The sequence below is a fragment of the Sphaeramia orbicularis genome, chromosome 7 (genome assembly GCF_902148855.1).
Source record: "Sphaeramia orbicularis chromosome 7, fSphaOr1.1, whole genome shotgun sequence".
Lineage (NCBI taxonomy): Eukaryota > Metazoa > Chordata > Actinopteri > Kurtiformes > Apogonidae > Sphaeramia > Sphaeramia orbicularis.
The window spans coordinates 2,122,623-2,565,122 of record NC_043963.1 but is presented as its reverse complement, the minus strand read 5'-3'; the positions used below and the strand labels follow the sequence as shown (position 1 = coordinate 2,565,122).

General features: G+C 39.6%; 6 protein-coding genes, 3 long non-coding RNA genes and 19 other non-coding genes across 30 annotated transcripts in view; 19 read left to right on the top strand and 9 right to left on the bottom strand.

Annotated features, from left to right (window-relative positions):
- Positions 1-25,798: 25,798 nt before the first annotated feature.
- slc26a6.2 (solute carrier family 26 member 6, tandem duplicate 2) lies at positions 25,799-75,814 on the bottom strand. 2 transcript variants are annotated; one of them, XM_030138000.1, is made up of 19 exons: positions 75,685-75,814; positions 72,022-72,161; positions 70,080-70,190; positions 69,809-69,984; positions 64,141-64,305; positions 63,616-63,768; positions 52,125-52,207; positions 51,430-51,577; positions 48,675-48,788; positions 46,808-46,885; positions 45,099-45,194; positions 42,010-42,116; positions 41,771-41,840; positions 40,707-40,799; positions 35,135-35,257; positions 33,891-34,037; positions 32,346-32,400; positions 27,201-27,322; positions 25,799-25,998 (listed from the first exon to the last, which is right to left on the bottom strand). In XM_030138000.1, the coding sequence occupies exons 1-19, from the start codon at positions 75,810-75,812 to the stop codon at positions 25,975-25,977; spliced, it is 2,133 nt and encodes a 710-aa protein (XP_029993860.1). In that variant the 5' UTR covers positions 75,813-75,814; the 3' UTR covers positions 25,799-25,974. The 2 variants fall into 2 exon arrangements, with proteins under 2 accessions (XP_029993860.1, XP_029993861.1); XM_030138001.1 differs by having other exon boundaries at positions 33,891-34,034.
- Positions 73,714-73,786, top strand: trnar-ccu (transfer RNA arginine (anticodon CCU)). The gene has a single exon. It is a non-coding gene; the product is annotated as a tRNA-Arg (tRNA).
- trnam-cau (transfer RNA methionine (anticodon CAU)) lies at positions 73,793-73,864 on the top strand. The gene has a single exon. It is a non-coding gene; the product is annotated as a tRNA-Met (tRNA).
- trnar-ccu (transfer RNA arginine (anticodon CCU)) lies at positions 74,317-74,389 on the top strand. Its single transcript has one exon. It is a non-coding gene; the product is annotated as a tRNA-Arg (tRNA).
- Positions 74,396-74,467, top strand: trnam-cau (transfer RNA methionine (anticodon CAU)). The gene has a single exon. It is a non-coding gene; the product is annotated as a tRNA-Met (tRNA).
- trnar-ccu (transfer RNA arginine (anticodon CCU)) lies at positions 75,206-75,278 on the top strand. Its single transcript has one exon. It is a non-coding gene; the product is annotated as a tRNA-Arg (tRNA).
- trnam-cau (transfer RNA methionine (anticodon CAU)) lies at positions 75,285-75,356 on the top strand. Its single transcript has one exon. It is a non-coding gene; the product is annotated as a tRNA-Met (tRNA).
- Positions 75,815-80,689: 4,875 nt separating the features above from the next.
- Positions 80,690-80,762, top strand: trnar-ccu (transfer RNA arginine (anticodon CCU)). The gene has a single exon. It is a non-coding gene; the product is annotated as a tRNA-Arg (tRNA).
- Positions 80,763-80,768: 6 nt separating this feature from the next.
- On the top strand, positions 80,769-80,840 carry trnam-cau (transfer RNA methionine (anticodon CAU)). Its single transcript has one exon. It is a non-coding gene; the product is annotated as a tRNA-Met (tRNA).
- A 2,306-nt stretch (positions 80,841-83,146) lies between these two features.
- trnam-cau (transfer RNA methionine (anticodon CAU)) lies at positions 83,147-83,218 on the bottom strand. The gene has a single exon. It is a non-coding gene; the product is annotated as a tRNA-Met (tRNA).
- Positions 83,219-83,224: 6 nt separating this feature from the next.
- trnar-ccu (transfer RNA arginine (anticodon CCU)) lies at positions 83,225-83,297 on the bottom strand. The gene has a single exon. It is a non-coding gene; the product is annotated as a tRNA-Arg (tRNA).
- Positions 83,298-84,081: 784 nt separating this feature from the next.
- trnam-cau (transfer RNA methionine (anticodon CAU)) lies at positions 84,082-84,153 on the bottom strand. The gene has a single exon. It is a non-coding gene; the product is annotated as a tRNA-Met (tRNA).
- A 6-nt stretch (positions 84,154-84,159) lies between these two features.
- Positions 84,160-84,232, bottom strand: trnar-ccu (transfer RNA arginine (anticodon CCU)). Its single transcript has one exon. It is a non-coding gene; the product is annotated as a tRNA-Arg (tRNA).
- Positions 84,233-88,765: 4,533 nt separating this feature from the next.
- Positions 88,766-135,385, bottom strand: slc26a6.1 (solute carrier family 26 member 6, tandem duplicate 1). Its single transcript, XM_030138002.1, has 18 exons — positions 135,080-135,385; positions 132,983-133,122; positions 132,025-132,135; positions 130,378-130,526; positions 128,840-129,004; positions 125,325-125,477; positions 124,009-124,091; positions 121,811-121,958; positions 118,820-118,933; positions 114,780-114,857; positions 114,420-114,515; positions 112,584-112,690; positions 110,105-110,174; positions 103,269-103,358; positions 99,398-99,553; positions 94,448-94,502; positions 90,785-90,897; positions 88,766-89,867 (listed from the first exon to the last, which is right to left on the bottom strand). The coding sequence occupies exons 1-18, from the start codon at positions 135,232-135,234 to the stop codon at positions 89,838-89,840; spliced, it is 2,013 nt and encodes a 670-aa protein (XP_029993862.1). The 5' UTR covers positions 135,235-135,385; the 3' UTR covers positions 88,766-89,837.
- Positions 88,996-89,067, top strand: trnam-cau (transfer RNA methionine (anticodon CAU)). Its single transcript has one exon. It is a non-coding gene; the product is annotated as a tRNA-Met (tRNA).
- On the top strand, positions 91,764-102,718 carry LOC115421983 (uncharacterized). The gene is made up of 3 exons (XR_003935774.1): positions 91,764-91,776; positions 99,276-99,277; positions 102,425-102,718. It is a non-coding gene; the product is annotated as an uncharacterized LOC115421983 (long non-coding RNA).
- Positions 93,128-93,200, top strand: trnar-ccu (transfer RNA arginine (anticodon CCU)). Its single transcript has one exon. It is a non-coding gene; the product is annotated as a tRNA-Arg (tRNA).
- On the top strand, positions 93,207-93,278 carry trnam-cau (transfer RNA methionine (anticodon CAU)). The gene has a single exon. It is a non-coding gene; the product is annotated as a tRNA-Met (tRNA).
- trnar-ccu (transfer RNA arginine (anticodon CCU)) lies at positions 100,661-100,733 on the top strand. The gene has a single exon. It is a non-coding gene; the product is annotated as a tRNA-Arg (tRNA).
- trnam-cau (transfer RNA methionine (anticodon CAU)) lies at positions 100,740-100,811 on the top strand. The gene has a single exon. It is a non-coding gene; the product is annotated as a tRNA-Met (tRNA).
- Positions 101,166-101,238, top strand: trnar-ccu (transfer RNA arginine (anticodon CCU)). The gene has a single exon. It is a non-coding gene; the product is annotated as a tRNA-Arg (tRNA).
- trnam-cau (transfer RNA methionine (anticodon CAU)) lies at positions 101,245-101,316 on the top strand. The gene has a single exon. It is a non-coding gene; the product is annotated as a tRNA-Met (tRNA).
- Positions 135,386-149,198: 13,813 nt separating the features above from the next.
- wdr6 (WD repeat domain 6) lies at positions 149,199-160,265 on the bottom strand. Its single transcript, XM_030137999.1, is given in 7 exon segments — positions 149,199-150,229; positions 152,155-152,271; positions 153,785-153,862; positions 155,321-157,080; positions 157,082-157,848; positions 159,002-159,148; positions 159,858-160,265. Coding segments are annotated over 7 exon segments (3,759 nt in total). The 5' UTR covers positions 159,937-160,265; the 3' UTR covers positions 149,199-149,418.
- A 296-nt stretch (positions 160,266-160,561) lies between these two features.
- fsbp (fibrinogen silencer binding protein) lies at positions 160,562-167,472 on the top strand. Of its 2 annotated transcripts, none has more exons than XM_030138004.1 (4): positions 160,562-160,852; positions 164,233-164,284; positions 164,394-164,563; positions 166,309-167,472. In XM_030138004.1, the coding sequence occupies exons 1-4, from the start codon at positions 160,648-160,650 to the stop codon at positions 166,692-166,694; spliced, it is 813 nt and encodes a 270-aa protein (XP_029993864.1). In that variant the 5' UTR covers positions 160,562-160,647; the 3' UTR covers positions 166,695-167,472. The 2 variants fall into 2 exon arrangements, with proteins under 2 accessions (XP_029993864.1, XP_029993863.1); XM_030138003.1 differs by having other exon boundaries at positions 164,233-164,312; positions 164,395-164,563.
- Positions 167,473-178,463: 10,991 nt separating this feature from the next.
- celsr3 (cadherin, EGF LAG seven-pass G-type receptor 3) lies at positions 178,464-386,431 on the bottom strand. Its single transcript, XM_030137998.1, is given in 40 exon segments — positions 178,464-179,286; positions 182,289-183,303; positions 186,243-186,437; positions 191,620-191,793; positions 194,988-195,079; positions 196,058-196,155; positions 201,287-201,406; positions 201,695-201,821; positions 203,642-203,721; positions 205,823-205,935; positions 212,061-212,235; positions 215,619-215,825; positions 217,790-217,916; positions 219,266-219,433; positions 219,915-220,101; positions 220,347-220,526; positions 226,437-226,635; positions 236,801-237,010; positions 238,292-238,386; positions 238,475-238,576; positions 242,185-242,368; positions 243,128-243,248; positions 243,911-244,052; positions 259,226-259,394; positions 262,524-262,634; positions 269,550-269,732; positions 270,541-270,710; positions 272,142-272,267; positions 273,808-273,971; positions 277,935-278,092; positions 279,678-279,692; positions 279,973-280,061; positions 280,415-280,530; positions 287,912-288,134; positions 329,469-329,757; positions 336,452-336,801; positions 378,569-378,619; positions 378,622-380,776; positions 385,758-385,960; positions 385,963-386,431. Coding segments are annotated over 40 exon segments (9,108 nt in total). The 5' UTR covers positions 386,360-386,431; the 3' UTR covers positions 178,464-179,258.
- LOC115421984 (uncharacterized) lies at positions 225,883-247,169 on the top strand. Its single transcript, XR_003935775.1, has 3 exons — positions 225,883-225,893; positions 229,435-229,437; positions 247,108-247,169. It is a non-coding gene; the product is annotated as an uncharacterized LOC115421984 (long non-coding RNA).
- A 9,572-nt stretch (positions 386,432-396,003) lies between the features above and the next one.
- On the top strand, positions 396,004-409,379 carry LOC115421982 (uncharacterized). Its single transcript, XR_003935773.1, has 3 exons — positions 396,004-396,119; positions 396,349-396,433; positions 409,280-409,379. It is a non-coding gene; the product is annotated as an uncharacterized LOC115421982 (long non-coding RNA).
- A 23,325-nt stretch (positions 409,380-432,704) lies between these two features.
- Positions 432,705-442,500, bottom strand: part of LOC115422009 (cadherin EGF LAG seven-pass G-type receptor 3-like) — a 28,805-nt gene continuing 19,009 nt past the window's right edge. The window contains 1 exon segment of the mRNA XM_030138040.1: positions 432,705-432,754. Coding sequence (XP_029993900.1) covers positions 432,705-432,754 — 50 coding nt within the window.

Genomic DNA, 442,500 nt, shown 5'->3' with positions numbered 1-442,500 from the left:
TAAACTAATAATTAATATATTCACCGTTTAGAAACATGCGTCTGTTTGGTTCCATTTGTGCAGAAACGATCAAAGTCAATGTTTTTCTTTCTTTTTTCTGGGAGTTTTTTTTGCGAGTCGTCCTTTTTTTCCCCCTGAACTCCTCAGACTCTCAGTCCAAATGATCGGCCTCATTTCCTGCTTGTTGTTGAACAAACGCTGTGCGCCGTCGGTGCAGAGTCGACCGTGTGCAGGCCTGCTGCCGGTCGCCATGGTTACAGCAGCACATCATATCTGGGCGCTGATGCCGGTGACAGAAGTTGTTGTTGGTGAAATAAAAGAAGACAAAGAAAACAGTCACGGCCGAGCGTCAGCGTCAGGACCGGAGGATTCCAACACGTTCAGCGCTGGAGTCGGACGCAGCGTTTCAGAACACGTACCTGATGTGGACGGTGTTAGAACACGTCACACACGGACATGACGCCCTCATCATCTGTAATTATATTTTTTTTATACTGTTTTTACATCTGACTGGTACGATCATACATTTATTTCACTGGTAAAGTCAGATCTTCCTTCTGTAATGTGTGTTTTTTGTGTGTGTTTTTGTCTTTTTCCTGCAGCTGTTTGAAAGATGTGAAAATACTCTAAACAACATCTGAACTGAACAGCCCCCTCTGGGTTTTAAAGACAAAAACAGCTCATTGAGAGGAAATAAGCCCCAAAAAAATACATTCAAATGAAAGCTACGATACAATAAAATACAGGAACTAACGCTGTCAGAAATCAACTAAATTGCACAATTTTCTGATTAACTGCAATAAACAGTAGTTTTTTGTAAAAGTCAAAGCTTATGATAATATTGTATTATTATAAAATAAAAATCACAGAATTAATGGAGAATAAAAGCATGTTTTTTTTGCTTAACATCTTTTCACCTTAAATGATATAATCAGAGAGTGTCTGTAGGTTTAATGAAGCTACATTTCTGACTTTTTCAGGCATTTTTCTCTTAAACTTTGGTCAAATTTCAGATCTTTCATTCAGATGAATAACGGTCCAACAGGCCTCATAGTTATTATACAGCAAATGCAGCAGAAATACACAAAAAATAGACTAAAAGACACTAAAATACACAAAAACCTGCTAAAATACACTAAACATACACATTAAATCCATAACCAGTGTATCTGCAGGTTTGCTGAAGCACAAACCCGTGTGTGTCGTTGTTCTACTGTTCCTGGTTCCACTGACATTAACATGAGTCCAACAGACCCCAGAGTTCATATGAGGAACCATGTTTACATGTTTACAGGTTTACATGCACTGACCTCATATTTGTACATGAAAAGGTTTGTGACACTGACGTTCACACTGCTGAAGCTCATACCTGAACCCCCCCACCCGTTAAACGTGGGATGAAGCTGCTGTTTGTTCAGTTTCTCAGTTTGCGTCATGTTTTTTCTGCAACGACCACAGGAAGTTGTGTCATCGCGCTGGTTTCAAAGACATGTGATGAATGTACAGACCACAGGAGGCACCGAAACCTTCACAACTACACAACTACACACCAAAACAGCACAACGGCACACACATACCATAAACACTTAGTACTAGAAAAGCCCCCCCCCATCACCACCAAAATGTAATGACTTGTTCCTTGTGCCAGTATCAACATTTCCTGAAAATTTCATCAAAATCCTTCCATAACTTTTAAGAGTTATCTTGCTAACAGACAAACAAACAAACAAACAAACAAACAAACAAACAAACAAACAAACAAACCCCAATAAAAACACAAGAAAAGCACTCGGAGAGCGCAGACCTGCGCCAAGACAGATCTGTGCCATCAGTTTGTTCATTTTATTCACATTATTTAAAGGATCATTTGTAGATGTAATTACATTTTCATAATATAATTATTACCTCCACCAGGAGGTACTGTGATCAGTTTACTTTGTGTGCGTGCATGTTTGTTTGTCTGTTTATTTGTTAGTTAGCAGGATAACTCAAAAAGTTATGGACGGGGGGGGGGGGGGGGGGGGGCAGATCTGCCTTGGCAGAGGTCTGCGCTCTCCAAGTGCTTTTCTTGTTGCACTTGTTTTCGCTCTAAAACATTTGGTAAAGTTTGGAGTTGACTTTACTCACAGGTTCTTATTCTCCTGGTTCTGACCCAGTTCAGCTCAGACTGGGCTGAATGTGGAACACTGAACTAAAATGAGTTTGGAGCTTTCACAACATTCTGCACATGGCCTCCTCCATACACAGCACCTCCTCCTTCCTTCTCCATGCAGTTCCTCCTTCATACACACTGCCTCCTTCCTCCTCTGTGCACAGTGCCTCCTCCTTCCTCATCTGTGCACAGTGCCTGCTCCTTCCTCCTCCTTCCTCCTCCATGCACAGTGCCTCCTCCTTCCTTCTCCATGCAGTTCCTCCTTCCTCCTTCATACACACTGCCTCCTTCCTCCTCTGTGCACAGCGCCTCCTCCTTCCTCCTCCTGCCTCCTCCGTGCACAGTGCCTCCTCCTTCCTCCTCCATGCACAGCGCCTCCTCCTTCCTCCTCCTTCCTCCTCCGTGCACAGCGCCTCCTCCTTCCTCCTCTGTGCACAGCGCCTCCTCCTTCCTCCTCCTTCCTCCTCCGTGCACAGCGCCTCCTCCTTCCTCCTCTGTGCACAGCGCCTCCTCCTTCCTCATCTGTGCACAGTGCCTCCTCCTTCCTCCTCCTTCCTCCTCCATGCACAGTGCCTCCTCCTTCCTTCTCCATGCAGTTCCTCCTTCCTCCTTCATACACACTGCCTCCTTCCTCCTCTGTGCACAGCGCCTCCTCCTTCCTCCTCCTGCCTCCTCCGTGCACAGTGCCTCCTCCTTCCTCCTCCATGCACAGCGCCTCCTCCTTCCTCCTCCTTCCTCCTCCTGCCTCCTCTGTGCACAGCGCCTCCTCCTTCCTCCTCCTTCCTCATCTGTGCACAGCGCCTCCTCCTTCCTCCTCCTGCCTCCTCCGTGCACAGTGCCTCCTCCTTCCTCCTCCTTCCTCCTCCTGCCTCCTCCGTGCACAGTGCCTCCTCCTTCCTCCTCCTTCCTCATCTGTGCACAGCGCCTCCTCCTTCCTCCTCCGTGCACAGCGCCTCCTCCTTCCTCCTCCTTCCTCATCTGTGCACAGCGCCTCCTCCTTCCTCCTCTGTGCACAGCGCCTCCTCCTTCCTCCTCCTTCCTCATCTGTGCACAGCGCCTCCTCCTTCCTCCTCTGTGCACAGCGCCTCCTCCTTCCTCCTCCGTGCACAGCGCCTCCTCCTTCCTCCATGCATGCATGCATTTTTAGCATGGCCACTGGCTGGACTCCAGTCTTAGACTTCTTACATAAGCCTTCCAAAACCTCGGCTCAGAATTGGTTCCAACAGAGGAATCTGACACTATTTTAGGCCTGCAGTGATTCAGCGTTTCACTTCCAAAAAACCCAGTTTTTCCAGGAAAAACCAGGAGTGCCTGTAAATATATCTGTAATCTGTCATCCACCTGTGTCATATGTGGGTCAGACGGACGGGCTGAGTTTAATGTGTGCAGGTTTGTTTAGCAGGACTGGTGAAACGTACGAGGGGCAGCGGCAGGTTGTTCTCATCTGGAAAAACGTATCTGTGTGAAAGGTCACTGTCCGCTGTGGCATTGTGGGAAATGACAACACAAAGGCTGGAGGTTTGAGCTGCAGGGAGGGAACCAGGTGGACGGTGGGACTGCTGCAGGTTTACAGACAAACACCGACAGCTGATGACAACACACTTAACCCTTTACACTCATGGAAATACTCTGGAATTCCACTGGGGTCACTTATTGGACGTCGTCATCTACCTCCTCATCGGTTGCCATGACAACAGTCTCCCTCCTCTTGCCATAAACATCCAAACAGACACTTGGTAAAAACTAAACCCATGCTCTAAAACTGTTCTAAGTTCATAAACGGACTTTAAATCACTCATATTCACTCGTTACATCTTCAACATGTTGATCCAATCTGTCTGAATCACTGGAGACTTTTATAAAAACCAACATGAGGAACAGGATTGGACCCATGTTTAACGTTTGTGGAAATGACCAAAAACAGTCACTTGCCTGACAAAGGGTTAAATCAGTCCAGGGGTGATGTTCCATGCAGACGTTTTGTTTTCATCACATTTTTCTAGTCGTGTGTTTCTACGCTGCTTCACAAATATGTGGTTATTTATTGCGACATCTGTGTTTGATTTGACGCCACATGTGAACAGAGAAGAAGCAAACGCCTCCGACCAACACACGATTCTGAAACCAAACCAAGGACCAGCAACAAGTCCCACAATATCAGGAGCACTTGAATGCAACATACGAGTGATTTAGGGACCTGCCACATTCAGCTGTTTTTCTTACTTTGAGTTGTATTTCTGGTACAAACACATTTTATGAGTCGTGATCTGCTGTTGGTGTTGTCTGCTGCTATTCTCACCTGGTTTTAGACTACATGACTGAACAGTTCAAAGAACTGCACTTGTTAATCAGGACCTATTTAGACATCTTCAACTGAGGGAAAATTACAATAAAGAGGTAACGAGGGTGACACCAGAGGAAAGAACCCAGTAATGGATGTCATGGTTAAAACAAATAATAAAAAATGATCAAAGGTCATATGAAGACTTTACCACAGTTTAATGGAACGTCAGAATAAAACTACACTACATATAAAATGGAAGTGGGAAAAAGAGTTGAATGCTATGATTTCTGCAGAGGAATGGAACCACACGTATGAAAACCTGCAGACTGGGGATGTCATGAGAACTGATACTTACAATACCATTCCATACTATGATGAGAAAGAATCGTCAATACTCATTTTTTTAATAAACAGAAAAACTGATGCTTGCATTAGAATCGGTACCGTCAGTCTGGTACTACTGTTCTGGAACTGATGTGGTCAGTCCGCTCCGACAGGTCCGCGGTCACAGCCCTGTGACTGAATCACATGACATATTCAACATGTCGTAGCATTAGAAGTCGGTCACGTAGACGACTGGAGACAACTGCGTTTGAAAGTGTGGACTTGAAACACTCTCCCACTTTTTATTTGATGTTGATAGAGCAAATACAACCGGAGATATGACGGTTTGAAACCAGAGCAAACAAACGATCTGGTGTTATTACAGTGATATAAAGCAAGTTTTAATTTATTACAATTTTCATTTTCTATACCTAATATTTGGAACCAATATTCACTTTTAAAGTCTTTGAAAAGGTTCGTTAAGCATCTGTGTGTTATTTATGCAATAAATTATATACATTTTTTAAATTGAATTTTAGATATTTTGTGTGTTTTTGTCCTTTTGTGTTGATATAGTAGGTTAAAGTGAAAAAATAATAGACAGATGAGATAGATGAAGCTGTGCTGAAAAAAAAGACACCAAACATGGGTATAATAAACATTTCTGTATATAGTAGATAAAGGCAAAATCGAAAGGACTGAAAAACAGCAAAAATAGGCTCAGACCCCTAAGGGTTAAGATTAAAAAAAGATGAGTTTGACAGAAAATGGGACAAATGTATTGGATTTAAATGTGATGCCCTTATTTTCCTTTTATTGTATTATTTATGGGTATCTTTTGTTGAACACTGTAACCCTGAACTGGCCTTACTGTTACTGTTTGTTGTATTTTATGTCCATGAACACATGAAAAAGAAAAATAAATAAATAAATAAATTATAAAAAAAGATTGTAAGTTTCATTTCTTCTCAGTATTATGGGTCGTTAAACCCTCCATACAAACGGTAAACCTGTGTCTAAAAAGCACCTGTCAATCTTATAAATCGAGCTCAGATGTTCTGTTTACACTCTGCATCATCGTAGCTGCTTAAATTATTCTCCTTTTACTTTTCGGCCACATCATATCATGCCGTCTACTCTTTTTCACACACCAGAATGTCCGATGAGTCACAATCTCCGGCTTTTCACTAATTAACTATGCAGTTCATTAAAAGCTGAGAAAATAATCCCAATCATCTGCAGGACTCATCTGTCTGGGCCTGAGGAGGAAGGATCCATGGTGTTCAGAGGCACTCTGAGCCCACAAACAACAAATAATCAGAGTTTGGAGGCAGATTTATGTACGACAAAGAGCTAAACCCTGCAGTTCCTCTGACGTCCACTGGAGGCGCCAACACACAAACACACCTCATGATAAAAACATCCGACTTTACAGCAGAAATAAACATGTTTACAGCCTGGAGCAGAAATACTTTGGGTCTCTGGAGATAATTTTCTAATTCTTTGCAAATGTACAAAGTGATTTTTTTAAAAATAAAACTTCCATGTTGACATTAAATCAGACATGACTGCGTTAAAGTTGCACCAACGTCACAGTCAGCAGTCACTTTCTAAGCGTTCAGTTACTTGGACGTGTTTTTCAGTTGAATATTGTTAGTGTATCAGTGTTTAAGGGAAGTTAGCATTAGCATGATGAGCTTCACTCTACTCCTGCTCCAGTGTTTTGCTCAAATACAGTCAATTCTGTTTCCAAAAAAAAAAAAAAAAAATGCAACTCAAAGATTCAAAAAGACCGTCCACAAGTTCCGTTTTCACAGAAGCTGTCGTTGCATTCAACAGGAACACTAATATATATTTACAGCCCAGTCTACAGGAGTCACCAGCCAGTGCATGCATGGTTTAAGCTAACAGAGCAGAACACCCAGGTGTTCTGGGTTCATGGTTCATGTGAACTTTCCAATGGAACAGAACATTGTTATTTTTTATTTTTCACTCTTTGTGGTTTTTCTACTCGTCTGTTTTTCTGCACTTGCTTGTTGTTTGTTGTTGTTGTTAACTGTGAAATTCCCCCAGAGTGGAATAAATAAAATCATCTTATCGTATTCTATTCTATTCTATTCTATTTTATTCTATTCTATTATGTTTTGTTCTATTCTATTCTATTCTATTCTATTTTATTGTATTCCGTTTTGTTCTATTCTATTCTGTTTTGTTCTCTTCTCGTCTCTTCAGTCTCTTTCTTTAAACTCTAATTCCAACCAAACAGATCCGTGGATGTGACACAGACCATGTGTTCTGTCTGGTTTGAGTCAGGGGGTGTGGTCACAGGGGGTGTGGTCACATGTTTGCATCTTTGTACCAACCATGACGAAGCCGAATCCATCAGCTCCTGGTTTGTTATTCTTATTTCAGAATCCAAACCCAAACCTGACACCTGCACATGCTCCACGACAGTAACGGCTAAAATTACAGACCATCAGTGTGTCCTTGAACGCCTCGTCCCAGTTAATCTGAGTGTTTTTATCCGTACACGGTTCGTTTGTTTACGTCGTTAACTGGGCCGACGCTGGAGGGTCTGGTTCTTCTAACGGGGTCGTGACCCAGTATGAGTCGCCTCACTGAGGAGATTAACATAATGAGAAAGTGTTTTAACGAGCGTCGGTGTCAGGACACTGAGCTGCGTCCATCCACTGACCTGATGACCATTGTCTGAGTTTAACCCTTAAACACCCACTGACGCTTTATGTCAGTTCACAGATGGAGGTTTTTCTATACTTAACCTTTCTTAAGTGATTTATCACAACTTATTACAATATTACCCTCTGTTTATTTTCCTTTTTTTCAGTGTAAATCATGTGTTTTCTATATTTCATTCACTGATCATGTAGATGTTCAATAAAGCTCAGATTAAAGTTGTGTTTTATTTTATCAAACCTGAATAAACAGTGTCTTTTTCAGTCCAGTCTGTCTTTAACTGAACATAAACCCAGTGTGTCCATCCACTGTCATTGATCCAACTCCATGGGTTTTACTGGGGAATCAATGTTGGAGAAGATGATGGTGTTTCCACGGTAACTACGGAGCCTCTGAGCGTCCAAATATGGTCATATCTGATGACCATGAAGAGATGAAGAACTGTATTTTACACCAATTATTGACATGGATTGATACGATTAATGAATCAACAGGAATGAAACCGTTTAGATCAGTAGATGGTTTAGGTTAAAGGTGGAGGTTTGGGTCTGTAAGGGTTAAAGGTGGAGGTTTGGGTCTGTAAGGGTTAAAGGTGGAGGTTTGGGTGTTTAAGGGTTAAAGGTGGACGTTTGGGTCTGTAAGGGTTAAAGGTGGAGGTTTGGGTGTTTAAGGGTTAAAGGTGGGCGTTTGGGTGTTTAAGGGTTAAAGGTGGAGGTTTGGGTCTGTAAGGGTTAAAGGTGGAGGTTTGGGTCTGTAAGGGTTAAAGGTGGAGGTTTGGGTGTTTAAGGGTTAAAGGTGGAGGTTTGGGTGTTTAAGGGTTTAAAGGTGGAGGTTTGGGTGTTTAAGGGTTAAAGGTGGAGGTTTGGGTGTTTAAGGGTTAAAGGTGGAGGTTTGGGTGTTTAAGGGTTAAAGGTGGAGGTTTGGGTGTTTAAGGGTTAAAGGTGGAGGTTTGGGTGTTTAAGGGTTAAAGGTGGACGTTTGGGTGTTTAAGGGTTAAAGGTGGAGGTTTGGGTCTGTAAGGGTTAAAGGTGGAGGTTTGGGTCTGTAAGGGTTAAAGGTGGGCGTTTGGGTGTTTAAGGGTTAAAGGTGGAGGTTTGGGTCTGTAAGGGTTAAAGGTGGAGGTTTGGGTCTGTAAGGGTTAAAGGTGGACGTTTGGGTGTTTAAGGGTTAAAGGTGGAGGTTTGGGTGTTTAAGGGTTAAAGGTGGACGTTTGGGTGTTTAAGGGTTAAAGGTGGAGGTTTGGGTGTTTAAGGGTTAAAGGTGGAGGTTTGGGTGTTTAAGGGTTAAAGGTGGAGGTTTGGGTGTTTAAGGGTTAAAGGTGGACGTTTGGGTGTTTAAGGGTTAAAGGTGGAGGTTTGGGTGTTTAAGGGTTAAAGGTGGAGGTTTGGGTGTTTAAGGGTTAAAGGTGGAGGTTTGGGTGTTTAAGGGTTAAAGGTGGACGTTTGGGTGTTTAAGGGTTAAAGGTGGAGGTTTGGGTGTTTAAGGGTTAAAGGTGGAGGTTTGGGTGTTAAGGGTTAAAGGTGGAGGTTTGGGTGTTTAAGGGTTAAAGGTGGAGGTTTGGGTGTTTAAGGGTTAAAGGTGGAGGTTTGGGTGTTTAAGGGTTAAAGGTGGAGGTTTGGGTGTTTAAGGGTTAAAGGTGGAGGTTTGGGTGTTTAAGGGTTAAAGGTGGAGGTTTGGGTGTTTAAGGGTTTAAAGGTGGAGGTTTGGGTGTTTAAGGGTTAAAGGTGGAGGTTTGGGTGTTTAAGGGTTAAAGGTGGAGGTTTGGGTGTTTAAGGGTTAAAGGTGTGCCCTCAGCTCCTCTCTGGCTGAACATCTGAAGTCCTGGCTGTAATGAGGCCCACGGCGGCAGTAGCTGTGTTTCTGTTCATTTCCAGAAGCAGACGGGCTGAACTCCTTCTTATCTCAGTAATCTCCTGTCATTTAGCAGCAGCTGGAAGGATTTTCACTGGATGAGCCACACCTGAAAACTGGGTCGTGGCCACAGGTGGGAGGTTTAATTTAAGGCGACAAGCGTTCAGCTTCAACTGTTAACGAGAGGTTTTCAGTAAGACGGAAAAGTCGACTGTTTTGCTAAAAATTCATATTTATGTGGTATTTAATATGTATAATGTGCATAAAATGGAGCAGATAATAAAATAAACTGATGCAGGGACAATTATTTATGCACTAATTTGGTTTTTGTATCATTTAAAGGTAAAAACCTGCAGTGAATTTGGTTTATTGTGGTTTAAAAGTTGATCCAAAGGCCAAAAAACTCCAAAAATGTGAAAACACTAGTGTATAATTCTGCTGAGTTCAGTAGATTCTCCTTTTCTGAAACAGTTAAATGATCCTGAAGGAGAATTCAACCTAGATTTGACGTTGCTTATTAACTGTTTCAACTGTTATTGGTAAAAATCCACTTTCATGTTGTATTTAATGTGTACAATGTGTATAAAATGGAACAGATTTACAAAAAAGATAATAAAATAAACTGACAGAGGAACAATAATTTATGCACTAATTTGCACTTTGCATCAGTTAAAGGTAAAAACCTGCAGTGAATTTGGTTTATTGTGATTTAAAAGTGGATCCACATTCCAAAAAAATCCAAAAAAGTCAAAACTCCAGTCTACAACTTTGCTTATTTCAGTAGATTCTCCTTTTCTGAAACAGTCACATGATCCTGAAGGAGTTCAGCCTAGATTTGATGTTGCTCATTAACTGTTTCAACCGTTTTTAGTTTTTAAAAAATTTCATATTTATGTTGTATTTAATATGTATATTGTGCATAAAATGGAGCAGATTTACAAACAAGATGGTAAAATAAACTGATGCAGGAACAATTATTTATGCACTAATTTGCTTTTTGCATCAGTTAAAGGTAAAAACCTGCAGTGAATTTGGTTTATTGTGATTAAAAAGTGGATCCACATTCCAAAAAACTCCCAAAACGTGAAAACACTAGCCTATAACTCTGCTTATTTCAGTAGATTCTCCTTTTCTGAAACAGTTAAATGATCCTGAAGGAGTTCAACCTAGATTCCGTTGCTCATTAACCGTTTCAGCAGGTTCGACTCTTTTATTTGGTCATTCATTTGCTTAGAGCTGGTTATTGTTTGACGAAGGTCACGCCCACAAACGCAGTAAAGGAAATATCTGGACTAAAACATGCCCTTTAGTTTCAACTCTCATACACTTAACATTCAAAAGTACAACATACAGAACTTCATTGACTACTTTTGGACCAATCACTTACTCTTGTACTTCTGTTTTCTCCATTTGTGCCTCTAATCTGTGTCTGTTCCACTCATTCTATAATTTTATATAAAATAAACCTGTTGGTTCAACTGATCTTGTCTCTAATCGCAGCTGAAAACTAATACTTCTGTTCTCCACTGGTAATAACTGACACTGAAGTTAAAAAAGAATAAACTAATACTGATATACAGCTCAATATGATCCTGTTTTGAACCCTTAAAGACCCAAACATCCACCAGCATCTACTGATGGAAACTGTTTAATACTGTTCGATCCACTAATCCTGTCAAAAGAAATTACAAAATAAGAAATAACACAAAAAAACAAGCAAAAAATTAACTAAAACATAGTAAAGAAGAATAAAATAAGCAAAAAAAGACAGCCGGAGTAATCAATAAAATGAACAAAAATGAATAATAAATGAAAAATATAAGAAGCAAAAAGAACAAAATAAACCACAAACTGGACAAAATTGAAGAAAACAATAAAATACGCCACAAAAAAGGGAAAAAGAAATAGTTAAAATAAATAAAATGAATAAAAATGAACAAAATAAGGTTGTAGACGCTTGTTTTATGTTTAGTTAATAATAAATTTAGCTGAAAAAGTCATTTTTTTCTCTGTTTCTGATAAAATAAGCTCTGAATTTACTCTGAGCCTTTATGAACACCGACAGGATCAGAAAATAAATACAGAAAACACAGGATTTACACTGAAAGTATACAGAGGAGGAGGAGGAGGAGGAGGAGGAGGAGGAAGACGAGGAGGAGGAAGAGGAGGAAGACGAGGAGGAGGAGGAGGAGGAGGAGGAGGAGGAGGAGGAAGAGGAGGAGGAGGAGGAGGAGGAAGAGGAGGAGGAGGAGGAAGACGAGGAGGAGGAGGAGGAGGAGGAAAGAGGAGGAGGAGGAGGAGGAGGAAGAGGAGGAGGAGGAAGAGGAGGAGGAGGAGGAGGAGGAAGACGAGGAGGAGGAAGAGGAGGAAGACGAGGAGGAGGAGGAGGAGGAGGAGGAGGAAGAGGAGGAGGAGGAGGAAGACGAGGAGGAGGAGGAGGAGGAGGAGGAGGAAGAGGAGGAGGAGGAGGAGGAGGAAGAGGAGGAGGAGGAAGAGGAGGAGGAGGAGGAGGAGGAAGACGAGGAGGAGGAAGACGAGGAGGAGGAGGAGGAAGAGGAGGAGGAGGAAGAGGAGGAGGAGGAGGAGGAGGAAGACGAGGAGGAGGAGGAGGAGGAGGAAGAGGAGGAGGAGGAGGAGGAAGATGAAGAGAAAGAGGAGGAGGAGGAGCTGATTGGTTGATAGTTTGCTGATGTAAAAACTCGGCAGCTTTTTTAAAACCAAACCTCAATGACAGGAAATAAACTCAGACTAACTTTAACCATAAACTATAAGAACTACTGACACTAACTATCAACACTAACACTGACACTAACCTGAACTACTGACACTACCCTGAACTACTGACACTACCCTGAACTACTGACACTAACCTGAACTACTGACACTACCCTGAACTACTGACACTAACCTGAACTACTGACACTGACACTACCCTGAACTACTGACACTACCCTGAACCACTGACACTAACCTGAACTACTGACACTAACCTGAACCACTGACACTACCCTGAACTACTGACACTACCCTGAACTACTGACAATAACCTGAACTACTGACACTACCCTGAACTACTGACACTACTCTGAACTACTGACACTAACCTGAACCACTGACACTAACCTGAACTACTGACACTACCCTGAACTACTGACACTAACCTGAACCACTGACACTAACCTGAACTACTGGCACTAACCTGAACCACTGACACTAACCTGAACTACTGACACTAACCTGAACCACTGACACTAACCTGAACCACTGACACTACCCTGAACCACTGACACTACCCTGAACTACTGACACTAACCTGAACCACTGACACTACCCTGAACCACTGACACTACCCTGAACTACTGACACTAACCTGAACCACTGACACTACCCTGAACTACTGACACTACCCTGAACTACTGACACTAACCTGAACCACTGACACTACCCTGAACCACTGACACTAACCTGAACTACTGACACTAACCTGAACCACTGACACTAACCTGAACTACTGACACTAACCTGAACCACTGACACTAACCTGAACCACTGACACGACCCTGAACTACTGACACTAACCTGAACCACTGACACTACCCTGAACTACTGACACTAACCTGAACCACTGACACTAACCTGAACTACTGACACTACCCTGAACCACTGACACTACCCTGAACTACTGACACTAACTATAAACACTGACACTACCCTGAACCACTGACACTAACCTGAACTACTGACACTAACCTGAACCACTGACACTACCCTGAACTACTGACACTAACTATAAACACTGACACTACCCTGAACCACTGACACTAACCTGAACTACTGACACTAACCTGAACTACTGACACTACCCTGAACCACTGACACTAACCTGAACTACTGACACTAACCTGAACTACTGACACTACCCTGAACCACTGACACTACCCTGAACTACTGACACTAACTATAACACTGACACTACCCTGAACCACTGACACTACCCTGAACTACTGACACTAACCTGAACCACTGACACTAACCTGAACTACTGACACTACCCTGAACTACTGACACTAACTATAAACACTGACACTACCCTGAACCACTGACACTACCCTGAACTACTGACACTAACTATAAACACTGACACTACCCTGAACTACTGACACTACCCTGAACCACTGACACTACCCTGAACTACTGACACTAACCTGAACCACTGACACTACCCTGAACCACTGACACTAACCTGAACTACTGACACTAACCTGAACTACTGACACTACCCTGAACCACTGACACTACCCTGAACTACTGACACTAACTATAAACACTGACACTACCCTGAACCACTGACACTACCCTGAACTACTGACACTAACCTGAACCACTGACACTAACCTGAACTACTGACACTACCCTGAACTACTGACACTAACTATAAACACTGACACTACCCTGAACCACTGACACTACCCTGAACTACTGACACTAACTATAAACACTGACACTACCCTGAACCACTGACACTAACCTGAACTACTGACACTAACCTGAACTACTGACACTACCCTGAACCACTGACACTAACCTGAACCACTGACACTACCCTGAACCACTGACACTAACCTGAACCACTGACACTAACCTGAACTACTGACACTAACCTGAACCACTGACACTAACCTGAACTACTGACACTAACTATAAACACTGACACTACCCTGAACCACTGACACTAACCTGAACCACTGACACTAACCTGAACTACTGACACTAACCTGAACCACTGACACTAACCTGAACTACTGACACTACCCTGAACTACTGACACTAACTATAAACACTGACACTACCCTGAACCACTGACACTACCCTGAACTACTGACACTAACTATAAACACTGACACTACCCTGAACCACTGACACTAACCTGAACTACTGACACTAACCTGAACTACTGACACTACCCTGAACCACTGACACTACCCTGAACCACTGACACTACCCTGAACCACTGACACTACCCTGAACCACTGACACTAACCTGAACTACTGACACTAACCTGAACTACTGACACTACCCTGAACCACTGACACTAACCTGAACCACTGACACTACCCTGAACCACTGACACTAACCTGAACCACTGACACTAACCTGAACTACTGACACTAACCTGAACCACTGACACTAACCTGAACTACTGACACTAACTATAAACACTGACACTACCCTGAACCACTGACACTAACCTGAACCACTGACACTAACCTGAACTACTGACACTAACCTGAACCACTGACACTAACCTGAACTACTGACACTACCCTGAACTACTGACACTAACTATAAACACTGACACTACCCTGAACCACTGACACTACCCTGAACTACTGACACTAACTATAAACACTGACACTACCCTGAACCACTGACACTAACCTGAACTACTGACACTAACCTGAACTACTGACACTACCCTGAACCACTGACACTAACCTGAACCACTGACACTAACCTGAACCACTGACACTACCCTGAACTACTGACACTACCCTGAACCACTGACACTACCCTGAACTACTGACACTAACTATAAACACTGACACTAACCTGAACCACTGACACTACCCTGAACCACTGACACTAACCTGAACTACTGACACTAACCTGAACTACTGACACTACCCTGAACCACTGACACTAACCTGAACCACTGACACTAACCTGAACCACTGACACTACCCTGAACCCTAACCCTGCCCCTGCCTCCACTGGGATCACACGTCCATCTTTCAGGTGAATATCAGAACTGGTTAAACTGGTGAGCTTCAGAACTCGACTGTGTTTTCATTATGGATTAGAAACTGCACGCGCGCACACGCACGCACATGCGCACACGCACCAACCCCCACAGTGCAGATTAACGGACATGAAGAACCTGAACGCCTCATGTGACTTCACTGAACATGTGAACAGGATTATTCCCCGGAAACACCGAACACGCTATTTTTACCCGAAACCCCCTGGACGGAGACCGCGGCCACCCCCCACCCCTCTGACTCCCACCCCCCCGTGACCCGCGCCGTGCACCGGCTCCGGTGCTCCACTCACCTCGGCGGCCCTTCGGGCTCCCAGTAGCGGCAGAACAGGTGCAGTCCGTCGGCGTTGACGATGTGCCGCAGGTCGGTGTACGGGACTCCCTGCGGGCTCCGGCGCGGAGCGGCTCCGGCCCCCGGCCCCGGCTCCGGCTCCGGCATGGACGGGTCTGCAACACACACACCGAGCAGCGGTGAGAGCCGGTCCCGGTGTCCGTACAGGAGGACACCCAAGCCGGCGACAAGCAGGCAGCAGGCGGCGGCGACGGCGTGCATGGTGTCCCCGGTCCGTGTGTCCGAGTGTCGGTCTGTCCGTGTCCGAGTGTCCGAGTGTCCGTCTGCTCTAATGATGCATCCGGTGATGGAGGAGTTTGTTTAATGGACGTTTGTTCAGTGTGTCGAACCGGATCCGGAGCTCAACAACAACAACAACACACACACACACCGGGGGGGCGTGACGTCACCGACCATATGCTCCGTTTTCCCTGAGGACTCTCTCTCTCTCTCTCTCTCTCTCTCTCTCTCTCTGATCAGTTCTATTGATTATGACCGTGATCGATAAGTTATGGCTGAAAAAAGCTCCCCAAGGTTAAAGGATGGTCATGTATAAACTACAGCATATAGAACCTATGGAGGGTCAGTTAGGACAAAATTCAAAAATCAAACACATGCATGAAATAAATTAATATGGTTTTGACTTAAATCCTGAAACAAATAAAATACAGACATTAAATGAACTCTGACACATTTCAGCAGATATATTTAAAGAATAAAAATTTTAAAAAGTTTTAAAATCAAATAAATGAATAAATAAATGTTGTTATGAAAAAGAAAATAAATTATTTAAAAGTAAATATGAGTACGGAAAAGCAATTCTGAACAGATAATAAAAAATCTGAATTAAAGATGATGAATCAATTTAAAAAAAGCTAAATAATACCATTAATTAAATAAATAAATTATTCTGTATATTAAAATAGTCTGAATTAATTTAATCCTGATCATAGATGATGAATAATCAATTTGGAAAAGAACACAAAATAAGTCTGAAATAAACCTAACTGTAAAATACACAAACACTGCAGTGGAAGAATCAGATTATTTTACTCATCATTTTCTGTTTTCTTTTGTCGATTGTCAGCGGCTTCATATCTTCTTCACTAATGTTGCATTTAATGTCATTTTAAGTGTCATTTTGTCTGTAAAAATGACTACTCAGCACTAGTGGTGGTTAAACTAACTCCCATGATTCCTTTCTCCCTCCAGCATCATTTCCATCTATATCCTTTTCCTCTTTTCCAGTGCACAGACCCCTAGTGGCAGAAGTGTGTACTGCAGGTTTACGTGCTTCTAATCCTTCTGTGTTCAGTTTGATTTCCTTTTGGTCGTGTCTGTAACTGCTCTACCTCCTCACACAGCCTGATGCTTTTCTTCACTGTATTTGTATTCACACTAGTTTCGTTTCTCTCCCTCAGTGATGTCATCAGAACCAGAACCAGAACCTCTGCCAAAGCAAACGCAAAACAGCTGAACAGACACAGAACCAACAGGTTTTTGTGTTTTTCTGCCAAATCTGTAAAGAAAACATAATGAAGGCATCATATGGAGGAAAGAGGTGTCAAAATACTCAGACATATGAGTGTAAATTAGGACAGAATTGTACAACAGATAAATATTTGTGTGTTTCTGTGAAACTGGTTCTAAAACAGGACAGAGGATTAAACACTCAAACCAGATGGAGACGAATGTTCTGAAGCAGGTTTGGAAGAACCCTGGGTCTGTTTAAAAATAAATGTTTACTGAGATAAAAGAGAAACTATTTTTCAGATAAAACACATTTTTATAAGATTTTTATACAAGAATCCGCATGTAACATGGTCAAAAGGACACGAAAATTACACACTACTATATTTTTAATATCTCTTTATTCTCTCACAGGTGCATTTTGGGAATTGTAGTAAATATTCAAGGCAGAGTGTTTGACAAAAATGACTGCTGTTGGAAGATCACTGGTGATTTATATGCGTTTAAATGTTCAGGTTCTGTATGTAACACTAGTGGACACAATGGGTTCCACACCAACCTGGAATGAGACTGAGACTGATGCCAAACCCACGTGTGTGGATTAGAAAACCCACTGGGATCCACACACTGAACACAGTGTCTGTATTTAGAGTCTATAGAAGAGCATTTACACACGTTTACACGTCTAATGCACTGACACCTAGGGAGATTTAATGTCCATATTTGGGTCCTATTTTTGGACCCAATAATTGATTATAAATTCATTAATTATGGGATGGATCAGAGCAGGAGGATAATTTTTTGTGCATGTATCTGAGGTCATCATTAGGTCCATCCTGGGGTAAATCTGTCTACATTTACCTTTGATTATTGGGTCTAAACAGATGGAACAGTGACAGAAACTAAAATAAACCCAGTTTGATGGACAGACTCAGATGGAAACTGTTGAATGAGTTCAGTCGTACATTAAATGTACTGTGTGTATTTGATCAGAATATGAGTGAATAAGTTTAGACAGAATTCCAAACAGGAAATCCAACTGGACCATTGTTCTTTCTCCACAAATAGGAATTCACCACCATGACTCTGCTGTGGTAAATCTGTCTCCGCTTCACAGACATTATTTCTGGAGCAGAGGATCCATGGATTCACAGACTGAACATGGGTTCTGGTCCAGATCTGGTCCAGATCAGACAGGATCACTGTCCAAGATGGACGACCAAGTCAGAGAACAGAACCGGGTCCAATCCAACCATTAGTCCAATGTTCTGTTCAACTGTAGAAGGAACCTGAACTCATGTTCAGTCTGTGGATCCTCTGCTCCAGAAATAACGTCTGTGAAGTGGAGACAGATCTACCACAGCAGAGACATGGTGGTGAGTTCAGACTCATGATGGAGAAAAAACCATCGTACAGTTGGATTTCCTCTTTCAGGACACTGTACAAGATAAAACAGACAATACACAAAATATACAGAAGTAAACAAATGGATAAAAGAATAATTATGACGTATTCTGATCAAACACACACAGACATTTAATGTACGACTGAACTCATTCAACAGTTTACAGTTATTAGTATTTCTGCACAAATAAACTCAAACACACAGATCTGATGGATGTGAATATTTTGACACCAACCTAACCCCACAGTTCATGTATGACTGCCCCCCCCAGCTGACACTCTCCGGCCTCAGACCCCCCGGACCCCCCTGTCCATAGTGTCAGTGGTCTGTGTCTGTACAATGGAGGCACCAGTGTGTGAACACAGAGGCACGCGTACGCACTAAAAATAGCATCTGCGTGGAGTTATTTCCACCAGTGTCCTGTTTCCTGAGGTGACCTGGTCCGGTGACATGTGATCAGTAAAGGTGAGGAGACCCGGAGACCCGGAGACCAGGAGACCCGGAGACCAGGAGACCCGGAGACCCGGAGACCAGGAGACCCGGAGACCCGGAGACCAGGAGACCCGGAGACCCGGAGACCAGGAGACCCGGAGACCAGGAGACCCGGGTCCCGGTGCGGAGGACCCTCACCCACTGGTGACATGAGTGCGTCTGTCACTGTTTGGAACCTTCAGACGCACCGAGTGGGTTCGGAGGAAACACGGTCCACAGAACCCCGCAGAACCCCGCAGAACCCAGGAGGAGCTGAAGGAAGACACTGAACCATGTGCGCCACACATGTGCGCATGTGTGCGTGCGTAAAGACACAAAACGGCGCTTTTGTTTTCATCCGCGCGGCAGCAGAACACTGACACTGATGAAAACAACTTCAATCCGCTCCGAACGACAGGAGGAGCGGCTCCTGGGTCCGCTCCTGGGTCCGCTCTGCCGCACATTCTGCCGTTCGGATGGAAAATGCGCATCCGGGGGAGAGATGTGCGCGTTTGACGGACGCGCGGAGGGAAAACCAGGTGGTTGGCGCAAAGTTAAAGCCGCTGCCGGAGGTGAAAAAGCGGATGAAATGAGACCAACCTGCGCAGGAGGAGCGTGTGCGGAGGAGCTGCGGCTGGCCGGACTCCGTATGCCGGTGCGGAGGTGCTGTCGGTGGAGGCTCCGTGGATGCTCCGCTCTGTGCACCCGCAGACGGAAGAATGCACCGCGCGCCGTTGGAGGAGAAACTAAAGAAGTGTTCACACACACACACACACACACACACACACACACACACACACACACACACACACACTCTCTCTCTCTCTTTTCCCCAGAGCCGCAGATCCTCCTCCCTCCAGCCCCTTCTGCGGAGCCTCTTCTCGGTATGAAGTGGCGCACAGTTTGCGCAGTTACAGGAATGCACGCATCAGCATTTCCCCCAGAGCCTCTGCTGTTGTGCACCTCATACACCTGGAAACATGACATGTACTGTGGACACACAGTTAAAGGCAGATCACAGGAAAAGACTGTTTTCTACTCAACTGCATTTGTCTCAGATTTGAGTTTAAAATAAAAATAATAATAATGAAAATAATAATAATAACCACGTGTCCAACCTGCAGAGCAATAAAAGACAACAGTTGTGGATGAAAACTGTTCATAAAACTGTTACTAAAATGTGAATTAAAGCAGAACAGCAAGAATTAAAGGTTCAATGTGTGATAATTAGTGACATCTAGTGGTGAAGCAGCAGATTACACCCAGTGAGGTACCTTCGATTTGAATTAATTTTGCATTTTTCAGTGAAAATTATGTATTTTTTCTATATTTAATTCACTGATCATGTAGGTGTTTGAGTAAATTCAAATGTTATTATATCAAAATAGGAAAAAACTGAATAAACAGTGTCAGTCCAATATATAATTAACACATTCATAAACCCAGTGTGTCCATCCAACTCCATGGGTTTGTTTATTTCCTCCACCATGGAGGTTCTGTTTTTGCCGGTGTTGGTTCGTCTGTCTGTCCGTGTGCAAGATAACTCAAAAAGTTATGGATGGATTTGATGATGAAAATTTCAGGAAATGTTGATACTGGCACAAGGAACAAATGAGTGCTTTTCTAGTTAGTTTTTTATTCAACTTTCTTCAGTTTGGGGTGTATTTATTTATTTATTTTGCTTGTTTTTGTAAAAAATTTTTTTGTTCATTTTCTTTCTTATTTTCTCTGTTATTGTTTTGTTAATTTTCCTATTTGTTTTTATGTATTTTACTTATTATATTTTTGTCCATGTTTGTTTCCCCTTTTTTCCAATTTTGCTCAGTTCGTGGCATGTTTTGTTCATGTTACTTATTATTTTGTTAATTTATTATAAATTTTTGTTCATTTTGTTGATCACTTTGACTGTTTTTGTTTGTTTGTTTGGTTGCTTATTTTCTTCTTTTTTTAAACTTCATTTTTTCCTCCACATTATTTTTTTTGTAAACTAGTTTGTTTTTTTTTTTTAACTTGTTTTTGTTCATTTTACTTATTATTTAATCTATATAACCCCAGTGTGTCCATCCACTGTCACTGATCCAACTCCATGGGTTTTACTGGTGAATCAATGTTGGAGAAGATGACGGTGTTTCCATGGTAACTATGGAGCCTCTGAACATCCAAATGGGTCATATCTGATGACCATGAAAAGATGAAGAACTGTATTTTACACCAATTATTGACATGGATTGACAGGATTAATGGATCAACAGGAATTAAACAGTTTAGATCAGTAAATGGCTTAGGTTAAAGGGTCTTTAAGGGTTAAAGGTGGACGTTTGGGTGTTTAAGGGTTAAATTAAGTGTTGCTGGTGTTCACAGTAGATGATGTTCTTGTTCGTTGTCACCTGATTTCAAAGCAGAGGAAGTTGGGTGGTTTTGCAGAGTCACGGTGCATCGTTGAAGAGGCGACCCACTTCCTCTGCAGATAAAACAGAACTCATAATATTAATCATGAATATTCCATGTTACTTCTGCTGTAAAATCCCCTTAAATCTTTTATATCAGACCTTAAACTTGAAGATCAAGGCGTCTTCTGTAAAAATGCTAAATGTTTTCCAGGTATTTAATTAAAACACAGTCTAAAGCAGATGTTCCTGTAGTTTTAGTCCAGTGTTTCACAGCTGAAGGTCCTTTTACAGCAGAGGGGTTTTATTTATTCTATTTATTATATTCACATACAGAGAACAAGAGCAGAACCCAAATAATGTCAACTCCAAACATTTCTGTGAGTTTTATAGTGAAAAAAATACAATTACATTATGAAAATGTTTACGTCTACAAATTATCCTTTAACAAACTGTGAAAAACATGAAATTTATTATGAAAACTAAGTGTAATTTTATCAATATTCAGCCTCAGTTTATCAAACTCACTTCAGTTCAGGTTCCACATTCAGACCAATATGATCTGAAGTCAAATAAGAACAGAAAAAACTAGAAATAAAGACAAATACAAACTTTTCTCTCTCTAAATTAAAAGCTACAAAAAATCCATTATAAATGTGTTTCCATCTACGAACCCTTTAAAAACTGTGAATGACGTGAACCTGAAATGTCTTAAATTCTGTCAGTTTATCTTTTACATGTTTATTAGAACAGACGACAGTGGATCTGCAGCATTTAAGAAGGTTAAAAACACTTAGATTAAAATAGTCAAACAACTCATGGAACCAGAACAGACAGAGGTGAAGACAAACACCAAGAGCACAGAAAAAAATACAATAAAAAGAAGAAGAAGAACAAACACAGAAAGAACAGAAGGAAAACTGTAAAGGCAGGAAGCAGACGACAGGAACCAGTGACGAGAACATGAACCAAAGGAGGAACGTCTGCTCTGAAACATGACGGAGCATCAGTGTGAGAACAGGTTCAAGCAGGAGGTCAGCCTCGTCTGTCCTCCATACACCGAATTTTCAGAGTGACCACATTTAGTTCCTCCTGTTCACTGATTCAGCAGCAGATCTGACTTCATGTGGAATCTGAAACGAACACCTTCAACATAAACTGAACCTGGTTTAATAAACACACACTGAACCTGCTTCAACCCTTTCATGCATGAATTATGAGAACCTTAGTCAATATTTTTTTCTTGAGTGTTTTTATTCCTCTTTAGGCATGAAAAAAAAGACAATGCAAATGAATTTTTTTTTTTACGAACCTATTTTTCATGGAGTTACAAAAATGTCCACTCAGCTGGACACCATGCATTTAGTTTTTGAAGCAAAGAAACATGAATTTAAACCTCATCCTCAGAAAGTGAGAAACTGTGTGAAAACTATGAAATAAAAACGTTTTTAATGCTGCTAATTGCTAAATCGCTAATGTTTTCTCACATTTGATCACACTCTAATATTAGTTATTACTCATTTCATTGAGATAAAATCCTTCTGAGACCCAGGAATTTGACAGTTTTAGCTTTTTTACGTTAAAAAATTGTCTTGATTGGAAACTGCATAATGCAACAGTTTCTTCAGATACATTTTTAAAATAATTTTTATTTATTGGTTTTTTTTAATGGAATGTCCTTTGTAATGCACAGTATTTTTTTAGTGAAACTGTCAAACTTTTGTCCCCTACAGAGGACAAATGCTTTACTGGGTCTCTGGAGGATATGCAAAAAAAAAACAAAACAAAAATAAAACAAAAACTTTTTGTTTCAGAAAACTGTTAATTACAGTCGAATAACAACTAGCAACTGATTTACACTACAACATGTCACTGCAGATCAGGTTTAGCATGAGCAGCAAAGTTACAATAATTGTATGAACTGCAGTTTATGGGATGGTGCATGAGCGTCCACTGTGTCGGCTGATATGCAAATAAAACTAAACCCATGAATATATAAGAGAACAGCTGGAGAAGAACTGTCCACTGGAGTGACCACTGGAGTGACCACTGGAGTGACCACTATGCATGAAAGGGTTAATAAACACACACTGTCTCCTTTATGTGACAGATGTCAACAGGCTACAGCAGATTATATTCATGTTTTGGGGTCGCCCATCTTTAAATAAATTCTAGTCGGAAATCTTTGATGTTTTATCAACGGTAACAGGAAAGAAAATTGTTCCAAATGTTTTTACTGTTTTGTTCGGTGTTGGACCTGCTCCATTTAAATTGACCTCTGCTATCAAAGACATGATTGCATTTACTTCTTCATCGGCCAGGAGGCTTATATAATTAAAGTGGAAATCCTCATCTCCACCAACCTTCTCAAAATGGATGAAGGAAGTACTTTATTTTCTCAAACTGGAAAAAATTCATTTGACATCAGCTGGAGCCTCCAACACTTTTGAAAAGACACGGACTCCTTTTCTGATCCACGTTAATAGTGCAATCTGTCATGTTTCTCCTGACTGAGTATTTTGATATAGTTTTTATTTATTTATTTTCTTTCCGTAACATTTAAAGTGGAAATTTTGTACTTCTATTTTGTATTTTATTTACTGTTTATTTATTTTTATCTTTCCTGTGATTTGGAGGAGATGTGTGCCAGGGGAGGGGGGATTTGTTCCGCTTGTTGTTTGTGTGTGTGATGGACTTTTGAATCATACGTCGGAACTATGTTCTTTTTTTTATATATGTTAAAAAACAACAAAAACCAATAAACAGAAGGTTAAAAAAATAAAATAAACACACACTGAACCTGGTTGAACCCTTTCATACATAATGGTCACTCCAGTGGTCACTCCAGTGGTCAGTTCTTCTCCAGCTGTTCTCTTGTATATTCATGGGTTTTGTTGTTTTAGTTCCATATCAGCCAAACACAGTGGACACTTATGCACCATCCCATAAACTGACATTCAGACCATTACTGTAACTGCGCTGTTCTTGATAAACCTGATCTGCAGTGACATGTTTCAGTGTAAATCAATTATTTGTTAGAAAAAAAAGTGGGTTTTTTTTTGTTTTTTTTGCATATTATCTTCATGAAAAGAGTAATAATTAGCATTAGAATATGTTAAAATGTGAGAAAACGTCAGATTTTACATCATTGCTTTAATATCAGTTTCTGATATTGGGTTTTAAACACATTTCTTTACTTCAAAAATTGGACATTTTGTAACTCCATAAAAAAAAAAACAACTTGATCACATTGTTTTTTTTTTCATGCCGATGGAGGAATAAAACACTCAAGAAAAAAATCTTTACTACAGTTTTCATAATTAATGCACGAAAGGTTTAATAAACAGATCTGTGAAGTTCAGCATGTTCCAGGACTGAGCTCGTGTTTTAGATCCTCTTGGTCTGAATGTGGACCCTGAACGTCCCTGTAGTAAATAAAGGCTGAGGTAAATGAGGCGGTCCTGGTCCTGGTCCTGGAGGCCCTGGTCTCAGTGGACCCGTTAAACCCACACATCCACCCTAACGTCCTGTCAGACACCTTCAGTTTCTCCTCCGGCTCCGTGCGTTGTGTTCGGTAAAAACAGGATTTGTTTAGTGTTTTTTGGTGAATATGCTGGTGTTGACAGAGGCAGGCCCGTTGCCACGGCAACCGACATCAAACACACCAAAGTCAAAGCCTGTTCCGGAAAATGTGTGTTTAGTTCAGATTAAATATGATCCAGTGAAGGTGGTCCAATAAACCCAGACCAGTTAGACCTGGTCTGACTGGACAGAGGACAGACATGGACCTGCAGACATGGACCTGGTCCTACAGACATGGACCTGCAGACATGAACATGGACCTACAGACATGGACCTGCAGACATGAACATGGACCTACAGACATGAAGTTCTTATTAGTGTTGGACCTGTGGATCTGTATCCTCCTTCGTCTTCCACTTAGAATCCATTTGAAACAGACACTAATTCCAGGTTTCCTCTTCACCTCCTCATTCAACTACAGCCCAAAACTGCAAAATCAAACTTTATTCTTAAATTTACTGCCGTTACCGTCACAAACAAACACCTGGAACAGAATCAGACTAAGTTTATTGCTGATGCCTGTTTTGTTTGTATTGACTTTTTAGTTTTTTTCTATTCGTTCTGTTTGTTTATCATGTCTGGTGTCAGTCTTTTTATTATGAACACATGAAATTATAAGTGTTATATTTGCTCAATGTTGAAAAGTTCTATAAATAAAGTAAAAAAAACAAACAAAACAGAACTAAAACCACACCTTCTAATTGTACTTCTCTCACATTTCGTCAGGTCGTTTATGTTGACGTTTAGTTTTATCGTTTCTTTTGTGTCATTTATTGATCTCGTGTTCATTTCATTTTTATTATTTTGTATTTTTCTCGTGCTTTCGTTCTCTCCTTCAGTTCCAAACACATCGTCCACACTCGTCTGTAATTCTAGAACCTTTTTACAGTCACAGAGGAAGGAAGCCCCGCCCACATTGATCAGATTGCGGTGGAATTTGGACGTTTCCTGTTATTTTATCACTAAATCAAAACTTCCTTTTTAGAAAATGCTTCAAATCCACATAAAATAAACGTGTAAAATACGGTTTATTCAACATGAAATGCCATAAATATGTTTTTTTCAGATGAACTCGTTGCTTTTGGTGTTTGATGACGTTCAGTGCATGTTCTGGATCCGTCACGTTGACCATGTGACCCCACGTGTCGTCTGTTCAGTGTTTGTGTTTACGTGTTTGAGTTCCAGTTCCTTCCACCGAGAAGAATCACAAATATGTGGCTTTGGACACCTGTGGACGACAGACACAGTGGACGTCAGAACAGGACAAAAGCAGACCCATCAGATTAAAGGAAAATAAAAACACTGGATAATAGATGAAATAGTTTAAAGTCACTGTTACGTCCGTAGAATTGAACATTTAACCCTTATTCTGTTATTTTGATATATTTAAACATATCAAATATTTATATTATAAAATATATTTATTTATTTTTTTGGTAATTATTTTATTTTTTTCCAGTTGGCATTATCTCAGCATTTTACATCGTTTACATGACTTCTATGTATGTAAAGAAAAAACAAAAAAACAAAAACAGACTCAAACAGGGGAGCATTGACAGAAATAATAAAAATATACAAAGCAACCCAAAACATAGTTAAAGGGAAATAACAAGTATATTTCACATGCCATTCTTTTCCCCTGTATAAGATGAACATTGAACATTTAAAGTGTAGCACAAACCAAGGGTTTACATGGATCTATATGCACATTCCTCTGATCAAGTAAAATCAGCTCTTAATAGTGTTATAAAATCAACCCAGTTTTAACAATAATTGGTGAATTTGTCTGAATCCAGTCTGACAGACAAAGTCACCCTCTCCATCCTATAAACGTCATCTATAACCTCTATCCAGTCCTCCATTTTTGGTGCATCCTTTTTTAGTCACTTCCTAGTGACGGCTTCTTTACCTGCCACGACAATATTCTGAATAGATATTTATCCTGTGAATGTGTTCTCCCCTGGTTCTAAAATACATTTATTTTATTGACACAATGTTGATTTTGACCGATTATTCAACAACATGTAGAACTGTTTCCCATCAGAGACAATAAAGTTTATTCTGTTCTATCATTTAAGGTCATTTTTTTAGTATGTGAAAGCAGAAATACTGCATACAGATCCATGGGGTTCTCCTCTGTTGTTTTTGTTAAACTTATAGAATTCTATATATTTATGACCTTATAGTTGAAGTCCAGACGGCCCTTAAAGGCATTAAATGCATGTGATCATAAACAGTCCCACTAATGTTTCTGTTCGTCAGTAGAAACAGTTCCTGTTTTTTTTTTATGTCTGAACTCATTCACTGACCCTGAAGGACTGAGTTTAAACAGAAACTGAATAAAAGACATGAAAAGCAGAGGCTCCGCCCCCTCAGGACCCTCTGCTTTTCTACTTTTACTGCTCATGTACTCCAGTACTCATCCATCACCTTCATTTGTGCAGATTCTGGTCGACAGTAAAGAACGGCGTCATGGATCGAAGTAAACAGGCAGGATTTGGTCAGTTTGTCCCCGAAGAACCCACCGGTCTGAAGGTTCTGCACCACAGAGGCTGAAAAAACAGAAAAAAAGACCAAAAAACTTTATAAAAAAGAAACATAAAGGGAGGAAGGAATACTGCAATAAAAGAGTATAAATTCTGCAATAAAAGACTTCAAATACTGCAAATAAAAGAGGAGAAATAGTGCAATAAGAGTATAAATACTGCAATTAAAAGAGTATAAATACTGCAATAAAAGAGTACAAATACTGGAATAAGAAGAGTATAAATACTGCAATAAAAAGAGTATAAATACTGCAATAAAAGAGTACAAATACTGCAAATAAAAGAGCATAAATACTACAATAAAAGAGGACAAATACTACAACAAGAATATAAATACTGTAACAAAAGATGACAAATACTACAACAACAGAACAGAAATACTGCAATAAAAGAGGACAAATACTGCAATTACATAGTAAAAATACTGCAATAAAAGAGTATAAATACTGCAATAAAAGACGAAAAATACTGCAATAAAAGAGGCTAAATACTGAAAATAACAGTGTAAAGACTGCAAAAAAGAGTAGAAATGCAGTAATAAAAATAGTATAAATACTGCACTGTTAAGTACAAATACTATGCTATTTCTATATTGTCTTACACTAAAATTCAAACTACTACATCTGTTATTATTTCCATAAAAAACAACATTGTGTTTTTCTATAAATTCAAACTATGCTAAAATATCTTGGACACTTTTGTCCAAAAACCCAAAATGTTCATTTTGTCATCAGTAACAGTTTATTTTATATTATGTGAGTGAAATAAAACCATTTAAATAAAACTAATAAACCCACACTGTCCTGTGTTTGAGTGTATTTCCTCTGCGCTGTACTGCAGTAGGAGTAGAACCGCAGTAGAAAACAGGTTTATTCCCTTCGTTGTGTTTCCTGACGCTGTGGAAAGTGAAGACCCCCCCCCCCCAAACTCCTGCAGGGGTCTGAGGACCATTAGGAGGACACGTTTACATCTGGATCAGCTGTTCACACACCAGAATGAGCTCATACTAAAGCTGAACCGACCGGCCTGTGTGTTCTGTCTGAACATGGTTTATTCCACTGAAAACACAGTCAGTCACGTCAGCGTCGACTGTTCCCATGACCCAGTTTGGATCCAGACCTTGAACGCATCAATCTGCAGCTGAGCCAAGGTTTTAGAAAGTGGAGCAGCTTCCTCCACACCAACGTTAAAATAACAGCAGAAAACAGCTCAAATAACAGTTTGACCCAGGGTTGGAACAGGAAAGTACTAAGACTGCAGATTCAGACGGGACCCGAACGCATCACAAACACGCTCATTTCCATTCAGACGTTCAACTGTACATTTAAATGAAAGTTTACGACGGTTTCACATTCACATTAATTATTGGTTTCATCTTTAAATAACAGTTCCAGTTCCTGTCCGTCAGCGTCTGTTCTATGTTCCAGTCCTGTGGTTCTGGATGCACATCAATCTAACTATAGAAGTGGGCGGGGCTTCCACTGGAGCAGAACTGTACTAAAGCTACGTTCAGACTGAAGGTAAATGGGTCCATATGTGACCTGGATCTGATCTGATACAGACAGTCTGAACAGCACCAACCTGACCCGGACCGCTTTCATATGTGGTCCTAAATGTGTTCCAGATCTGATATTTTCCAATGTGACTTCAGTCTGAATGTCCAGGTCGCATTTATCCGACCTTTACGTCATTGAAATGCGACAAACGTCACAGTTCAATTACAGTCCATATCTGACTTCTATCAGTGATCAATTGGAACTAGACTGATATCTGGACCCATTTACATGTTCTAAACCAACAGAATATGGACCAGTAGAAGGAAAGCAACATTTTTAATATTTCAAAAGTTCATCCATAATTCCAGTCTGGTGTGTTAATAACAGAGGGGGCGTGGTCAGAGTTCATCTAAACTCCTTCAGTCGTCCATGTGACCCTGTTCTGCTCGGACACATCTCACATTCCTCATGTGGTTGCAGTTCTTCAAACGTTCGGAGGCTGATGTGGGTGTGGACTATTTCCTCTGTTCCCTCCCGTTCCCACGGCGAAGGGAAAATAAAGCTCCGCCCCCTCCCAGTCCCAGACAGAACAATGGCTCCGACCCCGTCCCGTTCCTGTGTTGGTGTTTTTCTAAGAGGCGCGGCAGCTCCATGTTCCTTACATCTGACAGAACTAGGCTGTCTTTAACACAGCGTTTACTGGTCATGTCAGAGTTCTGTCTTTATGAAGTCAAACTGGACCAAACTGGTAGAAACCCCTTTAACTGGAACAGCCATCCACCAGTTAAAACACCCTCAACACATGTTTCTGTTTGGTGGATTTACTTTAATGTAAATACAGTTTTTACAGTTTGTTTTTGGTCTAAATTCAACAGTTGCTCATTTTTGTCTGATTTTTAAAAATTCTGATCCATCCACTAAATCCATCCCATAATAAACAGTGTTAAATTCCTACACTAACATCCTTCTACCAAGTGAGTACAACATACACACTGACACATTTAACATTTGACCTCGAACCAAAAATAATAATAATACGAACCAATGTTGGTGTAAATCACTGAAAGATGACAGAAGGAACTAAAAAAAAAATCTCTCTCTCTATCTACACACACAGACACACACACTTTTTATGTAGTATGTTTGAAAAAGCAAAAAAAACCATACCATTTTTCCTCATATTTTTCATTACTGTATTCATTTTTATTAATTTTGTTAAATTTGTTTTGTTTATTCTCCTCATACTTTTTTTATTTTATTTTTGCTCATTTTGATGATTATTTCCCCCAAGTTTTTCATTATTTTATCCATTTCCATGATGATTCTCCTCATTTTGTTCATTATTTTATTCACTTTTATTTATTCTGTTCATTATTTTCTTCAGATTGTCAATTTTCTGCAGTTTTCCTAATTTTTGCTCATTTTAATGTTTTCAGTTTTATTTATTTGAACTAAAATATTTAATTTTCTTGATTGTTCTCTTCATTTTAGATCTTTTGACCTAGCACAAAAAAATAATTATGTATATTAACCAATGTTGGTATTAATCATTGACATATGACAGGAGGAAAAAATACAAAAAATAACTACAACAATTTTTATGTAGGATATTGGGAAAAAAAATCCAATTTCTTTTTTGGTGTTTTTTGCATTAAAACTATGGTTTGTTTCTATTACAAACATGTCATTTAAAGGGTTAAAAATATGACAATTATTGAGAATTTGGTATTTTTGTTTATGGCTCAAGTTGATGAATTATAAAAAAAAGTAAAAATGTTAAAAATAAACTGTAATAAATCTGTTCTGACATTATTATTATATTTTTATTACAGGTATTTTCTGAAGGACCTCTGAGGGCGGATAATAGACGTATAAACGGTCCAATCCAAACCTTCGGTCTGCTTCATCTGATCTCTGATGGTTCAGCAGATCACAGATCTAATATAAGAACATGAACATGTCGGATTCTACATCATCAAATGCCTGGAGGAGATTTTATTGGAGTTTCTAAAGTTCTAATTTGCATTTAAATTGGTTTTAAAAATAACTTGGACTGAATGTTTGTGTCGTTCAGATAATGAGTTTTTTCTGCATGTGTTTAAGGAGAAACTTTAGTTCCATCAGATACATTAAATCTATTTAAAATGAGGTTTTCCGCTTCCAGATAACGTTCTAACATGATGTGGAAATGGAAGACAAGTGCACGCATTGGACAGATTAGACCTCCAGTCTGCACATTTGGTCTTTTCAGGTGTTTTCAGGAGTTTACAAACTGATTTCTCTGTGTCTGTGGAGGAAACGTGAACAGTATTAAAACCCATAAAACCATTCAGACGTAAACGTCTTCTTGTCAGGATTTACTGGGAGCTCTGGAGGAGGTGGATTTAGATTTAGATGAGCTTCAACTGTCTCAGATCAACTCTGTGGACGTTTCCTGTCATTATCTTGTTGTATATTAGGGGTGGGCGATATGGCAAAAATATATTATATCGATTTTATCACAATTGTGATTTTAAAATTTATTTAGTGTGAGACAAATATTGTGACAGGGTTAACAAAAACAAACAGACCAAAAAAAAAGTTCATAAGACATTAAGCAAAACAAAGACGGGTGCAAACAGAGGGTTATTTACAGGTGTGTGTGTGTGTGTGTGTGTGTGTGTATGTGTATGTGTATGTGTGTATGTGTGATTATTTATGGTTATTTTGTGTGGGTTGGGCAAATTCAGGTGGAGACAGAACAGGGAATGAAAATTAAATTGACAATCTAATAAGAAAAAGGGTCAAAGGATGTGAGTATACAAAAATGAGAAATCAGTAAAGGGTTTTAAATAACAGTACAGAAAGAAGACTGAGGGAAAAAAGAAGGAAAGGAAAAGGGAAAAAAAAAAAACAACAACCCAGAAAACAGCTAAATCAATAATCCCAAATACAATAGTGACAGCCTTTTCTGTCTTTTTCTCCCTCTCTACCCCCCTCCCCTCCCCCCTCCCTCCTCTCTTTCTCCTCTGTTTTCTTATTACCATTACCATTATCATCTTGACATTGATCTTTGTCACTAATTTTAAAGTTTCTGAAACAGTACAACCAAACTATTTCCCTGTTTAAAACACAACCCTAAAAAGGAAGAAAAATAAAAGGGACAATTTAGCCTAAAGAACCTTCCAGAGCATTTTTAATTTAAATAGTTAGTGCAATTTTGCAACATGTGCCAAAAACACAAACATACTAAACTGGAAACAACAACACTGATTAAATGGGGGGGGCATTATTCATCTGTATTAATATAAATACATCCCCCTCCACAATAATGTGTGTCGCAGCGCTTATTGTGCAACCCCCACCATCTTCACACCCCCCCACCCCCAAGTTGCAACTTCCTCTATGTCTATAAGCTCCATCAGAGCCACTTCTGCTGTTTTTAATCTAAGCCGGTCATGTTTCCTGGTTAAATTAAAGTAAATAAATAAATAAATACGTTCTAGTGCTTCTGCTACTCGTATAAATTCTTCTGGTGATGAAACAGAACTTACTTTGGCAGCCGCAGAGGATGACCTCGATTCCAATTTCTCCGTAGTCTCTCCGGATCTAAAACAGACGTAGAGCAAAGGTCAGAGGAGGCATCACTTTATTAGTGAGACAAATCAATTTACAGTAATTGAAAGCCTGAGGTGGGTAATGGAATGACAGAGGAGACAAACCACACACAGGTCACAAACGGTCATCAAACAGAAACGCTGACAGATGTGAATCCACTTCCACAGTTACATCAGTGGTCTTTGGATTCTTATTCAGTCAAACTAAGTGAAAAACACGACAGCCTGTTCAGGTGTACGAGTAAAACACAGACATTAAAACGTCAGTGTGTGTGTGTGTGTCTGCTGGGGTTATCAGTCAGTGAACAGACACAGGAGCTGCACAAAACAGAACTTTAGTGTTTTTAAAAACTGGTTCAAGTTTTTATGTTGGAGGTAGAAAAAAAAAACATGTCAATATGATAAGAAACCAGTACAAAATTGAAATAATCAAATACGACTTTTTCACCAAATGTGAAGTTCACATACACATTTCAAAGCATTTGGGTCCATTCATGAACTAAAATATGAAAATTCAACACAAGAGCTGGATGAGTCTGGGTCAGACGGTTTTTTTTCTGTTTTGTTTTTTTAATAATACCAGGTTTATGTCTGAATAACTGTGTACACAGTTTTACCCTATAAGGACTACCACTACAACAAGCCTAGAGTTATTTATATTTTTGTTTTTGTAATAAAACTGTCAGAAAATGTCTTTTTTTAAAATTCTTTTGCACCTTTTTTCAGGAGAGCTTAACTTTCAATATCTGTCCATTAATGATCATTATTATATGTATGTAATAAATACTTAAAACTGTGCATTATAGCAAAAAACTGATATGAATTTTTATCATATTAATTATAAAAAAACGTAAATGTTCATAATGAAACTTTAAGAGACTATAGAAATAAACTTTCAATTATACAGCTAAAATACAATGAACTATACAAACTGCAAAAATACAGATAAAAACAGGGAAAAAAAACAGCAAAATTCAACAAAAACGCAGTAAAACCCAGTAGTAGAACACTCCAAAACAGTACTATCACTATTATATTCAATTATTTACTAGAATTCACCACTAAAACACTGATGAAAGTAATAAAACTCTTCCATGTCTCTCTCACTGACTACACTCTGCTGCTCTATGCTCCGCCCACTCCCACCCCTCCCCCTCTACTCTAATGTGCACAAACAGTTCAGGAGTGACAGTAATGATGATGGTGAATGCAGAGATGTGGCGCCGGAAACACAACGGTCTTAAAAGGGTTAAAGTTTGTCCTAAAAGGATCAACCTTTTATTCTTTCCTGTAGAACAGTTTTTATTTTGTAATTATTAACTATATGTTAAATCTATGGGGCCTGTAAATGTATTTGTCTATTACAATATTTCTGTTGATAAAAACAATATTGTAAAAACAAATTGTGCAGCTCGATTTTAAACTCCATGGATAAAATTCATGTGGCTAAAAACATGCCCCCCCCCATGTGTATATTCATACGTTACGCAGCGTCTTGACCCCCACAGTGTCCAGGAAGTTGACAGGGCTGAGGTCCAGGATGATGGTTCTGGGCAGTGACGGGTCACGTTCCAGCTCCACATCGATGACGGTCACATTATTCTGCAGGTCGCTCTGTGGCGCCTCCTGCTGGACAACACACAGAACATTTATAAACTGACAGTGGTCCACCATGTTTACGATGAACATCTACAAGAGGATGATGACGGAATCCACAACTCACAGGATTTAACATCAGCTTTAACCCATAAACACCCACAGCTACTTCTGTGTCAGCTCCCAAATGGATTTTTCTCCATATGTAGCTTTTCTTAAGTGATTTATCACCATTTATTGTCATAGTATCTTCTTTATTTGCCGTTTTTTTCAACAAAAAAACTGGTATTTTCCTATATTTCACTCACTGATCATGTAGATGTTCATTAAAACTCAGATTAAAGTTGATTATTACATCAAAACAGAGAAAACTGAATAAACAGTGTCTTTTTCAGTCCAATCTGTCATTAACTGAACATAAACCCAGTGTGTCCATCCACTGGCACTGATCCAACTCCCTGGGTTTTACTGGTGAATCAATGTTGTAGAAGATGACGGTGTTTCCACGGTAACTACAGAGCCTCTGAACGTCCAAATATGGTCATATCTGATGACCATAAAAAGATGAAGAACTGTATTTGACACCAATTATTGACATGGATTGATAGGATTAGTGGATCAGCAGGAATTAAACAGTTTAGATCAGTAGATGGTTTTGGTTAAAAGTGGACATTTGGGTCTGTAAAGGTCAAAGGTGGACGTTTGGGTCTGTAAGGGTCAAAGGTGGACGTTTGGGTCTGTAAGGGTCAAAGGTGGACGTTTGGGTCTGTAAGGGTTAAAGGTGGACGTTTGGGTCTTTATTACAGTTTTGTGTCATATACCAGTTTAACTACGAAAAACCACGTCTTACAAGAACAAAAACTTCATCGAAAAACAAGAGTTTTGGCGAAATTGTCGTTTTTCCATTAGACAAATTTTTATGCACAAGTTCTATTCACACAGTTTGAGGGTCAATGGAAAAAAGACTCTAGTTATTCCCATAAATTCTGTTTGTCTGTGGTTTATGGAAGCTGTGATGTCATTACTATCATACATTTACTCGTATTCTCCTGTCCTTTACTCTCAGTCTCCTGTTTCCTGTGTTTCCATCCTTTTACTCCATCTAATCCAACCCCTCTGGCCTTCCTCACCGTGTTCACTGGGTTTTTCTTGGCGTCCTTCTTGGCTTTCTTGGCCATTTTCTTCTCATGTCGCTTTCTTTTTGCCTCCAGTTTCTTCTTGGCTGCCAGGGTCTTAGTGATGTCAATGCCAGACTGAAAGGAAACACAAAGGTTTGTACAGTAAATGTAGGGGGATTCAACCCAACTTTATTCATAAAGCACTTGGAAAACAACAAATGGCCCAAGGGAAGTGAAGTGAGTAAAAACTAATAAAAAACATAAAAGTATGAATAAAAACATTAAAATTATACATTAAAACAATGAAAGCCAATCTCTCACAATGAGTTAAGGGAAATTATGCAAGATCTGTACCTTAATGAAACAGCTTATTAGAAACAGTGATAGTTAAATGTCTTGTTTGGGGTTGAACGGAGGCTCTCCTCCTTCCCACTAGGGCAGGGGTGTCAAACATGTGGCCCGTGGGCCAAATCCGGCCCACCAAAGAGTCCAATCTGGCCCATGAGATGAATTAGTGAAATGCAAAATTTACACTGAAGATATCAACAATCAGTGATGTCAAACCATTTCAGTTCAGGTTCCACTTTCAGACCAATGTGATCTCAGGTGGACCAGAACCAGTAAAAGAAGAGTATAATAACTTTCTTTTTTTTCTTTTTTAGTGTGAAAAAAGTAAAACTGCATGATCAAAATGTTTACATTTAAAGACTATATTTTCACTCAAAAAATGAGAATAACATGAACATCCAAATTTAAGAAAAACAAGTGGAATTTTACCAATATTCTGCCTCAGTTTATCATTTCTACATGTTCATTATCATGTGCAGGTCACAGTGGATCTACAAATACACATTAAAATTACACTTCTATTAATACATTTCAGATTATTCCCTTTTTTTTTTTTTTATAAAAAGACAGTTTGTAAATGTAAACATTTTCATATAATTTGGCTTTTTTTTTTACACTAAAACCAAGAGAAGCACAATGAGATGTGGTTATTTATAGGTTATTGTGATGGTGTTTGACTGGTCCGACCCACTTCAGATGGATTTGGACTGAATGTGGAACCTGAACTAACCTGTCTTCAGTGTAATTTTAGTATTTCACAGATTCATCCCACAGGCCGTATTGGACCCCTTGGTGGACTGGGGCCGTATGTTTGACACCCCTGATCTAAACAGATGCAGACTTGGCGTTGCTCTTGTCCGTTTGGCTCAGATAACGTCTGCACTCTACATGTGTTTCAGTGGATTCATGCTCTCAATGGTATTGGTCCTAACAGTGTTTACTGGTTTATGAACCTCAGTAAACGGCGCTCCAAGGATTCATTGAAAACAAATGCACACGGTTGGAGGGGGCGGGATCAGTGGTGGGTTTGACCGCAGTGAATATGTACGTCCAAACTGTAGGGGGCGCTCCATAGAGAAAAATGATACAAAAACAACAAAGAAGAACCAAAACAGTCCAATCTTACCAAGTTCCAAAGAGAAAAAAGATGTTTTAAGAGAGGATTTAAAAACAGATGGAGTCAAAGGTGCAAAGGTCGTTGATTCCACAGTTTGGAATCAGTGACTGAAACAGGCCCGGCACCTTCAGCATCTCCTCTGTGTCTGAGGGATTAATAACACTGACTGATCTGTACGACTGGAGCAGGTCCTACTGATACCACTGCTGCATTTAAAAGCAAATAAAAGAATTTTAAAATCAATTCAGAACCAGAGCGGGAGCCAGTGAAGTGCTGCTGAAGTCGGGCTGATATGGTCTAATACTAATACAACTGCTACAACTGTGACTAAAGTTTGTGGCAAAGTCTCATATGAATGACTCAGATGATGGTCCTCAGACACTGATGTGGTTTTATGAAGATCACGTGCGTCTGCTTTCTGCAGAGTGGATCAGAATATGATTACAGCCTTTTAAGCCACAGTGAAAATGATGCTAATGAGCGTTTCACAAAAGCACACGGCAGTTCGCTTGACATTTTAACTCATCAAGGCAGAGTAAGAGTGGAGCATTAATACAAAAAAATGAATCTGCTGTATGAGATCTACTTACAAAGTCCAAACCACAGTGACAGGACAAGTAATAAATGTGGTCCTTTTGGCTCAAACTGTGGACACTTTTACACAGATCCAGGTCAAAGGACAGATGGCGATCCCACCTTTTTAACTTCATTGCCTGATTTCCACAGAAAAGACGAGGGAGGAACAGAGGTGAGACAGGTGGACCTCTACACAGACATGGACCTGCGTTCACCAATCAAAGGGGCGGGGACACAGCGGATAGTGGGACGTAAAACTTGTACGTTGAAAATGCACCTATCATAGTGGTGTTGCTAACCTCTGCAGAGTCTTTCACCGTTCCACAAATGTTAGCATGGAGAGAGTCCGATTCCGATTCAGACTACTTTATTAATCCCCAAAGGACAGTTCAGTTCACAGTTCCCCTGCCTCATCGAACATTCAAACAATTAGGGACAAACAAATGCAAACATTCCTAGCAGCAAATGGCAGACACACACATTCACCTGTCAGTACTCAGAGAACCGCAACCAGGCAATAAATTCAACAGGGAAATGACTAAGATGATAAAAAAGAATAAAAACACAATAAATAATAAATCCACATCTGTCTGGTGGAAGTGGGCGTGTCCCCACTTCCACATCTGTCCGGTGGCGTTGATATGTTTTTTTTTTTACTGTACACGGACCACACTCATTTTTAAGTCCCCCCACCGCGGGGGTCCCACATGCAACACGTCATCCAAACGTCCCACCTTAGTTGGAACCAGAGGTGTTCCTTTTCTATAGTGTTCCTGAATCCTGGTTCCACCTTTATCAGGGCTCTGTTCCTACCTCCAGAGGTGGAACCAAATCATCCACCATTTCATTTACACAGATGATGGAAAAGAAGAAAGGAGGAATATTCCAGAGCAGAAGTAGAAAAGGGGCTGATGACTGATGGAGCATTAAAAACCATCCAGAACTGACACCGTACTCCGTCTGGGGGCAGTTTCTCACCTCATAAAGTCAACCTGCATCCTCCATCGTTCAAAACCCCATTTATAAAAGCTTTATTTGTGTTAAAAGATCTGAAAGAAAAGAGAATTTAAGGCTGTGACATGTGGATAAATGAGCCGTCCCATTATCTGCCTCCCCTCTGCACTTCCATCCTTTTGTCATCGTCTTTCACCTTCCTTTAATTTGTCTTCCGTTTACCCCAAAGAGATGCCACAAAGGAGGAGGAGGAGGAGCAGGAGCAGGAGGGGGGGTGGGGGGTGGGGGGTGGGGTGGGTGCCAACAAAAGTTGGACAGAAGGAGGGAGGCTGGGGTGACATTTGGAACAATGTGTGTCACAGCAGTGATGTGTGGACCGGTGGAACGTGGGCTCAGTTATTAGAGTGTCAGAACTGGGGATTGTAAGAGAGCAGTTAATTGCACAGAAACTGTGACAACACTGATTGTTGGAGTGTGTGCATGAGTGTGTGAACCGCAGGCATTTATGAATGTAATTATGGATCAGCCGTGGGTCTTACAGGGGCTTCGCTCTTTACCCAAATACAAACTCCAGACTTTTTCAAAAATGCTATTTTTTCCCCACATGACACTGACCTTTTGTACTTTTATATTTGTGTTCCTACTTTTTTGGTTGAGATTGTACCTGTTGTGTGTAGAAGAAATTTCATTTTAACCCATAAAGACTCAGTGTTACTTTTGTGGTCGTTCCCAAATAAATTTTTCTGTACATTTCACCTTTCTTAAATGATTTATCCCCATTTATTTAATATTATAATAAATGGTGATAAATCATTTAAGAAAGATTCTGTCCCCTGTATTTTGTTTTTTCAATAAAATCATGTATTTTCCTGTATTTAATTCACTGATCATGTAGACGTTCACTAAAACTCAGATTAAAATTACGGGATATTATATCAGAAACAGAAAACTGAATAAACAGTGTCTTTTTCAGTCCAATCTGTCATTAACTGAACATAACCCCAGTGTGTCCATCCACTGGCACTGATCCAACTCCATGGGTTTTACTGGTGAATCAGTGTTGTAGAAGATGACGGTGTTTCCACGGTAACTACGGAGCCTCTGAACGTCCAAATGGGTCATATCTGATGACCATGAAAAGATGAAGAACTGTATTTGACACCAATTATTGACATGGATTGATAGGATTAATGGATCAGCAGGTAAATCAATAAATTAAATATAGGAAAATACATGATTTATACTGATAAATGCAAAATACAGAAGATAATATCATAATAAAACGTGTTAAATCACTTACAAAAAGTTAAATATAGAGAAAATGTCATCTGTGCACTGACAGAAGTGGCTCTGGGTGTTTATGGGTTAATATCAGATGATCCACTGTAGATGTGTGTGTTTGTCCCAGTATGTGTTACATAATGTGCAGTAGCAGCTGTGTACAGAAGTACAGAAGGTGGTCCACAGCTGGGACAGGAGTGGGTCCACCCCAGTGTTCTGTCCATATGTGTTCTGAGCCCTATTGGGACTGGATCAGTTGTACAGGGGTATGTGGGCTAATGCCACTTTACCACAGGACGTCGGAAATATTAAATGGACAATTCGCACGGGATGAGAAGCATTAGTAAAACTAACACAAGTGGGAGGGGCATTCACCACCACCGTCCCCTCCTGTCGTCATGTGCGTATGACGTTGCTTCCTTAATATTAGTATTATCCATCAACTGGATGATTAAAGGTGGGGTAGGAGATCTTAGAAAAACGGTTCGAGCAAGGTACATTTTGAAAGTACACAATTCAACAGTCCAAACCCCTTTCTTCAGACATCCCCCCTTAAGCCCCGCCTCCACGGTACTGGCACGTGCAATGCTTGTTCCCACCCAAACCAGATTGTGATATCCACTGAGTGCACCTGCTGTTAAATTTAAGATATTAAAGGAGAATGGACACCACAAGGACAAATGAACTTTGTTCCACGATTCGAGGCTTTTTATTTTTGGGACTTGTTTGTTTTATGGGATGGTGAAGTGCATCTCCTAGACTCAACAACAACTGGAATGACATTTGTCTCTTTTTCACCAATGTTGGTATCCTGGTGAATTTACCTGTTCATTCCAAATAAAGATACAATTTTTAAAAAATCTATATACTGTACTTTCTGGTCTGTAAGCTGCTACTTTTTTCCACACACTGTGAACCCGCGGCTCTAAAATGATGCGGCTAATTTATGTTTTCTGGGCTAACGATCAATCCGGCTGACGAAGAAGGAACTAGATCTGCTGCACGTAAGCTTGGCATCAATGAACTGATGGTGAGACGCTGGAGATGGAGTGGGTGTGGCTTATAGTCCGGAAAGTACGGAATACAGATATATATATATATAAAAGATAGATAAGATATAACAAAATAGATTAAACAGATACACAATAATAGAATAAATAGAATCTACAAACACAACCAGGAGATAAAACTAATAAAAGTCACACCCTTGTATTCAACTCCAGTGTAAACAGGTGCATCCCTTCGCTGTGGAGCCTTTTAATGGATGGTTTGTTTGTTGTTTTGTTTGTTGTGTTTTTGTGTCCTCACCTTCCGGGCCAGAGCCTCCTGGTACATCTCAGCGTTAGCGAAGTACAGCGTGGCCGAAGAACGGAAGATCACCACCCCTGGAACCTGTTGGACCTAAAAACAAAGCGTCACCCAGGTGGTTCAGGACAAGGTTTGAGTGATTGAACATTCCTTTAGATTAAATATGTGAGTGGACAGATTCACTCATGTATGTGGAAGTTTATTTAACAGGTTCAAAGCACATGAATGAACATTATTACTCAAAGATCTTAAGTTCTTAGATTTTACAGACACTTTAAAAACAGAAGATGTCGCTGTGTATGACTGATGATGATGATAATGATGATGCACAGACTTTTAAGAAAAACACTGATGATGTGAAGTCATCTGTTTACTTTGACAAACGCATCGTTTTCCTTTGGTGACTCCAGAATTTAATTAACTATTAAACTACATTTTCCATCAATAAAATGCATTGGTTTTGTTGTTTACATGACACTTGTATAATGTAACTTTCATACTTGTATTAAACTCAGTTAAGTTAAGATACGGTAAGATAAGATAAGAACTGTGTCTGTTGTCAAATGTTGTGTGTATTTGTAGATCCACTGTAATCTGTACATCATAATGAGCATTTATAAATGATAAACTGAGACAGAATATTATTGCTTGTTCATGTTACTCACATTTTTTAAAGGATAGTTTGTACATTTTTATAATGTGGTGTTCAGTGAGTTCAGGTTCTATATATTATCCTCATTTACTTCTTTTCCTTCGTACACAGCATTTTTACACATTATTGGGCTTTTCACAGCAGACATTTTGGCTCGTCTCAACAGCAAAAACACAGGAAATCTGAGTACATGTAATAATGGGTCTGCTCTGTTTAAATGTCTGAGGATCCATGATGCACCCACTGCACATAGACGTAATTTCACTTGTTCGTTTCTGCCAAACTGAGAAAAAATCTCTGCTGTGACAAATGAAAATACATTCAACATCACAGACATAAAGCTTTATCGCATCAGTGGTTGCATTTGTCCCCTGAATGACTAATCTGTGCTCTTCTTTACGTGGCGTTGTACCTGATTATAGTCCTCCAGAGGCCTGTAAACGTCTGTGTTGGGAACCTGCCCCAACAGGGAGTACGTGGGTCTGGAATAAACACAAACAGCAGTAAACCATGTGGTTAGAGCTGTTTTCTATTAGAGTTAATGACTGAGGAGTTCACAGCTTCACACACTTTCACAGTGGCTGTAAAAGTGTGTGTGGGTGGCCCTGTGTGTGTGTGTGTGTGTGTGTGTGTGTGTGTTGGGTAAATTACAGTTGTGTCCTGAAGATGACAGTGAGAAGGGAGAATGCGATGGAGGCGGCCAGACCCAGGTCAGGGTTCAGGACGATGGTGAGGATGAAGGTGGCCAACCAGACCACCTGAACAAGGACAAACACACACACAGAGGAGCAGGTAAAAAGACTGGAGAGGAAACACCGTCACCTTCTACAACACTGGTTCACCAGTCAAACCCATGGAGTTGGATCAATGACAATGGATGGGCACGCTGGGTTTATGTTCAGGTAATGAGAGATTTTGTGGAAAAAGTTAATTTTCCTCATTTTTTTTCTTTTTTCCCCTCATTTTGATATAATAACCTTTGAATTTACTCTGAGTTTAACAAATATTTACATGATCGGTGAATTAAATATAGGAAAATACCTGATTTTACTAAAAAAAAGCAAAAAACAGAGGATAATATCATAATGAATGGTGATAAATCATTTAAAGCAGTGATATTAGTCTTTTTTCAATGTTATTCTTCCTTTTTCCACATTTCCCTGTGGTCTCCATAAACTGTAAATGCTCTGCTTGGCTCTGAATTCTTCATTCATTCAACTCCACAGGTCCATCTTCAACCCTATTTCTGAGGAATGACACCAGAAAGGTGGTTTGGAGCGCTGGCCCTTTAAATGCACATGAGCCACTTCAGGCTCCACCCCCTCCAGGTTGTCAGCTGTGCTGCTCTGTCCTGTTCAACCGACAGCTGAACATTTGAGGTAATGTGCTCCAAGTTTGGACATATTTTCAGTCTGGACTACAACTGCTGATGACGACAAACAGTTATGGAGAAATACTGGAGAAATGTTGGTCTGAAGTCTGGACCTGATATGAGCAAATGTGGAGACGGAACGAGTTAGAGACGCAACTAATTATAAGAAGGAATTCAAACAGGTTGGAGAAATCCACTGGATTTTTGTCCAAATGAATATAGAGATAGTTTAGCAGCAGCTGGAGGGTTCAAATTCAAACTGTCTGAACTATTGGGGTCCAAATACACAAAGAAATGAAGCACAGACTAAGAACAGTGGGTTTGGACAAATATGAACCATTTAAGAAGAGTTAAATATAGAGAAATTCCTTTGGGAACTACCACAGAAGTAGCTCTGGGTCTTTAAGGGTTAAACCAGTGTTTTTTCAACCTTGGGGTCGGGACCCAACGTGGGGTCACCTGGAATTCAAATGGGGTCGCCTGAAATTTCTAGTAATTGATTAAAAAAAAAAAAAATTACTAATAAAAAAGATATGTTGAGTTGTGAGAGACAGTCACAATACATAAAAGACATGACAAACTGGTTGTGAAACTGCAGCACTGTGGTTCTGTTTCTGTGTCAAATGTTCATTGTGGTCAGTTTCAGATGCTGCAGCTCTTTCATAATTCATAGTTTGAGTTCTTGTTTGTTCAGTATTAATTGTCAGTCTTGTAAATCCAAGCTGGACTGACTGGACAGATCCTGACCAAGGAAAATCCAATTCTCCCTTTGTGCAGTAATCTACACCTGGATTTACTGCCTCTGTCCACAATAATAGACATTATATAGACTAAATGTCCTCTAACATTAACCTGGATTTGAAACATAGGAGAGCAAACTACTACATGATCAAAAAGAAATTAATTTCAGCCAAAAAAAAACAAAGGCTCTGTTTTGAATGTCTGGGGGTCGCCAGAAATTTGTGATGTTAAAATGGGGTCAGGAGTAAAAAATTGTTGGAACCACTGGGTTAAACCGACTGTGTTTTGCTGCTGCTGTCGTCCATCTTCACTGGACGTGGTTCCAGCTGCACAGGTAAACTGAACGTATGTCCTCCCTGCTCTGTCGTCCTGTCTGCGATGTTAACCCCTTCCTCTCTGGTGAATACTAGGGACGTCCCGGTCCGATCTACACATCAGTATCGGCTGCCGATCTGGCATTTTTTAGAAGATCGGATCGGATTTAGTCACAAGATCAGGCTGATCCTGACCTGGTTCCGCGGCGGGGGGGTAAACAAACATCCTGCCCCCTCAAATTAAAGTTTCCAAAGGTAGGGGAAAGGACAACAGCAGGAGGCTTAGAATGAATTAGTAAAGCGTCTATTAGTTTCACTTCAACGTGATGCGCTAGTCGGGTTGTTTTCAACCCACCCACGGGGCTTTTGTGGAATTATCTGACCCAACCCAACCCGCACTGCAAATAAACTGACATTCTTTGGACCCGCCCCAACCCAACCCACAGTAACCCACTGATCCACTGATCACTAACGTATACAGAACACACCCCCATTTAATCCCTGGACGGACCTGTCCATTGAGCGGCTACAGTAGTGGTAAACATAGGCCCAATTAGCTCTTTATTTGTCTACATCCACTTAGCAAAAAGATCAACAACCTCCAACATTTAAATCTTGGTTTCTGGATCTTTTGCATCATTTAACATTGGAAGAAATCCGATATTCTATAAGAGGATGTGCCAATTAGTTTTTCAGTACCTGGTAACCTGTTCTGAATCCCATAAAAGAGGTCGATCCCTCACATATTCCAGAGTGGTCTTATTAATACGAGTCTGCGACTAATATCTGTCCCTTATTTATTTATTTATTATTATTATTATTATTGTCAATTATCTTTTCTTTTTTTTTTTTTTTTAATGGTGCAACAATGTGGGAATGTTCACGGGTTTGGGGATAAAAAACAAAAAAACAATGACAGTATTATGCTTTTCTGTGACTCGATATGTAATAAAAACACTTTGAACAAAAAAAAAAAAAAAAAAAAAAAACAACATACGGCCCACAGTCCAAAACCGACCCACCAAAGGTTCTAATTTGTCCCACAGTCTGAATTTGAAAAGTGCAAAAATGATCCTAAAGTTATTAAGAGTCAAAGTTGTCACAGTTGTTTTAGTTCAGGTTCCATATCCAGACCAACTGGGATCTACAGTAAAATAATAGAATAACCACCTAGAAATATTGACTCCAAATTTAAATCTAAATTTTATTGTAAAGTTGATATCGGATCGGCATCGGCAAAACTAGCCCTAAAAAAAAATCGGATCGGAAGCAAAAAAAATCCAGATCGGGACATGACTAGTGAGTGCACTCACCATGTCTATAGTGTTGGTCCTCCACAGAGCTGGGATGTCCATGAACTGCTTTATCATACCGTGGAGGTTGACGTAGATGATGGCGGCCAGCACTGCCTGAAACAGATGCAGCAGTTTTACTTCTGAAACGCACTGGAAATGAATACAGACGATTACATTCACTTCAGAGAACAGTCTTTGTCTTTGAAAGATAGATCGGATTTAAATGAGCTCATTGTTGTAAGATTAAATTGAACAAAAACAATGTGTGTTTCTGGGAGATTATTGGAACAAAAGGAAGTGTGTGTGTTTTCTTTGTGTTCTTCCTTATTGTAGCCTTTCCCCTGAACATTTGGTTCAGAGCCGAACCACATTGTCTTCGTGCCTACACCTAACCAAACGGTAACCATGGCATTGTCTCACCATCTGTCGGACTACCGCCAACGCACACTGTATCTTGACAGCGTTAGTTTACAATGAGCATCAAAACGTGCCAGGACATGAGTGCTGTAAGGGTAGTGGTCGCATTTGACTCAATAGAACCATATAAGGACTTATAACAGGTTAATTTATGTTGTTTTTGCAATAAAATTCATTTGCACCTTTTTTTCAGGAAGAGTTTAACTTTCAATATCTGTCCATTAATTATCATTATTATATGTAATACATATTTGAAACAGTGTGTTATAGCAAAAAAAAAAAAAAAAAAAATGTGGAAAGCGCAGCAGCAGCGCAACCATATGATACCATATGGATGAAACAAACACAAGGCGGAAACGGCTGAAACGCGGAAATGGCTGGAGGGAAGCAAAGCTCCAGCCGTTTCCACATTGTGTTTGTTACAGCTGCTGCTGCCAGGTGGAGCTCTGCTTCCGTTCAGCTGTTTCAGCATTGTGTTTGTTGCAACCATATATCATATGGTTGCGCTGCCACTGCCAGGCGAGGGCGTGAACCTCCGCTTCCCACAATGCACGTCGCGACAAAATTCTGAAGATGCCCAAATTACCTACCAGCTCTGTTTGTAAACAGATGATTTGTTTATGGTGGATGGCACAAAGTAACTGTTCACCATGAGGGAAGAGATTCAGGTGAGTAATCACAGAAAGACTTACAGATTCATAATACTGAGGATATGACTGAGGTTTGACATATTGGATGAAAAATTGGTGACAAAAGTCTCCAGCAGCTTTAAGTTCTCTTGTTCATTCAGAGTGGACGGAAAAGTAAAACTGTCATTTAACAGATAACCCTGTTTCTTTACTGAACACATGACAATAAAACACTGAGTATTTGAATCTTATTACTGTCAGACTTCTCTAAAGTCCATGCACATCTTCTCAGACACATCCCAAAACACAAACACCACAGCAACACCCAAACCCAAACCCAAACCCAAGGACAGCTCCTGATTTATGATTGGACAAACCCGCCCAAAGGGAAACATGAGCGTCAGAGTATCGACTCAAACACACCCGACTGAAAAATGCAGTCTGAGCCAGCAGCCAGCTTTACCAGTCTGAGGAATGTCTGTGATACTTGGCAGATCAGATACCAGCTCAGACGTAGAGAAAGGAGGAGGAGCCAACCAGTTTACGGACCAGATCTACTTCCTGAACCACAGCCGTACCAATGAAACTGAGCACCAGGAAGGAAGAGCGGTATGTAAACCTCTGCTCACAGTAAAATCAGAAACAGTGACAGAGCAGTGTCTCCGTCCTTCCAGTCCTCACCTTGGGCAGGTCTTCAAACAGAGTTCCAATCCACAGCGTGATGAACAGGATGACGACGGCCGATAAGGCCCCAGCGACCTGCAGAACGACAGGGGTGAGAGGAAAGACTGTGAAGGGACCAGCGGAGGATAAAACCAACCCATAATGATTATCAGAGGAGTCACACATCAGCGGGCCTCAGCTGATTCATGCTCATGTCAAACACAATCCATTTAACTTTCAGGGAATCGACGTTAGCGTGGGCGCAGTTGAACGATGGGAGCGAAAATTGATTAAGTGTTTTTAATGATCCCACTTATCAAAGCAACATTCATTATAAGGAGACTTTTACTCTGTTTAACCTTTCAGCCAGAACACATTCATTTCATCACCACAGACACAGAACCAGTGAATGAAAGGACGGCTAAACTGACCGGTGTAGTTCTACATGCCATTATTCAAATAACACAATGATCTAACAGGGCAAAAGTCTGTGGACACGTTGAAATTCTACTCTCGTTGATCTACTCTCTGTCCATCAGTCTGTGGACCCATTGAATCCAGGTGTTTCTTTTCTAACAGGGGTCTGGGATCCAAAACAATAATGACTAATGTTGGAATATAGTTTTATATTATGGGATAAATATCATAAATGTTGATGTTTCTATGTCCGATCCTCATGAACAGGACATCTGACAGCTGGAGACATGATGTGTCCACATATTTATGTCCATATAGTTTAGAAACATCAATATTTCACTATAGTTTAATGGTAGATTTTTCTTCCTCAGTGAGATGTGATGAAAGTAGATGGAAATTGTTATTTACAGTCAGAGCAGGAAAAATATTAGACACATTTAGAGAAAGAACATTGAAAATCAGAGTCATGGATTAAAAAAACCCCAACTAAATCCATATATAGATTCAGTCCAAACCATCTGTGAGTTACTTTACAAACAGAGATAATAATTTAACCCAAACTAACAATTGCACTGATATCTATCCCATAATATAAAACTCTATTCTGACATTAGTCCTTATTGTTTTGGAGCCCAGGCCCCTGTTAGAAAAGAAACACCTGGATTCAACGGGTCCACAGACTGATGGACAGAGAGTAGATCAACAACTATATTTTTATTGATTTGTTAATTTTTGTTGATTATTTTGTTCATATTGTTGATTATCATGTTCATTTTGTTGATCATTTTATCCATTTTTTTTTTTTTTTTTTAATTTTGTTGATTATTGTGTTCCTTTTGTGATTATTTTGTTAATTTTGTGGATTATTTTGTCCATTTTTGTTCAATTTGTTGAATATTTTATTCATTTTGTTGATTATTTTAGTCATTTTTTACTCATTTACTCATTTACTCTCAACACCCAGGACACCAGACTTAGGCTCCGTTCAGACTGTAGCCAAATGTGTCCCATCTGTGACCTGTATCTGATCTGTTACAGTTTGAACAGTATTAATCTGACCCAGACCACTTTCATATGTGGTCCTAAATCTGACCCAGACCACTTTCATATGTGGTCCTAAATCCGATATGTATCTGATATTTTCCGATGTGACTTCAGTCTGAAAGGCCAGGTCGCATTTATCTGACCATTATCATTGAAATGCAACAAATGTCACAATTCAAACCATCTCTGAGTCATTTTGGAAACAAAGATAACAATTTAACCCAAACGAACCAACGCAATGATATTTATCCCATAATATAAAACTATATTCTGACATTAGTCCTTATTGTTTTGGATCCCAGACCCCTGTTAGAAAAGAAACACCTGGACTCAACGGGTCCACAGACTTTGGTCCATGTGTGTCTGATGGTATGAGGCTAGCGGTTCTGATATCTACCCCTACTGGAGGATCATGGGTACTGACCTGAGTCCTCCCCCCTGTACTCTCCTGAACCATAGAGCGAGACATGGAGCAGCTGATGGCGAAACACTGGAAAATCCCCCCGATGCTGTTACTCAGACCGAGGGCGATCAGCTCCTGAAACAGGAAAACCACAACAGTCAGCGGCACCACAACAACACGACAACAACATGAGCCCCACTGCGAGGGTTTGGGTTTGAGTGAGTGAGCGTTGGTTCATTTACACCATGTTCTGTGGTCAACAAGATCAGAACAACGTGGTTTAATATAGGAATAATCTGACCGGTGTTCTATAGTTTGGATTTGGTCTGAAAGTAAAGGTGGGAAAAGGCGCCTCCTGACACAGACCTCGAACTAAACTGATGGAGGTGCTCAACTCCATCAAAAAAACAATGGGGGCAATGCATTACATTTACAACACATTTAAAACATTTACAACGGGGGCAATACATTTAAAAACACCTTTAGAACACTTACATATTAAAAAGTACATTACTTCCAGTGTCCAACACTAGAAAAAAGTTTTCAAATCTTTAGATGTCATTATATTCAGTGTAAATGTGTGTTTTCATTCTTTGTCCGTCAGTTGAATTCAAAGCCTGTGATCCTCTTCTATTGGACCTGTATTATACTGAGGATACAGTGGAAGGTCCACTTAAAACCTTTGGCTCCTCTTTTTACAGTGGTTACATTTATCTCATAAACTGAAATAAATGTATGTTAAAATGTATTGAGTTAGTTTATTAATGTATCTGACTTTGTAAATATTATATATGTAATGTATATACTAATAAATATGAAGAATAAACCATTGGAACTTGTAAATAATGTCCCATGTCCATCTGTTACCCAAACTCTTGCCCTCTTATACCTTTAAATATTGACAAAAAGCAAATGTTTTGTAAAATAGACACTAGAGCAGTGGTCCTCAACCGCAGACACTCTCCTGGGGGTGTGTGAGCATACTGGGGGGGGGGGGGGTGACATCGCCAAACAACTGCTGTTGTACCTCACAACTGTACAAATCACTCTGCACATACTCCCCCCGCTCAAGTTTCGGATTGAGGTCCGTGAGCGGTGGGGCCATATTGTCCCCCCTCTCCCCCTGGTTGCAATTTGGTTTTCGGGGGTCCCACAGATAGTCAATGATTAGCTGAGGGGAGCTCACTTTCACTTTTTCACAGCTTTATCTACAGAGCTAAATAATGCCCCGTTTTTTTGGGTATGGGGGGGGCAACACTAGACTCATGATAGTGTTAGTGGGGCCCTAGAGGATCAACAGTAAAGATTTGATAGTTTTATGGAATTTGGAGCCGTATTTAAAGGCAGCTTTGACGCAGTGGTCCCAAACAGATGTTCATGTTCTGTCCTCCATTTCTGCTGCTCCAACAGAAGTCTGGAACATTCAAACCCTTTAAAACTCATCTTCACCATCTTCAACACAAACGGACTCTGACTGTCTCGGTACCCGGTGACGGTATCGGTACCCGGTGACCGTCTGGGTACCTGATTACTGTCTCGGTACCTGGTTACCATCTTGGTACCTTGTGACCGTCTCAGTAGCTGGTTACTGTCGGTACCTGGTGACCGTCTTGGTACCCGGTGACCCTCGGTACCCGGTGACCGTGTCGGTACCCGGTTGCTGTCTGGGTACCCGGTGACCATCTAGGTACCCGGTGATTGTCTCGGTACCTGGTTACTGTCTCGGTACCTGGTTACCATCTCGGTACCTTGTGACTGTCTCGGTACCTGGTTACTGTCGGTACCTTGTGACCGTCTCGGTACCTGGTTACTGTCGGTACCTTGTGACTGTCTCGGTACCTGGTTACTGTCTCGGTACCTGGTTACCATCTCGGTACCTTGTGACTGTCTCGGTACCTGGTTACTGTCGGTACCTTGTGACTGTCTCGGTACCTGGTTACTGTCGGTACCTTGTGACTGTCTCGGTACCTGGTTACTGTCTCGGTACCTGGTTACCATCTCGGTACCTTGTGACTGTCTCGGTACCTGGTTACTGTCGGTACCTTGTGACCGTCTTGGTACCTGGTTACTGTCGGTACCTTGTGACTGTCTCGGTACCTGGTTACTGTCGGTACCTTGTGACCGTCTCGGTACCTGGTTACTGTCGGTACCTTGTGACTGTCTCGGTACCTGGTTACTGTCTCGGTACCTGGTTACCATCTCGGTACCTTGTGACTGTCTCGGTACCTGGTTACTGTCGGTACCTTGTGACCGTCTCGGTACCTGGTTACTGTCGGTACCTTGTGACTGTCTCGGTACCTGGTTACTGTCTCGGTACCTGGTTACCATCTCGGTACCTTGTGACTGTCTCGGTACCTGGTTACTGTCGGTACCTTGTGACTGTCTCGGTACCTGGTTACTGTCGGTACCTTGTGACCGTCTCGGTACCTGGTTACTGTCGGTACCTTGTGACTGTCTCGGTACCTGGTTACTGTCTCGGTACCTGGTTACCATCTCGGTACCTTGTGACTGTCTCGGTACCTGGTTACTGTCGGTACCTTGTGACTGTCTCGGTACCTGGTTACTGTCGGTACCTTGTGACCGTCTCGGTACCTGGTTACTGTCGGTACCTTGTGACTGTCTCGGTACCTGGTTACTGTCTCGGTACCTGGTTACCATCTCGGTACCTTGTGACTGTCTCGGTACCTGGTTACTGTCGGTACCTTGTGACCGTCTTGGTACCTGGTTACTGTCGGTACCTTGTGACCGTCTCGGTACCTGGTTACTGTCTCGGTACCTGGTTACTGTCCACTTTGTAGCCATATTTCAGAGCGAAGATTCGTCCCAGTGAGATGGCGATGCCGTAGCCGACCACAGCCAGAGCGAAGGCGTCTCCGATCACCTGACCAAACAGCGAGGTAGCTGGGAAAACAGGTGGCTGGAGACTGGAGGACAGAGGGGGGACAACAGAGGACAGAGAACACATTATACACTCCCAGACATATATAGGACAACAGGGGACAGAGACCACTGCTCATTATGAACCCCTGTGTTTATATGTGACAGCTCTAGGGCGTCCACGGTCCAACAGACACACATGTAGGACAAAGATAAAGTGGGTGGGACAAATGGGGACAACAGGTCCAAAATTCAGAATTAACAAGATCATCAATAAAATAAACAAAATAATGAACAAGACAAACAAAATAAACAGAGATGAACCAAAAAAATCTATAAATGATAAAAAAGAACAAATAAAAAAAAAGAAAAGAGAATAATAAAATAATGTGATTCAAATCTTTGGTTCAGAGCTGTTATATTTTACTCTGTCATCATTTCCTTTCTTTGTCCCTTTGATGTTCTGTCTCATGTGGACGTAAACCTGACTGGACATGAGGACCACAGTGGGTTAAAAGACGGGAATGTCCTCATGTGTCCGTCTGATAAACCTGGTCACCGCGGTAACCACCTCCTTCAGTCATTATTTCTCACCCTGATGGAATGTCTCCGACCACGTCCACTCCGTATTTGTCCTTTAAGTTGACCTGCCAGGACACGACTGTAGCGATGATGATCTGGACAGAGACATGGACGAGTCTGTCAGAATGGGACTGTCCAAGAAATTATCCTCAAACTGTCAGTAAAGCGTCCTAAACTGTCCATAAAGTGTCCTAAACTGTCCATAAAGTGTCCTAAACTGTCCATAAAGCGTCCTAAAACTGTCCATAAAGTGTCCTAAAACTGTCCATAAAGCGTCCTAAAACTGTCCATAAAGCGTCCTAAAACTGTCCATAAAGTGTCCTAAACTGTCCATAAAGCATCCTAAAACTGTCCATAAAGCGTCCTAAAACTGTCCATAAAGTGTCCTAAAACTGTCCATAAAGCGTCCTAAAACTGTCCATAAAGTGTCCTAAAACTGTCCATAAAGCGTCCTAAAACTGTCCATAAAGCATCCTAAAACTGTCCATAGTGTCCTAAAACTGTCCATAAAGCGTCCTAAAACTGTCCATAAAGCGTCCTAAAACTGTCCATAAAGCATCCTAAAACTGTCCATAAAGCATCCTAAAACCGTCCATAAAGTGTCCTAAAACTGTCCATAAAGCGTCCTAAAACTGTCCATAAAGCGTCCTAAAACTGTCCATAAAGCATCCTAAAACCGTCCATAAAGTGTCCTAAACTGTCCATAAAGTGTCCTAAAACTGTCCATAAAGCGTCCTAAAACTGTCCATAAAGCGTCCTAAAACTGTCCATAAAGTGTCCTAAAACTGTCCATAAAGCGTCCTAAACTGTCCATAAAGTGTCCTAAACTGTCCATAAAGCATCCTAAAACTGTCCATAAAGTGTCCTAAAACTGTCCATAAAGCATCCTAAAACTGTCCATAAAGCGTCCTAAAACTGTCCATAAAGCGTCCTAAAACTGTCCATAAAACATCCTAAAACTGTCCATAAAGCATCCTAAAACTGTCCATAAAGCATCCTAAAACTGTCCATAAAGCGTCCTAAAACTGTCCATAAAGCGTCCTAAAACTGTCCATAAAGCGTCCTAAAACTGTCCATAAAGCATCCTAAAACTGTCCATAGTGTCCTAAAACTGTCCATAAAACATCCTAAAACTGTCCATAAAGCGTCCTAAAACTGTCCATAAAGCGTCCTAAAACTGTCCATAAAGTGTCCTAAACTGTCCATAAAGCATCCTAAAACTGTCCATAAAGCATCCTAAAACTGTCCATAAAACATCCTAAAACTGTCCATAAAGCATCCTAAAACTGTCCATAAAGCATCCTAAAACTGTCCATAAAACATCCTAAAACTGTCCATAAAGCGTCCTAAAACTGTCCATAAAGCATCCTAAAACTGTCCATAAAGCATCCTAAAACTGTCCATAAAGCGTCCTAAAACTGTCCATAAAGCGTCCTAAAACTGTCCATAAAGCGTCCTAAACTGTCCATAAAGTGTCCTAAAACTGTCCATAAAGCGTCCTAAAACTGTCCATAAAGCGTCCTAAAACTGTCCATAAAGCGTCCTAAACTGTCCATAAAGTGTCCTAAACTGTCCATAAAGCATCCTAAAACTGTCCATAAAGTGTCCTAAACTGTCCATAAAGTGTCCTAAAACTGTCCATAAAGCGTCCTAAAACTGTCCATAAAGCGTCCTAAAACTGTCCATAAAGTGTCCTAAACTGTCCATAAAGTGTCCTAAAACTGTCCATAAAGCGTCCTAAAACTGTCCATAAAGTGTCCTAAAACTGTCCATAAAGCGTCCTAAAACTGTCCATAAAGCATCCTAAAACTGTCCATAGTGTCCTAAAACTGTCCATAAAACATCCTAAAACTGTCCATAAAGCGTCCTAAAACTGTCCATAAAGCGTCCTAAAACTGTCCATAAAGCGTCCTAAAACTGTCCATAAAGCATCCTAAAACTGTCCATAAAGTGTCCTAAACTGTCCATAAAGTGTCCTAAAACTGTCCATAAAGCGTCCTAAAACTGTCCATAAAGCGTCCTAAAACTGTCCATAAAGTGTCCTAAAACTGTCCATAAAGCGTCCTAAACTGTCCATAAAGTGTCCTAAACTGTCCATAAAGTGTCCTAAAACTGTCCATAAAGTGTCCTAAAACTGTCCATAAAGCGTCCTAAAACTGTCCATAAAGTGTCCTAAAACTGTCCATAAAGCGTCCTAAACTGTCCATAAAGCATCCTAAAACTGTCCATAAAACATCCTAAAACTGTCCATAAAGCATCCTAAAACTGTCCATAAAGCATCCTAAAACTGTCCATAAAGCGTCCTAAAACTGTCCATAAAGCGTCCTAAAACTGTCCATAAAGCGTCCTAAACTGTCCATAAAGTGTCCTAAAACTGTCCATAAAGCGTCCTAAAACTGTCCATAAAGCGTCCTAAAACTGTCCATAAAGTGTCCTAAAACTGTCCATAAAGCGTCCTAAACTGTCCATAAAGTGTCCTAAACTGTCCATAAAGCATCCTAAAACTGTCCATAAAGTGTCCTAAACTGTCCATAAAGCGTCCTAAAACTGTCCATAAAGCGTCCTAAAACTGTCCATAAAGCGTCCTAAAACTGTCCATAAAGCGTCCTAAACTGTCCATAAAGTGTCCTAAACTGTCCATAAAGCATCCTAAAACTGTCCATAAAGTGTCCTAAAACTGTCCATAAAGCATCCTAAAACTGTCCATAAAGTGTCCTAAAACTGTCCATAAAGCGTCCTAAAACTGTCCATAAAGTGTCCTAAAACTGTCCATAAAGCGTCCTAAACTGTCCATAAAGTGTCCTAAACTGTCCATAAAGTGTCCTAAACTGTCCATAAAGCATCCTAAAACTGTCCATAAAGCGTCCTAAAACTGTCCATAAAGTGTCCTAAACTGTCCATAAAGCATCCTAAAACTGTCCATAAAGCATCCTAAAACTGTCCATAAAGTGTCCTAAACTGTCCATAAAGTGTCCTAAACTGTCCATAAAGCGTCCTAAAACTGTCCATAAAGCGTCCTAAAACTGTCCATAAAGCGTCCTAAAACTGTCCATAAAACATCCTAAAACTGTCCATAAAGTGTCCTAAACTGTCCACAAAGCATCCTAAAACTGTCCATAAAGTGTCCTAAACTGTCCATAAAGTGTCCTAAACTGTCCATAAAGTGTCCTAAACTGTCCACAAAGCGTCCTAAAACTGTCCATAAAGTGTCCTAAACTGTCCATAAAGTGTCCTAAAACTGTCTATAAAGCGTCCTAAAACTGTCCATAAAGAATCTTAAAACTGTCCATAAAGCGTCCTAAAACTGTCTATAAAGCGTCCTAAACTGTCCATAAAGTGTCCTAAAACTGTCCACAAAGCGTCCTAAAACTGTCCATAAAGTGTCCTAAACTGTCCATAAAGTGTCCTAAACTGTCCACAAAGCGTCCTAAAACTGTCCATAAAGCGTCCTAAAACTGTCCATAAAGTGTCCTAAACTGTCCACAAAGGGTCCTAAAACTGTCCATAAAGTGTCCTAAACTGTCCATAAAGTGTCCTAAACTGTCCACAAAGCGTCCTAAAACTGTCCATAAAGTGTCCTAAACTGTCCATAAAGTGTCCTAAAACTGTCTATAAAGAGTCCTAAAACTGTCCATAAAGAATCTTAAAACTGTCCATAAAGCGTCCTAACACTGTCCATAAAGTGTCCTAAACTGTCCACAGAGCGTCCTAAAACTGTCCATAAAGTGTCCTAAACTGTCCATAAAGTGTCCTAAACTGTCCACAAAGCGTCCTAAAACTGTCCATAAAGTGTCCTAAACTGTCCATAAAGTGTCCTAAAACTGTTTATAAAGCGTCCTAAAACTGTCCATAAAGAATCTTAAAACTGTCCATAAAGCGTCCTAAAACTGTCTATAAAGCGTCCTAAACTGTCCATAAAGTGTCCTAAAACTGTCCATAAAGCGTCCTAAAACTGTCTATAAAGCGTCCTAACACTGTCCATAAAGTGTCCTAAAACTGTCCATAAAGCATCCTAAACTGTCCATAAAGTGTCCTAAACTGTCCATAAAGCGTCCTAAACTGTCCTTAAAGCATCCTAAAACTGTCCATAAAGCATCCTAAAACTGTCCATAAAGCATCCTAAAACTGTCCATAAAACATCCTAAAACTGTCCATAAAGCGTCCTAAAACTGTCCATAAAGAATCTTAAAACTGTCCACAAAGCGTCCAAAAACTGTCCATAAAGTGTCCTAAACTGTCCATAACGTGTCCTAAAACTGTCCATAAAGCGTCCTAAAACTGTCCATAAAGCGTCCTAAAACTGTCCATAAAGCGTCCTAAAACTGTCCATAAAACATCCTAAAACTGTTCATAAAGCGTCCTAAAACTGTCCATAAAACATCCTAAAACTGTCCTTAAAGCGTCGTAACACTGTCCATAAAGTGTCCTAAAACTGTCCATAAAGCATCCTAAAACTGTCCATAAAACATCCTAAAACTGTCCATAAAGCGTCCTAAAACTGTCCATAAAGAATCTTAAAACTGTCCACAAAGCGTCAAAAAACTGTCCATAAAGTGTCCTAAACTGTCCATAAAGTGTCCTAAAACTGTCCATAAAGCGTCCTAAAACTGTCCATAAAGCGTCCTAAAACTGTCCATAAAGAATCCTAAAACTGTCCATAAAGTGTCCTAAAACTGTCCATAAAGCGTCCTAAAACTGTCCATAAAGCATCCTAAAACTGTCCTTAAAGCGTCCTAAAACTGTCCATAAAGCGTCCTAAAACTGTCCATAAAGCGTCCTAAACTGTCCATAAAGTGTCCTAAAACTGTCCATAAAGCGTCCTAAAACTGTCCATAAAGCGTCCTAAAACTGTCCATAAAGCGTCCTAAACTGTCCATAAAGCGTCCTAAAACTGTCCTTAAAGCGTCCTAAAACTGTCAATAAAGCGTCCTAAACTGTCCATAAAGCGTCCTAAAACTGTCCATGAAGTGTCCTAAAACTGTCCATAAAGTGTCCTAAAACTGTCCACAAAGTGTCCTAAAACTGTCCACAAAGCGTCCTAAAACTGTCCATAAAGCGTCCTAACACTGTCCATAAAGCGTCCTAACACTGTCCATAAAGTGTCCTAAAACTGTCCATAAAGAATCTTAAAACTGTCCATAAAGCGTCCTAAAACTGCCCATAAAGTGTCCTAAACTGTCCACAAAGCGTCCTAAACTGTCCATAAAGTGTCCTAAACTGTCCACAAAGCGTCCTAAAACTGTCCATAAAGCGTCCTAACACTGTCCATAAAGTGTCCTAAAACTGTCCATAAAGCATCCTAAAACTGTCCATAAAGCGTCCTAAACTGTCCATAAAGTGTCCTAAAACTGTCCATAAAGCGTCCTAAACTGTCCATAAAGCGTCCTAAAACTGTCCATAAAGCGTCCGAAAACTGTCCTTAAAGCATCCTAAAACTGTCCATAAAGCGTCCTAAAACTGTCCATAAAGCGTCCTAACACTGTCCATAAAGTGTCCTAAAACTGTCCATAAAGCGTCCTAAAACTGTCCATAAAGTGTCCTAAACTGTCCACAAAGCGTCCTAAAACTGTCCATAAAGTGTCCTAAACTGTCCATAAAGTGTCCTAAACTGTCCACAAAGCGTCCTAAAACTGTCCATAAAGCGTCCTAAAACTGTCCATAAAGTGTCCTAAACTGTCCACAAAGCATCCTAAAACTGTCCATAAAGTGTCCTAAACTGTCCATAAAGTGTCCTAAACTGTCCACAAAGCGTCCTAAAACTGTCCATAAAGTGTCCTAAACTGTCCACAAAGCGTCCTAAAACTGTCCATAAAGTGTCCTAAACTGTCCATAAAGTGTCCTAAAACTGTCTATAAAGCGTCCTAAAACTGTCCATAAAGAATCTTAAAACTGTCCATAAAGCGTCCTAAAACTGTCTATAAAGCGTCCTAAACTGTCCATAAAGTGTCCTAAAACTGTCCATAAAGCGTCCTAAACTGTCCATAAAGTGTCCTAAAACTGTCCATAAAGCATCCTAAAACTGTCCATAAAGTGTCCTAAACTGTCCACAAAGCGTCCTAAAACTGTCCATAAAGTGTCCTAAAACTGTCCATAAAGTGTCCTAAAACTGTCCATAAAGTGTCCTAAAACTGTCCATAAAGCGTCCGAAAACTGTCAACAAAGTGTCCTAAAACTGTCCATAAAGTGTCCTAAAACTGTTTATAAAGCGTCCTAAAACTGTCCATAAAGAATCTTAAAACTGTCCATAAAGCGTCCTAAAACTGTCTATAAAGCGTCCTAAACTGTCCATAAAGTGTCCTAAAACTGTCCATAAAGCGTCCTAAAACTGTCTATAAAGCGTCCTAACACTGTCCATAAAGTGTCCTAAAACTGTCCATAAAGCATCCTAAACTGTCCATAAAGTGTCCTAAACTGTCCATAAAGCGTCCTAAACTGTCCTTAAAGCATCCTAAAACTGTCCATAAAGCATCCTAAAACTGTCCATAAAGCATCCTAAAACTGTCCATAAAACATCCTAAAACTGTCCATAAAGCGTCCTAAAACTGTCCATAAAGAATCTTAAAACTGTCCACAAAGCGTCCAAAAACTGTCCATAAAGTGTCCTAAACTGTCCATAACGTGTCCTAAAACTGTCCATAAAGCGTCCTAAAACTGTCCATAAAGCGTCCTAAAACTGTCCATAAAACATCCTAAAACTGTTCATAAAGCGTCCTAAAACTGTCCATAAAACATCCTAAAACTGTCCTTAAAGCGTCGTAACACTGTCCATAAAGTGTCCTAAAACTGTCCATAAAGCATCCTAAAACTGTCCATAAAACATCCTAAAACTGTCCATAAAGCGTCCTAAAACTGTCCATAAAGAATCTTAAAACTGTCCACAAAGCGTCAAAAAACTGTCCATAAAGTGTCCTAAAACTGTCCATAAAGCGTCCTAAAACTGTCCATAAAGCGTCCTAAAACTGTCCATAAAGAATCCTAAAACTGTCCATAAAGTGTCCTAAAACTGTCCATAAAGCGTCCTAAAACTGTCCATAAAGCGTCCTAAAACTGTCCATAAAGCGTCCTAAAACTGTCCATAAAGCGTCCTAAACTGTCCATAAAGTGTCCTAAAACTGTCCATAAAGCGTCCTAAAACTGTCCATAAAGCGTCCTAAAACTGTCCATAAAGCGTCCTAAACTGTCCATAAAGCGTCCTAAAACTGTCCTTAAAGCGTCCTAAAACTGTCAATAAAGCGTCCTAAACTGTCCATAAAGCGTCCTAAAACTGTCCATGAAGTGTCCTAAAACTGTCCATAAAGTGTCCTAAAACTGTCCACAAAGTGTCCTAAAACTGTCCACAAAGCGTCCTAAAACTGTCCATAAAGCGTCCTAACACTGTCCATAAAGCGTCCTAACACTGTCCATAAAGTGTCCTAAAACTGTCCATAAAGAATCTTAAAACTGTCCATAAAGCGTCCTAAAACTGCCCATAAAGTGTCCTAAACTGTCCACAAAGCGTCCTAAACTGTCCATAAAGTGTCCTAAACTGTCCACAAAGCGTCCTAAAACTGTCCATAAAGCGTCCTAACACTGTCCATAAAGTGTCCTAAAACTGTCCATAAAGCATCCTAAAACTGTCCATAAAGCGTCCTAAACTGTCCATAAAGTGTCCTAAAACTGTCCATAAAGCGTCCTAAACTGTCCATAAAGCGTCCTAAAACTGTCCATAAAGTGTCCGAAAACTGTCCTTAAAGCATCCTAAAACTGTCCATAAAGCGTCCTAAAACTGTCCATAAAGCATCCTAAAACTGTCCATAAAGCGTCCTAACACTGTCCATAAAGTGTCCTAAAACTGTCCATAAAGCGTCCTAAAACTGTCCATAAAGTGTCCTAAACTGTCCACAAAGCGTCCTAAAACTGTCCATAAAGTGTCCTAAACTGTCCATAAAGTGTCCTAAACTGTCCACAAAGCGTCCTAAAACTGTCCATAAAGCGTCCTAAAACTGTCCATAAAGTGTCCTAAACTGTCCACAAAGCATCCTAAAACTGTCCATAAAGTGTCCTAAACTGTCCATAAAGTGTCCTAAACTGTCCACAAAGCGTCCTAAAACTGTCCATAAAGTGTCCTAAACTGTCCACAAAGCGTCCTAAAACTGTCCATAAAGTGTCCTAAACTGTCCATAAAGTGTCCTAAAACTGTCTATAAAGCGTCCTAAAACTGTCCATAAAGAATCTTAAAACTGTCCATAAAGCGTCCTAAAACTGTCTATAAAGCGTCCTAAACTGTCCATAAAGTGTCCTAAAACTGTCCATAAAGCGTCCTAAACTGTCCATAAAGTGTCCTAAAACTGTCCATAAAGCATCCTAAAACTGTCCATAAAGTGTCCTAAACTGTCCACAAAGCGTCCTAAAACTGTCCATAAAGTGTCCTAAAACTGTCCATAAAGTGTCCTAAAACTGTCCATAAAGTGTCCTAAAACTGTCCATAAAGCGTCCGAAAACTGTCAACAAAGTGTCCTAAAACTGTCAACAAAGTGTCCTAAACTGTCCATAAAGTGTCCTAAAACTGTCCATAAAGCGTCCTAAAACTGTCCATAAAGCGTCCTAAAACTGTCAACAAAGCGTCCTAAACTGTCCATAAAGTGTCCTAAAACTGTCCATAAAGCATCCTAAAACTGTCCATAAAGCATCCTAAACTGTCCATAAAGTGTCCTAAACTGTCCATAAAGCGTCCTAAACTGTCCATAAAGCATCCTAAACTGTCCATAAAGCATCCTAAAACTGTCCATAAAGCGTCCTAAAACTGTCCATAAAGCATCCTAAAACTGTCCATAAAGCATCCTAAAACTGTCCATAAAGCGTCCTAAAACTGTCCATAAAGCGTCCTAAACTGTCCATAAAGTGTCCTAAACTGTCCATAAAGCGTCCTAAAACTGTCCATAAAGCGTCCTAAAACTGTCCATAAAGAATCTTAAAACTGTCCACAAAGCGTCCAAAAACTGTCCATAAAGTGTCCTAAACTGTCCATAAAGTGTCCTAAAACTGTCCATAAAGCGTCCTAAAACTGTCCATAAAGCGTCCTAAAACTGTCCATAAAGCATCCTAAAACTGTCCATAAAGCGTCCTAAACTGTCCATAAAGTGTCCTAAAACTGTCCATAAAGTGTCCTAAAACTGTCCATAAAGTGTCCTAAAACTGTCCATAAAGAATCCTAAAACTGTCCATAAAGCGTCCTAAAACTGTCCATAAAACATCCTAAAACTGTCCATAAAGCGTCCTAAAACTGTCCATAAAGCGTCCTAAAACTGTCCATAAAACATCCTAAAACTGTCCTTAAAGCGTCCTAAAACTGTCCATAAAGCGTCCTAAAACTGTCCATAAAGCGTCCTAAAACTGTCCATAAAGCGTCCTAAAACTGTCCATAAAGCGTCCTAAACTGTCCATAAAGTGTCCTAAAACTGTCCTTAAAGCGTTCTAAACTGTCCATAAAGCGTCCTAAAACTGTCCATAAAGTGTCCTAAAACTGTCCATAAAGTGTCCTAAACTGTCCATAAAGTGTCCTAAAACTGTCCATAAAGCGTCCTAAACTGTCCATAAAGTGTCCTAAACTGTCCATAAAGTGTCCTAAAACTGTCCATAAAGTGTCCTAAACTGTCCATAAAGTGTCCTAAAACTGTCCATAAAGCGTCCTAAACTGTCCATAAAGTGTCCTAAAACTGTCCATAAAGCGTCCTAAAACTGTCCATAAAGCGTCCTAAAACTGTCCATAAAGCGTCCTAAACTGTCCATAAAGTGTCCTAAAACTGTCCTTAAAGCGTCCTAAAACTGTCAATAAAGCGTCCTAAACTGTCCATAAAGCGTCCTAAAACTGTCCATAAAGTGTCCTAAAACTGTCCATAAAGTGTCCTAAACTGTCCATAAAGCGTCCTAAAACTGTCCATAAAGCGTCCTAAAACTGTCCATAAAGTGTCCTAAAACTGTCCATAAAGCATCCTAAAACTGTCCATAAAGTGTCCTAAACTGTCCACAAAGCGTCCTAAAACTGTCCATAAAGCGTCCTAAAACTGTCCACAAAGCGTCCTAAAACTGTCTATAAAGCGTCCTAACACTGTCCATAAAGTGTCCTAAACTGTCCACAAAGCGTCCTAAAACTGTCCATAAAGCGTCCTAAAACTGTCCATAAAGCGTCCTAACACTGTCCATAAAGTGTCCTAAAACTGTCCATAAAGCATCCTAAAACTGTCCATAAAGCGTCCTAAACTGTCCATAAAGTGTCCTAAAACTGTCCATAAAGCGTCCTAAAACTGTCCATAAAGCGTCCTAAAATGTCCATAAAGCGTCCTAAAACTGTCCATAAAGAATCTTAAAACTGTCCATAAAGCGTCCTAAAACTGCCCATAAAGTGTCCTAAACTGTCCACAAAGCGTCCTAAACTGTCCATAAAGTGTCCTAAACTGTCCACAAAGCATCCTAAAACTGTCTATAAAGCGTCCTAAAACTGTCCATAAAGAATCTTAAAACTGTCCATAAAGCGTCCTAAAACTGTCTATAAAGCGTCCTAAACTGTCCATAAAGTGTCCTAAAACTGTCCATAAAGTGTCCTAAAACTGTCCATAAAGCATCCTAAAACTGTCCATAAAGTGTCCTAAACTGTCCACAAAGCGTCCTAAAACTGTCCATAAAGCGTCCTAAAACTGTCCACAAAGCGTCCTAAAACTGTCTATAAAGCGTCCTAAACTGTCCATAAAGCGTCCTAAAACTGTCCATAAAGCGTCCTAAAACTGTCCATAAAGTGTCCTAAAACTGTCCATAAAGCATCCTAAAACTGTCCATAAAGTGTCCTAAACTGTCCACAAAGCGTCCTAAAACTGTCCATAAAGCGTCCTAAAACTGTCCACAAAGCGTCCTAAAACTGTCTATAAAGCGTCCTAACACTGTCCATAAAGTGTCCTAAACTGTCCACAAAGCGTCCTAAAACTGTCCATAAAGCGTCCTAAAACTGTCCATAAAGCGTCCTAACACTGTCCATAAAGTGTCCTAAAACTGTCCATAAAGCATCCTAAAACTGTCCATAAAGCGTCCTAAACTGTCCATAAAGTGTCCTAAAACTGTCCATAAAGCGTCCTAAACTGTCCATAAAGTGTCCTAAAATGTCCATAAAGCGTCCTAAAACTGTCCATAAAGAATCTTAAAACTGTCCATAAAGCGTCCTAAAACTGCCCATAAAGTGTCCTAAACTGTCCACAAAGCGTCCTAAACTGTCCATAAAGTGTCCTAAACTGTCCACAAAGCATCCTAAAACTGTCTATAAAGCGTCCTAAAACTGTCCATAAAGTGTCCTAAAACTGTCCATAAAGTGTCCTAAAACTGTCCATAAAGCGTCCGAAAACTGTCAACAAAGTGTCCTAAACTGTCAACAAAGTGTCCTAAACTGTCCATAAAGTGTCCTAAAACTGTCCATAAAGCGTCCTAAAACTGTCCATAAAGTGTCCTAAACTCTGTGGACGTGTGTTGGTGGACTCACGCCGAGCAGCTCCACGGGGATGGGAACTGGAAGTCTTTTGCTCAGGTACGTGTTGAGCTCCTTTGCAGCGATGAGTCCGACGATGGAGACGATGCTGACCACCAGAGAACCCACGTTCGTCTGAGGGACCAGGTAACACATCTCCAACACTGTCTGCAAAACACACAGTCACATTAATGTAGGGGTGTCAAACATACGGCCCGCGGACCAAAACCGTCCGCCAAAGGGTCCAAACGGGCCCATTTGAAGATATGAACAGGTAAGGATGTTGAACTGGTTTTAGTTCAGGTCACACATTCAGACCAGTGTGATCTAAGGTACAATAAGAACTGGATAAACTAGAAATAATGACTATTTATTCACATGTTCTTCTTGGTATAATGTGAAAAAATAATATTACAATATGCCTCTAAATAATGACAACTCCACATTTTCCTCTTTTCGTGCAAAAAAATAACATTAAATTAAATGATATATAAACTATTGTAAACAGTACATCTGTATACTGTGTGTGTGTGTTCTCACATATATGACCGACATGGGTCCGCTGTATCTCTTGGGGCTGACGCCAAACGTGTACTTCAACTGGGACACGATGACGTGGATGGCGGCACCGGTGGTGTAACCCCGGACCAGGGGCTCGGACAGGTAGGTCACCACGAACCCGAACTGGACCAGACCGAGCAGCAACTGGAGACCCGGAAGAACCAGAACCAGGACAGAAGACAGAACTACAGGTTAGAGGACAGGAAGAACCAGAGCCAGAACCAGAACCAGGATAGAAGACAGAACTACAGGTTAGAGGACAGGAAGAACCAGAGCCAGAACCAGAACCAGGACAGAAGACAGAACTACAGGTTAGAGGACAGGAAGAACCAGAGCCAGAACCAGAACCAGGATAGAAGACAGAACTACAGGTTAGAGGACAGGAAGAACCAGAGCCAGAACCAGAACCAGGACAGAAGACAGAACTACAGGTTAGAGGACAGGAAGAACCAGAGCCAGAACCAGAACCAGGACAGAAGACAGAACTACAGGTTAGAGGACAGGAAGAACCAGAGCCAGAACCAGAACCAGGATAGAAGACAGAACTACAGGTTAGAGGACAGGAAGAACCAGAGCCAGAGCCAGAACCAGGACAGAAGACAGAACTACAGGTTAGAGGACAGGAAGAACCAGAGCCAGAGCCAGAACCAGGATAGAAGACAGAACTACAGGTTAGAGGACAGGAAGAACCAGAGCCAGAACCAGAACCAGGACAGAAGACAGAACTACAGGTTAGAGGACAGGAAGAACCAGAGCCAGAACCAGGATAGAAGACAGAACTACAGGTTAGAGGACAGGAAGAACCAGAGCCAGAGCCAGAGCCAGAACCAGGACAGAAGACAGAACTACAGGTTAGAGGACAGGAAGAACCAGAGCCAGAACCAGAACCAGGATAGAAGACAGAACTACAGGTTAGAGGACAGGAAGAACCAGAGCCAGAGCCAGAACCAGGATAGAAGACAGAACTACAGGTTAGAGGACAGGAAGAACCAGAGCCAGAACCAGAACCAGGACAGAAGACAGAACTACAGGTTAGAGGACAGGAAGAAGCAGAGCCAGAGCCAGAACCAGGACAGAAGACAGAACTACAGGTTAGAGGACAGGAAGAACCAGAGCCAGAGCCAGAACCAGGACAGAAGACAGAACTACAGGTTAGAGGACAGGAAGAACCAGAGCCAGAGCCAGAACCAGGATAGAAGACAGAACTACAGGTTAGAGGACAGGAAGAACCAGAGCCAGAGCCAGAACCAGGACAGAAGACAGAACTACAGGTTAGAGGACAGGAAGAACCAGAGCCAGAGCCAGAACCAGGACAGAAGACAGAACTACAGGTTAGAGGACAGGAAGAACCAGAGCCAGAGCCAGAACCAGGACAGAAGACAGAACTACAGGTTAGAGGACAGGAAGAACCAGAGCCAGAACCAGGATAGAAGACAGAACTACAGGTTAGAGGACAGGAAGAACCAGAGCCAGAGCCAGAACCAGGATAGAAGACAGAACTACAGGTTAGAGGACAGGAAGAACCAGAGCCAGAACCAGAACCAGGATAGAAGACAGAACTACAGGTTAGAGGACAGGAAGAACCAGAGCCAGAACCAGAACCAGGACAGAAGACAGAACTACAGGTTAGAGGACAGGAAGAACCAGAGCCAGAACCAGAACCAGGACAGAAGACAGAACTACAGGTTAGAGGACAGGAAGAACCAGAGCCAGAACCAGAACCAGGATAGAAGACAGAACTACAGGTTAGAGGACAGGAAGAACCAGAGCCAGAGCCAGAACCAGGACAGAAGACAGAACTACAGGTTAGAGGACAGGAAGAACCAGAGCCAGAGCCAGAACCAGGATAGAAGACAGAACTACAGGTTAGAGGACAGGAAGAACCAGAGCCAGAACCAGAACCAGGACAGAAGACAGAACTACAGGTTAGAGGACAGGAAGAACCAGAGCCAGAACCAGGATAGAAGACAGAACTACAGGTTAGAGGACAGGAAGAACCAGAGCCAGAGCCAGAGCCAGAACCAGGACAGAAGACAGAACTACAGGTTAGAGGACAGGAAGAACCAGAGCCAGAACCAGAACCAGGATAGAAGACAGAACTACAGGTTAGAGGACAGGAAGAACCAGAGCCAGAGCCAGAACCAGGATAGAAGACAGAACTACAGGTTAGAGGACAGGAAGAACCAGAGCCAGAACCAGAACCAGGACAGAAGACAGAACTACAGGTTAGAGGACAGGAAGAAGCAGAGCCAGAGCCAGAACCAGGACAGAAGACAGAACTACAGGTTAGAGGACAGGAAGAACCAGAGCCAGAGCCAGAACCAGGACAGAAGACAGAACTACAGGTTAGAGGACAGGAAGAACCAGAGCCAGAGCCAGAACCAGGATAGAAGACAGAACTACAGGTTAGAGGACAGGAAGAACCAGAGCCAGAGCCAGAACCAGGACAGAAGACAGAACTACAGGTTAGAGGACAGGAAGAACCAGAGCCAGAGCCAGAACCAGGACAGAAGACAGAACTACAGGTTAGAGGACAGGAAGAACCAGAGCCAGAGCCAGAACCAGGACAGAAGACAGAACTACAGGTTAGAGGACAGGAAGAACCAGAGCCAGAACCAGGATAGAAGACAGAACTACAGGTTAGAGGACAGGAAGAACCAGAGCCAGAGCCAGAACCAGGATAGAAGACAGAACTACAGGTTAGAGGACAGGAAGAACCAGAGCCAGAGCCAGAACCAGGATAGAAGACAGAACTACAGGTTAGAGGACAGGAAGAACCAGAGCCAGAACCAGAACCAGGATAGAAGACAGAACTACAGGTTAGAGGACAGGAAGAACCAGAGCCAGAGCCAGAACCAGGATAGAAGACAGAACTACAGGTTAGAGGACAGGAAGAACCAGAGCCAGAGCCAGAACCAGAACCAGGACAGAAGACAGAACTACAGGTTAGAGGACAGGAAGAACCAGAGCCAGAGCCAGAACCAGAACCAGGACAGAAGACAGAACTACAGGTTAGAGGACAGGAAGAAGCAGAGCCAGAGCCAGAACCAGAACCAGGACAGAAGACAGGACTACAGGTTAGAGGACAGGAAGAACCAGAGCCAGAACCAGAACCGGGACAGAAGACAGAACTACAGGTTAAAGGAGGACAGGAAGAACCAGAGCCAGAACCAGGACATAAGGAACTGCCTACAGTTTGAAGGAACACTCAGATCTCATATCGTTTTAATGTCTACAGTCAAACCTTTGGACTAAAAACATTCAAGTTTATCCAAAAAAACTTTTAGCGATATATTCATGTTACACCTTGTTCTAAAGCTTAGATCCTCCTCAACTCTATCATTAAGTTTATTTTACAGTTTTTGAAACATTATTAGTGAAAGTATCTCCTGGACAGTGATCAAAGTTAATGGGACTTCTACCTGTTTGGTCACATAACTGGTCCATGCCATCATTAATTATATTCCTGCTCAAATATATGTAAAAAAAAACAAAACAAAAGGAAAAACACTTTTTTCTGCTAAATGTACCCAGTTCAGGTTGTATTTTGGCCACATTCTAAAACAGGACATTTTCTGACACTAGAGGTTATAACCTTTATAAATCAAATGAAACTGCATTTATTTAAATGACATTTTAACAGCTGTCTTTTCTTCAGTTTTAATGGTTTCACTTGAATCTGTCATTATTGTTAAATTTGACCGTAAACATCCATATTGCCCAAACATAAACACACAGATATCTCTTAGAAATGAGGTCTTGATCCCAATAAAATAAGCTGATGAAATAAAGATCAAATCCTAACACCATAAACAGCCTCAGTAAAACAACAGTAACCCTATTAGTTGGACGTTTAGGCTGATGACAGATTAAAAACACAGAATAACAGCAGGATTCCAGTAAATGCTTTTAAAGTGATCAATAAACCCTTCAAATGGATCCTGTGTTTGTCATCCATCAAACCAAGCAGCAGCTTTTCAGTATTTCTGCTTTTTGTGTTGTTTCCTGCTGCTTCGTCCGTTCAGACACAGATCTAATATATTTATTTTCCATTTTTATTATTAAATTTACAAAAAAACTAAACAGACGATGAGCATCAAATGACACGATTTCAGCAGGTGCGAAAAAAAAAACAAAACACGAGATTTAGCCATAATAAGACAAAACGTCCGCCCTTAACCCATAAACACCCAAATGTCCACCTTAAACCCATAAAGACCCAAACGTCCACCTTTAGCCCATAAAGACCCAAACGTCCACCTTAAACCCATAAAGACCCAAATGTCCACCTTTAACCCATAAAGACCCAAACGTCCACCTTAAACCCATAAAGACCCAAATGTCCACCTTTAACCCATAAAGACCCAAACGTCCACCTTAAACCCATAAAGACCCAAATGTCCACCTTTAACCCATAAAGACCCAAACGTCCACCTTAAACCCATAAAGACCCAAATGTCCACCTTTAACCCATAAAGACCCAAACGTCCACCTTTAACCCTTAAAGACCCAAATGTCCACCTTTAACCCATAAAGACCCAAACGTCCACCTTTAACCCTTAAAGACCCAAACGTCCACCTTTAACCCTTAAAGACCCAAACGTCCACCTTTAACCCTTAAAGACTCAAATGTCCACCTTTAACCCATAAAGACCCAAACGTCCACCTTTAACCCTTAAAGACCCAAACGTCCACCTTTAACCCTTAAAGACTCAAATGTCCACCTTTAACCCTTAAAGACCCAAACGTCCACCTTTAACCCTTAAAGACCCAAACGTCCACCTTAAACCCATAAAGACCCAAACGTCCACCTTTAACCCATAAAGACCCAAACATCCACCTTTAACCAAAACCTTCTACTGATCTAAACTGTTTAATATCTGTTGATCCACTAATCTTATCAATCCACATCAATAACTGGTGTCAAATACAGTTCTTCATCTTTTCATGGTCATCAGACCCATTTGGACATTCAGAGGCTCTGTAGTTACCATGGAAACACCGTCATCTTCTACAACATTGATTCACCAGTAAAACCCATGGAGTTGGATCAATGACAGTGGATGGACACACTGGGTTTATGTTGATTAAAAATAAATAAAAGGAACAAAAATGAGTAAAAACTTCACAAAATCCTGAAGAAAATGAAAAAATAAGCAACAAGATGAACAAAAACAGCCAAAGCGATCAATAAAATGAACAAAAATGAAAAATAAAGTAACATGAACAAATTAAGCCACAAACTGAACAAAATTGAAGAAAAAATAATAAAATAGGCAACAAAATGAACAAAAACAAATAAAATAACAAGTGAAATGAATAAAAATGAACAAAATAAGGTTGTATCTGCTTGCTTTTATGCTCAGTTAATGATAGATTTGACAAAAAAGACACGTTTTTCTGTTTTTGATATAATAACCTTTGAATTTACTTTGAGCTTTAATGATCATCTACATGATCAGTGAATTAAATATAAAAAAATATAGGATTAACACTGAAAAATGTGAAATGCAGAGGAAAATATGATGATAAATGTTGATAAATCACATGGGACAGACAGAATAATCCTTTGTGTGTTTAAGGGTTAAAAGATGATCTAACTTTATCTGACCATTGGTTGTATTTCAGACGTTCTTCTCATATTTACCTGGAATATTCCGGACATGAAGGTGACGGCTGCTGCCACTTTGACCCTCTCTGCGTCTCTGGACACGATGTCGACTACTTCAGTGTTGGTGACGTTGTCCCATATGGTGAAGGCCGAGTCGGGGGCTAATCGCTCCGTCACGCCGCCGATCATCACGCTCAACACAGCGTAGGTTCCTGTTGAAAAGACTCCAGATGTGAGCGCCGGTTCTACCGACCAGAACCAGAACCAGAACCACCTGAGTATGAGCTGTAGGAGCTGAAGGACAAACCGAGTGAAATGTGCCTGGACGTCCCAAAGATGAAATAGACGAGGACGGGGTAGAAGGACGAGTAGAGGCCGAAGACGGCGGGAACGGACGCAAGCAACGCGTACGCCATCCCTGAAGAAAACAAAACAGGACCAGCACAGAATGGTATGAATGAGCCCAGAACGGAGTCAGACAAGAAACAGAACTTTAACCTATAAGGACCAACAACACGACAAGATGAATGAAACGAAACAGAACAACCATGACAATAATCGAGATGCAATGGAAAGATGTTTTCGTTACAGAGACGGCTGTTGTCTGTCTAAAAACAGAGCGAAGCTAACAGAGCTAAGCTAACAGAGCTATAACAGAGGTAAGCTAATAGAGGTAAGCTGACAGAGCTATACCAGAGCTAAGCTAACACAGCTATAACAGAGCTAAGCTAACAGAGCTATAACAGAGCTAAACTAACAGGCCTATAACAGAGCTAAGCTAACAGAGTTAAACTAACAGAGCAATAACAGAGCTAAGCTAACAGAGCTATAACAGAGGTAAGCTAATAGAGGTCAGCTGACAGAGCTATACCAGAGCTAAGCTAACAGAGCTATAACAAAGCTAAGTGAACAGAGTTAAACTAACAGAGCTATAACAGAGCTAAGCTAACAAAGTCAAACTAACAGAGCTATAACAGACCTAAGCTAACAGAGTTAAACTAACAGTGCTATAACAGAGCTAAGCTAACAGAGTTAAACTAACAGACCTGTAACAGAGCTAAGCTAACAGAGCTATAACAAAGCTAAGTGAACAGAGTTAAACTAATAGAGCTATAACAGAGCTAAGGTAACAAAGTTCAACTAACAGTGCTATAACAGAGCTAAGCTAACAGAGTTAAACTAACAGACCTCTAACAGAGCTAAGCTAACAGAGCTATAACAAAGCTAAGTGAACAGAGTTAAACTAACAGAGCTATAACAGAGCTAAGCCAACAAAGTTCAACTGACAGAGCTATAACAGAGCTAAGCTAACAGAGCAAAGCTGACAGAGCTAAACTAACAGAGCTATAACAGAGCTAAACTAACAGAGCTAAGCTAACAGGCCTATAACAGAGCTAAGCTAACAGAGTTAAACTAACAGAGCTATAACAAAGCTCAGCTAACAGAGCTAAGCTAACAGAGCTATAACAGAGCTAAGCGAACAGAGCTCTAACAGGGTTCCTACAGGTTTCTATAAGTTAAATATAAGAGTTTTTAAGACCTTTTCAGGGTTCATATATATTTTACAAGGTCAAATTCAAACACTTTTAAGGGTCTTTTTCACGTTATCTCTGGGGTCAAATTTATTTATTTTTTTTTCACTTTTTATCACAATTATGTACATTGTATTATGAATAAACAGCTAAAATGACCCCCATTCATTTACAATAGAATTCCATCTGAACCTTTGATTCATTTACAGTAAAACCAAAGGACTCACTCACTAAATGGATGATATTGTTCTATTGCTGTTATATAATAATTATATACTATACTGTATATACTTTGCTTTTCAAAATATAAAAAAAAACATTGAAAAGTTGTTAAAAAAGTTAAAAAAAAAAATAAAAAAATTCAAACATGAAATCATTCTTTTGTGGACCAAAATATAATACAAATGACTATATTTAACATGAAAAACTGATAAAAGTGTCATAAAAACACAGGTCATTTTGACTCATTTATGGAAGAGTAGGGGGTCCGGGATCTAAGGGTTAAACTATCACCAAATCAGGTTTATATGGGACAAGAAAAAGCTCCACAGCAACAAGTAATTTAAGTAGAATGAATTAAGAAAAACTGTAAAAGTCAAGTTGACCCCAGTAACGTTAAAAACATTCACTTTTACTAAAATAACTCCTGTCATGTGGTGTTTTGGATGTTCTTCTGACCTCCAGACCATGTGACCACGTAAATGTGTGACGTCTCACCCTGCGGCAGCTGCATGATCCCTACGCTGATGCCGGAGATCAGGTCACCCAGAGCGTCCTCTCTGATGGAGTACCGAGGCAGCCACGAAACAACGGGGACGCTACCCAGAAGGCACCTCTTCAGTCTGGGTCCTGAACACCTGAAGGACAGAGAACGGAGACAGGAGAGCAGACCCCCATCAGAGAACCAACAGAAAGACAGACACATGCAAAGAGGAAAGGGTCAAGGTTCACATATTAACCCTTTAAGCCCTGATTAAAGGTAAAGGTTCACATATTAACCCTTTAAGCCCTGATTCTAGGTAAAGGTGCACATATTAACCCTTTAACCCCTGGTTCTAGGTAAAGGTGCACATATTAACCCTTTAACCCCTGAGCCCTGATTAAAGGTAAAGGTTGGAAATTGGAGATTGGAAAATGTGAATTACTATTACGTCACTAATTTGAACAAATGAACAATCTCCACTTAATTTAGCGTCTGCTAAACAGCAACTACACAAATAATTTTATTTATAATTGTAAACAGATGTCTCCTTTTTTAGCTGCAGCTGAAGGTCCTTCTGTCCTATGATCCTTTATCTGAACTTCCTACACCATTAATTTTATGGTTTTGCATTTATTCTTTTCTTTTTTTTTTTTTACTGTGTTTTATGGTTATTGCTTATCTTATCTGTTGTACTATAGATGTTATTGCTCATGTTGTTGTTTGTTTTTTACCTTGTAAATCAGTTTGTAAACCCTTTTTTACTACGACTGCATATCAAAAAAATATACTATTCTTCATGGAACTGACAAATAGATGTCAGTGTATGCACTGATTTTATAGGTTTTAATCTGTTATCTAGAGTCTTAGAGTTAATCTAAAGGTTTCTGGGTTTTCTTTCTTTCTTTCTTTCTCTTTGTTTCTTAATGTTCTGAATTTAAAAATTAACACAGATATCAGGGAAAAAAAGGAATGTACTTCCCTTTGCACTAACACTCAGTTTATTTAAATCTGGGTTAAAGACCCACCTGTTCTCAGCTGCATTTGAAGAGAGTTTTTATTCTTTTAAGCTTAAAGTTTTTATCTGTTTTATCTGTTTATCTGATTTTTGTTTGTTTGTTTTTCTCATGCCTATACTTGTTATTGCTTCTGCTGTAATGGTTTTAATGTTTTATGTAAAGCATTTTGAATTGTCCTGTACATGAAATGTGCTACAGAAATAAACCTGCCTTGCCTTGCCCGCCTTTGTGTAAACATGAATAAGACTCTAGCTCACAGCCCTTGTTCTTTATCCACTGGGACCTGACGATAACAGTATCAGATCCAATCACCTACTGGTGGAACAAAAGTAGGATGAAACTGAAGGATGCTGCAAATGTTCTTCAATGGGCTCTATGCACGGCCCCACTACTTCCTGAACTTAAGGCAGCTCCTTCATTTCCTGTCTTTCATTACTGGACACACTGATTAATCCAGGTGTGTCTGACCACAGTAGTCACAAGAAGAAGTAGCAGACACACCTGGATTAATCAGTGTGTCCGGTAATGAAAGACAGGAAATGAAGGAGCTGCCTTAAGTTCAGGAAGTAATACGGCTGTGCATAGAGCCCACTATAAAGTCTGAATGTGTGAAGATGTGGACCATTGTCTCATCGGTCACAGTAGTTCAGCTCATTGTCCATAAATGGAACTGATGAAGGACAGACCCAAGCCTCAGTGGCCTAATGGATAAGGCACTGGCCTCCTAAGCCAGGGATTGTGGGTTCAAGTCCCATCTGGGGTGATTGACAGCAGAGTGGCGCAGCGGAAGCGTGCTGGGCCCATAACCCAGAGGTCGATGGATCGAAACCATCCTCTGCTACTTTGGTTCTTGTCTAAACATGAACCGTTTACAGAAGGATAGAAACTGGACTGTTGTAGCAGACTGAATAAACTGTAGAACTGGACCAAACACTTCAATAATAATCTTCTAATATTTCACACCAGAAGCCATAAAACTTTGGACATGTCCAGAAAAGGTGCATAAGAGAGCAGACTTGCAATGATCACTTAAAGTAACCCTCTGGGTTTTTAATAGTTCTCTTTCACTACTCACCAACAAGTGAGTAGTGAAGGAGTGAAATTTCATTATATTCCATCCTTGATGTATTAGTTTACTTGTGATTGTGAAACAGTTAGAGCTGTGGATGAAGGCTGCAGATGAACAGCCTTTCTGCCTCATTTTGTCACTGCTTTTGTCCTCAGGCATGTCCTTTCATTTCTGTTTACGTCTGCTTTGCGCTGCTTAGAATGTCTCCCCACCCCTGGACCCAGGCCCCAGTGGCCTAATGGATAAGGCACTGGCCTCCTAAGCCAGGGATTGTGGGTTCAAGTCCCATCTGGGGTGACTGACAGCAGAGTGGCGCAGCGGAAGCGTGCTGGGCCCATAACCCAGAGGTCGATGGATCGAAACCATCCTCTGCTACTTTGGTTCTTGTCCAAACATGAACCGTTTACAGAAGGATAGAAACTGGACTGTTGTAGCAGACTGAATAAACTGTAGAACTGGACCAAACACTTCTATCCACAGACTGACAGCAAGACAGAGGAACAGACTAGAAAACACAACATCCATTTTTATGAGCACAATGAAGGAACCATCTTGGTCTTGAATGGACATCATGTGACTCCTAGTAGAAGTAAGGATGAAGGATGAATTCTGAAGTCTACAGGTCTGTCCTCTGCTCAGATTCACACAAAGGATACAAGACTGATATGACAGCGCTTCACATTACAGATGGATAATGACCCAAAACAAACTGAAAACACAACCTGAGAGCATTAGAAGAAGAAGAAATGGAGTGATCAGCAGTGGCCAAGTCAGTCACCTGATCTGAACCCAATAGAGAAGCTTTTCAGGTACAGAAGACTAAACTGTGGCAAAAACACCAGTTAACAAGCAGCAACTGAAGGAAACTGTAGTCAAGGCCTGGAAAAGCAACTCCAGGAGGAAACTGGTGATGTCCACAGGTTCAAAACTTCAGACAGTTATTGACTGATTTACATTCAAGGATTAAAAACAATAACTGTAGCTGCACAGTCAGTACATTTTTTCCTTTGTGTTTCACTTTGTTGTGCTCGTAAACACCAGCGCAACGATATTGTCTGGACACAATAGAGGAGTTCATTGTCCATAAATGGAACTGATGAAGGACAGACCCAAGCCCCAGTGGCCTAATGGATAAGGCACTGGCCTCCTAAGCCAGGGATTGTGGGTTCGAGTCCCATCTGGGGTGATTGACAGCAGAGTGGCGCAGCGGAAGCGTGCTGGGCCCATAACCCAGAGGTCGATGGATCGAAACCATCCTCTGCTAACATTTTGTTTTAACTGTTTCTGTTTTAGTTCATGTCTTTGTTTTATGCTGTGACTCAGGGAAACGCACAAGAATTCCAATGTACCTATACTACGATGTATCTGTGCAAATGACAAATAAAGTCTATTCTATTCTGTTCTGTTCTATTCTATTCTATTCTATTCTATTCTATTCTATTCTATTCTATTCTATTCTATTCTATTCTATTCTATTCTAATTATTCCTCTTTCTTATGTAACTTTGAGCTGACTGCTGCCGTTCCATGTATGACTGAGCTGTATCAGTGACACTTGGGAACACCACACACATGAGTGCTACAGGACTCTACCTCAGGGACTTCTTCATCTTGTCACACACAGATGTTTTTCTGTTAGATTTTTCTGCCATCTCATCCACAGCTCCTTCGTCCAGGACGTCTCTGTGGATGCTGTATTCCATTGGCCAATCCTCCGCCATGGCTCCAACAGCTGAAATATTAGGAAAATATTAGTCCTTTTCCTCTGATGTACTAACAAGTACAACCTGATGTTTGTTGAGCTAAAAAAACAGTTTTAATTTAGATGTGTAAGGTGATTTTTTAGGATACACATGCTCAGAAATATGTGCTTAAAATACTTATTTATCAGATTTTCAGCTTAAAAATATAATTATTAGTGTTTCATTCATTGTAATCCTGATCTGGACGCTGCTGAAACTGATTTGTTGATTTCACCACATCAGACACAGTATCCTCTACTTGTAATATTAACCTTCAGGTGTCCAGGTGAACATATTAAACACACTTTACACTTCAGGTTATTAAAGGTCACATTATTTTTCAGTTTGTTTTTAGGTCAGAATTCAGCAGTTGTTCATTTTTGCCTGATTTATTTTAAAATTCTGATCCATCCACTAAAACCATCCCATAATAAACAGTGCTAAATTCCTATATAACACCTGTCTACCATTTGAGTACAAAATACACACTGACACATTTAACATTTGACCTAGAACCAAAAATAATAACATGAACCAATTTTGGTGTTAATCCCTGTCAGATGACAGGAGGAACAAATAAATACATATATACAATTTTTATGCAAGTATGTTGAAAAAAAAAACATGCCAGGATTTCCTCATATTTTTCATTAATATATTCATTTTTGTTAATTTTGTTCCATTTTTTTGTTTATTATCCTCGTAATAATTTTTTTTTGCTCATTTTGATGATTATTTCCCCCAAGTTTTTCCATTATTTGATCCATTTCCTTGATGATTCTCCTCCATTTGTTCGTTATTTTATTCATTTTTGTTTATTTTGTTTATCATTCTCTTCATTTTGTCAATTTTCTGCAGTTTTCTTAATTTTTGCTCATTCTAATATTTATTGTTTCATTTATTTATTTTTTTTTTAAGTATTAAATTTTCTTGATTCTTCTCTTCATTTTAGATCTTTTGACCTAGCACAAAAATAATTATGTATATTAACCAATGTTGGTGTTAATCACTGACATATGACAGAAGGAAAAAACAAACAAACAAATAATATGAAGTATACTGAAAAAAACCCCCAAACAAAAACAACCCAAATACACCACGTTTTCCTCATATTTTTCATTATTTATTTTGTTTATTCTCTTCATTATTTTATTCATTTTTGTTTATTTTGATCATTATCAGTTTTTCACTATTTTACTCATTTTCTTGATGGTTCGCCTCATTTTGTTCATTTTTCATTTATTTTTGTTTATTATTCTCTTCATTTTGTTCATTTCTGCAGTTTTCTTATTTTTTCCTCATTTTAATATTTTGTTTTATTTATTTTTTATCATATTATTTATTAATTTTCTTGATCTCTTCATTTTTGATCATTTGACTTAGCACAAAAAATAATAATGCATATTAACCAGAGTTGCTGTCAATCACTGACATATGCCAGGATGAAAAAATAAAAACAACTAATCCAAATTTTATGTGGTTTTATTAGAGCATTGTGTTTTTACATTACAAACACAGCATTTAAAGGGTTAGAAATATTGAGTATTTGGTATTGCTGTTCATATTTAAAGCCGATGAAATACAAAAGAGTTTGGTTTAAATGTCTGTGGCAGATTATACACTTTCTGTGATTAAAAGAGTTTCTCTGTGTGTTATACCAGAGGGTTCATTACCTTGTGGGTTGTAGTTGTATCCAAAACTTTTTCAATAAAATGAATCCAAACTCAAAGTCCTCAGATGAATCACATGTGTCTGTCACAGGTTTTCAGCTTCATAAATCTGCCCTTCAGGCCTTGTGTTTTGCATCTGTTTTTTTCCACTTTAAAAGTAAAAAAAAATCCCACTTTCCACCTTTAGTGACAGTAGAATGAATCCTGTCTTGGGGCAGAATTCATCCCTGGACATCAGACTTGAACTGTCGCAGTCTTTTCCATTGGTTCCAAGTGTCACATCCAGGTGTTTTTTTCACAGATTGAAGTTGTCTAAACCTGAGTCTTGGGTCAGATCTTCCCCACTGGTCTTTGCCGACTGTTCTGTCAGAGGGTTAAGACGATCCGAGTCTCTGTTGCGACTTCCTGTCTGCGCTCTGAGACCTTGAAGTCCATCTAGATATGAATGTGGACATTGGTTTGAAGGAAAGGGGGCAAAGTTCTAAAGCTGACAGGGAACAACACAGAGGCATTAGAACCAGGAAAAAAAAAAGCAGCATTACTTTGTTCTATCGCTGCTAGACTTTGATTTGTGTCTCTCAAAGTGAATCTAATCTGTTCTAGTCTAATGTGAATTAGGATATCTATCAACCAACTATTGTGGGGGGGTTTCCACTTAAATAGAATGAGACGTCTGACCAGTAGTGATGTAAAAGCCAGTACGTGGAACTGAGCAGCATAGCCTTGATGTTAGAGACAGTGGGACTCCAAACAGAAGCAGGAGGGGTTCAGGGTTGAGGGTCGGACCAAAAACTATAGAAAGACGGTTAAGAATTTGACACCAAAACATTATTAGTTTGAGCCATGGTCGGCCGGAGACTGATGACATCTATTGCACTTATCGCTAAATCCAGGGTAGATTTTGGCCAGTCTAGTGTTTGTATAGTGCAGGGGAGTCCAATCCTGGTCCTGGAGGGCCGGTATCCTGCATGTGTTAGATGTATCCCTCTTCCAACACACCTGATTCAAATGATAAGCCTATCATCAAGCTCTGCAGAAGCCTGATAACGACCGTCAGGTGGACTGGAAGAGGAAAACATCCAAAGGCAAAGACACACCGACCCGACTGCCGACCGTTGCCAGAGAAGGTAGCACCACTGATCGGTCGGCTCTCGTTTCCCCAACGCAGTCAAGAAAGTGTGAAGAATGCACCAAATCGACTACCGACTTAAACGTACGTTCTGCACTTGCACGAGACGTAAACCCAGAAATGACGGAACATCTCTGTAAACAAAAGAGCTCGCTGTCGTCAGTCATTGTTGTCAGTGTTCAGTAATCCAGAAGGGTTGGCGTTGTACTCGTTGAACGGATGGTTAGCAATAAGAAGAGCCTGGTGTTGTCAGCTCTAGGGCTTCTACTGGTGGAAGAAGAAAGATGTCGCAGGTGAAAACTGAGGAGAAATGGCACTATGCTAACAACGCTAACAGTGTTGACTTGATGGAATGAATGAAGTCCATAGTCAACACTGACTGTCACTCATTCAGATCTGATCTCAGCAGAGAATGGACTATTATAGAAGACAGTAATAGTGCGCAGTACCTTGGCAGAGCTGGATTCACATGGAAACTTCTCCTTCATTGGTTCACTAGTCCAGGGCTATCCCTCCACCAATCAGATTGGTCCGACTGAACGACAGGTAGTGGACGATTACACATGTTGAATCGACCGAAAAGACTGGAGAGGGCATTAACGACGGTCAATCGCAGAGAACACACCAGACAGACTCATGTCACCAACCTCACCAGACTGACTGACGACGTCCGACCGATGAAAATCGGGTTGGTGTGTTTTCGCCTTAAACCATGCAGGATACCGGCCCTTGAGGACCAGGACTGGTGACCCCCTGGTAAAGTGTATTGAGACTGATCTCATGAAATTGCGTTGTGTCGCCAGCTCTTATGAAATTTGGCATGCTATACGTATGCATTTTCGTCCTTACACATGTTATTCAGCACCATTTGATCGTGAGTCGATTTATGCCAAGATCTCCAGTTCACATAACCCTAACCCTAATCCTCAGTGCGTGGTACATGTTGTCGAGTTGGAGTCGAAGGAGCCAATGGAGCCATAAAAGAGTTTGATTTTTAACTAAACGTATGCTTTGTTTTGCCTTTTTAATGTAGGGTCAGTCACCTTTTACCTCCCAAACTTAAACTGATTTATACACAGTAAGTCACATAAACAAAGGAAAAGAAATGTGAAGTGAAGACAACTGCACGTCTTATCAGTGTGTTTGATGTCTTATCTCATTTGTTTGAGCCCAGACGCATGGAAATAACAGTGATTTCAAACACACCGCTTGTTTTGGCAGAAAACTTTACTGCCTTTCATTCACTGTTGACACTGTCGCCTCAAAAACACCTGAAATGACAACTCAAAGCATTCCATCGCTGTCGGGCGGAAACCTCTTATGTCTAAAACGGTTATTTTTCAGGGAAATGGAAAAATGCTGTATATTCTAAATAAATGAATGGAGTTCAGAGATGTAGTCACAAGCTGTTTTCAACACTTTCCATTGGTTAAATATTTCGAAAACCATCAGGCCAGTGTGAAAACTGACCAATAGAATTGTTTTATGATGAGAAAAAAAAAAGACACCAAAAACGGACTTAGGAGGTTTCTGCCTGACAGCGATGATTTGTAACTGAAATATTAAACAATACTGTGTCAACAAGTAAAGAAACAAAATCAAGTTCATGGTCATTTAATCAAAATAATGTAAAATAATTGGCTTCACTCAAAAGATATTCAACTAAAGAAGAAATAAAACAAAGGAAAATAAATGTGTTTCATTTAAAAGCCCAGGATAAAGCAATAGTCAGTCAATCAGTATTTAAAGTGTTTTTATCCTGATGAAAAATCTATTCTTAGATTGTTTTCGACAGACTACAGAGTTATAGATTTACCTCATGTTTTTTTAGTCTTTTGTTGTGTCCTAGTGAATGTCAGCAGTACCTCAGCACACTGTAGCTGCACAGTCAGTACATTTTTCCTTTTCTTCTCCTTGGTCTTTGTGTTTCACTTTGTTGTGCTCGTGAACACCAGTGTGATGGCCTGCTGCTATGAACCAATGAACAGATATTGTCTGTTTGGACACAATAGAGGGGTTCACTGTCCATAAATGGAACTGATGAAGGCCAGACCCAAGCCTCAGTGGCCTAATGGATAAGGCACTGGCCTCCTAAGCCAGGGATTGTGGGTTCAAGTCCCATCTGGGGTGATTAATAGCAGAGTGGCGCAGCGGAAGCGTGCTGGGCCCATAACCCAGAGGTCGATGGATCGAAACCATCCTCTGCTATTTTGGTTCTTGTCCAAACATGAACTGTTTACAGAAGGATAGAAACTGGACTGTTTTAACAGATTGAATAAACTGTAGAACTGGACCAAACACTTCTGTCCACAGACTGACAGGAAGACAGAGGAACAGACTAGAAAACACAACATCCATTTTTCTGAACACAATGAAGGAACCATCTTGGTCTTGAATGGACATCATGTTCGAGGTCCAGCATCACGTACGACTGATAAATGGATAAAGCACTGTCCTGTTAAAGCAGGAACAGTGGGGGGTGATTCCAGTCTGAGGCGACTGCCACAAGTAGACTCAAGCCTGACAGATAAAACACTGGCCTCCTAAGACAGGGGTTGTGGGTTCAAGTCCCATCTGGGGTGATTAACAGCAGAGTGGTGCAGCGGAAGCGTGCTGGGCCCATAACCCAGAGGTCGATGGATCGAAACCATCCTCTGCTAATAACTTTGTTTTAGGATTAGGGTACATAAACAGCTGAAGAACTGTTAAACGTATTCATGTTGGATAAAATAGAAAAGCAAATGATTCTGGAGCGAAACAGGTTTCCTTTTAGAGACATTACAGCAGACTCTTGATTTATTGTTCATTCATTTAAATACAAAGGCCCAATCCCAATTCACTCTTTAGCCCCTCCCCCTTTAACCCCAGTTCTAAGGGGTAGTGGTGTAAGCATTCCTCTGTGAAATGGTCCAACCCTTCCAGACCTGTTCCGTCACCATCAGTCATCGATGTCACTATAAACAGATATTATCACTTTGTTTGGAACAGAATTCTCCATGTCGTCAGCAGCTGGAACCGTCTCTGATCAACCATAAACAACAGAAATGTGATCTATAACACACTGAAGCGACACTAAACGGATCATCAACCTACATCCATCTGACCTCCATCTTGTCAATGATTCAAACAGAATTATGGGAGATTTCTCCCACTCCTCCTTTTATAGTGCAGTCCTGAAAAATCTTCGTTTGGAGGGTCAAACAGCCCTACCCTTCACACGAACCTGCAAAATGGAGGGGTAGGGGTAAAGGGGAGGGGCCAAAGGGGAAATTGGGGTTGGGCTGAACTGTCTATAGAGAATGGAAACAATGAAACTGAGTGTTCATTTTAATCTGAATACCACACACACACCTATAGTATACAACCGACCATAGTGTTATTTATGAGAACATTAGGAGGGAGGGACGGATTAGAACCAGGTGATATCAGCTTAATTAGTCCGGAAATAACTCTTATCATTAATGACTTCAGATGTAATGTTCAAATCCAGGAGTTCAAATACACTTGTCAGTACATTTTGCAGATGATGCATTTTGTATTTAACTGTAACAAGGGCTGTCTCTTGAAATGTAAGATTTTTAAGGAACATAGACACTAAAGAACTGGGAACATGAAGACAAGTTTGTCCCATCTGAGACTAGGGGTGTAAGAAAACATCAGTTCTGCAATATATCATATTTCATTTCACAATACTGTATTGATATAAAAAAATACTGTAACGATATTTTTAGGTATTTATTCAAATGCAGATATTGTGGAAGTTCAGTTTTGTTTTTTGTTTATATTTTATTTATTATCATTTAACACTGTTTTATTAAATAATGTTAGTTCCTTTGTTGGGATTTCACAAAGATAATATTCTGATGTTAGTTCTGAACTAACAGAACATGAACATTTGAACAGGATCTGAAACTGTAATGTCTGTAAAACAGAATTTCAGTTTGAACACAGGAACATTTTGTGATATAGCATTAGATCCTGTTGTGATCAAATAAAAATGTGTTTAGTATTTGAGCATATTTCTGGTGTAATTCAATTCTTCGAGGAAATAATCATTTAAAAAAAAGAAACAAAAAAAATTGCCTTTTTAACAGTATCATGATATATCATATCGTGATCCTAGTATTGGGATTTGTATCATTTTGCCAGATTCTTGCTGATACACAGCCCTGTCTAAGACATTTCATAAGAGTGGAATAAGCTCTTACTAAATCTTGGTTGTCAGTGAACATTTGGGTCTTTAAGGGTTAAACTTGTGACGTCCTGTGACCTCCGTGTCAAGTCAGTGTACATCTAGATTAGAAACTACGCATGGTACTGGAGCATGGAATGGCTGCATTCACATGGATAAAATTAAGCGGACTTTGGGGTTCAGCATAATCAGATACGGACTCGAGTACGCTCTGTAAAAATGCCCTTAGTCTTCAGTAACTGAAAAGCGAATCTGTTGGGTTGGGATCAGGTGACTGATTCTGCCACTGCAGATCAATCCATTTCCTCACCAAGAACCAAAATAGCAGAGGATGGTTTCGATCCATCGACCTCTGGGTTATGGGCCCAGCACGCTTCCGCTGCGCCACTCTGCTGTCAGTCACCCCAGATGGGACTTGAACCCACAATCCCTGGCTTAGGAGGCCAGTGCCTTATCCATTAGGCCACTGGGGCTTGGGTCTGTCCTTCATCAGTTCCATTTATGGACAGTGAACCCTTCTATTGTGTCCAAACAGACAGTATCTGTTCATTGGTTCAAAGCATCAGACCATCGCGGTGGTGTTTATGAGCACAACAAAGTGAAACACAAAGACCAAGGAGAAGAAAAGGAAAAATGTACTGACTGTGCAGCTACAGTTATTGTTTTTAATCCTTGAATGTAAATCAGTCAATAACTGTCTGAAGTTTTGAACCTGTGGACATCACCAGTTTCCTCCTGGAGTTGCTTTTCCAGGCCTTGACTACAGTTTCCTTCAGTTGCTGCTTGTTAACTGGTGTTTTTGCCACAGTTTAGTCTTCTGTACCTGAAAAGCTTCTCTATTGGGTTCAGATCAGGTGACTGACTTGGCCACTGCTGATCACTCCATTTCTTCTTCTTCTAATGCTCTCAGGTTGTGTTTTCAGTTTGTTTTGGGTCATTATCCATCTGTAATGTGAAGCGCTGTCATATCAGTCTTGTATCCTTTGTGTGAATCTGAGCAGAGGACAGACCTGTAGACTTCAGAATTCATCCTTCATCCTTACTTCTACTAGGAGTCACATGATGTCCATTCAAGACCAAGATGGTTCCTTCATTGTGCTCATAAAAATGGATGTTGTGTTTTCTAGTCTGTTCCTCTGTCTTGCTGTCAGTCTGTGGATAGAAGTGTTTGGTCCAGTTCTACAGTTTATTCAGTCTGCTACAACAGTCCAGTTTCTATCCTTCTGTAAACGGTTCATGTTTGGACAAGAACCAAAATAGCAGAGGATGGTTTCGATCCATCGACCTCTGGGTTATGGGCCCAGCACGCTTCCGCTGCGCCACTCTGCTGTCAATCACCCCAGATGGGACTTGAACCCACAATCCCTGGCTTAGGAGGCCAGTGCCTTATCCATTAGGCCACTGGGGCCTGGGTCCAGGGGTGGGGAGACATTCTAAGCAGCGCAAAGCAGACGTAAACAGAAGTGAAAGGACATGCCTGAGGACAAAAGCAGTGACAAAATGAGGCAGAAAGGCTGTTCATCTGCAGCCTTCATCCACAGCTCTAACTGTTTCACAATCACAAGTAAACTAATACATCAAGGATGGAATATAATGAAATTTCACTCCTTCACTACTCACTTGTTGGTGAGTAGTGAAAGAGAACTATTAAAAACCCAGAGGGTTACTTTAAGTGATCATTGCAAGTCTGCTCTCTTATGCACCTTTTCTGGACATGTCCAAAGTTTTATGGCTTCTGGTGTGAAATATTCAAATGGTTCTCTGACATATATGACTGTGTGTTCTGGCCTGAGCCTGAGGTTGTATTGTTTGGTTCCTCTCTGTCATTAAGGTAGTGTTTTTCAACCTTGGGGTCAGGACCCCACGTGGGGTTGCCTGGAATTCAAATGGGGTTGCCTGAAATTTCTAGTAATTGATAAAAAAACAAAACAAAACAAAAAAACCTTACCAATAAAAAATATATGGTGAGTTGACGGAGACAATCCCATACATAAAAGACATGACAAACTGTGGTTGTGAAACTGCAGCACTGTGGTTCTGTTTGTCTGTCAAATGTTCATTGTGGTCAGTTTCAGATGCTGCAGCTCTTTCATAATTCATAATTTGAGTTCTTGTTTGTTCAGTATTAATTGTCATCCTTGTAAATCCAAGCTGAACTGACTGTACAGATCCTGACCAAGGAAAATCCAATTCTCCCTTTGTGCAGTAATCTACACCTGGATTTACTGCCTCCGTCCAGAATAATATACATTATATAGACTAAACGTCCTCTAAAATTAACCTGGATTTGAAACATAGCAAAGAAAACTAATACAGGATTAAAAACACATTAATTTTACCAAAAAAAAAAAAAAAAAGTCATCTCAGTTTTGAATGTCTGGGGTTGCCAGAAATTTGTGATGTTAAAATGGGGTCACAAGCCAAAAAAGGCTGGAAACCACTGCATTAAGGACTCATGATCTGTCCGCCCAGTGCACTATCACGTATGGGATGATGATCGCAAAAAGGCTCATTTGAAGCCTTTGGAAATCTGAGACTGTGCCTCTTTTCAAAACATGGTTGACAGATCTGACCTCTGTGCTTCACATGGAGAAGATCAGATACAACATGAGTTATGATCTAAAGACATTCTATCAGATTTGACAGCCTTTTTTAGACCGTATGGCTCAAACCAATGAAGACCTTGGCCAGGGAAGTGGTCCATAACATGCCACCCATCTCTTTGTTTTTTAGAAGGAATCCATGTGGAATCCAGCCAGTTTAGTAGTGATGCAACATCATGTACCTTATCATCTTGAACTGTATGCCTTATTTTACTTTACTTGAATTATTTTTCCTGTTTTTTCTTTCTTTCTTTCTTTTGTATTTATATATCTTTGTCTCCTTTGTATTTCTGTAAGCCACTTGGCTATTTTGAAAAACAGTAAAAAATATTGAACACAAAACCCAGAAGGTGTCATGTTGACGTTGAAGGCGTACTCTCTGCTTCAGTGTCACAGTGAAGACTATATTCAACCATAAAAGCTTCTGGTGGTGAATTCAATTTACAAACATTATGAAGCCAGTCTGTTCATCTAATCATGCCTCTACAGCGCCTGCAGGACATAACAGCCTCCTTCTGAGACCATTAGAGGAGCTTGTTCATTTCAGTATGGAGCTAAACTCTGAGGCGCTTCAGTAGAATGGACTTGTTTTCTACTCACAGAAACGGAAGCGGGAGACAGTCAACTCCAGCCTGATGGATAAGGCACTGGTGTCTTAACCCAGGGGTTGTGGGTTTGAATCCCATCTGTGGTAGGGAACTACAGATCCAATATTTTGAGCTCCAATACCAGGACTGCCAAGCCGATACCACTGTTAAATTCACCTTCATTACAAAGTGAGAAAGAATCTGTGAATGAATGAAGGTAAAATCAGTCACTTTTCACTCTTAAAACCTCAAGTACAAACACCTGTAAACGGTCTAATGTGTCAGTCATTGATTTCAAAAACATGTACCAGTCAAGACAAAAAGAAATGACAATGAAAATGTGTCTTTTAATTGAGGTGGCCAACTGGTCAGGAAATAGAACGCCTGTACTTAAGAACGTCAAATGAGAACATGTAAACATACTGGGGTGTGTGTGTGTGTGTGTGTGTGTAGAGTCACTCAGAAAACATACTTACCGTACTAATAGTTCGTCCAGGTATCTAAGTCCATCGTTTTCTTCAATCTGTCCAGGTCGACCATCCAGAACATTACACTGGAGGATCTTCTTCTTCTTCTCTGTTATTTGTGTTGCTTTCTTTCGGCCACTGGGGAGTTTTTGGCTGCTCATTAGAACACTCGTTAACGTTAACTCCTTGGACTCCTTAGCCTTAGTTCTTCTATCCTCGTTGTACTCTTTGACCTGATGCTTCGGTAAATGCTTCATAAGGTTCGTTGTGTTGTACTTTGTGATGCTGCCTCTCCAAACACACGCTCTACAGATACTGCAGTAGCAGTGGAAGCTGTTGGTCTGACCAGCGTCAAATATTACCATAGCGCCGACTACGGCTGCACAATATTGGAAAAAACTGACATTGCGATTTTTTTTAATCCTGCGATATATATTGCAATATGAAAAACTACTCAGGAGGATATAACAGCTGCGTGGCACTGACATAAATGGTAAAAAAAATTAGCTGTGTTAAATAAGTAAGTAAAGTTTGCTTATAAAGTGTTTTCACAGATAAAAATCACAAAGTGCTGTCCATAAAATGGATGCAATAAAACATAAGAATAATTTCATAAAATAAATAAAAAGGATAAATCCATCAACCAAAAGCTTTCCTAAATAACAACGTCTTGAGTTGCTTTTTAAAACAGTCCATGCAGTCAACCAGGTGTTCCCTCTGGTGTCGACAGGTGGAAGACACTGTCAACACAGAACAGGTGTTTCAGTTTCATCCTTCTGAAGCTGAAATAATTCCAGATAATTGATGTTGCTTTTCTTTTTGGCACCAAGTCTTCGTTTTCGGTGATTTTCTTTTGTCCGTTGCTCATTTTTCAATGTTGTTACCAGCGACTCACTCCATGTGCAGGGGGCGTGGTCTGCTTTGGCAAACTGATTAAGAATGATTGTGATTGGTGGATGGCTGTGTGTAGTGTGTCAGGTACCCGGGTTGAACTTTGATAAAACACGGTGAGTTCATTTACCTCCTACACTGCAGAATCTGCGATGTGACCACTGCACACACATACATTACGATGACGATGCTCAAACAGTATTTTTTGCAGCTCTAGCGCCGACCCTTTGCAGTTAGCTGCCTCCACGCTAAACTGCTGTTACCGTATTTTCCGGACTATAGAGCGCACCTGAATATAAGCCGCACCTGAATATAAGCCGCAGGTGTCCATGCTGTAAATAGAGGTGTTAGAAAATATTGGTTTTGCAATATATCAGGATATTTCATTTCACAATACTGTATCAATATTAAAAAGTACTGTATCGATATTTTTAGGTATTTATTCAAATGCAGATATGGCGGAGGTTCATTTTTGGGTTTTTTTTGGTTTTCTTTATTGTTTATATCTTACTTATTATTATTTAACACCGTTTTATTAAATAATTGTTGTTTGACGCATCCTAAAAGCGCTTTTTACTATGTGAGAGGCAGATGTTTAGGAGAATTAGAAAAATTTTGTGATATAGCATTATATCCTGTTGTGATCAAATAAAAATGTGTTTAGTATTTGTACATATTTCTGGTGTAATTCAATTGTTCCAGGAAATAATAATAATAATAATAACAATAATAAAAGTCTTTTTAACAGTATCATGATATATCATGATATGTCGTATTGTGATCCTAGTGTTGTGATTTGTATCATATCGCCAGATTCTTGCCAATACACACTCTTTGTTGTAACATGAGATATTTACACAGACAGACGATAAACAGAAAGATTATTTAAATATTTATTTCCACACCTTAACTGCTTTTTTCCAAACAGTGCCTGTAACACGGAAGTAAAACAGCAGTAACACAGCTGGTTCAAAAACCCAGAAAAGTCATTGATCTGTATCTTCATCTTCCTTCTGCTCATAGAAACCACTGCAGTCGTCTTCTGCAGTGTCAGAGTTGAACATCCTCAGAAAGAGTCCGTCACACACCTTCTCAGTCTCTCTTCTGTGCTGCAGCTCTATTTCCTTCTTGGACAGATACATCGATTGGTTTGAACTTAAAAGCTGTGTCATATGCATTTCTTTGCATGTTTTCCATGATGAGGGTTTGTTCAAAATGACTGTTCAAAGTTCAGCTTCAAACTCCTCCTCTTCATCACCTCTTCCACCTGTCTGTCTGCCTTTTGTGCTTCCTGCTAGAGCGCCCCCTGGAGGCCGTTAGCCCGTAAAAATCTATACTTGAGCCGCATCGTTGTATAAGCCGCAGGGTTCAAAGCGTGAGAAAAAAGTAGCGGCTTATGGTCCGGAAAACACGGTAATTTCGTTTCCCACAATCACTGATCTCTGCCACAGTGAATAACAACACAGATCAGCAAAGTAATGCAATGACTGAAATAAGCACTTTGGAGCGGTCGTATGGATCAGCACTTTTTTATCGATATCTGATCCAGTGTTTTACATCTGGAGCAGGCTGATATCTGACACCAATATCGGATCGGTACATCCCTAATGAGGGGTGACTGACAGCAGAGTGGCGCAGCGGAAGCGTGCTGGGCCCATAACCCAGAGGTCGATGGATCGAAACCATCCTCTGCTAAATAGTACTGTTGTCACTATATCCTGTACTTTTCTCACAGAAGTCTGCTGCAGACACTGACAATCTTTACAAAACATTCAGACTGTTTTTACACAACATTCTACCAGTGTGTGACTTCACACAGGTAGTTTGTGTTGTACTGTGAACTAACTGCTGCTTCCAGAGGCTTGTATACTCACCAGGAATGAACTCTGCTTTGTTTAATCACAGGTGAAACTCAAACTCACACACCTTTTCAACCACTGGGACATGATGATGCTACTATTGTCACCTGTAATAACGCCCTGGAGAGCATAATAACATACAGAATTATTATGACAAAACACAAAGAATGATTTCAATCCAACTCATTAAGTATATATACGGGAGCAAGAGAATCAGTCAATAATTTTATATTCAGCTTGATAAAATCTAATATATAAAAACCCCTTTGTTAATAAAGCCATGAATTTAAGTTAACAATAAATAAGTACCTTTAAAATCTTTACAATTTGTTTACCTATCTGTTATATGTACATTCACATCACTGGATTGTCAATAAACCAGTCGGCCTCCAATCATCTCCAAATTATGTACAGCAATACAAGTGAGCAAGTGCAGATATAAAAGTGTGAAAGGTGTCGAAGAGTTTGCATCAGAATAAAGTGTTTGTGCTCCAGTAAAGCCTGAACAGTCACCTCAGGGTTTTATTCTCTGTGGTCTTGTTGATGAGTGAAGCTGACTTTACTGTCCTTAAATGTACATGGAAGAACAGCAGGTGATTAGTGGCTTCAACATTCAGATGCATCTGAGTTGAGCTCCTGAAAAGAAACAAGCAGGTATAAAAGTCAAAGGTGAAATAATGATGAAAACTGTCACTGCATCCATATACAGCCTGGAAATAATGATTAGACCAACTCTGATTTTGTTTCCAATTCATCAAAGCTATTAAGTAATTAAATCAATTTATAATAAACATATTCAAAGCTGATAACAACAAAATCATTAAATCTTCTATTATTACGGTAAAATTTCCACATCTTTCACTCAAGTAAAAGATGAAGACTGAGCAATGAAAAGATGCTTCATCCAATTTTCCATGAAGACAAAGACAATGAGCTGTTTTTAAAGGATAATATATTCTAAAACCACAAAAGAAAACATCTATCAACATCATGTCACAGTGGGACAATAATAATTTCCAAATCTGGATCTAAGGTACAAACATGTCTAAACCTAATAATAATAATATGTGGACATCATGGTGCATGGGCTGCAAGCTATAAGGGCGAAGACACTCCAACCTGCCAAAAATCAGGTTGGTGTATCTTTGCCTTAAAGTGAAGCAAGCGTTAAGTGTCTTAAGGTGTAATACCACTGACAGCCACTAGATGCAGCTACAAAAAGTGTGGCTCCCATTGACTTACACTGATTTCTCTACAATACTCATCAGTCATTCTGCTCTCATTTATTTTATTTGGAGCATTTAACAAGACTCTGCATGGCTCATCTGTAAATTATTCCTGTTACAGATGTTTTGCGTTTGTCACATTAATATGTACCATGACAGTAAACGAGCGATTAGCATTTGCCCGGTCAACAGCTCTAATTTTGTTCTGCACTGGGTCACTTCTGGTTGGAAAATGCTTGAATGTAAACTTGACGCTCCAAAAACAATGGGTCCCATAATAGGGGCTCAGTCTACTTCTTCTGCACAGTCTGTGGTGGACAGTCATACCTCCAGAGGTCTTGGGAGTATGTGGACGCAGTGCTGGACGGCATGATGGACTGAAGGGAAAGGACAGGAGCTGGTCAGACCACCGGAAGTCCGGAGCTGGAATAAAAGTCTCTCTGGTGGAAAAACAACAACGAAACAAACTTTAAACTATAACTATTTTAGATACTGGATCCAAGAGGACTATACAAACACACAAGCCCTTCATTCATAGTCTCAAAAGTCTACATTAAGGCCCTGGTGAACCAAATACGAGAGCAAAATAGGGTCAATGAATAAAGTATATTTGTAATAAATGTGAAACTTCAGCTGTCACTCGTTTCATTAAACTTGACAGAGGTAGTCATTTGACAATTATCATTTAATGCTTCATTATTTTCCAGCAGAGTGGTGCACAGGAAGTGTGCTGGGTCTATAACCCAGAGGTCAATGGATCAAAACCATCCTGTGGTTTACCTTTATTCAGCAACCCTGAGTAAAGGAAATGGTTGTTCAGTTCAAATGTATATAAATTAGCATTATTTGTTTGCAAAGCCTAGAAAAAGCAGCAGATGTGTTTGTTTGAACAGGTCAGCACATTGTTTTGTTAATATCTATTGTGCCTATTGTTTGGTATCTGGCCTTTGGTTTGTATTTTTGGTGTCTTATAGGCCCATGTAAGGGCTGGGCATATTCTTATATAGGACACAGTGATAAAAATTCATTCATTCATTCAACCCTCCCTTTTTCCATACAGTGACATTAAGAAAGACACAATAACCCAGAAATTAATGGATCTAAACCATTTCCTTTCAACTCCATTGTGCCATTGTTTGATAACTCTGCCTTATTGCCACAGACTTGCATTGTGAAAGAAATGGAAAAACACGAAGACATCTGGACTACTTTTGGTTCTGGTTGATGCCTCTCATGGAAATGGGTCGTTTCCCACCCAAAAATCACCTGAATCAAGGTGTGAAATCATTTACACCTTAAACATCTTTAACAAGTAAAGAGTGGAGCTGCTTTTAATATAAATATTACTAAAACCTGAATAACTGAGGCCCCGTACAGATCCACCATGAGCAGCTGATCTGATCCCATATGGACAGCTATGAGTCACACCTGCCAAAGCCAACGACTCATGATCACATTCCACTCCTAACAAGAATAATAAAAGAAAAAAAGTGCATCTAAGTCTAAATCATGGCTAATCACACCTTCATGTCCTGTAGGTACTTTGAATACAGCACAAACTGTCACATTTACCAGCTGGCTTTGGAATAATTTTCTTTGTAAATCACAAAGAAACTGTCAAAAGCGGTAGACTGTGGAGAGAAACTGTTTTACTCCCTTTTCTTGTTTAAAAGGGCATCTGTTAATAGTTAATATTAGTAAGTTTAGAAAAAAAACATCTACTTCATGGTCTACGGTAGTCGGTGCATGAGTCCATGTTGGGAATCTGTCAGTTTACCTTAAATGTCAATGAATCTGTTCTAATTAGTTCACTTGTGTAACATGTACAGACAATTTGACCTTCAAACACCTAAAATGTGAATGAATTTTAACAAAATTTTGCAGATATTCTTTTTCCTAACTTGGAGAAAAAATAATAATTTTCAATGCACTCTGACTCCAAGTCATGAGGACTATGGAATCATTGGTCACAGTAGTTCAGTTCACTGCCCACCAATGGAACCAGTGAAAAACAGACCAAATCCCCAGTGGCCTAATGGATAAGGCACTGGCCTCTTAAGCCAGGGACTGTGAGTTTGAGTCCCATCTGGGGTGACTGACAGCAGAATGGTGCAGCGGAAGTGTGCTGGGCCCATAACCCAGAGGTCGATGGATCGAAACCATCCTCTGCTAATGATATTTTGGTATCATTTAAAGAATAAAACCAAATTAGTTGAACAACTGTCAGATCTGACCGCCAGTGAAGTGATAATAAATACTCCAAGTACTGCATTATCTCACCACTGAAATCCTGTACGTATATTTACCACATAGAACCATTAAAAACACTGTTAACCTTCACACATGTTCTGTAACAGAATGATACAACACATTTCTGCCTTTTATCACCAACTCACTTTCTTTGACTCGAAAAAATGTTTTTCTTACCATCAACAAATGAAAATGTGAATAGATCTGATGGATGCCACAACCATCCTTAAACTGTAAATTGACAAACTGGTCTCAGAGTAGTTTATCCATCAGCAAATGGGAAGAAGGGCGATATTGAAGGATGCTGCAAATGTTCTTCAATTATAAAGTCTGAATGTGTGAAGATGTGGACCATTGTCTCATTGGTCGCAGTAGTTCAGCTCACTGTCCATAAATGGAACTGATGAAGCACAAACCCAAGCCTCAGTGGCCTAATGGATAAGGCACTGGCCTCCTAAGCCAGGGATTGTGGGTTCGAGTCCCATCTGAGGTGACTGACAGCAGAGTGGCGCAGCGGAAGCGTGCTGGGCCCATAACCCAGAGGTCGATGGATCGAAACCATCCTCTGCTATTTTGGTTCTTGGTGAGGAAATGGACTGATCTGCAGTGGCAGAATCAGTCACCTGATCCCAACCCAACAGATTCGCTTTTCAGTTGCCGAAGACTAAGGGCATTTTTACAGAGCGTACTCAAGTTCGTCTCCAAGTACACTGAACCCCAAAGTCTGCTTAATTGTATCCATGTGAATGCAACTGTTCTGTGCTCCAGAACCATACCCGAGTCCAGTTGAGAAGGTAGTCCTGAGTCCGGACTGCTCGTAATCCAGCATGGTACGTTGCCGTGTAAATGTGATCCGTGCCCGAGTCCGGAAGTGACCTATCACCACTCCGACAACGGAAGTGGGTTAATCACCACGAGAGCATTGACGGTGCTCCTGTTGTCTCCTGAAAAAGCCTCAGATCCGCACAGAATGGGCTCACCTTATCGACCGAACCACTGGGTGATATATTAGGAACAACGAAGGTCACTCTGCTTCTCTTTGCCTCCAACAGGATAACAGATAGGTAAGGCTTTGTCTTCTTCTGACTTCTGTGTTTGTCGGATAGCGACAGAATTCCTCCCACAGCGCCACCAACTGTTTCTGCCCCTTAATGCCCATTCGTACTCGGGCATGGGCTGCGGTACACACGTGTGAACGCAACATCTGTGGGAAAGGTGCAAACGCATCCAAGTACAGTACGGACTTGAGTATGCTGCGTGAAAGAGCCCTAAACTGTGGCAACAACACCCATTAACAAGCAGCAACTGAAGGAAACCGTAGTCAAGGCCTGGAAAAGCAACTCCAGGAGGAAACTGGGGATGTCCACGGGTTCAAAACTACAGGTAGTTACGGACCGATTTACATTAAAGTATTAAAACTAATCCTCATATTTATAGTGATCTTGGTTTTGAGCCTCTGAAAATGGAGAGACTATGGTCAACACGGTTGTAATTCCTTAATAGTTAATACAGTTCAACCCCTTCAATTAATGAAAGTCCACACTTCGATCAAACCTTGATTCTTTCATTTCAGACCAACTGTGGTAGTGTAGAGAGGAAAAAAATATAAAATATCTGTCACTGTCCAAATAAATTTAAATACCTAACTGTACGTGCATGAAAACCAAATAAAATACTAATGGAGTGTGTGTGTGTGTGAATGACAGAAACAGACATGTGATTAATGAACATGGAACTGACCTGAACACGCTGCCATCAAGACACGGACGCCCTGGGCTTCCAAGTCTTTCACAACCTGATGAAAAACACAAACACAGACCAACCTTTCACAAACTGTGATATGTGGGCACATGGTGAGTGAATGAACAGTCCGCCGCTCTTATCAGGTCAAAGAGGAGGGGGAGATAAGGACGCTCTATCAGTACATGTGCGAACTCATCTGTTAATCACAGGCTCAGTGAAGGGTGTGTGTCATATTTTCATTATCTAACACATGGTTCCTGAACATCTTGTCTCATACGTAACAGCTTGCTCTGGTCAGCAGAAATGTGTGGCTATGAAGGTAACCAATCACCACAGCAGATTTAATGAGCAGAAAATCCACTCAAACGGCCCACGCTGCCGTTCACATCTTCACAGATCAAACCGAAACACAAAATTACTTTAGAGCGCACTAAAAATAGCTGCAGTGATGGCACAACCCACTGTGCCTTCATATCTGTCATCTGGAGTTGTGTGTTTAGTGACACTGCTGACTTTCACACACTGGGTTCATCAGATACAGTAGGTTTGAAAAAAACAGATTCCTGACATTGCATTTTATCGGGCAGATTGGAATGTTTGACGTCCTGTTTAAGGAAACATTGTAAATATTTTGCTCGTGTATTTTCTATGGTGTAAAATGTTTCAGCATTGTATGTCAAATGTGAACAATGGACGTCATCAATGCGATTATTAACCCTTTAGGGGTCCATGGTCACGGCCCCGTGACTCAATCACATGACATATTCAACACGCAGCGTCGGAAGTCGGTAACGTAGACCACTGGGGACAATTGCATTCGAAAGTGAGGACTTGAAACACTCTCCCATTTTTTATTTGATGTTGATAGAGCGAATACAACCGGAGATATGACAGTTTGAAACCAGAGCAAACAAACATGAGTAAAAGTATCAAAATGAGGAGGGGGAGGCTTATATTTCTGATCATAACTACGTAATTTTTTGTCATTTTTCAAAATGGAAAAAACTGGCTGAATCTGCAGATTCTAATCCACAGACTGCATTAGCATTACAGGTAAGGGTGAAAATGACCCCCACCTGAACCAGTTGAGGAAACCAGGAGGATGGGGGGGGGGGGACCAGAGAAAATGCCAATGTAAAGATCTGCTTTTATGTCAAATATCTGAGTATAGTTTGACTGTAGAAAAATTTTAATTTTCTATACCTAATATTTGGAACCAATATTCACTTTTAAAGTCTTTGAAAAGGTTTGTTAAGCATTTTTGTGTTATTTATGCAATAAATTATATACATTTATCAAATCGATTTTATATTTTTTGTGTTTTTTATCCTTTTGTGTTGATATAGTAGGTTAAAGTGAAAAAATAATAGACAGATGAGATAGATGAAGTTGTGCTGAAAAAAAGATACCAAACATGGGTATAGTAAACATTTCTGTATATAGTACATAAAGGCAAAATCAAAAGTACTCAAAAATGGACATAATAGGCTCAGACCACTAAGGATTAAGTATTTCTTTGGTTTCTCTATGCAGTATTGAGATCGCAAACTCAACATGACCCCGGACCTCCTCCCTTACCCTCATCTGTCTGGATGGACCCCCTCAGCTGTTTGTATGTGCCCCACCACCACCACCCCACCCTATTGCATCCTTCCAGACTGGACCTACATCATCAAATGGACGTCTGTCAGTCCTAGTTCATCTATAGTCTGTCCATCCATGGGCGTGGATGTGCTCTTCACTGTGGTTCTCCCTGAGGTTTCTCTTTTTCCCACTGGGGTTTTTGGACTTTTTCTTGGGGGATGCCAGGACATTAATCCATTTGTTTCACTGACTGCTTAACTAATTATGAGACTGTTGGCTTATTTTCATTGTGTTTTTTAATCAATTCAACTAATTCTGTAAAGCCCTGTGAGGCGAACCTGTGTGATATAGGGCTCTATAAATAAAACTGAATTGAATTGAACATCAGAGGTCAGTCTGGTACCAGAACTCAGAATTTTAAACTACAAAAACCACAAATGAACCTACCCTATGTAGCAGACAGACTGTGTCAGTCACTGAATAAAGTATAAAGGTCATTTACACACATCTGTTTTATGGAATCATGTTTTCTTTTTCAAACTAAAACTCATAGATGCTTATTTTAACTGTGGCTAAAATAACGCTGTGTCTTATAATGTTGACACTGCATCAGGTGACAGTTGACATTATAGCTCTGTTAGCTTAGCTCTGTTTTTAGATTGAAAACAGCCCCAGTAAAACCACTAATCCCCTCTGTGCTCTGTTGGGTTTGTGTCATCGATAACTGAACTAAAGACCTGACTGAATCCAACAAACAAAGTCAGAACCTTCACAGTTTAGTCTGAACCACAGATCAACAAACAGCAACTTGGCAAAGATAATAACATCCCATAATAACTTCATAAGACTCAGAATCAAACTCACCCGTGCAGAAGAAACACTTACATTTACCATCAAACTCCATTCTTTACATTTACAGCTGAGTCCAGTGGAGAAAACAACCTCAGTACTTCTACCTTTTATCACCAACTCACTTTCTTTGACTCTAAAAGTTGTTTTTCTTACCATCAACAAATGAAAAGGATAGATTTGATGGATGCCACAACCATCCTTAAACTGTGAAGTCTGTGAGCATAATTGATAGATGTGGCCTATTGTCATTAGTTACAGTAGTGGAGCTCACAGTGTATAAATGGAACTGATGAACAGCAAAACCAAACCCCAGTGGTAGTCTGAACGCTGAACATCCACAAGTCGAACATGAACCTGGTCGTGATGCCTCCACCATCTACGGTAAACAGAACTCTTGCTCTTTTACTGAAGTGTTTCCATTTTGTGCTTCTTTATAATTCTACTGTACATACTGAACTGCATTTATCTGACAGCTGCACGTACTTGAAAGAAGAACTTCAACATTAACAGATCAAGAAGAGGCTGTTTTCAGTCCCACATCATCACATTTTGCTGCTCGGTCATGACCCTTTTACATGTGTTTTCAATGGCCCGGGTACCCCGAGAACTGCCTTTCCCAAATGTAAGGAGCCACAATGAGTCGCACAGCTGCTTTTACTGAGTGAAATATACAACAGTAATATGATAAGTGCATTTATTTTAGTAGTGAAAATAAAGTTAGAATGATCTACGGGAAATATGGGTGATGGAAAAAATGACTTATACCTTAAGATTAAAAAAAGATGAGTTTGATAGAAAATGGGAGAAATGCATTGGATTTAAAAACAAAGAAATCAGCGCTGAAATGGTCATGTGATGCCCTTATTTTCCTTTCATTGTATTATTTATGGATATCTTTTGTTGAATACTTTAACCTTCAACTGGCCTTACTGTACTGTTTGTTGTATTTTATGTTCATGAACATGTGAAAAAGAAATAAAAAAAAAAGACAGAATGATCTCTTGAGAACATGATAAAGAAAGAGATGGAAAAAAATGAACAAGACAACAAGAAGTAAAAGACTCAACAAGACAAAGATTAAATAAAAGATGTAAGATGAAGAAAGTTCTGACGATATGCAAAACGTGAAGGATATGGGGAAAAAGGAGGGAAAGGAAAGAAAATACCATCCTTTCTGACAGTGTTCGACAGTGTTAGTTCGCTTTATGTGTCTGTTGGGTTTAACTGGTGTGGTTGTTGTGGACTTAAACTCAAAGACCAGGATTTGGTCGTTTCACGCTGTTAATTTGTGCATTTTCTTACCGTCTGCGTTTACTTTTTTTCTGCCTAAATTAAACCATGACATTGCATTGTTTGTAAAGAGTGTTGTCTTCCACACAACAGAAAATGACCCTGTGTGTAATGAAATCTGATGCCATGAAGTATCATTATATGACACGTTAGAAATGACAACGTGTTATTACACAATATGCAGCAACTCTTTTGATGAATGATTCAGATAAATATAATTTTTAAGTAAAAACACTCAAACTTCCTGACACCTAGCTGCACATTTGTGATGATATTCGGTTATTTATTCAGTCATGTGAAAGTCAACTCAATATCTTTGGATTATGGACCGAAAAACTGAAAATATAATCTTTTGTTTGAGGACATTACATCTTCTACTTATCACTAAGGCATATAACTTGTTTGACAGATTTAACAGATAAAGAAATGATTTGTAAGATATTTTTGGAAAATTAAGTACCTTATAAAATAATTAAGTAGCTTATAAAATATTTTTTCTTAGAGATTATGAAATATAACAATATATATCTTCAGCCAATTATGCTATGAGGCTAACAATAGGTAGTTGTAATAAGCTAAATTCAACAACACATAAATAGTATAATTAAGTGGTGTTCATGTACGGTGCATTCATTCATTCTTTTTTTTTTTAAATTTATTTTATTGTTTGAATTCTGTACAAAACAAACATAAGGGACATTTGGGATACACTGACCATAAAAAAATCTTGTGACTAAAAGTTGGTTTTACTAATGTGACGTTGAAATGAAAATTGTCCATTTCTTCCATTTATCAGGACTCTGCTCCTCTTCAGTTTCAGTCTATGGGTCAGAATCTCCATTTCAAATATTCCATTCGCAATTTGAATCCAGTTGTTAGTTGTAGGTGGTTCTAATCTGCACCATTTTTGGGTAATAGTCTTTTTACAGGCTGCTAATAGTATTTTAAACAAATATCTACCATTTTTCTTACATTATTACCAATAATACATCCGAAATAGATCACCGTACATATTTTAGGGATTTCATAACCCAGTATCTTAACAATTGTTGAATATACATGATCCCAAAATGATGCAAGTTTAGGACAAAACCAAAAGACGTGTATGATTTACACCAACGTCTCCACATTCTCTCCAACAAGGTTGAACTCTGGGCACATATTATCTGTAATTTTAGGTGTTACGAAAAATCGACATTCATTCATTCTGTTCTGTCTCACCTGACAAAGCCCTGTCATGGCCACAGAGTCCAGGAAAAGAACCGAGCTGAAGTCCAGAACCAAACAGTGCATATGAGTCTGGACCGGAGTGGAGCACAGAGGAGAGGATGAGGTGAGGAGCTCAGCTGGACTCTGCGCCCGACCACGACTCACCGTCTGGAAGGAAAACACACAGAAACTATTAAATACAACTAGTGCGTTGACCCGTGGGGATCCATGGGTTCTAGATGTGGTCGTTTTTATGCTGTTGTGTATTCGTACATGCTGTACCGCATTTGTCCAGCAGTCACCGCCAAAGCATTCTGGCCATAGCAATGTGATTGGAAGGATACTGCAATCAAAATTACTAATATTTCCCAAAATACTGGTTTGATTAACTTGCTGTTTTCACTAGTCTGTTCATTGAACCAAAAATACATAAGTCTGACAAACTGCAGCAGTCACCTCTGTACAGATTTAGTGTGAATCCCCAGACACACACACACACACACAGAGGCCACTTGGCTTTTATAATGCAGATGTGATGAGATCGGAGGGGTCAGACGTGGCAGTTCCAAACCTGGATCAGAGGTTTTACATGATACCTGTAAAGGATTTCATATAGCTGAAGGGATCAGTTAGAGTTAATAATCTGTTTAATGTTGATCTGGATTCCTTTACAATTAGGATCCCACTGTATGTGAGCACTAGGTCAATGGTTTGGATAAAGCACTGGCCTCCTAAGCCAGGGGTTGTTGGTTCGACTCCCATCTGGGGTGATTGACAGCAGAGTGGTGCAGCGGAAGCGGGCTGGGCCCATAATTCAGAGGTCGATAAATCAAAACCATCCTCTGCTAATACACTGGATTTTTAATGTTAAAGTGGTGTGAAATAACAGCCTTATCCACACGGCAGCTTCAAAGAAGAACAGGTAATGGCTGTGATAGTTACTGATATGAACTGACAGGAAACTCCTTATTTTATGAACTCGTGACAGTCACAGATGAATGTTGCCTTTGACAGGATTACACTCCTGTGTCACTGCAACTGTCAAGAGGATTCAGCCGTTGAAAAAAAAGAATGTAAACAGACATACTGGTTTCAGAGCTGTCTAGAGAACACTTACATGGACAAATAGAAAGTACGAGAGTATTGACTGACACTGCAAATGTTCTTCACCTGCCTAGTCTGAATGTAACAAGTCATAGATGGGGCCTATTGTCTCATTGGTCAGTGCAGTTCAGTTTATTGTCCATAAATGGAACTGATGAAGGCCAGACCCAAGCCCCAGTGGCCTAATGGATAAGGCACTGGCCTCCTAAGCCAGGGATTGTGGGTTCAAGTCCCATCTGGGGTGATTGACAGCAGGGTGGCGCAGCGGAAGCGTGCTGGGCCCATAACCCAGAGGTCGATGGATCGAAACCATCCTCTGCTAATGACATTTTGGTATCAATTCCGTCATACCTTCATAGGCCTTAGAATCAAACTCACACATGTAGCAGAAACACTGACATTTACCATCAAACTCCATTCTTTACATTTACAGCTGAGTCCAGTGGAGAAAACAACCTCAGTGCTTCTACCTTTTATCACTAACTCACCTTCTTTGACTCTAAAAGTTGTTTTTCTTACCATCAACAAACAAACAGAGGAGAGATTTGATGGATGCCACAATAGTTTTTAAACTGCAAAGTCTGGGAGAATAATTCATGGATGGGGCCTATTGTCTCATTGGTCACAGCAGTGGAGATCATTGTCCATACATGGAACTGATGTAGGCCAGACCCAAGCCCCAGTGGCTGAATGGATAAGGCACTGGCCTCCTAATCCAGGGATTGTGGGTTCGAGTCCCGTCTGGGGTGACTGACAGCAGAGTGGCGCAGCGGAAGCGTGCTGGGCCCATAACCCAGAGGTCGATGGATCAAAACCATCCTCTGCTAACAGGATTTTTGTTCAGCCACTGATTTGGAAACTGACTTTATGACATTTAAAGGCTACACAGTTTATTCACTATCGGCTTCAGCAGAAGTAGGAGGAGGTGAAGGCTTCTGTTATCCATAGTTTTCCTCATTCTGTTGTGTTTCCAGGTGCTGGGTTTGGGTTCAGACTTTTCTCTCTTTTCTCCTGTGTTATTTTCAGTGTGCTGAATTCTCTGTGTCTCCTGTCCTTTTAGTCCAGGTCCTCATGATGGTCCTGTTCATAACCAACTCCTCTGGAAGCTGCCACCACCTCTCAGTCACATTTAGCAAATTCATTCACGCAGTGTTGCATAAAGAATGAATGAAAAGAATCTGCTCCAAATTTCAGTAAAATCACAAAATCCTTTCATTCCAGTCGCATGAACAGTCAACAACCAAGAGAAATGTTATAAATAAAATACCTGAAGTACATGATGAAGCTGAGTTAGTGCAGCAGATAATGATGATGAACAAACAGTACTTATAACCCTGTTCTGTTCTGTTCTGTTCTACCAGTGGTTCAATCATTCTAGTAGTTGTAGCACCTCCTACAGGCAGGACTGTTTTTCACTTAAATACCTCAAAAGGGTTAATTTCTTCTAATGAAGCTTCAACCTACACATTTTCAGTGTAAGCTGATATATCTATTTCCCTTTATTTTAATAATAATAACTCTGGTGTTTTCTTCCCTCATTGTCTCCTCAAATCACTTCCTATATGTGCAATAATCCAACAAATGTGAATTATGTGCAATAATCTTCTGTTCTGCCATAAGAATGCAATAATTATTCAAATATTTATCAAAATATAATTGCACTATTTTTATATAGACTTGGTTTACATAGATATACAGACTGTTATTCATGGGTAATACATACTGTTAATATTATTCATAGATATATACAGTACACATACTGTTAATACTATAAATTTGCATTTATTCATATTTTGTCCAGTTTTATTTTTTAATTCTACTTAGCCTTATTTGAATGGACATTTTTTAAAATTTCGGTTATGTACAAAATACATACATCTAAGGAAGATACAATTTACACAATTAGTAACCAAAAAATTAAGAAGCTGAAGCCAGAGGCTTAATTCTGCTTCTCCTACTCCCATCTTTTGAATTACCTGAAGATGCACCAAATAAAACATTAACAAATTAATCTACATTCAGTTTCTTAAGTCACTTAGAGATTATTTTACCTTTATAGCCCTTGAGAATTTGACAAATTAAAGCTTTTTTAAAACTCAACAAGCTTCAAAATTTCAATTCATCATTCAATTGATTCCATAATTTGACACCAATAACAGAAACACAGCGATATTTAACATTTGTTCTTACTGTACATGTTTCAAACACAAACCACCCTCTCAGATTATAATTCCCTTCTCTTAACTTTAAAATTATGAATACAAACAGAAAGACTTTTGTTCTTAGCATGAAAAAAAATTTTCATTGTTTTTAAATACACAATATCAGAAAAGGTTAATATACCAGATCCTACAAAAATGGATTACTTATTTTATGCTACTTTGTAAAATTTATAGTCAATTTTATTATCTTATTTTGAGTTTTTGTAATTTTATATTCACTCTATTCTTATTTCTGTAGTACAGGTGTTCTGTTCGTATTGTTGCACTGACTGGAGTAGCACAATGACGAGAGGCTATTCTATTCTATTCTATTCTATTCTATTCTATTCTATTCTATTCTATTCTATTCTATTCTATTCTATTATGCCTTACAGTTATTTATTTATTCAATTCAGTTTGGAAAATTGTAAGTAAGTTAAGACTGGGATGAATTATTACTGTGTCTCCGACCTAATCCATCCAACGTTCAGTCAGACTGGAGATGATCCGGTCACACATGTGATTCACAATCTGTCTCCTCAGTCGTATTCATTACACTCTGCTCAGTGTGTTCTCACCTCTCTGATCTCCGTGAAGACCAGATCAGAGTTGGCAAAGTAAAGCGGACTGGAACATGAGAGAACAGTCACCCCAGGAACCTGCCTCGCCTGTAAAAAAAAACAAAAAACACAAACATACAGAAACACCTTTAATCCAACAGCCGTTAGAATGGTGGGGAGTATATTTAAAAACATCTCATTTATTGGACTTCTAAACTGAGAACACTGACAGGACAGTGACCTAAAACCTTGATATTTCCATGAATTTATTTATTCTTATACTTTACAGATTAGCTTCATAACTTTTATTTCCAAGGGGGTAGAATAAGGAAGGATTGTTCAAGAATTTTCAATGTGAGTAACGATACCGACACCTTGTTGTTAATCCTGGTTCCTCAACAACTGAACATATTTATAGAAATCTTTAACCCCTGACATGTCTGCAGTGACACGTTCTGAATGTATGATTTATTTCAAATATTCATAAAATTCAACTGTTTGCTCAATAGTTAAATTTCCAATCGTGCTGATAGAATAGACCTTGTTCTGCCCATAGACATCTGAGCATGCTCAGTTCACTGCCCACCGACTGTGGAATGGGGGTTTTATTGAAAATTAAAGAAATGATATTTTGCTGTTTTTTTAAATGTAATTCTTCATTTTCCCACATTTCCCTGTGGTCTTCATAAACTGTAAATGCTCTGCTTGGGTCTGAATTCTTTGTTCATTCAACTCCACAGGTCCATCTTCAACCCTATTTCTGAGGAATGACACCAGAAAGGTGGTCTGAGCCTTTTTTGGCTGGTGTTCAGTACTTTTGTTTTTGCCTTTACATACGATATAAACAAATGTTTACTATACCCATGTGTGGTATCTTTTTTTCCAGCACAACTTCATCTGTCTTATTTTTTCACTTTAACCTACTATATCAACACAAAAGGACAAAAAACACACAAAAATATAAAATCCGATTTGATAAATGTATATAATTCATTGCATAAATAACACACAGATGCTTAACGAACCTTTTTAAAGACTTTAAAAGTGAATATTGGTTCCAAATATTAGGTATAGAAAATTAAAATTGTAATAAATTAAAACTATACTCAAATATTTGACATAAAGGCAGATCTTTATTTGTTTTCTCACCCCCCCACCCCCTGGTCCTCCCAGTTCCCTCATCCGGTTCAGGTGGGGTTTATTCTCCCCCTTACCTGTAATGCTAATGCAGTCTGTGGATTAGAATCCACAGATTTGGCCAGTTTTTTCTGTTTTGAAAAAGGATAAAAAAATGACGAACATATGGTCAGAAATATAACACCCCCCCACCTTATTTTCATACTTTTATTCACGTGCATTTAGTCCAGTTTCAAATTGTCATATCTCCGGCTGCATTTGATGTTGATAGAGCAAATACAAAATGGAAGAGTATTTCAAGTCCTCACTTTCGAATGCAATTGTCTCCATTGGTCTAAGTGATCGACTTCTGACGCTGTGACGTGTTGAAAATGTCATGTGATTGAGTCACGGGGCCATGACCATGGACCCCTAAGGGTTAAATGCACATGACCCCGCCCCCTTCCAGGTTGTTGACTGAGCTTTCTGTCCCGTTCAGCCACATTTGAGTTCGTTAATACAACGCTGGCCCTTTAAATGCACATGAGCCACTTCAGGCCCCGCCCCCTCCAGGCTGTCGGCTGTGCTGCTCTGTCCCATTCAACGGTCAGCTGAACATTTTAGGCAACGGGCTCCAAGTTTGGACATGTTTTCAGTCTGGACTACAACCGCTGCTTTATGAACTATTAGGGTCCAAATACACAAATAAATGAACCACAGACTAATAAAAGTGGGTTTAGACCAGTAGTTCCCAGCCTTTTTCGGCTCGTGACCCCATTTTAACATCACAAATTTCTGGCGACACCAAACACTGTAAACAGAGACATTTCCTACATTTTAAGACATTTTTGCTAAAATTAATTTGTTTTTGATCATGTAATAGTTTGCTATAATATGTTGCAAATCCAGGTTAATTTTATTTGACATTTAGTCTATATAATGTATATTATTGTGGACGGAGGCAGTAAATCCAGGTGTAGATTACTGCACAAAGGGAGAATTGGATTTTCCTTGGTCAGGATCTGTCCAGTCAGTCCAACTGTGATTTACAAGGAGGACAATTAATACTGAACAAACAAGAACTGAAACTATGAATTATGAAAGAGCTGCAGCATCTGAAACTGACCACAGTGAACATTTGACACAGAAACAGAACCACAGTGCTGCAGTTTCAGCTTCACAGTTTGTCATGTCTTTTATGGATTGAGAATGTCTCTGTCAACACAACATATATTTTTTATTAGTGAATTTTTATTTTTATTTTCATCAATTACTAGAAATTTCAGGTGACCCCATTTCAAATCCAGGTGACCCCACGTGGGGTCCCGACCCCACGGCTGAAAAACACTGGTTTAGACAAATATGAGCCCTTTAAACCATAAAGGAAAAACCTTAAGTGCCTGGGACTGAATTCCGTTTTCTCCCACTTTTGATGCCTCGACTGCTCGGCCATCTTGACAGCCCACATTAACTAATTGCTGGATCACAGATAAACACAGAACTGAGAACTTGTGCGTGCGGCATCTCCAACACATCACTGGTGAAAAGGGGGGAGTGTGGCAGCCGCCGCCAGTGAAACAGATTGAGGAAAGAATCAAGTGGAGAGAACAGAGGGCTGGAAGTTGACAGGAATCCACGGATGTAGATTCCAACCAGACCGCCTTTGGAGACAGTTTGGTGTTTTGATGTGCCACAGATGGACGGTTATTTTTAGGCAGGTTTGGCTGTTTGACAGTCGTACAGTTAAGAGCAGCTCGTTTACAATAAAAGACTGGCCTTAACTGGAGAAAGTGGTGGTGTTTGTTGTAGGATGTTAAGGTTTTGTGTTGGTTTAACTGCCTGTTGTTAGTATTTCATGTGTTTCTGACTGATGGTTCATGATGCGTCACTACTGCAGGTTCATAAACAGGTAATGTTTGTTGTGTTCACCATCTACACTCAGTTTTAGGCTTCAGGGTAAATACACAGCCTGGCCAAAAAGTAAGACAATAGGAAAGACTGGATTATTACTGCAGTGATTAATACTAATATTATTAATACAAATAATACTGAACCCTAACTTACTACTGTTATTATTATTACTTCTGTGACACCGTTTGCCTTGACCAGCGAATTTCCTATTATGGGATCAATTAATTCTCATCTAATCTACTCTAATATAATCTACTCTTATCTAATATAATAAAATTTACTCTAATCTACTACAAAAAAATCTACTGTTATCTAATGTAATCTTATCTACTCTAATGTAATCTACATGAATATGATATAATCTACTCTAATTTAATCTGCTCTCCTCTCCTCTACTGAAATCGACACTAATCCATTCTAATCCACTCCAATATAATATAATATAATCTACTCTAACGTAATCTACACTAATATAATATAACCTACTCTAATCTAATCTACTGTAATGTAATCTACACTAATACAATATAATATAATCTACTCTAATCTACTGTGATGTAATCTACACTAATATAACCTACTCTAATCTACTGTAATGTAATCTACACTAATACAATATAATATAATCTATTCTAATCTACTGTGATGTAATCTACACTAATATAATATAGTCTAATCTAATCTAATCTACACTAGTATAATATAATATAATCTACTCTAATCTACTGTAATGTAATCTACACTAATATAATATAGTCTAATCTAATCTAATCTACACTAGTATAATATAATATAATCTACTCTAATCTACTGTAATGTAATCTACACTAATATAATATAGTCTAATCTAATCTACTCTAATGCAATCTACACTAATATAATAGTCTACTCTAATCTAATCTACTCTAATGTAATCTACACTAATATAATATAATCTACTCTAATCTAATCTACTCTAATCTAATCCACACTAATATACTATAATCTACTCTAATGTAATCTACACTAGTATAATATAATATAATCTACTGTAATCTAATATAATCTAGTCTAATGTAATCTACACTAATATAATCTACTGTAATCTAATATTATCTACTCTAATGTAATCTACACTAATATAATATAATCTACTGTAATCTAATATAATCTACTCTAATCTAATCTACTCTAATGTAATCTACACTAATCTAATCACCACAGTGAGTATCTTTTTTATTTCTTCAAAGATCATCAGTTGGGCAGAAACACTGGCCAACAGCAGAAATCACTGGGTCGATCCACTTTGGGACAGAGTGGTTCAGGACTATGAGACATCATTTAACACATGGACTGGACGTAGACATTGGCATAACTATGCAAAAACTGCTGTAGTGTTTAACGCGATGTTGTATGAGCACTGCAAGACATAAAATGTGCCCTGTAATTAAAGCTAAAAGTGTTCCCATGAAATACTGCACATGTTTTTTTTTAACCAGCCTGTGTATAATGACATGACTCTAAACTGTACAGTATGTAAACATGAGGGCTACAGTGTCAACAGAGATGCCACATAAATACTGTTGGATATGGGATCGGTGAGAAAAAACTCTAATAAAGGAGGAGGCCATGAGTAAAGAAAATTATGTCATTTTCCAAAATATAACACTAGCTTTTAAAACTTTTATGAAGACTATCCTTGTACCAGCGTTAAGAAAACCAATTTACAAAGTTCCTTGACAGATGAAGCTGAACTGGGACACTCAGAAGGCAAGACAAAAGCAAGACAGAGATTAAATAATTAAAAATAAGGGGATAGAAGACAGAATAGTGTCAACATAGTAAACCATCAAATATGAAAATAAGAGAATGAAGACAATAAAAGATCACAGCAGAAAATAAAAAAGAAAACCAAAGGAGTAAAAAACAGACACAATTAAATAGAATATCTGGTGATATTTCTTGTAGGATACTGACGATGTATTAGAGCCCAACCCATGTGGGATTTTTGGGGCCGATACCGGGGGCTAAAAAACACAGATAGCTGATATATTGGCCAATACCCGATATATCGGCCGATATATGAACTAAGAACAGTGATTTACACAGGATATAATAGTCTTATATTAGATAATGGTGGACATGTAAATTAACAGTAGCATCTTTGTTTATCTCACAAAGATAATTAACACAACTTTAAAACGCTGTATAATAGTCTGATATTAGACTAGTATGTAAAGGGGGGGTAGTGGTCCATCTGTGTAGGAGCGGGGAGATAGAGATCCTTGATTTTCAGAGCGGGGGGATAGCGGTCCGTGATTGGGGGGTGTATTGGCAAGAATCTGGTGATGCGATACAAATCACAATACTAGGATCACAATACGATATATCATGGTACTGTTAAAAATGGCAATTTTTTTTTTAATGATTATTTCCTTGAAGAATTGAATTACACCAGAAATATGCACAAATACTAAACACATTTTTATTTGATCACAACAGGATCTAATGCTATATCACAAAATTCTGCTATACAGACATTACTGTTTAAGATCCTGTTCAAATGTTCATATTTTATTAGTTCATAAATAACATCATAACATTATTTTTGTGAAATCCCTACAAAAGAACTAACATTATTTAATAAAAGTGTTAAATAATAATAAATAAAAAATAAACAAAAAAGAAAATAAAAAAATAAAAAAAGAACCTCTACAATATCTGCATTTGAATAACTACCTAAAAATATCAATACAGTACTTTTTAATATCAAAACAGTGTTGTGAAATGAAATATCGCAATATATTGCAGAACCGATATTTTCTTACAGCCCTAATTTGAGGGGGGGGGGGGTGTACAGGGATATATGGAGCGGAAGTGAAAGTGAAACTGACACACTTTACTGTCTGTAACTCTCTGGGCAGCACACACACACACACACACACACACAGGAGCAGAGCGACAGAATCTCCGCACAGCAAAAAAGTTAATACATCAGTTACATATTGGTCGATGTTGATTAATTGGCGATACGCTATAATCAGCCCGATTAATCAGTCAGGCTCTAGAATATGTAGTAAAGGAATAGTAAATATTGCTTGACATAACTAATACAAAATATTCTACTAACGGTCTCATTTAGTTGCAGCTGTTCAAACTCTGACCAACACAAAAACCCAGTTGGAATCATGAGGTTGTTCTGTCTCTGAGTCTTACACTTTTCTGGGACTGCTACTCATTTGCACATCTGCTATTTATTTGCACATAATTCTGCACATACCGCTTCACTGTACTGTACATACTGTGTGTTTACACTTCTTTCTGATATATGATGTACATATTCTTTAGTGTGTTTTATAGATGAACATATTCTTTAATATTTTTTTCCATATTTTTATCTAGCTGAGAACTAACTGTAAGCTAAATTTCATTATGTGCACATGATGATAATAAATATTCTTGAATGTTCTTTTAATCAAAAGACTTCAGGACACTTTACAAACTATCTGATGTAGTTCATATGATGCTTCAACACTGAGAATATGGGGAAAATGTAGGTCATTTATATTATTATCAGTCAGTTAAACTTTCATTTCCATTTTTATTGATTCAATACTTTTTTGGAGGCAAACTAATGTGGAATCTGCTTTTTCAGCTTTAAACTATAGTTCTTATATCAGCCTTTAAAACTCCATAATTGGTCGACCTGTAGTTTACAGCTTTCTACACCATTTGTTCAGAATAATATGAGTATAGTAATCACTTTAGAAGTTACCTGAACTGGGCTCAGTTTACCTGAAATGACGCCCAACTTTAATCAAACAGTTTGTGAGACAGATTGGGTTTACCTCTGAGTAGAGTCGCACGTCTCTGTAACAGTCTGTAACGGAAATACGACCCAAAACAGCAGTGGAGGAGCTGCGAGATGAGGACAAGATAAAAGATAAAGAGAGAGAGAGAGAGAGAGAGAGAGAGAGGGAGGATGGAATATTAATGAGTGCTCGTCTGCCTGGGAGACAAGCAGGGGAGGAAACACAAAAGCTTTACATAACACTGAAGAAATGAGTCAAAAAGTAAACAAACTCTGAACTATGTCATGGAAGAAGCTCCAGCTCCAATTACACTCACGCTGTATTAAATCATACACATAAACACACAATGGAAGGGGATCATTTGCACTACACACCTGACATTTTCACATTGTTCCATGAAGACGTATTAACTCATTCCCAGTAGTCTATTGTGTTTACTCTGTATCTTTCCTCTCGGTTTCTCTGCCTCCAGTCGTTTATCTTTATGTTACAGCGTTTGTCCAATCAGATTTCACCATCATGTGTTGTCAGATAAAAAAAAAACTACCTCAAGGCTCAGAATCAACAGTTCAGCCTCTGGAGCGAAAAAAAAAAAAAAAAAATGCAATGAACCAGTTGATGTAACCAATCAAATTTAATCTTGGCCACAAGGGGGAGATCTAACCAGTGGACAATAACATTTTCACATCACTTGATTGGACAGTCAAAGCTAGCAAACCAGAGCCCGAGGACTCTGTAGCAAATGCCATCTGTAGTCGCTTGCATAAGCAAAAATCTATTTGTTTAGAATTAACAGCCTTTTATAACCTACAATGACAGAGGAGAACAAATGGATTTGGCTCAGACAGTATTTTTGGTGACTATAATGTATTTGATAAACATTTGTTTATTTCTGTCGTTTTCTTCAGTAAATTTTGCTGATGGTGTTGGTGATGTTGTCAGTTTCATTCATTCATTTATTTGTTTTGAGTGGAGGAAAAAATTAAACATTTTTTATGTACAAGGAACTAATATCTGAGCAAATACGTTAATAAATAAAGATGTTCAAGACAAAATAGAAATTGCCATGTACACCAGTAATAACAAAATAAATTCAATATGTTCTGCTCAAAAAGGAGTGGGAAGAAGAAAACTTTCAAATCCCACCACCATCTCATATTTATACAACACAACACATGACTTTAGCTTCCGTAATGGTTCAGCTGTAGCTGTAGTTAAAACAGATCTGTTGAGGTGCTTCATTGGATTCTTATTTTAATAATGACTTTCATTCTGTCAGATACACGGCTGTGATGAAAACACACAGTTAGGCCCAGTCCCATTTCACTCCTTGGCCCCTCCCCCTTACCCCTCCATTTTGTGCGTTCACATGAAGGGGCAGGGGTGTCCCGATTCTCGATTAGTCGAGGAGGAAGGGCTAAGGGGGAGGGCTGTTTGACCACAAAATGGAGGTTTTTTTAGGACCACACTACAAACGGAGAGGTATGAGAAATCTGCCATAATTCTGTTCAAATCATCAGTAAGAAGGAGGTAGGGGGCGGCCATGGCTCAGATGGTAGAGCGGGTCATAATCCTGCTCTGTCTCAGTCATGTGCTGTTGTGTCCTTGGGCAAGACACTTCACCCTCCTTGCCTCCAGTGCTGCTACTCACACTGGTGTATGAATCTGTATGAATGTTCGGTGGTGGGAGAGGCCGTAGGTGCGGATTGGCAGCCACGCTTCTGTCAGTCTGCCCCTAGGGCACACAGCGCCCACAGCTGCCCTGTGGCTACATATGTAATTTACCACCACCAGAGTGTGAATGTGTGAGAGAATGAATAATGGATCCTCTGTACGCGCTTTGAGTATGCGTTCATATAAAAGCGCGATATAAATCTAATCCATTATTATTATTATTATTATTATTATTATTATTATTATTATTATTACTAGGTAAACACAGCAAAAAAGTGCAGCAGTGATGAAAGAAAACACAAATACAAGCATTTTCTTCGTAAAACAACTTCGGCCCAATCCCAATTCCCCCCTGGGCCCTATCCCTCAAAACGGAGTTGTAAGGGGTAGTGGTTGAAACATTCCCCTGTGAAATGGTCCAACCCTTCCACACCTGTTATATCATCAGTCATCGATGCCGCTATAAACAGACGAGACAACTTTGTTTCCGACAGAATTCACCATGCCATCAGCAGCTGGAACCGTCTCATACAACCCCCCCCTTTAGCCCTTCCCCTCCGACTCATTGAGAATCAGAACACCCCTACCCCTTCATGTGACTGTGTAAAACAGAGAGGGAGGGGCCAAGGGGTGAAATGGGATTGGGCCTTAGATTGTGCTTTTTGTGTTGTGTTAATGGTATAGTATTGATATTAAAAGGTGGATTAAATCAGGTAGAACATCACTGAAGGTCTAGGTGTGAAATACACAACCCCACACTGACAAATACATACAGTCACTTGGTCCTTTCCACATGAACACCTTTAAAAGCTGTAAACAGAAGCTGTTATTTAATACTAACTGTTGCGTCCTGTAGATGAGTGCGAGTAAAGAGAAGACGACGGCCACGGCCAGACCGAGGTCCAGGTTAAAGATCAACGTTGAAGTCAGTGACGTTACCCACACGAGCTGCAGAGAAACATCAGGATCAGAGACGGACCAGAGCTGGGTTTACCTGAGTTACCATAGGCCTCATGGTGGGACACATGGGTTCAATATGTGACAATCCAGATTTATTGAAAGAAACATCAATATTATATCAATACATTTTGCTTTTCCTTGAATAATTTGTTGTTCAAATTAAAAATAACTTAGATTTTTGTTTGAATGAGACAAATAAACTCAACCAGACTGCACCCCGAGACAATATTGGTCCAAATAAGAATAGGAAATGTTCAATTATCTCCAACTATGACAATAAAGTTCCTTTTTTAGAACAACAAACACATGTTGGTTCCACAGATGAACATGTGACCAGTATCAGTGGGTCCATGAGTCTGTTTCCATTGGACATCTGAGAACATTCAAGTCCAAACTGGTCCAAACCACAAATATGTGTGTCCATATGTCTTTCCCAGTCCAGTCCTTGTCCAAACCTAAACTCTTTGTCTAGTCTAGTGACAGATCACCATGGCAGTAGATTGGTTTGGTGTCTGTCCATAAAATGAGTCCAGGGTGCTCCTACCATCAAACATTAGTTCCACCTGATACATGTTCGAACCTGAAGAACAAAAAAAAAAAAAAACAGGACTGATCCATGACCCCCCTGGAAAGACTTCAAACACCCCCGACATGCGTGACTAACAGCTGCACTTGTGTTCCTGTGATCATTCCTCCTCACCGGGGGCTGCAAAGTTAGCGATAATTGGTTCCTAACAAGTTTATGGCAACATCACGACGACAATCGCTCCAGCGCTGCATTTTGCACGCAACATTATTCATATTCCTGTATTCCCTGAACTGTTTGCGCTATGCTGCTATACAACACTTGACGGCAGAGGCCCCCATTGCCTGTGTGGGAGGGGTGGAAATGAACAGAGCAGAAAGAAGAGGAGGACAGGTGAAGAAACAGAGCGGAGAGTTTGTTCACTTTTAGCAGCGATTTGTTAGAAATAACTGTGTATAATACTGATAGTGCTATTTTTGAGTGTACTAACTGTGTTTTGCCGTGTTTTATCAAGTTTCACGGTGTTTTTTTTTTTTTTTTTTGCAGATTTCTATCTGTATTTTTCCAGTCCCCACAAACACCGAGGGAGTGGGTTGGCTGAATGTCTGTGCCGTAAATGTAGAAAAAAACTGGTTCAGAGACTTCCACACAGGCTAAAAAACATCTGGAAATAAGAAAAAATATGAAGCCATAATATGGATACTGAATGTTCACGACAAAAAGCATGTTTGAGCAGATGGAAAACAGTGGAGATTTTATTTTGGCAATCTCAAAAACCTTCATTATGGACGTTTACAGTTGTTTCTAATAAAAGATATGCGAAAAATTCAAGTCTGGTTTTTTCTTTTTTACTAAAACACACTGTTTTTAGCATTTATTATTTATAATAATGATAATTAATGGCCAGATATTGAAGATTAAGTTCTTCCTGAAAACAAATGTGAAAAAGAATTGGCAAAAAACACCTTTTCTGATACTTTAATTGCTATGTAAGCATGAAGACACCTAGGCCTCCTATAATGGCAGTCTGAAAAGGGTTAAAGACTTTTTTAAGGTACTGAATGCAGATTTGTAAATTCAAGACTTTTAAGACTTTTTACGACCTGTGAGAACCCTGAAGAAGTAAATAATTATAAAAATAACAAAAAAAAACAAAAAAAAACCCAACAGGTGTGTTTTTGTGTAACCCACCAGGTCTAATCTGTCGGTCCTCCAGAGCACACCTACATCTTTAAACTGGGCCAGAATCCCCTGAAGGTTCACCACAATGATGACCGCCAACACCGCCTGGAACAAACGCCTGGCATCAGTGACAGCGGATCAGACATGTGACTCATGCAGACGGCGAGCGCTGGACCAGCTGGAACACAGCTCCACATTTCTTTGAACATCCTCGCTGACGTGCATTAAAATTCATACTGTTATATATCAGGAATGTGTTCTTTACAGCTCTGATACCAAATGTTCTGCAACCGACATGATGACCGGGCACGTCTGAGAAAATGAGGTGTGATCTCATGAAATACCTTCAAAGTGCATCCTTTATTTTACCTTTGGCAGCTGCTCGAAGAGATGACCGATCTTCAACAGAATGGTTAAAATCATCAGAGCGGATACGAAACCTGCCATCTAAGACCAGAGAAGAAAACACACAGAAGGATGGTAGGCAATGAAAAGGGATGGTATAGGCTAGGAGAGCCACAACTGGACCATCAAATGGTCCAGTAAGGGCCTGTGGGATGAATTTGCAAAAAAAATTACACATAAGATACTAACAATCAAATGTGTAAAAATCATGTTCATTCAGGGGTCACACGCAGACAAATGTGATGTCATAAAACAACATAATAACCTATAAATAATGACAACTCCAAATTTTCTCTGTTTTAGGGAGAAAAAGTAAAATTGGAGGAAAATGTTTATATTTACAAACTATCCTTTCACAAAAAATGTGAAGAACCTTAAGAAATATGAACCTGAAATGTCTTATGAAAAATCAGTGTAACCGTATCAATAGTCTGTCTGTTACTAAATGTGTTGTGCATTTGTAGATCCACTGACATTATTACCTCTGCCAAGGAACAGGAGAGGTTATGTTTTCATCAGGGTTTGTTTGTTTGTCTGGTAGCAAGATAACTCAAAAAGTTATGGACGATTTTGTGATGATGGTGGTGATGGGGGGGGGGGGGGGGGGGGGGGGCTGATCTGCCTTGGGTGGAGGTCTGTGCTCTCTGAGTGCTTTTCTAGTTATTATTATAACCTTTATTTAACCAGGAAAAAAGCTCATTGAGGTTAAAAATATTTTTCAAGAGTGTCGTGGCCAAGAAAGTTACATGAAATAGAAATCCCAGCCGTACATCCACACTAAAAATATACATGAAACACAATAAAAGTCAGTTCTAAAATCAAACATAAAACACTAAACTAAGAACATATATATAAAACACCAACATTATTTAAAAAGGTACTAAAAGTATAACAACAATGTTCCTTAAAAGCCTCTCAAAGCAGAACCTGACTTAGAAAAGCATCTAAATCCACGTTGATCCTTTTTCCATTCATTTAGAAGGACTTGGAATGTATTTAAATAGACCAGTTCTTTCAGTTGAATCTCCTTCTGTAGTGGGAACAGAACATTTAAAAGCACTGGGATCTGGATGTTGGGTTAATAATAAGCTGGGACATAATATTGTTGAAATTGAACTTATGTTTCTTAGGAAATTTCAGCTTGTTCATGTCATTTACATTCTTTTAAAGAATACTCTGCAGATCTAAATATTGTCATAATGTATTTTAACTTCTTCTGTTATTATCTGACTAGTTCGGCTGAATGTGGAACCTGAATTCAAACGAGTCTGACAGCCCTGCTATCAGTCCATATTTCAATACCTGAAATAAGAAGGGATTAGTCACATTAATATAATTACATATTTAATCTATTTGCATCATTTGAGCTGCTGAGAAGAAAATGTCAAATCCATGACTCTCACTTCTTCGTAAATTGTGCTGGATTCTCATACTCAGCTCTTTCATCATCATCAGTTCATACCCTAAAGATAATACTGATGAAACCTACAGACTTCTGATCTAGAAACTCCAACACATTTAAAGACAATGGGAAGAAGAAGTAGATGTGGAGCTTTCCAAGGACATGTGGGAAATGCCATTAGATTGCATAACATGAAAGCCTCCACTCCACTCCTACACTGTGTCTGGGGGACTAACTCTGCTCAAGGAGAGATTTCATCAAACTTTCAGCCTCTGGATTAAAGACGTTCTGCATAACATCACCCAAGAAAAAACTTACTGTGGGTTGCTTGCAGAAAAGGCTTTTTTTGTTTGTTAAAATCTATAAAACTATTTTAACCTGCAGTATTTTCAGTATAACTTTAAAAAAATACTCCAAAATAAACAGAGACTGTCCATTATTTTTATCATCTCAGGAACTGTTCGACCGACTGCAGCAACATTTGGCACAAACGTAACCAAAGAACACACAAATACATGTGTTGAACAAACAAATCAACACAAGCCCACTTCCACACCCATCCCCCCAGTTGGTTTCATGTCTTGGTTGGGGATCAGTTTAGTAAATTATCCTGTATTTCAGTCCATTTTAAGGGGAAATGCAGACCTTTGTATTGAACTGAACACTGCAGAGGCCTACTGTTCACATGTCCAAAGGCACTTCCATCATATGTATCATGTCTGTTCTTGTTATGTACTCAATAAAGGGGTCCCAGATCTGATGGAAATTATGTTGACGGGGTTTTGTTTAAAGGGCTCATATTTGTCCAAACCCACTGTTCTTAGTCTGTGCTTCATTTCTTTGTGTATTTGGACCCTAATAGTTCACACAGCTTGAATTTGAACCCTCCAGCTGCTGCAGAACTATCTTTAGATTCATTTGGACAAAAATCCAGTGGATTTCTCCACCCTGTTTGAATTCCTTTTAATTAGTTGCGTCTCTAACTCGTTCCATCTCCACGTTTGCTCATATCAGGTCCAGACTTCAGACCAACATTTCTCCAGTATTTCTCCATAACTGTTTTTCAGCAGCAGCTGTAGTCCAGACTGAAAATATGTCCAAGCTTGGAGCCCATTACCTAAAGTGTTCAGTTGTTGGTTGAACAGGACAGAGCAGCACAGCTGACAACCTGGAGGGGGCGGGGCCTGAAGTGGCTCATGTGCATCTAAAGGGCCAGCGCTCCAAACCACCTTTCTGGTGTCATTACTCAGAAATAGGGTTGAAGATGGACCTGTGGAGTTGAATGAATGAAGAATTCAGAGCCAAGCAGAGCATTTACAGTTTATGGAGACCACAGGGAAATGTGGGAAAAGGAAGAATTCCATTTAAAAAAGATAAATATCACTCCTTTGAGTAATTTTCTCTAACGGGTGAGTTGTCGATTGCTCAGACAGCCACTTACCTACTCTTGGTCTTCCAATGTTTCCAATGACAGAGCTTTTACTGTTTTTGCCAACAATACACTTAAATGTACAAACACTTATTGATTCTTTTTCATCTTTAAGTTACCAGGATATAAACCCAATATAGAATAAAACAGAATAGAATAGAACTTCATTGACACTGTCACAGGAACAATGAAAATCTGTTTAACAGCAAAAACACTAGGTTAAAAAAACAAAAACTATAAATATATCAAACAAAACACTGATTTTAAATGTTCTTCCACTAAATTTCTATAATATTTTTCCTGCTCTGACTGTAAAAAAATAATTTTCTTCCTCATCTAACCATCTACTTTCATCACATCTGACTGAGGAAGAAAAATCGACCACTAAACTTTAGTGAAATATTGATGTTTCTAAACTATATGGAGATAAATATGTGGACACCTCATGTCTCCAGCTGTCAGATGTCCTGTTCATGAGGAAAAGACACAGAAACATCAATGTTTATGATATTTATCCCATAATATAAAACTATATTCTGACATTAGTCATTATTGTTTTGTATCCCAGACCCGTTAGAAAAGAAACACTTGGATTCAACGAGTCCACAGACTTTTGTCCATATAGTGGATAATTGAGGTAATTATGCTAAGAGGATAACAATACGCTACTTAAGTACTATTAACCTACTGAAATATACCAAAGCTTACTTGATTAAGGTACTTTAAGTGGCTGCAAAAAGAGCCATTACAAGGAACTGGGGAAAGACAGAAGCACCAACAAAGGACCAATGGATCACAATTATTGAAGGAATATATACAATGGAAAAAATAACTCACAAACTACAACTACAAGAAGCACAAACAGACAAAAAAATGGAACAAATGGACTGATTACAGAACCTGGAATGGAGGAAGGACTGAATAATGTGAATGTAGTGTCATGTAGTGTACCCAAGGTAGGTTTGTTTGTTCGGTCTTTGTTGTTTTTTTATGATTGTGTTCATAAAATTTCAATAAAAACATAAATGACATTTTTTAAAAAAAGGAAATATACCAGAGCTAACTCTATCCTACAGCTGTGGTACTAAAGGGACTTGAATCTGTAGAATATTTTGGACACTTTAAAGTCTTGCTAGACTCTTTGTATTTCTGCACACTCCCAGATAGAGTTACCTGTGATTTGACACCGATGCTTTCCTGCACCATACTGCGAGAGAAGGAGCAGCTGACGGCGAAACACTGGAACATCCCTCCTACAGCGTTACATAAGCCCAGCGCCAGCAGGTCCTGAATAGAGAGCGACAGCCACAGTGTGAACATCAGTGGGCTGCAGCCACTCATGCACTCAGTGGGGTCCTGGGCTTAATGGTGCCAGATCTCTGAGAGGTTTATAAATGGAAGGCCATGATTAGGCTTATGCAAACTGAAAATCAGCTGTAGTTACATGGACAGTGTTTCTATACCCTGACTGAAATCATTCTGATTAGAGATCCCAACATGGAGGCTGAATAAAGTGATGTGATGTGTGTGTTTACACGCCCCCAAGCATTTAATCACAATGAAACTTCATTGACATGCGTAAAGTGGTTTCACATGCTGAGCACTGGTTAATCCTCCACAAGAAGTCTTTCCCGTTTCTATTTAGAATTTGTTTGATGAACCATTTGATTTGAAAATGATCTGTGGTTTGTGGTCTGTCTTCTATCATTTAACCCATTAAGACCCAGTGCTACTTCTGTGGCAGCTCCCATATGAATTTTTCTCTTTGTTTAACCTTTTTACAGTGATTTATCACCATTAATTTATTTGTTTTTTTTTAAGACTTTATTTTTCATCTACATCAGCATAGGACTTATGAACTAAGGCAGAACAACACACAAACATCAAACCCCATCCATCCACCCAGGGTGCTATTTGTTGGGAGGCATGGAAGGGATCAACCCCCCCCTCTGGTTTTTACATCCCTACTTCTGCTCAATGAATTTCATCTTCAGGGGGACAACCAACCATCTGAAATAACAGCAGGTTGTGACAGTTTTCTTCCACTTATATCCTACATTACTGACACTAACGTTCACCTGAACCGAACTGTCGCAGTCTCAGAATTCACAACTGTCCCCATGCACTGGGGCGCCATAAAGGGGGAGTAAACGTGACAAATTCATGGGGCCCAGCCTTTGTGTGTCCAGTGGATACAGGTTAGAAGTTTTGAAAATTTTGTGTAAGATCCACTGTTTAATAGAGGAACAGAACCAGGAGTTGGACGTTGAAAGTATGTAAAATTTCACTTTTGTTTCACACCAGCGTTAGTTAAGTTAGTTATGGACCACACCCCACGTATAACCCCCCCACCCCACCCCACCCAAAAAAAATAATATTTGACAAATTGCACCCTGCATCCACCCACCCAAAGGCTCAGAAAGAAGGAAAAATAAATAAATAAATACATACATACATACATACATACATACATACATAAATTAATTAAAGAGAACAGGGGGCACAAGTTAGACTGTCTTTTATCTCGAAAAAAGAAAAAAAAATAAATAAAGATTAGTCTGATGCATAATGGTTGTGTTTATAGTCTGTTTTTTGTCAACAGTTATATGATACCAAGGGTCACTGCAAAAAAGGACAGAAATGAAAAAAAAGAGGAGTGAAGAAGTCTACTGGAATGGGATGGCTTGAATGTAATTCAATTCAATTCAATTCAATTCAGTTTTATTTGTATAGCCCAATATCACAACAAGGTTATCTCAAAGGGCTTTACAGAGTCAGTTGGATGTAAACAACAACAGTCAGATAAACAGCAAGAAAATGAGTAATGTCCAGGGCATCCCCCGTCCTTAGACCCTCCTTCTCGGCAAGTAAAAACTCAAACCCAGTGGGAAAAGGGAGAAACCTCGGGGAGAACCACAGTGAAGGAGAGATCCACTCCCATGGACGGACAGGCTATAGATGCACCAGGACTGGTGATTTACAAAAGGGTTCCAAATTAAAGTGAAACCCCTGCACTTTTTATCCATTCTGAATCTAAGCTTTTCCAGTGGTAGTAGAAAAAGTACCTCTTTCACCCACTATTGAAAAGATGGTGCTTTGTCTGATTTCCAGTTGAAGACCGTAAGTCTACGGGCAATTAGAGATTCAAATGCATTTTACAGATTGGGGGGGTGGTACTCCTATCACCATTTAGTTTATTATATTTTTATCTATATTTTGTGTTTTCACTGTAAATCAGGGGCGTCAAACATGTGGCCCATCAAAGGTTCTGATCCGGCCCATGGGATGAATTTGCAAAGTTCAAAAATTACACTGAAGTTATGAACAGTCAAAGACATAAAACTGTTTTTAGTTCAGGTTCCACATTTAAACCAGTATAATCTAAAATGGATCGGCCCAGTCAAATACTATCATAATAACATACAAATAATGACAGCTACAAATTTCGTCCTTTTTTTAGTGTAAAAAGGTAAAATTACATGAAAATGTTTAAAAAGACCAAAAATGGATTTACGAGGCTTCCATCCGACAGTGAAGTAAGTTTGAAATAAAGTTGATCGTTATGAAATAATTTCAAAACCCTTTCACAACAGCACATTTAAAAGATTTCACATCATATAATAGTGTTTTAGTGAAAAAAATAACATTCAATAATTAATAAATTTACATTTACAAACTGTCCTTTTACAGTAAAATGTGAATAATCTGACAAATATGACCAACCTCAAATGTCTAAAGAAAATTAAATGCAATTGTACCAATATTCTGGCTGTTATTAAATGTTCTGTGTCTGTAGATCCACTGTGATCTGTACTTTATAACACACATGTATGAATGATAAGTTTAGTCTTAACAGTTATAAAAATTGCACTTCTGAAGAAATTTCAGTTTTTTCAGGTTATTTATATCTTTTTTGTTTGTATACTTTGTAAATGTAAATATCTTCATAATTTAATGGGGTTTTTTTTGCACTAAAAGACAGAAACATTTGTAGTTGTCATTATTTATACATTATTCTGTTATTATTTTACTGGTCTGACCCACTGGAGAGCCAACTGGACTGTATGTGGACCCTGACCTAACATGAGTTTGACCCCCCTGTGATGAACCGAGTTCATCCACATTGGTCCTCAGGTAAAAAGACAAACTGTGCAGTGAATGTACCTGACTGGAGTCCACGCGGTACCCATGCTTGTGTGCAAACACTGATCCCATAGCTGAGAGGAAGCTGAATCCGACCAAAGCCACCGACAGAGCCGGAACTGACAGCTCTGTGATCCGAGACAGAGAGGGAAGGACGGGGGACGACAGGCTGTGGAGGAAGACGACCCGTTAGCCAACCCTATGACTCAAAGGACAGAGATGCAACATGTCACACCATAAAGAAGCCTGAGCCGGTTGGTGTGAGTCATCCAGTGAAATCATACACAGATTATGCATTCTGATGGAGCTATTACAGATAACACAATAAACCTCGACAGTATTTCTGATGATGATGATGAACTGCAGGATGAAAATAAGAGGTGAGATGGAGGTTAGATGGACACAAAGAAAACAGAAAATAATGAGGATAATGAGGGCTGGATTTAGATACATCTGTGTACTGTGAGTAGAAACACTGCAGACTTAGGCTCCGTTCAGACTGAACGTAAATGTGGCCCAAATCTGATTTTTTTGTCCATATGTGACCTGTATCTGCTCTGTTAAAGACAGTTTGAACTGCACTAATCTGACCCAGACCACTTTCATATGTGGTCCTGAATCTGACCCAGACCACTTTCATACGTGGTCCTAAATCTGATATATACCTGATATTTTCCAATGTGACTTCAGTCTGAACGGCCAGGTCGCATTTATCAGATTGATTACGTCATTGAAATGTGACAAACATCACAGTTCTGCGTTTCCAGAGTGTTACTTCCATAAACACAGTGTGTGTCTGTGTGGTCACGTATTCCATCAGGACCTCTTTTGTGCATGTGGGTCACTTCAGGGTCACATTCAGTTCAGACTCAAAACTGATAGAAGTCGCATTTAATGTGGACTATGAACCAGCACACACAAAAAAATCAGATTTCACCAAAAAAATCTGAATTGTGCATTAAGACCTGCTGTGTGAACGGAACCTTAGAGACATTTTATCTCCTCTGTGTTACTTATTATGGCTTAAATCCACTGATAAACAATTAGTTGATTTGTTTGAAGGTTTACGTCTGGTACAACACCAGCACATGCATCTGTCTCCAAATGTGTCAGTGACTTCAATCGACTCATACATCAGGGGTGTCAAACATACGGCCCATGGGCCAAAACCGGCCTGCCAAAGGGTCTGATCTGGCCCATGGGATGAATTTATGCCAAAATTACACTGAAGATATTAACAATCGCTGATGTTAAAAAATATTTTAGTTCAGGTTCCACATTCAGACCAATATGATCTAAAGTGGGTCAGAACCAGTAAAATACTCTCTTAATAACCTATAAATAATAACTACAAAATTTGACTTTGCTTTAGTGTAAAAAAGTAAAAAAAAAAAAAAAAAAAAAAAAAAAAAAAATATATATATATATATATATATATATATATATATATATATATATATATATATACATACACACACACACACACACACACACACACACACAAACACACACACACATATACAGGGTGGGGAAGCAAAATTTACAATATTTTGAGGCAGGGATTGAAAGACAGTGTATAACCAATTAGTTTATTGAAAGTCATATTGGGATGACAACTTCTCCCATTCTTCTTTAATAGTATCTTCCAGACTTTCTGGTAATAGTTTTTGCTCATAGTCATTCTCTTCTTTCCATTATAAACAGTCTTTATGGACACTCCAACTATTTTTGAAATCTTCTTTGGTGTGACGAGTGCATTCAGCAAATCACACACTCTTTGACGTTTGCTTTCCTGATTACTCATATGGGCAAAAGTTTCTGAAAAGGTATGGATAATAGTGTTAGGTATGATTTTGACATCAGTATATGTTTGGTTTCAAAACAATTGACGTAGTGTCTGCTGAGAAAAAACAACTAAATGTTCATTGTAAATTTTGCTTCCCCACCCTGTATATATATATGTGTGTGTATATATATATATATATATATATATATATATATATATATATATATATATATATTTATATATGTGTGTGTATATATATGTGTGTGTATATATATATATATATATATATATATATATATATATATATATATTTATATTTATATATATATATATTTATGTTCTCAGAGCTTTGAAGCAGAGTAATAATCAAGACAATAGTGTAAAAATGCTCCAAGTGAATGACAAACACAAACCATAACCCAGTTCTACTGACCCACTGGGTATGTGTCCCACCACCTGGACTCGGTGCTGTCCTTCCAGATCCATCTGCACTGACAGGATGGTGGCCAGGACAATCTGTGGGGGACAAACAATGGACGTGACATTTTCTGCACAAAACGTCCAGATTGGAAAAGAACAATGGCCAGTTTTTACTGTCAGCTAAATGTCAGATCTGTCAGTCTGTGCGTACACATGCACATGGAAACAGCACATGCACATGATCATAATGATGGAGTCAGAGCAGATACTGGATCCTGCCAGAGCTGATGTGACCGTTACATAAACTCACATGGATGAGGAACAGGTGTACAGCATGAACATGAGCATGTCAACAACCCAATGTATTATATATGATTTAGAGTCCCACTGTAATCTGACAATAAATACACACACACACACACACACATATGTGTGTGTGTATATATATATATATATATATATATATATATATATATATATATATATATATATATACATATATATATTTATAAACTGACTTGTACAGGGTGTCCCTAAAGTCTCATTAACTTTATTTTTATCCACAGATTGAATATGTTTTTGTCGAAGGAAGAAAGATTTCAACTGGCATTTCTCAGAGGACGTAAAGGATGGTCATATAAAAAGATCACAGATAGATTTAATGAATGAATCTAATGAAAATCACAGATGGAACACACTTGATTGGGCACATACAAAGTGAATGGGCTAAAATCGACAATGTGGAGTTACTGAATCGACTTCACGTGAATCTTGCAAAGCACATCATCCTTTGTATCATAAATGACGGAAATCATATTGAAGATGTTATTTGTTCATATTCCAATAAGTGCTGCCAAATGATTAAAATGTTTAATCAGATTAATTACAGGGTTGCTGTGGATTCATTTCAATTAATCACAATTAAATATTATTCATTTTTAATCTATGTTAATCACGTTTCATTCTAATTCAGCTGGGACCGTATCAGTCTGAAGGTCAGTGGTGATACCTAATTCTACCTCAGAGTCACAATAAGCAGGTCGATTCTATGTAGATTCTATTTATTCTCATTAGATCATCAATCTACCATGAATCTGAGTAGTTCAAAGAGTACCGACAGAGGTTTTAATTACAGTAAAATTAGATTAAAAACACAATGGGAGGACAGGATGACATCTAATCTGTGTCCAGGTGCACAGATTTGTGGTTTTGGAGATAAAAACACATTTTTATATAATTCTGAGTCATCATGACTGTGGCATCCGTCCATCTGGATGAATCTTATGGCCATGAGTCGACTGATTGTGTGTGTGTGTTTGTTTTCTTCACCAGTATAAGTTCCCATGGTATGGCGACTGGCAGCTTGTTCTTAAAGCGCTCATTCAGCATCTTGCCTCCGATGAGTATCGCCATGGCAACCGCAGAGACTGACAGGGCTCCTGGTATAGCGTCGGTCACGCCGCACAGAACATCCTTCAGAGTCTGAGAGACGACACACGAGAAACTGTTCTAAAGGCAGAGATAAAGGTGTGATAAAGGTGTCTGAGGTCAGAGAGGACAGAAAACACCTGCTACTGATCCAACCTTAACCCTTTAAACACCAGAGTCGCAGTCTCGTGACAAGCATCAGAGCTGAATGAAACAGCTTTCTGAAATCTTGTTATCAAAACTGAATATTAAAAAAAAAAGACTTTGGCACCTAAAGGGTTACTATTCATCTGTCTTAGTCGGATTTTTACTTATTAACATGGTTACGTTGGTTTGGTTTATGGTTAAAATTTATCTGTTATTTTAATCAAGTAAAATTTTTATCATCATCATTGAATTTTTATCATCAGGTTTTTTTTTTAATCTTTTATTTATAAATAATGATTTAAAGCTGCAGTATGTAGGACTGTGGCCAAAACTGGTACTGCAATCACATTCTGTATGGTACTGTAGAACGTGGTATCCTCTCCTCCTCCCCCCAGGCTAGGGGTTGCCAGATCCCGCATGAGCGTCTACTACTAGCGTTTCCACTAATCCTTGCCACCACACCATAAATTTCATACAAAAAAATCATCACCAGACTTATTCTACATAAGTCTAATATATAACAGGCCAGAACAAACATCCTGCACACTCAAATGAAAGTTTGCAAAGATTCAGGAGATAGAGAAAAGGGAAATGAGCCTTAGGTTTCACTTTTACTACAAGCCGCACGATTGCTCTAACCCCCCACCACCACCGAACCACGGACGCCGAACTAACGCCCCCCGCCCCACCCAACCGAACCACGGACGCCGAGCTACAGAGTCCCCACCCCCCACCCCCATTCGGATTACACACCACTACATAAACAGGTCACTTCCACACAAAACACTGAACTACAAGGAGCTACCATGGCAAGAGACAAGTCCTCCACCGGTACCCGGTCTGTCCACCAGTCCCGGACCGGCAGTCTCTTCACTGGGGCCAGGAGAAGAGGCTGCTGCCTGGCCCCAGGAGAAGGGACCGGGTGAAGAGGCTGCGACCCCGGCTCTCAGTGGCTCTTACCGGTGGTCAGACTAAGGCAGGGCCAGCGTCGGTCTTCAAATCCTTCTCCTCTTTCAGCCGTCTCCATGTTTCTAAATCATCTCCTATACATCTCCTTGATTTATTTCTCACTTTGTCACGATGTATTTGGGAATAATAAGAGTCCTTTTAGGTTTAATAATGTCAGACATTTATGATCAGAAATGTTCCAGCTGCAGCCCACTGGGAACTGGCAACCTGGAGCTGAAAGGCTTCTGACTCTGATTAGCAGACAGGTGATGGGCGGGGCATCAGACCAAAACGCACAATGTCAACATAAATATCATTTCGGGGCTGACACTGAGCTTTTCAAATGCAAATATTGTGGCTGGACTACTACTGTCAGTGAGATCAGTATTTGAAATGAACATGATTCCTTAATGTCTGGTGACAGTCAAGGCCATTTTACAATTACTTAGAACATAATTCCTACATACTGCAGCTTTAAAACCACAAATAACTGCCTGATTCCTTCAACTTTACACTGCAAATAAATCATTTGACATTTCTTGTGGTAATTGTGACCTCTGCTGTGTGCATCCTGGCTGATTCCAAACTGGGCTTTTACCTCAGGTGGAGCCAAAACTCAAGCCTGAGGTTTCCACTAACACACAGCAGCAGTTCTGGCACAAAAAAGTCACTTCTTTGCCAAGAGAAAGTGTGTTTTGACAGGAGTTGAGAGACAGTTTGCCTGGAAGGATGAACTCAGGGCAATGAAACCCCCAGAGTCTGAAACTTTCCCTGACAGCACATTTCTAACAGAGGAGGGAAAACATCAGCTGGGTTATTAGAGTTTATGAAAACTGAGACTGAAACTAAAACTAGGAGTGAAAAAATAAACATGTTAACTGAAGTAAAGGCAGAAAACACAATGAAAACCACTAACTTGACAAGTACAACACAAATTGAAATGAAATAGAGCTGCAGGTAAATGTAACAGGTTTCATTTTCCCTCAGTAATAATATGTTTGTCAAATACAGGACCTTTCAAAACAGTTTTGTCAATCATACTTGATGTTCTTCCATCCAACCTTTCTGTGACTCTACAAATCAGGACTTTTCTGATAAAATCTGTCACTGAAGCACATAAACATTTAAAAAGAACTTGTATATTTGCCAAAGTAAAATTAAAGCTTCTAATGCATTTATAAACTAAACTGAACTCAAAAGACAAAGACAAGGGGCTAAATAAGAATACAAATCAATGACAGGTTCTAAAGCACAGGTGTCAAAACCAGCCTGCCAATGGGTCCAATCCAGTCCATTGGATGAATTTGTGAAATACAAAAATTACACTGAAGACATTAAGAACCAGTGATGTTAAATTCAGATAAATATGATCGAAAGTGGATCAGAACCAGTAAAAAACTATCATAACAACCTATAATCAATGAGAACTCCAAATCTTTCACTGTTTTATTATTTTAAAAAAAAGTACAATTACATTTAAATATTTACATTTACAAACTATCCTTTCACAAAAAATGTGAAAAACCTGAACCAATATGAACAACATGAAATGTCTTAAGAAAAATCAGTGTAATTGTACCAATATTCTGCCTGTTATTGAATGTTGTCTGTATTTGTAGACCCACTGTGATCTGTAAGTTAAAATGAACATATGGAAAAGATAAAATGAGGCAGAATATATAGAAAAATTGCACTTATTTTTCTTAAGAAAGTTCAGGTAGTTTGTGGCTGTTCATGTTATTCGCATTTTTTAAAGGAGACTGTGTAGATATAAACATTTTCATGATGTCATTTTGTAATTTCTAATTTCATTTTGTATCTTTTTTCACCCTAAAACATTGAGAAAAGTTTGGAGATGTCACTATTTATAGGTTATTCTGTTATGTGACTGGTCTGACCTCCCTTACATCATATTGGTCTGAATGTGGAACCAAAACTAAAGTCAGTTTGACAGCCCTGTTATAAACTACACTAACTCTACACATACAAATTCTATTTTCATACAACTTTACAACATAGCATCTGTAACTCTCTCAAAAAGTGATAGTGCAGAAATCTTAGAAACTTAGTCTTCAAATAGAAAACCTACTGAGTTGAAAGGATCAGAAGATCAGAGGCTTAAGAGTGCAACAGGTCAGCACTTCATTTCCTTTTCCTCATCTCAGTCCTCGATGAACTAGGCAGACTTCAAAGTGACGCCCGAGGACACTTTCTGAGCTTTTTAACGAACTGTGGATATATATATATATATATATATATATATATGTGTGTGTGTGTGTGTGTGTGTGTGTGTGTGTGTGTGTGTGTGTGTGTGACCTGACCCAAGCTGAAGCCAGCAGCCCTCGGTGTCTTTGAGCAGGTATCCCCGTCATCAGAGGCAGCTGCAGGGCGATCACATGCAGTCCTGCTGCAGTGGTATAGCCTCTGATGACCGGATCAGACAGCCAGCGACACACACCGCCTCCACGCAGCACATACAGCACCAGCTGAGCACAAACACACACATACACACACTTCAGGCCATTTAGAAGACTCATTAAGGAACAAGATACCATCCAACGCTCTGCTGCTTTTATAATTTAATTAGTTTTCCAGCTTTAATTAAAAACCCTTGTGTATTTTTTATATAAATTTGTGAATATCTTCCAGACGGTTTTACAACAGAAATAATAATATAGCAGTTGGTTTTATTGTTATTGTGTTTGTTTTGCAGAGCGAGGCTTTTTAACTTTACTTCTGCGAGCTAGGAAAGGCCTGGAAGAGGGATGTGGGTGTCGAGGTTACACATTGAATGTGGGGGAACATTTGGAACGATGCAAAAACAAACAAACTAGAGGCAATCAATCCTGAGCATTACAACTTAAAATACTTCAAAAAATTGGTTCCAAATTGCCGTGTGCTGCATAAGTGTAGAATTAATATCAGTAGATTCACACTCCATCTCTGGACATGCACTAAATTGCTCAAATACTCAGGATCGGGTTCTCCTCAAAATGCAAAATATTTGAAGGATTGAGCTTGACCTTGGTTTAGTATCCGTTCTCTGTGTTTCCAGTGTGTGCACTCTAATCAAACGTAACAGAAAACTGTTCAATGTCTTAACCTCTTGTATTATGAAAACTATAGTTAAATATAGTTAAGTGCACCTCCCATAAAGACCCTTGAATCACTGGGTGGCACAGGATAATAATGTGGCACAGTCCTCTTGATCCACTCAAACACTGGCAATTTTTATAGAAATGTTTAAACCCCTTCTTGAGTACACTGACGAGCCGACCATTTCAACCAGCTTTCATATCCACACATGAGGTCATGGTATGGTCGTGTTATTCCAAATGATGGATGTGTGATTGATGTGTCTGTACAAAATGGTGCAGAACAGTTTTACATTTTTGTTCATTTTTCCTTTGTTTAAATGTTAAATTCAACCAATAAATCTGGACAAAATGAAACTTCTTGTCTAATGATTGACACAATGGCATTTTAGTCATGAACGCCCTGTTTTGTGCAATGATTTGACTAAACTTTGAAACAATCTGCAGTGAATGCAAAATAATACTTATTCTGTATCTATGAGCAGGATCCCTGTAAAATCATGCTGGCAAATCAGAAGGAGAGAACTGATGTCAGTATGTAATGACGACAGTTTGGTGCTGTAAAGAGCTGACAGCTGATTTAATCGGCTGATATGCTTCTCAATACATATCAGTCATTCAGTGTTTGAGTTAATAATGTGGTCTGAAGTTGTTCAAACAAACGTGACTGTCTCCTTCTTGTTATTTTCCAGGGGTTCCAGTGCAAGAATCAGCTGCACACAGGTAACAGTAGACTGTTATTTTAATCTGAATTGTATAATTACCTGCATGAGGCCACAGAGGAAGGTGAGTTGCACCACTACATCCACTTTGGCTGCTTGGACATCTGCCTGACTGCCTCCTGCTTCAGAGATACTGGACTCCACATTAGCTGTGACAGATCCGATCATAATGGCCAGGACAGCAAAGGAACCTGTCACACACAAGCACACACACAGTCTATACGTCTATTTAGGTGTTCTTCAGCAGAACTTCACTGAGATTAAACACATTTGTAGAGCAAGCATAGTTTGCAACAGAACAGAAAACCTACAAAACTATAAAATGATACAATTTTTAAAATGAGAAACAAGTGTAGTTAACTTAAGCTACCTATTAACAAGCAAAACAAGTATTTTCAGAAACATTAAGAGCAAAAGGGTACATGATTTTTGAAAAGAATACAAAAATATGCAATATATAATATATTACAAAGTGAAAAAAGGATATTTTATCTGGTAAGAATGACAAATATTCAGTGTTTACCTGGTCAATGTCAAACTTTAACTAGCTAACGTTAGCAGTTAGCATTAGCCAAATGATTAGGCTTTTTTGGTCGAAGTATGACGCCACAGTACATATATAGACATAATTCGGTAAATGACAAACGAAATTAATAAAACTGAGCTGGAATAGTGAACTTTCCCGAGGAGGTGAAACATAACTGTTAGTCCAACTGCAGCTCTGTTAGCTTCCACTAATGCTACTGGAACATGAGCCGCCATCTTCCATTCACAGTGGTTCTTCCGGTACAGTTTGTCTCTGCTGCCCCCAGTGGCCACGGTCTGTTATTGCAGGTTTTAATCTTAAATTAACATGGAGGCCACATAGTACTTATGTTAAAAAACAAACAAACAAACAAACAAAAAAAAAAACTGTCTAAAAATACTTCTGTATTGGGTAAAGCAAAAATATGTGTTAGATTATAAAGCAATGAGAATTTGATATTGTTGACTTATTGAGTTATTGAAGTATGGGCCAACACACATATGAGGAACACAAAGGCATTGTTTTTATTTAAAAAAGAGCAATAAGAATCATGTATGTTCATTTCAGGGAAGATACAAATGAGTTGTTTATTAAATCAGGATTGTTTAAGTTTAAAGCGTTAGCTGAATTAAGGACATTGCTGATTGTGTTTAGAGCAAGAAATGGACTTCTGCTGCAAATTTACACAGATTATTTGGTTTTCTATTACAGGATGAAGAACATAGAAGGAGGTTTAATTTTAAACAACAAGGGGTAAGGACTAATGCAAAGCAAATGTGTATTTCTGTTGTGGGTGTCAGAATGTGGCATTCTTTGGCAGTGGAAGACAAAAGCTGTACAAATATTTTTCAGTTTAAGAGGTTGTATAAGGAAAGAATAGAGAAGCTTTATAAAAGCACGCAATGAAATAATTTAACTTATGGATTTTGGATTTGTTGTAATTGCATTGACTATCATGTAAACTGTTTAGTTTAGTTTAGTAACTGTAATAGTTGTAATGGTAACCTAACTGATGTAAGCAGATGTTTGAAGAAAGGGGCAGGTGTAAGTTTTCTTCATCCTGCTCCTTTCCAATCATTTAGGTTGGAATGAATAAATAAATGAAAATGAAATGAAATAAATATTTTAGAACTACCAAAAAAAAAAAAAAAAAAGTTTATCACCGATGGAGAGATGTCTGGAGGTGCCGAAGATGAAGTAGATGAGGAGAGGATAGAGAGAAGTGTAGAGACCGTACACAGGAGGAACTCCCACCAGCATCGCATTGGCCATACCTGAAAATAAAACACAACACCTGAAAAAAAATACAGCAAAAGAAAAAATAACAACACAAAAATAAAAGAGAAAAACAGAAAAAATGCACAAAAAATAAGAGAAAAAATACAACTACACAAAAAATACAAATACAACAGAAAAAAACACAACAAAGAAAAAAAAAATTCCCCAAAAGAAAAAAATAAGGAGAAAAAAAACAAAATAAAACATACACCCAAAGGAAAAAAAAAAAACACCAAAAGGAAAAAAAAAAAATACAACAGAGGTAACAATCAAACAGCAACAGAAGAAGAAATAACAGAAAACATTTAACTGATTACTATTTGACTCTTATTTATTAAGGTCTATTTTATCATCTTCAACTAAAGTTTTCTGTAAATAATCAGTGGCAATAGTGTGCAAAGTTGTTCAGGAAAAAGATTAAAAGAAAAAAAAAAAAAGGAAAAAATAGAAAAACAGAAAAAAAATCATAAAACAAACAAACAAACAAAAACAACTAAAAATATCAAACTGAAAAATAACAGGAAAAGATAAAACTGAAAAATAAGAGAATATGTAGAAGGAAATAGTGGGGGGGGACAAGATTAAAAAAGGGGAAAATAAAGCTATTCTATCTATCTTGAAATAAAAAAAATGATTCGGTGTTGATCATGATAATTATGGGCTGATACTGACATGAAGATATTCACATGATAATATTTCTGAACATATAACCCCACTGTAGGAAACCCACTGTTCATCAGTCTGTGACTCTCATTTATGAGGGTCTGTTTTCTTGAACTGTGAAGTTGTTCAGGTTCTTTATCGGTTCTGTTTTCAGATCTTCTGCTGTTGTTGCGTCCTCACCCTGTGGCAGCTGCATGATCCCAACGCTGACCCCAGACACCACATCACCTACTGCATTTTCTCTGATGGAATAATGAGGCAGCCATGACAGGATGGGGATGAAACCCAGGAGGAGGTTCTTGAACCTGGAACCAGAACACCTGAAAGAACCCAGAACTGTTCAGCTGTGAGGATGGGACCTCAGACTGCACTGCTGCTGCAGAAGAACAGCCACCATCACTTTGACAGCACTGCTCCTGCACACTGGGGAACGTTGTACATATTAACCCTTTATCAGGCCAGTGACTATTTTTGGTCATTTCCACAAACATTAAATATGGAGCCAGTCCTGTTCCTCACTGAGGTCCAGAAGCATGTTGGTTTTTATAAAACGATACAGTGATTCAGACAGATTTACAGACGTACTGAAGCTGGAAATAGTGAAAATGAGTGATTACTGTCAGTTTCAGACCTTAGAACAGCTGTTTTATTGCATGTGTTTACTTTTTAGCAAGTGCTGCTGGGATGTTTAAAGACAAGAGGAGGGAGACTGTTGTTATGGCAACCGATGAGGAGGTAGATGACTGTAAGGTGGTTCGTTTGAATGTGAGATGATGAGTGGAGGTGACAAAGAAGCCAGAAGTAAACTTTACACAGGTATGTTCAACCAGAGGAATGTGGGTAAAGTCATCAGGCATGAAATCCAGTTCCACATGATGGACTGGAAGGAGGCCAAGGGATTTTGAAGACCCAAGTCATCAGGTATTTAAGGACAAAGACAATAAAGATTCAATGAGAACTTTGCTGCGTGTCTCCAGCGCTGTTTGAATAAAGACCGACCAACGGAAGATTCATGAATGAGTGTCTTTTGTTTATAATACCCACAAGTCGATCCTATCAGTGACGATGTCCAAGAACACACTAAGGTTGAAATTTTGAATTTCAGAGCATTTCAGTGAGTGTCCTATAAAGGGTTAAGAAGTTATTTTATTACCCCACCCCCAAAGGGGAGGCAAGGGCTATTGTTTTTGGTACAGTTTATTTGTTAACACTGTTACTGCAAAACTACTGGTTGAATTCATGCCTAATTGGGTTTATAGATTACCAGTGACCCAGAATAGATCTGATTACATTTTGGGAAAAGTAGGTCAAAGTTCAAATTTAGTATGAATTTTAAAAAAAAAAATTCCCATTTACTTATAATAGGTGAAATTTCAAATGTCTGTAGCAGCAAAACTATTGGTTGAATTCATACCAAATTGGGTTTACAGAATAGATGTGGTTACATTTTGGGAAAAGTAGGACAAAGTTAAAAAAAAACATTTTTTATAAATTTTTTAATCTTTTTTTTTTCTCCATTTATTTATAATGGGCAAAATTTCTAATGTCTATAAAAACATCAATTTTGTCTCAGTTTACTTCAAACTTGGCACATATACAGAGGCAGTTGATGTGACATCAGCACACATAGACATGATGACATCATCTGGATCGATGACAAAATAAGATACAAAACGTGCAAGGGGTGGGGTTTGTTGTGACTGGCACTATTATTGTTTTGGTTTGTCTGTTCACACTTTAGCAGCAAAACTATTAGTTGAATTCATACCTAATTGGGTTTACAGATTACCAGTAACCCAGAATAGATGTGATTACATTTTGGGAAAAGTAGGTCAAAGTTCAAATTTTTTACAATTTTTTTTTTTCTCCATTTACTTATAATGGGCAACATTTCACATCTATAAAAACATCAATTTTGTTTCAATTTACACCAGACTTGGTACATATATAGAGGTGATTGATATGATGATATCAGCTGGATCGATGACAAAATAAGATACAAGTAGGTCAAAGTTCAAATGTTTAAAAATCTTCCCATTTACTTATAATAGGTGAAATACATGTGAGGGGCGGGGTTTGTTGTGCCTGAGACCACTTGTTTTTAATCTTTTTGGATATTTTACAGTAGTTTTTTTCTTTCCTATTAACCTTTTATATATTTTTTCCTTTTCTCTTTCTCATGCTACAGATGCTTAGACCTGGGGGACTATTCCCTTTCATCATGTACCAGTTATCGAACACCACCAAAGCTGAGTCTGATCTGGGACTGGGACTCACCAACACTGGGCCTTCAGCCTCTGCAGAAGGGGCTGGGGGTTCTTCTCCACCCGCTGTCCGAGGACGTCCAGCTGAGCTTCATCCAAAGCAGTGGTGGTGGAAGCGGTGGTGGTGTGATAAGGCTGAGGAAGGCCATTGATCTGAGCGGCGTCCATGTGGAGTGACCGTCACAGCCCACTTTCACTTTCACACATGAAGCTCAGACGTGTGTTGAGTTCAAGGCTCCGTCCTTTTCTGTATGTGTGAGTTCACTTACATGAGAGTTGGAGGAAAAAGGAAACCAATCATGCAGAGAGAGGATCAGAGTGAGTTTAACATGCACACGTGAGGTGGGTGAAGGTGAACGGCCTTGAACTCTGCACATTACGTCCAGTTTACAGCTCCTCCTCCTCCTCCTCCTCCTCCCCCTCCTCCTCCTCCTCCCCCATTCAGCGCCTCTGAATGCCTCCATTATCACCCGATGTGTGCATGAGCGCGTGCACGAGCGGATAAAACAGAGGATGACGTCAGAGGAGCAGATGGGAAGGACTTTACTGCTTTCACTTTAATGCTCACTTTGGAAAATACAACATTTTTGGACAAATGAGACGAGAAAAGAAGTGACAAAGCAACTGAAACAATGAGAAGCATCAAGATCTGGAAACAACACTTCAGTTATTTATGAAGATAGAGTTAGAGATAGAGAGAAGGTTTATACTCCTTTGAATCGAATGATTTTAAAAGAGCCACAAAAGAAGAAATAAGAAGAAGGAGAAGAGAAGAGGAAGAAGAGGAAGGAGAAGGAGGAAAGAAGAAGGAGAGGAAGAAGGAGAAGGAGAAGAAGAGGAAGGAGAAGAAGAACTGAAAAATATGAAATGGAAAAAAACTGACAAAGATCAAACTAAAACTTGAATCTGAAACAATGAGAAGAATCTTTGAGTAAAAATGAACATGGAGTTTATTCTTTATTTTTTCAAACACAAAGTACACGAATGGAAAGAAAACTGTCCTCGAAGCAAATTAATTATTAATAATTTTTTTGGGAATTCAGATGTTGATTAGACCGTTTAACAAAATCCAAACAAACATTTTTCCATATCATTTTGTTCATGACATATTTTTGGATCACATTTGATACATTTTTATAAAACACCTTAAATACCTGCTGTATCAAATATGATACACACACTTTTAACTCAATTTAACTGTATGATAATCAATTATCAAGTAACTATATATTGTTTCAGTACATGAAGTACTTACTTGAAAAAAATAATAACTATAAATGTTCTTCTCAATGTTAGTTTTTGAAAATTACCAGAGACTTTCCTGCAAAAAGTGTGTGGACGATTAAACGATGGCGGCCTTATTGAAAAAGGCAAAAAAAGACCTTATAGTTGCTGCAGTGGGATGATAATCCACCAGGGGGCAGAAAATATTTATCAGGCCATATACCACAGGTTTATAAGGAAAGTATTGATCATGTTGATTAGATAAAGGTCTCAGAACCTGGTGTAGCAAATATGATACAGGTGGTTTTAAAAGGTTAGACCATAGTATTGAGTAGTGTTAAAATATAAATTATAATGATAATAGAAGTGCACTTAAGGTGTCCTAAAAACACTTAAAACCACAGTAAACCCTGCTGAATGTCCAGTGTCCCAGTAGAGCGCCCAGAGGCCTCCCATCCCTGTGCTCTGACCCAGACCTCCTGCTGTTTCTGGGGCTTTGGTAAATGTGTTTACTGTCAGTGTGTGATGTTCTGGGTCGTTCCCTCAGTAGTGGACCTGCCTCAGCTGCACCATCAGGTTCTTGGTCCGTTCGGCGCGGCATCGGGGCGTCTGGTGCAGCGGCAGCTCGAAGAACGAGAAGGTGAAGCTGCGGGAGAAGCTGAGGTTACTGACCTGACGGAGGGGAGGGAGGCGCGGAGGGCGGGGCATCCGGCGCTGGGGCAACGGCCTCCGCTTGGCCCGAAACGCCCGACCCCCCCCATCTGCACAGAACACAGAGGAGGACGGATAAGACGGAGAGGGGAGGGGCTTCTGACGGAGGGGAATAATGCACATCTAGTTTAACTCAACGTTTCAGAACACACAAGGAAAAGTAAATGATGTCAGTGCATGTACTACTGTTTTTAACCTGACATCAGCTAATGCTCATCTGTATGAGTCTAAAGTTCTCAGTTTCCTGCTGACGTCACAGACCACAGTGAGTCTGAAACATGATGTTTTAGTTTTAAATGGACCCAGCTGATCAAATAACAGACAGTCTGACTAAAATACAGTATGTGAAAGGACTAATGGACGAACAAGACAAACTGGGTCCAGGTCATTCTCTGATGCTGTAGTGACTTCAACAGAGTCGCTGACAGGCTGAGGGAGGGGCTTTCCTTTGACTGACGCACTTTGAAAAGAAGTTTACGTTTTTATTGAAAGAAAAAAGTATCATCAACTTATGATCCTGTCCCAAACTCCTAATTAAAATGATCACAGCGATCAAAGAAAACAGCGGTCGACAAGAACTACAGCGTCCCTGTTCACCCTCTCTCTCTCCCTCTCTCTCTCCTCTTCCCCCTCTCTTTCCCTCTCTCTCTCTCCCTCTCTCTCTCCCCCTCTCCCCTCCTTCTCTCTCCCTCTCTCTCCTTCCTTCCCTCTCTCTCTCTCTCCACCTATATGAACACCTCCGCCCATATCTGTGACCTACTTACCCCCTCATCAACAGGATCACACAAAACCCAAAATAATATCATAAACAATACCAAACCCCAGTACTTAAACCCTCATACCTCTGCAAAATAAATCTAAATTCATTCATGGCTCCTACAGATGCAATGTTTTCTACGACATATTAAAATATTTACTGCAAATAAAAGTCTCCAGCTGATTATATTTCTACAACTTGACCTGGGACTTGTTTGACCTGAGCTCTGACCTGACCTGCTGGAGCCTTGAAGGTTCAGGTCTGCACATGTGACTGACCTCCATCTGGATTTGAAGGTTCAGGTCTGCACATGTGACTGACCTCCATCTGGGTTTGAAAGTTCAGGTCTGCACATGTGACTGACCTCCATCTGGGTTTGAAGGTTCAGGTCTGCACATGTGACTGACCTCCATCTGGGTTTGAAGGTTCAGGTCTGCACATGTGACTGACCTCCATCTGGGTTTGAAGGTTCAGGTCTGCACATGTGACTGACCTCCATCTGGGTTTTGCAGACGTACCTCTGTTTTCCACTGGAGCTACAACCGCAGATGGTTCAGCCTCAGAGTCCAGACTTGAACTGGAACCGTCTCCTGCTCCGTGGCGTCTCCGTCGATAGGGCGTGGCGGGCGTGGGCTGGGGTGCTGGAGGGGGCGGAGCCGGGGGTGAAGGGGGTGGAGGAGCGGGTTGGATGGAGGTGAAGGAGGACTCTGAGAGCTCCAGGCCCCCCCACGGAGTCATGGTGGAGTCAGAGTGGAGGACTGACGATGGATGAGGAGGAGGATGAGGATGAAGATGAGAGGAGGAGGACGGAGGGGGGCGGCGTCTTCTACCAGTGATCTGGTGGGGGCGCTGGAGGACTGGAGAGGAGAGAGAGGGATTCACTAAGGCTCCGCCCACAGCAGGTCTTAAAGCACAAGTCTGGTAAAAAAAATTTGTGTGCTCGTTCATATTCCACATTAAATACGACTTCTATCAGTTTTGAGTTTGAACTGAATGTGACCCTGAAGTGACCCACATGCACAGAAGAGGTCCTGAAGTGACCCACATGCACAGAAGAGGTCCTGAAGTGACCACATGCACAGAAGAGGTCCTGAAGTGACCCACATGCACAGAAGAGGTCCTGAAGTGACCACATGCACAGAAGAGGTCCTGAAGTGACCCACATGCACAGAAGAGGTCCTGAAGTGACCACATGCACAGAAGAGGTCCTGAAGTGACCACATGTACAGAAGAGGTCCTGAAGTGACCACATGCACAGAAGAGGTCCTGATGGAATACCAGACCCTGTGTTTACAGAAGGAATATGGTTTTCCTCTGCTCTGACCAACAACTGGGACGTTTGTCACATTTCAATGATGTAAAGGTCGGATAAATGCGACCTGGACGTTCAGACTGAAGTCACATTGGAAAATATCAGATCTGGATCAGATTTAGAACCACATATGAAAGTGGTCTGGGTCAGATTAGTGCAGTTCAGACTGTCTGTAACAGATCAGATCCAGGATAATAACAGGAGCCTTCATGGCGGTCCAAGGAGACAATCATCTGGACCTGGTGTGTGTGTGTGTGTGTGTGTTGGACTTGTATGTCTGACTGGATCACCTGTTTTTTTACTCCCAGATGAACCAATGAGAGGCAGCCGTTCACGTGGCATCACCGATGCAGGAGCCTGAAGACAGACACCAGTTGGACTGGAACATCTGTTCACTATGGATGAACCTACAGCTTCACATCCAGATTACACTCCGTTCATAATACACATGTTTATTACAACTATACTGAATGATTTTTAATTCTGACATGAAAGTAGTACTGGGTCTTTATGAGTTAAAGGAACATGTGTTTTATTAAATGTTGAGAAAGACCAGGTGTGACTGGAATAAAACTGTCCTCAACATTAAATCCATCCTGGTTAGGTTTGGTTTTATGACTGTTTCCTGCAGACATCAACCATAAAAAAAACCATAAAACCCCAAACCCTAAACCTTAAACCCCAGACAGATAACTGACCTGTGGTGTGATGGTGGATCTACCTCTGACTGATGGAACAGCTCTGAACTCCTTATTCTCCCTCCTCCTCTTCCTCAGTCCAACAGACCATCCTCAGACTCCTGGGTTCAGCTCCTCAGACCTCCTGGGTTCAGCTCCTCAGACCTCCTGGGTTCAGCTCCTCAGACTCCTGGGTTCAGCTCCTCAGACCTCCTGGTTTCAGCTCCTCAGACCTCCTGGTTTCAGCTCCTCAGACCTCCTGGGTTCAGCTCCTCAGACCTCCTGGGTTCAGCTCCTCAGACTCCTGGGTTCTGCTCCTCAGACCTCCTGGGTTCAGCTCCTCAGACCTCCTGGGTTCTGCTCCTCAGACCTCCTGGGTTCAGCTCCTCAGACCTCCTGGGTTCAGCTCCTCAGACCTCCTGGGTTCAGCTCCTCAGACCTCCTGGGTTCTGCTCCTCAGACCTCCTGGGTTCTGCTCCTCAGACCTCCTGGGTTCAGCTCCTCAGACCCTGGCCGTCGTCTACAACATGAACATGATGAAAACACAGACTGTTCTCCTGCCTTCATCCTTTCATTCATTCATTAACTCTACACTCCCTTCTCCAGTTCTGACCCACCCCCCCCCCCCCCCCGCTGTAACAGTGATAGCTCTGCTTTACAAACACACTTCTCTGCCTCCGTCCAACAAAAGGACAAAGACAAATGACTTCAGTGACTCTCCCCTCCTTCCTTCCTTCTTTCCTTCCTTCCTTCCCTCCTACTTTCCTTCCTTCCATATGTTCAGTTTTTGATGACTTTACTGAAAAATTCACTTTTTCTTCTGTTTCTTTCAGTTTCTGATAAAAGAAATTTGAATTTACAGAGTTTTAATGAACATCTACATGATCAGTAAATTAAATATAGGAAAACACATGATTTACACTGAAAATGCAAAATACAGAAGCTAATATTATTAAAAGTGGTGATAAATGATTTAAAAATGGTTAAATATAAAATTAATTTGGGAACTGACATAAACGTAGCCCTGGGTCTGTATGGGTTAAATCTAGGTTAAAGACTCAGTTGTTTATTCAGACTCAGTCGTTTGTTTAGACTCAGTCGTTTGTTTAGACTCAGTTGTTTATTCAGACTTAGTTGTTTATTCAGACTCAGTTGTTTGTTTAGACTCAGTTGTTTATTCAGACTCATTTGTTTATTTAGACTCAGTTGTTTATTCAGACTCAGTTGTTTATTTAGACTCAGTTGTTTAGACTCAGTTGTTTGTTTAGACTCAGTTGTTTAGACTCAGTTGTTTGTTTAGACTCAGTTGTTTAGACTCAGTTGTTTGTTTAGACTCAGTTTGTTTAGACTCAGTTGTTTAGACTCAGTTGTTTGTTTAGACTCAGTTGTTTGTTTAGACTCAGTTGTTTGTTTAGACTCAGTTGTTTGTTTAGACTCAGTTGTTTACTGCTGCCTCTGATTAGAGTAGGTTTACTTTTGTTTTTTCAGTTCTAACCCCTGCACTGACACTCACAACTGTAACTGTTTTGACTGATGAAACATGAAATTCTTCATTTTAATCCAGACTGTTTTAGCTTTTGTTTGAACTGTCTCTTGTTCTTGTTTTAATTTTTCTTTCTTTTCATCTTTTCATGCACTTTCCTTTAGTTTCATGTTTTCTTCTCTATTATTTTCCTCTGTGTGTGTTTCTATGCCTTTCTAAAACACTTTAAATTACTTTGTGTCTGAACGGTGCTGCACTACATTTGTTTTTCCTTCCTTCTCTTTCTGCCTCTGTTCAGCGGCAGCTCCACAAAAGGCAACGTGAGACGAGGCAGCGATACTTAAATATTAATGTGTACCTGTCGGCCCCTTCATGGGCCCTGACCCCCGCAAACACATCCACAATAACACACACACACACACACACACACCTACCGATTGTTTTACACTTTTCACATCATCTGACTGTAACACATTGAAAATTATTCGGTTCTTACCATGATAAAAAAAAACAAACAAAAACTTAGATATAGAAGTGTTAGATAATTTATCCTGTTTTAAGCATTAATTCTTTTTTTTTTTTTTACTTATATTTTATTGTTTCATTTTTTAAATTTTCCAACACAAACATTTAGAACCTAATGTCAATTGTCGTCCTGTATATTTTCCACTTTTCCCATGGATCTTCATGTTTCTTGCTGTAGTCTTATGACAATAAGTAAGTCTGTCCATGTTGTGAATTTCTTCCACAATGTCTCTCCATTATTGTGGGTAGGGGGTACTCTGGGGGGGGGGGGGGGGGGGGGGTGTCCTCTTTACACCATTTTTGTGAGATGGCTTTTTTAGACACTACCAAGAGGATTTTAATCAAATATTTTTCCGTACTTGGTTTGTCTTTTCCTGTGAAATGACCCAAATATAGCACAGAACATGTCTTTGGTAGTTCATATCCCAATATTTTTCTGCATTTTTTGCTGATATTTAAGAGTTAATTTCTTCTTTTAGGTGTTCATACATCTGTAGACAAGCTTATTTCTACATTTAACAATCTGAACTCAAATCTTGCCCAAGCCAAATTGTGCATTTTTCTGTTCTGTATCCGATGGTTTGCGTCATGACATCATAAGGGTCACACCCTCATGAGCACCTCGGGGTAAATATTGGGGCAGGGGCAGTAAACTCAGTTTTCTGACATTTCAAATAATAATAATAATAATAGTAATAATGGATTAAATTTCTATTGAGGACTTGCAGCTGACGTCACTGGTCATGTGACTGTTGTTTACACCACCATATTGGTAGGCACGCTATCTGGATCCAGAAAGTCCGAACTGTTGCTTTATCTGGTGTTTTTCTTTGGACTGGTGTTTGCGTGTTTTGTTATTTGCGAGTGTGTCTGTTTGTGATAAAGGCACCACAGATGAGTTTACATGTTTACTGACAACAGTGCTGCGCGTAACTCGGAGGTAAAAACCCCAGTACCAGCTCCAGCCGGCTCACATCAGCCGTACACCTGCAGGCTCTGCCTGGAACTGGTGAACGAGCCCATATGTTAGCTCTGAAACGGTCCATGAACTGTCTGTGTCCAAAAGCAACTCCCATCTTCTCTTTCACGGCCGCATAATTGGACTGGAGCGCATGTGGAAGGCTGTCCCATAGTTAAAGCAGACTGGCACAGACGGGGGGGCAGTACTGTCACCAGCTCCAGCTGAACGCACTGGTGTCGCCCACTGTAGCTCTGACTGCCACTTCCAGCTGAGGAAACTCAAAGGGAGCAGGTCGATCCACAATCTCTCTCTCTCTCTATAGGGTGATAGTCCAGGGGAAGCCCTCCTGTTGGTTTAAAGGGGCCTTCATCACCGTACCACATGATGACTATTCTTTTTATCGATACCGCTAAAGCACAACAGGCACGCAGGCTAACTATACTGAGAAGCTACGCTAACCGGTAATAACTATAAACAGCGGTGGGCAGAACACAACCACCGCTGCCACCAGTGGAACCCAGCGGTCTGTATGCAGAACCGATACTTGGTGAAAGCTAAGGAATAAACGGCACACAGGAGTTTAGCAGGTCCATCGTTGAACACGTTGTACAATCCAAGGAAAACTTGCCTACCAATATGGCGTCATAAACAGACAACCACGTGATCATGTGACGTTTGTGCAAAACCTCAATAGCGCTCTTCAAGGCACCCAAAGCACTTTACATTACTGCTCCATTATTCATGGGCTGTCACACTGCCCCTCTGCTGGTGGGAAAGTCCGTCTGTGGGGGCAGACTGACGGAGGCGGGGCTGACAATTTGCACCCACGGCCCCTCCCACCACCAACACAAACACACACAGTGACTGAACATCAACGGACTGGGTGAAGTGTCTTACACAGGGACACATTTGCACATGACTGGGACAGAGCGGGATTCGAACTGCCAACCCTTTGGTTATTGCATGACCCGCTCTACGTTCTGAGCCATGGCCGCCCCAGAATGCCCAAAAGGCTGTAATATCAACAATATTCATCCAATCAAACCACAGTTTAACAGTAACATCTCTGTTCAAGTCCCTTCTCATATGATAAGTTTTACAACTGTAGGTTGCTATGGTAACGTATGTAAAATTTGTTTATTATTAACAACTTCCATTCCGTTTGTCGTAGTGATTTCAAACTAACGCCAAATGATTGTAAATTCCCTTCCCTGTCCATTACCTCGGTCCTACCTCATTTGTCAGACATTTCTCCTCCAGCCAAACAGAACAGGTCTGGGAGCAGCTCCAGCGTCATTCTGCTTTTGTCCATTTTAGAGTCAGTCCAAACTTTTTTGGGAGCTGAGGTTTTCTACTGTTCCAACTAAAACTACTGACATACCAGTGGAAGTCCAGAGTGTAACTGCAGACAGGAGTGTGTGGATGGACGTCCATGACATTCAGCTGCAGGTGAACATGCTGTGTGTCGTCTCACACTTCATGTTGCAGCTCCATTTGCATTCAGGGCAGACGCTCCAATACTGAATATGCTAATAATGAAGCGCACATTCATTTATAAACCTGACACTTAAACGCCGTTAACGCCTCACATCACAACACATTCTGCTCCACATTAACACCAACAACACAAACACACACAGCGACCGGTTCAACGGACTCACCTACGACTGCGTCACACACACACGGGTCACAAACATGAGTCATTATTGACAGTGTGAGGAGATTTAGCCTTTGGTTCTTCAGTTGGTTCAGTTTTGGTCCTGTTTCAGATCCTGTCGAACAAAAGTAATGAAGAAACATAAGCTAACAAAACAAAAGAGCTAAATAATCAGAACAACAAACAGAAGTGGAACAAAATAATCCATAAAAAAACTATAAATAATATAATGAACATTATCAACAAAATGTCAAAAATGGACAAAATACTCCACAAAGTGAACACAGTTATCACCAAAAATGAACACAATAGTCAATGAAACGAAGTTTAACAAAGGAATCCACCAAAAACAGAAATGAACAAATTAATTCACAAAACAGACAAAAAAAAAACCAGTCTCATACAAAATGAAATAATTAACAAAATGATTCACAAAACACCAAAAAACAATATAATGAACAAAATGATGAAAAATTTACTTAAGTATGAACAAAATGATAAAAATGGACAATATACCAAACAAAGTAAACACAGTTTTCACCAAAAAGGATCACAATAGTCAATGAAACAAAGTGAAGTTTAACAAAGTAATCCATCAAAACCAGAAATGAACAAATTAATCCACAAAACAGACAAAAAAAAAAAAACAAATCAGCTATGAAATCAATAAAATTAGCAACAAAATGATCCACAAAAAACAATATAATGAACAAAATGCTGAAAAAAATAACAAAATTATCAACAAAATGATAAAAATGGACAAAATACTCCACAAAGTAAACACAGTTATCACCAAAAATGAACATGAAAGTCAATGAAACAAAGTAAAGTTTAACAAAGTAATCCACAAAAAACAGAAATGAACAGATTACTCCACCAAACAGATGTGACAGTGAACATTCGACCCATAACACTGAATAAATCTGCAGATGGAAAAATAAGATACAAACGCCGCCTTTTACACAAAAACAAACAAAACTGAGTCAAAACAGGACCAAGGCTCCTGTCGTCCTACAGCGTATTTAAAGACATTCATTTGACCTTTCAAGGTCACTCAAGGTCAAAGGTCATGGCACCAAATCAAAGCCCATATGTGACTTCCTATCTATTATCAATAAATTAGATCAATATCTTCAACTGTTTATAGTGTTAAGTAAAGTTATAGTACTTTGAAATGTGTCCTATTAAAAACCAATGAGGATTTGGAACAATTAAAAAATTCATAAAAAAATTCAAAACTCAAATATTTCCCCATTCTTTGAACAAACTTGGTGGACCTTACCCCAAGGAACCTCTGCTATGAACTTCAGCTGATTCTGGTGGACGGTTTTGGAGAAGATTCTAGAAAAATTGCTCACAGACGACAACTGATGCCAACCGTCCATCTGACCTTCAACCCGTTGGACTAAAAACATGGACAGATTTTTCAGATCTTTAGCTCAGAGTTCCACCCTGAGCCGTCCAAGTGTCGTGGACGTGCTGATGTCTGTCTGATCTGACCTGGTTTGGTTCTGATCTGAAGCCGTCTGTGTTTCAGATCCGTCTGTACTTAAAGGGGCTTCATTTCCAGACAGACTGGGATGGATCACACTGACTGAAACTCGACTGCAGTCACTCCAGTTCACAGATGGTCCACACGTCCACACTGGTTCTGATGTTCTCCACAAACAAACAGTCACTTTTTATGGCTGAAGCCCAAATGTTTTGGTGCAGAAGCTGAAAATCACCACCGGCGCCGACAGAAACGAATAAAAACACCAACACAAACCGACTGTAAACTAATAAAAAGTGTCCCTGTCCGTCAGCGTCTGTTCTGTGGGTCAGAACCAGCTGAATGTGTTCTATGTCTGCTTCTGTTCTATGGTCCAGTCCTGGTTCTGGATGCACGTCAATCTAACTGTAGAAGTGGGCGGGACTTCCACTGGAGCAGAACTCAACTTATCCAATCACAGTCCAGATATGACAGGGCTGTCAAACTCCTGTTCAGTTCCACATTCACCCCAGTATGATCTGAAGACGGCTGGACCAGTCAAAGAATACCAGTGAAAGAAGTTAAATTACACTGTGATCATGTTTACATCTACAGCTTTTCCCAAAAATTTGAGTAACATGAACAACTTGAAGTGTCTTAAGAAAAATAAGTGCAATTTTAACAATATTCTACCTCAGTTTATCAGTTTATCATTTACACATGTGCGTTACAACTTACATTACAATTACAAATACACAAAACATTTAATAACAGGCATAATATTGGTCAAAGTGCATTTATTTTTCTTAAGACATTTCAGGTTGTTCATATTTGTTCAGGTTATTCACATTTTTTGTTAAAGGATAATTTATTAATGGAAACATTTTTATGTAATTTTACTTTTTTTCTACTAAAACAAAGATAAAATCTGCAGTTTTCATTATTTATAAGTTACTGTGATCATATTTTACTGATCTGACCCATCTGAGATCTAATTGGTCTGTATGTGGAACCTGAATTAAAATGATTTTTACACCATTGATCGTTAATATCTTCAGTGTAATTCATCCTTTGGGTCAGATTTGGCCCCCGGGCCGCATGTTTGACACCTGTGACAACATCTGACTTCTATCAGAACCAGACTGATACCTGGAACCATCTCCTATCGGCCTTTGAGATAACAGTGAAGACTGGTTCTGAAGTCCAGGTCACATCTACATCCACAACCATAAGAAGTAGAACAGAACAGACCTGCGACACCAGAACAGGGGAGGGGGAGGGGTGAAGTGGGACTGGTCCACAGTCTTACTGGTTTGTGTCTGTTAATCCAGTCGATGCGAACATGTTCCAGTTCCTTGAACCTGTGAAGTCAGCGCATTGTGTTGAACAGTGTTTTGTTCTGACACAAACGTTCCTTCGTCATCATTAATTCACACATTTCACATTTCAACCACAGACTGGATCTGAAACTCCATCCAACCAGCGTTTGGACTGAGGTCAGATTTATTACAGACTCACATGTGCTAAAGTTTCACCACCTTTATTCTGGACGGTTGGTTTTCCTCGTAGGCCGGCGTCCTCAGACACGTTCAAACCCATCTGCAAACACAAATCCTGTCAAGTAGAACTGAACAGGACGGTTTAGGAAAATGATGAGAAAATACTATTGGTGAAGTGTTTTAATGTATTTCCAAATAAATCCCATAACCCACTGGACCAGGGCTGCTAAAGTCTAGTTTAGTTTAGGTTCCACATTCAGACCAATGTGGTCTGAAGTGGGTCAGACCTGTTAAAAAAAAATAACAGAATAACCTAGAAATAATGTCAAACTTTTACGTTTAAGCTGAAAAAAAGTTTCAAAATCCTCCTATATAATGCACGTTTTGGCCCCGCCCCCTGTCCGTCCCATCGATGTTGCAGCACGGGACACAGGAGGACGTTTGGGTGCAATGCTGCTGCTGTTGCACCACAGGAGGGCAGTATGGCACCATGGGTAGAATGCCACTAATTACATTAAAAGATAAAAACATTACATATGAAAATGTTTACGTCGACAAACTATACTTTAAAAAATGTGAAGAACATGAACAACCTGAAGTGTATAACATTATATTGTACAGATACAGTGGATCTACAAATACACACATTTAATTACAGGCAGAATATTGGAACAAATACACTGATTTATATGAAGACAGTTCATGTTCATATTTGTTCAGATTATTTACATTTTTTGTGATAGTTTGTAAATGTGAACATTTTCATGTCATTTTACTTTTTTACACTAAAACAAAGAGAAACATTTTTATGTGTCATTATTTTTATAAGTTATTCTTGTTTTTGCAAAAGTTGTTCCATTTCTTTTTTTTGGTCTTGTTTTGTTTTTTTGTCCTAAGTTTTGTATTATCTTGTGTCTGAACTAAACCAAACCAACTAAACTAAACTGAACTAAACTGAACTAAACTAAACTGAACTAAACTAAACTGAACTAAACTAAGCTAAACTGAACTGAACTAAACTGAACTAAACTAAACTAAACTGAACTAAACTAAACTGAACTAAACTAAACTAAACTAAACTGAACTAAACTAAACTAAACTGAACTAAACTGAACTGAACTAAACTAAACTGAACTAAACTAAACTAAACTGAACTGAACTAAACTGAACTGAACTAAACTAAACTGAACTAAACTAAACTGAACTAAACTGAACTAAACTAAACTGAACTAAACTAAACTAAACTGAACTAAACTAAACTGAACTAAACTGAACTAAACTAAACTGAACTAAACTGAACTAAACTAAACTGAACTAAACTAAACTGAACTAAACTAAACTAAACTGAACTAAACTGAACGAAACTAAACTAAACTAAACTGAACTAAACTGAACTAAACTGAACTAAACTGAACTAAACTAAACTGAACTAAACTAAACTGAACTAAACTAAACTGAACTAAACTGAACCAAACTAAACTAAACCAAACCAAACCAAACTAAACCAAACTAAACTAAACTAAACTGAACTAAACTAAACTAAACTAAACTAAACTAAACTGAACTAAACTGAACTAAACTGAACTAAACTAAACTGAACTAAACTGAACTAAACTAAACTAAACTAAACTAAACTAAACTAAACCAAACCAAACCAAACCAAACTAAACCAAACTAAACTAAACTAAACTGAACTAAACTAAACTGAACTAAACTAAACTAAACTAAACTAAACTAAACTAAACTAAACTAAACCAAACTAAACTAAAGGTCTGATTTTGCTGGTTCTGCTCCACTTTAGCTCATATTGGTCTGAATGTGGAACCTGAACTTAAACCATCGTTAATATCTTCAGTGTAATTTTTGTGCTTCACAGATTCCTCCCACAGACCAGAACCAGACCCTTAGGTGGTCCGGTTCTGGTCCACAGACCGTATGTTTGACACCAGTGCACTAGAATAAATACTCTTTATTAAACGTCGGTACAGACTCAGAAACAGTCGTAAATTAAACGTCTGTGATGTTTGGCTTTGATGTGAAGGCGTCACGTTGTTGGACCGTCCTCGTCTCCTTCATCATGTGTTCGTTTGTCTGAGTCGTAGAAGTTGGACTCCCTGTCCACAGACCAGGACCCAGTCCACCCGGTCCACCTGGTCCACCCGGTCCTCATCTGTCCCCCTCTTGTGGTCCCTCTGGCTCTGGTTTCCACTCTGTCCGTCTCTGGTCTCATTAACTGGGTCACCTGTCTCTGTCTCCGTGGCCCCTCCCCCTCCCTTATCTTCATCACCCAGCCCCTCCCCCTCCCCCTCCCCCTCCTCCTCAGTCCTCTCGTCTGTCTCTCTTATTGTTTCTGCTCCTGTTCGTCTTTCCCTCTCCCTCCGTGGATCTCCGTCCCCCTCCCACACTGACAGCGCTGCAGCGTCGGCCACGTGGGAGCACACCGCCCCCCTGTGGACGACGCCGGTACCGCCCACCCTCCACAGGCAGACCCTCTGATCCGATGACGTGGAGACGAGCAGCCCCGGCCGCACCGTCTGGAGGGCGGTCAGCGGGGCGGCGTGGGCCAGCGGGACCCGGGCCTGGGACCGGAGCCGGACCTGGATCCGGTTCAGGGGCTCAGATGTGGATGAAGTCCCCCTGCTGGCCTCATGTGGGAACTGCACCCTCATCACAGACACTGTCAGCTGCCCATCATCTCCACCGCTAGCAACAGTTACCAGGCAACCGCCCTCATCTTCCTCTGTCCAAACAGCCAATGCGTTGACGCCGCTCTGGTGGGCGGGAAAGCTGAGACAAGGGAGGGGCGGAGTCTGAGAGGAGGAAGGTGGAGGCAGATCCCACACAGAGACCTGTCCATCTGTTGAAGCGCTGAACAGCAGCAGAACCCTGGAAGAGACGCAGAGACGCCGTGGACGTTCAGCTGAGGAACGATCAAACACCAGCCCAGCATTCACACATTAACCCTTTAGAGACCGACGTGTCAGTTTTACATCCACCGTCAAATGACCATAAACTGAACTGTTCACACTATCGACAGAATCCAACCGACACCTTTGATCTGAGGTCGGGTTCTTTCATTTGGTCCAAAACACATTAGGGTAGAGGTCTGTATTGGCTGAGGGGGAGGGGTGTGTTGTACTTTATTTTATTTATTTATCTTTTATTTCTTTATCCTATTTCTTAGCTGTATTTATTATTGTGATTTTTATCCCTTTCATGCATGAATTATGAGATCCTTGGTCAAATTTTTTTTATTCCCCCTTAGGCATGAAAAAAACAATGCGATCAAGTTTTGTTTTTTGTTTTTTTTTTTCATGGAGTTACAAAAATGTCCATGAATTTAATTTAACAATGAAATAAAAACATCTTAAATGCTGCTAATCTGATGGTTTCTCACATTTTAATATATTCTAATGTTAGTTATTACCCACTTCATGGAGATAATATGCAAAAAAAAAAAAAAAAACTTTCTGTCTAACAAATAACAATTGATTTACACTAAAACATGTTAGTGCAGATCAAGAACAGCAAAGTTATATTAATGGTTTGAATTACAGTGTATGGGATGATGCATAAGTGTCCACTGTGTTGGCTGATATGGAACTAAAACAACTAAACCCATGAATACACAAGAGAACAGCTGGAGAAGAACTGACCACTGGAGTGACCACTGTGCATGAAAGGGTTAAATTTTACATTTTTATGTTCAAATCCTGGTTTTTATCCCAGAGACTGTTTTTATTTCCCTAAGGTTTTTTATTGGGTTTTATTGCGTTTTGTTTTTATTTATCTTGATCTAATTTATTTGACCTCATCTTACACACAATGATCTAGTCCAGTATTTGTCAGACTGTGGGTGGGTCCACTAGGGGGTGTCTGAAGTCTTTCCAGGGGGGTCATGGGTCAGTCCTGGGTGTTTCTTTGTTCTTTAGGTTCGAACATGTATCAGGTGGAACTAATGTTTGATGGTTGGATTCACCCTGGACTCATTTTATGGACAGACACCAAACCAATCTGTTACCATGGTGATCTGTCACTAGACTCGACACAGTGTTTAGGTTTGGACAAGGACTGGACTGGGAAAGACACATGGACACACAGGTTTGTGGTTTGGACCAGTTTGGACTTGAATGTTCTCAGACGTCCAGTGGAAACAGACTCATGGACCCACTGATACTGGTCACATGTTCATCTGTGGAACCAACATGTGTTTGTTGGTGTAAGAAAAGGAACTTTTTTGTCAGAGTTGGAGATAATTGAACATTTATTATTTTTATTTGTACAAATATTATCTTTGGGAGCAGTCTGGGTGAGTTTATTTATATTATTCAAGATAAAATCTAAGTTATTTTTAATTTGAACAACAAATTATTCAAAGAAAAGCAAAAACTATTGGTACAATATTGATATTTCTTACAATAAAAGTTATAATTGTACCACTGTTATAATGTTGTTGGGGTTGAGGGGGGACTGGAGGTTTATGGTCCTCCAAAGGGGGGGGGGGGCAGAAAACGACTGAGAACCACTGGTCTAGATAAACTCAAATGTATGACCACATGAAAAAAGCCCATAAAACACAAAATATACACAAAAATACTATAGGTTTTATGAAACTAAATTTCTAACTTTGAAAACATTTTTCAAGGCGTCTTTGGTCAAATTTCAGATCTGACATTCACACAAATAATAAATAACAATAACAACAATCAACATCATTCATTGTGTCTGGAGTTATGAAGACCCTTAAGAGTCAGATTTAAGGGTTAATTGTCCATTTTAAGGATAATTAACGTCTTGGACGGTTTAATCACCTGTTTCCTTCTGCGTCCTCCAGGCTGCAGGTGGCGACGCTGAGCACACAGCGCTGGTGGTGAAAACTCTCCCACAGTAAATCGATGCGATGTTTAGTTTCACAGATGGAAAATAATCTGCAGCAGGAAAAGAAGGAAACACTGAAACATCTACACACAGGCCTACGTGTCCAACCGCTGCTGTTTCTGTTCTCACCTCGTCATAAACACCTTCAGGTCGAATATAAAACATGAAGGACATGAGGGGGCGTGGCCTCACTGGACATGTAACGTCTGATCATGAGCCAAGAGTTTAAGTGTCATGAACTGTGATGATGAGTAAATGTGTTACTGTTTCTGTGTAGTTTTACAGTCAACAGTAAATGTCCCAAACAGGAGGAGGCATCCTGGAGTTTATTTTAAATCTGAGGACCATCGGTTCTTCTCATATTTAATAGAGAATAACAAAATAAAGAACATTATCTGAATAAGTGAAAATCTAGTTATAGAAGAATGCATAAAATAAGATATTATTGTGTGTTGCCTATTTGTAATTAATACATTAATATAGGCTGTCATGATTAGGAGATATTATGACATTTATTGATGATTGTATTTGTAGTAAATACTGAAAGTGCATATAAATATATTTTATATCAACAAAGGTTGAAAAACAGATCAGAAAGATTCTTATGAATGATGGGTTTGTACAAAATCTGGACGTCGTAGACATGCTCCTTCCACAAATGTCTACGAACTCCAGATTTCACACGAACTGGAAGATTCATACAAACCCACTGTTTGTGGGAATCTTTGTGACCGAGGCATTAGCGCTTTCCTTAAAAATGACAACAACCGGTCATCTGTTTCTGGTCAGTTTTTCCATTTCTGTCAGGTCGTAACTTTATTTTTTGTTATTAGAGAAAACGAAAATAAATCAATTTTTTTAAAATTTGGTTTATCTGTTTTGAAACTGAAAAAGAAAAACACCTAGAAATTCAAGATCAATTCTTCTGTTTTAAAATGAAAATCAATTAATTACTAGTTTTATGTTTTGTTTCTGAAAAGACAATCCAATTACCAAAAGATCCACTGACCCAGAATCCAGAATACTAACAAACCCATGACTGCCCGGCTCAGTCAGGAACTTCTGGGTCAAACCAAATCAGATATGAAAAATGTCAACATGAAACCCCACATTTGGTCCATTTGATTATTTCCAATTTTCAACTTGTGTGAACAATTGAAAGAATGAAAAATAAGTTTTTTGTTTTTTGATTTGTACACGAATAATGAAATAATGAGTCATTTTTTCATTTTCTGATTGTGGATTCTAAATTGAATATGAAAAGAACGTATAATACACAGATTATTAAAGCTCTGTCAGCTGTCTGTCAGCTCTCCAACACTAGTGAAAACAGAATAAAGACTGTGTAGTAACTGTGACAGGCCCAGATAATGACATCTGTGACATCAAACAAATACAAATAAATTCCCCTGAAAGACGACGTCAGTAAAGTAGTAGAACACAGCTGAGGGTTGTAAAACTGCTGACAAACTGATGTGTTTCTTTAACTTTTTACAGTGGACAGTAGTATCTGACAGGCTTCAGGTGTGTGTGTGTGTGTGTTTTAGTTTCAAAAACACCAACCTGACAGCTCCGTCACTGCAGCCCAGAGCCACGACGACACCATCTGTTCCCTCCTCCACGACCGCCACAGACATGTACCTGGAAACGCACACAGATAAGGACGATGGGAAACCATATGTGGACATCTGCCCCAGGTCCCAGGAACAGTTTGATCTGCATGTTCCAAAAGTCTGAACTAAACTGGGATTGAAATCTGTTCAAGGTTCTGGTTCCACTGAAGTTTAAACTGAAGGAACAGGTGCATTTAAATACAGTCAGTTTAAATGGATGGAAATGTTTTTACAACTGATTTAAACAGGTTCTGTTTAAAGATGCTTTAAAGGAACACTGTTGATAGACTTTTAGTCCCTTTAATTCACTGATGGTGTTTATACGTATGTTAGTTCAGTGTTTTCTGTCTGTTATAGAACTGACTTTTACTATGTCTTGTTTGTCTATTTTTAGTTTGGATGCATGGATGACATTTCTATTGTCAAACGTCTGCTGCTGTTGTTTTGGCCACGACACTCTTAACCCTTTAACTTCTATTATTACAACAGGCCTAGATTTATAATGTAGTTTTGTGATTAAAGTGTCAGAAAAAGTCTTTTGTGTCAATTCATTTACACTTTTTTTCAGAAAGAACTTAACTTTCAATATCTGTCCATTAATTATCATTATTATCTGGAATAAAGGCTAACAGTGTGTTATAGGAAAAAATTGCTTGCATTTTTTTTTACTCACAATTATGAAAAACAACTGTAAATGTGCATAGTGAAACTGAATGAGATTCTGAGATGAGCACTAACAGTTCAGGAGTTACTTCAGTCGTTTGAATGCAGTAAAATGTAGCGCCGCTGACACAACCGCCATAAAAGGCTGTTCCTGGTAAATAAAGGTGAATAAATACAGAAATCTGCGGTCAGTGGAGCTGTGACATAAAAGCACAAACTCTTCAATGTGCAGGAGGTGGAAATGCACCGACCAAAGCAGGACAAAGGAGCAGAGTTCTGGTTGTGGTTGGATGACCGCGTACTGGGTGTAACCATGGATACAGACCCTGAGAGTAGTTTCACTAATGACATCATCATCATCATCATCATCATAATAATAATAATAATAATAATAATAATAATAATAACAATAACAACAACAACAACAATAATAATAATAATAACAATAACAACAACAACAACAACAACAATAATAATAATAACAACAATAATAATAATAATAACAACAATAACAATAACAACAACAATAATAATAATAATAATAATAATAATAATAATAACAATAACAACAACAACAACAATAATAATAATAATAACAATAACAACAACAACAACAACAACAATAATAATAATAACAACAATAATAATAATAATAACAACAATAACAATAACAACAATAATAATAATAATAATAATAATAATAATAATAATAATAACAATAACAACAACAACAACAATAATAATAATAATAATAACAATAATAATAATAATAGTGGATTAGATTTCTGTCGCTCTTTTCAGGACACTCAAACCTTGGACTTGCCTGGTTTCCGGGTCCATCTTCACCATCTTGTGCCGGTCCCTCTTCCTCTCCCACTGCTCGTCCAATCGGTGCCGGGCCACCTGGATCACCTGACAGGACGGCGCCGCCCTCTGCCGGTCCCAGCCAATCAGCAGCCGGTAACACTGCATCTGAGCCCGCCCCCCTGCTGAGACCAGTACAGCGGACAGAGACGGCGTGCCGTCCCCGTCGGCCCCTCCCCCTGGACGCGTCACCGCCATCAGGGTCCGGACGCTGGAGATGTGATCGGTCAGGACCGCCAGGACCCGGACGGCTCCGGAGTCCGGACGCACCGCCAGGACGGCCACACTGGTGTCCTCTCCGCCCGTCACCGCCACCTCCCACAATCCCTCAGGCGGCCCGACCCTCCCCAGTCGTCGCACACACCCGACCCCCCTCCCGTGGACGCCGTCCCTCAGGGTCCAGCCCGTCGTCCCGGTCCGAGTCGGTCCAGGAGGCTGCGAGGCCATCAGAGCGCCCTGTTTGATAAACACCAGAGCGCCGTATCCGGGCCAGACGCCTTTGAGGGACGGCCAGAGGGTCCAGGAGCGGTGACCCCCCCCACAGGGAACCGCCAGCAGACGCTCCTGCTTCACCGGGTCCCAGACCACGAAGTGGACCCCATGGAACCCAGCCATCACAAACCTGGTCTCTCTAACCCGATGGTCTTCTGCTTTAAATGTCCCCTCGTCCAGGTTGTCCATCATCCCCTCCTCCTCCTCCTCCTCCTCTTCTTCTTCTGTGGTTTCTGGTTCTAAAACTAAAACCCGGTCCAGCCACTCCATTCCTTTACAGGCCCGTTGGACCCGCAGAACCTCCAGCTGAAGCCCTGAGGCCGCTCCCCTGCTGCTGTTCTTGTTTTCTCTGTGGTCTGGTTTTGTCTGACGGACTCTGAAAACCCTCACACATCCGTCCCTGCCGGTGCTGTAAAACAGTCCGGCACACGCCGTCACCGCGGTAACGCCCTGTTTCCCATGAACCCCGAACAGAACGCTCGTCGGCTCCAGGGTTAACCCGCCTTTGGTCACTTCCATTCTCTCTTTCTCTTCGTCATCTGTGTTTGATTCGTCTTTTTCCTGAAACAACAGCAGTGACCCTCGTCTGTCCCCGCAGACCCACAGCGCCCCCTGTGGACCAGACCGGACTCGTACGGCGCCGGTCAGCCAGCGTTTCACACACAGAGGGAGGAGGAAACCAGGGAGAGGAAGCGCACTGAGAACCAGGTGGCAGCTTTCACCTGAGGTCACCTGAACGCACCATCGGTGGACACGCCCCTCGGCTCCTGACGCCAACAGAAAACCTCCGCCTTCATCCTTCTGCCAAATGATGCTGTGGATCTTCCCGGATCCGGCATTGAGGAGGATCCCAGATTGAGGATGTGACACGGGGAAGACGAACACCGACCCGCTGAGGTTTCCAACGGCGCAAATCTGGACCCAAGAGGATTTGACTCGAACGCTGACTGTTTCCATCACGCAGTACGACTGGAAGTCCGAGGGTCCTCTCCAAACTAGGCCCCAGAGTCCATTCCTGTACCGGTAAACTGATCCGAGGTCAGTGCAAACCACAAACCCGCTCTGGCTCCAGTCGGAGTCGTCCTCGTCCGCTGGACAGACCACTTTTGGGACGCCGTCTCCACTAAACTTCAGATCTGTCAGTTTTTCTGCCGTTTCCTCCACCTTCCCCATCCTGTCGTCATTGGCCTCCACCCTCCACACCCTCACCCCTCCGTCCGCCCCCCCCCGTCGCCACCCATCTGTCCTCATCTACGGTTCCGTCGCTGACAGCGAGCGCCCGGACGCCGCCGGCTCGATGTCCCTTCAGCGTCCGGATCACCCTCCCTCCGTCCCAGACCAGACAGGCCCCGTCCTCCCCGGCGCTGAATACCTGCCCCGGGGCCAGGCGGACCGAGAACACCCGGGCCTGGTGACCGTACAGAACCCTTAAGCAGACCGGGTCAGGGTCTCCACATGACCCCCCAGGCCCCCCCAAAGCGCCCACGCCCCACACCCTCACACTGCGGTCGTCTGAGGCCGAAGCCAGGCAGCCTTCGTCCTGGAGGTAGGAGACGCTGAAGATGACCCCGCTGTGGCCCAGCAGACGCCTCTGCACCGGGGCCTTATGTTCAGAACCTCCCCCCTCCTCTCCGGGCTTCCACAGGACCAGCTGGTTGAAAACGGTCCCGCCCACTAACACAGTATCAGCCCAGGATTGGTGGACCAGCAGGAGGGTGGAGTACAGCAGGCAGCCCTCCACACAGGAGCGTTGGAACAGGGGGGTCCTGGTGTTGGCGTCCAGGAGCAGAGCCCTGTTGTGGGCCAAGGCCACGCAGAGCAGAGGGGGTCCGTCCCCTGAGAGCCAGCGCACATCCAGAGCCCAGTCCTGCAGCTCCACCAGGGGCCCCCGGGCCTCCAGATGCTGCTGGTCCACGTGGAGCCGAACCAGCCTCACTGCCTTCCCTCCAAACACAACCAGGTCATAGACGGTGGACTCAGTGGACGGGGTCAGACCTGAGGGACCAGGGACAACAGGGGACAGGTTTAGTACACTGGCCTGGATCTAAACCCTCATCACAGTTCTGTTAACGTTTAGAAAAACCTGCAGTTTTGTCCCTTCTCCGCCTGTTTTTTCTTTTCTGTTTTACTCACATAAAAGACAAACAAAACAAGAAAAGCACTCAGAGAGCACAGACCTCCGCCAAGACAGATCTGCCCCCCCTCCCCCCGATCACCACCAAAATTTGATCAGTTGTTCCTTGTGCCAGTATCAACATTTTCTGATAATTTCATGAAAATCCGTCCATAACTTTTTGAGTTATCTTGCTAACAGACAAGCAAACACACAAAGCAAAGTGATCACAATACCTCCTGGCGGAGGTTAAAATCTGGGTGAAAAAGGTTCAATCATCCCAACACCATTTAAATCGTTGCTGAAACTGGACAAATAAAGACTTTTTTATGTCAAAGTCAAATCTGCATTTTAGTCTGAAACCCTCTGGGACTATGATCTTTTGTCGGCTGCATTTTTTCTGATTCTGTTTCATGGGATGTTTAGTATTTGCTTTGTTCATTTTTAAACCTTCATGTGTTCATAGAAGATTATATAATTTGTAGTGTTCACTATAAAGTTTATTTGATTCCATAAAATATACTAAATATTAACAGTGTTCCTGTGAACACACATTGGTTCACAGGAGTTCACAGGAACAAAATGGTTTCCTTTTCTGAACTAAATCTTAATTCTTGTAAACGCCATTCATAGGGGTCTCCTGTCCCTCTGCACAAAGGTCTGTGGGGCATCGAACAGGACAAAAATATTACATACAATTATAGAATATTACATAATAAATAAAACAAAATCTATTACACACACACACACATATATATATATATATATATATGTATATATTTATTTATTTATTTGTGTCTCAGCTGTTTTTCAAACTATTCTACAGTATGATAATAAATAAGAATACAAACATTAAAACCAGTTCACCCAGTATGTCACTCAGACAGTATTTAAGTACAATCTAAAGGTACTCCCTTTATTATTTACTTCTGTTCACTTCTGTCCCTTCTGATTATTCAACTCCGTTAAATAAATCCATTTGACTGGGTCTGAAAACCCTGTGGATCACCTTAAACAGTTTGCTTATGCACTAACCTTCTTCCTTCTTGTTGTTCTGTGGTCGAACTGCTGAATGGATTCTCGGTCGTATCCCATGAATCCTGTAGTGTTGGAGCACGCTCAGTGAGGTGCAGGCTTTAGGGCGTGGCCAAAGGCTGTACACTGTTAACAACGGTCCTTCACCTGCAGCGGGACAACGACCAGGTGTCATTAAAACGTCTTTAAACTGAACGTCTGCATCTTCAGGACACATGATATGACAGTAGACGATGGATGAGGACAGATACAGAATAAAAACTGCTTTTTGTCTGTTTAGAGTCACTGAATCCTTCAGTCTGTGTTTGTGTATCAGGGCCAAAGTGAACATCAGTGTCATTAATTAAAGTTTCTCCTATCATTTCTCCAATAGGCCCATTTTTTATCTTAAGAACTCTATTTTATGGAACTGTTTACAAAATTTTATTATCACTTGTAGAAAAAAAAGACATAAAGAATATAAAATGAAACCTGAAAAGGACTGTGTGATGAAAACACTTGTAGTCTGGAAGAGATTTTTAAGTATGACTACTCCAAAAGTACACAGTAAAAGTAGTTTATATGGTTTGTGTTAACAGTATATGAAGTACTAATACCAAAACTACCAGATTCATGAAATACTTACAGAGGAAAAATATTTTATTTCATGTTAAAAAAAAAAAAGCCTTAAAACTATTTTGGCCAACTTACTGTACTGTAATTATCAGATAAAAACACTAGGGGCTGGGTGGACCACAGCTGATTTACACTGTGTACTAGTACTGTTACTAAAGGACACCACATGAACACTTCTTCCAGTCATACTTAATGTCCACAGAGGTTCAACCCTTGTTGGTTTGTAATATGTGTTTCCTACCTGCCAGCAGATACTGGTCCTGAATAAACTCCAGAGCTGTGACTGGAGCCACCAGAGCTGCGGGTTCCATGGCTGACATCAGTCTGGACCAGACCAGGGTCAGTTAGCCACAGCAGCTAATACTCAACGGCTAACAGCTACAGCAGCTAACAGCCTCAACATTTACGGCTCGGACAATGAATCTAAAAACACACTTGTCTGAGTTACTACCACTGTCGTTGTAATTGTCAGACACGAGGTGCTTCATAAAACACAAACATGTGCGTAAAAAGGACTCAAATATGACCACAGTCCAGAGGTACATGTGTTCGATTGGTACAGCTTTGACTTCCGGGTTAGCGTTTCCTGGATGCTGATTGGTTGATAGAAGGACGGCCGCGCTCTCATTGAACAGAACTGCACATGTGACCTAATGTTGTTACATTGTGTTGCCTTTAAGTGCAGTCTGTATATTATTAAATCTCACACTGGGTCCTTATGGGTTAAAAACTCGTGTGGGAACATCCACAGGTTTTTCCAGTTGATATTATTGGTGAAGCGACTCCAAAAATATTGATATAAGGGGCAGGAACCATGTTTTTCTTTAAATAAAGCGCGTATTTTTACTCTTCTTCTTCTTTTGGGATATCAGCCGACATGGTTGTAAATAAATCCTGGTTCCTCTGTGTTTCTGTCGAAGCCCGTCGTTCCGAGCCAAACCGTCCGGTCCTTGAACGCGTCCTGAGGCGGTGGGTGACGGTGTGCGTCTGGCCGTCCGCCTGCGCCGGTGCCGCGGAGCTGAGCGCAAATAATGCCCGGTAAATGTAAGTTCCAGGACTCGTGGCTGTCCAAGGACATCTATAAGGAGTGGCTGGTGAAGGACGGGGCGGACATCCACTTCGCGCGGTGCCGGGCCTGCTGCAAATCCATCAAACTGCAGACCATGGGCGAGGCGGCGCTCACCAGTCACGCAGGCGGCGCCGGCCACAAAGCGGCGGTGCGCAAGCTAACGGAAGGTAGCCCGGCCTCCGAACCGAGCCCAACCGAACCGAGCCGAGACACACTGAATTTTAGTCACACATATGTGCAAATGCATGTGGTGTTTGGGGGGGGGGGGCGTGTTCGGACACAAACAAACACATGATGCTTCAGTTAAAACAGGTCAAAGTCATTTTAACCCGGTTCAGTCCAATCTGATCTGAACTGGACCGGACCAGGACAATAGGAACAATAACCTACAAACAGGACTGTTAGAGAAGATCAGTTCTGCAGTCTGTCATTTCACTAGTGGAGCCATATGAACCCTTTCATGCAGTGGTCAGTCCAGTGGTCAGTCCAGTGGTCAGTTGTTCTGCAGCTGTTCTCTGGTTTATTCACAGGTTTGTTTTGGTTCCATTTCAGCCAAAACAGTGGACACTAATGCACCATCCCATAATACACTGACATTTACACATTTACTGTAACTTTACTGTTCTAGTGAACCTGATCTGCACTGACATGTTTGAGTGGAAATCAACTGCTAATTGTTATTAGACTGTAATGAACAGTTTTCTTAAACAAATTTTTTTTTTTTTGCATATCCTCCAGTAATGCATTTGTCCTCTGTAGGGGACACAAGTTTGACAGTTTCACTTAAAAAATGCTGTGCATTACAAAGGACATTCCATTAAAAAAATCAATCAATCAATAAAAATTTGTTCAAATGTATCTGAAAAACTGTGGCATTACACAGTTTCCAATCAAGACAATTTTTTAGTGTAAAAAAGCTAAAATGGTCAAATTCCTGCGTCTCAGGAGGATATTATCCCCATGAAATGAGTAATTTATTAATAATTTATTAGTAATTTATTAGAAAGTTATATTAGTATAATTAGTATGAAAAAATGTAAGACAACATATGATTAGCACTTATTAAAAATGTTTTTATTTCATAGTTTTCACACAGTTTAACACTTTTCTGATGATGAGTTTTAAATGCATGTTTCTTTGCTTCAGAAGTTAAACACATGGTGTCCAGCTGAGTGGACATTTTTGTGACTCCACGAAAAATAGGTTCATAAAAGAAAAATTCATTTGCATAGTTTTTGTCATGCCTAAAGAGGAATAAAAACACTCAAGAAAAACATATTGACTAAGGTTCTCCTAATTCATGCATGAAAGGGTTAAAAAGTTCTGTATGGATATTTTTATGTATTTATTCAAATGCAGAAATGGTGGAGGTTCACTTTTGTTTTTCTTTATTCATATTTCATTTATTATTTTTTAACACTGTTTTATTAAATAATGGTTATTTGAATCATCCTAACAACACTTTTTTCTGTCTGAGAGGCAGATGTTCGTTCCTTTGTTGGGATCACACAAAAATCCTGTTCTGATGTTAGTTGTGAACTAATAGAATCTGAACATTTGAACAGGATCTGAAACTGGAATGTCTGTAAAACAGAATTTCAGTTTGAACACAGGAACATTTGGTGATAGAACATTAGATCCTGTTGGGATCAAATAAAAATGTGTTTAGTATTTGTGCAGATTTCTGGTGAAATTCAGCTTTTCAAGGAAATAATTATTTAAAAAAAGAAACAAACCAAAAATTGCCTTTTTAACAGTATCATTATATATCGTATTGTGATCCTAGTTTTGTGATTTGTATCGTATCGCCAGATTCTTGCTGATACACAGCCCTACCTACAAATACTCACAACTCCAAGTGTTTGTGTGTTTTAATCCAAAAAAAAAACAACAACCCATAAATAAAAATATTTACATTTACAAACTATTCAAACAAAAACTATGTGAATAACCTGAAAAAACAGACATTTGTGAAGAAAAATAAGTGCAGTTTTAACAATATTACACCTTAACATGTGTATTATGGATTATTTGGGTCTACAAAGGCACAAAAGGTTTGTTAAGCTTGCAATTTGTAATTTAACTTTTTTTTTTTTCACACTAAAATTGGAGCTGCCTTTATTTATAGGTATAATATCATATATAATGTTTTTCACATTAAACCAAGAAGAAAATTTGGAGTCATTTATAGGTTATGTTATTACTAGTGTGTATTAACACTGACCTGTTGGAACTGAAGTTAGTAAATATGTTGTTCTTGTTTTTAACTTCATTTCCCATCATGCAGTGTGGTATTGCACTTCCTGTCATCTGTCATGGCCATAGGGATGTGATTTTAATGTTATTGTATTAAAAATGACTAATGTCTGATAAAATATTGGTCCAATCAACTTAGTGAGATATTAAATGTGGAGGCGGGACTATTCGTCAGCTGTAGGAACAAAACTGACAAACGTCTACATTTATCAGCCCCCCCCCCCCCCCCCCCCCAGTATTATGACACAGGTTTGACTGTAGATCCTGTTGAATGTGGAATCTGAACTAAAACCACTTCTTCGTCCTTGACCGTGTATATCTTCAGTGTAATTTCCGTGGGCCGTATTAGAACCTTTGGGGGGCCGGTCTTGGCCCCGGGGCCACATGTTTGACACCCCTGGTTTAAGGAGATTCAATAACGTCACAGTAAATGGAATCTAGTCTGTTCTGCTCCACATGTATGTGCATGTATGTTCAACATGAGGAGCTGAGTTCATCCACATGTTTTCACCTGGTTCATGGAATCAGATCAGTGGTAATAGAAACAGTCAGAAAAAATACAAATAAAACAATTAGATTAAATTAAATTTCACTAGATTAAATTAAATTAGATTAAATTAGACTAGACTATATTATATTAAATTATATTAGATAAGATTAAATTTGATTAGATAAGATTAAATTTGATTAGATAAGATTAAATTAGATTAAATTAGACTAGATAAAATTAAATTAGATTAGATCAGATTAGATTAAATTAGATTAATTAGAACTTTATCCCTTGAGCCTCCAGGAACTGAAGGTTCCAGCAGCAGCACAAACACCTAATGTACACATAGAAGAATTAGACGATAAAAATAAAATAATAATAACTATAAAAACAGGCAGTTGTACATTAGAAGTACTAGTTATAAATAGTAATATATAGTAATAATACAAGTAATAAAGTAATCCTAGTAATAGTAGTTGGTTTTGACTCTGAAAGAAGGAAATTCAGTACTGATTATTTATTTACCTCTGAAAACAGATTTAGTCTGTTTACAAATGTATGAAAACTAGGAACAGCTTTTTTACAGGACAGTTTGTAGATGTAAATATTTCCATAGAGTCATTTTTCTGTTTTTACTGTTAATATTTGACCCAGTTCTGATCATATGGAACCTGAACCAGAATGACTGGGACGTCCCTGATGTTGAAGCTGCTGTTGTTGTTATATGTGCTTCCACCACAGGGGGGCGCTGTCTGCTCATCTGTGTAAACCCAGTCTGTGTGTGTGTGTGTGTGTTTCCAGGTAAAGTCCTGCTGATAAACGCGGCGGGGCAGATGAATGGAAGTGTGAGTCGTCTGAACATTGGGGCAGATCCTCAGCAGGTGGGTGTGGGTTCAGATCAGCTGACTGCTTTATTCTTGTGTTTGTGAATAAACCTTCCTCTGACGCTGTCGTCGTCTTCAGATGGACGACACTAAGGAGCAGATGGCCGTTTGTCTGAAGCGTGAACCCGCAGACAGAATACCCAGCAGCCCCTGGGCCGACCTGCACCACAGCCCCTCTGTAAACTCCACTTCCCATAATGCAGAGCTGCAGGACGTGGTTTTTCCCGCCGCCTACATCACAGCCCCAGGTAACGCCGCCTCTGTTGCCTGGCAACAACATCACAGAGAACATCATGTCTGTAAATACAGCTGTTCAGCCTGTTCAGCCTGTTCAACCTGTTCAGCCTGTTCAGCCTGTTCAACCTGTTCAGCCTGTTCAACCTGTTCAGCCTGTTCAACCTGTTCAGCCTGTTCAACCTGTTCAGCCTGTTCAGCCTGTTCAACCTGTTCAGCCTGTTCAACCTGTTCAGCCTGTTCAGCCTGTTCAGCCTGTTCAACCTGTTCAACCTGTTCAACCTGTTCAACCTGTTCTGACACGAGTTTGTTTTTTTTACCTTTTTTGTACTTTTTGTGTTCATTTTTGTTCATTGTATATATTATTTATAAATAACCCCAGTGTGTCCATCCACTGTCACTGACCCAGTTCCATGAGTTTTACTGGGGAATCAATGTTGGAGAAGATGACGGTGTTTCCACGGTAACTACGGAGCCTCTGAACGTCCAAATATGGTCATATCTAATGACCATGAAAAGATGGACGAGGGTTAAAGGTGGACGTTTGGGTGTTTAAGGGTTAAAGGTGGACGTTTGGGTGTTTAAGGGTTAAAGGTGGACGTTTGGGTCTTTAAGGGTTAAAGGTGGACGTTTGGGTCTTTAAGGGTTAAAGGTGGACGTTTGGGTCTTTAAGGGTTAAAGGTGGACGTTTGGGTCTTTAAGGGTTAAAGGTGGACGTTTGGGTCTTTAAGGGTTAAAGGTGGAGGTTTGGGTGTTTAAGGGTTAAAGGTGGACGTTTGGGTCTTTAAGGGTTAAAGGTGGACGTTTGGGTCTTTAAGGGTTAAAGGTGGACGTTTGGGTCTTTAAGGGTTAAAGGTGGAGGTTTGGGTGTTTAAGGGTTAAAGGTGGACGTTTGGGTCTGTAAGGGTTAAAGGTGTACGTGTGGGTCTTTAAGGGTTAAAGGTGGTGGACGTTTGGGTCTTTAAGGGTTAAAGGTGGACGTTTGGGTCTTTAAGGGTTAAAGGTGGACGTTTGGGTGTTTAAGGGTTAAAGGTGGACGTTTGGGTCTTTAAGGGTTAAAGGTGGAGGTTTGGGTGTTTAAGGGTTAAAGGTGGAGGTTTGGGTGTTTAAGGGTTAAAGGTGGACGTTTGGGTCTTTAAGGGTTAAAGGTGGAGGTTTGGGTGTTTAAGGGTTAAAGGTGGACGTTTGGGTGTTTAAGGGTTAAAGGTGGACGTTTGGGTCTTTAAGGGTTAAAGGTGGACGTTTGGGTCTTTAAGGGTTAAAGGTGGACGTTTGGGTCTTTAAGGGTTAAAGGTGGTGGACGTTTGGGTCTTTAAGGGTTACAGGTGGACGTTTGGGTCTTTAAGGGTTAAAGGTGGACGTGTGGGTGTTTAAGGGTTAAAGGTGTACGTGTGGGTCTTTAAGGGTTAAAGGTGGTGGACGTTTGGGTCTTTAAGGGTTAAAGGTGTACGTGTGGGTCTTTAAGGGTTAAAGGTGTACGTGTGGGTCTTTAAGGGTTAAAGGTGGATGTTTGGGTGTTTAAGGGTTAAAGGTGGACGTTTGGGTCTTTAAGGGTTAAAGGTGGACGTTTGGGTGTTTAAGGGTTAAAGGTGGACGTTTGGGTGTTTAAGGGTTAAAGGTGGACATTTGGGTCTTTAAGGGTTAAAGGTGGACATTTGGGTCTTTGAGGGTTAAAGGTGGACGTTTGGGTCTTTAAGGGTTAAAGGTGGACGTGTGGGTCTTTGAGGGTGAAGTTCTGCTCTGACCTCTGACCCCTCAGGCACCTCCCACCTGGTCAGCCCCCACGCCCTCCCCTCGGTCAGAGAATCGGAGGAGCCGCAGCGTCGTCGTCAGCGGGTGTCGGGCTCGGACGGCGTGGACGCGTCCCGGCTGGAGCTGCAGCAGCGGTCGGAGGTCCTGGAGCAGCAGCAGCAGATGCAGATCCTGGAGTGGGAGAACCGCATGAAGGTCCTGGCGTGGGAGCAGGAGCTGGTGCGGCAGAAGAGGAGGGCGCTGCGGCAGAAGGAGAAGGCCTTCCGCATGAAGGCCGCCTACTACAGCGCCAAGCTCCGCAGGATGGGACAGCAGCCGCCGCCGCCGTCGTCAGGGAGCAGCAGCGACGACGACGGCGGCGACCGGGGGAAGACCGCCCACCCGACGGGATGAACCGGCTGTTACCGCGGTGACGGCCTCTCATCCTCCGGGACTGGTTTTATACAGCGGTTTTGTAAATGTCGGCTTTTTTTTTTTTTTTTTTTTTTTACACCGTTGAAAAGAAACAGAAAGACGTTCTGACCCAAAGTTTCCAGAGTTCCTCATGTGACCGTTGAATCAGCTGATGGAGGCGGAGTCAGACCAAAGGTTCCCAAAAATAAACCCCCCTCCTTTTTTTTTTTTTTTTTTTCCTGTCACAGTATTTACTTTGTTCATGTTTGGCCTTAAATCCAGAGGAAACAGTGGCTTTAACGTTTGCTTTTAGGTATAAATCAAATCAGTTCAACCCTTAAAGACCTAAAACTGTTCGTATTGACTTTCCTCTGATGTTTTCTAAGAATTCCAGTTTTTATTAGAGTTTCCACTTGGTACACGACATTCATACCATGTTGCTTAATGTTAACAACGAAGGCTTCTGTACACACATGAAAAGTATTAAAAAATGCTACAGTGTGGATGTTCTCAAGAAGAAAAAATAAAATTGATAAATAAATAGGTAAATAAATAAATCAATAAATAATTCTCTTATGTTTTCTTTCCATTTAACTGAGTTCTGACAATGAAACAACAAGTAAATACTGAGTCTGCTCTTCAGTATTCAGGGTTTTCAGTATTAAGGGTTAAAGGTGGACGTTTGGGTTTTTAAGGGTTAAAGGTGGACGTTTAGGTCTTTAAGGGTTAAAGGTGGACGTTTGGGTCTTTAAGGGTTAAAGGTGGACGTTTGGGTGTTTAAGGGTTAAAGGTGGACGTTTGGGTGTTTAAGGGTTAAAGGTGGACGTTTGGGTCTTTAAGGGTTAAAGGTGGACGTTTGGGTCTTTAAGGGTTCATCTGACTTGAACTGTTTCCCTTTGTGTTGCATGTGAACCTGATCTTCATCACTTTTGTAAATAAATCTACATTTAATACAAACTCCGACTGATTCTGTTTTTCTGTTGTAAAGCAGTAAAAGTGTCAGATGTTTCAGACAAAAGGTTCAAACCTGGACTCTGTTTAGATTCTGTAGAAGACACTTTCTGATCCTTATGGATTCTGTTTGGCGAGTTCCAGACCACATGAGACCAGGTCCAGATCTAAATCCAGTAAACTGAGACTAGTCTAATGTGGATCTAAAAGACTAGAGTTTGTTTAAACCAATATTCAAACAATATCTGACACGTTTGAAAGGGTTTGAACCGGTCAGCTTTTGGGATAAAGTTGTTTAAAGGTGGAACATGGAGGATTTCAAACACCTGATTAGACGATGAGGATCCAGACGAACCGTTAGGATTTATTTATTTATACGATTAGAGGTGTTTTAACTTTATCTAGAAAATGATGAGAGGAAGCCGGAGTGAGCCCACGCAGACTCCACAGAAGGGTCCGCCCTCATCAGCTGGTGTTGGAATCAAACCCAGGACCTTCTTGCTGTGAGGCACCACCGCCATCCACTGCACCACCGCTATCCACTGCACCACCGCCATCCACTGCACCACCGTTATCCACTGCACCACCGCCATCCACTGCACCACCGCTATCCACTGCACCACCGCCATCCACTGCACCACCGCTATCCACTGCACCACCGCTATCCACTGCACCACCGCCATCCACTGCACCACCGCCATCCACTGCACCACCGCTATCCACTGCACCACCGCTATCCACTGCACCACCATGTGGCCCATCAACCAAGCACATGCTCTGAGAGGTTCTTGGGTTCATCTACGTCACCCGTAGGTGTGAATGTGACAGTGGTGGTTTGTCTCAATCAATCAATCAAACTTTATTTCTATAGCACTTTTCATACATGTTACATGTAGCACAAAGTGCTTCACAACAAAACCCCCCACAGTCCCGCAGTTGCAAATAAAAATACAAGCAATCAAAGTAAAATTAAAAAGTAACATTTATAGTAAGAGTCTCTATTTGTCTCTATATGTTCAGTCCAGGGTGAACAGGAGACTCGGGTGGTTCACAATATGATGGTATAAGTAAAAGTTTTCTAAATGATGCCAGATCGTATTTTGCCTTGTTCCTATTGCCACTGTGAACATCTGTACCAAAAACTGAGCCAATAGGAAGCCAGTAAAGGTTCCTCAAAAACATTTCTCAGCATTGCCTCCTTTTCTTCAGCATCAATGTGAGCATCAAAAAATGCCAAGGCGACCAGTTCTTCTGACAGATCCCACAAATGTCGTCCAGTGCTCTTCAGTGCGGTATCTGCAATGCTTTTATCTGGATATAGATGCAAACTCAGGATCCAGTCCAGATCATTCTTTGGAGCATGTGTTGCCAGGGAAACCTCACACCAGGACATTATGTAGATGAAACAGACGAAGCTGGTGACTTTCCTCACGGGTTGTTCCTGCTTCAATGTCAGACTTGTCTGGGCCTCGAATAAAGTGATTTTGATGCAGTAAATAGCCTTAGCCATCCACCGTGCCTGATGGTAAGCTCCTGGTGCTCGAAAACGGAACGTTAACAATTTCAAAACTGTGAAAAAGCGTGCCATCCCTAAATGTGCAGCAACTGACTCCATTTTGGTACAGATGCTTCTAATATCAATTGGAACAAAGCAAAAAGCCATCTGGCAAAATTTGGCGAAAGTTTATTTTGTGAACCACCCTATTGGTCACATGTCCAGGGTGAACCGGTCACATGTCCAGGGTGAACCGGTCACATGTCCAGGGTGAACCCCACCTTCACCCATCAGTAGCAGGACAGGCTCCAGTGACCCCTGTGACCCTCATGAGGATAAAGCAGGTTCAGAAAATGAATGAATATAAAGTAATGAAAGAATATTTTTAAGGTTTTATTAGAGATGAACCAAACAGTGGTGTGTGTGTGCGGGGTGGGGGGTGTCAGTGTGCTAACACATGCTCAAGTGTCCTCTTCAGTGGTGAGAACACAGTGTGTGTGTCCTGTTTTGTCTTTAACCCTTCAGTTTGTCTGTGCACTTCAACTGGAACCGAAGGTTCAGTCCTAGACTGACGCCATCGTTTAAAAAGACAGTTTGGCTTTGTTGTGTGTTTGTGTTGTTTCTAGTGTTTGTGTGTGTTTTTTGTGTTGTTTGTAGTGTTTTTGTGTGTTTGTAGTGGTTTTGTGTTTGTTGTGTTTTTGTGTGTATTTTTGTATTGTTTTTGCGTGTTGTCTGTATTGTTTTTGTGTTGTTTGCAGTGTTTTTGTGTTGTTTGTATTGTTTTTGTGTTGTTTGTTGTGTTTTTGTGTGTTGTTTGTGTTTTTGTGTTGTATGTTGTGTTTTTGTGTGTATTTTTGTATTGTTTTTGCGTGTTGTCTGTATTGTTTTTGTGTTGTTTGTATTGTTTTTGTGTTGTTTGCGGTGTTTTTGTGTTGTTTGTTGTGTTTTTGTGTGTTGTTTGTGTTTTTGTGTTGTATGTTGTGTTTTTGTGTGTTGTTTGTAGTGTTTTTGTGTGTTGTTTGTTGTGTTTTTGTGTGTTGTTTGTGTTTTTGTGTGTTGTATGTTGTGTTTTTGTGTGTTGTTTGTGTTTGTGTGTTGTTTGTAGTGTTTTTGTTGTGTTTTTGTGTGTTGTATGTTGTTTTTGTTTGTAGTGTTTGTGTGTTGTTTGTAGTGTTTTTGTTGTGTTTTTGTGTGTTGTATGTTGTGTTTTTGTGTGTTGTTTGTAGTGTTTGTGTGTTGTTTGTAGTGTTTTTGTTGTGTTTTTGTGTGTTGTATGTTGTGTTTTTGTGTGTTGTTTGTAGTGTTTTTGTAGTGTTTGTGTGTTGTTTGTAGTGTTTTTGTGTTGTATGTTGTGTTTTTGTGTGTTGTTTGTAGTGTTTTTGTTGTGTTTTTGTGTTGTTTGTAGTGTTTTTGTAGTGTTTTTGTGTTGTATGTTGTGTTTTTGTGTGTTGTATGTTGTGTTTGTGTGTGTTGTTTGTAGTGTTTTTGTAGTGCTTGTGTGTTGTTTGTAGTGTTTTTGTGTTGTATGTTGTGTTTTTGTGTGTTGTATGTTGTTTGTGTGTGTTGTTTGTAGTGTTTTTGTAGTGTTTGTGCGTTGTTTGTAGTGTTTTTGTAGTGTTTGTGTGTTGTTTGTAGTGTTTGTGTGTTGTGTTATGTTTTTGTGTGTTGTTTGTAGTGTTTTTGTTGTGTTTTTGTGTGTTGTATGTTGTGTTTGTGTGTGTTGTTTGTAGTGTTTGTGTGTTGTTTGTAGTGTTTGTGTGTTGTATGTTGTGTTTTTGTGTGTTGTTTGTAGTGTTTTTGTAGTGTTTGTGTGTTGTTTGTAGTGTTTGTGTGTTGTGTTGTTGTGTGTTGTTTGTAGTGTTTTTGTTGTGTTTGTGTGTTGTTTGTAGTGTTTTTGTAGTGTTTGTGTGTTGTTTGTAGTGTTTGTGTGTTGTGTTTTTGTGTGTTGTATGTTGTTTTTGTTTGTAGTGTTTGTGTGTTGTTTGTAGTGTTTTTGTTGTGTTTTTGTGTGTTGTATGTTGTGTTTTTGTGTGTTGTTTGTAGTGTTTGTGTGTTGTTTGTAGTGTTTTTGTTGTGTTTTTGTGTGTTGTATGTTGTGTTTTTGTGTGTTGTTTGTAGTGTTTTTGTAGTGTTTGTGTGTTGTTTGTAGTGTTTTTGTGTTGTATGTTGTGTTTTTGTGTGTTGTTTGTAGTGTTTTTGTTGTGTTTTTGTGTTGTTTGTAGTGTTTTTGTAGTGTTTTTGTGTTGTATGTTGTGTTTTTGTGTGTTGTATGTTGTGTTTGTGTGTGTTGTTTGTAGTGTTTTTGTAGTGCTTGTGTGTTGTTTGTAGTGTTTTTGTGTTGTATGTTGTGTTTTTGTGTGTTGTATGTTGTTTGTGTGTGTTGTTTGTAGTGTTTTTGTAGTGTTTGTGCGTTGTTTGTAGTGTTTTTGTAGTGTTTGTGTGTTGTTTGTAGTGTTTGTGTGTTGTGTTATGTTTTTGTGTGTTGTTTGTAGTGTTTTTGTTGTGTTTTTGTGTGTTGTATGTTGTGTTTGTGTGTGTTGTTTGTAGTGTTTTTGTGTGTTGTTTGTAGTGTTTGTGTGTTGTTTGTAGTGTTTGTGTGTTGTATGTTGTGTTTTTGTGTGTTGTTTGTAGTGTTTTTGTAGTGTTTGTGTGTTGTTTGTAGTGTTTGTGTGTTGTGTTGTTGTGTGTTGTTTGTAGTGTTTTTGTGTGTTTGTGTGTTGTTTGTAGTGTTTTTGTAGTGTTTGTGTGTTGTTTGTAGTGTTTGTGTGTTGTTGTGTGTTGTTTGTAGTGTTTTTGTTGTGTTTTTGTGTGTTGTATGTTGTGTTTGTGTGTGTTGTTTGTAGTGTTTTTGTGTGTCGTTTGTAGTGTTTGTGTGTTGTTTGTAGTGTTTTTGTTGTGTTTTTGTGTGTTGTATGTTGTGTTTTTGTGTTGTTTGTAGTGTTTTTGTAGTGTTTGTGTGTTGTGTAGTGTTTTTGTGTGTTGTTTGTAGTGTTTTTGTTGTGTTTGTGTGTTGTGTAGTGTTTTTGTGTGTTGTTTGTAGTGTTTTTGTTGTGTTTGTGTGTGTTTGTAGTGTTTGTGTGTTGTATGTTGTGTTTTTGTGTTGTATGTTGTTGTGTGTGTTGTTTGTAGTGTTTTTGTAGTGTTTGTGCTGTGTTTGTAGTGTTTTTGTAGTGTTTGTGTGTTGTTTGTGGTGTTTGTGTGTTGTGTTATGTTTTTGTGTGTTGTTGTAGTGTTTTTGTAGTGTTTTGTGTGTTGTATGTTGTGTTTGTGTGTTGTTTGTAGTGTTTTGTGTGTTGTTTGTAGTGTTTGTGTGTTGTTTGTAGTGTTTGTGTGTTGTATGTTGTGTTTTGTGTGTTGTTTGTAGTGTTTTTGTAGTGTTTGTGTGTTGTTTGTAGTGTTTGTGTGTGTTGTTTGTAGTGTTTTTGTTGTGTTTGTGTGTTGTATGTTGTGTTTTTGTGTTGTTTGTAGTGTTTTTGTAGTGTTTGTGTGTTGTGTAGTGTTTTTGTGTGTTTGTGTGTTTTTTGTGTTGTTTTTTGTGTTGTATGTTGTGTTTTTTGTGTTTGTTTAGTGTTTTTGTAGTGTTTGTGTGTTGTGTAGTGTTTTTGTGTGTTGTTTGTAGTGTTTTTGTTGTGTTTGTGTGTTGTATGTTGTGTTTTGTGTTGTTTGTAGTGTTTTTGTAGTGTGTTGTGTTGTAGTGTTTTGTGTGTTTGTAGTGTTTTTGTTGTGTTTGTGTGTTGTATGTTGTGTTTTTGTGTTGTTTGTAGTGTTTTTGTTGTGTTTGTGTGTTGTATGTTGTGTTTTTGTGTTGTTTGTTGTGTTTGTGTGTTGTATGTTGTGTTTTTGTGTTGTTTGTAGTGTTTGTGTGTTGTGTAGTGTTTTTGTGGTGTTGTTTGTGGTGTTTTTGTTGTGTTTTTTGTGTGTTGTATGTTGTGTTTTTTTGTTGTGTTTGTTGTTTTTGTTGGTTTTTGTTGTGTATGTTGTGTTTTTGTGTTGTGTAGTGTTTTTTGTTGTGTTTTTGTGTTGTATGTTGTGTTTTTGTGTTGTTTGTAGTGTTTTTGTTGTGTTTGTGTGTTGTATGTTGTGTTTTTGTGTTGTTTGTAGTGTTTGTGTTGTGTAGTGTTTTGTGTGTTGTTTGTAGTGTTTTTGTTGTTTTTGTTGTGTTGTTGGTTGTGTTTGTGTTGTTTGTAGTGTTTTTGTTTGTTGTGGTGTGTATGTTGTGTTTTGTGTTGTTTGTAGTGTTTTTGTTTGTTTGTGTTGTGTGTGTTTTTGTGTTGTTTGTGTTTTTTTGTGTGTGTTTGTGTGTTGTATGTTTGTTTTTGTGTTGTTTGTAGTGTTGTGTGTTGTGTAGTGTTTTTTGTGTTTGTTGTAGTGTTTTTTTGTTGTTTTTGTGTTTATGTTGTGTTTTTGTGTTGTTTGTAGTGTTTTTGTAGTGTTTTGTAGTGTTGTGTGTTGTATGTTGTTTTTTGTGTGTTGTTGTAGTTGTTTTTGTTGTGTTTTTGTATTGTTTGTAGTGTTTTTGTGTTTGTGTTTGGTTTTTGTATGTGTTTTGTGTGTGTATGTTGTGTTTTGTGTGTATGTAGTGTTTGTGTGTTGTGTAGTGTTTTTGTGTGTTGTTGTAGTGTTTTTGTTGTGTTTGTGTGTTGTATGTTGTGTTTTTGTGTTGTATGTTGTGTTTTTGTGTTGTTTGTAGTGTTTTTGTTGTGTTTGTGTGTTGTATGTTGTGTTTTTGTGTTGTTTGTAGTGTTTTTGTTGTGTTTGTGTGTTGTATGTTGTGTTTTTGTGTTGTTTGTAGTGTTTTGTGTTGTGTAGTGTTTTTGTGTGTTGTTTGTAGTGTTTTTGTTGTGTTTGTGTGTTGTATGTTGTGTTTTTGTGTTGTTTGTAGTGTCAGATTCCTTGAAAACCTTCCGGTCGTTCCTGTGGTTCCTTCACACCTGGAACATGAAACACAAACGTCTGTCAGACAAAAATAAACACCAGCAGACGCAGCCTCGTAGGAAGAAGTTGTTTTTTAATGTCCAACATCTCTTTGTTTCCGTGGTAACAGGGGAACAGCATCATCCCTTTGTCGGGACGGGAAACATCCCATAATGAACACAAAACATCTCCCTTCGTCACGTCTTCACGTCTTTTCTCTCCCTGGGACTCGTTCGCGTCAGATGGGACGAACATGAAGCTGAAGTTTCCAAACAGAAATGAAACCCACGAAGCTTCAGACGTTCGTTTCAGAAAAAGGACAAAAAGAAGAAAACGAGGCTGGATTTGGACGCAGCTGCTTCATTTACACCCAGAACCAGAACCAGAACCAGAACCAGAACCTCAGAGCGTCTGGATTTAGACTCTGTCACATTTTTTCATCACCATTAATGAAAGTATCTGTTTACGTACGAATACAGACGGACTGGAAAATCAGACGATAATGACTGAACCCACTGAGAATCCAGGTCCAGCTTAGACTGTGGACATGAATATTTATAACAATCAACCAAAAGGTAAAAAATTTACCAAAATAAAGAAAAATTATAAATCAAATGGACAAATGAACCAACAAAATAGACAGAAATGAGCAAAAAATGGACAAAACTGATCAAATTAATGAACAAAAACTAACAGGAATTAACACAATCATCAATAAAATAAGCAAAAATGGTCAAAAATAACCAACAAAATAGACAGAAATGAGCAAAAAAATGAACAAAATGAACAGAATATCCAATCAAAATTAAAAGAAATTAACAAAACTCTTAATAAAATGAACAAAAAATGAACCAATATGGTCAAAAAAACAACAAATAATCTTTTGTTTGATCACTGCGTCTTATTTTCATTTTATTCTGAACCTGAAAACAAACAGGAAGTCACCGTTTGTGCAGATTCTCTAAATCTTCTGTCATTTTTTGACTTTAATCTGTTAAAGTCAACATGAAACATTTTCTTTAAACTGTTTCCCAGTTCAGTCACTGTTTTCACTTCAGTTTTTCCTTCTAATCTGAACATATTTCCGTTTGTTGTGCGTTAAACTTCATTGTTCAGTGTTTCTTCTGCGTCCCGTCTGAATTCCAGGTGTAAATAAAAACGTTTCCGTGAGGGAAAAAGAGGAAATGTCCGGATAAAAACAGGCTCTTGTATAAAACGTAAACTTAAATAATCCATAAAATTAATTTAAACATCATTAATTAAAATAATCTCATGTCTGTACAAGTTAAAGGTACCGTCGCCATCGGAGGAAAACAAACACATGAACACGTACGTTGTGTGTTTTCTGTATTTTTCGTCTCATTTGTCTTTTTTTCTGTTTTGCTTTTTTTCAGACCTGGTTTCCATCTGGTTTTAAAATGTGAACATGAGTCGACGGCTGAGAAGCGTCTGCTTCATCTGCAGCTCAACATTCGACGTCGGTTTCCTGTGTTGGAGGGTTTGGATGTACAGAATCCAGAATGTGTCGGTTTAATTTGACCGTTTTAATGAGGATCTGCAGATAAACAGCAGCAGCAGCGTCAGGTCACATGATACATCTGAAAACTGAACGCATTCTGTGCATTTTCATCAGAATCTAACTGATAAAATGGACAAAAATGGATGAAATTATCAACAAAATGAACAAAAATAAATATAATAATCAACTAAATTTACACAAATGGACAAAATTATCCCAAAAAAATGAACAAATGGTTCAGTTTTTTTTTTTTTAATTAAATAATTTAGCATCATTTTTATCATCACTAATGTGTATAAAAATATGTGCACTGGAAAAATCTAAATGTTACCGAGTGTATTTTTCTCATTTCTAGTGCAAATATGTGATCACACTTAAAATCAGACAGAATGACCTAAAGAGGAACTGTTCACTGAGATAGAACTGATTTAGAGACAATAGATGTGGAAAATCTGATTTACACTAATCTGACCAAGATCATTTTCGTATATTCCACTGGCAGATTTTTTTTGCTTAATTCAAAAGTTTTTGCTTCATTCCAGATTTTTTTTTTTTGCTTAAATCAAGATTTTTTTGGTTAATTCAAGATTTTTTTTTTTTGCTTAATTTAAGACTTTTTTCCTTATTTCAAGATTTTTTTGCGTAAATCAAGATTTTTTTGCTTAATTCAAAATGTTTTTGCTCAATTCAAGCAAAAAAATCTGCCAATGGAAAAAGTGAAAATTATCTTGGTGATGAATAATGAAATAAGTCATTTTTTCATTTTCTGATTGTGGATTCTCAATTGAATATGAAAAGAATCAATGATACACAGATTTAGACATCACGAGCATTCTAGATTGAAAACAACAGAAGAAATACGAGCATTTTCCAGGACCTAGAGGGCGCTACGACAGAAATATGAATATATGTGTTTATGGAATAATTTCTACTGACATTTACCAGAATAAATAAACTAATCATTGCATTTGTGATTTAATGGAAAAACCCACATTATCCACTTCTGTTTTTTAGACATTTAGTAAACATGGGTACAGTTTTGCGCAGATGTTTGATGGAAAAGGGACCGGTGTCATTTCTGAGTTCCTATTACAGATGCGGTCTGGCAGATCTGAGGACCACCGCAGACGTCAGTGGGTGTGGTTTTATTCTGCGTCACCTAAACACACATTTTAAAACCAAATGGAAGCCGACGGTCGACGCCGCTCTGAAACCCACCTGTTCTTCAGGACCAAACCAAACCACAGCAGTGCATCTGAAACCCTGAACCCCTCTGATCTGTCGGATGTGTGTGCGGTTACCTGATGAACCCATGTGTGTGCGGTTACCTGATGAACCCATGTGTGTGCGGTTACCTGATGAACCCATGTGTGTGCGGTTACCTGATGAACCCATGTGTGTGCGGTTACCTGATGAACCGTTAACGCCCTCAGGCTTTAACGCCGACGGGGCTGGAAACAGGAGCGGCTCCTTCACCTCCACAGTCTGGACACTTTACACACTCCTGCTGTTTTCTGTATGACGGCGCATTAGGGCCACAGAAGAAAATACAAACACCTGTCAGTACCAGAAGACAGTCCGAATATATCAAGAATAAAGCCATAATAATATTACGAGAAAGTCGTCATTTAAAAACAGGTGGAAAAATATCCTGATTTCCAGAATACAGTCGTACCTACTGGTCTGATAATGAAGAACTGGAACATTCTGTGAGGTTCTACTTTCATTTGGGCTTTACACACAAAGGCCAAATACTGAGCCTATTAGCCCCGCCCACCAAATACTGAGCCTATTAGCCCCGCCCACCATCAACACATTAGCATTAGTCGTCCGAAGTGAACGTTGCTGCTGGCACTGAAAACTCTGTCATCAACAACGAATAAGGCTTAGGATTTATAAATGCTGACTTTTTATCGCAATAGTGAGAATTTAATTTCCAAATACTATGACTTTAATCTCATTTCTTCACTGGAATCCAGTTTTCTGTGTTTTGCGCTGCAGAACCTCCAGCCCATGCACCAGTGTCTCTGCAGGTGTTTGTACTGAAACGAAATGGAAAGAGTACTGATAACATTGAAAGATGTCTTAGGATCTGTATCAGAAGGCTGTTGTTTGGTGCAGGAGTACACATGTATAGTACTTATTTTGTTTATTTCCTTCTATTGCATTGGGCTGTTGTATATGTCCCATTTGTGTGTGTGTGTGTGTGTGTGTGGGCGTGAATGGTGTAAGATTAATGTAAATAATTAAAATTGTAATGTAATCTAGAGGAGACCCCAAGAAGAATAGCAACTGAAATGAAAAATGAAATGTACTAATACTGAAAGGTTAACTGTGCATACTGTAGATGAACTAATACTCTGGAATGTGTGGGCGGAGCCTTAGTTTTGAAAATGTTTCTAGTTTTATGAATGCTGGCACTTTAACACTTACCCAGGGACAACATCTGAAGAATAGCTTTTTTGCTAATACTGGCACATTTACAGAAATGTTCGTTAATGTGCACTGTCCCTGCCAAACAAACAAACACTTTGTTCAATTAGTTGTTTTTGTTTTTTTAAACTACGACTTTATTCTCATAAAATTATGGCTGTTTTTGTATTCGACATCAAAATATGCGACAGATTTTAACCAAACTGTTTTGTGAATGTGTGACTTTTCGTGTTTTATTGTTGTCCTGGACCTGCTGAGACCACGGTAACCACGGTAACCACGGTGACGACAGCACTGGAGATGTTCAGGGTTTGCATATCTGGACGGACCGGAGGCGAAGCAGCTTCAGAGGGTTTTAGCCCAGACAGGTCAAGGCGTGACCTGGACGTGGGAGGTGTTTCTGTGGTTGTTGTCGTATGGATCAGCTGATTATGGTCTAGATCAGCTGATTATGGTCTGGATCAGCTGATTTTGGTCTGGATCAGCTGATTTTGGTCTGGATCAGCTGATTTTGGTCTGGATCAGACAGCACCAGGCACCAAGATACACAGACTGAAGACCAGCTCACATTCATATACAGAGGAATCACAAAACAGCACAGGATGGAGCCTCCAGACCCCCACCCGGACCGGACCCCCACCCAGTCCTTTCTCCTCTAATCTCTCCTTCCTCTATTTACAGTCTTGCTCGTCGCTCCATAATCTCTGGTTTTTTATCTCCTGTGGCTGTACACGAACGTCGACAGGTGAGAGGGAAAGTTTCTCAGGAAAAAAACAGGGACATTTTTGGGTTTTTTCTTTTCTCGTTGGGGGGTAAATCTCCACTCGCACCAACTTCGCTCACAACCACACACCGACACAACCGTAAAAAAAACAAAACAAAAACAAACAAAAACAGAAACATCACAAGAGATTTCTTCTTCATCTCCAATGAAAAAGATACAAAATGTATAAAAAATGTTATTTACAGTCTCTTCTTTTTTTTTTGTTTTCATCTGGGTCGGGCTGAAACACTGAGGCGTCTGTTTGTCTGTCACAGTTTTTAGGCCGTAGACGTCGACTGGAGGATCTTTAACGTGTACAGAACAAACGCCTTCACCTCGTCCACTCGTCCTCCCGTCCACTCGGTCTTTGTCTCCGCCTCCTTTAGGTGTAGTCCTCCCACGTTCCCAGCATGCCCCGCTGGTTCAGGAGCGGCCCTGAGCTCTGAACCCAGCACTGTCCCAATGCATGATGGGATACGGAGGCTGTCATCAAGACTGTCCTTCACTTCTGTTGGCTCTGGAGTGAAAGGAAGAAAGAAAGAAAGAAAGAAAGAAAGAAAGAAAGAAAGAAAGAAGTCAGTGTGAGAACAAAAAAAAATACACAGAATAATAATGATGTTGGATAGAGGGTCAGTGTGTGTGTTGGTAATTGGATTTTCTTTTCAGAAACAAAACAAAAACTAGTGGTTCATTGAGTTTTGTTTTTAAACAGAATTAAAAGTTAATTTCAAGGTGTTTTTCTTTTTCAGTGTCAAAACAGATAAACCAAATATAAAAAACTGATTTTCATTTTCTCTAAAAACAAAAAATAAAGTTACTACCAACAGAAATGGAAAAACAGACCAAAAACACCTGTTTTTTCATGTTATCAGACCGCATGTTCATTTTCAAGGAAAGTTTCTTATAAACAATGGGTTTGTATGAAATCTGGACATCGTAGACATGCTCCTCCACAAATGTCTACGAACTCCAGATTTCGTACGAACTAGAAGATTCGTACAAACCCATCGTTCCTAAGAATCTTTGTGACCTCGATGGCATTAGCGCTCTGTCCTTCAAAATGACAACATCCAGTCTCAGAAAATTTAAAAAAAAAAAAAAACAGTTGTTTTTCATTCTTTCGATTGTGCACACAAATTAAAATTTGGAAATAATCAAATGGACCAAATGTGTGGTTTCATGTTGACATTTTTGATATCTGATTTGGTTTGACCCGTTAGTTCCAGACTTGTTGGTGTGTTAGTTTTAGTGTCTTCTCCTTAGATCGTCTCCCATGGACCCACTGTATTAGACAGAACAACAACACCTGGAAGATCTGGACCAGTTTTTCAGCTGTCATGTCATCCTCCTTCACAGTAACGCGTTTGTTTCCTCTAAATAACACCAAATTCTGCATTAGCACAGAATGCATTAGGCTCAGTGGTCAGTGTATCTGTTGGTAATTGGATTTTCTTTTCAGAAACAAAACAAAAACTAGTGATTCATTGATTTTCATTTGAAAATAGAAAAATTTTAATTAATTCTTAGGGGCTTTTCTTTTCTGTGTCAAAACAGATGAACCAAGTTTAAAAAAATAGATTGATTTTTGTTTTTTCTAATAACAAAAAATGAAGTTATCACCTGACAGAAATGGAAAAATGGACCAAAAAGATTAAGAAAGATGGGTTTGTACAAAATTTGGACGTCGTAGACATGCTTCCTCCACGAATGTCTATGAACTCCAGATTTCTGGAAGATTCATTCAAACTCACTGTTTTTAAGAATCTTTGTGACCAAGGCATTAGCACTTTCCTTAAAAATGTACAACATCATCCGTTTCTGGTCAGTTTTTCAATTTCTATCAGGTAGTAACTTTATTTTTTGTTATTAGAGAAAACAAAAATAAATCAGTTTTTTAAAGATTTGGTTTATCTGTTTTGAAACTGAAAAAGACAAACACCTGGAAATTCAAGATCAATTCTTCTGTTTTAAAACGAAAATCAATTAATTACTCTTTTTTTTTGTTTGTTTCTGAAAAGAATACCAGCAAACCCACGACTGTCCAGAACAACACACCAACAAGTCAGGAACTTCTGGGTCAAACCAAATCAGATATGAAAAATGTCAACAAGAAACCCCACATTTGGTCCATTTGATTATTTCCAATTTTTAATTTGTGTGTACAGTCAAAACAATGAAAAACAACTGGTTTATTGATTTTTGATTTGTACACGAATAATGAAATAATGAGTCATTTTTTTCATTTTCTGATTGTGGATTCACAATTAAATATGAAAAGAATCAGTGATACACAGATTTGTTTCCTGTTCTGTTTGTATTTGGCGTTAGGAGAGAACAGGAAGTGAAGTCGTTCGGTTCTAGGCAGGTGCTTGGTCCTGGTGGTGCTGATGTCACCTGTTGTTCAGACTACATCCATAAATAGGACAGTTTATCTGAATGCAGATTTCCCCCCAGAACACACATCTAAACGCAGAATTAAACATGAGAAGACAACACCACTTTTGCGTTTTCGGTTCAGATCGTTACCGTCTGAGCGTCGCCTTAGAAGCAGGAGCAGAAGGTTCATTAGGAACATTAAGGAAGGTCAGAAGAGCAGAGATTTTATAGTCAAAGAGAGGAGCAAAAAGAGAAGAAGGAAGCAGGAAACTGAAAGGAAACCCGTTTACATCGTGGACTCACTTTAATAATTTCATCAGTTCAGTTGAGTTCATGGATGTTTGAAGTTTTTCCTCGGGGCGAACTCTGTCTCATTAGTAAATCTACAAACTCTGAATCTACTGCAAATACACTCCACCCACTGGGTTAAGTGGAAGAAAAAGTCTTCAAAAAATATTTAATAAGTGATGAAGGACTGATTTAACACATTTAATGTTTTAGATCTGCAATTAATATTCACTAGAACAGGAAAAAAGTCCAAACAAAACACTGCTTTAAATCTGCCTTCGAAGGAAAACTACAAACTGAACTGATAAATAAATGACAATTAAACCTCGTCTACTGTTATATTAATGAGACAGAAGGTCAACATTTGGATAAAACACCGTCAACACTAGACCAGCTCTGAATGTTTACAGAGATTCTTCATTCATTTATTTATTTTCACTTTCATTCAGAGACGGTGAAACTTCTACGTACGCCTTAAAACTTCTGCACAAAAAATGAACCATTTAATTCATAAACTGATGACGTTCATGTCCGTGGGTCAAACTAAAGCTCTGAACTAATAAAGTTAATGACAGAGATGGACTGGAGTTAGGGTTCGACTGTCCTCAGGTCAGTGGGATTTCTGTCTGTTTATTTAGCTTCAAAAATCTGCAGTTCCACCTTAAATACCTCCTACCACTGTTTATTATTATTATTATTATCATTATTATTATTATTATTATTACTATATATCGTTGTCATGACTACTATTACTGTTACCACTTAATTTGAACTTTCACCCTGTAATTATACACACACACACACGGGGGGGGGGGGGGGGGGGGGGGGGGGCAGGTTTGGGTCTTCAGGACTTACTCGGAGTCGGGGGACACCTCAGAGATGCTGTGGGAGGTGGCGGACTGAGGAGGGGAGGGGGAGGGTCCGGGGTTGGAGGCGGCCTGGGGCGGAGTCAGGACGGAGGAGTTGAAGGACGCCAGGATGGAGGACAGGATGTCCAGGTGCTCGCTGGACGGCTGTCGGCCTAAAGGGTTGGGGTTGGGGGCAGTCTGACCCGGGTACCTACATGGGGGGGCCGAGTCCAGCCGTCCTCTGTGGTGGGCGGAGGGCGGGGCCTGCTCCTGCTGAGGCTCCTCTGAGATGGGGGGCGGGGGCGAGGACGAGGGCGGCTGGTCGGGGTGGGACGGTTGCCGCGGCGGCAGCGTGCGGAGCCACTCCCTGCACGGCTGGGCCTGACCCCCGACCCCGTTGGTGTCCAGCTGCTCCCGGGACCGGCTGCTCATCACGGCCCCCCCCAGGTGCTCCCTGGACGAGGCCTGGCGCCGGGTCAGCGTGTTCAGCTGCGACCTGGACCCGCTCAGGTAGCCCTCCGTCCCGGCGCCGCTCAGGTCCTCGCGGGAGGCGTGGACGCTGCCGGTGTGGTGGTTGTCCAAGCGGTCCCTGGACCCGCTCAGGTTCTCCCTGGACGAGGACACCCGGGGGTGGTCCAGGCCCAGGCCCGCCAACCCGGCCGGGCCCAGCCCCAGCTCCCTCCTCCTGGGTAACAGGTCCAAGTTGTCCCTGGAGCCGCGGGAGTCCAGTCTGTCCCTGGAGCCGCCCACCGTCTGCCTCCCCAGGGGGTCCCGGGACAGCTGCCTCCGGGCCAGAGAGTCCAGGTGTTCTCTGGAGGAGTAGCGCGACGCCGGCTGGGACAGCGAGCCCGTCCCCCCGCCGGCCGCCGCCGTGGCCGAGTACATGCGCCCGTAGGAGGCGGCGGGGACGCCGCGGTGACCCAGAGTGGACGTCCGGTACCAGTTGAGTTCACTGGGGACCCGACCCATGGTGGACAGACCCTGGAGGGCAGGAGGACAACCCAGACGGTTCTTCAGGATACCTGAGGAACCAGAACCAGAACATCAGAGCAGGAACAGGAAACAGGAAGAGAAGGAAAATAAAAGGATGAAAAACAGGTCAAGGAAAGAAGAAGAAGGTGGACTCCTTTAAGAAAATGTAATGATCCATCAACTATTTATCAGGAATTATTCCTGTATCTGAAAAAGTAAGAAACAAATAAACATTAGATTAATAATAATAATAATAATAATAAGAAGAAAAAGCAATAAAAAACTAAATTAACTACAACAAACATTGTACACTGGAATGAACAATAAACATTCATTCATTCATTCATTTTCTGAACCCGCTTTATCCTCACTAGGGTCACGGGGGCGGAGCCTATCCAGCTGCCTATGGGTGAAGGCGGGGTTCACCCTGGACATGTGACCAGGTCATTGTAGGGCGACATATAGAGACAAAAGATCACTGTCACATTCACACCTATGGGTGATTTAGATGAACCCATTAGCCTATCAGAGCATGGCTGTGGATGGTGGGAGGAGCCAAAAAACCAGGAGAGCAATAAACGAATTAAAGAACATAAAAATAAACCTTTCATCATTTTAAATGTAAGAAAACAACCATCTTTACACTTTACTCTAGGGTCGTTATCGTTAATGAAATAATGAAAACTAGGTGTGAAATAACATTTTCATTCCTGTTACGATAGCAGCTGAAGTTAAAAACAAACCAAAATGAACAACGACATGAACCAAACTGAACTCTAAGCCTTGATAAACAAATGTAAATAAATTGCAATTGAAAAGATTATGTCCACATTAAATTAGAATTAAATTAATCTCTTGTGTGATTACAGTGTCTTGCTCGTGGGTCTGTTTCTTTTGGAGGAAACTAAACTGTTCTTTTTGGACTTTTCCATCGCTGCAGGTTCAGTGGAGTTTATTCACATCCCATCGTTTAAAACTCCAGAGGAGACGACATGAGTCCAAGGTTTAGCCCAGATGAGAGTGTGTGTGTGTGTGTGTGTGTATGTGCAGTATGTGTGTGTGTTTACAGTTTCTCTTAAATGTCACCCAGCCTTCGCGCCTACAGCAGTGCCTTCCAACTCTGTGTGTTTTGCTTTTTTATTTAGTTTTTTTTTGCCTGTAGTGAACGTTTAAAGGCGTCAGTGGAGCCTGAACAGCAGATGCACCTGTCGACTCAAACACTGGGGTTTAACACACACACACACACACACACACACACACACACACACACACACACACACACACACACACACACACACACACACCTCCTGTTAATAAAAGATAATGTGAGTCATTCATGTGACCTTTGAAGTCTGAAAGGTGTGGATTCCTCCAGAACTCAAACCTCCTTTTATGTATTTCTTCAACTTGATCCATAAACTAGAATACCAAACACTCAATAACTGTCATATTTTAACCCTTTAAATGACATGTTTATAATGGAAACAAACCAGATATTTGATGCAGAACATAAAAAATAAACTTTTTTTTCCCTCCAATATATGATACAAAAAAAATGTATTGATTATTTGTTGATTTTTTTCATCCTGGCATATGTCAATGATTAACACCAACATTGGTTAATATACATTATTATTTTTTCTAAAATGAATACAGTAATCAAGAAAATGAACCAAAAGTGAACAGAATACTCACAAAATGAAGAGAATCACCAAGGAAATGGATAAAATAATGAAAAACTTGAGGGAAAAATCATCAAAATGAGCAAAAATTAAGAAAATAATTAAGAGAATAAACAAAAAATAAACTAAATAATGAACAAAATGAACAAAAATGAATAAATTAATCAACCAAATGAAGATAATCATCAAGGAAATGGATAAAATAATGAAAAACTTGAGGGGAAAATCATCAAAATGAGTAAAAATTAAGAAAATAATGAAGAAAACAAACAAAATAATGAAAAATATTTGGAAACCATGTCATGTTTGTGTATTTTTTCTTCAGAACACATCCTGTTTTTCTCTGCTGGTATAGAAACATAATTTTGTGTGCTCTGTTTTGAATGCATCCCCTGATCAGCTGATCCAGGAGTCATATTTTACCGCTGAACTCTCCTTCTCTGCATGTTCACACACTCATTCAGAGCTGAGTTCAGGGGCTTCTTCCATCGTAGGTTCATATATAAATGTGTAAAACCCAACAGGGATATGGTCTGGGTCCTCCGAATCAGTGATAAAACTGATGATCAATTACCTGAACCTTATGACTGATTGACAGACGGACATGAAACTGTCACTGGAGGAATTTAAGACACAAATAATAAATAAATACATCTGGTCGGTGTGATGTTTCTAAATCTGCATCTGTCCTTAATCTTACATTTTCTTATATCTTTATCCTCAGATCATAACTATCTAACTCAGCCACAAATGAACAAAAGTATGTGGACATGTTGAATTCAAGTGGTTCTGTTCTAACAGGGGTCTGGGATCCACAACAATAAGGACTAATGTCAGAACAGAGTTTTATATTACTGGATAAATATACTCTTGATTATTAATATTGATGTTTCTGTGCCTGATCCTCATGAACAGGACATCTGACAGCTGGAGACATGATGTGTCCACAGATTTATGTCCATAGAGTTTAGAAACATCAATATTTCAGTAAAGTTTAATGGTAGAGTTTTCTTCCTCAGTCAGATGTAAAGAAGGTAGATGGTTAGCAAAAAAATCTGAAAAATGAAGAAAATAATCAACAAAATGAACTAAAATGACCAGAATAATCAACAAAATCAACTAAAATGGACAAAATCTAGTTGTTAATCCACTATATGAACATCAGTCTGTGGACCCGTTGAATCCAGGTGTTTCTTTTCTAACAGGGGTCTGGGATCCAAAACAATAAGGACTAATGTCAGAATAGAGTTTTATATTATGGGATAGATATCCTACAGATTATGAATAGTGGTGTTTCTGTTTCTGACCTTTGCGGTGTCTGTGCGGCTGTGTGAGGCCGTTCTCGTCTCCGCTGGTCAGCGCTGCGTCGGGCTGGTTGTTGTTGGCGGCGTCCTTGCTGTAATCGGCCCCCAGGGGGCGCTCCGAGCCCCACTTCTGAAGGGTGTGTGTGTCACACTCCTCCAGCGCCGGCCAGTAGGACAGAAGGTCATTTCCATCCAGGTCTGAGGAATGAAACAACAGCAGCTGAACTCCACTGGTTTACAGCACGCAGACGCTTGAACCCTTTCACAAACGATCAGAACCTCAGTCAGATTTAATTTGATTTTATCTTTTTGTAACTTAAATTTTTATTGAATTTTATGTAGAATCGTAACATTAACCAAAAAAAAAGAAACACACAAAAACAAACAAAACAACAAAAATAACAGACAAATGAGTACAAAACAAAACAATACGCCCAGGCAGCAACAGTCAGTCTGATTTTCATTTGATTCCTCTTTAGGCATGAAAAAACAATGGAACTGAGTTTTTTTTGTTTTATTATGAATCTGTTTTTTCATTGAGTTCCATAAATGTCCACTCCTCTGGACACCGTGAGTTCAACTTTTAATGTAAATAAATATATATTAACAAATGGCTTTTCATGAGTTAACCATTTCCTAGTCACTGTTTCCTTTTTCTTTTTTCTTTTTTTTTTTTTTTTTACAAAATGTACACATACATTTTCATAACAGAATTTTCCTTTTTTGCACTAAAACAAACAGAAACATCTGGATTTGTCATTATTGGTAATTATGCATTTATTTGACTGCTTTGTTTTCATTTCAGATCTAAATGGGCTGAAAGTGGGGACAGTACTTCAACACCTGTTGTTCCTGGTTTTTTTTTGTTTGTTTTTTTAATAAAATTTTTAACACATTACATATAATTTCTGGCATGAATTGGTAACATTGTGTGGGCATAAACCCCCAGACCCCCCCCCCCCCCCCCCCCCCGCCAGACTACCTCTGAATTTTGAAACAGGAATGAAAGCAAAGAAGAAAACAGTTGACAGACAACATCCATTTTTGACTGTCTGATGCTAGCTGTTTTTAATTTGGAATGGAGCGTTTTGCTCCATTTCCTGCAGATGTCTTCATCAAACTGCACATGTCCGCAGACAGACAGAATGTGTTCAGGATGAACCCACAGCCGTGGAAACTGTCAAACACCACATGGATGTAGATGGAGTCACACTAATGGAACAGGCAGAGGAATCATGGTTGAGTGTCATTTATGTGGAACGTCTGTGGTGAAGGCAGAGCAGGAACTGGGAGCTCATTTACAGTCAAATAGGACGGAGCAGGACGGGGGGGGGGGGGGGGGGTCTCCATCATTTAGTGAGTCTACAGCTCACCTTTCAGCCAATCAGAACAGAGCTGTCAGGTCTGACATGTGGATGAAACACATGTAATATCTGCAGATTTTATGTCGACGTGACTGAATCTGGTGGAAAAAGGACAGATTCTGCGCAGAGACAGGACGGACAGTTTAATGGGGGGACACTGCAGCGTCTGTGGGACATACCGTTCAAAATGGAGCCTCTGTGTTTGGAATGTTCTGGTAAAGCTCCAACATGTGTCCAAAAGTCTGTGGACATGTTGAATCCAGGTGTTTCTTTTCTAACAGGGGTCTGGGATCCAAAACAATAAGAGAAGCCTATGTGAATGTATATGTGTATGTATGTAATAGTCTATATATGCATTTGTACATGTATATGTAAGTGTATGTGCATGGGTATGTACATGTGTGTATATGCATATATGTATGTATATGTAGGTGTATTTGTATGTATGTATATGATGGTATATGTGGATGTGTATATGTATGCATGTGTACATGTATGTATGTTTATATAGATAGATATATGTGTGTATGTATGTGTATATGTATTTATGTATATATGTACATATGGTTGGTTTAGACAAAGGGGTGAGAGCTAATAAGCTCTGCTTCTTCTCACTCCTTTTCAAATATGACTTTTTTCTTTTTGCGTGTATCATTATTTCACGTTTCCTTGAATTTTCAGTTCTATATTATGTTGTGCAAAGAAGTCAAATAGTAGCAACCAGGAAGCTTGTATCATTCCATATTTGGCATAAATTAAAAAAAAAAAAAGTCAGAATATAGTTTTATATTATGGGATAGATATACACTGGTTAGTTTGGGTTAAACTGTCATGGATAAAAAACTAAACAAGATCTGTGTTGATATGAATTCAGTCCAAACCATCTGTGAGTCAGTTTAGGAATAAAGGTAATAATTCAAACCTGTTTATTTTGTGTGATGTTGTAAATACAGTTGTCTTCTTCTTCGTCTTCATATATATATATATATATATATATATTGTGTATATACATATTGTATATACTGACTGAATGTGAGGACAGATGTGTGTTTGTCTTTTGATACATGTATAAGAATCAGTCTGAATTCATCTGCATCAGAAATATGTTTAAATATCTTACCAACAGAGCAGAAAATCACACATTCCGTCTGTTTGTTTGATCAAATATCAGGAAAAGAGTTTTGTTTCCATAAACCTTCTATGAAATAAACCTGTTAAAGAAATGACAAAACTCAGTGATGTGTGATCTGATTATGTGTTTTTATCTGCTGTAAAGTGTCTTTGAGTACCATGAAGAGCACTGTACAAATCAAACGTATTATTTATTGTTGTTATTATTATTATTATGTGCTTTTAATGAATGCCAGATTGTACAAAGCAAAGAAAAAAACGTAAACAATGAATAATGCTATGCAGTTATTTGCTAGAAATGTACAAGAAAATATCTGCACAGAACGACTGTAACACAACCATAATAAAGAATTCTGATTGTGCTAAAAGAGGAAACTCAAATGGTGACGTTTTACATTTTCAAAGATAAACTGACAGACTGCAGTTGAATTCTGGTCCAGATGAGCTGAACTAAAGGATGTCCTGTTCTGTTCCGTCTGTTCTCATGGCTCTGGAACAACCACAGCCTCTTTAACACTCCTTTATCTGGGACTTCATCTTCTCCTCTTCCTCTGACGTATTGATCGGACTGTGCTCTCCATCTGGTCCTGGTCTAATCAGCCGTCAGCTCTGGGTCACATGTGACCTTAAACTGGGGTCATGTGATGCAGACGGTGTTCTCCAGTCCAAGAACTGATGGACTGTATTGATGTATGGATTTACAGCTGGTGTTAGTGAAGGTGTTGAATGTGGAGCTCAGTGAGAGAAGAACCACGATTAAAAAAACCCACGTCAGTAACACAAACGTGAGGACGATGCAGGAGGAGCAGGTGGAGAACGTATTGATCAGTGATTAGTGACGGTTCCACAGGTTCTGCTCATGTATGGGAGGAGTTTCAACATGAAGCGTTTACATCCAAGACCGAAATGTTGGATTCTGTCATTTTAATATTGGAACCTAAAGCTGATTTTAAATGTTTTACGTATTGGTTTATGTGATTGGAAACTGATTACTTTGATTTAGGAGCTCCTCTGATTCAGCAGAACCTGAATCATTGGGTTCATATTCATATATATATATATATATATATATATATATATATATATATATATATATATATAGTCGGAAAATGACACAAATGTATTTAAAATGAAAAACAAACAGCAGTTAAATCCAATGATAAAGGTTTATTTTATTTCTTAAGTGGTGTTTGGATGTTTTTGATTCTGAAATGAATTATTTTCTTCAAGTAACTTGTACTAAATCACTTAAACCCCCTTATTTTCCTATTATTCTGGGGGTTTTTTGAGTAAAAATCAGTTGCGTTCACGGATGTGCATTTACCCAAAAAGAGATAAAAGATCAACTGAACATGTAGAACAAAGACAAACAGCGAAAAATGTCCCATTTATTAGGAAGCCTCTGAATGGGACTCCACTAAAAACCCGATAACCTCCACTTTAGCAGAGTTTTTAAAGTGTATTGATTAAATCAGGTTTGACATTTATTTGACATTTTAGGAGATGATATGTTGAGCTGCAGGTGACGTTAGGTGGACAATAAAAACAGGAATGAAGCGCGAAGTGTGGATAATAGTCTCCCCTGGATACCAGAAGGAATATATAATGATAATAATAATAATGATAATAATAATAATAATAATAATAATAATAATAATAATAATAATAATAATGATGCCATCACCTTAAATACTCACATCTGTGTAAAACCTCTGCGTGTTTATACAGTGAAAATAATATTCCAAATATCATTCCAGATTTCTTTAAATTCAGGGTTATTCTAATGTCAGAGGTCTTTATAGTTTTATTTCATATATTTTATTTTTTTTTATATTAGTGAATGGACCAAAGGGAGGACAAATGTGAGTTTATATGGATTTGAGTGAAATTATGGGATGGACTTGATGATGAATTGAAGTCGTTCACTTCTTTGACACAGTTTATAAAATGCCTTCAGGAATATTCAGTTGAGATGGTCGATCTGTTTTTGTTCTGATCTGAAAGTTCAATACTGAACACATTTAATCTGAGAAGTGGATCAGAGGAAAAGGAGAAGACCTGAATGAGCTTTGGCTTCCAGAACGTTCCTTATGTTTATGATCATTATTGAACTAAGGGCAAAGATTAATGTAGAAACCAAAATAAACCATTCATTCATTCATTCATCCATCCATTTGTTCATTCATCCATCCATTCATCCGTTCATCCATCCATTAATTCATCCATCCATTCATTCACCCATCCATTTGTTCATCTATTCATTCATCCATCCATCCATTTGTTCATTCATCCATCCATCCGCTCATCCATCCATCCATTCATTCATTCATCCATTCCTTCATTCATTCATGCATCCATCCATTTGTTCATCCATTCATCCATCCATCCATCCATCCATTTGTTCATCCATTCATCCATCCATCCATTCATTCATCCATTTATTCATCCATTTATCCATCCATTCATCCATCCATTTGTTCATCCATTCATCCATCCATCCATCCATTCATTCATCCATTTGTTCATTCATCCATCCATTCATCTGTTCATCCATCCATTAATTTATCCATCCATTCATTCACCCATCCATTTGTTCATCTATTCATTCATTCATCCATCCATCCATTTGTTCATTCATCCATCCGCTCATCCATCCATCCATTCATTCATTCATCCATTCCTTCATTCATGCATCCATCCATTTGTTCATCCATTCATCCATCCATCCATCCATCCATTCATTCATTCATCCATTTGTTCATTCATCCATTCATCCATCCATTTGTTCATTCATCCATTGATTCATCCATCCATCTATCCATTCATCCATCCATCCATCCATTTGTTCATCCATCCATCCATCGGATGTGAGGGGGTTTCTGTACCTTTGGTGCCGTTTTGGGCGGGCTCTGTGAGCAGGCGTTCGCTGTGATTGGAGCGTTTGAAGCGCCGCTGGATGCGTCCTCGGAGGCGGACGTTGTCCTCGCTCTCGGAGGACGGGATGGACAGGCTACGCTCCTCCTCCATGGACAGGTCCGAGTCCGAGTCCGAGTCCTCACCTGATGGACGAGACGGACGTGGTTTTTCTGGACACGTTTGTCTGACTGCGTTCATCCAGTTTGTTCTCAGTATAAATAATCCTGTTTCCCTTCCAACTTCACCGGATTATTCTGGGGTTTGACAGGGACGCACAAAAACTGTCAGACTGGTAATTAGCTCCAGGTTTCTGCTGTTAAAGGTAGTTTTTCCTTCCACTGTCTCCAGTCACAAGTGTTTGCTCCTGGAGGATTCTGTTGGGTTTCTGTAAACTGGCTCAGATCAGGGCTGTTAAACTCATGTTAGTTCAGCTCAAATTGGTCTGCAGTGGGCCGGACCAGTCAAATAATAACAGTGAAAAAAGGAAAAGTATATTCTGATCAGGTTTACATCTACAACGTTCCCTTAAAAATTTGAATAACATGAACAACTTGAATTGTCTTAAGAAAAACAAGTGTAATTTTAACAATATTCTGCCTCAGTTTATCATTTACACGTGCGTTACAATCGCACATAACATTTAGTAACAGACAGAATACTGGTACAAATGCATTTACTTTTCTTAAGACATTTCCGTTTGTTCATATTTGTTCAGGTTATTCATGTTTTTGTAAAAGTATAGCTTTGTAAACATTTTCATGTAATTTTACTTTTTTATACCAAAAAACAGAGACAGAATTTGGGGTTGTCATTATTTATAGGTTATTATGATAATATTTGACTGGTTCTGATCCACTTGAAATCTCATTGGACTGTACGTGTCTGTATGCAGAACCTGAATTAAAATGATTTTAACACCACTGATTGTTAATATCTTCAGTGTAATTTTTGCATTTCACAAATTCATCCTGCAGACTGGACTGGACCCTTTGGCGGGCCGGATTTGGCCCCTGGGCCGTATGTTTGACACCTGTGGCTTAGAGTCTGGTTTCAACCAACTCGAATAAAATTTGATTTGATAATTATCGGTCTGATGCTGAAAAAATGACGTCATTCAGATAATTCCGATAATTAAAGTTTACACCGATAAATACAGCCCATAATAATAAATCTAAATTGCTTAGATTTGGTGCATTTCACCAGTGCACAGTGTATGCTGTTGCCTTGGCAACTGCCATAAAAACCAAGAAGAAGATCCAGATCCAGATCCAGATCCAGATCCAGATCCAGATCCAGATCCAGTGGTTGTTTTGTCTGTTTGTGTTCCGACAGCAGCAGAAGAGGAACATTCAGAAACAGCTGACTGTAGTTTAATGTCACAGAACAGTGACCAATCAGCACCAAAGTAGGTGTGGACATGTGTAGCCACACCCACTTCCCCCCTCTGCTAAACCACACCCCCAGTTTAATGGCTGTTGTCCACATTCATCCTTGTCCTCTCCATATGGACACATTCTGGAGACAAAGCTGAACGGAGCTGAATGTGTGAAAACAGCGACAGTCGATCGTCACCAAATCCAGTCTGTGACAGAAATAGAACTGAAAACCCTTTGGTCTGTTGTCTGAACAATAGACCAAAGCAGAACCTAAAGCAGAAAGAGGCTTTAGGTTCTGGAGAAGCCTTTACTGGACTATTAACGCAGTTTAACACTGACTAGAAAAAAAGAAGAAAACAACTGGAACTATTGGGGTTTGGGATCAGTTATGAGAAGCACAAAGGTATCGGTCATTGGTTATAAAAAACAAACAATTATTGTGCATCCCCAGTTTTTTGTTTTTTTTTGTTTTTTTTAACATATTTTCTCAAACAGATATTTTCTCCATCTGTCCACACGACCTTCACTTCCTCAAATATCTCCGTACACTCACAGTGAGCGTGTTTTCCTGGCAGTGAAACAAAAGCAGTCGTGGTTCATTATTTATTCATTTGACATCTGTTTCTTCAGTTTGTTTCTGGAACACGAGTCACGACGCAACAGCAAAACCCACAATAAAAATATGATTCATGTGTGCACAGACGATCAGGTCCTGCGTGGACGGAAATATGACACCACAGGTTCACAAAAACATGGATGTACTGAACATAAACCCATGTTTTAACAAGCGTCTACATTTAACCCAAGACCCAAACGTCCACCATCGACTACAACCATCTACTGTTTAATACCTGCTGATCTACTAATCCTATCAATCCGTGTCAATAATTGGTGTAAAATACAGTTCTTCATCTTTTCATGGTCATCAGATATGACCATATTTGGACGTTCAATGGCTCTGTAGTTACCGTGGAAACACCATCATCTTCTACAGCATTGATTCAACAGTAAAACCTATGGAGTTGGATCAATGACAGTGGATAAAATGAACAAAAAAGAATATAAAAAGCCTACAAAATAATGAATAATGTGGAAAAAATACCAAAAAAATGTACTAAAATGAAATTAAAAAAAGCATAAAATGAGCAAAAAGATGAATAAAACAGCCAAAGTAATGAATAACAGGGAAAAAAAAGGAATTATTAATTAACAAAATATTAAGAAACATAAACAAAATAAGCCATAATTTAACCCAAAAAAAATTGTAAGATTGATTTACCAGTAAAACCCATGGAGTTGGATCAATGACAGTGGATAAAATGAACAAAAATGAAAAAAAAAAAAAAAAAACCCTACAAAATAATAAATAATGTGGAAAAAATACCAAAAAATGTACTAAAATAAAATTAAAAAAAAGGATAAAATAAGCAAAAAGATGAATAAAAACAGCCAAAGTAATGACTAAAATGGAAAAAAAAGAATTATAGATCAACAAAATGATAAGTAACAAACAAAATAAGCCAAAATGAAAAAAAAAAAAAAGAATTTAAAATTTTTTTTAACATTGATTGACCAGTAAAACCCATGGTGTTGGATCTATGACAGTGGATGGACACACTCATATTTTTGGCCAAATTGTGATATTTGCATAAAATGAAGCAGCAGTGTTAAGAGAGTAAAGTTCTGCCGATATCAAAATTTGGCCAAAAATATGACTTAGACGATAACGCTAGTAGGCTAACGATAAAATGAACAAAAATTTATCCAAAATTTACAAAATAACACTAAAAGAAAAAAAGTGACTGAAATGAAACAAAAAAGAATAAAATAAGCAAAAAAAATTGTAAAAAGTAACAAAAATAATAAGCAACTTGAATACAATACAGCACAAACTGAATGAAACTGAAGAAAACGAATAAACCTGCGTAGTTTGTTCTGTGTTGTTAATACTGAGGGTGTACCTCCGTCTCTGTGGAACATGGCCACGTCCAGGTCTGTGGCTCCGGTGTGGCCCATGGTCTGTTCCAGGGTTTGACGAGCCAGAAGGTTTTCTCTGCAAACAAACCACAAAAACACTCAACATTACACACAGACGTCTGAGTCCAGGTTTGGTGGTTTTTTCGAGTTCAAACGTCCACACGTGCACTAGTGACTTTTGTACAGTTTGTGTGTGTGTGTGTGTGTGGGTGTGTGTATACACACACACAAACTGTGTGTATATACACACATCCACACACACACACCCATATGGATACATATATCTATATAGGGGTCATGTTTGCAGAACCATCCAAAGCTCAACCTTGTCTTGTCCTGGTCCAAACCCAGTCAGTCCCATGTGACGGTGTGGCCCCGCCCACTGAGGCGTTGGGTGACTCCACTCTCAGATCCATTAGTGCTGCTCCACATCCTCTACAGGACATTGTTCCATCAGATCTTCTTCATGTTTCTCCCACTGACACACTTTTACCCACTGAAGGAGTTTCCACCCTCAGGCTCTTCATCCCAGTGGAACTCACACGTTCAACTTCCACTTCAGCTGATCGCCTTGACTTCTGTTCATTTGGATGATTGGTTCATTCAGCTTGTTGATTATTGGATTTATTTCCTGAGTAATTTGTTGTTTTCTTTTCATTTGTGTTCATTTTGTTTAGTGTTTTGTTTGTTCATTACTTTGGTTGTTTTTGTTCCTTTTGTTGATTACTTTGTTCATTTTTGCTTCATTTTTGCTTTGTGGTGATTATTTTTGTCCAATTCATGGCTCATTTTTGTTCATTTTTGTTTCCTGGTGATTATTTTTGTCCAACTCGTGGAATGTTTTTGTTCATTTTTGCTTTGTGGTGATTATTTTTGTCCAATTCATGGCTCATTTTGCTTCATTTTTGCTTCATGGTGGTTATTTTTGTTCAACCTAATCCGTCGGTTGCTTGTGGGCTCTTTTGGTGTCCACTCTAGTGGTTGTGAATGTGTTTATTATTATTATTTGTTTACTCCCACAGTAAAGGCAGAGCGGTGTGGATGTGTGACGTACCTGGCGGAGCTGACGGAGGAGATGGTGGAGGTTCCCAGGGTGATGCGATGGAGGCCGCTCTGCTCCAACAGGGAGGCGTTATGGTAGGGGTTCTGAGCCTACACAAACAAACAAACAAACAAACAAACAAACAAACAAACAAACATTACTATTACTCACATATTCATATTACTTATATACCGTTGCCACAACTACTATATTATTACTATATATACTTTTTTTCTTCAGTTTCGTTCAGTGTGTGGCTTATTTTTTTGTTCTTTTTGCTTCTTATTTTTGTAGATTTATTATTATTTTTTGTTCTTTTAATTCATCACTTTGATTGTTTTTGGTCATTTTGTTGCTCTTTTTTTTACTTTTTTACTTCATTTTAATAATTTTTTTTTAGCACAATATGTATTACTTTTTAATTTTTTAAATTCATTTTTGTTCATTTTATTTAACATATACTGTACATAAGCCCAGTGTGTCCATCCACTGTCACTGATCTAACTCCATGGGTTTATTATTAGTTTTTCTTCAACTTCATTCAGTTTGTGGCTTATTTTGTGCATTTTGCTTATTATTTTTGTACATTTTTTTTATTCATTTTGATGATTACTTTGGCTGTTTTTGTTCATTTTCTTGCTTATTTTCTGTATTTTATTTATTATTTTGTGAATTTTGTTATTTGTTTTTATTCATTTTACTTATTTTGTTTGTTTTTGTCCATGTCTGTTTCCCTTTTCCCCAATTTTGTTCAGCGTGTGGCTTATTTGGTTCATGTTTATTATTATTTTGTTGATTTGTTATTCATGTTCGTTCATTTTATTGATCATTTTGGCTGTTTTTGTTTAGCTGGTAGCTTATTTTCTTCTTCTTTTTTTTTTTTTTTTTTTTTTTTTACTTTTTTTTTTTTTTTTTTCATTTTATTTAGTATTTAATGTATATAACCCCAGTGTGTCCATCCACTGTCACTGATCCAACTCCATGGGTTTTACTGGAGAATCAATGTTGTAGAAGATGATGGTGTTCCCTCGGTAACTATGGAGCCTCTGAACGTCCAAATATGGTCATATCTGATGACCATGAAAAGATGAAGAACTGTATTTTACACCAATTATTGACATGTATTGATAGGATTAGTGGATCAGCAGGTATGAAACAGTTTAGATCAGTAGATGGTTGTTTCTTTGAGGGTTAATGGAAGTAAATCCTACTCTTTCTCATTTAAAGTATTCAGACTCCCTGTTATTTTGTGTTTTTAATTTGAAGTTTCATTGAACAGAAGTGTGACAGTCCCCAGTTTGGTTTTTATTTTCACTGACACAGAGGCTCAAACGTCTGACATGAATGGACTTAACTCTGAGCTCATTAAATCTGTGACCTCAAACCCATGTTTATTTCCTCCAACACATGAGGTTCTTTAGTGTGAGAACGTCAGACCAACAGCTGCACTTCTCTGATTCTTTTCATTTTGCAGAATATCTGGGCCAGTCTGACATGACATTAGGGTGGAGGAGTCAGTTCTTCACAGCTGTAATTCCACTCAGGACTCAGAGCTTTATGTGAAACTGACACAAACCAAAAATAGAAACAGCAGCAGCAAATCTGGAAGTGTCTGCTCCTCAGATCAGAAACTGTCTTCTGCAACTTTACAGCTTTAACGCCTGCATTTTCACCAGAGGATTCCACAGAACGTACGCCTTATTAACCCATAAAGACCCAAACGTCCACCAACAAACTGTTTAATACCTGCTGATCCACTAACCCTATCAATCCATGTCAGTAATTGGTGTAAAATGCAGTTATTCATCTTTTCATGGTCATCAGATATGACCATCCAGCAGGATGAACGCATTTGGACAAACAACAGGAGGTCTGACATCAGGGAAGTACAAAACTAAGAATTTAATTCAATTTAATGAATGAATTTGAATTGATTCCACCCTACAGGAAGTGGAATTGAATTCATTGTACTTCAGATAAATTCATTCTCATCAAGTATGAGTGAGAATGTGATACTTTGAACATATAGTTTTCTTCCAAATGGAAAAACAGACACTAACATTAAACTAACATTCCCTTAATGTGGAATTATTAGCAATATCTTGCTAATCCTATCATTTTCCACAATTTAAAAGTTATTACAACTTTAATGATCTGTTTTATAGAGCATATTTTGAATGCTGATTTGTGGTAAAAAACAAAAACAAAACAAAACAAAAAACATATTAGGCCTATTTCCTATAACAAAGTATTGTGTACATACAGTTCATCCAATAATATCTGTATGAAACTCATGTTGTAATCATATGTCACATACACTGTAAAGCTTCATTGTTAAATACACTTTAATTAAGGCTCATAAATTTCTTTGAATTTCATGGAATTCCAGTTCTACTTCCTGTCGTTTGAATTGGAGTTGCCATTCCACGTCCTGTTTGTGATCTCAGTTCAAATTGAAAAATTGAATTTGAATAGAGGGGTCATTCGCAATTTAGTTCTGAATTTTGTACAACCCTGTTTGGCATCACTAGTAAATATTGTAAATATTATAACTGCAGTGATAAAGGTGGTGTAGGTTCCATCTGTTAGTAACAGTGTCCTCCTGAAGCCTTAATGAGAAGGAGATCTGCTCCATTTGATAAACGTCACAAACTGTTTGAGTCCATGTTTTGTATAAGGAAGGTTCTGGATTCATCCATCTGATGGTTCTAGACTTTAAGGCAGCAGAGAATAATATATTCAACAGTTTACATCTGGGTGTTTCTCTGAAACTGGGTTTATTTTAGTTTCTGTCACTTTTCCATCTTTTTAGACCCAATAATTAAAGGTAAATGTAGACAGATTCACCCCCAGGATGGACCTAATGATGACCTCAGAGAAAAGCACAAAAAATGATCCTCTTGCTCTGATCCATCCCATAATTAATTAATTTTTGCTCAAATATTGGGTCCAAAAATAGGACCCAAATATGGACATTAAATCTCCCTAGGTGTCAGTGCATTAGATGTGTAAACGTGTGTAAATGCTCTTCTATAGACTCTAAATAGACACTGTGTTCAGTGTGTGGATCCTAGTGGTTTTTCTAATCCACACATGTGGGTTTGGCATCAGTCTCAGGTTCCAGGTTTGGTGTGGAACCCATCGTGTCCACTGGTGTTACATACAGAACCTGAACATTTAAACACATATAAATCAACGGTGATTTTACAACAGCGGTCATTTTTGTGAAACACTCTGCCTTGCATATTTACTTCAATTCCCAAAATGCACCTGTGAGAGAATAAAAAGATATTTGAAAAAATAGTAGTGTGTAATTTTCATGTCCTTTTCACTGTGTTACAAGTGGATTTATGTATGAGTGTCAAATAAAAATGTGTTTTATCTGAAAAATAGTTTCTCTTTTATCTCAGTGAATATTTATTTTTTAAATAAACCCAAAGTTCTTCCAAACCTGCTTCAGAACATTCGTCTCCATCTGTTTGAATGTTTAACCCTCTGTCCTGTTTTATACTGGAGAAAATCTAAATCTGACCAAGTGTATTTTTCTCATTTCTAGTCCAAATCACACTTAAAATAGGACAGAATCACCTAAAGAGGAACTGTTCAGCAAGATATAAGAACTGATTTATAGACAACAGATTTGGAAAATCTGATTTCAACAAATCTGATCATTTTCACTTGTTCAATTGGCAGCTTTTTTTTTTTTGGTTTTTTTGCTTAATTCAAGATTTTTTTTGCTTGAATTAAGCACAAAAAGTCCAGAATTAAGCAAAAAATCTTGAATTAAGACAAAAAAAAATCTTGAATTAAGCAAAACAATCTTGAACTAGTGAAAAAAAAAATCTTGAATTAAGCAAAAAATCAATATTGAATTACGCAAAAAAAAATCTCAAAATACCTGAAAAACAGTTTCTGTTTTATCTCAGTGAATATTTATTTTTCAAATAGACCCAAAGTTCTTCCAAACCTGCTTCAGAACATTAGTCTATATCTGGTTTGAATGTTTAAACCTCTGTCCTGTTTCTAGAACCAGTTTCATAAAAACACCCTTCCATCTGCCCTTCTGTCCACACCTTGGGGTGTTACTCCCAGTTTTTCCCCTGTGAGGTTCTGTGGGACGTTCATTTTAAAAACCACCTTCAGGTCAGTGAATCCAACACACACTTAACTGAGGACAAATATGTGGGTCATAATGAGTGTTTTTAAGGGACAGGAGACGGAGTGGACGGAGCTGAGAGGGACATAAGACCACACACCGACACCGTGGACGAGGGTTTGAGCCGAACAAGCTTCGACCGACGGTTTTATCTGGGTCAGCGACAGAGCCTGAAGGCAGCAGGAGATGACGGATGGATGGATGGACGGACGGAGGGAAGGAGGAATAAAGGGCAGGGAGGCTAATGCAACGTCTCCAAATAACACACACAGTGGGAGTGGGAGTGGAAATACCACGTCAATACACCGAATCTGCTTTAGTTTCATTGTGTGATAAGTTCAAGCTCACAGTCATGTGTGCAGGGACAACACAAACACTGACCCCCCCCCCCCCCCAACCAAGTCCAACAATGGACTGAAAGACTGAGATAAATGGACAGAATGGAACAAATAACAGCACAAGTGCAACTGAAAAAGGACATTTATATGTGGAGGTGGATCTCTGTATCACATTATCTGTAGAAACAGCAGAATATATATATATATATATTTTTTTTTTTTTTTTATTTTGGGGGGGTTTGTCTATATGTTGTATTTTTTTGTTTCTGGTTTTTTTTGGTTTAGTTTAGTGTTTTTTCTTCCCCTCTTTAGCTTTGAGTTCTGTAATTAATTTTCTTCCTTTCCTACTTGGAAATTAACTGGTACAGTAACGAACATTGTTAAATGACTTTTGTTGTTAAGGAGTTTTCATGATTGTCTGTGATCCATGTTCGACCTTGATGAGCGATAAAATTAGTGTAAAAAAAAAAAAACTGAGTAAAGGTGTCCCCGATAAGAAAAATGAATGAAAATGAACAAAAACAAAGAAGAAAATATACAAAATAATAAATAACATGGAGAAAATAAGAACATAAACAGCCAAAGGAATCAATAAAATGACCAAAATTAACCAAAAAAAAAAAAAGCATAAAACTTCAACGGTCCCACCACTGGTGAACCATAAAAAGTCAGCTCAGATCAATTCAACTAAAACTTTATATGTGTGTGTGTGTGTGTGTGTGTGTGTGTGTGTGTGTATGTGCTCACAGTGTTCTGCGGGGGTCTTGGGGGATCTTCTCCTGGGCTCTTTTTCCCCAGACATGCGACTCTCCAGGCCTCCTGAACCTCTGAGTTGAAGACGGTGAACACCAGCATCACCGACAAACCCTGAACCAGAAAGAACCCACCGGAAAAAAGAGGACGAGTTAACATCCAACAACCACAGAACACAAAATATGAAGTACAAAAAGAGTAAAATAAGCAACAAAATGAACAAAAACTGTCAAAGTGATGAATCCAATCAACAACTAGAAAAGCACTCGGAGAGCGCAGACCTCCGCCAAGGCAGATCAGCCCCCCCCCCCCCAGTCCTCAGACTGGGATGGTCACATAAACAGGCTCAGTGTTGGTGTTCCTAAAGGTTCATCTGTGAGTGGACGTCCACTCTGGTCCTACCTGCACCAGACAGAGGACGTCGAATATGTAGTAGAAGGCCAGGATGCTGTTGTTGACCGCCATGAGGCCGCAGAGCCAGGTGGAGGTGGACACCAGCAGCAGCAGGAAGGCACTGCGGATAGTAGCACTGCACAGAAAACAAACAAAACAGGAAGTGAAGAAGACGGACACGTCCAAACGGACCAGGGTCCAGGTTAAAAACCAACATGATCTGAAGTGGACCAGAACCAGTCAAATACAGACCAGTATGATCTGAAGTGGACCAGAACCAGTCAAATACAGACCAGTATGATCTGAGGTGGACCAGAACCAGTCAAATAAAACCAGAAGAACCTGTCCATAATGACAAATACTAACATTTATCTGTGGTTTAGCCTGAAAAAGGTTATAAAATTAAAGGAAAATCAAACAAAAATCCCATTATTGTTGTTTTTAGTATCATCTACAAACCATCCTATAAACAAGTGGTTCCAGGCACAACAAACCCCGCCCCGTCACTGTATGGTGATGTCATCATATGTGGGCGTGTCCTGATATAATCCTGTCTATTCACTTTAAGACAGATTTTGTGTTGTTTCAGTTCTATATAATATACACCTTTACCTTTATGTCAGTGATGTCATATCAGTAATGTCTATGTATGTACCAGGTTTGAAGTAAATTGAAACAAAATTGATGTAAGTAAACGGGTATAAGTAAACGGGAAAAAAAAGTTGTAAAAAATTCATAAAACATTTGAACTTTGACCTACTTTTCCCAAAATGTAATCACATCTATTCTGGGTCACTGGTAATCTATCAACCTAATTTGGTAAATGTTAACAAACAAACAAACAAACAAATCAAAAACACCCCATGAACAACCAGAAATCTTTTAAGAAAAATTGGTGTAATTGTACCAATATTGTGCCTCTGTTTATTATTTCCACGTGTATGTTATAACGTACAGATACAGTGGATCTACAAATACACCAAATATTTAATAAATAGGGGTGTGTGTTGGCAAGAATCTGGTGATACAATACAAATCACAATACTAGGATCCCGATACGATATATCACGATATTTTTTATTGGTTTTGTTTCTTTTTTTAAAAGATAATTTCCTGGAAGAGTTGAATTACTGCAGAAATCTGCACAAATACTAAACCCATTTTTATTTGATCACAACAGGATCTAATGTTCTATCACAAAATTTTCCTGTGTTCAAACTGAAATTCTGTTTTACAGACATTCCAGTTTCAGATCCTGTTCAAATGTTCATATTCTGTTAGTTCAGAACTAACATCAGAACAGTATTTGAGTTCAATCCCAACAAAGGAGCAAACATTATTGAATAAAAGAGTGTGAAATAATAATAAATAAAATATAAACAAAAAAGAAAAACAGAAAAAATCTAAAATGAACCTCCATAATATCTGCATTTGAATAAATACCTAAAAATATCGATACAGTACTTTTTAATATCGATACAGTATTGTGAAATGAAATATCACGATATATTGCAGAACCAATATTTTCTTACAGCCCTATTAATAACAGACAGAATATTGGCAAAATTATCCTGATTTTCCTCAGAAATGTCAGGTTGTTCAGATTTGTTCAGGTTATTCCCATTTTTTTGGGAATGAATAGTTTGTAAATATAAACAATTTCATGTAATTTTACTTTTTTCCACTAAAACAAAAAGAAAAAGTTGGACAGGTTATTATTTATCTTATTCTGTTCTTATTGTCCTGGTTCTGACCCACTTCAGATCATATTGGTCTGAATGTAAAACCTGAACTAAACTGATCTGAACATCCTTGACTGTTCATATCTTCAGTGTCATTTTTTGGACCAGTTTGGACCCTTTGGTGTCCAGTGTCAGTCCACGGGCCATATGTTTGACAGCAGTGCTTTAGACCTGGTTAAACATTGAAGGTGTTGGAGTCCATGTGTGTTCTTACATGACCGGGAGCTTCTTGGTCTCCTTCTGGGACGGGTTGCAGGACATCTTGGCGACGATCATAAAAATGCCCCCGTTCATCTGAAAGGAAACAGATGGATGAAGACGATAAGACGGACGACGAATCAGCTGATCCGACGCCAGAGGAGACGCAGATAAAAACAGAATCAATGTGGAGGAAACAGTGGGCCCGGGGCCACAAGGCTGAAGGTTTATCTGAAGGAAAGAAGCATTAAGACTGGAAAAGAAAAGATGTGAAGTCTGTTTGGATTCATCTGCTCCAGGATCCAGAACAGACACAGAGCAATATGAGAATAAAAGAACATGAGGAAGAACAAGAGAACGGACGGAACCATGGGAGTTTAGAGGAGGGAAAGAATAACCTTCAGTGTAAATCTGCAGATGGATTCTTCTGTGTAACTCTGGGAGGGATGGAGGAGATATGAGAGGTGTGAGATGACTGCACCAGTCTGGACTCAAACTGAAGGAAATATGTTTTTGTGTGTTTATTTATTTTTATTTATACTTTACTCTGAAATCCTGTATGCCAAGACAATAATGAGCTGCTGTAAATGTTAGTTTTTCTTTTACAACTACTCTCTGGATGTATAGAGTTCATGTATCTGTCTGATTTTTCAATGTTTGTAAAAACCTAAATTCTTTCAACAAAAAGAGAATTAAAAAAACAAAAAAGGAAAAAAAGCAAAGATAACTAACAACAAACACATGATTAACAGAATGACATTCACAAACTAAAACCTGAAATTATATAATGTAGAATAAGTAGAATTATGACGGTGTTTTAGGGATACATACGAAAAGAAAAACACGTCACTACGAGAATAAAGTCGTAAAACATTGAGATAAAACCTGTAATTCTATGAGAATAAAGTCCTAATTTAAAAACAGGTGGAACTAGAAGCACTCGGACAGCGCAGACCTCCGCCAAGGCTGATCAGTGGCCCCCCCCGTGGGCCCCCCCACCCCCGATCGCCACCAAAATTTAATCATTTCTTCCTTATCCCATTTCCAACAAACCCTGAAAATTTCATCCAAATCTGTCCATAACTTTTTGAGTTATGTTGCACACTAACGGACAGACAAACAAACAAACAAACAAACAGACAAAAAGACAAACAAACAAACAAACAAACCCTGGCAAAAACATAACCTCCTTGGCGGAGGTAAAAATGTTATAATTTATTAGAATACTGGTCTGATAATGTAGAACTGGAACATTCTGTGAGGTTCTACTTTCATTTGGGGTTTACGCACAAAGGACAAATACTGAGCCTATAAGCCCCGCCCACCAAATACTGAGCCTATTAGCCCCACCCACCACTAACACATTAGCATTAGTCGGAGGACTTTGAAGACAGTTCGCACACGTTTGGGTTGGTTTTGTTGTAAGAACTGAACAGATTTGGAGTAAATTACTTAAATTACTTAAGGCTTACAATTTCTAAATTATGACTTTTTATCCCACTATTGTGATTGTGAATAATCTTTATTTGGACACATGTTTCAGTACACACATCCTCTCAGCACAGGTACAAGCATATGTCCAATTTAAAAAAACACAAACAAACAAAAAAAAACCAATTACCAACAAATAAAAACTTAAACTAAAAAAAAAAAGCAGTAACCCCATATAGCTGTTCTATTTTCTATAGATGTTTCCTTAAAGTTACAGAGGAAAGCCTTCTGTGTCATGTACACTTTCTTGGTTGATCCTCTGAGACACTACTGTGAATTTATTTTCAAAATATTACAACTGTAATCTCATAAAAGTACAACATTATTTTCATTAATTTATGAGTTGTTTTTTTTTAACTACAACTTTATTCTCATAATATTACAACTTTATTCTCTTAGTGACGTGTGTTTTTATTTTTCCTATGTGGCCCTAATGCACCGTCCTATAGAATAATGTGCTTTTACATGTGTTTTTATTTGAAGAACAACATTTATATAAGAAGATAATGTAGTTTTAGTTGAATTCAAAGTATATTAATGCATTTATAACATTATTATTATAACATGTGAATGAATAAAGCTGTGGTCAGTGAATGTAAACACTGATCCTATAGGTGTAATAATGTCTCATATCTTGCAGAATTCCCATCAGTCATTGACTTTCATTCACACATCAGTCTTTAATGTTCAGTGCAGTGGGCGTTACCAGGACGACGATGGCGATGGGACCGGCGAAGCTCCAGATGAGTTTGTCGTAGATGGAGATCCAACAGAAGTCTGGGTTCCCGTAACCTTCAGGGTCCAGACCGACCGCCAGACCTGCAGAACCCAGACAGAACGTCAGATTAGACGGATCAGAGATAGGATGGACTCTAAGACCTGGGGGTGGGACGAGGACGGACGAAATACACACACACACACACACACACACACACACACACACACACGCACACACACACACCCCAAATATACTCTATACTCTATTAAACAGCAATTTGTCCAATATGTACGACTCAAATATTATCAGTATCATTAAAGGAACTGTATGTAAATATGTGTAACAGTACTGTTGTGTGTAATTCTTCTAATTCTGTGATTATAAGGTGGAATTAAACAGCTGATCGGCTCTGTTCCTCTGGTTTCCTTCGGTGAACTCGTTCCCTTCAGTTGTAAATGTAGTGCCAGTGTCTGTGCAGGTTCACTAATTACACTGATGTTAATCAACAGTGATCATCCTGTGACTCCACAGACACTTGTCACAGCTGAGTCCATTAAGTTCAACTCTTCACAAACTAATCAACCTGTGACTAGAACCTGAGAGAATCAACTATTTAACCCTTTAAGAACCAGGGTGTCATTCACAATGCTGTTGAGACTGGCTTCTATTCTATTCTATTCTATTCTATTCTATTCTATTCTATTCTATTCTATTCTATTCTATTCTATCTAAATAAATCAACAAGAAAAGGACTCTGAGAGTGCAGACCTCCGCCAAGACAGATCTGTTGTTGCCCCCCCCCAATCACCGCCAAAATTTAATAATTTCTTCCTTGGGCCAGAATCAACATTCCCTGAAAATTTCATGAAAATCCATCCATAACTTTTTGAGTTATCCTGCTAACACACAAACACACAAAGCAAAGCAATCACAATACCTCCTGGCGGAGGTAATAAGATAAAGTGGTTTAAACCTGATAAATTATGGTTGTTTATATTGAATCCACTGAAAAAATACTACGTTGTGAAGGAACAAAAGCCTCCATTTATGGTGCTTTGTTACTTTTTCAGGCCTATATTTGATTGTAATTATTTCAGATTTCTTAACCCTTTTCAGACTGCTGTGTCACCGGCGACGCATTTTGTATTTTACGTCATCCAGATAACTGGAACTCTACTGAACTGTTCACGCTATTGACAAAATCCAAATGTCATCTTTGATCTGAGGTTGGGTTCTTTCTATTGGTCCAGAACACATTAGGGTAGAGGTCTGCATTGGCTGAGGGGGAGGGGTGTAAGTGGGCGGAGCTTAGAGCAGCAGAGTGCAGTCGGTGAGAGAGAGATGGAAGATTTTAACTACTTTTAGTGGTGAATTCATGTAAATAATTGTATATAATAGTGATAATGCTGTTCTGGGGTGTTCTACTACTGAGTTTTGCTGTGTTTTTGTCGAGTTTTACTGTTTTTTCACCTGTTTTTATCTGTATTTCTGTGATTTTTCTAGTTGATTGACAGTTATATTGTATCTGTAAATCTTCTCTAAATGTGTGTATATTTGTACATCTGTGTGAATCTACAGTCAGATCTGTCCAGTTCATACACAGATGCAGTGTGTGTATTTGAATCAGATGATGGATGTTTTTGTCAGTGAAATGAGCGGCTCTGTCTACAACTAGACACAAAGTGAACATAGACTATCAACTGGATCCAAATGAACTAGAAAGAACCAAAAAGAAGAAGAAGAACATGGACACACAATGATCTAGAACAACTACAATGGATCAACACATGGAAAACAGAGGAAAGGTTATTTCTATAATCTCAGAAAATTTCATTATGAACATTTACAGTTGTTTCTCATAATAAGTATGATAAAAATTCCAGTCTTTTTTTTTTTTTTTACTATAACACATTGTTTTAAACATTTATTAGATATAACTAGAAGCACTCGGAGAGCGCAGACCTCCACCAAGGCTGATCAGTGGCCCCCCCCGTGGGCCCCCCCATGCCAAGGAGGTTATGTTTTTGCCAGGGTTTGTTTGTTTGTTTGTTTGTTTGTTTGTCTGTCCGTTAGTGTGCAACATAACTCAAAAAATTATGGACAGATTTTGATGAAATTTTCAGGGTTTGTTGGAAATGGGGCCCCCCGTGGGCCCCCCCACCCCCGATCACCACCAAAATTTAATCATTTCTTCCTTATCCCATTTCCAACAAACCCTGAAAATTTCATCCAAATCTGTCCATAACTTTTTGAGTTATGTTGCACACTAACGGACAGACAAACAAACAAACAAACAAACAAACAAACCCTGGCAAAAACAGAACCTCCTTGGCGGAGGTAATAATGATAATTAATGGACAGATACTGAAAGTCAAGTTCTTTCAAGGTGTAAAAAAAGACATTTTCTGACTCTTTTATTGCATAATCCCTTTAAATAAACTTAGTTCTGTTCTGTCTGTTCATGTGTGTTTGGATCAACTAAAGTATTGCTGCAGCATCACTGTGTTGTTTTTCTGTCATCTGTGCACAGACAGGGTTCAGAGTGGACGCTGATGCAGATGCGATGTGTGTGACGTGACTGAGACGTCCTCACTGTCATTGTTTGGACGTTTCTGTCCAGGTTTTGGCAGCTTTGACTCAAAGACAAAAGAAATCCAGTGAAATGTTGAAGTGAGTCGGACAGAGAAGCTTTAACAAACACCGACAGAATAAAAACAGTCCTGTGGGCCTGGGGGGGGGGGGGGGGGGAGTCTGACTGTGTGGGGGTGTCTGTGTGTTTGTGTGGGGGTGTCCACAGTGTGAGTCTGACTGTGTGTGTGTGTGTGTGTGTGTGTGTGTGTGTGTGTCTGTGTGGGGGGGTGTCCACAGTGGGAGTCTGACTGTGTGTGTGTGTGTGTGTGTGTGTGTGTGTGTGTGTGTGTGTGTGTGTGTCCACAGTGGGAGTCTGACGGTGTGTTCTGAGGACGCTCCTCCTGTCTGAGGGTGAGGACACTCAGAGGTCAGTGTGTGTTCCTGGGTTTATGGGGACATTCCACTGCTTCTGCTTTTCAAAGTCAGACTCATGAAGGTAAATCATCACATCTGAAGGTTTGATGGTTGTTGTTGGAGGTTTGGATTAGGGATGTAATGATTACCGGAATAATGATAAACCGTGGCAAAATTTCGATGGTTAGTATTACCATTTAAATTCTAATTATCATGATAACCGTGTTTAATTACTGCACTTCGAAAACTAGGTATGAAAATAGTCAAACAAGCTCCACTATGACCTGTCCAACGACTTTTGTTCCCACTCAAAAAAACACTCAGGAATCGATCGGAGAATTGATAAGGAATTGGACTGGTAAGCAGAATTGACAATGGTATTAATATTGATAAAATCCTATTAATTCCCACCCCTAGTGCAGATATCTCTGGCCATAAGGTTCCTTCTTTAATGCACATTTGTATGTTTGATGTTTACATGTTAATATTTTAATGTTTCTGCAACAGAAAGTGCATTGTGCATGTTATTTTATTAGAGTTTTTTGGGGGTTTTTTTTCAAAATACAACTTGGTTACATTATTTCAGTGTGCGTATTAGTACTTTTTGAACATTTTGAGCACATTTCAACAATACCACGATAATAATGATAACTGCCATAATTTTGGTCACAATAACCGTGATATGAAATGTTCATATTGTTACATTCCTAGTTTGGATGAAGGTCCACTTAGACCAGTTCACAGCAGATGTACAAAAAACATTAGGTTATCTCCAAACTGTCGGCTTTTCTTGTAGCAGATTCAAAAACAAATGAGGGCATTTATGCTCCACAGGTGGAAGTCCTGATGTGTAACAGAGAATGAGCAGAAACTATGTGGATCTGGGAATGATGACACATTCACTGAACTAAAAAAAAACAAAACAAAAAAAACAGAGTGTCTGCAGTAACAAGTGTCAGAGGAACTCCTAACAGTGGTGGATACAAACCTGCATAAATTCACATTCTGTTCGGCTGATTTTCGGAATATTTGCCTAAAATTACATGTGACAGCAGCAGCAGACGAGCACTGACAGCGTCTGTGCATCCAGATATAAACAGATGACGAAGAAGAAGAAAACAGGCCGACAGAACCTGCTGACGGAGGGAAATACTGTGTGTGTTTTCATTTTCACATTAAAATGTCACTGAGACGCTTTTAATCTGAGCGTCAAACAGGAGCCTTATCTGTTCAGCCAGACTCACAGTGTGTATACGTACACACATGTCTGAAACATACACATCTGAAACACACACGTCTGAAACACACACATGTCTGAAACATACACGTCTGAAACACACATGTCTGAAACACACACATGTCTGAAACACACACATGTCTGAAACATACACGTCTGAAACACACACATCTGAAACACACACGTCTGAAACATACACGTCTGAAACACACACATGTCTGAAACATACACATCTGAAACACACACATCTGAAACACACACATGTCTGAAACATACACATCTGAAACACACACGTCTGAAACACACACATGTCTGAAACATACACGTCTGAAACACACACGTCTGAAACACACACATCTGAAACACACACGTCTGAAACACACACGTCTGAAACACACACGTCTGAAATACACACATGTCTGAAACATACACGTCTGAAACACACACACGTCTGAAACACACACGTCTGAAACACGCACATGTCTGAAACACACACGTCTGAAACACACACGTCTGAAATACACACATGTCTGAAACACACACGTCTGAAACACACACATGTCTGAAACACACACATGTCTGAAACATACATGTCTGAAACACACATGTCTGAAACACACACATGTCTGAAACATACACGTCTGAAACACACACGTCTGAAACACACACATGTCTGAAACACACACGTCTGAAACACACACATGTCTGAAACACACACATGTCTGAAACATACACGTCTGAAACACACATGTCTGAAACACGCACATGTCTGAAACACACACGTCTGAAACACACACGTCTGAAACACACACGTCTGAAACACACACGTCTGAAACACACACACGTCTGAAACACACATGTCTGAAACACACATGTCTGAAACACACACGTCTGAAACACACACACGTCTGAAACACACATGTCTGAAACACACATGTCTGAAACACACACGTCTGAAACACACACGTCTGAAACACACACATGTCTGAAACACACACATGTCTGAAACACATCTATTTTGTCCATTTAAGAGACTCAACCCTCGATGCATCCTGTTTGTAGATCACCTTCAATGTATTTTTGCGAACACAGTCAAGTTTGCACATGTTTTTACACAAACGCACACCTTTAGTAAATGAGGCCCTGGGAGCATGGGCACATGTGGGCGTGGGTACATGTGAGTGTGGGTACATGTAGGCGTGGGTACATGTAGGCATGGGTACATGTGAGCGTGGGTACATGTGATCGTGGGTACATGTGATCGTGGGCACATGTGAGCGTGGGTACATGTGAGCGTGGGTACATGTGGGCGTGGGTACACGTGATCGTGGGTACATGTGATCGTGGGTACATGTGAGCGTGGGTACATGTGATCGTGGGTACATGTGATCGTGGGTACATGTGGGCGTGGGTACATGTGAGTGTGGGTACATGCGATCGTGGGCACATGTGATTGTGGGCACATGTGATCGTGGGCACATGTGATCATGGGTACATGTGAGCGTGGGTACATGTGATCGTGGGTACATGTGATCGTGGGTACATGTGGGCGTGGGTACATGTGGGCGTGGGTACATGTGAGTGTGGGTACATGCGATCGTGGGCACATGTGATTGTGGGCACATGTGATCGTGGGCACATGTGATCGTGGGTACATGTGGGCGTGGGTACATGTGAGTGTGGGTACATGTGATCGTGGGCACATGTGATCGTGGGCACATGTGATCGTGGGTACATGTGGGCGTGGGTACATGTGAGTGTGGGTACATGTGATCGTGGGCACATGTGAGTGTGGGTACATGTGATTGTGGGCACATGTGATCGTGGGCACATGTGATCGTGGGTACATGTGGGCGTGGGTACATGTGAGTGTGGGTACATGTGATCGTGGGCACATGTGATCGTGGGTACATGTGAGCGTGGGTACATGTGAGTGTGGGTACATGTGATCGTGGGCACATGTGATCGTGGGTACATGTGGGCGTGGGTACATGTGATCGTCACCTGTGATGATGGCGGGCACGCCCCAGCCGATGGCGTAGTAGAACCGCATGGCGCCGTAGTTGATGTTCCTCTGCTCCGTCTGCATGCGGTAGATGTGAAGACCCTCCACGAACATCCAGGCGAACGTGGACATGAAGAAGTAATGAAGCAGGATGGCGACCACCGTGCACAGGAACTGAGGACAGACGGACACAGGACAGACCGTTAGCCCCGCCTCCACCCTCTGATTTAACCATCGGAGAACAACGTCACCAGTTCATCTCCATACACCACTGTGTCTGAGAGGAGGATCTGAGCCGAAAGGCAAAGAGCTGGGGTTCATTTTATTATTATTATTTACTTCATTTTAGTCTTTTTTTTTTTTTTCCATGTTATTTATTATTTTTATTTTGTTTCTTCTTCTATATTTTGTGTTTATTTTATTATTTTTTCTTCATTTCTGTTCAGTTTGTGTCTTATTTAGTTCGTGTTAATTGGTTTATCATTCATTTTTGTTAATTTTATTGATCACTTTGGCTGTTTTTGTTCCATTTGTTGCTTATTTTATTCTTTTTTTGTTTGCTTTTTTTGTTCAATTTTAGTCAGTTTTTTGCCTTTTTTCCATGTTATTTCTGTTTATTTTTCTACATTTTGTTTTTATTTTTATATTTTTTCTTCATTTTTGTTCAGTTTTTGTCTTATTTTGTTAATGTTACTTAATGTTTTGTTGGTTTATTATTCATTTTTGTTTATTTTATCAATCACTTTGGCTGTTTTTGTTCATTTGTTGCTTATTTTATTCTTTTTTTTTTGTCCTTTTTTTAAACCCTGAGCCTTGATTCCAGGTGAAGGTTCTGCTGTGAATCTGCTTCGGTTTCAGGTTCATTAAAGGGTTAATATGTGAACCTTGACCTTTACTCAGGGGTTAAAGGGTTAATATGTGAACCTTGACCTTTACTCAGGGGTTAAAGGGTTAATATGTGAACCTTGACCTTTACTCTGGGGTTAAAGGGTTAATATGTGAACCTTGACCTTTACTCAGGGGTTAAAGGGTTAATATGTGAACCTTGACCTTTACTCAGGGGTTAAAGGGTTAACAGAAGCAGACTAAACGTGTAAATCCTGCAGTGACAGATTAAAGCCTTCGTATTCCTTCTTACATGTTGGCGTGCGACCAGCTCGTCTTTATGAGCGCACGGCGGGTGTCGGCGTCAAAATGACAGACGTTGATGATTTAATTAAACGGCGTCTAATAAACCCAGCTGATGGCAGTGAGTTCCAGAGGGTCTGCAGGAAACCCACAGAAGAAGAAGGGATGGGAGCGTAAACCAGTGTAAACCAGTGTCAATGAGGTGAGTTAGTGTAATTAGACCCAGGGGTGAACGGTGCTCACAGGTACGACAGAGAACGGCGTTCACATCAGTCTGGTTTTATTAAACTGATGAATTTATGAGGAGCAGAAAGAGACAGAGTTTAAAAGGAAACAGGAGCTGTACGACGTGTTTATGACGTCAAACATTTATAAAAGGATAAGGTGTGGTTTATAAAGAACAGTTCAGGTATTTAATATTTACGTATTAATACGTTTTATTCATACATTCATTCATCGTGTTGAGTCTTATTTTTGTTATTTTCATCTTGTGTCTATTATTATTTTCATCTTGTGTCTTTTTTTAAAAAAAATTCATTTTGAGTCTTATTTTTATTCCTTTCATCTCGTGTCTTTTTTAATTATTTTCATCTTGTTGAGGCTTTTTTAAATTATTTTTATCTTGTGTCTTTTTTAAAATTATTTTCATCTTGTTGAGTCTTATTTTTATTATTTTCATCTTGTCTTTTTTTATTATTTTCATCTTGTATCTTTTTTAAAATTATTTTCATCTTGTGTCTTTTTTTTCATCTTGTGTCTTTTTTTTTATTATTTTCATCTTCATGTCTGATTCTTCTCTATATTCCACATGGTTTCAATAAGGTTACCCTTTTATTTTTATTACTAAACATGTTCATACAGTTGATCATATCATTCTCATGTATTTAACTCAATAAATAAATGGAGTCAGGACTCAGTTTTCATCAACTATAATAACATTAATGTCAAATTCGCACCAACACATGCAGAAACATCATGGATCTTCTTTTTCCTTTTAGTACTTGTGTCTGCTTTGACAGAAAAGATGAATTTGTGCATAAATAATGCACAATATTACCATTTAAGCTGGTGTGAAAGGGCCTGAGGCTGCGGTCGAGCATGAGGACGGGTTTATCTGAGCTCCTTCATCACATTTCATCTGTTTGGTTTGTTTTGTCAGATGAGACGGATGGCGGCTCAACTCTAATAAAACCATCTGGGACTCTTAAAGGAAAACTGAAAAACGAACCACGGAAAGATGGTAAACGCTGAAACTCAAGCTTCATCAGTGACGCTTTTGATCAGAAAATACAAGATGTTTGAGTTTTTACAGTTTTTACTTTTCACTGATATGATTCTATTCTATTGTATTCTATCCACTTCAGTTCACTTCAGTTCTGTTCAGTTCAGTTCAGTTCTATACTGAACTGCTGACTGTTTTCCTGTATCCAGTCTGTGATTTAAAGGTTAGAAGACGCTCAGACTCAGAAATATCAGCAGCTTTGGCAGAAAAACATCCAGACGATGGAGTTCATACTCCCACACACACACACACACACACACACTATATATATATATATATATATATATATATATATATATATATATATATATATATATATATATATATACACTGCTGTGCTGAGTGCTGGCTGCTTCATTAACTGGATTTCATGCAAATCTGTGGGAAGTTTTCCTGATATTTACACTCAAACATGATGGAAGACAGAATGATGGAAGGAGTAAAAGGAAACAGGTCTGGACACACACACAGGGTCCTTTTATTCAACTGGATGGAATGTTGAAGACAGTGTTCGCTAGGCTGGGTAAAAAAATTGATTTAATCGATCTTAGATTGATTTCGTTTTAATTTTGCGTATTCGATTAATAGTGGATGAGATCGATTTTTCAGAGCGGGACCGGGAGTACGTGGAAGCGTGGGCAGCTCCGTCTTGCGAACCCCTCTCACCCACAGTGTTTGAATTAATCTTTTAATTATTATGTGCTAAACGTAGAAATAACAGTAAAACCACATTCACTGATAAAATGACATCAGGAATGGAAAGGGGAGGGGGGGGGTAGTTTGAGAAGGGGGGTGATTTAGATCATTTATATTTCGGGTGGGGGGGGCAATTCCCTAGCTCTGGTTGTCTCTGTATATTTTGGGTTTTGATGCAGGAAAAAGAACACTGTTAGTATTTAACTGTGGACACAGATTCAAAGTGCCTCCAGTGAGCCCATCAATAAAAGCAGAGGAAATAAAAGTTAGAGTTGTGCTTTTTATTCTAGTTTGAATAAATGTAAGAATTAAACCCCAGACATTGTGGTTCTATTTAAGAACACTTGGCTGCTCCGGAGACGAGTTCAGGCCAAATATGTAAATGAGTCCATGTGAAGGTCCGGCCCTCAGGTGTGAGCGTCCACTGGCAGGTGTGCACAGATAAACCCACCTGCTGCTCCGTCTGGTTGACCCCCAGCAGGAACACCAGCTCCGACAGAAACATGGCCGCCGCCGCGTTGGAGTGGATGCTCCTGGTGTTGGACTTCAGGCCTCGAAGGCAGGACAGGACCAGGACGGTGAGGAGCAGAGCCAGCATGGACACGCACAGGGACGAGTAGGTGACCAGGGCCAGGGTCTCCAGGTCCCCCTCCAGCTGCTGCTCACACCAGCACAAGGAAACAGAAGCAGGACCAGACGTTAACCCTTTAAGGACCAGACGTTAACCCTTTAAGGACCAGACGTTAACCCTTTAAGGATCAGACGTTAACCCTTTAAGGACCAGACGTTAACCCTTTAAGGACCAGACGTTAACCCTTTAAGGACCAGACGTTAACCCTTTAAGGACCGTTGTGTCACCGGTGACACCAGTTTACATCTACAGTCTTAACTCCTGAACCACAAACCAACCGCCATCTGTTATCTGAGGTTGGGTTCTTCCTATTGGTCGAGATCACATTAGGGTAGAGGTCTGCATTGGGTGAGGGGGTGGAAGTGGGCGGAGCTTAGAGCTTCCACATACAGACCAATCTGATCTACAGTCAAATAATAACAGCAGAAGAACCGACAAAGAAGAATGACTACAGATTTTCTTCTTGGTTTGATGTGAGAAAAATAATATTACACTATGTCTATAAATAAAGACAACTTCAAATTTTTGCCTTTGTTTTAATGCAAAAAATAACATTAAATTATGAAAATACTTACATTTACAAACTATCCTGTAACAATAAAATGTGAAAAACCTGAACAAATATGAACAACCTGAAATGTCTAAAGAAAATTCAGCCCAATTTGAACTCTTTTCTTCTGTTCCTCAGTGTTTAGTGTCTTTGTAGATCTGATCCAGAATGCACATGGACAAATGAGAAGTGGAGGCAGAACATGGGTAAAATTGCACTGATTTTTAGCTTACTGGCCGACAGGCTGTAAGCTGTTGTCGTCATGCGGCATCCAGCGGCAGCGGCGTCTGTCATGTGTTACAAAAATTTCAATCGTCTTCTTCTCCGAAACTACAAATCCCATTGACTTCAAACTTGGTATACAGCTTCTTTACGATGATGTCAACAAACGTTAGTGAAATTATTTGGATCTGGATCTGATTCTGGATTTGGTGCCACTTTGAAAAATGTCCCCATTATAAGAGATAGGAAGTGGATGGATGCAATAACTCAGTAAATCTAAATGATCTCCAGTGTAAATGTCTCCAGTCCAGCCCTGATGGGGAGATGACCCAAACAGAATGTCCACATGCTGATCAGGATCTTCTTCTGGATCTGACGCAAAATTTAACATGGGCTCTTACGGGGAAAACATTTCAATCGTCTTTTTCTCCCAAACTCCAGTTCTGATTGACTTCAAACTTGGTATACAGCTTCTGTATGATGATGTCAACACAAGGGACTGACATTATTTCGATCCAGATCTGATTCTGGATTTGGTGTGACTTTGAAAAATGTTCCCATTATAACAGATAGGAAGTGGATTGATCCAATAAATCAGTCATCAAATAAATCAATGATATCAAGTTGGAATTTGAATTTTTTACAGATCTGATTGGAAAATGACCAAAACATGGGCTATTTCTGTAATATAATAAATACACAGAACTGGGTGAGAATAAATGACATCAGGATACATTTCCCAAAGCTTTTAATTTGGACGGTAAACTACAGGGCCATTGGTCCGATTTTTCTTAAGAAATTTCAGTTTTTTCAGGTTGTTCACATTTTTTTTTTGTTTGGATAGTTTATAAAAGTAAGTATTTTCATAATTTACTGGGGTTTTTTGGCACTAAAACCAAGACAAAAATTTGCAGTTGTCATTATTAATAGGTTATTCTGTTAGTATTTTACTGGTCCAGTCCACTGCAGATCAAACGGGGCTGAATGTGGAACCTGAAAGAACATGAGTTTGAGAGGCCTGGTTTAAATCATCAGTATTCTGCAGCGTAATCATCAGTGGGTTTGCTCTGAACCTTCAACAACTGGAACAAAGCTTCCATTCACTTTGTCAGTCAGGATTTAATTCAGAGTTTTACAAATCCAGCAGTGACAGGAGAAGATGTTTCAATGAAAGATGAAAGAGCAGAACAGCGTCGGGCTTTATGGAGGACGGACCCACCTCTCTCTGTGAGCTGTCCATCAACACCCCGAAGGTTCCCAGTCTCTGACACTGACAGCGGACGTGGGAGGTGTTTCTGTAGACCACGATGCAGTCCCTGACCGTCCAACAGCCTCCTGCCTCGTACCTGCAGACAGAGCATCATCAGAGGGAGTCCACACATGTGCACACACCAGCAGATTCACACACCGAGTAAAAACAAACACCAGCTGGATCTGCATTTACAGAATAATAAAAGACACCATAATAAAATAAGGGACGGCCAACATTTAAAGGAGCAGATTTTAGGTGAGATCCTGACAGGGAAAGGAAGGTGAGTGGACATTATTAACCCACTGGTGTCCACCCATAGAGGTCCTTTAACATCCTAAAGCACATAATAATAATAATAATAATAATAATAATAATAATAATAATAATAATAATAATAATAATAATGATAAATGATAATGATGATAATAATAATAATGATAAAGATAAAAAATAATGAAGATGATAATAATAATGATAATAATAATAATAATAATAATAATAATAATAGTGTAGTGATGTCACAAAGTTTTTCATACAGTTTTTAACTTTCATTTCATTTTTTGTATTTCATCAACTTGAGCCATAAAAATACCAAATTCTCACTACCTGTCATATTTTTAACCCTTTAAATGCCATGTTTCTAATGGAAACAAACCAGATTTTTGATGCTAAAAACCCCCACATTTCCCCCCCCAATATTCTACAAAAAAAAATTGTGTTATTATTATTATTTTTTTATCATGTCATATGTCAGTGATTAACACCAGCACTGATTAATATATATTATTATTTTTCATGCTAGGTCAAATGATCTAAAACAAAGACAATACTCAAGAAAATGAACTAGAGTGAATAGAATAATGAAGAAAATAAACAAAATAATGAACAAAATGAAGAAAATCATAGAGGAAATGGAAAATAATGGAAAAATTGGTGGAAATAGTCATTAAAATGAGCAAAAATTAGGAAAATAATGAAGTAAACAAACCAAAAAATTAACAAAATAATGAACAAAATGAATATATTCATGAAAAATACTTCATATAAATTGTATCATTTATTTTTTATGTGTTCCTCCTGTCATCTGTCAGTGATTAACCCCAACATTGGTTCATATTATTATTATTTCTGGTTCTAGGTCAAATGTTAAATGTGTCAGTGTGTATTTTGTACTCACTTGGTAGAAGGGTGTTAGTGTAGGAATTTAACACTGTTTATTATGGGATGGTTGCAGTGGATGGATCGGAATTTTAAAAACTACGTAAAAATGAACAACTGTTGAATTCTGACCAAAACAAACAGTTAAAAATCACATGACCTTTAATAATATGAAGTGTAAAGTGTGTTTAATATGTTCACCTGGACACTGGTTAAACAAAGAAATGAATACTGTATGTGTGTAATATTGTAATATGTTGTGTGTGTGTGTGTGTGTGTACGTACTGACTGCTGTGGTTCCATTGAACACACAGCGGTTTGCTTCGATTGGACGTCTCCAGCAGCCTGAACTCCAGTAGGATGGGCTGGTCCAAGTGTCCGCCCACAAACGTCTGGTTGTTGTAGACGGAGATACTGACCACCGGGGAGTTCATGACCGGGTGTCTAGGCAACCTGGGGGGGGGGGGGGGGGGGGGGGGGGGGGCAGAAGGAAGAACAGGTTACACACAAATGAAAGATGAAAAAAAGAACATGACTGTGGAGTCCTGAATGGGTCAGAGAAGAAGGTAAAAAGACAGAAGACAGAGGAGACAAGGATGAAGAGGAGGAGGAAGAGGAGGAGAGGGAGGAGGAGGAGGAGGAGGAGGAGGAGGAGAGGGAGGAAGAAGAAGAGGAAGACAAAGAGAGGGAGGAGGAGGTGGAGGAGTGTTCACTGAGCTCACACTAAGTCGTTGTGCTGGAGTTTGTGTTAATCCTGGTGTTTGTAAATAAGAATGTTTTCTTAATCTGTGTGAACTGGTGAAATAAAGGTTAAATTAAATTAAATGTGACTGTAAAGTGCAGGTTCATTACAGTCGTTGTTGGTTCAGTGGTTTGAGTTTGTTGTGTTGATCTTTGATCAGATGTGTATTTTGGGGGCGGGGCTTCTTCCCACCTGACTCCTCGTCGGTCTGTGTGGTATTTGGGAGGGAGGGCGGCGCCCAGACTGCGATAGATCAGCAGGATGACGATGGTGATGGGCGCCTCGGGCATCGACACGCTGCGTCGGGCTGCCGTGAATGCTGCCGTCTGATTGGCTGAGATACTGACGGGTGTGGAATCCATGTTTGGAGGCACCGCAGCTGAAAAGAGCAAACGTACACGAGTAAAACCAGACGGTTCAGAGTAAAACCAGAGAGTTCAGAGTAAAACCAGAGTAAAACCAGAGAGTTCAGAGTAAAACCAGAGAGTTCAGAGTAAAACCAGAGAGTTCAGAGTAAAACCAGAGTAAAACCAGACGGTTCAGAGTAAAACCAGACAGTTCAGAGTAAAACCAGACAGTTCAGAGTAAAACCAGATGGTTCAGAGTACAGCGGCTGGTACTGACTCTTCTCTTCCTTGTCCTTCCAGCTGTGATGCTGGTGTCGCTGCGGCACCAGAGCAGCAGGGGGCAGCACCACGTGGGTGTAGGGGTCCCACAAGACCTGCCCACGGAACATGGTGGTGTGGTACCGAGGGAAACGCCGCCGCACGTGGGTGTGGTTTTCAACACGGTCCAGGTTCATGACTGAAAAACACAGAAGAGGAAGAAGAAGAAGAAGGAGGAGGAGGACTGTGAAACAGGGGATTAAGATAAGATAAGGTAAGATAAGATAAGATAAGATAAGATAAGGTAAGACAAGATAAGACAAGATAAGATAAGATAAGATAAGATAAGATAAGATAAGATAAGATAAGATAAGATAAGATAAGATAAGATAAGATAAGATAAGATAAGATAAGATAAGATAAGATAAGATAAGACAAGACAAGACAAGACAAGACAAGACAAGATAAGATAAGATAAGATAAGATAAGATAAGATAAGGTAAGACAAGATAAGATAAGATAAGATAAGATAAGATAAGATAAGATAAGATAAGACAAGATAAGATAATTTCCAGTATGACTAAACTATGAATAAAACTGTAACTTATTAGTTTTTTAATGTAGGGGTCTGAATACTGTCGATACACTTCTGAGGAGAGTGACCAAAATAAAATTAAAATCACAAATAAAATTTAAATCACAAATAAAATTAAAACCACAAAACTCATCACATGATACTTTTTAAACTATTATTAAAATAACGTCTCACCAAAAACAGTCCTTCCATTTCCTTTTTAACTTTTGAATAAACTGAAGTGTTTGTATTGATACCTGTCTGTTTATGTTCTGTGGGTTTGGGAAAGTGGAACGTCAATGTGAAGTCAATAACACACACACACACACACACACACACAGTTGAATTATGGGAAATGAGGTGGCGGTCAGTGCATGGTCAGTGTGTAGTGTTGGATAATGAGCGAACACTCGACCTGTTGAACAGAAGTGGAACAGCGCTCAGACAGAGGAGGAGGATCTGCTCATCCAACAGACGCAAACACAATGAAAAAAAAAAAAACCCAAAAAAAACGAAAAAAGACCACGCAACGTAACCAACGACAACAGCAGGAACTGTACCAGACAGACATGAGTGGGTCTAAAGGTATAAACTGTTCCCTTTGGGCTGAGTGTGTGTGTGAGTGTGTGTGTGAGTGTGTGTGTGTGTGTCTGTGTGTGTGTGTGTTAAACGTAGTGTTCGTTTCCTTCTGTTCACTCTACGTTCAGTGTTTGTGAATCTGCATCAGGTCAAAGGTCAAAGGTGACTTCAGCAGCTTCAGTCCAGTGTTAGACTACAGTACCACAGACACAGTCCAGTGTTCTGTACGTCAGCGTCTGTTCTACTGAGTCAAACCCAGTGGAATGTGTGTCCACTTCTGTCTCTGTTCCACTGACACTTCAACTGTGTGAACAGAAATGTGTCTAATGCAGGGTCGGCAACTTTAACTCTTTAAGTGCCAGACAGTTAAGGGGCTAATAAGCCTTAAAAGTGCCACAGAATTTGGCCGTTTTTCAGTATTTCGCGTCGTTTTTATAATATTTGAAGAATCCTGCAGGAAACCGCTCGGTAACATCCGACCGATTGCTGATTAGATTCAAAACGCACCGGACGCAGCCGATTCATTATTGATCGTAATTTGCATAATTTATAATAATAATTATAATAATAATAATAATAATCTTTATTTATATAGCACTTTTCATACATTAAAAACTGTAGCACAAAGTGCTTTACATATCAGTTTAAAAATCAGTACCGCCCCCCACCCACACCCACCCACTCACCCGCACACACACACACACACACACACGCACACACACACACACACACACACACACACATATACATGCAAACCCACAAGCTCACACATACTTAAGAAGACTGACTGAGCACGGGTAGACCAGAACAAAAATGTACAAGTAAAAGTAAAACATCAGTTTAGGAGGCGCTGTCTCAGGGAGCCATCCGCACCAGGAGGCAGCCGCCGACCCCGGCGACCAGGCACCAGCAACACAGCCCCGCATCCCAACTAGTGGGAGAGGGCCAACTGGGACCCCCACCCACCAGAAAGGAGCGGACCCCAGTGAGAGAAGGCGCCACAGCCCCCGGAGTCCACAGCCGCCCCCCGGCATGGAGGGCTCCCTCTGATGAAACACTAGAGAATAAGAAACATTAAAAAGATATAAAAATATTATTCGGTCGCATGACCTCAAATTCCCGTCTGCTTGGTCTCAAAAGGGGGACACAGAAAGAACGTCATCGAAATGTGAGAAAGAAATGGGGGTGGATGGTTTGTTTGTACACAAATGTGGCGTGTTCTCCAAAGCCGATCTGATCGGCCCGTGGCACTGAAAGTGTTAATGACCTAAAGAGCCAAAAAAGAAAAAAAAAAAAAAAAGAAAGACATCTGACTGGAGCCATGAAAACAATATTTAAACTCATCTACATTTTACCATGAAGTGGCTGCTCTGCTGTAGCCTGTTTGTGATTAGTTTGCTATTTAACTTTGTATTTCCATTACAATAGTGCAATGTCTGGTGCATGTCTAAAATTACACAACTACAAGAAAGAAAACATTCAAGATTTGTACTTTTTTTTTTTAAATGATGGACACTACTTCCAAAACATAATTATGTTGTGTAACAGAGAAAAAGTGCAACTTTCACGTACAACTACAAACAAATGCAAATTGAGCTTCTTGTATTGAATTTGGCAAGAAAATAATCCATTTTGGTTTTTATGCTGTCAAAAAATTCTTTTATTCCATGTAAAGCCTGTGCATTTTTGCAGATGGACAAAGTTAGAATAGGTTTAGGCCTATAACAGTGTTAAAAAGTAAAGACTCATTCAGTTTATTTCAGAATTTTCCTGTTGTTTTTTGATGAAAGGAGCCACAGAGACAGGATAAAGAGCCACATGTGGTCCTGGAGCCGCAGGCTGCAGAGCCCTGGTCGAATGGAAAAACGACACTTTCACCTAAACTCTGGTTTTTATATGAATCATTTTTGTTCTTGCAAGAGGTGGTTTTTACTGACCCGGTCTCCTCCGTTCTAAAGTCCTGGATGTGGAACCTGAACCACATGACCTCCACACCCCTGTGTTTCAGAGTGAATGAACCCCGTCTGTTTCAGATATGACTCAGATCTGATCTCAGTCCATGTGACTTTAAACGTTCTAATTCTGAGCTGAGAAACGAGCAGCGGCGGACGATAAAGACGCCGACGCCGCCCTCCGGTCTTCGTCATGTGTCACCGTCGCTGTCTGTCGACCTTCATGATAAATCACCTCAGACGTCTTGGACTGTCGTTGTTATTCTGACACGTCTGCAGCTGCTTTTATGGAGCTGGACGTGAACTGAGCATGTGCAGAAGTGTGTGTAATTAAAACTACACAGCTGGTATTTCTGTCACCTGTCAATCAATCATACTTCAGCTCATCACTGAGCCTGTTTACATGAGCATAAAAATCTGATAACTGTTATTATCAGATAAGTGTAATCATCAGATCAGCTGTGTTTACATGAACGTCAGAAATAAAATAATCCATAAACCCTGGTTTAGACGCTTCAGTCCATTAATAATAATTACAATGGATTAGATTTCTGTAGCGCTTTTCTTTATTGATCCATTATTCACACTCTGGTGGAGTTAAACTACCTCCCACCACCGCCAAGCATTCATACACCAGTGTGAGTGATACTGGAGGCAAGGTGGGTGAAGTGTAGGGCTGTGTAGTGGCAAGAATGTGATACAAATACGATACAAATCACAATACTAGGATCATGATACGATATATCAGGATATATCATGATACTGTTAAAAAGGCCATTTTTTTGTTTCTTTTTTTTTTTAAATGATTATTTCCTTGAAGAATTGAATTACACCCGAAATCTGCCCAAAAACTAAACACATTTTTATTTGATCCCAACAGGATCTAATGTTATATCACAAAATGTTCCTGTGTTAAAGCTTAAATTCTGTTTTACAGACATTACAGTTTCAGATCCTGTTCAAATGTTCAGATTCTATTAGTTCACAACTAACATCATAATGTTATTCTTGTGCAATCCCAACAAAGAAACGAACATCTGCCTCTCACAGTAAAAAGTGCTTTTAGGATGATTCAAATAACCATTATTTAATAAAACAGTGTTAAATAATAATAAATACATTAAGAAAAACAAAAACCAAAAATGAACCTCATCCATAGCTGCAATTGAATAAATACCTAAAAATATCAATACAGTACTTTTTCATATCGATACAGTGTCGTGAAATGAAATATCAAAATATATCGCAGAACTGATATTTCCTCACACCCCTAGTGAAGTGTCTTGCCCAAGGACCCAACAGCAGAGACTGGGACAGAGCAGGATTTGAACTGCCAACCCTTCGGTTACTCAACGCCCCGCTCTACCTTCTGAAGCACAGCCGCCCATTATTTGATTTCTTTTGGAGTACGTACATACATTATGACGTCAGACATACACTTCCTGTAATTTTCCAAACATTCGGTCTTGTCTCGTTACCATGGCAATGCCTACGGTGTCAGTGTTACCTGCCCAAATGTGGGTGGAGCTAATAAGACTACACAATAGGTCACATGTTGCTGCTATCCTTCATTTCACTTCATTGTTTGTTTACCCTTTTTCCTTAGACTCAGGGTGTCGCTGCATAACTTCTGTTTATATAGATTTTTATTTTTTACACGTTCAGATGTAAAAAACTAAATAAATCAGATGAACCTGTAAACATATGTGAAGACATCAGAGTATTGGGGATAAATCTAGGTGTGCTAATCTGATTTGTCCTAATCAGATTACTGCTGTTGTCAGATAAAGCCAATCAGATGATCCTGTTTACATGATCAATAATAATCTGATTACTCCAGATATCTGACACTGATGAGAGTACTAGTGTGGATGTAAACAGACTCAGTAACAGGAAGTTTGATTCTCCCATCACTACATACATAAGTGCATTTAATTATTTAATGGTTAAATTAACCTTCATTTAACCACAGGTCAATTTTGAACCAGTTCTCCTTTAGAATCAAACCTGGACCAACAGGCAGAGGAACAGGCAGAAAAAAAATTGTCAAAACAAGAAAAGCAATCGGAGAGTGCAGACCTCTGCCAAGACAGACCCCCCCCCCCCCCCCCGATCACCACCAAAATGTAATCATTTCTTCCTTGTGCCAGTATCAACATTTCCTGAAAATTTCATGATGATCCATCCATGACTTCTTGAGTTATCTTGCACACGGACAGACAGACAGACATGGGGGGGGGGGTGTCTACACTCTCCGAGTGCTTTTCTAGTTATGTATGTTTTGCTTCTTCACATATATGTTAAATTTCACTGCATGTTATCCAATCGGAATAAATCACTAAATCACAATCATTTCTTCCTTTTTGTCCCACATGTTCAGCTGTAACTGAACTAAATAAATCAGATTAATCTGTAAACATGTATGAAGACAAGACATGGGAGAACTGGGACTGATCCAGGTGTGTGCTAATCTGATTACTTATAATCAGATTACTGCTGTTATCTGATAGAACAGATCAGATTAGACTGTTTACATGATCATTAATAATCTGATACCTCCATAAATCAGATAATGATCACAGTATTAGTGTGTGTGTGTGTGTGTGTGTGTGTGTGTTTGGCGTCTGTAAATCTAAGTCATGTCTGTTGGCTGCTGTTCAGATGCTTGGGGCTTTTGTGTTGTTGTCTTATCTGCTGTGTGTGGGAGTGTGAAATCCGTGTGTGTGTGTGTGTGTGTGTGTGTGTGTGTGTGTGTGTCGCTGCTGCCAGCTCTGAGCCGCTGCCATCATCATTTGCATTAGTGCCGTTCATCTCCTGCTTTACACAGACTCATTGGGGCTGATTTCACACTGATTTACCGTATTGTGAGAAAACACACTGTGCAGATGAAGGTTTTATTACGGTTTGATTCTCCTCTACTATGGGCTCAGAGCGGCCGTTAGCGTCATTAGCACCGTTAGCAGCTGTTAGCGGCGTCTGCGAGCGTCGGAACAGTCAGACTCACTGATGTTGGGAGCGACCAGCGCCACCGGGTTGAGGTAGGTGAGCTTCATGTTGTGGGCCAGGTTCTGGGCGTACTGGTCCAGCAGGTCCGTCAGCTCAGCGGGACCGCCCCCCAGGTTGTGGTTCTGACTCTGAGCCAGAGCTCGCCAGAGGCCAGCCGAAGCAGAACCCAGAAGAACACTGCAGGCCCGCACCACGTTCTGGAAAACAGAGACAGCAGGGGGTTCAAGAGGAGGAACATGAAGACCTGGGACATATAGACCTGGAAAATATAGACCTGGGACAATAAAGACCTGGAAAATATAGACCTGGAACAGAAAGACCTGGGACAATAAAGACCTGGAAAATATAGACCTGGAACAATGAAGACCTGGAACAATAAAAACCTGGAAAATATAGACCTGGAACAGAAAGACCTGGGACAATAAAGACCTGGAAAATATACACCTGGAAAATATAGACCTGGGACAATAAAGACCTGGAAAATATAGACCTGGAACAGAAAGACCTAGAAAATATAGACCTGGAAAATATAGACCTGGGACAATAAAGACCTGGAAAATATAGACCTGGAACAGAAAGACCTGGGACAATAAAGACCTGGAAAATATAGACCTGGAACAATGAAGACCTGGAACAATAAAAACCTGGAAAATATAGACCTGGAACAGAAAGACCTGGGACAATAAAGACCTGGAAAATATACACCTGGAAAATATAGACCTGGGACAATAAAGACCTGGAAAATATAGACCTGGAACAGAAAGACCTAGAAAATATAGACCTGGAAAATATAGACCTGGGACAATAAAGACCTGGAAAATATAGACCTGGAACAGAAAGACCTGGGACAATAAAGACCTGGAAAATATAGACCTGGAACAATGAAGACCTGGAAAATATAGACCTGGAACAGAAAGACCTGGGACAATAAAGACCTGGAAAATATACACCTGGAAAATATAGACCTGGGACAATAAAGACCTGGAAAATATACACCTGGAACAGAAAGACCTAGAAAATATAGACCTGGAAAATATAGACCTGGAAAATATAGACCTGGAACAATAAAAACCTGGAAAATATAGACCTGGAACAGAAAGACCTGGGACAATAAAGACCTGGAAAATATACACCTGGAAAATATAGACCTGGGACAATAAAGACCTGGAAAATATAGACCTGGAACAGAAAGACCTAGAAAATATAGACCTGGAAAATATAGACCTGGAACAATAAAGACCTGGAAAATATAGACCTGGAACAGAAAGACCTAGAAAATATAGACCTGGAAAATATAGACCTGGAACAATAAAGACCTGGAAAATATAGACCTGGAACAGAAAGACCTAGAAAATATAGACCTGGAAAATATAGACCTGGAACAATAAAGACCTGGAACATAAAAACCTGGAACAGAAAGACCTGGGGCCTCATGTACGAAGACTTGCGTGGATTTCATACTGAAACCTGCCGTACGCCCAAATCCAGAAAAGTCCGAACGCACAAAAAAATCCAGTTGTATAAAACTGTGCGTACGCCCAAATCCAAGTACATTTCCTTTATTCATCCCAATCAGCTGGAATTGAGCTCATATGTTGGAGTACCTGACTCCTCCCTCTCCACGCCCACATTTAAATATGCAAATGAGCATAAACGGGGTCTGCAGGTGGGGTTCCCTCTGGGATTCCCCTGTCTGCAGGATCAGACGATGACGTCAAGGTGGACGCGAAGCGGAGACCGAAACAGGCGGAAGAAGAAAAGAGACGAACTGAGACTGTTTGAGGAAAGAGTCGCCGATATTGTGACACTTTTCTTACAGGGCTGATGCGGATCACCCCCAAGATAAATATATATTTAGTATTAGTGTCAGTCACACATAAGTTCATTCTACGGGTCATACACAGTCTGGTCACAGATAAACTAGATACAGGTTCATGTGTGATCATGTCAGGAAATCAAAGAGGAAATCAAAGACTTTGACTCATGTTTAATCACTCAATTTATTATTTTCCAACAATGACACAGTAGACAGTCAGACCCAGTATCATCCTCCTGTCACAGAGGCTTCTGTTGACTCCCCAGTGTTAGCCGGTCCTCCGGTCCGCCACAGCCCACTGCTGATGCCCGTCCGACTGACATGGGTCCGAGCTGACCCGAGTCACCAGAGGACATCATGAGGACAATGGGCGGAGTCAATGAGCGACTGGACCGACTAATAAATGTTCTCACAGACATGAACACTATATTTATCAACCAATGAATTTTATGTCCTTGTCTCTTTGCTGTTGCTGAATGTCCATCTGGGCAGGATTGGCATTGATGGATACAGGGTCTAATTGGTTCTGGTTCTGTTGGTGGATGTGCTGCTCTGACAGCAGGATGACGTGTCTGTGTGTTCATTGTTCTTCTGTGTGTCTCCGATGTGCACATCAATCGGAGGAATGACCTTTTTCACATTATTAACAGTTTCTCAGTGTCACCTCTAAGTGTCGCCAATGGTTCCAAAGCACTAGAAACGTGCGTACACCAGCTGTGGAGTTGGCGTGAAGGAGCGCACATTTCCACGGTCACTTCACTCTTTATACATCTGAACGTGAGCGTGGAAAAGGGTGTACGCCAGGTTTTTGTGCGTACGCACGCTTCATACATGAGGCCCCTGGAACATACAGACCTGGGACAATAAAGACCTGGAATGGAATGGATTAATGGAGTGTCCTTTGCAACTTGAATTTCCCTTGGGATTAATCAAGTATCTATCTATCTATCTATCTATCTATCTATCTATCTATCTATCTATCTATCTATCTATCTATCTATCTATCTATCTATCTCTCTCTCTCTCTCTATGGACAGCCTTTTTCCAGTAACTGTCCAACTTCTGTCCCTCACAGAGGACAAAACTGCATCGGTGGGTCTCAGGAGGATAAGCAACAAAATTAATAAAAATGAAAAATGGTGTCGCAATAAGCAAAATACACCCAAAAAAAAGCAAGTAGATGGTTAAATGTAGTAGAAAGCTATTATTTACAGTCAGGGCATGAAAAATATTGTATAAATTTAGAGGAAGAATGTTAAAAATCAGAGTAATGGTTGATCTGAATCTACAGAAGCTGATTTTACCGGTGCAGATGTGGAAATAAACATGATGCACCTTTTTAACAGAACTACACCACACATTCCTCCGTCGTCAATGCCCCTGGTTTCGCTGCCTCTACATGTGACTTTTTTTTTTTTTTTTTTTTCTGACCTGATGAGAGTCTGTTGTATTTCCAGGGGTTTTGGATCCAGATGGAATGTGATCACAGCAGGAACATGAAGGGTTTTCATCCTCGGCTGTTTTTGTCATCCATGGCTCCCCTTCCCTCCCCTCCCTGCCTGGGCTGTGTTTCCATCTCTGCGTTACTATAGTAACCATGTTCCACATCACCTTTAAGTCAGGTATAATAGCTGCTGTTAAAAGTGAGGTGTCAAGTATGACCGAGGATGGGATGGATTTATTTATGTTTTTTTGGGTTTTTTTTCAGAGGATGAAACGGGCTTTTCCACACTGACATAGTCCACCTCAGCCGCCTCATTACCGCCACACGACAAAGAGGAAGTGGGCGTTTTACAGCCACAGGTTGAAGCTACAGGTCAAATGATTCCAGGGTTTGGTTTGGTTTTTATTTATTTATTTATTTATTTCAATAAAAGGCGTTTGTGTTCAACTGTTCCCCGTTCACTGTCAGGCGATGTGGAAGTTCAGTAAATGTCAGTCACAGGAAAAAAAAAAGGTTTGCATTTCACTCACTGTAAAGGCATTAATGATTCCGCGCCGTTGCCATGACAACCGCCCCTCATTAAGCCAGGGTGGACGTATTGATCTCCTCATGAAGCGGCGCCGGAATGTGTTTGGATTTGGCTTCACATGTCAAATATCATCCACTAAAAATAAATATATATATATATATATGTCTGTCTGTCTTCTACTGCTTTCACTTCAATAATAATAATTTTGCTGAAGATGCCGTCGAGGTATGAAGGAGTCACAGTAGATTTACAGTAGTTTTATGATTGGTTGGTTTTGTGTGTTTTTTCTTGAGCTGAATTTCCGGCAGAGGATCAATAAAGTTGAACTACATCTGTATTTGTACGGTGTAACCACAACGACACATTAGCACTACATAGGAAAAATAAAACCACTACGTCACTACGAGAAAAAAGCCGTAACATTTCAACAATAAAGCCATAATATTACAAGAATAAAATTGTAATATTTTGAGAATAAAGCCATAATATTACGAGAATAAAGTCATAATTTTTTTAGAATAAAGCCATAACATTATAATAATAAAGCTGTCACATTTCAACAATAAAGCCTTAAAATTATGAGAATAAAGTCATAATATTTTGAGAATATGGTTAGCACAAAAACAAAACAAACAAAAAAACTCAGACAAATGAACAAAATAAGCGACAAAATTAATAAAAATGAAAAATGGCATCGCTACAGAAGAGGATTAGTCATTGGAAAAAAAAAATAATAAGTCCAATATATTTATTATTATTATTATTATTATTATTATTATTATTATTATTATTATTATTACTATTATTATTATTATTATGAGAGAAAAAGTCAGAATTCTGACTTTTTTTCCTCAGAATTATTATAAAAACAATATTTTGGACCTTGATTTTTTTCCCCAGTGGCCCTAATAATCTTCCATACATCACAATAAGCAAAATACACCAAAAAAAAAAAGAAAAGAAAAGAAAAAAGAAAGTGGATGGTTAGTTATGGTAGAAAATTATTATTTACAGTCAGAACAGGAAAAATATTTTATACATTTAGAGGTAAAACATTTAAAATCAGAGTCATGGATAAAAAAGAAAACAAAATCAATGTTGATATAAATTCAGTTCAAACAAACCATCTGTGAGTCAGTTTAGAAACAAAGAGAAGAACTGAACCCAAACTAATGATATCTATCCCATAATATAAAAATCTATTCTGACATTAGTCATTATTGTTTTGGATCCCAGACCCGTTAGAAAGGAAACACCTGGATTCAACGGGTCCACAGACTGATGGACACATAGTGGTTTATTACTGTTGTTGTTGTTGTTATTATTATTATTAATAATAATAATAACAATAATAATAATGTTATTATGTGAAGGATGTGAGGATGTCTGGGAAACATCAGGTGTTAAAGATAAAACTGTCTTAAACAGACTACTGTGGCATAAAAACACTAACTTTCAGAAACTGTTTCAACGGTTGAAGAGTGACTAAAAATGGAAACCGATGCGAATTAGTGATGTATTTTTGGAAGGAAGGAATCACTGACTGTGTCTTTATGTAAAACTTGTAAAACTACTTAAAACTGAATAAATAAATATAATGTAAATATAATTATGCTGCTTTATCAGCTTGTGTTTTCATTAAGAATTAAGAGGATTTAAGAATTACTGCATCTTGTTTCATTTCCTCCACAAAAAAAAGAAAGACATAAAGAAAAAGAAACTCCAATAAAAAGAAGCAGGACTATCATCCCAAAAGCAGCGCATGTGTGAAAACATGGCGCTCACCAGGACGTCCGACTAAAATATTGTTGACGTTCAGTATTATTGGTATGCGAGGTGTCCATTTGTGTCACTGTTTCCACGGTGACACTCAATTTATCATGTACTGTCAAACCAAATGAAAGCAGTTGAACGTGTCAGAGTGTGTTTTTATTTCATATGTTTATTGGAGCTGGTGCGCAGACGGACAGCTCATCTCAGACCAACATGATGCACAACCCAAATATTCACATCGTTTACGCCACCGTCTTTAAGTGGCTTTACGTCAAAACGCCGCCGGCGTCGGAGCAGGTTAAATGAGCCGCTGTCAGTTAATATGTGGAGGTGACGCGTCGCAATGTTTCATGGAGGTACTGTCAATGCGTCGCCATGGCAACGCCGCATCCCGTTTCCTCCCTTGGAAAGACGAGTGGTTGTCTGGGAGTGAATAAATCAAACGCACCTGGTTAAAATAACAGCAGCGACGCCAGACGGACGGAGACAGAGATGGATGAGGAACAGGAAGAACAGGGAGAACAAGAAGAATGGGAAGAACAGGAAGAACAGACAGAACAAGAAGAAAGAGAGGAACGAGAAGAACAGAGAGACCAGGAAGAACAGGGAGAAAAAGAAGAATGGGAAGAACAGGAAGAACAGGGAGAACAAGAAGAAAGAGAAGAACGAGAAGAACAGGGAGAACAGGAAGAAAGAGAAGAACAGGAAGAAGAACTGGAAGAAAAAGAACAGGAAGAACGGGAAGAAAGAGAAGAACAAGAAGAACAAAAACAGTGAGAACAAGAAGAGGAAGAACAGACAGAACGAGAAGAAATAGAAGAACAGGAAGAACAAGAAGAACAGGGAGAACAAGAAGAAAGAGAAGAACAAGAAGAGAAAAACGAGAAGAACAGAGAGAACAAGAAGAACAGGAAGAACAGACAGAACAAGAAGAAAGAGAAGAACGAGAAGAACAGGAAGAACAGGAAGAAAAAGAAGAACAGGGAGAACAAAAGAACACAGAGAACAGGAAGAAAAAGAACAGGAAGAATAAGAAGAACAGGAAGAAAGAGAAGAACAAGAAGAACAAAAACAGTGAGAACAAGAACAGGAAGAACAGGGAGGAAAAAGAACAGGAAGAACAAGAAGAAAGAGAAGAACAATGAGAACAGGAAGAACAAGAAGAACAGGAAAAAGAGGGAGAACAGGGAGAACAAGAAGAAAGAGAAGAACAATGAAAACAGGAAGAACAAGAAGAACAGGAAGAAGGGGGAGAACAAGAAGAAAGAGAAGAACGAGAAGAACAGGAAGAACAAGAAGAAAGAGAAGAATGAGAAGAACAGGAAGAACAAGAAGAAAGAGAAGAACAATGAGAACAGGAAGAACAAGAAGAACAGGAAAAAGAGGGAGAACAGGGAGAACAAGAAGAAAGAGAAGAACAATGAGAACAAGAAGAACAAGAAGAACAGGAAGAAGAGGGAGAACAAGAAGAAAGAGAAGAACGAGAAGAACAGGAAGAACAAGAAGAAAGAGAAGAAATATGAGAACAGACAGAACAAGAAGAAAGAGAGGAACAAGAAGAACAGGGAGAACAGGGCCCTGGTTTAACATCCACGCAGTCACGAGCATCTTTAACTGAAGCAAAATGGACGCGACTTTGGACTAAATATGTTTGTTTCCATAGCGACACCTTTAGTCCATCGGAAAAATAAAAACACTACGTCACTATTAAAATAAAATTGTATATTTTGAGAAAAAACCCAAAACATTAATAATAATAATAATAATAATTTATTTGTAAAGTGCTTTCAATCAAAGTGCTGTACAGATATAAAATCAATCCCAATAAAACAATAAAACATAAAAGCTAAAAACATTAACAATAAAAGCACATCACGACTTATAACACAAAGTGAACAAGTGAGTCTTGAGCTTTGCTTTAAAAACATCCACAGAACATGCCTGCCTTATGTCCAGAGGAAGACTGTTCCAAAGTGTTGGCGCACGGAAAGAAAAGGCTCGCTCACCGACAGTCTTTTTCCTGACTTTAGGCACATTATGAGAAAAAAGTTGTAGTTTAAAAAAAAAAAAATCATAATTTAACTAGAATAATGTTGTAGTTTTATGAGATTAAAGTCGTAATATTTTTTTAAAGTAAATTCTCAATAGTGCGATAAAAAGTCACACTTTATAAATCTTAAGCCTTAATCATTGTTGATGACAGTTTCCAGTTACAGCAAACGCAACAAACAAAGCATCAACTTTCACTTCTGCTGGAGCGGACGACTCATGCTAATGTGTTGATGGTGGGCGGAGCCAGTTTTTAAATTACAACATTATTCTCAAAATATTACAGTTTTATTCATGAAAGGAAAAAAACACAATGTACAGCCTGTTTTATCTTATATTGAATATTCAACAACAATATTCTCATTTACACGAAGGCTATTTTCTTTCTTTCCTTCTTTAATTTTTTAATTTTTTTAAATCTATTTCTTTCTTTCTGTATTTATTTTGGATATGTGAGTTTATACTTATCGGTATGCGGTGCATTAGGTTTGGGACAGTGGGGTTTACAGAACTGTTCTAATAGTTTATATTCTGTAAATTGTTACGATTGTTACATTAAACCATTTCCATTTAAACCTGTTTCTGCCTCCGACAGGTCACATGTTTGTTCCTATGGTTTGTTTTGTTCTCTTTAATTCATGTACTTGAACGGTTTCAGATGAGCAGAGCAGTCATTAACCATCAACGCATTTATGATTTAAGCTTCATAATTAAGGTAACGATGAACTGGAGACTATTAGACTATGTATAGACCCCCTGGGAGTGACTGAACCCTGAACACAGACCTGTGTCTGACTGTGTGTTTGACTTTAACTCCATCATAATGAACAGAAGTCGGATTTAAAAGGAAACAAGTGTTCCGAACGCAAACCTCCACAAGCACCCCGAACAGTGTGCATGTGTGGATCGACTATTTCTGTTTAAATTCAACAGTTTCAAGGTTGTTCCATACAGCAGAAAAATTACAATTAAACATGTTAATCAATTTTTATAGGTTTTAAATTTTTATAGTTCTAGTTTGATTGAATTAAAAGATTTGAACTATAGGTCTTCAGTACAGGGGGTCTGTAGTTTGTTTTGTATTTATTTATTTATTTATAGAATTTAAATTTTAAGAGAAGATCAATATTTGTTGAGTTCTAATTTTAAATGTGTGGTAAATGGGATTTTCAATGTTCAATGCAAATGTCCACAGAGTCCACATTCCACAGTGGATGTGGACAATTTAGTTCCAGATACAAGAGATTGTTCTAAGCTACAGGTGGATCCAATTGGAGGCTAATCGGAGTCGTTTTGAATGTTTTTATGAATTTTTGAAAATGTCTCAATGATGACAGATAGGAAAATTGTAGATGTTGTGACCTTGCTGTGACCTTGAACTCTGGCCTACTGGGACCAAAATGTACTGGGTTGGTCCCAGGGCCTAGGCCTATCTGTGGGGAAGATCTGGGAAAGATGGGTGGAAGAGTTTTCCCGTAAAGTTGCAAACAAACAAACAAAAAAACTACAAGCACTCGGAGAGCACCAACCTCCGGCAAGGCAGATCAGTGGCCCCCCTGTGCCCCCTCGATCACCACCAAAATTTAACACTTTCAGTGCCACGGGCCGATCAGATCGGCTTTGGAGAACACGCCACATTTGTGTACAAACAAACCATCCACCCCCATTTCTTTCTCACATTTCGATGACGTTCTTTCTGTGTCCCCCTTTTGAGACCAAGCAGACGGGAATTTGAGGTCACGCGACCGAATAATATTTTTATATCTTTTTAATGTTTCTTATTCTCCGGTGTTTCATCAGAGGGAGCCCTCCATGCCGGGGGGCGGCTGTGGACTCCGGGGGCTGTGGCGCCTTCTCTCACTGGGGTCCGCTCCTTTCTGGTGGGTGGGGGTCCCAGTTGGCCCTCTCCCACTAGTTGGGATGCGGGGCTGTGTTGCTGGTGCCTGGTCGCCGGGGTCGGCGGCTGCATCCTGGTGCGGATGGCTCCCTGAGACAGCGCCTCCTAAACTGATGTTTTACTTTTACTTGTACATTTTTGTTCTGGTCTACCCGTGCTCAGTCAGTCTTCTTAAGTATGTGTGAGCTTGTGGGTTTGCATGTATATGTGTGTGTGTGTGTGTGTGTGTGTGTGCGGGTGAGTGGGTGGGTGTGGGTGGGGGGCGGTACTGATTTTTAAACTGATATGTAAAGCACTTTGTGCTACAGTTTTTAATGTATGAAAAGTGCTATATAAATAAAGATTATTATTATTATTATTATTATTATTATTATTATTATTATTATCATTATTATTATAAATTATGCAAATTACGATCAATAATGAATCGGCTGCGTCCGGTGCGTTTTGAATCTAATCAGCAATCGGTCGGATGTTACCGAGCGGTTTCCTGCAGGATTCTTCAAATATTATGAAAACGACGCGAAATACTGAAAAACGGCCAAATTCTGTGGCACTTTTAAGGCTTATTAGTCCCTTAACTGTCTGGCACTTAAAGAGTTAATCATTTGTTCCTTGTGCCAGTATCAACATTTCCTGAAATTTTCATCCAAATCCATCCATAACTTTTTGAGTTATCTTGCACACAGACAGACAGACAGATGAACCAATGCTGTCAAAAACAGAACCTCCTTGGCGGAGGTAACAAACAAACAAACAAACAAACAAACAAAGCAAAGTGATCACAATACCTCCTGGCGGAAGTAACAATAAGAATCCATCCAGACCTGGTGAAGCTGACGCGTCACACTTACCTCGCTGAAGTGTGCGTCCTGCGTGGCGGTGAGTCCGAAGCCGCTCTGCTGGGTCTCGAAGGTCAGGAGGCGGGACAGCAGCCGCTCGGCGATCTGCAGGTCGTTTCCATAGAGACGGGTGGTTGCCTCGGTGACGTCCCGGAGCTGGTGGGCCAATTTCTTCTCCATGATGGTGTTGAGCTCCGTCTCGTTTCGCTCCAGGGAATCCAGCTGTTGAAGACACCACCGTATCGTACGCGTCATTTGGAGGAATTCAACACATTCTGTGTCTGCGTGGGTTTAGTCCAGTGATACTTAACGTGTGGTCGACAGAGGATGTCATAAAAAAGACACATTTACATCAGTGGTTCTCAAATCTGCCTCATCTGACTTTCACAGCAAAGTTATGAGTACAGAGAATTATCGTCTACAGTGACTCAAATGTGGCCTAAATAAACCCAACAGTAGACTTCTACTGAATTTACTGTACAAACACGTTTTGCGTCACCGTCTCTGTACACTTGGGTTACCTAGGTTACCTACTGTCATATTAAAGATCTGTCGTGACTTGTGAATTGTGGTAGAAATAAAATAGAATAGTTAATGAATCAGAAACAGAGAGAAACTAAACAGAGTGACTTTAACAGTTCTAAAATACGACAGGATCAGCGACTGAAGAGAAAAACTGGAGAAACGACTAACGTTAGCAACAAGGAGCAAAGAGATTCTGTTAGCATCGAACTGTTAGCACCATTTGCAATAAAAAAAAACTTAATGATATTGTAATGTAGGCTGTTTAAAAAGGGTTTTGGTTGTTTTTTTTAGGGTAGGAGTGGGAAACTGGCCGGTAGGTGGTCTGTGAATGTTTTTTTATGATGAAGTGGTCCTTGGTGTGAAAAAGTTCGAGAACTTCTCCAGCCTCCAGAGCAAAGAACACCATAAAATAACATATAGAGTATTTACAACTATCATTCCTATTCTGTACTATATACTATCACTAATTTGTCATTTCTTCCATCAGTTGCCACAGTACTGTAGTAGTAAAAATACACAACAGACTGAACTGAAGAATACTGCATATATGACCACAGTACTGTGGAAACAAGAGGAGAATGAGCTCATGGGACATGATGAGAACATGAGAACATCTGATTGTTCAGCGGAAATAGACAAACCCATATTTGGTGCCACAGTACTGTGGCAGTAGACGCTGCCTTATTTTTCAGTTATTTGCCCTCTCTCACACACACACATACTTTTCTCAAGTTTTATGCTGTTTCACTTGGGATGTCGAAAAATAAATATTCAGAAGACAAAATTTTTTACTATTTTTTTACAGATGAAATGACTTTAATCACCACACATACACATAAACAGTACCAAAAACAGGTACTGTTGTATACTGGTACTGGTTCCCTGGAAGCGAGTATGGGTACCATATGGGTTTAAATGAGAAGGTACCATCCCTAGTCCTGACCCCCCAGGTGAGAGGCCCTGTTGTAGCGTACGTACCGCAGCGTTGAGCTCCACAAACGGAGGTGAGGTGCAGTTGTACAGGTCCGGCTCCATCCACCCTCTCTCCACATCACAGTGTCTGATGGCGGCACCTGTCACACAAACCACAGTGTCATATACCTGCCTGGCCCCGCCCACAGACGGATCTGAATGAAGCTGAGTGGGTAAAAGCGTCCGGACCGACTGAGCCTTTAGGGCAGGGCACGGCGGCGGGGAGGTTGAACTTGGTCCGAGGCCACCAGATCCCCTGAGTGATGGTTTTGGGACATCCGTCATAAATCACTGCAAGGACACAAACAAATGACTGATCAGTTCGACGCAATTTGACATGAAAAAAACACAACGAGGATGGACATAAATTGACCAGGAGTCCAACAGGGACTGGAAAGTGAACCTGTGGTTTGTTAAAACTGCATTTGTCATCTTTAAATTCAACAAAACTCTCATTCGTTATTTCATCACACCTAAAATTAAAAGTAAACAAATGAATACTCAACAGCCGTGTTGGAGACTTTGTAATCACATGGATCCAGATCAAAAACACGTTTTGGAAATGCTCAAATATCCAACCCCTCTGGGGGAAGGTTCACTCAGCCCTCTGTGATGTGTGGGGATATTCAATCCCAAATTCTTGTCTTGTTCTGTGCCTCAGAGATTTGGAAGAAATGGTGCATAAAGAAGACATATCTTGTCAAGATCCTCCTGGTGGCCGGGAAGAAGGCCATAACAAAGAACTGTGTTCAGACTGATGCTCCAACTTATAAACAATGGATTTCAATCATACATGATATACTTGTTATGGAACATGTTATATATAAACTGAAGTTAGAAGAAAATCTCTTAGTGAAAAACTGGGGAAAATGGCTGATACTCAGAGACAAATGTATCTATTAAGGGACCTTAAATATTCTGACACCAACACAGGCTGTTCTTTTCACTTGTTTGTTTTTCTGTGCTTTTGTTCTTTTCCTGCTCTTCAATTTGAGGAGATTGTATTGTATTAATAAAAATGAGAAACAAAAATTGTAAAAAAAAAAAAAAAATCAACAAAACTAAGACACAGCTTTGCTGGAGACAATGTGGATGCTTTGGATATCTCACACACACACACACACACACACACATTTTTTGGGACTGTCCTAAATGGAGTGTTTTGGGAGGTGATCTGGGTCGAACTGTATAACAAAGGATTGGATCCACTGATCTTAATTTTTGAAGTGCTTCCTTGTGACTTTTGTGTAAAGAAAAAATATGTTTATTCAAAATTCTTGTATGGGTGGTAAAAAAATAATAAGTGTGTGTTGGTGTGAGGCAGTGCCCCCTACTGTTGGACAATGGAAAGAACGACTCATCAGAGTTTATATGATGGAAACAATAACAGCAGAGTTCCACCTGACCATGGTCTGATTTAAGAAGAGGTGGAACCCACTAATGCACTGGAAAAAATCTACATCTGACCAAGTGTTTTTTCTCATTTCTAGTCCAAATATCTCATCACACTTAAAATAAGACAGAGTCACCTAAAGAGTAAATTTTCAGTGAGCTATAAGAACTGATTTATAGACAATAGATCTGGAAAACAAACAAATCTGACCAAGTTCATTTTCACTGGTTCCATTGGCAAATTTTTTTTTACATGTATTGAGCCAAAAAAATCTTGAAATAAGCAAAAAAAAAAAGTCTCGAATTAAGCAAAAAAAATCTTGAATTAAGCAAAAAAAATCTTAAATTAAGCGAAAACAAATCTTGAATCAAGCAAAAAAATTAACCAAAAAAAAAAAATCTTGAATTAAGCAAAAAAAAAAAAAACTTAAATCAAGAAAAAAACAAAACAAAACAAAAAAACCCCAAAACAAAACAAAACAAAAAAACACACTGTCATCAGAGTAAGGTTCCACTGTGCCCAAAGGTTCTCTGTTCAGCTTTATTTTTAGTTGTTTTAATTTGCCGTGTAACAAAAGAATCTAAATCTTTTAACAAGAAAGATTTGGTGAATGTATTTAATTGTAAAGCTTGAAATATAAATACATACATTTGTTTAATAGAAAAAAAAAAAAAAAAAAAAAAAAAAAAAAAACAGACCAAACTGACACTAATGATGTGGACATGTTTTTGTTTTGACACACAACAGAAGCTTCCATTTATGAAGTGCCTCCACATGTGGGTCTGAACCGACACCGAGCACAGATAAGATGAACTGGAAGACGTTCAAGTGGACACTGATGTAATTAAGACTTCCTTTGGTTCGTGGTTGAATGTGGGTAGAAAGAGGAAACACAGTAAAGATTCACCGACTGATGTGTTTTTGGTTTAAACGTAGTAAGAATAAAAAAGCAGGAGAAAAAAAAAACAAAACACTGAATAAGTGACATGTTTTTTCCACTTAATTCTGTGTAAACACATCAGTGGAGGCTGAGTGGATTTTAATGGTATTCACTGAAACAGAAGATCTGCTCTGCTCCTTTCAAAAACCTAAAAACATGTGACGTGATAAAAATAATAATAACAATAATAATAATAAAGAACATGTCAGTGTTGAAAAGTCCAACATGTGTAAAACTAGGACCAGTGTCCCTGTACGTCAGGTTCCATCAATAATCAATAAGCAGTTGGATTTAAAACTGGTTGTAAACATGTTTATAGTCTACAGTTTTATTACTGACCACTGCTAGCATGATTACTTTCATATTCTTTGTCTTTTGCACCATCTTTATGAAACACATTTTTTATTCCTTGACCAGGGAATTTTCCCAGTGTGGGAACAATGAAGTCTAACTGAACTGAATTGAATCTAGTTTAATCTAATCTAATCTAGTCTAGTCTAATCTAATGTAATGTATTCTAATCTAGTGTAATCTAGTCTAATCCAATCTAGTCTAATCTAGTCTAACCTAATCTAGTCTAATCTATTTTAGTCTAATCCAATCTAGTCTAATCTAATCTATCCTAATCTAGTCTAACCTAATCTAATCTAGTCTAATCTAATTTAGTCTAATCTAATCTAGTCTAATCTAATCTAATCTAGTCTAGTGTAATCTACTCTAATCTAATTTAGTCTAATCCAATCTAGTCTAATCTAGTCTAACCTAATCTAATCTAATTTAGTCTAACCTAATCTGATCTGGTCTAGTCTAATTTGGTCTAATCTAATCTAACCTAATCTAATCTAATCTAGTCTAATCCAATTTAGTCTAATCTAATCTATCCTAATCTAGTCTAACCTAATCTAATCTAATCTAATTTAGTCTAATGTAATCTAGTCTAATCTAATCTAATCTAGCCTAATATAGTCTAATCTAATCTAATCTAATTTTACTAGTCTAATCTAATTTAGTCTAATCCAATCCAATCTAATCTAATCTAATCTAGCCTAATATAGTCTAACCTAATCTAATCTAATCTAATTTAGTCTATTCGAATCTAATCTAATTTAGTGTGATCTAAACTAAACTAAACTAATCTAATCTAGTCTAACCTAATCTAATCTATCTAATTTAGTCTAATCTAATCTAATCTAATTAATCTAATGTTCCAGTCCTGTGGTCTGGATGCAGATCAATCTCCAATAGAAGTGGGCGGGACTTTCACTGGAGGAGAACTCATCCAATCACAGTCCATATCTGACTTCTATCAGTGACCAATAGGAACTAGACTGATATCTGGAACCATTTATATGTTCTAAACCATCAACATATAGACCGGTAGAAGGAACATTTTTAACATTTCAAAAAATTCGTTAAAAAATGTAAAAATTCTAAACCTGTGTCCAGACTGAACAGACTTCGCAGACATCGTCCAAACACAGATAAACGTAAACATGAATGCGACCTGCAGTTTGATCGCAGATGTTTGAAGACAGCGTGAATGAAAACAAAGCGCGTCCGTTTCACCTTCACAGCCTGAATTCGTGACCTCGGCGAACGGGTTGTCGCAGGTGTTGCACTGGCGTCCGATCACACCGGGCCGACACTGGCACTGGCCGGACTCGGGGTCACATGACCGCGAGAAGGAGCCCACGGGGTAGCAGTCACATGGGAGGCAGGAGTCGGAGCCTCGTGGACGGTAGTGGAACTCCTGGACACGAAAAAGAGGACAGACGTGTGGAAACGGGGACCGTGACCAGGACACATGCCCCCCCCCACACACACACACACACACACTCCCCCCACAGGGGCCCCATGCTCATCTGCGTGTTAACCCTTCAATGACTGGTGTATCATATCTGGTACATACCCATTTCTTCAATTATTTTTAAATATTTTTTATTTTGCAACCAAATTTTTTTCATTACTTTTACATAGATTTGTTTACTTTTGTACTAGAATTTTTCAACCATTTCAGAAAGTTTTCATTAATTTGTACTAAAATTTTGTAATAATTTTATAGTTTTTTTCCATTTTGCACTAAAATTTAGAGAAAAAAAAAACACTGTCCACTGCAAAGGACGCTCCATAAAAAAAAAAAAAAAAAAAAAATCACTGTGGCTTTAATAATAATTTGCATAATTCCTATATTTTTTTTTAATCAATTACTGCACATTGACAGCCTTGAAAATGATGCGATGTGTTTTTGCTCATTAATATTGCACTTAAACGACGGATATTAAATAAAGAAAACCACATCTTAGTTCAGGTAGATGGAAAAAATCAGCCTTACCTTATCTTACCCTACCTTATCAAACCTTATCTTATCTAAATTCATCTTACGTTATCTTACCTTAGCATATGCTTGACAGTAACACCACCAATCATTCATTTTTTTATTCCTCTAATTGTGAATAAGTCTGATCTTAAGGCCTGAAGCGTCCGTTCTGCTGTGGTTTTCCCATCATACCTTGCAGTGACAGTGTCCGCTGGTCTTGTTGCAGTCGGGGTCGAAGCCTTTGTTGGCGTCACAGTGACAGGGTCCACAGTTGGGAGACCCCCACCAGCCCCGGGGACACTGGTGGTCGATCCTAGGACACGAAGACAAAGGGACACGCTCAAGGAGAGGAACAACAGAACACACACCTTCTACCAAACACTAAATATAAACACTGATAAATCCAGTTCTACAGACACTGTCAGCCACTTTGTTTTTATACCACACAAACAGAACATGAACGTTAATGCACCTGCTGCTTCATTTTGACTGAAATAAAGTGTCTTTTCAGGCTGAGCTCATTAGTCTGGATTAAGCAGAGCTGTTCATTTATGGAGGTGTGATTGGTTTTATGGTTTTTAATCGTTTGGGCTGAGTTCCTCTGCTTTAAAGGGATTGAATGTGAATCTTATGTTCCACGGTTCAGTTTGAGTCTATGGAAGTGAAAAGGATGATTATACGGGTTTGACGGTAAAACACTGGAGACAGACGGAGAAAACACTTCAGCAGGAGTTTGATTTATATTTATATTTAATCCATTCATGTGGTTAGTAAATGTTTACACGGTTAGATGTTTTACCTCAGCTTAAAGGTCCTGAACAGAGAACTGCTTTAAAGTGGATTACAGCGACACCTTCAGCTGGACTCAGAGGTGTTTTTAAGGGACACACACTCCGTTTCCCATAAGCATTAGCTCCTACTGTCATAAGGGCAGTGTGTGTGTGTGTGTGTGTGTGTGTGTGTGTGTGTGTGTACCTGTGTTGGCAGTACTGTCCGTAGTGGTTGTCTCCACAGTCACAGATGTATCCATGGGAGGTGGTGGGTTTGCGGTGACACTGGGCCTCGTTTTCACATGGGTTCAGGTGACAGGCGTCGGTGCAGCCTTTGCCGTAGTAACCTGACCAACACACACACACACACACACACACACACACACACACACACACACACACAGGAGATGTTTATACACAGTACCACACAGACGGACAGACGGTAAAAACACCAGCTGACGTCCACATGTCCTGTAGAACAGACGCCAAAGGGGTCCACACCCAGACCACTAAGACCACCCCAGGACCAGGACCAGAACCAGGAAAGAAGACCAGAACAAACCAGAAATAAGGACTAAGACAGATATGACAGTGTTTACATTTACAAACATTTACCCTTTAACAAAACACAACTGGAAAATCAGTGGAACTGGACCAATATTCAGCCTCAGTTTATTATTTATACATGTTTAATCTAACGTACACATACAGTGGATCTACAAATACATTTAATCAAACAGAATATTGGTCCAATTCCACTGCTATTAAGTCATTTCAGGTTCATATTTGTGTGTTTGTATCATATTTTTTACTCAGTTTTTGTGACAGAAATCATGTTTTATTAAGACGACCTGATGTTGTGTAATTATGTTTATTTATAAATTGTCTTTTCTTTATTTCCGTGTATATTGTTACTGTTTTATTTGATCGTGTACACCCCTCTGTACACTCCTTCATGTGTTCATCTGCTCCTTCTCATCTGTTTTAATTGGATTTACTGGTTTCACTTGAACATCAAAGTCCAGATTTGTCGACTCGACTTGATGTTCTAATCCAGTTCTGAACACACACCCCTTCTAGACTAAACACACCCATTAGACCGCTTTAAGATGAGAAGAGGCTTTTCCTTCTGTGTTTGAGGCGTACCATTAAAGGGTTTCATGTGTTCTGACTGCGGTTCCATAGAAGAGGTGTGTGTGTGTGTGTGTGTGTGTGTGTGTGTGTGTGTTTGTGTGTGTGTGTGTGTGTGTGTGTGGGGGGGGGGGGGTCTGGGGATCGCATTGAAGTGTGTGACGGATCCGTTCATGGTGCTGCACCAGTGCATGCTGCAGTGCATGCTGGGACTGTGTGTTGTACAGGTTTGTTCCAGTGCTCTGTTTGTTTTCATTAAGGCTCATCTATGGGGTTAGACTGGTGTCAAAATATTCATATACACCAGACAGATGCGTTCATATGAGTCTGTAGTTGGACATAAATAAATAACTATGAACTGTTGAATGAGTTCAGTCGTACATTAAATGTATGTGTGTGTTTGATCAGAATATACTGTAATTATTACCTCCGCCAAGGAGGTTCTGTTTTTGCCAGGGTTTGTTTGTTTGTTTGTCTGTCCGTTAGTGTGCAACATAACTCAAAAAGTTATGGACAGATTTGGATGAAATTTTCAGGGTTTGTTGGAAATGGGATGAGGAAGAAATGATTAAATTTTAGTGGTGATCGGGGGTGGGGGGGCCCACAGACCAGAAAATTTCATCAAAATCTGTCCATAACTTTTTGAGTTATGTTGCACACTAACGGACAGACAAACAAACAAACAAACAAACAAACCCTGGCAAAAACATAACCTCCTTGGCGTAGGGGGGCCCACGGGGGGGGCCACTGATCAGCCTTGGCGGAGGTCTGCGCTCTCCGAGCGCTTCTAGTTCTTTTATCTATTTGTTTACTTCTTTGTATTTTATGTATTGTCTGTTTTATCTTGTACAGTGTCCTGAAAGGGACTTATAAATAAAATGTAGTATTATTATTGTTATTATTATTATTATCATTATTATTGAATATGAATGAATAAGTTTAGAAAGAATTACAAACAGGAAATCCAACTGTATGATTGTTCTTTCTCCATCATGAATAAGTAGAAAGCAGAAAATAAGTAACCAAATTAACAAAAACAAAGAAATCGATAAAATGAACAAAAAGGAATAATAAATCAACAAAAATAAGTAACATGAACAAAATAAGCCACAAACTGAACAAAAATGGAAAAAAGGGGAAACAAACATGGACAAAAAAAGATCAAATAAGTAAAATGAATAAAAACTAATAAGAAAATTCACAAACTAATAAATAACATGGAGAAAATAAGCAAGAAAATGACCAAAAACAGCCAAAGTAATCAACAAAATGAATTTTAAAAATTACAAAAATAAGAAGCAAAATCGAGAAAAATAAATAAATAAATAAATAAATAAAGCCCCAAACTGAATGAAGTTGAAGAAAAACTAATAATAAACTCATGGAGTTGTATCAGTGACAGTGGATGGACACATTGGGCTTATGTTTATTTAACGTTACGTTTTCCTCATTTTTTTCCTGTTTTGATATAATAACCTTTGGATTAACTGACTTTTTATGAACATTCAAATTAAATATAGGAAAATTTATGATTTACAGTGAAAAATGCAGAATACAGAGAATAATATTAGAATAAACGGTGATAAATCACTTAAAAAAGGTTAACTATAGACTGATACAGAATCAGCTGTGGGTCTTTAAGGGTTAAACTGTTCATGCATCAGATGTGTTAGTGACGTTCAATGAACCAGCTGGAACAGAAATAATAAAAGCATCAATAATTTAACGGACTCTGACACAGGTGGAAGGATTCGTTCTGTGTGTCTGTGTTATTTTCATGATATTTCGTCTTTAAATGATTCAGGACTCAAAAATATTGTTGCTGCTGCTCGGAGACAAAAACACAGAATCTGCTGTTGATGATGTCTTCGGCTCAATAGGACACGCTGAGGCCGTGACGCCGATCGCATCCGAACAAAAAGGCTCTAGTCGTCGGCGTTGAGGTTTTTCATGTGAAGGACGTGTCTATTGACTGGGTCTTGGATGCGTCTATTGACTGGGTGTTCAGAAACATGCAGGGTCGGTGTTGGCCTATAGAAAACACACTCTGCTTTGACGCTCTCGGCCTTGGCTGCTGCTTTTCTCCACCTAAAGCCTTTATTCACCTGTTTTTTCACTTTTCTTCTGCTTCGTGTGCAGGAGAATATCTTCACCAGAACAGAGTGGAATCTGCGCTATTATTGGATCAACAATGATCCTTTCACACACGTGTCGGTATCCTCATATATCATTAAGTCAAACTCTAAAACAGTGCTGTCCAACTCAGTTTAGTTCAGCTTCCACATTCAGACCAAGAGGATCTGAAATGGGCGGGGCCAATGAAATAATAACAGTGAAAAAAGTACAATTACATTATGGTAATGTTTCCATCGGGGTCTGTCCATGAAACTGGGTTTATTTTAGAATTTTTGTCACTTTTCCATCTTTTTTTTTTTTTCAGATGCAATAAAAAGGTAAATGTAGACATATTTCCCCCCAGGACCGACCTAATGATGACATTAAACTATGGTGAAATATTGATGTTTCTGTGTCCGATCCTCCTGAACAGGACATCTGACAGCTGGAGACATGATGTGTCCACATATTTATGTCCATACAGTTTAGAAACATCAGTATTTAACTAAAGTTTAATGGGAGATTTTTCTACCTCAGTCAGATGTGATGAAAGTAGATGGTTAGAAAAAAGAAAAATCAGTAAAATGAATAAAATAAGCAACAAAATTAATAAAAATGAATGACACAGGCATAAAAATGAAGAAAAATGAAAAAAAAAAAAAAAAAAGCATTATAATGAGCAAAAAACACAAGAAATAGAAAGTGGATGGTTAGTTATGGTAGAAAATGAATATTTACAGTCAGAGCAGGAAAAATATGTTATAAATTTCGAAGAAGAACATTTAAAATCAGAGTCATGGAGAAAAAAAAACAAAATCAATGTTGATTTAAATTCAGTCCAAACCATCTGTGAGTCATTTTAGAAACAAAGACAATAACTGAACCAAACTAATGATATTTATCCCATAATATTAAACTATATTCTGACATTAATCATTATTGTTTTGGACATATAGTGGATTAACAACAATATTTTCACTGATTTGTTCATTTTGCTGATTATTTTGGTCCTTTTTTTTTTAAAACTCATTTTGTTGATTATTTTGTTCATTTTTGTTCATTTTGTTATTTTTTTCTTTTTTGTTCATTTTGTTGATTGTTTTTTTTCTTTTTTGTTCATTTTGTTGATTATTCTGGTCATTTTTGTGGATTATTTTGGTCTTTTAACTCATTTTGTTGATTTTTGTCCATTTTTATTCATTTTGTTGATTATTTTGCTCTTTATGTTCATTTTGTTGATTATTCTGGTCTTTCTTGTTCATTTTGTTGATTATTTTGTCCATTTTTGCTCATTTTGTTGATAATTTCGATTTTTTTTTATTCATTTTGTTGATTATTTTGTCTTTTTTGTTCATTTTGTTGATCATTTTGGTCTTTTTTACTCATTGAACATCCAGGATGCTCGACTTAGTCATCTCAGATCCATTCTCTAGGAATAATCTCTGAGTTATTTTAGAAGCAAAAACAATCATTGAACCCAAACTAACCAATGCACTGATACGTATCCCATAATATAAAACCATATTCTGACATTAGTCCTTATTGTTTTGGATCCCAGACGCCTGTTAGAACACAAACACCTGGACTCAACAGGTCCACAGACTATATTTGTTCATACAGTGTCTGAGTTAATTATGATCTGAGGAGAACGTGTGATTATTTGATTAAACGAACATAAATATTTCACCTTCTTGTTGCTTTTCTCCTGCTCTGCTGCTTTCACCGTCTCTAATTCCTGTTTCTTTTTCCTCTGTTTGCTGTCTTCTATAAAACACACACACCCATCCAATCATCTTCTATCAGCCCTATATGTCTTTACACATTCACCATGGCAACTGACAGAGCGGCGGCGACGGCAGCGGTGGCCTTGGGTGTTTTCAGCCGTTGGCGTTGACGCCGGCCTCGTCACAAAGCTCAGAGAGGGAGAAGAGCGAGGGAGGCTCCAAGAACACAAAGCCGTTTGTCTTATTTGGAAGTTTTGTCCTTTCACGTTCAAGGCTGAGGAGTTTGTGTCGACACATTCAGCCTGACTTTGAGCCTCTGATCTGGGTTTAGACGCTTTTTTAGTAGACCGTGAGGAAAAATGAAATAAAATAAAAAAAAGTAAAATAAATAAAATAAGCAACAAAATTATTAAAAACGAGCAACAAAATAATACAAATAAGCAACAAAATGAATAAAAATTATCAACACAGGCATCAAAATGAAAAAAAGTAAGAAAAAAGCATCATAATGAGCAAAACACACAAAAAATAGAAAGTAGATTGTGAGCAAAAAAAAGTTAGTAAAATGAATAAAGCAAGCAACAAAATTAATTTAAAATGAGCAAAAAATAACAAAATAAGCAACAAAATTATTAAAAATGATCAACACAGGCATCAAAATGAACAAAAATGGAAAAAAATAGCATCATAATAAGCAAAATACACACAAGAAATAGAAAGTAGATGGTTAGCAAACAAAAAAAATCAGTAAAATGAATAAGATAAGCAACAAAATTAATAAAAATGAGCAAAACATAATAAAAAATAAGCAACAAAAATAACAAAAATGATCAACACAGGCACCAAAATGAACAACAAAACCCCAAAAAACCCAAAAAACATTTTTTTTTACATATATATATATATATATATATATATCATAATAAGCAAAATACACACAAGAAATAGAAAGTAGATGTTAGCAAAAAAATGAAAAAAAATCAGTAAAATGAATAAAATAAGCAATAAAATTAATTTTAAAAAATGAGCAAAAAAATTTAAAAAAATGAACACAGGCATCAAAAAAAAAAAAAACAAAAAAACAAAAAAACAGAAGAAAATAACATCATAATAAGAAAAATACTCCCAAAAAATAGAAAGTAGATCATAAGAGGAAAAAAAAAAAAAAAAATCAGTAAAATGAATAAAATAAGCAACAAAATTAATAAAAATGAGCAAAAAATAACAAAAATAAGCAAGAAAATTAATAAAAATGATCAACACAGGCATCAAAAGGAACAAAAATGAAAAAAAAAAAGCATCCTAATAAGCAAAAGACACACACGAAATAGAAAGTAGATGGTTAGCAAAATAAAAAAAAAAACTGTAAAATTAATAAAATAAGCGACAAAATTAATAAAAATGATCAACACAGGCATCACAATGAACAAAAATGAAGAAAATAACATCATTTTTTCCATCATTTTTCTTTTCACGTTCAAGGCTGAGGCGTCTGCGTGGACACATTCAGCCTGACTGATCTGGGTTTAGACACTTTCACTGCAGCAGATACTGGACTGGTGCAAAGACGAGTCTGTTCAACGTCTGCCTCCGCCCTGACACAAACACATCTAATACAGAAACATGTCGGAGGGGGAGGCAGAGGGGTCGCACTGGAAGCACAAGGCAGTGATTTGTGAAAAAGGTGTGTGTGTGTGTGTGGGGGGGGGGGGGTGCAGAGACGGGCAAACAGAGAACCATCTAAAAGTGCAGCTCCACCGAAATGAAAACCAGCCAACAGGAGCATCACAGACCAGGAAGTCCAGGAGATGGAAGGGCTAGGATGAAGCAGGAGGTCGACAGGCGGATCAGGGCGGAGTCTGCACTGATGCCGACGCTGAACTTAAACTCTGTCTCCTCAAGGCTCGACTACTGGAACACCCTTCTGTATGGGATCCACAGGAAACAGCTCCACAAACTCCAGTCCATCCAAAACAGCGCTGCCACATATACTAAAACACATCAGTCCTGTTCTCCAGAACTTCCACTGCCTACTGACCAATCCCCTTCAGAATTAAACATAAGACCGCCCTCATCACCTTCAGTTGCATCCATAGACATAGACACGCCCCTGACCACCTCCAGGACCTCCTCACCCCTCACACTTCCACCTGTAGTTTCTGGTCCCACAGTACCAACCTCCTCCACCCCCCCAGAACTAAACTTCAGACCATGGGAGACCTCCCCTGGAACTCCCTTCCTGACCACCTCAGACCCCCTCAGACCACCTCAGACTAGGGCTGCACGATTTTGGCAAAAAAAAAAATCCTAATTTTTTCCTCTAAAAACTCGATTTTTGATTTTGATTTCGATTTTTGGGTAAAACTACAAAAGACAACAGAAGTCAGCATGTCGTTTTCGTGAGCAGCCAACAATGCAAGGCACTGCTCTGACCTCAAATCTGTGATGGGATCACGTGGTGAACCCACAGAAGTTTTATTCTTAATTAAATCTTTATTGAATGAAGTAGAGTATACAAACAATGTATACGACAAGAAAATAACAGAAGTTTGTCAGGGGGAATACACTATAATACAATGTCCAAATCAGAGCAAATACTTATGTTTTTTATAGCCTTTTTGTTTCCACATTTATCTAACAGCTTTAAATAAAGTTCAACATCTTTCAAAAAATAAATAATATTTGGTTTTGTGTTACAGAACTTACATTTGTGAGTGAAAAATTTAGCAGGTAAGAGGACTAAATTATATATATATATATATATATATATATATATATATATATATATATACATATATATATGTTTTGTTTTGTTTTTTCTGGATATCTGGGCCCACAGAAGTGATCCCAGTGTCAGTCAGTGACAGGCATCAGTCGTGTGTATGTGGACCAGGTTAATATAAGTGATCCACATGTGGTTCTATTTAAACTGGGGGATCCGTGCGTGGAACAGACCGACCCAGGACACACTGGAGGGATTCTATGTGTGGAGCTGGTGGATGTGTGTGGGCAGGGGGCTGTGTGGGCTCCTCTGCTGAGCCTGATGACCCGAGACCCGGACCCGGTTCGGAAGAAGACAGTACGGTACGGATCCGGGACAACGTAAGATGAGTGATCCGCATGCAGTTCTATTTCAGTTGCGGGATCCGTGCGTGAAGCCACGGCTTACATTGCTGTAAGTACTGCGGGCTCATGAACACATTTAAAGTCCAGTCATTACACGGACTTCTGTGACAGACCGCTGTCACTGATAGGAGGAGGAGCCTATGGGAGCCCGCAAGCACGCGGCCCGCAGGCACGAGAGAGATGAAATCGATTTTACGATTTCCCTTTTTTAAAAATCGTACAAATTAAAAAATCCGATTTCGATTTAAAATCGATTAATCGTGCAGCCCTACCTCAGACCCCCTCAGACCACCTCAGACCACCTCAGAGCTCCTCAGACCACCTCAGACCCCCTCAGACCCCCTCAGACCACCTCAGACCACCTCAGAGCTCCTCAGTCAAAAAGGGACTAAAGACATTCCTGTTTAGGCCTGCTTTTATGACCCACCATGATGCTCTGTTTTATTCCCTTAGTCTTTTATTCACGACTAGTGGCATTGTACCCGTGGTGCCATTGTACAATAGCATGAGAGGCTAAAACGCCCTCCTGTGGTGCAACAGTGGCACTGTACCCAAACGCCCTCCCATGCTGCAACATCAATCGAACAACATGCATTATATAATAGGATACAGTGTTTTATGTTTATTGGACTGTCTTCTCTCTGTAGTACTTTGAGATTCTGCTAAATGAGACGTGCTTTATAAATGCAATGTGTTATTATTATTATTATTATTATTATTATTATTTAAACCGGTCTGTTATGGTGCAGAGGGAGCTAAGCTGAAGTAGAAGCTCTAGATTTACTGGTCCATCTACATTCAGACCCTCACCTATGGTCATGAGCTCTGGGTAATGACCCAAAGATCGAGGATGCAGGTTTCCTCCTTAGGGTGGGTGGGGTCAACCTTAGAGGTAGGGGGAGGAGCTACGACATCTGGGAGGGACTCAGAGGACGCCTCCTGGGGAGGGGTTTAGGGCATGTCCGTCTGGGAGCAGACCTGTGGGCCGACCCAGGACACGCTGGAGGGATTCTATCTGTGGTCTGGGAACGCCTGGATTCCCCCAGAAGAGCTGGTGGAAGTGGCTGAGGAGGGGGAGGTCTGGGCTCCTCTGCTGAGGCTGCCCCCGAGACCCAGACCCAGATAAGAAGAAGAGGACAAGATGGTACAGTCCAGTACGGTCCAGTACGGTACATTTGAAGCCTTTAAATCCTCATCTGCCTTCGATCCCAGATGTTTGTTCTAATGTGTCCTTTTCCTCCTGAATCTCTGCCCTCATGCTGAACACCTCTGTAGACGACTGCATCAGAAACACAGAACAAACCCAAACAGCACTCAGGCCTTTTCGGAAGTGTTGTGGCTCAGTGCATTGTGGGAATGTGAGTTCAATGCAGCATCACTTTAATAATAACTAAGAGCGCAGACCTCCGACAAGGCAGATAAACCCCCCCATCACCACCTAAATGTAATCATTTCTTCCTTGTACCAGTATCAACATTTCCTGAAAATTTCATCCAAACCCGTCCACAACTTTTTGAGTTATCCTGCACACAGACAAACAAAAGACAAACCCCAGTGAAAACACAAGTGTTCAGAGAACGCAAACCTCCGCCAAGCACCCCAAACGGTGCGCATGTGTGGATCGACTATTTGTTTTTAAATTAAACTGTTTCAAGGTAGTTCCATACAGCAGAAAAACTGTGGTCAAACATGGTAATTAAATTCCAATCAATATTAGTTGAGTTCTAATTTTAAATGTGTGGTAAATGGGATTTTCAATGTTCAGTTTAAATGTCCACAGAGTCCACATTCCACAGTGGATGTGGACGATTTAGTTCCAGATACAAGAGATTGTTCTAAGCTACGAGTGGATCCAATTGGAGGCTAATCGGAGTTATTTAGAATTTTTTATGAATTTTTGAAAATGTCTCAATGATGACAGACAGGAAAATCGTAGATGTTGTGACCTTGCTGTGACCTTGAACTTTGGCCTACTTGGCCCAAAATGGAATGGGTTGGTCCCAGGGCCTAGGCCTATCTGTGGGGAAGATTTGGGAAAGATGGGTGGAAGAGTTTTCCCGTAAAGTCGCTAACAAACAAACAAAAAAACAAAAGCCTATGCAAAGTGATCACAGTACGTACTGGTGGAGGTAATAACCTCCGCCGTTCCTTGGCAGAGGTAATAATGGATTAGATTTCTACAGCACCTTTCTATGAATGCATACTCAAAGTGTGTACAGTGAATCCATATTCAGTCACTCACACATTCTCCCTCTGGTGGATGTAAACTACATCTGTATCCACAGCTGGTGGAGGTGTGGCTGTCAATTCACACCTACGGCCCCTCCCACCACCACCAAACATTCATACGCATTCATACACCAGTGTGAGTGATGAAGTGTCTTGCCCAAGGACACAACAGCACATGACTAGGACAGAGTGGGATTTGAACCGTCAACCCTTCAGTTATTGGACGACCCACTCTACCTCCTGTCTGTTGGTGAGTGTTGAACCCACGTGTCCTTTACCTCCGTCCACAGACTAGACTCATCTATAAAACAGCCCCGGTGGACTGAAGCAGTTTAACTGGACCCATCTGGACCCAGTTCTACCTGAACCTGAGCCAAACCACTGTCAGTGTCCAGTGTTGGACTGCACACACATCCAGGACCCATTCATGCACAGACTGGAGCTGTAGTTTAACAAAAGGCTCCGATAATGACGTTCCTTTAACACATGTCAGATGAGCTTTGAAGGACTTTTTCTAAGTAACACTTTCTGCAAATCACACTTTTTCATTTTCAGCTCAGATCCTTTGTACCTGAACACGTCTGGATTCCAAACCCAAGCTGATCAATAAATGACATTTCCAAGTGAGGAGTCATCCATCATCCACAACAGTTTAGTCCTGATTCAGCACCTGAAGGACCTGTTCATCTACTGTGGACCAGAACACACAGGGAGGGAAAGCTGAAACTCATAAATCTGTCTGTTTCACCCAAAGGGGACCGACTGTAATATAGTTCAACAATACACACACACACACACGCACACACACACGCACACACACACACACACACAAATCCACAGACATGGACCTCAGATCCAGTTCAGGGTTCAGTTCTCCATCTGAGGTCTGGTTCAGTCAAACAGGTACTGCAGTGGTTGGAGCCCGGCTTGGGTCAGAGTTCTGGAAACAGAACTGGTTCTGTTTATGGATGTCAGAACTGGTTTGGACTGAACCACCTGGACTCTGCTGGATGATAATACGTGGTGTTATTTAAGGAAGGACAGACCCGTTAAGGTGGTACTTCACAGTCGCTGAGCCCATGTCTGTCCATTAGCACTAATACTGCTTACCAGGTCTGGACACGCCCCTCATCTAACCCCGCCCCCACGTCAAAAAGAGGTCTCAATGTTTGTAACTGCAGAAAAGATTCGTAAAAGCAAAACAATGGGTTTGTAGGAGTAAAATAAGTTTTGTAGGTGCATTTTCAAAAACAAGTCTATATTTTTGGTTTACAAAACTTCACAAACATGTACGATGTTACCTAGCCTCATCTTGACGCCATTATATATATAAGATAGATAGATAGATAGATAGATAGATAGATAGGTTTGTATATTTAGAGCTTTATATACATGTGTATAGATTTTTTTGTTGTTGTTGTGTTAATAATTTCTTTCCTGCTCCTTTTTATTCTACTTGAATAGAACAACGTTAACACAATAATTTCCTCCTGGGATTATAATAACATTCTGACTGATTCAGTCACATTTTATCTAACTGTAGTTTTTGTTTGACCACCTTAAAGCTTCCATATGTGGGTCAAAATGACCCCATTTATTTACAGTACAATTACATCTGAACCTTTGATTCATTCAACAGTAAAACTAAAACAGATGTTGACATTGTTCTATTGCTGTTATACACTATATATTATATAATAATAATGGATTGGATTTTATATAGCGCTTTTCTAGACACCCGAAGTGCTTTACATTATTGATCCATTATTCATTCACTCTCACATTCTCCCTCTGGTGGATATAATATATATACTTTGGTTTTCAAATTTTCAAAATATAAAGAAATGAAAACATTTTAAAATTGTTAAAAATGTAAACAAACAAAAAATATTTCACATATTAAAATCTTTTTTTTTTTTTTTTTTTTTTTTTGTGGATCAAAATTTAACACAAATGATTATTCTGAACCTGACAGAATGACTAAAGGGTCCTAAAAACCCACTGAACTCAACCCGGGTCATTTGGACCCATTTATGTTAGAGTTCAGGGTCCAGACTCGTGTGAATCTAAGGGTTAATCTAATATGAGCCTGTAGCGACTGGACGACCCAACAGCAACACATGGAACCATCTGATGAAACACTGAGGAGCAGATGTCTGCTGCTTTGTCATGCACAACCTTCTGAGTCTGGAGGTGATGTCAGACGCATGAAAGACACTAATGTGGTACCAGCACCAGTCTGAACACACACACACAAACACACACACACACACACACATGAAAGGGAATTATTCAGAGTCTCTGCTTTTATGAAACTTTGATTTGTCTCCGAGCTGCATTTATTCTTTCATTCATTCATTCATTCGTTCATTGTCTAAGACTTTTAATGACTATTGTGCGTCGAAATTTAATGAGTGTGTGTTTACAGTAAATAACATGATGGGGCTCAGAGGCTCTGCTGTGTGTGTGTGTGTGTGTGTGTGTGTGTGTGTGTATGGTGTTAGCATTAGCATTAGCCTCGCAGGCTGGTGCAGGATGCTACAGGGATGGTACTGCCTCTCTGCTTCCTCTCTGTGCTGTCAGGCCTCGGGCTCCTTAAAACACACACACACCTACACACACACACACACACACACACACACACACACACACACACACACACACTTCCACTTTGATCTCCTGCTCTTGTTTCCAAACTTAATCTCATTAGTAACTTTCGTTTGTGAAGTCGACCCAACTGCATAAAGTCCTGATGAAGTCAAATCAAGTGCAACATGAGCTGAAGACCGTGCATGAAAAGCTCACACTTTATGTCACTGACGACAAACTCATTTTAGTTCAGGTTCCACATTCAGCCCAGTTTAATGAAAACGTCCCAGTAACTCATCCGCTATATGGACCAAAGACTGTGGACCTGTGGGGTCTGGGATCCAAAACAATGAGGACTAATGTCAGAATATAGTTTTATATTATGGGATAAACATCAGTGCATTGGTTAGTTTGGGTTCAATTATTCTCTTTGTTTATAAAATAACTCAGAGATGATCCCTAGAGGATGGATCTGAGATGACTAAGTCGAGTATCCTGGATGTTCAATGAGTAAATGAGTAAAAAAGACCAGAATAATCAACAACATGAACAAAAATGGACAAAATAATCAACAAAATGGACAAAAAAAACCCAAAGTAATCGACGAAATGAACAAAAAATGGACAAAATAATCAACAGAATGAACAAAAATTACCAGAATAATCAACAACATGAACAAAAATGAACAAAAAAATGAACAAAAATGGACAATATAATCAACAAAATGAACAAAATAACTCAAAATAATCAATGAAATGAACAAAAATGACCCAAAAAATTAACAAAATGAACAAAAATGGACTAAATCAACAAAATGAACAAAAAAAGACCTTCTTTGGATGTGATAACCCAGTGGACTAGTATCAATAACAGACTGTGGTGTTGGAGGTGTTACCACGGTAACAGGTGTCTAATCTGACACAGAAGGAGCTGAAGACACTCTTTAAATGTGGTTAAAATCCAACAGGACTGAGTGCTTTGTCTTTTCAAGTGCATCTCTTCTTCATTAGTGGTTTCCATCTCCTTGTCTGTCTTCTTTAATCATGCATTTCTTTTAATCATGCTGTTGCTTTGTCGCCGTTGTCGTGTTTAATCAATAGTTTACTGCAACTGTTGCACATGAAGCCAAATTAACACAAAGACTTTTCAACGCTGACTTTTCTGTGTCTGATTTCATGGATTTATTTTAGGTTTACATTCATGGATTCATTCTACATGGATCCAAGTCGTGCATTAACTCTCTGTTCTGCAGCTAATGTAAAAATATTCCATATTTATCAAATGTAAATGCACTATTTTATCAACTCCTTCAAATATATATATATACATACTGTTAATATTGTGTCTATTCATATTTTATGTCTATTTTTATTTTACTCCACTTTTAGTTCTATTCGTATTTTACTTTTTTAAACTTATTGTTTATTTAGATTTTTTCAGATTTTATTTAACTCACACATCTTTTACATTAAAATTTCAAATACATTTTCAATCGACATCTCCTGGTACATAACAGATGGTACTGAGGGGAAAGAAAATAAATAAAGAAAAATATGTAAAGGAAGAGTCTGTATGAGTGTGTATGAGTGTGTGTGTGTGTGTGTGTGTGTATGAGTGTGTATGAGTGTGTGTGTGTGTCTCTTATTTTTACTTTTTGTAAAATTTTAGGTATTATATCTATTTTCTTATTTTACTTCTTTTTTTGTAATTTTATATTCACTCTATTCTTATTTTCTGATGTATTGGTTTTTACTGACTGAGGTAACACAATGACAATAAAGGCTGTTCTATTCTATTCTATTCTATTCTATTCAGGCTATTCTATTCTATTCTATAAAGGCTACTCTATTCTATTCTATTCTGTTCTATTCTATTCAGGCTATTCTATTCTATTCTATTCTATAAAGGCTACTCTATTCTATAAAGGCTATTCTGTTCTATTCTATTCTATAAAGGCTATTCTATTCTATTCTTTTCTATTCTATTCTATAAAGGCTATTCTAATCTATTCTATAAAGGCTATTCTATTCTATTCTATAAAGGCTATTCTATTCTATTCTATAAAGGCTATTCTATTCTATTCTGTTCTATAAAGGCTATTCTATTCTATTCTGTTCTATTCTATAAAGGCTATTCTATTCGATTCTATTCTATAAAGGCTATTCTATTCGATTCTATTCTATCTACTCTGTTCTATTCTGTTCTACTCTTCTTTACTCTATTATATTCTGTTCTATTTTTACTCTACCTATTTTCTTTTTCTTTCTTTCTTTCTTTGTGATGCTCCTCCTCTGCTTTTCTTTTAATCCAGTTTTTTTCTCACCCACATTAATTCTATCTCATTATATCCACCTGACTCAGGACATTTTGGACGTTCGCCTGCAGTCAGTGTCTTCCTCTGGGTCTCAGGTGGATCGGAGCTCATTATGCGTTCCCAAATATCTGTTTAACCCAGTTAGAGCCTCAGAACCAACCCACGCACACAACCAACAACTGGGCTCATTATCTCTGTCTACTTCTTCTTCTCCTTCCTCTTCTTCTCCTTCTTCTTCTAGTTTCATGTATCGTCTCGACTCAAAACCCAACATGTGATTCTGTTCACTCACCAGGTTCGCAGACGCACGAGTGCCTCTCCCATTGGTCGGTGCAGCGGCTGTGGGCGGGGCAAGGGGAGGAGACGCAGGGGTTTCCCACGTTGCAGCCGGTCTCCACTTTGACGGCTCTGGAGGGGCGGGGCAGGGAGGGGCCGTCGGGTCGAACCCCCAGACGAACGCCCTGTAGACGGAAGGTTCAGAGGTTAACGTCCACGGAGACTATCGTCACAGATTCACCTCCATATTCCACTGTTTCTGGAACGAGGTGAGGCTCAGTATAGACTCTGTATGAACCTACATATGTTACCTGGTGACCTTTGACCCCTGACCATCATGGAGCAGTTTCACAATGTTATTTTTTTATTTTTTATTTTAGTTTATTTTGAATATGCAACAAGACAAAGTAATTTTACTTAGTCCTTAGAAATACAACAGGTAGTAAGAAGTCATGGGGAAAAAAAAACAAAAAAAACTTATACATAGGGATGTAACGATATGAAAATTTCATATCACGGTTATTGTGACCAAAATTATCAAGGTTATCATTATTATCGCGGTATTGAGGAAATTGTGCTCAAACTGTTCAAAAAGTACTAAAACACACACTGAAATAATTTAACAAAGTTATATTTTAAAATAAAAAAAACAACAACAAAAACAAATAAAATAACTGGCACAATGTACTTTCTCTTGGCAGAAACATTCAAGTTTTAACCCTTAGTGGTCTGAACTTATTCTGTCCATTTTTCAGTCCTTTTGATTTTGCCTTTATATACGATATAAACAAATGTTTACTATACCCATGTTTGGATCTGTTTTTCCTATCTCATCCATCTATTACTTTTTTCACTTTAACCTACTATATCAACACAAAAGGACAAAAAACCCACAAAATATATAAAATCCGATTTGACAAATGTATATAATTTATTGCATAAATAACACAAAGATGCTTAATGAACCTTTTCAAAGACTTTAAAAGTGAATATTGGTTCCAAATTTTAGATATAGAAAAATAAAATTGTAATAAATTCAAACTATACTCAAATATTTGACATAAAAGCAGACCTTTACACAAGTGTTTTCTCTGAAAAAGTGCGGTAATCAAACATGGTTATCATGATAATTAGAGTTTAAATGGTAATACTAACCATTGGCAATTTTACCGCGGTTTATCGTTATACTGGTAATCGTTACATCCCTACATATACATGACTTTATTTGCATATTGGAAATTATTCCTTTCATTGATTGTTGACTGCAGAAACTGATCAAAAACAGCATCAATAAAATAATCGACATACCTGAGACTGGAACATGTGTTGAATTACTATTATGACAGTTAATGTGCGTTACAGCTACATTTACAGGGTGGGGAAACAAAATGTACAATGAACATTTAGTTGTTTTTTCTCAGCAGACACTACATCAGTTGTTTTGAACCCAAACATATACTGATGTCATAATCATACCTAACACTATTATCCATACCTTTTCAGAAACTTTTGCCCATATGAGTAATCAGGAAAGCAAACGTCAAAGAGTGTGTGATTTGCTGAATGCACTCGTCACACCAAAGGAGATTTCCAAAATAGTTGGAGTGTCCATAAAGACTGTTTATAATGGAAACAAGAGAATGACTATGAGCAAAACTATTACCAGAAAGTCTGGAAGATACTATTAAAGAAGAATGGGAGAAGTTGTCACCCCAATATTTGAGGAACACTTGCGCAAGTTTCAGGAAGCGTGTGAAGGCAGTTATTGAGAAAGAAGGAGGACACACAGAATAAAAACATTTTCTATTATGGACATTTTCTTGTGGCAAATAAATTCTCATGACTTTCAATAAACTACTTGGTCATACACTGTCTTTCAATCCCTGCCTCAAAATATTGTACATTTTGCTTCCCCACCCTGTACATCTATAGTATGAACTATAATCAGATCAAATATCTGCACTGAATTTACCATCTGTTTTCTGCAGTTTGAAATATAATTGTGCATAAATGTGGCCAATAAGGGGTTGTTTCCTGTGACATAACTACAGTCTGTTTACCTGCATCTTTTCTGTTTCCTGCACTAACTGTCATATCAAACTAGTGGGTAATTTGTAGTGGGTCTGCTTTTCTACAGTGGGGGGGGGGGGGGGGGGGTCCCAAATGGGATTCTCAATAAATGACTTCAAATTAAAGTCCATGATACGTGCAGTGATTCATAACTATTCAATGAATCAAAAGCGACCGTCAAACACAAACACCTGCATTACGACAGGGTTATTTCATTCATATCCCGGATGAGCCCCCGAATGTTATATTTCCCCCAAAATCAGAATTCAACAACTCATAGACAAGTTGAAAACGCAACATAACAAACGACACAATAACCATGAAAAGAGGGGTAGAATCATAAAAAGGCCCTTTGAGGGGTTCTAAACAGCCTGAAGGTAATATCTGTAGTTACACACTGAGTCTATAGCAAGGATAGATTCAATAAAAAGATGGGCCTTAAACAGAATTTGAAGTGGGAGTCAACACTTCTGCTTCCAACTTAGAGGAGATGGCAACTTAGAAATAGAGTTCTCAACAAGAGTTAAGTACTACTGCCCCAAAGTGAATCAATTAACCAGGGAAGTGCACGAAAACAAGGGATGAGGGACACAAATGACATCCAAATAGAACAGGAAAGGTAAAAAGTCAACTATTGAACAAGCTGAAGACCACGAGATGAAGCTAATGTTAGCGCTCCTGGGGCTAGCTGGGGTGCCTCCCCGGCTCCTAGATATGATGACGCTGTGACAGAGAGCAAAGACGAACCAGTAATGATGATACTAAAGAGCTAAGAGATGATGGGAAAGAGGTAGGACTGCACCATTTTGGCCAAAAACAAAATCCAGATTTTTTTCCTCAAAAAAAACAAGACTTTTGGGTAAAACTACAACAGAAGTCAGTATGTCATTTTCATGAGCAGCCCGCAAGGCTAGACACTGCTCCGTACCAGTGACGGGCATCAGTCATGTGTGGACCATATAATATGAGTGATCCCCATGTGGTTCTATTTAAATAAAAGCAGAAAGCTACGCAGGGATGTGGACACGTGGACAGAACCCAGTCCACTGAGCGCCTTTCAAAGACCACCTGACCAATCCCAGCCAGGTGGGCAGTCACAGGGCAGGTGAACCCCATAGAACAATCACCACCAACCCATGGACCAGATCCAACCAGGACAGAACACTACTGTGGTGGACCTGGGCCCAGAACAGGGGTTATGTCCCGCATGTCCCCTCAGTCTGGGCCGGTCCTCCAGTCCTCACCTGTATGCAGCCTTTTATCCCGTTCTGAACCTCTCCAGAGCCCAGGACTCCACCCACGTGCAGATGTTTCACCTTCAAACCATGAATCTCATTTCCCACGATCACTCTCTCCTAATGGGATGAGAAAATACAAGGAGCAAAGGGGAGGGGGGGGGCACAGGTCATGATTATTAATAATACTGCATACAGCACACTGGGACAGAGATAAATAGAAAACATATCTGAATACATATATATATATATATATATATATCTGAATACATATATATATATATATATATATATATATATATATATATATATATACACACACACACGGACGAACTGAACAAAAGCAGATAGAAGAGTCTGTGACAAAGTGACAAAAAACTAACATCATGTCCATTTAAATACATGTTTGTAATGAAAACAAACCATGGGTTCTTGATACAAAATTGCATTTGTTTTTTTGGGTTTTCTTATCCTGTCATACATCAGTGATTAACACTAACACTGGTTAATAATGCATCATTACTTTTTGTGCTTGGTCAAATGATCTAAAATGAAGTCAGTAATCCAGAAAATGAACAAATGTGAGTAGAATCATCTGGACACCAGAGGGATGAAGTGTGTTTAATATACTCACCTGGACACCAGAGGGATGAAGTGTGTTTAATATACTCACCTGGACACCAGAGGGATGAAGTGTGTTTAATATACTCACCTGGACACCAGAGGGATGAAGTGTGTTTAATATACTCACCTGGACACCAGAGGGATGAAGTGTGTTTAATATACTCACCTGGACACCACAGGGTTAAAGTGTGTTTAATATACTCACCTGGACACCAGAGGGATGAAGTGTGTTTAATATACTCACCTGGACACCAGAGGGTTAAAGTGTGTTTAATATACTCACCTGGACACCAGAGGGATGAAGTGTGTTTAATATACTCACCTGGACAGCACAGGGTTAAAGTGTGTTTAATATACTCACCTGGACACCAGAGGGTTAAAGTGTGTTTAATATACTCACCTGGACAGCACAGGGTTAAAGTGTGTTTAATATACTCACCTGGACAGCACAGGGTTAAAGTGTGTTTAATATACTCACCTGGACACCAGAGGGTTAAAGTGTGTTTAATATACTCACCTGGACAGCACAGGGTTAAAGTGTGTTTAATATACTCACCTGGACACCAGAGGGTTAACATTACTGTGTAAATCTAGTTACTATTATTCTGTGACCCACGAACATCCCACCATTTCTTTATCTGTTTATGTTTATGCATTTGGCAGACGCTTTTTTCCAAAGCGACTTACAGGGGAAAACCAATTAAATCACGCAATCAATCAAATTTTATTTATATAGCGCCAGATCACAAAAAAGTTCTCTCTTGACATTTTATATATAGAGTTGGTCAAAACCAGACTCTAAGTCAATTCTACAGAAACCCAACAGAATCCTCCAGGAGCAAACACTTGTGATGGTGACAGTGGAAGGAAAAACTTCCCTTTAACAGCAGAAACCTGGAGCAGACCCAGACTCCTGGAGGATGGACGACTGACTTGACCAGTTGGGGTTAAAGAGAGAGAGTAGAGAAGGGGAAAAAGAGAGAGCGATAGAGATAGAGACTGGGGGAGAGGGGGAGAAGGGGGGAGTAGGGGGAGACACATGGAGGCGGTTGAGGATAAGTGAGTGGTGATGATGAGGGCAGGGAAGAGGCCGGACCACCGCAGCAGGTCCAGAGATAATCGTGAAAGAATCTGTGGTTATCCTGGGAAAAACCTTATTAGAATATTTAAAATGGAATGTTTGAAAGTGCTAGGACAGGAGGTGCTCTCGGAAGAGCTGGGTCTTCAGGAGCTTCTTGAAGATAGGCAGGGATGACTCTGTTCTTGTAGCACTTGGTAGAGCGTTCCACCAACGTGGAACAACCCATGAAAAGAGCCTGGATTGTCTTGTACAAGGTCTGGGGACCACCAGACTACGTTCCCCAGACGAGCGGAGTGGTCGTGGGGCGACATAAGCTTTTATTAGTGCACCTAAGTAGACAGGAGCAGACCCACGGAGAATTTTGTAGGCTAGGATTAAAGATTTGAATTTGATGTGGGCAGCTATGGGTAGACCAGTGGAACTCAATGAGTAAGGGGGTGACATGTGCCCTTTTAGGCTGATTGAAGACCAGACGCGCTGCTGCATTCTGGACCATCTGTAGTGGTTTGACAACACAAGCTGGGAGGCCCGTTAGAAGAGCATTGCAGTAGTCAAGACGGGAGATAACCATAGTCTGCACCAGGAGCTGGGTGGCCTGTTCGGTTAGGTATGGCCTGATCTTTCTTAGGTTGAACAGAGTGAAACGGCATGATCGGGTGACAGAGGCAACGTGATCCGTGAAGGTCAACTGATTATCAATCATGACTCCCAAGTTACGTACTACACTGGTAGGAGCCAGAGGTATGGAGTCAATAGTGATGGAGATGTCCAGCTGTATGGTTGGCTTAGCTGGGAAGACCAGCAGTTCAGTTTTGGACAGGTTCAGCTGAAGGTGATGGGCTTTCATCCATGCAGATATGTCAGAGAGACAATCTGAGATCCGCACTGAGACTGTGGAGTCATCAGGTGGGAATGACAGATAGAGCTGGGTATCATCAGCATAGCAATGATATGAGAAGCCGTGTGAGTGGATGATCTGACCGAGTGAGGTGGTGTATATGGCATAAAGGAGGGGGCCCAACACAGAGCCTTGGGGGACCCCCGTGGTGAGGCGGTGAACTGCTGATGTGTGCCCTAGCCAGGACACACTGAAGGACCGACCAGTAAGGTAAGATTGAAACCAGGAGTGTGCGTGGCCTGTGATGCCCATGTTCCAGAGTATGGATAACAGGATATCATGATTGACAGTGTCAAATGCTGCTGATAAGTCCAGTAGAATGAGTACTGAAGACTTGGCTGCTGCTCTAGCCTCTTTCAAGGCTTCTGTCACAGACAACAGAGCCGTTTCAGTGGAGTGGCCGATTTTGAAGCCAGATTGGTTGATGTCAAGGAGGTTATTTTGGGAGAGGAATTCTGTGACCTGTTTGAAAACAGCCCTTTCGATGATCTTAGAAAGGTATGGGAGGAGTGAGACTGGTCGATAATTCTCCACTTGAGTGGGGGTGAGGGAAGGTTTTTTGAGTAGTGGTGTTACCTGCGCTTGTTTATCTGATCCATTTGAGACTGAGGTTGAAAACTCAGTCCCACAGTGGTCAGTGTTACCAGACACTTTCACTGGAAATGGTTGAGCTGTTTGTTTTCTTTAATGTAAGTTTTAATAAAAAACATGACTTTCCAGCTCCTGTAAACCCTCACACAGACTTACATGAATATGAACCTAACACTCCCCATAAAGCAGTTGTTCTCCCTCTAATGAACTGATTTACAGTTTGTATTTTAATATTCGTCCACACAGATTTACCCTCATAAACCCACACCACCTCAGTCTGTCCAAGATCCACATGCTAATCCTCGTCCTTCTAATCTCCAGTGGATTAATATGTCACATGTTGTGTATTTGATGTGTGTTCATACATGTACAGGACTAAGCACCAACACACACACTCTTATTGTGTTTTATTTACTGACTGAATGATGCACAGAACACTTCTAAATGTGCATGAATTCCACATATTTCCTGTCCAGTAGGGTCTGATGACCTCTGTATTCATTTGACACGTGGACAGTGCAGCTGTTCCATCACCTCCTGACCAATGAGGCTCATTGATTAGAGTTTTTTATGCTGTTCGTGGTGTCTGTCAGTGTTCCCAGCCCAGCATCCACCTTCTCTACGGTGACTTATTGTTTTCTTAATGCCTATAATTTCTTCTCTAATCTACTCACCTCTTTTGTGCCTGTTCAGTGACATTGGTGTGAATAAAAGGTGTGAGAAAAAGTAAATGAAGCCAGAAAAATAAACAAATCTATGCCTTTAACCCTCCGGTGTCCAGGTGAGTATATTAAACACACTTTAACCCTCTGGTGTCCAGGTGAGTATATTAAACACACTTTAACCCTCCGGTGTCCAGGTGAGTATATTAAACACACTTTAACCCTCCGGTGTCCAGGTGAGTATATTAAACACACTTTAACCCTCCGGTGTCCAGGTGAGTATATTAAACACACTTTAACCCTCCGGTGTCCAGGTGAGTATATTAAACACACTTTAACCCTCTGGTGTCCAGGTGAGTATATTAAACACACTTTAACCCTCCGGTGTCCAGGTGAGTATATTAAACACACTTTAACCCTCCGGTGTCCAGGTGAGTATATTAAACACACCTTCCACTTTCTGTTCTTAAAACTCAGATTATTTGAATTCAACAGTTGTTCATTTGTGTCTGATTGTTTAAATTCGGATCCATCCACTAAATCCATCCCATAATAAACAGTGTTAAATTCCTACACTAACACCCTTCGACTAAGTGAGTACAAAATACACACTGACACATTTAACTCTTTCCCCGCCATTGACGAGATATTCCGTCAATTGCTTCCCAACGCTTCCCCGCCAATGACGAGATTTTCCGTCAATCCGTGTTTTCACTGTTATACTGTAGTTGGAGGTGTTGTGGATCATGTGAATTACTTTCCTTAGTCCAAAAACAAAAAATTAAGCAGCTTTTTCGGAAAAATGACGGGCCGGGTTTAACGTTTTTGCACTGGAGTCTCCGTATCCCATGGCAACGCATCCAGCGGCAGTCACTGAATGAGGAAATGAAGACTGCAGGAACCGCGCGCAGTTTCAAAAGCCTTAAAGATGATTATGGAGACAGAGTCTGACAATTCAATATATGATGGAGCTACAGAAGAACCATTTAGAGACAGGAACGGAGAAATAGAAGGTCAGGGAGACGGACACGGAACACGGGAAACAAGGAGCGGCTCAGGTCCGACACGGAGGTGCGGGTGGGGGGGGCGGGGGCACAGAGCAACACGGAGAAAATGACAGACAGGAGGAAGAGAAAAGAGACATTTCTAGTGGACATTCAAGGAGAAGACAGACACACAGACATGGGACAAGACAAAGGAAAGCTAGTGTTCATCTGTTAGAGTGAGTTCAGATTCAGACTGAGGACACAGAACATATTCAGCTGTAGAATGTCAGCAGGACACAGGGAAGACACTTTTGGATTTGGCTTTTGTATGAAATAAATAAATACATATATTCATACAGAGATAAATAACTAGATGTCCATAGAATTATTTACAGATCAAACACAGCAGCTGGTCCAACAGGAGGACCTGGTGCAGCCAAAGGCCAGAAATCTACAGTATTTAGTGCATTTGTTTCTTTTTTTCTTGAAAATGAGGAATATTGAGGTGTTTATATCCAAAAGCTAAACTACTATGTGTTAGACTTATAACTGATGTATGTAAATGTGCAAAGTTTAGAAGGAACCTTGTGCTTTACAAGATGTTCGGTCTAAAGTTTGGTGTGGATTCCCCTAACATTTTGTGGAATGATGGGATATCTTAGAGCTGTTTGTTACTATTATTGCTGTTATTATTATTTTATTTTGTGATTTTGAAGATAGTGTTACTGTTGGTGAATAAGAAAGAGTCAAAAATGTAAATAGGAAAGCAGTTTTCTCTTGAAAATCAATATCTTTGAAAAAAATGCAATTTTCTCAGCTTTTTGCTCAAAATTCAGTTTTTTCCTGAAAATGACCAATATTCAAATGTTTATATCTCACGAACGAATAAAGATAGAATAAAATAGTTTTTTGTGTTTAAAAGTTGAAGTTCTGTTCTTTCTTTTGATGTGTTCAGTGTTCACATACTCCTAACACAACATTTCCAGTGAGCCTCCAAAGATTAGTGAAAATGACCAAAACGGCTGGCGCTGGCTACCAACTCACTGGAAAATGCTCTGGCGGGGAAAGAGTTAACATTTGACCTAGAACCAAAAATAATAATAATATGAACCAGTGTTGGTGTGAATCACTACAGATGACAGGGGGAACTCATTCAAACTAACTAGTCCTATTGTTGTATTTTCAGAATCCTGTTGGCGTCCATCAGTCGGTCAGTCCTATCAGAGTTGACCTCTCAAGGTTGTATTTGTCACATGACACCCCAGTGTGGTCCACAGGCAGGTGTTTAAGGACCACAGACCAGTTCAACTGGACCATATCTGGGCCGTGGGCCGGTGCTTGAATACACCTGCTTTAGTCATAAGTGTACAGACTTTAGCTCCTGTAAATGTGAAAAGGATTCTTCTAGTGCAAATATTCTTAATGCAATTTTTTTCTCGATTCTTTTAATTTAATAACTTCTGGCACTAATCTGCCTCCATACTATCAGATAATATTGACACCAGTTAAATGAGTACGGAGGCTGTACATGGTTTTCTAATGGATTCTGCAGCGTCGGCCTATGACACACTGTCCAATAGGACACACTGTCCAATAGGACACACTGTCCAATAGGACACACTGTCCAATAGAACACACTGTCCAATAGGACACACTGTCCAATAGAACACACTGTCCAATAGGACACACTGTCCAATAGGACACACTGTCCAACAGAACACACTGTCCAATAGGACACACTGTCCAACAGAACACACTGTCCAATAGAACACACTGTCCAATAGGACACACTGTCCAATAGAACACACTGTCCAATAGGACACACTGTCCAATAGGACACACTGTCCAACAGGACACACTGTCCAACAGGACACACTGTCCAATAGGACACACTGTCCAATAGAACACACTGTCCAATAGAACACACTGTCCAACAGGACACACTGTCCAATAGAACACACTGTCCAACAGAACACACTGTCCAATAGAACACACTGCTGCTGGTTACATAATGGACAGATATTGAAAGTTAATTTCTACCTGAAAGAAGGTGCAAATGAATTGGAAAAAAAAAGACCTTTTCTGACACCTTCTTGTAAAATCCAACATAAATAAATCTAGTCCTGTTCTACTGGGAGTCCTTAAAGGGTTAAGTATCACCGTTTATCTAAAGATGGCGTCCTGGCCTCATACCTGAAATCCGAAGTCCAGCCTCAGCGTGGCCACGTAGTGCGTTTCACGGCTGCTGGGGACGTCTCTCAGCTCCAGCTGGAGGTCGTGCCATCGTCCATCTGCCACCTGAACCTTATCCAAGCGCAGACGCACCGGCCTGGTGGAGCCACGGGTGACCGAGAACACCAGCTGACCGTTGACCACCTGGAACCCAGGACCCAAACACACACACATTAACCCTCCCATACCAGGGTGAGTATATTATACACACATTAACCCCATTTTAATCATTTCCTGTTTTATTTATTTTTATGATATTATTTATCAATTTTCTTAATTGCTCTCATCATTTTAAATCATTTGACCAAAAAACAAAAAATAATAATGTATATAAACTGATGTCGGTGTTAATCACTGACATGTGACAGAATGAAAAAATAAATCATCTAATAATAAATAAGAATAAATCAGAAATAATATCAGATGGAGGAAGAAGATGAGTCAGTGGAAGATGGAAACGCTGATGGAGGATCAGAACCTTTATGGTAGGAACGAGGACACTGACAGGTGTGTGTGTGTGTGTGTGTGTGTGTGTGTGTGTGTGTGTGTCAGTGTGTGTGTGTCTGTCAGTGTGTGGGTGTGTGAAACCCAACATCTTGGCTGCATTTCTGCCAAGATGCTGCATCAGAGGCTGAAGCTGGGAATCATTTCAAGGACAATCCTTCTAAATTTACATGAAGACTCAGTATAAACACACGTTAACCCTTAAAGACCCAAACATCCACCTTCAACCTGAACCATCTACTGATCTGAACTGTTTAATACCTGCTGATCCACTAATCCTTCCAATAGAATTAAGTCAATAAACAGTGGAATTAACATGATTTAGTTTTTATGTCTTTTTGAAACAAATATGTTGTATGTAAATAGTTGTTTTTTTTTTCTTTTGTTTGTGTGTGTGTGTGTGTGCGTGTGTGTGTGTGTGTTTGGGGGTCAGCGTCATGGGACTGACCTGGAACACCAGGCTGGTGTACTGTCCGGCCTGGGCCTGCAGCAGTGTCCCCTCCCGGGCCCTGGTCCGGAACACCAGGCCCATGAACCAGGGGTTGGAGATGGTGACGTCGTTCTTCAGGTCCCACCAGAGGGCGCTGTTTCCCAGGAAGCGGTGGGTGTGGGGCATCGCTGAGGGTGGAGAAGAAATAAAGAAGAACAACGTGAAAAGACAGAAATGGGCTGAAACTTGGTTAAAAACCGTGGCTGAGTGGATGTGAACAGGGTCCTCTATTTAGCATTTTACAGTGAAAATCACGAGTTTATTTTATTTTATTCACTGATGATGTAGACGTTCATTAAAGCTCAGATTAAAGCTGAGGATAATTAAATAAGACACTGAGAAAAGTGAGGAAAAGGTGAGTTTTACAGTAAAATATATTAATAACTGAACATAAATATCAGAGGTTGCGTTAACCGAAAATATTCCGTCATTGACTGATTTTTTTTTAAATGACGGAAAGTTCTGAAGGCCATCCGTCATTTTGACAGATTACAATTCTGAAGGTAATCTACCAAAGAAAGTTTTCACACAACACTGTGAACAGAACCTGCTCGCAGAATCGCTGGTTTCTCTTTCTCTGAACAAGTCATCAAACATTCCATAACAGCATCCACCTGTATAGAACCAACAGCACCACTGTTCACAACTACACTGAATACAACAGCGGTACTGCAGTCACATGACTCACCGTTAGTCCACCTCTAGTAGACCCCTGTCCAGTTAGTCCACCTGTAGTAGACCCCCTGTCCAGTGTGTCCACCTGTAGTAGACCCCCTGTCCAGCTGATGCTAGTGTGCATATTAATCAGTCAGTGTCCAGTCTTGTCTTGTTGTTTAGCTAACTTTATCCTAAATTCGATGCTACTTTGCTAGCACAAAATGTGCACACAGCTGAGTCTCCTTAGTTATTTTAAAGCCCAGTAAATGTGATGGCATTGATAAACGCGGTGAAAAAAGAGGGACTGATGTGGTGGAGGATGACGGACAAGCGAAGAATACTCCAGTTCTGATGGCATTTGGTGTGTTCTATGTACGCATTTTCTACCGTTCATGTGTTATTTGATGGCATGTCCATTTGTGTCCAGATCTGTGGTTCATATAACCGAACCCTAACCCTCAGTGCATGGGATTTAACACTGCATGAACAAACACAAGGAAAGCTTAGAATGTCTACAGATAACACACCAATTAAAAGTGGCGTGTATAATTATGCGAGTCGTGATATCACGTTGGTTTATCAGCCAGAAGCAACTACAGCTGCTGCATCATTGAGATGCTTTTGAACATTAAATACTACTGAATATATCTTATCATTAAAAAATAAAAATTTGAAATGACGGATAATAATATGTTATGACGGAATTTTTACAACCCTGTCCGACAAAATGACGGACAATAAAAATGAGTAGCGCAACCTCAGATAAATATATAACAAAAACACAACACAACACACAAGTAGAACCCTCCAAAACAGCACTATCATCATTATATCTAACAGATGTGAAACTGGAAATCGTTGCTGGTGTTGAACATGTTTTAGTGGAGTGCTGAGTGGGTTACCGTGGCTGCAGTCCTTGCCTCCGTACCCTAGGGGGCAGTCACAGGCGAACGTGTCCCAGCTCACTCTGCACGTTCCACCGTTCTGACACGGGTTGGTTTTACAGTACGCCATCTTTGCACTGCAGCCTGAAATAAAGCAAAAACAACAGAGTATTTCAGATTAATGAGGTAGACAAAGCTTTAGCTACGATGATAATGTCATGACATGAAATAAATACACTTATAACTTTAGGATCTGAGGCATAAAACTCCCATTTTCAGGTGTGTAAAGGTAATCTAAAGGTAAAAACTGTTTATACATGTACACTATGTGTCCAACAGTCTGTGGACCCGTTGAATTCAGGTGTTTCTGTTCTAACAGGGGTCTGGGATCTAAAACAATAAGGACTAATATCAGATTAGAGTTTTATATTATGGGATACATATCATTAGCTTGGTTCAATTATTATCTTTGTTTCTAAAATGACTCACAGATGGTTTGAACTGAATTTATATCAACATTAATTTTTGATTTTTTCCTCCATGTCTCTGATTTTAAATGTTCTTTCTCTAAATGTCTCTAATATTTTTCCTGCTCTGACTGTAAATAATAATTTCCAACTACTTTCATCACATCTGACTGAGTAAGAAAAACCTATCCTTAAACTTAAATTAAATTAAATATTGATGTTTCTGTGTCCGATCCTCATGAACAGGACATCTGACAGCTGGAGACACGATGTGTCCAAATATTTATGTCCATATAGTTTAGAAACATCAATATTTCACTATAGTTAATGGTAGATAATTATATGTATCCCATAACATAAAACTCTATTCTGACATTAGTCCTTATTGTTTAGGATCCCAGACCCCTGTTAGAAAACAAACACCTGGATTCAACGTGTCCACAGACTTTTGGACACATGGAGGATTTCAGTACCGTTCATTCAAAACAATAATAACTAATGTCATAACATAGTTTAATATTGGGATACATATCTTTGCATTACAAGAAAAAAGAAAAAAGAAAAAGACAACTGCTATTTATGTAAATACTTATATAAATGTAGATTTAAATCATATATGCTTATTTGTAAAATAAATGCACATGGTGTGATATTGGGGGGGTTTGCTGAGAACTATTTATAGGTTATTCTGGTCTTTTTTTCCTGGTTCTGATCCACTTCAGATCATATTAGTGTTTATGTGGAACCTGAACTAAACTGATTTCATCTCAGCTCTAATAAGTTCATGGTTCATTCAACACCAGAAACATGTTGTATACAGTCACGGAAAAAATTATTAGACCACCAAAAGTCCTCCAAAACAATGGTTCTGTAATCCAGTCCTAACTCCTGTGTGCGTCATGTGACGAAAACAGACAGAAAAGAAAACATGGAATGTCTAAAAGCACTGTTTTTATCAGTACAATGACACAGATACTGATGGAAGAACTGAAGTGATTTTGGTTTTTATCAAAAAAAAAAACATGTTAAATGGACAGATATCAGCTGTTTCATTCAACTGCTATGAGCTGTTTTTGTTGTTATAATTATATTTGTCCAGACAAATGAACCTTTAGCTGGACCAGGCATTAAAATGAACAAGAAACTGAAGAAAACAAGGGCTGGTCTGACAATTTTTTCCACGACTGTAAGTGTGTGTTTGAGATGTAAACGCTAACCGGGGAGGGTTCCATTGTTAGCGATGAATCCAGCCATGTCCAGGGGTTTGTTGTCGATGTGCAGGTCTTTCATACATCCAAAAAACTCTCTGGTGCCGAAGGGGAAATTATCTGGAACATTGGGAACTCCTCCCAGAAACAAGGGTCCGGTCAGATCCAGAGACCTGAAGGAACCAAAGGAAACAGAAGAACGTTTGAATGACTGCAGAGGTACAGAAGAAACACCTACAAAACCAACCTGCAACCATTTATACACACTTTAAAAGAGATAATAAACATTTATACACACTTTAAAAGAGATAATAAACATTTATACACACTTTAAAAGAGATAATAAACATTTATACACACTTTAAAAGAGATAATAAACATTTATACACACTTTAAAAGAGATAATAAACATTTATACACACTTTAAAAGAGACAATAAACATTTATACACACTTTAAGAGATATACACACTTTAAAAGAGATAATAAACATTTATACACACTATAAAAGAGATAATAAATATTTACACACATTTTAAAAGAGATAATAAACATTTATACACACTATAAAAGAGATAATAAATATTTACACACATTTTAAAAGAGATAATAAACATTTATACACACTATAAAAGAGATAATAAGCATTTATACACACTTTAAAAGAGATAATAAACAACACAGGACATCTGGAACAGAACAATAAATAAACAAAGTGGCTGTTGACACAGTACTGTGGCACAAAACATGGGTTTGTCTTTGACCACAGAGCCAATCAGTGCCCTCCTTCTATCATGTCTACACTGGTAACTTATGTCTCTAAAAGTACCAAGACAATCTCACAGCATATAGGTCAGGCTGAAGCTTAGTGGCCGTTTAACTCAGTCGGTAACGTGTTGGACTGTAACCTGAAAGACCCGGGTTCAATTCCGGGTTGGAGAAGCATTTTTAAAACATTTTTTCCCCTAAAGATTTTCAAACAGGGGCGGGGGGTGCACGGCACTGGTAGGTAAATCCAACATTGATATAAATCAGCCACTTGGACAATGTTCATAGTGCAGAACTCTAAAGGACCACAGCACTGAACACACTGAACTGACACAGAACTGAAGTCACATGACACACTACATCTATCTAACATGTAGCTCCGCCCACCTTCTCCGGCCTCCAGAGCAAAACACACAATAAAACAACATACAGAGTACTTACAACAATAATTCTATCTATTCTATACTATATATTATCACTTAGCAGTGGTTTCTTCCATCAGTTGCCACAGTACTGTAGTAGAAAAAATACACAACAGAATGAACTCAAGTATACTCCAGAGATGACCACAGTACTGTGGAAACAAGAGGAGAAAGAGTTCATGGAACAGTATCTGTGATTGGCTCTGGTACAAATGCTAACATATGAGTGGTCTGTGGAAATAGACAAACCCATATTTGGTGCCACAGTACTGTGGCAGTAGACATTCCCATAAATAAATACATAATACATTCAACTTCAGGGACCTGGTGGAACTGAACACAAACATTATACAAAGCACGAAACACAGGACTGCATAATAACAAACAGAAACCAGGCTTACGATGCCAGGGGCCGACAGCAAGGGTACACCCCCCAAACCCCCCAGTTCTCTGCAATATACAGATCTATCCACAATAACTGTTAGACAGTGAATATGAACTCAGTTTAATAATAATAATGGATTAGATTTATATAGCACTTTTCTAAACTATATGGACATAAATATGTGGACACATGTCTACAGCTGTACGATGTTCTGTTCATGAGGATCGGAGACAGAAACATCAGTATTTCAAAGTTTAATGGTAGATTTTTCTTTTTCAATCAGATGTGATGAAAGTAGATGGTTGGCAAAAAAAATAAAAAATCTGAAAAATATAGAAAATAAACAACAAAATGAACAAAAATGAGCAACACAAGCATAAAAAAATTACAAAAAAGCAATGAAATGAACAAAAATGAAGAAAAGAGCATCATAATGAGCAAAATACAGACAAAAAAACAAGTAGATAGTTAGATATGGTAGAAAATTATTATTTACAGTTTTATAAATTTAGACGAAGAACATTTAAAATCAGTCATGGATTAAAAAAAAAAACTAAAACAAAAAATAAATTCAGTCCAATCCATCTCTGAGTCCTTTTATAAACAAAGATAATAACTGAACCCAAACTAACCAATGCACTGACATCTATCCCATAATATAAAACTATATTCTGACATTAGTCCTTATTGTTTTGGATTCCAGACCCCGGTAGAAAAGAAACACCTGGATTCAAAGCGTCCACATACTTTTGGACACATAGTTTATAATTTTTTTGGTTTAACTTATTCCCTTCAACATTCTAAAGTGTTCAGTTTAAATTTCTTTTTGCCTTCTGTTCACCTGTAGATTTTCCTCCTACTTATGTTCAAAATACAGTTTATCATTATTATCATCATTAAACGGGTAAAAAGAGGAAAATACAGGATTATAGCGATGTTCTGAAAGGATTAGACAAAGCAGAGATTAAATGTGTCATCGGAGGTAAATGTCAAGACGAACAAGAAGCAGAACGTGGGTGATAGTGATGTAAAAGAGGAAAAAAAAAAAAACACAGGAAAGAAACAGGAGACAGACGCAGAGGCAGATGAACAGACGGAAGATTAAATATGAGTTACAGCAAATATCAGGAGAGACGAGGGAGAAGTGACAGAAAACAGAGAGGAGCTGACAACCAAAGGAGGTTAAGTGTGAGGCAGCCATGACAAAAAGCAGGCGTGATGAGAAGGAGGCAGCAGGGGAGGCAGATGAACAAACAGCAGATTAAAGACGAGCTACAGAAGAATAGCAGAGGCAGACGGAGGAGAAAACAGGAGGAGGACAGTGTTTAACGGGAAAGGACTCAGAAATCACACAAACACAAGAAAGGTGACATGATCCTAAAGGCAGAAATCCACAGTTTTACATTTACCTGACGATGAAAATGAAGAAAAAGAAGAAATGAGGAGGAGAGACACTGAACAAGATCGGATTCATGAAGCAACAATGAAGAGGGAAAAAAAAAAATGAAGAAAAATTAGTGGAGAAAAAAAATGATAATGGACAAATAATGAACAAAAATTAACAAAATAATCAACAAAATCAACAGATAATGAATAAAAATGAACAAAACAATCAACAAAATGAACAGATAATGAACAAACATTAACAAAATAATCAACAAAATGAACTGATAATGAATAAAAATGAACAAAATAATCAACAAAATGAACAAATACTGAACAAAAATTAACAAAATAATCAACAAAATCAACAGATAATGAATAAAAATGAACAAAACAATCAACAAAATGAACAAATAATGAACAAACATTAACAAAATAATCAACAAAATGAACGTGTAATGAACAAAAATTGATCTGCCTTGGCGGAGGTCTGCGCTCTCTTTTCTAGAAAAGCACTCAGAGTGCAGACCTCCGCCAAGGCAGATCAGTGGGCCCCCGTGGCCCCCCCCACCCCCGATCACCACCAAAATTTAATAATTTGTTCCCTGTGCCAGTATCAACATTTCCTGAAATTTTCATCCAAATCCAGACAGACAAACCAACGCCAACAAAAACAGAACCTCCTTGGCGGAGGTAATGAGCAGAAAAACAAAAACGTTAACGGGTTAAATGGTGTCACATGTAGTCCACATCTATATGTGGCGCTGTCCTCAAACAGACTCAAACCACAGAAGAATCCACTGAGCATGTGCAGGAGGTTCCGTCCTTGGTTTTCTTCCTCTGGTCACATGGTCCTATGGTCGTCATGGTTTCCATACAGTGGTGTTGGTTCTAGCCATACACCAACACCAGGGGGGCGGAGCCAACACCAGGGGGGCGGAGCTAGGACATGTTTACGCTCTGGGACCGGTTCTACAAAAATACTGTTTCAGGCACCGACGACGCCGGTGTCATGTGACCAAAGGACCAAACCAGAGTAAACTGTAGTGGACTGACATAATGTGGTCAAATGTGTAGAAATAATGCAGTAATGAGCCTGATTTGGTGAAGTTCTTACTACGATCCACTAGAAACGAAGGGAACCCAGAGTAAAAGGCGTTCAAACCCAGTTGGACTCACTTCTTGGTGCTGGTCTGTTTCCCCTGCGCTGCACAGCTGTAGTTTCCCAGCTGCATCCCGAAACGAAGAGACAACGCCGTGTCGCAGTCGTCAACGCTCACCACGGCGATCTTCTCATCTGACGGACCCTGGGCCTCACCGCTCATACTGCGCTTGGGCTGAACAAACAAAACACATTTAATACAACAGAAAATAAAAAAATAAAAACAGTACAGCAAAACAAGGAACATCAGCACAACAGACATGCACCAGAAACAGAAGACGACTGAAGTCCAACACATGGGACTGAATCCAGGATCTACTGAAGGGGTTAGATACAGAAGGGAAGTTCAGTTAGTAGAACCACAAACAAACAAACAGACGGGAAGAAAAGACGGCGGTTATTATTGGATACAGTAGAACCTGACAGTACCAGTGCACCCCCACCAGGACAGAGGAGTGGAGGAGTAAAGGAGCAGGAGGAGGGGAGGAGAGTCCTCCAAGAAGGGGAGGAGGAGTGGAAATCCAAAGTAGTGTTTCAGAGTGGACAGAGGTTTGAGGTTTAGACAACGATCATCCAGATGAATGAAGGTGAGGTGGAGCAGCTGCTTTATTTAATGACAACAGTCTGAAGCATTTTCACTACATGTGGAACAGCAGAATAATGAAACCACCTGGAAGTGCAGACAGTGATGAAAGTGAAGAAAGAACAAATGAAGAGAAGAGAGAGAAAAAGACACAAAGTCTACCACTCATGTTTAACAGCAGATTCTGCCTCCATACAATACACTGCTCCACCTTCCTCAGGCACAGATCAACTCATTGAGGGTGATTTTAGGGTGGAGGTTTTTGGGAGTGATATTGGGGTTGTTTTTTTTCTGGGGGGGGGGATATGGTGATTTTAGGAGGATTTCTGGGGTGATTTGGGGTTGTTTTTTGGGGTGCATTTGGATGGCTTTTGGGTGGTTTTGGGTTGATTTGGGGTTTTTTAGAGTGGTTTTTGGGTGATTTTGGGGGTGATTTTAGGTTGTTTTTAGGGTGGTTTCTGGGTTGTTTTGGGGGTGGTTTTGTGTTGTTTTTGTGTGGTTTTGGGGGTGATTTGGGGGTGATTTTGTGTGGTTTTTGTGTGGTTTTGGGGGTGATTTGGGGGTGATTTTGTGTGGTTTTTGTGTGGTTTTGGGGGTGATTTGGGGGTGATTTTGTGTGGTTTTTGTGTGGTTTTGGGGGTGATTTGGGGTGGTTTTGGGGGCCTGGTGCGAATTAAGATTCAAAGATTTTTTATAGTTAATTCACTAGATGCATATAACATATAGAGAACAGAGATACAGTTTCCCTCTCACCTTGTTAAATGCCAAGCATTTTAAAAAACAATATAAAACTAGAAGAATATGAATATTTAAGTGGTATGAAGAATAAACTGTAGTAGAATATAAAGTGTACATGTCAGTCTGTTTACGGTAGCAGCAGTAGTGGAATACAGTCATGGTTATGGGGTGAGGAGGGGCATCCTGGAACCACACAGCAGATATGACAGCAGTACAACTGTGTACATGAGGGGGGGGTTACAGTTTTATTTAAATTTATTTCAATGGGGAAAAATGATTTGAAAAATGAGTAAATGACAAAATGAGCTCGGTCATGGAACAGGTTAAACTCCTACTGTGAGGTTCTACTGTACAATCAGCTGATGGAAGAGCAGATGACAAAAGGAGCCACAAACCAACACAGAGCGGTGCATGTGCACCCTGACACACTCATACTCACATAGCGAGTAGCTGGCTGAGAAAATGAAAGAACATGAAGAAAATTAAAGCAGATGAGCGGCGGATATGCATGAATTAAATGGTGATGAGCAAACGCCCACAGAAGTGTACACACAAACATCTGAGCTCCACTACAAGTGCTTCGTCAGCGCAAAGTGAGAAGAAGTAGAGCTGACGCATCAGAAAGAAGAACTAACAAAAACACCTGGGAGACAAACGGATCAAAGCCCCGCTGAGCGTACGATCAGACGGTGTTACTGACACCGAGCCCACGGACACGCTGCAGGTCCACTCACCTTATTGTAGTAGTGGATGTGGACGGTGTGCCAGCTGCCGTCACTCACACCTCCAGGTACGAAGGGGCTCACCTGAGTGGACGATTCACCTGTGGACCAGAGGGGGTGGAAACACAGACACTGAAACACCAGAATGAAAACAGGAATAAGTATACAGTAGAGATAGGACTAGACTGGACTAGAGTAGATTAGAACAGATTAGACTAGACCAGACTAAACTAGATTAGACTAGACCACATTAGAGTATATATATATGGGTTCAGTAACGTTATATGTCCAGAAAATGACGGAAATAATGTGAGTTTCTTGAAATGATGCTAATGTGAATGTGTAAAATAATCAAAGCTAAATAAGGCTAAGGGAAAATATTAAAGTGTGTGTATATAGTAGATACAATAAGTGTTTGTGAACACACACACAAACACACACATCAGTGCAGTACCTGTTGAATATTTGAGGACCACCTGTCCTTCTTGAATCTCCAAAGCTATGAAGTCGTGTTTCTCGTTGAAGCGTCCGTTGTAGAACAGAAGGCCTCTGCTCTCCAGGGTGGCAAATCTAAGAAAACACACAACACATTCACTGTCAAGTACTGAGACAGGGGTGTCCAACATACGGCCCATGGGCTAAAACTGGCCCACCAAAGGGTCTGATCTGGTCCATGGAATGAACCTGTGAGAAAATTACACTGAAGATATAAACAATCATGTGAGTTCAGGTTCCACATTCAGAACGATATGATCTAAAGTGGATCAGAACCAGGAAAATAAGAACAGAATAAACTATAAATAATGACAAATACACATTTTAGTGTAAAAGAAGTAAAATTACATGAATATGTTTACATTTAAAAACTACGTTATTGCAAAAAATGTGAATAATCTGAACAAAGATGAACGTGAACTGTCCTTTAAAACATCAGTGTAAGTGGACCAATGATCTGCCTGTTTTTAAATGTCTTGTGTATTTGTGGATCCACTGTGTAGGTCTGTGTAGGTTCTCATTGGTCCAGCTCATGGTTCTTCTCAGTAGTTCTTCTGGGTTCAACTGGACCAGTTTAGGTCTTTTGAAACCGTTTCATCTTTCATCCTTCAGTTCTGAACTGTTGTGAACTGAATATATAAAATATTAACCATATTAACTGTGTGTATTGTTGTCAAATCTAGCGTCTATCACAACTCACTGTATCTTTCCTCTGATCCGAACAGAACCCTGCAGCTCATGTCTTTATCATATGCAGCGTCTTTTATTGATTCTCAGCTGCTCATAAATGTGTTTGGACGTTCAAATGGACAGACGATACTCTGGGTTTGGACGACTCCATCACAGTCTCACGTATCCTAGAGTGGGATTCTTGTGTTTCAGTCCAAACCCTTCACAGATCGTCCACTGAATGTCTGAGTGCAGCCTGGGGTTCAAGTCAGTGTCTGTAAATACAAAGGAGCTGCTGCTGACCACGCCCATTTCCTGTCAGTGCCATGGATACCATCACATACTCACAAAGATGTGTCACTACCAGAATGATACTGGAAACCAGATTATTCCATGTATTTGTGAAAATACTACTGATTTCAAACTCAGTCAGTTAAGTCTTAAAGGCTGTAGATGAAAGGTTGCATATAGACTGAGGCGGGTGACCTTCGACATGTTCAGGGGCAGGGCGGCGAAATTTGATGTTCGCCATGAAAAACGAAACTGTTCTAACTCAGCCATTTTTCATCCAATCAAAACCAAACTTGACACGTTTGATAATAGTCCCGCCCTCAACGAAATGACATAATATTGAATCTGACTGACTGGTGGACAATGGAAGTCACATCTAAGTCAGTGCTGCTACATCCTCAGTCAGGTCAGAGCTCCAGAGCCCTGTAATCCTGCGGTTGCACCCCTTGAACACAACCCACCCTGAGTTGCGTGGGTGTGTGAGGGCCCGTCATAACTGCTGGGAGTTACCAGTTAGACCAGGAGTGTCAAACTCATGTTAGTTCAGGGGTCAAATACAATCTAATCTGATCTAAAGTGGGCCGGACCAGTACAACAATACAAATAGTAGGATAAGAACTGGGGATGCCAATTATCAATTAATTCATTAATCGTTAGTTGGTTGCCCTTAATTAATGATTAATTGATAAGCGGCGATTTTCCTGAGAACCTGAATATCTTTTTCAATACGGTCTGTAAGAATAAAAGCTAAATAGTTTATATACTTAATGACAAAACCCTGTCATATTCCTTAATGATTGCTTTATTGAACTCTTGGATACAGTCAGTGTTTCCTGTGGAATTCATCTGTTGGTGTGGCGGTCTGTAATGGGGGGGGGGGGGGGGGGTGCACGTGCGTTTCGTTGGGGGTACTCGCATGCGCGCAGTACGGCCGGGGGATGCATGCGTGTTGGTTGGTAACCGCACACGTGTGTGCGCCACTTTCCGTCCCACTTCTAATACCATGAGGATACACGGTGGTGCAGTCCGTGCCCCCGCAGAAGTGAAAGTGAAACTTTTCGCTCATTTATCTTTTCTCCACCTCCTGAAGCTTCGAAAATGCGTTGCATACCTGTGGTCAGAATCAGTAGCCTGGAGGATGTTTTAACTTCTGTCTCACTGACCGTGGACTAGACCAACCTCCAGGGAAAACGCTCCGATACTGACCCCACATTTGTGCGTGTATTTAGTCTGGGGTGCACCGCTCCCATAAACAGACCGCCCGGTTTGTGTTTGGCTCCACCATGTCCATAAAGACATTCTAACTCATCAACGCCATGATCCGGTTCAGCCACGGTGTCGCAGCGCAGACAAACCGGCAGCCTTCGGACAGGTGTGGACAGGTAGACAAGGGCAATTAACCGTCAATTAATGATTTAATCGAGCACATTCTTGTCGACAATTAATTGTTAGTCGATTAATTGTTTACATCCCCAATAAGAACTGATAAATAATGTCAACTCCAAAGTTTTCTCTATGTTTTTGAGTGAAAAAAGTCAAATTCCATGATGAAAATGTTTACACCTACGAACTGCACTCGAACATAACATGAACAAATACGAACGACTTGAAAATCCCTTAGAAAAATAAGTGCCATTTTAACAATATTACGCTTTAGTTTATTTATTTACACATGTACATTATAATTTACAGATCACAGTGGATCTACAACTTTTAATAACAGGCAGAATATTGGTAAAATTCCACATACTTCTCTTAAGACATTTCAGGTTGTTCATATTTATTCACGTTATTAATATTTTTTTGTAAAAACGAGTCTGTAAATGCAAGTTTTTGTGTAATTTTACTTTCCTTACACTAAAAATGACAGTTTTCATTATTTATAAGTTATTATGATAGTATTTTACAGATCTGACCCACTTTAGATTGAATTGACCTAAAGTGATTTTAACATCCTTGACTGTTAATTTCTTCAGTGTAATTTTTTGCATTTCACTAATCTATCCCACGGGCCAGACTGGACCCCAAAGCGGGCTGGTTTTGGACCCTGGGCCACATGTTTGACACCTGTGAGTTAGACACTTATTGAAATAAATAAAAGAAAAAAGGAATAAAAAAATAAATCTTAAAAAAACAAATAAAACGAATGTGGATGTAGAAGGCTGTCTGCAGACACATCAGCTGACTGACACTGTGAGGATCTGAGTCAGTTCAACGTACAAACACTCTGGTTCCTTCAAGGACGTCCACGTCAAAGTCAAGGACACGACCACACCACTTTAAGACTCAGTCTTCAAAGGCAGAGGAAAAACTCATGTTCCTTCACTTTTAACTGTCAACGTTCACTTTAATGTGAGTTTTCAGGGGCAGAGTTTCCACATCAGGCTCTGAAACATGTTGAAGTGACCGTCACAGAGTGGACGGGTGTCAGCAGAGGAGCCCATGTCCTCTTCCAAAACAAAATATACTGGTTTCATCTGTATTCCAGAAGGATCGTTAGCAGAGGGACGTGAAGTTTGCACCCCTTCAAAACGAACTGTGGAATTATTTACACAAATACAGCGGAGGAGGCTGAGCGGACACATAAACATGAGTGGAAATGCACCATTAAAGAGCAGGATTATTCAGACATGACAGGATTCAAATGGAAAAATGTCAGAGCAAGGACTGAGATGGACTGGAGTGTAGACCCGCCCCCTGGATGCTGATTGGCTGATACAGTTGTGTGTCAAAGTCTGTGTCCACTTTTATCTGTGTTGGTTTTTAGGGTTAAATAAATGGTCATACATGTTTATTTCTCAGCCTCTTTTCTTCACATACAACAAGAAAGTACAGAAAGTATGTGCCCAGCCGGAAAAGACACAAAAACTGAACTAAATGTGTTGAAAAGGTTAAAGTCACTATTGAGTTTGACCTCTGACCCCATGAGCAGATACAGCACAAACCATTAGAAACATCTGAAGAAAAAAAAAAAAAAAAAAAAAAACATCTGACAGGAGTCGAATCAAACCCGATTATTTTTTGGCTCATTTTGTTGATTATTTTTGTTCAATTTGTGTCTTATTCTGTTCATTTTTATTCAATTTGTTAATTTATTATTGATTATTTTGGACATTTTTAATCATTTTGTTAATTATTTTATTCATTTTTTAATTATTTTTGTTCTTTTTGCTACATTTTGATTATTTTTGCTCAATTTGTTTATTATTCTGTTCATTTTTATTCAATTTTTTTGATTTATTATTGATTATTTTGGCCATTTTTAATCGTTTTGTTGATTTTTTTTTTCATTTTTTGATTATTTTTGTTCATTTTTGCTACATTTTGATTATCTTTGTTCAGTTTGTTTGTTATTTTGTTCATTTTTATTCAATGTGTTGATTTGTTATTGATTATTTGGGGCATTTTTAATCATTTTGTTGATTATTTTATTCATTTTTTGATTATTTTTGTTCATTTTTGCTACACTTTGATTATTTTTGTTCGATTTGTTTGTTATTTTGTTCATTTTCATTCAGTTTATTGGTTTATTATCGGTTATTTTGGTCATGTTAAATCATTTTTGTGGTCCGTGATTTTCAGAGAGGGGGGATAGTGGTCCGTGATTTGGGGCGAGCGACAGAATCTCTGCGCAGCAAAAAAGTTAATACACTGGTTACAAATCTGCTAATGTTGATTAATTGGTGATAAGTTATAATCGGCCCGCTTAATTGGTCGGGCTCTAAAGTCGACACATAATCCACTGTTGTCAATAACAGATAACCCATACTTTTAAGGAATCACTGAGTAAAAATACTCCATTACTGTGTCCAGACTTGAACATTAAAGGAAAACCCTGGAACTGTTGGACAGAACCTCCATTTTCAACACAAACTACGACTTTTTACACAGTTTTGAGCCTTAATTTGATACATTTCGTCCAAATCAACAGGAGAACATCCCATGTAACGCAATGTCTCACACAGCAACCTCCACCTAGCAACAACCCCACGGGCAACATCACCGTAGCAACTATCGTTAGAGGAGATCACCCATGGCAACCGTCCGATAAGCCTGCCTGACCAGTCTTAAGGGCCTCTTCAGATCCTACAGATGACCGACGAGTGAGTCAAGGAGTTACAGAGACACTGAGGAGGAGGAGGAAGGAGGAGGGGGAGGAGGATGAAGGAGGAGGAGGAGGAGGAAAAGGAGCAGGAGGAGGAAGGAGGAGGAGGAGGAAGGAGGAGGACAGAGGAGGAGGAGCAGGAGGAGGAGGAGGAAGGAGGATGGAGGAGGAGGAGCAAGAGGAGGAGGAGGAGGAAGGAGGATGGAGGAGGAGGAGGAAAAGGAGCAGGAGGAAGAAGAGGAGGAGGAGGAGGATGGAGGAGGACGGAGGAGGAGGAGCAGGAGGAGGAGGAAGATGAAGGAGGATGGAGGAGGAGGAGCAGGAGGAGGAGGAAGGAGGATGGAGGAGGAGGAGGAGGATGAAGGAGGAGGAGGAAAAGGAGCGGGAGGAAGAAGAGGAGGAGGAGGAGGAGGATGGAGGATGGAGGATGGAGGAGGAGGATGAAGGAGGAGGAGGAAAAGGAGCAGGAGGAGGAAGGAGGAGGAAGGAGGATGGAGGAGGAGGAAGGAGGAGGAGGAAAAGGAGCAGGAGGAAGAGGAGGAGGAGGATGGAGGAGGAGGAGGAAGAGGAAGAGGAAGGAAGAGGAAGGAGGAGGAGCAGGAGGAGGAGCAGGAGGAGGAAGGAGGAGGAGGATGATGGAGCAGGAGGAGGAGGAGGAGGAAGATGGAGGAGGAGGATGGAGCAGGAGGAAGAGAAGGAGGAGGATGGAGGAGGATGAAGGAGGAGGAGGAAAAGGAGCAGGAGGAGGAAGGAGGAGGAGGAGGAGGGGGAGCAGGAGGAGGAAGGGGGAGGAGGATGGAGGAGGAGGAGGAAGATGGAGGAGGAGGATGGAGCAGGAGGAAGAGGAGGAGGAGGATGGGGAGCAGGAGGAGGAAGGGGGAGGAGGATGGAGGAGGAGGAGGAAGATGGAGGAGGAGGATGGAGCAGGAGGAAGAGGAGGAGGAGGAGGATGAAGGAGGATGGAGGAGGAGGAGGAAGGAGGATGGAGGAGGAGGAGGAAGATGAAGGAGGATGGAGCAGGAGGAAGAGGAGGAGGAGGAGGATGAAGGAGGATGGAGGAGGAGGAGGAAGGAGGATGGAGGAGGAGGAGGAAGGAGGATGGAGGAGGAGGAGGAGGAAGATGGAGGAGGAGGAAAATGACTGGACCCAGATGTGGTCTAAATGCACAACAGGACCAGAACTCTGGACAGATTCAGATGAATTTAAGTTCTATTCTAATACATCGTCAGGAAACATTTTCAGTGAAAAGTTGACAAACCAAGAACATTTAAAGGTGGAGTAGGAGATCCTGGACAAACGGTTCAAGCAGCTACATTTGGAAAACACACAATTCAAAAGTCCAAACTCCTTTTTTCTTCATATAGCATAATAACCAAAAATACTGACAACTCCGAGTTTTTGTCTTTGTTTTAGTGCAAAAAAAAAAAACCCAATTAAATTCTGAAAATACTTAGTTTTATAAACTATGAAAAAAAAAAAGTTGTGAATAACCTGAAAAAACTGAAATTTCTTAAGAAAAATCAGTGCAATTTTAACGATAATCTGCCTCAAATTATCATTAGTCCATGTGCATTATGGATCAGCTCTACAAAGACACCAAACACTGAGGAACTGACAGAAAACTGTTCAAATTGTGCTGATTTTACTTTAGATATTTCAGGTTGTATTTTTTTTTTCATAATTTAATGTTGTTTTTTTTGCACTAAAACAAAGACACAAATTAAAAGTTTGTATTATTTATAGGAATAATGTCTTTTTTTTTTTTTTTTTTTACATCAAACCCAGTAGTAAATCTGCAGTCATTCTTTTGTGTCGGTTCTTCTGCTGTTATTATTTGACTGTAGATCAGATTGGTCTGTATGTGGAACCGCAACTAAAATGAGTTCCACAGCCGTGACTGTGGCATTTATGCACTTTGTAAATTCATCCCATGGGCCTCATTGGAACCTTTGGTGGGACGCATTTGGGCCCCGGGATGCATGTTTGACAGCCCTGGTTTAGATGAATAGGAGCCCTTTAAATGCATGTAAACGCTTCAGATCTGATTAGAATGATCTGATTACTCCCAGTTATTGGAGTTTTATTTAAACAGAGTCAGTGAAAACTCCAAACACAGCAGGATTCACAGCCTTCAAGGAGGTAAGATGGAAAAGAAGAGCAGGAAGTGGAAAAAAAACCCAGAGATGTTATTAGAGAAACCAGTAAAGTAGAGATGAAAGAGCTGAGAGGAAAAACCACAGAGCGGAGATAAGAGCAAAGAAAACAGGATGGATGTCTGAGTCAGAGATGACATCAGCTGATTAAAGAGGTGTGGTCATGACTGTGCATTAAAGACACGGAGCTAAAAGGAAGGACTGAAACACCGAGCAGAGGAACTTTTAATGGACTTACGTCAGGGAGATGGAGAGGTGGAAGCGCTGTCTGAGGCCGCGGAACATGACGAAGGACTTGGACGGGAAGAAGCGAGCGGTGATGGTGCAGTAGGGCTGTTCGTATCCGCCGGCCGGACACTCGCAGCGGAAACCTCCGCCCGACAGCTCCCGACACGTGCCCCCGTTCCGACAGACGCCGGGGACGCACCTGCCCTGACGGCGGTCGAACTCACAGCGTTCACCTGAGCAGGAAACACAGACGGAAAGAGTTTACATTCATTCAGCTTCAGGGTTAGGAAGGAGAAAACCTAAATGTGACCAAGTGTGTTTGTGTCATTTCTGGTCCAAATATCTGATCACACTTAAAATCAGACAGAATCACCTACAGAGGAACTGTTCCGTCAGATAGAAGAACTGATTTATGGACAATAGATCTGGAAAATCTGATTTACACTCATCTGACCAAGATTATTTTCACTTGTTCCATTGGCAGATTTTGTTTGCTTAATTCAAGTTTTGTTTTGCTTAATTCATCCAAAAAATCTGCCACTGGAACAGAAAAAAAAAACAAAAAAACAAAAACAGGCTTGAATTAACAAAAAAAATCTTGAATTAAGCAAAAAATCTTGAATTAAGAAAAGAAATCTTGCATTAAGCAAAGAAAAACCTTGAATTAAGCAAAACAAAACTTGAATTAAGCAAAAAAATCTCAAATGAAGTAAAAAAAAACTTTAATTGAGCCAAAAATGTGCTTAATTCAAGGTTGTTTTGCCTAATTCAAGTTTTTTTTTTTGCTTCATTCAAGTTTTTTTTTGCTTAATTCAAGGTTTTTTTTTGCTTAATTCATCCAAAAAAATTTGCCAATGGAACACAAAAACAAAAAAAGGCTTGAATTTAGAAAAAAAATCTGGATTCATTCATTTTCTGAACCCGCTTTATCCTCACTAGGGTCACGGGGGTCTCTTGGAGCCTATCCCAGCTACATGGGGGCGAAGGCGGGGTTCACCCTGGACAAGTCTCCAGTTCATCGCAGACTGAACATATAGAGACAAACAATCACTCTCACATTCACACCTATGGGCAATTTAGATTAACCAGTTAACCTATTAGCGCATGTGTTTGGATGGTGGGAGGAAGCCGGAGTACCCGGAGAGAACCCACGCAGACACAGAGAGAACATGCAAACCCCACACAGAAAGGTCCCACCCCCCATCGACTGGTGTTGGAATCGAACCCAGGACCTTCTGTCTGTGAGGCACCAGTGCTAACCACTGCACCACCGTGTCGCCCAAAAAAAAAAATCTGGAATTAAGCAAAAAATATTGAATTAAGAAAATAAATCTTGCATTAAGCAAAGAAAAAGCTTGAATTAAGCAACAAAAAAATCTTGAATTAAGCAAATAATCTGCCAGTGGAACAAGTAAAAATGATCTTGGTCAGATTTGTTTAAATCAGATTTTCCAGATCTAGTGTCTATAAATCAGTTCTTATATCTCACTGAACAGTTCCTCTTTAGGTGATTCTGTCTGATTGTAGTTGTGATGAGATGTTTGGACTAGAAATGAGGAAAATGCACTTGGTCAGATTTTAATTTTTTGCAGTGTGATAAAAGGTCAGATGGTGATTCCACCTTTTTTCCACCATTGACTGATTTCCACATTGAAGGAGTAACAGAAGTGAGACAGGCAGCAGACCTGTGGATTAACAGTATGTGTATATAGGTGAATATTACCTGTATGTATATATACTGTTAATATTCAAATATATATATAGTGTTAATATTGACCTATGTGCAACAGCTGATCAGTGTAATGAAGATAACCAGTCAATAAACAGCAGCTGCAAACACTGCCATAAACCTGGACAGAAACTCCAGCTGAACATGTGTCTTAACCCTGGAATCACAGATGGAAGGAGCAGATCGAAGGTCTACGGAGGAGCCCAGGGTCTGATATCAGAGGAGGTCTGAGCTTTAAGAGCCTTAAAAGCCTTAAATGCACTGAGGATGGGCTGAGATTAGATTGTCCAGAGAACAGGAGGCAGCTGAGGAGACGCTCAGGTGTTTGTGTTTCATCCAACAGCAGCATCTACACAGTCTAACATCTACACACATGGACCAAATACAGTCTATTCTATTCTATTCTATTCTATTCTATTCTATTCTATTCTATTCTACTATTCTGTTCAGAATAGAATAGAATAGAATATATAGAATAGAACAGAACAGAGTAGAAAAGAATAGAATAGAACAGAATAGAATAGGATAGAATAGAATCTGTTCTATCTATTCTATCTATTCTGCTCAATTCTATTCTGTTCTGCTCTGTTCTATTCTGCTCTATTCTATTCTGTTCTATTCTATTCTATTCTATTCTATTCTATTCTACTCTATTCTGTTCTATTCTGTTCTGTTCAGAGTCTGTGGACACGTTGGATCCAGGTGTTTGTTTTCTAACAGAGGTCTGGGATCCAAAACAAACTGGAACCTTTGGGGGGACGCATGTTTGACACCCCTGAACTAAACCAACCAAACCCATGAATATAAGAGAACAGCTGCAGCTGGACTGAACACTGGGCTTCCTAAAAGAACACCAATGTTGTTGAATTGCACATGTTTCCATTAGTATTGGGACAGTTCTTCCAGACAGACTTCAGACAGTTCAGTTGGATCCTCTTGGACCTGACAGTTCCCAGCAGTGGCTTCATTCAAACACACAGGACTTGACACAGCGGTCAGACCCTCAGGGTTTACACACAGAATTTCAGATTAACCTTCATCTATTTGCATTTTGTACTCGTTCCACTAAAACCGTGACAGATAGTGGATAATGAATATGCATCTGAGGTCACTGTATAGTTTGGAAAAAGGACAACTTCACTCAACTTCTTCTGTGAGTTTCCATCTGGGTCATGAAACTGGGTTTATTTTAGTTTCTGTCACTGTTCCACCTTTTTAGATCCAATAATCAAAGGTAAATGTAGACAGATTTACCCCAGGATGGACCTAATGATGACCTCAGAGAAATGCACAAAAAATTGTCCTCCTGTTCTGAGCCATCCCATAATTAATGAATTTATAATCAAATATTGGGTCCAAAAATAGGACCCAAATATGGACATTAAATCTCCCTAGGTGTCAGTGCATTAGATGTGTAAACGTGTGTAAATGCTCTTCTATAGACTCTAAATACAGACACTGTGTTCAGTGTGTGGATCCTAGTGGGTTTTCTAATCCACACATGTGGGTTTGGCATCAGTCTCAGTCTCATTCCAGGTTTGGTGTGGAACCCATTGTGTCCACTGGTGTTACATACAGAACCTGAACATTTAAACACTAATTAATCAACAGTAATTTTCCAACAGCGGCCATTTTTGCCAAACACTCTGCCTTGAATAATTAGTTGAATTGTCAAAATGCACCTGTAAGAGAATAAAGAAATATTTAAAAAATAGTAGTGTGTCATTTTTGTGTTCTTTTGACGTGTTACATGTGGATTTATGTACGTGTCAAATAAAAATGTGTTTTATCTGAAAAACTGTTTCTCTTTTATTTCAGTAAATATTTATTTCTAAAATAGACCCAAAGTTCTTCCAAACCTGCTTCAGAACATTAGTCTACATCTGATTTGAATGTTTAACCCTGTCCTGTTTTACACTGGGAAAAAAAACTAAATCTGACCAAGTGTATTTGTCTCATTTCTAGTCCAAATAACTCATCACACTTAAAATAGGACAGAATCACCTAAAGAGGAACTTTACAGTGAGATATAAGAACTGATTTATAGACAGTAGATTTGGAAAATCTGATTTCAACAAATCTGACCAAGATCATTTACCCTTGTTCCATTGGCAGATTTTTTTTTTTTTTTTTTGCTTAATTACCTCCACCAAAGAGGTTCTGTTTTTACCGGCCTTGGTTTGTTTGTCTGTCTGTCTGTGTGCAAGATAAGTCAAAAAGTTATCGACGGATTTGGATGAAAATTTCAGGAAATGTTGATACTGGCACAAGGAACAAATGATTAAATTTTGGAGGTGATCGGGGGGGCACTGATCTGTCTTGGTGAAGGTCTGCACTCTCCGAGTGCTCTTCTAGTTCAATATTTTTTTTGTTGCTTGACTTAAGCAAAAAAAATTCTTGATTTGAGCAAAAAATCTTGAATTAAGCAAAAAATCTTGAATTCAGCAAAAACTATATCTTGAATTAAGCAAAAAATCTTGAATTAGCAAAAAAAAGAAAAACTACTGAATTTCGAAAAAAAAACTATTGAATTTCGCAAAAAAAAAAAAAAAAGTCAAATTAAGCAAAAAATCTTGAATGATGCAGAAAAATCTGCCAATGGAACAAGTGAAAATGATCTTGGTCAGATTTGTTGAAATCAGATTTTCCAGATCTAGTGTCTATAAATCAGTTCTTATATCTCACTGAACAGTTCCTCTTCAGGTGATTCTGTCTGATTTTAAGTGTGATCAGATATTTGGAACAGAAATAAGACAAATCCACCTGGTCAGAGTTAGATTTTTGCAGTGTGTGGACCAGTTTCATAGAAACACCATGTATGGGGCTTTTCATGTCCTTCATCTCTGCTTCAACAACAGTTCTAGAGCCAGAACTCATCAGAAAACACACTCCTCACATCGGCCTAAACATGATTTCCTCCCAACACACGCTGTAAATGCTTTGTGTTTGGTTTGGTAAATCTAGAAGATGGTGTGTTTCTGATCAGCGGGACGTGGATTCACTGAGCTCCGGTATCTGCTAAGACGCAGACGTTTGGATTGGACAAACTCAAACCTTAAATGTGTTTCCAAAGCCGTCCTCTGTTTACACTTATCTGTGCATCTTCAGAGCAGCCAGTGGAATCTGGAGCACAATCTGAGGAATGTACTGAACTGGGAAAGCAATTTAGTAAAGAAAAAAGGACCAAAAGGACCAAAAGGACCCGGAATGAGCTGGATTCAAAGACAAACAACAGCACACACACTTTACAGGAGTCATTAGTCAAACTACACAGTTATTCCAAACACTGTGACGTTAGTCAGTGCAGACGGTTCGACTTTTTAAGGTAGAAAACTAAGAACACGTCTGTAACTGACAGAGGCGGACTCCATGTCGGTGAAGGTGGTCCAGGGTTGGGCTTCACTCACATGACTCTGAACAATTAAACCCAGCAGATCCATCATTAACAATACGAGCGTCACCTGTGTTTATCCTGCTGTGAAAAAGATCTATCGCCACGACAACCTGAGTCTATATATAAACACAGAAGCATTTCATTAAAACAATTAATGTCTCCTGGTCGTTGTCTACCTGACAGATGACTAATCAGTGTGTGGAGTTTATGGTCACATGACCCAAAGTAGAGACGACACTAAACCGCTGGATGAACAGAATGACACACGTCTGGACTTTGGACATGTTTTAAAGTCAGACGTCTCAATTCTACTTATAGACTTTATTTAACAGTAACTGACAGAAAAGGTCGACTGTTTAAAACTTTCCTTAATGGAAATTTCAACTGTATGTTCATTATAAAACACCCACTGTTCAAACTAACATCAGTGGCAGATCCATGTAAAAGCCTAAACGTGTTTATTCCTCGTTCTAAACAGACATTCCTGTGTTAAATGTCATTGGTGTAGACACTTGTCACTCAAACATGTCTGACCAATGGGGAAGCATCCGCCCACTGCGGGATGTTTGTGTCAAAATGTTTTAATTAAAAAAAATTTTAAAAAAAAGACTTCAAAACTTTTTTTTTACTTCAAAGACAAAACTTGTTCAAATGCAATTTTTTGGGTCTTTTTTTGCATTTTGAAAACACTTTTTTCTTTCAATAAAAATGTTTTTGTTTTTTTTTTATTTGAAGTTTTTTTTTTTTTTTTTTTTTCATTGAAAATATTTGTTTGATTGAAATGATATTTTTTGGGGGATTGAATAATAGACACAAATATTCTACCCCTAATATGGCCCAAATACAAAAAAGATGACTTCAATCAAAAAAAACTAAACAAAAAACTTTTCAATCAAAGACAAAAGTGGTCAAAGGCAATTTTTTGGATCTCAAATATTTTTTTTTTTGCATTCAAACACTTTTTTTCTTTGATTAAAAACGTTTTTTTTTTTTATTCAAGTGAAGAATAATAATGACGCAAATATCCTACCCCTAATATGGCCCAAATACAAAAAAGATGACTTCAATCAAAAAATATCATTTTCAATCATAAAATAACTCGCTTCAATAAAAAAAAATGTTTTCATTCAAAGAAAAACAGTGTTCAAATGCTACTTTTTGGATCTCAAATACTTTTTGCATTCAAACACTTTTTATTTTATTTTATTTATTTTTTTTATTCAAGTGACATTGATTTGGATTGAATAATAAAGACACAAATATCCTACACCTAATATGGCTCAAATTTAAAAAAAAAAAAAAAAAAAAAAAAAAAAAGACTTCAATCAGAAATATTATTTTCAATCAAAAAATAACTCACTTCAATTTGAAAAAAAAAAACCCTTTTCAATCAAAGAAGTGTTCAAATGCAATTTTTTGGATCTCAAATATTTTTTTGCATTCAAACACTTTTTTTCTTTGAAAAGGTTTGTTTTTTTAATCAAAGTGAAGTTTGTTTTTTTCTTGATTGAAAATATTTTTTTTTGGTTGAAGTAATAAAAAAAATAAATCTACCTTCATATTCGCATCATAAATGGATCCTAAATGATTCTAAAATTGGGGAAATGTGATCCTATTTAGCTGCTGTGTTTCGTCCCAGTTGCAGACAGACGAACCAGGCTGATCCGTACATACAGTCCACTGCAGAAACCTGAGTGAGCGGTAATAAAAGCATGGATCAGCCTTTCACAGCGACGTCTCCAGACAATGGGTTTTCCACATTAGGCTTTAGTTCTGGACCATAAAACTGCTCTGTGTGGTTTTTATCATACTTTCAGTGTGGATGTCTGAGTTAATAAATATGTATTTCCAAACTATAAAACACTCAAAGTAATCAGTGCATTTTTCTGATAACCAGGCAGTGAACCCACGAGGCGTAACAGTGTATGAAAGTGCAATCAGTGGCTGCAGACCACCCCCCACCCCCCCGGCCCTTCAACAGGCCCAGTAAAGGTTCTAAATGTCACTCAAGGGGCTTTCTGTGGCTTCTAGAAATGACTCTAATCTACAACAGCCACGGTTCTGAAGCCACGCCCGGCGCTAACACAGCGTCCACGGCTCCTTTACATGGAAATGAGTGTGTGATTGGACGTGGAAGCAGCAGGAAGTCCACTCCTGAAGCCGTAACCTTTAACATACGTCCAAGGAACAGGCACGGGAAAAACAACAACATTACAATCTGTTCACCTGACAGCGCTGACGGACTGTTGGAGGAGCACTGGAGGGAGAAAAAACAAAAAAAAGACATCCTCCTGCTGACTGCGATTCTGTAGCTTCAGAAGTGGCCCAAAAAAAAACAATCACAAACAAATCTGTGGTGCAGAATAAACACAGATTGGCTGCCAGTCAAAGGAGCGGCGGTCGGAAGTGTCTGGAGAGGCAGGAACGCCCACGCACAAACACACACTAACACACACGAACACACACTAACACACACTAATGCACACACTAACACACACAAATCAACTGTGTTTTAAGTTTTCTCTTTTCCTTGAGCGCATTCGGACACACATGGAGTCTGACATCCAGTAGCTGCACACAGAAATAAAATAAAAATAAAAATAAACCAGTTCCTCCCACCCACACCAGTTCCTCCCAGTGCCCTGCACATAAACAGAGCAGACAGGGATTGGAAGTAGCCTGAAGACAGAAGGCTCCACAAGGACCCACTCCACAGCCCCAGACGCACAAACACACACTAAACACACACACTAAACACACACACTAAATACACACACACACACACAAACACACACACACACACACAAACACATCCCAAACACACACTAAACATTAACAACAGCTCAAATATGTACAGATGCACTCACACACTGATGCTGCACTGGAAAAATCTAACTCTTATCAAGTGTATTTGTCTCATTTCTGTTCCAAATATCTGATCACACTTAAAATCAGACAGAATCACCTACAGAAGAACTGTTCAGTGAGATTTAAGAACTGATTTATAGACAATAGATCTGGAAAATCTGATTTCAACAAATCTGACCAAGATCACTTACACTTGTTCCATTGGCAGATTTTTTACTTGAATTAAGCAAAAAAAAAAAAAAAAAAAAAAATCTTGAATTAAGCAAAAAAAAAATCTTGAATTTAAAAAATAAAATTTTGAATTAAGCAAAAAAAATCCTTTAACTAAGAAAAAATGTTGAATTAAGAAAAAAAAACTTGAACTAGGTAATCTTGAATGAAGCAAAAAAAATCTTGAATTTAGAAAAAAAATCTTGAATTAACCTCCTCAGACCCAGCTATGGGTTTTCTGTCCACATCTGTGGACAAGAGTTTTACAACTTTAGACAAAAAAGAAGAAAACTGTCCACCACAAAGGACATTCCATAAAAATTTTAAAAACTGCATCTGAAACAACTGTTAGATCATGATTTTTCCAATATAGGCACTTATTTAATTTAAAAAAAAAAAAAAAAAAAAAAGCTGGTACTTTGGTGACATTTCCTGGGTCTCAGGAGGTTAAAGAAAATAAAATAAAAATCTTGAATAAAGAAAAAAAAATCTTAAATTAAGCAAAAAAGAAAAAATCTGCTAATGGAACAAGTGTAAATTATCTTGGTCAGATTTGTTGAAATCAGATTGTCTATAAATCAGTTCTGTCTGATTTTAAGTGGGATGAGATATTTGGAAATGAGAAAAATACACTGGGTCAGATTTAGATTTTTGCAGAGTGAGAGATGGGAAATTATAGTCCAGCTCTAAAATCTCACTCATTTTCCCCTATTCTGTCTATTAAAAGCACACACACACACATACACACACACACACACACACACACACACATCACTGCCCTGTGCTGAAGGCTGTCAGGTTTCATGTTGGCGCTTTGTTTGTGCTGCTTTTAGCTGCCAAAGCGCCCGCTGGCAGAGTCCTCACATGTTCACACACACACACACACATGACGTAATGTAGTTGTAAGTTGACACAAGCCTTCACCCATCCTCATGATCATCCACATACAAATATCACACCACACACACACGCACGCACGCACACACACACGCACACACACACACACACGCAGACAGGTTCAGTAAATGCAGCTGATAGTTTCAGTCCCACTCCCACACACACACACACACACACAAACGTGCATGCACGCACGCACACACACACACACACACACACACACACCCTCTGAACCCTGAGGACATGAACGGAGTGAAACAACCATTAAAGAGTCAGTGGTGGACGATGGGCCTCAGTCATATGACCATCACCGTCTGTCACATGACCATCACCGTCTGTCACATGACCATCCCCGTCTGTCCTTAACCCTTACAGAACCAAACAGACCCACCCACTGATGGACCTGTTCAGTACCTGCTGATCCACTGACCCCATCAATACATGGAAAGAACTGGTGTACAAACATTTGTCTGTTTCAGAGTAAAAACAGTACAAATAAATCATGAAAATGTTTATATTATCCTTTAAAAAATGTAAATAACATGAATAATCATAAACAATATTATTATTAAATATAATATTATTATCAAAGTTAATAGTGCATTTACATATTTTAGTCATTTTTAGGTTTCATTTTATATTCATTATGTCTTTATTTCTTTTTTCTACTAGTGATACTGACATTTTGTAAACAGTTCCGTAAAATAGAGTTGTTAAGCTAAAAAATGAGAAATGAGAGGATAACCTTTAATACATGACACTGATGTCCACTTTGGTTTGAGCTGACCCTTCTCTAATGACATGGACAGTTGTTCATATTTGTTCATGTTATTCCATTTTTTGTTAAAGGATAGTTTGTAAATGTAAACATTTTCATGTAATTTTACCTTTTTACAAAAAAAAAAAAAAAAAAGACTTTGTTATTACTTAGAGCAGTGGTTCCAAACTTTTTTTTTTTTTTTACTCCTGACCCCATTTTAACATCACACATTTCTGTCGACCCCAGACATTCAAACAGACTTTTTTTTTTTTTGCGAAAATTCATGTGTTTTTGATCCTGTAATACTTTTCTATACTGTGTTTCAAATCCAGGTTAATTTTAGAGGACATTTAGTCTATATAATGTGTATTATTGTGGACATTTAGTCTATATAATGTGTATTATTGTGGACAGAGGCAGTAAATCCAGGTGTAGATTACTGCACAAAGGGTCAGGATCTGTCCAGTCAGTCCAGCTGGGATTTACAAGGAGGACAATTAATACTGAACAAACAAGAACTGAAACTATGAATTATGAAAGAGCTGCAGCATCTGAAACTGACCACAGTGAACATGTGACACACAAACAGAACCACAGTGCTGCAGTTTCACAACCACAGTTTGTCTGATATGGATCAAGGTTCTAACAGTTTTGGATTTTTCATTCTAGTTTAGTTTTATTTAGTTTTGACTTTTTTTTCTCCAATTCAGTTAGTTTTAATTCATTTTTAGAGCAGGTTTGCTAGTTTTTATTAGTTTTTGTTTTTTTCTAAATACTTAGTTTTAGTTTAATTTCAGTTTTGTTGTAGTTTAGTCGTCTCTTTTCTCTTCTTCTCTGTGGTCGTATTCACATAAATCCCAGACAGGACTCTGCTGCTTTAGTCTCCATGTTTCCAGGTAGAGTGGGGACCAGAAGACGACTGGAAACCACAAGTGAACACAAGTGACGGACCAAAAAGTGTCGTAAGGTGCCGCTAGAGCGAAATAAATCGATTTCGTATTAATCCGACATTGACAAAGACGAAAACGAAGGGAACTTTATCCATAATTTTTATCCGTTTTAGTTAGTTTTGTAAACACAATAGTTTCAGTTAGTTACTGTTTTTATCTTTTAATTCTCGTTATTTATTTCAGTTAATGAAAAAGTTTTTCAATTCTAGTTTTCATCATTTCGTTAGTTTTCATTAATGATTATAATCTTGCTATGGATTGGGATTGGCTCTGTCAACTCAACACAGATTTATTTATAGTAAGTTTTTGTTTTTATTTTTATCAATTACTAGAAATTTCAGGCGACCTCATTAGAATTCCAGGCGACCCCACGTGGGGTCCCGACCCCAAGGTTGAAACACACTGATCTATTGTATAACACAACAGACACCCTGAGGACACACACACACACACACACACACACACACTGGTCTAACAGTAGCCAGAGGACAGTCCAATTATCCTTCAGTCTGTCCCTGTTTAGCTCCTCTCACCTTAAACATACATTTGTATGTGAACACACACAACAGGGAACCAATTAAACAGAAAAACACACACTTTTGAACACAACACCATGCCACTGCCTTTGTCTGTTACATCCACTCATGCGTCCACACCCTCTCATTAATATTCAAATACATAAATAGACATTAATACTCATGAATTATGCACCCGGAGGCTCATTGTGCACAGTCCGATGTGCACAGGTGGACAGAAAACAGACGCAGACACAAAAACACAGATGAGCACGATCCCAGTTAAAAATATCAAACACTACACACACACACACACACACACACACGCACACACACACACACACACACACACACACTACAGGAAGTGAAGCAGAGCAGACGTGATCTCAGCCTGACTCAACCACTGTCTGTTCAGACGAGGTGAAGACGTCCACGAGGAGCCGAGGAGACGCTCTTCAACTGGAGAAGAGTCCATTCATTTCAACACATCAACACAAAGGTTGGACCGTTACCAAAGACACTGTGTGTGTGTGTGTGTGTGTGTGTGTGTGTGTGTGTGTGTGTGTGTGCGTGTGTGTGTGTTTGTACAAATTCCACAGGAACACAAATGCACACCTGAGCTTCACATGTTCAGACACAGATGTTCAACAGACACGAGTTCGAATGAGGAGATGATCCACAAACACACGTTCACTCTGGAACTGGAACTGGAACCATCAGCCTGGGTTATACTGGTTAGAGTTAGAAAACTGGAAATAATAACTTAACTTCTCTTCATTTAATTTATTTTATATCTTAACTTCTCTTAATTTATCTTTAGAGCTGCAACTGATCAATCAACTCAAAATGACCCAAAAAAATCATTCAACCACAATTCTCCTGAATCAAAGCTTTGTTTCCTTCATTTCTCTGCTGTTTAACATTGGTTCCACTATTGTGTTTCACACGGACGCTTATTGTGACGCACAAAGAAGCTTCAATTCAGGAAAACTGCAATAGAATATTTCCCTTCAATCAATTCGAGTGGATTAATCAAATCGGGAATTTTTGCATTCGCTTCAAGCACCTAATCGAATAATCAGTTGCAGCTCTATTTATCTTATATCTTAACTTCTCAATTTATCTTATATCTTAACTTATCTTAATTTATCTTGTATCTTATCTTAATTTATCTTATATTTTGGACATCTGTAGCCACGCCCACTTTCCCCTCTGCTAAAACCACACCCCCAGTTTAATGGCTGTTGTCCATGTTCAGCCTTGTCCTCTCCATATGAACACATTAACCAGACAAAGCTGAACGGAGTTGAATGTGTGAAAACAGCGACAGTCGATCGTCACCAAATTCAGTCTGTGACATAAACAGAACTGAAAACCCTTTGGTCTGTTGTCCGTTTGAAGCAGACTGAGGCTTTAGGTTCTGGAGAAGCCTTTACTGGACTATTAACGCAGTTTAACACTGACTGGAAAATTTTATTTATATAGCGCCAAATCATAACAAAAGTTATCTTATGACACCTTATATATGGAGTCAGTCGAAACCAGAGTAAGAATAAAAAGAAAAATTATAAAAGAAACAGGAAGAAAACAACTGGAAGAACTATTAGGGGTGTGCCAAAAATAATCAATTCATATAAAAATCATGATTCTTATTTACTACGATTCAGAATTGATTTAAAATGTTCCAACATCCATTTTAAAAAATAAAACAAACCGCAGAATATTACCAGAGATGTAACCCACCCTGGCTTTCCACTTTTTGCACTTTGACCCTTGGCAGACGTTTCCGGACACTAAAGTCCAGCACAAACTGTCTAAAAAACAGTTTTTATCCTAGGGCCATAACTGCACTGAATACTACTGGACATGAGTTTACTGTGTGGAATGCTGAATGTTGTCCAGAGTATATGATGATGTTTTATGTGTCTTTTATTCTTCTAGTAACACTCTTTTTTGATGCTGCTTTTTTTTTTTTTTTTTTTTTTAGATATTTATGCCGTCAGGGTTTTTCTTTTATATTTTAGTTTTTATACTCTTTTATATACATTATTTATACTTTTTTATGGCACCTAGGACGATTGCATTTTTTTAATTTCGTTGTACCTTTACAATAACAATAAAGACATTCTATTCTATAGTATTCTAAATCCACCAGCAGTCTGCCTCTGTTTTATATGTGGGACGTCCTGATATCATCAGCCAGTTCTGGAATAGGGCTGTAAGAAAATATCGGTTCAATATACTGCGATATTTCATTTCCCAATACTGTATAGATATTAAAAAGTACTGTATCAATATTTTTAGGTGTTTATTGAAATGCAGATATTGTGGTTCATTTTTGTTTTTCTTCTTTGTTTATATTTTATTCATTATTAGTTAACACTGTTTTATTAAATAATGTTAGTTCCGTTGTTGGGATTGCACAAAAATAATGTTATGACATTAGTTATGAACTTATAGAATATGAACATTTGAATCTGAAACTAATGTCTGTAAAACAGAATTTCAGTTTGAACACAGGAACATTTTGTGATAGAACATTAGATCCTGTTGTGATCAAATACAAATGTTTTTAGTATCGGTGCATATTTCTGGTGTAATTCAATTCTTCCAGGAAATAATCTTTTATAAAAGAAACAAAACCAATAAAAAATTGCCTTTTTAACAGTATCATAACATATTGTGATATACTGTATCGTGATCCTAGTATTGTGATTTGTATCGTATCACCAGATTATACACACCCCTGTACATACACACAATACACACCCCTGTTCTGCGCGATAAACACCAAAACAAGAGGAAACTAATGGAGGAAAGAGGAATTCAACCGGCCCCGTCCTCATTGGAGGCAAAGATTTGGACTCATTTTGGTTTTTACTGATTGGAAGACCAAGTTTGACATGAGCTTCAGTGTGTAAGGTAAGGTTTGTAAAATGCAGATTAAGCACTTCAGGAACACCACAGATGAGCAGACTCACATCAGCAGGTACCACCCACAGCTTAAAGACACGGGGACACAGTCAGCCACCAGCAGCAAACCAACACACACTGCTGAGCCTCAACAAACTCCTGCCAACTCTGAGGAGACAAAAAAAAAAGGTCTATCACCTGCTTCATCGCCAAAGACTTAGGGCCTTATAGTGTGGTGGAGAACGAAGTGTTCATCCACATGTTCCAGACAGCAGAGCCACGGTTCACCATAGGGTCAAAACACAGTTTTCCAAATGTCTCTGACAGGACATTTTAGAGACAGTTGGACAGCTGAGTGATGGTAAATGACCCATATTTTTACTTTTAAACTCATTTTTGCGTTAGTTGGACCATAAGGGATTATCCAAAACGAGGACTTTATATTGAAATAAGTGCTGGAATGGAAACGTTTGCTCTCTGATCAGACATTACTGTGTTTTGACCCCATACCATCCCCCATAAGTTTTTTTTTTTTACCTCTGCCAAGGAGGTTATGTTTTTGTCGGCGATGGTTTGTCTGTCTGTCCATGTGCAAGATAACTCCAAAAGTTAAGGACGGATTTGGATGAAAATTTCAGGAAATGTTAATACTGGCACAAGGAACAAATGAGTAAATTTTGGTGGTGATCGGGTGTTTGGGGGGGCTGATCTGCCTTGGCGGAGGTCTGTGCTCTGCGAGTGCTTTTCTAGTTTTTTTTATTTATTTTATTTTTTTTATCCAAAATTGTTTTGAATCAAAAATCGATTTTGAATCGAATTGTAGCCCCAAAAATCAGAATTGAATCATGAGATGGTAAAAGATTCCCACCTCTAGGAACTATTAGTGTTTGGTATCAGTTACGAGAAGCAGGAAGTTATCAGTTATCAGTATCAGTTATAAAAAACGGTAGTTTTCTGTGTGATTTTAATGGAGGTTCATGTGATAAACCTGTTTTATAATAAAGAGAAAGTTCCAAACTAAACCACCTCTGAAGTCTGACAACTCTGCTCTCTCTTCTTTCTTGTTAAACCCAGACCTGTGTTCCTTCTGTTCTCCTCCTCCTCCAGCTCCTTCCTTCCTTCCTTCTCTTCTCCATCTCTAAATATAAAACTCTTCTTCCATATCTTTGTTTTTTTATTCCTCTCTTCTTCCTCTTTGCCTGACTTAATGCATTCACACCACCCCTTCATTCACGCAGATGTTTTATTCATCAAAGCCGGTATTCTTCAACCACCCTGGGGCATCTTTGCTTGCTCCGCCCACCCTCCGCCCCCTCGCCCCCCCACCACATGGTGCGTCCCCAGAGGCCCATCCACTCCCAGGCTCTCCTCCTTTCGCTGCCTCCTGTCTTCCCTGTGCAGGTCCTGCTCCCTTTTTGGTTTTCTTTTTTTTTTTTTCTCCTTCCTTTCTTGTACACCCCCACATGAAAAGACGCCTTCAAGGGCTCTTCTCATTTTCAGCCCCACATAGACCTACCGTCAGATTTATCTGCAACTTGTTCGACACTGCCTTTTAAAACAGCCTCATCAATTAACCTCTCGTCATTTCCATAAGTGATGAGTGAGATGGATGCTGCTTTAATTACTCCGTCTACAGGCGTCGTTTCTCAGGAGGAACTGGGTTTACTGGATGGAAGCAGTTTACGTTTCACAGATAAACTGTAGGAAAATACCTTTGTGTGGAACAAACACTAATGGCTTTTCCATCGGACATCTGCGTAAAACTTTACTGATATTTACTAAATGTCGAAAAAACAGAAATGCGTAATGTCGGTTTTTCCATTAAATCATAAATACCATGATTTAGTTGTTTATATATAAACCTCTGTCACTGATAAGACAAATAAATTAATTGGTCATTAATTAATGAATGAACCTTTCATCAACATAAAATAATTCCTTACCTACTCAAATAAACTCATTTTGAATCATATCAAATATAAATGTTCTTCAAATGTTACCAAAGACAATAAAACTATTATATGAATGTATTTATTGTTTTATATTTCAGCATTAATTCTATTTATTTATTTTGTATTCAGTACATGATGACCCCCTGGGGGTGCGTGTACCTCACTGTGGGAACCCCTGAACTAGAATAAAACAGTCACTAATATCTTTTCCCTTGGATATCTGCGTAATACTTTACTGATATTTACTAAACGTGGAAAAAACAGAAGTGCATAGTGTTGGTTTTTCCATTAAATCACAAATGCGATGATGTGTTTATTTATATATAAATTGAAAAGTGCTCTTTCTCATTGATAAGAAAAATAAATAAATAAACAGGTCATTAATAAATGAACCTTTCATCAACATACAATAATTCCTTATTTACTCAAATAAACTCATTTTGAATCATATCAAATATAAACGTTTTTCAAATATTACCAAAGACAATAAAACTATTACACGAATGAATTTATTGTGTTTTATATTTCAGTATTTATTCTATTGATTTCCTTTGTATTCAGTACATGATGACTTATTTAATAGATTTTTACTAAAACGTACCCCTGGGGGTAGGGGTACCCCACTGTGGGAACCCCTGAACTAGAATAAAACAGTCATTGTCTGTATCATATGTCACATAAGTCAGTTTAGTTCAGTTCTAAAATAAAACACAGTTCAGATGATGATGATGAGCTCAGGCTGAGTTTACTAATGTCCAAAAATACTGGAATGTGCATCTGTTACTGTTTTTATGGTCAATAAGACAAAGAATGACAGCTTTAACTGTCATTTAAAACTTAAACATTTCCAGTACCCCACTTTGGGAACCCCTGAACTAGAATAAAACAGTCACTAGTCACTTTTCCATTGGTCATACGCACTAAACTTTACCCATATTTACTAAATGTAGAAAAAACAGAAGTGTGAAATGTCGGTTTTTCCATGAAATCACAAATGTGATGATTTGTTTATTTATTACCACAAGATGACATGAGAAGTCATTCCATAAACATGGTGATGAATGTAAATATGGTGTTTATTTACACATATATTCATCATTATTCTATGTTCCCCCTCTATCTCCTACTAAATTCTAAAATGATGTGGTTTCCTGGTGTGTCCACACATACACATGCTTGGTTTAAACTCTTCTTCTTCACTTGTTGTAACGTCCGTCAACATCTGTTTTTTTATTCACATGACTCTAGCTGCAGAAAAAAAATTTTCCTTTTTTTTTTTCCCCTCCTTGGGTTCTGTTTGTTTATCATGTTTGGTGTCAATCTCACCATGAACACAAGAGTTGAAATTATAAATGTTATACTTGTTGAATGAAAAGTTCTATAAATGTTGAAAAGTTCTATAAATATTTTTTTAATGTAAATAAACAAAATAATTGTTGAAGAATTATTAAAAAAAAAAAAAAAAAAAAAGGTCTTTCCATTGCAGTTTTGTGTGATATACCATTTGTGCTGCGCATGAAAAACCACCTCTTACCAGCACAAAAACTTTGATCGAAAAATGAGAGTTCTGGTGAAATTGTTGTTTTTCCATTAGATATATTTTTATGCGCATGTTATATTCATGCAACTTGAGGATCAATGGAAAAGTGACAATTGAAAACATGCGTCCTACACACACTGTTTACAGACAGGTGAACTCTGGGTAAACAACACAAAAATACAAAGCTGAGCACCACAACTAGAGACAGAACTAAACTAGTACCACCTTCAAACACAAAGAACTGAGGTTAGTGCGAAGTAATTTAAAATACAACAAACCCACAGAGCCAGAGTTTAACCTAAAGTAGGATTTGATCAAATCCCCCCCCCCCCCCCCCCCCCCCCGGACACACTCCCATCCCAGTGAATCCAAACACACACTCCAAACTGTCTGTGGTTTTATTAGACACTGAATAACCCTTCAATAAAACCTATAATCCAATAATAAAGGCAGACGTTTGGATAATTGGCCCTGCGCTCATCAAACCCAGATGAATCCAAACATCAGACTGGTTTTCATCTATTATGCTTCTTCAAACTCACTCGTTCCACTCATAATTAACCATCTGCTGCTTTCACAACCGATTTCTGCTGATACAGACTTTGTAAATCCAGCAAATTAGCTCTTTCACGACAGAGAAAGAAAGAAAGAAAGAAAGAAACAAAGACAAAGTCCTTTTAGTTGAATTGTCCACAAGAGTCCACGGTCTGCGCAGCAGATCAGAAGAACCTGGACCATAAAGGATCCACCACATCAAAGAGAACCAGGTCTAGATTTACAGATACTGACTGGACTGGACATTCTGTACATGCATCTGTACATCTATCTGTCTATCCGTTCATCTGTCCGTCTATTACCCATCCATCCATCCATCTATGATGACTTACTTAATGTATTTTTATCAAACATTTCCAGTACTCTGGGCTTCTTCCCAGTACCCCTGGGGGTACGGGTACCCCACTGTGGGAATGTGTCTAAAATCCATAACTGAGTAATGATATCTGAAGTATTTGGACGAGGTTTTAAGACGGAGTGTTAACATCAGCGGTGCCTAAAAAGGTCTGTGATTATACGAGGAACCTGTGGAGACTAAAGCAGCAGAGGACTGTGGAAACAGTCAACTTTAGGAAGTCATTAACTTGTGTTTGAACTTTTACTGCCTCCTGCTCTGCATATAGATGAACACTCTGCCTCTTCTTCCTCCTCCTCCTCCTCCTCCTCCTCCTCCTCCTCTTCCTCTTCCTCCTCTTCCTCCATCAGAGCTCATCTTTTCTCCCTTCAGGCAGCTTTGTCTTCCTTACTTTTCTTTCCCTCTTTTTTGGGGTATTTTCTGTTTTCCCTCTTTATCGTGCTGCCACATTGTGTTTTCTGCTTGTCGTTGCGTTTATCGTGTTTCTTTCCACCTTCTTCCTGTCGTTTTGTCCTTTTTCTCTTCACTTCCATTCATCTCTCTTCCATTATTCATGTGTCTGTTTCATTTTTACTTCCACCCAAACCTCTATCTTTCTTCAAAGCCTCGTTTCCTCCTTTTTTCAATCTCCTGCTGCTTCCTCTTTCCCTTCCTCCATCCCATTTCTTCTTCTATTTTTTTCCCCATTTCCACTTTCATCTGACTCAACCTTTTTCTTTTTCTTCTTTGGCATTTCTTCAAAAGATCAGACATTGATAACCATTATTTTACACATTTATTTTCCATTCTCTTTAGATTTCTCTCATCCCCCGCAGATTTTTATTTCTTCTATATCTTTTTTGCTCACTCTCTCTCTCTTTATCAGTTCTTATTCCTCTTTTCTTTTCCAAAAATGACCTTTTTGACCTCCTCCATTATTTAAATGTCAATAAAGGTGGAAAAGAAAAATCTAATCTATCATTGTCAAAGAACACTGAGCCATAAGACAGTCTGTGATCTGATCATACGATACCAAGTACATACAACTGTACAAAAGTCTTATGCCACCATTACGTCAGTTATGGATCAACATGCAACTGCATCATACTGGAAATATGTCGTCATACTGGTATTGTTTCTAGTCACCTCCAACTGCATTTAAAAATTCTTGAACTGTTTTGTTCAGAAAATATGAGGTTTATTGACCTAATTTTATAGTGTTTTCAACCAGATTTGATTTGTTTTTTTTTTGTTTCTGTTTTTTTTTTTTTTTTATTTGCACATCATAGACAGCAAGAGAAAAAAAATTCATGCAAGTAGCATCATTGTGCAGGAGAGGATAGAAGCCAAAAAAGGCTTATGTAAATACCTCCCCGGAAATAAACAAATTTCACTCAACACACATCAAATGTTTCATATTGTTTGGTCCAGTTTTTGTGGCGTAAACACCGGTCACACTAAATACTGACATTTGCCTGTAGAAACCTTTTAGTTCTACACTTTTTGCGTGTTGTTGCATGTATCTGTACACGTATTTCTTTTGTTCGAGGACTAAAACACTGCTGGAAAAACATGAACCAACACTTTATACCAGGGGTGTCAAACATGCGGCCCAGGGGCTAAATCTGGCCCCCCAAAGGGTCCAGTCTGGCCCCTGAGATGAATGTGTAAAATGCAAAAATTACACTGAAGATATTTAACATTTTAGTTCAGGTTCCACATACAGACCAATTTAATCTAAAATGGGTCAGATCAGTAAAATACTATCATAATAATCTAGAAATACTCACAACTCCAAATGTTTCTCATTTTACTGTATTTACTGTAAAACAAACTATCATTTCACAAAAATGTGAATAACCTGAACAAATATGAGCATCTTGAAATGTCTGAAGTGCAAGTTTACCAAAATTCTATCTGTTATTAAATGTTTTGTTTATTTGTAGATCCACTGTGATCTGTACATTATAATTTTCATGCGTAAATGATAAACTGAGACATAATATTGTTAAAATTGTACTTTTCTTAAGAAGATCCAGTTTGTTGATGTTATTCACATTGTTTTAAAGGATAGTGTGTAGATGTGAACATTTTCATCACATAATTTGACTTTTTTCACTGTAAAACATAGAGGACAGTTTGGAGTTGACATTATTTCTATATTATGATGTTATTATTTCACTGGTCTGGCCCACTTCAGATCAGATTTGGTTGAATGTTGAACTTAAATGAGTTTGACCCCTTGCTTCATACAGAGTATCACCAAAAGCGCTGTCCATGGTGCTGATCCTGGAAACACTAACTTGACTTTTGTAGCCGACTTCTGTTAAAATCACTGCAAATACCGACACTTATACTCAGTTTCATTTGATGTACTGTACATTGTACTATGCTGTCAAATGACAGTAAAGGTAATTCTATTCTATTCTATTCTGAAACAAAGACATCCTGCTTAGGGGAAACCTCAGGGAAAGTCAGACTGTTAGAGTCAGAGTTCGATTTTCAGTGCTCCAGAGTCTGAAGCTCTGCCACATCGGTTGTATTGAACTGTTCTCATATAAGTTTCATGGTAAAACTACTGCTGAAATATGACTGTAGTATCTAGGGCAAAGGTCTCAAACTTGCAGCCTGAGGGGGGGGGGGGGGGGGGGGGGGCAGCAAAACCGGATCGCCAAAAGGTCCAATCTGGCCTGTGGGATGAATTTGGGAAGTGCAAAAATTACACTGAAGAAATTAATAATCAACGGTGTCAAACTCATGTTAGTTCAGGTTCCACATACAGACCAACACGATCTGAAGTAAAACAACAACACAATAACCAACTCCAGTTTTCTAGGTTCAACTGGACTACTTTAGCTCTTTTGAAGCAAAACTAGTCCAGATGAACCTTGAAGAACTACCAAGAAGAACAATGACCTGAGCAAATGAGAAACTGAAAGAGAATTTGTTCTTATTTTAGTTCCAAACTCCACATTTTTACCAATATTCTGCTTGTTACCACATGTTTATGTAACATTGTGCATGATGTACATGTATAAATGATAAGCTGAGGCAGAATATTGTTAAAACGGCACTTATTTTTCTTACAAATTTCAGTTTTTTCAGGTTATTCATGTTTTGTTTTGGTTTTTTGGTAAAGGATAGTTTGTAAATGTAAATATTTTCATAATTTAATGTTATTTATTGCATTAAAACAAACAGAATAATTGGTCATTATTTCTAGGTTATGATGCTGCTACTTTACTGGTCTGGCTTACTGGAGATCCAACTGGACTAAATGTGACCCCTGGAAGAAATGAGTGTGACAGCCCTGCTCTAGACAGAACACCTCCACCACCTCCTCCTCCACCACCACCACCACCTGAAATTCACCTGGTAAAGGATGGGAGTCATTGTTAAGAACTGATGAATCCATCCTCTGCACCTGTTTAGTGTACAGGGAGGCGGGACAAGACTGGGACTCACCAATCAGGCGACTAGACCATCTCACTATTTGATTTAGTGAGTTTCTCTGCAACTGAGGTCTGACTGAACCATGCCACCAGACAAAAAGATAAAACAGACTCAATAAAGGAATGATAAAACAAAGTTAAAATGGTTCGGTCAATGTGGAAGTGTGCCAGTTTCCTAAGGCAGTGGAGGCACTGATGGCCCTTTTTACACACAGATCTACAGTTTTCATTAAAACTCAATTTTTCATCAATTATCATCCCAAGGTATTTGTATGATTGCACTTGCTCTATAATCTGACCTTTAATTAAAGTGATTCCGTGCCTGTCCTGTTTTTTCCTAAAATCAATAATCATATCTTTTGTTTTAGATGTGTTCACGTGAAGGTAGGACTCCTCACACCACTGGACACAGTCATCAATAACAGGGCCGTGACTGGTCTCCCCCTCTTTGAGCAGGCTGACAATGACTGAATCATCAGCATACTTAATGATGGTCCTGTTATCATATTCACTCTGACACATATTTGTGTAGAGAAAGTAGAATAATGGAGACAGGACACAGCCTTGAGGAGAACCAGTGGAGGAGAGAACTGGGTTGGACAGAACTATAGATTGGATTGAGACATTCCTACTTTTAGGGTCCAAACACACAAATAAATGAACCACAGACTAAGAAAAGTGGGTTTAGACAAATATGACCCTTTAAAACCATAAACCAGTAGTTCCAAACTTTTTTAGCTTGTGACCCCATTTTAACATCACACATTTCTGTCGACCCCAGACATTCAAAACAGAGACTTTTTTTTTTTTTTTTGCTAAAATTAATGTGTTTTTGATCCTGTAATAGTTTTCTATCCTATGTTTCAAATCCAGGTTAATGTTTGAGGACATTTAGTCTGTATAATGTGTATTATTGTGGACAGAGGTAGTAAATCCAGGTGTAGATTACTGCACAAAGGGTCAGGATCTGTCCAGTCAGTCCAGCTGGGATTTACAAGGAGGACAATTAATACTGAACAAACAAGAACTGAAACTATGAATTATGAAAGAGCTGCAGCATCTGAAACTGACCACAATGAACATTTGACAGAAAAACAGAACCACAGTGCTGCAGTTTCACAACCACAGTTTGTCTAATATGGATTGGGACTGGCTCTGTCAACGCCACACAGATTTTTATTAGTAAGTTTTTGTTTTTATTTTTATTTTTATCAATTACTAGAAATTCCAGGCGACCCCATTTGAATTCCAGGCGACCCCACATGGGCTCCCGACCCCAAGGTTGAAAAACACTGCCATAAAGAGACGGAGACATCGCACATGATGTCACCCAAACGTCCTACAGCGTCTCCTCAGTGGATTCACCTCCATATCATATATATTAATGCCTTATTTCCTCCATAATCTGGGCTCATTTCCAAACTGCACTGAAATAAATAAACTCAGCTAAGTGGTCTCACTGCTCTGGCTGTTCGCACCAATTATTACGATTTTTTTTTTTATTTATTTAAAGATGCCAGAGAGTAAATTATCTCCAACGTACACAAACACACACCCAACACTAACACTGGACTATTTTTAATTTCCCCACAGTAATACAGCCCACACACACACACACACACACACACTCCGTCTTCATTAACGACCTCTTAAATGAGTGTCACTGAGGGTTATGGATGCAGCCGTCCTCTTATCGGCACACAGGTTGAATGTGTCCTTTAACTCGTCCTGTCCTCTGTCCACTATAACTCTGTGTCCACTCTAACCCTGTGTCCACCATAACCCTGTGTCCACCATAACCCTGTGTCCACTATAACCCTGTGTCCACCGTAACCCTGTGTCCACCATAACCCTGTGTCCACTATAACCCTGTGTCCACCGTAACCCTGTGTCCACCATAACCCTGTGTCCACTATAACCCTGTGTCCACTCTAACCCTGTGTCCACTCTAACCCTGTGTCCACCGTAACCCTGTGTCCACCATAACCCTGTGTCCACTCTAATCCTGTGTCCACTATAAGCCTGTGTCCACCATAACCCTGTGTCCACTCTAACCCTGTGTCCACTATAAGCCTGTGTCCACCATAACCCTGTGTCCACCATAACCCTGTGTCCACTATAACCCTGTGTCCACTATAACCCTGTGTCCACCATAACCCTCTGTCCACCAAAACCCTGTGTCCACCATAACCCTCTGTCCACTATAACCCTGTGTCCACTATAACCCTGTGTCCACTCTGTCCACTATAACCCTCTGTCCACCAAAACCCTGTGTCCACTATAACCCTCTGTCCACCATAACCCTGTGTCCACTATAACCCCGTGTCCACTCTGTCCACTATCACCCTCTGTCCGCCAAAACCCTGTGTCCACTATAACCCTGTGTCCGCTCTGTCCACTATAACCCTGTGTCCACCATAACCCTGTGTCCACTCTGTCCACTATAGCCCTCTGTCCACCAAAACCCTCTGTCCACTATAACCCTGTGTCCACTCTGTCCACGATAACCCTCTGTCCACCAAAACCCTGTGTCCACCAAAACCCTGTGTCCACCATAACCCTTTGTCCACCAAAACCCTCTGTCCACCAAAACCCTGTGTCCACCATAACCCTGTGTCCACCATAACCCTGTGTCCACCATAACCCTGTGTCCACTATAACCCTGTGTCCACCATAACCCTGTGTCCACTATAACCCTCTGTCCACTATAACCCTGTGTCCGCTCTGTCCACTATAACCCTGTGTCCACTCTGTCCACCCTAACCCTCTGTCCACTATAACCCTGTGTCCACTCTGTCCACTATAACCCTCTGTCCACTCTGTCCACCCTAACCCTCTGTCCACTATAACCCTGTGTCCACTCTGACCACTATAACCCTCTGTCCACTATAGCCCTATGTCCACTCTGTCCACTATAACCCTCTGTCCACTCTGTCCACCCTAACCCTGTGTCCACTATAACCCTGTGTCCACCATAACCCTCTGTCCACTATAACCCTCTGTTCATTCTGTCCACTATAACCCTGTGTCCACTATAACCCTGTGTCCACTCTGTCCACTATAACCCTGTGTCCACCATAACTCTGTGTCCACCATAACCCTCTGTCCACTATAACCCTCTGTCCATTCTGTCCACTATAATCCTGTGTCCACTATAACCCTGTGTCCACTCTTTCCACTATAACCCTGTGTCCACTCTCACGTTGTGTCCACTCTACCCCTGTGTCCACTCTACCCCTGTGTCCACTCTACCCCTGTGTCCACTCTAACCCTCTGTCCACTCTAACCCTGTGTCCACTCTACCCCTGTGTCCACTCTACCCCTCTGTCCACTCTAACCCTGTGTCCACTCTACCCCTGTGTCCACTCTAACCTTGTGTCCACTCTAACCCTCTGTCCACTCTAACCCTCTGTCCACTCTAACCCTCTGTCCACTCTACCCCTGTGTCCACTCTAACCTTGTGTCCACTCTACCCCTGTGTCCACTCTAACCTTGTGTCCACTCTAACCCTGTGTCCACTCTAACCTTGTGTCCACTCTACCCCTCTGTCCACTCTAACCCTGTGTCCACTCTACCCGTGTCCACTCTAACCTTGTGTCCACTCTAACCCTCTGTCCACTCTAACCCTCTGTCCACTCTAACCCTCTGTCCACTCTAACCCTGTGTCCACTCTAACCCTGTGTCCACTCTACCCCTGTGTCCACTCTAACCTTGTGTCCACTCTACCCCTGTGTCCACTCTAACCTTGTGTCCACTCTAACCCTGTGTCCACTCTAACCTTGTGTCCACTCTACCCCTCTGTCCACTCTAACCCTGTGTCCACTCTAACCCTGTGTCCACTCTACCCCTGTGTCCACTCTAACCTTGTGTCCACTCTACCCCTGTGTCCACTCTAACCCTGTGTCCACTCTACCTCTGTGTCCACTCTACCCCTGTGTCCACTCTACCCCTGTGTCCACTCTAACCTTGTGTCCACTCTACCCTTGTGTCCACTCTACCCCTGTGTCCACTCTAACCTTGTGTCCACTCTAACCTTGTGTCCACTCTAACCTTGTGTCCACTCTACCCCTGTGTCCACTCTAACCTTGTGTCCACTCTACCCCTGTGTCCACTCTACCCCTGTGTCTACTCTACCCCTGTGTCCACTCTACCCCTGTGTCCACTCTAACCTTGTGTCCACTCTAACCTTGTGTCCACTCTAACCTTGTGTCCACTCTACCCCTGTGTCTACTCTACCCCTGTGTCCACTCTAACCTTGTGTCCACTCTAACCTTGTGTCCACTCTACCCCTGTGTCCACTCTAACCTTGTGTCCACTCTACCCCTGTGTCCACTCTACCCCTGTGTCCACTCTACCCCTGTGTCCACTCTAACCTTGTGTCCACTCTACCCCTGTGTCCACTCTAACCTTGTGTCCACTCTACCCCTGTGTCCACTCTACCCCTGTGTCCACCTCATCTTCCTTCTGTCTCTAAAGCGTCTCCTCTTCTCCAGATCCTCTTACTGTATTAAACGTCCACCTTTAAAACACCAGACTGTCCAAACACAAACCCATTTCATTCCTCCTTTGTCCACCTGTTTCATCCCTTTTTCTTCACCCTGTCTCCGTCTTATCTCCGTCCATTTGGTCCGACTCTCCTTCATAAATTCACTTCTCTTTTTTAATTCTCCATTCAGACATCGCCCGTTGTTACAGTCTTATTACTCGCTGCCTCGTTGTGATAAATTCGTTAATAATTAGTGGTGTAATTCACAGCGGTGTGTGTTACATTTGATACATAGGTAGCCGTGAAATCACTGCGAGCTAAATTAGCTCATTTGTTTAAAGTGTTTTACATGTGAATGTTTGGTTAATTGCATTTTTACTTACAGCTGCTGAGGGAAGTATCTGCTCCACCAGCTGAAAAACACTCATGCACATTCTGTTCTGCTGGACTCACTAGAGCCAGAACCATATGGAGTTTATGGGAACGATGCCGGTACTGATACTGGGGTCTGAAAAAAAAGCCGATATCTGATATATTGGCTGATATATGAAAAAAAACATAGATACAGACAGGATATAATCGTCTGACATGAGATCATGGTGGTCAGGTGGATTCACAGTGGTATCTTTGTTTATCTTATAAAAAATAATTGATCCAATTTTAAAAGGCTGTATAATAGTCTGATATTAGACTAGAATGGGACCTGTAGATGCTGGGGAGAGCAGACTTTTGGGAAAAGACGTGAGTCTATATTTCATAAGCAGTGACATAAGAATTGTTTGGTAAATCAGTCTTTAACCCTTTGAGGTCTGAGCCTATTTTTTATATTTTTCAGTCCTTTTGATTTTGCCTTTATATACTGCACAAAGAAATGTTTACTATACACACGTTTGGGATCTTTTATTTCAGTACAACTTCATGTATCTCATCTGTCTTATTTTTTCACTTTAACCCACTATATCAATAACAAACTACACTATAACCCATTTGAAAAGTTTGAAAAAACATCCTGAATTAAAATGATTGTTAATATGTTCAGTGTAATTTTTGCTCTTCACACATTCATCTCATGGACCGGATCAGACTATGATTAGGGATGGGAATCGAGAACCGGTTCTTTTTGAGAACTGGATCCCAGTAGCTCCATTCCTTGGAATCATTTGCCTGCCTGCTTAACGATTCTGCTTACCGATTTCTGCCTACGTTGCACATGCGCGATGACGTCGCGTACGCTGCATTGTTTTGGTCAGGACACAGCCAACATGAGGTAGAAATGGTCTAAACAGACCACACCAGGTCCAAACAGACCACACCAGGTCTAAACAGACCACACCAGGTCCAAACAGACCACACCAGGTCTAAACAGACCACACCAGGTCCAAACAGACCACACCAGGTCCAAACAGACCACACCAGGTCCAAACAGACCACACCAGGTCTAAACAGACCACACCAGGTCCAAACAGACCACACCAGGTCCAAACAGACCACACCAGGTCTAAACAGACCACACCAGGTCCAAACAGACCACACCAGGTCTAAACAGACCACACCAGGTCCAAACAGACCACACCAGGTCCACTGAACACTGTCAAAGCTTCCATTTCTTCTAAAGGTGGAATCTCTCCAATCTGCTCTAACATTTGTCCACAGCATGGGATTCATTCACAGGAATGTCACATATCTGATTCTCTACTCAGCGGTGCTTGTGAATCTAGCGGCAGAGTGAACACCAGACCGTCATCTGGGCCCAGTTCTGGTTCTGGTGCGGGCAACAAACGTCGTACCCCCTCAGATACAAGTTTCTGAAGGTAGAGGAAAGGAAATGAGGAGCACAACAATGGGAGAAGGGCCGAGCCGAACCAGTTCCACGTAGTGGAAATGCAGCAACAGAGGAATTAGTAAAGAGTCTGTAGTTTCACTTTCACTGCACGCACCCCCCCTCAAACTGGGCCCAGCGTCATCTGTTATTATTATTTGTACATATGGGACATATGTATATGGGATATTTTCTGTGCAGATGGAAATATAAAAGACAGTTAATACAAACACACACATTTGTACTCTTTTATTCTTCCCCCAATGAGAATCGATAAAAGAATCGATAAGGAACCGGCTCGATAAGCAAAATCGATAATGGAATCAGAATCGTTAAATTCTTATCGATTCCCATCCCTATCTATGATGGGCCAGTTTTGGTCCGCGGGCCTCATGTTTGACTCCTGTGCTGTAAACTACCAGCTGATGTCATCATGTTCAGACAGTGTTCTTCTGTGTCTGTATTTGTCAGCTGCCTCCTTCTTCTTCTTCTCCTCTGTGTATTCACCACCAGCCTCTGCCTCTCATCTCATCTCCAGACTCATTCAGTCTCTTCTCACTCTTCCCTTCGCCTAAATAAATTAGTTTCACTCCTTCCTTTCCAATCTCACCTGAACCCACTCCACTTCTCCTCCGTCTCCATTCTTCTGGCTCTAAACTCTCCTTCAAACGCTCAAACCTGTGTGTGTCGTCTCAAAGCCTGGAGCTCCTCTGCGCTCTCTCTCTCTCTCTCTGTGTGAGATCCTTTTCCCTCCATATCTGCTGGATTACATTTTTCACTCTAACATGCATATCGGCTTTATCTCTTTCAACACTAATCTGAGCTCTGCCTACCGCCTTTTGTCTCTGCCGCCGTCTCTTCCTGCTTTAAAAAAACACATCGCTGCTCCACAACAGACCTGTTTAATTTCTTGTTGCGTCTTCTCTTGCACCTCTGTCTGTTTTATGCGCTCTCTCGGGCATATCCTTCATATTATATCGTGCAACCATCTGCATAATGTGCATCTGTCAGAGCCTGTTTTCCTTTAGTTTGTGTTGAAGATCCAATCTCTTCTGTTCTTGGTTTATTCTAAAGGTTTATTGTCCACCAGGAGCTTGGTTTCCCTGAGGTCTTTTCCATATTTTTAGGGTTAATATCCGGTGTTCATCTCATTCTGGGTTGCTAGCTTTGCATGTTTCCTGGAAAATGAGCATTAGAGATTACAAACACTCTGATGTTGGTGTTTTTTTAAAGACTGCAACACTTTACCTAAGTTTAGAATTATGCTTAGAATTATTATGTTTAGAATTATTAGGATATGCTGTGTTTAAAACAGTGATATTAGTCTTTTTTAAATGGAATTCTTCATTTCCAAACATTTCCCTGGGGTCTACATAAACTGTAAATCAAATCAGTATCAGTTTATTTGCCATTTGCAGAAAAACTGCATTAGAAAACAAGCTGCAAGAGCTCAGCATAAAAATACATAAAAGACAGTAAAAAGTAGGGGTGTTAGAAAATATTGGTTCTGCAATATATCACGATATTTAATTTCACAATACTGTATCAATATTAAAAAGTACTGTATTGATATTTTTAGGTCTTTATTCAAACGCAGATACGGTGGAGGTTCATTTTTGTTTTTTGTTTTTCTTTTTTGTTCAGATTTTATTTGTTATTATTTAACACTCTTTTCTTAAATAATGGTTATTTGAAGTATCCTAAAAGGACTTTTTACTGTCTGAGAGACAAATGCTAGTTCCTTTGTTGGGACTGAGCTAAAATACTGTTCTGATGTTAGTTCTGAACTAATACAATATGAATTTTTGAACAGGATCTTAAACTGTAATGTCTGTAAAACAGAATTTCAGTTTGAACTGAGGAAAAGTTTGTGATATAACATTAGATCCTGCTCTGATCAAATAAAAATGTGTTTAGTATTTGTGCAGATTTCTGTTTTTTTTTCCAATTCTTCCAGGAAAAAATCTTTAAAAAATAAAAAAAAATTAAAAATTGCCTTTTAACTGTATCATGATATATCATACTGTGATCCTAGTATTGTGATTTGTATTGTATCGACAGATTCTTGCCAATACACAGTCCTAGTAACAAGGCAAAAAAACAATGCAAAATTACATGAATAAGAGAAATAAACAGACAGGTGCCCACGGAGATCAACCAACACTCACTTGGACAAAGTGCATGAATATAAAGTGTGTTATTTATCCACAAGGACTAAAGTAAAACATACACCATATGTTGTTAAGTCTGTGATATGGAGTAGTTAAGGCTACGCACAGCACTGGGAAAGAAACTGTTGGCAGAACCACAGGTGGAACATTTAATACAACGCAACATTTCTGTTGGTATGGTTTTGCACAACGCCACCAAAACACCAAACATGTCATTCAATAAAAATCATCACTGTCACATAGACTTATTATACATTTGTATAATATATGATACGCCAGGACAAACGTCCTGCTCCTCAAATGAAAGCTTCAGGGGGTAGAGAAAAGATAAATGAACATAAAGTTCACTTTCACTTCTGCAGGGGGCACGGACTGCACCGCCCCGTACCCCCATAGTATTATAAGTAGCACACACCCACCGGCTGAACTGTGCGTGTGTGGCCGAGCCCCCCACACACACACACACACTGACTGACATGCAAAAAAATGTTTAAATTCAACTATTCAAAAAATAATCAACTATAAAAAACTTGATTTACAAAAGACAACTATTCAAAAAAAATTCTTGCGAAATACAACTATTCAACATCTGATGGCACAGATTTACCCCCATACTGGAGAAAACACACTATGAAGTGTTATGGATGGATGGATGGATGGATGGATGGATGGATGGATGGACAGGAAAAAGAGGGAGGGGAGAACAAACTTGGTTGGACATGTCTGTGTTGTAGAATCAATCTGTTCTTGTTTATTCACCCCCCCCCCCCCATTTGCCGCCGCCCCTCTGCCTCACTCTAGCCTCAGGCATCGACAAGACAACCCCCACCACCCCCACCCCCACCACCACCACCACCACCGCCTACGCAGGAACTCCAACTACCAGAACCATCTGATTCCCCCTCACCTCTCATCTGCCATCTTTCTCCCCTTATCTCTCCCTCTCTTTCTCCCTCTCTCTCTCCCTCCCTCTCTTTCTCCCTCTCTCTCTTCCTCCCTCTCTCTCTCCCTCCCCCTCCCATCCTCTTTCCTTCCGTGCTCTTCTCTGTGAATCCATCCGTCTCCCTCGTCATCCACGTCTCGTCTCCACAGCCCCATCCTTCACTCTCTCATTTTCTTCCATTCTTCTTCCTGCTCTCCCAGAACCTCTTCTCTCCTTCATCTCTTCAACTAATAACATGGGGTTTTTTTCCTCCTTTTTTTCGCTCTCTGTGTCACTGAATGTCACACTGCGTTAACGTGGGTCAGATAAACTCCAATTAGAGTTTATTAGTTTATTATTCAATCAGAAACCACTGCTTTCAGCTGAATACATGTAAATATTCACATCATCTATGGCAGTAAATGTAATATGTTCTGGGTTGGACAACCAAGCAAAATGATGATCAATTTTTGTTTTGTTTAATATTTTGTGCCATATTGATGACCAAATTAGAAATAAATAGAGCAAAATCAAATTAATTTGTCAGAAACATCATGACACCCATGTTATCAGTGGTGTATCCTGTTTCACTTACAGGAAAAACAGACATAAATCACAGAATCACACCTGAAGCTTGTCAACATCTACACATTCGTAACAAAAAAAATGATGTGGTGTCAGAAAAGAGTATTTTAATCAAAAGTATTCAATTTGTATTCAAAAGTATTTAACCTGCATCTTTTCTCTTCTTCTCTGTGGTCGTATTCAAATCAATCCCAGACAGGACTCTGCTGCTTTAGTCTCCATGTTTCCAGGTAGAGTGGGGACCAGAAGACGACTGGAAACCACAAGTGAACACAAGTGACGGAGCAAAAGTGTCGTATGGTGACGCTAGCTAAAATCGCTAGAGCGAAATAAATCGATTTCATATCAATCCAACATTGACAAAAGACGAAAATGGGAATTTTATCCATAATTTTATCCATTTTAGTTAGTTTTGTGAACACACAATACAGTTTCAGTTAGTTATCATTTTTCTTTTAATTCTACTTTTTATTTATTTCAGTTAACAAAAATGTTTTTTCAATTCTAGTTTTTGTCATTTCGTTAGTTTTCATCAACGATAATAACCTTGGAGTATATCCTTTACTACCTTGTGTATATGGCTGGGCGATAAAATGATAATCTTATATATCACGATCTAACTTTTCCTCGATAGAAATATGAGACATGCTCGATACAATTTCAATATAATTCATTGGTCCATGTTTTGACAGACATAAGAACAGCCAATGAGAATTAAGTAGCGCCGCACCAAACCAATACATGCAAACCATACGGCTGTATAACTGAAACTTAAAACGCTTATGAGACACACTCTCTCTCACTTATAAGTAACGGAAAATTGAAGCTTGACAAAAAAAGTGATTTGATTTATATCGCGATACATGTCGATATCGTCTGATATGAAAAAAATTATTGTGCTATGATTTTTTTCCATATCGCCCAGCCCTACTTGTGCCACTAGCTAAAATTGCTAGAACGAAATAAATCGATTTCGTATCAATCCGACATTGACAAAGAAGAAAATGAAGGGAATTTAGCCATAATGTTTATTCATTTTAGTTAGTTTTGTAAGCACACAATACAGTTCCAGTTTGTTATCATCTTTTTCTTTTAATTATAGTTTTTATTTATTTCAGTTAACGAAAAAGTTTTTTCAATTCTAGCTTTTGTCATTTCGTTAGTTTTCGTCAACGGTAATAACCTCAGTGTCAGCTCGTGTGTAGGTATGTTGTTTACTTTCCTGTGCCGTCACCTTCCTGTTTCTGAATCTTGACCCTGACTGAACTCACCGCTCACGTCCCTTCCTCGTCTTCTTTCTCTGTTTCCGTCAAAGCTTTTGCTCTTTTGTCTTTTACCTAAAAATTCACTTTGCTCATTTCCTCCTCGTCTCTTTTTCTCTCTCCGTCTCAGAGGGAGATTGGAAAACACTCTGTCTCACTCATGAAACAGAACTGTTGCTTTACACCCCCGGTCGCTTCTCTTTTGATTCACAATAAAAGACGATGTGAGAAATCCCCACGACACACATACACAGAGTCTGACATTCACAGCGTCTATCCTCTGCTGCATCGACGGGATGGCAAAAGGCAAGTCTGCGGCACTTTGGAGGGGGAGAAAAGAGAGGGAATAAGAGCGTGGATCTGTCTGAAATGAGTCTGGAGTATTGGGAGACGTCCAAAAGGATGTAGCGAGTGAGGAGGAACAAATTAGTTGGGTGACAGTCGGTGTGAAGGGTTTATCGCGGCTGCGGCTGATGTGTGTGCCACGCTAAAGGAAAAAGGTAGAGAGCTGAGGAGGGAGGTTTCCCAGGAGGCTCGGTGTGTGTTCGTGTTGTTCATCTCAACACGACTAAAGACTGAAAACACGTTGGATCAAACGCAGACGCCGATGTGGGACGGGAACAAAGACACAAAGACAGTCAGGTTGAGTTTACCAGGCTGACACTCCACACAAACACACAAATATTCACATGCTTTTCATGGTTTAACAGCACGGGTGTCAAACATAAGGGGGGCGGACCAAAACCGGCCCAACAAAGGGTCCACTCTGACCTACAGGGGGAATATCAGAAGTGAGAAAATTACACTGACAATAGAACAGTCCAGGATGGGTACTGACCGATACTCAAGGCCTCAGCAAATTATTATTCCATCCAAAATCCTCCAAAACAATGGTTCTGTAATCCAGTCCTGTCATGTGACTAAAACAGACAGAACACAAAACATGGAATGAATAAAAGTGCTGTTTTTGTCAGTACATTGACATAGATACTGATGGAAGAACTGAAGTGGTTTTGGTTTTTTATCAAGAAAACATGTTAAATGGATAGATATCAGCTCTGAAATTAAACTACTATGAGCTATTTTTGTTGGTATCATTATATTTGTCCAAACAAACGGACCTTTAGTTGGACCAGGAATTAAAATGAACAAGAAACTGAAGAAAACAAGGGGTGGGAGAAGAGTTTTTTCCATGACTGTATAATAGTGATTAGTTCAAACCAATGTTGTTACACTGTCATTTCATAAACATACTGTAAATAAAAACAGTCAATCAGATGATTCTGTTCTCATTTGAAAAATAACCCATGAAAATACTGTTAAAATACCTGTTTGGTAAGCTGCATAGACAGAATTTATTGACGAAACGATCCTCATATTTAACCCTTAGGAGTCTGAGCCTTTTTCGGCTGTTTTTCAGTACTTGTGATTTTGCCTTTATATACAATCTACAGAAATGTGTACTATACCCATGTTTGGTATCTTTTTTTCAGCACAACTTCATCTATCTCATCTGTCTATTAGTTTTTAACCTACTATATAAACACAAGGACAAAAAACACAAAAAATATAAAATCTGATTTGAAAAATGTATATAATTTCCCTTTTCAAAGCCTTTAAAAGTGAATATTGGTTCCAAATATTAGGTATATAAAATCAAAATTGTAATAACTTAAAACAATACTCAAATATTTGACATAAAAGCAGACCTTTAAATGCAGTCTGTGGATTAGAATCCGCAGATTAGGCCAGTTTTTTTCGTTTTGAAAAAGGACAAGAAATGACAGATATGGTCAGAAACCTAACACTTCCTTTATATCGCTACAATAAAACTATATTGTTTGTCTGCTCTGTTTCAAACCGTCATATCTACAGTTGTATTTGCTCTATCAACATCAAATAAAAAGTGGGAGAGTGTTTCAAGTCTGCACTTTAGAATGCGATGTCCCCAGTGGTCTACATGACCAACTTCCGATGCAACAACGTGTTGAAAATGTCATGTGATTCAGTCACTGGGCTGTGACCGTGGACCCCAAAAGGTTCAACTAAATCCAAAGTATCACCAGGAAACAGAGCTCACGTTTATGTTTTTAACTCATATGAACATAAATCCTCCTAAATGTGGACCTTAAACTGACAGTCCTCTGCGATTATATAAGTGCACAGGTTAATACAGCCTTTCTAACTCCATTAACTGTGAAACTAATTAATTCACAGTATGGTTCAATTCAGAGCGAGCTGGTAAATTCCTTAAATCACATCTTTTCTTCTTGGTTTTCCTTGAAATCAGGTACTAAAACCTGCAGTAATTCTTCCTGTTGGGCTGAAATTAAACTTTATCATGTCATTTCTGTGCTGTGGCTTCACCCTCGTCCTCCTTAATGTATTCTGCTCCTGCTTATCCTCTACAGGGCTGTGTGGAGCTTATCCCATCATGCACTGGTGCAGAAGCCCCCCAAAACCCTGGACAGGCTGCCAGTTCACAGCACCAAAACACACAGATGTGTACACAAACACACAAACTTAATCCTCACCACAAGGTAAGAAGCAGCCGCCTGGTTAAACCTGGACTCGACTGTTCGACGGTAAAAACAGACTTTCCTGCCACAGGATTTGGCCTCAGACGTATGTACACACTGAGGCTGTGCAGGACCTGAGGAACTTTTACATTACTGCTGTATGTTAAAAAGAGTAATAAGTTATTTTAGAATTACAGTGGTTTGGTAGCTAAGTTCAGCTGTACAGAAAATAAAATGAGTAATAAAAGTTTCAAAATAACTTCTACTCTGAAGACTTTTTGGAGTGAGCAGTCTCTTCTTGAACTTGTACCTCAGAGTCATCCATTCATTCATGTGAAAAAGGACTGAGAAGTAAAAAAATATAAATGTAATATAATCTCAGCAAACATGAGTCATTATTTCTGTCAAGTTCAATGTCTAATTCAGTGTCTTTCAACCTTGGGGTTGGGACCCCATGTGGGGTCGCCTGGAATTCAAATGGGGTCGCTTGAAATTCCTAGTAATTGATAAAAATTAAAAAAAAAACAAAAAACAAGTAATAATAATAAAAAATATATGGTGAGTTGACAGAGACAATCCCAATCCATAAAAGACATGACAAACTGAAGCTGAAACTGCAGCACTGTGGTTCTGTTTCTGTGTCAAATGTTCACTGTGGTCAGTTTCAGATGCTGCAGCTCTTTCATAATTCATAGTTTCAGTTCTTGTTTGTTCAGTATTAATTGTCCTCCTTGTAAATCACAGCTGGACTGACTGGACAGATCCTGACCAAGGAAAATCCAACTCTCCCTTTGTGCAGTAATCTACACCTGGATTTACTGCCTCTGTCCACAATAATAGACATTATATAGACTAAATGTCCTCTAAAATTAACCTGGATTTGCAACAGAGGATAGAGAACTATTACATGATCAACTAGAAGCACTCGGAGAGCGCAGACCTCCACCAAGGCTGATCAGTGCCCCCCCCCCGTGGGCCCCCCCACCCCCGATCACCACCAAAATGTAATCATTTCTTCCTTATCCCATTTCCAACAAACCCTGAAAATTTCATCCAAATCTGTCCATAACTTTTTGAGTTATGTTGCACACTAACAGACAGACAAACAAACAAACAGACAGACAAACAAACAAACCCTGGCAAAAACATAACCTCCTTGGCGGAGGTAAAAACAAACTCATGTTAGCAAAAAAAAAAAAAAAAGTTTCCATTTTGAATGTCTGGGGTCGCCAGAAATTTGTGATGTTAAAATGGGGTCACAAACCAAAAAAAAGGTTGGAAACTACTGGTCTAATTGAAGGTGGAAATCTAAAATCATTCAACTTTTATGAAGGTAAAATGTTTGTACAACATCTAAATATGCAGTTTAACCTTTAGGGGTCCACGGTCATGACCCCATGACTCAATCACATGACATTTTCAACACATCATAGTGTCAGAAGTCGGTCACGTAGACCACTGGCGCATTTGAAAGTGCAGACTTGAAGCACTCTCCCATTTTTTATTTGATGTTGATAGAGCAAATACAGCCAGCGAGATGACAGTTTGAAACCAGAGCAAACAAACATGAATAAAAGTATGAAAACGAGGTGGGGGGGTGTTAGATTTCTGACCATGTCTACGTCATTTTTTTTCCTTTTTCAAAACGGAAAAAACTGGCAGAATGCAGATTCTAATCCCAGACTGCATTAGCATTACAGGTAAGGGTGAGAATGACCCCCACCTGAACCAGATGAGAACACCAGAAGGACTGGGGGGGTGAGAAATACTGGAGAAAACGCCTAAAGATCTGCTTTTATGTCAAACATTTGAGTATAGTTTTAATTTATTACAATTTTCATTTTCTATACCTAATATTTGGAACCAATATTCACTTTTAAAGTCTTTGAAAAGGTTTGTTAAGCATCTGTGTGTTATTTATGCAATAAATTATATACATTTTTTAAATTGGACTTTATATTTTTTGTGCGTTTTTTGTCCTTTTGTGTTGATATAGTAGGTTAAAAAATAATAGACAGATGAGATAGATGAAGCTGGGCTGAAAACACAGATACCAAATATGGGTATAGTAAACATTTCTGTATATAGTAAATAAAGGTAAAATTAAAAGTACTGAAAAACAGACAGAATAGGCTCAGACCACTAAGGGTTAAATTAATTATCTACAAATACAGGTTAAATGGAATCATTTCCAGGGTGAAATCTCTATGTGCATCATGATCAGGAGAAGAAAAGGATGGATATTTGCAGAATATTGAGTCTATATTCAGTTCAGTCTGACTTCCATTAACTAAGGTGTTGAAGAAAATAAGATAAAGACAAAACTAGAGCTGCGACAGTTAATAGTTTATTTGTCGACTTATATTTTCATCATTGATCAGTTTGAGTGACTTTTTTATGAAAAAAGTCTCATTTCTCTGACCATAAGTGTTTAAATGTGAGATATTTCATCTTAAACACATGTATGTCATGTTGTGGAGTGGACTGGATTTAAATGTCAAACAGTATGAAAACAACACAAAGTGTAAGAAGATGTATAAAAACCTTACTTTTCAGATATAGTACCAATGAACAGGAGTCCAACAGTAATAGATATTGATTGGATGACATCATTTGTTCTCTTTTTCTATAATTTAATAACTGACCTGTTCTTTAGATGGACTGTATACATTAGCTGATTAACAAAGTCATGTAAAATTGATTTTGGACGACATAAGCTCAGCTTCTTCCTCCTCATTTATGGACGAACTATTAAAGAGACAAAATGAAATAGTTTTCCATTTGTGTCTTTTTTCTTTTTGGTTGATTAATTTTCATATATTAGAGTGTCCTTTTAAATGTGGAATTTTTTACGCTCCAAATAAAGCCTATCCATATCTGTATGTGTTTTCTGGTTTCTTTCCTTCTCTGTGATAGTACACACAGGAGACATTTTGGCTTTTAGGTTCTGAGAAACTCAGTGACAAACTCATCCAGTATTAGGCAGAACTATCAGTGTGAGGATGTAGACTTATCCAGCTGTAATCACAGTTATAGTGTTGTCAGTGAGCTGGAGTCCTGAACGTTCTGACATTCAAATGGTATTTTTTACAAACACAGATCAGGAGGAAGTGAACTTCAGCTCTGTGTCAGTAACACACTTAATGAGATCTGGAAACACAAAGAATGAGTAAAAACACCCATGGCATTACTGTCATCCACCTACACCAGGGGTTCTCAACAGGGGTGGGACCCCCACTCCCCCAGGGGGCGTTGGGACACCGTCAGGAGGCGTTTGGAACGAGAAAGGTGAGAGGGGGGCGCTGAGACTGAAATGGGGGGTGTTGGTCTGAACAAGGCCAAGTTCCAGGCAACAAGTAACCTGTGTTCCTCCAGCCGTCTACCAGTGGAAATGCACTGGAATAGCAGTTCAACCAAACAACCGACCAACCAATCGACCAAAAAACCAACCAACCAACCATCCAACCAAGCAAAACCAACCAACCAACCATCCAACCAAGCAAAACCAACCAACCAGCCATCCAACCAAAACCAACCTACCAACCAACCAAAACCAACCAACCAACCAGCCATCCAACCAAAACCAACCTACCAACCAACCAAAACCAACCTACCAACCAACCAGCCATCCAACCATAACCAACCAAAACCAACCAACCAACCATCCAACCACAACTAACCACAACTAACCAACCAACCAACCGACCGACCACAACCAACCAACCAACCAGCCATCCAACCAAAACCAACCTTCCAACCAACCAAAACCAACCTACCAACCAACCAACAAACCAACCACAACCAACCAACCAGCCATCCAACCAAAACCAACCATCCAACTGTAGCCGGATGACGGTGGAGTGAGTGAACAGACTCAAAAAACAGAATTATAAATTATATTATCTTCCTCTCCGTGTCAAACCAAATTCCTGAACAACCATGCTGATTGGTCCGTCACCAGGTCAGTACTGGGACATCCTTTGCAAATGACATTTACAAAGACAGATGATCTTAAAGAACGAGCCTAATGGACTCGGTTTTGACACTAAGCTGACCTTTTGCCTCTCAACATCTGTGTCCCATTATTCTTGCTTATCCAGAGGTGAAGATGAACCCAGAAACGAACAAAGGACTGAATGATAAAATCACTCTATGTGCCATGTTAATAATGTATTACATTATGTGTTAATGTTGATTAACTCAGCACGTTAACTCTTTTATGCATGTAATACTTAAGCCATTTGCCTGACCTGTGGTTTCACATATGTGTGTCCTGACCATGTTCACGGTAAATTATGTGAAAGTAAGAGTATCACTGCTTATAGCATGTCTGAATAATCATGCTATTATTTTACTGATGCTTAAGTGAGGTTACAGGTGATGTACAAAGTTTAAGGATCTTATTTCAGGATCTTATTTAAGGTGGGGAGAAGTTTTCTTACAAGTCTGCATGAGGTCCTCTCTCCCTCTCCTAAGGGGGGGAGAGAGAGATGATACTCTGAAATATGTAAATGACCGGCAAAAGGAGGCGTTTTCCCGCCGAAAACAGACAAAGAAGGCAACGCCCCAAGGCATCGATAACTCATCTATATGCACGAGGAAGGCGTGGAAAGCTGGTTTTTGGACAAACTATAAAAGTGAATGAAACCAACTTTTCTCCAGAGCTGTTCTATCCTCTAAGCTCTCCAAAGAGCTTTTTCCACCCTGGCTGCTCTCACCTACGCAAAGAGCTTTCTCCACCTCTTCTGAGCTCTCACCTAAGAACAAAGAGCTTTCTCCAAGGAGTCTTGACCATCTCCTTGGCTCTCAGAGCTGTTCCATCTTCTCCTGGCGAGCTTTCCAGAACCAGCCGCCAGAGCCAGCTGTGAACCTCCTCCAGCCAGCAGAACTTCAGAACTCCAGACCTTCAGGCCTCCAGCGCAAGCACGTCGCTTCACAGCCTGTTCCTGCTTCGAACTACGTCAGAAGACTTCATCCATCTGCCGTCAAGGCCGTGCCAGTTGCTGCATCCGCACCGCAACAACTTGTAAGAAAACTTGCTCCTGATTTATCTGAGTTGGTGTTATTCCAAGTTAAGTAGGTTTACCTCAACGTAACCTCACTAACATTATAATCTCTTGAATATAGCTATCTGCCAACTTAATTTACATATTCTCCTGTCCATAATCTCCTGCTCCTTTGGTTGTATTTGTCTCTTGTCTTTATGTTATTTGTGTGTCTTAGTTTAGTTAATAAAGTATTTATATGTATATAAATCCATTGCCTCAGTTGTGCTTTGTGTACTATTATTCACACATGGGTTCATCTGTGCAGTCAACGAACTATCACCTATGCAAGATTTCCAAATTATTGTTTTGAGTTGATTTAAGTTTAAGTTTGGTTATAAATCTATACTTAAATTAATCAATAAATCAACACTCAATTAATAAATAATTTGGTATCCAATTCTTGTTACACAACCTACCTAACCAACCAACCAACCATCTAACCACAACCAACCAAAACCAACCAACCATCCAACCACAACCAACCACAACTAACCAACCACAACCAACCATCCATTCAACCAACCAACCAACCACCTGCCCACCCACCCATCCAAACAGACCAGTGTAACTGTGTTTGCTAACCCAGTAAAAATAGCTCCATGGTCCATTTTGAGTCCCCCCCCCCTTGTCCATTCTAGATCTGTGACCCCCCCCGCCCACCTCACTGTGGCTGTTGTTGGACTCACCAGTGTAGTCTTCTCTGCAGATGCAGGTGTATCCCCCCTCCCTCCGGGCGCACACGCCTCCGTTCAGACAGGGGTTGGAGTAACACAGGTTGATCTCGGTCTCGCAGTAGTCGCCGGTGAATCCGACCGGACAGCGGCAGCGCAGGCCGGCGATGGGATGGATGGGCCGGAACAGGATGGACGGCGAGGAAATGAAGGGGGCGGAGCTGTTGAAGCGAAGCACCGAGATGCACTTCATGTAGTTCTGACAAGGTTCTCGAAGGCAAACGTTGTCATCGAACGGCAGAACCTGGAACCGAGGGACAGGAAGTGGGCTCAGTTTGGTTCTGAAGACAATACTTAATATTTCAGTCCTGTAAGCGAAACCAGTGAAGCAGCGTGTGCAACATCAGACCTCTGAAACTGGGACGACTCAGAAAAATGGAGTCTTTAATAAGGTTATTGATTACACTGATAATTTCACTGTGGCAGCTGTGGATGTGGAAAAAAACTGTGGAGAAAATAGATCTGGAGACACATTTAAGGGGAAAATAGAACAACCTGCACAAAGAAAGAAAAGAAAGAGATGAAACAGATGAAACAAAAGAAAGATGAAACAGATGAAAGAAATTAAACAGATGAAAGAAATTAAACAGACGGAACAGATGAAACAGATGAAAAATGAAACAGACGAAACAGATGAAACAGATGAAACAAATGAAACAGATGAAACAGATGAAAGAAATGAAACAGACGAAACAGATGAAACAAATGAAACAAAAGAAAGAGATGAATCAGATGAAACAAATGAAACAGATGAAACAGATGGAACAGATGAAAGAAATGAAACAGATGAAACAGATGAAAGAAATGAAACAGACGAAACAGATGAAAGAAATGAAACAAAAGAAAGAGATGAATCAGATGAAACAAATGAAACAGACGAAACAGATGGAACAGATGAAACAAATGAAACAGATGAAAGAAATTAAACAAATGAAACAGATGAAAGATATGAAACAGATGAAAGAAATGAAAGAAATGAAACAGATGAAACATAAAACAGATGAAAGAAATGAAACATGAAAGAAATGAAACAGATGAAACAGATAAAACAGATGAAAGAAATGAAACAGACAAAACAGATGGAACAGATGAAAGAAATGAAACATGAAAGAAATGAAACAGATGAACCAAATGAAACAGATAAAATAAATGAAACAGATGAAAGAAATGAAACAGACGATAGATTTATTATTTGGGTGCTTCCATGAAACTGGGTTTATTTTAGTTTCTGTCACTGTTCCATCTGTTTAGACCCAATAATCAAAGGTAAATGTAGACAGATTTACCCCCAGGATGGACCTAATGATGACCTCAGAGAAATGCAAAACAATTTTCTCTTACTCTGATCCATCCCATAATTAATGAATTTTTAATCAAATTTTGGGTCCAAAAATAGGACCCAAATATGGACATTAAATCTCCCTAGGTGTCAGTGCATTAGACATGTAAACGTGTGTAAATGCTCTTCTATAGACTCTAAATACAGACACTGTGTTCAGTGTGTGGATCCTAGTGGGTTTTCTAATCCACACATGTGGGTTTAGCATCAGTCTCATTCCAGGTTTGGTGTGGAACCCATCGTGTCCACTGGTGTTACATACAGAACCTGAACATTTAAACACATACAAATCGCAAATGGTTCTCCAACAGCGGTCATTTTTGTCAAACACTCTGCCTTGCATGATTAGTTCGATTCCCAAAATGCACCTGTGAGAGAATAAAGAGATATTAGAAAAACTAGTATCGTATAATTTTTGTGTCCTTTTGACCTTGTTACATGCGGATTTTTGTATTAAAAAATAATATAAAAAAAAAAAAAAAAAACATAAAAATGTCTTTTATCTGAAAAATAGTTTCTCTTTTATCTCGGTGAATATTTAGTTTTCTAGCAGACCCAAAGTTCAGAACATTTGTCTCCATCTGGTTTGAATTTTTAGCCCCTCTGTCCTGTTTTAGGACCAGATTAGGAGAAACACCCATTTTCAGATTAAAAACATAAATATTAGTTGCACCTTTCTGCGGATTCCACTACTAATATGCTCATTTTTTTCCCTCTTGTTTGGACATAAACCACACTCATCACAGTTTCCAAGGCCAAACTGAATGATTCAAATTACTTTTCCCAAAGAGTCCAATTAAAAATATATTTGTACCTGAAAAACTTAAGAACACGTTCTGGTATTAGCTAATGAATTCTGTGTTAATCCTTCAAACAGTACAGCGATCAGCAGCCATAGGCTCTACCCCATGAGTTTAATTAAAAAGACGCATCAACAGAAACAATTAGCACCTATTAAATTAAACTGTTTGGTGTTAGATGTTAGAATAATCAGGATGAGGTCATGAACCTGTGATGATGAGACAATACAGTCACAAAAACAGCTGTTATTTATTTATTTTATTCCACAATTTCACTTTTATCTGCTGCCAGTTTATGCACCTATGTGTTTTATATATTTATGTGTGTAAATTTAATTGTTTTACTTTATTTTTCCAACTTTGTATGGTGACCTTGAGTGTCCTGAAAGGTGCCTATAAATAAACTATATTATTATTATTATTATTATTATTCATTTAATTTGTGTCTAAATAAGGACAAAGACCTCACTATAGGTACCACGGTTAAAGAAGCAGCTTTCTAAGAGTCGAGGAAACAGACTATAATCTAGAAGATGACCAACACAGATGTTTGAATAATGATCATCTGCAGACGGACTACGCTGATGACTAACTGGATAACATCCCCTCTGCCCTGCCCCTAAAAATAGAAACACTGTAAATGTCTGCCATGAACTACTTTACCTTCTTATAAACCAGATCACCGTCCAACTGTGGAGGCTGACAGACTCATGTTTCACCCAAATGATCTGCCTGTGTCTCCTTTAGGAACGTACGAGTGCATCAGGGTTGGAGTCAGCGTATCAGGCACAGAGTGGTGTACCTATGATTTACACGATTAATGTTCCAATACAATACACTGCAATACACTGCAAAAAACTACATCTGCAAAAAACTACACTGCAAAAAACTACATCTGACCAAGTGTATTTGTCTCATTTCTAGTCCAAATATCTGATCACACTGAAAATCAGACAGAATCACCTACAGAAGAACTGTTCAGTGAGATAGAAGAAATGATTTATAGACAATAGATCTGGAAAATCTGATTTCAACAAATCTGAACAAGATCATTTACACTTGTTCCATTGACATATTTTTTTCCTTAATTCAAGATGATTTTGCTTCATTCAAGATTTTTTTTTTTGCCTAATTCAAGATATTTTTTTTCTTAATTCAAGATTTTTTTTTGTTTAATTCAAGATTTTTTTTGCCTAATTCAAGATTTTTTGGTTAATTCACGATTTTTTTGCTTGATTCAAGTTTTTTTCCTAATTCTAGATTTTTTTTGCTAAATTCAAGGGTATTTTTAGAATAGAATAGAATATATCTTTATTGTCATTGTACATTTGTACGACGAAATTAAAAAGTGTGATCCTAAAAGGTACAATCCCTGACATAAAAAAACACACATACACAATCATACTCGCATAATAAATAGATAAAGTAAAAACACACAGACACAATCACACTACCATAAAATAATGAAAATATAATATTGTCTAATTCAAGATTTTTTTTATTTAATTCAAGATGTTTTTTGCTTAAGTTTTTTTTTTTGTTTAATTCAAGAATTTTTTTGCTTAATTCAAGATTTTTTTTTGCTTAATTCAGGATTTTTTTGCCTAATTCAAGATTTATTTTTTTTTGCTTAATTCAAGAATTTTTTTTTTTTTTTTGCTTAATTCAAGCAAAAAAAATCTTGAATTGAGCCAAAAAAAAAAAAAAATCTACCAAGGAAACAAGTGTAAATGATCTTGGTGATATTTGTTGAAATCAGATTTTCCAGATCTATAAATCAGTTCTTATATCTCACTGAACAGTTCCTCTTTGTGTGATCCTGTCTTATTTTCAGTGTGATGAGATATTTGGACTAGAAATGAGACAAATACGTTTGGTAAGAGTTTGATTTTTTACAGTGTAAGGAGATGAAGTCAAAGCAGAGGTGTTCCTGTCCAGTCTCTGTTGTCAAGTGTTCATTTCAGTCAATATTTACTGTGTAATTCATCCACAGTCATCTAAGTGTTCCTCAGTCTCCAGTTACTTTCTCCATCAGCTCATAAAAAAATAAAGCCCTGATCTGAATCTGAATCACTGAATGTCAATAAACAGCTCAGTTTAGGAGCAATGATTGTCCTGTAAGTGATTCTTCTTCCTGAAAGGTTGTTATTCCAGTTTAGATGACTAATATCAAATATTGGTAAGTGCCTGCACCAAATTCTGCCAAAGTGTATAATCATTATATCTGTACTATAACCTGGAACTTAGTATATATATGAAGGTTTTTAATGATGCTCAGAACATCACTCGAACACACAAACTAGTTCTTCAAATTGCTGCAAAAATCGCTCTTAAACATTACTCTTATAAATCAGTGCACTTCCGCAGCCTCAGTCCTTCTGCTGTTTTACACACTCCAGGCTTGGCTCATCACATTACAGTACGCTCTATACGTCCACCACCTGAATAAGTGTTGGTCCTGTGAGTTTGAGGCAGTGTGATTTATTCTGTGGGGACATTGGGAACACAGGTTAAGCCTTAACCTCAGACTATCTCTGATAACCTCTGAGAGGAAAAGTCCTCAGTAGACTCTACATAGCTCCGCCCCTGCCTGTCTGCTGTCGACTAAAAAGCATTAAATAAATATTAATAATCAGTGTTGGTTAGAGTGTGTGTGAACAGCACACAGATGTAAATTCAGTTTGTATGTGTAGAAGAAGGTCACGGACTGTGGGCTTTAAACTCCCTATCTGTTGACTGGGCTGCTCTGTCCCTGCAGCTCCATCATAAATCTTCCTCCTGTGCTTTTATATCAGAATATCTGTGTTTTATACAGTACATGTGTAGAAATGCAGAGTCAGGGGCTGTGGAAGCATGTAACGGATGTTCCCGCTGTGTCCAGATGTGTGTGATTTCATGCATGAAAACATCCTGCGCAGCGTTCATATCTGTGTTTCGTTTCCCTGCACCATATGTCAGTGGAAGTACGGCATCTGCGCTGGATTATTATCACTTCACATACACTAGGATTCGGTGACTGTCTTGAGATGGGCGCGTACGCTTCTATTTGTGTTTCTAACTCATTGTGTTGTGTGCATTGTTACACGTAACCCTGATTTTCCAGCGTTCTGCATGTTCCACATAAGGCATGCATGAGTGCGGACGTTCACGTGACTGTCGGTACCTTCACTCATACGACGCTCATGGAACAGACTCCAGGTTCTGTGTGGAACAGACATGAAGACTAATGTCAAAAAGAAAAGAATATGGGGAGAATAAAACCAAGACGAGCCCTCTGACTGACGGACCAGGACCAAACATTCAGATGCCTGATGGGAACTATGGGTCAGTCCATCCAAAAAGTTATTTATTTACTTATTTATTTATTTGGAACATGCGAAGAAAGAAAATAAACCAAAACAAAGCAAAAGAAGACAAAATCAAAATAACATCTAAATGAATAGAATCTATCTTCAAGTACGCGCAAGTCGGAATTTTGCATGGTCAAAAAGGAGTAGGAAGAAGATTAGACTTAACCCCACTTAAACCCACCTGTTTTTTTTTTTTTTTTTGCTTCATTCAAGATTTTATTTTTATTTTTTTGCTTAGTTCAAGATTTTTTTTTTTTTTTAATTCAAGCTTTTTTTTGCATAATTCAAGATTTCTTTTTGCTTAATTTGATTTTTTTTTTGCTTAATTCACGATTTTTAACTTCAAGATTTTTTTGCTTAATTCAAGATATTTTTTGCTTAATTCAAGGTTTTTTATTTGCCTAATTCAAGATTTTTTTTTTTGCTTAATTCAAGATTTTTTTTGCTTAATTCAAGTTTTTTTTTCTTGCTTAATTCAAGATTTTCTTGCTTAATTCAAGATTTTCTTAATTCGATTTTTTTTACCTAAGTGAAGATTTTTAATTCAAGATTTTTTTTGCCTAATTCAAGATATTTTTGCTTAAATCAATGGGGTTTTTTTTTCCTAATTCAAGATTTTTTTTTCTTAATTCAAGATTTTTTTGCTTAACTCAAGATATTTTGCTTAATTCAAGGTTTTTTTTATTGCTTAATTCAAGATTTTTTTTATTGCTTAATTCAAGATTTTTTTTATTCCAGATTTTTTGTCTTAATTCAAGATATTTTTGCTTAATTCAAGGTTAATTCAAGGCCGGGCGATAAAATGATAACCATATATATCGCGATCTAACTTTTCCTCGACAGAAATATGAGACATGTTCGATACAATTTCAGTAGAATTCATTGGTCCATGTTTTGACAGACATGAGAACAGCCAGTCAGAATTAAGTAGCACCACACCGAACCAATACACGCAAACCATATGGCCATAAAACTGAAACTTAAGACACTTATAAGACTCTCTCACTCTCTCTCTCTCACTAATAAGTAACGAAAAATTGAAGCTTGAGAAAAAAAGTGATTTGATTTATATCGTGATACATATTGATATTGTCTGATATGAAAAAAATTATGATTTTTTTTCCACATCGCCCAGCCCTACTTGTGTATAGTCTTTATAATAATATTATATATTATATGAGGTAAGTAAATGAATCAAATGAATAAATAAGTAAATAAATAAATAAATGTAATGTTGAATATCTGAAATCCACAAACCAAACATTACAAACTACTGTTGAAAAAGGCATAAGTTCACAGATGAAATCCACTAAAATGCAGGATCTGATGCTGAGAACATTAGCCTGAGCTGTTGGTTTATTCAATTTTGTGTTGTTTGGTTTTTGTTTTTTTTTTAATAAACCTTTGTTAGAACTCGGTAAATGAGCCGAGGCGTGTGATGAGGCTGACCTCCATCTGCGTCAGCGCCGTCAGCCGGGGTCTGTTCAGGTACAGCTGCTCCTCCAGGGCCTCGGACGGGAAGAAGTGTCCGCCGGGTAGAAGGGCGGAGAAGCTGACGTTGAGGATGTCCAGCCCCTTGGGCGCCGCGTCCACGTCCGGCTGGATGTTGAAGATGAACACGTCCTCCACGGGCACCGACAGCACGGCAGACACGCCCTCCAGGAAGTGGGTGAGCAGCGGCGACAGGAAGTGCTCCTGGGACATGTTCTGGAGGCGCACGGTGACGCTGCTGCCCAGCATGTCCTCTGTGATGATGAGGACGCGGAGGACGCACTGGGCCGAAATACTGTGGACGCCATCTGCGGAGATGAAGAGGACAACAGTTAGACAACCACAGAAGACCAGAGGACAACAGTTAGACAACCACAGAAGACCTGAGGACAACAGTTAGACAACCACAGAAGACCAGAGGACAACAGTTAGACAACCACAGAAGACCAGAGGACAACAGTTAGACAACCACAGAAGACCAGAGGACAACAGTTAGACAACCACAGAAGACCAGAGGACAACAGTTAGACAACCACAGAAGACCAGAGGACAACAGTTAGACAACCACAGAAGACCTGAGGACAACAGTTAGACAACCACAGAAGACCTGAGGACAACAGTTAGACAACCACAGAAGACCAGAGGACAACAGTTAGACAACCACAGAAGACGAGGTAAAGACAAATGACTCAGAATATTGATTAGCAGTATTTATTAGTGGTGTTGATTAGTACTATTTATCAGTAGTATTTTATGCACTATCTTTATGAACACACTTTTTTCTTGCACTTTTTTCTGTTGCTGCCTTGACCACTGAAATGTCTAAAGAAAATTCAGCCCAATTTGAACTCTTTTCTTCCTGTTCCTCAGTGTTTAGTGCAGGGGTCACCAATCCTGGTCCTCGAGGGCTGGTATCCTGCATGTTTTAGATAGTTCCCTCTTCCCGCACACCTGACAGTCGTTATCAGGCTTCTGCAGAGCTTGATGATAGGCTTATGGTTTAAATCAGGTGTGTTGGAAGAGGGATACATCTAAAACAAGCAAGATACCGGCGCTCGAGGACCAGGATTGGTGACCCCTGGTTTAGCGTCTTTGTAGATCTGATCCAGAATGCACATGGACAAATGAGAAGTTGAGACACAAAACTGTTAGAACTGCACTGATTTTTTTGAAGAAATTTCCATTTTTTCAGGTTATTCACATCGTTTTTTTGTTTGGATGGTTTATAAAAGTAAGTATTTTCATAATTTAATGGGGGGGGGGGGGGGGGGGGTTTCCACTAAAACAAGGACAAATATTTGTAGTTGTCATTATTTAGAGGTTATTCTGTTATTATTTTACTGGTCCGGCCCACTGCAGATCAAATTAGGCTGAATGTGAAACCTGAAAGAAAATGAGTTTAAGAGCCCTGGTTTAGAGTCAGATCTGATCTTTATCACAGATGCTTTGTATCTGACACAAGATGCAGCTTTTCTATATGTTTTCAATCCGTAATACAAGGTTTTCTGTCTGTTTGTTCTTGGTCTGAGCACCGCTAAAGGCCACATGAAGGCCACATCAATAAACACGCACGCACACACACACACACACACACGCACTCACAGACACACAAACGCATGCACACACACACACACACACACACACACACACACCTGTCAGTAATGTGTAGTCGTATCTGTTTGAAGTCATGTCCAACCACTTAGTGGAAGAGTCAGAACAGTGTGATGTTTAACCACTGGAACAGAAAAACACCTTCTAACACAAACCCCACAGGAACTGACGAACCCCCTGAGGTTTGACTGTTCATTTACAGCAGAATGGCTCCGGTTTGAAGATAGAAACATTTTCATTATGTAATTTGAATTTTTTCACTGTAAAATACAGACAAAGGTTTGTAGTTGTCATTATTTATAGGTTATTATCAGAATCAGAATCAGAATTAGAATGAGTTTTATTGGCCAAGTATGTGAACACTTGGCTTCGGTTTTTACGTTGCTCACGACATACAGTTCCGACATGAACCCAGACAACATGTGGACCAGGACACAATATAGACAAACAGTCCACTAGAGACACAGACAACAGTGGGTTGAGATTTACAGAGGATTTCCAATGTAAAACTGTTTGTAAAGAGTGCAAATTGGAATTTTTATACAGTGAGTGGATGTGTGGATCCAGTCTATTAAAAATATGTTTATGTATATATTATTTACAGTGGGTTTTACATTGTAATATGTACAGAAAGTGCAAATTGAAGTATTTATACAGTGAGTGGATATGTACAGGAATACAGTCTGTAAAAATGTGTGTGTGTGTGTGTGTGTGTGTGTGTGTGTGTGTGTGTGTGTGTGTGTGTGTATAAAATTGTAGTGCAAATCAAGTTTCTTACAAAGTGCAAATTAGACAGTTTTATAAAGAGTACAAAATATAGGTTTGTAAGTTGGTGAATGAATTGGAATCAGGGGGTACTGACACTGGATGGGTCATGAAGTGTGAAGTGTTCAAGTGTTTATGTTATTATTTCACTGGAGATAAGATCAGGCTGAATCTGGAACCTGAACTAAAATGAGTTCAACATCATTGATCTACATCAGGGGTTCCCACAGTGGGGTACCTGTAACCCCCAGGGGTACTGGGAAGGAGCCCAGGGGTACTGGAAATGTTTTAGAAAAATCCATTAAATAAGTCATCATGTACTGAATGCAAAATAAATAAATAGAATTAATGCAGAAATATAAAACACAATAAATACATTCATATAATAGTTTTATTGTCAATTATCTTGTTGAAGCTTTGGTAACATTTAAACATTTGTCCATTGGACATCTGCGTAAAACTTTACCCATACTTACTAAATGTCCAAAAAACAGAAGTGCATAATGTTGATTTTTCCATTAAATCACAAATATGATCATTTGTTTATTTATTATCGCGAGATGACATGAGAAGTCGCTCCATAAACATGGAAATGAATGTAAATATGGTGTTTATTTATAGATGTATTTATTATTATTCTATATTCCCCCTCTATCTCCTACTAAATTCTAAAATGATGTAGTTTCCTGGTGTGTCCTCACATACACACACGTTTGGTTTAAACTCTTCTTTTCTTGTTGTAACCGAGATTATAATGGTTTTGGATTTTTCATTATAGTTTAGTTTTATTTAGTTTTGACTATTTTTTTTTTCTTCTCTAATTTAGTTCGTTTTAATTCGTTTTTAGAGCAGGTTTGCTAGTTTTTATTAGTTTTCTTTTTTTCTCTAAATGCTTAGTTTTAGTTTAGTTTTAGTTTTTTTTATATTTTTTCTCTTCTTCTCTGTCGTCGTATTCAAATAAATCCCAGACAGGACTCGGCTGCTTTCTCCCAACTTTAGTCTCCATGTTTCCAGGTAGAGTGGGGACCAGAAGACGACTGGAAACCACAAGTGAACACAAGTGACGGACCGTGAAGTGTCGTATGGTGACGCTAGCTAAAACTGCTCAAACGAAATAAATTGCTTTCGTATCAATCCAACATTGACAAAGACGAAAACAAAGGGAATTTTATCCATAATTTTTATACATTTTAGTTAGTTTTGTAAACACCACAATACAGTTTCAGTTAGTTATGTCTTTTTATTTTAATTATAGTTTTTATTTATTTCAGTTAACGAAAAGGTTTTTACAATTCTAGTTTTCGTCATTTCATTAGTTATTGTTAACAATAATAACCTTGGTTGTAACGTCCTTCAACATTAGTTTTTTTTCTTCCTGTGACTCTAGTTGGACTAAAGGTCTTTCCATTACAGTTTTGTGTCATATACTAATTGTGCTACACATGAAAAACTACCTCTTGCCAGCGCAAAAACTTTTAATCAAAAAAAGAGTTTTGCCGAAATTGTCATTTTTCCATTAGGTACATTTTTATGCACAAATTATATTCACACAGTTTGAGGCTCAGTGGAAAAGAGACTAGTGTTTTTATTTGACTGGTTCTGATCCACTTCACATCATATTGGCCTGAATGTAGAACCTGAACTAAACTGATTTTCACACCACTGACTGTTTCTATCTTCAGTGTAAATTCCGCTCGGACCAGATTGGAGCCTTCAGAGGGCCGGTTTTGGCCCGCAGGCCATATGTTTGACAGCCCTGGTCTCATACATTAAAGATACATGAAGCAGCTGCTGATGTGAGGTAATACGATTCAGCGACTCTGACTCATCCCTTTAACACAGTGAGTCAGCGTCACATGAATATAATGGAATTTAACCCTTAAAGACGCAGTGTGACTTCTGTGGCATGTCCCAAATGAAGGATTCTATTTAACCTTTTATTAAGTCATTTATCACCATTTACTGTAATATGATCCTCTGTATTTTGCATTTTTTTCAGTGAAAATCAAGTATTTTCTTATATTTAATTCACTGATCATGTAGATGTTCATTAAAGCTCAGATTAAAGTTGAAGGTTTTTATATGAGAAACAGAGAAAACTCAAGTAAAAAATCTGCCTTTAACTGAACATAAACCCAGTGTGTCCATCCACTGTCACTGATCCAACACCATGGGTTTGACTGGGGAATAAAGTTTCAAGATTTTTATTCATTTTTATTAATTAAAAGGAAAAGAAACTTCAATTTTGTTCAGTTTGTGGCTAATTTTGTTCATGTTACTTATTATTTTGTTGATTTATTATTAATTTTTGTTCATTTTATTGATCACTTTGACTGTTTTAAAGGTGGAGGTTTGGGTCTTTAAGGGTTAAAGGTGGACGTTTGGGTCTTAAAGGTGGACGTTTGGGTCTTTATGAGTTAAAGGTGGACGTTTGGGTCTTTAAGGGTTAAAGGTGGACGTTTGGGTCTTTACGAGTTAAAGGTGAACGTTTGGGTCTTTAAGGGTTAAAGGTGAACGTTTGGTCCTTAAGGGTTAAAGGTGGACGTTTGGGTCTTTAAGGGTTAAAGGTGGACGTTTGGGTCTTTAAGGGTTAAAGGTGGACGTTTGGGTCTTTAAGGGTTAAAGGTGGACGTTTGGGTCTTTAAGGGTTAAAGGTGAACGTTTGGGTCTTTAAGGGTTAAAGGTGAACGTTTGGGTCTTTAAGGGTTAAAGGTGGACGTTTGGGTCTTTAAGGGTTAATAAGGTCCAGACAGTTTGATTTCTTCGGTTCTTCTAATAAAAACAACAGCCAACCACAGTCATTACTGCTTCATATGTTTGTTTTTCTCCAGCTGTAACTGGAAACATCTCAGTTGTCTGCTTTTACTGCTGCTCTTATTCTGTTTTATAAATGATAGAACTGTCAAAAATGGAAAAGCAGTTAATTTTATGTCATGTAGAAGACTGTATCACTGAGCCAAGGGCTGATGTTCCTATGACGACAGTACAATGGAGTTTACTTATTTATTATTGTTGTTTTTTAATAGGTTTTGTGTGATAATGCAGTTCAATCACAGTGCAGTATAAAAAAAAATCAGATGGGAATATTGTAAATGAATATAAAACATGTATAAAACTGAGGCAGATGGCAGACTTTTTTTTGCAAATGTTTTACCCCTAAGACAGTATTTCTGTTTACAATCCAATACTGAGTGTTCATAAAACTTCTGATCTTGTCTGAAAATGACCAAAACTACACTGTAAAAAAAAAAAAAAAAAAAAAACCCAAAAAAATGTATTATTCTGGCAGCAGGGGTGCCGAAAAATACTGTAAAGTAACAGAAAATAACCATCTTATAAAAATACAGTAATTTCCCATAATCAACATAGAGTTTTTTGCCCTAACTTTACGTGAGATTTTGCATATTTGTTTTACTTTTTAATGTTTAATAAAGAATATTTTCATGTATTAAAACAATCTAATTACCTATAAATATATATATAAATAATTTTCAGTGAGACTCAGTTGTCCAATCCACTGATAAAAACTGTATTTGGACAGTTTATCAGTGCTTATACATGTTATACATTCACAAAAATACATTTATTCAACATTTTTGATGTGAAACCTCCTGTAATTACACAAGATATTTGTCAATTAACAAACAAGTCTGGTTCAACTGACAGAACAAACACTTCTTTTATGGTCAATTGTCAGTAATTTTATCTGGTTTTAATTTTTTTTTTTACAGTATTAAACCTTAAATTAACAGTTTAATCTCATAAATAGAAAAAGAAATATTTGTGAAATTACAATACATTTGGAAATGTATTTTAACTGTATTTTTATGTGAAAAAAGAAAAAATTTCTTTTAAAAAACTGAAATTTTAGGGTTATTCACAGTTACAGTTTTATCATGTTATTTTACATTTCACATGTAAAATCACAGTCTGTTTTTGTCATTTCATTGATATTTTCCTGTGTCTGAAAAACACAGGAAAAATCTGTAAAATAAACAGTGAAAATTCTGTTAAATTACAGATTTTTTTTTACAGTGTAACTTTCCGTACAGCATAAAGATTCAGTGTTTCTGTCTTCAGTTTAATCACATTTGGTCATTCTGGTTCTGGTTCTGGTTCGTTTCAGATTTGAGGAGAAAAAACAAAACATCCCAAAAATTTGAGTGTGTTTCTTTAAGTCATTGCTGCTGTTGCTTAATTAAATTAGATGTGCACTGTGTTATTTTAATCCGAGTCTGACTCCATATCTCTTAATCACACATTAGAGTAAAAGTACAAAACAGACTCAGACAAATCACTCCTGAACCCACGGGGCTATTTTAAGGCTAAACCCGACACCACGCTGCAGTTCAAACCAAACGCCCTCCGTAGAAAACACTTCATTTTCATGTCCCCTGTTTCCTCACATCAGCACCAGTTACTTATTCTACGCACTGTCGTCCTTTATTCACCACAGATGATGAATCACAGCAGGTTCAGCCTCGTGAACCGACAGATACGAGCCACATTTCACCTCCAGAGGTGGCAGCGTCCACCGACGGCAACTCAGCGGAGGATTAGGAAGCAATTTAGAACGACAAGACGCCTAATGAGCAATAAAAGGAAAGGAATGATAAGGAGGAGGAGGTGGAGGATGAGGACTGAGGGGAAGTAAAGGAGGACGGAGGGAGAAAAGGAGGAGGAGGAGGAAGAGGAGGAGGACAAGGCAGAGGGACTGAGGAGAAGTAAAGGAGGATGGAGGGAGAAAAGAAGGAGGAGAAGGAAGAGGAGGAGGAATGAGGGGAAGTAAAGGAGGAGGAGGAAGAGAAGGAGGAGGAGGAGGAGGAGGAAGAGGAGGAGAAGGAGGGGGAGGAGGAAGAGGAGGAGAAGGAGAAGGAGGAGGAGGAGGAGAAGGAGGCAGCGGGACTGAGGGGAAGTAAAGGAGGACAGAGGGAGAAAAGGAGAAGGAGGAGGAGGGAGAAAAGGAGGAGAAGGAGGAGGAAGAGGAGGATGAGGAGGAGGACTGAGGGGAAGTAAAGGAGGACGGAGGGAGAAGAGGAGGAGGAGGAGGAAGAGGAAGAGAAGGAGGAGGAAGAGGAGGAGGAGAAGGAGGAGGAAGAGGAGGATGAGGAGGAGGACTGAGGGGAAGTAAAGGAGGACGGAGGGAGAAGAGGAGGAGGAGGAAGAGGAAGAGGACTGACGGGAAGTAAAGGAGGACGGAGGGAGAAAAGGAGGAGGAGGAGGAAGAGGAAGAGAAGGAGGAGGAAGAGGAGGAAGAGGACTGAGGGGAAGTAAAGGAGGACGGAGGGAGAAAAGGAGGAGGAGGAGGAAGAGGAGGAGGACAAGGCAGAGGGACTGAGGAGAAGTAAAGGAGGATGGAGGGAGAAAAGAAGGAGAAGGAAGAGGAGGAGGACTGAGGGGAAGTAAAGGAGGAGGAGGAAGAGGAAGAGAAGGAGGAGGAGGAGGAGAAGGAGGGGGAGGAGGAAGAGGAGGAGGAGGAGGAGAAGGAGGAGGAGGAGGCAGCGGGACTGAGGGGAAGTAAAGGAGGACAGTGAAGGAGGAGGAGGAGGAGGATGAGGAGGAGGACTGAGGGGAAGTAAAGGAGGACGGAGGGAGAAGAGGAGGAGGAGGAAGAGGAAGAGGAAGAGAAGGAGGTCCCCCTGCAGACCCAGGACTGTGGACAGAACCATCACACATGGGCCTATCCAGGTCCAGGACCAGGTCCCCAGACTTGGTCCAGACCACTACAGTCCTGATCTTTGTCTTTAGTGGGTTCTAACAGTTCATCGTCCAGACTCGTATGGTTTCCCTAAATCTGTGTCCAGCTGGGTTCAACGGTGTCATACGTATGCCACACCTGTATGTGGCGCTGTCCACAAACACAGACAGACTATAGCAGGATACACTCAAACTACAGAAGAATGCACTGAGCATGTGCAGGAGGTCCTATTTCAGCACAGTGAGTACAAACAAAAGAAGAAAGAAGAAAGAAGGAAGAAGCAGACGCAGGTTTGGTTGTAGTCGTGTTCATAAACTTAGCAGCACCTGTCGCACAAACACAACTCTAATCTGCCGTTGTTGTTGTTGTCGTCATGGTTTCCATACTGTGGTGTTGGTCCTTCCATACGCCAACACCAGGGGCGCGGAGCTGGGACATGTTTACGCTCTGGGACCAGTTCTACAAAAATACCGTTTCAGGCACCGACAACGCCGGTGTCATGTGACCAAAGGACCAAACCACAGTAAACTGTAGTGGACTGACATAATGTGGGGGGGGGGGTATAGTCCATATATGGCACAAGAGGACAATGAGTTCATGGAACCACACTCCTGTTTTTGAGGCATTTCACCCAGGGCTGGGGTTACGTTCTACAGGTTAGGGTTAGAAGACAACTGGACTACGACACCGCACCAACACAAGAACCCACATCAGACACAACACATGAGTGATGCATAGGGCTGTGTATCGGCAAGAACCTGTCGATATGATACAAATAACTATACTAGGATCATGATACCATCTATCATGATATATCATGATACTGTAAAAAAGGTAATACTTTGTTTCTTCTTTTTTTTAAAAAAAGATTATTTCCTGGAAGAATTGAATTACACCAGAAATCTGCACAAATACTAAACACATTTGAATTTGATCCCAACAGGATCTAATGCTATATCAAAATGTTCCTGTGTTCAAACTGAAATTCTGTTTTACAGACATTACAGTTTCAGATCCTGTTCAAATGTTCAGATTCCATTAGTTCAGAACTAACATCAGAACAGGATTGTAGTTCAATCCCAACAAAGGAACAAACATTATTGAATAAAAGAGTGCTAAATAATAATGAATAAATTATAAACAGAAAAGAAAAACAAAAATGAACCTCCACAATATCTGCATTTGAATAAATACCTAAAAATATCGATACAGTACTTTTTAATATCAATACAGTGTTGTGAAATGAAACATCACGATATATTGCAGAACTGATATTTTCTTACAGCCCTATTTATTAGTACGTTTTTGTTTTTATTTTTTATCAATTACTAGAAATTTCAGGTGACCTCATTTGAAATCCACATGGGGTCCCGACCCCAAGGTTGAAGAACACTTGGGTTAAGGTTCGGGGATGACCGGACTATGACCCCCCCCAGTGTCCATGACTGGCTCTGAGGACACTGAATGTCTTTACTGATTATTGGCACAGGACAAATGATGACATCTAATTGGTTCTGTGGAAACAGACACACCCATATTTGGTGCCAAAGTACTGTGACAGTAGACATTGGCATAAGTAAAAGAATTATAAGTATTAATATAAAAACAATGAGGTGAAGTCCAGAATATAGTAAGAGAGAAATGACACAAACAGGCAGAAATGTGGAATGAATAGTGAGCAGAGATGTATGGAAGGATGGGGGATGGGTTCAGCGGCAGCTGGTTTGATTACCGGATTATGAGGAGCCTCGGTCTCTACTGACCTCTAACACACACACACACACACACACACACAGGAACACACACATGTACACAAACACACACTAAAAACCAGAGGCCTTTGTAATAAATGAACAGCCGGAGGGAGGACTGACGTTATGAAAAGGAAAGAACAGAGAAAGACCCAGAAAATCACACACAAGAGTAAAACAGATAGAAAATAATGATAAAAACGGAACAAAATAGGCAAAAAAATGAACAGGAAGAAGCAACGAAACCAAAATAATAAACAAAACTAACAGAAATGGACAAAATAATTGGAAAAAATGTCAGCTTGATAAATAGATAATTTTTAAAATGAGTAAAAATGACAAATATGAGAAACAAAATAGGTTAAACTAGAAAAGCACTCGGAGCGCAGACCTCCACCAAGGCAGATCAGTCGTGCGTCCCCCCCCCCCAATCACCACCAAAATTTTATCATTTGTTCCTTGTGCCAGCATCAACATTTCCTGAAATTTTCATCCAAATCCGTTCATAACATGGACAGACAGACAAACCAACACCAGCAAAAACATAACCTCCTTGGCAGAGGTAAAAATTGTTGTTTTGTTATATGTGTCTTTTGTATATGTTCTGTTCTGTGTAAAACAATTCCTCCTGTTGAGACTTTTTTTTTTGCACTACTGCTGTAAAAAATTCAATAAAAAATAACTGGAAAAAAAAATCAGAATAAATCTCCTGACACAATCCATATTTTTTTCTGCTTAAATTTTGGGGGAAGCATTCCTTCCCTTTGTCGTCTTAGAGCAGATGCATCTGATTTGTTTCTGATCTATTTATTTTCCTTGGACTTGTTTTACTTTTAGTGGATGTTAAACCTGTTGAACGGACGGACAGATGGATGGATGCTGCTGCTGTTTTCCCTCCTCCTGCTCCATGTTTGTTTGCTCTTTGTTAAACATGGCTCAGTGTGTTTGATTCCCTTCCCTCTCAGGCTGAATGTGACTGTTTTTATTCTGCTTGCTCATTCTCTGATCCCCTACGGTGGCCCACGGGGGACAACACTGACATTCAAAACACAAAGATTTGACAACTCAACTGTGAATATGTAAAAGCTCAGACATGCAGCTCCAGCCTCTTATGAAATTTACTGATTTCAACAGTGCAGAGTGGCCATAAAAGTCATAAAGGTGACCAATAAAATGCATTCTCTGGACTCCACGCTTGGATCCGGTTCTACAACGGCGTATCAGGGCCACATACGAAAATAAAAACACATGTCACTACGAGAATAAAGTCATAAAATATCAAGATAAAACCAAATACAAGTCGAATACAAAGAGTCGTAATTTTACCAGAAAAAAGTCAAAATATGTCAAGAATAAAGCCATAATAATATGAGAATAATGTCAAAGTTTAAAAAAAAAAACTCATAATTTGGTCAAAATAACATCGTACCCTGTTCTATTCATGGAAAATGCACCAGGTCTGTTTTCTTCATAAATGGACTTTTTAGATACTCTGGATAAAAACAACACACAAGACGATCTAACAAGTGATTCTAAGCAAAAACTCAGGTTCTGAAAACATATTTCATCACAGAGATACGATCAAATTGAAAGTCACACTTCCTAAAGTGCTAAACATTTGTTGAGTCCAGGTCAGGTATGGTTAAAGGACAGACTTTAACCTCAGAAACTCTGCACACTGAGGTTTAAATGTCACCTCCAGCCTGTAATAAGTCATCTTTTTCTATTCCTGCTGAAGCTGCTGAGACTCTGAGGTGTCAATCATCATGTCAGAAAAGGCTGATGTGTCATTTTGATGGAAACCTTCACGTCAGCACACATCAGGCTGTAAACACACACACACACACACACACACACACACTGTATGGATTGTCAATGAAGTCCACAACTTCCCAATAAACCTGAAGTCATGACTAATGCATGCTCCTTTCTGTGGACCACTCTGCGTTAGCGTGCATCTAAACAATAAAACATTAATAACCTCCGAACTACAAACTGCACAAATGGAAGGTTATTTCAGCGTTTTTAGCACCGCAGGAAAACAAAGCGCTTCGTAAACAACAACTCAGAAAAGCTTCTGCGAGCTTTCACGGCTCCTGTGGCTCCGAGTCCACACTTCAGAGAGGGAGGAGAACTTAAAACCTCTAAGAATAAAACTGATCCGCAATCAGCGCCCAGGCCCCTCGGCTTCGCCGACGCTAATTCGGCGTGAGAGGGAGGCCGGCCTCCGACCGGCGCTCCCGCTTTGTGGGTCCGCACTCCCCGGCGTTTCAAAGGGTTGAGGGAGTTCAGTGCTATCTCCTTCCACCAGGTAGCCTGACTAATAGCTCACTCAAAGCTTCTCCAATGTCACAGCATCCCGCTCCCGCTTCCTGGAAATCCAGACGGAAATAGTCTGTAAAGTAGTGCACAATAGAAGCCACAGCTGGAGCTGAAAACAGCCCCCGGTAATATTTGAAAAGCTGTAATACACGGTAGGAGGATGGGTCACAAGGCACAGACCTGGCATTTCAACTCAAAGGGTTGGAGATACTGTTTAGGATTTAAATATGCACTTCCAGACGCTGGAGGAGTCAGACTGACACCAAAAACACACCAGTCCCACTACAGACGTCACCATGGACACATGTATATATATAATTGCTGTCAAACGATTAAAATTTTTAATCAGATTAATCACTGGGTTGTTGTGGACTAATTTCGATTAATCACGATTAAATATCATTAATTTTTAAACTATATTAATCGAGTTTCCTTTTGCATGAGCAAACACACTAAATAAAGAAGTGAATATAAGTGAATATATCTACACTAAATGTGTTTATTAAACACCTTCAACAGTTTAAACAGTTATATACATATATATATAGATAGATAGATAGATAGATAGATAGATAGATAGATAGATAGATAGATAGATAGATAGATAGATAGATAGATAGATAGATAGATAGATAGATAGATAGATAGATAGATAGATAGATAGATAGATAGATAGATAGATTTTTTTTTTTTTGGTCTAATGACTGCTGGAAAAATAATGAGGTGGTGTTTTTCAGTTCTGTTAGCATATCATTAGCCTCATAGCATTATTTTCGTAGTCATATTTTTGGTCTAATTGTCATATCTACATATTTATATATCATATTTACTCTAACACTAATGATCCATTTGATGCAGATATCAGACATTTGATAAAGTGATGAAACATAAACATAAGTGACTGAACGTTATAATACTGAAAAAAAAAAAACGACTTCTGTAAAGTCACAAGAGATAGTTTTAACATTTTTCCAGACTAGAATACAAACATACAATATATGTATATATATATATTTGTTTGGTATACTATATTCAATACAGTATAACAATAACATAACATTCTAACATATTGTCGTGGTCAGACAGAAACCTCACATGACCATAACAGTTACTCTTCAGGAAATAAAATGAATGGAGTTGACAGTCCTGTTTGTGTTCCATCAAAGTGAGTAGAGCCAACACATCAGAACGACAGCGTTCCAGAACGTAAGTACAGGGTTCAGGTATCTGTAGCTCACTTGAGTATAGGGGTGTGAGAAAATATCGATTCTGCAATATATCACAATACTTCATTTCATGATGACATTAAAAAGGACTGTAGCGATATTTTTAGGTATTTATTCAAACATGGTGGGGTTCATTTTTGTCTTTTTTTCTTTATCAAGCTCTTTTATTTCTATATTCACATGGGTATTTTGCTCTGTTGTTTGTATAATACAAAAGTAGTATTGTGATATTGCAGGTTATGCATAGTTTTTTGTTTAATTGATAACACTGTTTTGTTAAATAATGGTTATTTGAATCATCCTAAAAACACCTTTTACTGTCTGAAAGATGCAGATGTCAGTTCCTTTGTTGGGATTACACAAAAATAATGTTATGTTGGATGATTCAGGGAGCAGCATCTGAAACTGTTTTACTGGTTGCAGAACATAATTCTATTTATTTATGTGTGTGTGTGTGTGTTTTATACAGATGAAGACAGATGTGTAAACTTTATTTATCCAAATCCTGCAACTTTAAGTTTTTACAGAGAAAACTTTTGTGACAAAAACATTTATGTAGTATTTGTGTATATTTCTGGTGTCATTCAAATTTTCCAGGAAGTAATCTTCAAAAAAGGAACAAAAACAAAAAACGTATCTCCTTCTTAACAGTATCGTGATATATCGTATCGTGATCCTAGTATTGTCATTTGTATCGTATCACCAGATTTTTGCCGATACACAGCCTTAGTTGAGTATTTATTTTACTGACAACTTTGTACTTTTACTCCCTATATTTCACCAAAAAAATTACATTAACAGGTAGAAGGGTCCTTCAAACTGTGACTTCTACTGCAGTAAATAAGCTGAGTTAGTACTTATATTTGAGTATGTGTACTTGTCTTTGCTCAAGGAAACACTTCAGGACTTGGCTTAATATAGAAAAAGCCAAAAAGATGTGAACTAAAAAATGAGTGACAGTGCACGTATTAATATTTTAATGAACATGGACCTATTCCTAACCCGAACCACAGCACTTTCATTACCCAAACCTGAAACCTAAAAGTGAGTCAGGATACGGAAGCCCACAGGGGACAAGAGTGACATTCAAAACACGAAGATTTGACAACTCAACTGTGAATGTGAGGCATCGGGGGAAATGCAGCACAGCTAAACTAATGTGAAATTTATGTCGGTGATTTTATCAGCCCTGAGCAGCCATTACACTCCCACAAAAACATGCACGGTGAGGCATCCTGCTAATTTGAGCAGGAATAAGGAGCCATGTGGGGTTTGGATTCACAGAAGATAACAGTAACAGATCAATTAAAATCAATAGACTTGAATAGTGAGTACAGGGCTGAGAGGAAACCACGAGACGAGAAAAAAAAAACACAACAGGAAAGACAATGAAAAACTAAAATCAATATGAAAACAAGTGAAATGAAAACATCTATAGTTTAAACAAAAGACCATATTTACCACAGACACTAATATTTCAACAGATACTTTTATAAAATGCCCTATTCATACATTTATCCATGGTTGTGAGATGCACCTGCAATATTTCAACTTATCGTCTATCAGTAAAATCACAATTCTGTCACTTCTTATGTCCATGTTTCCTTATAATTGTGCCTCACAGCAGTAGTGAACAGAAGCGGTCCATGTGAAGAACCCTGTGGAACACCATAGTTAATTCTAGTTTAGATGGAGATTAGGGATAAATATAACAAGTTTTCCTCTAGTTTTTGTCTGGTTTCTGGAGGTTTAGTTTGTGTTTCATCTTCTGTGCTGTTTTATCTGACTTGAAACTGCATTTTTTGCTTATTTTCAGAAGCAACACTTATTTTTCAATCATCATCAGGTTCATAGATAAGTACAACAGTGCGTCACCAATATAACAGTGGAAATTTAGCCCATGTTTCCTTATACTGTCGCCTGCCAGCAGTATGTACAGAGCAAAAAGAAGTGGAAGAAGTAGAAGAAGAAGTAAAGAACCCTGTGGAACACCATAGTTAACCATAGTTTGGGTGAAAAAAAGGGTTAACTACATGTTTTTCTTCTTTCTTTTCTGGAGGGCTTAGTCTGTCTGTAATGGCTCGCATGTGCAGTTGTGACTAGAAATGTAGTTTTGTTGAAGGAACATTTACACCTAAAGGAAAGCATTTAATGGCTAGCACAGGCCTACCTAAACAGATGGATCCATTTCTTTTTCTTAGATATTTATAATTTTATGTTTTAGAAAATAGAACAGTGGGAACAGTCTGGAAACATGAATTTGTATCCAGTTTCCATACTTTTCCAGACCTGGAAATTATCAAATCTTATTCCATACTTTCCATACTTGCATAGGAACCCTGTAAAACCCAGTTGAAACCGAGGTGAGACCAAGACCTTCAAACAGTAGGGGTGTTAGAAAATATTGGTTCTGCAATATATCACGATATTTCATTTCACAATACGGTATCAATATTAAAAAGTACTGAATCTACATTTTTAGGTATTTATTCAAATGCACATATGTTAACATTTCTTATTATTCAACACTGTTTTATAAAAATAATGTTTATTTGAAGCATCCTACAAGCACTTTTTACTGTCTGAGAGGCAGATGTTAGTTCCTTTGTTGGGATTGAACTAAAATAATGTTCTGATGTTAGTTCTGAACTAATAGAATCTGAACATTTGAACAGGATCTGAAACTGTAATGTCTGTAAAACACAATTTCAGTTTGAACACAGGAACATTTTGTGATAGAACATTACATCCTGTTGGATCAAATAAAATGTGTTTAGTATTTGTGCAGATTTCTGGTGTAATTCAATTCTTCAAGGAAATAATCATTAAAAAAAAGAAATAACAAAAATGGCCTTTTTACACAGTATCATGATATTCGTATCATGATCCTATATTGTGATTTGTATCGTATCACCTGATTCTTGCCGATACAAACCCCTATCAAACAGTATCCCTAAGATCTGAAGACCTACCACGTAAATGTCTGCCCCTTATTAAACCACATTATAAAACACTGTATTGCAGGGGTGTCAAACATGCGTCCCATCAAAGGTTCCAATCCGGCCCGTGGGATGAATTTATAAAGTGCAAAAATTCTGGTCCAGGCTGTGGAACTCATTTTAGTTCAGGTTCCACATACAGACCAATCTGATCTACAGTCAAATAATAACAGCAGAAGAACTGACAGAGTATAAAACTCCATATCTTCTTCTCGGTTTGATGTGAAAAAAATTACATTATGTCTATAAATAATGACAACTTCAAATTTTTGTCTTTGTTTTAGTGCAAAAAATAACATTAAATTATGAAAATATTTACATTTACAAACTATCCTGTAACAATAAAATGTGAATAACCCGAAACAAATATGAACAACCTGAAATGTCCTAAAGAAATCAGCCCAATTTGAACTCTTTTCTTCCGTTCCTCAGTGTTTAGTGTCTTGTAGATCTGATCCAGAATGCACATGGACTAATGAGACGTTGAGGCAGAATATGTTTAAAATGCACTGATTTTCTCAAGAAATTTCAGTTTTTTCAGGTTATTCACATCTTTTTTGTTTGGCTAGTTTATAACAAGTAAGTTATATTCATAATTAAAGGGATGTTTTCTGCACTAAAACCAGACAAAAATTTGCAGTTTTCATTATTTATAGATATTCTGTTGTTATTTCCTGGTCCAGTCCACTGTTAGATCAAATCGGGCTGAATGTGGAACCTGAAGAAAATGAGTTTGAGAGCCTGTTCTATTGGATCTAATGTGTGCTTCATTGGTTTTTCCTCACATACAGTTCAATAACCTTGAACATGCTCACACTGTGGGCTAAAAGTGCTGCTGGGGTTGTTGGTTCAAATCCCAACATGGCTCAGTTGTTCACACGTGGCACCAAAACAGTCACAGCTGAAGCTAAAACGTAGGCTCTCCTTGTTATTAAAGAGGTTTGGATTAAAGAGAAATAAGCCCCAAAGGGTGAGAGTGTTGGAAAAAGCCAAACCCTCCAAATTGGATTTGGACTGAACCAAAGCCCAGCGTTCTGAGGCTGTTCTGCTGTGAAACACTCGACTCCGTCACGGTGCCTTCAGCCCATTAGTTCACCGTCCATGTAGCTGCAGTCACATGGGTTTAAATCCCATTTCACACTGTTGTCACATCCTTTTGTCTGGGCTTCTCTCTTGTCTCTGGCCTCGCCTCGCCGTCCCTGAAAAGCCTTAAATACAAATCTGTGCGCAGGTTGAATCTTCAGACCAGACAATGACGGCAGGGTTTTCTGTTTTCAGCTGCGTACGTCGACCTCGGGTCACCGAAACAAATCGCTACAGAGAACGTTGGCCTTTTTAAACACACGTAAAAGCGTTTGAAGTCGTCGACAGAGAACGGCGTCTGATGCGCAGTCACCTCCAAACTAACCTGGAACTCCCCGAGAGACGGCGAGGGAGCGAACGGCACCACAAATAAATACAGAACAGACGGAAATCTGCAGGATGAACACAGAACAGCAGCAGAGGAATCCAAACACCAACCACTGCTCAGATACTGCATTAACAACACAAACCCCTGACAGAACACATACTGATAATAAATACTGTCCTTCTGATGAAATTACACTGGATTAGTCTGGAGTTTAGACTGAGATTATTCAGTTCTATTTAAAGGCATCTGCAGGTCTGATGAAGCCACGTTCATGACCTTTTAGGTTCTTTTCTGTACGTCTTTGGTCCAATTCTAAACCTTCACTTCACATAAAAAACAGTCCAACAGACCTCATAGTTATTACACACCAACATGTCCAAAAAATACACTAAAATACACTAAAACTACAATAAAATACACACAAAAATATGCAAAAAAATACAATAAAATACACACTAAAAATACACAATACACACAAAAATGCACAAAAATGCACACTAAAATACACAAAACATATACTAAAATACACACTAAAAATACACAAAGAATACACTAAAATACACACAAAAAATACACAATACACACAAAAATGCACTAAAATACATACTAAAATACACTAAAATACACACTGGAAAAATACACACTAAAAATACACTAAGATGCACTAAAATACACAAAACGTACACTTAACATAAACAATACACTAAGATTCAATCCATCCTTCAATCCTTCCTTCTTCATTCCATCATTCCATCCATTCTTCCTTCCATCCATCTGTCCTTCCTTCCTCCAGTCCATCCATCCTCCATTCTTTCCTTCCTTATGTCATCTCCTCCTTCCTCCATCCATCCCTCCTGCCTTTCATCCTCCCTCCCTTTGTTCATTCCATCCATCCATCATCATTCCTTACATCCATCCATCATCCATCCATCCATCCATCATCCTTACATCCATCCATCCTTCATTCCATCCATCCATCCATCTACAGTATTTCTACTTATAACAGTACTTCTTCTTCCACTTTGTAAATTTATTTCATATTTTTTCTACATCAGTGCCAAACACACACTCTAAGCATGTTTACATTATATTACATTATTTCTTCTAACTAACAGTGCTTCTTCTTTGTAAATTCCTTGAATATTTTTCTACTGTCAGTGCCAAACACACACCCAGACGCTGCTCGACAGCTGATTTCTGCTCTGTTTGTTTGTTAAAGCCTTTCTACCCCAGAGGTCTGAGCACTCATTAGAGTCAGTGCAAAGTAGAACAGCATAAAAAAAACAACAACAACAACAATGACAACACACACACACACACACACACACAGCAGCAGTAGAGACATGCTGGTTTAAAGCAGCCTTTTACAGTGGCAGAAGCATTAATCCTTTACATTAGACCAGATAAGTTCAGTCACAGTCAGGACAAAAAGCCCCCTTGCATGTAAAGACCCTCACTTTAAGCCCGTATCACAGTTACACACATGCCCGTTCTTATTGTATGAAGTAAATCCACAGAGCATCACAAATCCACACGCTGACCTGGGTGACATGCAGACAGCGGTTAGCATCTGTTTGCAGCTGCATCCATCATCCTGCATCTGCCTCCTCAGCGTCGATCTCCAAACGGAAGCAGCAGTAACAGCACACACTTCACACAAAAACAAACTCATTTTTCCACAGGCGCCGTAAACAAGGGTTCAACTTATCGGTTACGAGACGCTGCGGCTGATTTTGTCTTAAATAATTTGTTATTTCGAAACCAAACTTGGTCTAAACTCCACTCTGCACCTGAGGAGCGCTGGGAGTCTACAGTTCACACCGACAGGAGCTTCTGTCACCTGAAAACATTCCAGATTTGTAATTTTCCACACAGTTGCTCCAATGGGTGGAAGTGTGTATTGGCAAGAATCTGGTGATATGATACAAATTACAGTAAAATAGGACCAATGGCCCTGTAGCTTACCGGCCAAATTCAAAGCTTTGGGAAATGTATCCAGATGCCATTTATTCTCACCCAGTTCTGTGTATTTATTCTATTACAGAAATAGCCCATGTTTTGCTCATATTCCAATCAGATCTGTAAAAAATTCAAATTCCAACTTGATATCATGGATATTTACTGATTTGTTGGATCAATCCACTTCCTATCTGTTATAATGGGAAAATTTTTCAAAGTCACACCAAATCCAGAATCAGATCCAGATCCAAATAATTTCACTACCTTGTGTTGGCATCATCATAAAGAAGCTGTATACCAAGTTTGAAGCCAATCAGAACTGGAGTTTCAGAGAAGAAGATTGAAAGTTTTGTAACGGACGACAGACGATGACAGACGACAACAGACAACGCATGACAACAATAGCTTACGGCCTGTCGGCTGGTAAGCTAGCTAGCATCATGATACGATATGTCACAATATATCATGATTTTGCTAAAAAAAGGCCATTTTTTGTTTGTTTGTTTTTTTTTAAATGATAATTTCCTTGAAGAATTTAATTAGACCAGAAATCTGCACAAATACTGAACACAGTTTTATTTGATCCCAACAAGATCTAAAGCTCTATCACAAAATGTTCCTGTGTTTAAACTGAAATTCTGTTTTACAGACATTACAGTTTCAGATCCTGTTCAAATGTTCAGATTCTATTAGTTCAGAACTAACATCAGAACAGGATTTTAGTTCAAGACTTAAACAAAAACACCAGAGTCACCCTTTACTCTAAAACACCAGAGTCACTTCAGTTTCTGTTCATTTCTGTACAAATGATTTACAAACTCAGACACACACAAGTGGCATGTGTTCGCCCAAAGGTCTGCCCTCCTCACGTCAGACATACAAATACAAATGTGCACAAGCAGCATTTTAATGGTTTGTTTGTGTCGGTCGGATGTCTGGAGTCCAAATCAGTCGCCGGGGAACGGGACGAGGCTTCCTTTCTATGTTTAGCTTTGTATCATCAATAAATAATGTGGGCATTAGCTTGGAGACATTAACATGATTACTGTGAACTAAACGAGATCAGAGCGCAGAGAGGACAGAATTAGAGCTGCTGCGCTGCATTTACATTTTACTGACAAACAAACGCAGCGTTTGTGTGACTAAATATGCAACGATCGCAGTTTTTACGCTTAAAATTTACATTATTTTGACAAATCCTGGTAAAAGTCACATAATAAATAGTCTGGCAGGTTTGTAGAAGTTCAATTTGAGTTATTATTTTATACAGAAGTGGAGATTTGTGACATAAATATGGACCGTTTCTCATAAACTCCAGCCCTTAATATCAGCAGAACAACAAACTCAAGCCTAAACATGGTGGTTTCTACACACTGTAAGACCGGATAAGTTGAGTTTACTTAAAAAATCTCAGGTAACTCGTTGCCTTGAAAAAAAAATTAAGTAATGAGTAATGAAAACTTGAGTGTATTAAACTTAAATGCTTGATTTGAATGGAATTGCTATTTTAAGAACAACACACTAAATGCAAAGTTAACTGAACTTAAAATCTGTTGCAATGTCAGTTGCTTTGTATAAACATTAGACTGAATATCATCAGCTCATTGGACTCAATTCCAAGTTGATTTAAATTAAAATCTTTTGCAATATAAAGTGCTTTGTATAATTATTCATCTTAATATATTGTGGCATGGATGGAAGTTAGGCCGGAAGTTAGCTCAATGTCGTTTGCGAGTGCAGGAAGTGCTTTTAATTTGACTAAGCATTAAGATCTCCATTGTAGAAGAAGAATTTCAGCTGAACAGTAAAGCTATGGTTCTTCCTGTGGCTCTGACTCATGGTGCAGCTGTACAGAAATACAAAAACAAACACCAAAAGGCCAATAAACACTGACGCATACACATTCAGTCCAAATAAACGCTAACACCACACCCCCACTGAACCCCTGCACAGGAAAATAACACATTTACAACAACATGTCCAATACCCACAATGCAATGCATAGATAAAAAGGTGTGGTCATGACTAAAACTGAGGGATTTAAATCCATTCAACTGAAACTGTTTTTGTACTTTTGACTATGTCTACAAATTACTAGAATATACTGAACATTTTATAGTGATGTCATAAAACTGAAATCATATAAGTACAGTGTAATTAAAGCATTTTAGTAAATACAAAGTCTGGGCTTACAGTGCATAATTCAGCTTGTATTTGAGCTCAGTGAGTTGCTACCAAGGTTATTATTGTTAACGAAAACTAACGAAAACTAACAAAAACTAACGAAATGATGAAAACTACAACTGAAAAAACCTTTTCGTTAACTGAAATAAGTAAAAACTAGAATTAAAAGAAAAAAACGATAAACTGAAACTGTATTGTGTGTTTACAAAACTAACTAAAACGGATAAAAATTATGGATAAAATTCCATTTGTTTTCATCTTTGTCAATGTGGGACTGATATGAAATCAATTTATTTTGCTCGAGCAATTTTAGCTAGCAACACCATACGACACTTTTTGCTCCGTCACTTGTGTTCACTTGTGGTTTCCAGTCATCTTCTGGTCCACACTCTACCTGGAAACATGGAGACTAAAGTTGGAAGAAAGCAGCAGAGTCCTGTCTGGGATTTATTTGAATACGACGACAGAGAAGAAGAGAAAAGAGACGACAAAACTAAAACTAAACTAAAACTAAGCATTTAGAAAAAATGAAAACTAATAAAAAGTAGCAAACCTGCTCTAAAAACAAATTAAAACTAACTGAATTAGAGAAAAAACAGTCAAACCTAAATAAAACTAAACTATCATTAAAAATCCAAAACTATTAGAACCTTGGTTGCTACGTAATGAATATCTGATTTATTTGAACATTCTGGACGTGATACCGAAGGTCAGACATGTGAGAATCAGAGCAGACAGGTTGTCCAGTCACATCAGAGTAAAAACTGTCGACGGCAGCGTCTAAATAACCACATTTAAAGGCAGACGGGGAGAAACCAACAGAACTAATGGTGACTTTGAGCATCTGTAGTCCGACTGCAATTATTAGTCGATCAGAAAACAAGAGAAATCAGCAGCAGTTTGACAGAAACAGGAACAGTTTGGAGACTGAGGTCGATGTCTGGTCCAATGAAACACTGGAGGAAACAGGCTGGTTTTCCTGGTTTAAACCCAGAATCATGTTTTTATTTTATCTTATTCAGGATATTTTTTATTGTATGTATTCGAATAGAGCTCATAACGTCACCCAAGCACTTATATGATTCTTATGAACGATAGGTTTGTACAAATCTGGACATCATAGACATGCTCCCTCCACGAATGTCTGCAAACTCCAGATTTCGTACGAACTGGAAGATTCGTACAAACCCATCGTTCGTAAGAATCTCTGTGACCGAGGCATTAGCGCTCTTTGAAAATAGAGCTGTGTATCAGCAAGAATCTGGTGATACGATACAAATCACAATACTAAGATCACGATACGATACATCACGATATATCATGATACTGTTAAAAAAGGCAATTTTTGGTTTGTTTCTTTTTTTTAAAATGAGTATTTCCTTGAAGAACTGAATTATAGCAGAAATCTGCACAAATACTAAACACATTTGTATTTGATCCCAACAGGATCTAATGTTCTATCACAAAATGTTCAAACTGTGTTCAAACTGAAATTGTGTTTTACAGACATTCCAGTTTCAGATCCTGTGCAAATGTTCAGATTCTATTAGTTCAGAACTAACATCAGAACAGTATTTGAGTTCAATAACAACAAAGGAACTAACATTATTGAATAAAAGAGTGTTAAATATAATAAATAAAATATGAAAAAAGAACAACAACAATGAACCTCCACAATATCTGCATTTGAATAAATACCTAAAAAAATCGATTCAGTACTTTTTAATATCAATACAGTATTGTGAAATGAAATATCTATTATATATTGCAGAGCCGATAATTTCTTACACCCCTATTTGAAAATGACAACATCCAGTCTTAGAAAATGAAAAAAACTGGTGTTTTTGGTCCCTTTGTCCATTTCTGTCAGGTAGTAACTTTTTTTGTCATTAGAGAAAAACAAAAATCAATCTGTTTTTTTTTTTTTTTTTTTTAATCTGGTTTATCTGTTTTGACACTGAAAAAGAAAAACGCCTTGAAATTCAATTTTAATTCCTCTATTTTTAAACAAAAATGAATTAACCACTAGTTTTTCTTTTGTTTCTGAAAATAAAATCCAATTACCAACAGATCCACAGACCTTTATGTGTCTGAAAACCTGAACTCAGACTTCATATTTGGAGTTGATTTTCCGCAGCCCCAGAGGTCGGACATGTAATAATAACCACTATTTGCCTGCAGTGTTATGAGTTTGTATGAACCAGCATCCACATACTTTCATTTTTAATGTGGAACTGCGATGCCAAAGGTGTGAGGAGCCGATGGGAGGAGCAGCTGTGGATTCATCAACCCCACCCTCCCTGAAAACTTCACAAATATTCAATATCCTGTAACTAAATATTCTCCGTGTGCATAAAGTGGTTTTATTCAGTGTTTATTTAGACTAAAATGACAGCAGTCAGATGTGAACAGATCCAAAAGTTCAGTTTGTGATTAAAAAATTAAATGGAAAAGTTGGAGGAAGTAACTGAGTTCAGGTTCTGGATCATCTATTTTTCACTACATTTAATATTTAATAATCAAAACACTGAGTCAGAAAATAATCAGCAGAAAAGACCTGTTCCAGTTTCTATAAACTGCAGGATTCTGTGGACACTTCCAAATGAATTATAAGTAGTTTATTATCATTTATTAGAATATTATCCTCTGCATTTTGCATTTTTCAGTGTAAATCATGTATTTTCCTATATTTAATTTGCTGATCATGTAGATGTTCATTAAAGCTCAGATTAAAGTTAATAGATATTTTATCAAAACAGAGAAAAACGAAGAAAAAAGTGACTTTTTCAGCAAAATCTATCATTAACTGAATATAAAAAAAACATCTACAACCTCATTTTGCTCGTTTTTTAATTCCTGTTGTTCATTTTAATTATTTTATTAGTTTCTGTTCTTGCCAACTTTAGGACTTTATCTTCACTTTTTGTTCAGTTTGTGTTTTATTACCTCCGCCAGGAGGTATTGGGATCACTTTGCTTTGTGTTTGTTTGCTTGTTTGTTTGTTTGCAACTTTACGGGAAAACTCTTCCACCCATCTTTCCCAGATCTTCCCCACAGATAGGCCTAGGCCCTGGGACCAACCCATTACATTTTGGTCCCAGTAGGCCACAGTTCAAGGTCACAGCAAGGTCACAACATCTACAGTTTTCCATCTGTCATCATTGAGACATTTTCGAAAATTCATAAAAAATTCAAAACGACTCCGATTAGCCTCCAGTTGGATCCACCTGTAGCTTAAAACAATCTCTTGTATCTGGAACTAAATTGTCCACATCCACTGTGGAATGTGGACTCTGGACATTTACACTGAACACTGAAAATCCCATTTACCACACATTTAAAATTAGAACTCAACTAATATTGAAGTGAATTGAATCTAATTGGACAGACACATGACTGGGACCAAGCTTCAACTTTTTCTGCCGTATGGAACAACCTGGAAACTGTTGAATTCTAAAAGAAATAGTCGATCCACACATGCACACTGTTCGGGGTGCTTGGCGGAGGTTTGTGTTCTGAACACTTGTTTGGTTCATGTCACTTATTATTTTGTTGACATATTTTTCCTTTTTGTTCATTTTATTGATCACTTTGGCTGTTTTTGTTCATTTTGTTGCTTATTTAATTCCTTTTTACTTCATTCTAGTCAACTTTCTACTTATTCTTTCAGATATTTATTATTTTGTGTGTTTTTTAATTGGTTTTTGGTCATTTTTTAAAATTCTTCCTTAAACCCAGTGTGTCCATCCACTGTCACTGATCCAACCACAGACTGGAATCTGTGTCAACCTCCTCGTTTGTGTGCAGACGGTTCGTCTTCTGAGGATGTGCAGGGAGCGTCTAATGTCTTTAAAGCTTCCTCTATAGCGGCGGGCGGCGGTTGGTGGGGACGTATGGCACATGTAGGTCACCGCCGCTGCCTCTTTGTTCAGTTTCAAACTGGGTTTGTTCTCTGTGAAGTTCCTCAAATTAAAGCGGATCCATTCTGAACATGGTGGGCTCGTTTGATTTGACTGTTTAACGCCGGCGTAGACGGGTCTGGGCCCTGAAGGGTTTCTCTTCAGTCCACAACCATCTCCACTTAAAGCAGTTTGTCACAACAAACAGCATCAATCAGAGAAGACGGAGGTTGACGTCAGTTACAGACGCTCATCTGGACTCGAAGGCAGGACGGAGGTCACACATGTGATCTGACTGGAGGTGGACCGGACCAGGAAAACAACAGAATAATGAGGACCAAAGTCTGTGGACCCACTGAGTCTAACAGGGGTCTGGGATCCACAACAAGGACTAATGTCAGAAGAGAGTTCTACACTGGAAAAAATCTACATGTTATCAAGTGTATTTGTCTCATTTCTGTTCCAAATATCTGATCACACTTAAAATCAGACAGAATCACCTACAGAGGAACTGTTCAGTGAGATATAAGAACTGATTTATAGACAATAGATCTGGAAAATCTGATTTACACTAATCTGACCAAGATCATTTACACTTGTTCCATTGGCAGATTTTTTTTTTTTCCTTAATTTGTTTGTTTTTGTTTTTTTGCTTAATTCATTTTTTTGTTTGGTTTTGCTTAATTCAAGTTGGGTTTTTTGCTTAATCCAAGATTTTTTTTTTTTTTTTTTGCTTAATTCAAGATTTTTTATTTTTTTTTTGCTTAATTCAAGTTTGTTTTTTTGCTTAATTCAATTTTTTTTTTCTTAATTTAAGGGTTTGGTTTTTTTTCGCTTACTTCAAGATTTTTTTTTTGCTGAATTCAAGATTTTTTTTTTGCTTAATTCAAGCAAAAAAATCTTGAATAAAGCAAAAAAAAAAAAAATCTGCCAGTAAAACAAGTGAAAATTATCTTGGTCAGACTTGTTGAAATCTGATTTTCCAGATCTATTGTCTATAAATCAGTTCTTATATCTCACTGAAAAGTTACTCTTTTGGTGATTCTGTCTGATTTCAAGTGTGATGAGATATTTGGACTAGAAATGAGGAAAATACAGTTGGTAACATTTAGATTTTTGCAGTGTATATTAGGATAAATATCAGTGCACTGGTTAGTTTGGGTTAAATTCTTCTCTTTGTTTCTAAAACTCACAGATGGTTTGGACTGAATTTATATCAACATTTTTTTTCTCCCTGACTCTGATTTTCAATATTCTTCCTCTAAATGTCTCTAATATTATTCCTGCTCTGACTGTAAATAATAATTTCCATCTACTGTCATCACATCTGACTGAGGAAGAAAAATCTACCATTAAACTTTAAGGAAATATTGATGTTTCTAAACTATATGGACATAAATATGTGGACATGTCCTGTTCATGAGGATCGGAAATAGAAACATCAATATTAATAATCAATAGAATATTTAAATGTGCAGAGGAACCATTCTGCACATACGTGGACATGATCTGACACATGAGAACATATGTGACTGATCTGAGCTGGACTGAAACGGAACAGTACCCGGGTTAACTCAACTGTCTTATCATGATTGGATAATATTGTGACTCTCTGACCCACTTTGTTACTGTTGCATTTTAGGTTTTCATACTCCCCTGTCTGTGCCTGTTGATGCTCTTCTTTTGTTTTATCATCTGTTTGTTAAAAAATGTAAAATATGTTAAAAAATAAAGTATAAATAAATGTGTAAATGTGTGAATTTGGATCAAATGCTTTTAAGTATGTGTATAATTTCTCTTTTTTCTGCTTCAATTAATTACAACTGTCACCTTTGCCCTGTTTTTTTCAGTGACATCCCCTTTAATTCCAGTGCATCAGCCTGAATCTGCTGTGTATAAATGAATATGCAACAAACCCACTGGGGAAACGGAACTCCTTCTCTTTCACTCGAACTGCGCCGCAATCTCTAACCTTTGACCGACTGAATCAATTTAGAGCCTGAGTGGAAAAAACCCACTCATGCAGCTCATTTAAGGCCCGTGGTTCTGTGTAAACTGGAGCCTGTGGCGTTTTCTGGAGGTCTGGGCGCCAAACCATGTGTCATCACAACATGACATTAAACACGGAGCGTGACTTCTTACAGCCTTCACTCATGTTCGCTTCCCTTTTTCACGTTCCTCTTTTCTAATAATTTAACAGAAACATTGAATATATTGTATATAAGTCAGAGGTGTCAAACATGCGGTCCGAGGCCCAAAACTGGCCCGCCAAAGGGTCCAATCCAGCCCCTGGGATGAATTTACAAAGTGCAAAAATTAAACTAAAGACATTAACAGTTAATGGTGTTGAACTGGTTTTAGTTCAGGTTCCACATTCAGACCAGTACAATCTAAAGTACAATAATAATAGAATAACTGATAAATAATGACTCTACATGTTCATCTTGGTTTAATGTGAAAAAAATAATATTACACTATGAAAATATTTACATTAACAAACTATCCTTTAATGACAAAATGTCAATAACCTGAAAAAACTGAAGTTTCATATATGAACTGTTATAAGTTTTTACATTTTGCTTTGTATTTGTTTTTGCATCTTGTGACATATTTATTTACTTATTTTGGTCTGGTATAATGCTTTTGCATCATTTCATCAGGTATATATTTACAGATGTTTTGTACTTCCTGGACATGTAGTTTTGCACTTGGTTTTGTATTCATTTTGTATTATCTTTGGATGTAATTAGTTTGGTTTGTCTGACTTTATACAGTATGATTTTATAGCTAGTTTTGTATTGCTAACCATTGAGGTTATTATTATTTAGAAGGGGGCAGGAAATATCAGATTTTCTTCATCCTGCTCCTTTTCGAGCATGGGTGTGTACATGTTTGTTCACTGGATGTTTATTGAATGTTTGCTGATGAAATGCAGAACCATGAATGAAATAAATGAAATAAAATGAAATGAAATGAAATAAGAAAAATAAGTTAAATTCTAATAATATTCTGCCTGTTATTTAACCCTGTAAAACCTGACCCATGAAAACTAGGCCCAAAATTCTATTTTTGGGGGGAATTTAAATGTTTATTCACCCCTTTAACATAATCCAAACAAAAAGTTTTATCATGTAATTTTAAGGCTAATGACGTTCACTTTTTCTTCTGTTAATGTAATTATACTTTTCTTTTTATAGGTAACATCTCAAAAATTATACCTTGTCTGAACAAAAGGGGAAAAAAAAGAAAAGTGTAATTATCATGTCATTTTGTTTTTTATATTTTTTTTGTATCACATGCGATACATTGGGTGTTTTTGGCGACTTTTTGCTCACAACATTAACTTTAGATAATAAATTTCCCCCAAAAAATTTACCAGTAACATTTTAAAACAATACAGAACATTACAGGTTTTTTTTTTTGTTTGTTTTTTTTTACATAAAAGTTTTTGCAGCCTTTTTTATTTCCCTTGAATGGCACCACCATTTCAATATTTTTCATTATTTTTTCATTTTCAACCAAATAACAATATAAATGTTCTTCACGTAACTTTTTGAAAATTACCAAAGACTCCTATAAAACGTGCGATGGATGATTTAACATTAGTGCACATAATGAAAAGGGCGAAAAAAAGCCCTTCCACTGGCTGTAGTGGGATGATAATCCACCAGGGGACAGAAAACACCTATCAGGTCACATACAACAGGTTTATAAGAACAGTATTGACCTGGTTGATAAGATAAAGGTCTCAGAACCTGGTGTAGCAAATATGATACAAATGGTTTTAAAGGGTGAATTATTTTGTGTATTTCTAGATCCACTGTGATCTGTACGTTGTGTTAAGAATACACCAAGGTGTAATATTGTAGAAACTGATCTTATTTTAGTTCCAAACTCCAAAATTTTAACAATATTCTGCCCGTTTCCACATGTTTGTGTAACATTGTGTATAATATACATGTATAAATAATAAGTCAAGGTATAATATTGTTAAAATTGCACTTATTTTTCAGTTTTTTCAGGTTATTCACATCTTTCTTGTGAGAGGATAGATTGTAAATGGAAATATCTACATAATTTAACGTTTTTATTGCACTAAAAACAAAGTGGAAAAACTTGGAGTTGTTGTATTATTTATAGGTTACTATGCTCGACTAAACTATTGGCCTGAACGTGGAACCAGAACTAAAATGTGTTTGACGTCCCTGATATAAATGAACAGAACAAACACTTAAAGCAGGAGCGTCAAACACATTTTAGCTCAGGTTCCACATTCAGCCCAGTTTGATCTGCAGTGGGTCAGACCAGTAAAATAATGACAGAAACACCTATAAACAATGACAACTCCAAGTTGTTCTTTATGTTTTAGTACAAAAAATAAACAAATAAAATTATGGAAATATTTACATTTTACAAAAAAAGATGTGAATAACCTGAAAAAATGACATTTCATTAGAAGAATTAGTGCAATTTTAACTATATTCTGCTTCCACTTATTATTTATACATGTAAATTTAGACACAATGCTACACAAACATGTGGAAACAGGCAGAATATTATTAAAGTTTGGAGTTTGGAACTAAAATAAGAACAATTTCTACAATATTACACCACAACATACAGATCCCAGTGGATCAAATGCACCAAACATTTACTAACCGACAGAACATTGGTAGAATTACATTTCTAAGGTTGTTCATATTTGTTTTTATTTTTGTATTTATTTGCATTTTATTGTGAAAGGATAGTTTTGTAAATGTAAAATGTAATTTTTTCACAAAATTTTTCAAGAACAAAATCTATGTCATTATTTATGGGTTTTTCTGTTTTTAGTTTTTACTTTAGATCATATTGGTCTATATGTGGAACCTGAGCTAAAATGACTTTGACAACTTTGACTGTTAACGTCTTCAGTGCCATTTTTCCACTTTCATCCCGTGGGCTGGACTTGACCCTCTGGCGGCCGGATTTGGTCCGTGGGCCGTGTGTTTGACACCCCTGACTTAAAGGCTATTTCCTAGTGTATTTTTAGGTCTTAAAACCCACTTTCCTTTATGAAGTAAACAGAAGTGGGTGTTTTCTTTGCTCTTGGGGTTTGACCTTTCTCATCTGACCCACATGTAAATGCATTAGATGCCTTACACATTCAGCAGGATGGTTTTCACCCATAATGCACTGGTACAGCTCCAGTTAGCATCAGCGCACTGACCTATATGTACTGTAAGTGTGTTCATGGTGCACTGACCTGTGTCCAAACTCACTATTATCAGCATATACAGTAGGAAACCAGGACATTAGACACAGCAGCAGCACAACTAAACTCCTACAGTCTGTGAACGCTGCATTTGGCTTTGGCTCCACGGGTTAAAAAAAAAAAAAAAAAAAAAAAAAACGAAGCAAACAGCATCTGATAAACTCTTTGAACAATACGACAAACGGAACAGAAACTAACACGTGTAACGGATTTAAAATAACAGATTTTTTCTGGTTTTACAGCAGATAGAAGCGTAGGAAGTTTTCTGAAAAACTTCATCTGCTCTGAGGTTGAACACTGGAAAAAAATCTAAATCTGACCAAGTGTATGTTTCTCATTTCTAGTCCAAATATCTCATCACCCTTAAAATAAGACAGAACCTAAAGAGGAACTTTACAGTGAGATATAAGAACTGATTTCTAGACAACAGATTTGGAAAATCTGATTTCAAGAAATCTTACCAAGATTTGCTATACTATTGACTACTATTACTACTGCTATTTACTTGCTCTACTGGCAGATTTTTTTTTTTTCCTTAATTCAAGATTTTTTTTGCTTGAATTAAGCATAAAATCTCAACTTAAGCAAAAAAAAAAAAAAAACCTTGAAGTAAGCAAAAAAATCTTGAATTAAGCAAAAAAAAATTGAATTAAGCAAAAAAAAAAATCTTGAATTAAGAAAAAATATCTCAAATTAAGCAAAAAAAAAAATCCTTGAATTAAGAAAAAACATAAATCTGCCAATGGAACAAATGAAAATGATCTGGGTAATATTTGTTGAAATCCGATTTTCAAGATCTATTGTCTATAAATCAGTTCTTATATCTCACTGAACAGTTCCTCTTTAGGTGATTCTGATTTAAAGTGTGATGAGATATTTGGACTAGAAATGAGGAAAACACACTTGGAAACATTTAGATTTTTTTTCAGTGAATAAATAATAAAAAACAAAATAAATAAATAAAGCTCACTAGATCATCAAAATCTGCACATAAAATGATTTAAGGACATCAAGAAAAGTCATGCTATATAGAACAGAACAAAGACAGAAGCACCAGGTCAATCCAATAAATCCATTACTTTTTCAGGAACAGATAAAATAAATACTCTAAAGAATATTATCATGAGGAGAAGGAAAAGTCAACAAGGCCCCCAGTGCACAGGGGTTAAAGGGTTAATATGTGAACCTTTACCTGCAGTCAGGACTCAGGGGTTAAAGGGTTACTAAAGGTTAAGCTAACAGATGCTGTTGGACTGTGGTTCTTGTCTGTGAATGTGCTCCGTGGTCCTTCAGACTCCACTGTCTTTGTTCTGACCTTCATCTTTTCCACTAAAGCTCTGCTCCTTCTACTACTGGGACTGTGCCAGTGGAACCAGTATCTGCTGCCGGCCACTGGACCAGTCAGAGGGTTTTCTTTGCTCAAGGGCACCTTGAACTGAAACCGTCCGGGAAACTGTCCACGGCGCCAAATGCTGCTGTTGTTTTTTTTTTTCTAATTCCTCCCATCGACCATCGACCAACTGACCTCAAACGCAGCATGTGTCTGTGTTCACTTTAAACACACAAAACACAAACAGGGATTCAGCGTTTAATCTGTACACCCCATAAATATGTGAGTTATAAGCAAACAGAGGAAGAGGAGGAACAAGAAGAGGGGGAGGAAGAGGAGGAGGAAGAGGGGGAGAAAGAGGAGGAGGAGGAAGAGGAAGAGGAAGAGGAGGAGGAGGAAGAGGGACTGAAAAGCAGCACTCTGGCATCCTTAGATATTATTCACTGAAAGACATGAATACACTCTCAAGTGTAAAGCTTTGAGCCACCTGAGAGTACACAAACACACACAAACCACTCACAAACACACATAAACACACTCGAAACACACATAGAACACACACAAACACACATAAAACACACACAAACATACACATAAACACACATAAAAAACACACATACACACAAAGTACACAAAACATACACACGCATACGCAGATGCTTCTACACACAACATCTGCACAAACACACACAGAAAACCGTCTCTGACATGAAAACATTGTTGTTCACACTGATGTGAATAATATTTCCTCGGCGAGTCGACTTTGACACATGCATACAAATAACACACAACTGCAGATACACACACATACAGCAGAGATGGGTGTGTGTATGTGTGTGTGTGTTATATGGATATGTGTTGCATTAATGTATCCCATGTGTAGAATTAATGACATTCTTGTGGTTCAAACCCCTTCTATGCATGGAATCACCAGGGGCCTCATGTGTACAGACTTGCATGGATTTCATACGTAAACCTGGCGTACGCCCAACTCCAGAAAAGTTCGTATGCACAAAAAAATCCAGATGAATAAAACTGAGTGTACACCTGAATCCAAGCACATGTCCTTTATTCATCCCAATCAGTGTGGAATTGACCACATATGTTGGAGTGCCAGACTCCTCCCTCTCCACACCCACATTTAAATATGCAAATTAGTATAAAGGGGGCCTGCAGGTGGGATTCCCTCTGGGATTCCCCTGTCTGCATGACCACATGACATCAAGGTGGATGCGAAACGGAGGCCAAAACAGGCGGAAGGAAAGAAGAGACGAACTCAGCCCGTTTGAGCAGAGAGTCGACACTATTGTGAATGACACTGTTCTGACAGGGCTGACTCAGATCATCCCCAAGGTAAATATATATTTAGTATTTGTGTAACTCACACATTTGTTCATTCTATGGGTCATACAGCAGTCTGATCACAGCCAAACAAAATAAAGGTTCATGTGTAATCATGTCAGGATATCAAAGAGGAAATCAAAGACTTCGACTTATGTTTAATTCATCAATTTATTACTTTAAACAGATGATGAGGCAGGAGAAGATGATCAGACGTAGTTTCAGCGGGACAGTCTAAAACACTTTATGTAAAAACGATAAACGTAGCTTAATGTCCGAAAATCAGTCATCACCAAATTATGCATGGACAATCATGTCCACTATCACCTCTACAAAAATCAAAACCATCAGATTGGTGATGACTGATCGCACATTAAGCTACGTTAAGCGTTTTAGACTGTTCCTCTCAGCCTCATGTCACAGATCAGGGTCCTCCTCCAGCCTCCAGTGTCAGCTGGTTCTCTGGTCCAACAGCCAGCTGCTGATGTCCGTCCTCAGCCACGTCCTCACCTGTGCTCACCCGAGTCACAAGAGGACATCATGAGGACAATCGGCGGCATCAATGAGCGCCTGGACCGATTTATAAATGTTCTCACAGACATGAACACTACATTAAATAAATGTATCAACCAGTGAATTTTGTGTCCTGGTCTCTGTATATGTTTGTTGTTGGACTGAACGTCCTCCTGGGCAGAATGAGTATTGATGAGTTCAGGGTTCGCCTGGTTCTGGTGGTGGATGAGCTGCTCTGGCAGTAGGATGATGTGCTGGTGTGTTCATTGTTCTTCTGTGTATCTGATGTGCACATCGCTCTGTGAAATAACCTTTTTCACATTATTAACAGTTTCTCAGTGTCACCTCTAAGTGTCGCCAATGGTCCACAAGCACTAGAAACATGTGTACGCCAGCTATGGACTTGGCGTAAAGCACTGCGCATTTCCATGGTCATTTCATCCTTTGAACATCTGAACATGAGTGCGGAAAAGGGCGTACGCCAGGTTTTTGTGCGTACGCAACCTTTGTACATGAGGCCCCTGGTATTACAAAAATGTCTTCATTAACACAAAAATAAAAAAATAAAATAAAAACACAAGCATTGCTGAAACAAGGGAAAATAACCAAGAACAGAGTTAGAACAAACTCCTCCATTTGCTTCTGTTTTGCTGCTTTATTTCATTTTTCTTTTGTTTATTTTAATGTTGAACATTTTAACATCATAATATAGACAAAGGAAAAAAGGAAAATGGTGTTAAAAAAAAAAAAATCCCAAACCGTTATTTTATAGTGAGTCAGTCTCACTCACTGCTCTGTGTTTTACCCCCATTCCACAGGTGGTGGGGGGTGAACTGAGCATGCTCAGATGTTTATGGAAAGAACAACATCTGTTCTATCATCACGACTAGAAATTTAACGATTGAACAAATGGTTGAATTTATATGAATATTGGAATAAATACTAGATTCAGAACGAGCACCACAGAAGAACTCAGTAAATCAGTGGGTGAACATGAAGTTATTCGACTAATGATAGTATTAGAAGGACCTGAACCTGAACCTGAACCTGAACCTCCAGATGGTTGTGGGTTTCTGTCAGTGCTTGAACGTCTGCCTCTGTCACAGTTCAGTCGACTCTGTTCATTCATTTCCTGTTTTCTCTGGGTTCCTGCGTCGTCCTGGACTCTTTTACTCTCCCTGCTCCGCTCATCGCTCCAGGATTTGACAGTTATGAGATTATAATGAAACAACAGTGCGCCGGCGTCGGGCTCGGAGCAAAGCTGTCACTTCCATTGTGTGTTTGGTGTTATCTGTGAGTCCCCGTCCATCCTCCACTCCTCCACAGACCCGTGGATCTGTTCATTCAGTCACTGAGGCTTCTCTTCTTCATTTCTACCTCCGTTTATGTACCTCCACGTGACGCAGGTCAGCAGATTAATGCTTAGTCTGAGCTACATATGCAAAACACAGGTGAACACTGTGGAAACGGGGAAGAACTCAGGACTAAACAGGAGGATTTCCCCCCAAAAAAATCCACCTACAACTGACTGTTGAGCTTTTATCACAGATGTAGGTGAGTTAGTAGCTTTGGAATGTCAACAGAACCCAACACAGGGAACAGGTAGGGATGGAACGATTACCAGTATAACAACAAACCACGGTAAAACTGCCATCAGTTAGTAATACCGTTTAAATTCTAATAATCATGATAACCGTGTTTGATTACCGCACTTTTCTGGAGAAAACGCCTATGTAAAGATCTGCATTTATGTCAAATATCTGAGTATAGTTTTAATTTATTACAATTTTAATTTTATATACCTAATATTTGGAACCAATATTCTAGAGCTGCAACCGAGTAATCGATTAGGTGCTTGAAACGAATGCAAATAGTCACAATTCGATTATTCGGCTCATATTGATTGAAAGGAAATATTCTATTGCAGTTTTCCTGAACTGAAGCTTCTTTGTGCGTCACAATATCCGTGTGAAACACAACAGTGGAACCAATGTTTAACAGCAGAGAAAAGAAGGAAACAAAGCTTTGATTCAGGAGAATTGTGGTTGAATGACTTTTCTGGATCACTTTGAGTCAATTAATCGGTTGCAGCTCTACAATATACACTTTTAAAGTCGTTGAAAAGGTTCGTTAAGCATCTTTGTGTTATTTATGCAATGAATTATATACATTTTTCAAATTGGATTTTATATTTTTTGTGTGTTTTTTGTCCTTTTGTGTTGATATAGTAGGTTAAAGTGAAAAAATAATAGACAGATGAGATAGATGAAGTTGTGCTGAAAAAAGAGATACCAAACATGGGTATAGGAAATATTGAATTATATAATATATAAAGGCAAAATCAAAAGTACTGAAAAACAGACAAAATAGTCTCAGATACTTGAATGTTTCTGCCAAGAGAAAGTGCATTGTGCCAATTTTATTTGTTTTTTGTTGTTGTTGTCTTTTTTTTTTTTTCAAAATACATTTGGTTAAATTATTTCAGTGTGTGTGTATTAGTACTTTTTGAACATTTTGAGCACAATTTCAACAATACTGCGATAATAATGATAACCGTGATAATTTTGCTCACAGTAACCAATATTTTCTTACACCCTATTTCTGGTGTAATTCAATTCTTCAAGGAAATAATGTCTAAAAAAAGAGAAAAAACAAATAAAAAATTGCCTTTTTAACAGCATCATGATGTATCGTGATATATAGTATGGTGATCCTAGTATTATGATTTGTATCATATCACCAGATTCTTGCCAATATACAGCCCTATTACAAATGAATAAATACAACATCTACACACATACATGCATGATTCCTCCACACTGAACCATCAACAAACCACTTTATATCATTTAATCCTATCCCCATTCAGAACACCAAACCGGGTCTGGATGAGCCTGCATGTGTATTAAAGCAGAGTAAATAGGGCAGCAGGTCCCCCCACACACACACACACACACACACACACACACACACACACACACACACACACAGTTAAAGCTCTGACACACCATAGACGACAACAAACCCAACATTCAGTATCGGCTCAAAGCAACAAACGCTGCTCTCATTTCCCTTTTCCTCTGTTTCGGAGGCTTTGATCAGTGACAGCGCAGAGCTTTAAGGAAGCATTGGAAAACACACAACAAAACCCACAAAGTCGAAAGATCCAAGGCAAGAAAACGGAGCTTCTCATTTCACAGAAAAGAACATGAAAAAACCAACACACCAGAGGAACGGAGTCAACTTGTCTTTACTTGAAAACCATGAAAACAACCTTTAAAAGACTATTAAACCTTTTGGAGAATCAATACTTCATTCAGAATGTCACCAAAAAGCCTTCTTAACCCAATGTCATGTCAAAACCCACAAAATCACCATCATATTTTAGATTTATTCACTGAAAATAAGGGCAATAATGACATTCACAATAAAATCCTGACTTTATTATAAGTGTATTATATCTGTAATCCATGTCATTGTATACTTTTCTGTCCTAAATGGCGTTTTATTTTTGGAGGAACTACCTTGATGTTGTGAAAATAAATACGAAAGAATTGCAGTTTTTTGTTTGGTGATTATAAAAGAAGTTAATATTGCAATATCAGAAGATGGACTGAGTTCACGCCTATGATTTATCATTAAAGGTACTTAAGAAGGGTCTATATGTCCACAACAGTTGTGCATTTTAGCCCAAAAGATCTCATAAATATATTTATTTTACTTCTGTTTTTTACTTCTGCCTTAATTGGACTGTTTCCGATGTTTGAAATGCAAATGACATGCTGCTGGCCACGCCCCTTTCCTGTCATTGCCATGGATACCATCATGCTAAGGTGCCAGTTTGGTTTTATTTATGCAGAAACGGGAAAAATACTTCAGAAAATACAACAAATACGACACCCCCTGAGCTTCAGTTTGAGTAATGAAAAACTCTTTCAAAACAATAAAACAAAGGTGATATATGGTTATTATGGAAAAGGATTAGGGCCACTGGAAAAAAAAAAAGAACATTAAGGTCCAATACTTTTTTTATTATTATTATTATTATTATTATTATTATTATTATTATTGTTGTTGTAAAAAAAGTCAGAATTCTGAGGAAAAAAAGTCAAAATTCTGAGGAAAAAAGTCAGAGTGCTGCAGAAAAACAAAGTTGGAATTCTTAGATTAAGGTCAGAATTCTGAGTTTAAATTCTGACTATTCTCAGAATTCTGAGGACAAAAGTCAGAAATCTGAGAGAAAAGTCAGATTTCTGAGGAAAAAAAGTTGGAATTCTGAGTTTAAAGTCAGAATTCTGAGGTTAAAATCAAAATTCTTAGATTAAGGTCAGAATTCTGAGTTTAAAGCCCAAATTCTGAGGTTAAAGTCAGAATTCTGAGAAAAAAGTCAGAATTCTGAGTTTAAAATCAGAATTCTGAGGAAAAGTGAGCGTTCTGAGGGGGAAAAAAAGTTGGAATTCTGAGGAAAAAAGTCAGAATTCTGAGTTTGAAGTCAGAATTCTGAACCCTAACCCTAACCAGAATAATAATAAAAATACAAATATATTGGAACTTAATTTTTTTTTCTTCCACTTGCCCTAATCCTCTTCTGTAGATTATAATGTCAAAAATGCACAGAAAATCCAATTATAAATCAGCGTCTGTGAAAATAATTGTTTAGACTTGTTCCAGTCACATTAAAGTCATACTTTCCATGCATCTGCTGTGTTCATGAGTGGAGTCCATGCAGTCATCCGTCACACTCTAATTTCCTTCAATTCACTAAAGTATTTTCCATGTGTTTCCACCAACAGCTTCCATTAAGTCCCAACAAACACCGCACAAAGCTGATGAATGAATAATGACTGCCACTTATCTCACACTGACGACAAACACTGTCAAATATTGATCAGATGTTGTTCTCATACTGGATGAGCTCCTCCACACTCACACCTCTCAGCTGAATCGAACCTCAGCAGCAGCTCCGACATCGTCTGAACCTCAACACATGCAAATATCATACGTCCCATGTGTTTTCTACTTAACCCATAAAGACCTAGCGCTACTTTTGCATCAGTTCCCAAATGATGTTTCCTCTCCATTTAACCTTTTATGCAGTACAACGGCGTATTAGAGCCACATAAGAAAATAAAAACACGTAACTATAAAAATAAAGTCGTAAAATATCGAGAATTAATCCATAATATTATGAGAATAAAGTCGTAGTTAAAAAAAATAACAACTCATAGTTAACAAAAATAATGCACTTTTATGAGATTAAAGTCTTAATATTTTCAAAATAACTTCACAATAGTGCGATAAAAAGTCAGAATTTAGAAACTGTCAGTTCCTCCTCCACAAAAGAGGCAATTTACTCCAAATCCATTCGGCTCTTACAACAAAACAAACCTAAACGTGCAAACTGTTTTCAAAGTCCTTCGACTAATGCTAATGTGCTGATGGTGGGCGGGGTTAATAGGCTCAGTATTTGGTGGGCGGAGCTAATAGGCTCAGTATTTGGCCTTTGTGCGTAAACCCCAAATGAAAGTAGAACCTCACAATATGTTCCAAGTTCTACATTATGAGACCAGTGGATACGACTTTATTTTGTAAATTATTACATTTTCCCACTTGTTTTAAATTACGATGTTATTCTCAGAATATTATGACTTCATTCTCATAAAATTATGACTCTTTTTGTATTCGACTTTATTCTCACAAAATTACGGGTTTTATCTAGATATTTTATGACTTTATTCTCGTAGTGACAGGTGGTTTCATTACCTCCGCCAGGAGGTATTGTGATCACTTTGCTTTATGCGTTTGCGTGTTTGTTTGTTTGTTAGCAAGAGAACTCAAAAAGCTATGGATGGATTTTCATGAAATTTTCAGGAAATGTTGATACTGGCACAAGGAAGAAATGATTAAATTTTGATGGTGATCGGGGGGGTCTGCACTCTCTGAGTCCTTTACTTATTGTAATATCATCCTCTCTGTGTTTTGCATTTTTTTGTGAAAATCTGATATTTTCCTATATTTAATTTATACAGACATGTTTCCTCTCTGCAGTTGAGCCCACTATTTGAGATTCAGCAGGATCTAAAACCCTTTTCTATTTTTCTAAATGTGCTGAAAAAGAACATAGATTGTGTTTCAGTCACATGTTAAATATGTGTTTTTACAGTTGCAGCATTTATATTTTACTGAAACTTTGAAGTAACTGTACAGTATATTTAGAAGGCAGTGTCAGATTTTTTTTTTTTTTTTTTTTAAATCACTCCAATATTTGTAATATTTACACTCTAAATGTAAAGTGTCATGAGATAACTTTTTTATGAATGGACACCATATTAATAAAATTAGATGGATTAATTAAATAGTAAAACCACTCTTGACTTTACATACTTGAACCCTGTTTTTCTGATAATCCTGACGTTCTTGTACATGTATTTCTACTGTGTGAATGAGTCAGGTCTATAGTTCCTTCTGTCTCTGCTACATTTGTTCTCATTGTAAAGACAGAAATGACTTTTTACAATCACACTGGTCCATCCCAGTTGCACCACAGACTGAACAAATTGCCTATTTATGTGTGATCACTGATCTGGAAACAGTTTGAGCTCCACATTCACATAATGAAGGTTTTCTTCTATGAATTTTCACAGACTCTGAATCCTTCTTCCACTACTCCTTATAAAGCTGTTGTTTGTCTGATTTCACTGTGAAGAACATGGAGTTCTGGGGGGCTTACTTTACATTTACTGAATATCTTTACTGTACATTTCCAGAAGTAAAGAAGGTAAATACTTCTGTCACTTTTGTTTTTTAATATTTCATTAAATAATCATCATCTGGATCTAAAAATGAGCGTTTCACATCTGTTTCTCACTCAAAATGCACAAAAAAAAAGACTTCAGACCGGTCACCTAATGCTACTTTATTTAATTAATTTTATTAATTTCTTCATTTTTCTTTGTTGTGATATGGTAACTTTATATTTACTCGATACTTAAACTGAATTTAACAGGCAAACACCTAATTTTCACTGAAAAATGCAAAAATTTGAGGATAATAAATGTAGGGTGACGACGATTCTACAGGGGCTATACATAAGAGTCGAACATTAGTCAATTTTTTAAACAAAAATGATTAAACTAGCACAATAAAAGACTGTTTGCTTCAGAGGGCACTGATAATAAATTTGTTCTTTGCATTGGTTTTATTTTGGGCAAAAAAAGAATAAAATGCAATCATCCTCTCTGTATTTTATCCCCCACCTTATTTCAGATACGGTTTGGTCCAGAGCTCCCAGCTAATGCTAATTATTAATTATATATATAATTTATTTATATTTATTTATATCCATCAAAAAAGTAAAACTATATTTATTTTCATTTGCATATCAATAATAACAATCTAATACTGTTATAGTTAAAATATTTTTAAAATGTAAGTTACATTTGTACCTTTCTCATCAGTCTTACACAAAATCCTAAAATCTGTTATAAGCAGATTATTGATCCATTCACAGATATATTTGTAGGGTTTGCATTGTTTGTGGCAAAATCTTTTTTTTCATCAAATCCCCTGGTTCTGGATCTAAAACTGAGTGGTTTTCCAGGAGGTTTCATGGAATGTTTTCACATCATTCTGACTCAAAATGCACAAAAACAGACTTCAAACCAATTGCCTGAGGTTCAAACCCAGTGCTGGAATGCAGCAGACATGCCCCGCCCCCCTCAGACCTCCACAGGCCTGCTTTAAACCCTGACGGTCACAGTAACTTAAACCTCAGGGGAATCGGTTCTGACCACACTCACTCCGGTGACTTACCTGTGACGGTGATCTGCATGGGAGCCACCAGGGCCCGGTTGTTATCCAGTTTCGGCTCAGGCGGATCTCCCCGCTGGTGTGGTTGAGCAGCAGCAGGTGCAGCTCGTTGCCCCTGTCGATGGTGTAGTACAGCCGGTCAGACACATCCGGGTCGTGGGCTGGTACTTTCCCAATCACGCCGCTCGGGAAACTGTTGGAGCGGTTCGACACGAAGTTGTTGAAAATGATCTGGAAGTCCTGCAGAGTGGGCCGGTTGTCGTTCTGGTCCACCAGCCGGATTCGGACCGTGGCCCGGCTCACCAGAGGCGCCGACGTGGCCTGGACCACGATGACGTACTCGTTCCGGGCCTCGTAGTCCAGATCGATGAGCGAGGTGAGCTCCCCGGAGAAGATGTCCATCTGGAAGATTTCAGGGATGTTTCCCTCCACGATTTGGTACATGATCTGAGCATTGGCGCCTTCGTCAGGATCTGTCGCTGTGATCTGGGCCACCACGGACCCCACGGCGCTGTTTTCCTTTACTAGAACCTCAAAGTCATCAGCTGGGAACACGGGGGCATTGTCGTTGACGTCCAGGACCGTCACCTGGATGTGGACTGGGGTCCGCTGAGGAGGCACGCCGCGATCGACAGCGTAGGCGGTGAGTTCATAGAAGGGAACGCTCTCCCGGTCTAAACGGCGAACAGTTCGCACAATGCCAGATGTAGGCTCGATTGTGAAATCTCCATCGCCGTCCTCGCCGTTCTGGAACGTGTACTGGACTCGGCCGTTGGCGTGAGCGTCACGGTCGGTGGCAGAAATTTGAAGGACACTCGTAAATGGAGGAGCATCTTCGCTCACCGTTCCCTGATACCTGGGGCTAACGAACTGAGGTGCGTTGTCGTTGACATCGTTCACGTTCACCTCAACGTAGGTGGTGTCTGATTTCTGCGGTATGCCGTTGTCTTTAGCTGTTATGGCCAAAGTGTAGGTCATCTGGTCCTCGTAGTCCAGCTCGGCCTGGAGTGTTATTGCCCCCGTGGCGGGATCGATCCGAAACTGAGGGATGTTGTCCTCGAGGTAGTACGTAATTCGAGCATTTTCACCGACGTCATCGTCTGTAGCGCTGATGACCACAACGGTGCTCCCAGGAGGCCGGTCCTCATTGACACTGATGGAATAGTGAGCGCTCTGGAAAACAGGCCGGTGGGTGTTGGCGTCCGTGATGTTGATGTGCACCTGGCAGGTGTCATGCAGCGTTCGGTCCGAGGCGGTGACGGTCAGGACATAACGGCGCTCCTGTTTGTAGTCCAGCGGTAGGGCCAAAGACAGGAGTCCAGCGCTGCCCGCTGTGCTGATAGCAAAGCGGTTTCTGGTGTTTCCGCCTGTGATCTGATACGTCACCGCGCTGTTCACGTCCCGGTCAACGGCGGTGACCGTGACCACGCTGGTTCCCACTGCCGCATCCTCGTTCAGCCGGGCATAGTACTCCTTCTGGAGGAACTCGGGCCGGTTGTCGTTAACATCCATCACTGTAATTGTGACACTGGCTGTGGCAGAAAGAGGTGGCATCCCATAATCCCTGGCCTCCACGCCGAAGAAATAATGTTCTACAGCTTCACGGTCAAGGGTGGATTTGACGGTGACCCAGCCCGTCGCAGAGTTTATGACGAATGGCGTGTCGGAGCTGGTGCCCGTTAACCTGTACTCCAGACGGGCGTTATCTCCGGAATCAGTGTCGATGGCCTGGATGTGGAGGATGGAACTGCCGATGGGGGCGCTCTCCAGCACCGAGGCCTGGAACGGCGTGGACACAAATATGGGCGGGTTGTCGTTAACGTCTGTCACTTGTATGCTCACGATTCCTGTGTTGTTGGACAGAGGCGGGCGGCCGTTGTCCTGCGCCCGGACACGAAGGGCGTACTCCCGTTCCGATTCGTAGTCCAATGGAGCCACGACCTGGATCTCACCAGTGATGCTGTCGATGAAGAACTGTCCACGGCTGTTCCCGCTGATGTTGTAGTGGACGGCGGCGTTGTTGTCCTTGTCTCGGTCGGTGGCACTGACTCGGAGGATCTTGGAGTGAGGCCGGACATCCTCCTTCACCGCCACCACGTAGCGCTTTTCACTGAACTGCGGAACGTTGTCGTTTTCATCCAGGACGGTGATGTGGACCTTCACGGTGGCCGAGCGAGGACTGGGTTCCTTCCCCTGGTCAGTGGCTTCGACCTGGAACACAAACCGACACCAAAACACAATGGAACTCACGCTTTAAATTGACGGTCCATAAAAATATAAAGCACGGAATCTGTGTATAAAGACATGTTTCCTCTCTGCAGTTGATACGATAACAGGATCTTAAACCTATTTCAAAATGTGTTGAAGACGCATAAACATAATAATCAAATCAAACTGAAATCCAACATAATAGATTGTGTTTCAGTCACATGTTAAATAGTAAAACTAGAAGGTGTCACCTTCAAATGAAGTCTAATAACATGACTTTTTCTCTGAATTTTCCAATTTATCACCGTTTAAAACTGTCTATTATTATTTCTATCTGTCACTGATGAAATGAAAATAGAAATCAACAAGAAAATGGAAGAAAATAATTACACATGAATTTTTCCCTTCATTTAACCTTGCTTTTGTACTTTTATTGATATTTGTTAGAATATTATCTTCTGCATTTTGCATTTTTTAAAACAAAAAAAATCAGTGAATTTCTTGTTATTTTACTGATCATTTAGATGTAGTCAACAAATATTATTTCATCAGAGTTAGAGGTTACATTTCTAACATAATCACTTGATCAAGATAATATGATCATATTTAATCACAATCTCCACATCATTTTCTTTGTCTGGTGCTTTTTCAATGACGTTTTGTTTCAACACCTGCTTCTGTGGTTCAGCTAAAGACCCATTTTATAGTGACTTCCAAATGATTTTTTTCTTCTGAATTTATGAATTTTTCTTTCAGTGATTCACCACCCCAACATAATCTTCTGCATTTTTTCACTGTAAATCCTGTATTTTTCTGTATTTAATTCACTGATCATCTAAATATTCATGAAAACTCAGAGTAAATTCAAAGGGTTTTATATCAGAATCAGATCAAACTGAATAAACAGTGTCCTTTTCAGTCCAATCTGTCACTAACTGAACATAATCCCAGTGTGTCCATCCACTGTCATTGATCCAACTCCATGGGTTTGACTAGTGAATCAATGTTGGAGAAGATGACGGTGTTTCCACGGTAACTATGGAGCCTCTGAACGTCCAAATATGGTCATATCTGATGACCATGAAAAGATGAAGAACTGTATTTGACACCAATTATTGACATGGATTGATAGGATTAGTGGATCAACAGGTATTAAACAGTTTAGATCAGTAGATGCTTTAGGTCTTTGAGGGTTAATGTGTATATTGGACTTCCAGTTCTCTTCCTAGAAAATACTGGCTATTAAGAGGTTAATTCAATCCCTGAATTGATTTTTAAGCCTTTATTAGTGATGAGTGAAGCCTGAGCTGAACCTGTTCGTCATCTCTGAAGACGAGGCACTTCCTGGAACCTGTTAAGGTTCCAGGAAGGTTAAGGTAACTAGTAATTTAACTGTTTGGGGTCAGTTCTGTATTTGTTCATCGTCTGTATTGTTTCTGTCAATCTCTTCCACGTCCATTTCAAATCCCTCAGTGTTCAATAAACTAAGAATCCAATCCAACTGGAACCTTGTGAATGGAAACCAATCAACTCCAGGTGTAAATGTCACTGTGGTTTAATTCATTCAATTACAGGTCGACCAGACCTTATGGAGTTGGTTTGGGCTCTTCATGCATAAATCTGTCTGAAACTGTTGGTTTTCTTTGTGTATTTGTTCATTCGGTGTTGTTCTTTTGTGCAATAAAACCTAAAAATCTTATTTCTAGTCAACAAAACCAGGAAAGAAAGCTTTTAAATGTTCTGGTTCCACTGCCTGGAACAACCGACAGAAGGAGATCCAACCAAAGGAACTGGTCTACTGAACCTCCTCTGACCCCGGAAAGAAGTAGTTTGGGCTTTTTTTTTTTAATTCAATAATTACTGATATTGGTAATATGATGCAACAGTTTTTCCAGATGCTTTTTTTTTTTTGGAATGTCTTTTGCGGTGGACAGTTGTTGCTGTTTTTTCTGTATAAAGCTGTGAAACTCTTGTCCAAACGTGGACAGTAAACCCATGTGTGGGTCTGAGGAGGTTCAATAGTCGAAGTCCTTCTGAATGAATTTAAAAGGATCAACCTGGACGTAGATGTTTTAGTGACTAACTGAATCGGGTTCTGCTTTGAGATGCTTTTAAGGAACACTGTTGTTATACTTTTAGTCCCTTTTACATTATTGATGGTGTTTTATACGTATGTTCTTATTTAGTGTTTTTTCTATGGGTTTACAACTGACTTTTATTGTGTTCTATGTTTATTTTTAGTGTGGCTGTATGGCTGTCATTTCTATTTTGTGCAACTTCTGCTGCTGCTGTCTGGTTCAGGACATTATTGAAAAACAAATTTTTAATCTCCATGAGTTTCTTTTCCCTGGTTAAATAAAAATGCAGTTAAATGCGTGTTTTAAAGGTCTCCTCCTCTCAGATCCTAGTATTTTTCAGCGTTTGCTTTATGTGATCATTGGGGGGATTTCTCATGCTCTGCTGCTAAAAGTCCAAATATCTGAAGGGGCGGAGCTATAGAGCAGGATTTGTGACATCACAGCAATTTTGGAGCCAATCATAACCTAGTCTGCAACTTCTACATATGTAACAAGAGACGTCTGGGAAAGTAGGAAACACGTAGAGGCTGACAGACCTGACGATGTGCGTCAGCGTTGCCAGTAAGAAATGATCGGTTCTGCAATATATCGAGATATTTCATTTCACAATACTGTATCAATATTAAAAAGTACTGTATTGATATTTTTAGGTATTTATTCAAATGCAGATATTGTGGAGGTTCATTTTAGTTTTTTGTTTATATTTTATTTATTATTATGTAACTGTCTTTTACTCAATAATGTTCGTTCCTTTGTTGGGATTGAACTCAAATCTTGTTCTGATGTTAGTTCTGAACTAATAGAATATGAACATTTGAACAGGATCTGAAACTATAATGTCTGTAAAACATCATTGAAGTTGAAGGAAATATAGTTGTGATATAGCATCAGATGCTGCTGTGAGCAAATAAAAATGTGGTAAGTATTTGTACATATTTGTGGTGTAATTCCATTCTTCCAGGATAAAATCTCTTAAAAAAGAAAGAAAACCAGTAAAAATAGCCTTTTTAACAGTATCGTGATATATCATATCGTGATCCTAGTATTGTGTTTTGTATCGTATCACCAGATTCTTGCCGATACACAGCCCTAGTTGCCAGATGTACAATAATTATCAGATTTGTATGCTAATTTCACCCTCTGTATGATCAGTAATTCCAAAAATCCCATAATGTACAAAACACTGAGTAGGAAACCCACCGAGGCCAACAGACCTGGATATGTGAGTCAGAGGTTCATGTTCTGGTTCAGGCTATGTTTATATGTCGCCAGGTATTTTTTGAAAATGGAGATGTCCCCCTCTCTGTTTAAAAAAAAAAAAAAAACGCATGCAAATGTGATAGTTTTCAGAGAACTCTGCGTTTTTACGGCCCGTGTATCTACACCGTCAAGAGCATGCCAGGCCTGTAGATGGCAGTGTAGTGGGACGATCCAGAACCACTAACCAATCAGAAACCAAAAGAGAATCATAACCAAACCTTGCTTCTGCTATGAACCTATGAAGATATAGTTTTCCTGGTTCCACGTCCGAGACGTATAAACCATGCACCCATGAGCTGGTGACGTTATTTACAGACACAAACTGATTTTGTGACGTGACCAATGGGATGAAAACGGGTTTAAACTCTGAGCGGAACTGTGTTGGTTCAGTAGTCGTTAACCGCTGCGTTTGTTTTTAATCCTGTTTTGTCTTTAGTTCATGTAGACCACTGTGAAGGGACATAAATGATGACTTCATTTACCTTCTACTGAACTGGACAGAACAGATAAATGAAAACAAATAAAATAAACCAAATATGAAGGATGACAATGTGGAAACACTTCATAAAGCCTTATTTTATATCATACGACGGCGTATTAGGGCCACATAAGAAAAAAAAAGATGCTTGCCACTACGAGAATAAAGTCGTTAATTAATGAGAATAAAGTCTGTTTTTAATGAGAATAAAGTTGTACTTTTACGAGACTAAACTCATAATTTCAAAATTCGATAGAGTTTCCAGTTCTACGGCGAAGGCAACAAGCGAAGCAGCAACTTTCCCCTCTGTTGGACTGAAAAACTCGGTATAGAATCCTCAGTTTGTTCAGAAACATAAACCCTCTGTGTTTAGTTCTGCTGTTTCCACTGATAGCCCTGCAGCTGACCACTGCATCAGTTTCTCCTCCTCAAAAGAGGAAATTTACTCTAAATCAGTTCAGTTCTTACAACAAACCCTAATGAGTGCAAACTCTCTTCAAAGTCCTCAGACTAATGTGTTGATGGAGGACAGACTCAGTACTGGCCTTTGTGTCTAACCCCAAACTCCCCCAAAGGAGAACTGAAACTAAATGTTCACAGTTCTAATGAGGTGAGTAAGTACAACTTCTCATTATATTATGACTTTATTCTCGTAGTAGGACAACGTTTTTGGTTTTAGATAGATAGATAGATAGATAGATAGATAGATAGCTAGATAGATTTAATTTATTATTTATTTTTTTTCGTATGTGCACATAATACGCCGTCATATCAGGTAAATACACACAGTCCTGTTTAGCTGACAGAGTTGGCGCTAATTAGCTAAGATGCTAACATTCGCAACACCAAACTTCTTACTTTTTTCATCATTCATCTTGTACCTTCACTTCTCTGCTCCACCCTCTTCCTCTAAACTTCATCATTTCACGTGAACTTGCTGGAGTATTTCCGTTGTCCGTCCTAGAATCTGTATTTCCGTGTTTTCCTTTGTTTACAGGCTAACCTGAACAGACATCTAGCTTAAATCTTCACAAAGGCCTGAGTTTTTAAAGCCTGTGTTTCGGTGCGCGTGCCCGTCATTACATATAAACTGTAAATCTGAGGCAGACTGAAGGCTGGACTTCAGCCCGAACCCTGACCTGCCCTCAGGTGGGTGAACGGCTCTCACCTGGAGGGTGTAGTGCTCGTTGGTTTCCCGGTCCACCGCCCCTCGGGTCGTGATGAGGCCGGAGCGCGGGTCAATCTCAAAGGCGGCCCGGGCCATGGCGGCGGAGTCACCGACGAACCGGTACCGGATGTTGGCGTTGGAGGGGGAGTCCATGTCGGTGGCCCGGAGCTGCAGGATGGGGTAGCCCTCCTCCACGTTCTCCGGATCGTCTCCCGGTACTCCGTCTGCTCGAACACCGGAGAGTGGTCGTTCCGGTCGGCCACGGTGATCGCACCCATGGTGGTCCCGGACAGGCGAGGGGACCCCGAGTCTGTGGCCGTGACCCGGAAGTAGTGCAGGTCCATGTGTTCCCGGTCCAGGATCTGGGTGGTGGTGATGAGGCCGGTGTCCGGGTGGATGTGGAAGTAGTCCGAGGAGCGGCTGTTCATGAGGGGGGCCATGCTGAAGCTGAGCCGGCCCGCGTCTCCGGGGTCCGGGTCTGAGGCGGACATGACCATGACGGAGGTCCCGGGGGGCTGGTTCTCGGCCACCTGGACCTGGTAGTTGTACTGGGGGAAGTGAGGGTGCCTGTTGGCCGCACGGCGGGACCGAGGCCAGGGCATCAGGGGCCTCCAGTGGGCCCCCCCCTGGGGGTCCACATCATCCACAATCTGCCCCCCCACACTCCCATGCCCCCTTGAGCTGGGCCTTCTCTCTCCTCTTCCTCCTCCTCCCCCCCACGTCCTTCCTCCTCCTCTTCCTCCCATGTGTGTCGGTCTGACTGGGGGGTGTCCTGACCCTCCCCCCCCTCCCCTCCCTCTCCTCCTCTCTCCTTCACCTCTGCCTTTGTTATTCCCTTTCCTCTCTCCTCCTCCTCCCCCTTTTCCATCTTTCTCTCACCCTCCCCCACCTGTAATTTCTCTCCCCCACCACCCTCACCACCACCAGCAGTAGCAGCAGCAGCCCCGGACCCCTCCATCCACTCTCCCTCCCACTCCCCCCCTCCCCCCTCGGCCCCCATCTGCTGCCTCTCCGCCTGTCTAACACCTCCTGGCTCTAATGGCACTTCCGCACCGGGCTTTAATTGCACATGCGCCCTGTCCACGGGCTTGGAGTCCAAACAGGCGGTGGAGTCGCTCCATGCGCACCCGGCCTGGACCGGGTCTCTGTGCCCGCTCTTCCCCTGGTCCTGGTCCTGGGTCTGACTAATCCACCCTGATTTGTCCATTTCAGATCCATGATTAGATCCATGCCTGTCTTCCCCTGGGTTGTTGTTGTTGTTGTTGTTGCTGTTGCTGTTGTATCTGCTCCACACAAACACCGGCCCACCGTCTGCAGGAGCCGCCGTCCGTTGCGCACCCCCGCTGGTCCGTGCGCTCAGGTTCCTTCCAGACCCGTTGGACTGGGTCTGTGCTGGGGTGTCATGTAGATGAGGGAAACCTCGGACTGAAGCTGACACACTTCCTGGAAACTCAGCAGCGACAGGCGGGAAACAGCCTGAGTCACCGGCTGTTCCTGAAGTTACTTTCTCCGCGCGCACACCGGGCCGGTTGGGGGGGGTTCGACTGTCTGTGCGCGTGTTGAGCGGATATTTCGGGACCGGATGGAGACGCTGGCAGGGGGGATGTGTGGTGGTGGTGATGCTGGGGGGATTCCTCTGCGCTATGACTCCCTCGGGGACTGGACTCCCACCCCCCGGTGCCACCCCCGTGTCCAAACTGTTCCATCCCCGGGTGTGCGGAGCCTCCTGCCCTCCGTGTACCGGCGCTGATCCCCCCTGTCGGAGCTCATTATCAGCCCTGCGTCTGCGCGTCACAATCGGAAAAGCCAAATCATTATCCGGATAATTAGATAAATTAATGTGTTTGTTGCCTTGGTTTATCCCTCCCCCCCCTCCTCCCATTTTTGCTTCTCCTCACCCCCCCTCCCCGTATCCATAATTTCTGCCATCATAATCCCCACAACAGACCCTCCAACCGGCCGTTAATTAGCCCCCTCCCGTCATTTCTCCCCCACTTTTCGGCGCTTTCTCTCCCCCTCCATCACACCCCCCCTCTCTGTTGCTGCTTGGATCGATAACATTGTGCCTGCCCAAATGACAACCATTACCGCCCCTCCTGTCCGTGCTGGCGAGCCCCCACCAGCCCCCTCAGCCCCGCTCCTGCTGCATGAACGGGGCTGGGCTTTGGATGAATTACAGGTGGGGATCCTCCAATGTGATCCGGATCTGAAGCCTGGTTCTGTGGTGAACCGGTGCTCAGATGGGGGCTCCATGTGGACCTGCAGGACGGACCTGAACCCACAGGAGGAGCCGGTCGGACAGGGGGCCAGGTGAGGAGGGTGGCCGGGGAGGGGGCACGTTGGTCGGTGCCTGAGCAGAGGAGATGCTGGGGCCTCCTCCACCTCACCAGCCCTCTCCCAACCCTCTCCCCCTCCACTTCCTGGGTGTCCCCGCGCAGGCCAGAGGCGCGCACAAAGGCTCTGGCGGTGAGGTGTGGTCTCGACGCCGGCCAGCGTTGCGCGCACGCTCTAGTCCTTTGTACTGTCCGTTTTTTTCCCGTTTAGAACCGGAGAGGAGGTGAAAGCAGGTTGAAACGGGAGGTGAAACAACGCCCTTCCCTCTCCTCCTCCCTCCCTCCACTCTGCCGACGCCATCCGAGCCCTCGTACCTGGGTGGAGGGGAGGAAGAGGAGGAGGAGGAAGAGGAGGAGTAGGGCCGTCACCGCTCCTCCAAAACGTCCCGGCTCCTCCAAACCGCTCCCCCCGCGCCCCCTTTGCCCATCACGGTCACATCCTCCCAGAGTCCCACAGTCCCAGACCAGACCTCCTCCTCCGGAGCATCACCTCCGCCTGTGTCCGCTCTCCGGTCCACTGCCGGGCCGTAGACTCCAGCTGCCCTCCGGCTGCTGCTGCTGCCGCCGCCGCTGCTCCTGGCGCACTTTACCGGCGTCTCTCAGGCACAGCCCGGGGTCCAGGGGTAGGCAGCCCCTCCTGTATCCACCGTCCCCGGTCTGAGGGCGAACAAAGGGCCGAGGAGGAGCAGGTGAAGTCCCAGAGACGAAAGCAGGAGCGGGGTGAAGCCCGGCAGCGGCGCAGCCATTAGGCTCTTCCTTTCTCTGTCTGTCTCCCTCCTTTCTCCCCTCTTCCACCTATTCTCTCTCTTTCTCTCTCTCTCTCTCGAGCACGTCTTGCTTCCCTTACTTCTCTCTTTCCTCGGTTCCGGCTAGGTGACCACTTCCAGGACCGCCGGCACCGCCCGACACCTTCCCCCAGGCTCCCCGTCTCTCCGTCGGCCTGGAGAGTTGGCATCTACCCGCTGTGCTCCGCGGAGCTGGAGGTGGAGGTGGGAGCGTTAGGAGCGGCGCGGCAGCAGCGGCATCTCTCCTCCCGTTCATGCACATCCAACATGGCTCACGCACTCGCACTGACTGGATGGATGAGCTCCACACACTCTGCTCCTCCGGTGTGTGCGTGCGTCTTCCCCTTCCCCTCTCTATCAGTGGCGGCGCAGCCCGGTGGTAGGCTACTATAAACCATCCACACACACACACACACACACACACACACCCTTACACTCCCCTCCTCTCTCCTTTCTCCTCCCCTCCCCCTATTGCTTGCATCTCTCGGCTCCCTCTCTCTCCTTCCTCATAATGGTTGGCTCCGGTGCGCAAAGGCTGTTACACAGAACCCGCGGCAGCCATATCCACAACTGGAGCAGGAGGGGAGGGGTGGGCTGGGGAGGGGAGGGGAGGGTTAGAGGGACCGCGTGGATCTTACACAATCACACCGTCATCACTGTATCATCTGAGGAATTATCATCCCAACATCCAGCCCCTTCAGGTTCATGACCTCTGGGGTCACAGTGGGTTTTACAGGAGTGGGGACAGTGGGCTGGGTTTAGGTCAGCGGACACAAACAAGGGGATATTTTCATCTCAAATGGGTCAAATAATGACTAAGAACCTATAAATTATAACAACTCCAAATGTGTCTTTTTATGGGCAAAAAAGTAGAACGAAAAAAATGTAAATAACCTGAAAAACCTGAAATTTCACAAGAAAAATAAGTGAAATGTTAACCTCCTGAGATCCAGGAAATGTCAGCAAAGTACTAGCTTTTTTTATTAAATAAGTGCCTAGTTTGAAAACATCATGATGCAACAGTTTTTTCAAATGCAGTTTTTTAAATTTGTATGGAATGTCCTTTGTGGTGGACAGTTTTCTTTTTTTGTCTAAAGTTGTGAAACTCTTGTCCACAAATGTGGACAGAAAACCCATTGCTGGGTCTGAGGATAAAGCTGCCTATGACTGTTATCACTAATTTTTATTCAGATCTGTCCAACCCCAGTGATATCCTCCTTATTATAAATCACTTCCCTCATGGTGAACACCTTGGTTTACATCCCAAACCAAACCGTCACTCAGGCCTTTACAGAGTTCCACACGGTCACAGTATGAACACAGCAGCAACAAACACAGACACAGCTTCACTGCTTCCTGCCGCTGCAGCTACGTGGGATTCTGAAACGGCCCGAGTGAGTTTATCCCAAAGGTAGAAAAAATCAAAAGGTTAGGATATGATGGGTGGGGGGGGGTTGGACAGAATATCACCAATTAGCCTGGGAAGCTCCACCTCCTTTTAAAGACTAACACTGACCAGTCACAGCAGGTAAGAAGAAACAGGTGAACCCAATAAACACCAACGACCTGTGGACACGATCCAACACCAGGAACAAACACAGCTGAGTGGTTCGGGTTCGGGTTCAGTGTGCCTGGAACAGTATGGACTGAAGAAGCCACTTTTTTCTTCCCTTTTCTCTGTTTTCATATAATAACCTTTGAATTTACTCTGAGCTTTAATGAATATTTACATGATCAGTGAGTTAAATATAAGAAAATACAGGATTTACACTGAAAAAAATGTAAAATACTGAGGATAATATTGCAAGAGATGGTGGTGAATCATTTAAGAAAGAGTCACCACAAAAGTAGCTCAAGGTCTTTAGTTGAACAACAGAAGAAGGTGTTGCAGCAAAACATCATTAAAAAAGCTCCAGACAAAGAAAATGATGCGGAGAGTGTGATTAAATATGGTCAGCTTATGTTGATGAAGTGATTATGTTAGAACTGTAACCTATAGCTCTGAGAAAACAAGGATATTTGTTGAACTACATCTAAATGATCAGTAACAGAAAAAGAAATTCACAGATTTTCAGTTTGAAAAAATGCAGAGGATAATATAATAAAGCTGATTAAAACACAAAACAAGGTTAAATGCAGAGAAAAATTCATCTGGGATTATTTTATCCCATTTCCTTGATGATTCCTATTTTTCATTTTATTATAATTAGTGAATGTTTTTATGAATGGACTTGTTTCATCCTTGACCCTTTAATGATACTGTCATCTGACAGAAGCTAGCAGCAAAGGACTTTTATTACCATGTGGTGACATCAGCTCTGATTGGACCGGTGTCAGATAGAACTGTGACCCCATGGAAATCTGCCCCGGGTCACTTTTACTGTATAGAAACCTGACCCTGGGTCACTTTTCCTGTGGGTCGCTTTTCCATGGGGGGGGGGGGTCACTTTCCCATGTGGGTCACTTTTCCATGGGGGTCACTTTTCCATGGGGGGGGGTCACTTTTCCATGGGGGTCACTTTTCCATGGGGGGGGTCACTTTTCCATGGGGGTCACTCTTCTATCTGACACTGGCTCAGCTCTCGTGGTCATGATGTCGTCGCCTGAGTCACACACACATATCACATGTCTGTTCTGGTGAAAAAGTGGGCGTATCCCCACATTCTCATCAGGGTTTCCACATGTGCTGAGAACCCCATGGGGGGTGGGGGGGTCTGTCAACTGTAACAGCAGATCAGGGCGGCGTTTCACCACTAAAGGCACATGTGCACAATCATCCCAACTGAACACTCGTCTGTGCACGGCTAAATGTGCAGATCCATTTCCTGATATTTGTTGGAAAAACATCACATTATGTAAATGTCTAAGCTCCACATGTCCTGCACCATCCACTCCCACCTCCACCCCCCCACTCCCACCCTCCCATTCAGAGTGGATTTCCTCCACTGTCTGCGCCTGCATGGGCGGTGGTGCTTTCCTAATGACACGGATGGAACTGGATGGGATTTGTCCTGGTGGCTGATGGGAGGGCATCCACATCCTCCTGTTCTTCCACCATGTGGCTCTGTGTTCCACTGAGGAGGTCTGGTGGACTTTATGGGTCTGGACTTAACCCTCAAAGACCCACATATACTCACATCACTTGTCTCTTTTCCGCTGACCCTCAAACTGTGTGAATAGAACTTGTGCATAAAAATTTGCCTAATGAAAAAAAATCAATTTCACCTAAACTCTCGTTTTTCGATGAAAAGTTTTTGCACTTGTTAGAGGTGGTTTTTGGTACTTAAGTTGGTATATGACACAAAACTGTAATAGAAAGACCTTTGAGTCCAACTAGAGTCACATGACCAAAAAAAACCCAGATGTTGATGGATGTTAGAACAAGAGACAAAGAAGAGTTTTGAATGAATGAATGAATTTATTTTGGTTTGTACATCAATCGTTGCACTCAGTACATATTTATATAAATGATATTATTAATCAGTATGTATATCTATGAACTAAGTCTATATAAAAAAAGTGCATTTATATTTTGATAAATATTGAATAAATATTGCATTGTTATTGCAGGACTTATTGCACATAATTCACATTTCACATTTATTCTGCTTTTCTATGATTTCTATCAGCCTCAGTTTTCTTTGACTTAGAAGAATCTAAAGGTTCATATGTTCTTTAAAGTCCAGATTTTACTCAGTCTGAGAATGGGTCATTTGACTGAAATTAAAACAAGAAATTATGTTTTTGTTTTGAACACCGAACAAAGTCAGTGTTTTCAGCTTCCAGATGATTTTTTTTCTCTGCATCTCATTTTAATATTGTGGTTGTTGTTTTTTTATATTGTTTTTATTTATTTATATTTAATTAGCTGATCATGTACATGTGTACAAAAAGAATAATATCATTCACTAAACTGAGGCAAACAGAAAAAGAACAGAGGATCTGAACGTCCAAATGAGACAATAAGCAGATAAATCCACCATAATACCATTGGAGTTTTAACAGATATTTTACTGTGATGGATGCGTTCACTGGTGGTTTTTGAGGGTCTTTGTATGAAACATACAGCTGCAAGTACAGACGAAGGGGGCCAAGGGGTTCAGGAGGTCGCCATGGCAACTTGATCTGATGATGCTCAGAGACAGTGGGGGAATTTGGAGTTTCCATTTTCTGATTCTTTGTCATTTCATTGTAGAAACAAACTATTCTAATTATTATTCTGCAACAGGAGGTTTGTTTCTTTTTACATTTATGTTTTTAACCTTTTCCTTTCACCTAATTTGTGTTAATTTTCTTCTATTTACCAAGTTCCAAGCTTGTAAATGAAGAACCACAAGGACAAAATGAATCGTGACACCCCATAATAACCTGTTGTTTCAGAAAATTAGATTTTAAACAGCCTGAACAGTATGAGGTTAAATTTAGCATAGTTTCATTTTGTTTTGTTTTTAAATCCATTTTTGAACAGGAATGTAATTAATAATGGACCGGACCAGTCATGTGACCTCATGACACCAAACTGGAAGGAAGTCCCATCAGGTGATTCTTTCACTAATTATATTTTATTGCTCCTGAAAACTGTTAAATAAGCTCAGAAACTCAATTGCAGAGAATCGAAGCTTTATAACAAAACAAACCTTTAACTGTAGAACCTGACAAAATGGCGGCTGGATCGACTGTGATCTGATGGGAATGGAGACGTTAAAGCCACGTTTCACTTCATAAAAACCATCCAAACTGAGTTTTACAGCTTAGTCATTTCTATTTGTACATTAAATAAAAAAATATAAAATACTGATTTGAAACATGTGGTCTCAGTGGGACAGGTTTTCTAAAAATGTCCTCTGTCTCCTGCCTTTTCTTCTCATACAGAAATTACTTTAAAGATTAAAAGTTGCATTTAATGTTTGATTTTAACACAGTGATTCCTCTGAAGTTCAATGGTTTAGTTAATGTTCAACTGAAATTTTGTCAACATTTCTGAAAAAAAAAAAAAAAAAATTCTTAAAATGCTAATTTTGTGATCATTTTGTGTGTATGTGTTTTTGTTTTGTTTTTTAATTAGATTTTGTGAATATTTTTTTAATTTTTTTGTTCATTTTCTTTAATATTTTGTGTGTTTTTGTTTGTGGTATTGACTACCTTGTGCATTCATTCATTTTCTAAATAATTTGTTCATTTTAACAGTGGATAAAATAACACTTATAATTGTCACATGCTGCATCAGCTGATAGTTTACATTATAGCTCTGTTAGCTTAGCTCTGTTAGCTTAACTCTCCTAGCTTAGCTCTGTTATCTTAGCTCTGTTTTTAATCTAAAACAGCCACAGTAAAACCACTAATCCCCTTTGTTAGCTTAGTTCTCTTAGCCTAGCTCTGTTAGCTTAGTTCTCTTAGCTTAGTTCTCTTAGCTTAGCTCTGTTAGCTTAGCTCTCCTAGCCTAGCTCTGTTACCTTAGCTCTGTTTTTAGACTAAAACAGCCACAGTAAAACCACTAATCTCCTCTGTTTTCTGTGGGTTTGTGTCATCAATAATTGAACAAAAGATCTGTTTGAATCCAACAAAGGTCAGAACTGTCACAGTTTAGTCTGAACCATGGATCAACAAACACCACCTTAGATAGATTAGAACGCTCCATCATAACTTTACACCTAACGTCGTCTTCTTTTTTCTAAACACTCACAATTTTAGTTGATTATTTAAAATATGAAAGTAGAAATGTTACATATAACCTTTTTAAAAATAATGTGTTTGTGTACTGTAAAGACATTTATCACAATGTTTTATTTGTTTCTAGTTCTTTAAAAATAACCCATCTTTCTCTTTTGTATATTTTATACAAAGTCAGTGTTGTGCTCATTCCATTTGCAATACTTGCCTCATTTCTCTACTTTCAATTTCGGTTTAATGTCTTTGAACAAGGATCTCCACTCTGAAACACTCTACCTTTATAGTTGTCAAATTCATCTTCACAGCAGATTAAAAACTATCCTTAAATTCACTTCCTTTAACAAACTAATTCTTTCCATAAGTTCTACTTGTACTAGTTGGATCCAGTGGGTGTTTTCTGTATCATGGGGCTGATAATCCTGGTGTTTTGTGCTTGGATTTATTATAAATGCTCAGGGCGTCTGTACTGACAGATGGTTGACTGCAAAATGTATTGTTATCACGTATCCTGCTCACTATTATTTCATTATGTCTAAAACTATTGATACATACACGTATATTTGGAATATTACACTCATTTAACATCTGCAGCGAAATCTATTCTGTTCTATAAACTTCTGGAAGGTTTGAAGGGTTGAATCTCCTGCACATTCCCTTTAAATCATATATTGTATTTCTGTCTATTTGTTTTAATATGTGTAAATAAATTAAATTTCTAAATGTTTGTTTGTGAATTATTGTGTCCCAGGCTGTTTTATTCTTTCTGTGCTATAACTGAACTGATCCATGTCTGTAAAATCAGATTTTCATTTCATTTTGTGATATTATTGTCTATTATTTTTACCTTCAATAAAACTTCTTGAACTGCTTCTGTATGAAATGTGTTGCACAAATAACCATAGTCTCCTCAACCAATTTATTAATAAATGAACTTGCAGACAAATTAGTGTAGTACCAGTAGTTGAGGTAATATTGGTACTGTGTTTATTTTACTACTAATTTGGAGACAGAATGTAATGATGTGTTTTATTTTATTTTATATATTTTATGTTTATATATCATTTTATATTTTTTTCTTTCTTTTTTTGTGTTTTTACCTAATTTTCAATTATTAAACTGCATTTGATCTGACTTGTGATATAATAAAAAAAAAAATTGCATAAAAATGGTGGGACTCCAGTTTGCTGTTTTTGTTTTGTTTTGTTTTGTTTTTGTTTTTTGTTTTTTTATAATTATTGTTATTATTTATTTATTTTTAATTATTAGTATTTATGGGTGAATTTCCCTGATAGAAGGGTCTCTGTGAGTTTATTTCTACCTGTTGGATATTCATGGACGCTCAGGTAAACTCAGCTATTAATGCCAGGGTTACTATGGTAACGCAGTGGGGAATCATGGGTGAGGGAAGTGATTTAACTTCGCAGCCAATCAAAACGTAGATAAGGTGTCACATGATCACGTCATTCTCTTCACGGTGCTAAGTTGGCTTTTATTAAACAGCGGCGTTTCACCAAAATAAACATCATAAGTCATTATTAGACGGTCCAGAAGGAAAATATCCCCACAGACTTTATGTAAGGTTTGTAGTTTAACCCTAAAGTTTTACATTTGTCCAAAACGGGTTCAGTTTGTTAGCGTTCGCTTAGTGCCTTGGCTACAGCTAGCTTAGTGTTAGCTTAGCCAATGTGTAGATTTGAACAGTTCACCAGTGTTTTTGTCTGTGTTCATGTCTGATATTCTGATGTCTGCTGCCATATAACGTCTAGTTTTTAAATGTCCTCCTCCTGCGTAATTTCCAATCAGGGTGGAGACTGAAAAGATGAAAACAGTCGGAGTTAGAGTGGATAAAACAGATGTGGATGAAGCTGCTCCAACATCAGCTCCAGCTGTGAGTATGTGATGTTAACAGGGTTTATATGTGTCATACATGTGGGAAGGAATGATCAACTGGACTATCAGTGTCTGAGGGGACGGAGCTGGCAGCATCAACTAACTTTACATAATAAAACCATTCATAGTCAACTTAGGTTCATGAATATTGTGTTTGTTGGCTCATAGTAATGCAGTTTGATCAGTTTACGCTTAGAACTGTCTTCTGTTGAACATAAATTAGATTATGGACCAGAAAGTCAACATTAGTATCATAAATTAAAGTTTCACCTGTCATCTCTCAAACAGGCTCTTTTTCTTAGTTTAAGAACTCTATTTTATGGAACTGTTTACAAAATTTAACTGTCACTTGTAGAAAAAAAAGATTTAGTCAATGTATATAATGATGTTCGTTTTGAGTCCCTGTGTCACGCAGCAGTAATTTAAGTATTTTTACCCCAAAATTTTATTTCTGTCAGTTGTACCATGTGTCATGTGAAAGTACTTACTCAGACCTATTCATACATGTATTAAATGTGCAGATCAGTTATTTAGTTTAAACACAGACACTATTGAACAGGACATGTGTCCCCGTGGAACCGCTGGACCTTTACCTGTTTTTGGAATATTTATGTGAAGGTTTTCTGTTGTTACTTGGCCAAAAAAAAAAAAAAACTTTTTGCTTACCTGTTGATCTATATTAATAATATAATTAGAAAACAAACCAAAGAAACATAAAATCTGTTTACTGATACTGCCAACCCACAAGTCAAATGTTATGAAAAACAGATTAACTTAATTTCAGAAGGACTTAATATCAGGGAATAAACACTGTTCACTCTGTTTTTCTGTCAGTTCAGCTCAGATGCTAATATTATCATAATAAACATTTATATTTCAATTGATGTCAATTATTTTTTGAATGTTCCAGTTATCACTAAAATAAGTATAAAGGCTGTTTGTTGTTTTTTCATTAGTAGTTGGTAAGGATACAAACTGATGAAAAACGTTCCATGATTTTGTGACTTAGTGCTTATACACTGGCCTCCACAGTATTTAATTGTACTCTCTGTAATCCAGAAGAAGATGTTTTGAAATTATTTCAAAGATACAATTTTTGTGTAATATCAAAATACATTTGACTAAAATGAAGTAAAACATTCAAAAGTGAGTGTTTTCGCTGTGTTTCTGGAGGTTTGTTAGATGTTTTATGAGGTGCTTCTGTTGTGGTTCAGGAGTTGTGGGATTTAGGAAAAAAAATTGAATGTCATTTGACTAAAAACTGTAGTTAATTTCACTTTTTAAAAAAATATTACAGAGAGTTTGATTGTGACACAGGATTGGGAGTTTTAGGTGTTAGTAATTTAAAAAAAAAAAAAAAAAAATGCACCAATTAATGCAATTATTTTGTCTATAGTTGTGTTATCTATGTACAAAAAAATGTCAAAATCTAGAATAGATAAACAATAATTGACAAAAAGTTTGAAAACTAATGCCACTTTAGATAAACTCTGATGTAGAAAAAGTCATTTTGTTAAATGTTCATGCTTTTCAAATGGATTTTATGTTATTTCTCATAGATAATGTCCAAAATTTAAGATTTATAATAGTAGGGAAAGCCCTGGAATATAAACAAAATACACCTTAAAGATAAAGAAGAAATGAATGTCATGGTACATAATGAATATAATTATTGCTTTTTTAAATCTCGCTCTAGTTTGAAGTTTTTTTTTTGTTTGTTTTTAATATGTGTATTATTGTTATGAAAGGAACAGATTATTTTCGATATGTATGGCATTTTGTGTTTGTGCTCAGTCAGAGTTTAGTCTGACATGCGTTGGATTTGTTTGAGTTATTTCTGGGATCTGACGTGAGAGTTCAGGGTCGGTAGAAGGATGGGGTAAGGGGGCGGGGCTATAGAGGTTAAACTTCATCCTGCTCCTTTTCAAATAGGTTTTCTTTTCTTTTTATATAAAATTTTTTGTTGTTTTGGTTTTAATGTTAAATTCAAAATAAAATAAACAATCGATCAGGGTATATACGGTTTATTTATATGTTTTTATAGAACTGTTTTCGGTTCCTTGCTGCCTCCTCATGGCACAATGCTAAAGTTTATACTATAGTCTCATGTAGTCTTGTGTCAAACTACAAAGTGAACCGCTCACAGATGTCAGAGCCAGTTTAGCGGAGGTGTAATCTAAATCTCCTCCCATTCTGGTCCAGATGACATGAATGTAAATGCTGTGAATGAGGCGTCTGCAGCGGGTGGAGGAGCGTGGAGCCCGGCCACAGCAGCACGGCGCTCCAAAGCGCATGTCCAGCTTATCCAAATACGATTTATTGGAACGCACAAAAGGAAAAAGCCCCTCTTCCCTCCCCGGCGCTCAGCTTCCCTCCAGTCTTGTGCTCCGTCACCAGGATTTGCCGCTGTTTCCGAACGCTGCGACTCTCACACTCCTCAGTCAGTGTGATTACTGTCGAATGTAGGTTATTGTGGCGCTGGCTGCCGGCGTTAACAGGATTTGGAACGGGTGCGTGTTGGGGGGAGCATGAGGACGTCTAGACAAGTTGTGACTAGGCAGCGTGTAAAACAGTGTGACAGGTATTACTCAGCTGCACTCGCTGACAGTTTACATGTAATGATGTTTTTTCTGATATGAGCTTTGAGCTGAATCCAGGATTTTCGCTCCGGCTGATCCTTCTGTTGCTTTCGGAAACTGTGGATTTGTAGCGCACTCGTCACCGGAAAACCAATTACTGTTTCAAGTCCAGTGATTGAAAAGCAGTTCCATCCAGTTAACTGTTGTTCTCAGTTAACATGTTGGAGTCAGGATTTTCCGAATTCCCCAAATATAAACTAGAACCATGACTCAGTCGGATGCATTCATCAGCCTCCTATCATCACCTGTTCATTCACTATTACGACCAGTTTTAGGTGAAATGGTGTTTTTGGAGTTCAGTGACCTCCACCTCTGACCACCAGAGTCGAACCTTTATTTATTTTACATAAACATTTACTTGGAGTCAAAATATTCCTCAGATGTTATATTCATTACAATGGACAGACATGTGGTCACAGCATCCTTGGCCTTTGACCTCTGACCACCAGAGTCGAACCCAGTGTTTTTCAGCTTTGGAGTCAGGACCCCACTTGGGGTTGCCTGAAATTTCTAGTAATTGATAAAAATAAAAATGAAAACTTCCTAATATAAATCTGTGTTGAGTTGACAGAACCAATCCCAATCCATAGCAGACAAACTGAAGCTGAAACTGCGGCACTGTGGTTCTGTTTATCTGTCAGATGTTCATTGTGGTCAGTTTCAGATGCTGCAGCTCTTTCATAATTCATAGTTTCAGTTCTTGTTTGTTCAGTATTAATTGTCCTCCTTGTAAATCACAGCTGGACTGACTGGACAGATCCTGACCAAGGAAAATCACATTCTCCCTTTGTGCAGTAATCTACACCTGGGTTTACTGCCTCTGTCCACAATAATAGACATTATATAGACTAAATGTCCTCTAAAATTAACCTGGATTTGAAACAGAGGATAGAAAACTAATACAGGATCAAAAACAAATTAATTTTAGCCAAAAAAAAAAAAAAAAAGGCTCAGTTTTCAATGTCTGGGGGTCGACAGAAATTTGTCATGTTAAAATGGAGTCAGGAGTAAAAAAAAGGTTGGAACCACTGAACTAACCTTTATTTATTTTACATTAACATTCACTTGGAGTCAAGGCATTCCTCAGATGTTACATTCATTACTAGAAAAGCACTCTGAGTGCGCAGACCTCCGCCAAGGCAGATCAGCCCCCCCCTTCAAAAAAAATTGAATCATTTGTTCCTTGTGCCAGATTCAAAATTTCCTGAAAATTTCATCAAAATGCGGGACAGTGTAAGGATAATTCGTGCTCGTTGATTGGAAGCTCCCAAGATGAGTTCAGAATGCACTTGGTCTCAATTTAACGATTTATTCTGATCACATGTGAAATATAAAAGCCAGCACTGGTCTTTCTGGACGAGGGCTCAGAAAGGAATTCAAGTCGCAAAAAGCTCCGAATTTCGGGTGTGGATGACAGTTATCTTCTTGGGTGACTCCACCCCATCCCTATCAACATTTCCTGAAAATTTCATCAAAATCCGTCTATAACTTTTTGAGTTATCTTGCGAACAGAGAGACGAACAAACAAACCCCCACCCACCCCGATCACCACCATAATTTAGTCTTTTGTTCCTTGTGCCAGTATCAACATTTCCTGAAAATTTCAGGAAAATCTGTTTATAACTTTTTGAGTTGTCTTGACAGACAGACAGACAGATGAACAAGCCCTAATGAAAACATAACCGCCGCCATTTCACTTAGCAGAGGTAATAATAGACAGACATGTGGTCAAGCATCCTTGACCCTTGGCCACTAGAGTCTTTGCAGTACGTCAAGGCAGATCAGTCACCAATCACTACCAAAATTTAATCATTGTTCCTTGTGCCAGTATCAACATTACCTGGAAATTTCATCAAAATCCTTCCATAACTTTTTGAGTTATCTTGCACACAGACAAACAAACAAACAAACCCCAATGATGCATAACCTCCACCGTTCCTTGGCAGAGGTAATAATCCTTTTTTTTTTTTTTTTTTTTTTTGCCTATATGGTCCACCCCTATTAGTATGTGCATCTAATCTTTAATGTGAGGACGCCCTAAACCTAACATGGTGACGCACACATTATAAAGAACACCTCCCACAGGGATCAGGATTCCACGTCATATTCCAGAATGAACCCACTTCAGCTCCAGTAGAACTAGTTTAATCCCAGTCCACGTCCTTGAACGTCTTTGACATGTTAATAGGTTCTGGTTTGTCAGAGCTGGTAAAATTCAGACGATAGTGAATCCACCAGGGGAAAATGTCTGTGACAAAGTAAAATTCATCACTTTTCTGGAGGATGGGTGCTTAATTAAACTGAATGAGAACTCTAATAAGACAAGGATGTGGAATATCCATCTGGCCTCATGAACTTGTTCCGCTATAAATAGAGCCGATTGTCAAACCCAATAAAATAAAGTGTCGTTTAATACTCGGTGAAGTGCATAAATGTCATTTGCATTCTTAAAGACAGGAAAATATTAATAACACGGCTGGGTTTGAAGATAAATGTCAGCAAAGTGGGTAATAAATGCAAAACAGAGGGAGAAAATTCAACCATTTGAGACAAATGTTAAAACAACTTGAACAATAACCAGTCAGAGGGAGGGTTCTTCTAATTTCACAGCAGAATCACACTGAAATGTTGAAAACCCATGAAATTAGAGGCTAACGTTCACTTCGTAGATAACCAAAGGAAAGTTCAGCTAAAAAAAAACGATCAATAATGTAATTAATCTTCTATTTACAGTAGTTTTATCTGTAGATCTGTTCGGATGAAAACTTACTTTCATCCACCATCGTTCAAATGAAAGAAACTCCTGAACTGATTTATACCACTGACGAAGGGTACGTTTACACGGCAACACTCCACAAAGATTTCTCCTTTGCGTTATAAAATCATTCCACGTTAAGACGAAGCCGCTATGATAACGATCTGCGTTAACATGAGTCCGCGAGGACGGCTGAATACGCTGTAGTGGCCATGCCAGACCAGTAGCTGGCGATGTAGAGCTGTAGTGAAACAGTGGCGGTAAAACACGCGCCTGCACACAAACAATTTCCGGTTTAGACAGCCTTTAAATGAAGAGAAGAAGAAGAAGAGGAGGACAACACTATTTACAAACAACAATGGCGAGTGGTCGTACAAAGACGCAGGACTTCTTTGTCTGGACAGACGAGCTGAGCACAGTTAGCAGCACGTATGTTGTTCTGAAACCGGCCATTGTTGTTGTGGTTGTTCCTTCTTTTTCTGCAGCTTTATTGTGTCATAGAGGCTGGCAAACCAGCTTGGAGGCGCATTACCGCCACCAACTGGCCTGGAGTGGGTTAACTGGCGGTTCTCGGCTGCGTCATATTTTACCCCGGAACGCTCTGATTCGCGTTAACACGGAGCTGAAATGCGGAGCGTATCGATAACGTTCCACCCTGGACCCTGGTATCAAAAGTTTCCGGATTCAGGCACTCTAGGCCCCGTTTCCATGGTAACAGAAGGCTAATCCGCCATGAAATCTTCCCGGAGTCGACTGAATCCTACGCCGTGTAAACGGCCCCTTAATCCAACCGGCGTCTTTGATCTGAATCTGAGGGCGAGGGATAGAAGTGGGTGGAGCTTAGAGCAGCAGAGTGCAGTCGGTGAGAGAAGCATGGAAGATTTTTCTGACTTTTATCAGTGTTTTAGGTGTGAATTCATGTAAATATTTATATATAACAGTGATGGTGCTGTTTTGGAGTGTTCTACTAGTGTGATTTGGATGAGTTTTTCTCTGTATTTTTGTGGTTTGTATAGTTGATTGATAGCTGTATTTCATCTGTAAATATTTGTATCTGTCATATTCATTATGAGCATTTACCGTTTTTTTGTCATAAATATGATACAAATTCAATTTTTTATTTATTTATTTTTTTTAATATATCACACTGTTGTTTTTTTAATGTTATTTACAAGACTTTTCAACATGTAACAAATATCACATTTATAATTTCAAGTAATGTGTTCATAATACAAAGATTAACACCGGACATGATAAACAAACAGAACCCACAGAGAAAAAAAAAAAGCAATGTAAGCAAAACACGCATAGCAAGACAGTGCATCCTGGTACATTTAAGGAAAGAAAATAAATAAACAAACAGGTCAATAACAATATAAACAATAGAATGTCTATACAGTTCCAGTCCAGGTGACATGTTCATGTAGTGTAAAAGAGGCTCCATATTTAGTTACATTTGTTGACAGAGTATTTAGGGTTGCACCGAGTTTTTTTCTAACTTTAACCCTTTCATGCATGAATTATGAGAACCAAAGTCAAGATTTTTATTCCTCTTTAGGCATAAAAAAAACAATGCAATAGAATTTTTTTTTAACGAACCAATTTTTCATGGAGTTACAAAAATGCCCACTCAGCTGGACACCAAGTGTTTATTCATTTTTGAAGCAAAGAAACATGTGTTTAAAACGCAATATCAGAAAGTGATATACTGTGTGAAACCTATGAAATAATATTTTTAATGCAGCAGATCTGATGTTTTCTCACATTTCATCATACTCTAATACTAGTTATTACTCACTGCATGGAGATAATATATATTTTAAAAAAACTTTTTGTTTAAGTAACCTGTTAATTACAGTCTAGTAACTGAAAACTGATTTACACTCAAACATGTTAGTGCAGATCAGATTTATCAAGAACAGCAAAGATACAGTAATGGTCTGAATGTCAGTGTATGGAATGGTGCAGAAGTGTCCACTGTGTTGGCTGATATGAAACTAAAACAAAATCCATAAATATACAAGAGAACAGCTGGAGAGTAGCTGTCCACTGTAGTGACCATTGTGCATGAAAGGGTTAAATTAAGCCTGAATTCTCCGATCAGATCACACTGGTTTAAGCATTTATGACGTATAATAATGATAACACTGGGTTACAAAAAAATGTTTTTTGCAAGTTGTCTAGGTTTTTTCAACTGAATTAGGACCATTTTGCACCGCTAAATCCGAAATGACATCTGTTTTTCTCAATCAGGTCAGGTTTTTTTGCTAATTTGATTTTGAAAAATTTGATCTTCTCACAAAATATAATAATTTAAACCAAAATAAGATTGGTAAGCACACTTTATGAAACTTGTGACTTGATTCCTGTTCGGTACAATGGTGTATTCACCGCAGATGTAGCAGAATACGTCAGGCTTATTTTTGCAAGATCTTCTAGTCGAAGCCATTTCATTCACCTGTAATATTAAAAAAAACCATTAATCATAAATTGGCAAAAGTCAAATCTTCAGAACTTGTTTATTGCAAAAATATGAAAGAATTTTGTATCATATGATGTGAAAATGCCCATAAATGTAAGCAAAAATGTTAAAAAGCCAATATGTAGCATAGTTCAGAAAGTTGACCTGATTGCGCCAAATGAATGTGATTTTTTTGGATTCAGCACCAAAATTATCCTAATCAGCTCAAAAAACTGAAAACAATAATTTGTTGTTGACCAGGTAATTAATGGTCACATACTGAAAGTTTAGTTCTTCCTATAAAAAGGTCGCAAAAGAGTAGGTAAAAAATAAATATTATTTTCTGAAGCTTTTATTGGAACACCCTCATAACTGAATGTCGTCCTGTTCTAATGGGAGTCCTTAAGGGTTAAATCTGTGTGTTAAAACATCTGAAAGACTCCAAAGGCTCCGTGGTGTGCAGTCAAACCCCTCAGATTCCAGACCACCATGACGTCTGTGAAGATAGGAGGCTCGCCGGTCACAGCTTTAACTCCCACTGACATTTTAACTCTCAGAATACTCTCATAAGTCTGGAATTTATAACCAGCTGTAAATGTCAAATGAAAGTGGAACTCCAAGTCGAACGGTGTGATGTTAATGTGTTGTTGGATGCCGCTCTAATGTTGGTACAATACGCACATTTTGAATAAATTAAACCGGTTGTAGGTAGGGCTGTCAGAAGATGTGCATATAGTACTCAGGGTTTTTATGGTAGTATTTTACCACTACTTTAACTGTACTTTTACTGTACATATTATGTATTATAGGTCTTTTTATTCTGTTTTTTATCACTTCTTACGTCCAGTGTTGGTGTCTGTTGGGAATGGGTTCAGTGTGTGTTTTTTTTTTTTTTTTTTATGCTGTCGTAACCAAAGAATTCCTGCAAAGGATCAATAAAGTATCTATCTATCTATCTATCTATCTATCTATCTATCTATCTATCTATCTATCTATCTATCTATCTATCTATCTATTACTATCTATCTATCTATCTATCTATCTATCTATCGTTCTATCGTTCTATCGGTTCTATGTTCTATCTATCGTTCTATCGTTCTACGTTCTATCTATCGTTCTGTGCGTTCTATCATTCCATCATTCTGTCATTCTATCTATGTTCTTCATTCTATCTATATTTCTGGTTGTTCTAGCTATTATTCTATCCATTGTTCTATCTATCTAAACTATCGGTTCTGCAGTCTATCACGCTTATTTCATTTCACAATCTGTATTGACATGAAAAAAGTTACTGTATCGTATATTTTTTTAGGTATTTATTCAAATGCAGATATGGCGGAAATCATTTTAGTTTTTGGTTTCTTTATTGTTTATATTTATTTGTTATTATTTTACACGTTTTATTAAATAATGTTCATTCCTTTGTTGGGATTGAACTCAAATCCTGTTCTGATGTTAGTTACTGCAACTAACAGAATCTGAACATTTGAACAGGATCTGAAACTGGAATGTCTGTTAAAACAGAATTTCAGTTTGAACACAGGAACATTTTGTGATAGACACATCAGCTCCTGTCTGATCAAATACAGATGTGTTTAGTATTTGTGCAGATTTCTGCTGTGATTCAATTTTTCAAGCAAACAATCATTTAAAAAAAAGAAATAAACAAAACATTGCCTTTTTAACAGTATCGTGATATGTGGTATCATGTTCCTAGTGTTGTGAGTTGTATGGTATGTCCAGATTCTTGTCGACACACAGCTGTAGTTGTAGGTGTTGAATCCTTGGCTTGGCTGTGATGTCGTTGGTGGCTGATGACAGGCGCTGTGTTAAACCTCCACCTTCTATTTGAATTCACAGCAACTGGTCACATTAATTAGTTTGAGTGGGAAGTCTAACACATGCAGCGATGAGTGACGGCGAGGAGGGAACGCCGCGCCACTTCCAGCTATTTAGAATGGATCAGAGAGGCCGGACGGAGCCCAGACACTGAAGCAGAGTGACTGACAGACAGTTACTACTGCACCCCCCGGGCGTCGGACATCACAGGGGATGATGGGAAGGAAAGTCACTGAGAGGCTGAGATAAGCTGCAGACAGAGGAGGGGGGGGGGCGTTCAGCATGATGCAACACATGACACCGGCAGATATTCCTGACTCCTCACGCTTTCTGCTGCCTGAATTTTCACAATTTGAAGCGTGACATGAAGCTGCAGAAACGGGAACAGAAGGTTAGTTTGAGGTGAAGCTTGTGTTCATTCAACCCCCTTTGACTTCTATATCTGCCTGAAATGAGTCGATGGATTATGTAAGACGACCAGTGCACATACACATGAACTTCATTGACCCTCACACTGCAAAAAATCTAAATCTGACCAAGTGTTTTTTTTATTTCTTGTCCAATATCATCACACTTAAAATAAGACAGAGTCACATGAAGAGGAACTTTTCAGTGAGATATAAGAACTGTATAGACAATAGATCTGGAAAATCTGATTTCAACAAATCTGAACAAGATAATTTCTATTTGTTCCAGTGGCAGATTTTTTTTTTTTTTTTTTTTTTGCTTAGTTCAAGATTTTTTTATTTCTTCAATTAAGAAAAAAAATGTTGAATTAAGCAAAAAAAAAAGAAAATTCTTGATTTAAGCAAAAAAAAAAAAAACTTGAATAACACAAAAAATCTTGGATTACGCAAAAAAAAAATCTTGAATTAAGCAAAAACAATTGAAGTAAGCAAAAAAAATCTTGAATAAGCAAAAAATTGAATTAAGCAAAAAAAATCCTGAATTAAGCAAAAATATGAATTAAGCAAAAAAAATTAAGCAAAAAAATCTTGATAGCAATCTGATTAAGCAAAAAAATCTAATTGAAACAAAAAAAAAAAAATCTTGAATCAAGCAAAAAAAAAAATCTTGAATTAAGCAAAAAAAATCTTAAATGAAACAAAAAAAAACAAATCTTGAATTAAGCAAGGTCGTATTTTTGGACCCAGTATTTGATTAAAAATTCATTAATCATGGGATGGCTCAGGGCAAGAGTTTAATTTTTTACATCCTGGGGGGAAATATGTCTCCATTTACCTTTTAATATTATTGGGTTTAAAAAGATGGAAAAGTGGTATGTATGAAAATGAACCCAGTTTCACAGAAGCATCCATTTATAAAGAGAAACACTTGGAGTTGTGAGTATTTCTAGGTTGTTATGACAGTATTGTACTGATCTGACCCACTGCAGATTAAATTAGTCTGTATGTGGAACCTAAAATGATTCATGTCTTCAGTGTAATTTTTACGTTTCACATATTCATCCCAGGGGCCAGACTGGACCCTTTGGTGGACTGGATTTGGACCCTGAGCTGCATGTGTGAGACCTTCGATGTAGATGTTCATAAAAGTAAATTCAAAGGGTTTTATATCAGAACACAGAAACTGAAGAAAACATGTCCTTTTTTAAACACATCATTCATTCATCATTCATTTATTTGTTTTGAGCCGTAGAAAAAAAAATAAAATTTTTTTTGTGTACAAGGAACTAATATCAGAACAAATACATTAATAAATAAAGTTGCATCAAGACAAAAATAACAACTGCCATGTACACTAGTAATCAAATAAATTCAACTATGTTCTGTTCAAAAAGCGAGTGGGAAGAAGAAAACGGGATAAATCCACCCCCAGCTCACATTTATACAACAGAACACATGACTTTTACTTCCATAATGACATAATAACATCTGTTTAGAGTTTTAATAATGTAAATAACAGGTAGAAAACAGATTAACCCTTTTATGCTCAGTGGTCACTCCAGTGGTCACTCCAGTGGACAGTTCTTCTGCAGCTGTTCTCTTGCATATTCACAGGTTTGGTTGTTTTAGTTCCATACCAGCCAACACAGTGGACACTAATGCACCATCCCATAATACACTGACATTCATATCGTTCCTTTAACTTTGCTGTTCTCGATTAACCTGATCTGCACTAACATGTGTGAGTGTAAATCAACTGATAATTGCTATTTTTTTAAATGCTGTTTTTATCAGATTTTAATTTGTCTTAGTTTTTATGGTGGTTGTATTTTGTTGTTCTTAGCCCGCTTTACACTCGTGTTATCACTAGTTTTACTTATTTAATGCCTTGTTTTATGTTTGGTATACGGCACTTTGGCCAGCTGTAAAGTTCTTAAAGTGCATTATAAATAAAGTTGGTTATGGTTATTAGACTGTCATTTACAGGGTCTTTTTTTTAACATTGCTTTTTTTCTTTTTGCATATTATCTCCATGAAGTGAGTAATAACTAGTATTAGAGTATGTTAAAATGTGAGAAACATCAAATTACCAGCAATAAAACTATCTTTATTTGATAGTTTTCACACTTTATATCAGTAAATACGTGTTTCTTGGCTTCAAAAAATAAAACACGTGGTGTCAGCTGATGTGGACATTTATGCAACTGTGAAAATAGGTTTCATAAAGAAATGTCAATCACTGTCAAGCCTGTCCCCAGACGATAGTCTGGTTTGTCTTTTATGTTGTCTGTCATTTCCTGTTTTATTTGTTAAGTTTCCCTCATGTGTCATGTGTGTTGTCTTGCTTCCTTTCCCTGATGGTGTCCACCTGTGTGATTACATGACTCCGCCCTAATCTGTTCCACCTGTGTCTCATTGTCGTCCCTCCCTTTTGTGTATTTAAGTCCTGTCTCTTCCCCTGGTCAGTCGCCAGTTTGTATTTTCCTTGTGAAGTACTTACCAGCGTTTTGATCCTGTCTGTCTGTGTGCCTACCTGTTTTTTGACCCGGTTTGCCATCTGGTTTTTGCCTGTCTGCCTTTTCCATGTCGGTTCTTCTGCCTCTGTCTGACCTCGAGTGTTTTGACCTCTTCACCTGACTTTTTCGGTACATGAGCTAGCCTGATCCCTATGTCCTGTGGCCCGTCTGACTGCTTTCCCTGTAGGATCTGTTTCCGCCACTGACCTCCCTCTGCTTCTCCCTAGTCGGGGTACCGACGCGTACTACCGAACCGGACGGAGGGTTCTCGTCCCCAGTCCGGAGTACTAACCCAGAGAAGAACTCAGCGTCCATTGTCCTCAAGATTTTGTTCATATACTATTCATGAACTGTCAGTGAGTGGTGTTGATATAACACTGTGAACTTTACTTCTGTCTCTGGGTCATGCCATCTGGGTTCAGTTTTCGTACACTGATCATTACAATCACATTGTTTTTTTTTTCATGCCTAAAGGACGAATGAAAATTATTAAGGTTCTCATAATTGATGCATGAAAGGGTTAAAACTGATGTATATTACACTTAGGAACTCTGTACATGATAGTCTGTAGCACCTTATACTACAGTATATGTTAAACAGTCATCCCTTCAAGTGAACTCACGTCAGCCGTCGACAGTCATACATACAGTCAGTCGGTCCACACTGAAGGTCCTGATTCATTCTGTAAAGCCATCGAAATGATCAGACCTAATTCATGGGGGGAAAATCTTCTTCTCTTGGCTGTGGTGGAGCTAATGTGGGTCAGGAACAGCTGGATCCTGCCGCTGATCCACTCGGCTGCCGGTCTGCTCGCTCCGCATAGCCTTTTATAGTAGTTATGTTTTCTGCACACGCCGGCACCATTTCTAATAGTGTTTCATTGAACAGGAAAAATAATTCAGCCTTTGAAAGCCTGAAAATGACCAGTGTTTGTCCAGCCTCGCTGCGTGTCTGATGGAAAGCTTTATGTGTTAAATGAGGCGGATCCACTGTCTTAAATAAACAGGTTTGCAGGTGATGAAAAGGAAGAAGAAGCTGACTGTCGAACAGGTTTGTGGAGTCTGAAGCGTCTTAATGGACGTGTTGCAGGGGAGGGGGTTGGATCTGGGACACTGAAGGCCAGCACTCCTGAAAGTGCATGTTTTTACATTTACAGTCATAATTTCACATCATGTAGAGCTGATCAAACCAGCAAACAAACAAACAAACAAACAAAGTCAGAAAAAAATTCAGTAATAGTAATGGATTAGATTCTACAGCTCTTTTTTGGTCATCACAGTGCTTTACATTCTTCATCCTCCCTCTGGTGGTGGTAAACTCCACCTGTATCCACAGCTGTCCTGGGGGGGGCAGACTGATGGAGGCGTGGCTGCCAGTCTGCGCCTACGGCCCCTCCCACCACCGAACAGTCACACACATTCATACACCAGTGTGAGTGGCACTGGAGGCAACGCACTGACGAGGACAGAGCGGGATTCGAGCCGCCAACCCTTTGGTTATTGGACAACCCGCTGTACCACCTGAGCCATGACGGCCCCATGTTTAGAATGAACATGTGAATATTTGAGGACAAGACAAGAATTTAATGCATTCGGCAAAGTTATTCTGATGAACGACATATGCATTAACATTGAACCTGAACTGGGAACTTACAGCCTCTCCTCCTCTACCTCCTCCTTCTCCTCCACCTCCTCCTATACCTCCTCCTCTACCTCTCCTTCTCCTCCACCTCCTCCTATACCTCCTCCTTCTCCTCTACCTCCTTCTCCTCCACCTCCTCCTCTACCTTCTCCTTCTCCTCTACCTCCTTCTCCTCCACCCTCCTCCTCTACCTTCTCCTCCCCCTCTCCTCCTCCTCCCCCCCTCCTCCCCCTCTCCTCTTCCTCCTCCTCACCTCCTCCTCCTCCTCCACCTTCTCCTCTACCACCTCCTCCTCTTCCTCCTCTTCCTCCTCCTCCTCCTCCTCCTCCTCTCTCCTCTGTCTCCTGACATAAACATGTTGATTCATGACGTATGATCAGATTCTGGACCCACTGATCACACAGTTTGATGGTACAGTTACTGTCTGAGCAAAAAAGGCTTTTACTTTCAATTATTACATGTAATTTTTTCTCCAAAAATATGGATACAATCACATCTGGTCACATGACACACACAGGCGTTAGGGCTGGATTACAGAACCAGTGTTGTGGATGATTTTGGATGGAATAATCCTTTTTTTGTGACTGTACGTTGTCATGTATGTGTACATGATAAACAGCATGTTGTTAACTCTTTCAGACCTGACGTGTCATGGCTGACACCCTGCATCTGCACTTTGGATGGATGTTACTGTTTGACTCTTTGTGTAATTGGAAAATGTCCTGAAACCTGAGATGTTTGCGCTTCATCGCCTTTATTGGGTCATGACGGTAATTTCACTCTCGCCTGTTAGGGTTGCACTGATCCGATATTAGGATCAGATATCAGCTCCGATATCGTTTTAGCGACCGATCCTTTGGGGGGGGTTTGTACTGGGGGGTGGGGGGTCCATGAGGTGGATCATCTGAGTGTTTTGGCCATAACCTGATTCTTGGTCCATTTTCTTGGAGTTGTCATGATTTTTAATAAGCATCGCTGGAGCGGGTCCGTCCCTGCAGACTTCAGCCCACCTCACCTCCTCCTTCGACTCTGGGGCTGCTGTGTCTAAAACAAGTGTTTCCTTCTGTTTCCTGAAACAGAACCACGGCTCCCAGAGCGGAGAGTAGGATCAGCCATGTGTGGAAACAGAGCTTATGTTTTCATCTGGGTTTGTTTGTCTGTCTGTCTAGATAACTCAAGATGTTCTGGATGGATTTGGATGAAATTTTCAGGAAATGGTGATACTGCCACAAGGAACAAATGATTGAATTTAGGTGGTGGTGGTGGTGGTGGGGGGGGGTTGGAACTGATTTGCCTTGGCAGAGGTCTGGGCTCTCCGAGTGCTTTTCTAGTTATATAATGGTTATTTCAATCATCCTAAAAGCAGTTTTTACTGTCTGAGAGGCAGATGTTGTTCCTTTGTTGGGACTGAACTCAAATCCTGTTTGATGTTAGTTGTGAACTAATAGAATCTGAACATTTGAACAGGATCTGAAACTGTCTGTGAAACAGAATTTCAGTTTGAACACAGGAACATTTTGTGATAGAACATTAATCCTGGTGGGTTCAAATAAAAATGTGTTTAGTATTTGTGCAGATTTGCAGCTGTGATTCAATTCTTTAAGGAAATGATCATTTAAAAAAGAAACAAACAAAAAAATTGCTTTTTAACAACAGTATCATGAAATATCGTGATATATTGTATCGTGATCCTAGTATTGTGATTGTATCGTATCACCGATTCATCTAATCAGATGAAAACAGGTGAGGGGGAGGATTATCATTCTACTTTTGTCCCAGTGCTTTGTCGTATAGTTGTGGTTGCACCCAGTGTGTACATGTTTGGGTTTGTTGTCAGATGACTGATGTGCGGTTGTTGATGCACACACATATACACACACACACACACACACACACACACACCTGTTTGTAGCTGAATTCATTGCTGTTGTCAGTGGAGCTGCATGTGCACTGACATGGACTCATGCATCTGTGGACGGGGTTGGACACTGACATTTATGGACACTCAGTCTGATGAAGCTGGACCTGTTGGTGTGTGTGTGTGTGTGTGTGTGTGTGTGTGTGTGTGTGTGTGTGTGTGTGTGTGTGTGTGTTGTCGTCGTCCGATCAGCCGGCCTACATGTGTGGAGGGATCGATAACCGGCCGACTCCTGGCAGGAAGTCTCCTCTCCGCCTCGAGCCTCCAGGCGGGAGGCCGGCGTGTTTCTGTCTGCGTGGGTTTCCATGGGAACAGCCGGTGCAGGCGTGTGCGTCGGGGGGGTTCGCCGGTGGATCACCACCGCTACGAGTGTGTGTGTGTGTGTGTGTGTGTGTGTGTGTGTCGGACTGAAAGGGAAAGAAGAAAAGGTGAAGAGAGGGTGAGGACGAGACGACAGGAAAGGAAAAGAGACACACACACACACACACACACGTAGACAAAGAATCCAAAAACAGGCTGAACACACACACACACACACCTACCTACACACACACACACACACACACACACGTACACACACACACACACCTACCTACACACACACACGTACACACACACCCTACCTACACACACACACACACGTAGACAAAGAGTCCAAAAACAGGCTGAACACACACACACACACCTACCTACACACACACACACACACGTACACACACACACCTACCTACACACACACACACACACGTACACACACACCTACCTACACACACCACACACACCACCTACCTACACACACACACACACACACACACACACACGTACACACACGTACACACACACACACACACACACCTACCTACACACACACACACCACACACACACACACCTACCTACACACACACACACAACACACAGTACAGATCAGGTGGACTCGCCCCCCCCCTCACAGAACCGTCCCTCTAATTGCCTGCTGCCCTCGGCCTTTTCCCCCTCTGTTGATCCAGCCCACAGGGGGTGAGGAGGGGGTGTGCAGGGGGAGTGGGCGGGGGTGTCCTTAACCCCCCCCCCTCACCCCCCCACCCCTCTAGGACACCCGGGGACCCTGAGCGACGGACCAGCAGGTGTCCACTGGCCTGCTGCTCATCTGTCTGCTTTGGAGCTGGTGTATCCATGATGCATATTCAACAAGGGGGGGGGAACGTCTGGGGGTCCGGGAATTTACTATGTTATGGGGACATAACCCTGACAGCATGCTGCATGGTGGGGACCCGGCATGCATGGTGGGGACTTGGTCTAATGAATGCATTGGATTCATCAAGTATTTAGTGAGTGTAAGTGTGAAAACATGCAGAGTTTCAGGTCAGTGCATGGAGCTGTGGTTCAACAAATACAGATATGACTTTTGTTGGTATTTTTGGACAAAATGATATAATCTCACTCTCACAATCACCACATTTTGTTATTGTTGTTATTTTTCCGACATGTGCTTTTAATAAAAAAATGACAATTAGGGATGTAACGATTACCAGTAGAACGATAAACCGCAGTAAAATTCCGACGGTTAGTATTACCGTTAAAATTCTACTTATCATGATAACCGTGTTTGATTACCACACTTTGAAAACTCACGGTATTGCTCAATTCCTGGAGAAGCAGCAGCATTCCAGGCGTGCATGCCAGTTTGCATCTATCTATCTGAAAAAGAAACTAAAAACTGGAAACTTGATAGGGGAAATGGTCAAACAATGACCATACGGTTCCATCTTTAATACACATTTGTATGTTTGATGTTTACATGTTAATATTAGAATATTTCTGCAACAGAAAGTACACTGTGCCACTATTTATTTTATTTTTTAAAATACAACTTGGTTAAAATATTTCAGTGTATGTATTAGTACTTTTTGAACATTTTGAGCACAGTTTCAACAATACCACGATAATAATGATAACCGTGATCATTTTGGTCACAATAACTGTGATATGAAATTTTCATATTGTTACATCCCTAATAACAATATAACCAGGAGAAGAAAGAGTTAATTAAAATTACAATTTCTATATTGTTTTTTTTTTGTTTGTTTGGACAGCCAGAGTAGGGACATGAAACTGGACTCTAAGAAGAGAATCCTTAAATTTAAAGATTAAGGCTTGTTTTGTTTAAATGCATAGAACTATTTTCGTAGGGTTAGGGTTAAATTCAAAGGTTATTATATCAAAATGGATAAAACTGAATAAACAGTGTCTTTTTCAGTCCGATCTTTCACTAACTGAACATAACCCCAGTGTGTCCATCCACTGTCATTGATCCAACTCCATGGGTTTACTGGTGAATCAATGTTGGAGAGGATGACGGTGTTTCCACGGTAACTATGGAGCCTCTGAACGTCCAAATATGGTCATATCTGATGACCATGAACGATGAAGAACTGTATTTTTTCACTAATTATGGACATGGATTGATAGTTTTAGTGGATCTACAGTATTAAACAGTTTAGATCAGTAGATGGTTCTGGTCGTTAGGCCTGCGTTAGGTCGTTAGGGGGTTCAAGTCAGGTTTTTCCATCTATTTTTTATTCCAGTTTAGCCCAATCTATTGTTACTACATCACCTTTTAACCCTTAAAGTCCTACAATTACTTGTGTGGTGACTTACAAAATGATTCACAGAGACGACTGTCTGACCAGTCAGTGGGTCCTGCAAGTGGTACACGTCACATTTTGGAATTTGGTCTCCAGTCTGGAACCTCGGCGGAGGTGATACCAAAAACTAGTACCCGGGTACCAGATTCCAGGTCGTTTTTCGTAAATGGAAACGCAAAAGGCCGAGTCGAGTCGAGCCGGTACACATAGTGGAAACACGGCATTAGACACCTGTGCATTAGTGGATCAACAGGTATGAAACACATTAGATTAGTAGACGGTTTCGGTTGTTAGTGGCTGTTTTGGGGTTTTTTTTAGGGGGGGGGGGGATGTTGGGTTTCTAGGAAATGAATGGAAGTCAATGTAAAGTCCTTTAAATGCAGGAAAACCCAGTATCTGTGTGTGTGTGTGTGTGTGTGTGTGTGTGTGAGGGTGAACCTCCCCCCCACCTCTCAGATGGCAGTCAATGACAGAAGAGCCACTTGCTGGAAAAGCCACACCCACCTCGCACACACACACACACACGGGGGGGGGGGGGACATATGGCGGCAGCTGCCGGGCACGTGTTTGTTGTGTGAATCAGAAGCAGCGTGGTGCGCGCATGAATAATGAGCCTCGCCTCTCCACGGGGACGCGCAGTCACATGATGAAAGATGAAAGAATTATGGGAAAGGAAAGAGGTGACACCCCCCCCACCCCCGGTCTCTGATCTGGAACTGTTGATTTAACAGCTGGACGTTAAACTCCTCATCAGCATCATCTCTTCTGTCACCGACGTCCAGTAGATTACATTTACTCACAAAGGAATTCCCGTTTATACAAGATTTATTCATGTGGAGCGTAACAGGACAGAGGAACAGCTCTGTGATTGGACAGGCTGAGCCCCCTCCCCCCCAGTATTTTTTTTTTTTTTCATTAAGTTTTATAGATAAGATACAAAATAATGTCATTATTATAGAAAAGATAGGTTAATCTATTACAACAAGTACATTGAGTACAGTGAAATAACAATATCCAGTTTTAAATTCAGGAATTGTTTTGACTAAATGGATGGAATCGAAATATAAATAAACAAGTGGTTCCGGCACACAAGCCCGCCCCTCACACGTATAGTATCTATTTTAACATGGATCCTGCTGATGGTCATCACGTCTGTGTGGGTGTGTGTGTGTGGTGTGTGTGCTGATGTCGATCAGTCACCTTTATGTATGAAGCATATTAAACAATTAAGTAAACAAAATGAAGCAAAATAATGAACAAAATGTACAAAATAGTCAACAAAATGAATAAAATAATCGCAACAATGAACTAAATAACCACAAAATGAATAAATACAAAATGAACAAAAATAGACAAGAAAATAATAAACAGATGAACAAAATAATAAACAACATGTACACAATCAACAAATGTCCAAAATAATCAACAAAACGAACCAGACCTTCAGGTTTAGTTCAAACACGTCAGATGTTTCCAGTGGTTTGTGTTGTTTCTTGTCATGGGGTCAAAGGTCACATTAAACAGTGACCTTAACCTCAGTTTTTACGACTGTGCACATATTTCCTGTATTATTTTGTATCTGAATAAAATAAACTGATAAATAAATGAATCGTTTGATGATTTGAACCTTCAGAACTCTGAAAGTTGACTCCTGTTGTCGTTCAATGTAGCCTAGCTTTAATTACCAGCTGTCAATCATGTATTCAGCCTAAAAACACCTGTGATCCACATAATCTGAGTTCACAGGAGGGGGTGGACTTCCAGTTTCTGCTCACACACTTCAGTGACAATATGCTGATGGATGGATGCAATTATGGGAGTTTTCTTTTTTGTGCAGAATGACGACAAAAAGCCATGAATCAGATTATTCAGATATTTAGTTTAATGTTGAACTGGATGGAACCGCTAACAGCTGAAACAAAAAATATCTGAGCAAAAGAAGCAACAAGATTTTCATTTGTTTTAAAAGTGAAACCACTGCAGCTTTAAGTCACTCTAGAAAATGACTTTTGCTTTTTTTTTTTTTTTTTTTTTTTTTTTGCTTGTACAAAGCAGTGACTTTCAGTTACACTTCAGATAAATAGAAAAATGGACAGATAAATGGATGGAGCAATCTGGTTGGAAAAAAAAAAAACAGCTTAAAAGAATTCACAAAATGAAGCAAAAATGGACAAATAATCAACAAAATGGACAAAATGAATATTAAAATGAATGTAATAACCAAAAAACAACCAATGTACAAATAATCCACAAAATGAACAAAATAATCAACAAATGAACACGGGGGAAAAACAAAAGAAAAGCAGTTGACATCATTGAAAAACGACTACATTTGAAACAGTCCAAAGCCATCGGACTTCCCATTCACATCTATAAACCCTTCTGTTGTAACATCATGTTCTGGACTGTATCCTCTAAGAACAAAATACAAAGGGCAAAGACAACTTTGAACAACTACTTTTTCTAAGTATTTGACCTCTATGCACTTCTTCATCCTCTACATTTTTCAGTGTAAATCAGGTATTTTCTTCTGTTTCATTCACTAATCATGTCGACGTTCCACCGTTCCATCTGCATTATTCATCTGCAAACATCCCATCCAGAAGCACCAAACGGATTTTTTTTTCTTTGTTTTTTTTTTTTTTTCATTTTTTTTCCCTTTTCTTTGGTTTCTTTCATTTTTTTCCTTTGTATTGTATTTCTTTCCTAATTTTTTCCTTTTTCTTTGTATTTTCTTTTTTTCCATTTTTTTTGTATTGTTTTTTTCCTTATTCTTTGTATTTTCTTCAATACTTTTTTCCTTTTTCTTTGTATTTCTCTCATTTTTTTCCTTTTTTCTTTGTATTTTTTTCCTTTTCTTGTGTTTCAGATCTTTTCTCCATTTCTCGCCCTGCCTCTCTTTGGTTCTCCTCCTCCACTTTTCACTCTCTCTCTCTTTATTACCTCTGGCGTCAAATTGGCCGGCATTGTAGTCGCTCCAACCCAAAATGATGTCATTAATTATTTGGGGTAGAGATTATGTGATTAAGCCTGAGCGTGCACGTGTGTGTGTGTGTGGTGGTGCCGTGCACGTCTTCCTGGTTCCGCGGTCTATCCGGTCGGTTCTTTATTAGATTCCGTCCAGAGCAGAGTCTGCCTGCCGGGCTGTTTGGTTGTTAAATGTTGACCTACTGCCGTTCCGCTGACAAACGCAAAACCAACAAACAGTTCAACCAGAGCTGTCAAACATGTGGCCCGGGGCCCAAATGAGGCCCGCCAAAGGGTCCAGTCCGGCCCACCGCATGAATTCAGTAAATGTGAGTTCATATTCCTATTGGAACCAAATTCATAATATTACGTGTGTAATATGTTGGTATATATTAATAAGTTGAGATTTTATTTAGTTTTTCAGCGTCATTTACCCCTTTAGGGGTTCCACAGTCACAGCCCTCTGACGAATCACATGACATTTTCAACACGTCGTAGCGTGGGAAGTTGGTCACATAGAGCAAACAAAGTGTGAGTAAAAGTATGAAAATGACAATAAAAATTACAATCAAACAGGGAGAAGGATTACAATTTGATTTCTATAGTTCAGTATGCATATAAAAAAAAGACAAATAAAAAGTGGTCTCAAGGATATATGGAAGTATACAATCTTCTAAAAATCATTCTACGATATCCATTAAAGAAAATGGGAGAGGGGAGTCAGAAACGCAAATATCAGACGAGACCTGGATGGAAATACGGTGAGAACACAAGCGACAAACTCTAGATCCTTAAGAGAGTTTGGCTGGAAGAATGTAGGGAGATTTTTAGAACTCCTAAAATAACAGCCCTCCAAGACAGCGGCCCCAGAGCGCAGGGTTTTGTAGCCAACATGTTGGAAACACTACGGCCAATCACTTCCATGGTTTTTGGGCCTGTCCGAAAATCCAGTCACACTGGAGGGAGGTGGCACTGAGAAAAATAAAATAAAAGGGATGGATTTAGATTATTCTTTTGTTACTTTATATCTTGGTAAAACACCAGAAACAGTCCTTCAGAAGGATAAATACTTATGTGAAGATAATTTTGGCAACTAGAAGGAAAGCTATAACCCAAAAATGGTTGCAACCCGACCTGTCATGTCGGCGTTTGGACTTTGTCTGTCTTGTCTGTTTGTTTGTCATTTCCTGTTTTATTTTGTTAACTTTCCATCATGTGTCTTGTCTGTTGTCTTTACTTCCTCTCCCTGATCGTGTTCACCTTTTCCCTGATTACCTGACTCCTCCCTGATTATCTCCACCTGTGTCTCATTGTCTTCCCGCCCTCCTGTGTATTTAAAACCCTCAGTCTTCCCTGTTCAGTTGCCAGTTGTGCTCTACAACTTGTTGTGTTCACTAACCAGCGTTTTGGATCCTGTTCGTTTGTCTGCCGTGTTTGACCTGTTTTCGTCCTTCGACCATCGATTCAGCCTGTTCCTGTCCTGCCTACTCGTTATCAACCTGGTTCGTTACCCCGACTCTGTCTCTGCCTGCTCCTTTTATCACCTCAGCCTCCACCGATCACCTGTGCTTCGACCTTCGCCTGGATTACTACCGTGAGTCAGCCTGTCCCCCGTGTACCGTTGCTTGTGTGACTGCTTTTCCGTGTATGACCTGGCCTGTTTCTTGACCACCCTCTGTCTGTCCCTAGTGGGGGTTCCGTTGGGGTTTTCCAGGCTCGGCCAGGCCGGTCATCTGCCGTATTCACCCGCAGCCCAGACGTTTATCCCCGGATTCGGTGGCTTCACAGAAGTTACATTATCTCTGTGTTGTAAATTTCTCCCTGTGAAAGTGTTTAATAAAAACACTAAACCTAACTGGTTATTTGTGGTCTTGCTTTTGGGTTCAGCCTTTGTACTTGGCCTATCACACGACCCTCCAACTTTGGACCTCTGGCGTGGGATTATTAACCCTTTCATGCACGAATTATGAGAACCTTAATCAAAGTTTTTTCCTGAGTGTTTTTATTCCTCTTTAGGCATGAAAAAAACAATGCGATTGAAAATTTTCTTCAGAAAAATAAATAAAAAAATAAATAAAAACTATTTTAAAAATTAAAAAAAAAATGCATACAAAAAATAATAATGAAGAAGAAAAAATTCTCATGAACCTATTTTCACGAAGTTGCAAAAATGTCCACTCAGTTGGACACCACACATTTAATTTTTGACGCACAGAAACATGTATTTACTGATAAATTGTGTGAAAACTATGGGGAGGGCTTGTGATTCTGGGGGTTTATGCTCAGGAGAGATCTACATAATGTTACCAATTCATGTCAGAAAAGACATGTGTCTTAAAACTTCAATAAAGATATGTGTAAAAAAAAAATGAAAAGAACAACAAAATCCATGAATATACAAGCGAACAGCTGTAGAAGAGCTGTCCACTGGAGTGACCACTGTGCATGAAAGGGTTAAAGAAACTGACTATGGAGAGACTGTACTTTGCTTTAAGACTTGAGTAGGAGAAATGTACTGAACACTGGGAAGAATGGATTGTGTACGCACCTTGATTAATACAACCATAACTGAACAATGATGTAAAAAAAATGTTTTAAGTTTAATTGTAACTGTAATGTTGCACAGTGCCTCCTGGTGGTGGGTTTAGGGAATTATTTTAGTTTTAAAGTCCTCATTTTCTATTGGCTGTTGTGGTCACATGGTTAAGAGGCAGGATCAGAGCAGCCATCTTGTCACTTATATACCTGTGGCCATGTGCTCCAGAGGATCCTAAGTCAATCCATTGCATCCATCGATGTTGAGCCTTGGAGAAGCTTTGTTTGTGAGTGCATCTTGTTGGTAATGTTTGTACAGTTCATATTTTGTGTATATTGTATCAGTTTAGTTCATATTTGTTAACATTTTTAACTAGTTGCTAATAATTCATCTTTCAGTTTATATATATATGTAAGAACATGTTTTTGTATCTTTCTTTAGTTTCACAAGAAAGATGTCTTCTAACACTGTAAAATGCTGTGACAAGACAAACAGTAAAGAGCCTTAAATTTACTTCTACGTCTGTCATCATTCACCTTACAACTTTGAAGACCAGTGTTTAGCTATCTGTCACTTCGTGTAGCCACACACGCAGGGGACAGAATAGTGAAAAAACAGCATCACAGCGGGCTCAACTCAGCGGATACAGGAGGAAAAAGGACCAGCTTCACATCTATTGCTCTGCTTCTTTGGATTTGTGCTCCGTACCAAGTAAGTGGACTACAGCATCTACAAGATGGATAACGAAGGAAATACAGAGGATCATCAGACAGCTCCATCTCAACCTCCATCTGTTAGGTCGTATGAAACCAGGTCAGTTGCTACATGTTCTACGAGCTCCAACAAATCTTCAGCTAGCCTGGCAGCCGCTAAAGCACGTGCCAAGGCTGAAGCAGCACGGGCTCGTTCCACCTTTGTTAAAAAGAAACTGAGCTCATGGTCGAAAAGGCACAGCTGAAAGTAGAGGAGGCTCGAATGACGGCAGCTTTAACAGCATTGAAGCAAGAGGAAGAGATAGCAGCTGCAGAAGCAGAAGCACACATCCTGGAAGCTGCTGCTGCTGCAGAACTGGAATCCAAAGCAGACTTAATGAAAGTTTCAGATATTCCATATGAATCCAGCAAGCAAAGAACAAGTGACTATGTTGAGTGCCATTCCAGAACATATTCTAGTCACCAGTCATTGCCCCACCCTGAAGTGAGCAATACACTTGATCAACCACATGGATCTCCTCGAGCTCCGTTACCCCAAAACAGTCGGTATGATTCCATTCATGTGACTGGAGATAGTCTGCACGTCACTCATGCTCCTGTCAAACACCACAGCAGCTACTCTGCAACACGGTTCCTGAATCAGCCAGCTTCCCAGCGTCCTGGTTCGTCTCCCATGAGAGGACCTCACAAACATCCAACCCCGCTCATGACTCAGACATCACAGCCATATGTACCCTACCACACAGACATAAATGACCTTGCTGTCTACATGGCTCGACGTGAACTTGTGACTTCAGGAATGACACAGTTTGATGATCGACCAGACAACTACTGGGGATGGAAATCAACCTTCCAGAACGCCATACAAGGACTAAGACTTACCTGCAACGAAGAGCTTGATCTTCTAGTTAAGTGGCTGGGACCTCAGTCATCGCAACAGATAAGAAGGATCCGAGCTGTTCATGTTAATGACCCAGCAGCTGGACTCGCAATGGCGTGGATGCGTTTGGAGGAGTGCTATGGTTCCCCTGAGACAATTGAGAAGGCTCTTATGGATAAACTTGAGAGGTTTCCCAGGATAGGAAACAAAGAACCTGTCAAACTGAGAGAACTTGGGGATCTGTTAAGAGAGCTGGAGTCAGCGAAACTAGAAGGATACCTACCTGGTCTTGCTTATTTGGATACATCTCGGGGTGTAAACCCAATCGTGGAGAAATTACCGTATTCACTTCAGGAGAGATGGATATCGCAAGGTAGTGCATATAAGATACAGAACCAAGTCCAGTTTCCACCATTCTCTTTCTTTGTGGATTTTGTCTCCAGAGAAGCTCAGATCCGCATGATCCAAGTTTCACACTCAGCTCACCAAGTACGACTGCAGTGAAGACAGACACACCTATGAGGAGGTATGCTTCCTCCAGAGGCCAAGTTTCATCACACAAAACAGAGATCACACCAACACCCGTCACCACCAAATCTGCAGAGACTACCAGCACTAGTGGTACCTGGATGTCAATAAACAATGTCCCATTCACAAAAAGCCCCATCCCCTCAAGCGATGCAGAAGTTTTCGGGCTAAGACAATGGAAGAGCGCAAAGCATTTCTCAAGGAAAGTGGGGTTTGTTTCAGATGCTGTGCGTCAACTGATCATATGGCTAAGGACTGCAAAATGGTTGTGGAGTGCAAAGAGTGTAACAGCAATAGACACGTGGCAGCTCTTCACCCAGGACCAGCTCCATGGATAGTCAGAGAGCCAGACTCAGAGCATGGCGGGGAGAGAAAACAAGAAGGATCTACTGACATCATTTCCAAATGCACAGAAGTGTGTGGTGAAGGCAACACCTCTCGTTCCTGTTCAAAAATCTGTCTAATCAAGGTGCATCCAAAGAGCAACCAAACAGGTCAGTGAAAATCTATGCTGTACTGGATGACCAGAGTAACAGGTCTCTTGCTCGATCAGAGTTCTTCAACTTGTTCCAATATTAAAGGTTCTGATTCTCCCTACACTCTTCGCACGTGTTCTGGAGTTACAGAGATGTCAGCAGAAGAGGAACTGGCTTCATTGCTCAGCCTTTGGATGGAAGTCTCAGCGTGCCTCTTCCCACTCTTATAGAATGCAACTATATACCAGATGACCGGTCAGAAATACCCACCCCTGAGGCTGCAGAACACCTACTCCCACCTTAAGCCCATTGCTCACCTGATCCCTGAACTTGATCCTGACAGCACAGATTCTCCTGCTTCTCGGGCGGGACATCTTGCAGGTGCATAAGGTGAGAGATCAATGTAATGGGCCGAACAACGCTCCTTATGCCCAAAAACATGACCTTAGGCTGGGTTGTAGTTGGAGAAGTCTGTTTAGGTGCAGCACACAGGCAGAAGGGAGCCAGCGTATACCGAACCCCATGTTTTGGAGAATGGACGCCACTCTCACTTCAGTCCATGTCCCAATCACCTGGTTTTGAAGAGAGGTTCACAACAGGTTCTAGTAACAAGCCGTTAAACGTACAAGAGCTAAGTCACTCTCATTCCCCTGACAGTCTAGTTCAGAGCACAGGGAATCATTCACTGGGAAGCAAGATTTTTGAAAGAACAAAGGACGACAACAAAGTTGCTCCATCCATTGAGGACAGATACTTCATTCAGTTGATGGACAGAGAGATGTTCATGAATGACTCAAACAGTTGGGTGGCTCCACTTCCCTTTCGCACACCAAGGCGACGCCTTCCCAACAACAGAGAGCAAGCTGTGTCCCGCTTCACCAGCCTTTGTCACACCCTTGAAAGGAAGCCTGTTATGAAGAGCCAGTTCCTGGCTTTCATGCAAAAAATCATGGAACAAGATCATGCTGAACTCGCTCCACCATTGAAGGACGGAGAAGAGTGCTGGTACCTACCCAGTTTCAGTGTGTATCATCCTACGCAAGCCTGACCAAATCCCAGTCGTGTTTGACTCCAGCGCTTCACATCAGGGCATCTCACTTAATGATGTATTGCTCACGGGTCCAGACTTAAACAACAGCTTGCTAGGAGTGTTGATGAGGTTTAGGCGTGAGCAGGTAGCCATCATGACAGACATCGAACAAATGTTCCACAGTTTCATCGTCAGAGAGGACCATCGGAATTTCCTTAGATTCCTGTGGTTCAAAGACAATGATCCCACCAAAGAAGTCGTGGAATACAGAATGAAAGTCCATGTGTTTGGCAATCGACCTTCTCCAGCTGTTGCCATCTACGGGCTTCGCCGAGCAGCTCTGGCATGGGAAAGCTGAGTTTGGTGAAGAAGCAAAGCAGTTCATATACAGAGACTTTTACGTTGACGACGGACTCAAATCATTGCCATCTGCAGCTACAGCTATCAGTCTGTTGAAAGCAGCCCAAGACATGCTTGCCATTTCCAACCTAAGACTTCATAAAATAGCATCAAACTGGCCAAGTGTCATGCAAGCAATTTCCACCGACAGATCATGCAAAGGATTTAAGAGACCTTGAGTTGGACATCACTCACCTCCTGTGCAACGGAGTCTTGGATTAAGTTGGATCTGGTTAAGGACGTCTTCACATTCCGTGTAGAAAACAGTGAGAAGCCATATACGCGCAGAGGAGTGCTTGCAACTATTAACAGCCTTTCGATCCACTTGGTCTTGTGGCTCCAGTTATCATCCAAGGCAAGCACTTACTACGGCAGCTTACAAGCGACAACATGACTGGGATGCTCCTCTCTCCATGGACAAGGAGGCAGAAGGGACTGTTTGGAGAGACTCACTACAAAGTCTAGAACAGCTTGAAATCCCTCGAGCCTACACTGCTGCCTGCTTCTCTACTGCACAGCATATGGAAGTTCATGTCTTTTCAGATGCCTCTGTTAAAGCCATTGCAGCAGTAGCATATCTCAAGGTGATAGATTGGGAAGGACAGTGCCACATTGGTTTCATCATGGGGAAGCCAAGCTGGCCCCAATGTCGGTTCATACAATTCCCAGGCTTGAGTTAGGTGCTGCTGTACTCGCAGTGGAGATTGCTGAGCTAGTTGTGAATGAGCTGGACATCGACCCCAATAATTTTCACTTCTACACTGATAGTAAGGTAGTGTTGGGATATATATACAATGAAACCAGGAGGTTCTATGTATATGTCAGCAACAGAGTACAACGGATCAGAAAATCCACACGTCCTGAGCAGTGGCATTATATCTCAACCACCAGAACCCTGCTGATGTTGCTACCAGGTCGGTGCCTGCAGCTCGACTCTCAGACACCATCTGGCTGAAAGGTCCAGAGTTCCTGAGATGTTCTGAGGAGTATAACATCTCTGAGGAAGCATATGACCTCATTGACCCAGACACAGATGTGGAGGTTCAATGCAAAACTACGACAGCTACAGAAACACACAGGGGCCTCAGTTCACATCGATTTGAAAGGTTTTCCATGTGGCAATCCCTGCTCAGAGCTGTAGCTTCCCTCATCCATATTGTTCAGTCTTTTGGATCAAAGAAGGACAGCGTCAATCAAGAATGCAGTGGTTGGCATCATTGTTCCAAGCCTTGCTCAGCCGATGCATTGTCACAAGCAAAGGCTATCATCATTGGTTGTGTTCAACAGGAAGCATACAAAGCTGAAATGTCATGCTTGAAGAAAGGAAAAGCCATTCCTAAAAGCAGTCCTCTGAGGAAGCTCAACCCTATCTTTGATGACAATCAACTCCTCCGTATTGGTGGTCGTCTCCAACATGCTCCTCTAAACCTTGAGGAGAAACACCCTTTAATTATTCCTGGCCGCAGCCACATTGCTTCATTACTCATGACCCACTACCATGGAAGGGTCCAACATCAAGGCAGAGTTTTTACTGAGGGAGCAATCCGCACAGCTGGCATCTGGATCGTTGGTGCAAGGAAAAGCATCGCCAGAATTCTGCGTAGGTGCGTCACATGCAACAAACTTCGTGGCAAGCCAGCAGAACAAAAGATGGCTGATCTTCCATCTGATCGCCTCAGCTCAGCTCTTACTTTCACAAACGTAGGCCTAGACGTGTTTGGCCCCTGGACCATTTCCACTCGTCGTACCAGAGGAGGAGCAGTGAACAGTAAAAGGTGGGCCGTACTTTTTACATGTCTGAGCATACGTGCTGTGCATATTGAGCTGATAGAGTCAATGGACACATCAAGCTTTATCAATGGCTCTACGGGCGCTTCTTTGCTGTACGTGGGTCCTGTAAAAGTGATCCGGTCTGACTGCGGCACAAACTTTAAAGGAGCCTGCAAAGAGCTGCAAGCCTCCTACAAGATGAGACACATGTTTCACAAATATCTTGGTGAAGAAGGTTGCACATGGTTTGTTTAACCCACCGCACTCTTCCCATATGGGAGAGCATGGAAAGAATGATTGGGGTTTCAAGACGAATTCTGGACTCCCATGCTTCTCGGATCAGCCATCACATCTTACTCATGAAAGTACTTTCAACTCTTATGGCAGAGGTTTCTGCAATAATAAATGCAAGACCTCTCACATCCATCTCTAATGATGCAGACGCACCTAGTCTTCTGACAACCAGCAATGATCCTGACACAGAAAGTCTGCACCCCTCTTCCACCTTCAGGATCCTTTGAGAATGCAGATCTGTATCGTAGCAGTGGAAACGTGTCCAGCACCTGGCGAATACTTTCTGGGAAAGATGGAGATGAGAATATCTCTCCACTCTCAGACTCGACACAAGTGGCAGGATGCACATCCAGATATCAAAGAAGGAGATTTGGTGCTACTTAGAGACAATCAAGGTGAAGATGGAACCTTTGGCCCATGGCACTGGTCACCAAGACTCACCATGGCAGCGACGGCAAGGTCAGGTACCCTTGAGCTGAAGGTCACCAAGGAGGGAGCTGTTTAGGACATTTCTCAGGCCAGTGACTGTAATAGTTGTGCTTATGTCTTCTTAAGCTTCTATCATGGACAGTTCCTTGCATAGTATGTGTTGAACTTGTTAGTAATTAATAGTGGTATTGATCCAATACCAGACGGGGAGTGTATGTTGCCACAGTGCCTCCTGGTGGTGGGTTTAGGGAATTATTTTAGTTTTAAAGTCCTCATTTTCTATTGGCTGTTGTGGTCACATGGTCAGAGGCAGGATCAGAGCAGCCATCTTGTCACTTATATACATGTGGCCATGTGCTCCAGAGGATCCTAGGTCAATCCATTGCATCCATCGATGTTGAGGCCCCTTGGAGAAGCTTTGTTTGTGAGTGCATCTTGTAGGTAATGTTTGTACAGTTCAGTATTTTGGTGTATATGTGTATCAGTTAGTTCATATTTGTTAACATTTTTAACTAGTTGCTAATAATTCATCTTTCAGGTTATATATATATGTAAGAACATGTTTTTTGTATCTTCTTTTAGGTCAACAAGAAGATGTCTTCTAACACTGTAAAATGCTGTGACAAGACAAACAGTAAAGAGCCTTAAATTTACTTCTACTCTGTCATCATTCACCCTTACAACTTTGAAGACCAGTGTTTAGCTATCTGTCACTTCGTGTGAGCCACACACGCAGGGGACAGAATAGTAACACCCATGATGATCTCCATGTTCATTGTTTGTTCTTTTGAAAATTAATAAATAAAAAGTAAAAAAGTATGAAAATGAGGTGGGGGGGGGGGGGGGGTGTTAGATTCTGATCATATCTACTTCATTTTTTTTCCTTTTTCAAAACGGAAAAACTGTCTGAATCTGCAGATTCTAATCCACAGACTGCATTAGCATTACAGGTAAGGGTGAGGATGACTCCCACCTGAACCAGATGAGGAATCCAGGAGGACCGGGGGGGTGAGAAAACTGGAGAAAACACTATGTAAAGATCTGCTTTTATGTCAAATATTTGAGTATAGTTTTAATTTATTACAATTTAATTTTCTATACCAACTATTTGGAACCAATATTCACTTCTTAAGTCTTTGAAAGGCTCATTAAACATCTGTGTGTTATTTATGCAAGAAATTATACCATTTTTCAAATCCGATTTTATATTTTTGTGTGTTTTTTGTCCTTTTGTGTTGACATAGTAGGTTAAAGTAAAATAAATACATAGACAGATGAGACAGATGGAGTTTGTGCTGAAAAAACAGATCCCAAACATGGGTATAGGAAACATTTCTGTGTATAGTATATAAAGAAAAAATCTAAAGTACTAAAAAATGGCCAAAATAGCCTCAGACCACTAAGGGTTAAACTATATGAGTCAGTACCAACTAAAGGTGATGTTACACTACAACTCCCAGGATGCATTTCAGGCAACAGATGTCTGATTATAGAACTGACAGTTCCCCTGTTTCTACAGAGTGTAAACTGAAAGACTGAAACTGTACTTTGACTAGAATTTCATGTTTTACCACAAATAAAATAGAATTAAAGTAACAAATGGGGGAAAAGTCAAAATTTAACTAAGTTGTATTTGTTAAACAACGAAAGCTTTGGTTTTTAACATAGATTTATTATTGTTAAAGTAGTTGATTCACTCCTTAAAATGTGTAAAATAATCCTGCTCTTCTGCTGAGGTCTTTTATAACCCATTGTTTTAACTGTTACTGGTTAAATCTGGTCCAGTATTCACTTCTGGTTAGATTAGTTTGGAAATGAAGAACATGTTTGACAAAATGATCCTAGAAACAAGACTTCTTTTCCTTTCCTAGAACCAGTGCCACGCTCGGTTTTATTCAGATCACAGTTTAGTTCATGAGGTACTGATGAGGAGGAGGATACAACTCTGAAAAAGAACCTAAATGTGCGAAGGACTGAGAGAAAAGTGAAAAAAAAAAACACATCAAACAGAAGAAGTGGATGAAAACTAGCATTAGAGTCGGATTCAGAGTGAATGTACATGATGGAGCAGAAGAATGTGAGTGAGGACGCTGCCGAGCCAGAGCGGGATTCATGACATCACTGTGTTTGTGTGGCTGTTGTACATGGGGGGGGGGGGTGGGGGGGGGGGTTATAGGCCAGCTGTGTGTAGTCGTTTCATTCTGTGATTTAGGTTCAGTGACTGACTAAAAGAGTGACAGCGAATGAGAGAGGAGGAAAGAAGGAGGGAGGAGGAAGAAGAGGTGGAGGCAGGCTCAGAGGCGTAGACTGTGGATAAAAATAAAGATGGATGTTGACAAGGAAGAGTGGGAGCTGAAACAGACACGTTTATAGAAGTGGAATTCAGCAGCGAAGATAAAAAATATCTGAGCTCATTATCTGTTCAGACTGATTTACATTTACACAGAAGCACAGTTACACACAAACACACCCAAATACACAAAGAAACACACAAGCATATGAGTAAACACACAAACACACAAACACACAAGCATATGAATAAACACACAAACACACAAACATAGAATAAACACCAAACAACACAACATATGAATAAACACACAAACATATGAATAAACACACAAACACACAAACATATGAATAAACACACAAACATATGAATAAACACCAAACATATGAATAAACACACAAACATATGAAATAAACCACACAACACACAAACATAGGAACAAACACACAAACATATGAATAAAACACAAACATATGAATAAACACACAACATATGAATAAACACACAAACACACTCAAACACTCTGGCAGCCTCAGCTTTTTCCTGCTGTTACACAACATACAGAATAGAAAAACACACACACACACCACACACACAACCACACACAAACTGAAAACATATAAACTGATCATTATCCAACGTGTCCTGGACATAGAACAACACAGAAAATAGTTATCTGCCGTGTTACAAATGAAGACTATAATATATTGACCTAAATATTCGTCCCAAACACAGATTTGAACAGTTTTAAGAACTCTTAGAACTCACTTTTTTTATGTTTTTTTTTTTTTTTTCACCATTAATATCATTTTTAGAGTGATGCAACAGGATAGAATAATAAAAAAATATGATATATAAGTTAAAATATGAAAATCAAATGTAAAAGAAAAAACAGCAACAACAAAAAAAACAACAACACAAAAACGCACATTAAAAAACAAACAAACCAAAAGAATTCCAGAAACAGTGTGGTGCTGTCAGTTTACTTCTGTATTACATGTTGTTCCATTCTAACTCTTTCCAGGTGACGTTGGACCAAGGCCTGGACATTACAACATTACCCAGAATGCACTGTGGTATCAGAATACCAATAGGAAACTGGTATTGGGATCTACTAAGATCCCAGTTTGTGTGTACTAATTTACTTGTGCAATCTAGAGTTTTGTGTGTGGGGTTGAACCACGGTTTGTGGGTGATTTACCTCAGATTACTTGTGCAAATTACAACAGGTGCAAAGTCTGACAGACCGTCCTGTTTAAAAGAGGGTTTAGTGTGAACTACAGGAGACAGCACACTGGAGGAACTGGTCTGGGAGAAACCAGCACTGACGATAAACCAGCACTGACGATAAACCAGCACTGACGATAAACCAGCACTGACGATAAACCAGTACTAACGATAAACCAGCACTAGGGATAAACCAGCACTAACGATAAACCAGCACTAACGATAAACCAGCACTAACGATAAACCAGCACTAGGGATAAACCAGCACTGACGATAAACCAGTACTAACGATAAACCAGCACTAGGGATAAACCAGCACTAACGATAAACCAGTACTAACGATAAACCAGCACTAACGATAAACCAGCACTAGGGATAAACCAGCACTGACGATAAACCAGCACTGACGACAAACCAGCACTGACGACAAACCAGCACTGACGATAAACCAGTACTAACGATAAACCAGCACTAACGATAAACCAGTACTAACGATAAACCAGCACTAGGGATAAACCAGCACTAACGATAAACCAGCACTAACGATAAACCAGCACTAACGATAAACCAGCACTAGGGATAAACCAGCACTAACGATAAACCAGCACTAACGATAAACCAGCACTGACGACAAACCAGCACTGACGACAAACCAGCACTAACGATAAACCAGCGCTGACGATAAACCAGCACTAACGATAAACCAGCACTAACGATAAACCAGCACTAACGATAAACCAGCACTAACGATAACCAACACTAACGATAACCAGCACTGACAATAAACCAGCACTAACGATAAACCAGCACTGACGATAACCAGCACTGACGATAACCAGCACTAACGATAACCAGCACTGACGATAAACAGCACTAACATAAACCAGCGCTGACGATAAACCAGCGCTGACGATAAACCAGCGCTGACGATAAACCAGCGCTAACGATAAACCAGCGCTGACGATAAACCAGCACTGACGATAAACCAGCACTAACGATAAACCAGCACTGACGATAAACCAGCACTGACGATAAACCAGCACTAACGATAAACCAGCACTAGGGATAAACCAGCACTAACGATAAACCAGCACTGACGATAAACCAACACTAACGATAAACCAGCACTAACGATAAACCCAGCACTGACAATAAACCAGCACTGACGATAAACCAGCACTGACGATAAACCACACTGACGATAAACCAGCACTGACGATAAACCAGCACTGACGATAAACCAACACAAAATTTTGTCACACTATAGCCGCATGTCGGTGCGTATTTTTAATCCTAATCATCGGGGGGGGTGCATACGTCTCAATTATTTTTTCTTCGGTCGCTCCAAAGCTGTTCAGACGAGGGTGATAAATGCGTTCTCTGCGTCTGGTTTCATCATTTCTTTGTCTCCTCACCACTTCCGTGTGTGTAATTCCACATCCAAACCGTTTGCTCCTCCTTTTCAGACGTCTTAAATACAGACGCAGTTTCAGCAAAATTACTTTTGGGTTTGATAAATCACTGTGTGCGCTAAATTAATATATTTACATTTTCTCCTCCCAGCACACAGACAACTGTGTAAACGCCCATACTTCATATTCGTTGTGGTAAATGGACTAACTGGATGCAGATTTTGCACCTTTGAAAGACACAACCCTGGTAGTAAATCAGTTTGTGCATTTTTTTGCGTGTGCAGTGAGTTTGCACACGTTTTAATCCACGCAAACCCTCAGTAGACCAGGTCCCACTGTGGATAAACAGAGTCAGTGGATGAAAATATAAATTATTTTGTGTTTGTTGCAGCTCGGTGTTGGTGGTTGCAGTACTTTGTGTAATCCTGCCTCTGAGGACCTTCTGCGTCCCTTCAGTTTGGAAGCGGCACAGGTTTTCAGGGTTCAAGGTTAGAAATCAGTTTCTCTTTTTGGAAGTTCCCACATCAAAGCGCAGGTAACCGCCTCCTTCAAAGAAAAGGGGACACAAACAGAATGCCCAGCCTTCTGCAGAGCGCTCTTATCTTCAGAAATGCTGCAGAAAAGGTTTGTGCTTCCACCGCGCTGCTGCCAGGTGAGCGTTGTTGACCGGATAGTACCGGACTAAAAATAACATTAGAGCGTCCTCAGCAGAAGTACCTGAACCTGAACATCTGCAGTCGTTCTATATTCGCTCCGTCTGCTGTTTTCACTGAGTGTTCTGCTTCGCTTGCTTCTGCTTCTGCTTCTGCTTCTGGTTCTGCTTCTGCTTCTGGTTCTGCTTCTGCCTCTGGTTCCCTGACAGGTGACCACCATTAACCTGATTGAACCTTTTATGTTTTATTTTTGGGTCATTTTAAACCGGTTCATCTTATGGAAGTGGCCTCGTCAGTGTCCATATATGGGTTCCATTTAACCCTTTGAAGGCCGTCGTGTCAGCGGTGCTACATTAATGCGTCCACTGTCGTTTTAATGGAGAAAACACAGTCTTTGATCTGCCCAGGACAGTGGTCTAAGGGCTTTTATGCAGATTCACTTCTTTATAATCACAGTCCACTTCTGCTTCTGCTTCTTATTTATGTGATACTGAAACAGGACAGTGTTTACCTTCTGTCCTGATGGAAAACCACAGACTGGACCTGTTTGAAAGTCATGTATGTGAAGCCGACACTACTGTGACCATGTGTCGTTAAAGTCCATGTAATGAACAGAATCAGTTTGTCTAACTCTGGTCCACTCATGGGTGATGTGTGTTGGATGTTCTCCACGAGGCAGCAGGTCACATGTCATCTTATCTCATTTCATTTGTTTCAGTCGTTAAATAAAAGGAACCAATTGAGGCCATTTGGTTTAATGCATTGACTGGAATTATTCCAACGTGAACACAGATGGATTTATACCCACTCAGCTAAATCAGATTTGAACAATGTTTTCATCCACTACTTTATTCATTTGGGTACTAATTGTTGTGATAATGGACTGGTCGAACTGTTCACCTGCTGCTGGTCCTGCTCATGAAGCCGTGGCTGTAATTATTCAGTTTTCACAGTAGAACAGAGACGTTCAACTCATGTCCGTTCAGGTCACTTTAACCCCAAGTAGAACCAAGTACAATAATAATAAATAACTCCTATTTATACCCTTTGTTTTAGTGAAACAAAAAAAAACATTAAATTATGAAATATTTACATTTATAAACTATCCAAAAAAAAAAAGATGTGAATAACCTGAAAAACTGACATTTCTTAAGAAAATGAAGAACAGTTTGAATAATATCCTTCCTCTCCTTCTCATTTCTACTTGTCCATCATGGATCAGATCTGGTTCCAGAACTTTTGGGTTCATGTTTTGTAGTTTTAACGACTCAGTTTACAAACTACAATTTTAGCCAACGGCATAAAATTAGTTTTTTTTGTTAGATTTATTTTTGTCACATAAACTGTATTTCCAGACAGTCTCTGTTTCTTTCCTCCTGAATGTCTTTAAAGACATGATCACGTCATGACATCACAGCCAGCGCTGCCTCTCATTGGGTGGTCCTGTCACCGCTCCAGTGCTTCACAGATGTGTGATCCTCGTCAGCACCGTGGAAGGAACGTGTCATTCTACAATAAACCATGAGTGTGAGGCAGACGTCACATCCAGTGAGACAGACGGACATGGACCAACCCACACTGGACACAAACTAGTGACACATGGTTCCAGAGACAGGCGGCCATGTTGGACAGGACAGCAGACAGGCGGCCATGTTGGACAGGACAACAGACAGGCGGCCATGTTGGACAGGACAACAGACAGGCGGCCATGTTGGACAGGACAACGGACAGGCGGCCGTGCCCCCTCCTGCCTGTCTGATCCTCCACCCCCCCCCACCCCACCCCCGTGCTCTGGGTCATCAGACCAGCTGTGTGTTTGGACCAGGCCGGTTTTTTACCTTCAGATGTTGGACAGGTTTAGTCTGGGCCTGGATTTAAACCACGTCTAAAAACCCACTTTTCCTCGTTGGCTTTTAATTAATGAATGAGACAGTTTGTAGATTTCATATGATGTTTTTACCAGATTTTCATTGTCTTTGTTTTCATGATGTGTATTTTGTTGTTCTCAGCCTGCGTTGCATCCTGTGTTTTCACTGTTTGACTTATTTATTCCCTTGTTTTTATGATTCGTGGACGACACTTTGGCCAACTGTGAAGTTTTTAAGTGTTTTGTAGATAAAACACACAAATCCACTATTTTTCCAATTTAAAACTTTAAAACTCATTGACCTTGTGGAGTTCAAAACTATTCAAATAATGTCTAAAGCAAGAATAAGTGACTGCTGGGCAATATTCAAGAAATGTTTAGTGAAGAGACAGAGGTTATGATTTAAGAGGAAAATTAAATGTAAAGATTCATAAAGTGCACACTAGGTTCAAAAGTTTCTGTACGCCCATCTGTGGAGGAAAAGTGTGTGGAGATAAAACAAACATCAAACATAATTCAGTTTTAAAAAAAGATATAAAGAACTGATTCTGTGAGGTCCAGTATTTAATAATGACCTGAGGCCTGTTTGTTTATGGATCGTGTTGAACTGATAAATCTGCTGGAATTATTGAAGAAAACTGTTGAATTGTTGACTGTTTGTATTTGTTTTGGTTCGATGCTAAAATTAGGAAAATGTATTTGATTCTTGTATGAAGTTAGTGATAAAGGTGGAAAAGCACTGAGGGGTTGGATTACATCAGTTTTACTTCTTCCTACTCCTTTCGACCTTGTAGAATTCAGACTTGCACGTACTTGAAGATAGATTTTGTTCATTTAAATTTTTTTTTTTTTTGGTCTTCTTTTGCTTTGTTTATTTTGTCTCTTTGCATGTTCAGAATAATCAGGTTGCTCTTGTGTTGTATATGTAGGTCCAGTATGAGCTCAGTACATGTCAAACCACATTCAAACTCTGGTCGTTTCATAATAGAGGATCTACTGCAGAAGTTCCCTCACTTTTATTTGTTTTGTTCTCATATTGTTCTTCTAACCTGTTAAATTCTGCTGTGACCTGGAACCTTCTCTGTGTTTCTGTGGATAATATCATCCATTAACTGCTGAACGTGTTAAACCTCCTGTTTCTGGTGAATATCATGGGATTCTTTGGACCAAACTCCAGTTGAGCCAACACACTTTTATTCATTAGTGGGATTTTATTGCCAACTAAAGTAAAATACTCATAACTGTTGCTCAGTTTTGCCTCAGAGGAACGGAAACGGCCAAGCCTGTGGAAACAGTTTGTGCCTCTGCCAAAAAGTTTTTGGCCACAAAAGAATTTTCACAATAATTTCATTGTGAAATTCTGTGATACTGGTTTTTTAAAAGACACTTTGTCCCAGAGCCAGTGGGGAAAATAAACTGAGTTTTTCATTTTATTGGTTCCGATCATTTAAGAAAGAGTTCCTGAAAAAAAAAAAAAAAAAAAAAAAAAAAACATCAGTGACTTAATGTAAACATGACTGAAAAGGAACCGACAGATGAAACGGACTTTATTTTACTGGTCAGATATTCAAACAGACTGAAAAATGCAGGAACTGAACAGATAATACTGACACACAACACAATAATCTGCAGAAATAACACTAACTGTTGACAGTAAATGGATAGAAAACTATATATACGTGTATGTGCAGTTGGACCTGGACATTAATGTGTTTAACGTGGATTAAAAAGGGCTTTAAATCAGAAATGCTGATACGTGTAGAAACCCAGAATAACTGTTTATTCCAAACGTATGAATAAAACCGCCTCATGTATGCGTCTGAGGGTTAAATACACCCTGATATAATTCCAGTCCATAGGATCCAGATCTTTCCCCACCATAGATACACACACTGTTCCATCTACACTAATGACACACTGTTCTACAATTAGGATCTGTTTAATATGGTTCGGTTTTTCTGCAGCTGCTCTATCACGTCTGTTTCTACGTCTGTGTCTGTTGTACAGTCCAGTCCATCCTCGTTTCTTTGTTTCTGTCTTTGTCTCTGTCTTCATCTCTGTCTCTGTGTCCACTCGTCTCCGTCTCGTCCCTCCCACTGCGTCCACACACATAGAACAGTCCTTCAGTCAATCACTCGTCTGAATCGATCATCAGCTCTAAAGTAAACGTCTAATCTGAGTCGGAGCACCTCTCAGCGCTGGATCCGTTCAAGTCGATCTGTCGAGTTCTGGACCGGGTTCAGCTGGACCGGGTTCAACTGGCCGGGTTCAGATGGGCGTGGCTTTGTGCAGCTCTGGCTCCTCCTCCTCCAGTCTGTCTGTTTGGCAGCGGTCTGCAGCCACGGCTCCGATGGAGTCACACCAAACTGGATCAGGACTGAATCCAGGACGGAGAAGTGTGTCTGTGTCCAGCTCAGTGTTGGACGGGTGGACAGTTGGATGAGTGGACAGTTGGACATTGGACAGGTGGACAGTTGGACATTTGACAGGTAGACAGTTGGATGGGTGGACAGTTGGACATGTGGACGGATGGACAGGTGGACAGTTGGATGGGTGGACAGTTGGACATGTGGACGGATGGACAGGTGGACAGTTGGATGGTGGACAGTTGGACATTGGACAGGTGGACAGTTGGACATTTGACAGGTAGACAGTTGGATGGGTGGACAGTTGGACATGTGGACGGATGGACAGTTGGACAGGTGGACAGTTGGATGGGTGGATAGTTGGACATTGGACAGGTGGACAGTTGGACAGGTGGACAGTTGGATGGGTGGATAGTTGGACATTGGACAGGTGGACAGTTGGATGGGTGGACAGTTGGACATTGGACAGGTGGACAGATGAGGACCTGCAGAGCAGGGTTACAGTACTGCACCCAGAAAAAGAGCCAACTGCACCTGAACAACCAATTTAACTGGGACGGAGAGACTGGTAATCAGATTGGACTGGAGCAGAATGAGTCCAACTGGAGGACTGTGTTTTTGAACTGGACACAATCAGGAACTCATTGGTTGTGTGTAATGGGATTACAGGATTAAAAGAAATCTGATTACAAAAAGATTATGAGCAAACTACCTCTATTAGACTCACAAACTCCTGTTAAAACTGGTTAAAGTCCTGTTTCAAGCGTTTGTCACTGAAAGCAGCAGGTCCACACTGGACCCTCCAGACCCTGGAGACCACACTGGACCCTCCAGACCCTGGAGACCACAGTGGACCCTCCAGACCCTGGAGACCACACTGGACCCTCCAGACCCTGGAGACCACAGTGGACCCTCCGACCCTGGAGACCACACTGGACCCTCCAGACCCTGGAGACCACAGTGGACCTTCCAGACCCTGGAGACCACACTGGACCCTCCAGACCCTGGAGACCACAGTGGACCTTCCAGACCCTGGAGACCACAGTGGACCCTCCAGACCCTGGAGACCACACTGGACCCTCCAGACCCTGGAGACCACAGTGGACCTCCAGACCCTGGAGACCACAGTGGACCTTCCAGACCCTGGAGACCACATTGGACCCTCCAGACCCTGGAGACCACAGTGGACCTCAGTTTGTGGACTCAGTGTCCTCACTGGAACTGCTGATGTCGTTCGTCTCTTTTCCGTTGATCCTCAAACTGTGAATTTAAGGCGCACGTACAAATGTGTCTAATTTCACCCAAACTCTTATTTTTTGATGAAAATTGTTGTTGTTGTTCGAGGTGTTTTTTTTGTAGTTAAATTGGAATATGACACAAAACTGTACTGGAAAGACCTGTGAGTCCAACTAGAGTCACATGACCACTTTTATTGTGAAGAACACCTGTTCTAATGACATGTACAAAGGGTTCAAACAGTCATCTCATCTCCATCAGACTGGAAGCAGAAACTGCTTTAACTCTGAATTACGTCAGTAAATCACCACATATGACACAGATTCATCACTTAATTTTATGCAAATCTGCAGCAGTCACTATTTAATGTTTTTGTTTTTAAAAGGTCTGAATAAAAGTAAAAGCCTGTTTTCCATTTCATGCTTTTACTAATACAGTTTCATTTCGCCTGGAACTGAACATCTTTAAGCTGTGAAATTGCATTAAAGCTCATTCACTATCAAACTGTCAGTGTCCCACACCAGTTTATTTTTATTTACAGCAGGTTCTTTTTCTTCTGTATCTGTAAATAAAAAGCACTTCCACCGTCCCACCAGCACAAACACAACCATCTGAAATATGCCAGACAGAGCGTACATATGCTAATGTTCACTTCTCCTCTGCACCGACGCCTCACGTACACTCTGCCTTCAAAGTGTGGATCCGGCATTAGTGATGGGGAGGCAGCAGCGGGGGGGGTGAGGGGTGTGAGGGTATAATGAACCCCCGCAGAGCTGAAAGCACAACACAGTGTGAACGGGGGGGGGCACTTCCACTGAACACAACACTTCCACTCAGGCCACGCCCACTTGAACATGTTTCCCACAGAGCTGCTGAAGGTTAAACACCAAAGCAGGTACCCCAGGGACGGGGGAGGCAAACCTACGGCCCGTGGGCCAAACCTGGCCCCCCTAAGGGGTCCGGTCCGGTCCAAGTTCTGAAATACAAAAATGACACTGAGTGAAGACGGACAGACTCCTGGTCCTCTGCAGTCAAACTTAAGGAGTTTATTAACAACTGGAAAAGCACTTAGCACAGACCTCCACCAAGGCAGACCCCCCCCCCCCCCCCCCCTTCCCCATCACCACCAAAATGTAATCATTTGTTCCTTGTGCCAGTATCAACATTTCCTGAAAATCCCTCCCTAACTTTTTGAGTTATCTTTCTAACACAACACAAACAAACAAACAAACAACAAACACAGAGGCAGGTGTGTCTTGGTGGAGGTCTGCACTCTGAGACCTCTGAGACCAGAAGAAATTTCAGGTTTTTTTCAGCTTATTCACATCTTTTTGTTTGGATAGTTTATAAAAGTATTTTCATCATTGAATGGGTTTTTTGCACTAAAACAAGGACAAATATGTGCAGTTGTCATTATTTCTAGGTTCTTCTGTTCTTATTTTCCTGGTCCGGTCCACTGCAGATCAGGTCAGGCTGAATGTGGAACCTGAAAGAACAGGAGTTGGAGAACCCTGTCACAGATGGAACTCATAACAGACTGGGCCTAAAACCAGCCTCCATCTGCCTTCTTCTTCTAGATGCTGGGGTCTGTTTTCACCTCGTCTGGAGCTGAACGTGTGGAACACCACAGATGAGTTCATGTGGACTCTGATCCACCAGAGGGTCCAGGGCTGGGACTGTGACCCTGAAACTGAACCCTGGTCCAGACTGAACAGGCTGAAGGTCCTCGTCTTCATCTGCCCTCAAACTGCCCCTCAGAGAGAAGACATGGAACACTGGTTCTCAGATCTGCAGTAGAACGTCATGAGAACGTCTGAAATATTCATGTGAGAACTGTGTGTGTGTTTGTGTGTGTTTGTGTGTGTGTGTGTATGTTTTTATTGTTAAAAAGAAAGCTTTATTGAACCAGATCTTCTGGGATTAGAGAGGAGATGGATAATGGAGAGTGGATGAGCTGACCTTTGACCTGGTGTGTGTGTGTGTGTGTGTGTGTGTGTGTGTGTCATGCACACTTGGGGGTGCGTTCATGTGTGTTTTCCTAAGTACGCTGACACACTAACAGAGGCCGGATACATTGGGATGTATGAAGCAGAGAGAGGCATTAAAGGGGAGAGGGGGGGAGGAAAGGGTGAGGCTGGGGGGCGGTCATAGACAGGACGGGTCTGGGTGACAGCTGTTGCACTGAGAGTTTATCAGATTAAATCTGTCCATCTCCGCTGTGGGAGGGAGGGACCCAGTTAACTGATGCCCCCAAGGCACACACACACATGCACACTAACTACACACACACACAAACTACACAAACACCAAACACACAAACTACTCAAAAACAAACACACAAAGACAAACTACACAAACTATACAAACACACACACAAACTACACACACTACACAAACACACAACACACAACTACACACAAACACAAACCACATACACATGCACAAACCACATAACACACACACAAACACAAACTATACAAACTACACAACACACACAAACTACCAAACACACACAAACACAAACTATACAAACTGCACACACACACAACGACAAAAACCACAAACTACACAAAGTACACACAAACACAAACTACACAAACTACACACACAAACTACACAATCACACAAACACACACAAACTACACAAACTATACAAACTACACAAATGCACGCGCACACACACACACACACACCACCACACACACACACACACCTCAGTGGGGGGTCAGACTGAATACTCCAGCTGCTTTGGACAAAGTTCTGAAGAAAAAACTCCAATTAAATGTGAAATGACCTCAAATAAAGCAGAAAAGGGTCCAAGTGTTTGTCTCTGGTTCTGTTCTGGTGATCTGACCCTTTTAGATCAGGACTGGACTCAAAGGTACCGGTAGGGAATGTTCAGTGGGCTCTGTTTCATAGATCACATATAATCCTAGTGGTTCTGTCCCTTTACCTGGACCAGATGGACTAGTACTGACCACCTTTAACCCTTAAAGACCCAAACGTCCACCTTTAACCCTTAAAGACCCAAACGTCCACCTTTAACCCTTAAAGACCCAAACGTTCACCTTTAACCCTTACAGACCCAAACGTTCACCTTTAACCCTTAAGACCCAAACGTCCACCTTTAACCCTTAAAGACCCAAACGTTCACCTTTACCCTTAAAGACCCAAATGTCCACCTTTAACCCTTAAGACCCAAATGTCCACCTTTAACCCTTACAGACCCAACGTTCACCTTTAACCCTTAAAGACCCAAACGTTCACCTTTAACCCTTAAAGACCCAAACGTCCACCTTTAACCCTTACAGACCCAAACGTCCACCTATAACCCTTAAAGACCCAAACGTTCACCTTTAACCCTTAAAGACCCAAACGTGCACCTTTAACCCTTAAAGACCCAAACGTTCACCTTTAACCCTTAAAGACCCAAACGTGCACCTTTAACCCTTAAAGACCCAAACGTTCACCTTTAACCCTTACAGACCCAACGTCCACCTTAACCCTTAAAGACCCAAACGTTCCACCTTTAACCCTTAAAGACCCAAACGTGCACCTTTAACCCTTAAAGACCCAAACGTCCACCTTTAACCCTTAAAGACCCAAACGTCCACCTTTAACCCTTAAAGACCCAAACGTTCACCTTTAACCCTTAAGACCCAAATGTCCACCTTTAACCCTTAAAGACCCAAACGTCCACCTTTAACCCTTAAAGACCCAACGTTCACCTTTAACCCTTAAAGACCCAAATGTCCACCTTTAACCCTTACAGACCCAACGTCCACCTTTAACCCTTAAGACCCAAACGTTCACCTTTAACCCTTACAGACCCAAACTGTCCACCTTTAACCTTAAAGACCCAAACGTCCACCTTTAACCCTTAAAGACCCAAACGTTCACCTTTAACCCTTAAAGACCCAATGTCCACCTTTAACCCTTACAGACCCAAACGTCCACCTTTCCCTTACAGACCCAAACGTCCACCTTTAAACCTTAAGACCCAAACGTTCACCTTTAACCCTTAAAGACCCAAACGTTCACACTTTAAACCTTAAAGACCCAAATGTCCACCCTTTACCCTTAAAGACCCAACGTCCACCGTCTGGAAAAAGTATGGGAATTCATGAATTTCAAATGTGTAGGAACCCTGTGTCATGTCTCTCTCTCTCT

Bases quoted from the DNA above. Each gene is read 5' to 3' on its own strand.
- slc26a6.2 (XM_030138000.1), bottom strand. From the start codon at position 75,812: ATGGCGGAGGATTGGCCAATGGAATACAGCATCCACAGAGACGTCCTG. The intron at 70,191-72,021 runs GTGAGACGTCAC...TGTTTTCTTCAG, and splicing joins GATCATGCAGCTGCCGCAGG to GGATGGCGTACGCGTTGCTT. The intron at 40,800-41,770 runs GTACAACGCCAC...CTTTGTTTTTAG, and splicing joins CTCTGGAGGACTATAATCAG to GTCCAACAGGTTCCAGGGGT.
- fsbp (XM_030138003.1), top strand. From the start codon at position 160,648: ATGCCCGGTAAATGTAAGTTCCAGGACTCGTGGCTGTCCAAGGACATC. The intron at 160,853-164,232 runs GTAGCCCGGCCT...GTGTGTTTCCAG, and splicing joins GGTGCGCAAGCTAACGGAAG to GTAAAGTCCTGCTGATAAAC. The intron at 164,564-166,308 runs GTAACGCCGCCT...CTGACCCCTCAG, and splicing joins CGCCTACATCACAGCCCCAG to GCACCTCCCACCTGGTCAGC.
- slc26a6.1 (XM_030138002.1), bottom strand. From the start codon at position 135,234: ATGGACGCCGCTCAGATCAATGGCCTTCCTCAGCCTTATCACACCACC. The intron at 132,136-132,982 runs GTGAGGACGCAA...TTTTATTTTCAG, and splicing joins GATCATGCAGCTGCCACAGG to GTATGGCCAATGCGATGCTG. The intron at 89,868-90,784 runs GTATGACTGTCC...GTTTCTTTTCAG, and splicing joins TACTCCCAAGACCTCTGGAG to GAGCTCAACTCAGATGCATC.